Here is a 576,716-nt window from a genome sequence, read left to right on the forward strand (position 1 = left end):
AGTGTGTCGCAGCACCGAAACACTACCATGATTCACTCCACTTCATTCAGTTAACCTGCTTAACCTTATAATTATTTGTTTCAACACTCATTGTTAAATTTATTTTAAAGGTAACTATCGTCAAACATGGGAAATAAAAATTACGAATATATTTTTGTGATTTCACAAAGCATAATATAACTTAATTATTTTCTTGAATTATTGAGGGGGCTCCGCCCCCCCAAACGAATCTTTGAGGGGGCTCGGGCCCCCTCAGGCCCCATGGAGTCGGCGCCACTGTTCATGGGTAGCTTTCTCGGAATATACAGACTGTCCCAAGGGTCGTGTGTCATTTTTGACCTGTAATTTTAGTAACTTTCCATAGAGCAGTGTTCATGAAAATTGGCACACTTATGGGGAAAGGTCCTACGTTTTGTTGAGTGTAAGTAAAATTCTACAATTTTGACCTTTTGACCTCACAATTTGGGTCCATACCAAAAATTTAAATTAGCCTTATGGGGTTTCAATGTTAAAAAAATCGAGATGGAAAAATGTCTGAATTTCATTGACCAAGATGTCAATTTTTATGGGTTCGGACCCGAGAAACCCGAAAATAACACTTTTATTTACGAAAATTTAACCGTTGACCCAGTAAGGTCACCGTCAAGGTCATAAGGGTGGCAAAAAGAATACCATACCGACAAAGGTGTCGATCTATGGGTTTTTTTGGGTGCCCAAGTCATTGGTATTGTCCAAATACCCGTATTATTCACTAATTGACCTCCGAGAGTCACAACGGGGGTCAAAGGTCATAGCGTTAAACGTCGGGCCATCATGACAGCCATAGTGTGGAACCATGGGTTTTAAAGGGTGCCCAAGTCAGTTTTGCAGTTCATAGTTCCGCATAACAGATTTTTTTTGATCTCTCAAATTCATAATGGGGGTAAAGGTCATAGAGAAAATATGCAATACGCTTACCCCGCCTTCCTTCCAGAATTTTTCCATTTCCGCGCAGTCTTTTCCGGCAGGCTTCCCATGCCCTCTTAGCTTCACGCCGCAGTTGATCAATTATTTCTCTAAATATCATTTTGATTTGCAGCTCAAAGTGAAAGACAAAACTCCGTTTATAAAGATATTGGCTTTGTCCGAAACCATTGTATAAATACAGCTTTTATTTTGATTGTATCATGAAATGTGATAAATATTTAACCACTAAAGAGAAATATCATTAAACGACAAAATTAATAGGATTATAAACTGAAATGTGTAAATGGAGTTTTAATTGTGCTATTAAACCATCCAATTGCAGAAATGATTTTGATTGCCATGCTCTCCTTCTCGAAGCTGCAACATTACACTTTCTAGATCTTCAAGTTTAGAATATTTAAATTTTTTTAAAAATCGCACACCTGGAATTATCCAGTAGGTACACACTGCGCGGACAATAGTGCTCAGCTGCAATAGCACCTTAATGGAGGTGCCGAGACGTAGCCACAACTGCATGTCTCTGTTTTGATAAGATTGCTGGGTGTTCAAAAATCTCATCAAAGCCGAGACATACCCAACCAATTTGCAATTTTGATTGTGAAGTGAGGTCCTGATAAATTTGAAGCCAGTAATGTTTGCAGGACGAGGGACAGGCATGGGGAATTGCGGTCTTTACAGTCAAACTGGGTCTTTTCTTAACAGCTTATTTAACATATTTTTAGGACTTTCATGGGAAAAACTCGCAACCCTTAACTTGAGCATTACCAATGGAGGTCTAATACTTAAATGAAAAGCGGCATAAATGGGTTTTTCTATTTACTTGTTAATCTTTAAAACCAGTGGGATTTCAGCATAATTATAAAAATGTCCTATGTGGCGTTAGACCTCCTTAGGACCTTCTTTGAAGAGAGATGTAGTGAAAGAATATAGACACAGAGTCGGGAAAAAGTATGTCTAGGGAAATAAATAATCAACAACGGCTCGAAACTAAGAGGGCAAGGGAGGCTTGTCGGAAAAGACAGTGGATATGTGTACTACACCACTCACTTGGTCACCCTTCAAAACCTTTAGTTGGGGAAATTATTTTTCCTTATATTTCCAAGCATACATCTATGACCTTTGACCCCCATTGTGACTCTCGGAGGTCAATTAGTGAATAATACGGGTATTTGGACAATACCAATGACTTGGGCACCCAAAAAAACCCATAGATCGACACCTTTGTCGGTATGGTATTCTTTTTGCCACCCTTATGACCTTGACGGTGACCTTACTGGGTCAACAGTTAAATTTTCGCAAATAAAAGTGTTATTTTCGGGTTTCTCGGGTCCGAACCCATAAAAATTGACATCTTGGTCAATAAAATTCAGACATTTTTCCATCTCGATTTTTTTAACATTGAAACCCCATAAGGCTAATTTAAATTTTTGGTATGGACCCAAATTGTGAGGTCAAAAGGTCAAAATTGTAGAATTTTACTTACACTCAACAAAACGTAGGACCTTTCCCCATAAGTGTGCCAATTTTCATGAACACTGCTCTATGGAAAGTTACTAAAATTACAGGTCAAAAATGACACACGACCCTTGGGACAGTCTGTACATTAAAAATTACGGGTAATGACGCACAGCGTTGTCTCACTCCTTTCCCAATTCTTGCTTCTTCATAGCTGAGTCCTGATTTTATAACTGCGAATAATTTTTGAATAAATTGTGAGTGATTTTCCTGTCATTGTATCGAACTCGCAATTTCTTTCAGGATTCAAACCCACATTGTCGAATGCCTTCTCTTAAGTCCACGAACAGAACGAACGTTGACTTGTTCTTTTCCATTTTTCTTCTCAATGAGTGGTCTTAGGGCAAATATTGCTTCTTATGTGTCTCTGATTTTTATTTATACGAATTGGTCCTCATCTAGATACTCTTTTGTTCTTTGTTCTTATCTTCTGAAGGCGATCCTTGTCATCTTCGACGCATGAGCTGTCAAAATAAAACCTAAATCAAAGGTCTTAAACCAGCCTTCTAGTTAAATATTGAGTAAGTCAAAGATCGTATTGATAAATAATGACGTTAGCACTGCCTTCGAGTATAGAGGATGGGACTATGCTCCAGAGCATACGTTTCCTTTGGGTTTCATATCACTCGTAAAAGGTTGCGGGAGAAAGTTTTTATCTCATGGGGCGACGTCATGGAATTTTTGTAGCGGTGTCGTATTTGAAATTCCGGCTGAATTGGTGGTAAAAAATGATAAAAGATAAGCGAAAAGTCCAAAGAGCACCGCTGTAAAAAAATTGCTAATGTTTTGATATACCGGCTGGCTTATACGAGCGATATTATCACATGATTTCGCATCGTAAAACTATATGAATGGAGGATAAAAAAAAGATTAAAGGGAAATTCTCCCGGATGATTGCCTCAAGATTGTGCGTCATTAGAGGACATGAAAAACCTGCCCTCAAAAATCGAAGAAAACTGCGAAGAAAGACTTATAACTTGAAGGCAAACCAGTTCCTCGTATCTAACGCCTTTCTCAAAATATCACGCCAGGGTATGGTCGCGGTTTTCTGGAAATGACCAATCCCGAATGTAGCATAATTACAGGAACTGGTCGCTATTTAAACAGCTTGGGTCTAGAAGACGGAGTTTTTTTTTGGCAGTTGAGGCCAAAGTAATCTAGCGCTAGCGCTGGAACGAAACAAAAGCCCAGATATGACATTCATAAGAGTTACAGAAAAACGCGTTTAAAACGGAGAAACGTACAAAAGAAATTTATTGACGCTACTAAAGAGTTCACAAGCAAATGAATCTTTAACATTGAAATATAAAAACTATCCGCAAGCTGTTTGAAAAAAAATAATACTTTTGTAACTCGCGTGATATCCTACGGTTAAAAACAACATCTTCATACGGAATATCCCATGTAGCCATGACATTTTGACCTTCTAAAATAGCCGTGCGAAAGTGATAATATCGCATCACAATCCACAGCATCTGCTCACGATTTCGTCTTATCTAACCCAGAGCCTTTTGTTTTATTTATACCATTATCAAATACACCGAAACCGGTAATAAAATAGAAATTGTTATAAACTTGTGGAAGAAACAAAGTGTCTTTCATCATTAATATGGAGCCTTTCCACCACGTACGTGCTTCAAGTTTCCATTCAATCTCTTTCTAAGTTTATTCTTACAAATCTATCGGAACAGTTTGCAATACCAACGAAGCTGTAAATTACCCAGCAGATTTTCGAACTCATTGGATTCGCTAGGCATGCCACCGCATCACTGAAGTTTGGATCTTAAGTTATTTTGATTCGTAATTTGAACTCACCACGGCTTTGCAATGGCACGCTATCAGTCATTAAAAATTGATGAAAAACGTTGTAAAAGCCAGCCAGCATTTTGAATGACAGGTTCCACGGAGAAGATATATTACTACCACGAATTCGTATTATTCCGACAGATGTGCCAATTGAATTCAAACGGGTTCAATTTCAAATTAGATTGGCATTCGTAATGGCAAAAAATAAGTCTCAGGGCCAAACGATGTCTGTTTGCGGCATATATTTGGGCACACCGTGTTTTTCACACGAACCGGGATTGCGTGGTATGTTCTCGCGATGGTAAACCATCCTGCAGTTTGTTTGTGTTGGATAAAGATGGACTCGCTAGAAATATCGAGATATATTGCAATAAGGGGCTGATAAGTTTTTTTTCTAATTATCATAATTTGTGCTAGAGATGTAACTTTCAGAAATTTATTGATTGAGATAATGAAAGTACAATAAATTGAAAAATGAATGTTTGGTGTTTTGTTATTGCTAAAGGTCGTCGTCGTCCAAAGCGCGACGTGATTCCTCTTTCAGTCATGTATCACATCCCCACACACCTACTATAAGTTTATTATTTTTCATTTTACTGCCAAAATATTCACTAGAAATAATTTATATGGCAAAACGACGTTTGTCGGGTCAGCTAGTACAGATAAAAAATTAATGAAAAAATATTTCTTATAATATAAATTATCTCCCCTTAGGGAAAATTAAATGCGGCTTACAATGAGGCGTGATAATGAAGAGAAAAGAAGCCTAGCTACAGCGTTCATTGAGAATAAAAAGAGTAAACTCTAGGTCAAAATAAGAATGAGTCTCGAAAGGTGAACATAAAAAGCAATAAATTGCTGTTTTCGCATAAAAGTCATTAAAAGAAGCCATTAACTGGTATCGGTAAACCTAATGTCCATTACGATAATTTATCTGTGGAGTTAGAATTTACCAGCCGTTTGTATGTAACATATTTCCGATGATGCAAGTATTTAATTGTATATGTAGTGGAAAAGTTTACGGATCAAAGAGCAATAACACAGCTTCACCGTCCAATACGTCCATGCACGTGAACCTCACCAATGGCAATCAAAGTCACACTTAAAGGAAACATCAAACTCTTGAAGCTGATATACATCACCGAATGAATGTTATCGCAACTGAACTCTCATTTTTCGCTGAACTATATAAAGATACGACTGCATGCGTTACTGCACTTACGTTATCATAGATGCACGCTTGGGCGTATGAATATCATCCTCTGAGAGTAATTTCAACGGGAAAAAAATAAAAGGACATTTTTAAAAGTTTGGGGGTATTAAGATTCAATCGTATTTACATCAAAAGGTTCATATGCTTAACAACGTTCAAGTTAAGTGTAATTTTTACATTTTTTTTCATGAGGAAGAAACTGGAACTTTTATTGAAACTGCCCCAATTTAAAAGGAAATTTTGGTAAGTCTTCTCGTTTTTAAATCTAATTTGGTGCAGCGAAATTTGACTGAAATTTCAGCGAATCTGTAGTAAGCATTACAAAGCTGAGAGGCAGATACAGACAATTTTTCCTGTTAGAAAAATATGATATCATTCCTCAGAGGCATTTTTATGCAGATAAGGTCTACAGAACTGTGAGAACCCTCCATTTTAATGGTAGTTTTAGTGTTAATTTTATGCAATAGTCACAATTTCATAGGGACCAGTAATAGAAAGGAAAATATTTCCTCGGTATGCATTTCGAGGGCCCCTAATGAGACAATCTTAAGCTCACCATAATGAGTGAATTTACACTATCAAGAAACGATTCAATGCCAATATCGACAAAATTGCGAACGCCGCCGTTCATTACGCCTAAGTATTTTACTTAACCTATAAAATCACCATGAGCACGCAAAACACACAGATTTCATTCGAAGAATTTCTATGGAAGCCAATGTGGCTAAAACATTGCCACAGAAAACTGCAAGACAGAGGGGAAACCCCGCAGTCGACCTTAGCCTAATTTTAGGGGAAACTTCGAGAGAACCTTGAGATCTCTTTGACAGCACGAGCATGATAAGGATAGGTTTTTCTTACATGCTCATTATTGAAGATTGTTTATTCTTCCCTTACAATTCGAATATTTTCATGAATTAACTCGAAAAGTCATTAATTATAAAATCATCTACCACTGTGATATTATGTTGTTGATTAAATGACCTTTTTAAAAAGAAGTTTTGACGTTGCTACTTTAAAGTCGTAGCACTAGCAGAGTCAAATCTTGATTGAAATTTTCTAAATAATGATACAGAATTAAGTGCGTTATTGATTAAATGTGTAATAAACTATGACACTTGATTTTAGAATTGGAGAGGTACATGTAGGCATGGTGGATAAATATCGGCTTACAATACTTCGAACTTCAAGCTACATAACAATAATATAGAACAATAATTCAACTACAAGCTAAGGGTTTGGAAGTTGTATTCTTTCCCTGATGCAATTACTGAGTCAAAAAGAACCGAACTGACAATACAAACAGTTCACTGAAATGAACCGGTTCGAAAATAATCTGTTCTCTAAAAATCCCTTTTCATTGTCCATGTCTGCACTGCAATTATTAAGTGCGACGTAGACATGAAAAATATATTTCAAAATTACACTAATTATATTTATTACAATATCCTCTATTTTTAGCGTATCGCAGTCGATAAATATTATTAAAATATGCTTAACAACAATTAGGTTTATGCGAATAAATATTTCCATTTCAGAGGTTCCTATTGGAGTAACTTTAAGTGTACCTAAAGTCCCTTCTGTATCTTCAAAATGATTTAATAACGAGCGATATGATTTTTCTCCCAAAAACCATTTAATAGTCATAGATAACTCTCTCAGTGACAAACTGTGTGGAGACTAGAATTTGGACCACAGGAAATAGACCGAATCTATTATGAATGACTCATTTCACGGTGATAAATAAAGCTAAACGGCTCGGCACGTTTTTCTATGAAAGGGTTACGCAATAACGTCACCCTTATGGCACGCGTTTATCGATCGATGCTCATGCTTGCCTTCCTCCTAAGAGCTAAGCTTATCAGTGCAATGTGAGTGGTCCATTAAACGTCCGTACGAGGGATGCTCGGGCAATAAGGAAAAAAAAGTATTAATATAAGCAAGGTGACTCCATAGAACGCAATAATGTCAATCTTATGGCACGCGTTTATAGATCGATGCTTATCCTTGCCCTCCTCCTGAGAACTAAGCTTATCAGTGCAATGTGAGATGTCAAGTAAAAGTCCATACGAGGGATGATCGGGCAATAAGGAAAAAAAGTATTAATATTAGCAAGGGGACTCCATAGAGGAGGCCCAATCCCATCCTAGAGTCCGTCCGTCCGTCCTCCTCAAAAATCGACCGGGTTATAAGTATACCCGGAATTGGTCCAGCTGCCGGTGAGTATATGTACCACCTCTTCAGCGGTGCTCACGCAGGGGAAAAATGACAGTTCAAGTGTAAAGTGGACCAGTGTAACCTTTCCAGTGCTAGCGAAATTCCATCCTAGAGAAGGCACTGCAGTCGCATTTTAATCGGATTTCAAAAATGTCCGCGGCGCGGTGATGAGTGCAACGCGATCCCTTATTTTCCAATATTTTGAAGTATGGTCTTTGAAAATGCGATTAATAGCATTGAAAATTTATGAGTTTGATAATTACATCATTATGAATGTAAATTTCGGTCGAAATCCCTAATTTTACCTTATTTCCCCGTTAAACTCGGATCAATTTGTCCTTCAGTGACGCGAGTGGCGACTTTTGAAAAGTCATTTAAAATCGCGGAGGTTAACAACATATTAAGAGGCCGATTCTCTTCTGTGATATTCTTGAATATAACTTTTTTCTTTGCTCACAAGTCACTCCTCGTCCCAAAACGACCGATTTGATACCGCCAAGTGGCAAGGGCGGAGGGCATGACTTCATGGTGTGAGTTGCGGTGGCACCAAAGCGTTAACAATTCGAGAGATAAACTCATCGAAAATAATACTGACCCCAAATGTGGGAATATCTGCGCCTGGAAACATAGGTCAAAAGTACACCCTTTGGTGGTCCGTCTGCCGGTTGATTTACGAAGGGCAAAGGGAGAGATTCACTATCGGCGAGGTCATCTATGCAAAAAAATTGAGTTCTCATCATACAGCGGATATCCCGGAACGTACCGTGACTTCAGGACTTTAGTATTTTCGATTATTTTGACAACCCGTCAAAATTAAGGAATTCAGAGAATATTCTTGTGTCAATTCATTATAGATGCCTCAAATATTCCTTTAAATTAAAATATATTCGCCTACTGGACACCAATTAGGATTAAAGAAGAAATGGATAATCTTTAAACAATATTAAAAGCCTTCATAACGTAAAAACACATACTCGATACTCGGACACTTAATGCTACGGAAAGAATTACGATGTATTCGCAACCGCTTAAAGAATAACTTGAGAGTTAAATAAGTTGTTTACCGTAATAAATCTTTTTGTATCGGTATAGCTTTACAGAATTGTTTTTGTTGTTTACATTGCTGATGCTCACACTCAGCAATCATACTCGTCACATTTTGGGCTAGTTTTGCCGAGACGGATATGGATTCAATTCTATACAGGTTTTTATCTCTGAAGTTATATATTTAGGTGAAATTAATTTAGTACCAGTTGCTACTGTTTTGCGCAACCATGGTTAAGGATAGTAAGTTCATCATCGTGATCATGAATGGTCGCGGAGTTATCGTATCAACCGGATATTCAGTGGCCTCTCAAACTATCTTCCACTAAGGAGGATTTATTTTTGCATATGTATGCTAAGAAATCCTATTGGCATTATGATTGGATCCAATTGAGTTGGAGTGTTATTATATATACAACAAATATACAGTTGAGCTCTGACTGTTTATGACAGGCACTTACAGTATGTATATACAGATAGTGATGGTGTGAATGCAAATAAATTAAAAACGCGGTCATGTAAATACGCTAATCTGTCTGGATCAATGCACTAAATTCCAATTAGAAGGCCTTATTTAGATATTCAACTGATTTCCAAATTCAAAAAACTTCCGTAATATTGTACAACAATTATGGCCATGCATGTAAATTTAATTTCAATACATTCATTTATATTTCTTGGCCATATGCTATGTTATTGATGCATTTTTCCTGCATTGTTTAGTATTAGGTGGAAGATTAAATGGACGGAGTGGCAAAAGAAGAAGATGCTAGACAGTGGAGTAGCCAGGGGGGAAACTGGGGGGGTCTGGACCCCCTTGAAATATAAAAACAAAATTATTTTCCTTCGCAAAAGAGAACAAAATATTGAAAAATAATGAATCTACAACGAAATTGCTGGCTACGCCACTGATGCTAGACATGGTGGGTGAGGAGAAGAAACTATTACAGGAAATATAAAGGAGACAGAAGGTTTAGTTGGGATGAGCGACTACTAAGCAGGGGTGGGATGATGAAAATTGTGTTAGAGGGAAAATGTGAGGTAAGAGAGAGAGAGAGGAGAGGAGAGAGGGGGGTGAGGGAAATAGGAGGAAAACGGGAGGTAAAAGGCTTTATTTTGAGCTAAAGACGTAAGTTAAATGTGGGTAAGGATATACCGTATTCACCCATAGAAGTCGCGTACCTTTCATCAGGAAATTCCGGTGAAAAAAGGGGGTGCACGGCTGACACGAATCCTCAAAATTTTAATGTAAGTCACGTATCATTTACCCTCAAATTCCATTCGTTTATTTATTCAGAGTTTAGCATTGGAGCTAGGAAACCTTCGCAGGAATTAAATTTCTAACCTTATTAATCACGGTAACGTTAATTTACTGATTCAGCAACGAATCACGTTTCACTATATTAGACCGCACCCAATAAGCGTTAGGAAGTTTTTTATTCCTCACGGGCCGGCCCAAAAATGGGGGTGCGCGGGTTGTACGAGGGCGCGGTTTACGCGAGTAAATACGGTATGTTTGGGTGACTCGTAAAATTTTTCTCATGAACCTACCTAAATTGTTGGAACATTTCAATAGGGTAGTTTCCTTCATCAAAGAAAACGAAAGGCATTGATTACGATTCATTACCCACCATTAGTGTATTCATAATATACAAATTTTTTGGTTTTAGAAATCCTAGTTTAGACGAATGGCAATGGTCAATTTTAACCTCATTTGAAAAAGGCCAGATTGGCGCCCATGCGATGACATTCCACGTGACGTCACAGGGACCTAGTTTCTATACGAGTAGATAGGAGTTTTATACCGTCTGAGATTACCAATGCATGCATGAGGCACAGAGCTCTGGGAAACGTCTCTTAATAATCACCTATTAAAACTGCCCATGGTCGGAAAGTTTCCTTCGTTTGATAAGGTATTAATAATGCTTATTTAAGCCATGCTCTACCAGCTAGCAGGGTACTTTGCTACCTGCTAGCATCCTGCGTCGTATCAGCGCTCAAAGCCTTGCCTCAAGGTCACCTCACAGGGCGGCAGCGGGAACCAGAACGACGTCACACGGACTTTTCCCATCATTCCTACTTAGCCGTCGCGTTTTCGCGCGCTTGAAAATTTTCACTTTTCATTTAATCGCGAAAAATAGATATCGTCATTAAAAAATCTTAAAGCGTGAAATACGTACTCCAGGAATCTTTCGATTCAGGCAAAAAATAATAGGAAACCATCCTATTTTATTTGTATGCAGTGGATCCAGGATAGGGACAAGGGGAGACTAGGCGCAGGCCAGTGGGGTAACCTCCTAGCAGTGGTGGAAGGTTACCTACCAGCAATACTATATTTTCTATTGTAAATTGGATACCCCATAGAAGCTATAAGCCCCTATAGTCTCTCTGGATCCACTACTGATTGTAATTATGAAGGCATGAGGCACTGCCAAAGCGACTAGACAGGTCTAGAATGCGGAAGTTGTGACGGCTCCTTTAGAGTCACGACGTATGAAAACGCTTCACTATGACCCCACTACATCTATCTTTGAGGTCATGTTTTTGGTAGTTTCCCTAGCTCGTTTGCCCTCGCCTATCGGGGATGAATTCATCACAAGCCTTTTTTTTCTTGACCGCGAGTAAATTTCAACTGCGTGGTACAAGTGAACGGAAGAGAAATGAAAAAGCAAATGACACGGAGCCCATTAAGTCAAGCGTTGGTCAAAGGTCGTACGTTTTTTAGGCTTGAGATGCAACTGCAATCGGAGATGAACGCGCATCCCTCAAGTGCATGTGAACGTGATGACGATGATCGTGGGGCAAAGCCTCACTACTATTTTAACTCACCACGTCCACTCAATCGGCCGTGTTGCTTTTTTCCGCCACATAAATTTACAGTTCAAACTTTAAGCTATATTTAATTTTAAAATGTATTTTGAGGTGATCTAAAGTGTTATTTTTTGTTTTATTTGTCCGACGCGTTTCGCCCCTTTGCTGCATCACCAGGGCAATTCATGAATCTTTTTGCTTACGTTAACACCAAGTAATTGTATGAAATCCTTTCAGGCTTCAACTGGCAGAAATGCGATACATCCATGATGAAATATAAACTAAAAATGGAAGTGTCCTCACTTTAATATAAAACACCGCTAACCATGATTTCGACATTCTCATTTCTGGCCTTGACAATGACATCGAATATCGAAAGTATGCTCGGTAGTGGATTTTTATATTTAAGTGTAAAAATTACCATTTTTAGTTTATATTTTATTATGGATCCGAGAAATTGTTATTGCGTGGGTGGTATTTTTAAAATGTTGAGTTGCTCTCTACCACATTTTTACAATTCGGGATTGGTTATGGAATGTTGCTCAATAAAAAATGTCACTCATTAATATTCGTTCAAAGTTTCAATCTTTGATCATACCACCATTTGATTATATTTATTAGCATTGATAATTTAGAGGCAGTGTCAGCAAAAATTACTTTTTCACCTGTTTATGCAGGATGTAATCGAGGTTAGAATTGTGCTGATTGGTGAATAATGGCAAAAATGTAGTTCAAAATTGTATTGATTCACAATGTGTAGACCAATATGATTTTATTCAAATTTGAAAATAGGGAGGTCATCGATGGCTCTTTTGGAAAATTACCGACGAAAATTATTCAGTATTTCAAAAAAAGTATTCTTAAATAACTAAGGATAAAAATTTCGTTCTTTTTTGCGTACATTTAGGATGAAAAAAATTAAAATCGTAAAAAGGGACACTGCGAAGTCCACCGAGTAAGTATTAGGCAAAGCTTTCAGCGTGCCGGGATACCTATTATCATACTTGTGAGTTTTCTCGTGCATTGCCGGATTTATTTAAGGAATATTATGATATTCATAACTATTACCCCTCAAACTATTACTATCATTTTATGTATTAATGATTTTTAGAAACACACTGTTAGAAAAATGAATGAAAAATTAATTATACCGTAAGCCAATAACCGACATAAGCTGAAAGAAAAATACCAATGACAACAGCTTCGAAAAATAAAACTATATGTTTACCTTTCTATTCTCTGAATATTTGGTAACATTTGGTAACAATAAAACATTGGTTTCATAACTCTTTGAAACACTGAAAATAAATCTTGCAATGTACGAGAAAATTCACAAATAAAAAAAAAGATATCCTGGCAAACTAAAGGCCTTCGCCCAATTCTAGACTTCGAGGACTTTGTAGCGTCCTTTTTCACGGTTTTATTTTTTTTCATTCTAGTTGTACGCAACTGGAATCCATTCAAGAAAGACTAGATAAAAAATGAATGCACCCGGTAGCAAGGGTCAGTCGAACTATCCAAAACTTTCTAAAAACAAAAAAGGAACTATATTGAGGCTGTATTTACGTATAGAACCAGTATAAACCGATTAATATTCCGCATTCTAGATCGGTACTAGGGAAGCGCGTCTCGAAATAACATTATCGCATTTATTTGCGCCGAAATCAAGGGATGTGATATAAATTTTATACCATAACTTTATGGGGTAGTATTTCCCTTGACTTCAAATGTAATGAAAACAAGTGAACAAATGAATAACTTTTCAATCGAATCAGCCGTTGCTTGATGGGAATGTATTTGCGATAATAACAATAAAAAAAGAAAAATGTTGATTATTTAATAGTATTGCCTACTGTTCAACCAGGGACGGAATATGTTTTGGTTAAACCTCGCAAAACAGAAGACTACGAAAAATACGGGTCATGAACAGCAACGGGTCTCCTTGAATGAGCTGTATTTCTATGTGGACTTAAGGAAAGTATATTAAATTCTCTCCAGGCAAAATAATATAAATTATTGTTTGATAAGCACAATTTCCAGAAATTTTAATATTATATTTCTTGACCATTATAAATGATAGAGGGAAGGCGTTATTTTATTCAGCCCTTGTTTCTGGATACAGGCTCAACATTTTATGTGGTAGACGTGGGGTATCAGTACTTAACCCCATATCCACCCCTATATATAGAACAAAATTAAAGAAAGAAGTACCAAATGCTTTCTGACGCGCTGTGGTATTTCGAAATCTAAATATGGCCGAATAAGGTTGATTCATTAGAACACGTTTGAGAGAAATATGGTCTAGCTCTTAATACGATGTGATATTAAAGATAATTATTTAAAGGCAACTATTTGTGCGGGAGAATAGATAGAATTTGGCATGCGAATATTTCATTCACTATCTCATAGGTATCTAGGCTTATGGAACTCAAGAACTTTAGGGAACTATAGACTCTTTCTCGGACCAATGTCAAGGATACTCAGCTATTGAAAATCATCGATACTCACTCAAATTTTAAGGGAATCATGGTGTCCGAGCTTCGATTCTAGGCCAATTCTATTTTTTCTAGCAAGTATTGCGCGTGATTTAGATCAACCCAACGTCGTAATTATTACGCGGAAGAAACTAGTTTTTAAAGCAAATATGGAAAAGAAGTTTTGTACATGTGGCCGAACCGAGTCTCGCTCTCCAGAGGAAGTACCCATGTATATATTCAACAGAGGGAAGGACACTACAGAGTGAGAATCTGATTAGCAAGTGATGTTCTTCTGATCTCTGAAGCCTTTAGCAAGGATAGACTAGAAAGGACGAAACTTTCCTCGCAATTTTATCTTAAGAACCAAGACCACGGCCAACGTTGCACTTAACCTTGACCGAATGAAAGCTGTGGAAGCGAAAAAAAAACGAAGGCGTCTACGCTGACGCCCACCACTTCAGTCGTATAATCTCCCATTGTGTAACGTCCAAGTTTCCCAAACCGATTCCACACGCTTGCTGCCTCATCTCTATTCATTCTCTTTTTAACATCTTGGCACGACGCACATGATCAACAACTCCGTTTCCACTAAATCCTAGCCCGGTGTCTCTCACGAGCCAAAGAGACGTGTACAACGTGTCGGTCTGTGATTGGTCGGTCCGTGGGAGGACCCACGACGCTCGCCGAGCCTTCTTCGTACTTCGCGGGAGAATCCGCCTCGGGAGCACCCGGCGACGATCATTCTTATCCCCCGCGGCGATCTCTTCCCCCCCGACGATGTGTGAGCGCGAGAGAAACAGAATAAAAAAGCCGAAAGGCATGGCCGGAGGACGCCAAATTCGTACACGAGCGACGTCTGGCGACCAGAGAGAGGAGGTTTAAAAGAAAACGGGTCACGTGACAGCTCGACTCGCGCGGGAATCAGGCGATTGCGAGGTTCCGGCGGGCCGGATGATTCTGCTGGCGGGAGATAAATATCGCCATTTAGGACGCGCGTGGGATGTCGTATCGCGACAGGGGAGCTCTCATTGACGTGGAGTGTATGTCGATATCTTTATAGTGGATAATTGTGTAAGATCACAAAAAAACATTAACGCTTTGTAGTACAATCTCGATTAGACGCGGCATGTACGCACAATCAATTGAGATTTTTTATTCAAGACACAGATAAGACGGTGTGAGACGGGCCCAATGTGATGGTAAAAAATCATCCTGCAATTCAGTAAGCAATTATTCCATCGTGGATCCACACCGGGCCGACGAGAAATTTTATTTGAAGCAGGTAATTACTATCGTACGGTAGTAAAATGCATCGCACTTGACCCATGCTGGGAAAATGGTGAGAATATTTTTTATGCACCTTAATAAAACATGCTGTTTCTACAAAACTGTAATAAAACGAGTAATTTATTTACTATTCTTCCCCTTAGCTGGAAATAATACGGGGCTTAGTACAAGAATCAGCTGAGTGAGAGGGTAAAGATTTTGTGATATAATAGGGAAGTAAATTAAAGGGATTGCTCTAATTATTCCGATTTCAGCAAGGTAAAAATGTTGAAAGAAAAGGTTGGGCTTGAGTCATACCCCATTCAAAATGGCAAATCCGTTTCATTGAATACAGACTTACTCTAGAATAGTAGAAGCCTGGGGTTTCCACACGGGAAATTAGCTCGCTACTGGCGAATTTTCTGTTACCGATTCCCCATCATCTTCAGAGCTGCAAACGATCCAAATCTATGGGTAGCCCTGATTATGATGGAAGACTAAGCCATCAAAAATTCGACAGCAACAGACAGATCGACGGGGCAGGAAACCCGAAGATGGAATGATTTTCACACGCAGTCAAGAGATTTTTATAAGGGCTCCATCGGACTACAGCATAGATTATATACGTTGAGGAATGAAAAAGAGACATAATAATATGTAAAATAATACTTTTTCCCTGGAGAATAGGCATATAAGTGATTTAGAGTTTCTTGAATAGCTAACATCTCTAAAACCATCATCGATAAGTTTTAAAATTTTATGTCGTGAATTATAGAAGACTTAAGTGTTGTTTTGTTTGACACTTTTAGAACTGCCAATCAACAAACACCTAAATAAATAACCTTACTTCCGGAAAACCTATTAAAGACACGCTTAAGAATCCCAAGCTATTAGTTTCCATCATTTTACTGCTCTTCTTACTACGTAGCGATACATTCTTAGAAAAACTCAAACCACTTGCACAGGCACGTGTAAATCAACGCAATGGTCGGCAAAAAATGAAAGCTCATGCTGCAGTGAGCGTTAGCCATGGCTTACCGCCGATCTATCACTCTTTAGGGGTCTTGCAGGATATGCCACCAAATTTCCAAGTTGAAATGAATGGTGGTAGCACTTTTTCACAATAATTTATTCCGTACGACGCGTTTCGACTTACAGAGCCATCCTCTGGAACAAGGCACTGCAGTACATAAAAAATAACATTGAAAAAGAGAATGGGGGAGGATTGACAAATCGAAGCGCGTCGAACGAAATAAATTATTTTGGAAAAGTGTTTCAACCTTTCATTTCAATACGTCGAAATTCCACTATATATCGCCTGAATCAGTTGAAATTTCCTGATATCTATTCTTGGTATCCGTGAAGTAATGTTATATGAATGAGTATGATGCACTGGCATTGCCGCTAGTTTTTCTCATAAGAAATCCCTTTGGGAATGGCTATCAACCTTTGTGATTGCTGAGAGAATAGTTGCCACCTAAATGAGAAATTACGCAACGATATATTTAAAAAATTCGATGGGTGATCTATCAGCTTGCTCGTCAAGAACTGCAGCAGCACAGTCAGAAGTTCAGTTTTACAGTCTTAAAGGGCATACAGAAACAATAAATACAAGGTAAGGTTTTTCTGCAGAAGATACGGTTTTTCTGCTTTTCTGGTAAGCTTTAACTTCCCATTATAGCAAAAAAGACTGAGTAAAACATAGGATGAGAATACAATCACCTACAAAATGCGTAAATAAGTTCGAGTAAATTGCGCGAATAATATATGAGCATAATAAATGCAAAATTTCACGAAGACAATGGTGCACGATAAACTAAAATATTAATCATTCTACAAATAGTTATCTTCCAAAGACGCTTTTAGCCGGTGAATAGCATCGATAAAGGTTAGATAATATGTAGTGGTAATGCCGAAATAACAATCATAAAACCATGAAATGTATTTACCTATAGAATACGAGAAACGGAGAACCATGTAAATTTCATTGTTAGGTATTAAATAAAAATTGCGTTTCATAATTCTGATGGAGACAATACCAATAACATGCGTAAAAATGTTGAGTTGCATGGTAAATATATATTACACTAACAAATGAGAATATAAGCGAGTTTGAAAGGCATGAAATCGTAAAAAAAAAGCTACTTCAACGTCCTCCGAATACTGATAATTTCCAACATGTGAATTAGAAACCTCGCACGTTTTATATAAAAACTCACATCGAAGATACCACAACGCTATGTTCTAAGGTTTGGCAAATGCCGGTAGCGTACTCACCAACAGCTAGAAGTCCATTTGGGAACGAAATGCCCTCTATCTTTAGTTCAGCGACGCGGAGGATAGGCGACCTTTGGCCTTCACTGTGGCGCCGTTCAGGGGTTAGAATCTGAAGATAATCCGTTAGGGGAGGAAAGATGAGGCGAATCTCAACCAGATACTAATGCGCCAAGTAATCACCATGACGGATAGTGACATGCGAATATTTGAACGACGAATTGAGATGACAAGCAGACTTATGCACGCTGGTACTTTCCATGTATTTCTCGACTCATGATAATCACATCCAAATTATAAAACTTATTTCGTTAATTTTCTGGTAAACAGACTTTAAGAGTGAAAATTGTCTTGTTATTTTAAAGAGAATTCGCTATAAACGACAGACCACCTCTGATTAGTTACAAGAGCACACTTTTTCATTGTTCGATTGTTTGTTTATATTTGAAGGTGTCCACAAAATTTAAATTACATTATAAATAGACTCCAGGCATACAGTAGGCATACGGGATGTGAAACTGACCGAATTACTTAGATTTGCATCTATCATACATGTTACAAGTGGAGAAGTTTTAATTTTATTTTGAATGGTCCTCCATCTCCATGCATAGAACGGAGGAAGCCATTAAATTGAATAGCTAGAAAAAAAAGCAAATATGTAGGAAAAAGGAAAATGTTATCGGAGTTAAATTGGTAGGGGTGGAGAAATAGCCTTCAATGAAAAAGGTGTAGTTTCTATTATAGTACCCAAACGGAGGCGTAAATAAAAACAGTCGTGACCATTTCCAAAATCCCGCAATATTAGATTGAAACTCTTTCTTCTGAAGTTTTTACAAATTTCCTCTTTTGTCTACAACTACAATAGCAATTATTTGCCTCCTATTTACACACAGCCTGTGAGACCTCACGCGAGAAGGGCCAGTGCGGCATAAAATTATTATAAATAAAATAGGTTGTTGTAGAAAAGCTGTGCTGGCCTTTCGAAGAAAAATTCGACGCAGCTAAAAGTGCGGTAGGTGATAAGAGTATGGAAATAAAAAAATCAGGGAACTTATTATCTTTTTTTATTTGGCTCAAAACTACACTAAAATGTGACTTACTGCAATCCATTTTTTAACTCCAATCCAAGGTTTAACTGAAGAGAATCCCATTCTATGTATACGAATGCGCCAGCAGAATAATAATATTTGGATTCATTAAGCTATGTTTTCCCCATGCATGTTGTCAAAAAGAAAGTATGTATGCCCAAGACTGATTCATTTTGGAAATATTGGTATCTCGAATAGATTAGCTATCTGGGAAACGGTTATCAACTAAGGAAACAACTCGGCCACCGTGATACAAATTATCTCAGAAAAATTTCCACCACGATAAAAATATGGCTCAACGAGAGTTGATATCACAGCATATAGCAGACGAAGATAGATTAGAGGATGCTTCAGACAACATAGAGATCACCAGCATTGAATTTATATGTTAAGAAAGAAAACTTAAGCAGCATAAATGATTCAACATAATCATAGTTTTGCCAATTAATTTAGATATTTTAAAATATTTTATTGTGGCATGGTATGAGAATAGTACTGCAGAATGATAAAACCATTCATTATTTATTTGGGCAAAGATGATGATCAGGAGATAAAAAACCCATCACAATGAGATTATGGCAATTCAACTCTTTATTAAATTCCAATTGTGATAGACTTCGTTCACTACGGGTCGATGAATTATTGAGCGATTCGCGGTGAAAAATCCACGGCCATAACCCTTTCGCAGATAAGTTGATGACGTCACGAATTCCTCCCGAATGGATGCCGCTGCTCACTACCCTTTGCTTTCTCGCACCGTCCTCGCGTGGTTTGTGGTTGTTTACTTTCTGATGAGCGGTTCCTTTCCTCTACGAGCGGTTCTCCCTTAACCTGTATGTGAACTGTGGATGACTTCACCAACTCATTAATATTAGGACGCAATATTCCCATTTTATTATTTCTATGTAATGTGATCATTGGGTGAGGAATACTTCTTTTCCACCTGTCGTCACTTATAACTGACGTTACCCTTGTTGTTACTTATGGCTATATCGTTACATATATTTCCCTTCCATCAGCAGAACTCATTTTAAGAATTGCGATTTCGGGTCTGAGTGAAAGAGCACATTATAGAAAACTATGCATACTGTTAAAGATCTCTCTTTTGACACAAAATTTAATTCATGGAACTCTACTTGTTGTTAATGTGTCCCCAATATGTCATTATTTGGCAATTGTTGTGATAAGTGATTATTAAAATAGCTTTTATAACTGTAGGCTTTACTGTGATCAACCTTTACATATTGGAAAAAATGAATAAAATTTGCAAGGCTCACTAATATATTAAATATATATTTAATATATATATATTTATTAAAATATATTAAATATAATAAATTATAATACATTAAATATATATATTTAAAAAAAGCACGATTCCGAGTTTCATAACATAGGTCGTTGAGTGAACATAATTACACCTGACATTGTTACTCTGTTATGAAACCCGGGCCATGTTTTTTTTAATATATTAATGAAACTTACAAAGTTTATTCTTTAATTTTCCATTTTGTAAATAATTTTCCCATACGACACAGTATTCCTTAAGAAATTCTGCTCCACGCCAGGGTACATATAAATGAAAGCGCGTTTACCACGAAGGAAAACACCTTAAGATTAATGAATGAAAAGACGCCTAAAAACATATTTTTCTGACAAGCGACATGGATGGACGTATACATGACAGTAAACAGCATGTCTAGACGCACAAAAGCTATCGTGGGAGCATGAGGGACAGCAGTGTTTGGGGAAGCCAAAAGAAATCACTAAAAATAAGACGGATTGAAGAAGAAAGACATATTTTGAGGCACAACAGTATTCCCACAAGAAGAATAACTGGCCGAGAAGCACTTCTAACTGCTTCTAACGGACATCGCCGCGCAGTGCGAAATCTTTCACGAAAGTTACCGGACAGGAATGTTTCGATCATTACTCAATGTAATATAGAGGACAGCGTGAAGCAGGAATATGTTGGGCAAAGAACCAGGAGAGATGAAAACGTATAAAAGTACCAAGACTTACTGATAGCAGTATTTTTACTCCTGGCTATCAACTGGAACTTATCCAAGAGTTTTCACAAATCGAGGATAATTCATAAGAAAATTAATAAGTTAAAAACTGTCTTCGCAGCCACGTTTTCTAGATCCATGGCTTCTAGCTATCATAAATTGCTGCTTCACAAGGACTCATCACTTGACGATTCTTTTTCGAGACGTGCAACTAGTTTAAAGCTTAAGCCTTCATCTTGAAGTTTTCAGGGTCATTATCCTGGACCCTTGCCAATCTGCCAACCTGCGTTTCATATGTGAAGCTACCTCGGAATAATGCCGAAAATAAATCGGTATGAGATACGCGAGCAAACTTTTGCCTTTATTTAAAAATTTAAAATTACACTTCAGTATTTTATAACAAACATTTATAATCGAGGTACCTACAAAGATAATTTAACCAAAAAATTTAGATGGTAGCAAAGGTTTTAAACGAGTAATACGGCAAAAAAAGGAAAAAAATTAAAGTATCCGAACACTAGTGATACGTCCTCTGAAGGTAATAATGGAGTGTAAGGAAAGTAAAAAGCTTTTACTTGGAATTGAGCTGTAGTAGGTCATGACCTACAAAGCGTGCTAACTATTTGTTCTCGACAAAATGAACTAATTTTGCTAAACGTAATAAACAACTTAGCTGTAATTATGCATTAGAAAACCTGCTTAAACTCAGCCACTAAAGATTTAGATGGCTTCGCCTCATTTAGAGTTCAGAATTTCTTCCACAAAAAATAAGCGGCAAGCAGAAAAAACCTCACCGTTTTGCTCGGAACGCCAAATACATGGAGCAGCAGCCTTTGTAAACGAATTATTGTTCAAACTGCCCACCGCTGTAACCAGTTTTTATGAAACAGACCCTCTCGAATCCAAATCGTCCTTTGCGCCTCATCCACAACTTTTGCCTGAGTGAGTGGATACGTGACAGAAGACATTAGCGGAGACTTGATAACAGCGTGGTGGCGCCAGTAAGGTACTTCGCTAATCGTAGCTTGTTTGCGTCAGGTAAAAGGAGAGAGAAGATATCAGAAACTAATGCCGAGAACTGCAGGGGAGGCGGAAAGGAATGGCAGGGTTTGGCAGAAGTGAGAAGTGAGTATATTGAGCTGAGAAACCTCGGTAGCATCACTAAAAAAATTCAAATTCGAGAAACGAACGAAAAAGATTATTGTATCTGCAACCGGCCTCTTTTTGAAGCCTTCATGTAATTTGGAAAACTTGATGAAATTATTGCGTACATGAATGTTAAAAAAGTTAAGAAAATTTTTATGCATTGCTAAACATAATCAGTACGATAAGCTCATACATTGAGAATCTGGATTAGAGATAAAATGTTATCCACTCGAAATACAATCAGTCATGCTAATACTGCGAAACTTATGAAGACACAATTTCATAAGTGATATCATGAACCAAAATTTGGCAACTTACAAAAAAGTAAAAATTGAGTATACATAGATAGCTATACCAGGTTACTTCAGTGAAAATACTTTCACAGAAATTGCCTAAACTTCGTTTTGCACAAAAATTATCATTTGAGTCTTGCACAGTTGATACAATATTCTTCGTAAGCGATTTTTGCTAAAACTCGAAACTTTTTGCGTGAATTTTGCGTTTAGAGCTACGGCGCTGCTGCATTTAAGTCTGCCTGGAGCGTATTTTTTGGCTGCTGAGATTGAGGCAAGACCTTTGAAATAATATATGCAATACAGCTTATTTGGACAGAAGCTGAAATAATTAATTACAATGAAAAATAATTATGATCGGTCTAATTTTACTCTCATCTATGATATATCTCCTTAAAGGAAAACTCCAGAACTCCAAACTTATTGGAAAACTCCAACTCCATTACGCCGAGTTGAAAACTACGAGGAGAGACCTGGAATACCATTTGCAAACGATTTAAGAGAACCGAGTAATAATAAAGGAGAAACTATTTCGGAGAATACTTGATAATAATTTTTTACCAAAGGATATGGCTTGACACGCGGAATTATGAATTCAACATGGATGGTCGCCAACCTTAGGTGAAGAAAAATAGGTAATTTCACCACGATCCCAATGTCTCCATTCTTCTAGTGCTACCGCGTCGGTTGTTGGCTTAATGCAACAGTTTCGCTGGAAAATGCTGCCAGCGTCTTCAGGTCAAAGATGCCGGTCCACGATCCTTATACCCAGGCTCTGTCCAGCCAGTTGTGGCCGCTGCTCTCTCATCAGCACGTTTAATCAGTCTATTCCAATTGGCATCCAAGTGGTAGCCATCGTCCCTATTGAAAGTGTCCGCCCGGGCTATCTCAATTGATCCTCGGATAAGTCTGGGATAATATCTGCCTTCTTTTACTATTATCCTGGCTTCTTCAAATTTAATGTCATATCCCGGGGTCCAGGCATGTTTTGATATGGCTGAATACTGGAATTGCTTATTCTTCGTGGCCCTTCTGTGCTCTTGTATTCGTACCATGAGTGAACGACAAGTCTCATCAATGGTCGTTTTCCCGCAAGAGCAAGGCACATTCATGACGGTCATGCTGGATTTTATCTTTGGCTGTGGGCAGCAAGTCATCAATTTTCTTCGTGCAGTTGAACGTCGTGGTGACGCCGTGCCTTTTCATGGCCATGGCAATCCTCTCTGTGGTTCCTGCGACGCAGGGGATGACGACCCAGGCTTTTCCGTCTTCAATTGAGACTCAGACCCATCGAGACTCAGATTTTGATCAAAATTTCTATAATGAGTCATATTTCCACTGAATTAAATTCTCCAAAACAGGTTGCAAAAAAAATTTAAAAATCTTGGCTCATTTTAACTTTTTTTATATTTTTACGAAAAACAAGTCCCTTGAATAATATTATTCATCACAAATTCCCTATCTATGTTGCAACGAATAAAATTATTCGTTGCAACATAGATAGGGAAACCTGGCTGTGAGCGATGACGGTCTATATGGATTCCGAGACCCCATTATAAATGTAATGCGTCATCTAAGCCATCCACTGGAGCATTAAAATTTATTTTTGGAAACTATCTAGGGCGCACAAAATTTATTTCTGGAATCTCCATAGTCAGTGGTGCACAGGAAAGCTACGCAGCATCCTTTCGGTCCACACTTGATGACTAACCTCGGCGGAAAACCTAAAGCCGATGTAAGTAACCATGGAAATTTTACATAACGCCTAATTAATAGGTTTGATGATTTGATGTACACCCTAGGCAAGAGGACTTATTGGAACTTAATCGTAGTTATTATTTCTCTTATTTTATTCCTAATTCATATCCATTGGGAATTTGCACGGTCGCACTCATCATATTGTTGTTATATGACTAAAAATCATTTGCCAAGCACGAAAAAATATGCGTGGTAAATGCAACGTGCTTCAAAATAAACGTTGTAGTTTTAATTAGGTGACATAGGGGAGGACAAGCAGTTGATTTTGACTGTAGTAGTGGAATTCCAATCCAGAGAAACAAATGAAACTCCTAGAATTTTAGTGATATTTTTAATAATAGCGAAGATTTTAGAAAATAACTTTCGACTTCTACAGCAAAGTTTAGGGGCCATCATGATTGTGACGAATACCAAAATGTCTGTGTCGATGTTTTTAGGATATTTACGGATTCTCCTAAATTGGATCCACTTTTTTTTTTAAACTGAGGCTTTGACTGCATTGCTTTATTTGCATATTTTGACATTTAGACAAATAAGCTCAAACTTTTCCTGTCCATTCCGATCAAAGAGTACAATAACAAATGACACTGACAAGCAATGAAATAATGTCGTTGCGGAATCATTAATCGAACTTGAGAGGTCAGTGTGTAGTGAATTACGGATATGATACACTACATTTTATAACGTAATTATAATTTATTCCGTGCCAAGCATCTGCTTATCATGATACTTGGGTTAGCGTTTCAAATTTCATTTGGTTATCGGACTGTAACAAAAGATATTGTGTAGACTAGTTCTTTTTTCTAGCTGAACGAAAGAGTAATTAGCATCCGTACGGTTTAAGGAATAACAATATCAGGAATACACATATATAATAATCAGCAATATAAGGATTCAGAAAAGTATTCACTTCAGAGAAGTAAATCTAAGTTATTTCGCTTCAAGATGCATAATTCACTTCCCGGATTTCAAGCAGCAATGCCATCCCAAGGTGAAAATGGCCAAGACCAGATGCTATCACTTGATGATGGCCCAAGTTGTCGTCTTGAAATAAATTCTTAAAAGTAAAATTCGCATAGTTTCCTAAATAAAATATAGATTAAGGAATGAATGTTTCGCAACCGATATGGTAATATAGGATCGAAGAAGGACGAAAAATAGGAAAATGAGTAAATATTTATACTTTAAAAATTGCACACCAATAAGTTCAAATCGATTGACCCATATCCCTCCGTAAATTACGTGTAAAGTATAGAAACCGTTAACTCGTTATACTCCACCACACGATGTATATTCTTCTGTCCAACGGATTCTTCACAAGGGGCATTTTTACACTTCTTGTTGACGTTTTTTTTCAAGTCTTTAATCTTCGAATGAACTCAAAACTGTCCCTCCCATCGGTCATTCACATCAACTTATCGTCAGGAAGATATATAACTGTGATTAAAATATATCAAGTTGGAAAGAGATCAAAATAATTTGAAGATATCGAGATTTTGTAATTTTTTCTTCAAAACTGAAGTAGATTGCATTTATTAAATGTTTTTTTTCCAAAACATTTTACAGAACATTCGCGCTCATCCATATAAAAGATTAAGCGTCCTTTCGTCCAATTAATAAAAAGTTTCTGCCAAAAAAAAGCGTTTTTTTGCGATGCGAAGGGAGTAATATCTCTCAAAATACTATACAACCAGCAAAAAAATTAGGAAAATGGTATTCAATTTATAGAAACTGTTAGTAAGTTAACGTTTTTTCCATGTTTTTCATTGTCATATAAAAGCCGATATCATTATTTACGAATTTCAGGCGGTTGAAGATGCGATTGCGAAAGGAGGATGAACATTAAGAAGCCTTCTATCCTGAATAGCCCACAGTGAGGGATTATGAATACTCAAACATACGTAGAAATTGTTCAAATCATAATAAAATATTATAGATAAGGAAAATTTGTCATTATTATATTATATTCAGTATCATGTATTATTATTATTGCTATTATTATCTTTCATGATTTGTCAGCTTTTCCAATGTACTGAATGCCAACAAATATTTTTAATACCAAATCAACAATTTAGTCAGTTATTTTTTATAGAGTGACAATTAAATCACTTTTCATCATAATTTAACATGTATATTTGCTGTTCAAACTCAAAGGTTTTCTAAATATTCAGGAAGACCTTATAGATCTACGATAAAAAACGTTTTATTTTTATTGTTACAAATCATAGACTTATGACGATCGGTTCTTTCCGCGGATGAACGCTGTTCCTCCCCAACGGAACACATTATTCCTTACATCCCCCGCAGGAAAAGAGCTTGGCAATGCCGCGTAGGACAATCGGGAAAAATCACTGGACAAACAAAACTCTCAAATTTGACTCACAAATGTACGACGGAGGAAAGCAGGTCGGAAGAGAATGTTTTCTTCGTAGAAATCAAACGCGCCCAGCAAGGAGGAAACATTTTATTCCAAAAGGAAAAGTGGCAAATGAAAAGCAAAAGCACTTTCAAGCCGGTCATATTGTGACATGAGGCACACTATGATGGCTTACATTTTATCAATCATAAAATACTATTCCAAATCCGCTATTGGTGTAGGCTTAAAATTACGAAACAAAATCGGTTATTTACAAAATGGGATGTGCAATAAAACATGAAGCTGAATTATGAATACTCTCCTTTTCTATGTTGTTTATCTCAGTAGCTATAAACTAACTACTTCTTTGCTGCTACATATCTTGTCACATATCTTGGTAAATATCCACAATGAAAGATAAAAAATGCAGAGATGGGCGCTTGTGGGAGATAATTCACGATATCCACTACGCTTCATGCAAATAAATATTTTATTATGTTAAGAAAATATTAATGTACACGATATAGGCGGATGAACGTTACATGCTCGCATTTACTACTTTGTTTATTGCAAACTTCCGAATCCACACAGATATCTTAAGTTCAAGCACATTTTGTGAAACTTTCATCCTTAGAACTAATGTGCCTGAATAGAAACGGAGTAATGATGGCGAGAATTAAAATAAGTTCATCCATTGAGGGAACTGAATCTTCAATAACAATGCAAGTGCATGCAATGTGCAATGCAATGCTTTTTGTATTATCAAATTAATAAATTTTGATTACGCCTAATCATGAAATAAAAGAGGACAAGGATGTCTTTTTGTAAAAATTGCAAAGCGCCATACCCAAATTGAGCTATATAAATCATGTTCAGGCCGTTTAAAGGCCTGTTTACACGGTACATTAAGAGGTACAAGTAAATGTCTGCTTACGTGAATGACTTTTAATGACTATGAATTTTAATGCAATCAGAGCATACTGGCATGTTAATTACTTGGATCAAATATCACCATGAGTAATAATTTTTACCTCACGGAATAGTTTTCCGCACTTATTGACATGCTGAAGAACAAATTCATGTAGAATTTAACATTTGCTCCACATCGACAATGATGTGGAGTTCAATTCATACGTAGATTCACTCCAACTAATCAACGTGCATGGTAGAGTGGCATCAATAAAGTAAATACAGTTAAACAAACTACAGAGTACGCATACATCTACTAGTTTAGTAGTCAGCGTGCGCGTTGAATACAGTTTTCTTTCATGAGCGAGTATTTTAAACGTTAAAAACAACTGAAATTAGTTGTACTCAAATATGTGCCGTGAATGGGCTTAGCCTATTTCAATCGCAACGATGGAGCATTCACTCACTGTATTTAATCACCTATTTCGTGGTATTGCATTTGGCTTTTGGAAATGGAAATTCTAGCATGAAATCAAAGCCGTTATTATTGGGCCTGTCACTACGATATGCATAACAAAGTGGTCATTATTCTGCGACCCTATTATTTTGCCTCAAATTTCATGGTGCGATACGAATAGGCGTATTCCTTTCCTCTGTAATTCGTTCAGGATATCATTGACATTTCTTCACCATCTGGGGAGTGAAACGACCATTTTTCCTCTTGCAATTATCGATTCCCAAGAATCCAAGAAGGAAAATAATACACGGAAAGCTCATGCTTGAACGATTGCGGCATCGCTTTTAAAATCGAAAATCTATCCAAAGGCTGAACAACAGAAACACATGGGCTGCCAAATTCTAGAATTATAGCACTCTATTCTAATTATGTAGGGATTCAATTTTCTTACTATGTACATTGATTTACTCTTTCTGAATGCGACATGGTTTTTTCTCCAATAATTTGATTCAATTTGAAACCTTAACCACAGTTTAATCGAGTATTTTTGAGTACTTGGTCACTTAGGATCATCTTTCACATCTCCAACTAAATACTATTACAGCTTTTATGCTGTTTTCAATCCATTCTTCCCACTAGATAGCTCATTATGAGAATTGAATATACTTCCCTGAATATTTTTGAATGAATGACTTAAAATTTGTTTTTCCATAGATATCTTTATTCAATCACGACTATGGTTTACATTATCTTCTGGTATTAGGCATACCAGAAGATAAAAACGTTTCGTTAACCGCCGAAAACATGGTAGTGATTAAAAAAAAATCAGTGGAAGGACAAAGCTATAGTTATTCGTTCAAAATGTTCAACAAATTCCACCGTGTAGTATCCCTGAAAACCACCAAACTTCCATGAAGATGCATTTTATGTAGTTTATTTATCGAACATATGCATCAATTTGACTTTCAAATCTTGTAAGGTCAAGCAATTGTATAGTTATTTCGGAAGTTTGACCCGTTCCTTGGTGATTTATTTTCGGTTGTGCCACGCGCACCTATTCGGTTTGACACCCGAATATTCGTGGCCGTTGCTGGTTCCTTTTTCTTCGGGTATTCCCCAAGATGAAGTGACCAGCAACGGCCACGAAACGAAGGTTGACGAACCGAATAATTACGCGGGACACGCCCGAATAAAACGTAACCAAAAGCTACAATGACCCGGGAGATTTTAAGCCAAGAAGTTTTACCTGTTGTTTCGATCTTTTAAGTCAAGCTACGATGGTGAAGTACAGTTGGTTTACACAGGGGCGCAGCCAAAAATTAAGGCTAGGGGGGGTTTTAGGCGTAAATAGTACTTTGGGGTGTTGGGGTATTGCATACCCGCCAGGGTAAGTGGGAGTTGCGGGGGCCCTCCTCCAAAATTTTTTTAAGATTAATGGTTCCAAGTTTTACGGCTTTCTGAGGGATTAATCCTAAGACTTTTATATAAGTAATACTAATCCATTAAGTAAAATGGATGACATTTAAAAATTTCTCTGAGCTCGGGGGATGGGGGGGGGGGGGGGGTTAACCCCCAAAACCCCCCCCTCGCTGCGCCACTGGGTTTACACAATGTAACGACTTATTAAAAAAAATGATTTGGCTGCAACAGATGATTACAAGTTAAGTGACCTAAAATGTAAGTCCCTAGTAACTCCGTTACTTTAACCAAGTTGCTCCGCATTTCTGGGTATAATTTTCTTTGTATTTCATCTTCTTCAGATCGTTATATCGAACCACAGGTCGATTTCTACTCACGGGCGACTGTCCTTCGCAATCGTTACCCACGGGCTCTGGCTGGTCGACGCCAGTGCTCTCGGCACTTGAGCATGTATGGAAAGCGACTGAGGTGAATGAGATGACGTAGTGAGCGTTCAGGGAATTGACATAAAAAAAAACTCTCGCGTTTTCCTGCTAGCAATTTAAAAGGAATCTGTGCCGTTCACGTATTTGCGATTATGTAATTATCTGAGGTCACCACACGCCTCAATTCACAAAGTATTGCACAATTATTGGAGAAAACGTCATTTAATTCGCAAAATTTTCTTAAAAACGGGAATACAACTCATAAATGAAAACTATCAATTTTTAGAAAAAAGAATTGCTCATTGGAATGCAAGTTAATTAATTATTAAATTCCAACAGTAACCTTGAGGTCCTATCTTTATTTTTTTTCGTGACTATGAAGGTATTTAGATAAAATTAACACAAGAAAGAAGATATTTGAATCCATAATAAATTAGGTTAAAAATTTATGCTGCTCCCATAAATTTGCGCTGAGGTGTAATTAAAAATTTAATAAGAAACAAAATTTAAAAATTGCGTAGACGTAAGAATTTAAAGTCTACAAAAGTTCGTCTAAACGCTAATGAGGGTCAAGCATTGCCCTTTTTTATTACCATTATAACCTGCAGTTAGAGCCATGGCTGTTTCGGTTTATTGATGGTACTGTAGCATAAAATTATTGGGATAAGGGCGAATTATTTGTCACCTAATTTGATCTTTATTTACGAAATGAGTTAAGATTTACTTGGAATTTTATGATTATTGGGTTTTCGTCACGCACTTCTCAAATGATGTAAAAGTTGGATATCGTAGTGAAACAATTTTTTTGCCCGCATTATAAACAAAAACCGATTCCAATATTTTTGATTTGTTATAAAGGTATGCTGTGCTACCTTAACTAGTACCGTAGAAAGTAATCAAAGCTTTCCTATCCTATCTCAGGAAGAAGATACTTTCTTTAAGAAGAATGAATGAAAGTCGTCGGGATGAGTATGGACATCGAGCAGAAAAATAGCTATACGCACACCTTTTGGTTACTCAATGGAGGAATTCGTGACTATCGCAAACAATGTGAGGAAAGATAATTGATCCACCAATTCATCTTGCCTTGGATCTTGAGTAAGACTCGTATTATTGCTAATGTGAGATATATTTCCTATGTTTTGCAAGTAAAAGCACTTTTACAAAGGAGTAACAAAATTATCGCTAAGATTCCACCTCCCAATTAACGCGCCTCTTGGAAGTCCTCACAGAGAAATTTTGCTATTTGTAGTGGTGTAAACAAGTCAAGAGAAAGTCGCGCATCATTAGCTATAAAGTAAGTGACTGCAGGGACGGTCTTGGGTGATTGGGGGCTGTCGGCTAAGACTAATGATGGGGCCCCCCTTACCGGGGGATTCGGGGGTCCCCCTTCCCCGGAAAATGCTAGGAAATTGCATGTCTAGACATGGATTTTGACGATATTCTGGCTCCTAATAACTAGATAAAAGTTAATAAAAATAGCAATTGCGTAAGAAAAATACTTTAATATGTGAAAATTATATAAAATTATGTTATGAAATTTATATAATTATGTTAATATATGAAAATTTATATATATAATTATGTTAATACATGAAAATTATATAAAATTGATTAATGTGTTATGGATCTATTACCCATTAATTAGTGAGTTTGCTCTTTGAAACTTCACTTAAATCTAAAAAAAAAGCTCTAAAATAACTTTTTATAATAGACCTTTCATAAATGCATTAGATTCTCTTTTATCTCGAGACACTTGAATTTTTTGATTAAGTAATCTTTGTGCACTGAGTATGCATGCAGTGAAAAGCAACTAAAGAAAAAGTATGATTTCATAATAGCAAAAAACTTTGGTTCAACTAATCTTTTAAGTCTTCATTAATACACTTTCCATATACGCTTCAAGACAGACGCGAGCGTTGTGGGGGTCCCATAAGCTCGAGGCCCTCGGCGATTGCCGACCAGCCGACCTGGTCAGACCGCCCCTGAGTGACTATGATGTCTACCAAATCGGAACATCATAAATTATTATAAGAGAAATGTGCGGCATAGGATTGAAAACTACTTTAATCAGCATTTTGGCAATACCAGCCTATGAAATTAGCGTTGATGCTCTCTTGGTATACCCCACTTTTTCCATTATAATATCCGAACCTTCTCAAAGTGACGCGATTTAAATGTTTGTCTCTTCGAGTACCTACCTCTCTCTAATACCAGCGCACTCAAGTTGGTTTTACTGCAACCAGAAGCTGTTGCCAATATTTGAAACCCCAAGCTTCAGCATTTTTATGGAAAATTGAAAAAGTGAACAAATGAATACTTTTAAATAGAATCATTAAAATTCCTGCTATTTCTCGTAATTTTGAAGCCTATAATTTTTGGAAATAAAATTTCCAATGAAAATAAATGACATAATAGCCAACAACATCGTCACCAGCTAGAATGAAGGACTTAAGGCTCTTGCAGTGAGTGATTTGGGGGAATTATCCACGGGTTTCCAACCGGATAGGACCTACATAATGGGTGCCGACGTTTCGATGGTAGAATTTCTCAATGAAAAGTCGGCCATTGATTTTGTGAAATTTGCTCGAGGTTAACTAAATAAATTGATTAATTAGTCAATTCCACTCGCTTTATTTGGTACAACCTTCAAAATTCCCGTGTCATTTTCAAGAGGATACTGGATGTCCTCTTGAAAATGACATAGGAGTGTTGAAACAGTTCGAGGTTGCACTTAATCGTGTGGCATAGATAAAGCCACCAATTTATTCATTTAACCTTAACCAAGAAGTCGCGGGTTCAATTTCCACCTTGGGGAGTTAAACCTGTGTGTGCTTGTCGAGTCACATTTGCCAAATTTAACAAAGGACTCTGTCGTCCTGATTTCGTAAGTTGAATAAAAACACAATTATAATTTAAATACTTGTCTCATGCACTAAAGAATATAGTATTCGTTCATTGAGGCTGGACTCAGCTTTAGGCTTCTATGCTGCCAAGTTGAAGCGTTTCGTTTATTCATACTCTTTGAATCCCTCGCCGGAGAGAACGTTCTGGGATCAAAGTGGGCCTCAAAGACCAAGGCAGAAGACGCTGTCATATTGCAGATGAATTTCGACGGCACCCATCCTATTTTTAGACCGAAGACGTCCCGGCGAAATGAATACGCTCCCGTTTGCTCGGGCGCACCTGTGCATACGTAATCGGCGAATCGACGAAAAAAAAAGAAGAGTGGAAATGGCCCTTCGTGGCCCACCACCACCGGCTTGTCCTCCCCGGTCGACCTTGCGAAACGGCAATAGGACGCGATAAAAATTTTTTTTGTAAAATGGCAAACTCGTTCCGTCCATGTGAACATGGAAAGAGGACGTACGTCGAGCCACGAGACTCCGAGCTCAGCGATTACCTTCCGTAGTCACTCACTTCAAGAAAAATCACGTTGGCTATAAAAATTTATTTATTTTTTACAGACAACATAGAAAGATATTGTATTAAAAATACATTGTTTGTGCATTGATTGCTTAATTAAATTAAAATACATTGTTTGTGTATTCGAAAATAAAGTTTTACGTAAGATATATGGTTCCTTGATGTGAACAATGAAGGTGGAGAAGAAAATTCAATAAGGGGATAAGAGAACTCTACGGGAGTAGCGATATTACTAGTGAAATTAGGGGCAGCAGACCAAGCGAGCTGACAACTCATGATCGGTACGCAGCACAACGGAATAAGCAGAACGGAGCATTTGTAAGCATCGTTTTAAATCAGGGGTGCCAACTAAAATGATGATGCGGACCACTTCGAAATGATCTTTGGAAATTAAATTTCACTGTGTAAGTAACACTGTAACAAAGTCACAAAGTAACACTGTGGGCCGCACATAAAATTATATATCTCCACATTACTGTTGATTTTTGTACAAATAAATGCACACTCACTCACTCACTCCGAGGGCCACATAAGTCCTAGTTGACATAAAGCCGCACCAACAGTTTCCCTCTGTCTCTTTCAGTCCGTTGCTTCCTGTTCTGAGGCTCAAACCTTTTCCAGATCAGATTTTAGTTGGTCCCACCATCTCTTTCTTGGTTATCTTCTCGGTCTTCGTCCATCTGGGTTTGCTACTAGAACTTCCTTGATCTTACTTCCGTCTTCTTTTCTCAGCACATGGCCAAACTGTTATTCCTCTGCCCCTAATTTCACCAATAATATCGCTACCTCTACGATCTCCTTAATGAATTTTCTTCTCCACCTCTCTTGTTCATAAGTGGGACCATTATTACGTGAAACTTTATTTTTGAACACTTTCGAACATGTGCATTAATTATTTTATTAGATAAAAATACCATGTATTTCAATGTAATAAAACAATTGATGCACAAGAAATGTATTTTAAATTTAACGGTTTTCTATATTGGATATTAAAAATAAATCTATTTTGAATAAGTGTGATGAAACTCACGGGCCGGTAAAATGTTCCTGAGCAGCCCGTGTGTAGACCAACCGTGTTTTAATTGCTTTTCTTATACTCCATTTTTGCCCTCAACAGGTAATATGAAAGAGGATGCCTTAACTCGCTCGTGAGACGGCTTACAACGTAATATTAAGATGAACACTCGATGCGAACGAACACTGACGTAAGGCTAATCTCAAGAGTAAATATAAACAAGAGTGATTTTCGACCTCTGCGCATAGGACAAAGTTTCGGCAAAAATCTGAGATAAAGTAACGGGTCCCATGGTCTGTTTCAACCGACATTTGTTTGATCACTAGTTGTGCACTTCGATTGTAAATGTTATTTTCATTTAATTAAGATTCTCGAAGAAGGAGAAGCAACAGGGTTTTAATAAAGTCCATCATAACTTGTTTCTTTTGCGATACTGCTTACTATAATACTGAATTTGTTGATTAGTTGGCTCCACAGCTTTTGGTTAATGTGTCGTCAGCTTGAGAGCTCTTGCAAATATTTTTACTCTGAAATTACTACCACGTTCTCGCACGCTGAGCAACGTGACCATATCACAAAGTAGTGGAAACGTCAGTCAACCCCAAATGCGGTTTTATTTGTGACCCTGATTGACAGAAGCGAATTAGTTGGAAATAGCGAGTTAGTTTGGATGACGCGGATTAAAATTCATGGGCACAATCCATCATGTTCTGACCACTGTACATAGATAATAGGAAATTAGCTTTAAAACGACAAAAGAGATTTAATTCCATGACGAATACAACCGTGGTTCCATCCTCCGCAGACAAACGCGTAATCGCCAGTCGATCGTTATATTAACTGCCCTTTCATACTTCTATTTTCTCTTTCGTTCATAATACCATTTTCAGTGAAATTATACGCAAGAGCATTCAAGATGGCAGCGGAGCACTTACAGTAAATGCCAACATTGAAACCCAAGCTTCAGAATTAATATGGGAAATGAAAAATGTTAATAAATCAAACAAATAGATAAAAACTTCCTTCAAAACCATACACTTCTCCTTCTTGAAGGAAATAGAATGTACTGGAAATATGATTTCCAATCGAAATTAACAGCTTGAAAACACAGGCATCTTCACCATTAATAATCACACCATTGTAAAATAATATTATAATAAATCGCCATCGCGTGATCTTGGATTTTGCCATTTCAATCTCGACCACATGCGTAGCAGCCGAAAACCGCTCAATCATATGTTCACTCCGAGGTTCCACCGTCCAAAATAACATACAATACAAGAAAGGGGTGAGGAGACGAAAAAAATTTATTGCCCCTATAAAAACGGGAAGCTCGCAGCCGGACGGCATATGTGCCATTCCATCTGCCCACGCCGGGACGCTAGAAAGCGAACATGTGAACTCAAAAGTGGGATTGGCAACCGGGTTGATATTTGCAAAAGAGCAGAGCTATGAAACGCCCAAAATTCTTGAGTGGCCCCTGGGTGAACCCGTGGGGAACCAAGGCCAAGACATTGGGGAAACTTCCATTTTTTCCGCTCTGTTGTTGGGAGCGCCACATAAATGGTTGTTTTTCAAGTAAGATTAATTTCATCTTAATCCTTGGGTAGGTATCGTTGTAACGAAAAATTTGAATTTAAATTATACGAGTTTTATTTTAGAATTGGTAGAGCTGCATCCGAATTGTATTGATAAAAAAGTAATTGAAGATGCAATTGCGATAGGAGGATGAAAATTAATTAAGTCTTCTGTACTGAATAGCGCACAGTGATTGAATATAAATGACTAATATACGCATTGATTGTTCAAATTTTATGGTAACCAATAAAAATGTGTTATTAATATATTTTGCTCAGTATCATGTATTATTGTTATCTTTCAGTTGAAAAATGTTTATCTTTCCTGCCTGACCTATCAGAATGAAAAAATGTACGTCTGATGAAAAAGCAGTCCTTTCTTTCGAATGTACTTTTCCATTCATTGAACATAGAGGTAAGTACTTAAGCTGGTATAAAAACACGAATGTCATCGCCTTGCACTAAGGCCCTCATAATTAATGGAAGAGCATTCATTAAGTTCAGTCTCTCCCCACTATAACCTAATTTATTTTAAATGCAATAAAATTGGATGCATCGAATCATCAAGATCGAAAGTAGAGAAAAAACTATTCAATCAATCAAATCTTCAAGGATTAAATTTCTTGAAGGACGTAGCATAAGTCTCTCATTACGGGAAAATACATTATAAATTTCCTACTCCTTGGATATTCTGATGGTATAGTATGGGGAGATTAAAGCCAGTTTAATTTCCCCTTAATCTTACACGCCAAATTATAAGTGATAGAAAATATTATATGGTTACATTAGTATATGTTAGTAGACTAAGAGACGACAAAAATTGACGCATTTTGGTTCGGATGAAAATTATGAATTTTCCAGAATCATCAAGGCGGCACCGCAAACTGATTCAAGGAGAGGGATGTTTATTCTGGGGAAGTTGCCTTCAAAACAACAGAATGAACTTCCTGAACAAGCGAGGCAAAAAAGTAAATCATCAAACGAAGGGACGTGCTCTTCGGAGGTCACCGCTGAGCTGTTATAAACCACGGCACATTTATGGTGCCGTTACAATGCCGTAATAACGGTGAACAAGGCGAGAAAGTAATAAACCTTTTATGGCGAATAGCGATGGCCAAGGTAGGACGTGTGCGTACTGGAATTAATGCTACTGTATTCTTATATAAATCGACTCGATTGAAAGCTAAAATTATTCAACGATTCATATGGGAATAAAACTTAGTCTCCTATGAAATTATCATGCAATTGTTTTAAACATCGAACGAAAAATTAAGCTCCAATCAATGAAAGAAAAAGTAGTTGTAAGGACGTTAATTGAACAATTATTCTGAAAATGACCGAATGAGATACATGGCTGTGCTCGATTAATTTCCACAACCTCGCAAATTATATTACTTCAGATGACTAACCGTAATTAACCCTAGCTGATACTCAATATTCCTCGACGAGAAATACTGCTTCTCAGATCCTTCATCGCGATATACCTTTGGACCCAGACTTGGTGCTTCGGTAAACTGCGAAAAATATCTAAGTGCGATGTTAAAATTCATTTCCTATATCATCTGCTGATAGACCTTAAATGGATAAGGAGAGTTGAACGAGGAATAGGGAGTATAAAATATGACAACGGATTTGTGAATATAGGAACTACGTCAACGTCATACCTTCCACGATTACAACTCTCAATAGGGTAGTTTCCTTCATCAAAGAAAACGAAAGGCTTTGATTGCGATTCGTTACCCACCATTAGTGTATTCATAATACACAAATTATTTGGTTTTTGAAATACCGGTTTAGACGAATGGCAAGGGTCAAATTTTATCCTCATTTGAAAAAGGCCAGATTGGCGCCCATGCGATTCCACTCCACATGACGTCACAGGGACCTAGTTTCTACACGAGAGGATAGGAGTTATACATCGTCTGAGGTTACCATTGCATGCATGAGGCACAGAGCTCAGGGAAACATGTCTTAATAATCACCTATTAAAACTGGCTAAGGTCGGAAAGTTTTCTTCGTTTGATAAGGTATTAATAAACCTTTTTTAAGCCAAGCGCTACCATCCAGCAAGGTACTCAGCTACCCCCTAGCAGCCCGCGACGTATCACCGTTAAGCCTCGCCTCAAGGTCACCTCACCGGGCGGGAGGGGGAACCAGAAATACGACGTACGGAGATATTTCCCGGCATTCATACTTAAGCGTCGCGTTTTCGCGCGCTTGAAATTTTTCACTTTTCATTTAATCGCGAAAATATAGATCTTGTCATTTAAAAATCTAAAAGTGTAAAATACGTACTCCAGGAGTAATAATCTTTCGATTAAGGCAATAAAAAAATAATAGGAAACCACCCTATTCAATCAAGTCTAGATCCTAATTCCTAGTTCAAGTATGATTGCACATGCAAAGAAAATTCATGACAAACTCATACATCAAAAACTACCCATTGATTAAAAAAATCACCTTCTATAAGAAGATGTTCATAGTGTTCTTTTGATATTAAATATTATAATTCAATAACGGTCGAGGTAAAATAAACTGCACATTTCTTTATCCCCCGCTACTGACTGCCGATCCTTCTGTCAGAATTAATTTTTTGCTGCTGGAGTTCCTTGGAATGAATAAACATCTAGTGAAAAACGCTTGGGAAGGCCTCTGACCCTCCAAGGTCACCCATACGAAATCCGCACACCTTGAAGTAACTTTCTAAGTCCCGTGGGCTTCGTTTCGCTGAAATTTCGAGATGTTTCCGTGTATTTTTCTGCGAAAGATTGTCACTGGCCTCGCGCAAAAAGTAGGTTGAGCAGCTTGCCTTACGTTGAAGCAAAGTAGTGTAATGATGAATGAGAAGTATTTCTAACACTAGCCTTCGCTTAGAGGTAATACGCAAAGTAAACTTTTGGGGATAAACTAAAATTCTATGCTATCTAATGCTAAAGGCAGCGAAATGGGCCCATAATTCACTCAATATCAGAGAAATTTCTTTAGCAAAACATAAATATTCTTGGATGAAAAGTTCTCGGGCTTTCCACCGGGTAATAAAATCCTTCTCCGCCGACGTTTCGATGTCCGGAGGATGATGCCCCTGATGGACGTCGAAACGTCGGCGGAGAAGGATTTTATTACCCGGTGGAAAGCCCGAGAACTTTTCATCCAACACCTACGCCGGGAAAACACCCGATTATATTTCATAACTATTCTTCATAGGTCAATAGGACTGCAAGTTGATTTTGTTGTTAATGCGATGTATCACTTCGCCTCTATCCATCTCTTTTATAAAACGTATGACTCGTTTGACATTTAAGCTACCATCTCGAAATTTACAGCGTAGCTATATAGAATAAATCCTTTTCAACAGTTATCCGGTATATCAAATCCGAAAAAGTATCCTCTATATTTTCTCGGATGGAAAATGTTCTTTATTGAGAAACAGACAATTGTTGAAAAAAGTGCTCCATATAAACACTGAATATTCCACGAAGACAGCTGAGCTTTAAACAAGCAATACGCCTAGAAAAAATGACACATGCAACCGCTTGAACAGTAGTGATGCGTCCTCTTAGCAGAATTATAGAGGAAAGCGATAACTTCTGTCACTGTTTATCCTTTCTAATTCCACATGGGGTCGAGTAAACTACCGAATGTGAGAGAAATATTTATTCCATCGGTCATATAACTAAGCACTCCTATTTTCAGCACTTTCTTTTCACGGCTCCAATACAAATTCAAACTATTTCAATGAACAGATTTATGCACTCATTCATCCTACAAGCCATGCTAATTCGATGGAAATGGGCCTTTATAATAGAGAATCACTTTATGACCTATCGTTCATAATGTAAAACAAAGCTCAGTATAACTTAAAAATGATTTACCACCTTTACATAACCTAATATGCTTAAGCTCTTAAGCTTATCTGTATTAAATAAGGTGTTTTTTCACCTGAATGAACAATTGCATCCCAACAATATTTATATTTCAAAAACCTTTAGTTACTCTATCTTAAAAATTCGAAATAAATCCTCGATGATAATAGGTGACGATGTGTATAGCTGAGATGCATCAGCATGACACACTGTTCAAAATTTCGTCAACAGCAAACAATATCATGCTATTGTTGACGCAGGTGCGAGTATGGAGTGATACGAATTACTCATGTCACATGAGGAAAGATGATTAGTGGTTTAGAGATGTCGGTTGTTTTCAAGGAGAGGGTTTTGAGGCCGTTCAAAATAAAAAAGCGGTTAAAGATCTAGTTCTTTCACGGCGAATCAGGTGGAAGGAATCTTCTCTAATGAGGAAACCCAGTGAGTAGGGTCCTTGGCTGCTGATCGCAGGGTCCAAGGTTCAAATTCAGATACCCCAAAATAAAAATCCTCGAAAAGCGAGGTGACCAAGGGAAAGGAACTGCCCCCATACCCTGAAAATAAGATATTCGCACGTCTGTGACTTAGTCTGGGCTGAGATTCACCCCCACATTTTAAAACCAACCTTCGGATCGAATCTCTGATCGATTTACTGACCTTAAATTGAAAATTTAACCTCACTCGCTTATAAATGCCGTTTACACGGGGCACGTACTTGCACAATCTGACGTATGTACCAAGGCGCAGTCAAAATCGCGTCGTGTAAAGCGGTGAATTGCTAGAACACATGCGAGAATGCGTGGACGTGAGATGGCAAAATAGCCCGTTCTAATTTCGTTCATGCATTCGCGCATTTCCTTGCCGTTTTAGAAATTAATGCAGCTCTAACCTGCGCGATTCCGTGCCCCGTTTAAAACGGCCTTAAGATCTTTCTCTATATTTATGATACAGGAAAACATTGATATCAGTCTGCTCTATCTCTTGAAATTTTAAAGATTAAAACATAAGTGTTAAACGAGTAATTCGTAGCGAGCGGAGACAAACAAGAGTGGCCGCAATGGATTGATGCGTCCAATCAGGAGTAAAATATTTCGGAGGCGAGATCTCTTTAGTATTGACCATGATCGAAAGTAGCTAAGCCGGAAAGATGAGGGCACGGGAATAGTATCTGGAGCTAAATGATCTAGAAGGCCATTACTTCCAGTTAAAACAGGTTTCTTCATCGTCACCAAACGTCATGTGCCTGGGAAAGGCCGACATAAAAGGACATGTTTACGCTACGGTAGTTTTGCGCACAACGTTCGATTTCCTCTTTTATTTATCACAGCAAAAAGCGGCAAGCGAAATATTTCACGGTAGACTTAATTTGAAAAGAGGGCTTGATAGACGCAGTACCCCACACATAACATATTCCGCTCTGTCCCTCAATGACTCACGTCACGTTGGTCGGAACATGGTTGGGCCAACAATTTAGTTTCTTTTTTTTTAACTTTCAAATGACATTACTCTGTATTCCCCAGAATTTGCTTTTATCTTTTCCTTTCATTCCGATCAATGCTTCCATTATGTGCTTCGTGAGCAATCCAAATTTTTTTGCTTGATACCATAATGAGATATAATAAAGAAAGCGCATGGTCGTCCAGGCTCTTAATCGTGAGAAAAAGACGTTCGCTTTGACTATGGGCCATTAAAAATTTCTAAATACGCATTAATTGTATGCTTAAATGTAGGTTAAGCTGTCCCGTAACGAAATTTGCAGAGTTTGACAAAAATATTGTTCGCGTGATGATTTTTTCAAGTGAACACATACTAATATCAACGTCCCATAGAGAAGGTGCTTGGTAAAAGATCCTAAGTTAAGCAGTGTAGGAATGTATTAGGAGCATTGAAATAGATTGATAAATGCATGACTGAAGTTTTGGTGTTGAGGAAATTCGAGGAAACTAATATAAGTACTTACACCAAGAGAATTGGTCACTGAGTAAAAAGTCTACTTTAGAATGAATAAGCAAAAATACTGATTACACTATAAAACACATAGTTTTGGCTTTAAATTGAATATAGCGCATGCTTTTGGGCTGATTATTGATTCATTCAATGAGATTAGACTAGTTCGCCTCTAATATCTTGATATTTAAGCAATAAATATCGCAAGACTAAATGATGTGGGTAAATGAAAAAAATCTGGCATCCCACCTTGAAGTATTCCACCGACGGGATTTCTCATTAGTCTCAGATAATCGATTTTCTTTGGTTTTGGTTATATGGGATTACTAACTCAAAACTTATGAAGTGATCTCGAAGATGAAAATTTTCATTCGACCAGTCGCCACAACATAAAACTGAGAATATACTTGGAATATCGCAATAAAACAGGCTTAACTAATTCAGGAGGCTAATAAGGAGATTCAAACATCAAATTTCGAAATTTGAAGGGATACTCACATTTAGTAAATCTCAGACAGTATAGTTGAATCGTTTTCTTCTCGTCACCGGCCGCTTCCTTAGCGCTGTGTCACCGATGATTTCACGCGAAGATATGGCTTCCAGCGGGTCGACCGCTTAAATTATAGTCCTAAGAGCGGAGTAAACAGGGGCATCGGTCTATTTTTTTTATCTCCTATCGGTCATAGAATTCACATTCCAGATAAAATAACCTCTTTGACACAGACCAAACAAAATGCCGAATGCAGCGGAGGAGGGGGGGTTACACAAATACGTTTTTTTACGGTGAGAGCAATGTACGGCAGCTATATGACAGACAAGTGGAGACAATTCATAAATAAAACGATTCAGTTTACTTTTTGGTTTCACCATGAGTAAGATTTATGAACATATCTTTATATCTCTCTCTTGAAAGTTGACGCAATCAGATTCCTAGGCTAAACTCATCGAGGCAGGTGCGTACTTAGGTTTGAAACTAGGTAGGAAATAGGGACAAGCCATAGTCGTTCACTTTGTGACATTTCAGCACGGAAAAGGGGAATGAGACAAAAATTTTAAGAAAAATATATTGTATTACAGCAGTGCTTTTTTGGTTGTTAAAATTATTTGCTTGAGAAAATTGTATTTTCAACTGTAATTAAATGCTTTTAATATCATTTTTCTTGGGTTTGAAGATAGCATGCTCAAAACATAACCATTTATTTTTTTTTGTTTCTGGGTGAGCTGGGGCAGGCTGGGTGAGTGCAGATGCTCCCTATGTCGCTTGCTGAGTAATCTCACGCATCCAGGAAAATGTGAACGGCGATTAAAAACACGCACCAGAGAGAAGAGCATTATAACTTGAAAATAATAAATCTAAAAAGCACACTGAATTCTTCTTCGAAAGTATAATGTTCATAAAATTTAACGCAGCCGAATCAGACCTTTAAATGGCCATACATCACTAAAAATAAGATGACGCGTAAATATCTCTCGATTGGGTCGTATTTTGACATATTTCGTTACGCATTACTCGTTCGAAACTTACCTTATTAAAATGAAATTTTCAGGGCATAAAGATTAGACCAATTTTCATGCAATTTATATGCAAAAATTAAGTATCAGAGAAAAGACTGCGGAAAATTTTTTCGATTTGAGATTTAAAAAATAATTGTTAACAGGGGTGCACTCTATATAGACTAAATTTTAAGATGGTATCATAAGTTTTAAACGTAAAACTTATAATATCACCTCGAAATATCAAGAACAAGTACTAGTATATTAAGACTATAATAATACTCAAATGATGTCTCCTTAATAAAATCTATACTTTGTGGAAATGGCTAGTGTAAATGTCAAGCATATTACTGGAAGTTTGTGCATTTCAAAAGTTTATTTTAAAAATGAGGAGTTGAGCTAGACGCGGCGATTACATACGCGTGCTGGAGCGCCCACTAATGAACTTAAGGGGGTGAATATAAAAATTTAACGTAATTATTTTGGATTGAATTCAAAAGTCAAAATGAGAAATTTTTATGGTTCTCTGATTGATCATCATCCTTTGGATTAATATTACAATAATTGATGGACAACATCTTCTCTTAAAAAGATTACTTAAACTTCCTCTTCATGGTGCAAAATTCCACGGAGGTAAAATGACCGGGATGAGATAGTAATTGTCTCTTAAAAAGAATTTAAAGCCATACGAGCACCAACGGGAATCTTCATTACGATACGCCGCCTGCTGTTCAGTGGTTATTTCCTTTCCTCACAGTACCATTGTATCAGTATCGCAAACGATGTTCTAAACAATAAGGTCATTCGTGTGGCCACTGACAGTCAAGCCATATAAAATATTATCATAACCGCACAAATAATGATCGTATTTCTCCCTTGAATTTTGAGATCGCCATATAAAGTTTAAAATTGATATAGATAAGTTTGAAGCTTGGTACGAATTCAGGGAATCAAGAACTCAATTTCCGATTGGGGGAATATTCATCAGTTGGCGAAAGATGGTGACAGTTAGCGAACCGCAAATATTAATCTTAAATTCGAAAAACCCATATACACGACCATACAGAATGAAAAAATACACAATGTAAAAAAAATGTGGATAAGCGGAAAATCGCAGATTTCACTAGCAGATGCTACCTTATGAAGTAAAAAATTATAGCTGATTGGTGTTAGACTACTCGAGCTAAATTAAGGTGATTGACACTACCGAAAAAATTCGTTTAGGGCTACACCCTGTTATACAAGCAAGCCACTTAAGCCCGCCCAATCCTCTCAAATTTGAAAAAAAATAGCGTGATGAAAAAATACAGGTTTGCTGAGTTCTACAAAAATTTTAAGAAAGTTACACGACCCCATATTTTGTGTAATTGAAGCGTGTCTGTCCATAGTTAAACATCTATACTCTATTGATATCTTAAGATGCAGCATATAACCATAGCCATGTATTTGAAAGAGGAATGGATGGACACAGTGGCGGATTATTTCTGGGGAGAGGAGGGGCTCAGGGGTCTGATAGGCACATGCTCTTCTCATACTTTAGATTAAACAAAAGGTACAGCAATTGCTGTATGAAATATTCTATTTGTTTTTATATAAATGTTATTAATATGAAATTAAATGATTGAGACTCCCTAATACTTAAAACAAAATGAAAGTAATGATAACCTTAATAAGTACATTGTTTGTTTTTTAGGCGTCTGGGGGGGTGGTTAAAGGGGGAGGGGGAAGGACGGGCCCCCGTTCCTAGACTTTAAACATTAGCCTTGAAAATCTCAAATCTATTCCCTTTAATCTTATTCGAAAAAATATATTTTATCGATCCAGCGTATGGCTACATCATCTGAATGAGTGCATCAGAAGAGAAAATGATAGCGGCATCACATAAAAGAAATTACGACTGATTCCTTATACGATCGCAAGTCCATGGGCAGTATCACTGTTTACTAAAGTGCACACAAGGGTGGGCCGGTACATGAAATGCTGATTATTTACTTTACGAGAACTTTAGTTGGAATCTCCTATGCAAAAATATCTTTGAAATTAAAAAGAATATATCAACGTTGAAGCCATATTCCTAAAGTTTAAGAGTAAAAATTCAGGCACAAATAGGACACCATTATGAATAATATTACCATTAATACAAACAGAGGATATATAGACAATGCAAGTTGTTCAGCAAGTTTGCACGCTTAATAATATTTGTAGTTGGAAATGCATCAACAATTTTGGAACCCTGAAATAATTTTTCTTAAGTCGCACAAGTTACGCCTCTAAATGAAACATAAAAAGCATTTTCATACATGACAGTCGCGATTAAGTTACTTCGCCCCAAGGGCGTACCCAGGATCAAAACTAGGGGGAGGGAGGTGCAAGCCATGGTTGTTCAAGATGTAGGTAAGATTTAAGCATGGAAAAGATGAAGGAAATCAACATTTAAAGGAAACTGTAACAGCTCTTTATTAACCGCATTTCAATTTTAACCGCATTTGAAAAAGGCCAGATTGGCGCCCATGCGATGCCACTCCACGTGACGTCAAAGGGACCTAGTTTCTATACGAGTAGATAGGAGTTTTACATCGTCTGAGATTACCAATGCATGCATGAGGCACAGAGCTCAGGGAAACATATCTTAATAATCACCTATTAAAACTGACTAAGGTCGGAAAGTTTCCTTCGTTTGATAGGGTATTAATAATCCTTATTTAAGCCAAGCCCTACCTGCTAGCAGGGTACTCTCCTACCTGCTAGCAGCCTGCATTGTATCAGCGCTCAAAGCCTCGCCCCAAGGTCACCTCACACGCCGACAGCGGGAACCAGAATGACGTCACACGGCGTTTTCCCAGCATTCATACTTAGCCGTCGCGTTTTCGCGCGCATGAAAATTTTCACTTTTCATTTGATCGTGAAAAATAGATATCGTCATTTAAAAATCTTCAAGCGTGAAATGCGTACTCCAGGAGTAATAATCTTTCGATTAAGGCAATAAAAAATAATAGGAAACCACCCTATTGACATAATCAAAGTACACTATGAAATTTATCCAGGAAAGTTGGAAGAGCGATTAAAAATTATTTGCGTGTTGTTAACGAGGAATGATGCTCAACTATCGTACCCAAAATAAGGCGATCACTCAGGAAACGAACTGACGTAAAGGGAAACGCAGAGGTATTCGTCCTCAGTGAACGCAATGTGACGTAATGAGGAAATAACCACGTCAAGTGCGCCGACGGAATACCCAGAACATCGTAATGAAATACGATTTAACCGCAGCTACCTCCGTAGCATAAGGAGAAAAATTCTTATGCTGGGAGCAATGCAAGTGACCTTCCACCAGCAAAGGGGATGCAGAAGGGGAATAGACATTGGATATCTCCTCGTCTTTCCAGCAGTACCCGACGCCACCGTAGCCGGCCCACTGATTGTGAGCAGCACGCTTATCAGGTTCGATTAATTCGATATGAAGCAAAATCGATTAGAAGGAGATGACTATCGAGATATCGAACGACCTTGCCTGCGAATGAATGTATAGCGGAAATGGCGATGTGGTCAAGGGCAGTGGCGGCTCGTGAGTCAAATGCTAGGGGGGGCGCACTCCACCGGGGGGTCATAAGTTTTTAATATTTCGTGTATTTTATTAAGTTTTACGGCAATCTAGGAATTAAATTTTGTGATGCCATATGTTCCGTTTTTTTCAACAAAAATACCTAGTTTTCCTAATAAAGCTTGATTAATAAATACCAAATGCCATAGACTCTCGGTCATACGGATCGGCTCATTCCGGACTCTCAATTATACTGATCAATGATCTTGAAGAATAAAAATATATTTGCTGCGATATTTTGAAATACAAACGAAAATACGCAACTTTAGGTTTTATCGCATACATTCTTCGTGCGGATATGCCCGCAATACACTTCTGTTGTTCGTTTTGCAATCATAATACGTTATTTGTCAAATCTATACAACATTTGCAATGATTTAGGTAGCAATGACACTTGTAACACCTGAGGAGGGAGGGGAGTGTCGCTGACTTCCACTAGGCAACAAACACTACTAGAATGCGCGCGCTTTCCTATTGCAGATGTAAATTTTGATGGCGGTGTTCGCGATGATTCTTGAATACAGTATGATTTAAAATCAATAATTAAACATTTCTCACACATTTTTAACAAAATCTGAAATACTCACAGGCCTTTAGTTGTATTGCAGAAGTCCATCCTTCTTTCCTTTTGTCCAGCAAAGTGATCAATTACACGTTCGTTGAAATGAGCGCCGGACAACAATTTCTTTTCGATTGAACACATGGCAAGGGCACTAGTCTATAAATAAACAAGGGACGACACAAAATAGGCCGACGAAAAATACCACCAAAAAGAACAAGGTGCCTGGACACAGAATTGGGACAATTTTTCCCTATATTTCCCTAAAAGAAAACGAGCACTGTTGATCAATTCAAAATTGTCTTCTTGAATGTACACACAGCACTAAGAAACTTCTTAATCGGCATTTACGCACAGTTAAATCCTCGAAAATGATGTCTGAACTCATTTCACTCCGTTCTTTTCGAGAGTCTTGCCGTTACTATAAGGACGACTCAAGGGAGATAGAAGTCGAGGTCCACTAATGCTGATTCAGCTGAGGGACGAATTTAAGGTCAGCAAAGGCATTCAAGCAAACAAAGGACGTCACGAACCATCTCCTTGAGTCTAAGATTCATAAGTGGTAAACACACGAGACGCCAACGGGTCGCATTTGGAATAACCATGACTTCGAAATCATTGCCATGATATAATAATATATAAATTCTAGATCGTAAAAGAAGACGACTGTGAGCCACAGATGGGAGCTGTAAGGATCTCCGCACTGATATGAACTCTTCGAAGCCACTTAAATCAGACCCAAGTGGACATTTTCCGTCAGACAGCTACCGCTCTGCCGCTGATGAATTAGGTGAACATGAACTAATACAACAAGGACGGCTAGAAAAATGATGAACCTACACACAAAAGGTGCATTGTACGCGGCACTTCTTGACATTCATTGGATGACTCTATTTAAAGTCACGTTTTACGGTTTGAATCATGTTTAATCATTCACCCTATCACGCTCGCACCTATTTCTTAAATTATAAATCAGTGGGGAATGTTAACTGATTTTTCCTAATACTGCAGGTCTTTTGATAAATTTATCTGAAAAATAGGTACCGCATTTCTAATCATCGGGAAGATATTAATGCATTGTTAAGGCCTAAATATTATAATATTAGTTTCCCCAAGGTTCTTGAAATTCGTAATGTGGCAAATAATCGAGAATAGTTTTTCTTCGTCAATACGGCCTTTAACTGGTTGGATTTTATGTGTTCCGGAATTCAAACACCAAAAAACGCAATCATAATGGGATAATTTATTTACTGTAGCAATACCTACCAGCAATTAAAAATTAAAATCGTATAACTACACCCAGTACAGTGACCGTTCTGATTCCGTAGGTCCCTTTTCAGTGGCAGCACCAAGAAGACGCCAGATTATACGCCCGCCGGCCTGCGCAGCGATGTCAACTCACTCGTCGCTCTGCGCAATCTCGGACGACGTCCCAAGGCTTCCGTAAGGCAGCATGTTAGACGCGTCATAGCACCAGCAGCCCCCACCACTACTACTCTCCATATAACTGCATGGGGATGGATTGGGACGTTCTGGCCAGCGCCCCACGGCTACAAATACAAACTTTTCGCGCTATTTCTTTTCGTGTTTTTCCAACACTTTCGATGCATGGGACTGAAAAACACTTTCATTAATCAATGTATAATTATAAATTAATGGATAATTATTATTTTTACTTTTTCAAATATTTGGGAGGGGCGGCGTCCGAGAGTCCTTATGGGCAAACCGCCACTGGTCAAGGGTATTAAATGGAATTCTTTAATACGCAAGAGACGTAGTTTTTATTGGGATGGAAGAAGGACACCACCATGTGATGCATTCATTTTGCTAATGAAAAAAATGCGATTTTTTCAAAATCAAAAAATTATAGTTCAAGAGATTGTTTCTTCCAACGAAATGACCCATAAAACCACCATTGTTTATCCGAAAGGATGACAACCTGGCCAGATTATAATCCGTGATATCAGAAAGGAAAATTTCTCGCTCTGTTAATAACTGCTAATTTAGTAATAGCAGCGAATCATAAGAACAAACCTATATATTTTCATGGAAAAAATATTTCGCCCATTACATTCAAACACATTCCATCAAAAGTTTTTTGGACGGTACCAACCAAGAACACACTTTTTTCTAATACGCAGCCATAGTAGACGGTTGATTCGGCATAAATAACGACAACAAAGGCCACTGAAGTCATTAATACTCGTAGCTATTTAGGAGATTAATATCGAGTTCAAGCAACAGAATAGATAAATAGTGGAGAACATCGTGTTAGCGAAATGGGTTTCTTATTTTTTTAGTACTGGTTTTCCGATTCTCTTATAGCGATGGGCGAATTGTTCTTAGAGCGCTTGAAAAAATATAGTTAATGGTCCAAAATCCAAAAATTTCCCACTCTCAGCTCCCAATAGGCATATATTTAAATTAATTCATAACATTAAAATATATATAAAACTGCACTGTAAAATTTTAATGTTGATTTAAATTCACAATGATAGCACCAAATTCTTTGAAACAATAGTTTTGCGATGAAATTTAAAATATCTCTGCACAATACATTGAGGCCCAAGCTTATTTATTCTACTTTCAGAAATAATAGCATGTCATTCCATTGGATTCGTTTGAATTCTCCCTTCGATTTTTTTCCTGGTCGAATTAACGTCTTTTAATATTTTTCGAGAAAATTAGAAGATCGGAGAGAGAAAAAACCTATTTTCCTTCAGCTAAACTCATTCATGTACATTAAATCAGACAAATACAGTTTACTTGGCCTTGAAGTTTTATAGAAAGTCAAAAAGTAGCAAAATCTGTTGAGATTGCGAATTGAAAGTTTAGATTGAATGAAATAAAATTGCTGATGCACCTAGACATTTCTTAATTGCGTAGGTAACACATTATATTGCTAATGATTGACAATAAATCTGACAACTTAAGAGCTTCCCCGAAAAATATAATCCAATAATTTCTTAACGGTTAGAACAGGACTTTTTCCAACGAAGTACTATCCATCTACGCGTTTTAAATTTGCCCAGTGTCCGACACCGTGTATGCGAGGCGGGAACCTGAGGCGCTTTATCTGTTCAGGATTTTGGCACGCTCAGCGAGAGACGGCAGAAAGATGACGAAAATCGATAAGTAAGCATTATTCACTATCGCACATATGTGCCAGGCCACCCACCGTTGCGTTATCAGAAACAGACCCTCTGCAAAGCTGGTCTCCTGCTTCTCTTACATAAAAGGCCACTGGAAAAAATTCTCTCCCTCGGATCGGAAGTATATAATATGCATGACACTAATAATGTATTATAATTTACACGTGGGTTTAAATTGAGTTATTTCTACTGAAATTGACTCCAAGAGAGTGACTTCCCTCGTATCTACAGTAAATAACTTGTACAAAATCCACCAGACCCGAACATTAATCGACGAGGTGACAAATATTTAAAGGAATCCCTGATTTGCAACGACAAAGAGTACTAGGGGGAAATTCAGAAGGTTATAACGGATTTTCATTTACATACAGAGTCTTAACTCTTGAAACACCTTGAGAATGGAAGACAAATCGTTTTTCGAAACGTCGCGACCAATACGACTGAATTAACCTGGTGTAGAGCCCGAGAAGAATACATACAGAGTCACTCACTTAAAATTGGATAAAGAATCACCGAGATCTCTTGCTTCAGGGTCTCGCAGACTTTTTAAAATTTCAAGCTCTTCAAAGACATTGAATGCACGAGTATTATCCTAAACACACAAAGAATTTTTATAATTTATTAAATAATGAATGGCAAATCAGATAGTTCCTCAAAATTTTTTCTCTTCTACATATTTCCGTTCTGAAACTCGCGAAGTATCCAATGTAAGGAGCTAATTTCTGGTGACTTATGATTGCTGCTATTTATGATTCTCATTGATTAATATTCTCACGAGTACATGCACGTAATCCAACGTTACATAAACGAGAAGATAACCTCGACTACGCTACATGGGAGGTTGTTATACCCTTTGATATTTGATGGCCAGCCAAAGGAATTTCCATCACTTATTTAATATTCATGATGACTTAGTGATATTAATTATATGTTGACAAGTTTAAGCTTTTGGTTACCCTCGTTGAAGCATAGGCAACGTCTATTCTCCGCTGTCTTCTTCTGCTTCATTTTAACATCGAGACGCAGTGAACCACAAAAGCATCAGAAAGTCATTTATGGACCGCGAAAGTTTTGGTCATTTATTGTTATTGCAGATGCATTGAACGAAACTTCTATGGAGCATTAAATTTATATAATTTTATTGGAGTTATTTTTTTTACCAAGAACAATGTTTCATGTCACAAAGCCAAAAACATTGCCTTTCCATGTTCCTGCGTTCGTTTCCAATAAATAAACTTGAAATCGGATTGACTGAAATATTAAAGCGTATCTATACAGTGCATAATCATGCGGGACTCTAGGGATAAAAATAACCTGAACTCATTCGACGGATGGTGATAGCATGAGAGGTTAAAACAAGCGGAGTCAGATGCTGGAGAGGTGCTGATGGCACATGAATACCGAGATACCTTCAACTGCTGGGACCGGCCCTTATCTACGCTGAGCGAGCGGTCAGCACATAAACATCGTTTAATACCCCCTCGTCTGAACTGTCGACTATGACGGAAAGTCGCTAAACTTCCGTCCTAGACACATGAGTCAAGACGTTAAAAATTCCGAGCGAAGGCATATTCTGCCACCAACAACAAATACCGAAATACCGCGAGGATAGATGTTTGGAATGGCCATAAGAAGATGACCTGGAATGTCTGTTAAAGAGAGAGTAATTCTTTTTTACTTTCAAGAAAATAGAAAGAGCCGATTCCTCAAAATTCAAAAGAAACGCGACAAACTCGAACAACGAGAAGCTAAAACGGAATTATTAAGAGCGAATTTTAGTATAAGGACCACCACTCCCCAAAATAAGGAATATACAGAAAATTTAAGGTACTCTAATCAGCATTATCCCGATGTTTAGAGATATGGTAGTAACTCAAAAGTCATGCATTTGAAACAACGTACTTCCTTGATTTTTTTAAAACTATGGTTAATTTTAAATAAAATAATGCTTACGGTTTCCTTATTTAAAATATCTACGACCTAACCTTACATAGTTCTCACCCCCCATAGGATTAATTTTTTTTGCCCTTCCCAACTAACGCCATTACATTTATCAATAGGACAAATAAAATTGAATTTTGAGGGCTTTATAAACGTACTTTTTTTGAATTTGGTGTTTCTTGTTTTTTTTACTTTGGTCTTCGTATATTATTGTGTAAAAATGAATATTGAGGGCAACGTAAATGTAGTCATGCATTGTTTTTTTGCTGATTTGGTGCTATGTAGTACATGGGGACATGTATTGTGTAAAAAATGGTATTTTGAGGGCTTTTAAAAATTTTTTGTACTTAGTATTTTGTTTTGTATTTTGGTTTATGCATATTTTTGTGCATGTAACCTATCAACCAAGCTGGTGCTTAGCATTTTATATTTTTGTCTTAACGTACTTCCTGACTTTATGTTACCACCCGACTTCATGGTCGACTTGTAACAATTTATGTAATAAAAAAATAAAAAATACATGTCCATCATTTTTAATTAAAGCTTATTAAATGTGAAGAACTGAAAACACGACTATCATAGTTAAGAATACTAAAGGTAATCGCTCTATCGATAAAAGCAGAGAGAATTAAACACATTTAGGGAGAAAAATTCTTGAAGACGTAGACTTTCTTTTTCCCAGCACAAATGGAAGATAAATAAGCATAAAATGAAAAACTATCGAATCAAATGAACGATTGAAATACTGAAGACCACTACGCTTCATAACCACAGAATCATGTCCGACGAGTTACCTCACAAAGTTCGCTCTTTTGCCAGTAAACAGGATCCTCAGACAATAAAGACAAATGGAGACGTTATTAAGCGCTTTGTGGCTCTCAAAAAAATTCATAAATGATATGCTTTAATCAATAGTTCTAACTATTTATTCGTGAAAATACGTCACGAAATGACATATGTTAGCATGCTAAATGAACAAGCAGCTCACAGGAGGGAAGAGGCTTCCAGTACAGTGTATAGAACCACTAAATTGGTTTTCGGGTGCCGTCCGCGTTGTAATCATGGGGATGGTGATGTTTCTCCCACTATGCTGTAGGTGTTCACTGGGCAGAAGATTTATTCCGGTTCTTCCATCACTAAGAGTTATCTACTGCTTAATTAGCCAGCTTAAGAAGATAATGCAATAATTCTAGCAAGAGTCGCTGACTTCCCCGCCAACCTCAGTAAGCGACTGCAACCAGAATAAACTCCCAGGCTGAAGCGGAGATGACGTAAAATTCGTCAGAATATTCACATGGAGTCACATCTACTTTACCCTGGCATAAGGACGCCAACATCATGGAAAGAGAAACGTGATGATGAAAACGCGCTTGTCACCCGCAAACCAATCCAATGGTTCACTACAACGCCGAGAAAACCTCGGTGAGAAACTTACTATAGGTAATTTAATTTCTAAACAGGTGAAATTATATCTTACAGAAAGCGCTGCATGGAAAATGAAGACAGCAAAAACAAAATAAAAATCTTAAAAATCTTAAAAATAAATAAAAATCTTTAAAGGAGGAGATAAGGGATTGGTTGAAAACTACAGACCGGTTAGTTTGACGTCAACAGTGTGCAAATTAATAGAAAAGATAATTGCTGATTATCTTTGGGAACTATGGGAGAGCACCGACTGGTTGTTCAATTTTCAACATGGGTATAGAAAGGGGCACTCCTGCGAAACGCAACTACTGGGTTTTTGCCAAGAAATTGCAGACTCTATGGATGAAGGGATAGAAGTGGATGCAATAATTGTCGACCTGTCAAAAGCATTCGACAAAGTAGAGCACAATCGGCTTTTAGAAAAAACGAGAAAATTACCACCTCAAACAGACAGTAGACTGTATTTTTGGGTCGAAAATTTCCTGAAGGGTCGAACGCAAAAGGTTAAAGTGGGTGAAATGTGCTCCGAAGAAGCACAAGTAACGTCGGGTGTCCCACAAGGTAGCGTCCTTGGACCGCTTTTATTCTTAATTTATATAAATGACCTCCCAAATAGCATTAACTCCCATATTAGGCTTTTCGCAGATGACTGCATCATTTACAGGAGAATAGAAAGGGAAAGCGATCGAGAAGTGCTTCAAAATGACATAAATAAAATGACAGTTTGGGTGTCAAAAAATGGAATGGACATAAACGTAAAAAAGTGTAAATTTATAACTTTTAGTAGGAAACTAAATGGACCTAGGAGAGAATATTTATATTCAGGGACGGTTATTCCAAAAAGTGACCGATGTAAATACTTAGGGGTGTATTTAATGAAAGATTTAGGGTGGGAGGCAAATGTCGAACAATTAACAAAAAAGGCGTTCAAAACGTTACATTGGGTGATGAGGAATCTTAAGGAAAGTGATCGAACTACAAAGGAGAAGGCGTATAAGACATTAATCCGGCCGATTTTAGAGTACGCGTCACTAGTGTGGGACCCGTATGAAAAGGGACAAACAGAATCCATCGAGAAGGTGCAAAGAAAGGCAGCAAGGTACGTCATGGGGAAACATAAAAAGACCGAAAGTGTCGGTAAAATGCTGAAAGAACTGGGATGGGACACACTAGAACGGAGAAGAAAAATAAATAGGCTTTGCGCACTCTTCCGCACACTGAAAGGGGAAAAGGCATGGGGGGAACTTCGGAGGAAGATTGAATACCCCAGCTATATTGGTAGGCATGATCACCAATTCAAGATGAAATGCCGGCCGCAAAGGAATAATGTAAAGAAATTCTCGTACCTTAACAGGACGATTACGGAATGGAATAGACTCCCTGCAGAACTGTTTAAGCCCTACCCTAACAACGTAAGGATTTTCAAAAAGAGGTGTAGAGGATTAATATTGGAAAATTAATATCACTGAATTTTAATACTTTCCAGTTTCATTTTGGTAATGTATTTCTCATTTGCTATATTTTTGTTTTTCTTTTTATTTTGTATAACCTGTTACCACCTGGCAAATAGCCAACTTGTAACTTGTACTATATAATAATAATAATAATAAAAAGAGTAAAAACTAATAAATGTTCTAGATATTAAATCATTCTGTGTTGGATACGCCACCAGATGCTGGCCGAAAGGAGTGAAGTGTAGCAGAAGATTCCTTCTGCTAAGGATAATAAGAACACGTTTTTTTTCTACTGGAGGGATATCTAGACCAGAACTGCGTTAATGAGAGGTAAGGAAGTAGAATAATGTTATTTCAGGTTGAGAAAGGCGGCTAAATGAGATTTCATGGCGCCTGAAGAGAACAAGAACGAGATACAGGGAATGGTACGTGATCATTCTCATGCACCAACGAGTTTCAACGGGTTCCCGGATGAGGAAATGGTAAGCGATGGATATGGTAGGCATTGGTAGGCACAGAGGTTACTGAACCATCAAATCACCATACAAACGACCCTTGCGGAGATCCAAATGCCGTTGTTTTTTTCCTTCAGAGACGAAGAAATGGAAATCGCAATGCACTGAGGGGAAAAACGAGAATTTAACGTGTAAGAAATGGAAAAATAGAAGAGAATCGCTTTATTGTGTTCCAAAAATACACACACCTGGCTGCCAAAAGTGCGTAAACGGTTTCCAACAAAACTGTAGGAAAACTGTGAAGTTCATTTCTGCATGCAAAGTGTGTATAAAAAAAATGACGCGACATTGATGGAAAAAGTCTTCATAGAGAAAAATTAACTCGACAGTTATCTACTTTTACCCGAAATTAATCGATAGCTCTTACTAGCGTCAACGTACATGCAGATGAGTACCTAATAATGCATGTACGTACGGCTAATAATGATGCCAACACTCCGAAATAGTCGTGTCGAATGACTGCAACTGTGCAATAACTTTACTGGAACAGTACTCCAATATACAACAACGTGAAATGCCGAATTAGGTACTTCCAATGTGCATTAAGGGGCGCTTAATCTAGAAAAAATATCGTTATTAAAAGAGACTTCAGTTTGTTTACCAGACCTTCATATCAACGTTTTTTTTCTGTCTGTGTGGATCCATTACTCATATGAAATACTCTCCAGCGAATTCACTGGTAATCTGGCAACACTTTTCAGCAAAAGGAAATGCCTATCTAGGATTTAAAATTCACCAATCGCGTGTTAATTAAACCACATACACCAGATATCACGAAATACTCGGAAGGCCGGCTTAAATTGCGGAAGCCAAATGTATTTTAGACAATAATACGCTGCTAGGGACAATAGAAGTTCAAATATTAAGACGAACCTAAGAAACGTTTTCCATAAATATTTATGACCAGAATAGAACACTAGATTGAAACAATGAGTTTTTTCTCCGGTGCAATCAATATATGGACGCGTGCGTACTTGAGTGTGTGATAAGGAAAGTCACTACCGCTCGATCGGTTATACTTTGTCTTAATTTCCGTTACCTCATTGCTTAGTAATAATGCTAGAAATTTTCAGGGAACCTACACGGAGTCATTCACTCAGTAATTCTACTCGAACGTTAATTTTGATAGATGAAGGTGGAAGCTCACACCTAACTTCGTCATGGTCGCGTGACTTTCACGCATTCAGAGTAAGAGAGGATTGATCCTTTCCCTGAGCCACCGGACACTTCTGAGTACTTTATTTAGGGGGTGTCCAAATTATTCAACAGGGACCCCTCAATCGGCCGCCGAACGCCCTACAAAGTAAGCTACAACGCTCTCTCATACATAGGATAAAAATAATCATAGATCAATGAATAATCGTCTATATCTTAGTAGCGATAATTATTAATATTAGACGATACAGGTACTGCAGTCAAATATGCATTATTGACATACACGTGATTGTTGGCATAGTTTAATATATATATTTACCAAGAGAATTGTAGTCTCACAGCTTTAGTGTAATGAAAGCTATGCGTCAGCACGGTCCCTATTCCGTTAGGGATTGAAAACAAAATGTCGGTCGAACGGAAGTGATGCGACCCCCAAAGTGCTGATCATGACAATTGAATGGGGCATGAATAACCCGCGATACCGTATAAAATGCGTTGTATATTACAAAGTATTTACGAACACGGCAGAAACTCAACTAATTTGCAACACAAGAGCTACCATTTCTTCGTCAACTCCCAAATCGAGTGGAATATCCTGATTTATACACTCTTTCTCTTCCTTTGTCCACGTCCGTATCACAAAATAAGAATGTCTGGTAGCATTTCAAAAACACCTTCGTCATCGTCGCTTTCGATCAAATTTCGCCTTCACCATGATGGTACGCGATACCATCACGTACCGACTCAATAAAACATAGCCAGGCATATCGTTTTGAAATGTGGTCATTCCTATTAGTCATCTGGACCAAAAAGAAGATAATACATGCTGCAAAGAAAATACACGCTGACATTTTGCCTCCGATCAATCAGGCATCAAAACAATTGAATAGGAAGTTGAACAATCAAAAGGGTCCACGTCGGCAAATATGACCGATAAGCGGGCTTGATCTAACGCTTAAGTCAACGCTTATTTCCCGCGCACAAATAACGATAATGGGATAAACATAGGAAAAGGCATTGAGGAAAACGCCTTCCAGAGATCTACTAACATATACAGACTATAGGAAGACGATAGGAGAAACCGCTTCGTTCCAAAACGAAAATCTTCGATGAAATTGCGAAGAGTTCTTTCAATCGGTGTTTCCTAACGAAATCGGTTTCATTTGATACATAGCGCTCACAATAAGTCATTATTAAGCTACATAGGAGTAACTTCAAAACAATTACGGTAGAACAGCCATTAAGATCCTCTTCCTAGCCGTTATTTTTATCCGTTGTCCAATTCAATGGTTTCACTTCCACGCAACGTGAGAGCATGATGGGACAAGTCACATGGACGTCAAAAAATGAGAGAAAGAAAGTTAGATTCAATCTTTAAGCAATGAATACTTGCTGGATGGTCAAAAATGGCTCCCATTAAAATAAAGCTGAAAATATATAACCCGATAAAAACAATGTCAAATGTAAAAATAAGGATCACTAAATGATCCCTACAAAAGATATTTTAAAAATAAATACCTTTGAGACAAAAACTTTTCAAAAATTAACAAAAAGAAAAACTCTTCAAAAATTATTTTACACCAAACCACAAGTTTTACGTTAAAAATAAAAATAAAAAAGTAATAAAAATTGACATCTACAAAAAAATCATTTTTTTACTATCAAGCAGCCACAAATGCAGATATATAGCAGAGAATAAATATTAATGAAGGAAAATGTTATCCCATTAGAAACCGTTGCTTCTAAGTAATACCTAAAAAGTAAATATTTTCAGCTCTATTCAGGAATGATTTAAACTACGTGCTCTTTAGTGCTGTAAAGTTTGATGGCAAAATATGTAGCTTCCAAAATAATTATCTTTGAGTATAAAGTTTTCATATATTTAAAATTAGAAGTACTGACATTTAATCTCTCCCAGAAGCAGCTCTGGGTTATGAAGGGTTAACATAAAAAAGTTATAAGGGATGCTTTGAATGTATATAGTAAAAAATACTGCTAGGGTGGTAGCAATATTTTTTTTACTAGGATGCTGATCAAGTGAACACCATTGGAACACAGATAACAGAATAACTTTGTGACATCTGAATAAAGTGGGGATCCTGACTTAAAGCTAGCAGTGTGGTAGAGGAGAGTGGGGGAAGTCACCATACCTTGTCGCATTTTTCTCCCCTCCTCCCCAAAAAAGAGCAATTAACATTTATTTTTACGTGCAAATATGATGTGTAGTATATAAAGCAATGTCATCCAAGCATTGGAAGAATAGAAGGCTTGCTTATCCACAATAATAATTCCAACAGAGTGCTGCAGTACTAAATCTAGCTGAACATGAGGTGTACGATAAGTAAAATGAAAAGCACACATGGAAAAATGATAAACTCAGTTTTTAGAGGAAAAAAGCTGAAACATGCAATTCATAATGTGGTCTGATTAGGGAGTCTGATTTTTACATATTAATGAAAATCTCTAACAGTGGTCGGACCATGAAAATTGGAGCACAGATTTGATGAAACTTTTTCAGCCACCTTACCCAGGAACAGGATATCTCGGTGTGGTCCACCTTGGCGCGGGACGTATTGGCACAAAAGTGGATGCGCAGTTGTCATGTTTTCTTTTCGGTGAAATACGATGGCAGTTCGTAGGTTTGGCAGATTACGCACCATAAAAATATGTTTTCAAATACTTTTGTTGGGTATAAAGTAATAATTAATGAGCATAAATCTCTAGCTTAATTTGTAAAAGAAATAGTAATGGGTGGAGGAATTTTTAAAGTATGCAGTCATACACAGAATAATGCATTCAAATTTGGGTGTCTTCATTTTTTTACTAAGTAATTAGGATAAATAAATATTGATTAAGCCTTCCTTCATATCTCTGAACCCTTTGCTGGTGCCATTAATGTCACCAAACAACCTTGAAATGTGTAATGTAGATATCGTACCGTTCATGCTTTACCCCAAAATATAAATATGTAGTGATATTTTTCATAATGAGCCATTAAGTGATGTAAGTCTTGACACTGATTCAAATAAACTAGCATCTCAAGAGGGCTTGTACTTGAAATAAACTCACATTGGAATGGAGTACAGATTGGATGGACTTCTCACCGCAGAATAAATTAGTAAACAAAAATGCTAGTTTACATAAATTATAACTAAATTTTATTCTTAAATAATCACTTTCTACACTGAGTTGCTTTCATTTAATTGCTTAAAAATCACATTTGTACCAAAAATATGTTGGCACTGATCTCTCATATTCATCAATTGCATTTAAACAAAGACACACATCCAAAATTTACCATGTTTGCTGACCCGAAAGTGAATTTTGATCTTGGTCATCTAAATTTTGAAACAACAGACAAGAAAGTTTTTATGGGTAAATACTGCTAACAATTAAAGATACTTTATCGACATGCACAAGTAAAGAAATGACATTGAGGAAAGAGGAGCTCACTTAGGAAAGATAATCTTCACCCAATTCAACATGCTCATTTGGTGTAAATTATTTAAGAGCCTGAGTCTACGAGTATTATGATTTCTTTCTACACATCAAGTTTGTGTAAAGTTATAGGTATGATAGAATTGCACAGGGGAATGCAAACAAGGTAATAAGTACCGTATTTTTGTCTGATAAGAAGTGTCCTAAATTATAAAATTTACCTTAATGAGTCAATATCAAAGAATGTTTTAAGACACTAGTCAGTTTACTTCATCCCAAAAAAAAAAAAAAATAACACTCAACAGGCATCCCGAAAAATACCATTTCTCTGCACATTAATTTGACTTTAGATTATTCACCTGCTTTGATATTGCTTCATGATGACAAGAGATAAAAATTAATGGGAAAAAATTCAAAAACAATGAGAGAACATGAAATGCTTGTTTTTTTCCGTTTCATTCAAAATTGAAAATAAAAAAAACATAGGATAGCTAAATACAGGATCTGCTAAATACTGATAAATTATTCCATATGATTTTCGTAGTTTAACATATATAATTTAATTTACCTTGATGTCTGATGTCCATCTGTCTTACGTGCGACTAAATACGGTACGTATGAATTTACTCGTGAGATCATTTTTTGCATAAAAACTATCATTAAAGCATTAAAAACAAAAAATTTAGTCTTTCAGCTGTTCTTTTAAAATAGAACATAATAATGATGCACGGACAATACCATAAGTCATGGAAAATTGTCTGTACCAATAAAATGAAAATTAAATAGTCAATTATTAATAACAATGGTTACATCAACGTTAAAAAAAACAACAAAAAATAGGAGATACATCTAAGCAATCTAAGTCATGAAAATGCATTATACAACCATAACTGTACAGATTAATAGTTGCAACATGGTAGCAACTTATCACACGCATTCAAGTTATCACACATAAAAATTTTAGCTGATAAATATTTGCATGAGGAATGTACATTGTACTGTTTGGACTGATATTTCTTAAGGCAGTCACTGAGTTTGGGACAATTTCATTGCTCAAAGCCATAGTACAACATCAGTGGCAAACAATCGGGGATTAAAAGACTCTGATTAAAAAATGCAATTTCAAAAATATCAAAATGTACACAACTCCCCATTTCATTATATTTTACTAGAGACTAATGGCTGAATTATGCAAATCTCTAACATCCTACTGGTTATGCAAGACTAAAAAGATCTGGTTTATATAAAATTAAAGTAGCTTCTTCTTAAATTAGACAAATTATATACAGCCCCAGCTCCATTCTCACCATATATGTACCAATACAGAGGTATTTATCTACATTCACCGATTCCAAAAATCTCAACTCGCTTCTTTTTAAATTTTACGTTGCTCCGAGACCGCAAATCAATTACCCTTACAAGAACACAGTGAGCAGTTGACCTGAGACTAAGATGTTTTGAGTCTCAAAACCTTAAAGGCAACTCTGCTCACCAACCAGCCTTCTCTCTAGTGATCTTCACTCACAGCTGTGTCACAGGAACAGAAGAAGAGGAAGGAGACCACCAATCTTGGCCGAGCCTCGACAAGGATATCTGATTTGCGTCGTGCCCCTAGCAACCAACAACCAACCTGTGGGAAAAAGACACCCCATAAAAATATTGCTAAATCTGTTCCAATTATCTTGAAGCTGTCAAAGGGGAGTGATAAAATTCCTCAGGTCTTGGAATCCAATCCGACTTTGCATAAATCTGTTGTTAATTTTCCTGTGGCTCAGTCAAGCGTGAGTTCCACGCTAATCTATCAAGTCCAACCTTTGTATTAAAACACTAAGTCAGTGAAGCCTGTCTTTGCAGGTAGGTAAACACTTTATTTTAATGACAAAGCTTCCAATTCAGTAGCACTGCTATAGTCCATCAGATGCTGTCAGTGAATCACCTCATGAATAGAGATATGTGAAAATTGCACTTTCATTTTAATTTTCATTTTATCACACTTTCACAGTTTATCACATTTCGTAGAGTCTATTTTTTTATTTTCATAATGAAGTAGACGACGATAAAATGTAGTGAAACACAGTTATATGACAAAATACAGAATATGTTAAATAATTATGCTGTAGAACAATAATAAATTAAGGAATAAGACATATAGTGGCGGAGGTGTAACTTGCCTGCGCCCACTTGTAGTCCCAGCCAACTAACAGCTGGCCAGTCGCTCACATGCTTTAAGCGGTGAGTGTCGGCGGAGCATTTTAACTGTGCTCGGAACAAAATGTACGAATTTTGCCGTCGAAAAGGCAAATTTGTGTAAAAATATCATAAATGTCCAGTCATCGCATCTATGTCGCATTTATTTGCGCACACCGCATCTATATCGCATTTATCGCATTTGCGATTTTCACGCATCTCTACTCATGAATGACATTATGAAATCAATATTTTAAAGAAAAAAGGCATTAAAAAATCATCTGCTCTAATGAATTCCCTCCGCAAAGTCCCACTCTCAATGCCATCAGCAGCTCTGTAGCTCCTCCTACATATTACTCTCAGGTAAAAAAACACATGTTCACGTCTCCCTAGTAAAAGATTCTTTTTCTTAATTTTTGAACTTTTTCTTTTATGGAATCCAGCTATGCCAAACTTACTGTTGTGTTTTCCTCAAAGCTTAATTTTTGAGAATGGAAATTTTTCTCTGTGCCCATATGGCATTAGACTATATTTTTTTACACAGAGGCAGCTTTTAATTATGTCACAACACTATCGTAACTTGAAAAATGTATGCATTATTTCTGCGCTCAGATTACTTTATTTGTAGCAGAATGATATTAACAACACATTTTTACCACTCAATCTGATTCACCAATCAGACAGTCACAGCAATTAAATAGCTTTTCCAGCTGGGTTTAAAGTGGAAATTTTTTTTAAAAATCAGGCAGTATATGTACAAAGGTATGCCCATGCACAAAAATAAGGATTTGAGATTTTAATTCCATATCATTCCTTCCCTAAAAAGTTGGATATTATTACTACTGAACTGTAGATAACCTTGACATAATGGCTTTTGGATGGGAATTCATTGGAGCTGCAAATATTTAATCAACTTTTTCGTAAATCTGCTGGTTTTCTAATACCGTGCATTGGGTGATTATTATGATCATATTGAAGAACATTCAAATTCACAAATCCATTATCCGAAATTTAACAAAACCTCTTGGGCTTTCCTGCAAATTTGCAAATTTCATTTTTTCTTGCAAATTCGACTATGAAAATACGATTTTCATAGTCTTTCATTTTACTGTTGATGCTATTGCCAAGAAAGTTGTTTAAGGCATATATAAGCCATGTTTTCCTATTAAATGTAAAAACCAAAGTAAAATCCTAAATTAAAACCTGTTATGTCCGCCATAAAACATGAATAATAACTGAACTCCCTGTAAAAAATCTGAAGATAAAAGACTTTTCACAACAAACCCAACAAAATATGTTTAGAAATGACAAAAATTCATATCATTAAAAAAATGGAGCCCATTAACTTCAAAAAAGAAATACTTTCCCCTGTTTAAAAAATATGATATCCACTTACGTGTTGGTGCCACTGCTATTGCAGAACAGAGTGCCAGATCGTGATGATACAAAATGGACGACAATAAATGACAGAATGAGGACAACCAATCCAAGACAGAGTGTAACAATTTCATGCTGACGAGATGGACGAAGGAATATCCGCACAGAAAACTCTTTCCAAACAGACTCCGTCCAAGTGGAAAAGTTTCCGCTAGCCCAGTCATAATCTGAAAGAATATTTTATATATAAGAAACTTAAATTTAAGTGACAAATATACTGCACAAACAAATTCACTCGGAATAGTAATCAATGCTACCATCATCTGTTTTTACACATGAAAGTCTAAAATACAAGGACTACATATACTCATTCTTTGCTTATGCAGTAAATGGAACAATATTTATCACATCCAGTCACATATCCATACCACATCAAAAATAAGAGTGCAAATTCCAGGAATGGATACATTAATAATTACCTTCAATCTCAAAGGCAGGGCTCACTGCAATGGAATAATTGTACGTTGAACGGTAGCACACACCATTCTCGCTGCTACCAGGATAACTAGCATTGATTCCCCTAATCCATGTATACTGGTACAGCTGCACCCGAGGAAAAGATGGAAACTAATTAGAACTTTATCAATAAATGAGAAGACAATCATGCACAATATATCAAACAAACTTTACACAAGAATAAAAAAACCAAGTCATAAATTTGAAGGTGAGTTCTACGTTGGCAAGCCAAAACTAGCTTTCTTAAAAAATGGCTATAGAATACTAATGCATCCCCTGTTGATAGTCTGCCATATTAGTCAGTTAATCTTTGAATGCCTATATGACCAAGGGAATGAAGGTAACTCGAAGATAAAACAAAATGTATTGGGACCAGTATTGAGATGAAGCTAAATAACAAGTGGATTGCCAGTTACTATTGTTAAAATTCCATCAAAATAAGCCTGAATCAATCCTCTACATGTGTACTTGGTTAAATTTCTGAATTAAAAAAGTTTCTGAAAAAATGAAAATCTGAGTTAAAACATTAGAACATATTTTTTCCACGTCATTAAGCCATTTATAGGATGACACAACCATTTGGGTTACCACGGGTTGGCCATCCTTGAGTTGACAACAATTTGAACAAGGAATCCTGAGGTAAAAACTCAAAAGAAACAAATTACAATAAATAAGACTAGATTACACCCATAAACCAAGGCAAAATTGATTCAATATAAGACTTATCAATAATGCAGGGTGATGGAGAAAAATGAGAAATTTTGAATTTAATATTGACAGCTCTGGGCATGTAAAATAAATGACCAGTGATTTGAAAGGATTATTCAAAAAGCATAAATTTTTGGAGACCATTGAATTCACAGAATCTCAACGAAGATTGTAGGAGGACAAATATGAAAATGAATAGGGAGATTAATGCACACCTATCATAGAGAATTTATCAAAAATAATGTCACCATAGAGTTGCTTGGGTGCTTACATATTTATCTTCAGCCGTTGGATGGCATTGGGCTTCTGACAGATCAGTCATTGGGGTACCAGTAAGATATGCTAGAGTTTGTGCTGTGTATGTAGTTCCAGCATTCGGCCAGTTATTCACCCCCACGTAGAGTGATGGAGGGGCAGTGGATGACCGCCGACCAGGTCCTGTAGCAGCTCGAAAAATTGGACAATCAGACGATTCCAGGTAACAGTGTAACAATTCGTCTACCTAATGAAATAAATAAGGTGTCAAAATTGACATTTTTCAAAAGAATAAAACAAAGAAAAATGCATGAACTTGCACACATACAGCCATAATAAAAAAAAACTCTCAAAGCACATTTAAAAAACACAGAAGAAGACGTTTCTCGAATATTTTTCAAAAATGAGAAAGAATAATTCACATTTTCCCAAACCCATTTAATTTCACACAATTACACATTATTACATGAAAAACACACAATAAGTATTCAAAAGTGCAAATCCACAGGGTAAGCAGATTTTTCTTGTCATTCGTAAAAAACCTCCAGTAACAATATTGAATGAATGTTAGTTCTTGGGAGACAAAGAGGATCTAAATTTTGAATCCCCCTTGAGCGAACCTTCCTTCTGGGGAACTAGTGGAAATGCAGAGGTCAGCTTTATGAAATGTAGCACCTTGCGAAATAAAAACATCATGAAACTCTTCTTTATTCATCTGTACCTTTTTTTATAGAGACTCCTATCCGAATGAAGGTTTTTCTTTTCATCATTTAAGTCAGGGGTGGCCAACGACCGTTGTCGGCCACTTTGGGAATGCATTACAACTCCCAGGGCCACACATAAAATATATTGTGTCCATATTGCATTTAAACGAGGGATGGGACGTTTGAATAGTTGAATCACTGAATACCTCAAATAATAAACTTTTACACTATTTGGTATTTGATGACACAAAGTTATCAATTATTCGAATTACAAATTCACAGCACAGCTCGTCCGTGGTTGTCTTTAGAAAACGGTTGCGTATTCTATGAAGGTTTAGCACATTTGGTTGGTTCAATTTTTTAAATTATATTTTTATGAAAACTTATCACTGAAAGTAGGCATTAAAATATGTAAAATGCTGATACCTCCACGAGAACAACATTAAGAAAGTGTACGTTCAAATGCACGCGTGATTGGCTTTTCCTTTTCCGACTCCTTGTTGCATGGTAAAATTCATGTTTTACATATTCCTATTACAGTAAAACTTCTTTAGTACTATTTTTTTAAGGGACCACAAAAAATGAACGTGCTATCCAGGAAAACGTCCTACCCAGGGAAGTAAAAAATAGAAATAGGGTTTATTGTCATCCGTGGAAAAATCGTCATAACTACGATTACTGTCTGAAGTTCTTGTAGGATCGCCTTCCTGAACTCTTTTCACATTTAAAATCAAGAAATTTAGCACTAAACTGCCAAAAATACCTAATGAACGAAAATCACAATGCACTGAATTGTTGAGGCCTTTACTTTGTAGAATTCCATATTTTATGGTTGAAAGGAAATTTCTTAGCTTTTCTACAAAAACATACACTTTATTGCCGACTAGTTTCGGTTACACTGTACCATTTTCAAGACTAGTGATACACATCAGAATTTGCCGGTATATATACTCTGTGGTCGGGTGGTTTGAAGGGAAGGGGAGAGGGGAGAGGTAAGTGATGGGAATGGTGAAGGAGGGAAGGGATAGGGGAAAAACCAGAGGTAGTTACAAAGACGAGCGTGGGTTGGCATCACAAGGATTTTTTGGGGTGTAATAGTGGAATGTCTAGGAGGGGGGAGTGGAAAGGGAAAAGGTGGTCATTAGCAATGGGTTCTTTCCTCTTTACAATTTTTAAAATTTCCAACTGTTCTCTGATGTCCAGCTGTGTTCCTTTTTTGACTCGGTGCAGCAATTCCGGGGTAAAAACTGCTTGGTGGCCTTCCTCCCGAAGATGGGTAGCAAATTGGGACATCCCAGTGTTGTTGTAGTAATCGCGCCAGTGTTCCTCCGCTCGTACGGTCAGACTTCTTCCTGTTTGTCCTATGTATTTGGTGTCACAATCACCACACCTTAATTGGTAGACCCCGCTCTTGAGGGCTGAGTCAATTGGGTCCTTGACTGAAGGTAGCATGCTCTTCAGGTTAGAATTATTGTAAAAGGCCGGTTTTATGTTGATTACTTTGAGTAATTTTTCCAATTTAATAGAAGGTTGGCCTAAATATTTTATGCGTCGCCATGACTGTTGATCCATGGGGGTGGTAGAGTAAATACCTCTGAGTAAGAATTTTCTCTTTTTGCTTTCAAACAAATCGTTGATCAAGTTTTCGGTGTAACCATTGGCTATCGCAATTTTTTTGATGGTGGTAATTTCTGAAAGGAGATCTGAGGGCTCTAAAGAGATCGACAAAGCTCTATGCAGCATGCAATGAAAGGCTGACAATTTTTGGGTTATGGCATGCTTGGAAGTTGCGTGGATGACTTGGTCTGTATAAGTTGACTTTCGGTAAATGGAGAACTTATGCTCGCCGTCTTTAATGGAAATATTTAGATCTAAATAATTTAGAGTGCTGCCCTCTTGTAACTCCATAGTGAACTTGATATTTGAATTTAAAGCATTGATAAGGTGTAAAAAATTTCTTAGTTGCCTCTTCGTTCCCGTCCATAAACAAAGTATGTCATCTACATAGCGGAACCAATAATGAACATTCTTTAGGAGGGGGTGGTCACTATTGAAAAGTTTCTTTTCTAAATTGTTCAAAAATATTTTGAAAAGCAGAGGTGACAATGGGGAGCCCATAGCTAAACCGTCCCTTTGTAGGTAGAAGTTTCCGTTAAACATGAAATAATTTTGATTTGTACACACTTTCAATAAAGATATTAGTTCATCGCAAATGAGTTGTGGCGTTTTAGCTTCGTGTAGCACTTCCTTGGCCAGGAGCACTGCTTCATCTCTTGGAACACTCGTGAATAAGTTCACCACGTCAAAGGAAACTAGCATAGAATTTTTAGGCGGTGTTATTTTTGATAAGAATGTTGTCAATTCTATGGAATTCTTAATACTGTGTTTTGCAAGGAAATTGGAATGTTCCATGAATTTGCACTTCACAACTTTGGATAGGGAATGCACTGGGGAGCCTATGCCTGAGACCACCGGGCGGATGGAAATGGAAGGTTTGTGCACTTTGGGCATGCCATAAAATCTGGGGGTAGTGGGATTCATCTCTGTTACATTCCACTTTTCACTTGGGGTGAGGACCATTTTTATTTTGGAAATAGCACTTTTACACTCTGCTCGGCATTTCTTGGTGGGATCTTTTTCTAACAGTTGCACATGATTTTTTGCAATAAATTCTAAACATTTGTCAATGTAAATCTGTTGGTCCATGATCACTGTTGCGTTCCCTTATGAAAATCACAATGTTTTCATAGATTTCCCAGAGACAATTACATAAAAAAGTCATCATTCTCCCATGATTTGTCGTATATGTTTTAATAGGATAAGTTTAGCTAGGTCATTTCTTCTTTCTCAGAGATTACTCGTAGAAAATGATGATAACCCTGAGTATATCAATTGATTGTTTTAAAAAATCATAAAAATGTGCTACATTTTCTCTACCATTTATCCCAGCAACAGCCGTACACATTCGTGCTCGGCAAGAACCCACGTGGATGAATACATTGAATGATATGACGATTAATAAGACATTTAAAGATTATTATAAGCAGATTTTTACATTCTAAAGTTGAAATTCTCTTAAAAAAAATTGTTCAATGGAGTCTGCTTTCTATTTCTTGTACCGAGACTGAGTATTTTTGTGTTAAGTTTCGTGTGGCGAGCCAAAGCATCGTCTGCTCCCGCAATACTTATCAAGTAATGACGTGAGTACTCTTCGCATTGAGAAATGCATTTGGATGCATCGCCGTCGTAGAAAGAGAGATGTGGGATGAATGTAAGAAGATTAATGGCTGATAATAATTAAGTAACTAATGAATTTGGAGGTTTACACTCTCGGAAAATACTAGTACATGTGGTTTATTGGCAAGAATTATTTTTTATGATAACGCCTCCAATAGCGTTTTATACTCTACAGTGATTAGGACATTCTAATTGAGTCTTCTTCAAGCATTGTTGATTGCTATTTTTCCTCGGGTAAGCAATGTTATTAAAAAAAGGTGGCATATCATCTCAATAATGGAGACTATTTTCTTGCCACAAAAACTTTCATACAAATTATTTGGTCATTAATTACTTATATTGTAGTTTAACTCCCTTTTTCTAGTTGATCCTGCCTGACATCAATTACACTTCCACATATTAGGTACTTAAATAAAATGAACTAATAAGCTTGCAAAAATCACATTTTATTAGAGATGGGTAGGTTCCGATACCTGGGTCTTGGTGCTGCCAGTTCTTGCCTGTGGAACCGGCATCAAGAACTGATTGCATTAAGTCGGTACTTCGGAACCAGCTTGGAACGGTGGCGAGGATTTGAATTTGGTGCACTAAGCCGAAATGGTCTGCAGCGTATTCAAGGCCCAAAAGTAAAAAAGAAAAAGATCAAAAAACATATACATTACTTTCTGATCGCATGGCGTCCATGTTTTTTTCTTTTGAGAGTTGCTCGCCAACATGGTCATACAAGCGTTTGTCAGTTTATCGCTCTCGCCAACAATGTAAAATTTCCATAGCATTCAAACGAGCTGACTAACCCTTGCTACCGTCCACAGCATGGCACCGCTCTTTCAACTTACCATAGGTCTCTATGTCAAACGAGTCGAATCGCATCATTGACAGCACGGTGCCCATTTCAATTTGGCCTGATGGTGCAAGGTCTACAGCATGAAATGCAGGCAGTGCTACATTGAGGCTGCTTTCAGATGAAAAGACTTTTCGCTGGCTGCCGTTCACTGTAAGACGAGGTGAAATTCACGCTGCTTTCAGACGAGATAACTCACTCGCCACGCCGTGTGCCGTGCCGTGAACAGCAGCCAGCCGAAAATTGTTTCGTCTGAAAGTGGTCTTAAGATTGAATCATGTACATATACAGTTACATATTTGTCGTCTTGTGAGCTAGATGCATTCTGAGATCTTATTCATAAGTTGATAAACCAATGCAAGGCATCAAAAAGAGTAGTTATCCAGCAGAATGCAACACTGCATTACAATTGTGCGTTAGCTCACGGCCACTCAGTTTATCCACAGTGTCGCTGTACTGGCGTGCTGAGCAGTTTATTTTTGAGGATATAAGAACTGTGAAAGTGAAGCATGGGAATAAGTTGTCAATTAAAGCAACAATTTAAGCTTCCTCGCAGAATACAGAATGAATATATTTTGAACTGACTCACAAGTTACACCAAATTAACGGATAATGTTGTCAGGAGTTGGAGGAGTTTCACTATTGATGTGTGTGCTGCACACCACTGTGCTCCAAGCATATTTCGTGCGATGCTGCAGACCATTTCGGCTTTGGGCACCAAATTCAAATCCTCGCCACTGTTCCGAGCCAGTTTCATAGTACCAACTTTATGCAATAGGTTCTCGATACCGGTTCCACAGGCAAGAACACCGGCATTACCGAGAACCGTGTACCGGAACCAACCCATCTCTAATACTAAGCCATTATTCCTGATTAAGTATAACGGCCTCGAATAGTAATATTAAATAACTAAACTATACTTACCAAAGGTGCCGTGTCTTCTCCTATTCCACTGTATTTCTCATTGGTTAAATACTGATAAAGACTTTTCGCAAGAGCTGAGGATACATTTGACAACAATACTTGCACTGAGTTTGGTTCAATGTCACTTCCATTGGCATACTTATACTTCATTAGGGAGGCGTTATCAAATATACTGTGATAATACCTGAAAAATCAAATTAATATAAGTTTCAGTAAAATTAATTATGGAGTGAAAGTTTTAGAGCTAGAAAATTATGTTACTATAATTAAGGAGAAAGATAAAACGAATATAATGTAACATTCTAAAATTTCTACCTCAAAGTTTGTATTTGAGCATTGCATTATTTAGTCATATTTAATACTTTCATGCTACAAAGAAGTAATTTGTTGATGGATAACACAAATAAGGTACCCAACATAATGAATACTGAATAAATGTATTATTTCAGAACTGAGACAATTTTTTCCTGAGACCTCTAATGAGTGAAATATGAATGGTTACAGGTCAATAATCAACAGATTAAATGTTTTTAAGACACATACTGGGACACAACAAGATTGAAAACATACAGTACACTAAAATTTTAACTTTATAGCAGTTCAAATTTTAAACCTAACTTTAACAGAGAAGAAAATTTAATCATTGAGTTGTGATTACAGTTAATTTAAAATTTCCCTCTCAAGCATACTATTTCTCTGGTTTCCCATCCCATTTAGGTTCTTTTGCACCCATTGCAACCATAGGACAAACAACACATTGATTAGCAAGGAGGGGCTACGAAAGTTGGCTCAGCGATTTAAATATATTTTGTTTCATGCAGAAGGCAAATAGAAATGATTATTTCGTAGTTATGCAGTCCAATACCTTGTTTCATTGAAATCAATTATTTAAAATTATAAAATCAGCCTATTGATTATCATACCCCTGAATACAAAAGTTGCTGGTTCGAGGACCAACTTAATTATTTTTTCCCTTCACTAGTTATGAATGTTTCAAAAGAATTTTCCACTACATAATATATGTATTTTATGAGTATTTGATTCAATAAAAATATTATACCCATACAGCTGAACTTATTCTTAGCAGTGGAGTTTTGGAGCATGAGGTTCAACATAATAGATCCTACTATTTAAATCCATCTATCCTGTTTTAGCCCGGCAATCTTACAAATAAATTCCAGTGGTATACATACATAAATATACACTGCACAAATGATTGTGGGAGGGCTTAGTGACAGTAGCTAGTCAATCCATTATCTACAAATAGAAATTTCCTTTTTGGGAACTTTCTCATAAAGGGACCTATCTTTTGAACTAAAATTCCTCTTTTCATGTTTTTAAATACATAATACCGTATAAGCTTGTGTAAGAGGCGCACACGTGTAAGAGGCGCACCCCTATTTTGAGCATCGGAGCTATAAAGAAAAAAAATTTACGGCATTTTTTTAATACTATCGCGCGGTGTTGCAGACGTACGCCGGGAATTTTGACAGTTATCGAACTTTCCTATCCTCTTTCAATATTAATTGAAAGAGGATAGGAAAGGAAAATTTCCTCTTTCAATTAATATTGAAAGAGGAAATTTTGATAACTGCGGCGGTAATAGCGGTATAAGAGGGAGTAGAAAGAGTTCCGATCCTCTCTTCGCATACGCCGTTGCTCTGCAATGCTTGTCCTACTCACGAACAATTTTGTTTAAATGCTCTCGCAGGAGTATTGCAATAGAATTGCAGCCGTGGAAAATTTTAAGGCAAAACACGACAGGCATTTAGCACAAACCTTCCCAAGAGCTTGGACAACAATCGGGCAATCTCAGCGCCGTAGGATAATAACCACGTCGTAGATTTAACGGAACCACCCTCGGTCCTCCATCAGCCAATGCCTCTGCCGTTTTTTTTCCCTTTCCGAGACCCCACAGGAAAACATCAAGTTACAGGGGAACAATGGAAACGTGTTTCATCCCTACCCCGTTTCACCAACTGACCTTGATCGATCTCCCAGTTTCTGGAGGCCAAATGCTAGGTGAGTCATCAACTGAGCCCGAAGATATCTCGATAGCTTTCAATAATTGTATGACACGCGCGAGGTTCAAAAAAAGAAAGAGATCTAACGAGATGCATATCTGACAGAATTTAAGTTTTTTAAGATCTAATTGTTTGACACAAAGATTTACAGTTACAACAAGGCTACTTATATTCAAAATAGTCCAAACAGGACAATTTCGGAAGAAACAAGCGTAGCATAAGCGCATTCAAACAAGACGAGACGGACTGGAAACTTTATGCAACGCAAACTGCGTATATCACATTGCTGCTCCTTCGCCCCTTAGCTTTGAAGGCAACGACGTCAAATGCAAGATCGGACGTGTTCTTCCCGTGCTCCTTCGCTCATAGCTTCGTAGCTTGAAATACGGAGGGGAGGGATCGCGCTCCTTCCCCTGGACCTCTCCTTCCGCGCTCTTCACTTACAAGCATTTCTGATTTCTTCCATCCACAATTTAGTCCAACAATGAACACTCTCGTTCGAATTTTTTAAAGCGCAGGTTTTGATACCAATATAATTTTCAGTTGCAATAATCGTCATATTTTCGTCTGAAGATGATTTTTGGAAAATCAGGCCCTCAGCGTAATGGAAATTACTCGGCAAGACAGATATTGACCATATATGTCATTCAAAAATACGCGTTTCTCTAAGTTTGATAAGCGATTACTATATGCAGTATAAATGGCGCGGGATGCCCACTCGCGGCGGTAAATTTAGCGCGCCCTCCGGAGCGAAAAACCCCCGCGCGATCTTTTCCATGTTCACCTCTGGAGTACCGACGTGACGGCGCGATGCTTACAAGAAAAGCAAACAGGAGCATTTTAAAAATATGTCACTAAGGGAGAAACTCCCCTGCCTGCCGCTTGTTTTTGACCTAGGATTACAGATAACTGACTCACACTGAAAACCAAGGCCACTCAGTTCCCCTTAGACTCGCAACCGGTGAAGGGGAGGGGGGAAGATAAGAAGTTTGTGTAAGAGGCGCACCCTCATTTTCGGCTGCAATTTTTGGGAAAAAAGGTGCGCCTCTTACACGAGCTTATACGGTACTTGTTTTTTGTATAAATATGTACAAATAATATATAGAGCACATCAGGGACCTTAAAATTCCATTAGCACAGTTCTTTATGGACTGGACCTCCACAGCAAGAATAAGAGTTTATTGGCCAGCCATACAAAAAATATTATAAATGAGTCAAATACCCATAAAAACATTAACGTTGAAAAAGATTTTAAAATATTCATAATTAGAGATGGGAAAAAATTTAATTGATTTAGCCTCAAACCAAAATATCTTGGATTCAGGTTATCCCATTTCTGTTTGCCTTTTGCGCCAAACAAAAAATTTGGCATTCAAATCACTGAGTTAACTTTCATAGCCTCACCTTATAAGTTCCTGAACATTGGCATGTAGCAGAAACTGTTGACATATTCAATAATATTTCACTGGAAAACCATCTTGCTTTTTGTTCTTTGGATTTTCAATACTCAATGATTTGATATTAGGTATTCACTAGAGTTTGTAATTCCCTAGTTTTTTACAATCATACAATTAACAAGGCACACAGAATTCTTTGATTTTTCTTATAGTGCATTTTTTTGCTTGATCTAATATTTAATTAGCTTATGGATAATGCAGGCCTGAGGATGATGCAGAGCCTTGAAACCATGGTAGTGATCTAATAAATATTTTATATGGAAAAAACATAAGTTTAATTTTCATTCAATATGAATAAATTCCATAAAGTAATGCCTCAAACCATCAACTTCAACCAGTTACTTAACCAGTTTTCTTTCTTACAATCGAAAAGAATTCTTACAAAATATTTGCTTGCCTTTTGCTCAAGCAAATAGAAAAATATCAGTTACAAATTAAATGCATGCACTAACGTTACAGAGAATGTTAACTATATTCTTAAACTCCTAAATGACCATTAAAAGGATCAAAGTATACTGTTTCCAAAATAAATATTGAAAATTTCTGCATTATAAATTCTAAAGGCAAGCATGAATAAATTCCCCATTAAAATACAATAATGAAGAACAAATTCTAAACCACCCTGCACAAGTGAAAAGCTTTTTATCAATCTTGTATACTCTTATAGCAATATTCTAACCTGTTTGTAAAATGGTCAGCAAAATCAGCTAAGACTAGTCCAGGCAAGCCTTTTGAAAAGTGCTTGAACATTTGGAGAGAAGCAGGTGGAAGCGATGTGGCATTGGCATTCATGAAATTCAGATTTATTGCTTTTCCTTGTTGAACAATGATTTTGGTGAAGTTATCCAACTAGAAAAATAACAGAGGTAACAATATGTTAGCTAGAATGCATGGAATATATGTATGTAATTCAAATAATAATGGAAAACTGACTACATACAACTCCTTAAAATTTTATGGCTTTAAATCAACAAATTGAATTCAAAAGTGGTATCATTTTAGTATATTTGCCAGTGAAATGGGTCAATAGGATCAGCTCTGAACACAGGCAAAAAGTCCATCACTAGGTAGGCCAAATTTTTACGAAAGTTGGAAGTGGAGGTGAATTTTTTTGTGCAGTTTCATAGGTATGTAAATAAATAACAATATAAAAGAGTTTGATTAGTTAACCATTGACCCGAATCAGGCTTGATAATTTCTCACTCCTTCCCTAATTCAAAGAAGCAATTCTCTTTTTTTCTGGAATTCTATGGAAGAATTTTAAGGCTATTAAAGGGAATAATTGCCCTCGATGATTAGTTATTTAATCCCTTGCATATCTTGATTATGAATGGGTTGAAAACAGTTAATATTAATATCAAACTCTTCTAAAACTAAACATTCCTATAGTTATGAAATACATATTTGCATACATATTTTGCATTATAAGCATTTTGCTTTATCAGCTGATAAGAATTGTGTTGAGTAGCTTTTTGAGCTTATTGAGAATACTTACATACAGTGAAGTTCATTTGTTATTTAATTATTTGCAACGCCCCGGAAAAATCTTACCTGTGCACCTCGAATGAACAATTTTACCAACCACTTTTTCATGAGTCAACAGTCTTTACAAGTATACACACTAACAATCAGTCAGCACAGCACTGCACATGACGAGAGAGTGCCATTCATTTTTCATCATTTTTCCCTCCCTCGTAGGCAAGAGCTCAGCTGATTAAAAATTATCATATTTTAGGGATGTTTCAGAGTTTCCATCACTAACTGTATCATTGAGCAAGTATTTTTTCTTTCACCAAACAGTACGTGGCAATCACAGCCATAATAAAAGATGATTGCAATACTACGCTTCTTCTAATAGAATGAGATCTGTAAACCAAGAGGGGAGAGCAAAAATGATGGAAAAGATTTGCTACAATGACTATGTAATCCAGAAAATGACAAGTTCAAAAGCTATCACAGCTACTCTGAAATGAAATTACACTAATCATTATTATTTTTGCTGCAAATGAAAAATATAGCATATTATCTCATAACTAGAAAAAAGGAAAACTTGTGACCCACTCAAACTCTACTGGAGTTGACAATTTGGTGTTTGCAAAGCTTTAAAATCATATGCATACATACAATCTCGGTTTAACTAGAAAATCTCCCACTACATGGAGCACTCATTACATCTGAAGGTGAAAGATGAAGCTCCTCAATACCCATATTCACTTCTTACCGCTATTATTTCCTATCTGCATTATTTTTTAGAGTAATAGTGACTATGCTAATCTTAATCGAGTACATATTTGTATATTATTTCACCAATTAAACATCATTAAATAAATATTGGCACTCTTTTCTAAAAGCAACACATCCAGGCATGCTTATCTCAAGATGTGTAGTGATTTGACTAAAAATCTGGGATAGGTAAGATGCATCAAATTGATTTGCGGTACCATAAACCAAATTCAAGACACTTGCTGAACAGTTGCATACAAATAACACAGTAGCACTACAGGAAATTGCAGCAGGACAAATCTGAGAGAGTGCGTATTCCACAAATGACAAAACATTATATGTACTTGTAAGCAATAAACAATAAACAGCTCTCATGAAGGCAAGTAATGAGCAAAATATCTGCCCAGCTCTGGCTCAGTGTCAATCAGTCAGATGCCTACCAGTCTGGTGCACGTCCTTGGTTAGCTCTCGGTGCTGCCTCTAATTGAACCAGGCTGACTTTCAAGTCACCCTGGTGCACAGGCTTAGTCTTATCTTCCCACCTACAAGGGGAATACACGACCTTCGCATCGCCGATCGAGCTCAAATTTTGCGATTCGGTAGTTTATGGGTACAAAATGGGAAACTTTTCTCCGTTGACATGTGGTGAAATGTCGATCATTTGACCGAAAGATTAAAAAATGTGTTTGTAACGTGCTCAAAATCGGGAAAACTGACGACAAATATTTATGAGACCTTTTTAGAAAATTTGATGAAACCACATGTCAACGGAGAAAAGTTTCTACTTTTAATAGATTCGTGGGGATTCGCATTCCTGATTTAAATATTAAAAAAAAACTCTTTTAAAAATATATTCCATAGTAGTGCAAAGATAAGAAAACGAACTTTAAAAATTTAAACGATAAAATTCTTAAAAATTAACACAAAAAAAGTTCCCTGAGCGAGCATCGATCTCGCTACCTTCACCTCCACAGTGGGACACCGTATCCACTGGGCTGTCGCCCAATTGTTTAACATTGGCGTTCAAAACAGTTTATATAGCGTACCTTCATTTTTTACGATTTTTAATTGCTTTTTTCTCGGAATTTTACGGGAAGTGCGTCGTCTCACTTCAGCATTTTACATTTGTACCCATAAACTACCGAATCGCAAAATTTGAGCTCGATCGGCGATGCGAAGGTCGTGTATTCCCCTTGTTAGCTACACTAGCCTTAATGTTGTGGATCTTTCTCTTGGACTATGTGCTTACAAACCGGGTATTGTATTGTATTGGTGATGCTTAGACATTTAGAAAGTGGTAAAATGAATATTGTGCACCTGTTTTTGGAGTCATTGCTTTCACCATCACAGGTAAAATCGGTGATACCCAATAATTTTCAAGTTGGTAAGTTAAGTACTGCTTTGAAGGGATATACGTACCTCATTATAACGAGTGCATACCATAGCAGGCATTTATAGGCTTCCCTATATCCATATTTTTTACATGCTTATCATTCGTCTTTTGAGGGTATAACATCATTACTCGTTTTAACACAATTCTTGCTTTATGCCATACTCACTAAAACGAGCTTCCATTGTAATAATATACTCACTCGGTCAACATCTCCATGAATGAAATAGTTCCTCTCAGGTGAAAACAACTGTCCCAACTCTATGAAGGCTGATATTTGCTCAAGCCTGATAGGAAATGCCCCTCTGTCCATGTCCCACGCCAGTCTGCTTGATCCAACGTAATCATATGATTCTCCATTTAGGAGCAGGAACAAAACATTTTTGTTCTCAACACTGAAAGAAGGGAATAGTCACATTAATCATGGATAATTTAAAACTGGCAACACATGGACACACTGAAAGGGAAAATTTATGCATAAATAATTATGAAATTCATTTGAAATCAAGTACATAATATTAGCTTTAAGTTACTGTTGCATTCATCTACATTTTTGCATAACTATGAATACTTTAATCATACACTTCTTTTCCACGATTTCTCCAAAATTAATGTCTAAAATTAAATGGATAGATTGAATAGATTCTAAATTTATGAATGAGGTGTGTGCGATTCCAAGTTTATTCTGTTAACTTCCCTTTGCTGCATTAATGACAGATGGGAAGTTAATTTGAAATTAATAGACTGATGAATGAGATGTTTACTTAAATGTGTAACAAAGCATTGTAACTAAATTAAAAATTTGCAAGTTTTCACACAACTCAAGAAAAAAATTAGATTTTTGCAATGCCCTATCTGTAAGATCAAATCAGAATTAATGCATCACATTTCCCTTATTAACACATTCCAAACATAGAAGCTAACATGTATTACCAAGCTATAAGATAGTAAACAGCTCAGCAAGATTACTTACTTGGGCATAGATTCATTCATCATGGCTGACAATAATGATGCTGATGTGAGAAGTGTGACTAGACCACTGACAGGGCTCCTGGCTCCCGGTGTAATGCCATCAAACAGTGATGTGGCATCCATTCGTGCAGCCAAAATGATATATGATGAATTTGTTTGAGGCTCGTGGGTCAAGGGAAACAGGGTTGACCAAACATTTCGATCTCCAAGAGGATCGCAGACACGGACTAAAATAAAAATAAGAATATCGGGTCAGTAACAGGAGCTGAAGCACGAATTTATGCATTTGAACCATATGATGAAATTATAAATTCCTACAACCCTTTCCAATTATTCTCCTTTTCCATGGACATGGCTGTAATTTATTTATACCACAAACAACAAATAATATTTTCTTGAGCAAAAGAAATTTTGCACACAGGTAATGTATTTTGTAAAAGAATAAATGCAAACCTAACTGCTAAAAAGACACCATGCTAGACAGGTTCCTACAGGTCAGACTGGTCCCTACAACAGAATACATGAGTAAAAGTATGCCAAATAAGAATGTCAAATGTGCGATGGTATGTGTTAAACCCTTTCAGGTAAATTATAGTGTAAAAATTATAAAGTTCAATTCAATAACTTTAGAATTGGGTTATAGGCATGACACTGAGGTTACAGTTGTTAATGGCGAAGGCAGGGGTGGTCCAACCATGATTAAATCTTAGACAGTGGTCTCATTCTACAGGTTGAGAGCAGCAGGCTACATTCACTACACTTAAGAATAGGTACAGGAAACTTCAACAGGTAAATTCTTTAACACCACTGGTTTAGCTTTTTACAATATCATCAGCAACGATGTCAAGTAAGAACAAGTTTATTCGGGGAGGTAAAAAGAGGTAAGAAGATGAGGGGCGGATAAGACGGGGTGGCAGATAAGGGGGAAAAGGAAAGGAGAGACTGTCATTAGTGCTTGAGTGCTGGAAAATATGGGTGAGGGATCTTGCGTGGGTGGACAGTCATTAGGGATTAGCAACGGCGAGCTTTCGACCATTAAATACATCAATCACATCAGCAAATAATGCCACAGAAAACTTTAATCCACCTTAACTTGGATCATAAAAGGACCGCAAAAAAAGTTATAATTCTCTGTCATTGTGGAACATGCCTGGAGAGGATGCGGCCACAACATTCCATTTAAAATATCAATAATATTGCTTAAGAAAGGTAATGCTATCAAAGACTAACTAAGAAAGCCATCAAAGTAGACAAGAAATCTAATGATTAATATGATCAGTCAGATAATATATAATCGTCAATCAGTCAGATAATAAGTAAAATATATTCTTCACAGCTTCATGAAGAGAGCTCAGTGGGAAAGAAGCAAATCAACCAATTATCTTCTGGCTAGAAAAAATTGTGCCCACAACATAACTCATCCTAAAGAACCCCACCAGCACTCAACCTAAAAACACTGGTTGGAATACCAGCAAGACTAGAACAAATTACCACATGACAAAACCCCTAAGCCTAGGACAAATTTAATATTTAGGCGAATATTGGTGAAAGGGGAGATAAAAATGGACAAATTAGAGAGGTGAACATTCTATATACAGTAAAACCTCTCTTAAACGAAACTCAAGGGACCGAAATTTTGCCGTTTCGTTGATCGGGAGTTCGTTCCCCGGAGGTGATGCGCACGTTGCATCATTCCAGGGGCTCGGAAATTGAAGCAAGTCTGCATGCGTTATCTTCATTCTACCTTCGCATACTTCAAAATAGTGCTTATTTCTTCAGCTGCAATGCAAATCGCGGGCAATAGACCACATTTAGGAAGCCTCAGTTCGTATTATTCAATCACTTCGCGTGCTTTTTCATCGGTTTTCAAAAATGTATGCAACGTAGCGGTGAGTGCGAGGCCATCCCTTTATTCTCAATATTTGAAATAGAGTACATGTATTCGCGAAGTTTACACTGAAAAATTAAGAATTCGATAGATTTGACCATTACTAATATAAAGTTAAAGTAACAGCGCCAATTATAGCTTCATCATGAAATTAAGATCGCTCTACCATAACGGCGCGAGTGCGACTTTCGTCGACCCATTAAAGCTCAGTGGGTGGCAGCATTTCTTTATAGTAGTCGAATCCAGAATACTCCATAGCAATATTTGCGGTCGCGGGCTTCGTAAATAATTCATTGTACTAGCATCATTTCCATCGCATTCCGGATAGACAACTGCCGATAAGAAAACATCTTGAAAGGCCCTATGCAGGAGTTCTCGAAGTAAAATACGTCACGATTTTGAAAAATGAGTTTTCGAGAAATTATATTCTGCAACCCTCAGTTCGCTGGCTTCGCGGATTACGAAATTTGAGTCTATTCTAGTGAACTCATCAAACGACCCTTCAATATTCATGACTTTTGAGAGACCCTGCCAGGATTCACGGCTTTCGTCATCACTCTTCATCGCGTGGTCGCAGTTGACTGCAAACCGGATTGACAACTCCCGATAAGAAAACAGCTTGGAAGGCCTCATGCAGGAGTTCTTGAAGTAAAATAAGTCACGATAATGATGCTGTTGACTGCAAACCCGGTTGTTGCAAAATAACTAAATATGGTGACAGGTGCGACACGCTTCCAAGCTTTGCAAAGCCCTTGCATTACCTGCAAAATGGTCCTCTTCAATTTCGCCGATCCCTTACATCCATTCGATAAACCAAAAACTCCACTAAAATCCGACGGTAATGCCGCTTTGCCGCAGAAATGACCCCTCGGTCGAGAGGTCGCAACTTAGCTATTGCAGTTGGGGGGAAGAAAATAACACGCACATTTTTTATTGTTAGTCCTATGTTCGGGCCCGTGCAGCGATCGAGGAAGAAATCTACTTTCCCCATGAGTGCATCAACTCCCGCCAACCACCGCTGAATTAATCCCGCTGTCATTCATGGATTTTTGCTGCTACCACAGGGGTGAGGCATCACCATTGGCCCAGTCTAAACATGGCATGTTTAGACTGTGTCGTCTTCTTCATGCAACAATTGACGGCCGTCGCAAACCTTTTTCTCAGGAGAAAATCAACACCGCTTCACATCACGTTAGGACATCGCTACAATCGCCGACAGACAGAGACTGACCTTTAGTATAAAGCACTCGATTCAAGTAACGTCTAGATCAATGGGAAATGTTGGCTTTCGTGTCTTAAGTGCGAATATTTTTTATTCAAGATTGCGGCAAATGCAGAAGTTTCTCCTATTTTTTAGATGATGTTGAAATAAACAATGTGAATGAAACAAGAGAAACTACTGAGTCATATATTAAAGATAATTAAGAGATGCAAATTTTGGCTTTCATCTTCTAGCGCGCACATTGTATCTTCCGTAATTTAGTTAAATTTTATCCGTAATTTAGTTAAGAAGTTATCCAAGATGGCGGCGAGTTAAAAAAAAAATGCTTCTCGGAATTTACGCGTTGTAATTCTGTAAAGTATCTTAAACAACCGTCAAAAGAATGCGATCGAAGTACATAGCTCAAGATATCATATCTTTGAGCGTGTAAATATTGGGACATTGAGTTATTTACGAAAGTCAGCATTAGCATTTTTCGCAATTCGCCGCGAGCCGCGAGTTGGGGCACGACCACCGAGAGACAAGGCCTGAGCGCTGAATTGTGACGTCACGAGTCGTAGGCGGACGGAGGGAGTAGCGAAGACTGCCATTGATAGCGCCGATTGGTGGGGAATGCGTAAGAAAACCAAACGATATGTGAACAGACATTTCTCCGGCTACAATTTTCCTTATATAATATCATATGTACTTACATTTAAATGATGTTAAGAGTAAATCCCTACCTCGGGAAACATAATTGTTTCGAATGGACCAACGCCTTCGCCGAAAAATCTTCTTTGAAGAGAAACAGCTTGCTTCCAAATGCATTCGAAACCTCGAGAATATCATTAAAAGTCTTATATTCACTAAAACATTTTTTACGCATCAGCGGTACTTATAACATAGAAGTCATAGGATTTTTACATCCTTCACGGGGCTTCTATTTTTTCAGCATCGCTGCATTAAACGATGATGAAATAAAAAAGTTATGTTGTTACACATGCGCAAGATTAGGATAAAACTAGATTGTGCTTCTGTTAAATTACATAGGGATTGTTTTGATTAGACATATCTGCAAACTATAATTTCATGGCAATTTATGCACTTAATGGGGTGAATTGTAACCTTTTAAGAAACGGTGACTAGGATTTGCTACTTTAAAGTACCTGGGGAAATTATTTTGAATGGAAAAATACCATGTCCTACCTGATAACACAGAAATGTAGCATATAATGCATTCAGTTGGGAAAATAATAGTTTTTCTATTGATCCAGTTGTTGCGAATACATTTAAACATATGGACAGAGTCAAGCCTTTAGAGTAATGGTCAAGTATGATGAGAATGATGTGGATAAACTATACTCAGCCTTGATGGATTGGTGAAGAGAGATACTGCCTTCCTGTTGATGGATTTGTTTTCACTTATAACGCAAACCACATCCAGACCAACTTTTTCGAGACCAATGATGACTTTCTTCAGAATATCTTTTAGAACGCAAGCTGACAGAGTACTCACAGGCAAATTATGGAAAACATCTTCAAATGAATATAGAAAGTTCTCTACCGCGAACACATGAGCACTAGAAGCTAAACTGCTGGAGTTATGCAGGTTCTACTATACATCAGCCCTTGTAGTCAAGAAGGGGTTTCAAATGAACTTCATCCTTCATACGGGTGATATAACGCTAGTGGCTCTGTAATGAGATACTCGGTGCTTTACTTAAGATAGAAACCCATGCTCATTAATTGGACCAACTTTAAAAGAAGAGCAGAGCCTTTTGATAGTAACTGGATGTGGGAAAACCAATTTAACCGAATTGAGAACAAATTTATGAGCCTCAGGAGATACTAACAAAATATTGCTGAAAATACAAATATGTCACAGATGCACCTTACTTACCTTCTTTTCTTGAACACTTACCTTTTTTATGGAACAAGGGACATTTGTGATTTGATAAAGTTATTCAAAGATTAATTTACAGAGTCTTTAATTTTGCAAACTTCCAATAAAGCTACAATATCGCCATAAATATTTACATTATTTGTGGAGTTTTTTAATTCTATCCAACACATCATAGGTACTTTTCATGCATGAAAGAGGCTTGAAAAAGTGGAGTGAATTTGCCTATTGCTTTTAATTCCCTTTTTCAGTGGTATACTTTGATATTATTAAGAATTTATACAATGAGTAAGTAATAAGAGGTGGTGAGCACTCTTCCAAATGCTTTAATATTATAGCACACGGCTTCACGACCACATCCCAAAATGCTGAATACTTATTCATCTTCACCAGAGAATTTACGCTTCACCGAAAGAGCTCTCTGAGTTTCTAGCTTTTTCTAAGCCTTATATGCTTCCTGAGTTTTCAAACTATCAGCTAAAGCAGCTTCCACAGTCGCACTTTCAAGACACTGTTCCCTCATTGATGGTGCATCCCTGGTCTGCTCTGAAGTGGTAAGGTACCCAGGGCAATCAGGGAAGATCCTTGGCATGGCACAATCCCTCAGTTTTGGGCTGTTCAATGGTACAGCCAGCAGTTTTCCTGACTTCTCATCGAAGTAGGAGCTTTAATGAAGCACATCTTCAAACAGAAAATGCCGGATACATGCCTTAAAAATGGAGATAATTTTATTGGTAGACGGAAAATCAACTGTATTTCAAGTGAGGAATACCTTCGTTTACCTTAAGGGTGTAGTAAACAAGACTTAAATAATTCGCTTTGCACACAATGGTAGTTAGATTAACAATATTTGATCTGAAATACCAACTTAGACATGGGCCATATTTATCTCGCATGTTGGTAGCCCATTTATTCATCCCGAGCGTTTCACATGTTTCCATAATTTATTAACTGCTGAAGAATCATTCATTTAACACTCTCGAAGACTTTAAGATTTCACTCTCTACACAATCGTTCTCAGATTAACACGATTAGTTAGTACATATTTCCTATGTAAGAACTACTTAATGCAAAAAACTCTTCTTTTCTAAAACAGTAATACTACCCTATGCATGCGTAAACATACAAATAATGTAAAATGCCATCGTAGGCATGGGTCATATTTATTACACAAGTAGGTATCCCATTTATTCACCCCGAGTGTTTCACATGTTTCCACAATTAACTAATAACAAAAACTATTCATTACACCCTCAAAAAATCAAGTTCTTCTTAATAACCGCACCTTAGAACACGAGGATAAGCGCCGTATTCTATTTAGCGTTGATATACGAGAATTTCAAAGACATTTAAGTACTGTGAAATAATTAAAACCATTAATTATTCAAGCTATAACGCAAATAATATTGAAATCAACCTGCAAATACACTCGAGAGTAGAATTGTTTCAAGAAGCCAATAACAATTCGTCTACCGGTCAATGCTTGTATCAAATATCTTTTTAATTCACTTTTAATGACGATCAACATTTACATATGTAACAATAATGCATTATACTAACATTTCCCTGAATAATCATGCCTTCCAAATAGAAAGAAAAAGATAAAAACTCACCTTGGAATATTTCGTCAGCTGGAAGTCTTTTCTTGGAATGGCAAGGTTCGTTTCCTCTTCGTCTCTTCGTCCATAGGAAATTTGAAAACGCACACTTTCGTTTCCTCCGTGTATTTTCCTTTGCACAGAGGCACACAAAACTAGTACACCATTTCTTGAACACTTATATTCAATACTGTTGCCCACAAAACCATCGCAAAAGCTTTCAAACTCCAAATAACTTAGCGTTAAACAACCCAATCACCATTTTCACCGCAATGGCTTATTAATATAAACAACTGCAAGCATTGTCGGAAGGCGTGGTTGATAACCTACGGCTCGTGACGTCAGACAATTAGAAGGCATCAGCGCTCAGGCCTTGTCTATCGGTGGTCGTGGTTGGGGTCGGCGGAAACACACGACGGAAGGCTATGGTTACGGTTAATAATGACGATTCTGATTGGCTTATTCAGTGGAAGTCTCTGATTTGCCCTCCAACGCTACGAATATTAAATTATTCATATGAAAATAAAAATTTAACCGGAAAAATTGGTTATTGGGAGGTGAATTTCACTCGATCGCGCCGAAATTTCATTTCGTTGATCGGGAGTTTTCGTAAAAGAGGAGTTCGTTCATCGGGGTTTTTCACTAATGTGTTTACATAGGCAATTGGCCGGACCAATAGCATTTGTTCGTTGAACGGAGTTCTTCGTTTAGCGGGAGTTCGTTAAGGTGAGGTTTTACTGTAATGAGTTTCCAAGGTTTGAACATTCAGTATTGTTTAGAAACATTGGTGATGTCCTCTGATAAACCACACTGAGCTTTGGGCAGTTAAAAAAATTTCTATTGTTCTTACCTCAGTACTATACTCATCCATCATGCTCATTAAGGAACTTATAACTGATAAGACAATAAAATTCTATGACCACTATCAACACTAGTTTCAAAATAATGAATTTGCTATTTTTAAAGGCAGAGCTTCAAGGATCATGATGCCGACACATTCCAGTCACCTGAAGTCCCACAATGGGATGCTCTCATAAAATTAAAATAGTAATTTTTTGCATACATAGATAATTAAATTTATTAACATATGCAAAATATGACTTCATAATTCTCAAAATTATTGCTGTTACAGAGCTTCAAAAGTTGCAAAAATTACTAAATTCTTTCGCCCTACAAGAATGCCCTGTGACGTCAGAATGCAAGTAAGCAGATTCGTTCCATAGCAATAACAATCAGCAACGTTGATAACAAACAGCTGCAAAAATACTAATTCATAACTTGAAGGATGTGTGAAAAACAGTCGTGAATAGTTATTAAAAGGTTTAAAAGAAATAAATATTTTACAGCACGCGTATTGCACAATGGCTGACTACTACTTCGTAAAGGCACATTCTGAGAACATTATGAAGGTAGGCTAATTCATGATCGCGTATTTCTTCTTCGGCAATGAAAATTTTTCGGCACAGAGTTGAGAAGCCACAAAATTGAAATGTAACGTATATTAAGTCAACTATCTCATTCACTAGTAATCCAGAGCTTGGAGAATAAATTGTTCTGAGAAAAAGGTACTAAAAGATATGTACATAGGTTTTTCTAAAACTGAGAGAAATAGTCTACTGGCACCAGATAAACGTATTGTTTACTGGAATCTGACGTTACGATCAGCAAAAATGGCGATGGGTCTTTTGGAGCATAATATGTATTACCATAAAATTTTCAAAGTGGAATTTTACAATTGATATGCGGGTTAGAGAAGAACTGCTTTTGCTAAAATTTTCAGTGTGGAGGATATTTTTTTATCGCATAATCATTCATTTTCAGTGGAATTCCCAATTAAGCCAATTTCTATTTATGCACATTAAATTCCTGAAAATGATATCAAAAACAAAATCAGACTTGTTAGGCGTTTGTCATGAAAAATGATGCAACACTAACATGACTGGCTTTCTCTTCTTCTAGAATTTATTGAAGAAGCTTGTGATAGGCTGGAGTACTTCCCTACTACTACAAAACAGCAATAACAAACTGGGTTGATACAAAACTCAGTTAATCCATTAGTAATCCCAACAAATAGCGACCATATGATAATTCCCAAGAACAAGTACATACATAGATGACACAGTTATCAGAAAATACGAATATTAAGTAAAACTGTTAAAAACTAAGAAACTGGTAAGAAATAGCTTCCAAAAAAAGTTAAAAGATCAGTTATAATTTCAACAGCGCTTCTAACATGTTCTTATTTTACTATTTTTTACCCTACATTTAATAGAATTGGCCATCGCAGATTTTTCTTCAAGATCATCCTTTTCTTCAAGGACAGAACATTCAAACTAACAGAAGAAAATACGAAAAATGAGGTATTTCATTAAAAGACTCACCAGGATTGAAGTTGGTCACCATTGAGCTTCTCCTAACACAGGTTTGTGAGTCAACAGCTGCATACATATATGCATTGGTTTCTATTGCACAAAGGGAACGTCCAAGATGGCCATCAAGGTTGGAGTTATGCTTTTCAAAACACTGTAAGATAATATAACCACAGTAATAAGTATTGCAACAAATAGAAGGTAAATTAAATGGCTCAAATTATATAGTTTCCAAAAAATTACGTATACCCATTTCATGTTGAACCAACAGGGAAAAAACTTTGAAAACCAGATGTTTTTCTACACCACCATTGTTTTCTCAAACATTATACATTATGATGTCAACAGTTTAACTACACTAAAAATTATAGATTCCACAAACTTAGACCACGTATAATACATACTATATGTACCCCATTCATATGATCCTAATGCTCTGCTATCTTCCCATCCAACTTTTTAGGATAAGTAGCTTCAATCATATTCTACATTAACCTAGCATGGCCACACAACCATGGAAAAACACTATTCCCAAGAATTAAGAAACAACATCCATAGATCTAAATGGTAGTGCAATAGAGAGGAAACCAATAAATATAAGGGATATTGGTTATTCACCATAAATGATGTATCTAATTTGATTAGATGATGTATGGAATGAGATAGATTAGTGCAATCTCAGTGTTCTAGTTTAATGCTTTCATATATTAAATTGTACGAAATTTCAAATTAGTTTGTTCAACACATGGATTTCTTTTGTAACTGCCAGCATTGAGACTCCTTTGTTCAAATATGTAGCAACACATCCCAAACATTCAAATGTAGGAGTCTGTAAACCCAAATCGGAATCTCAATTCCAATAGGGTATCTAGGTTCCAAATCTATACTAATAAAAATATACTAATAAAAATTGTATTTACGTGTAGAATAAACATTATTATGTATTATTATATTATCCTTTAATAGAGACAGATGAAGGTAGTTAATCCTGAAAGAAGGTAAGAAAAGAACATTGAGCTTTAGGTCCCCTTCACATGAAGCCACTCCATGGCCTTACAGAGAGGTAGTCCGTGTTTCCCCAACACAATCATGTGATTCATTGGTGACATGGCTGATTTTTACAACACTACACTGAATGTTGCCTTTCTACCACATAGGTGAATGCAGTAGCGATTCAAACATCCCTCTGAGAGGCTTCGTGTAAAGGGGCCAGAATAAATTGTATGCTGCAATTAAGAATCAGATGGTATAGCATTTTGTAGACTGAAGGGAAGCAGATTTGTAAGGCTTGGATTTGTTTCATTAATGCATGACTTTTTGAGGTTATTTATGAAATATGATTCTTCCACTCATACTACTACTGCACATATAATGAGAAATACCTCTAATACCACCACCTCAACTCCTCAGAAAATACTGAGGTAAACGTCAGAAATTATATCAAAGTAATACTTACTTTGAATATTTTCTCAATGCTGTCTGTATCTCTTACAAAAAATATTGGAAATCCCCAATCCACCAACATAAGACCAGTTCCATAAGGATTCCATGGTTTTTCATCATTACATATTTGACTTTCAAGAGATGACAACCCTGTCGTAGAGAAGGTAGTTTAAAAACAAAATAAAAAATTATATATAAATACTAAATAGGTAAATCTTACATAATTTGTGATTACATATTTCAACAAAGATAATTGTACGCACATTAATGCACCATAATAAAAAACTCGTAGGTGTGAAAACCAGAAAAAAATTATCCTTATTTATGAAAATGAACTAAGGAGGGAAAAATTATCCGTGACAAGTGAGTGCTGCTACTATGGATCAGTGAAAAAATAACTTTCCTTAAGCCTGAATCACACGATCATTTTTTCCATCCCTTTGGAGGGACAGCTAAAGGGACGATAGAAAAAATGACCATTTTTTGTGATAATTTTCTTCAATGGCTCAAGGGATGGAATTTCCATCACTCAGCACATCCCTTTTGGTGTAACCGAAACCATATCTTGCACCATTCTTCAGCCAATCAGAATGCACGGTCACTAACAGCGATTGTAGTGCCACATCTTGCTTTTAATTGAATGGCAGTTGTAGATACCGCTAGTGAGGGACTAAGTGAAGGAAAGGGGAGGGTGAGAATGAACGCGTGATTCAGAAAATGATGGGTAGAATGATCATTTCTTTGGCTTCTGAAAAGCTACCTCTCCGAAGGGCAGAAAAAATGATCGTGTGATTCAGGCTTTACTCATGGCACATTATTCTTGGGCTTCACTCACAATGATGGAAATTAAAACTTGCTGCATCGTCTTCCTTTTTTATATTACAATTCAGATTCGGAATATTAAAGGCTTGCATGCTTCAAGCATTATTTGCCCTTGTCATCACAATGGTGGCAAATAAGATGAGGCTAATGAATTGCCTTTAAAACATCGTACTTAACTCTATAGCCAGAATTCCCTACATTATATACATTCCTCTCTTTCCTCTTGAACGGTACATCTTCTCAAACACTAAGGCTATGATTTGCTCTGAGTCAACCTCAGACCCTGTAGCCCTAGAACGTTAAAATGCTTCTAAGGCATTAATGAGACATTTCAAGAGCCACCTGTAGTAAAATATCAGTTTCAGTAAAAACCTAATCAAGGTTTTATTCAGCAAGAATAACACAGTTCAAGTAAACAACTTAAGTGTTGCCACGACAAATACAATTATTAAAATTAAGATCAACAACATAGTATGTTTATACCACATTCACCCCCACTAAAAATCGATTAGTATCTGATGTAGTCATTTAGATAGGCTGGTAGCCTTCGCTGCCGTCCACGTGGAGAACCTTTCTGTGGAGATGGACTCTTGGGTTGTTCAGAGACACTCTTACTCGAATTAGGTATGCCCTTATCTTGCCCTGTCTCTTCATCGCATGAGGAGTTTTGTGATGTCAGTTCTCCGGAGTCAATAGATGGGCTCAAGGGAGGTCCGTCAAGCTTGACTGGGAAGTCCCCTCTTGGAGCCAAATGTCTAATGGAAACACTTGATTCTTGCCCATTGGGAAGCTTTACATATGCATAGTCTGGATTTGCCTCTATTAATTCGACTTCCTGAACAATCGGGTCATACTTGCTGTGCCGCAAATGGTTTTTCATTAAAACTTGACCTGGTTTAGTTAACCATGTAGGCAAGGAGCGACCATTGAAAGATCTTCTGGGATGAGTGAACATACGTTGATGTGGGGTAGCATTTGTTGAGGTGCACAACAGTGATCTAATAGAGTGAAGTGCTGACTGAAGCACTTCTTCCCATTGTTCTGTCTTTAACCCTTTTGACTTTAAGGTCAAAAGTACAGTCTTCCATATTATTCCATTGTATCTTTCGACCTGACCATTTCCTTGGGGGCTGTAGGCAGTAGTTCTACTTGTAGCAACGCCTAAGGAGGTGAGAAATGATTTCAGTTCATGTGACATGAACGAAGCTCCTCTGTCGGAATGTATATAAGCTGGTGTACCAAAGAGCGAAAACACCATAGTCAATACTCTCACAACAGTAGATGCCGAAATATCTGTACAAGGAAATGCAAAAGGGAACCTTGAATATTCATCAACAATAGTCAGTAGAAAACGGTTCTTGGATGAGCTAGGTAAGGGTCCTTTGAAGTCTAAGCTTAATCTCTCAAATGGAGAAGTTGCCTTTATAAGCTGCCCTTCATTTCTACAGAATCGAGGTTTTAATTCATTGCAGCAGGTGCAAGAATTAATCACTCCTTTAATTTCTTCTAGTGTGTAAGGCAGGTTTTTAGCTCTAACCCAGTGGTGCATTCTTGTTACACCCGGATGACATAAAGCATCATGTAGTTCTTTGAGGTTCATTCTTCCCTCTAAGTAGGTACTTGCTGTAATCCTCGACATTGTGTCTGCAGTTGTGTTTTGGTTGCCTGGTCGGTAAATGATATCGAATTTGTAATTAGCTAATTCAAGTCGCCATCTCATAATTTTCTCATTCTTTATTTTACTTGAGTGATACTGATCAAACATGAAGGCAACAGACCTCTGGTCAGTGATGACCTCAAAATGTCTTCCGATAAGGTAGTGTCTCCAGTTCCTCAGTGATTCCACAATAGCATAAGCTTCCTTCTCAACAGAGGAATGTCTTTGCTCAGCTGCATTAAGTGTCCTAGAGAAAAAGGCAATGGGACGTTCGGCTTGACTCAGGGTGGCCCCAATGGCAAACTCTGAAGCGTCAGTTTCTACTCGAAAAGGTGTATTTTCTTCTATTGCAGAGAGTGATGCCTCTGCTACATCTTTCTTGAGTGAATTGAATGTTGTCACAGCTTCTTCAGACAGCGGGAATGGTCCTTTTACCAGAAAAGGGCGAATCTTCTCTGAAAATTTGGGAATCCATCGGCAATAGTGAGCAAACATACCTAAGGTTCTCTGAAGGGCTGGCATGTCATTTGGGACAGGTAGGTTCATCAAAGGTGCAAGCCTATCCGGATCAGGCTTTATAACTCTATCTTCGATCAGATATCCTAATATTTTCACAGATTTAGTTGAATATTTACATTTATCTTGGTTTAATGTCAGATTATACTTTTCTACTGCACCTAAAAATCTTTCCAAATTTTGGTCATGTTCCTGTTGGTCATGGCCGCAAACTGTTACATCATCTAGATAAGGAAAAGTACCTTTGAGCTTTTCTTCCTTGATAATTCTGTCAATGTTTCTCTGGAAAGCTGGGACACCGTTAGTTACCCCGAAAGGAATTCTGCGGAACTGGTAAAGTTTTCCAGCAGCTTCAAAAGCAGTATATGGCTTATCTGATTCTAGAATAGGTACTTGGTGATAGGCACTCTTGAGGTCAATGGTGCTGAATATCTTGTATTGTGATACATTCCGTACCAACTCCTCTATTCTTGGGAGAGGGTAGGCATCAAGCATTGTAAATTTATTAATAGTTTGTGAGTAGTCAACTACCATCCTAGGTTTATGATTTTCTCCCTTAACTACAAAAACTTGAGCACGCCATGGTGAGTTACTAGGTTCTATTACACCTTCTTTGAGCAATTTTTCCACTTCAGCAGCGATGAATATTTTGTCGGATTCTGTGTGACGTCTTGACTTAGTTATGACGGGTTTGCAGTCTGGTGTGAGATTGGCAAATAGCGATGCTGCTGGAACTCGAGCAGTAGCTAGTGAGCAGATTTTAAGAGGTGTTTGTTCTCCATGGAATTCTATTTCTACAGATGAGTGACTCTTCAGAAGATCGTGCCCAATCAGGAAGTCAGCACACAGATTTTTCATGATTAACACCTTAATATTTGCATATGTATAGGTCTGAATCTTCAAGGTCAGCGTACCACATCCAGTAACATCAGAACTCAAAGAAGAATTAGCCATGGTTATCTTACCGGAGTAAGGCTTAACGACTATTCCGCATCTCTCCACAAAACGTTCATTCAAGAAACTAAGAGAACTTCCAGTATCGATAAGTGCATTTAGTTCCACTCCATTGATCAATACCTTAGTCATGGATTTTTGAAGGCATAGAGGTGCTGTTACTGCAGAAGCCAAAAACGACGTAGAAGCTGTTGAATTTGTAGATGAATGTTTAAATCTTGATTTACATACTTTTTGGTAATGTCCTTTTTTTCCGCAACCTCTACAGATAATATCCTTTGCTGGGCAAGAGTCCCTTGGGTGCCGTTTGTTACCACAAAAGAAACATTTTTCAGATCGTACCAAAGCAGCTGATGTTGTTGTAGTATCTTCAGGGCTATCTTCTCTATGGTCAGCAGCAGCAACAGGAGTTGAATCTGCTGTATTCAGATAAGACGCTGAATGTAGCTCAGCCAGCTCAAGTGACCTAGCCTGGTCATGGGCCTTCTCTAATGTGACGTTGGTGTTTTCCAGTAATCTTTCTCGAATACGAGAGCTCTTGAGGCCTCGTATGAAAGAATCCCTTATGTACTCATCTTTATATTTATCAGCTGTTACTGCTTGAAATTCACAATCTTTGCTCATTTGTTTTATTACCTGGAGATATTCATCGACTGATTCACCCGTCTGCTGAGTTCTAGATGCTAGGCAGTGTCTTGCAAATATTTCATTTCGTTTTGTGATATATAATGAATCTAGTATTTTGATGGCATCTGAGTAGTTTTCTGAGTCACTAATATACCGAAAGACGTTAGCAGATACATAATTGCAGAGTAATTGCAGTTTACCATCTTCTGAAACCTTGTTCACTTGGCCCAGGAAATTAGCAAATGTTCTTTTCCAGTGTTTCCACTTCGATTCAGCACCCACATGTGAAGGGTCAGTATAAAATCTTTCTGGCTTTAAAAGCTGTTCCATCTTACTAAAGAATTCTTGCTGAATAAATTGTAGTAAAATATCAGTTTCAGTAAAAACCTAATCAAGGTTTTATTCAGCAAGAATAACACAGTTTAAGTAAACAACTTAAGTGTTGCCACGACAAATACAATTATTAAAATTAAGATCAACAACATAGTATGTTTATACCACACCACCATTCTGGAGAGCGGTGCTTATTATGCTTGGCACAGGCGAACTGCTGATACACTGACTTGCATAGAAAAACAAATACAATGCAATATGCTTCAATTTCCTTCATCATAAATTAAGCATACAAATATTATTTCCCCCCATAGTACATTATCAAATGTATAAAATATTTCATCATAACAAAGCATACTATGACTTGGGTAGGTACGAACATATCTTGAGTTTGAATGGGTAACTTGTAAAACACTATAAGTAATCAGTGTTTCATTCGTTAACATAAACAGTACCAAATTTTACGGACGTAGAGTAAAAAAACTCACCTGAGTATCGATTGGGGCATGTATCTTCATGACTAAAGCTCCTAGGAAGAATGGTTTGATTATTTATTAAAATAACACCATTCACTTTGCTAGAATCTTTCAGCTTCAGCATCACATCCCTGCAAAGAGAATGAGTCATAACACAAGACTGTGAACTCTAATACACTTCAATTAGAAAAAAACCTTCACTTTCTTGGTATGAATATTCATTTTTTAGTTCAGTAGCTTCAACTTTACTCTAGCACACTGCCCCTTATAATAAAATAAACAGGAAAACATCAATCGGACAGTGAAAATGAATAAATATAGCATGCACCCTATTACAGGATAACCCGAAATTCCTATCGCTGGTTACGATTACCTCACCTAGTAAACATATCTGGCTGTACAACGGCAGTGTAAGGCTGGGCTGGGGCTTCATTGAGAAGCCAGTCCAAATCTTCCTTCCCATTGACAATGTGAATAACGCCCACGTTGCCTGAACGATGTGCTGTAAAAAAGACAATTATTTAGTCTCGCATACGAATGAGAGACAGACAACGTTAAAATGAATCATTTTCACAAGGGTGAAATTACTTACAACTGCAGCCAAATTGATGAGTCCCGTTCAATCTTCTAAAGCAGGCTACGGCACCAAGGATGGGTTCATACATTTTATCTTTAGTTCTTTCCGCTGAAACTAAAACTGAAATAAGAGGAATACATTAAAATTGGGTGAAACCAAACAATGCATTAGAATAAAATCAAATTATTAACACTTCAAGATATAACTGTCAACATTAGTTGCGGGCAACTTATCCACCTTAAAAGCGAAAAAAAATATGAAAAAGAACAGATAACTTCAAGTACCTCCAATAAACATTAGAAACACTAAATAAGTCCAAGAAAACATTTTCACTTTCAATAATACCATTTGTGTAAATCTACACAGCCAGGGAAGGCACTAATGAACTACGAAACACGCACTGCTATCTGCATTTGTTATGAAAACAAAACATTTGAGACACTGCAAGCGCGCCATTCAAGCGCGTTTTGAAATGGCAATCATGGCAGTGTCCGAGAGTGCGATATTTTTCTGTGTATTAGTGGGTTAAACTTACCCTAGAGAAACGTTTTCCCTCTCACATGGAACAAGGATGTTCAAATACAAAGATATGGTGGATAATATTCATAAACTTCGTAATGTTTTTCCAAGAATCAAGTACGTATGATAACATATTATTCAGCGCATGTTGGTCCCTATTTTTTAATTGACGTGATTTTATCGATATAGAAGTTTCTCCATAATGTTATTAATTTTTTATTTTATACGCTGGGCATCATCAAAATTGCTTAATAAAATTATTTTAATTTTATGACTTGGGGGAAGCCTGGTACAGAATGATTAATCGTAGTCTATGTCGAATTAAACCGAAAATTCGAAAAATCTTCCTTTACTACTAAAATATTATTCATTGTTACGAAGACTCACGTGATGGCCTGGTCTTGTTTAACTTCGACGCATGGATTGGGAGAGGCTTGCTATGGTCTACCTGCTCATGCATTCCATATTAAAGTGACCCTAAGGGTGAAAAATTATTAGTTTTACTTAATACCATACATTATGTACAATGTTTGAGAAATACATAAACCTTCATAAAAATGGATATTTTTAAAACATTTTGTTTTTTTTTTCTAAGTTTTTATTGCTTCTCTAAGCACTGAACAACACTGTCTTTGTTGAGCAATAATGATGGTCAGGTTAACAATACCTTTTCATTGTTTTAATATCAGTCAGTGATTGTTATTATGAGTGAATGGATTGCCAGTGAAGTCTTCTTTGCTTCCACATCATAATTTAAGGTAATTTCTTAACACCATTAGCTGTAATTGCAGTTTTTGTTTAGTGTATTTGTCTGTAACACCCGTTACTAAAAACATGGAAAAGTTTATCTCACAATTAAACTAAAACCCTAGGATTTTTAATTTTTTGGAAGAGTGAAGTTGTGTTATAGTGGAACATTTATACCTTTAACAAATGTAAGAATATTAAAATTTAGTTGGTGAAAATGTGGTAACGGGTGTTACAAAAAAAGTGGTAACGGGTGTTACAAACTTTGGTAAAACTTGAATTTTGTCTTTTATTTTACTAATAACTTATTTTTATACTAAGATTTGTATTTAAACCTGGAAATAGAAAACTAGGGTTTATTTTATATCCATTTTTTTCTACTATGAGCAACATCTGTTTACAGAAAATGCCACCAATTCAAAAAACAATTTTGATGAAAGCGTATCGTGAACGACTGAAAGCTGACAAAAATAAATACCAGCAGCATCTTTTAAATGAGAGGCAGCGTGACAAGGAGAGAAGAGAATGGAACACAATGAAAGAAAAAGATGACCAAAAATTATTGCTTGAAAGACGTAAACGTGTCCAAGAAAGAGTGAGGAAGCATCGCAACAAACATAAACTTAACCCATCAGGGTCAGCAAATACCACCATATTGCCAATTGGCAGCTACAAGTGCCACCGATCATTAGGAAAAGCTGTTAATAGATTGAAAAAAAACCTGCCAAGTAGTCCTAGCAAAAAATGTGCTGTTGTAAAAAAAACTTGCGCTTGATTTTGGACTAAATTTAAAAGAGGAAAAGAAAACTGATCATCTACCACATCGCATAGTGCCTGCGGAACATAAGGAGTTCATTGTGAACTTTTATTGTAGTGATACTATCAGCCGACTAGCACCTGGGAAACAAGACGTTAAGTCAGTGAAATGTAAAAAAACTGGCAAGAGAGTGCACATGCAAAAACGACACCTAATTATGACTGTTAAAGAGGCTTTTGAGGAGTTTAAACTTAAGCATCCTGATATTGCTGTGAAGAAATCTTTGTTTTTTTCCCTTCGCCCAAACCATGTCCTACCTATTTCTCAAATGCCACACAATGTGTGTGTCTGTAAATATCACAGCAACGTTAATTTTTTATTAGAAAGTATTTCCAAGATTGAGATAGCTTTCCTAAAGACCCATAAAGAACTACTAGAATACTTAAGTTGTAATGTATTGAATGAGACATGCATGTTGGGTGTGTGCACACAATGTTCAAGTAGAAAAGTGAGTGACCTATTAGTCAATGTGCACAAAGAAGAGATTTCCTGGAAAAAATGGGTTGATGAAGGAGTGATCCACTTGACTGTTGTGACTGGGAGTTTAGAGAAAGCTATTGAAGAGCTCGAAACAAAAATTACTCATTTCAAGAGTCACTGTTATGTAAAAAAAATACAGGAAGATTACTTTGAAGAATCTATTAAAGGCCTAAATAAAGAAAAATGCACAGAAACATATGGAGCAATACAAATAGACTTTGCTGAAAACTATTCAATGACTTATCAAGATGAAATTCAGTCTGCCCACTGGAGCCACCAACAAGTAGGCATTTTTACATGCTGTGCATGGCTACCTAATAAAAAAAGAAACTCGTATGTTGTAATTAGTAATGACACAACCCATAGTAAATTTTGTGTATGGACTTTTCTCCGAAAAATTGTTTTTGATATTAAGGACAGTTTTCCTTTCCTTGATAAATTAAAAATATTTAGTGACAATTGTGCAGGACAATTTAAGAACAAATATTCCATGTCAGCATTGTGTAAGATGGAAGAAGATTTTAATGTTACCACTGAGTGGAATTTCTTTGCATCAAGCCATGGGAAAGGTGCTGTTGATGGAATTGGTGGGGTGGTAAAGCGCCATGTTTGGACAGCAGTTAAAGGGAACCGAAATGTTCACATTGAATCAGCGAAAGACTTTCACAACCACATTGTGAATAAAGTAAATGGCATAAAAAGTTTTTATGTTGACAAGGGGGAAGTTCTGGAAAATGAATCAACCTTACGAGCTTATTGGGCCACTGTTGTTCCAATCCCAAATATTCGGTCAAACCATCATTTTCGGGTCTATGATTCTTGCCATCTCTTGGTTGCAAGAACTTCAACCTCTCTCATGACCAAAGTACCAGTTTTTAAAGAGACTAGGGAAGATATTCAAGAAAAAGTTTTAGCTCGCAAGAAAAGACTTCGATATGAAGACGTCTACTCAGATAGTGAAGAAGAGGTTCATTCTCCAGAAAAGATGTTGCCAGTGTCCACTGTCAAAACACCAGGAGATATTTCCTCTGGGATGTATGTACTTGTGGAAGTTCCATGTGAAAAATTGAAAAGAAAAAAATCAAAAAAAGGGAAAAAGTACCGCTATGCAGCCATATGCCAAGGGAGTGTGGACAATGAAAACTTCATATCTGTGATGTTTTTAAAGTCCCTTGATTCAAAGAAACTTTTCATAGCTGATGATGATGACATCAACCATGTTAGTTTTAAGAACATTTTGGGAAAATTACCAGACCCAACAGTGAAGCCAAAGGGCCTGTTCACAATTTTATATGAATTCAGTGGGGAGATTGACGTTCTGGAGAAATAATGATGACCACATCTACTATACCCATACAGGTCACATGCCAGTTCTTGAATGTAACTGTATCTAATACCAGTCACAGCAATTATAATTTAGGACTAATACTTAGTCACAATTTTAAAAATGTTACAAATTTCCACTTATAAATCGTTGCTGTAAAAGCCTTTTAAGGAATTTTTGACACATGAATTTGACATAAAAAATGTCATATTAGAGGGTATTAGTTTGGTCGTCAGTATTTACTTACATAAAAACAATATTGTACATGCATTATTAAGATTAAAGTCATTTATTTTCACCAAAAATGAAGGATGATCCCAACTCTGTAACACCCGTTACCCTTACCTGTAACACCCGTTACTTTTTGTTTGTCCCTTAAATATGTTAAATAAATTCTGAAAACAGAAAACTCACAGATGGCTTTGATGTTATTACCTTAAATAATGTATTTATTTCTTTTAGGATATTTTTAGAGACCATGTTTCACAGAGTTTTAACCAAAAATGGACAAACCGCATAGAGAAAGTCCAATGTGTGTAACACCCGTTACTGTTGTAATTCGGTTTTACAAGAGGAAATTAAATAATTCTTTAAAAGTTAAACTATGCATTGCATTATAATACTATATTTATACCCCATTATCACATAACTTATAGGTTTTACTCTTTATTTTGGGTTATTTGGATATTTTAAGTGTCAGAGCGTAACACCCGTTAATATGGAATGCATGTGCTCTGTCCGTTATAGGCTCTGGAATCTGTTCAGTATTTTCTGTCGAAGAGTAAGATTTGCGATGTAGCTGCCACAGTTGAGCATTAAAGCATGTGATTAAACTTAACTGTAGGCAAATGTTCTGTTTGCCTGATCTAGTTTTGTGTAAATTCGTTGTTTAAGATCAGTTATAGTATTATGTATACTGGGTGAGTGAATTTGTGCCGCTGGGTGGTGAGTGCTACATCGTATATCTGGAGGATATTCATTTTTTTAATGTAACTATTTAATGAAGGTGGCATTAGCAAAGGGTGGTCCAAAAAATAAGTAAAACAAAAGTCTTCTAAATTTTCATGCCTCCCTCAATTCGATGACAAATGACTGAAGTACTATTTTAGTAAAATATTAGCTTAATTTATTCTCTGGAAGCTGAGTCTCATGCAGTTAAGTATTATAAATTTCTTTTTCTTGACCTCAATTATTTAATGATGATTAACCTTAGGGAGAATAGGTGTGACAATAAAATGCAAAATTGTTTACCAACATTTCAGTATATTTCTTATATCTTCTCCTGGGCTTATTTGCACAAATTTGTTTTATCATTAACATGGATTTTTTGTCCCTAGTCCGGGGGCTCAAGAAGTGGGTTAGTGCTGAATGGTGTACTTTCAAAGATTCTTTGGTATGTTTACCTGCCTGAGAGAAATTTTTTTTCCAACTTGGATGCATACTTGGCTTTTTTTTATGACTCTGGCCATTAATTCTTGGCCTAATATTTAGTCTCATTATTCATCACAGATGTAATATAGGATAGCAGGAAACAAAATAATACTTGTTGTTAATGCACCAAGGAAAAAGTATCCACCTTAAATATTGTAGTACGTATTCATTTTTGGACAACCTTAAGACACAAATAATAATCAAAAGAACTTTAAGTTGTCTGGTAGGGCATTTTGACCCATCAAATATCACGTTGTTGATTAATTTATATCTACATTATACGTACCTTTGATCTCTTTTTGGATGTATTCGGTGGGGCTTTTGATTTTCTACAGTTTTCCTGGATATTGTCTTCAGGTTTTTGTGGTGTTGATTCATTTCGGCCCCCCTCATAATGAATAAATTCTACTAAAACCTGGAGAGAGCACAGTCATTCAATAACCGCGGAAACCTCCATGCCAATTTTTTGGTGAAGCAAAAATTTTCGTAATAAACTTTAGCATGCCCTGCCTGCTTATCCTCCATGCTGTCCGAAGAAAACGGGAGACATAAGGTACCCTTTTTACCAGTCAATTACTTTAGTCTTGGGAAATATGATTTTGTATTGCTACCAGTTCTATTGGGAGAGAAAGGAGCATCCTTGGATGACCCATTTTAACATTGATTTGCTTTTGATTGCATTTTTCTTAACACACTCATGAACTGAGTCTTTAAGAAAACTATCTGTTGGCATGTGACATATTGCTTGTCTGCAGGGGCAGCAATATGAAATTTGTCTTTCCCAAATATTCACCATCTGCTTTCATTAAGCACATTGATCAAAGCACTTGGTGCAGAATTGAGGAATCCCAGTTCTAGGTTTGACCAGGAGGACAAATTACTTCTGCTCAATAAGTGTTTTTGTGCTAAATAAGTTGGCTAAAACTTCAGATAACATTTATGAAAAATCAGAGCACAGAGGGAAGACCATTATCTACATTAACCTGTGCCTCAAATATGAAATTCTACCTCTGTATTTTTCAAATGCAAAACTTTTATGCTGGAGATATTGGTCAATTTTGACTATTGTCTACTCCAGATGCCCTAAAAACTTCTAATTGTTTGTTTCAAAGTGTTTGCGTTACTTTTAATTTATTATGTCATGAAAAAGGACAAAATATAACCTCAGTTGAGACGGAGAAATTTGAGAGAGATATTCCATCCCAAGGGAAATGATTTTTCTTTGTGGAGTTAGAGCTATCTTTCTCACAACACACAAAACATCGGGTATCCTAAGCTAGGATAGCACTCAATATAAAAAGTCTGCCAAACTTTCTCAAGGGCATTGGAATAGAGTTGAAGGAAATATGCAATGTGTGGAAACATTTGTATGCACAGTGGCACTCCACTCAGAAAAGCTAACCAGTAAATACTTGAAGCCTTTGAAACCTACTGCTGGCGGCTAATGACTGTAGATCAAATGGATGGACAGGGTGAGAAACGAGGTGGTGTACTGAGGAATAGGAGAAGGAGAACTGTTGAGCAGCGTACAGGGCCGACTCAAGGCAAAATACTTACCCGGACAAACTGCTGTTGTGTCGCCCCCTCTCCAGGGGATTTGGTGTAAAATACCCCCCATTTAAACAGGGATCCGGGGGTTTGGTCGCCCCCTTAGCTAACCTGGGTGACATAGCTAAGGGGGTGCCTGGCAACATATGCCACAGAAGGACGTGGTGGATAGGTCACGCCATTAGACAGAGCAATTATGCTTGGAAATAAGCCAAGAGAAAGATTGAAGGAAAAATATCCTGAGGAAGACCTTGAGATAAGTATGTACACTTGGGACAGATATGGAAGATAACAGGGAGGAAAAACATCAGGGAACTGAAGGAACAATTTAGGGAAAGGAAGAAATGTAGGGTAGCAGTATACCAATCTTAAGGTTGTAGTTTTATGAATACATATAATGGTGTGCAGCTGATTCAAGGTAGATTAAAATAAAAGGCATCATGGTTATGTATATTTTTTTTATTTAATTTGTCAGTTCTTAAATGGATTCCCAACAGAGACAGTTGGCACTCTGTTGGAAGGTGTGGGAGAGAGCATGCAGGTTTTTGAGAGTAATTTCACAATGACAGACTATTTTAACTTGAAGTCCAAATTTACTTTTTAATTTATTTTTCCTATGTAAAGGCTGCCAGATAGCTATGTCTATGTGTTTTCTACTCTCGCAATCACAGGAACAATATATATTCATGTATATATACAAATGCACACACACTAGCATCTTGTTTTATAAGGCTCAAAAGGTACTTTCATTTATGTATTTTTTTGCGTACATGTGTAGCATTAAATGATTTAAATCTGATCTATACAGTTGTGTCATGGTATTTCACTTCTCTAGTTAAAAACATAATTTCCATCACATTCACAATATTTTTATAAAGTATCCAAAAATGCTGATTGCTGATTAGCAGGGCTTGCTGTAAATGAAACTAGTAGGTATGTTCAATGGATCAAGTACACATTTTGTGGTTCATGCAGATGATTATTTACATGACACAAACCATAATTCAATGATTATATCAGTGGTTATCCATAAGGTAATCAGACAATAAGGTACATTTCATAAAAGCAAATCATATGGCAGCATGTAATTTATCTATAGGTTATAATTTCTTTCCAATGATAATGGAGAGATTTTACATGAGGAATGTTTTACAAAATGGTCATTTCTGAGTGAATGATGAATATGGTGTACCATTCAGTAAAAGTTGGCTGCCGTGATGCTCAATTATGCCAAGTTTTAGCCTTTTGATTGACAGATGTCAATGCATTTTAAGCCATATCATCAAGAGAGTCACATTTTTGTGGCATCATTTAAAAAAATGATCTCAGAATGGAATATTTCATTTGTTAAGTTGGGACTGAGGAATGATTTTAGTGTGACATGTACTAGCTAAAAGTATCAAACATCTGTCAAAGTAAGGCTAACATTTGGGTCACTACAATTCTGTGAATGATTTTTCATATTTATGCAAGTTTCTCTTTCTTAAATTCACAGCAATTTTTGCAATATTATAACTAACAACAATAGTAACAACAACTTCATCCTTCTTCATTTCACCTCCTATCCAAAACAAACAGGCTCCTCAATACAACTTCTAGTTTAGAATCAACACAAGTCACATCTGTTTAGTAATTTACCAACACTCCTCAAATTCCCATTCTCATAGAAAGGGAAATATGCCAAATATAGTGATTCCTCACAATCCTTATGAGTTAACATTCTATGTATTTTTCCATAGCCACATCATGGGTACAAAACCAAAAATACAACTATCTACAGTAACTGATAGTCCCCCTTATCATTTTTATAATGTAAGGGCTTTGAACAATTATAGCCCTGGTATATAACAAGATTCGATGATTGTTTTCGGCTTTCATTTTAATAGTTCCTCTAAATATTTGAGTAAATAATTAAAACTTAAAGGCAGTATAGATCCAATTTACCAATTAAAAATCTCACATACCCCAAGCCGCAGAAAAGTTGCCAGCAAAATCAAGAATTATGATCTTTTGGAAAAAAAATTTCCAAGCATTTTTACCACTAAACCTGCTGCTTTGTTGACCCTGTATTGATAGTAACCTTAAAAACAAACTCTTCAACGTCCATCAGCTATTATTTCACTTTTACAACAATATTTAATATCTTACTGTTTTATTACATTTAAATAATTTCATCACTGTACAAATATGAAATGCTTTTTACACCCAGATATTAAAGCATGCTCATATTGATTAACGAAAGTTGATGAAAAAAAGATTATGTCTCAAAAAATTGAAATTCCAATGCAAAAAACATTTCCTTACTAATCAATCTAATATTTTATGATTCATAATTTAGAAACATCATTTTTTTCTATCACAGGTCTTTGAGTTTTCATCTCTTTCAATGTAACCTGCTTAAAAATGCAACTCAAAATGAAGTCAATGAAGAAAAGAAATTAGGAAATTCTGAGAAATATTGTTGAGTAAAAAGTAAAATATTCAACAAGAGTGAACTATGCAAGTAAATAAAGATGAATGAATCAAATAGAGTAGACTTCCAAGGAAGAAGAAACAGCTATGAGTACACAGAGAACAACTATTTATGAATGCAAAAACTTATTTTTTTACATTAGAAATCTGACAAGGAAAACATTGAGTGACACCAGGAAACAAACATTGCCATTAATGTTATGCTCTTATCAAGGCAAAATAATTTTACTGATATACCAGTAGAAGGTTTAAGGTCACGTAGCAGGTTTCAGGAAACACATATGCCTACGTATGCAATGCCATCAAAGTTGCAAGAACCAAAAGTGCCAATCAAATAATACTGAAATCCAATGAAGGAAACAGAAATATTTATAGGAGTTTATATTAACATTTGTTGTGAAATAGGAATCCAGCGAAATGCAAGATTAAAACATGTGCATGCATGTAAATTCAGCTCTATTTCCTAATGCAAAAACCACATCTCCCAAACACACCCACCCAATTTCATATACCTACATGAGTATGATGTTGTATTAGTAGCCTAATTATCCATTTGCATGTGAGTTTATTTCTGCACAAACTAAACGAAAAAGTTTGTATTTGGTAATACAAAAAATAATGTTTGGGTACGTCTTTCCTTGTTAAAACTATTTCACAGTATGGAAAACTTTACGAAAATGGAATTGTTTAAATATCTGTGATTAGCTGCATAATTTAAAAACCATGTGATACATTTTTCTGCCTCTGAAGAAAATAGAATGCCATGGTCCCCAACAATAATGAGAATCACAAAATTCACAGACTTCCTATGTGGAGTATTCCTAGTAGGATTTTATCTTTCAAATAAAATAAAAAAATAAAATGTACATATGCTGCAGCATTACCGATAACTTTGACTAAGGAGCATCTCTATATTGAAAAATATTTACCGATGATGACCTATATATAATTTTTATCAGTTCATGCTTAATTGTCATGCATGATTAAGAGGAATAATACCTCTGATGATACTATTTGTTCAACCGATTGATAAAAGTAGTTTAATTTAACTTTTGGAAACTAAAATTTTGACCAATGCTTCAAAAAAGATAAAAAAATAATTTTATAAGTAATATTTTATGCGTATGATTCAAATTACTTTTATCGCCCCATATAAATAATAATAATGAAAACAATTTGTTACTTTACAGTGACTAAGAAAATTCAACCATAAACTTAGGCTTGGTCAATGACTTATGCTTGATGAAAAGCCAATTATTCTAACTATGCTTTGTGACACACAGATGATAGATGGAAAATAGTATGGGCAGGTAATAGAACTTGATTCTATGGCTAAAATTAATTAAGGTTTCTTTGCTTTCATTATATATCCCTAGCTCTTTCAAAAGATAACCTAAATGTATAACTAAATGTCAAACTATGTGTAATATGCATCGTAAACTAATTGACACCAAAGGTCTCTTATTTATAATTAAAATATTTGGAAATTTAAATAGCATCAAAATATCAGTAGATAAGATGGACCAAATGTATGATTTGCATTAAGATGTGAACAGAATTTCATTTAATTATTCCTATCATGAACTGCAATCACTGCTCTTTTCATCCATATGATTTTACTATAGGAGTGACTTATGCCATTTGCAAAATGTGATTGTTGATATGGTTGCATATGCCACTGATATTCAGTCAACCAGTATTCTCCTTCCTGGAAAAACTTTCCAAAGCTTACTAAAAATTTGGCCAATCATCTAAACAAAATCATTGCATTTTGTCAGCAGTTAAGTGTAAAAAAAAACAAAAATATGCAATCATTGGTACTGACAGCATCTTTCAAGCAACTCAGATATGCTCCTTACTCTATACACAAAATTTATATGCATACACACAAATATTACACATGCATCCTAGTTTTGACTTTATCTGAATATGAATGAAAGATGCAAAACTAATTTCTGCAATCATTAAAATTTTTGAAGGTATTATGCTAAACAAATCTATCAAATGACTAACATAATTGACATCATGAACTTTCACGAAAATTGGCTGCTTTAAGTCTATGGTCAATCTCAATTAAGGTATTAATATATTCCTGAATGTATGACACTTGCATCATGCTTATCAAGCAAAATGCAGACATTGAGTTTGATATGATGGGGAATGGGAGAAGTTACCAAGAAGGAGATTCCAACGTAGGCAATGCTTAAAAAAAAAAGTATTGGTCCATTAAATGTCCCCTAAATCAGGGTACATTGATGTTGCATTACAGAAGGAAATTCTTGCAAATTAAACCGTAATTTTGTACACCAACAAAATTTTCACATAATGAGATGTTGAGGGCAGACCGTAACGTTTGATAGTGAGTATAAGCTTTGGCTACACCCTTACTATAAGTCATAGTGAGGGCAATTTACACAAAGAGAGAACAATGTAGAAGATCACGCTATAAACTGCATAGAGAAAATTGCACACACAGTAGAGAGAGAAAGAGACAGAGGTCATGATAACACTTGAGAAAGTGCTTCAAAAGAGTTAATTTAATTCATAGGTTGGGCTATGACAACACGTCTACATTGCTTTCAAACAACAACCATGCACACACCCAGAGAAAATTAAAAAGAGTAATAAGCCTGAGAGTGGAAGGAAGGAATAGAGAATATTCATTTTAAGTTGAAAAAAAATATTTGATGGAATCACTCTTTAGAAATAAAACATATCATACTAATTAACATTGAAAACTCTGAATCCACACAAATGATTTAAGAAGCCAGCTCTGGCGCAAGTCCAACATTGTGATCATTGTACAAAATCTAACACATAGGTTTCCAAGTGTAAAAACAGCCAAGAAGGCATGAGTTAGGATGTTTCCTCACATATTATCTCCAACTACCAATTCCTTTCTTTTTTTATTAGTTTCTTCAAAATCTAGTATAAAACTCTCATGCAAAATAACTGAGGGTACAAAAACCTTAAATTTTCTTTGTTTTGGGAAAACACTCGCTCACACACACATTTTTTAAAATTTGCTATGTAACATATCTTAACATTATTATCGGCAGTCACACACATCCCATTCAAGCCTTATCATCGGTCCAGTTTAAACAAGTCCTGTGGTCTAAACAAACAAGTAGGTCATTACAGATTAAGATTCTGAACATTACCACTCATGCAGCATTTTACAAACTATACATAAGGTTAATCATTTTGAAGAAATGCCTCTTTTTCTCTCTCGCAGTCACCAACATAACTCAATTTGCCAACTCCTCGGTTAGTTCCAGCTATGTTTTGGGATATTATCAATGCAAACAACCCGACTCATTGATGTTTCTAATAATAATAACAATTTTCATTGAAAATTCTAAATCTCTTCTGTAATGGCCTTCGTTGGGATTGATGCCTACCTGTCACTTTCTTTATTAAAAGGTCTCCTGATTTTTCGTATGTATCATACCCACAATACTATCCTTTCAACAATAAAAATTTTTACGGAACGAATGGTAATTCAAACTTATGCGGTCGCAGTTTTCAGCACTTTTTTTCTCTTGTCTTAACTGGGGAGGCTATTATTTTCCAGCACTGGAGTGAGAACAAAACAAAACTTCCTCAGATCTTTGGTTTACCAGGATGGTGGTGTTGTAATACTAGCTGAAAAAATACAGCGAATAACAAAGCAATATTTTTTTAACAGTGCCACTGAATTCCCCCTCTAACTTTGAACCAACAAAGGAAGGGGCCAGGGAAATACATTTGTTTTTGGTGTTGGATAAGTGAGAGGTTGGGCTAGGAGGGGAGTACGGGTTAAGGGATATTTGTATTGCAATGTGGAATCCCTCCTCAGCAGCCATCTTCGAGGTAGGAGGCAGATGCTCTCACTGTAGGGAACATTTGCTTTCAATTTGGGACTTGATTTCATTCACTTGTGTCTCTATAGAGTTCTTCAGTTCTGAAAAAAAAGCAAAGTAAGATTTCAGTACGTAGAGATCATTTAACATTAGGATGGAGCTATACTAGCATGAGAATTTCATTTTATATTTTTTTGCGTCTGATTCGTCATGCTACTCATATAAAAAGAGTCAAGTGAATTCATGCTAAGCAACTGAATGAGTCTTCAGCATTGTAATGGCAGGTATAAGTGCAAAGGAGTGCTACTACTTGTGTATTGGAGGAATATCCTCTAGGTGATGATGCTGATGAGACATCTGTTTCAATCACATTCACAATACATGGCAAATAAAATGACTGCTCAAAATGATGAAATGATGGTTACAAAAAATTAGGAATGAGCAAGGCATGCTTACCTTGACTGCAAACTGACATTGCTACCAGAATCCTATTATATCAACTTATGGGATTTCTTTTGAACTCCATTCAACCAATATAAAAATCAGCTAAAAATATTTGTCCTCTATGAACTTGGTAAACCATTTATTTCCTCATTATTGTAGAAGGGAAACATACTTTTCTATATGGTTTTATGCTGGGTTTTAATCATAAGCTAATATAAGATCTGTGATTTGCGTAATTCATCATTATATTGACATTAATTAACTGAGAACTTGTTTTGACATTTTATTTGGGGCAAGGCTGTAGCTCAGTAGGAACTGAAATATTAGGGGATGATAGGTTATACATGAAGTACCCATGATAGATAATAACTTATCTTAACCATAGTCAGATGTCATCGTCATCTGTGGTTGTCTTGTAGAATTTTCAAGGTTTTCATAAATTTCCATTAAAATTACCTGCATTCATATTATGAAGATAAATCTAATTTAGGTAGTTCTTTAATATTTTCCAGCCATTTTTAGTGTCATGTAATTTTCAATAGAATAGTTAAATTTTATAATTGTTTAATGTTTGAATTTTTTGATAGAAATGGGATAAAATAGGTAGTTTCATACCTAGTTAATGTCCATATGGAGCATATATTTCTATGAAATAACAGCTCAGATAGTCCTTTTTTCCTCCAATCTCAATTCCTCCACACTCCTTTTCTATGAAATTTTGATAGGGAATATTTCTTGCAATGCTCTGTCATTGGGAAATGATGGAAATAATGGTAGCAAGCAATATATGTATATTTTCAAGATCATTGAGCAAAATCTGGATAGAGTGTTGACAGTACACTGTTCACAGTTTGAGCATTTTTTTAATCGTATTTGATACATATCATACAAGGTCTTACCTGGCAAAAGTACTACACAAGAGATAACAGCCACAGTTCAATCATTTCCCAATATTTTGTAGCACAGATATGTTAGTGGTAATAAGGGTACTTATCATTGTAAGAATATGATGTAACAATGTTAGTTTGCAGAAATAATAATAATAGCATACTTCTACACTATAGGTCAATAAAAGGGAGAAAACAATACCTAGCCATACGAGTTTTACCTGAAGACTAGGAAACAGATAATGAGAAATAATGTGGACAGGAAAATTAAATTGTTAGCCTAAATTCAAGCACTATTAATAAACTGTTAATTGTGAACGAAAGGGTGAAGTTACTGAATTTTTAATTGAGTCATCTCTGCGCACAATAATTTTTTAGGGAATGTATCATCATGATGTATAAGGAGCTCAGGATCATGCTGGATCATTAAAAGTACATGATATTTGTTTCAGTGACCCCTTCGCTCTCTTTGCATGTCTCCTACTGTAGTCATGTCAATATTTTTTTGTAACTTTTATGTAACTAAGGCTGTTGTGTAGATTTTTCATCTAATATTTGAATTCATGATGTCTTTGTTGTTGTATCTACATATGTATACATATATTGATTCTAGGTGTATGTTTGCAGTGCTCTTCTTTGCTCCATCAATTTGAGTTAATATCCAAAGATAACAGTTGGCTTGAAACAGAAGTGGTGCCTACCATTGTAAAAAATAAAAATGGGCATATGGAATATGTATACTTTTATTTTTGTCAAATGCTTTGAAAGAGTTGAAAAAAAGGCTGCAAAAGAGGGTGATTTCCCCTTAATTTAACATGGGGAAAAAGTTGCTATGCGAATTTTCTCCCATTTTTATGCTTAGTATATTTTTTATACGCAAGGAGTGACAACTATTATCTGCAGTGGACAAAGCTTCAGGAAGCTGAGTAAGTTTTATCAATAATTTTTCCAAGAATGAAAAGAGTGATTCCTGAAATATATTAACTCATCATTCATCTAATGCTTTGATAATTATAATGTTACATATTCTGAGTGGGCATATGATTTTATATTCCTAATGAAGGGTTTTTCAAGCTTAATATTGTGGACTTCTAGCATTTTAATAAATTAAATATTATTGGCAATTTTGTACAAATAATTTAACCTCACTACAGGTTAAGATAGATTTTTTATCTTAAAACCTAATGGGTCTTCAGACCTGGATATAATAAAATATGTATAGAAACCGGTTGTGAAATTAAATTTCTAGTGAAAAATAGCAAGTACTTTTTATGTTGAGAGTTTATTACTCATTATTTCGCACTCTAAAGCTCACATTTGCATTGAATATTCAACCAAGTGAACGAAAAGTTTCTGAAAGCTGAGTTAGTTTCGTCAGACAATACCCAAGTATGAAAATAGTGATTCGTAAGTACATTTAAAAACTTATTTAGTTAATTTTTTATTGATTAAGCATCATATTGCATGGTCTGTGTTCTTCAATTTTCTCTTTTCTTTCAAATCACGTAGAATTGATGCCTGAAATGCCATCGTTATTTATCTACCATAACATGTTAGTATGTATTATATTTGTGAACAATAGAAACTAATAACTAATAATTTATTCTATACCTGTAGTTTGCTGGTAAATATTGTAAATTATATAATTGTTTATCGACCAAAGAGCAGCCGTCTAACGGTGGTGAGTCGTGAGTAATTCACTCAAACTGAACTAGAGAGGAGCTCCTGTTTTTCATTCTGTTCTAAAAAATTTTAAAATAATGATATCATGTCGTAACTAGCATTAATACCTCATAAAAGTTTTTTAATCCAAACACATTAAAACAGTCATTTAATCAAATGTATTTTCTTACCTAAAAAGATGAAATTTGCACTGAAATGTCATATTTTTGAGCTTCTTGGTCAGCTCCAAGGTGTTAGAGCCATGATTTTGCACTGTTATTACTCCTAAAAGGCATCTTTTTCAACCTACTATGTTTCCGATTGTAACATTTTTTAGAATTTGATACCCATAATGAGCATTAGTGATTAAGTATTTGCTCTTTAAGTAATCATGTATAATAACACAATAAAGCAAATTATTGCCATGTAACTAAATAGGAGTAATTACCAAGGACGCAAAGGAAAGTAATAGTATGTTTAGCACAGGCTTTTTATCCTGGCATATCTGTGACCCTCATTGCGCCTAAATTTTTTTTCTCCAAAAGGCTAGTATTTCTGTAAAAAAATTATTAAGAGAATTTTTTGCTGTATTGGATTGAATCTGTAAGTGTTTAACGTTAGAATGTTTGGTGATTGAAATCATTTCTAAGGTCAAGGCATTAGAAAAAAATCTTAAAATAGGAATCAACAGCTTTGATATTTTTCAAATGGGGGTTTTTCATAAATTTGAAATTTCTAATTGGAACCAAATAGCTGTGTTTAATATAGCTTTGAGCATAGCTTTGGGAGCAACCCAAAAGCAGCCTTGGTTATGAATAGTGACATATTAAATGGAAAAAATAAAAACTAACTAGGTTAAAATTCATAAATTATCTGCATACATATATATTATAGCTCATTGAGTGCTAAGTATTTGTTCTCCATACATGTTTAGATCAGAATAAAATAATAGTGTTCACTTGGCTCCCTGTAATGTTGTTTTAAATTGCAATGTGTTACAGCTTAACCCTTTCAGTGCCAGCCGGCCGATCTATCGGCCCAAGGGGTATGTGCAAAGAATGACACGTGCCGATCTATCGGTCGGGTGTATTTAAATTAATTTAAAAACTAAATATTTTTCCCAAGTTGTACAGAAAAGATAACAACATAGGTAAACTTTTTAATCAATGACGTAAGTGTTAGAAGTTTAAATAAAAAAAATTAGCTTCAACACATTCATATTAGAATTTTTATAAAATTTTAAGCAAAATCGTGCAAATTCATCAAAAAAGCCCTGGCATTCTTCGTGTATACCAGGTAAAAAAGGCTGGCACCAAAAGGGTTAATAGATGTGGAAAGAATGGCTGACAGTAGTTTCAGTTGCCACATTCCATAGTCGCTGATTTCTTTTAGCTCCAAACTACTGAAGCATTTTCTGAGGCTATTTTGGCCCAATTGATAATAGGCACTTATATATAATGTAATAATACAAATGATTATAATATTCAGGTGACTGAGGTGTCATGAGAAACAATAGGGTAGTTTCCTTCATCAAAGAAAACGAAAAGCATTGATTGCGATTCGTTACCCACCATTAGTGTATTCAAAATATACAAATTATTTCGTTTTAGAAATAGCGGTCTAGACGAATGGCAATGGTCCATTTTTATCCTCATTTGAAAAGGGCCAGATTGGCGCCCATGTGATGCCACTCCACGTGACGTCACAGGGACCTAGTTTCTAAACGAGAAGATAGGAGTTATACATCGTCTGAGGTTACCAATGCATGCATGAGGCGCCGAGCTGAGGGAAACATGTCTTAATAATCACTTATTAAAACTGGCTAAGGTCGGAAAGATCCCTTCGTTTGATAAGGTATTAATAATCCTTATTCAAACCAAGCGCTACCTGCTAGCAGGGTACTCTGCTACCAGCTAGCATCCTGTGTCGCATCAGCGCTAAGCCTCGCCTCAAGGTCACCTCACAGGGGGGCAGCGGGAACCAGAAATAAGTCTCACGGAGAGATTTTCCGGCATTCATATTTACGCGTCGCGTTTTTGCGCGCTTGAAAATTTTCACTTTTCATTTAATCGCGAAAAATAGATATCGTCATTTAAAAATCTAAATGCGTGAAATACGCACTCCGGGTGTAATAATCTTTCGATTTAGGCAGTAAAAAAATAATAGGAAACCACCCTATGGTTCATGATAAAGAACTTAAATTGCTTTGAAAAAAGGAGCGAAGTTTCTAAGATTTGAGTTTCATTTGATTCCCAATCGTTGTAAAACACAATGAATAAAATTCCCAATTCCTAATTTTGAATGTGAAATCATGCAAATTAGTTTTTCTGAAGTTGAATATTATTAGTGCAGTTTGAATAGGAATATGGTTTTCAATGAATTGTATAAAAATAATTAAAAATACATATTTTCCGCTGGTACATGAAAGAAATGGGTGGATAATGATGTAGTGCATGATGTTTAAAACATTAAATCAACCATCTGTGAAAGATTTCTTCATCACCAACACCAGTTTTTGAATCTCCAATCATTATGACACTATTTCTATACTACATGTATCTACTAGTTATGTGCAATTGCCTGTCGTGCTTCTCTCAGCTTAAATAGCATGCATTTAAAAAAATTATCTTAATGGGGATTAATGAAAATGACAGTGATTTTTTACCTGTAAGAGTCATTTAAGAGCCTTATAATGAATGTAGAAATTTAACTTAGAATATTAGCTTATTATCTCTCCCACGACTTACTTATAGTGTAAATCTGGATTTATGTCTCTTTTTTACAAAATTTTGATTAGATCTTAACAATGACAACTTACTTTTTTCCTCATGCTTTAACTATTTTTTATGTAAGCAATGCCTTTCAACTGTTAATGCACATACATTTACTCTTCAAGAGAGGTATTTTAGATTATGAGCCATCATAGTATGACATATTTATACAATGATTTGGTCAACCATATGATTATTACCTTCTTAAAAGTAATATTTTACTTTACATTAAGTTAGGAGTAAATTATTATATTTTTGTTCAATACGTATTCTTTTAAGGTGGTTGGTGGTGGCAGTCAATGATTGAATAGGATACATGCAAATAAATTATCTGGAAAAAATTGGACGGCTTCTCCCATAGATGCTCTAATATGTGGATCCACGTATGTTACCTTGGAATTGTTGTTGTGAGGTAAATAGAGATGGATATAAAGTGTTGGCAAAGGTTAGTTGGAGTAATTCAGTGGGACTTAGTCTTCTAGCGTTATTATTTATTTTTAATTCTCAATGGCTAAAGAATTTGCCTATATGGATGATTTATATTTTGATTTTTCCATCCCAATATATTTCATAGCTTACTCAATATGCATCATCCACTAAGATTAATAATGTATTTTTAATAATACATGCATAAAAACTTTTTCATTGAATGCTCTATAGAAGAGTAAAACTATGCTCAATCTTTACAATATTCATTTCATTTATAACAATCAAAATTCAATTGTGATACCTTCTCACCAAAGCATTGTATGCTTTCAAATAATGAGCAAAGTGCTACATCTTCCCTTGAGTGTTGTTTTTTCGTTGGTCATCTGAGTAAAATACCTATTACTGAGTATAAACATTATATATCCAGCACTTTTTTGATCACAAGGCATTAGAATTCTTGCTAAATGTATAGGAATAAATATAATGCATTAAAAAAGGCCATTCTGTCAAAATCAGCCTGGAAGAACATACCAGTAGGCCATTCATTAGGGCCAGCCAATTAAGCCCAATATTGCATAACATGCGACCATTTGGCAATAGATTTGAGTTTTATGGACAAATTATGTAACTATGTAGCTGAATCCAGTACCAAGACTTAAAAGAGAGATGTTTTGAGGCATAAAAGTTAAGAATCGATAATCTTATTTGAGGGTCTAACATCTCAAGAAGTTTCTTACTCTAGTATGTACTTTAACCATCCATAATGTCACCAAAAGTAATGTCCATAATGAAATAATATCCATAGTCATCATTAAGCCTATATGTTAACCATAACTCTTCAAGTCCTACTCTTATGGCGTCATTTTAGATGTCTTATAAACCGAACTGTTGATTAGGCAATTTGAAAAAAAAGAAGCTGAAGTCCTATACCCAACATTACCATTGTAAGCTTATTAAGTTTAAGCATTAAGCATTTTAGTTCATGATGGACTTGCATATTTTAACAAATTACCATTTACAAAATATGATTGTAATTAGTAACAGCACCCATAGCTTCAGTAATCCATATTCGAAACTCTACTATTATACTTGAACTATGACATACAATTTTATTTATTGAGGTTGAACATCACAGGAGTACATTTATTTTGAGCAACTATCTTCTCCGTCAACAGGTATTTTACACATTTCCTCATATCCTTATCCAAGTTCTTCTGACTCAGGCATTATATTTTCCTGGTAAATTCCGCGGTCATAGCTTGCCATACACTTTTAATCTGATGCAAAAACTGCTTTTCGAACGTCAGGAAATTTTACGGCAAAAATGACTGTCTGAATCTTCCTTAATTCATTCCAATATCAGTGGTTAATGCCTCAGTCATGACATTGTTATTTTTTACCAACATTAAGGGGAAATATAAAGTATTCTTGTTTTCTTGAACATGCTGACAGTAGTTTTACCTGTGAACTCTAGTAGTCAATATTTTATGAAGGCTGAGCTGATAGTAGCTGTTGAGCATTTGTTGAGATTCTTTTCTTGGGAATTTATATATTTCATTTTGAATACTATCAAAGACCCTCATATGATAATTTTTTGCTGTTTTTTATGAAACCAATGATGTCATGCTGCAGAATTCATGGAATTTTGCTACCATAATTACAGTTGGTAACATTTCAGGTGAAAAATATGCATAAACTTCACTCCCTAGCATAATAAGCCAGTAATGGAGGACTTGACTAAAAAATAATATGTATCAGGTTTTGCTGATCTGGCACTATATCTTCTGAGGGTTGAAATACACACTGAAGAGGGAGAAATTATTAATTGGAAGATATGCATCAAAGATTTCTGTGCAGCTGGTTACATAAAAAATGAAGTTGGTTTCCAATTGCATAAGGGTTAATCTTTTTAAAAAGACATGAAAAACGCTCAAGCAATCAAATGCAATTCATCCTGCCCAGAGATATAATTTCTATACACCATTTAAACCTTACTAGATTTTCTTGGATGAGTACTGGTACTTATACTGACGGCTGAAGAACTTCAGACAACTCTTTCATATCACAATGGAAATGCTCCTTTGATTGCTTCAAGCAATATACAGCAGCATACCATCTTGACCTTCCGTGATCATGAAAACCAATCATGGGTATTATCAGTTCTCCATGCAGAGTCTTTAATTTGAGAAATATGTATCAAAGATAGTCATTTCTTGAAGTGAAATAATGGTCATTTCTGTGAGCCTCCATGAAATTTGGAATTGTTGACTGCATTGCAGGAAAATATCAATTATGATGGTTTTAAATTCAAATATTTATTTAGTTTTTGGCATTTCTTTCAAACTACTCCTGTCAGACACATACAACTTTTATCATCACTTCCAGATGAGGCATTGTAAAAACAAAATGAAATGACTTTCATTAATTGTCATTTATTGCTTAACGAACACTACACGTAAAGGTACATAGGAAATAGAAGTAGAATTTTACAAAAATTAGAAATATAGAAGAGGGTTTTATTACCCAATTTGTACTTAAAAGTTGTGACTTTTTTTATTGACAATCTCCTTGACCATTGATTGTTTGCTTCTTGGCAGTCCCTAGTATTAGAGTTAACAACACGGCAAAGAAACATTAAATTGACATTTGACAAAGGAGATATGACAGTCTTCAATGATATATTCTACAATTCTGAAGTGACGTATATAGAATGGAAGATCTGAAGTAGAGTACCTTAACAATGATTGTCTCCTATAAATTTTCTCACGCAATAATAAGTACACACAGAGGGTCAAAGAGGTAGGAGAGGGACAGCATCTCCATCTGTAGCAGCCACTCTAATGAGACGCGTCGTTATCTTTTCTATTAGTCCTCTGTATTCTGCTACCTGCCGATGCCAAATCAGGTCACGCTCAACACATCCGACAAGTGGGACAACCAGCCCCCAAGGTCATCCACCATGGACCTAGAGATATCCACCCACACCACGATTCATGATAAATTTTGTTTACGAATGCTTATCTAAATCAAAATCAGTTCAGTACTTAGTCAAATTAACTTTTGTCATATGATTCTTCTCACTCATTACATAAAAAATATGGAAAAATACCATCAAAGTAAATCAAAAGAGCCAACAAAGCTTTGTACAGAAGTGAAAAAAAATATATAATAAGTTTTTGTTATTCTTTCCAATCTCTCATTCATTTGAAAGAAAGAGTTAGAAAGTTCTTGCCAGGATTCGGCCAACATATGATTCCAAAATGAATCACTATTACTGTCTCATTATTCCTTTCTATTCAACTAAGCATTTAACTGGACAAACACTGGAAACTCATTTGAACTCCAAGAGAGTAAAAAAACTATGAAAGTTTTGTGTTAGCCAGGAAAATCTGCCACAAAGTGTAAAGCCCATCCAGCTAGCATTAGCAATTCTTTGGATTAACACTGCATGATTTATTCATCATGTTTTTTTCTATACCATTAAGGCTGAGTTAGTATATTATTGCCGTAAAGTACACTAGTTGCCACACAAAAATCATAGTTTCTCAGTAAATTAAAGCTAAGAAAGTGCAAATATCTATGATGAAAAAATCCTATAAGGACTGATTTAGCTGTCATCAGCATAAGGCTTCGTGCCGGCAATTTCATGCCTGGCATAGGTTGTAAAATAATATCTTTCATTTATCGGTAATAAATAAGAAATCTTGGTACATATGTAGAAACAGAGAGAAATGCACGCTGGATTGGGCTAACTTGTCTGCATAATATTATAAATAAGTTCCTCAAAATACATTTTTGAGTAAAGACAATATATTCCTCAAAACTTTGATTTTTGACTTAATACTTTAGCCCAAGCATTTTTAAAGATAACGATGTTTACCCGATAAATTTTATAGCCAAGTCACGCTAATTAGATTTCTATATATTATTTATACTTTGATTTATAAATGCCCATCAAAACATCAATCAGCTCCATGGAAAAGAACATCCACCCAGAGCATGCAGAAAGCATCAAGTTAGAAGCCAGGAAACAGAAATTCACGTAGAGATAGGCAGAGAGAGAGAGAAAGAAAAGACACGGCTCGGTATTTCTGCATGAAAATGTTCCTGATCTTGTCAGTTTTTTGTTGTGAGTGGCTTCATCAGGGGAGAATATGCATTTCCATGAATATCCAAGTCCAATACCCTCATAACCTTAGTTTTTTACATTAAAAATGTACTTGAGTAGTAATCCAAACCAACCTTCAGGCTGAATTACTGAGTGAGTGAGTAGTATTTTAGTGAGTTCAATGTAACAGTACTCCAAGTGCTTGTTCTTCCAGGTGATTATAAAATAATCAAATTAAAATATGTATACCCATGTTCTTTTTCTTCTGGTATGAGTGCATGTTTCTCATAGACACAAATTTCAATTTTTTGCTGGAATATAATCCTCATTATTAAGTTTCAATGCAACTTTGCCTTTACAGTCTTGAGCTGTATGTTTCATCACTTCAACAACGTGAGAGATGATGACTTCAACTAGTAAATGTCCTCAAATGATGTTGAGAAAGTTTGAGAGAGATACAAGTATAAGCCTCCATAAGATGGCATGACAGCCCAATTTTTGTTTCTAAGTTTTTGTATATTGTAATGTTTTCCATGTGACAGAAGAGGTAACAGATCATTCAGATGAGAATCAAAGTAATGACACAGTTAGAAAACATACATTTCAGTAGAACACAGTCATTTTCATTAGAAAGCTATGTTTCTAATTAAGGCATCATGCTAATAGTAAGGTGGATTCCAAGAAGAAACCAAAGAGAACCCATAGATTTATAGCAAATTCATGCTCAAGTGCTCTACAGTGAACAGAGTAACTATAGTTTAACAACATAACAACATGCATGGGGAAGTGCTAGTAATTTTAAAAAGCTGTGGCAAAAGCTATGGAAGCTGAAGAGAGTGATTCCAAAGGTGATAATTGAACAGAAGTGCATCAAGGCATAGTCAAATCTCCTGTGAACAGTAAGATGTGAGCAGGCCACAGGCCATACTCACTTGTAAACTCGTCTTCATCTTCAGCTTCAGCCTCTCTTGCCAATTCCTCTGGCGTCTTCTTTTTCCGCATCAACGGATTAGGTTCCTCTTGAGGCATCATTTCCTGTACCTCTTCTTTCTTCTTAATGTTGTACTGCATGGTCAAAGTGGAAGAAAGAAAGACAAAGAGAGGTTGAAAAGTGCTCACATTAAAACTGTAACATGCCCATTCTAGTAGTCTCTTCTCCAACCAAAAGCATTGTTTTGTCCATTAGTAAACTCTAGGAAAATAAATTTTTTGATGAAATTATGTATAGATAGGAAAAATAGTACATCAAATAATGGTACATAATTAATAACTAAGGAATGTATAAAACAATAAAATCTTTAGGAAGTAATGCCAATAGTTATGTTACATTTGATGAGTAAAGATGATAGGTTATGGGTTTTTTTATATGATAACTTACAGAACCTATAATTGATATCACATAAAGCATTCCCATAAATACAACAACAACAATGTAAAAATGGTCAGCAGTGAACATATAATCAAATCAATTCAAATTGCTCATTTATAAATAAGCAATCGACAATAATTTTGGACCAGGGAAAATCAGCAGAATATCAAGTTGATAAAATTATGGTAATGCTTTATGGATAAACTTCTCTAAATTAAAGCATTAAATGATTTGTGACTGAGATTGCAGAGGTGCATTAAAATACACATTATCTATACTGTCCATGTATGAAAGCCACTCTATCACCCAAAAGAGGAAGAGATAAGTATGTAATGTTCTCTCTATATTTCCTCTTGGAGATAGATGGTGTTTATTTCCTGTGGTTCATGTTTGCCAAATTTTTACCATAAGACACTTGTATCTAATGGACAATCCATTTCTTATCTGAAAATTATTTCAAATGAGCTCAAGGTTGAGGTGGGTCCTATAATTAGGAACAAATATTACCATATAAAATATATAACTTCAAATTCATACAAATATGTACTCCTAATTCCAACACAATTTCCATCAACATTCCTCACTTCCTTATTACATCAGGCCAAGTGTTCAGAAGAGAAAATGTACAAAGGGATTGGAAAAATGAGAATATGTTGCTGTCTGCATTATAAAATTGCCTGGTCCAGAAATTACAATAGTTCATATGACTCGACTTGACTCAAAACTCATCAGTAGTTACAACTCGACTCAAGATAAAAAAGTAGCACTGACTCTTCCCTATTCTTAAATGAAAAAGGTTTCCTTCCTACTCTTTTTTACTATACATACATAGTATTGGAGCTTTTCTTTGGAGTGCAAGACCGTAAAGTAATCATTATAGTCACAGAAAGAAAACTTATTTTACAATTAAATGGATGCTTCACACATTTCCTTCTCCTCCGATGACATAATTAAACAACAGAAAATATTAAAAATCACAGATGAACTAAGAAAAGCAGAAGTCAAAATAATAGTAGCAATGTCAGATGAACACATGTATGTTACAGATGAGGATACGACAATAATTTATGGCTAATTCAACAAACAATTTACCATTATCAAGTTTGAAGTGCTTTAAACCTGTAAAATCATGTTTAACAATTAAAAATCGAAAAATAAGTACATAAAACAGCCAAAATCCATGCCCCATCAATATTTCCTTATTGATAAAAATTATATCTTAAGCTATAGGATGTCAATGGTCTCATTCAGCAGGCTCAACAGTAGTGGATCCAGAGAGACTTTTTCTATTGAATGCCCTGTGGTAGCTCACTGGTGTTACTGATCAGACAGGATCAGATGCCATTTTTTCCACCGGAGAAAATCTCGGATTGCAATCCAGAACATGTTGAAAAGCAATATGGCTGCACCTATTGCGTCTTCTGCTATGGTTGTGAACACATGTGTTTATGGAGGAATGATGTATGAAATACAAGATTTTGAAGACATACATGTAAAACTGGCTACAAATTTGTCATCGGTCAAGGTCGCGATTTGTATTTGAAATGTTTTCAACTCTGAGAATCTTTCCCGCTGTTTCAGAGAAATTTCTTTTGACATTATGAATGAAAACAGGCGTGCATAGATGTGAGTTAACCTCTTGCTTATGATTGTGAGAGAAGTCTTCGTAACTATAGTAACTTCATATCATAATAATCAGATTAAAATCTTTATTTCTTTTTCAGATTTCTTTTTAAAAATCTCACCTCACATTGATTAAACCTAACATATTATTCATTATTTTATCATCTCATGCAATTAAAATCACCGTAGCTTAAACAGGCATTACATTATCACCCATTTTGAAGGTGTCTGCTATTTGGTCATGTGACTGATTACTGCTCAGCAACCGTTCAGCCGGTCGCTACAACCAGTCCCTCACTGGTGAGGGATATCTTGATCCTGGTGAGTATCTGCTGAATGCGACCATTGTAGTAAGAAACCAATATTTTCTCAAAGAAAGTGAGAGGAGAAATTTGAAAAAAAAAATTGACTGATTCTATTGAGAAAGGATTCATTTCAATTCTGTTAGAGACAAAGAGATAAAAATTCCACAAAATGCCTTCTCAATTGCTATTATCAGCCCATTAAGTTTTAATAGTATAAAAAGATGAATTAACTTACTTTCACTCCCACTTCCAAGCTCATAATTACAACCACTGAATGCCAATTTGACATAGGTGGCAAATATTCAATTTTCTTTACTCTCATTAAAATGACTTGTATATTTGCTTATCATATGCATGGGAATATGTTTTATCAGGTTTTATTTTCTATCTAGATACATGGATTTTAAAATGAGAAGTCAGGATGAAGTCAATCAGGAGGATTTTGAGTAGGAATGATGTAGATCTGATATTTAAGAAAATACTTGCATGCATTGTACAACTAGTTGCCTGTAATTAATGCATAGTTCATTAATGCTTCCAGTTACAGTTTTATGTTATATGTACTAATGTGAAGTACCTATGTAGTTTAATCAAATGTTAAAGGTGCACAGTCTAATACTTTAATCATTGAAGTACCTCATTATTAAAGTGGCTTTTTTTCAGATAAAACCCATCATATGTGACATTTGGAAACTGATTGAGTGACCAAATGTCACATTGAAGGATTTCCTATACATATGTCATGCATAGGACAATGCCTATTTACATCTAAAATGGTCCAACATATTTTTTGTGATGCCCAAGTATTGAGGGTGCACTATAGAAGATTTGAGAGTGAAAAAAAAGATGAAATGCTGACTAAAAAATTATCAATAACAATTCAACATTTTTCATGTTTATAGAGTTATACATATTCAGGGTAAAGGCCGTAGCTATCAAAAGATTTAGGAGTTATGTTTCCATAAACTAACATTCAAAGAGCTATCAGCCAAACCACCTATCTCTGTTGGAGGTGAAGAATACTTTTCCCTTCTTATATAGTAACAATCAGTTGAGGAAGTGCTTTCTTCTTTTAGCCCTCGATAGAATTTTCACGAGCCAATGATGAGTGCCCCAAAAGGAGTCAATCTGACTCCGTTAGGGAGTCGCGTCGTTCGATTCGCTGGACTCCCTACTAGAGTCAATTTGACCCCGATTGAGTATGAAGCAGCATCCAGCCAATTGGTAGTCACCAAGACCTTGAAATTCTTCAGTTATATCCAGTCAGCTTAAGGTGTCAATCATATTCTCCCTTCTACCTAATCTCTCTTGTGATATCAAACAAGGACAAACGGTGCAGTTTTGATTATCCAAAACAGAAAGAGAGTGGATTAACGCTATGGACTATGATTAAAAAATACCATATCATGTAAAACTAAAAAAATGTAGGATATTAATATGGGAGCATGGACTGAGGCAAAATTAGATATAACTACCCTTAACTGAATTTTTAGGGTTACACTAAGGATGAAATAGAGGAATATATTCTTGTGCATATGAAGATCAAATGCAATGTCTGGTTTTAATGTTGATTTTCATAATGCATCAATAAGCAAATGGGTGAATGATAATCCACTCAGTACAAATCATTTGATGCATTAAAGCTGAAGTAACGCTATCTATACTGCAAAAAAATTGGGAAGATGCAATAACAGTGTAAATTATATTCCTGCCTAACTAATGAAAGAGAGCAGTATGTTCATAAATGGAACAAAATCGTATGAAATGATAAAAAGAGCGTAAATATACTGACTAGATCAATTATAGGAGGCCAGCTATCGTACTGATGCATATGAATTTGATTAAAAAATGTACATTCTTCCTTAACATGGACGATTTGGAATGTAGAGAAGAGAAAAGTTGTAGAGATCATACATGGTGCCCTATATTCAATGATTCATGCAAGGTTGATTATTGTGGGTGCAAATTTGGAGCAAGAACATTATGTTAACAACGGCCATCGGAGCATTACTTTTATCATGAAGATAGCTTAAACCAACATAACTGTATGCCATAGAAGGTTTAACTCTAATTTTCCATGAAATATGGTACACATGCTCAATGGAAAAAAATATATGTTGCTTTATTCCTAGCAGGGTAGCATATTTCATAGCAGAGGAGGCCAATGAAAGCTTATTTTTAAAAATCTAGAAAAAAAGCAAAGATATTTTGTAAAAACCTAGAAAAAATAATATTATTTCATTATTTGGCAGCTGATTCTTTTCCTTATAAACCATCATTATATTGATTATATATGTATCTGAAAAAGAGATAGTCAAATTTGAATATTCATAATTTTGTAGAGGCTACCATTAGTAAAATAATATCAGTTAGACTGGCTTAAAAGTTGGCATAGAAAGAATTATTTAGGGAAGGGTAAAAAAGAAAAAGGAAATTTTGGATAGGGCATCAATATTTCAACCAAGTAAGATCAAAACAATATTCAATTCCATTGACAAAGTACATGATTTGATGGTCTGCACCCATTTCCTAGCAAGAAATGAGATACTCCCCCACAACCAGAAACTTTACCCAAGGCTACAAATTTAGAAGTCACTAACATCCTTACTTTTGACGAAAATCCCATCTTCCCTTGAAATTAATTTAATTTAGATTGAAAAATAGACGGAAATAGCAATCAGGAACTTGTTTCAGAATGGATTAAGCATATTGATAGGGCTTTGGTTGCAAAAAATTAAAGACCTCCCCATTAATTGCATGAGAAAGTTGGCAAGCATAACTGCAAATACACATCCCCTAAATTTCTGAAAGTCTTCAGTCCTTGTTGACATTTTTCTTTTAACCTCTCATCTCTGGTTGACCATCCTCTCACCTCTGAACAACAAGGTAGGGAAGGATGTGGAGAGACGGGAACGGAGACATTTTGGGGTGAGGATATAATTCTCAACATTCTTCTCAGGGTCGCCATCACTATACATTTATCTCGAGTTTAGCTGGAGTGAATTCAAGTCTCGGCCGAGCTCTAGATGGCGAATATTTCGATTTGGCAGCGTTTAAAATGATTAAATTACACATTATTCACAGAATAAAGCAATCACCCTTACTGAAAGTTGACCAACTTCACATTTCAAGTCAAATAAGCAGACCACTGTCTCTCTAGAAAAACGGTCAGTGGTTCCATTTTACTCTAAGGTAAAACGAGATTTGAGCAACCACGGATGACTTTTTCTCAAACCGGTTTACTTTGAACCCAAATCGTGTTAGCTCGGTTTTGGCCCAAGTAATCAAAGAATACCTCTCGGTGCGTGGTGTGTTGCCTAGTTGCGTAGGGGTAAAAAACCCGACTACTAAAAGTATGCTGTAAGTACATAGTACTAAAAGTGCAGAAAAGTAAGTTGATGAACGCTCTGCCCAACCTAACATCCTTAATTTTACCTGAAGGGATCAACAAAAATACTTTTACCATACGTGGTCATTTAAAGGAATCGCTCCTTAGGAACTGTCTAGTCGGTGGCAACCACGCGCCTCTTTTCTCCTCTGCCACGACGGAGCTGCTGGTATGCGCAACGAAATATCTAGATAAACAATAAGCGATATTGACCTTATGAGTGATATTTGATGTAAATGTTATTAATGTCACTACCATCATTGCATTCATCGTACCGCATACATCAGTATCAATCAATTTGCAATTGACCTATTTGTTTCGAATTAAGCAGAGGTTTCCGTTTTTTATAACAAATACATCAATTTTAGTGGTATAAACAATTTATTTTCGGCAAAATTTTAAGACTAGATCTGTCTTTCTTTTATCAAAATTGCAAGTTACTGGAACAAAAACCACGGGAACACTAAGCACTCAAATTTGGGCAACTTGATTTTACGCGCAAAAAACGGGTACTCTTTTGAGAAAAATTTAAGTACAAGAAATACTATCGGGCCGAATATTTTGTAAAGTAAATGATCCAACGTAGAAATAAATTTTCTTTCCTATGCTTTTTCTTGCATTGGAATTGGTTGCTTCGTTTAGACAATAGCTTCTCAAATTCGGGTGTCTTACCTTTTTCAGACAGTAGATCACCTTATAAATATTTATCTTCACATAAGAAACACACAACTTATTTAGTGATAGTGACTCGCTAATGTACTTTTATTATGTGCTACACGCATCATTTTTCAACATTATTGTGTATCTTCTATGTATTGTATATAAACGAGGATGTCTTTTTGTCTGTCCACTACGCGTTTCCCTACGGTTGCATGGATTGCGACCAAAGTTTGTGAATCGGTATACCTCAGGCTCCCAAACCCAGTGATGCTCATTTTGGTTGCGTCCGACGCGTCTTTTTCGTCGTTATCTCATTACTTTTTGTTAACTCACGTCATACATCTGCGGTTGGACATCCTGCTGGGCGAGCACACCTCTTGACACGCTCAAAGATGAAAAATGAAAATCCTATATAATCATGAAATCCAAGTTCCAAGTTTCCTACTTCTCTGGGTACTATCCTTCCGAGAAACGCCGGGTGGCCTGCTAGTTACAAATAAGCCATAAAGCAGGGATTTAGTCCGTGAAAAATCTCAGCCCCTGTCGAGATTTGAACCCACGGGCCCGAAGGATGGAAACCCAAAAATCTATCCACCGCACCAACTCTGACGCCATAAGGGAAAAATTTTCATGGGGGGGGGGAGGGTAGGAAGGCCTGAAGCCCCTAAAGCCTCCCCTCGTGGCTACAGGCATGCCTGTAGTGGGGGTCGGGTGCAGAAAGAAGCCGTTGGACTTGGCTCCCTCCCTTTGGTCGCAGACGCACCTTATCTCTGATCTCTTGCCTCATCTTCTCGCGCTCCTCCTCCATCTTCCTGTGTTTCTCCTTCCTCCGCTCCTCGGCCTCTCGGATGGCCTCTTGCCGCTCCCTCTCCGCCTCCTCCTCCTTCTCCTTGTCGTCCCCATCGTCGCCACCGTCTCCTCCCACGGCACCTGGTGGAGAAGAAACGAAAGGTCAGAAACAATGCCGGGGAACAAATTCTCACACAATAAATACAGTATGGGTGTTTCATACTATGATATTTTTCAATCATAATGACGGAAGAACCACCAAATTAAGTGAAATATAAGTGTATGCATGCATGAATTGCAATGAGAAAAATTCCCCTTTGACTGGGAATCGAGCAACAAAACTTTGACTTTCCAGGCCTCTGCGCAGACCACTACGCTACCCAGATTCCTAAATTCCAAAGGAAATTGTACCGAGGCTCATAGTACTAGATGTTAGGCTCTCGCGGTCCATCAAGTATGGCAACGCGATGGAGAAAGGACTTCCAAGAAGCCAAAACTAGTTGAGAGCCTCAAACCTGCGCTGAAGCCGCACATAGCGGTATGTATAACATCTTTCTAAATCTGCTGCACGAACGGTGGTGAAATATACATGAATTGCCATGAGAAAAAATCGAACCCCTGAACCGGGGATCGAACCACAGACCTTTAGCTTTCCAAGTATGTGTACGTCCTATTGCTCATTATAATGGGACTGAAAGTCTCCGAAACAGGCTTTTCGATTGGCTAGGCAACCACCATCTATGAGAATGGGGATGAGAATGTGTACTAACGTATTCGATAACATGGGTAAGAGTGTGGAGCGTGAACCACGTGTGGTGCTGATGTGATGACGTCACGACCGAAAGGGGTTCGATGAATTGCTGACTTTGGGGGTGTGGGGTTGCTGACGTCAGAGATTTGGCAGTGACTGACCGCGAGTGGAATCTCCTCTGATTTGGTGATATTCGACTCGTCCACCATTTTTGATCAATTTTAGTAATTTTCCACGCTGTCATCAAACATTTACCGACCTATGTTTCAACGAGTAACCGTCATTCTCAAAATATTCAGAATGTGTCATCGTATGCGTTAGCTCCGCCTTGAGAATGACGGTCACACGCTGAAACCTAGGTCGGTGCATGTTTGATTAAAGTGTGGAAAATCACTGAAGTAGGAATTTCTTCCATCATCATGATGCACACATGTTAACCTAATTCAATTCATTCCGGATGATAATTTTTTGAAGAATTGGATGCATAGCGTATTTAACCCTTCGTGTATATAACTTTACACCAGTGCGCGTGACTGTGTTCCTTGCCAGATGTGGACTGAAGACTTAAACACTTGTTCGGTGAACCCAATCTGAAATCCACTTCGAGGGTGTAACTTGTAGCATACCTGATCGGACCTTCACTCTTGTTGTAGATAATTGTTTTTGGCTTATGTAGTCTTCAAGTCTCCGATGAGCATGTCCACCAACTTTTCTTTAAGGAGCATTAAAGTATTACGTTAGCTTATTTTTGTCCATTTTTGATCCCTGCCCCATTTAGGCAAAAATGAGCACTAGCCCAACCCCAAAAATTAAGCAAACTCGTTATACCTCCTCCTCTAGGAGGACTTAAATATTAACTGAACGTCCCCTTACGGTCGATTGTGATAGAGCTTTAAAAATAAAGAAACCCGTGTTTTTCGATTCGTCGTAACTTTAAATTCAAAAGTGCATAGTCCACAAAAGGACAAGGGAAGTGGTGGTGGTAAAGTTCTAAATATTCAAAATATTCTGAGTACATTCTTATCATTGGCTATCATGCCACCTGAAGCAGATATAGGAATTTATTCCGTAAATATTTCCTCGCAAATCGAAGTTTATCCCGAAACAAAATTTGAAAAAAGAATCACATTGCTTCTTCGAATCCTATCATTGTGTTCCATAAAAGTCAATGATAAGAAAATGAAAAGCGTATTGGTGACCTCTTTTTTCAACCTTCTGACATAATTTCTGCTATACGTTGAAATAAGCATCTAGTACATAGAAGGTCAAAAAAATTTCCAGTAACAAGAAGCTCACGAAGGACATCAGCTCGGTGCAAGTGGGGAGATAACAAGGATGAGTCCTTTTGCAAGGGATCACATTGTTCCCTACCCGTTATCAGAGTATAAAATGCAACCATGTCTTCTAGAATGCACTCGATAGTCATCCTTAGCTGAAAACGGAGGATTTCATTTTTTCGCAAAATGTTCGAGAATAGGGAAGTTGCTTTCCTTTCAAGAGTCTGGAGACCATAATAAGTATTAAAGATGCAGGGAAATAAGCGAACTCAAGCAGAATCTTTTCCACCACTCTCTGAAGAGCTCAGCGACAATTCCCTTTCAAGGTAAGAGTATTGGTGCCAAATAAGTTTTTCTTTTAATGGCCAAAGAAGCGGTAAATCATGCATAAAATTATATTAAAATTTCAAAAATATATTTTCAAGTGTTGGGTGCACGAAATGGTTCATTTTATACGACTACTTTTTGAAAAAAAAGGTATGGTGAATGATCGGCAAGGAGTTCATGTTATCCAGGAGATTTGAAATATTATGACAAAAGAAACAAAAGCACCCGAAGAATGAAAGAGAAGACAAGTTAGGGCGAGTAAGAGTTAAAAATACCTTTAAAACTATAGTATAATGCAGTAAGTAAAATGCGCTTCGTCAAACAAAGCTTAAGTAAGTATAATTATATTTGCACAACCCTCTCGATGACTGCCATGGGTATTCTGTAAGCCCTCTGTAAAGCATCAATATTCACAAAGGGAATAACCTTCTAAAATGTTTTTCGATCGGCGACGAGTAAGCCATCCTCGGATTAGAGCAGCCCTACGACTCGTAATTCAATGATTCCCTTATTTTTGGGAAGAATTTTTCAGTTATTAGATTTTCTCAGTCTCCTCACTCAGTATTCACAAAAAAATAGGAAAAAACGATTTTTTACCATTTTGTGAATTTTAAGACTGAAGGAGTCATTAACCATGTTTACAGGATATAGGGTCAATGACTTTTTCCCTATCTCCACGTCACACTTAGCGATACAAATCTCTGCAAGCCCTACTCCTCCAGTTTAATTCCTACCTCAGATGTGAATATTGAACATTTATCTACATATAACTACCGTGATTAGTGAAGACGTTTTCAAAAAAACTTTCAGAGTTCGAGTAGCAGTATATCATTGTCCTATTACACGATAAAAAATACAAATGGTAGTTTAATTTCCACACTAAATAGTGTGGAAATTACGGTTTGTGTTTTTATTATGGATATAGCAACCTTCCACAAAATCAAGCCTAAAACGATTTTATACGTCCTATTCCACATTCCTAGCATGGATGAACCTAAATAAACAATTTATACAATAAAAAAAGCGGCCATTATCGCAGTATATCGGAATCCGAACATTTCCAGGCACGAGAACTACATGAATGCATCACCTCCGACGACTCTGTTGCCCTTACGAAGCAGAAATATATGAGGGTGCAGAGGCCATATGGAACCAATTACGTCCTTCAATAGACATACATTCACCAATTCAGACTATTTGCTGATGTTATCTCCGTTTAGGATCGTGTTGCTTTATCATTAGCTCCACATTCCTAACCTAAACCTTGCTCTGTTTTGCTATCCAAATGCCTCTCTCACTGCAGAAATGTATCTCAATTCAATCACGTCACGGTGCCTCGTTTCGTATAATTGAATGACGATAGAAATTTATGGCTACCATGATTTGTGGCGAGGCGACACTTTTAATAGAATACGTAGGACAGGTTACACTTAATTAAACTCTATTCTACACTCACAAAATAATCAAAAGCGGAATTCACAATATATTTACAATTTGAAATACATTCCTCAAATAATCAACAATGAAACCCAGGGTAGAATCCAAAACTACTTTGCTACCTCAAATTTGTTATCCATGAGTAATCCTTGCATCCACAATTTAATCAAACTTCCATCAGCAAGTTATTATCACAGTAATGTTATTGAATGTATTAATTATTAGTATACATTAAAATATGTCTCCGGTGAAGATGAAAGTATTAAGGTCTTATTTAAATTTAGGGCATAAGTTTGCCTTAGCGAACGCATAGAAATTATAATTTAAGGCCCGTCTTTTTAGTTTTAACACTGCAACTGTTGCTAAATGTTAACAGATTTTTGACTTCATTACCTCCAAAGAGCTACATATTCAAACAAACCTTCAAGACCTCTCAATGCCTCGAAGGGACAGGAATATTATGCTCCTCATAAATCAATTAGTTAGACATAATGGTGCTATTAAGAGATCGTGAGTTTTAGATACAATATAACACGGACAATATTTCTTTAGATTTAATCGCAGAGTGAGCAGAGAGCATTAGGAAAGACGGTTATCTCTGATTTTTTGTTATAATTATACTCGTAGAGCAAAATTATAGCGTCGCACAATCGACAACACATACTTAAGGAAAAAACTGGAGGAAAACAGCTGGTACAACTGGTATGAATTCCTACGATTTGAACCCAAGATATTTCAATAAAACTCTCAGGAGCTGGGACCGTGCAGCGTTTTAAACCCAGAGCTCCCCTAACCATAAGAACTAAACTGGAACGCACTAATCCACGAGAGAACAACGCGGGCACCAAGAGCAGGATAAGAAAGAGAAGGGGAGACATTTCCTCGACGATATAAATAAAAAAAAGGAATGAGAGAGGATGACGTTAGATTCGATTAGCAATCGCGCGGCGAGTTTGGAAGGAAAAAGACAAGGATAAGCGGAGGGATGAGGTCGCCGACAATGCTTATGGAGGCTGGCGCGGGAAGGAGACAGGCTTTTGTTTTTCGACGCTGGGAAATAAGGAGTGCGGGCTGAAAAAAAGGGAATGAGAGATAAGGGAACAGACGGAGAGGGACAATCGTGAGAGTCCACAAAGGTAGCAGCGACTGCAGGAGACATGGGAACTAATTGAGTTTTCTCAAGGAATGGGAACCGGGCACAAACGAAAAAGAAGTTCCATAAAGATGGCGTGGAAAAAAAATAAAACGGACGGACTCACGAGAATACAGGGGTGGGGAACAGAAGATAAAATAATTTCATGTGGGCTCAAAAGAAAACTTCTCAATGACGTTGACATTATTCGTTAGGCGCCCTTATCTTGGATTGAGGAGCAAGAAGTTTATATTAGTCACGATTCCATTTGGAACCACAAGATCAATAATAGAAAATCGTTCTCTTTCCACATTAGAGAGAGGATTTAAACATTAAATTTTGAAAGGCAAAGAAAATACTGAATGCCACCATTTAGCCGCATACCGTATCCAGGATGTAAATATGAATATGATAATTTTGAAGGAAGCACGAATTAATTAGAAAGATTCTCAAAACTGGGCACACATTTCTTTCGCCTCGCAAAATACGTGTGTATTCCCTAGCTAACGTATTCCGAGCCTATTCAGATCTATTTCAGCATATTTGGACTGGTTCGAAAAGTAAAGAAAGTATGGCAATTCAATTGTTCATAGCACTTATTATAAACGACTGTCTTGGGGGTAGAATACTGCTAAAACGTATACATGAGAAAATGTAGAAAGAGAAAATAGAAATCACTGCGATATTCCCAACGACTGATGAATAATGGGGATTCACAAGAGATAAAGAAGTATTTTGCCTCAAAAGTTATAAAAATTACTGATAAAGATTTCCAATTGTACTGTTGTATTGCCTGTTTATTATTTATATGGAATGTAAAACATGTAATATATTGAAAAAGCCATATATAACTACTCTGCTTATGGTGACAATAAATTGAATTGAATTGTACTTTGCATGATATTCAAAAGATAAGACAAACTATCACACCTCTTATAAAAATTTCCATTTCGGTTTTACGTGATATAGTATAAGATCTATTTTGCAGATTTATATGGAAATCTTAATATACTTACTAGAAACAATTTATATTCGAAGCGATATTTGCAGATAAGGAATAAAATGCCTGCAATGGCGAAGAAGCCCTCTGAATCGAGAAAAAATAAAAATCACCTTTCCATAATGAGAGTATGACTTTCTACTTTCATAACCCTTTCACAAAACTAAACCTACATACTGCTTACCAGAGATACTTCGACAGCATTGAATACGAATTTCTTACGCCCCACTAATTCGTCTCCATTCACAGGATTTCCGCATTACCTTTGCTCCTTCACCAGAGTTTCTCGATTCAATAGTTTCACTAATTATCCCGTTGATCCTCACACCCCTTTGTTCACTATTCAGTCAGGTACAACCTTTTGCATCACGCTGGATTTTAGGGGCGTAATCACAAGGTGGTCCATTGTATTTAGCTTTCATTCGTCATGCTTTAAGGCTGTAACTGTCACAGTATCGATCCTTATCCAAGGGCAAAGATAATGAATTACAAACATTTTTTTTCGTCATTCAAGCCAGTTTCCTCAATCTTGAATACGGTTCTCTTCGTCTCCGATTGGATTTTGTCTCTTTTCCACTGAGATGAAAGCATTTTCTTTGCAACATTTCACCTAGACTCGCTATTTCATATGAGTGAATTCACCCGATAGCAGGTCAAAAAAAGTCAAAATTTTGCTCGGGGTGGCGTATTCACGTTGAAAATGAGCTTTCATGAGCGCATTAACATCGGGAAAAACCAAGGTGAAATAATCATTTCTTCTAAGCTTTTAAGCTATGCAAAGAAATATGAATTGGATTGAAGGTCTCCAAAATAAAACGGATAAATATCGGAAAAAATGCGCTGCCGTTCTTAGCCGGTATAATTAACCATTGCAACTATGGATACTTGCTTTAAAAAATAATGGCTTTTCTCCATTTGGCTTTATAACAAGAGGCTAGAATTAATATCACTCGGTATCTTGGCTACAATTAATACTACTCGGTACCTTGGATAATATTTGGGACCTAAAACGCTAAATAAGTTTACATTATACAAGCTACCTCATTTCACCCGTTAAAATAGGGTTTTTATGGTTAATGGAAAGTATTACTAGAGGGTGTTTTCAAGTAATCTCTCAGGTTAATAGAATTTGAAGGAATCTAGAAGACTACAATCACTAAAATCGATCTAAAACATGCATATTATGTAGCCTAAGACAAGAGAGGCGATTACACGCTAAGCCCATGTAGAAAATGTTTACGTTTTTCCAACAATTTCAAAACAATCATTTACCGGTCTTTATTATTTCACTTGATGTTTGAACAGAAGATTGTAACTTGTTGTCAAATTCAAAAATTGTTCATTACAACACACTGTTTACACTCAATGTTTACTTAAAAACATTCCAAGGGCTCAGTTCAAAGAATCCAATTTAATTCTCGTATTTATAGCAGATCTGGATCATACCGTTCGAAAAGCGTTCCTGATATTTGTGTTTAAAAAACAAAATCAGTCTCATGACTTGGAAAGTTAAAATTAATTTGATTACATAAATTGTTTTGGGAATTGCTTTTTTTTTTCTTTTTCCTCATTCAAAGTTGTTTTTGCTTCCAAATATCGACGACTAATTTAATTTCGTTATTTACGGACAAATATGATTAAAGGTAAACAAATATTGTTAATAAATTTTAAGGTAATCATTCAATAAAAGTAACAGCTCGATTGGAGCCTACTATGCCTTTGACCTCATTGTAGAAGAATTGATTTTGCAATTTTACTTTCCTCCGTTCAGAGGGATTCGTGGCAATTTAAACGAGACCAATTCACAGGAAAAAGATAGCATTAAAATTGGTATTGATTACTTTCTACGTCTCCCTTGCGGGTTAAGGAAAAGGAAAACCGATATCGCTGGGAAGAAATCGGATATATCCGTAAGAGAAGCGAATATCGGCAAAAGAAGAACGACACCCACCCAAGAATAATGAGATACCCTTGATGAATGAAACCATCTGCCAATGTGAAAAAATCTAATTTTTCAAGTTTATTCCTCTCTTTCCAATTCAACTATCAAGCATATCTGCTCCTTTATTGAAACGATACCCTCCAAAATATCTCAGAGATGTATTTCTTCTCCATAGCGTGATTATTTCTTTCTATTTTGTATTGTTCCAATTGTTAATTTCGAATATGACGTAGTACCATTGCAACAACCAGTTCAGGAAAAATCCAAATGGGAAAAATTTTTACGGCACAAATTTCCACGACTAACTGGTGCAAAACTTGCGAATTCTTTAAAATACACGTGACTGTGCCTTAAGTGTTGCTCAGAAGTAAATCATAATTTTACGAGATATGAGTAATGTTGTATGATTAAGCTGTAATTTTGTTGTTGTTATAATAGCTGTGTGATAATGTTGTTATAAATACAATTGTTTTTCTATGCAGCAACCGTCATTTCTGACTAAAGTTCATTTCAACTATGATGGAATAAAAATTTTCATAGGTTTCATCCAAATATAATTGATCATTGTGTATGTTTGACGGCATGAAAAGTGTAAGCAATTCAAACTAAGGTTGGTCCCAACACGCGTTCGTATAAATCTGCAAGGAATTTAATAGGAGATATCCTCTTCTTGAATTGGGCGAAAGGACATACCGCATATTTCTTTATTTCTTTATCTTCATACTGGGGGGTGAATTCAAAAAGCAGAAAACTCTCAGCCCTTGATAGAATATATTTGAACGATAGAGATTAATTAAGGGATGATGAAAACGACCGGGAAAATCAATATATTATTTAATCCAGCGAGTACAGGAAATTCTATAATGGGGTTAAACACTTAAGAAAAGATACGGCAAACTGAGTTGCAAATAACAAAGACCTCCCTCTTTATTTGAATGAAATACTGATTACTGACAGCAACGCGCCTTGTTGATGTAGGTTTTTTTTTAGAATCACTATTATCGACTGAATTCCTTTCACCCTATCCTCGGCCACCTATGTAATTGACAACCATATCAAATACACAAGAATTAGCTGGAATTTAAAGTAACTTTGCTTTCAACGACAGTCGGAACAATAGGAGATAATGGTGTCGTGGCTATTTTTCAGAACTGTTGACACAGACAAAGTTGTGCTCTTCAGCTACTACACTTTTTCTTACCCAAAACAATGGGAAAACATTGTATCACAGCTATTCTTTGAGATTGCTAATTCAGATGAAATTGTGTTCCCCAAAAAAATATTCCAGGCCTCTCCTGGAGATACAACTACTTTCAAATTCCCTCGAGTGCTGTTGCCGATATCCGCGCGATGCACTGAGTGGGCACCTGCTACTTCTTATGGACCACGCTACGTCCCTCAAGAAGCATTTCTCCGCCATCCCAAATTCTCTAGAAGACCTGCTCTTTCCTCGACCCAATTCAGTTTCCTTCCGCCCAGAAGCTCTACCAAGAATTGCCCACTTCAATACCCTGGCCTTCTCGTCTCCTCCTTCGTGTTATCTCCGAGGCCGCATTCCTTTCTCCCGCACCCAGGAGACGAGGAACGACCCAGAAGTCCGGCAGCCAGTAGGTACACCGAATTACGTTTCAATGAACAATTCACTAATGAAGCAAGAATTTTAACTTAAATGATGAAAAAATTTATTCGGAACTTGGGGTAAGTGTTGAGTGAACGAGTACATTTTACGCTGATATTTATTCCCAACCGTTCGGTCGACAGTGAAATATTAATTGTCAAAACCACAGTAATTGTAGAAACAATGTTGAAACCACTATTGGTAAAGAAGAATTAGTGTGGAATGTACAGAGTGAAATTTCAATCCCTACATCGTGGTTTCAAAAAGTAAAGCCGCAAATGTTAAATACTATCGCGAATTTTCGAAAAAAAACTATCCCAAAACAACACCAGCCAAAATGATGAAATTTGTAAAATGAAGTTATTAATTTGATGCGTAGTTTTCCGAGGCGTTGTCTAGATGATGTCTCCATGTTCCTGGGTTTCACCGCGTGGATTTTCTTTGTGACGACAGTTTCGACCTGAAGACGCCGGTTGGAATACCGGCGAAACTGTCGTCACAAAGAAAATCCACGCGGTGAAACCCAGGAACATGGAGACATCATGAAGTTATTAATTACGAATAACCCAAACTTCCTATATATATTGAAAATAGTTTAAGCAATTGAATTATTCTTGAAATCCTTCTCTTTTACAGCCTTTTGATGGAAAAGGTGGGACGAAATAGTAAATTTTGGCGAAAATATTTAAACACTTATTTTTTGCTGCAACGATACAGTAAGACATACTTTTAACGGATTTCAAGGGACCGTCGTTCTATTTGGTTAAAAAAAGTGATTTCGTTATATCCATAATATGCTACGGATCTGTTATTTAAATAAAGGTGATTTACAGAATATTAGCCGGTAATCCTGTGAGTTATCTGGAAAAATCCCTTATTGCCATAAATATCCCCTGAAATTCGTTATAAGCAAGTATTACTGCATTATTGCAACAAAAAATAAATGTTTAAATACTTCCGCCAACATTTACTATTTCTTTCGTATTTTCATAGTTAAAAGTTATTATACTTACAAGTTTTTCTTTTTTCTTTTCTTCTTGAAATTCACTATTTATTTTGTATTTGTATTGTTGTAATTTATAATTTTTGAATTTTCTTTTCTTTATTCCACTTTTGTACAGCGCACATAATATATTTGAGTATTAAAATTGCCCATGCGCAATTAGATTTTTAAAAATCTTCATAAATCTGCGCCAACCTTTGCTTTTACATTTTATGGTATCCCCAGTTCAGGTTAACCTACAGGGTATCTATATTCCACTTTGCTGTTTTATTTATCGAAATACAACGACGGTCCCCTGAAATTCGTTATCAGCAAGTATTACTGCATTAATGCAGCAGAAAATAAATGTTTAAATATTTCCGAAAATATTTAAACTATATATACTTTATAATCTTTAAATAAGTGGAATAAATATATTATTATATTATTTACGACATGGTAATTCCCTTCCGTTCTGCGGCCTACCCACTTCAATGCCCATGCCTTCTCGCCTTCTCGACTGCGTTTCCTTAGAGACCACATCCCTCTCCTGCAGCCATGGGACGAGGACCACCGTCCCCTTGGTCCGGGAGCATGTGGAAAGATCCAATTAGGATGCGGTAAACAACTCACTCACTCCCGCTGTTCCCTGAGGACCGACCTCTACCCCGGCGACACTGAGGGCCGCTCCACCCCCCATTGCACACATCTTGCGAGAGAAAGACAAGGGAAAGCAAAAAGGGGGGGGGAGCTCCTTGACACACTGCCTCCGCCAACAAACCCTCAACGACTCCCTTCCGCAGCCCCCCCTGTTAACCCTTAAGAAGACTTCAAAGTGCAATGGAATTCACGTCATTATTAACACGCCCGTATAAAGTCTTTCTCGGTGTGGTATTATCTTTACGGTGGCACAAAATAAATCTGTCCGTCTACAAGATGTCTTTGAGGAGCTTTCTTGTTTTAGAATTATTTGAGTTGCATCAATACGAAGAAGAAAGAAGAAGAAACAAGAAAGCGTTACACAGAACTTAAGCAAATTAGGCAGGGAGCCGATAGATAATCGGAGGCTTCGCGCTGGGCTTCGATTACTTGAGCAATTGAGAATAGTAATCTTTAAGAGCGACATGGAGAACATCATATTAGAGGCTCACTATGTTTCCAGGTCCGACAGAAGCGATAAATTAATAGAGATATTTTGACGAACGGTTAGATATGGGAATTCATTTTCCCCCCGAATCATAAAGCTTATTAAATGCTGCGTACATAAACGTCGATGTAGAATACATATATTTCATGGCTTATTGGCATGGAATTTCATACTCCAGTTAGTTGAACTACTTATTCATAATATTCATAATACTTATGCAACGATTTTCTACATATTTTTAAGACAAGGAGTAAGTATCCGAAGGCGACATGCTGAGTCAGAAAGTTAGACCTTCCGAAAAAACAAGGAAAAGGGAAGGAGAAGTAAAACAAATTTCAAATGTTAAAATTCAACAATAGAAAATTGATTTTTGAAAATTTTAGTTGAAATCAATCAGTAGTTTGCCATCGAGTTTGCAGTGAAAGAGTACCACGTAAATGTTTTGAAGGTCATCGTCGCAAAGACCTCAAAGATCCAGCTAGGATCAGGGTTGAGTTTGTTTTTTGACGTCAGTTGCCCATCGCGGGTGAGTAGATTCCACTCCAGTTACGAACGTTGCCTTTTTTTTTACGCGACCTATGAACCAGTTCTAAATTTTGATTCCTTTACAAGTTATGGTAGAAATCGAAGGAACTGCAAAAGGTTTCTAGAAATGATAAAAATAATAACATATTCGCTAGCTTACCGAAATGTACGACTCTGCAATTCAGCCTTTGAATTAAGTTTGATATACAAGCAGTCATGGCGTGATATTATTTTTTTAAAACATGAATATGAAATTGGAATTTTCCATTTGCTTTGATTCGAACGGACGCGAGCGAGCGGCCTCAAATTCTTCGGGGTCCCTTCAATCTTCGAGTACTTTCCGCCCAACGCGCGTCCACTCCTCCTGAAACCAATTTCTTCATCTCGAGTGTTTTTCCCGTTCGCACAGGTCCATATTTTCCCCGGCAGCACCCGCCTTCATTCCCGTTGGACCGAACTCTGAGAGGGGTGGAGGAGGGAAAAGCTCTAGAGAATGCGAGGCACTCAGCTGCGCCACCGGAAAAGGCTGGTCCAAATCGAAGAATAAAAATTTCTATTGAGCAAGTATTACTAACATTCCTGCATTAATTTTTATGTGACTTCTTGGAAATGATTTAAATACGGGATTTGCAAAGTTTTCTCAGCTGATGATGGCCGTTATTGAACGAAACTGGCCATAAATTTGAGAAAAAATAATTGTGAAAGCAAAAAAGGGAAAAATTTCATTTAATAAATTAATCATGAATTTAAAAGAAAGTTAAGCCTGTAATTATTCAATTAATGTGGGCGTAATTTCAATTTGTAGGCCTTCTTGGACTGCAATTAAAAGTCTTTGCAAGGGATATTAAAAAAAATGAAATTATAGTGTTAAAATTAAAAGTCAATATTAACTGTCAGTTAACTATTATTTAGAATATGGTCAAGGCAACGGCAGTGGGCTTGCGGTTCATTTATCTGACCGAATAATTGCAACAACAACCTTTCCCCGCCGCAGGCCTTAGATTGGTCACATGGCATACGGACACCGGAGAGGAAGCACAATGTAATTTGGAAACATTTTCTGTCAATACTGAAAGTTCTGAATAGGACTTCTAGTACATAATGCTGACAAAAAAATTCTCAACGTGCAGAGAAGTTGGTCTAGTGACCAATAGTTTTATTAAGTTTAGCAACTACAAAAATAGCAATAAGAACTAACAGTAATTGGAATTGAGGACGAAAATTAATAAAATATATTCTGAATTAATTTCTCCGTGGTTTGCGCGCGGGCAAGAAAAAAATCAAGGCTGCCGACGTTTCGGGTTCCGTCTCTTTATCCATTCCCAAGAATGCTAATGCATAAAAATATTCAAAATTGACGTTTTACGAAAAAAGGTGCTTTTCGAAAACAGAAGATTCTCTAAAGCAGGTCCTCTCCCTCAACCCCACCTTTTTCCTGACCCGTGCAAGGTTACAACTCTCCAGCCATCGTTGACCCTTCCTCTAATGACCCCTTTCACCGATTCAACACTGCCACACCTTTACGATCCGGGTCCGCGCGCTGTGTTTTACGTCTTTCCACCCCAAAAATCGTTAGCCCGAGTGAATTCTCGAGGAAACGGATTCAAAGAGAGCGACTAATACCCTCTTCTTTCCCGACCCACTACGTGGATGAAAGGAAAAAAAAAATAAAAAGAATGCTATAAACGTTTGCTGCCACAAAGATGGAAGGCCACATTTAGGCACCAGCCATCTGAATGCTGAAAATTGAGAAAAGATAAATGCACAAATAAGGCTGAGAATGTTATGCTTAAAAATATTGACGCCTTTAGAAATCCTGAACTGAATTAGACGTGCGAATACTCTTTACGTAGCTTTTTTAGGGTCGAATTCGAGACAACATAAATGTCACCATTTCAAGCAAAAATCAGGTGTAGGGAATCGGTACACTTTTAATGGATGCAATAAATCTCTGAAGATACTTGTTCTTTGAGAAAGTAACAAAGAGAAATGAAATATATTCATGACTACAGCCACCTATCGATTACATAGGAAACGTTTTATAATAACCCCAATGAAGTATATTACAATCTATGCTGAAAATCTCTGCAGCTGATAACGTAAATGGTAAATTTATTATGATAAATTTCCTTAAATTTTGTAATATAATGCTATAATATTTTTCAAATATGGCACCGATAAAATGCGGCCACCTCTACTCCTCCCATCGAATAAGATAAGAGTAAATTAAAGTTTAAATTAAAAGTAAAGTTTAGTGTATTTTCACCTATAAAACTCACTAGTAACCATGCGGATTCAATTATTTATTAGGCCATATTCGTCTATAATGCGGCAAAATGGATGCCTTCTTCTTCTTCTCGATGAATAATCTACAGTGGAACGTTTGCGGAAGGCATTTAGGCACAGTAAGCGTTAAAGTTTCTTAAACTAACCTCTCAAGCCAGAACATAACATTCTCCAACGGAAGAAACTCAAACACGAATTGTAAAGATGGGCTACGAGCTCGAGACATCCTCAGCTACATTAGGTTTGCTTCACTAGGGAGAGCACATAATAACATCTAATGGCCACGCTCTACGTCCTGAAACGCCCTAATTTTCCGTAAATAGGCATGGTAGAACGTACTTGGTTCCATTGTACTCGATTCATAGGATATTTGAGTCCTTCCAACTTCACCCGCGCAAAGACACACGCAATCCACACATCGCTGGCAACATTCGGCGTTTTTACTGGTCGTTGCCCTGCCTGATTCCTTAAGGTTCTTTCTCCACATCTCTGTCGCTGGAACTTAAAACGACTGAGACCAAATACGTCGGAGTGCCAATTCCGAGCCACGCTAAACTCCTCGCTTTCTTATGCAAATCCTTTAACTCCACCGAAGCAACCTCCTACTACAATTAACTCGGTTGCGCTTTCGAATTCATTGTTACTGCCTCTGCCTAAAGAGACGATATTATCCTCGCCGTTGGTTTTAAGGTGTCATTCACAGACAAAGCGTTTTAAAGTAATCTTGTATGTGGACTGCAACGCATCAATTTTAAGGGGTTTTCTTGCAATCAGTTATATTTGCATTTTCTTCGGCTGCCACAGTACATTCGCTAAACAATGCATTACTTTTTCCTGCTTAAGAGGCATGAAATTGATAATTCACCAACAAAATTTAGAAAAAAATATCCAGGAGTCCAAATACTTATTCCAGGCATTTAAGTTAAAATTATCGGGGAACACTCATCATTTATTTCAATTTTATTTTACCCAATGCACGTGCCAACAGGTTTTTCAGTCACAAATATTTTTAGAAGGAGAGTCTCAAAGTTACGTGTCACAAAGTTTTCATGAAACTCGTACTAAGAAAAAGTATTAGAATACAATCAGTTCCTCTAAGGCACCAAACTAGCAATCCACGATTTTCACCTCGTAAAACGAGCAATCCTGTCCATGCACGTTCGGAAACTTTTGCGATTCCCTCGAAGCTCATTTTGGCGAATGGCATGCCGTATTTCTGAGACAGGAATTCCCTTTATTTTTGTGATCTTTTCCGTGACCTGGGTATAAAACCAAAATCAAGGAATTCAGCAACTTTAGATTTTTCAAAAAAAAGTTTTTATTCTAGCATCTACGGATACAGCCCGTTACATTTGAACAAAAACTTTCGTGTACGCACTTGGGTGAAGTTCATGCCGCTTAGGGAAGAGGAGCACTCGGACGCTTACGTGGACATTTATTCCACGAGAAAATAAGACACGAATCCAAAGCGTGAGGACCTCCAAAACGACCCTCTTTTTCTCAAAGATGAATGGCGAAAAAAATGTCCAAAATTTTCCTTTGTAAGTAACCGGGGTGATTAAAAAATATCACAAAAATTCAAAGAGCATCATCGTTCATCATCTACTTGTAACCGAGAACCTTAGCCCTATTCATGTTCGTTCGTAATTATGTATAAGATATATGGAAAAGGGTTAGGTAAAGCTGCGAGAAATTCGTGAACAACACACCACACAATGACGACCCTTATTTATAATACTTCTGGAGGTATTCCTACGAAAAATTTGGAAGAGTGATTTTCATTCTTGCATTTTCAACGATATGATATAAGTATTATTTGCAGTGAAATAGCCGATATGATTTGTTTCCAGTTTTAGAGCAAAGATATATGATTAATGCACAAAATAATGAAAATATAAGGGAAACCTGTGCTCATTATTTTGTTATTAAGAGTAATTTATCTACGAGATAACCAAAAGGAAAAATAAATATCGAGTACAGCTAGCGTCGGCACACTTTAGCTGAAGACAGTATTGCCAATAACGTCAGGGCAACGCCGCTATATGCAAATACTTCAACATAATGGAGCTCCTTCAAAATATCCATTTTGTAGCTGATTCGCAAACATTTGGAAACAAGACTTTTATAGAAAATGGGGATTAAAATCAAAGGTAAAAAGTTTTTTTTTCAGAGAAAAGGACAAATAAATTCGTTTATTCTAACCGTTGCTCCCGAAAAAAAATCGTCGGCGAACATAAATTAGCAATTAGCTGCAGAGGAGTTATTTCACCAAAAATAATTTTACCATCAATTTACCTAATGCATGAATGAAATGACCATATTAGGAGCATAAAACGACATTCATGTACTTGGTTATCGGTAAGGAGGATGAAATAATAGACTGCACTCTATACTTTAGTGAGACAGTTGCTTATATCGAATCGTGAGTCGAGAAGATATAATAGAGAAAGGAAAAGAAAAGGTGGGGGACGAGAGAAAGGTAGCCAGACGGTGAAGGTCCAGGGGCGGTATGCGAATTTATGTCCGTGACTTATCGCCCCGCGGGAATAAGGTGAGGTGAAGGGAGTGGGGACGGTGTGGAGGATGGAGGATGGAGGGGAGAAACTCCATGAAAACCCAGAGGAGTTTCGGTCGATGATAGGCTCGGTAATAAAGAATAAGTCCTTTACACATTTATTTTTAAGCAACGAAATTAAAAAAAAAAACAGATTCGAGGGAGGTAGACTGTTGATGTTTACGGCACAAGTAAGCTATGACAAGGTTAAAATGGTTTTACCGAAGCAGCAGGACGCAATTTAATTTTGTCTAAATAAATTAGAATCCCTCTAACCATATAGAATAAATCGTAAGGTTGCTCCAACAAACTGTTCTCTGTTCAACACCAATTTCTGATGAAAATGAGAATAAAAAGTCTGCATATCCCGAGAGACTATACAGAAATGCTATGAAAAGGTGGCGTATGTTCATGAATCAGTTTCCTGATTACCATGATTTAAAAATGCATATAAATCAAAATATAACAAAGCAGTTTAATTGATGGTCGTGTTCAGAAATCAAATCCTTGTTCATAATTTTATTCTTACAGTGAATCTAAAAAAGTTGCTTTCTCATAATTATAATACGAAGGTTAGCTTCATTTGTTAAGGCAGGGTTTCCACCATGAACTAAGCCTTCAGTGTTCAATTTTCTCTTAACTCGGGCAGCTGGGGCGAGTTTCCCACGAGAGATCGCCCACGACTTAGCATAAATAAAAGGCTTTATCGTGAGTACGTAAAGGGGGAATTTCCAAAAGGTTAACACAGAGTTGGTCCTAGAATCCTCTAGTAAGTGGCCTAATACTTCACTCGTGGTTACTGCGCTCCTATTCAAGGCTACAAATTTTATAAAATCAGGCAAAACCCAAAGAGGTTCTGCAGATTTTTAATGTTTTCATAAAATCATTACAATAGTACTAGGAAGAATGGTAACTCACAATCAGTAGGTAGGGCGCTGGCCAACTGATCGAAGAGCACCATGTACGAATCCCACATGAACTTCGGACAGACTTCGGACGCCTCTAATAGAAATCCTCGAAGAGCGAGGTTTCTCCGCAAAAGGAGCAGCTCTTCCTACCATGAATTTGCGGCATCACACGCCCATTACTTAATATAAGGTAGGCTGTACTCTAACCTAAACAAATCAACATTCGGCTCGAATCGTTGAGTGAGCGAAAACGCAATTGTTAAGCCCTGTTAAACTTATCATAGACAAATATTTCTTCTATATGAAGCATGGAATGAATTTGTGATAGTAATATATAATAATATCTAGTCGCCGTTTACCGCAACAAGATACAGTCATAACATAAAATAAGAGTATTTTAAACAAAGCTAAATAGTTCAGAATAACGTTTAGTGAAACAGGTGATCGCAAGTAGACTACATCGTTCCCTCTAATTTTCATCCCCTGAAAAATCTTCACTATACATAATAAAAGCCACCCTCAATGGCAAACCCTGTAAGGCCCTACAAGATGAAGGCAAATAGATTCGAGATCGTCCACCATTAGAGGTCGCACATGTCAGTGAAGAGAGGATGCAGAAAACATGGGAGAGGGGAACTTGGGGCATGATTCGGTGGAGATGAGTGGAAGAAAAAATCCCGAGCAAAAATATCTCGATTGAACGAGATAACTAGGTAGGATTTGCTGGGGGAATGAGAAATGTTCGATATAGCGATGGGTTTGCGTGAGTATCCACGGACGGACGCCGAGTTTAGTGGAAGGGGAATTTAGAGATATGAATTGGCTCGCGTAGGAGTCGGAAAATAAAAACGACGAGACAGGACCGGAAGTCACGAACGGTTTCGGCTTTTGAGGAGGTGGGGGAGTAATTTTCTTTTTTCGAATCGCGGAATGGAAGGAGGCGATGGCGTGCGATTGCTGGTCTTCTCTGGTAAAGTTATGGCCGGGAACAAAATGGGTAACGGAAGCGGAAAAAGCCAAACGTATACACCTTTCGTTAATACATATACATACCGTGTCCCGGAGGTAAATATATTCGCACGAACCTATGTGATTCCCTTGTGTGCGGGTGTGTATATGTGTATATATATCTTCGAGAGTCGTTGTCTAGTCACGTCGACCGCTCACTCGAACTGATTTTTATCTCTCCCTACCCCTCTCGAAAAACTTTAGCAGTATCGACCTCGATCGGATCTTCGGCACATACTCACCGACGAAGTTCGAGAGACGTGCAAATATCCTTGTCGGGACGTTCCTCCGAGAATCAGAATGGCAAAAGGGTATTGCGATTCATCACCCGTCGTAAAATTTTTCGAGAGATATTCCCGAAGACGAGTCAAAAAGTCTGTCTCACTTCGTTTCATAGGTAATCGTTTCTGAAAATGATCGTAAAAATAAATTATGGCAAAAAACGTTCAAATGCCTTCAATATATTGAGTGCTAGAATAAAAAAGGCGAAGATTCAGATCTTTCTGATAACTTTGTGAATTGTTTTATATATTTTTTCCCGCATATTCTTATATATCTTCCTACTACCTTTCGAGAGATTGTGCATGCCACCGGCCAACGTCATAATCCTTGAAAACTCCATACGCAGTAAGAGTGAAAAAGTCAATGTAAAGGTTTATTAAAATCAAACTGAGTGTGAGGATTTTTAATTATAAAATACCTGAAGCCTAAAGTTTCACTATCAAACCCGGTTGAACGTATTGTTTTTGGTATTTCTCTCAATTCTAATGAATAACGAGTTTGCAAATGAAAAATATCCACAAACAGGGTAATATTAACAGTTATTGGGTCAACGCAAAACGTTCTCTGCTTCAATTAAGCATCATCAGCAATAAGAAAAATCAAACTAAATTATTTAGCTCACGGGAACCATTTGATTCACCATTCACCAGTTAACTATACAACCCAATACCAAACAGTGGCAGTAAGTATTTTTTTCAAATTCAGTCAAACGCGTTAATATCGTTCATTTAAATAAGTCAAATGCATTACTAATGGTTAATATCTCGCATCTCACATTCCTTCGTTGAAAACCTTATGGAAGTTGATTTCTAAGTTAAGTACTGATTGAAAGTTATTTTTAAAAACCTATAACTATTTACACCAATGTTGAAGTAAAAAACAAAAACAATTATTTGGTTCAAGTGGGGTACAACACCGGATCTCCCAATTGGGAGGAAATGAACCAGATAACTCCCCTGGAAAGCAAAAGTTTTTATTGTGAAATTTTCACCGGATTTCCACCGAGTTAAATACTTATATAGCACGCACGTTTTTACGGAGAACTACTCCAATCAGGAGAACTGGAGGAAACTGATAGAGCAACTGTTTATCAACACCTCTCAATGCTTTTCAATGACTCACATTAATTCAATTCGCTCACACCAAAGATGATGGACGAGTCCTCCGAGGAAACGTTGGTGCTGCACAAATATTTCACTCGGTTGGAAATCCCAAAAAAATTAACCAGAATAATTCTCCGGGAATGAATTGAATAAAAAATTTCAAAAGATTTTTCTTCACATGCATTAGATGGTCAGTTATCTCTCGCCTAGAGCGTGAGCGTTATCAGATAAATATTGAAAATTAGAAGAAAATGCCCTAAAGCAAATTTAAACAGGAGTTTAAATCTCCGAATGCGGTTTTTCGGTTGGCTAGGCAAACGTCACCAGGGTCTAAACTTGTACGAGGACAGGTTAAGAGTTAAAACCAATTTCATCAACAAAACAGGGAAAAGAAAAATCAGTTTTGCAGTCACAGAGAGAGAGAGAGGAATGGCTGATCCCGAACGAGGTCACCGCTTGCCTTCACTTCCCTCGCATTACTCACGCCCGAAAGGAAAGCAAGCCGGCAAGGATGAAAGACGCCTTCAACTCCAAAGCCTTTGCTCAACACGCCAAATTAGCATCGCGCATCCGCACACATCCAGAGTGCTCTGAGCTGATATCCAATCTCCATCATCACACGGCAGCGCAGCTTTGCTTATGCGCGGAACCGAGAAGGGGCGTGACAGTGGGTCTAATGGTGAGGAGGATGGCAAGCGGAAGAAATCAGTGAATACGGAGTAGTTCAATGGCTATATAAGCTGAAGCGGACCCATTACTCCCTCTCGAACAGAGGTATTTAGCCTGTTTTTTTTTAGATACGTGACACCTTTTTAAAAGTTAATTTATCATCTTTACATTTTCAAGGTATGTAAAGTCGACCTCTAAAAAACTCATTCTGTGTCTAAAATAAAAAAATATATATCTGAAGAAATAATGGACATAAATTTTAAGTTTGAGAAAGAGGAATATAATTTATAGCGTCTAACCCATTTCTCCTGAAAAATACTAGACGATTGCGAAAGCTTTAGGTAAATAATACGCAGCCAAAAAGCTCCCGTCGAGTGGAAGTGATGTATTTCATGAATGAACTTACCTTTAACTATTCGATACACGGCCGGTTAGACTATATTTAGATAATTGGTATGTGGAAGTCATTACTCATATGGGTAAATCTGCTGATATGTATATTTTATATTTATTAGAATGGTGGAGCAGATCGGAATGCTCTATTATATTCTGCATTCATTAGATTAACGTCATTTCAGGATAACTATAGTATCTATCTCAAGTCTCAAGACTAAGCATTATTATTTCAGTGATTCAAGGAGACTTAAAATATCTTGATTCGGGATTTTTTGAACGATTTACGTTTTCTCTCCTTCCAAGCAAACTTGGGAGAAAATGAAAATAAAACATTTTGTGTAACAATGAATACCCAGGAGGAGTTTACATGATCACGATACTTATTTCATCCTAAACTACTGAGACTACTTAAAATTATAATTCAAACAAAAAGCATGGCCTTACATAGCAGCGAATTTGAAAAAAATAACTGGACTCGTCTCAATACTCCTTAGAGCCTCAAGAATATCGAAAACAAAGTGAAGCAACTGGGATGGTCTTATTAAAAAAACATAGCCGGAAGATGCTAGTTGTTTCCCCTAAATTATATTGCGTAAATTACATCGACCTAACTAGCACGTAGGTTATTTATACTTCAATATTAGGCAGCAACACAGGCAAACAGCAAGGGGAAAAAAGCGTGATTAGAAATCCAAAGGGCTAGCAAGGCGTTTCCAACGGGGCAGTCCCTGAAGAGTTAAGTGAGGACAAGGCTCGAAGCCAGTTTGCGCACACAATCGCGCTGTCCATCCGGGTTCCAAAACAAACCGGCCACCCGTACGTACTATGATCGTCGCTCCCCAGTGAATGTGCAGCACGGATTGCAACCACTGGGCGACGCGAAGGCCCGCGGCGATGCGAACTGGCGCGTCCAACGGAAGTGGAGACATGTCACTTCGCCCTAGTTAGTCTCCTCAAGTGGTGCAAGGGACGTATTACGTTGCACAACTGAGATCAAATCATCCAAATCTACAGATTCGTTCATCAAGAGAATTTTCAGACCAATCCTTACGTTTTGAAGACTATAGTTTCAATTGAGCAAATATAACGTTTTGTACCGTCCGCTCTGTTAAGTGGTGAAAAATAATACATAGTAGCCAGATTCACCACGTTTCGATAAGCAGCATTCCCATCAGGCTAATACTACGTTCCAGCGCAACTGAGTTGCCACGTATAGAGGGTGTTTCAGGAGGAATTTACATTACTTCAGGAGGTGGTACTGGAAACAATTTCAAGCAACTTTGTCCATAAACGCAAGCATCGTTTTGGATACACTATGCAGTTACCATGAAAACGGTTTTTCTTGGGTATTCAGCCCTTTCGACATTTTATTTAACACTCTGGAATTTTAAGGACGTTAATATTAATAAAAACTGGACGAAAATGTACGATTATCATTGTCAGAAACAATTAATCTCAAAATGGATGAGATTGCGCAACCGCATTGCTGATACTCGCTGGAAGCTCTCGTTTAATTAAGTTTAAAGATTGAAATAACTAGTTCAGCCAAGACCATTTCGTTCTTTGGAATAACACAGCAGATTTTGATCTTCCCACAGATCTCCGGACACACTGCACTAAATTTTATTAGGACAAGAGCATAATATGAAAAAAATGGAGAACAGAATACGAAGTAGCTTACTGACTGGTTTCAAGCGTCACTGATCTCAAAAGATTTTCAAATCAAGACCAAAGTTTCGTGCTAAAAGCGCCCTATTCAACGAATCAAAAGTTATTCCTGAAGGTACCCACTATTGTTTTACGGATCGAAGATTGATTATCGGTTTTTAATTTCACTATGACACTTTCTATAGCTCATATTTCATATTTTCGATTTGGCTGCTGGAATAGAAACATAATGTGATCGTATTTATTTAGGCAAATTTGGTAAATAAAACAGGTTGTCACGTAAATGTTATCTCCTCACGCTGCATTTACTCCCGCTACGAAATTCATCGTTAATTTCGTCCGTTTTGTCCCACAAATTTGACCAATCAGAGAGGAGTAATGTGTCAATAATGGCCCGCATGCATTGGATTACCGCTCGGTCTCCAGCATCCGATTCCGGTTGCCGGGAGCCAGTTTTTGACCCAGGCAAGCCCCATTTTTTCCATTTCGGAACCGAGTATCCTGATTGGTTGTCTCACGGATAGAGCACTTTGAGTGCATTGGTTACAGAGCCTATTCGCCGTCCAAAGGACGACAAACTCTGGCAACCCCCCCGTCCCCCATGGGCGAGGCTCTCATTAAAATTTAGGCTACTCCCGACGACTCCGCCTCGCCACTTACGGGCGTCCGATACTCTCGCTACGGGCAAACAAACAAGAGGGCCTATTTCACCGTGATTGACCGGACGATCACGGAGCTTCCGTCGCTACAGCGAGGCGGGTCCGCCAGCCGGCATTACCCACTGCAAGGGATGAGAAAGAGAGCCTGGGGCAAGAACACGGTAGTCAGGGCTGTGGTTTGTGAGCACGACACCAGGCCTCACTCCTCCGCAGATTAGCATTAGTTGGTTGTTGAAATGGAGCATTTTTATTCCTGATTTAGCTTATATAATTATTAGTTTTCCTATTTTTGGTCATTAAAATAATTAACTCCACTTACCAACAAAATAAAAAAGCATTATTTTTCATAAATAAAAGATTTTTGAACCTTTAGAAAAGTATATTCGAATAATTACTATAGAATATTGAAGAACCAGTTTGGAGAAAAGAATCTGATCATTTTGGCAAAAATATTCATTACATGAAGCACAGGTTTTCAAGGACTTTTAATAAACGCACTTACTCTAGTGAATGTATTCAATCAAATATGATATATTTTATGCAAACATTCATTTTCATAGAGTTAATTTCATTCAATGTAAAAGTAATGGGACTTACAATGTTTTAGCTAAATCGAGGGACATATGCTACCATTGGATCCAATTTCCACCTAATTAGAACACATCTCGATACGATTACGCCGCCAAAACGATTACAAAAAATCTTCATCTTATTCCATGACTAACAGATAATTACATCATGTAGGTACTTATCATTGCACGCTTCTTTCGCTGAATTGTCTTGGGTCTCACGTCGACCGTCAAAGAAGCATTTATGAATACGATGAGGAATGTATAAAATAGCTTTATAACTCCTTTCTCAATTAATTACACTACTATATTTTACTTCCGTAAGCCCATTGAATAAAGTGTTTTTTTTCCATTTTGAAGTATCTATCAGCACTTCTCATCTTTTCGCTTCGATTAAATATACAGAGGTTCTCTTTCGTTCAGTCCCATCTTACGAGGCTCCACCGACAGGCGAAGACAAGCCATTTACAATTTTTTTGCAATATTTTCTCCTGTAGTTATACACCATATACTGAACATTTGTTTGTATATAATGATTCTATAATATTAATGCCTCATTTTTTGGACATTGAATTTTAAATTAAAGATTTACAAATTATGTAATGTAATAAATAGGTTCTCATGTCGACGTATGGTCTAAGAAAAAGAAACAGTCTTACTGTGATAAAAAATGGTACGAAGTTGACCTCAATATAGGGATGAAGACGAAAATAAAACCTAAGTAAGCCAACGTACAAATTTTTGAGATGCTATCAAACGAATGGTGTAAAGGGAAGCAAAATCACATAGGACACATGAACACGGTGAAACGATCGGCTGTTAAGATTGCAAAATTAAGTGTAAAAATATTGAGCATGGAACTCCCAACAGTTGGTGTTTCCCTATTTAGTTTAAAAAAATATTAATGGACGTTATCTCCTTAAGCAAAACGTTTTTACAAAATATAAGAAAAGGATACATTTCGAGTATTTCAGTCACGATAAAATCCCCTAGCGCTTTCCCCTTTCATCTCATACCCTTCCTGCCTTGCCCTCTGTCCATCTTACCCCATTTGACCCGGCCCTCAGACCCTGACTCCCCTTTCTCTTACTCCCCTCTCTTACCCCTTTGTACACATCGATCCCTCCCTTCGACCGACAATTCCTCAACCGATCCGTGCCACGAATGCGAATCACCAACACGCCCACGAAACTAATTAGTTTCTGTTTGATGGACACCTGAATAAAGGGAATGGGGTAAACGGGCGCGCGTTCTCGGCGGGAGAGGGTTCGATTCGATGGGTCGATGGGTCGAACGGAGCCAGGGGATAGGTCAAATGGAGCCAGGGAATGGGTTGAATGGGGCCAGGGTATGGGCGCGGAAGGTTGTAGTAGGAAGAGGAGAGATGGGGGTTTAGGTCGGGATATGGTGGGTATGGAATGTGGGAAGGATGAGGGAGTTTAGGATAGCGAGTTAGGAGGAGGAGGAGGAAGATGGTGGATAGGTTGAGTGGTCGAGATACAGATTGACTCCGGTTCGATGGGGAAAGAGAAAAGGAGGAAGGTTTACGTTGCTTCCTTGAATGAGAGGGAGAGGAGAAAATGGGAAGGGGGATGAGGGTTTGCTTTTGGGAAAATGAACCCCTAGGGCGAACTCCGTGGGAGATTGTCGAAGGGGCGGAGGAGGCCGGAAACGAAGCAAAACATTGGTGCGGGAGGAGGCGAAGGGAGGGGAACGTGCCTCTTTTACCGGAATCGCTGCTGCGGACGATAAGGAAGGATCTGGTCGTTTCGGTGGGTGGAGTTTTGCTTTCAAGCCGGAGGGCGAGAAAGTGGAATTTTGGCTCGTGGCGGGCAAACATTCGCGGGGTGATGTGTGGCTCACTTTTTTTTGAGTGTAGTGGAGACTAAGGAGTAAATCTCGAGTTGGCAGCACATTAGCCAAACGATGGGTTCAGCACAGAACCCCCTAACTTTGTTACTATTACGCGAAGTGGAAAACAGAAATAAAAATACTTACATATAGATTTTATTACAATCCTGACACTTGCACCTCTTCGTAAGTCATTACCACCGGCCAACAATCCTAATATTGGTTTGACGCAGCTCTCCACTCAATTCTCCTATCAGCCATACTTTTCACACAAATGTGCGCATTATGTCTCTTTCACATCTTTCTTTAACAGCTCCACATTCATTTTCATTCGAGGACTTCGTTTTCCGTTCTCGCCATCTACTTGTCCCTCCACGATGCGATCCATTTGATCCTCATCATTCTTCTTCTTCGTGAGTATTAAATTTACTTGAAAAAAATGATCAAAATCAATCATTCGGTGATCGAACTCAAAGGTTGGCTTAGGTAGGTGAGGGTAGAGCTTACCCCGGACTTATCCAAGGTTATCAGAATATCACACATTCGCGGTGAGACGGTTAAATATTTTCCCCGAGTAACTTCACATTTCGAGGATTTTTTTGGCGTTGTCCGAAGGCTTTAATCAGAAATTTGAACCTGGACTCCTTTGATTAGCAGCCAATTGCTCGACCCACAAGGCTATCCCGCTCAAAAATCGAAAATAAAGAAGACGCTATAGTCGTAGTTAGCCAATCGGTTCCATCATCTGATCATGGATTTTGCAATTTCTTACTTACACGACTGCGCAGAAGCTGAAAAGCGAACATATTTATATTTACCCAGAGGGTAGCCGTACGTCCATGGTTTCCTCCTTGGGTCTACGTTTAAATTTAACCTGATAGCTGTGTCACGAACAATCATAGTAATCAACACATTCCATATTTTTAAAACAATTTCTGTGTTTCACATAAATTTCAAGGAAAGTAATACAAAACAGATTAAATAATATTTGGAGGAAATATATGAGTTAGGAATGGAATGGATTAAAACAGAATGCAAAATTAAGGATGAGGTGCTTTTTTTCCAAAAAGATTTGAATTTATGATTTGCATTAATGGCATACTCAAGTCCTTCCTTATTCACACTGTGTCTATGGCACAAAACCCAAACTGAACCTCTCACACGAATGTTCTCACAAGAGTACAAACTATTTCAGCATTCAGGGGCATCCTCTGGGATCTATTACGGTTAAAAAAAAGCGAGATTGAATGAAAAAGCAACAAAAATTCACACCCGCGGGAGAATCCGCGCGACATATGACAAGTTTGTTTCCGAACACTTCGTCGCGAGCTTCGTGCATGGCGATGGAGCGTAAATTCCTCGTCCCAGGCACACGACAGCCCAGGAGTCTCTTCGTCAGACGCACGGAGCAAATATTTTCGCGGACGCGACATCAGCTTCGACTGCTCCAAGGAACAAACCCCGTGGGGCGTGCTCGGCTGCCGGAAACGTGATCCACATCCGTTCCTTGACGCGACGAGATGCCAAACGGGGCACCGCCGAGTTTCACGCCGGGGGAAGCCAGGGGAGGATCGAAGCACAAGACGACTTTGGTGGGGATGCCAGGGAGGAGACAGACTCCGTCGCTATTTGCTAGCCATTCTCGGGCAACGCTTGCGGAATAGACAATTGATACGAGCCTCAAATCCGCCCACAGTTTAAAGTATTTAGAGAAACTCTTCTTTTTTACGTTCATTTAATTAGATGATATAGTTTTGATGATTGGACATGCATTTAATAACAAACTGAGCGGTTATCGTCGAATTTTCACCTTTAGTCATCAATAATAAATAAACACACAACAACAATACGCACGATATCAAATTTCAATGAGTATTCAGAAATACATAAAATTAGTGTATTTGAAAGAATTATTAGTGCATTAGAGAAATAAAAAAAGAAGAAATTGGTCACCTATCCACGAAGATACGTAAAAATGCAAATAGGAACAATCAAAGAAAGATTTTCCAGCGGTTTTTGAGGGAGCGAAAAGGCTACAGAGTATGCGTTAATACTGGCAAATTTAAAACGCCAATCTTTCTTTTAACAATCGTTTCCTACCTATGAAATACTAAAATAATACGATATCGGAATGTACACATCTACGTATTTTATCATGACAAATAATGAAATAGTTCTAATCACTAGTGCCGAGTTGGAATTCAGAAAATAAATTGAAAAAAAAAAAAAAAAAATTTGCACCAAAGATATTTATGTATTTAATCTTGAATAAGATGTTTGATGGAATAGAAAGCATATTAATGTTGAATTTTTCCAGTACTCGCGTGAAACACACTCCCCTATCATTATTTAGCCATTTTCTATTCTTCAGAACAAAGGGGATGATATAACTATGTAGGAAACACGCTGTTGAAGGCAGTATACACTCAATCTTACGGATGGGAAGCGATACGCGATTGATAGCCTTTATTAAATCACGGGATAAAAAGCTCTTCTTATGCCACGACACAATCGCAAAAAATATCAGGGAGAGCTAAGTGAGGAGAGCATTAGGGTGGTCAAAAAAGGAACGTGGATAAATCATCAAAGAGGGGGATTGGTTGGTGGCTGAGGAGGAACAGTTTTAGATTTGAGAAGTAAATATTTCTACACTAATGTCGTGCGAGGAAATAAGCTAATCGGCACAATCGGGAGTAAAGAGCAACTTTCATTGTAAAAACGAGTATAAAGTTGAATAAAATATAAAATATAGGGAAACATTAATATCTACAAACAATAATAATTTATTTATAATGTGAATAATAAAGAATAAGTTTTAGGTCTAAAGACTAGAAGCTGAGAAGCATTATGAAATTCTACACCAATACAATTAGACAAACGTACCATTTTCTGATAATTCTCCAACTCTCACAATTTCCGGGAATATGTTTTGGCTTCCTAGCACGTTTCACGCGTGAATATTTAGGGATGCCTTACAAGTTTCATAACTGGAAGGGTATGTGCGGAATATTTCTCAGAAACAGGGTAGCTCTATTGAGTGAAATTGATCATCGGTATTTATACGAAAACACGTTTTCTCATTACCATATCTCGAGAAACCTCTTCTGTAACAAAAGGAGATCCAAAGTTCTGCCGCTAAAAGCGTCATTGGCTTAGTATAATCGGTGATGCGGGCAAGAAGGGGCAAGATGAGAAATGCATTCGTAAGGCTACGCGAAAGACACCGCATGTGACCGTAATGAAAGAAACGGAATTTCAGCTACGCCCGCTTGAAGAATTGCTGAGAAAGTAAGCTTGCGGTCAGAGCTAGTGGAAACAATTTTCATGAGAATTTTTAATATGTTCTAAGGCCCTCCTTATTCAATAATTTCTAGCTACCACAGCAGTAAAATGACTGAGAAAATGCTGAGTGAAACTAAAGGAACGATTTGAACTGTCAAAACAGGTATGTAAAAATAGGTATCTATCCACGAAAAGTTAAGTATTTGTGAAACTAAGGTTAAGGAAACTAAGGTTCACCTAAGGTTAAATACTCAAAATGACGGCTATCTTGAAGGTACCTTGATTACATCTGTATTTTCGGAAGCATGTGTGTGTCTATTCTCAAAATTATCAAATTTTGGGAAACATATTTAACACTATAAAATGAGTTTCTCGATATTGACTTGTTTACTGGCGATCATTAGTGGCCACTAGCGTTTGATCGTTAGTGGCCACTAAAATAACATATTTAGCAATTATGTTACGGTAAGTATGTATGTATGATCCGCAAAGCATTTAATCGTCTTCAATTTATCCATCCATTTTCCTATCTGAGCCACAATAGAGGCTGAAGAAAGAATGTATGCCTGGAAGATAGCTCGTGCGCAAAATCAAACTGATAAAAAGAATAAGAAAGGAATAAGCACAAAAAAATCTTGATACTCTTTGACGTCCTTATTATAAGCGAGAATTCAAGTGAAAAAATCCACGAAAGTGAATGGGGGTGGTGGTGGGGGTAGAAAACCAAACGGGCTGATGATCTGAGAAATATACGACCCCTGGAACATGTTTTAGAACTTGGGAATAACTTTTTTTATGATGCGTCAGCACGAGAGCAGTCACTTCGACGCGCCCTCTACTTATTCTGATCGGCTGGCCTGTCCAAGCGGTGGAATTATTTCGGTCCATCTCCGCACTGGGGCGCTTTTTGGGGGCGACAAAAAATTATGAAAAAAATGAGAGAAATGATCCATCGAGTGGTGACGATGATGGCGGTGACATGTCGGCAATTTTCATTATTTTTTTTTCATTTCTTTTCCTCCTACAACGCGAAATAATTGCCACGCCATACCCGAGACGGAAAAAAATACATACATATATATATGTGTGAATCCGTCGAGAGGCCGGGAATAAAACAAAAGTGCCAAGTCAACATGTTCGCGAGCAAAGGACGAATTTGTACGCGATGTCGACAGAAATAAAAGAAACCCAGAGAGGGAATTAAAAGAGAATTTTTTGTTTTTATTTTCCGTGAATGAGAACAGTTGGACCCGAAGAGTACGGGGTTGAGAGAACGTTCTGTCCGCCAGATCATAAAACTCATTCCGATTTTTAAAAAAATGTGTCATCGTTTGATCTCTGATGCTGGGTAAAAGCTGAGGGGAGGCTAGAGGGCTCAAAGGATTACTAGCGTAAAGTCATTTAAATCCATCTAGCGGGGCCAAGATGTGACAATGGGAATTAAGGACGACTGACGTCGAGCACCAGGGGATTTAGTCATTTTTTCCTGAAAAGCGGCATAAACCAAAATATTGATTGATTTGCGTGCGTTCATTTACCATGACCCCAAGTCGCCTACTGTGAAGCATAGGCTTCCAATCCGTTTGAATAATCTATATAAATATACTACCTATGAATAATGATGATGACACTCGGGGATTAATGCGTGGCAGCTCAAAACACCAAGTCAAGCGTGAATATGAATAATTTTCACGTGATCAGGAGTGTCCGAAAACACCAAGGGCAAAGGGAAAATCATATTTAATTTTAGGACCATAATCACATTTATGAATTTTATCACAACTTTGTGGGATATTCGGAATTTTTTTCGGTGGATTTGACAAAGGATTGTACAATTCAACAATTTTCATCATTCGCATCGACTTTCACATATAATTATTTTTTAGACAGTTTTATTATTGACACTTTAAAAGCATGGTGATAGAGAATTGCTATGGTGGAATAAAAGATTTTAAATCTCAACGTAGATGTACACAATTTTTAGCAGATTTTAACCATAAAATTGTTAAAACTGAATTGTAACAAATTGCTACTGAACTGAATTTATTCTAAAAAAAGGATTCATGCTCAACGTTGGAAGCATGTATTGAAAAAAGATAAGTTTATGTACTGATGGTTAAAGTGGATTATGATTGTCAAAAAATAACTGCGGCATTAGCATGATTATAAAATTTTGATCAACAAAGAAGTTTTTCTTTCATAATGCACAGTGAAAAATATTATTACGTATCCTCATTCATTCTTTTTCATCGGTTAGTAAAGTGCTTAGTATTTTACGAGAAAGTGCCTACATTAAATTTCATAATCATTAATTTTATGAGTTACGAGCTGTCAACGGTTACGGTACAACATCCTAACGATCAAGAGTTATTCAACCAATTGTTAGATTATTTCTCCTATTTATGCGGGTGATAACAAAACAAAAATGAACATTTGTCACTAGGAAAGAGGACTTAATAATGCATTGCTTATGGCAATTTTATTTTTTCGGCTTCCCAAAAATTTATGGCCACAGAATCTCCTTCTCATTACTATATTTTATTTTAATTTAAAACCACCATTGTGATATCCTACAAATTGTGCCCATAATTTATTTAAAAAATTAGGTAAAACACAATAAAACGGCCGTAATTGAAAATTACCATGTGATCTCTGCTAAGAGGCAGTGGAATATTGGCCTGGATAACTGAATTTTATCAATCATACGATTATCCATTCCAGTTTATCAAATTTATGGGTAACCTTAGCGTCAGACTTCGAATAAATAAATAAATCATTATCTAGGCGGATAAAATACCAATTTCACAATGATAAAATTCCTAGCATCTATGCGAAAATTCAACTTCCCTTAAGCTTTTAATCTTACAGCACATCAAAGAGGCAATTTTAGAATTACCATTGGCTGGAGAGGTGAATCACCAAGGGATAAACCCCATGCTGACCCGTGTTGGAAACAACGAACGTTCATTAGACGCGAAGCAAAAAATAAAGCCTTTGTGCCCAAGCTCGACAAATTTTGTGACCTACCCGACGAATGATTAAGAAAAGGGATGAGCAGTAAAAAAAACAGTAATTACAAAAGGTCATCTGTTTGAAAATTCATGAGTTTCATTCTTTGAAAACCGCCTCGCATGCTGAGCGAGACCTTAATAACATATGTATGTCTTTCGTGAGGTCCACAAAGGGATTTTGAAAATGCAAAAGCAATAACCAGCCTAATATGTATAATATACACGTCCGAAGGGAAGGGGTCAGTGAGTAACGAAGCGACGAATTAGTTCACCACGATAGAAGGCAAACTTTGGTTCGTTTTGTGCACCAGCATTGTATCAATAGAGAAAGATCATCATAACTGGACTTACTAGATACATACCTCAATCGAGATTCCCCGTCAAACTCAAAAAAATATATATAATGAATAGATCACGTGCCTTAGACAAAAAGTCATTTTGAATAAAATGATACAGACCTGAAAACCAATTTTAAAGTATCACGGTATTAAAGGATTATATCAAATTCGGAAGGATAAAATAGGTGATACTTCTGATTATTTGAATCAACAAAATAATAATTTAGTTTTCGTCCTTCGGTTTCCACTCATTCCTTGTTTTAAACATAAGAAGTAATAACGAATAAAAAGTTAAATTACTCACAAAGAGTGAAAATTATATAGAAATTATTCTTTTTTAACGGAACCCTTACTTTTAAATTAATAAGGATCAATTGTAACCATAATCAATTACCTATTTAAGAGAGCAAAAAAAAGGTTTACCTTCCACTCTAGCTAAAAATCACTATTTTTTCGTTATATAGAACCTTAAAAAATTTACCCCAGCACGAGTACGAGCACAATAGCGCACATGAAATTCACCGATGAATTAACGTAAGAGATTATGCCAAAAAGTATGTTTCAGGCCTTAACATTTTGCAGCTTGCTATATGCCTGGGAAAGCCTACCTGCCTGAGGAAGACTACTTAACTTAAAAATGGTAGTCATGAACTGATTTTTAAATTGTAATACAAAAAAGGCTATAGAATATCATTAAAAGTTCACTTGGAAGTACATTGCGACGATTAGCATTGTTAAGTGGAGAAAAGGTGTGAAATCATTAGGGCGTAATTGAAAATTCCCTAGTAATCTCTGCCAAGAAGCAGTGAAATATTGGCCTAGATAACAGAATTTTATCAATCATACGATTATCCATTTAAGTCAAACTTATGGGAGGGTAAACCTTACCGCCAGACTTCGTATGGAAAATGTAAATCATTATCTAGGCGGATAAAATACCAATTTCACAATCATGAAATTCCTACGATCTATGCGAAAATTCAACTTCTCTTTATGTTTTAATCTTACAGCACATCAAACAGGCAATTTTAGAATTACCAAATAAAATATGAACTCCACTGCAGGGCTATTTTTTAACAGCAGCACTCATCGAGTAATTTTTTCCAACATTTGACTGTAATATTTTCAAATAGAAATATGATAGATAAAAAATCTGAATGTTGTCAAAAAATGATTCAGACCAGGTAAATTTTATTACGATACATTTATAATGATGGAGAATCACATCTGCGTAACTAAACTTGTTGATAATACGCGTACTTTGAAAAAGGCTTCAATTTCACAGCCATAAGAACGTACTCGATGAAGTGGAGCACTTTTTTGCCCATCTCCACTCGCTTCTGCGGCCGCAATTAATTGCGCTAAATTAATCAGCGTTAAAAAGAATAAGTCTAATATATCGCCTATTTGCTGGGGGAGGGGTGGGGAGGACATTAAACAGAGGTCGAAGCATTAGTTTCGGCAAATTACTTCCAACAGTTTCAATTCAAAACGATCAAGAGGGGGAACAAAAAAAAACATAACGAATTCCGCCGAATCCAGTTTTGAACGAACCCAATTATTCCCGGCTCATTTGATCGGTTCATCCAAAAAGTGCATCCACGGGGGTGGAAAATTCTATTGTGACGGCGGATAAGTGTAATTCAATTATTTATTCCATACGTCATCGTCCATCACCCCACCCCCCGTCGCGCAAACGAATTTGCCACTCGTAATTTCCGATCCGTCTCTCTTACGTTTCAGGAAATGTAATGAAAAAAATGAAACATATTTGTGCTGTTTCACCGCCTGAAAAATTTGCCAACTTCATTTGCGTGTTTGAAACTACAGTATAAGGAAAAATAGGACACGCCATTGGGCAAATTAATTTTACTATGGGATATATTTCAATAAAATATGAACTTCAATGCAGGGATCTTCTTTAACAGCAACACTCATCGAGTAATTTGTTCCAACATTTGACTGTAATGTTTTCATAGAGAAATATGATAAATAAAAATATAAATGTATTTTAAAAATGAATCAGACAGGTAAATTTTATTACGACAGTTTTAAAATGATTGAGGATCACATATGCCTAACTAAACTTGTTTTTAATATGCGCACTGTGGAAAAAAATGTAATTCTCCCCTTCTCTTTTCAAATGGCCATGAACTGCTACAAAATCTATTTAAAAAACAAGTAAATTTATTTAACTAGGAAAATATCAATATGAATCACATGGCTACACTTCAAAGCCACAGCTCAAAGCTGGAAAATTTAGGGCCCTAATCAAATTCATCCCCTCAAAAAAATAAATTTGTACAAATATATTTTCTTTTATATGTCATCATGTTTTGGCTTATTTACATGGATACGAATACAAATTTGGACGATTGATCCGATTTATTGATGCTCATTTAAGCTATATGTCCTATTATCCTTTAACATTCTAAAGGGGTTTAAGCAAACGGCAGACATAACAGAAACTAACACAAAAAATAAAAATAAAATGATTTATCTAACACTGGAGTTTTCCAAAAATTTAAAGCAGCCCGATTTTGCAAACCAAGTCACCTAACCTACATGTATGAATGCAGAAGAAACGAAACTAATGAATGAAAAACTACCTATAATTGAAATTGTATTTCAGAGAGTAAAATACTGGTAAATTATAGAAAGATGTCTTGGTATGGCGCCATGTCGCGGCAGGGTAAAGTCCTCGACTACCAAACCGGAGGTCGAGGGTGCGAGTCCTGCCTGGGTAGATAGCCCCTACCCAGGAAATGGGAATTTGTGCTCGTTCATGGTTAATTGCTGAATATTCGCCGGTGTAAAAAGCTATACTTGTACTGTTTTTGGGGCATCTAGATAATAAATAAATTAAGATAAGTTTTTTATGAAATTGGTGTAAACTGCCTCCAGGGCGAATTCCACCCTCGGTTATTTTCAAAAGCGTGATTGCCATTTGTGATTCCCTTTACTCTTGCTTCATGGCTCAATCAGCGCCAATCACCATCGCTCTGGTTGCAGGGGACAAGCTCCCTCCAGTCGCACGGCGGGGAGGATGTCCTCATTGACCGGTGCCTTCGTTGCGGGATCGGCAGGAATTCCTGTTGCCTTCCTGTTGGCGAGGCAATTTCCATTTATCCGCTCAGAAAACCGGAATACCATGTCAGCCTCACTCCCTGCCTCTATTTTTCCCCTCCCCGTTCAATTCGCAATGTTTTTTTTCCACCGCAACTCATCCGATATGATCACGGAAAACACTGGAGAGTGACCTTGTGGCCTTGATAATATTTCACAATATATTATCACCTTTTTATGATTGCTCACATGCAATCTCACTATCCATTCGTTGAAGTGCATTTAATATACACAGTAGGAATATCGGATTGGTTTTGATACCCTAGTATTTTTTTCGTAATACAAGGTCCAGCGCTCCCATTTCATGGAACGACAAGATACCACAGGGAAATATTTCGGTAAATTTTGAATGAAAAAATGAAATTTACTCCAAAATAAAATGAATAAACGGATAAGGCATCCCGACAGTATGTAAATGACAACTGGTTTTAATTTAAGGCTGGCTGGATAAATGACTCTCTTTTCTGTTTTCGTAATGACGGAAATTACATCTCTCACTAAAAAAAAACACTTTCCTGCTGAAAAACATCATAGTTACCGAAAACTCTTCCAAAAAAATTTAAAAACTGGTGCAAAAGGGTACATAAAAATAGAATAAACGCAAGCAATGCCTGTTAAATCAAAGAATGCTCTTGTTATCTTAATACTAGCATTATTTTTTATATAGTCTGGCACCGTATCCAATTCTAACCTCGTAATTATCGGTCAATAACATCGACCGGTCATCGCGATCCATTCAGCCTTACAGGAAAACGATCTTTTCCTTAAAATATTCATCAATATCGATTCCCACATCGCAACCCAAGCGCTCTTCCCTTCCATCCCTCCGTAGCCTACTAAACACCTTAAGACCTCTCCTCACTCCTTTGATCAACAGATCCCAAGGTCTCTCCGAATATTCTGACCTAGTCTCCCCGAAAGGTAGGGAGAAAAAAAGGAGCACTGCAGTCAAGCGATTATGGCGACTTGGCCACCCGCGCGGTCGCGACGGCACCCTGCAATTTCAGCTTAATCTCTCCGAATCCTTTTTCCCTTGGCACTACTACCTCTCTTTCCCAAACCTCCCTTAGTCTCCTACCCTTCCTCCATGTCTCTAATCTCCATCAAATCCTCCACTTAATCTCTTCTCACTCCTCCCGCCCTTCGATCCCTTTTAATCCATCGCATGCCCACTCGAAATGATATCCCCCATCCCCCTTCCAAGCGTCCTAATTTCTCCCTTTTGTCTCTCTCACTCAAAGGGTGTCCGCGCGATAAAAGGCTGAATTCGACAGCAGACCCGATTTTCAGCAGCCTCGTCGATACAATGGAAGCTAAATTCAGGGGAAAAAATGTTGCTTCCGAAAATAGGAAGAATTAAAATTTATTCCTCTACGCTACGTGGTATAAAATATTACTCAGTATTGTGTAAGGACTTACACAATAGGAATAAAATATAAAATGTGTTCCTATATGTAACGTGATACACAATATTACTCAGTATTGTGTGAGGAATTAGGTATCCCAAAGAATTTTCTATTTGAGGTGGCCATCCACTTAAGCAGACATTTTTTAAACGTCTATAAAAAAATGACACTTCCGAATACATCTCACAAAAGAAGAAATAATGGGTTCATGAGGTGACTTAAATATAAAAAAGCTTACAAAATCAATGAATGAACATTGGTGCAAAAGTTTACAGAAAAATTACAATAAACCTAAACTATGCCTGTCAAATCAAAGAGTACACTTATTACCTAAATAAATTTTCAATACCGGGCATAGAAAACAGCCATTACTTTACACTTACCTCTTAAAAGCGCTCTCAGTAGAATCATCAATCAATTCAAAGGGTAAGGACATGAGTAGATTTTGTGTAAGATATTTGTATGAATGTTTAATATTTTTTCAGTAGGCCGTATTTTCAGCCGCCACGTCAATACAACGGAAGCTAAATTCAGGGAGAAAAATGTTGACTCCGAAAAATGGGAAGGATTATAATGAAATATAAACTTTATTCCTCTATGTAACTAAAACAATTCACTCAGTATTACATGAGAAATTAGCTCCCGAAAGAATGTTTTGTTTTGGGGAGACCATCCGCAGACTTTTTCTGTTTCTGGGATCAGGCGTAGAATAGACATCTACTGTATCGCTTTGCTTGGTGATTGATACGTATTTCACCATTCTTTCACAACGCCCTCAACAACTGAAATGACACTAAAACCGCCAGTGCATTTGCGCTAAATATCTCTATTTATGGTTCCCATCCTTAATTACCATCTCCTCCTCCCTCCGAATGACACAATGCCCATCCCGATCGTAACGTTGCGCAACGACGATTCAGTGAGATCCGAGGAGGGGAGTATCTCCTTTACTTACGACTCTATAACCCATCCGCGCAAAAATACTCCTCCTAAACCCTCTTGATTGCCCTGGAACGAAATCCAAATTGTAAATGATCTGGTGGGGAGGCCATGAAACAAACCCCAATCAATTGGAACGCAAACCTAACTCTCCTACCAGCTACAACCTACCGGTTAACCTGTTTGGATTACTGGATTCAAATGCTTCGGGGAACTCCATAAAATCATTACGCCAGCCTAACTTAGAGCCACTGCCCTGGATTTTTTTAATAGCTTCCAGCCCATGGAACATTTACCAACGTGATCTCACCTAACACGCCATGTTTACTTATCTCACGCTTACGAGGATTCACCTGAGAAATAGATGTTGTTGCATTCGAACTATGCCCTTGATTGGTTTCCATGGATATAAACAACGGAGCATGAGAATGCATCTAGCTAATTTGCATGCAATTCAACTCAGTTGGTTCTTGCTGTTTGCATGCCTAACGGTGATTGAGTTAATAAACAAATCAAGGCGCTATCACATCTTGCTCTCGAATTTAGCTTATGATATAATTTTATTAGCGCTGCATTTATAATACAATTATATTATTCAACCTTCACACTCTTACAGCGTTATAAAAAAAGACAGGGGTTTTCAAATCCAATGCTTAAAAAGGATAAGAAAGCTAAAGTTTACCGCGCAATCAACAAATATTGATCAATTTTACAAAAATTTTATCGAGCAATATGGTGCAAAGGGCGAAAAGTCTCGAAAAACGGAACCCCATATATATGTTATTGATTATAGGATTTTATTTTCGGAGCAGAATAAGAAACACTGCTTTTTTTAGCTTATACGGGAAATTTTACACCAAAATTTCTGGCAGAAGATGCATAACTTTAAAATATCTCATGGACGCTTTGTTACATGGAACGTGATACAAATTCCACCGATGTATCTTGAGTGAAAGAAGGTTTGAATCCAATCTTCTCCCAGCCCAAAGAAAAAAATTAGAGGAAGAAATATATCAGAGAAAGAAACTCCCAACGATAGAATTTTGGATGTAAAACTCTATAAAGTCGGGCTCTGGACATACATTTCCGCATCAACATTCCCTCTCATTGAGGAATTCTTCCCGGGCTCTACACCAGGTTAATTCAGCCGTTTCAGAAAACGACTTGTCTTCCATTCTCAATCGCTCTCTTTTGTCTCCTCTTAATCGCTTTTCCGAAACATCGGCAAAGCGACTAAATTAACCAGGTGTAGAGTCCTTGAAAAATTCCTCAGTATTATTCGCTAGGAAAAATTAAATTCGTTTAATCCCTCTCATATATTTTCCAAACGTAAATGTAACGCAGATCGTTAAAATTGCAAACAAAATGGGACACCTTTTATGGAGGATAGAGAAATGGAAGTCGCGAATAACAGGTACATGCATCTTCCTTACCGGAGAGAGAAATTTATTGCGCTCGGTGGCACAATAATCACAGACGCTCCGTCAGCGATTTTTTTTTTCGATTTCGGCGATAATGGGATAATGGTCGGCACTTGAGCGACCAAAGGAGAGTTCGTGATTGCGTCAGGCAGGTGGATGTTTGTTTTTACTGTCGTCAGAGGAGGGGAGGGTCGCTGTTTATTGTGGCATACGTTCCGCCCGTTTACTCCCGAGCCTGAGAGCGAGCGAGAAAAAAGGAACCCTTCAAAGTCTGCTAATTGAGTGTCAAGAGGAGTTATTTTTTTTCGTCCGGGGCGTAATGGGGAACAATAATTGGATATCTAGATTGCACCTCGACGAGTGCTGGGAATCCATTGAGTCCACTTTTATTGTCATCAAATATAGTCGGGATTAATGAGTTTCACTCCGGCCAAATGTACACGACGATTAACGAAAAAAAAGGGAAAATATTTTTCTCATCCCAGAAGCTCCCGTTAGGCAAAAAAATGTATTCATAGCATCGATTGAAAATACAATGGGGAAACTATTTTTCTCTAGAATTTGCACGGCAGGAATTATTGCTAACTTTGCAATGCACTTTATTCTCCTAGATTTTTCATTTCCACTCAAAGGAATCGTGAACCTAGTATTTTTTCCTCGATTGAACGATCGATCGCTTTGAAAATTGCATTGACTGGAGGCCAACTCAGGTGTGTATTTCGTTTTGACACCCTGTTACCAAAATGGCCATTTATTACCAATTGAATAAATATTGTTGGTCAAATAAAACTCAAATTTACAAAGGTACCACATTTTTGTATTGAAAGACTGCTTACGGCCACGTATATGGTCCATGAAAAGTTGAAAATTAAATAAAAGAATCTTTAAAAGAGAAGATATGATCTTTAATTCAACAAGTAAGTAAGTATTTTAGGCTATGAGAGTTAATTTGAAATGGTGAAATCCAGAAAAACACTGCTTGATTATTTTTAATTTTCAGCTTATTTTTCCTTTGAAAAACCGACTTATTATGAATATTTGATTCCAATGCATCACAGTATATTTATTGAAGGTAAGGCTCTTAAAAAAATCCATAAATTTTACAGCTATTAAACATTATTGGTTGATTAGAGAGCAAACTTGGCCAGAAAAATATAATTAGCTGAAATTCACGACTTTGTAGAAATGTCTTACAATATTTTTATTCGTTTTAGATAAAATTTTCTGTCCACATCTATAATGAATGCAAACCTATTGTGATAAGGATTGGCATGATTAACGTCAGTTTGACTGATAATCATTCACAGCTAAGCTATTCATCTGCTTTATCTAGCTTTCTTAAGCTCACTTCACTAACTGTAATTTACCGTAGTCTCTTTGTCTCGTCAAATTGCTTTTAACTCAACAAAAATCCATTAATTGCTCCTCATTAAAGCACGCAAAATTTAGCTGAAACAAGTCTGGGTATCGATTAGTCTATAAATATAGACTCAATTGGATTATCTTAGCTTCAAATGAACGAATAGCAGCCATATATCCTGCTATATCTATCACAGGCACCTTAAATAAATCAATTCTCATATAATGAATCAAACCACTACAAATACTGCAACAGTACTGCTGGAATTTAAATAATACTGACATTTTATTGTCATGAACTATCTTTCATCAATTTTGCCAAGTCGGAATTTTTTGCTGGCGACAAAGTAACTTCGAAAATTTTGCACGTAACAGAACAGTTCATAATACAGAATAACAACAACAGTGACTGCGTAAATCATATATGTTACTGGCATAAGATCTTCTTCAGAATTAGAAAAATATCGAGGACAATGTGCAAGTCGTAAAACTTTCAGAAACACTGTGCGCGAACAAATTGACACCGGACCTCGTTCGCAAACTTCCCACTCTACGATTCGCGAGCCATTGCATGTCTTCATTATATCCAACCGAGAACCAAAAAAAAAAATATATAGCTTGCAGTTTAAATCAATCCCGGCGAATAAAAAAAAGAAAACGCTTACGATCGACGCGGACTCATCCGCAAAAGTTGCGGCAATCAAACGAAGTGGGACAGATGACAAGGAGTATGGGTATACTAGAATGAAGGGCCATAAACGAGTTAAAATTTTTTCCGTCATATCTCTCCGAACGGGCCGGGAAAATCGAAACGAGGAGCAAGGAGAGTGGGGGAGGGAGAGTATGGACCAGAGTGGTGCGTTGAGGAGAGTTTTGAAGAAATTTAATCCGGAAAGCGATGTGGGACACTGTTTGGGCGGAGCTGGGCACGGCAATCGATCAAGGGGGAGTCGGCCATTAATTCCGAAAATGCGGAGGTTTTCCATTTCATTACGCTCTTGGTCACCGAAGGCCACACCAGAAACCGTTCCCCAATGCACAACTCCACGCCTCGCCGCGCATGCAACGCCTCGTTTCCATTTTCGCCGCCGAGGATATCATAAAAAAGGAAGCCGCACTATACCCACCCCTTCACCTCACCCGTATACATATATACATACAAATTCATTCGGGAGCTCGCATGATACTCTCCGCGATACGGGGGACACATCGCGGGGCCGTCCTCGCGCATAACCCGGACGATTGCCGGCAACGGTGTCGCTCCACTTCCCGCGAAAAAAAGGGCCATTTCCTCTCCACATAGTGGAGGGTAGGGGAATGCAAAATCGTAAACAGCGGAGTAACCCCTGAACCCTAGAGAAATCGATGCATCGCGACGCACCAACGATTCATCGTAGTACCGATTTCATCCAATGAATTTCACACAACGTCGAAGACTCATTTCTGCGATGACAAGAATTATTTATCTAGGAGAATAAAAAATTGAAACTTTTATTATCAGTAGTTAAGGTTCCAGTCTAGATTTCGATAAGTCGAATTTTCTCAGCGTATGTTGGCATCGTTATAAAGTTCGTGTTTTTCACTTTATGGCTTATAACTTGCAATTTTTTAAAGGGTATTTTTTCCAATAAAATAGTGTTTAAATATCCAAAAATACCCAATAGCTGAATTATGAATGGTATTTTTTTAAACATTTTCTTCTAAAAAAGATATTAAAAGATGTTGTTTTAATAGATGCAGTTCTATAAAGGGTTCATAGGGTGCATGTGAAATTAAATGTAAGAGTAACCTAATAGCCTCCAATTTTGTATGCTTTCTGGAAATAGCAGAAGCTTAGAATATGGTTTTCACTAAAAAAATAAATAAAATCAGAAATTGTTAAAAACCCACCGTGTAACATTTATTTATGTGAAAATATTGTAAATTTTTGTTATCTTTGTATTTTATATTGTTCTTATGCTTTTTGTTTCATAGCCCTGATGATAGTTTAAAAATAAACAGAAACGTTGGCTAAAATTGTTTTGCATAACATACGTCGACCTACACTCCAAGAACTTTTTAAAGTGAATTTAACGAGGTCAAGATAAGGAAAAAATAAAAAAATAAAATCAGAAATTGTTAAAAATCTACCGTGCTTCGTATAAACATAAAATCCATAAAATTTGATTCAGTAAAATAAAAATTAACGTTCAAAATGGTGCACGAAATTGGGCAGAGAAAGTAAAATACTATCCCCCTTGTGCATGTACCTTACTGCGGATATACAGGTAGTCACGGATGACGTGGTGCAGGATAGCCGAGGCGTGTTCCGACGGAGATGAGCTCGAAGGGGCGAATTGACACCGACCGCGCAATTCCAATTACGTCTAGGCACTTTGTGCCATGTTTTGGTTTTCATGACAAGCGCCAGAGGGGAGACTAAAACTCTCATTTTCCCTACTCCGATATAACAGATTGACATTCATCCATCTAGCTCACAGCATCGGGCGATTAAAAAACTCCGCTGGATTGGAAAGCCTTTGCACGGATCCTGCATGCCTTGGCCACACAAAAATTCATCCCCTCCCGAGGCTTGTTGGCATGGGAATGGACGTGTTCTCCTCGGGGGACAATTCCCGAGGGCTGAGGGTGTACATGATGAGACCGCGATACTGTTGCGTGAATAAAAAAGCAAACAAAATGTATTCTTTCGATATGACGGTGACGTAAAAAGTGTCTAATTCCTCATAATGGAAGGTAGAAATATAACAACAGTACCCAGTTTACAGATTTTTTTGGTGGTATGACTTGGAAAAATATTTCGAAGTACTCCTTTTAGAGCTTATTAATACTAATGAATTAATGAAAATCAATTGGGCAATGGTGAGAATATTTTTTTCTATAACTGGTTGAAAAATAAAATTCTAACTTATATGGGATTTATACCTTATAATACGTTTTTGATGAAAGATGACATGAATTTAGATTCCCCTCGCAATACACATTTCTGAGCTATTACAAATGAGAGTAACCATGGTCATTATCTACCGTACATCAATTTATACTAATTTACTGTGAATTTCAAAAATGTAAGGGTTGTTCTGACAAAAAGTTGAAGAAGTAGAATCATACAATAAAATAAAACACATCGCATGAAAATTTTCATCTCAAATGAGTCCTATTACTTCCAAATAAACTCTGAGAGCCGATTGGCAACTTTAAAAGAGAATCGGAGCAAGAATTCTATCATAGCACGGGTCAATTGAGTGAAGGGAGAGGTTACAATTTCAGGCATTCACTTTCCATCTCAGCAAGGTCATTAAGGGTCCTCAAAAGGGTTTCCAATTTGTCAGTCACGTAACCGCAACGGGGGAAAGGCATAGGGCAAATGCTCGGATTTCAACCGTGAAATCCAAAGTGAAAGTAGATGAAGTCGCAAAATCGGCCCGAAAATTCGCGATGCTTCTCTATATTGACAGTTGGTTTTCAAGCCAATTAGGAAACAAGAATAGAGGAAGATAATGCTACGCCGAACTGAGTTTGTGTAATGGGTGAATACATCTACGGATACCTGGCAACTTGATACCAGCGGAGGCATGCATGCTTAAAGTATTTCATCCTTAATCCTACATTGCTGCGATTTATATTCGCATATAAATAAGGCGTTAAACTATCTTCCCTCTACTTTATATTTTGCAATTAACCTATATAACACTTTTATTAATAGCGTCTTAATAATTCGCGAGTACTCAATGTCCATTTTTGGACAAAATACTTAGCTCGGTTACTTCTCCATCTAGTAAATCGGAATTTAAAGGTTAAAATCCCGTCACTGGAATAGATAATTTAGCTAACTTATTTATTTAGATGATTCAAATAATTTTTGGCAAAGGAAACACGAAAATTCATGACTAATTTGTCTCCGGTCTGAAAAAATAACCGCTCAAAATGTTAGCCCACCATACTAATAAGCTCAGTGATTTTATCTTAAGATTGCTTAGGATAGGTGAGGGTAAATTTCACCTCAAACAAAGCCGCAGGCGTGTTAATTTCTCACATCACGGTAGGGGGCCAGTTCCTTTCCCTGAGCCACCTCGCATTGCGAGGATTTTGTTTGCGGTGTCCGAAGGCTTAAGCCGGGATCTGAACCCCAGGCCTCTCGATTACAAGGGTATCATACTCCTCTAAAAATTTCGATGAAGGGTAAAAAGGCCACCAAAATCGGACAGAAATATCCCCGAATGATTCTTTCGCTTGATAGCTTATGGAGATGATCGGTATAACCACACCAATCCCATTAACTACCATTTAATATTTCAGACCAATCCACACACTATTACGAAGCCCTACAATAGAACAAGTACGCCTTCCGAACAACTTTGGTTTGAGCTGAAAACGCTAGCAATTTCCAGCTATTGTCTGATAAGAATGCAATTACCATTAAAACAGTTTCATAAAATGTTGCAATAAGGCGGGGAACTGAAAATGAGATCATTAAAACTACCCACCTATAGGAACCTTTTCTTCCTAAATAATCCCGATGGAAGGGAGACAATAGCCCACAGTCCAATATGGGATCCAAACTCCAGGACTGGGAGTATTAAATGGCCACGGATCCTGACGCAGTGATGTAGTAACACGTGCGAGTAGCAGAATGGATTAGAGAGAGAGAGAGGAAAGAAGACGGGAAGGGGAATGAGACAGAAGGACATAAGCAGAGACAGAAGGGTCGCATTTGAATTCGAAGGACACAATAGGAAGAGATGGGAAAGTATCACTGGGGGTGGGGAACTGCAATGAAGGGACTCCGAAGGGTCAGCTATATCCACAGGACGAGAAGGGAGGGTCAAGCAGGGCCATCGCGGGAGTAGGGGTTGCGAGGCGAAGGTCTGCCAAATGGTTTCGACCCAATTGGCGAACAAAAGGCTGGGGGAGTTTTGTAAGGGATGAAATTAAGGGCTGATTGCGGCCGGTGGGGGAGGAATTTCCTTTCACAGGAACTCAACTCGTCGCAACTTCTGTTATATCGACCCAGAATGATGAATGATATATTCTACCAATCACAGCTCTAACAGGGTATAAATTGTGAATTCATGTTTACCAAACCACTGCATAGAATAAGTGCCTTCCCCTATGAAAAAATTGTATAAACCCGCATAAAATTGGTATACATTCTTCTACAATTGTCATGACAATGTATAAGAATGTATACATATTTTATACAGGTTTATACATTTTTTTCATAGGGGTTTGTACGAAGTAGCACGCAGAGGTGCAAAGTTATATGCACCGAGGATGAAATTCGTCTTGTAAAAATTATTTGGCTTACCCAGGATTCGAACCCCGATCTCCCGTTGGACGATCAGATATACTACTAGTTAGACCACCAAGCGTTAATGGTGTAATTGATCACATACCTGACTTACAACAGTATACAAGTCCAGTTAAGGAGAATTTCGATAAAAATAACTGTGGTCAGGTGATTAAGTAGTCAAAAGTGAATACAACCTCATCAGCAATTTCAACTGTTAAAGTTGCTTGTATTCTTCCAGGGTTGCTAAGTTAAATAAGTTTGTTTCGAACTAAGTTTTACGCATCAGCTAAGATGATTTGGATAGTGAACGAGATCGTCGATGAAAATTGCTATCCCCCTTTCTATTGCCTAAATTCAAGATAAAGTTAGATTTTTCTCAATTACGGAAACCCTCAAAGTTAAGGTGCGCCACTAAAGTTGTAGCGAAGAAGCAAATATTATTCTCAAATTGCCAAATCCATAGTTTCGACAAGTCTTGTTAAGTTGCTGTGAAAAAGTTATATGCCTCGCTTAGAGCTACTTTATTGGGCGTAACTCAGAATTTGAAAACAGGAGAAGAGCTTCTGCTGGCTCTCCGCAACATAAAGAGGTCCAGCCTCACTCAGTTTGGCGATTAATTACGAAAATTTCACTTCAGATTGAATGTAGCCATTAGAAACGAAGATAATAATTTCAATTTACAGCCATAAAATATGTATCAAAAGTTATCTAACATTTTAACTCGATAAATGCGTGATCTGCGCTGTTATTGATGGACTATCTCACAAATTTTTTTATTTTTATTTCCATCGCCCCGAAAACAGCTCACAAGGCCTTTTACATCGGAGGGTATAACATGAAACAACAACTATCACACACAACCATGCCCTGGATAGGGGCAACCTACCCAGGCGGGACTCGAACCCGCGACCTTCGGTTTGGCAGGCGAGGACTTTACCCCGCCGCCACCGAGGCCGGCAATCTTGTAAGTTCTACCGTATTCTGCGAAATATGGTTTAACGACATGATTTATTGAATAAAAATGTAAATTTTAGCACTGTTCACTCCGGCTTTTACCCTTTCTACACTTTCTCTGGCAAGATTAAATTGAACCCGTTTCAAGGATATGATCTACGAAAAAGTATTTATAGGCAGCAGATGGGGATGGTTTAAAAAAAGGCTATTTTGAAAGCCATGGTTACTGAGTTAACTTCGCTTAATAACTAGCTAAATTTCGACATTACAAATAGTGGAGACTAGAAAAAGTTTTATTCACTTGAAATCATTACGTGAATGAGACATAATAAGTCAATTTACGCCAAGTAAAGTTATTTTGAACGGGGAACATACGAAGCGGATGCAGTGGAAAGTTGCGTGGTGGGAGACGGTAAGGAGTCGAAGAAGGAGTTAATGGGGATGTAACGATCCTGCCCCAGTGTCGAGCTCTACCACCACTCACCGCCCAACTTGGCATGGAGGAGAGAGAGAGAAAATAAAAAGAGAGACTGCGGTGAGGGGTTGATCGCAGAAATTGAGTGGGACAGTGTGGAGACAGGCACAATACGGCCACCGGGAGAGTAAATGAAACGACAGGCAAGGGAGTGAGCGAATGGATCCCTCGTTTTATTCCAGCATCTCTTTTTTTTAATTGGAATAATGATTGATTGGATTTCGTTAACTTGATCCCCACTTTTTGAGTCCCTAAAATCCATCCTGACTCGCAAAACTGTCCAGATCTCCTTTGAGGCGTAGGGGGTTGGAAGGGAAATAAGTGGACAGCTTTGGCGGAAAAGCTAAAAAGAGTCGTGTACAACGTATGGGATGGGGTAAACCGAAAGGGAGTCATGGTTTGAGTACGAAAAAAACGGCAATACCGAGAACTCACCGACGACGGAGTAGTAAACGTCATTTTCATGTTAATTTAAAAACATTGCCAGCATCTGTTGGATCGAAACGGACCAACGTTCCCTAAATTGGGCTAGCAACTCAACGCATACGAGAAATTGAGTTAAAAAATTCGAAAATTTCTACTGGCTCTCATGGTTAACCCTTACGCTGAAATATGTTGGCTACAAGATTAAAGTAATTTTCCCAGTAACTGATGTTTTTAATCATTTGAAGGAAGGACGAAAACAAGACAGAGGACTCCAAGGGAATGATTTCGAGATATTTAAAAATTAAAGCTTCACCAGAAATTTAAAAAACGTCGATCAAATCAAAATTGCAGTCGGATGAAAAAGGCGGAAAACGCATTTTCTGGAATGCTCTGCTTTGTATCAATAGCAATTCTACGTTCTGTAACCTTGATTCAAACATGAAATGATGACATCTACGAAATAAATAGTTTTAAACAAAAAATATGAACGTTTTGAAAACCGGCTCGTTTTAAAATACATTGTCACGGAAAAACTTCCTTGTGAAATATTAAAGAAACTTATAAGCTATTAAAAATAGTGACTTTTGAAATATCATGAAAAATGCGATCTAATGTGTAGGGAAAAAAGAAAGTCAATACTTCCAATGGTTTTCTGAAGCTACTTGTTTTATTATGAATGGACGGCCAATTGAATTCCTGAAATGAATTAAAGTTAGAGAATGAAGCTTAATTAAAAACTCTAGGGAACAGTGAAATGAACAAATCTTGTAAAAAGAAACAAAGCAGCGACAATCTAAATGTTTTAACCACCACAATCAATAAGAGTTTAGAATACTTACAGAATTGTTACTCTTTCTACTTTGGGTTTTTCCTTGAATATGTTATTAATTTAAGCAAGAATGGCGCTTTTTATCTGTAATAACCAATATTTTGAAAATAGTTCTAGGTGACGATAACTCTAGGAATCAATTAGAGACTGATTTGAAGAAAAATTTCACATTTTCGTAAATATGTTTCCTTGTAGTGCAGCAGGCACAATAAAGGTGAAACGTTGAATTCTCGCAGATAATTATAAGTTTGCTTCCAGAGCAATAATGAATTTAGGTTGACTCGTGTTAATAAATCTTCGGAATTCTTGGATGATTAAATTTTTCTTTGTACGGGCGGTGTAACGCCAGAATACAAGCTCTCATATATATTGTGTTTGATATATTTGTGGGGTTAACGTTGAAGACTTGTGTACGCAGTGTTGTCAAGGTTTTTGTTAAGATTGGAACAGGGAATAGTGGAAAGAGATGGAAAGCTGTAATCTCTAGGAAAATAATTATGTAGTACTAACTGAAAGCAATACATTTGGTTGAAAGACGTTTACACATGATTGACGCTACAACGGATACTAAATTTGATAAAATACCTACTCGAGGGGAAAAGACGACATGATGACTTTGGTAGCTTTGAATATGTTCAGAAATGTGAATTGTCTTAAAAATTCTACGCCATGTTCCATTATCTTTGGAAATTGTAATGATAATGTGTATGAATACGATATGAATTAATAAATTTTACTGTGAAAAAAATTTGATTGATGGCTCCTTTTCTGTTTTGCAAAGTATTCTTGCACTGAACACATTATTTTAGACAAATTTTTTGACCCTCATACTAAATTACTGCTATGGTAAATGTTTTCTGATATCAGTCAGTAAATTTCGTAAGCTGGAAACCCCGCCAAAGATATTCTTTATTTTCCTGGGGGGGTGCCTTTTTTGGCCGATTTTGATGTATGGATAGTAAGTAAAGGCTACTTTTCAAATTTGGAATAAAATAATGTTACTACCACTACGTTGCCGGACCTGTGCCGTTTTGGAATTCACGGCTTCAATGTGGACGCGAGAGAGGTGAGAGAGTTATGAATTGAACCGAGGCGCTGGGGCAAAGAGGTATGTAGGGGCAATGCGAAGATCTCTCTCGCGTCGGATGGTTTTATGGCCGGTAAGAGGGCGCGTACCACCCCACGGATGCAGCAACTGATGAAATTTCGGTGGTCGACCAATAGCCAAGGGGGAGTGAAAGGGAAGGGGGGCGGAAAGGTGGCGAGGAGAGACAACGCGACATGGCTGATGGGGCGACCGGGAATTCAACATCCCTGTTGTATTGGCGCGGTCGCTTCGAAAGTTATTTGCATCGCCGATTGGGAACGGAAGGATGAGTTTTCAAGACCGGAACGCTCAAACTCATCATGCAAAAAAATATTCTTCCGATGATTGAAACATATTATTCTCCTATCCAGTGGAATACTTATCCGCTCTCGCCAATAATGCGATTTCATAACGCAATTAAATTTTAATTGCAAACTTTAATACATAGGTGGCACTAATGAATAAAAATAAATACGAAATGAAAAGCTCAAAAAGGCCCGAAAGTTACTTTGTTCAACAAAAACCTATGAAAGACTATAATGAGAATGCATATATAAATCGGAAAACAGCACTACGGTAAAAGGTCGTCAAAGATAAAAGGTATAGTTATATTCCCAAAAGTTTTTTGAGCCTCAAAAATAACAAAAATAAATAAAGAATTATTCCTAATTTTATTTAAAAGCAATTACAGCTAAGAGTTTTACTTCAAAAGTTTACAAATGTCATCAAACTGGCTCTAAGTAAGTGCCTCTTAAAAGTCCTTTAAAAAAATACATTATTATTTAATAAACACTTGATAGATTGAAATAGTAAATAATTATAGGTTGCGTAATATGTATAGTATTAGGCATCTTAGATAACATGATCTTTCTATCAAAGAGAAATATAAAAAAACTGAAGAAAAATGAATAGAAATTGTTTTAAGCTTTAAATAACGTTGCCATTCTGAGCGGCTGCCGTCCTTTCACTCTAATTTGCCTCCCTAAAATAGACGGCAGTAAGCTGGACTACCAAACGCCTGGCACTCGGGATTAAAGCTTTCAGAACGGCGAGTGAGAAAAGCTAATCACCGAGAAAAGGTGTCAGAAAGAGCGTTGTCATCCGTTGGCCGATCGAAGTTTCCATTCCATTAATGATAGCAGAGGAGAGGATGTAAGAGAGAAAGGGTGCCAGGCAACAAAAACCAAAGCGAGAACTTTTTTACGCGTCAAAAGAAGAAATTTCCAACTTCTAGAACTTTTTCCCCTTTCTAAAAGAAAATTACCGGATCAAGTCAACACCTTTTTTTTTCTTATTTTCATTCAAGAAAATTATTCCAAAGGCAATATGTATCAAGGAAATAATGCAAACTGAAGGTCTGATGCAGAAATATTCCTCATAATTCAGAGAAAGTTATGTAACAAAGGATCGTAGAATGTGGGAAGGAAATGAAACGCACAAATGACTGACTTGAGTTGGTTCTGAAATCGCATTTATTTTTTTAATCGTACGTGTATTTTAATTTTATATAAATTAATACAAGCCCCAGGCATTTTACCCTTGCTGAAAATTGAAAATGCGCGCAACGGGTCAATATCATTGTAAAAGTAACTAATTAACCCTACGAAACGTAATGCCTCCATCACCAAACTCATTTAGCTCTGTAAGTGAACGATTGACAGAAAGAATTACGAAGAGAGTTTAAAAAAGGTTGAATAACTAATCTCGGAGTTGCATAAAAATTAAAGATAGATGATTATGATTCACAGTTCGAAATATTCAACAACGAAACATTATTAACCAACGGAAACTGGCGAGGATCTGAAAAAATGGCATGAGATTCCAATATACCGATTCTATACCCTAACCAAAATATTTATCTTAGGGCAATATAACGTATAAGATCGGCTATGGTAAGTTAGTATGGAAACGAGGACCTAAAGAAAGCTGTCTTCAACAGCCACGTAGATAAATTATCTTAAACTCTGATCTCTTAAGAATGGATTTTTTTTCAGCGGAAAATACTTGAAATTCTCACTAAAAACGTAGAAAAACTAAGAAGGCTTTCGTAGTTTACTCTTGGCCCGATGGAGTACGAAAACGCCAAAAAGTTTCTTGGATTCTCCGGATAGTAGCATGGGAAAATAAAGTGGATCAAGACAGGGAAATAATGGAGGCCAAAATGAAATGGAAAAATATGAGGGTGCCAAAAAGTGTCCGATGCACAAAGCCTCCGGCTTTTTCCTTCCTTATCCTAAAACGCCACTCCGTCAACCGACCTCGTCCCCTTTGAGCCTTTTTACTCCCACCGCCGACGTTCTATCCCTTTCCCTTGCTTTGACGACAACAATGAACCCTTTCCTTCCGGTAGGGGTTAGCCCGTTAGGGCTTTTTCCCCAGGGTTCAATACACGTACCGCTCTCAAGATACCTTTCCACGCATTCGATTTTGCCATGCGTTGTCTCAGTATTCGCTCCTATGTCAGGTCTTTACTCATTCCTCAGCAAGTGAGGATAAAATCTGTAATACTCGATCCAGAATGTGACCATGATTGATTTAGCCAGAAGAGAATCTAAGCCTCGTCGTCAAAGAATGATATTTTGAGGATCTGATCAAGGAATTAAAGTATTAATAACCCGGATAAATATTTTCCTGAACCGGGTATGGAACCAAAGGCTTTTGCCTTGCTGGAAATTAAAGAGCCAGCAATCAAGCATTGGCCCGGAGGGACGAAGTGGTTCGATTGCAAGTCCATTGGATTTTGTCACCAATTGTGTTTAGAGTGCATTGTACCGTAATTTATGGGACCAGTTTGAAATATTTCACAAAGACTTAACAGTTCTTGAAATAGCATAAAAAACTCTTCAAGAGCATAGAAATAGATGTAAATAAATTTTCCCTAGTTTAGGATAATGTGGTTGGATAACATTTGATGTGTTTAATGCGCTTGAGGTCTAACAAAGAGCTAACTACTCGGGGTATCTTTAATATCATAACCTAGGCTCTAAACTTGTAATATATTAATACGAGAAGTTGAAATGATGAGAGCCGCACTAGAAAGTTTTATACTACAGCGCCTTCCGGCATGAACTGACTTTTCGGCATGAAAATAAAGCGCACCGGATATGATCGGCATGAGTTTATGTTATTTAGTATATCACTGTTCTTGGAATAGGTAACCTATCTTCAAATTACCGAGAGAAAATCAACATTTTTAAGGCAACGTTTACACTGACAATACCGTTACGATTGCGCTCAATTCAATTTCGATATTAGAACTTCGATTTGAAGATGAAATGCAAGCGAATGTTAAGTTTTCACGAATGTGACATGTAGGATTTACGCATGCAAGCAAAAGCCAAAGGATATTGAAAGATTACCTACGTCAATGTCACCGAATTTCAGACGGGGACAAATAAATATCAGGCTGCGCACGGACGCCTTAAGCCCTCTGCATGATGCATCCAAAGTTGAAGGATATGGATAACGCTAGGATTCAGCATGCCATTGTTGAAGTTTTTAATCCATTTCAGGAATATTTTAACGCCTACTATAAACGATGTTAAAATGTAAGGTGATCTTCTGTTAGGTGATGTTCTGTAGTTTAGAATTCACTAAATAATGCGCAGCCTTCCACAAACCAATCACCCATCCTCTCCTTCAAATTACAACACGTACCTATAACAATTGCTCAATGGTCTCCAATAGCCCACACTATCTTTCATTCAGGTAGAACCTCTAAAACCAACCCACTATGGATGCCTTTTGAGTAATTATATGAATTGTATAGTTATATCCACAAAGAAAGTCGTATGAGCGAAAGCAATTCCAAGTTTTCGTGTAAAGAAATAAATGAGGATACTAAAAAGAAATTCGTAAAATGTTGGAGTTCATGATCGAACCCATCTCCGATTTTTCCTCAGTCTAACCGGTGAAATATAGCCACTAAGAGGTCCGTAAAATTGGGAGTGATTATGACCGCAAAGCATAAAAAATATTCGCATTTTCACGCAGGAATATTTTTTCCCAATATAAAACTGTATTAAGCTTATTATTAACCAGGATACACAGATAGACTCAGTGATTCATTTTCTTAAAAAGTTCATTTGACATAAAGGCTTAAGAAAGCAATTCAAAGTCTTTGCATAATGAAATAAATATGGATACTAAAAAGAAATTCGTAAAAGATTGGAGTTCATGATCGTACTCAAAGTATATAGTAGCAGGAGATAAAACGAAATAAGGATTTCTGACATGAGTAAAGAGCTACGTTGAACCAATACTAGGATCCTGTAGACCGATAATGATGACGATGAAAGAGGTGAAGCAATTTATTTTCACGTAGATTTTATCAATCAATCCTCCTCCATTGAAGGATGCCGATGGAGCACAACTTATCGGGATTTAATGCAGAAAGTGTTGAGCTAAAAATAAAAAAACAACGCATTTACAACGGAGGCAAACTTACAAGATTGTGTACATAAGAAGCACTGCATGGTCACAAAATAAGAAGTGAGGGATCCGAATATGAGAGAAAGGTCATTGCGAATTATACTTACTCCAAACAGTCGATTCTAAAACTGCATCTGCGAGTGATTACAAAAAATTTAACAAACTGAGGTTCCATGGTCATTTCTAAAATCAACTAGCAGCTGAGATTTGACCTTATTTAGTTTTCTTGTATGTTACAATACGCACAGTGAGAGCCAAATCATCACGGAGATATATTAGGGATGAATAACTAAAGTAGGGTAAAATCACAGTGATCAAACTACTATCGCATCTAATTAACCAAATGTTATTTAAAATGACACGCGCATCTGGATTCGGTGAAATAACAATCCAGTCATGATTAATCACAGATACCACGAGGACAACGCCGAATATTTAGTCCCCATGGGATTTGTTTTGTCACGCCGTCGTCTGCGAAAACAATGACAATGCACGAGAATATTTGACGGATCCCTAACGAGAATAAAGCATTATGTACGTACTAACGTAGTTGTGTTGAACGAGGAACAGTTACTCGATTTGAATCGCAAATTACCTTAAACAATGCTCCCAACTACCAATTTTCCTGGGTTAAAATGAAAGGTGCAAAAATGTGCTCAGCGATAAGAAACCGACGCACGAAAGTTGGGCAAATACGGAACGACAGCAAAGTCAACTGAGAGGTATTTTTGGCATCATAGGCACATGAGATTCCTGAGGCATGGGATGATGCTATGGCGCCCAGAGTGTACACTGCCTAGGGGCTAATTAAACCAAGACAAACGTTTCAACATGAATAACTATTTGCAAAACAACAATGATCACTGTACTGATGATACGAAGAACGTAGACCCAAGATAAACATGGGAAAACACAGCAGGCACACGTAAATACACATTCAAAGTCATTCACAGATCCCACTACCATCCGGATGGGGAATATAGGATAAGGGATGAAATAATGCTTTCTCATTTAAAATACTGCATTAGCATATATAAATGACAAACATTTCGAAACAGTGCTCCGTTGGTCCGAAATTGGAGCGGAGACAGAGGCCGCAGGGGGGAAATTTAAACAATAATATATTTCAAGAATCATTACGAAATATAAATACAGTTTCGATCAAGGCACATCAATGGAGGTAAAAATCAGATATTGTATGGTATATTTAACCAATAACTCTAAATTCGAGTATAAATTATGTCATTTGAACTCACATAAAACCCCACGCCTCAGTATATTGATATGGTTCTGGCAGTTTAATTTAATAAAAAGACGAACAAGACTAAAAACAGGAAGATTCGTGTTCTTGGCTCAATTACATTTTCAGCAAAAAAAATTCTCAGGAATTGAGAAAAGGGAAAATTTCAAAAGACGACGACCTAAAAAAAAAAAGGATTGCATACTTATTTCAGGAGGCTGACACAGCACTTTGAGTATTTTACTGCTAGGCATGAATTTGGTGATGAGATATCTATCACACATATAGTTACCATGCCAGTTATAGATATATAGGTCTATATAGCTACCATTCTTAGCCAAAACGGGTGGTCGATCAGAAATAAAAATTAGGAAAGGAAGGCTTAAACCAGTGATTTCAAAAATGCATAGATTGACCAATATTCTGTGAAACCTCAATACGCCATTTGCTTGCAGTTGAATATTGGGTCATAACAGAAAAAAATGCACCAAGAAAGCAATTCAAAATTTATAACATGCTAGATCATTAGTGATGAGTCTACTTTCAGAAAAATATTCGAAAGTAGCAGTAGCTATAATCCTAAGAAGCGATCTTCACATTTTTTTCCGCGACCTAAATAAACCAGCACTATAAAGTCGAGAGATAGCAACCGGTGTAAAATTACGACAGGGGTAGCAAAGGACTCAGCGTACTAACATCGAGATGAAAAACTGCTCTGATTGATATTTGTTTTCCTTCGTCTACACCACCGTCGCCATCAACATTTTTCGCTTACGTCGGAGTAAATCCACGATCGGAACGCATTTCACCCTCGTCGACGCTGAAAGTAGGACACGTACGAGAATAACATGTCCCATCAACGTCCCAATGATGCCATGCTCAGGTATCCTCATCATCCCGTGAGCCTACACAACTACTGCAGGCTAACTAACTAACTGCAGACTAATATCCATGCATATTATTTATACTTACCAACAAATATATTTTATAACTGCATAATCTCATCCATAGAGAACGAAGTCAAATAGCATCGTTTTTACTTCAATATTTTTTTTTTAATTGCATGCATCTGAATCCTTTCATTACTGCTAAGTTTATATCAGGTAGCAAAGATTATATTTATAATGATATTTGAGAAGTTTTGATGGTTTTGAGACCAACGTTAATTTTTTCGTCCTGAATATCGCAGTGTGAGTACACGATGAAAGTCGTAAAATTGAAGAGATGAAGTTAAATTGTATTTATATTTCATCTATATACATTTTTGCATCAATCAACATGAAACATGTTTTGGAATTACAAGTAAAAAATTAATTGAGATTAAACTAATTATTTTGAAAATTTAAAACCACTGCAAAAACTGTTGCAGGAGGTATAGAAACACATGGTAGCTTAAGACTTTAGGTATAGGTCGGAAACAAGTATAATTAAGTAACCTTGCTTTTACAACCGAGATATCGATTGAAAATAACCAGATTTTACTCTTCTTCTTAAAGCTACCTAGCTGTTAATTAAAATAGGATAGCACCACTAATATTACCTCTGCTAACAAAAATTACATTTTGATTCGAATATCGTATATATCTACGTCCATGCGTTTGACACATTTCTGCCTTGGATTTGGAGAAAATCAGGCATAGCTAGATAAAAATAGAGGAGGTGGAAGGATAAACTCCCTTATCCTAGATAAAAAATGCACTTTCTTGCACTTCGCGTGAGAAAAATGGCATAAACTGCGTTCATTCTTTAGAATAATCTCCTTAAATGGCCACCCGGAAGACGGGAAAACGTACTGCCTACAGAAACACGACGAAAGCTCAACATTCAAATTCAACTTCTTGCTTTCATTTCCATGTATTCGTGAATATATATATTGTATCCTCCTTATTTCCCCTCGCATTTTCGACCCTCATCATTCTTGCATACCCCCTACTTCCCCCACTATTATGCGCCTCTACGCTCGAGGGCGTCGCGTGGTGACGTCATTCCGTGGCTCAAGTGAGAGTAACGAAGCTCCATTTCTTTTAGTCCGCACAATTTTTTTTTAATTCGACGAAAAAACTGAACAAGTGAACTTCGACTGCGCGTCGTCGCAGCGATTATTTTCACTCGTCATGGCGCGGCGAGCGGGTGAAGAGAGATGTGCGCACTCGAACGAGGGACATGACGCGGCGCAGGGGTAATTACACGGAATACATCCTCGCACCGAAAAATGTCCTATCCACGGCCTCATTGCCCGAGGATTAATTAGCAGGAGTGAACAGGGAATACGATCCGAACGTTAACTTTTGCACCTTTTTAAGTTTCTTTTTATTTTTAATCTGCTCGGTTGGCTTCTTTTGCGTAAAGTTCTGTCTTTCATCGGAGGCGAAAAAGGCCGAGCACGAATACGTAATAAGCAGAAATATCACGACTGCAACAGTAGATTAAAAAAATAAATGAATTTACAACTATGGTAAGTCTATGAAAATGGAAGGTGTATTAAATTGTGTTTTTATATACATTGAGGACATCATTGAAGAAATGTTCCGAAGATAATGGGAATCAGAATATGCATTATAATCCATCTTATTCAGAAATGAATAAAAATTTTTAATCATAGCATATTGGAAAATCCGCCCTTTAAAAAAAGTTGTTTGCCTTCATGGAAATGTTCTTCATTCTTGTGGAATGCAAGGTGAAAACCGAACATTCTCTCAAATTATGAATAAAAGAGTTTGTCTAACAAACTAAAGTGAAGAAAAAGGCACTCTCATCGATACCGCGTACTTAACATAACTAATTAAATATGTCGCTTTAAGTAGCAATTGCAGAACTGAGGATCGAAAATCAACAATAATTATGTGCAATTCGCAAAGTACTCATTTTCGTCACTTCAGCGTTTTATTTAACTTCACTACCCCGAAAACAACATATTTAAAGGCTTTGAATCATATTAAAGTAACAAAATACAACATAGGCCGATCACAAAATCCTATGTGCTGGAAGAAGGAAACTTTCTCAGGCGGGACTCGAACCCACGGCCACGACCTTCGGTTTGGCAGTCAACAACTATACCCCGTTGCCACCGAAGCCAAGTGGTATCAATGATGAGGAAAGAAATGACCATATAAATGGATATTATAATCGTAAAAGTTATTTTTAGTGTATTCTTAATGATTCCGCATTTACAGAAGACGCAATTTGCCATGCACTCATAAGGAGTATCCCCTAATATTTTGGGACTGTATGCCTCCCTTTCGAAAAGGGCTGCGTCACGCACCTGCGATGGACTTCGATGAAAGCCTTATGCAGGAATCCTTAGAAATAACCGACATAATACCAAATTTGAAGAGCCAACGGGTTTCTTGTGGACAGCAAGACGAAAGATTATTGGCCAAAGTTGAAGGACTCAACCGGCACGGTCTAATTCAGGAGTACCTGCTCGTTGGCGATGGATAGTGTAATGAATAATATTAGCATCAAAATGCAATGGATAAGCAACATGGATGTAACAAATTTTCACCGAGTTAAATCCGATACAATTATATTCGTCAGTCATAATTTCATAATCCAAGGGACAACTATTTTTATGGGCTGCCGATAAGAATTATGTTCCCTTGTTATTTTTCACTGGGTTTCCGTACAAGTCGTATTATTTCCCCGCCCGCCGATAATAACTTTTCACTTACTTTGCCAAGGAGTATCAATTTTTTTATCTGCAGCCAAAATCTAGGACGGAGGGAGCGATAAGCATAAAAAATGCAACCTTAAAAAAATAAAGCCTTAATGTGTCTCCACCTACCTATTCTTTTTTTACCATTACCTGTATTTTCACGCCGTAGACATTTTTAAGGCGAGGTAAATATCCGAAGTGCACAGGATATGAGGCACCAGCCTCTCCATAATTTCAAGACGAAAAGGAAAAAGAAAAAAAAAATAAGCTAGCACATGGAAGCTGTACAAAGTAGTGAGCCGGAAATATGGTCACAGTTCTAGGAGGAAGCCGATTGTGAACAGAGAATGGGCGCAGGTATTAGTGCCGAAAAGCCGCTCTACGCCTTTCATTTATTGAGATTTATTTCTACCGTAGGAGTTGTGATTAATATCTTACTTAAATGGTCATAACTTGCGTCTCTCGACCGCTCGAGAATCCAATCAAGCATTCTATCTAAAAAAAACACAGAGAGAACCCTACTGTGCATCGCGTGACTTCTATATTCAGAAACCCCCAACCATTTAGAAATGCCCGCGTAGCGATTACTTGTGGTTGGCCACGTCCGGTGCCGAATAATGATGAAGCTTTTCGAAGAATTCTTTCTGAAGGCATTTGCTAGTGAAAAAACTAGACTTCAGCGAAAACGAACAGGCTTTAAAGACCATTTAAGGTGGGAGTAAATATTAGGCGCGAAACTACATTTTTACGAGAATATTTGTGAAGATTTTCCATTTTCCACTTTTTATATAAGACTTTTTTCTTCTTATATGGAAATCTTTCTCATGCTTTGGATGCAGCAATGTAAGTCAGGTTTAAGTATGCTCACGCACCATTCATTTCAATTAGAGAATTTGGGTTAAGATAATATGGCCTTTTTCAAAGTGTCATCAAGACTACGAGGATAAATATAGACAGACGATGCTAGGAAAAAAATCGGTGACATTTGTAGCAGTAGGGTTACCTATAGTACATCATAAGTAATTATGAGCGACTCATGCATGGTATTGCAATCTTTAGTCTATTAAACCGCAATTCAGCGTTTGTAAAGCATACATCGGCGGTTTTATGTGTTATCAATATCATTTTAGGCATCTATTACCGTTTGCGTTTCATTAAAACCGGCGATAGAAGCTGAAAAATAAGTATCACGGAGCAAAAGAAACTGAACGACGACCAGGATGATTATAACTGTTGAAATATCAGAAGAAACATGGTATTATACTTATGACATCATCTATCAATGATGATTTCCAGCGATTTTCTCAATGACTCTCTGAATTATATTAGGTTAAAATATTTCTAAGGCAGCTTTCCTTAGAAGTATACAAAACCAGTCCCTGTAATAGAGGCGTATTCCCTTGGAAACCACCCAAATAAATATTTACCTTAACCACTTACCCTTCTGCTCACGTACTGCTCTGATTCCCCTCATTGTTCATTTCAATCTCACCAAAAACATATTTTTTGGTCCCATGGGAAGGGTTCGACAAAAAAAAAACAACCAGCCATGCGTGTGCCGTCAACGTTGCATAAATCTAAAATGGCGTAAATATCGTCACGCTCCGAGTCTGGGCAAACTTTATGGTCGACTCTTGTACTTGACAGCCCCAGCAATTCGTTAACATTTTCCAAGCAGACAAGGGGGAAATATATATGTTTTTTTGTCTTCAGCCTCACCACCGACGTTTTTTCTTTGACCGTAGTACGAGGACCGTAGTATCGGCAAGAAGAGAGCTACCCTTTCCGACCGGCAAGTGCTCGCAGCGTTGAATTATGAGACAAGGAGGAAGAAGAAGGTCGTGACCCGGAAGCTGACTGGTCGAGGATGAGGGGGAGGGGACATAAATAGAAAGCGAAATAAAGCAGGGCAGAATAATGAAAAACGGGGGAAAATGGTAAGGTTTAGAATGACCTGAAGAATTGGAATTGGAAAAGGGAGGCCAATATACGGAGATTTTTTTTCGGTCGGTGGAAAAAAAACAAAAACAGAGGGAACGTAGAGCCCAAAATATTAGGCCGGTATACTCTAAAACGGACCTCAACCATTCGAGGAATCTCTCTCAAACTCCTTCAACCGTATTTCATAATTTCGTTTTCGTATCAAAAGCGAATGAAAAGAAATATATCCGCAAATTCGGAGTTAGCGGAATGGAAATATTTTTATTTTATTTTAATAAAGAGATACACATACAGCAATACTGCCAATTTAAAGTGCACTTATAACAACAAATATTAAATAATTAAAGAATAATTATTTGTTACAAATTTAAATAGAATAAAAAAGAAAAACAAACATTTATCCGGCAATCCGCATTTATGCGATAAATATGTTAATGATGAGTGAAATTTTTAAATGTCAGACCAAACGGATCAATATCACCGGGTAGAGTAATTATTAAAAGGGAAAGCCTATGGAAAAGTGAGCGCTTAATTACAGATAGCCTGGGTGTAGGAATGTGGAGTAAAGAAGTAGAACGGGTGTTGCGGGAAGGTACTCTAATGTTGAGGAAGGAAACAATGTCAGGACTGTTGAAGTGGGAGTTAAGGGTATTATAAATGAATTTGATGTCTGATTGAAGTCGGAGAAGGGATAGACCAGGCTAGACTAGATTAACCAAAGTTCAAATAATTACCCGTTAAAAAAGGGAGATATTTTCGATTAGAGACCATTCCAAAATTGTGACTCTTTCCTGACCACAATACGCTACTGACTTCCTATATAGGTGCCGAATCGATCATATATTTGCGTTAATACGACCGAAAAAATTCCTTCGTCCTCTGGCATTTTTCAGTAACAAAATTTATAAGCGCCCCGCGATGGTGTTCAATACGGAAGTTCAATGTAATATTCTCAACTTATGAAGAGAGAATTCTTTGGTAAGAAATAGTGCATGCCAATGAAACGAATCTTATTGAAAGACATAACCAAATAAAGAGTTTAAGGTGGCCACTCATTTATTTAACCGTGATTCCCTAACCTTTTTTTAGAATTTCCTGACCACTGACCACAGCTTTCCAATGACGATAGTAATAAATTCACTCAAGTCAAGAAAAACTACGACAAAAAATGAAAATTTGCATTTACGAAGCACCATCTTAACGACATAATGGAATAATAATGCTCAAAAATGAAAGATACACATATGCGCAACAGGACTATGAAAAATCACTTTTTGACATCCACGGCAACACAGGATTTTTCCAGAAATATTTGGCCATTTTCCCTAAAATAACATAGATTTCCCGATGAGTTCCATCCCTTTTCCTGACGTTATATGTTTTCCAGAGGAATAATCACCCTGAGTATTGCACTTAACGAGAAAAAAATTAAAGTTTGAGGCACAAAAGTGAAATAAGTTCAATGGCTTTTTGAGGAAATGAGGATTTTGCTGGTGAAAAATTACTGAGGGAAGGAAAAAAATGCAGCGGTTGGAGAACTAGGTAAAAGTTTTTGGCTTGAGGAGATGTTAGAGGATGAAGGGAAGAAGGAAATGAGATTCAAGATGAAACAAGGTGGATGTCTCTGCTGGCTTGGAGGCTAACATGATGAAGCTCCCGGATATCCGTCGCCTCATGCCTGGGATTATGATTGGCGGGTGTTGAATGATTGAACGAGCTTAAGTAACACCAGGGACCCAAAAAATTTCCACCCCATGCCATGTCATATATATTATTTCCAGAAAATATAAGCTTAAGGAGATCGATATGGGTGAAAATATCTCCAGTGAACCTGAATATGAAGCTTTAGCAGGTTTTTAAATAGCTGGTAATCGGAGTGAAGTTTCTCATACATTATTATTTGTATGACATTATTTGTAAGCATTTCCCTATTTCCCTAAGCCCATACCTAGATAGGTAGCCTATTACCTTTCACAACTTCTATATAGTTAGTGACGTACAAATGACATTAAAAAGCATAAAAATCAAACTTAATAACACCCGTTCACCAAATGGTTCTGAAAAATGAGTAATGCCTCCCTGAAATTATGAATTAAGTCTATCAATAGAGAGTAAAGATATTCCGTTTTTTTAAAATACCATAAATAAAAATATATGCTTTTATTTTCATCTCAATGGCTGTGCATGATGGGTACCCAAATATTTGTCGCCTTGATTTTATTTGATATGCAAGTTCTCTCATATTACCATTCGCGTTCGCAAATTTATCTTGAAGGATAAGTAAAAATTAGAGAAAGTAAACCTTGAGTAGTGTACAGAGAATTAGACAAGAGTGAAATTCTTAAAGATTATATTAACCGAAAGCGTGAAAGAACGTAAGATAACTATCGCGCTTGTTAGGTAATTTCTGTCTAATTTCTAATACATGAAATCTATTATCTGATATGCATTACATGATTAGGAAAGACGAGGGTCGATGTGCAGATCAAAAAATAACCTGACATATTCATGTCACAGCCAATGCGGGGGAGTGGAATCCATTTACGACGTTATCTGGGTAGGAAAATATGAGACGAGTTTACACCTCCACGAATTTAATGCCAATCAACGAGAAGTAATCAATACGTGGAGCGTAGGAGGCGAAGCCAGTACAAAAAATAATTCTCGTGCACGGGGGAAAGATAAAAATCCTTCACTGTGGAGTGAAGAAAAATGGAAAAACGCTTCGCCATGCATTTCTTCCACCACGGGGATGACGCTTGAAAAACCGTCGCTTCCACCCACAGTTGAAGGCTGCTTCGATTTCCCCCTCCTCCTGCCCGCGCAAGGACGACCCAATGATTTATGGACTGGAGTTTGAGAAAGTTTTTATTATCGCTTACTTTTGTTTCCCACTCGTGGTGGGCATGGAAACGGTCGAAGAAACGCCTATGCATGACGGATGTCTCTCCAAAAAAATAAAAATAAATAATAAGCTTCGGTAGGACCATAGTGCTGGGTGTTCACGGGATCTGCATGGGGTATTTGCGCCTATTGCATGCGACGGAAAGCAGAAAATCGGACTTTTGAAGGGTTTTCTGAGACTTTTTCGATGGGAGAGAGTGGAAATGCCTCGTTACTGCCTCCTCAACTCTTCTAATGAGTTCCAGCATGAGCTACATGGATTCAATTCCATTACTGTGGAATCGAACGATGAGATCATTAGTATTCACTACTAGATTATGACACTGTCGAAAATCTGCACTTTACCATTCGCTGCGGGACTTAAAAAACACAAAAATTTCGGTTAATCTAGTGGTGTCGTTATATGAGTGCTAAAAACTGGTTTACATTGTTGAATACGGCTAAGGTCTTGAAAGTTTTGTGAATGAAGTAGACAGAGGCGATAGAAGAATTTTTTAGAATGTTGGGAATGTAAATGATATTAATAATGGAAAATAGAAGAACTGCAAGGCTGAGGAATGTAATCGATGGCAAGTTATCATTTAAGATACATTCTGGGCAGTACCACATTCAGCAATTAACTTGGGACGCCAATGTTTTCTCACGGGATAAACGTAAGAGGAAGGGAAGACACTGGCAGTTTACAATGAAAAGTAAATTATTAAATTATCAGAATAAAGATAACGCAAGAAAGAGCGAATATATATCAGAACAGATTCATCGTTTTAAAGTGTTGCAAACTTTTATTGACAATATTGCAACACTACGTCAAAATTACGGAAAGTGGAAATGAATTTAAATATTCACACAATATATAAGTTGATTTGGTATCTTATTTAGAAAATTATTTCATTAAAAAAAATCTATTGAAGTCAATCTAGAATATATACTTTTTCGGACCAAAACGATCAATATGGAATTTATCAAAAATAGGATAAAACTTCAATGTTCAACTTCACTTTCCGATACAAGATTCATGTAAATGTAACCAGTACATGTATCAAAGTGTAACAAAACTAAATGTGAAACATGCTGAGTCAAAATAGTAGATACTGCCGATAGAATACGAGGAATACGGTGAGGTTGTACGAGAGTTATAAGCATGTTGGAGAAGTCCCGTAGCTAAGTGGGGGTGTGACGCGCGGAAGCAACCCGTTGATACTCGGGGAGCCCTAAGTGAGTTAGCATCCTACTCCGAAGTTTCAACCTCTACCAAGTTTTCCCCGACTTCGTCCCCATCATCCTCGGCCTGTCCTCCCCCCATACATGTACACCCTTCCCCCCTTAAACAACTGCGACCTCTAGCGACATAAACCCTTTCTCACGCCAGCAAACAGGAGTGGGGAACTGGATGGTCCGATACCTTTCGCGGTAGAGGCAGGATTCATCCCCACAGGGACGAGCCCCGACCCAACTCTGCCCAAATACTCCTTTCTTAAACTGCATTACTCCCGAGTTATTGGAGTTGGCTAACAGTCCGTGATTAAGCAGAAGTCCGAGAAGAGAGCTGGTGAGACAAGGAGGTCTCTTTCGGAGAATCGGGTACGCAATCATGGCCCAGGGAAACCGGCTCGTTATTCACTCTCTCCAGGACACTTATTCCGAGGGCCTTCCCGACATTTAATATACCGCTCCACGAGATGAGGGTGTGCCTTACCCTTCTCGTGACAAAGAATTTGGAGACTCTATTCTGATGTTCTCAAGGTATATTTTTACACGAATCTCGAAAAAAAAGGAGAGGTGTGACTTAGACGCTAGGTCATGCACACAATGCAGGATTCACTTGAGAAATATTTTGAGAGATATTTATAAAGGGATACTTTTGAAAAAGTATTGATTTAACGGTAGCTTGCAGTTTATAAAACGACTGGGAGTACAAGTACACCGCCAATTTTCCCAAAAAAATATAGATTGTGGGCTGTGCTCTCCTCATCTCTTTTAAATTTTTATTCCTATAGCAATACTGCCCTTGTTTCTTTCATATGCTCACTCCATATATCGGAGATACAGGGTCATTCAAGAAATCAGTATCATCGGTAAGCTGCAAACAAATTCCAAAATGTTAATTCCAAATTGGTTTACTACGGGTAGTATTAATATTTATATAATTTTGTACTAATTATTTTTAACTTTTTCCAATTATATTTCTTTCTCCAGGGTATTCTTACTCTCTCTATCCAATTTATTGGAGTACCTAATTGGTTCGAAATAAAAAATGGTCGATTTCTCGTGCAAAAACCAATTAACAAAGTTTTAAATTTTTTATATAAGATTAACGACCGAAGTTTTCTCCGAAAAATACGAAATGAAGTTAAAATACTTAAGGAAAGCATAATTTATAACGAAGATAAGCTCCTTTCTTTGACATAAACGCGATTGAGGTGGTATTAATGGTCCCATAGCAAGAAAAGGACTACTTCAATGAGGAAGTTTAGAACTTGGATGACATTTTTAAAATGAAGGTAATTTATCCACTTAACTGGTATGAAGCAAAGATGTCAATTTCAAAAGAGATGGATATAAAAAACAGAGAAAAAATTACACGGAACTTGGAATTGAAAGTAAACTGTTTTGTATATATGTAATAGAAAGAAATTAATGATCTCATAATTAAAAGATAGTCATGGCGAAACAATGATAAAATACTAAATATGAAGGAAAAATGGACATAAAAATAAAAAAACCAATTACTTTGCCATTAGGATCCGAAAATATGTTACTGTTATGATCAAACTCCAAATATTGCGCCTACAAATCCGGTACCAAGTATAACATTCCCCATACGGGCAAGTTTACAATTATCTAAGAATATTAAAAGTAAAACTGCAGCCAAAAACTAAGGCTAATGGTTAGACATTAAAATTACGATGCATTAAAACAAATTGTAGGAAAAAATAATGAGGAGATCATTTATTCCTTCTTTCCTTATTCTTCCTTTAAATTCAATAAAACTTATAATAGCCACTATTAGCATTCCACGATAGAATGCGAAGCGCTCTCATTTAACGAAAGAATAATAAAATAAAGAAGGCATCTTCCCTTCCCCAGGCGGCTCGTACCTAATAATGACCATCGCTTCATGATCGAAGACAATTAGCCGTGAAAGGTTAAGGGTGGGCACAGGGGAAAGCAGGCGAACGGAGTTGGGAGGAAGAAGAAAAAATAAAACTCGGAGTATTCCGCTCAGCCAAGATCTATGAATCACTATTGACGCGGAGTTAACCATTCGCCCCAGCTTCGCCACAAAGGGACCTCTTAAAAACCTCGATAATTAGGAGGTGCTCCTAGCGGGAAGAGGCAGAAAAAAATACGACGTACAATTCTTCAAGAAAGCACCCTGACTTTTTTTCTTGAAAGACACGGATGCAAAAGCATTGGGTGCTCACATACATGTAAATCATAAAAAAATTAACTGTGCATAAAGTTGTACCATAGAGTAAGAATATACTTACTATATGTTTGTACCTAACCATGTTTATTGTATATGTAATATAGCGTGATGTGAGGTAAAAAACCTCAAGTATTCTTTCTTTGCTCTCAAACTGCTATAACTAGAATGGTCCTTAATTGTGTTCATTTGTGTTCGAAAGTTTCGGTTATTGTACAATAACACCAGCAATGGCATGTATTTATTTACGGAAGGCGGTCTAAATACAGGTGACTGTACCTTTGAGACTGCCTAAAGATCCTAATTATTTGTATTTAATGTAAACAGTTATGGAGGTAATATACATCATTATTATTATGTGTAAAATGAAACATTGAGGGTCTTACAGCTTACGATTTTTATCTTGCTTCTATTCCCATTTCTTCTCGTCCCATCACACATCTTACCCCTCCAATTAGGTTTATAAGCTGTAATGTCTGAGAGTTTTGTACTAGCAAATGGCCTAACATCCCAAACCTATTGCTTTCAACGGCGTATCAGTTGCACAAAAGTTTCTCGGGGTTTTCCACCGGTTGATGTCTGATCATCCTCAGGGGATCTTCCGAATCCCCTGAGGATGATCAGCAAGTCGCGGATCAAAACGTCGGGAGACATGGACGACATCAACCGGTGGAAAACCCGAGAAACCTTTCTGCTAGGTATCGCTTTCAGTATTTAAATTAAACAGCAGAAGTCCCGAAGGATTTCAATATATATTTACACGGACATGTATAAGTTAAAAATATATGTATACGTAAGAATAACTTGAATAAACACGAAGAAACACAAGCAACGATTTTAGCGCACACAACGAAGACACTTTTTGCCTTCCCACCACTTCTAAACTCCCTCCTTTTCCCCTTCAACTTTTCTTTTATCGCTCAAAAAAAAACATCTGAGACAAGAAATTGGACGCATTTCAAAGTCGACGGAAGGAAAGAAAGTCGAAAGAAGGGGATACAAAGACGTAAGGCGGAAGGGGAGAGAAGGATAACGAGACATCTGTAGCGACTTACAGGAAGAGGAAGGATGGAGAGGGGAAGGGAGGCAAGGCTGGAGAACTTAAAAGAAAAATGGCATCACTCAGAAGACGAAGAGAATGAGAAAAGAAAAAAAATAGCATCGTTGCGCTCGAGTTCGGGTCGCAGAGATGTGCGTCAACTTTGGAGCAGGGAATGGAGGAGTCTTAATAAGAAATGGTAGTCTTCCCTCTGATGAAGTCTCCGCTGGGAATGTATTTAAATACCATTACTTTCATATCGCTCTATTAATTTAAAAACGAAATAATTAAGACTAGAGACTATCCATAATCTTACATGCCTACATTCCCACACTTTGTCACAAATGGAAGCTATTGTCAAACGGTGCTCAGGAAAAATAAGCATGAAAAATATTGTGCGAAATTAAAAAATATAAATATTTCTAGTACAATAATAATGCCATGTTTACTTTTAACAGAACATGGGTCGTATTTTTCAGGATATGATATGGATACAGGATTGATTTGCTACACTTATAAGAAATTACTCTATCACTTGGTAAATGCATAAGTAGAAGCCATATTGCGTCTTTTCAAAGAATAGCACTAAAATGTGGTCCTTGCTCCCAAAAAATTACTGAATAAACACACGATTTCAGAAAAAATCAATTCTCACTCATTCAATTAGTAATTTAAGAAACACACCCAAAGTGGCAATCCCCACTGTACTCTACAGATCAGAATGTTGGGTACCAAAAAAGTATGAATTAAGGCAGATAGAATCATCGGAAATGAAATTTTTAAGATTGAATAAATTAAGAAATACTTAAGAGATAAACTGAGTGTCCAGGCAGTCACTGACAAACTACAAGACTACAAACACAGATGGAAGGAACATATACTTCGGGTGCCAAATGAAAGAATTCCAAAACAAGCAATGGAAAATTAACCATTTAGCAAGAGAAGTACAGGAAGACCAAGAAAAAGATGGTAATGTGGAGCCGAAACAGGCTTAGTAGCCTAATCCTGGAGGGAAGGAGAAGGAGAAGAAGAAGAAGAAGAAAAACACCAAGAATTAAGCACTCAGATCCAGTATTAGTGAGCTGAGGAAGTCCTCCGTTTCACCTATCCAACCTACAGCTAGGGAATGAAGGGAATATGTAGGATACTATGACTCGCAAGGATATGAGAGATCTAATTTCAAAAGGGTTTCAAGGAACGGAGAAGAAGACTTTGTAACGACAGATGACCGTGTTCTCAGGTAGACAGGGAGGCTCTCCTTCACCATAGCGGAGGAAATTAAGCGACAGCATCTGAAGAGAAAGACTTTGATATTCGGGAGGAAAAATAAGAGGGTGGATGGTACCTTGAGGACCCCTGCCGGCTGACAGTTTTTCTTTTGCCCGCGGGTTAACACCGAGTCTGCTCCGCCAGCGGCTTGGACGCGAAAACAATCCTAACGTCACTTCCTGCTCCTTACACTAGACTGCTGGAGGTCTGACCTATCGGTCATGATGATGCTGCTTTGAGTCTCAGGTGAAGGTCACTCATGAGGATGATTTGACACTGATATGTAGCATTGACAACGCTGTTGGCTACAGCGAAAATATTTTGAATTCAAAATCTTGTTTTGTGCCGGTAGTAAGAGATATTCTCTCATTGTTTTTCCCACATCAGCGGTGCAATTCACTCAGAGTAAAACCCAATTCATGTTTATAACTGCGGAGCTTAACATCCATCTTTCTCAATAGGAAACATCAAAAGGTAGGAAAGTGATATCACATTGCTTTGAAGACGGTGTGTTATAAATGCCAGGTACATAATGGATGGTATAAAATTTGTTTCTATAGTATATTTGGTAGAAGTTTCTGATCTTTCACTTATAGCAAAATATACATTAAAAAAAATATCATTGCCACAGTTTCACCGATGCGTTTTATTATCAAGTATGTGATAATCTGTGCCTTCCTCCATTTCCTTCCTCTCCCTATATCTGTAAATATTTTCTATGGCACATATTCTTTACCTAATGCAAATCACTAAATCCACAGATTATTTTAATTATAAAGAGTAGAAAGAACTGTTTTGTTGTAGGTATAAATAGCTACTTCGTATTAATGAAGAACTTCTGCAAGCCTCTTATGCATTTGCAAGCTCAGTAAAGGCAAGAACATGATGATAATCATTAAAACAGTGATTCAACCAGTGGGTTGGTTTTGTTAGCTGAGGATAAATCTCACCAAGAAATAACGCTTACACTAAGAACCGAATTCCAGTTCCTTTCCCTGGACCACCTCGCACGCCGAGAAGTTTTGTTCGAGGTTTCTGACAGCTTCAACCGGGATTCGAATCTGGAACACTACAGTGAGTAGCCTGGAGCAGAACTTACTGAACCGCTACACTCCGCCCTAATACTAATATCACACACTCACTGATTGCACCTGAGGGTTGGTTTGGATAACCGAGGGTAGAGCTCACCCCAGACTCAGCCAAAGGTTTGTGAATTTCGCACATTCAGGAGTACCAGTTTTATCCCATGGCCATCTCGCACTTCTAGAATTTTCCTATGAGGGTATCAGAATACTTTACCCATGACTGGAACTTTAGATCCTTAGACCAGAAGCCTTTTTCTACTTTGCCATCACGATATATAATACTGATAAACCTCCCTAAATTTCACTTCTATTAATTGATGTCATTTTGGAAGGTTACTCGGGATTTCTACCGGGTTAGGTTCTCCACCATGGTTGATGCTTCGACGAATGTGTCGTCCATCGTCATCATACCATGGACGACTCGTTTATCAAAATATCGACCGTGATGAAAAACAAGACCTGGTGGGTATCCCGAATAACCTTACGCCGGGAAAGCCTGCGATCAATTCATGCCATTATATTTCTTCTATTCTCCGACTGCGATAAGGCTCACTAGAGAATACCCACGATATTCCTAGTTGACACAAGACCTTATTTTTAAACAAGGGTTCGAACGGCGTTCGGCATGTGGCCGGGGTCGAGGAGATGGCCGGAGATTACGTCGCTATGGGCCTGACACGCCGAGTCAGCTCCGCGATTAGATCCACGACATCGACAAGTTTCTCCTCCATGGGACTTTCATGAGCCTAAACGTTCAAAAAAAGGGAAGTTAATCATTTCTCCCCGTCTTCCCTTCCCTCGACCTCATACTTTCTCAGAAAGCTCACTTTTCTCGATCTTTCTCCTCGCTGACCTTTCTTTCGCATAAAACCTCCATTTGTCGCATTCACCTGGACAGAATTAGAGAGGATTGCGGTCATATAAAAAATGAAACCTTTCCGTTCATGAGCATTGGCCAAATTTTATGTTTTGAATAGGGGAGAGAAAATAAAAGGGGATATGGGATCGCTCTGAAATCATACTTCGCTTCGAGGTGAAGGTAAAAGGCATTTTTATGAAGGCAGGAGCGGAATATCCACGCTAAATAATTTAAAATGGTCTCTAGGTGTATCAAAACGTCCGTTCGACTGAGTCATGAAGTTCGACGAAATATTTATCGCTAAAACCTTTTCTTTGACAGTTGTGATTCATGATTGATGTCTGTTCCTGCGCATATGTTATCCTGTATTCGCACCATACTGAAGGCCAGTACCAAGTCAGGTCCCAGGTCCATGTATGCTTCCAATACAATGTCATGTAAAACTTCTAACGGGAACATCTTTTAAGAGAAGAATGGGGTCAACAGAGTGATGATAAGAGTTCAGATGATACGCTAAATTGAATAGCAGAAGCTAAGGTTACAGCTAATTGATGTATCCTAAATTACGAATAAATGAATTTCCATTTGTTCATTCATGATGATACATATAAAGACGGAAACAATAGCTCGTGTAAACACCTTAATCTCCAGCCGGCGCCACTTAAACATGATTTCTCCACTTTTATTGGGCTTAGGAAAATTGAGGAAAAATTCTCAAACCAGGTGAACGTCAGAAATTATGAAGAAATACCCTAATAACATAGAACCCCGTCCGTGAAATCACCTATATCTGTGACCATTGGTCCTAAACTGAGATGTAGCCAATACAATCAGTTAAGAATTAAATTTATGATAGATTTTTCACGAAGTATTTCATCGAAACTGATGTTTCAGAGAAGGAAAAATATTTACTGCGGTTAAAAAGAGTTTATCTGAATCTCCAGCAGTTGATTTTATTCTCTTCGCCAATGAGCGACCGTAGCGATTAAAAAATGGATAAATACCTTTTCAATAGAAGAGACCTAGGTTTTTTATTTAAAATGAAACGGTGGGAAAGCATTTTATCCTACGAAGAAACGTTAGGACAACCATGTAACTCAAAAATCAACGCGTAAACCAAGACGGGCAAAGGCGATTTAAGACCATTAAGTGGGCCTGACATCATTGTTAACGGGCTAATTATTACACAAAGATATATAAGATGTTAATTATACAAATATATTATGAATTTAATGGACAATGTCTTCACTATAATCAATTATTTGCTGCTAATCAAAGTAGTAGGTAAGCATTGTAAGTTATAGCATTAATAAATAAATCTTATTTGAAAAATAGAACTTGGAAACGTTTTAACCATGGTAAATCACAAAGTTTTAAGAGCCACACTTTGTGATATATCTTTGCGGATATAACGGCTAAGACGGTGACTTAAAAAACTTCATAAACGTGGGATTTTGAATTATCAGCGACGAAAAAACTCAAGGTGACTTCATTTGAATAATTCGCTCAAAACGCCTAACTATAAAAAAAACCGGGAGTTTCTTGAATGGCGGGTTACCAACCAGGTCCCAAGGTCGGCCTCTGGAACTAAAAGATTCAGAGGGGGCGGGGAGGGAAGGGAAACGGAGAGTAGAGGCAGAGATAAAAATGGCGAGGGATCTGGAGGAGAAAAGGAGAGATGAACGATTTATGGACGGGGATAGGACGAGACGGGAAAGAGGATTTAAGGACGATATGGAAGAAATCGTGGATGGAAGAAGGAACTGAATAAGAGAGCAGCGGAAAACGGGGGATGGATGCGATAGCGATTCCTTTTCGGAAGAGAAGGATTCGCCTAGAGGGGAAGAAAGAAATTGGAAGGCGAGACAAAAGATCTCACTCTGGAGCAAAGCCCGAACAGACCGGGGAGGAGGGAAGCGTTGGTGTGGGGTGTGCGTAAGCGAGGGCTGAGGACCCCGGGGGGGAATTATGTTGGCTGTAGGGAAGAAACGAAAAGGAAGTGATAGCGAGAGGGGTTGAAGGGAATTAGGCAGCTAAGACAATTCTGGGGAGAGACGTGCTAAAGAGGAGTTGGCCGCATCAAAGACTTTCTTTTTCCCAACCTAGCCATCGCTTTTTTTTTCCTCTCTCAACCGATCCCGCCTTAGACTTCAGCCTCCCACGCTCGGAAAAGTTCTTCTTCCGCCCAGTTACGCCTTCCTCACTTCGCTTCGCGCTTCCAGCACCATCGGAGGATCGGAGGGGTTGCGGTGGTGGGGGGGCAGGAGCACAACGAGACCAATTTCCGGCAGTGGCTGAGATTTTTCACCCAATTCCCCACTCTTCCTCGGGCGACACGGAAAAAGCACTCTGCGAAACGGTGGAGCGTTCTTTGGTTCTGAGGATCTTTCGGTGCATTTTGCTATTGCAGCACCGACTTGAAGACTACCTTCCTTCCATTCGCATCTTCCTTCTTCAAAAAAAAGATGATTCTCTATCCTATTTTCCCACTTACCAGCGTGAGTGAGGGAATTTTTCAGGGCAATTTAGGGCAATTTCCTTCAATATACTCCAAAGAAGTCGGATAAAATTATTTTTTTATCATCCATTTGGAATTAGGTTTATTTTATTTCCTTTCCATTCCATTTACTATTTTGGGAATTACAATGCGGAATTTGGGGGTTTCTCTGTATTTAATCTTCCTTCCCATTTACTGTTTAGGGGCGGGAGTAGTGGGATATTTTCTAAAATAGAAATAAATCTTTGAAACTCATAGTAAACAACCAATGCGGATAGAGCTATATTCAACGTTGCATAAAGCAAAAGATAAAATGGTAACCGTACGAAAAACGCGACTCTTTTAAAAGGCAACTTGAAAAAGATGAAAGAACTAGGACGAAAAATGATTTCACTCGAATTTTCCTCAATCAGCAAACAAATTATATTATAAACACATTCAAAGGAGGAAAAAATGACGCGAAAATTAGGAATTCGACTGAACAAATTCGTACGATATCGCACGAAAGGATTATATTCCAGATCACTAAGCCATGCATTTAGCTTCCAAAGCTCAAACTCTGTTTTCGGTCGTAGGAATTCTTGAAAAAAAAAATTATAAAACACGATTAACACCCTATACATTTTCTCACTCACATTTCCGCTTAATTTGAGATCCACCCCTCAGCACATGAAGAACCACACGGGCCCACAAGGAAAAAAACCACACCTTCCCAGTTTTCCGAACGAAGGCGCCGATACCTTCACAAAACTTTTCCCGAACATCCACGGCCCATCAAAGCGGACTGATTCTCTCCTTCCATTCCTTCTTCCGAACCACCCCACCCACACGGTCCCCCCCGTTCCATTCCTTCAAGTCCAATTACTCAATTACTTAATTAACTCCACGCCGAGCTAATTGGACGGATTAATCCGTTTCAACGGAGCCTTTTAAGCCTTGCCTCCCCGGTGAGCGCGAACTCCGCAAGACGCCATCTTGTTACACCTAGGTTTCTTTTTCCGCCACCGAGAGGACTCTTCCTTCGCCTTTTCCCAAAACCCCGAAAAAGGCACGGAAAAGATAAACCGCTATTCCCTCCGGGGCTCTACCGCGTACCTATTACTTCCCTCTTCCCGTTGTAATTCCGGCTTTGGATTCTTTTCCCTTCCCGATTATAAGCAAAGGCGCTTTTCCGCAGGGGATCTCGAGGACGGACTCCCCCGAAGGTATCGCGGTAATTATCGACTGTGCGGGGAATAGGGGAAGGGGAAAAGAGATGCAAGCAACCTCTCGCTGCTTAATTTATATTTCTTTTCGCCCAAAGTGTAAGTCTTTAATCTTTGCACAATCTTTTCTCCCGAGTAAGGATAAATTTAGGGGGGGGGGGGATAGGTAAAAAGTTTCCGGGAATCGCTAAAATGATAAAAAAAGGAGATGAGAGAGAGAGAGGAATGCTTTTCTGCGACGCTATTTGGCAGAAAATGCGATCGCACTGCGTTTCCCCCACATTATTAAGAATGGCTAAAAAATTCATATATTTTTCCATCGCTTCTCCCCAAAAACATCGGCTATTTCCAAAGAGATAAGTATTTCATTTTCAGCTTTTTACCAGCAAGCATAAATGCAATATTTACTATTATTATTATTATTATTTCGTCTTATTTTCTCAAGCGAATTTAGGACATTGTTGTCCTCTCTTCCAATTAACTTGATGGACAATCACAAACATTCATGCCCTGGATGGTGATCAATCCACCCAGGCGGGATTCGAACCCGCGACCACTAGGTTAGCAGCCGGGGACTTTACCCCGACGCCACCGAGGCCGGCGATTTACGGATAATTATCAAATACCTAAAGATGCAATTCTGTGTTATGAATGTATTTTTTAACAGGACTTCAAGTCCTCGAGTTGACCAAACATCCTTTAGGGGAATACCTAATTATACTATAGTTTTATAGGCACTATAGTTTTACCATTTGAATAAATTTACTACCAACGCTTTGGAATCCTATGAAGATACTTTTCAGGGAAAAATATAGGGAAATGAGATACCATTACATTTTCCTCAACAGCTGATTTTAATTTCATTTCTGTCCAAAGGGTTTACGTTTTTAATTTTGGGACATAATTTTCTCCAGATAAAGACTAGGATTGAGCCGAGAAAGTTTTAAATAAGTATCACTGAAATAAAAGAATATAAATGGAAAAACAGAATTACGCGGTATTATTTACTTGCAAATGCGAAAACAGTAGATGTTTCTACAGCAGGATTGTAGAAATGAAGAAAAACTCACAGAGGAATTCTATTTTGATGAACGTTAAAAATCTTCTTTTATAAAGCTTTATATTATCATGCAGTATTTCATTAGTGGCTATTAACATTAATACGTTCCACATTTATATCGTATAAAAATAGTTTTCGCCGTCCAAATCAGCGTTTGCATTGTATCACCCCTTGCCTGATAATTTTCCACGATAGCATTCTTTTTAAGCTTGATAAGATTTAAAAATTTGATAAGCAGTGCTCATTTGCATGAGGTGCTAATCTAGTATTTTCTCAAAACGCCGTGAGAAGCTGGACACGAAGTTAACTCAAGCACTTTAGATTTTTCGTAATCTCAAAACAGCGTTTTAGCGAAATCATATGACTCATAAAAGCAGTAAATGAGGGCGCGTAACTTGCATGAACTCATTACTTGTATAAAAAATTATTAAAAAATTCGAATACATAATGAGGAAAGGTTTTGCAATATTAGTGTAAACATATCTCACATAATGAGTGAAGGAGTCTATTCTTCAAGGGCCTGTCCTAATGAGACAGTGTATTTAGGTGTATAAGCAAAGGTATATTGGGCAAGTAATTGCACGTATAAAAAAGAACCATTTTAAGCAAACTAATGATGTATTGGAGCTACACATTGTAGACAATTCTAAATAATTAAATCTGTATTTAGGCAGAATTTTAAAATTTGTCCATAAAATAACTAGGGTAACTCCCAAAAATTTTCCTCTGGTATACATCGCTCTATGTTTTTATAACGTTTTTGGATTGAATTAGTAAATCGATGCAATAAATAAGGCCTTCAATGATTAATTGCTAAATTAATTATAGAGATTTTTTACTTGAAGTATTACAGTGTTTATTTCATATTAAAAAAAGAAAAGGGTGTACAAGTACAATGATAACAGAGGGTGGGAATGAGTTTCAATGCATTAATATCAATTCACATCATTTTTTTTTATTAAAGAAATATGGAATGTTCTCAAGCAGTGATAATGAATAAAGTTTTTTGAAAAGCGAATGGTAATGGATTCTACTGATCCACACCGCGAAGTGAAGATTTCTCGCGTAACGTGAAACATGGATTAATGAACATCAGCAAATGGAAGCAGAGGAAGAGGAAATTTCTTTCCAAGAATCTCAGTCTGCAAAGAAAAAGAAAAATTTCTTTCCCTATGAAGAGTGAAGCAGACGCTATCTTCATGGATTGTAATTACGGTTGGATTGCTAAATTATCTTCGACAGCAATTTAAAACTTGCGTTAATGATCGCTGCGAAGAAAAAATCATCAAATATGCAGCCGCACGATTTCCTTGGAAGCGATAATCATGGCTTACCTTGAGCAACATTTCTTAATTAAAACACCAAAATGTCGAGGAAAAAGTCAGAAGAAAAATCATCTGCGAGAAGGACGAAAGACTCAAGCCGGTCGCCTTTTTATCGATCGGAAATGAATTTTTTTCGGACGCGAAAATCCAATGAAACGAATCGAATCGTATTAAAAAAAATACATTGACGTCAAAATTCGTAGCCAGGACACTTTAATCGCCACAAAGCCAACGGAAAACACGAAACTTGAAACTGAGGCAGAAAAAATAACAGTAAAAACGTGGAATGGAGCTCGTCACGTAATAAACCGTTTCACACGTAAATCGTGTCAATTGTTGAGGAGAAAATGGAAGAGATACTACTCATAAAGTACGCCATTCTCGAGAAAACTGCCGATGCTAGGAAACGCAAGATAGGTGGTGGGACTAACTAACTTTCAACTGATAATTTGAGGTGCGAAGATGCTGGGGAAAACTTTCCCGTATGAATTACCTCTCTCGCGGCGCAGCTTAAATACTTCGATAACTTGCCTTTCGTCACCATATGGAGCGAAGATTGAACCATCTTGAGCATGAGTTTCTCTCGTTCGGCAGGAAATGTTTCTAAAGGTAAAACTGATGTAAAGTACTCGGCATTCATTCTAGTTGCGATTGATATTTTGACTAGCTTAAGTGATTAGCTCACTACATCTGGCGCGCCAAACTATCGCGAAAAACATATATTTATTTACACATTTATTTTCAGCAAGAACATGCTAATGACGAAAATTTGTCCTCCATATGATACATATGGAAACCATTATAACCAAGTTAATAGGTAGCCTCATTCCATTTAAATAAATACTCCTCTATTTCTTCGCTTTTTTGCAGCAATCATGAAAGCAGTTAAAATTTGCGATTAGCTTCATCAATTATAATATTTCCAATCATAACTTCTGCTCTACTTACCCTTATGTGTTCGGAAGCGTGAAATGTCGATAAATTGGTGCTCAATTCAGTGGTCAATTTTTGGCCAACGGTGTGATTATGGATTATGTACAATGAATGAATGCATGCACTTTAAATCCGGTCAGATTTGTACTGCATCGTGAATTCCCTTTTTCGCAACTGCTAGCAAAAACAGCTGATCGGAAAATCTGATGAAAATTGCGGACAAACTTAGATATCGATCACATTATATTAAATACACCAAATTACGTAAGTAAAATATTCAGTTGAAGCAAAAGGCACCACTTTCACGACCCTGGTTTGGTTTAAGGTTAAGGCGAATGCTAATTCCTATTTGGAATTTTCCACATTGAGTGCACTTGTGGGCGATTTCTCGAAATTTCATCTCTAAAAACTCCGCTATTGCTACGAAAAATATGCTCTTTGCTAAGTGTAAAAATGTAAAAAAATCTGATCAAACCTGGTCAGCGAAATTTAACTAATGATGTTAGGAGGACAAAAATATATACACAATCATTACGTCATGCATATTGTTGAGTATTTTGGAAAAATTTTGGAAAAATAAAATGATCAACTGAAAACGGGAAGCAGCTCATTGTCGCGCGTATAAGAATGCGAGATCTTAAGCCGTCGTGAAACACACTGATGACGCATTCGAAGTGAGAGGGAGAATTCTCTATTTTTTTCTCTTAGTTTGTGTCCGAGGAGAGTGGTTGAAGGTTGTACTCGTGGTGTGTCTGGGGCAGTTTTGGATTACGCATTACAAGGAGGCTAAGGGAGGAAGTGGGGGAAGCCAAAGTGGTCATCCTCTCATTGAGTTGCTTGCCAAGTGACAACGGGGTCAAATGGGAGCGGGCAAGTGGCCACTAATGAAAGGGATATGCGTGGCTTGTCTGACCCTTGGAAATGCATACGCATATAAGCACACGCATACACATATATATGCATAATAGGGTATGCGCATTTTTTAAAAATAAGGAATGAGAGTGGTAGCGAGGATTCGCATCACGCTTCATGCGTATACGAGTACATACATACGAATGCGGGAGTACGATTTTTTTTAAACAGCGAGAATGAGCGATTTTAATCGCGGAAAGCTTTTATTTATTTTAGTCCTCTTACTCGTTACGGCCGAAGCTGGATTCAGGAGCCCGAACATGATGCCTGCTAACCACGGACACCGTCTTCTTCCGGATAATAAGTTCTCTCCAGCCGATTCGGAACCTCTTCACCTTCACCAGAGTCAACGAAAACAGATTAAGAACACACTGAGCACATTTGCAAGGAGGCAGAAAACTGTAAGTCTTTCGGAGCGAGAAAACTTCGCCACAATTCAATGCGTTCTTCTCCCAACAACTCAAATCCCACTCTTGGCTCCGGAGCTTGTATCACACCGGAACAAGATCACGAAAGGCTAGTACGACGAAACGGTCCTGTAGGTACTGGCAGAGGGTTGGAGGAGGGTTCTTCTGGACTCCTTAAGGTAACGGGGTGGTGCTGGGGATCCGGTATACCGCCCGGAAGGAGGTGGTTGAGAGAGGAGGAACTTGGGTAGGCCGAGTCCGGAACCACGAACGGACGGTCTCGGGAGTTCCGCCGTCGACGGCGGGGAGAGAAAGACTCGTCGCCTCGGCGGACAACCTTCCCGTTCCTCCAGCTCTCCCACCCGCCTCGGACTCATCCAAACCACCGCATCGCCAAGCGGGGTCTACACTCTCAACCGGCCGGAGAGGCTCGGACGCCGGCGGAGAGTCGAGGGCGCCCCCTTGGTTGGTCGCTTCGCCCGCGATCTCGGCGTTGGCGTCCCGGCGGGGGCGGGGTCCTTGTCTCGGGCGCGAGGTGGTTGCGTAGTCGTTTCCCCGCTCACAGTGGCCGCCGCAGTCGGACTGAGCGTGCCGATGTGTCGGACTGCGGCGGAGGAGGGAAGGGTGGCGGCGCACGGGCGCGACGGCGTGGGCAAAGGGGAGGGGCTCCTCGAAAAGTTCCCCTCCCTCCCCTCTTTCCCCTTTAACCTAATACCCCCTCCCCTGCCTCACTCACCCCGCGACACGCTTTCGCCCCCTCCACACGCGAGCAGAGTCGCATCATTTGAGATTGTTGAATAGGGCATGTTAAGGTGGAAAGATTCGAAGTAGAGATGGTAAAATTATGCAAGTGAACTTGCAAATAGGTATTTGCTATTTACGCCAGTTCACCTCAGTGTGACCAAATTAAAATTAATCACAGTGGATTTTATGCAAACTATGGCTTCCACTGATTTCAGTCATAGTTAAGGTGGAGCATCAACTGATATCAGTAATTATCAAGGTTGATGTTTAACCTAGTTGATAACTGAAATCGGCTGAAACCATGGGCGGTGATTAATAAACAGCATGGAATTTTGCAGGCTATCGTCTACTCGCGTCATCATGGATTTCCACTAAGTGAAGCTTGAAATTTTATGTTCAATCAAAATTTATTTTTTATATCCCCTCGGAGGGAAACAGAGGATGAGTACGTAACTCAGGATTCTGATTTCTCCGCTCAATAGGCATTGTGGAACGAGAAGTTTAACATTTGAGAGTTTCCATTTAGGAAACCTCATAAGGATCAACATCGATCTTATCAGCGTTGGATACTAGCTTCAATGCTACGTCTAATGAAACACTACACGCAACTCTGGTTGGAAAGGTGTGAAAATATTTTTGATGTCCCGGAACGGTCCCCAAAAATGCATACTATCTAGGCATTACTTCAGTGGAATTTATTTTCACTCAAAATTAATATTTCATATTTTTTGAAAAGCTATTTCATGAAATGTTGATGAAATTTATCGAAATATTCCCGGTAAAAGTGAAATTATCACGGAAACAATATGAACTCAAACAGTTATCCCCCCGATCATCTGTACAAAGGTTCGATTTTTGGCCGCCTCATATAAAAAACTCTGCTTTTATTCGAGAATATGGAACACGGTTATTTTAGGCCAAAATATTATTAGGTGTGTTCCGCTCAAAGATTCTTCCTGCCAATTTTCCCATCACCCGACTTAAAATCGCATTCTTTCTTTCATACGCGAGAAAAGTATCATCATTTCAAACTGTTGAATGAAGAGGTCGTACGAAAGAGCATATGTAGAAATGTACGAGTTGGCTTGTTAACAGATATCTTTCATCACACAAAAGTAATCGAAATGTATTAATTCAGAGCTATGGTTATCGTTAATTCAAACGAATACCAATCAATGCTTCACCTATTGCTACGAAATATTCACCCTACTTCGGTGACAAGTATTCTCTGAGCAAATGTACCACCAAACAAGCTATTATCTCCAATGTAATGCCACTTAAGCCTTGAGGATCAGTACATTACTCTTGCCACGTTGTAAAAATCAGCGAAATATTGATGAATTAATGGCACAATCTCCACAAGAAAAGCCATGTTTCGCAGTGTCTGGCTGGCTTCAAGTGTGAATGCGGTCAAGTAGTCAGCAACGGCCATATGTTTATTCTCAAATTTTAAGAATTTCGATTCAACTACTGCTATAACTTGGACTAAAATTCTCTATACTATAATGTCTGACCTAGCAATTGAAGTAAATTTTTTGTACTGCAAACTCCTTGAATAGGAGTAAATTAGTTGCAACGAGTTTCAGCGCATGGCGCCATCATCAGGTTATATTATTCATAGGTAATTGTTACTAAGAATTTTAATTTGACCATATGATTCAGTTTTATACCTCGAAACGCATTACAACTAGCTAATTTTCGCCACTAAAGAGTGGAAAGACCAAAAAGTTTTATTTACTCAAAAATATCACGTTGTTCCACCATATTTAGTCTAATACGGCTGAATTCGTCAAACTCTGCGATTGGATGGTGAAAAATTACCGACTTAAGCATGGGTATCAATAAAAATAAAATCTTCCCCTCCAGTCTCCCCTCCCGTATCTCCTCCCTTCCCTCGACACGCTTTCTCCCCTGTGCACGCGAGGCCAGAGTCGCATGCGAGGCGACGACTCGACGCCGTGGGGTGCGGATCGAACACCGTCGGGATAAAAATGCACCCTCGTCCACGCTTATTTTTTCGGGGAAATTTTGTGCGTCGACTAATTAAGGTTTCCACAGAAGCGGTAGGGAAAAATTCAATACTGCATTTATTGCCCTTGGAAAAATTAAAATTGGCAAGCAAGGCTGAGCAAAAGTAGACAATTTCGAGTGCTACGGAACAACTAGTCGAGTTTAAACAAAAACCGTTCTATAAACTAGTTTTTTCAGTTTTTTTTTTAAATCTTGATAACCAGAGGAAAAGAAAAACTTGTAGCCGGGCATCGTAATTTTTCCAAAAATCAACTTCTTGCACTTGTATTGCAACCTTATTCTACATTCGGAAATATATATTGGAATAGCATACGATATTATTAAAAACTGATGGAATTACACATTCGGAAGTTTTATATTTTCAACGATGCATGGAAAATATCACTCAATGGCCAGTATGCCGATACCTATGAATTCAGATTTATTAAACAAAATATCAAACAATCAAATACTCTCCCTTAACAGGCAGTCTATTATCCTTAGAGTGACAGCTCAACTCATTTCCTGCCATTAGTTCACTATCATCACCGTAATGAACAAATTTGAGTGCAAATTTTTGCTCCCACTTCATTTTTTAACATTTTTTTCGCTTCAATTTTTTGAGAGAGCATTTTCTCCTTTTCTCCAAATGTTGATTTGGGAACTGAAAACGTAATTCGGAACGAAATTAAAATTTAACAAGGATTTATGAAAAAATATTTTGACCTTCAGCGCGACACAAAATAGGTTCGAATCAAACTCGCTTTTCAGAGGGTGAGACTCCCGCGCCTAAAAGAGCGCGATTAATAATTTCCAGCTACAATTGACAAATAAGTCCACTCGGAATTAATTTTACGAACATTTTCACACTGAATGATTTTTTAGCGAAAGAGCAATAAACTCATTTCGCAGCGTAGCATTTGATTAAAATTTCGAACGATTTACACGGGACAATGCGCTGCATTAAAACTTGAATCAGTCCGATACCACCCGAAAGGATAAAAATACCAAAAATCCAACTACCTTTGAACAATATGTCGGAAAGGGCAAAATGGTCGCATTAAAATTAACTCAACTTCCTCCTCAGGACATGCTTAGCAACGCTCATTTTCTACGCTAATCTAATTTTTTTATAATCTTGTTTTGTACAAAATCTTACAGCACTGGAAAGCTGATAATATTTCATGAAAAGCAGTGGGAAAATAAACTTAATAATATCCACGATAAAGCAGTTGAGCGGTTAAACCTTTTCCCAGTAATAGAACAGTTATCGTAAAGATCAATTAAAAGACAGGCACCATGAACGCCTTCCCCGAGGAAAACCCCTTCTGATCCCATAAGTATTTAAAATTACAAGCATTGCAATCATAATAACGATCTTTTAGACACTTTCCCAATTAGAGAGAGAAGTTGACTCGTAATACCAATGCAGCAGGGAGAGAGTTCATTAAACTTTCGCCTCGACAAGAATTAACTCGGAAAATTCCATCACGTTCCGCAGGATTGGGAAACAAGTGAGACTAAGTTCTACGTAAGCACACGCTTGATCTCACATCGGAATGAAACTAATTGGAAAAAATTACGGCCACTATTGGAATTTTATCAAGCTCTCAACGCAATGTTATCCGAGCTGAAGAAAACGACCGCAAAATTAAAGTAAATATTCGAAAAAAAAAACTGGGTGATTGTCGAAAAAAAGGTATTTTTGTACATTTATTTCGCCTCGGTTCCATTCGGGATAACGCCCCCGACTCACGGCAAGAATCGCTCTTCTCAATTCCACCTCCCCTCAACCCTTTCCCTACAGAAACGTTTCCCACCTTTTCTTTCCCAAACCCTGCCTTCTCAACCCCTTCTTCACCAAACACCATGATTTTTTTATCAGACCAAGGGTGAGAGAATGTCGCCTGTTCGATACTTTCCCCGTAGCCACCCTTCCTTCCTTTCATTCCTCTCCCGACCTCGAGGAATAAAAAAAATATACCCAGCCGGGTCGGTTTCAGAGGACTAAGAGTGAGACAGAGAGAAAGAGAGAGAGAGAGAAATAAGAGAGGGAAAATACGGAAATGAAAGAGAGGAAGGTAGGGGTGATGGGGGAGGTGAGGGAGAACCATAGGCCCTCATATACGAAGCTCCCCCTACCGAGAATTCTAGCATCCGTAAGCCGAGACACAGGATACGCGGCCGCCACAGGAACACGTGAAAACTCCTGGTTGCTACGCAAAGCAGCGAGGGTATGACCCCGTGAGGAAAAAGAGCGAGTGATCTCACCAAGAGCTCGGAAAATTTTCGAAATGATAACGAAAATGAAACACTGGGGGGGAAAAATCTTTTGAGCATACACACCCGAGAATATTGGATTATACGCAATATTTACATGTGAGCAAAATTTCTTTCATCAGATGAAAGGAAGAGAATGCATAAAAATGGAGACCGATTATGTATATATTGGATCATGTAGTACAATATTTTCATGCGTGCAAAAATATTTTCCTAAGTTACGGTTTTTAGATCCATTCTTTAGACTTTCACATCATCTGGAGGAGTAAAATTCCTTTTTTAAATTTTTCCTACAGAAATTATGAAGACAACATGTTTCGATACACAGTATGATTTGCGACTCTTTTGTAGTAAACCTGAATATGTATAGTGTATTAAAATCGATCACCTCGTTTAATTGTTACAAAACAATGCAGTTAATTCACCAGAAAATGCTTTGTTACTGCTTAAGTTCTAGGCTTCCAGTTTCAAGTATTATAACCTGCACAAGAGGATCGTTATAAAATACCGAAATTACTAATATGATGAGCGTAGGCTACCATGGTTTGAATCACTATGAGTTCGATTAGATTGTGAACTTCATTAGTAAAAGAGCTATGAATGAAGCTTATAGTGAAAGGAAATATTAGGTTTCACTTATATAAAAATCAATTCACTGTTAATTAATGCGAAATGTCTCGCATAGAGAGCTTTCAAAAATTTTAATTTTCAAACTTCCATAGAGGAGTCACGATTGGGACACTACATCATACCACGAGATAGTGGTGATATAATGTGAAAGCATGATATTTTTAGGAAATGTTTCTGCGGTGATTCTTTACCTGTGGATATTTTGACCTCTCAAAAGTTGAGCATCAGTTGATTCACCAAATTTACCGTCGATTAACTTTTGTATGAGTCTAATGGATGTCAAGAGTATTTCATACGTAATTAATGAGTTCATTTTTAATTTCTCCATCAGGTACGGGTCTTGCGGTTTCCGGGAAAAGTGCGAAGTGAAAGCGGTGATTATTTGGGTACTCGAAATCTTTTTTCCAAATGAGGCAAACGTATCGCATAGGGTGCAAAGATAGCGCTTCGAGCGTAAACAGTTGAGTGGCGATGGATTGGCCATAGAAAAAATATGCATAAAAAAACAGGAAATGGAAACAAATCAAACTTATCTTCCACGCATTCCACTTGAGCAAGCCAAGAAAAAATTAATTTTATTTGCTTAAAATAAATAAAATCATTCATTGCTAACATACTTCGAGAGCTTTTCTTTTGCTCTTAGCAAACAGCTCTCAATTTTGAAAATAACCTTTCTGATCGCACTTCACTAGAGTTAAGTTTCACGGCATTAATAGACATTTCGATTATTAATTTGAGGTGTTTAGATCTTAAACAAACCATTAGAAAAGTTTTATGTTATTTTTTTGTTCTTCCTTAACGCCAACGTTAATCGCCAAATTAAACGGGCTAGTTTGTTCGAAAAAATATCTTATTCGAGGTTTATACGATGGTATTTGAACCATTTAACTTCCGCAAAAGAAGGCGATACGTGGAATCATAGAGTAATCACAGAATTTTTTCACCCTCCCGCTCATTTATTGGTTTACAATACTGAGTTTTCAAGCCTAAATGAATGCTCAGTTTACTTTGGACAGTAATACTATCATTTAACTTCTGCTAATTTAAAAATTTCCCTAAGATACAACACTTTCTATCTTCGATAAATTTTTTTCTTGGAAATATTTAAATGAAGGTATAATATTTCTTATAACAATTACATGGAGTTGATAGAAAGAAAAAATTTCTTATTCCAGCATCTTCCATACAAAGGCGTTTTCATATCATATATTGCAATTATTGTAGAGTTTTCTTCGCAATAACAGTCATATTCCCTTGCAGAGGGAGCAAGAAACTAGGATGACTTGGGATTCATGACAACAAGCCTTCCGCTACTAAGCCATAATGCGAATTTTGTAGATGACAAGAAAACAAGGGAAGGGAGAAAGCCCGCATATAAAAAAAATAGGAGCAAATAAAAGCAAAAGATGGAGGGATAAGCACAATGATGAAGCCCCACTCCTTTCCTCCGACTCACCTTCCCTTCCATATATACCTGCCTGCACCGTCCTATTCTCTTCCTCTCTGCACCTCCTGCCACACACCTTCCGTCGCGCCGTCTCCTCGAAAAACCTGTCTCAGTTTCTTTGCCGTCCTGTCATCCCCACTGCTGCCTTCAACGAACGCACTCGCAACCGTGGCGCTCTTTTTTTTTAGACTCCCGCTTGCATCTGGTGTTTCACGTTGCGAGGCAGCCATTTCTACGACCCCCTACTTCATTTCTCCGCCTGCCTGCAATCCTTCTCTCCCTTTCGGCCTTCCTTCCACGCTTTTCCTCTCAGCCTCATCCGTTCCGTACCTCCCGGTACGTGATCCCTCTGCGACGCTGCGGGTGTGCAACCTTGGTTTGCGTGGGGGAGATCACCCCGCGTGAAGATTCACGCTTTTCCTCAAAGGCTTGAAAAAGAGGTTCCTAGCAGTTGAAACTACTTCTATCGATCAGTTTAAAAAAAAAATAACAATCTTTTAGGAATTTTCAGTAGAGTCGTTTACAGCTTTTCAATTATATTGCAGACTTTCTTTCTTATAACTTTCTTATAATCTTTCCTATAACTAACCGGTTCCTTCATTTCCCTGATGTTGTTCTTCTTCATAAATGACCTTATTCATCTGCCCTTTATACGCCCGGTGACTGCTGGCATCAGAAATAAAAGAGAACAGGAAAGGAATACGATTACTTTCCGTTTCGTTTCCAAAGCAAATATTGGCCATGCTTATTCCTAACTTTCCAACAGGCGACTGAAATGAAAAGGAAAAAGGATGCGTGAATAGTGACTTAGGAGTGCTTATTCAGTATAGTTAAGTATTTCGCATTTCCTCTACTGCTCCTGAAATTTAAGCACCTTTCGATAAATAGAATCCGTCCCCTGCAGTGGTGTCATGGCAAAATTAGCAGTGCCGGAACGCAAATTTTTTTCAAGAGAAATATTCATCTGTTTTTTATTAGTTACGTTTGCACATTTTACAATTTATTTTCCTTTGTTTAATCAATGATAAATTTTTTGTTTTGGTTACGAATTAGAATGTTAGAAATTTTAAGGCACCAAAATTGATGAAAGCGTTCTTTGGCTATTATATCTTCTCCTAATCAGTTCCGGCACCACGACACCGCTGGATCCCTCCCAAAAAATCGTCGTCAATTATTTTTTAGGGTGCAATACGGTTGCTTAAAAATGAGTCCGGGAGAAATCCACCCCGTTTCGACGCCGCCATAACCCTTTTCCCTTACAATCTCCTTTCGTTTCGCGTCGCACTCATGCGCCCACGTTGCGAAGGACCGACCCCGCGAGAATAATACCCATTCCCTTCCCCTATCGCTCGCCTTCCGCCACTGCCACGTGAGCAATAGGAAGCCTCGTTCTTTCCCACCTATTTTCTCGCAGAAAATCATAATGCCAAACAAAAGTTGCTTGATAAGGCCAAAACTGGAGCTTGAATCTGAATAAAAGTAAAACATGCACGCCGGGATTCGTTATTCAGTCGATTCTCCATCACTGTGATTTGCATCGGCAAATTTTTTCTATCATTTCTATGGAACTGCCAAAGATAAAAAATAACCGCTCTTACACGGGTATTTATACCAGAAATAGAGAAAAAGATAACGAGCGATGCGAGTTCACTACATAATTCAACGACGACCGCTGTGGGAATGTTTTACGAAGTGGGGCCACTCTGATCACCGAAAAAATAATCGATGAAAATTACGTCGCTTGTTTTTGAAATTTATAAAAATAGAGACAAAAATGGTGTCAGAAGGTTTATTCGATTTGGAAAAAAATAGATTTGCAATATAAACGTGAGCAGATTTTTTAGACGATACCTTGTGAAAGAATGTACGAAAACGAGGCAAACTTTCTGTATCTGCGTAATGAGTTATTAAATTTTCCTCCTCTTTTATGTCTGCTATCGTTCTCCGTTACCCGTTCGCTACACGTTGCTTATTTTCCTCCATTCCCGCACATCCTCCGTTCTCTTTTTTAATTTGTCACCAACCCGGCGGGGAACTTATATAAATTTTCATCCACATTCTCATGGTGTCTTTCCAACCGGCATCTGAGGTAATTTCAGATTTTCTTTGTTTATGGCGAGGAAATCCAAGAGAAACAATGGCACAACCTACAATGGGAAAATGAAACATGGGCCATTTTCTATCCGGGAAATATTGTGAATCGCGGCCTTTTCCACTCTAGCTAAGGGTGCTGATTAGTAGAGCAAATTCTGCTTTGGACCCAAAATCTATGCAACTTATAGCAAAGGTAGAATCAGGAAAGATGTGGTGTAAAAATTTTCTTGAAATGAAATTATTGGAGAGTTTGCCCTTTGCTTAATTATTTAAGTTTCAGTGGAATCTATTTTTATTCCTACATTCATGGTGCTCTATATTATTTTACACGCTAAGTATTTCAAACCTGATACTGAAAAGCGCGGGAGATAGCAAAGTTCACCTCAGATATTCAGATCAGAGAATAAATATCAGTCATTCTTAATACTCATTTTATTTCACTAGATCCAATACTATAACTACCATATAAAATTGTGAATTTTAAAGGGAGGCAATGCGACGATTTTGGCTTTTGGTGTCAAAGGATACATGTAATTCCGATACTTCAATATTCGTTACATAGCGCCCTACCCACCAAGATATAACGCCCGTTTATGTAGTAACTCAAGTGTGCATAATGGGATAAATGAATGAAAGTAGGCGAATGACTTTCATGAAACACCTGAACCTTTTCTATGAGTGTTATCGCAAGATAATTCAAATGTGCAACCATCTTCCGTCAAACACTGACAAAGAGCCAATATATATTTATAACTGTTTGGTCTTATGTCCTAACCCTTCGATTTCCTCAGGGTTAACGCAAGTGAGAAAAAAAACAATTTTTCACCTTATACACTTGGCTTGTTACTGCTACGAGGCAATATTCCAATGCTTTCGGAACTAAATACCATACAAATGTTTGGATTCTAAAATAAATATTTAATACCAGGTTTTCATATTTTTCCCACACTAAAAAACGCAATTCTGAGCCCATTCTGAGAAAAAGTGTGAATTCAGGTGTATTAAAATTTTTTGCCAACGAAAGCAAATAAAATCCATCTTGAATTGGATGAATGAGGCAGATACTTTGTGGAGATCCATTATGAGATATGAAGTGAAACACTTTGTACTTTCCACATAAAAAATTTATTACACTACAGTCGACATGTTTCGCTGCACTGCAGCATTATCAAGACTCAAGTCTAAGCTAGTGTAATAAATTTTTTAATGTGGAAAGTGCAAAGTGTTTCACTTCATATCTCAAAATCCATCTTATTAGTACTTGCATGCATGGGTTATCAAAGACATACGAGTAAAATCATTCACACGTTGAATGAATAGAACGCGCATTTCCAATACTCCGGTTTCAAAGAGAGAAATTCGAACCAGCGAGGACCGACACAAGAGGAGTTACCTAGGAGGAGGGCGACAACGACGACGAGTAGTAATCCAAGGCTTGTAACGACACGTGGCGCGATCGAAGCACGGCGTTTCAAACAACCCTGCGGCGACGCACAGTCCAAAGCTCACCGTCATGTTTTACCAGGAATATCACGATTCATTCTTTAACACTTACAATTGCGGTAAGCCATGCAGGTTCTTTCCGCGGGCACGTACTCTTATTGATCAGCACGGGGAGCGCGACGGACATCTAGAGGAGAAACAAAACACGGTCGGAGAGAAATGTTTCGCGGAACGAACGCAAAAGTGGTTTCACTGGTTTTGCCACGGGTATTTCTATAATCTCTCTCTTTCTCTTTTTCCACGCCCACCAGTTCTTTGTCTCCGTCGACACATGCTGGCTTTTGTTTTCATTTATCTCACACCAGCGCAAGAACGATCGTGGTTCATTTCACTGCAAGATCCCTTGACAAGGACGCTTTTATTTGTGGAGACTTTACCTTTCAGTTTTTTCACGCGCTCCGCACACCTGCAGAAGTTGATTGGCGGGTGACCTTAGTGCTGTTGCTATGTCGTTGCTGGTGAGAATTTCTCAGATTGCAAGAATGTTTATCTCTCAAGGCTAGAGAAAGGTACATTAATATCTAGGAATGGGAAATTTTAACACATATAATATGAGCAAAATCTGAGCACATCTCAGATTATTTGCGTACATTGTAACCACCTTGTACAATCAATGCATTAAAAAACCTTAAGATCAAAAATTTATGGTATGTTATGTTAATTTCAATGGTGACAAATAGACAATTAAAAACTACTTTAGTTTTATAGGGGTCCTTAGGCTCAAAAGATATTGAAAATTTTCAGCCACGGTTTACATGGTATTCAAACCTAAACTAACCGCTAAAGAACCATTCTATATCACGTTGAAGAAACTCTTATTTGACATATACAAATACAAAAACAATTATAAATACAAGATCGGTATAAAGCATTTTACAAAAAGAGTTTTAATTTATATAAACAGAAAACGCCTACAGCAACATTTTTTTACAACAGCCTTGGATATACTTCCCTTTTATCAACTCGCAATCTAGAATGACATGTAAAAACTTTGCTACCATAATGGGAGCAGGGATGATATTGCTTTCTTCCACTGAATAATGCATCCCACACTTCGAAAATAGAATGTACAAGATTTCAGTCATTATTCTCGCCTTTCCGAGGCGACAACAATGACCACGGCTGAACAGCGAACGCCTCAATACTCGAAAAGGATACGCCAGGAGTATATCCACGTGAACTCTTCACCACGGTTTCGATACTTGTACAAACTCAAGGTCCTGACCGACTGCCCTCGGATCCCTTCCCATCCAGTCGTGTGGCCTCTACACACTAACGTCCTCGGACAATCGGATCCTCCGCAAGACTTTAGACTGTGCCTGAACTCCAGAATAACTCTTGACCCCGAGTATACATCAGAATGAATCTGGGCATTTTCTCCACATACACGAAAACGTGGACTGAATCATCTAAGACTCCTCAAGAATCACAAGGACAAAAAATTCCTATTAAGAATCACATATTCGACTTGGGGTGAGAGGAAAAATAAACAAGAATAATGACAAGGAAAAATCCACAGAGTAGCCCACGGTGTATCTTTAAGTAGCCATATAAAAATGCATACAAATGGCTATAATCCCTCCAGAAGGAAAATAATCCTGGTCAAGGTTAATTAATTTTCCTCTACGAAATCTGGAACTGGTGGAAAGACAGCAGTAGAAAAAATATATCTCCAAGTATTGCTTTCTCCCTTCATTCACGAGTTATTATGACACATTTATGGCGAGAAAAATAAAGTTAATCGGTATCCTAACAATGTTTTCACGCTCTTAAGTCATTAAAATGACTAATTTTACACTGTAAAAATCCATCACAGCCCGGACAATCGTCATTGGCACCTGGCTCTTGATACATACATTTGTAACCTCATTCATCACGGATTTCACTCGTAGAGCGGGAAGAATGATTACAATGTAATTCCATCTTTCCAAACTGAGAACTAAGAAGTGCATAGCAGTTGGTTCAAGGGAAGGTGGGAAGTCCCGCACATTATGTCAGCGCATCAACTCAACGGTTAGGATGGTTAAGCGAGGGTAGAGCTCACCCCAAACTAAGCTAAAATCGTGTGAATTTTACACATTCAAGGTCAGTGGGAACCAATTATCTCCTCTGAGTCGGGGATTTTGCTTTTGGGGAATCCGACGGCTTCACCTGGAATTTCGTTGACCCTTCAATCAACATCTAAGCCCACTGCCCACTGGGATATCACATGCCATTCCTTTATTTATCGTAAAAAAATTATTATCAAACGCTGAGAACTGGGTGAACCCCACCAATGAAGCCAATCCAAGAAAATCCGAGCATGTATGAATTACCACGATTTTCCTAGCATAAAACATTTTGTTTTTAGCTAAGGACTGATATTAATAATTAGGACTTTATAATTTTCACAAATGTAAATTGTGGGTAGGGCCCAAAAAACCATCAAAAATCGAAGAAAAAAGCATCAGAATCGCCGTGAATACTAAAGTTCTAGAAAAATGTACAAAAAATGACCCGCCACGAAAATTTTCATCGATGAAAATCAAGGAGCTCAACCGATAATGGATCTCAACGTAATGCTCATATACTGGTGATCTATATGTTTTATGACTCCACATTATAATTTTGAATGCCTCGCGTGCAAACAGCTAGTATACCGTCATATACACATATCCCTTCGTCTCCGCATCCTATTCTGCATCTCTAAGCGTTCCCAACGACGACTCTCTGAAAAAAATTCACTCGACCCCCCCCCCCCTCCTTTCGCCCTGAATTTCGAAAGAACCCCCAACCCTTCACAACCTTCAACCCTTCTACGATCCTCGCCCCAGTTGTTATGTCACAATTTCTCCTTCTCTTCGGTGAGCTGTGGTGGTGCGAGAAAAAAAGAAAGAAAGAGAGATGACCTGAATTCCACCGAACGACCTAGAGTACGAGTGTATAACTCCTCGCGCCGAGCATCAAGCGGAGAAGCATGGAAATAGAAGGAAAAGTACGAAAGAATAGTGCTTCTTTTTGTCACCCAACGATTTTCGGGTGCTTTTTATTACGCGCATATATATTTTTTTCGAGAGTTCTAGAGGAGTAGGGGAGTGGTAGGGAAGGATGACTTCCGTTGTCTCCTCCCCGAAAATCTTCCGAGGGCTCAGCCACACAGAAAGTAAGCGATTTACATCCGGAAGAATATGCGAGACGGAGAGAAAGGGAGGTATGGGAGTGACGCCCGAGGCCTGCTCCAAGGCTCGTGTTGTTACTCTCGTTCTCGCGGTGTTTGAGGTTGGGAGTTTCGGCTTTAGGGAATCTTTTTGTTCCGTCCGTGACCGGGGTGGTGTGAGGAGATAGTGTGTGGGTGTTGGTAGGAGGAGAAAAAAATGAGGGGAGAAATGGCTGCAAAACCAGCTAGCTCGTATAGCCTGAAACCTCACTACTACTTCCACACAAATGAGGTATTCATTTCTCAACGTGGCTCTCTGGAATAGGTTAAGTCGTCCGTGGGGCGAGCGGACAAAATGGAGCGTTCCATTGTTGTCGCTGCAAGAGTCACTTTGCCGCTACTGCATTCGTGCCTAGGGGAATAATTTTTTCCCCTCCCCCACTAAAACATTATAAATTGAAAAAATATTTTCCCTGCAGTAATGTTGTGAAATGCGTTTGTGGCTTCGAGGCATACCCTTAACTCTTCTCACATCCTCCTATAATAAACCTTTATGCAATTCGTCCAACCACGCAAAAATAATCCTGCAGAGCCAGTCTGCCCCAAGTTAATGAAATATTTAGGTTCCGAGGAAATGAAATAAATCGACTTTCTCCTCGTGCTAAGAGCATTCATACTGTTCACTCAGTAGGGAACACAAAAGGTAGATTTCATCCAGAAGAATACACGTTTCTCTTGGTTTATAATGTTTTCTACTCTCCAATGGAAATTCAGGACGATCTGATCGACTAAAATAGCTTTCCAAGTCCACAAATAATTTCAAAACCTTGAGACTTTTTCACTATTACCGAGGGTAACAATGTTTACAAATTCTATATTGCGATGGTAACTATTGAAAATTTCAACGGAAAATGTCGTTTTTGAAAGGTCACGGCAGAAAAAAGGTAATAAAATGTAATTAATTTTTACGGTCATAGCAAACTTCCTCACTTTCTCGGAACAATAAATACTGAGCATTTATGAATAAAAAGAGAGAACTGAAAAATATCAAGTTCAATACTCGGTAAACTATTGACATAAACGAAATATAATAGGTGTTAAATCACCAGAGGTAATAATAAATGACAAATGCAATAGAAAACCGTCTTCTTAAAATGCTAAGACGCTTTCAGTCAGCCTGAGTGATTTATTTTTACTCACACTCAAAAGCTATGATGTGAGTACCCATCATGCCATTTTTAAGACACATACAAAGCTTGAGGTAGCAGAAAAAGTTCTGGGGTATTGGAATAAAAAGATAAAGATAGAGTTTGAAAGCCAAATGCAATAATACAAAATCACTATTCAAAATCAAGTTCAAATACAATTTGAGCGTAACCGGAGAAAGTGAAGCACAAACCGGAATTCTGTTGTTAAAGCCTCCAGCGTTGGCATCAAATATTCATTTGAGAGTGAAGCAAGATTGTTTTGTAGCATCGTTTACATTGGGCATGGATACACTTCCCATTTGGAACTCGGTTCCGCGAAAAAAAAGGTTACACAAAATCAGAAATCGAAGAAACGGCCGAAGGCAGAGATGTTCTAAAACGAGAGAGAACTGTGGTGAGGGGGAGACGAAGTGGGCCAAGTGTAAAGCGAGCCAAGCTCCGAGGTGTGAATTTCACACAAAGACCCTCTAACTGGCTACACGAGATCGTTTCTGACGTATTTGGATCGGAAAGCAGGGGTTTTAAGGGTGATCGGGTCCCCTCATGGGGGATTTGGAGGGTGAGGATTCGTCTTTGTGGCTCGAACAAAGTGAAGAATCAGGGTTGCGGAGAATAGGAGAAGGCGAGGGTTGGCGAAAAAAGATGGGATCCCCTCTTTATCCCCCATCATCCCTCCTAAGATTTCAAAAGTCCTTCTGACCGAAAAAAAGTCTCTCCAAACCCATCCTCATATACTAAGGTACTGGTATTGATGGTAACCCTTTTAATTCACAGCTTTTTGACTTGGTCATTAATCTAACGTTCTTTTTTTTATTAAATCATTATGAGTGGTGTCATTTTTTGATAATTTTCTTGCATCAAAGTGAAGTTATTGAAGATGAACGACGAATTTCATTAATTTCAATCAAATAACATTAAATTTGCATCTAACAGAACACTTGACTTTATATTCAAACGCTACGTAACATTTTCGCACCACACACACATAGTCACACTAACGTAGTAACACTAAAATCTGTAAGATCTTATACTCGGCGCTTCACAATTTTAACGAATTTAAACAGGATATAAAATTCGATCGAAATAACACCGAAATTTAAACCGAAAGTACAATTTAAAAATGATAATAACAGTCTTAAATTTACCAACCCAAAATCAATTTCTGTATTTATCACAAATTTAAATGAAAGTGTTTAATTTTATAAATTCATGATCCATTAAGTTAATTACGTCAGATTCATTGTAAAACCAGGGAAATTATATTTAATGTCTTTCTTTTAACTTGCCTGATATTTTTTCAAACTTCTTGTTGACAGTCCTTCCTACTTCATATGTCAAAACTTTTGGGTATTGAACTCTTGAATCATAGGGGAAACTAATTTTATTTTCGTCTATAGTGTCGTGTAACAATAAGTAGAAAAGATGCTCATATGGTCACCCGTATTTAGGTTGAGTATTATCAGATATTATTCACCTAACCTCCCACTAAAAGCTGTTTATGCCATTACCCTACTGCCACCGCATAGCCGGGACGCTGCATTCATAGAGTCCTCTTTTCTTTCGGCCCAGGTACGAATTTTCCCAACTGCCAATATTTTACTCCCTTTTTTTCTCCTATTTCCCTTTTCCACGCGCTTGGACCCCACCTATCTCCCTCACTCTATGGACTTTTTATCGTGCCCGACTCCAGAACCCTTGCTCTCCGTCTTGTACATACACCCCCAAAACGAAAGGAAGGTACCCCTCTCCTCGCAAAAACCCCACTCGAGAAATTTTTTAAGCCAAAGGAACGGGAGTGGAGTCACGAAAATGGGGAAAAGGCAAGGGGTGGGGAGAAGGGTACTCAGGGTTCGGAGGGGAATGCAAGGGAATAGGGTACAGGAGAAGGGACAGGAAAGGAAGAGGCTGAAGGGAAAAAAAAATATATCCTTGCGAGAAGGACCTCCTTCAACCCTACTCCTACTAACTTTAACGCTTTTTTCTTATTCATCCAGTCTCCTTCTCTGTGTGCGCTCCTCCCGGTGGAGAAAGATACACCGCCTCTCCCAGGGTTTGCCCTTCACTCGCAACCGTGACCCCTTGCCACCTTCAACGCCGAGTGAGAGGGGAAAAAATCCTTCCCTAACCCTTCTGTAGTCTCGCATCGCCAGGGTTAGAACAAAGGAAGGCATGAGGGGAGAAAAAGGTAAAGAAGAACACGTATGGTGCGGGTGGGAGTGTTCAGATGCGGGAGAGAGGGAACTCGAGAAAGAGATAATCGAAAAAAACTAAAAAAACATGATAATAAGTGTAATAACATTTCGAGATCAAAATGAAGAAGTCGGCATAGATCGAAGCTAGATTACGGGCTCTCTATCTCCGCCTAATCCACTGCTAGGTGGTTTTATTCTAAAAAAATAGAAATTGAAGCAAAGATTTTTAGGTAAGAGATGAAACTGTAAATGGAAATTTGTTTTTTTTTTTGGCTGGGAAGAGGAAAATGCTTAACCCCTATTGTCACTTTATACATACAAAATGGAAGTAAAGAACGTTTAGCACCATTACTGTTAGCACTCGCATTTCTTATCAAACAGGACCTTATCAGAAAAAAGTTGGAATGCACCGAGAATCTGTTTGGCGGTTATGAGGCGCATTTCCTATTCTGAAGACCAGAGTTGAGTTTTAGGGGAAAATGGAGGAAAAATTACACCTCAATTTTTTCCCATGTTATACTTGAATTTAAGTGAGCTAGTTAGGATTATGTTAAATGTATTGAAATGGCTTTTTTGGTTCCTCGAACCTTGATGTATCGGGGTTTAAATTCCTCAATCACAGCGCATATTCGAATCTGATGTGTCTTCTCGAATTTATGATAACATGCATTTTGAATACAGTTATGATGACAAACGATATTGGCTACCCGCTTAGGTAAATACTTTAAAGATACACTAACCCAACACCAAATGATTACGTGTAAGGAGTCATAACATGGAAAGTATATCCAAAGCACCGCATTGAACAAGTATCCTTGCTCGCATGGGCACAAAGTTATGTACACCGTGTTTGTTTAACACAGTTTGAGATTCGCTTCACAATATGAGAGCTTGATGGTGTAACTTTTGGTATACCTGACCGGAAATCGGGAGATCCGGGTTCGTATCCTATATCAGCCAAATAATTTTTTCATGGCGAATTTTATCCTTGGTGCATGTATATTCAAAGTATGTAATGGGGAATATGATGGTCATAAAATGAATCGATAATATGGGAAAGCGGGAATATGAATCGGGTAGGAAAAAAATACCCATACCTAATATAATACAATAATAATTTTGATAATAAATAACGCGTAAGTCAACAATAAGTACACCCACCGATCAAAAAGCAATTATATGATGCTCCATACGATAGAGTTGGTGAAGGGAAGCTAAAAAATTAAATTTTGAAACCTTGGGGGAAAAACTTAAACAATGATATTTTAGACTTATTCTCTGGTCTCTATATTATTTCAAATCTGGCAGAAAATCTCACATTTTAGCTCCTATAGAGTCACAATACTCGTTTAATTTCAAGTAAATGGGATTAATAAGTAGGTTGCACTCATTTAATAAATACTGGGCTTAAATGAACATCTGAAAGAAACCCAGTTTGGTGAATTTTTATTATTATTACTCTCCGCGACGCTGTCGTGACCCTAACGATATGACCCAAAATTCGCAAACTCAAAAGAGGAGAAAAGACGAGAAAAAATATTTTAAAAATTCTCCGTCCCCACTCCCTCCCCCCAAAACATTCAAGGCTCATATCGCCAGCTCCGACCCGAGAACCACTCCCAACTCTTCCGCGAAAGATCATGGATACCCTTTGGCCCCGAAGCGCTACCACTACGGCAGGCCACTGCGCGCGGGCCCTGCTCCACATCCTTTTCTTCCTTTTATCGCCGTCGGAGGAGCGAGGAAGGAAGGAGAAAAAGAAATAGGCGGCCAGCTCTGGCGTCCATTGCCAAATATCTCTCGACCCAATGCTCTGGATGAAGCTCCTGGAAGAGGAGAGAGGGGTTCTCTCTCTCTCGCGGGTTTTTACGGACCAATGGGAAAGCTTACGTATCGATCCTTTTTCATGGTCGAAGGAGAGAGAGTCGTGTGGGGTCAGCGTGTGTAGTAAATGTCGAGGCAGAAAAGGAGACCGAAGTGCTAACATTTATTGGGTCCCGTGATTGGTCCTCCAGGATGCCGTAAAAAGAGTGATGAGTGCGGGGACTGAGATGGTCGCCGTAAATTACGGCAATTATTCCGAAGAATATAAAGGAGAGGAGGCTGCAGAGAATATAGTGAATCCGTATCCCATATTGATGGGTTTTAGGGGGCGTGGGCTCTTATTCTCTGCAGTCCCACCCTTCCCAGTATAAGAGAGAGCAATCGACGGTCAGTCTCCAATTAATAGAAATACCCCCGCCCTTCAACCCATCCAAACGGGAATTAGGTGAGTCTGCATCCCATAGGGGGTAGGTTTGAGGGGTGTGGGCGGGGGATAATGATTCTTTGGTATCCGAACCTTCTTGCATGTCATTAGGATAGCTCTCTCTACGGACAGTCTCCAATTAATAAAAATACCCCCGCCTACGCCCCACAACCCAACCCAATGGGATGTGGGCTCACCAATTTCCCTTTCGTTGGTGAGTGTCTTAAGACGAGGGCGCGGTGGACTGATAGGAGGTACACTTATGCGAAATTTGTAAGGTTACTTGGCCGATTTTGGTTGAAACGTTGGTCTCAGACGCGAAAATTTTGGTATCAGAAGAATAAAGCGCACGCTGGTAACTTATCATAATTGGAAATATAATAAAGGTACACTTTTGTATGTTCCACAGAAGTTTTAATAACCGACCCTGGTTTCAACAGTACATTATGTCATTATCAAGGTGAATATACACAAATTTGCTCCCTGGTATATATAAGCTCGCAAATTTGTGTTTATTCACCTTTATAATGACATAGTGTACTGTCGAAACCTGGGTCGGTTATTAAAACTTCTGTGGAACATACATAAATGTATCTTTATTATGTTTCCTGTCACCAAGTTCCACCAAGTATCGCCTTCCAGCCTTAAGTTGATTATCATTATTGATGTTATATTGATATTTCAAACAATTTGACACCATGCCGTGGCTCAATATTCTGTCCACTATATTTGGAGCGTATTTGTAATTTATAAGTATTGATTCAGTCAATAATACGTGTTGATAACAGGGGAAGAAGGAAGCTACGAAAAATCGAAAGCGAAATGATTCAACCAATACTCCTAGGACCCAACAACGAAATCGGTTGCACTACCACTGAAATGTAGACCATTCATCATACCATTAGTAGCCTCGTTGAAATTTGCGTCAGTGACTTCCGGGATCAAAAGTTAGAGCCGCGTTCTTAAACAACTTGTAGAAGAAATTGAAGACTGAATGAGGCGATGAAAGTAAACGTGTATACTGTTCCCATTGGTACTACATAAATAGGAAATATCAAGTCACATTATGAGTACGGTGAAGTATAAAAGTAAGAAGGGCTCTGAATCCCTTGCGATGGCATTTTGTGAGAAGCAGACCCTCACCGTTAGTTTAACATTTCATTCAGGCAAGGCACGCGTCCGTAAAACCCCGGACGGTGCCTGGTCGATCCCCAGCCCACATATCGATCGAAGAAATCAAAAGTGATAGCCAACGTCCGCCGACGACACGAGGCGCGAGAGGCGTCAGCGCGGCCACGAGAAGCCCCGCCCAAAATAAATGAAGGAAAAAAAATATGAAAAAAAAGAAACTCGCGATGCGAAATTTTCGTCGGCGACGGAGAGTCTCCGAGTCCTTTTTTCCCCCTCCTTTTACCCCTCATAAAGGGTAGGAGGCAACCCACCCCGATCCGCGACCCCGTCAACCCCTTGCGTTGCGAGAATATACCCACCCCTCCCCATCTTACAGACCACCTCCCCTACTCCTTAAAATAAACTCGGCTCCACTACCCCTCCCCCCTCCTCACCTTTGCCCCCGTACGAAAGTCTCCGCAAACCCCTCTATATATCTTTCTCTTTCTTTCTCCACAACCCTTTTCGTTTCTTGCCTCCGTCTGCTCTTGAGGATGGTAGGGGGAGGGGTGGTAGCGAGCATCTCTCCTCTTACAATTTCCCCAACTTCTGACTCGGGATGGAGGAAGTCCTCGAGGACCCTCTCAAACCCCTTTCGTGAGTTCCCTCCCCACCCCTCACACCGACCAGGGTCTTCCCCCGCCCTCTTTTCCCTCCTACCAACTCATTCCCATCATACCCTCCCTCTCAGCAATGACTCCGTCTCTGCCGTGATGACGCTACCAGGGGAAGTGCAAGCAGGGGCGGAAATGGAGTTCCCCGTGGGGCATATGACCGCGATAATTTTTTGCATGTCACTCACATGTGGGTGCATAGGCCCATTTTGTGCGGGGGCACGGGTGCGCGTCCCCCCCCCCCACCCCACAGACGCTCAAAATATTGACAAGATTTTTTAATACGGTTGTCATTACGTTCGTTTTCTTTGCTCATCACACAGCCTCAATCATTTAAGTCACGTTACATACATCTGCAGTAATTTTCCACTCTTTTAAATTTACTCAACCGGTTTCAATGTTTTCACAACGTTATCAAGTGCTGTCTCGAGTCAGGTCAGGTGTAAAGACAGCTCTTGATAATGATGTTGGAACATGAAAACCGGTGGAAAAAATTAAAAAGAGTGGAATTTTACTACAGATATTTGTGTCATTACGATCGATGAATTTTCACAAAATGAACCCGACGAAAATCAATCTGCTTAATCATGCAAGCCTTGTGCCCAAGTCAATAAGACAGATTTTCCGGTCATTGGTCATTCGCTAGTCAGCAATAAAAAAAAGCATCGCTCAAGTGGGTAAGGGGATCGATAACTATCGTTATTATTTATGTAAATTATTATAGTCGGTATACCGTAGGGTTGCCCTGAGTCGGTCCCATAGTTTTTATGGTCGGTCCTTTCCTCCCCCCGGCGCTCGCAGCTCGCGGACCGACTCAGGTAATATTAATAACTTTATAATTCAAATAAAGAGAATATTTCGAACAGTAATTGCTGCATGTTATTTTCAATCTCAAATATGAAAAGGCCGTTTGCCTGTCAGACCGTTGTGCCCCCTCAGAAAAAATCCTATGGGTGTGTTCACAGAGGGGTAAATACGAGACTTAACTATTGTATTCTTAAAATGGGTTCATGGCCGACCTTAGTGGCGGCAGTATCACGTCCTACCTTGTCAACCAAAGGGTTACTGGTTCGAATCCGACCGGGATGGTTTCCTCACCACCCAGGGAACAGGCGCGCGTCATTTTCTTACCTGTAAAATATAAGAGAAGAGAAATTAGTCATAATTCTAAGTTTCCAGGACCCAATTGTTATAATAATTATTATTTCGTAGTGGCCACTATGAAAATTATTTAAACATGTACCATATTTCTTCACGTGTAACCTTGATGACGTCGCGCACAAATGAGGAGTTGGCAGAATAAACGTTGTTGTGGCTTTTTCGTAAAATTTTATTCCAGTAAACTAATACAAAAGTTGCTAAAATTATTCTACGAACGCTTAAATTATAATACTAACGCGAGTAAAGATATCCAGAACTCTAAACGACTCGATGGTGAAGTTTTGCACACAAAAAATGTAAAAAAGCTGCTGTATCTATTAAAGTGTCAGTATAAAACCTCGCCTTAAGGTTTAAGGCCCTCTACTCATTATTTCATCGAAGTTGAAATAATTAGGGAGCATTCATATCCACTAATGAAGAGTTTTTTGTAATAAAAATTAAACCTCATAAAATGACTTATGAAATCATTCCATACAAATTTTAGTGCAGGACTTCTGACCCTCTGGCTTGAAATCCAGTTCAATCAAATGATATAACATGCCATACTTCCGACACAAACTGCAATTCTATAACAACTACGAAATACATTCACGAGAGCAAATTAAGGCTGACTTGTTGAAACCGTTACTGAAGGCAATGTAGGAAAATGTTACCACGTCTGTATGGAGGAATTTATTTGACGTTCTAGAATCCAATGCAAATTAAATGAGAAATTTAATTGGAGTTGAACAGCTCACATGATTATGCGCGCTTTAACCGTGTATGTCAAACGTAAATGTATCTAAATTATAAGCGTCTGACACGAATTCAAAATTTAAGGCGGCTTTGTAACAAGCGATTGGATCCACCCAACGGAAATAGAGGCAGAAATTAGCTACTATCATCATTGCAGATAATGTAACGAGTCAGAACAAGGCAGTACACATCTTCCATCAAATAATTATTATGTATTGATCTTTCACCATTCAACCATAGAACTACCACCAACAGGCAATAAAAAGACTTCGTTAATCAGTAAGTAATTAATACGAAGAGTAAACTGTAAACCGTAATAGTCTAAATTGAAACTGTAAAATCTAACGCAGCAACTCCTACAAATAAATTATTTCATGAAAATCGTTAAAAAATATTTCATTTAACTTCAATTTGATTTAAGCGTGATTATTGTAGATATTTTCCACTGTTTTCCAAAACGAAACTCGACGGACATTGATAACCGACCTATACCATCAGTCGATAGATTCAGAGGAGATAGCTGAAGCCGATAACATCATTGGTTGGGTAAATTTATACAACAGGAGAACTCATTCCCATTTATGTGCCACATGTGGTTTTCCAATTTCCATCAACACTGAAAATTTGGGGTTTAACTGGATTTTATCCGTATCGTAGCGTGGGATCTTGCGACCAAAGCAATCATCATCCCACTAGGCCTCCCAGCGCAGCAAGCGGGAAATTGACCGAAAATAATTTCGAATCATAATTGATTTACAAAAAAATACAGGGCAACACACTAAGCATAGCAGTATTAATTTAAAAAAAAAAAAAAAGATTACCCCACACAAAATGATCTTCACGTATAAAAATGCACACATCGCACGCAAAATTCATTCGCCTCACCGACGACCAAACTTCGCTCAATTTGATTACGCTTAATATTAGCGAGTCCCCTGTGACTATACTGTCGACGGCGTTCGGGAACTAACTTTTCCCTTTCCAATTTACTTTCTCCTCTTCCCGTACTACTCGTGATGTCCCGTTTTACCCGCCAAATTCACTCTGGCGGCTGGCAAAACAGTTCCCTGCGACCCTGGTGCCAATTACGACGTCATCCCCGGTTTGTTTTCCTTCGATTCCGCGTCCCGGCCACTTCAGCGGCCTTCAAAATGTCCACAATATGGTCTGTTTTTACTCCAATTATCTCGGCCCGAGCCTCTCTCAGATGCCCCGCACGGCTTATCGTGGTCCGGCGAGCACGTCTGAATGCCCGACCAACGCAGATCCCACACATATACACCTCCCTCACCCGATTCCATTCCAGGAGTGAGGGCTTTCCCGAATACATCAGGTTTTTCTTACTTTCAGCGATGAACCTAGGAGGAAAATCGTGTGCGAGAGAGCTATGAATAAGTCGTGGATCTAAGTGGTGGATTCCAAAAATGTATTCCATTATTTCTTTCACAAATCGAAGGCAGTGAATTTGCACGTAGGTGTAACAATGATTATTTAATATCCAAGGAATTTTGCATGCACGGAGAAAATTTTAAATCAAGCAAATGTATTGATTAAATTTGTTTAAAAATTAAAATACAAATACGAAAAGTAAATTTGACAAATTAGCAGTGAAGTAAGACGTAATTTTACGAAAAATGCGTATGAAAGTTGGTTTTATATTAATTTAGTCACGAACGCGGCATTGTAAATACCACATCTTATGATATACCAGTAAAAATGATCGACGACCGATTTGCATTTATGGCATTGGAAGAACCTTTCCATGAATAATTATGACGACGAAGAGTCCTTAGTATCTTTCGGCACATTGTCTCCTACATCAAAATCTTAAACATCCTCAGATTTATAGGGAATAGGCACAAATGAGGAAAAATACTCGTTCTCATATGAGGCGCAACGCGCAATTTCGAAAATTAGGCCCTATAACTTAGTACCCTTTCAGTTTAGTTCTATTTGTTCACTTACAAAGGACAATTTTTCACTCTGAACAATGCAGCATAAAACTACCAGTCCCTAAAAAATATAACTGTTTTGAGTGCCCCCAGCTTTGCTTCATGACATTACCATTAAAATATATCTTTCGTCAAATGCTTTTCACTTGTTTTTGCTTCACTGAAGATAAAAATTTAAGCAGTGAGCAAACGCGAAGACGTCTCGGGGCCCAATTAGAAGAGAAAAAGAATCAACGTTTCATTTACCAACACTGCGTGCTGCATGAACTACTTGACGAAATCTTTAACAAAGCAATTTTTTTGTAACCTCGTTTCTTTCGCGTGAAAAAAGGCATTGGAGTAAGCCATTATGCTAATCCGAAAAGGCTTCCTTCTTCCTCCTCCAATTTCATCATGTCTTTTATTTTTACTCCCATTTCTGGCCGGCTTTGTACACTCTCCTCCTCTCCATTTTCATCAACTTCTTGTTTACTTCCCTCAATTATTTCGAGGTTTCCTCCACTGCCTTTTATTCCTCAGCCGTTTTCATTCACATTTGGACAATTTTACTAAATACTTACGGTTCAAATTTAGCTGGAGACTCATTCCTGGAATTAGGTCGTGAAAAGATCGTAGTTAATATATAATGAGATAAGATACCTAATTAAGAAGTGGGTCTTTCCAAGAAATTTTGGATAAAGAAAAACACCAATTACTGCTGTGCCTTACCACCAGTACAAGGGAATTATGACACCTTTACGCGTTCATTAAAATATTTACAAAAGAAATGTGCGTTGCATTTTTAGTGGAGCCACTGTGGAGTGTTTAGTTATTACTGATAATACGATTAAAAATATTATTTATGAGAGAAAATGCTGAATAGGTCCATTACTTCACTCTCGACTGAGGAAAAAAACGAGCCTAAATTTCGCAATAACGAACTTGATTGTACAAATTTATCTTAATTTGATAATGTAATTCAGATTCTTTGAGATGAGAGACAATTTCATAAATGAATACAATGAGTGGAAAATATATAAAAGCAACTGATATTCCGAAATTGATAGTTTTAATCTCACATCGGGGAAATAGGATAAGTAAAGAGATGGCTTAATGCCTCGGCTATAATTAGTGATCAATGATAATTTAAATGAAAGTGAAAATGACAAAATTTTTTATACTTTTTCTGGAGGACTAATTGAATGAAAGCTCAAAATTGACGCATAGATAATATTATAAATCATTTTTCACAATGAATATATCGGACTGTTTTGCTGTGAAGTATGTTTACATCACACAAGGACCGCACAAGGGAAATAATGCAAGGACGGCTTTTTTTCTTTCACTGCGGACCCATTCACGCTCATTGCTACCCACATAAAGGATGCTTTTCAAATTCCTTTGCCCAAGAACACGCTGCTCCACATGGGCATCACATCACATTACCCTCTACGTCTCACTTCTTTTGTCTTCTTTGACTCCGTTGTCCATTGTTACCCGTCTCCTTGGGCATGCGTCTCCTTCCTACCCCCGCCCTCTGAAACTCCGCCCTTGCACCGCGTTTGACGTCAACGCTTACCTACTTAAAACAAACTGCCACGAAGATTGTCAAGGGCTAAAGCGGATGTGCAGGCAGTTTCTTGTGAATCGTGAGAAGATAATCATGCCTCATACACTTGTTAAGGATTCCCTGAGGTGATGCAGCCTTATATGGAGATTCGCGAGAGAACTCAAAATTTAGGAATACGATATCTGTCATTCCTAAATAACAGTCTATAGTATTCGACAACTTGCTGTGCAATGCATTTTATTATGTAAAAAATACAGTTTCCGGCGTAATTCGGCGAGAATCTTTGATATTTAACATAATGAAAGTACTTGTCTATTTTAACACTTTTTCAATTCTACCCTCCCAGGTTTCGGCACATAATGTTTCGCCAAATATGTCTGTAAAAGTGTTTGCTAATAAACAATATTATATAGTAAAATGGAATTACTCTCGCCATATTTTAACCAATTAGAATAAATACTTTGTATGAAGTGCCACATGGCATACACTGGTAAAATATGTCTTACTCACAGGTAAGCCTGGATCTGAAGTTATGATAGTAGTAAATGTTTTTTTCCAAGTGATGAGGTGAAAGTATGTCGTACGAAAAGTTAACTGAACCGGCAGAAAGTGGAACGAAGTTCATTAAAATACGAGAGAAATAGTAATTAGTCGATTATTTATGAGCTTGACATTATGTGAGGCATGAATTTTATTAAAAATTAGGTAAAGCTACGATAGTCCTTAGCATAAAAAACCTATGTCACAAAAAATATGATGATCACACTCACACAGTTACTCACGCATTAATTTAAACTGTTCTAGCTGGTATTAAATCAAATACCAAGAGAGACTTAATTACTCTATAATGACTCCCAAATATGAGGTATTTGTATTTAGTATCCGTTAGTTCAAAAGTGTGCAAAATTGTAAAATATTATAACCAATGAGATAAATGTATGGAATGAAGATAGAATTTGGATACAAAAATACTCTAACTAAGGATTACGCTGGTCGCATAAAATTTTTATCAGTTCACTCTATAAACCTCTGCCTAATTACCCAACCTTTCTTTCTGTATTTGCAACAATTTTTAATCACGATTTATAGCCAGAATTTTAAAAAATTCTCTTTCTCGTTATTTTCTACAAAAAATTCCCAAAGCTTCAACTCTTGCTGACAATATTTTTAGCTTACATGATCTTATCTCAAATAGCTTTGATAAGACTTCGGTAAAATTATTGGCGTTAGAGGGAAACGGCGTTCTTAGTTTCAGTTCTCAGCGAGCATCGTCAGAGGGTTAAAAATTCCCACTTTTTACGCCGTATGTTAAAATAAGCATCGTCCAAAGAGAGGGAAAATTGCATGGAATGCCCGTCCTTCGAAATCACTATCTCCGCGAGTGAAAAAAATACGAAAAAATTCTGACCCCACATAGACTCTGGAAATGTGACCCAGAAATATTTCAAGGGTACAATCAGCTTCAAAGCGGCCATAAGTGACCAAAAAGTACGACTTACGCGCAAAAAAGTGATACCATATTCTGATTAAACCAGCTTCCTATAAAAAATCAACGGATCCCTCCTTCTATTTTTAGCCAAGGCATGGTATATGAAGCCTTTGCACAGTTTGAAGATGTTAATCGTCTAATGAAAACTTATTTTTACAAAAATAAGTGAATATAATCCAAAAATTATGAAGGGCAATATATATTTCATGGAATAAATGAAGCTAGAAAAGTATTATAGGGTGAGCTAAATATATTTTCGGAAATTACATTACACTCTCCAAATCAAGGTAAATAATCTCTATATAGGTATGTTGCAGTCAATGTTCTACAAGGAGGAGGAGTATTAAAAATGAAAAAATGTGAGTAGAATATTTCATAATTACCAAAAAATCTCATGTCAACACAGTTTTCACATTAAGGGCTTAGGCGACAGTTCGACAGAAGAAAGGAGCAGTACTTCAATAGAGCGAGCTGTGTTAATCATAAAAATTATCGCAAAATTCCCCTCTTTTTCTGTTGGAAGATGTATGACGAACGACACAAAGTAAAATGTCGGTACCCCCTCAATTGTTTGGACCCACCCTTGCAAGAGAACCCTCTCTTTACGGAGGCCTCGCGATACTATTGTGATCTCAGCGCCGCCGCCGCTTGCTCCCTCTGGATAATGAAATTCGTTAAAACGAGGACGAATTTTCAAACGGGCCTCCTTTCTATTCCATCCCGCTATCCCTTACGAGCACTTCCTGCGGCCCCTCTTCCCATACCATCTTGCTTCTCTTTTTTCTGTTCAAAGTCCCCATCGCATCGTCCTCCCTCTGGGTCAGCTACGGTTTAAATTAAACAGGCGATTCCGCGCCACGGGACATGAATAATAATGTAAAGGCCATTGCAAGGGTGGAGGGTGGATCAAAACGAAAAACATTTTAAGGGAGCCGGATAAGTTCTGTGCGTTGGAAAATGCCAAGGAACATGGTATGGTATGAAGTGAAAGGGCAACGCTCTTATCGTATCCAAAGGGAATATGTTTTACATAAACGCAAAAAATTGACTTTCTTTTGCCACTATTCAGCTACCGAGGTATCAAGACTATTGCTTATTTTTCCGAGTTCCCAGTTCTTTATGTATAAAAAGCCAATTACAATATTATAAAGAATAGACTCCCTGCCAAGCAAGGTTGAAAAATAAATGTATTAACAAGTCTACATTAGGTCTTTCTTTCCTACACAAAAATCGCAGAAAGGTCAAAACATGTTTAGAGGTTTTTTCATGTACATATTCTCATTCTGGATCACAAAAAAGTCCTCGATTTTCTTACCCTTCAGGCAAAAAAAAACTTTTTCTACTAATTTAGATGGGAATGTTTTTAAATTAATTGCCACTCATCGCAATACAACTCAACATGTGGAAATGAGATTTAGAATGAGAGACAAGGTAGAAAAGCATTTCGTAATTTTAAACTCATTGTTTCATTTGAAACAAAAACAATTGACTTATGAGGAAAAGAGCCAATTACGTCATACACTCGTCTTACATTAATTACATGACCCAGAGTCTGAAGTTAACCAATCATTTCCACCTTGAAATACCATCAAAGCAAGCTTTATTTCGCTTAAAAAAGTATTTTAAACTCACGTAAAAGAATCGCTTGAAGGTTATATTTCATAAAAGAATACAATATGAAAAGATATCGGCCCAAAAAATACTGAGATAATAGAGTAAAAACCTAATATTTGGATTCATGAGGTAAATTGGTTAAAGGAGGAGACAAGCATTTGGAGCACCTAAGAAATAACTCCCTTTTGAGTCCTATGAGGGTTGACAGCTGGAATACCATACCTCGCCTAGCGCCGCGGAACGTTTCAAAAACTCCCAAAGGCTATTTATTTCAAGAGGTTGATTTGCCAGAGAGGAAACCGCTTCCCATCGGTCTCCTTCTTTCCTTCATTTGCATTATCGATCCGCGCTTGTCCCTTCAACATTTTTACTCGAGGAAAATAACATGCAAAAAAATAAAACCAGAAAAAAACCTCCCGCTCTTGTGGTTCATTGTGAATAAAAATGTTTGCGTGTCGAAAAGACCAGCCTGACGGATAAAAAGGATATGTTGAAACTTCGGTTCGGGTAGATTGAGATACGGACTCTTATATTTTTCAACTTTTTTTTTTAGCGTGCGGATTGTTGGGCCGGAGATAATTTATGCTAAACGCGTGGAGGGAGGCAAACGTCAAGGTGATAACGCCAAAGGTTCGCCATTATACATTCAACTGCGAAAGAAATCTTGGAGGTGATGTATGACAGTTGTTGAGGAGGGAGACCGAGGGGAAAGGGGGTGGGGGCAGTGAAAGGAAAGGTGGTGGCCAGGGAATTTGAGAGGTAAATGCAGATCATGGGGAATGAAACGGAAGGGGTCACTTTCGCCATTTGCATCACGTCTTGAAAGCAACTTCCGAATATCCACAGCCATTAAAAAAAAGAGCGATTTGTCACCAATGTCGAAGATAAAACGCTTAAAATTCAGCGGTAGGAAAAAAGTTAAATTTTGAAGACAAATCATGAATAAAATTCTCACGGGTTTTTGCGCGGGTCAGAAAAATTATGGCAGTAATAATTTTCAAAATGGCATGTTTTGCGATGGAAATAAGTGTAGTTTTGATGGATGAATTTATAAAAGACGTTATAAATACGAATTAGTGTAATAAAAATAAATAAATATTCTTAATTTATTCCATATAACCTCTCAATAACCTCTTTTGCACTGGAAATAATAATGAATCCATTCTCTCAGCAATTAAACCTTTATATAGGGTAAATTAAATCATGCATCATTTGAAGGCGACTGTTTTTGCGAAATTATTTTATTTTCAAATTTCCTGCGTGCGCCCAAAGCTGCTACAGTTATAACGGTTATTTTATACCCAGCGATTGCTACGGTATATGAGGCACTCGCTTAAAAATCAGCAGTGAAGAGCATTGGGCTCTGATGTCAATTTTGGGCGACAATTATTTCTTAAATGCCTTTAAAAATGAATGGGCACCATACGGTAAGCGGAACTGTTTAGTGAATTGAATGTAGTTTTTATATTATTATAGTGGAGAATGGTGGCGTAGTGGGCAGAGCGATGATTTAATGATTGAAGGATAAAATGTAGGATAAAAATTACAAACACCCCCTTAGAAAAATCCTCTAAGAGACAGGTAGCCCAGTGAAAGAAAACTGGCCTTCATCTCTTATGTGGTTAATACACACGAGTCTGTCTGAGATGAGCTCTACTCACACCTATTCAAACCAATCTAAGGTTTTAATCTTTGATAGAATGGTTGCACTATACTTTCCAATGCGAAACGGATTATTGAAAGGTTGTGTGAAATATATTTAGCGCATAAATACATATTTATTACGCATATTTGTATTTATTTCCCTTTAGAGGTGAAACTTCAGTTATTTATATTGAAAAATTCCGTGTTGAAAATGTAACAGTAAGGAATAAATTGGTTGCGAATACCTGGTTAGCAGTGACGTAAATAAGAAAAAAAGGGGCGATTTTCACTGTTGCCAGTGACAGTTCTTAAGGCTAACATTCAAATGACCCACCTCTTGTACACAGTGAACAAATGAAAAGAGTTCGTTTTACTGGAATCAGTGGTATCTGAAAAAAATAAGGGTCCGAGAATACAAAAGAAAAGGAAAAACAGCTTCCCCGGTCAATGAGTTAAGAGGGAGTATCACCCTCATTCGACGGATCTTTTTTAGTGATGCATTGCTTGTTAAAACTAGCCTATCAGCTTCAAATGTTTTGGGTATACATCGTAGACCTTTGTCAGGCCTTGAATATCTTTAAATTTATAATTGATTGTAATTCGATATGCTGTTCCACGATATCACTCCGCAAAAAGTTGACCCCAATTTATTAACTTTTATATCTGTTATAATTTTCTCACACGTAAAATTTATGTAGGCATAGACAGCAGTAGGTAAGTTTTCCATACACCATGAAACTTTAAATTTGTTAGCCTAAGACACAGTTTCTGGCCCAATTCTATTTAATTTTTCAATATTTAACAATCTGACATCACTTAGTCTTATTTTTATGCTCCTTAATTTCACCTGATCAAGGTTTCAGCACATAATACCATTTTTAAGTGACCTTAGGTCGAAATAAATGAGTGCGTAACCAAATGAAATATTTTTTTAAATTATTAGCATAATTTTTAAAGGAGATATAGGGTATGTTGTTAAAAAAGACAGTACAGGTGATCAAATGTACAATACAAACATTTTATCCACCAGGAAGTCATTATAGAGAGGTTTTAAGCTTATACATTAACTCCAATTGGTATTGGCAAACTGCTTACTGTATTTTACATGAGCACTTGCAGAATGAGCACATGAAAGCAGAGGTTTAAGGGGACATATACTTCTGCGTTATCGGTCAGACCTCAATCTGTCGTTGCGGTACGCGCACGATGCTATCATCGAACGAAGCGGCAATTTAGGTAAAAGCACGGAGTAAACCAGGGAATCAGCGGTTGAAATAACGTCCATCAATACGACCTGATGTAATTTGAGTGGTAATCATTGGGCCAAGCTTGCAGGGGATATTTCCCTCCGTGCAATACATTTCGGCAATTGTTATCGATGAGGTATGAGTGCTCTGAAAGTAGTTTTGTAATTACAAAAAAATCAGTTCAATAACGGAGAGTGGTCGCCCTGAGAAAAGCTTTAAGAGCCAATTGTAACGATGATATGGATTCATAAACCTATGGTGAGATGTTAATGGAAGAGCTGTGATCAATTCTTCGATAGCTGAGAATCAACAGGACAGCTTATGAATTTAATTCTCCATCATAGGGGTTTATCACATCACATCAAGTTGGGTTCGATAACCTGGAACTATCATGAGGCATAGAATATTCATTTTACTCTCATCTCAATCGCAGCTTAATAATAAGGCGGAAGTTATCACCCATCCATTAATTGGAGAGAAATGGGCTCAAGAGATATGTATGCTGGCTCGGCGTTGGTCCTCTTCGGAAAATTATGCACTCAAACTGATTGAGTCACCTCGATTGACCTCACTGTCATTTAGGGAACAGATTAAAGGATTTAAATACAGTAGGATGTACGCTTAAATATCGCTGATGTTACTTACGGCGTGACCTTTTGTCAAAAGCGATGACCAGACCGTCCGAAGATATCCCCGTGGTGATTTGAATGATTTTATCCTGTCATCAGGGTTTGCTGTAAACATACTGCGTCAGTGATGAGTGTGAAGTTGGATATGCCGTCTATAGCAAGAAGCTTACAAGCCTTCAGATAATGGCAAAGTCAAAGGATAATCTAGAACAAAATAAAGTTACATCTTCCTAATTAAATGCTACCAATAATTTTCCCATCTAATAAAAGGTGAAACGTTTGGCGTTCATCACGACATGAATAAACAAAAACCCTTTGCAGAAAAATTGAGAAAGAAATTAATAGGTTAATACTTTAGTATTATGATCCATCATGCACTTCAGAAATCATGGGATAATTCTGTTCACTTCTTCATCAATAACATAGCAAAAATATATCAGGTGGCGTGATATAACGTCACTTTTACCAACTCCAAAAAACTTAGAGAAAAACTTTGACGTGCCACAAAAATAAAACCCCACTAATCACAGACAATATACTAATGAATGTTGGGACCTCATCGTACATTCTGAAAATATTTAATCCTCGGGTAAAATGTTTTGCAAAGGAGAATATTAGTAAGGGTCTCGTATGACTAATACGATACCTTAAGCGTTCTAATCATCGGCAAAGGGTTTAACGTGTCCACGTGAACTACATAAGTAATTTGTCAATGCCGACGTCACTTTGTTAACGTTCGGAGGCATCAGCCCAGGGGAGGCAGAGAGAGGCCTTGGAACCAATTTGCGAGCTTGACGAACGACATGCACGACCCTCAGAGCCCCTTGGATGTCTCGAAAATTATCGATTGATTTATTATTGTCGGAGGGGTAGGAGATGGGGTCAACTGGGCGTGTGGAGATCGAGAGATAGGACCTTTGGCGTGTGTCACCAGGCGAGGAAGTGGCCGAGCTGAAAATGTGGTGACCGACGGGAAAAATTGCGCTCTCCAAACAAAATACTCTCCGCATGTAAACCGAAAAGCAATGCCCTCACCATTACGTTTTTCCGGCGAGTTGGCTAATTGGGCAATCATAGAGCATCATAGCCTTCCAGTTCACACTCAAATGCACCATCTTTCCCTTTTACCATGACAAAAAGAGCATCAGAGTCTATTTTCTATGCGGGTTGGCGTATTTTATGATGGCTGCATTATTAGGAGTAGCGACTGAGCAGTTTTTATAATTAAAACACGTTATATGTGGTATTACATTTATTTCATGATAAATATTTAAAAACTTGACATTTTATCCAAAAATTGACATTAAACCACATTATCTTTCATGATAACGAAAATTGTAATATCACAATTCATTAAAAATTCTTAAAATATATAAAAATAAAATTTTCCTCGTCAATATTTTATAACATTGCAGAAAATTAAAAATAAAAATTCGTAGAAAAACGTAGACTCTGATTACTCTTTTTCCCATCAATATGAACAATAGTTTCTTTCCTAAGAGTTTTATGATTTTAGGTCCAGCGGAAAGTATGTGCCTACTCGTGTATTTTATCTGAGTGAATCATAACTTATAAACACTAGATAAGTAAAAATACCGGCGTTAGTAGTGAGTCCTCAATCACAATCAAATGCGCAATCAATCCCTTTTACCATGACACAGTAGCCTCGGAGATCTATTTTATATCTGGTTTCACGTATTTTACGATGGCTGTATTAGGAGTAGAAACTGAGGAGCGTATTTAACAATATATTTTATTTTACCTTCTGCATAACATCAATTTTACGATTAATAATCACGAAATAATTGATTACTATGAAACTAGTTTAGTAAAATACCGGCGTTAGCAGCAAGTCTTCGTATTTCAACTAAACCAACACATCTTCCTCGTTATGATGGATGCATTATGACCCATATTCAAGATGCGTTTTTATTTATGGGAAACAGTGTAATCATAGTCTTCACTTATTTCACATTAGTATTTTCACACATTAGTCTTTTCATTTCTAATTATCTGCCATGTTATATAAAATGGACGATGACTATGATGATAACAATAAAAAAAATATTGCCGTGACTGACCTTCGATTTTGATGAATCACTGGCTTAACTTTTATTGATTTAGGTACTTGAATTTGTTTTTTTAGCAAACTCTGTTTCTATGATCGCGTGAATTTTCAATATTTAATCCATGCCGTAAATCTTGTTACAGCAGAAGCCAAATAAAGAGCGCAATAAATGGCACGGCAATGATAAATACGTTCATTTCTACAGAAAAAGGCATCATCCATGGACTTCATTATAATATGATGAGAGATAATTTGACGATTAATAAGAATATATCAGCTGTCACTGACACACAAAGGAAATTCCTTGCTGAAAACCATAAGCACATCACTTCCTGAACGTACGCGGCACAACATCCTGTGATTGACCCTTTCCACAATCATGCGTCAAAATAAGCTCCGCCGTGTATGACATCACCACGACAGCTATCTCACCTTATCCTCGTCCGATTACTAAGCCCACCACAGAGAGTCATTGATCCTTCCAGGACTAGGATAGCCAGGGGGGTGTCTGGGCACGTGCTCCGATCCTGGACACCCTCATTCTACATATGATAGAAACGACCCGACAAACGCATTGAAAATTCACGGACGTGAATACGGAATTACATGCACCAACGCGCCTGTGTCCGGATAAAGGCTATGGGAATGCACGGTATGGGTAGATAGGCCCAATCACAAAATGATTCGGTATATTCCTCCTGATTAGCCGACTTCTCCAACGACGGCGAATCAGGGTGTCGAGCAATCATATCAACCAAATTCTGTGTGTGAATATAAATATGAAATTAGGGCTAAACTCTTTACTTTCATGGATTAATTTATTAGCAGTGAATGTGGATGTACAATAGCTTTTCAGCAATTCTGTCAAACTGCGCTTTGGGATTCTAGTTCATTAACTGATACATCAATGCAAAATTCCGCCCAGCAAGCATTTACGCCGTTCTGGGTTTCAAAAATTATACCCTATGCATCCGATAATTCTTGTTTTTCATTATTAATGCCTTTTTGTATCTAAATTTCCACATTACCTTACACGATGACGAAAATTTAGCTATCAGGATTCAATACAAAATTCTTAAAATAAAAAATAAATTTTTCCTCGTCAATCTTCTAAACCATTGCAGAAAATTAAGAATGAAAATGCGTAGAAACACGGAGACTCTGATTAATCTTTTTCCCATCAATACGAACACCAGTTTCTTTGTGAACGCGTATTTTATCAGAGTGATTCATCACTAATTTCCGCCTCAAATATTCATTGCTGGCTTCCCACTTGGCACTTTTTCAGAGGAAATATTAATCAAATTCATTGCATCTTGTGAATTCACCACCAATAGATCTCGTGATTTCATTCTTCTTCTTAATACATTCTTCCTCTTAACATAAAAATTTATCGGAACTCCTTGATTTGCTACAGCTAACTTAAACAGAGATAATTGTAACATATTCATAGTCAAAGTGAATTTCTCCCGAAAGTCATTCGTCATATCGAATTGTTATAATGAGTCAAAACTCTGTTAATACCGTCGACGGAGGTCAATTAGGAAACACACGATGTCTATAATTCTTCGTCCCAGTAAATCTTTAAACTATGAGTGTTAATTTGATAATATCATCAAAATGTAACAAAATTACACCATAATAGAGCTCCATTGTTTTATTCACATTGGGATCTAATTTTCATCGGAGAAAATCAAGAATACTTAATGAGGACATAGCTGCATAAAAACGGATGAGATCTTACTCATCTCAAAAACAAAAATAAAGCCCAGAAAGACTATTGCCTTCGCGGTACTGTGTGAATTTCCAGGAGATGAATATATCTACGCGTGGAAAGCTCCTAGCTTCTCAAATTTTGGACCGTTTCCCTGAAGCATTCTTTTTTATTCAAAATTCTATGGAGGCTTTGAAGCGTGGTTATGAGCCAGTAATTCCTCGGCAGCTGATTTCAGTTTTTTCCAACAATTTGGGTCAGGATATGACGGCATCGGACGACAAAAGTGAGCCACTAATTCCAAAGTTCATCTCCCGGGCGTCCGCGCATTAAATTCGCCGTGCGGGACAAAGCGGACTCGGTGCGCTAGAGGATGGAAGGCATATCCGTATCATTTCCCGCCGATGCATTCTAGTCATTATCTCCCACTTTAGCTTCCGCGTTCATGCATGATGCCAATTTTCGCCGCACCGCAGCGCTGCTGCGGCCGAGGCTCCGTCGATCGCCTCGCAAAATGCAGTGTCCACGTCTGATGAGAAACGGCACTTTCCGAGTGGATGAATACCACAGCGCGCAGGCATGCTTAATTTTTTTTTAGAAACGTTTGCCCTTTTCCTGAGGATTATACCGGGTGTTTCAGGAGGTATCTGCAATATTTCACAAGGTGGTGAAGAAGACAATTTTTAGCATTTTTTGTCGATAAAAATGGCGTCGCAACTCCTTTGTTACTAAGCCATAGCACCGCAAAGTTTTTTAGATGCACTTTGCAGTTATTATGAAAAAGGTTTTATTTATGCCAGCGGTATCCAGCCTAGGCTATCCAATCTATATATCTATAATATATCAATCTAATTAAACGAAATCTACGAGCGATTATCAACAACACGACTGTGCAATAACACCCATTTTGAGATTAATTGTTACAGACAGATGATAGCACATTTACGTCAATGGGTCTAGCCGGTTAAGATGGTGAAAAGTGCCCGCAGATGTTTTGAAAAATAAAGAATATACACTTGAAATGCACAAAAAAATTATGTATTTACCCAAAGTTTCAGGCCCTAAAAATGGAATTTACCCCAAAAAATTGAAACACGATTTTTCGTTTTTTAACCACATCTCCAGTTTTTATCTGTGTAAAATCGTTCTCTCAATTTAAAAATGTATATATTATTACGTTCTACCATCCTGATTTTTTTCAAAATTTTTTTTTCAAAACTTTTGCATAAGTTTGAAAGTTTCAAAATTAAATTAAAAATTTTAGGAAACAATAAACAAGCCGAAAAAATATATATGTTTTACCCCTACATCAAAGTATAATCCTAATTTTTTTTCAGATTTTTAGAATTGGTGAAACAATGTCAAAAAGACGAATAACTGCTTTGCGGCATTTGCATCTATGTATTCCAGGAGGATATTTGATTGTTGATAGCAACAATTGTAGATCAGTTTGTAATATTATTGATTGAGAATAAGGATTAACATAAACAATGCCTATCACACTTAGATTAATCGTAATTATTGGTTATAACCATACTGTTAAGCTTTAAATTCGTCTTCAAGTTTCGAGAAATACAACGTCTGCCGAAAATGATTGTTTTCATATCTCCTGACTTTAATTGACCATGAATCCATCTTCAGCATTTGAGCCAATTCCCTAATTACTCCGCGAATGTGACAGAAGTGGTGATAATTAGTACATAGACTTTTCGAATATGCATAAAGGCCGTTTTACACGAGGCAAATCATTGCGCAGATTTTTCAAAACATCTGGGGGCACTTTTCACCATCTTAACCTGATAGACCCTTTTAATTTTTTAACGTCCTAAAAAATCCATAGTATTAAATAAAATTTTGAAAAGGATGCCCAAGAAAAATCTTTTTCATGGTAACTGCAAAGTTTACCCGAAAGAATGTTTGCGTTGCCATAGCTCAGTAACAAAGGAGTTGCGACAGTGTCGTTATCGACAAAAATGCTAAGAATTGTCTTCTTTACCACCTTCTGAAGTATTGCAGATACCTCCTAAAAAAACTCTCTGTTTCTGGGGCAACATTCTTTTGTAATAAAAACAGGACTGAATTATAACATTTAATATGATATTTTTAGATGTTATATTTTATTTCATCAACTACAAAGCCCAGAAAACAAACCTCTTCCAGCGATTTTAACTGTAGATTCGACTGAATCTTGATTATGGAAATATTCTCTGGTTTCCCGTCACTCCCTGAATTGAATAGAGACGAATGGTTGAAAGTTAACCCGTGAACAATGTCATAATTGCAGTAGTCGAAACAACCTCAGCGCAGTGGCCCGGGAGGCATCAAATGTCGTCCGAATCCACTAATGGCATTTGACGTCCACTTGTCAATGAAATTTTGCAAGCTCGATTCCCTTAGCCCTAAAATTCTTGGGTAAAAAATAGCAGCATTCTTTTGTTTCCTCTTCTGCATGAATGGTAATTTGGAAGGGTCAACTTTCATCCATTCACCGCTATTCAACTTCGGAAGTGAGGGAAACCAGAGAAATTTCCATCATCAAAATTCAGTCGAATCCGCAGTCAAAATCGCTTGAAGTGATTTATTTTGTGGACTCCATTGTTGTTAAAATAAAAAAAATAACGCCTAAGATTATTGTATCAAATGCTTTTATTCACTCTTGATCAGCTACCAAAGATAGATACCCCTGCAGAAATATAATGCTCAAGAGGAAAAAATGATTATAAAGGTTACACATGCCTCTACTATATGAAAATGACGAGCAGGTTTACGTAAATGAGGTATTTACATTTATCCAGATTGAATGATTTGGGTATATTTCTTGCATAATGAGTATTTTTGTCTGATACAACGTAAATTTTATCAAAGGAAATGGTTATAAAGAAAAATTCATCTCTCGTAATCCAGCAAATAAATTAGAATGATATTACTGAGTAAATAGAGATAATGTTTTGGCTTTTGACTCTGGCTGGGTGTAAAGATTTAGTTCAGAATTTCGTTAAAAAAGTCTAAACAAGAGAACATAATGACTAGTGGACTAGTTGTAGAGGTCATTTACACCATCAGCCATCTAAAAATACACAACGATAAAACTGATGCTTGGGAATTGTACAAGGCGATATCCACAAACTATCATCTAAAGCAGCAAATTTTTCTATGTTCCAAAATAGAAGGAAAATGTCCGCAGTGTGGTTTCTGCTAATTCAGCGACAATGCTTACATGAAATGAAAAAAAATATTACGGTCGTTCATACTTCGTACATTTGGAGTTTTGAGGAAAATACCTACATGCCATCACGCTTTTTAATATCATTAACTACAAAGGGAAAGTTAGGAGGATTCATGAAGACAAGTATAGTCTCCGTATTCGCAAAAGTGAGCAATTTTTTTCGTGAATGTAATCTCTGTTTTACCATTGGTTTCCTCCTTTAAGGCCCTATTTGAAACACCTAATAAACTCACCTCTAGGAGCATGAACCTCCGTTAATAGAATAGAAAACAAATAGAAAATAGAAATTTTCTTTTTAATATATCTATAATTTATTCTTAATTAATGGTTACTTAGATGAGAAAAGGCGCCTTGTTTCATTTCAAAATTAGAGGAATTTTTCTCTCAGTAGTAACGCAAAATGGAAAATATCTCGCTCGATAAAAATTGCGAGGTCAATCAAAAGAAAATTAATAGAAGCCAGTTTTTTTCCAAAAATATCTCAGGCACAATCTTTCTCTAAAAAATAAAAAAAATCCTAAATTAATATCTACTCCGCCAATTACCCTTTACGATTGCCCTAGTTCCTTTGTTTTTTAGATAGCACGAAAAACGTCCACTCATCAAATACTCTTTTCTATTCTTTTATAATCCGAATCACATTGCGCGCGGCTGAACATCGTTAGGGTAATATCTAGTCGCCGCTGGCCAGAATCACACGTATTACGCCCATCACAGCCACTAATGAGCATACGGAATTCAAAGGATGAAAGCGGCACTGATTTTATCTAAAAAAAACAACGCGCTGAAACGGGAGACTGATGGATTCATCAAAAATTTCAAAATTTCAGCCCATTCCTCCGAAATATCACGCGCGGATAATTTGAAACGAGGTTCAACGCCAAAGGAAAAACGTTGGCTTTCATTGCTTTGTGGTTTCCATCACACAGGACCCGGGGAACTCATTTTTATTCACGATGTAATGGCGTCGTTTGCATGGGCAACGCAAGGCACTCGGACGAAGAGTTTGCGAGCGGGCAAAAAGAAACAGCATAGAATTCCTCCCAAAATTTCCTCTCATTTAGATCTGGACGTAACCTTCGTCAGCAACCCATCACGTCCGTCCTATCGCAAACTCTCCCTTTTTGGACATCTGACAAAATCAACCCTCGAATCTTCTCTCTATAATTCTTTCATTGCTTATTTCTTTGATTACTCCTTTTTCTCTGGCCACAAAGCCTCTTCTTTCCTCAGTATGAAACGATATTAAATCGTCCAATACGCTTTTGATGGTATAGACGTATCCTTCTCTGTCATCCCATTGGCAATGATAACACTTCGTGACTTTCATAAGTGTTATCATTGCTAATATGGAGCCCTTCCACCACGTTCAAGCTTCTAGTTTCGATTTAACTCGGTTATCCTATTCCCTTCCTCACAAAAATATAAGATACTTTTGCGACATAACAGTTTAAAAAAATACGAATGCCGGGGCAAAACTAGTCTCATTTAAAGAGGAGAAAATGAGCGGAGCGCTTAAAGTATGTTTTGAGGTACAGTAAAAAAAAAATATATTGTGATATCGCAATCAGCTGACGGCAAAGAAAATAGAAAAACTAACGAGACCATAAAAAAATATTCCAATGAACGCCATTTGATAATGAACCTCTACAACACGCCAGAAATATCAGTAATGATATTACGTATTGGTATCATAAATGTATTTAGAAATCACGAGACAACTATAGTAGTGAAGATTAATCGGTTCTTGCATCGGGTAAAGTCCTCCATAATTCCTTCCAACGTTTGGACAAGCAATTCGCCCATTGGATTCCTGAATCTCTGGAGACGATGGGCGAGTCGCCTGTCGAAACGTTGCGAAGAGATATGGAGGACATTACCCGATGCCCGACCCGAGAAATCTTCGCCAATTGACAAAATATCACTACTTTTGTAAAAAGACATAAGATTTTAATATTTTCCTAATTTTTAAAACCCATGATTCTATTGCAAAGGACATTTTTCAAAACTTTAATCGGTGGCAAGTACCTCTCTCCATTTAAATTCGTGACCACGTAAATCAATAAAATAACAAAACAACCTTAATCAAGATAATGGTCCCAAGATTAACAACCCACCCAGCCTCAGCAATAAGTACTCTTTACAAACCTAAACCATAAGCCATATGTTACAGCTTATGTGATGAAACAGATATTAACACAACCGATTATAATGAATTCACATCTTAGAGTAACTTCATGAGGACAGAAATCAAATATAAACTAAAAACACCCTCTAATACCAGAAATAGGAGATAAATAGGCACAGTTTTACACTTAAGTAATTCTTTTCTTAAATGATTGACTCCATTCAATGAGAGGAATATTAAGTGAACACCAAATGGGCCTTAAATACAAATTTATTTGCGAATGCGCTCATGTCTCTCATTCAGCGACGCCTTATCTAGCGAGGCACTCCGATAGAAAGGACCACTCAATCTAATGCACACACGCTCCACGGGGATCCCTTCGTCCACGACAAAACAAACGCGATTCCCGCACACGTCCCTACAGTCCGCCACTTTCCACCCAATCCTCGGATTCCCCACCATCTGCGCGGCCTTGGCTCGACTCACTCGCAATTCACATTTCCAAACACAGGATGAAACACCCTGGGATTTGCCGGGGAAAGGTGTTGAACTTGAGGGGGTGTTTATCGAACCCTTCCTCTTCACTGATTTCCACGCACGACTATGAGCTGCCATTTCATTAGAGATGAGAGTGAGGAAGAGAGAGATCAAACCGGGAACGGTGGGTGAAAGACGGGCTCTCATCTTAATTTGATGCTACATCTATGGAGCTTTGCAAGAACTTGATTCTATCGGTACTCTAGTGGAAGTTAAATCTGACTATGTTTCTGCCTGAGGTTTTCGCAGTCCTGGATTGCATTTCTATCCATTGCTTTTCGGGTTAGCTAGGTCGAAGTTTTGATGACGTTTCGCCTGACTAATTTTCCCCACACTGGTTTTCTTTCATATTGAGGAATTGAATAGTTTCCTCTTACTTTGTGGCGTAAAGGTTTATTTACAAATTAAATACCAATCTTGCATTCAGTTTACGGCAATAAAATAGAAAAAATAACAAGACCATAAATAAAAAATCTTCCAGTGAATCGCATTTGATAACGATCCTCTATAATACGCTCGGTATATCAGTAATGATACTAGGTATAGGTATCATCAGTGTGGGTTAAACGTGGGAATCACCCATTGCAATAAACACGTCAAGGAGGGAAAACTAACAAAGTGGATCCTAATTAAGTGGGAATGGTAAACCTGTTAGAATTGGACTAACGGTAAGCTAAATTGCTGATCTGTAGATTCAGCGAAACGTTAAATGATGGGAAGAATGTAAGAAAACCGTCAAATCTGGAGTTGAAATAGTAACTTTATCCATATTTTCCGCTGTTTGATACTAGCAATGTATACGACAAATAATTTACCTACCTCTTGCATCGAAATTTGAGCGGGAACTTCCCTGGATCACTGTCAATTGGCTGAAGCTCGTAGAAAGTTAAGATGAACGTTTTAGGGAATTTTCAAAACTAAAGGGACTTTAAAAAGAGCCAGAGAGTGATTCAAATAAGCTTTGAGCAATAGGTAAGGAAAAGGTGAATGTACGAATATAGGATGAACCACGGAAAAAAGCATTTGAGACGATTGGAGGCTTCGGAAAAGGACGTTGAAAGAGATTTGAAAGGTATTTGCCTGAGAGAATGAGAGTGTGGAGGGAGGAATGCACGTGAAACGGCCAAGAGGACAAAAAGTGAAAGAAAGCACTTCCTGAAACAAGATGATACGGTAGAGAGATAGAATGAAAACAAAAGAGCCGCCATCAGCTACTTTCGTTGTGAATAGAAAATTTGACCCAACATAAAGTTTAATCTATTAGCACGATATCGTAAAACCAAGAAAAACATATTCATATACATAACAACAATTCAACACAGAAGTTGTCATACTTATGTTGAAATCAAAAATTGCAACTAATCATAAACATGGGGTAATGGAATGGGTTACATAGCTTCTGTGATACAAGAATGGAGATAATAACGGACGATAAATATACATAAAAACGAGCTATTAGACTCAGAGGTATTTTAGATTAGATATGTATTATAGATGCGATTCCTATTTTTCCATAAAATGAGGTTAAGAGAAAACTACAAATTTGGTACTGTGCATACGGCTTCGCGTTTATTTCATTGCATCAAATTGTCACAACAGCACAGAAATAATATTTTAAAATGGATGGGTACAATCCGTGAAAGCGGAAAGCGTAAAAATCTCCTTCGGGAGACCGTATACCTCTTACAATATCCGATTAGGATCAGATTTCGCCCGAGAGAATTGACACGTGATAGACAAGGACAGAAAGTCGTGAGAAAATATATTATAGGGAAAGATTGAAGAGATAGGGGCGTAATAATGTAGGAGGTTGAATCGATAGATAATTCGAGTGATATTTATTGCTTTGGGCCATAATAGTTTGAAATCGGCTGTTTCATTCTAACCACACAGATGGGTGGAGAAATTGAGATTGCTGGCTGGGCACGAAAGATAAAAAAATACAAGGTTACTGAGAAGTGATAAAGAGAATGAGTAGTTTTCCATTGGCATAATACGCTAAATCATGTGATTGTCGCTACACATCTCTTTGTTGAAAATAAAAATGTCCTATTTAGATTGCAAATTAAACGGAGGGAACGAATTCATACCAAATCAAGATAAAATGAAAGCTACGACTGACATTATAAGAGTATTAATGCGAATAAATTTAAGGGTAAGAGAGAATGAACACGCACAGTCAGAAAAGACACAAATATAAACTCATTTAAAACGTTTACTGCATTGAAACGTTAAGCCAAAAACCTTTGTTGCTCCGAGGAAACAAAAATAAAATCATGATAAGTAATCTAAAATATTATTAACTTCTGGATGGGTAATAATTATGATAATAAAAAAACTTTTTCTGAAATAAAAATCATTCATTCACCAAGAATAAATTTCATATTTTCCATTCATAAAACAAATTTACGTATAAAAATTGGATCACTTCGTCCACCTTCGTAAAATATTGACGCGCATGCTAGCCTTGTGGTTAGTATGTTGATATGATAAATCTTTCTTCAGTGCACTGAATACTAGAAATTTACTCGTTAACGCCATACTTTACAGTAACCCTCAACCACAACATCAAAAATTTAGTTGATGAAGGGTTGGAATATTCAATCATGAAAACAAAAGCTAAGGCAAATTTCTATTTAAATCACAGTAGGACATTATGTCAAGTCAAAAGTTTCAATACAAAATCCATAAAAGTTTTAGGAACAATTGCCGTCATCGCAATGTAATCTAAATTACACTATATTGTGCGAAGACGGATATCATTATTTCACCTTTATTTCCTTCGCAATTGAGTTCTATTGGGCGGAAAGGATTTCATTCCTTGAAACATCAAATCAAGTCCGTAACTTTCAGGATACGGGGTAGTACGAAGACAAGTAAAAAGGGCTTTGTGGTAAATCAGATGCCGTTATCAGAATAATGAGGAGACTCGAAGCTCGCGCACAATCCAAACAGAATAATCTCTTACCTGAGAACACCCGCGAGCGACATTATGTCAGACTTCCTCGCTGTTCATTTCATGGTTATCACTTTTTAACTTCTGATACCACTTTAAATTACCGTCCTTACAAAAAAATATGAAAAGGAAACGATAATAAAGGCGTTTGATATCTGCTACGCATGATTTCGATCGTACAAATAAGGACTCATGAAATGGAAGGGATGAAGAGTGCTTGTTATGATTGCATGTCAAACAAAAAAATCACTACGCCCCCATTCTTCGATTGGGAAAAATATAAATAAAATATAGTATAATAAATATAGCATGTACATATATTTATTACTTTAATATAATATAATAATATAAAATAGAGTAACAAAAACATCGTGGCACCAGAAATTTTAATTAATGATCTATTTCTCATTTTTAGTAATGGAATAAAATGGGAGGATAAATTAAATAGGAACGACGTTATTCAAAATTTACTGACTATTTCTGCTTAATGAAGACAGACGTAACTATTCCTTTTATTTCATAAAGCATCGAAGCAAAATTATATCCCAGAAAATTTTCACAACGTAACGTGTGCTGAAGGCATAGAAACGAGGGTAAATATATATTTTTTTCATGAAAATTGAAATAAACAACCATCGATATAAAAATTCAATTAAAACTATATATGAATTACGTAATATTGACACGGATACGGTGGAGTAAAACAAAAACATGAAGTACTCATCCATCAGAACCACATAAGCTTGTTTCCTCAAAGTAGTAATTGCAACGTTCATTGATTGGAGAGAAATCAGAGAAATTTTAAGAAACAGATTTATAGGCGAACAGAAAGCCTTTCATTAGATGAAATTCAAGCAAAAATTAATACAAGAAATGTAAAAGAGCTTTTCTATAAAACCGATACTATCAGCAATTCTACAGAATCTCTAGGAAGTGAAAGACAACTTTTATTTTTCAAAGTTAACCCTATCATACTCGTTGAAGAAGCATGACGCACTCAAAGAGAACCTTCACAATGATTAAGACACGTGCTCAAGAGTTGGAATTATTTTTTTTAACGGTAGAACACAGAGGATAAGAGGTTCGTGAAATTCTAAAAAAAGAAACGGACTCGGTGGGACTCGACCCGAAGGATGGATCAATATTCCCTGGCCCGAGATTCTACGGCGTGGAAACGCTCTATGCACGAGAGGAGTGGGACGGTAAATGTAAATTCGGTATACCCTCGCCTCGCCCTTGAGTGGAACTTAATGGCGGAAGATCACGCCACGGTCGCGGGCAGACGGGATGAAAACGTCAGCGTCGACTCCTTTTCTGCTTCAACCCTATGACCCGAAAGACATAAGAGAGATGCGGGTGGGTAGAACTACTGGGGGCAACAATGTCTAATAAGGAATCCGCCAACCGCCTCTGCCGATGGAATACGACTCGCACCACAGCGCCGAGACGGTGAGGATTAAGTGGACACGTTGCATCCGAAGCGACGGAGCTACGTGGTCTCAGATTACACCGAAGGTGCGGTCGCCAAGCTAAGTGGAGAACTCTCAAGCGCCAGCTTAAACGTTAATTACACACGCACCGACGGAATACTATCCAGAGATTTTCTCAGGACTTTAGGAGTAAATTACCGTGTGAAAATGCAAATGAAAATCAATTGTTGTTGTTGATGTTGTCGGGCGTTAAATCAATATTTATCAAAACTTATCAAAAGTTATCAAAACTTAAAATTTTCTTTTATCCTCGAGTGATTGGTCGATGTCATCATCCCAATCGGTAAGTAATTAGAATTTAAAGAGCCCTCGTGGAAAATATCACCTTCGTGACTAAGTGGTGCTATCATTACTTCACAAATGCGTCTAAAACTTAATTTCAAACGGTAGCTTCCTCGAAAGAGCGTGTTAGCAAGATTAATAGAAGTAATTCTTCCAGCTATATTTGATCGAGTTGAAGACGGAAAAAGATTATCTAAACCAAATAGGCAACTTGGAAATTTGTTGGAAAAGATCAAAGTAATGATGATATAAACCCTTTAAACATTTTAAATATTTTTTTGAATTTTAAAATCGTGTGAATGCACGAAGATATTCGACAAAGAAATCATGATTACTCTTGTTGAAAACAAACAGTTAAATGTCACTATTTTAGTAGTAAAGTGCCTTTTCTAATGAACAACGGTTGAGCAGATATTTATCCTGTCAATGTCACTGAAAATATTTTAATCACATTTCATGGTCAGACGTTTTCATCACAGAAAATTTATAGCCCACACGTTAACATTGGTAACTGAATCATGAAGTTTAATAAAATACTATTGGGGATGAAATATGAATTAGACTTGGTTTAAGAGAAAAATATGACAGGAGAATGAAACAGCGATAGATAGGTAATTAACGAAAATGTAAATGAAATTCTATTATGTTCTCAGTCGGGAGTTAAAAAAATATTATCCGTGTTCTAGAGTAAATGCCGCTCCGATGAGGAATATAAGATAGATTAGTGAAATCGCAGAAATAAATTGAATCTATATTGATTATTGCTATCATATGATAATAAATTTAATGAAAGTAAATCCGTAACAAGATTAATTACAGCTTGAGCAATAGCTTATAAAAAATGCACACCAATTAAAGAGCAAAATAATAAAAAATATTTATAAAACCGGGTTTGCATCTATTAAAATATTATTCAAATTTCTTTAAACATACAATATAATTAAAAAGTTTTGACGTATTTACTACCTGTTGATGGCGTCTTAGAAGCGAAGCCTTTCGTGAAAAATGCAAACTTCAACGAAACGAAATTTCAATTAAAATTTATCCAGCAAGGATATAAATGAAACAGAAAACGAATCATTGCATAAAATCTTAATACCTATGGTTAAGACATTTAAGAAATTTCTGAATGACATAGTATAAGGAGCGACTCACTCACTCCGATTAAAAAACAAGGCATTTGTTAAGGCATGACATGGCATTGGCACATATCACTCCAGCCAGGGTATAAGAAAGTTAAGCCTCTTGACTCGTAACTTAGAGGTTATTATATTTTCCCCCCAAGGTTCCACTTTCTTTCCACACTTGTTACATGCAGAAAAAAAACGCCACGTTCAACCAGTAACGCTGGAGATAAGGTTAAGAAAATGGGGGAAAAAATATGAAACTCTCGCCGCTAAAATTACGCGACATGATGAAGGGATAAAAAATATAACTGAGACCTTGGGGAAACTTTTCCAATCCCGAGGAACCTTTAAGGGGATGATAAACTGTTTTCGATATCTCAGGCAATCGCGTCATCCTGAGGGTATTCCACTCGTGGCCTTCTTGGAAAGAAGGACATGGCACCTCTAACGCGCCACGCGGAGGAAGATGTCCCTCATTACATATATTTGCCTTACACGCATATTCCCCGAGACCCCGAGGGGCTGACGCACTGCGGCTCCGAAGAACCCTTCGACAAGACTCCAGACCGGTAGGGTAGGATCGGGGGACAAAGGGTACTCCTCTTAATGATCTGAGTTGGAGAAAAGAGAAAACATAAGGGACTCGGGATGAATATTAATGTACGACCAGGGGTATAAGAATTAGGAGAAAGGGAAAATCGTTGCTGTTGCCGTTATCGTAGCCCCGGAATCCCCATCCGTTATCCAAGCACAAAGCAGCGAGAGGAATCAGCTATTCTTCACCGTAAATTTGGTTGAAATTGGCAAATTTATATGAGAAAATCATGGGAATGAAAGAGCCCATAACGATAGACTCGAATCAATCGATAATTAAAAGATGAAAATTGAACCACTCAACATAAAATAAGAATTCATTCATGCACTCAACCATAGATAGATAGAGAACCACTCAACATAAGAATTCCATCCATAAAATAGAAGTTCGTAAGTTACTAAGAAATGGAAAATTCTTCGGAGGTGGTATTTGTATGCCGCATTGGATAGAACATCAATACCAGGAATAATAATAAAGAATTTTGTAGCTCTTGACCACAATTCTTTCATTCTTATTTTAATAATTCTTAGGTCAACCTGTCCACGGATAGTAAGGAATGCTTCTCTGTTTCATGCTTAGTGTGACATCAAAAGCGTCACAAAATCCTGCAATATGTCGTACATAATAAAGCCGTACGTAAATCATCACGGAGGAAATATAACTTTTAGAACTATTAAAATGATACATTTCAACGACAAGTTGTACCTCATGAATGCACATGCATTTTTCTAATCCAATCTCTCTTCATACTTCAACTTGGATTTTCCATGATGCTGAAATGCTGAAAAGACGCATACGAGAACGCACTTTTCAAGAGATTCGCTTTTGTTTCAGGAAAAGTAAACTGAGACTTTAATATGCTCACCGATTGTGGACTTAAATCAAAGACAAGTATAGTACATCGGAGTAACAAAAGTCAACAATGAGAGCATAGGAATACTGATCAATGAATTTTTATAAGGAGAGGCAAGTAATACGACACGAAAAGGAATGAAAGAGGAAGGTAAGCGCAGGGCAAAGAGTAAATACATACAGATACGCCAAAATAACCCGCTAGCTAAATATTTATGCAAAGAGGGTTAGTTTTAAGCGTAATAGGGAATTGCTAAAGCAATGAAAATTTATTTGTTCATGCGGACGTCGTTTTTGGTGAGAGTCTGCGGTAAAAAGTGAGAGGAACTCTATTTGGAACTCGCTCAAAAAGGACAAATGCTGTTTGGTCCTCAAATTATTTAATGGAAACGATAGGAAATAATTAAATAATTACTGTATAATACCTGTTTTTAGAAGATATTATAGCAATGTTTAGATTACATTTTTTCACCACCGTCATAGAAACTTTTTTGAAAACTCTTAAATTATCAAATGGTAATTCCATAAGTATTACTTTTTATTCCCAACGGCAGTGCTCAATACTGTCAACCTTCAGCTACACTGGGCCAATATATTTAGGTATCATGCATCATGTGATACATTTATTTTTGTGGCCGAAGTTACAAACAATGCGTTTAAAATTTGCGAAAAACTTTAGTTTTAAGTCTAAACTTCCTGATTGTCAGCAGCAAAATGAAAAATAACTTCTAAGGGTAGCACAAATTTATTGTTATTTTAGAGTATATTGAAAATCTTAATGCACCGAGGCCATGATTCCGTTATGAGATGGGAATCAGTGTGCATTCATTTCGTAGACGTGTGGAGTCCCCTTAAATGACGGCGCAGTGAGTTTCCCAGTTGGGAATGGCGTTGGTTATACGGGAGAGATTGAGAGCAGGAATACCAGCCTCTGGCGAATGAGAAAATCAACGTATCCGTGTCATCAATGATGAACATCCGGCGGTCGCTCTTTGGGAACAGAGGTACTTGACGGTAGAAAAAATCGATGCCCTCAGCAATTTACGTTACTCTAGCCCCAGGCGCGGCGAGGAATTAGAATATACGATTGGGTTTCGCACACATTTAAACCAAGGCACCTCTCTTTCCTTTTGGTATAATCTAATGCCGATCTATATCATTAAGCCGGACACCAATCATATGGTGCATCATTCCAGCATGTAAAATAATTGTAGAATATGCCTCGAGATGGTAACATTGTAAATTGGTGTTTATTTTGAAGTCTCTCTTAGTTAATATCACAACAAAAATACTATAGGCGTTTATAAAGATAGGTTTAGAGGAAAAAAATAGCATTCATTAAGCATTTGTAGCGCTTCGTTCCAAATGTATCAGTAGTTAAACCTAAGGATTCATGGAAATATTCATCATCAGGCCATTTTATCACACTAAAACTAATTTACGGAAAAGTACTTCGTAAAAAAATACTGCATATTCCTGATGTATGAATATTTCTGTCGTATCAGTAAAATTTCTTTTCTATGAATGCACTTCCGTAATGCATGGAAATAATATCGTACAAATTTCTGGTGTAAAGGGTCAATTTGTTACAAATACTTCCACTTAAAATGCAATTACTGCAAGAGAAAAATCAGAAAAGCTCTGAAAGAGAACCAATGGAAATTACCATAAGCCAAGAGAAATGAGATGCAAAATATGAAATTCGTGAAATGGAAGCATATAATGAACCAACAAAAGGATTGAGTGGCTAAGTAATATAAATATAATTCCATTGACAAAAAAACCAGTGAATATTTGGGCCAGTTTGATCCTTCATCCAAGCTCAGCCCTTATTTTTTCGCTCGGCTTCGGATATAATGCATGGTTGACTGTACTCCCGTCAGCATATGGAAAACAAAACCTTTTACGCCCTTTGTATCATGAAATCGCTTCAGTATACGGTGTGCAAAGTGCGTACTTTTTGGATGACTTTCCGATCCGAATCATTGCCGATGGCACTATTTTTTTACGCTCCTTTGCCGCGTTTTTGCCAAGTTGCGGACACGAGCATTTCCTGAAAGCACTCCAGGCCGCACGAGCGACGCCAATATTGTTCGCATCCTGCGTCTCATACGCTATGCTGTCACGATATCGCGTGCGACTATCAGAGCTCGCGGTGGATTTATAGCTTCTTTTTTTACACTAGATCCGAATCATCGCGTATCTGTTTTACCTCTCTCTACATAATTTTATTCCCGGCTGTCAAACGCGTGCATTCTGAAAAATACCAAAGGCTTATCCAAAAATAGGAGCACCGTCCATATTTTTCACCAATCATCAACGAAGCGTAGCGAAGGGAGAGGCAACGTTATTTCTCTACCCTGGGGAGTCTAATCTTAGGATGCGATTTAGTATTGACAATAATAGCGGAATAGGTGCGATTATCGAATTTCAATTTTCAACAGTTGTTCCTCACAGTTTTTTAACATCAAATAATGTGCAACATTGATTGTTGTTATAAAATAATCGTCCGATCTCGTCAATTATAAATGTTTATGAACATCGAAAAAATTGATCTAGTCTCCGGAGACTCTGATATCCAGACTACAGGATTCGCTCCGAAAGTGATGCACCCAGTATTAAAAAAAAAGTAATTTACTGACAAGATTTCCAAAAACGCTTAACTTTATTCTCAGTTCTGTCCTTGGGCCAAAATATATTTTTTCCGTCACTTTGCCATGGACTATACGCACCCTGGAAGGCGATGGCCGGTTGTTAAGTTTTGTATTAAAAGCACGGAAATTACCATTTGTGTTATTGTTATCATGGATTTTTCGGGGACCTATCGCAAGGTGTTCGTCAAAAGATCTCTTCCATGGGCAAAAAAATGGGTTTTTCTATGGGACATTTTAGGGCTATCTTAATCCGAGGGAACAGAAAAAAGTCTGCTGGGGCGACTTCAGGACCATGGAGAAGGTGGGTCAGCTTATGAACCCAGAGTTTGGCTAAGAACTCGCGGACTCACAGCACGTTTTGGCAAGGCATCTTGTCGAGATGGAGTAGCAAGGCTGCGGAGATGTCTTTCCTCACCCTGATGGCCCTTTTTCGATGTATTTCCAGCTCATTCATGTAAAAGGCGGCGTCAATTGTCTATACTTGAGGAACAAATTCTTATGGACCACTCCTTTGCTGTCGAAGAAAGCATTGAACATTGATTTCACTTTTGATTTGCTCATTCTTGCCTTTTGGTCATGGACCTATGCTCGGCGGCCCTACATAAACGTCTTTAACCACCTCAAAACTAGTAGAAAGCACAGGACAGAGTCCCTGTAAGCCACAAGAATCATTTTGTCAGTCTCTGAAAGAGACTTTTTCAGTTTAGTACAAAACTTAAACTTTGCTCGATCGTCCATTCGACTATTCGACATTCCAACTAACGTCCTGCCGCTTCTATAGCTTGAAAAACACTGAATCTGGTTTTTTAACGAATCTTAGAGTCCCTTTCAAAATTTTCAAGTTGTTTCATTCCATTTTAACTAATAGGAGCGCCGCGGGAAATTCAACTGCATTACTTTTGGAACGTACCCTGTATTTCATCACTAGATCAAATTGTAACCTGGAATTCAGCATCTAAAAAATTATCACAAGAGTAACTGGACAAATGATCTCTTACCAAAAATTTATATCGTGGCGGATCAAGGCAAAAAAAAGAAAAAAATGTTTGATCGGAGAGCTCTTGATAGGATTTGTAAACAAATTTCAAGAAAAAAGGAAGCAGCATGTGGTCCGCACCGTAACAGGTTTAGCAGGGAATACTCTCCATGAAATACGCATACTTCTCGCTGAATAATTTGAATGGGCTTATTAATTTTATACGCATCAATTTTTTCATCCAGACCTTGGCTCCTTGTATTTTTTACATTGATAAACACGGGGTCATTGGAAATATTTTACCAACCAATTTTTTCAACTTTTTTAGTATGTACCTAATTAATGACGCAGCCTTTTGAAATTGGAAGGATTCATAGATTTAAAAACATCCGCGTAAAATCTCACTGTACACATTCCTTGAAATGGTGGATTGCCAATTGACAAGCGTAGTTGTTTCAATGAGGGTAACATGGGGCTACACGCTTCACCGCGACGAAATCATTGCTCATTCAAACTGCTGGAATAAAATCCAAACCACCGTCCTAAGATTCCCAGAGTTGCACGAACAAATTCTATAATCATTCCGAGTTACACGACCAGCTTAATTTCATGCTCCTCAGCGCGAGGCCATAATTTTCAAGACGTTGCTGAATAAATTAAACGTCTACCTCATTTTATCATGACTAGAAATTCAAAGACCCCGAACATTTTCCCCAACTGGAAATTCCCTTGAAGGACGAATATAATTTAAAGACTTATCTTCGAGATAAAAGGGCACAAAATCAGGGGAATTAATGCTTATGGCCAAAATCGGTCTGAGGAACCTTCCGTGTAATCCAGCGCCATCCTTTCAAATTGCATCCTCTCGTGGGAAATTCGTGGGACAGACTGCCGCCACCGCCACTTGCTTTACGCTAGATAATGAGAGTAGTTGTAGTCAATTTCCTGAGGACGGTAGGGAATAAATTCACATGCCACAAATATCCTTAACCTTTGTGCAGTCTAGCGCTCGACGGAGACATGCAATGCAAGGCGAGTCACAAGCCACGCAAGAACAGAAATAGATCCCAGAATACACTAGCCCTCCAGACTAGATGCTATTGGCTTTAAAGCAGGAATACTGTGGACGCGATTTACTTCGGCAATTCCATTATTTAGAGAGAAGAATTCTACGGAGAGAAAGAAAGCAACGCTAAGATTTTTACAAATCATTCCTGGCATCTTAGCGAATATTTACCCGCAAACATTTTTCTCTTTCAAGACCAGCTATAGAATAAGAAGTTATGCGTGAATTATTCATCTTTATATTTAATGCAATATACATTTATAATATCACATTAGATGCCACTGGAGAAAAACAAAAGACACAATGTTATTAAAAATATATGAGATGAATATTAGGTCAAATACGGCGTACAAGTTAGCAGACAAAATTCTGAGCTCACATACACAAAGATTTTTAAATCTCTTAGATCGAATATATATTTTCATTGATTTACAGGTTATATAATACAGAATAAACAGACTCAAATAATAAAGAATTCTACTGACATAAATGAAGTGCACTTAAGTAAAAATTCCACAGAAAACTTCCATATTCAAGAACGGTTTCGTTGATGTGTTGATATTATCAGTTTAAAAAGATTTTTTGAATAAAAAATGATTTATTTTGATCAACATGTATTTAGGAAGATGTTTTACGAATTTGTGTAGTAAATTTATGCCGTCATACATTAAAATAATATGGATTCTTGAGAAATAACATCAATTTTTAAATTCAAAGTCATAGACAGTCAAGTTGGAGGAGGAAAATTTGATTGAGGACTAGAGATAATGAATAAACAGAAGTCTATGAAACTACCCACTCACGGATTTCACTAAAGATGTACTTTATGCCACAAAATGAGGAGTACTCCATACTCACTTTTTCACATTTCTCTCTGTAGTCAGGGAGTCAAATTGGAAAAGGGTAATTTTAGTGAGGACCTAGAGATGATATGTAAAGATGATAATTACAATTCGCAGATAAAATTGTAGGGATTCGTATGGAGAATATGCAAGGTACATCACTGAAAGCGTTATGTTGAATTAGGCAACTCATTTGTTTTTATTCGTCTATTTAGGAATAAAATCTCCCTCTGATAACTAAAGCATTCTGTTGAATCACTGAAATGAAATTCGTTATGATTCCTGACACAGCGAGATATGAGAGAAACGCATGTACTTTTTACCTCGAGTGGGCACTGATAAAGTAACTACGGATGTCTGAAAACCATCACTGACTAATGTAACAGAGAAAATGAACATCCCAGAAGGACCTTTGCTCTCCGATTCCCTGAATGTACATGGTTCCCAAGATCCATGGTGGTAATTTATAAATCTTCATAACGTTACTAGACAGATTCGCTAGCCATTTGAAGATATGGCAGATTTTGAAAGAAAATTAGAGGAACGTGTGAATCTATTCAAACTATACTTCTGGTTGAAAGGAAATGCACAAAGGAAAATAATTACTCGCTCTTCATACCTGGCCCTCGCTGAGGAGAGAAAACGTTTTTATGGAATTAATTTATCCTTTTAATGAGAAAGTAGTTTTTCAACCATTAGTTTCAAATTTAATTATAAAAATGTTAAGAGAGATACAATTTTCAAAAGTAATGAACGCAAGATTCGAGCAAGAAAATGCAAATAGTATGAACAAATTTTATCTCTTGCCGAGGACTTTAATAATATTCCACGAAGGAAACAAGTTAGAGATATTAATGATAAATTTAGATGATGAAAACGCTATGGTAAGAAGTATGTTTCCTTTCAAGTGACAAGGATATCCTTTAAACATGATCAGGACTAAAGTAGTCATGCTTTAATAGCATCACATCGCAATGACTTGGTGCTGCAGGAGATATCGTGAATACGAACACGGACTATGATGGGGAAGTCGTCGACAACGAGAGATAAATGTGAGAATGGAGCACGCCATCTATCCATCATGAACCTTACCTCTGGGGCCACATCTCATCGTGAAGAGCTCTCAGTGACAATCCATAAAATCCATGAGAAGGAAAAACATGACGATCTTTTACCGACTTCCTCTTATGACCCACGTACATAACCGCTAGGCACAACTTGGAACCAGCAACGAGGCTCGTAGGATAAGTCCACCAACCTGGCTTTATGGAGGCACACGACTCGTGATGATCTACAAGGAAGGGATGTCTAGAGAGGTAGGGAACGTGATGGAATACTCAGGCGATGAACTCCCGAGGAGTTATTTCTAAAAGGGGCGATCCACATTAAAAAATAGCCCAGCGTAAAAATTGTGAGAGCTACGAGGTAATAAAAGAGAAGTTGGTATATATGTTTTCAGTGCGTAGTTTTGGTGCTAGTTAAGTGGCAAATATGAAAATACACCCGAAATTGCGTGCATAATCAAGAGCCGCATTAGATTACTTCTACCGCATAGAGCGATCACGAGGACCAATTGTTTTCACGAGAATGCAGGAGAAAATACACGTTCAAAACTCAGTTTATCTAATTATCTAAAAAATATATTACCAATTAATACTAAGTTAAATTTGAATAAAATATGTTATATACGGCAAAAGACATACGGAATTTGGTACTAAAATAGAAAAAAATATAAATGGAGGAAGCTCTCTTTATTATATCTGTCGTCTCCGGCTCAACTTTGCGTAAGTTCATTTTATCGTTATTGAAATGAAAAAGTTTGTTGTATTTCACCAATTTATTTTTAGGTACGGCTAGTGTCGATGCTGCATAAAAATAAATTGGTGGAGTAAAAATAAGCTTTTCATTTTATTAACGAGAAGCCTTCATAGTTAAATTTGTCTAGATATTTTCAACAATGGTGAAATCTTAACGTGAAAACAATGTGGAATACGTCAAGGCTGCTTGAAAAAGTCCAATGACTTGGAAAAAATGGAATAATTTTGAGATATCGGCATTCTTCAGTCACCACGAACAATAAAAGTTCTTATTCTAAAATGTAAGAGTAATATTATTATGAATAACGAATACGTCAGTAGCAATGTAGATACTAAAAAATAATGCCCACACAAATTTTTACCACAGAAACGCAGAAAATCTCTGAAAAGACATAATAAAGAACTTAGTATATCCTTCAACTAATCCAATTAAGAGAAACATACGTGTCACGCTATTCATACATACGCATTAACCACGTATCCGAATCTTGACCTCCTACAGTCCACCATATTCATGTACGCAAGATAATATATTGATCGGATATGCGATGAGGATAGATGACCATGTCCGAAAACAGCCATGACAAACATAATTTACCACCAACGAAATGTCGCATCAAATCAAAATAATCGGGAAGAATGAACCTCGGGCTCAGCCTGCGCACCTTGTACGCGATTAAAGCAAACGCTACAACCCTCGACGATTCGCTCGCCTCCCATTGGATCGAATCGCACGGTCCTTCTTTCTCTCGTTAAAAGATTCGAGGAGGAAATAATGGAGGTGGAGTATGGGAGGCCAAGATGGCGGGGGAGACAATGAAGACGGGAGAGGGGAGGGAGGCAGCAGCGAAAAGACGATAATTAAGGAGTGTGATCCTACTCGGAGGAGGAAGAGGCGAGAGTGTATATAGCAAGTGTAGCTGGGAGGAAGGGAGGTGGAGCCGGAGGGAGATTGGAAGCGGTGATGTATTAGTGAGGGCAGGGTTGGAATTACGTAGAAGACGGCTGAGGGGGAGAGGGGTGATAGGTGCAGGAAGAGAAGGGGAGGTGTTAGGCACGAGAGAAGCATATTGAGAGAAGAGAGGGGATGGGAGGCAGCCTTAAGAGGATGAATCACTCCTGCTGCTCGACCGGTCCTTGTTTTCCCAACGTATCTTACCTTTAAATATTATGATATAAATTTTCACAGAATTCATTGAACGAAACTCGTCACACCGCCAAATAAATTCAGTGAAAAGTTACAAAATGTGTCTATATTAATTCAACATGAACTTTCACAAAGTTGAAGCCGAATCTATAGATTTCACTATGATGAAATCTTAAAATATTCAGGGTGTTTAGGGTGGATGCTTTTAACCCAGAGCTGCTTCTGGGAGAAATTAAATTTCAAGACTTCTCATTTTAAAAATGTGAAAATTTTCTACACAGTCAAAATTATTGTGGCAGGTATACATTTTGCAATTAAACTATACAGCACAAAAGAACACGTAGTTTAAATCTTTCCCGAATAGAGCTGAACTTGTATAAATTTTTCATGTTGCTTATAGACAACATTGGTTTGTAATGGGTCAAACATTTTCTTGTATCCCAAGAGAGTGTAGAGCAAATATTATTGTAAGTAATTGCTGTAAATGTGTTATATATAAACTTTTAGGAAAAAGCTATAAGTTTTGCACTTAAAGAGCTAAGAGATAGTCATTGCATTACTACACGAGCTTATCACACCATGTGTCTTTTAGTAAAAGCATAATGCATTATTATTTGATGGTAACTTTAAACAGGTTCTCTTTCAAGGCTACCTAAAATTACTATATACCAATTCCTAATTGACATTTAATTTGTTGTGTGAAGTAATAAAACATTATTATTATAAGCATGAAGGTTTAATCTCAGTACATTCTCGAAGCTAAGATTTTTATGTTAGATATACAAGCAAATGTTGACAAAACTTCACATTGCATACCTTGAAAACCTCAAAGTGATGGATTAAGTTTAAATAGAAAACGCCTCAAGAATCAAAGGGAAATAGGGAGTGAAGCGTCCTTATGGCTCGAAATGGTATAGAAAAAGGGTAATTTAATATCGCCAACTACCTTGAACCGTACGAATTGCATCGAGCTTAATGAACTCAAGAGATTTAGCAGCTAAATTTTACGAGAGCCATTGTTACATCGTCTGTTGGTAATACATCGCGAATCGATAAATTCTTTAAATGGTATGAAATGCATCGATACTTAGATAAAATTGCTAACGCTTTTTCGGAACGGAGGGTTCGATGGTTGGTTTCTCCAGGATCTCCACTTGATAATGACGGTAATGTTACAAGTTTACTAAAACCTTAATAACTTCCAAAAACTAAACCCGTCAGCAATAAATATTGCCTCGCACATGTATGGCATCGTATTCTGGTTCTATATTGCGATCTGATACACACTTCGAATGAGATTTATTGGATATCTCGGAAACATCGCTCACTTTTTCTCAGGACGAATGGCTCGTAGGTTGGTTTCTCCCGGATCTCCTCGTGATAATGACAATAACGTTACAACTTTACTAAAACCCGAAAAACCTCCACAAAGTGAGCCCGTTAACGACTAACATTGCCTCGCACAAGTAGGTACTGCATTATATTTTAGTTGTGTATCGCGATCTGATACAACCTTCGAAACGGAACATATTCGATATTTCGGAAGCATCGTTCAAGCCTTTCGGGAACGGAGGGTTTGGTGAAGGGGGTATCTATCCTTTTGGGAAAGGGGAAGGGATTGAAAGGCCACGAGGACGCATGAGAAGAGCCGAAGGGCTGGCTTTCCCTTGCCGCGCGTGACGCGCAACTTCTTATGCACCATCCCATCCCACCACCTGCAGATGCTCCTACTATCTCCCCTCCACCCCCTTCGCCGACTTGGGGGGCTGAATTTTTCATACGAATCGAAAACTGAAGGGGGCAGGTGGGAGCTGTTTGGCATGGGAAGAAAGAAGAGGGGGGTGGGGTGGAAGAAGTGGGAGGGTGGGGGGGATGGAATTGGTGGGAGGGGAAGTGGAAGGGGGAGAAAAGAGGACGAGAGGAAGGAAGATGTTCGAGGGGACAAAGAAAAGGGAACTGATCTGTCTCATCTTTATCAAAAATTTACATTCGTTCCCAAGATTCGTCACCGGGGAGGAAGGAAAAAATGCTGCGCGATGCAAAAGGTGAGGAGGCCAAAGAATAAGGAAGTTGGGAACTAAAAGTTAAGACGGAGAGAGGGAAAGAATATCGGGATAGGTCATATTGCATTCAGCAAACAGCCTTATTAAGTCAGCAATTCATACCTCTCTCCTTACTCGATAATATTACTGTTCTCGATATAATTTTTGTTTTTTTTTTCCCGGCGAACAATTGCAGTAAAGTTTTCTCGGGTTTCGCACCGGGTCAGGTCCTCCATACCTCCTTCCAACGTTTTGAAGAACAACTCGCCCATCGTCATCAGGGATTAAGGAATCCAATAATTTTATTTGCTCATCGAAACGTTGGAAGGAGACATGGAGATCCTGACCCGGTGTGAAACCCGAGAAAACTTTACTGCAATTACTAACCTATATTAGGCCTTTTTCTTCCACTAGGTACCATCATAGTGTTTATACCTTACGGATAATAAAGAATCAACACCGACATTATCAGAATACGTCTCATTCTTAAAACTCGTAGAAACCTTACAATGCAAGTATCCACGGTAGCAAATGAGGAAATACGTCTAGAAGACATCACTTGGCTTATCATAATATTCAAAATTTGATATCCTCCCGATAGCCGGTCAGATATGCCACCAGTTGCACCATCTCAGTGGTGCATATGGCAGTATACCTGACCGGCAATCGGAAGACATCGGTTCGAATCCCGGCTAAGCCAAATGATGTCTTCAAGGCGTATTTCCTCGCTTATGTAATACATACTCGCTTTTAAGGTTTCTACGAGTTTGAAGAATGAGACGAATTCTTACATTCTCGGTGTCGATTTCTTATTATCCATAGGTAAATATAATATGAATCATCCTGATGATGATTTATTATAAGCAAGTACCACGAGTAACAAGTTTCACTTTAGTAATAACTAGCTATTGTAGGCAATTCTCTGGTGTACGAGAAAAAAAGGTTGAGAGCCACTGCCTTATAGCAAAGCATTGATTACTAAAAAAGTAACGTTGGAATGAGAGAGGTGAGAAACGTAAGTATAGGAAAGAGGGAGAGAAAGGTAGGTAAGTGAAAGTTTTAAGAGATAGGAAGAGAACGTCAGAGAGAAAGGGGTTAGTGGTGGTGGGTGGGGAGGTAGGATGGGAGGGGACCACACACCAGGGAAGTGAGTGATTGGGGAGCACCGTAAGAGAGAGATAGAGAGAGAGGGAGAGAGAGAGAGAGGCGTTCCTGCCGACCTTCCTCCCTTGAATATTCCGATGTTGGCGGGGTCGCAGTGGAAATATCAAGGGGGAGAAAATAGAAGCCGAGGTGTGAGTGAGAAATGAAAGGGATGCGTATAAATCAAAAGGCTCAGGGGGAGTGGTCACGACGTTGAACCATTCAGGAAAGGTTAAGGAAGTTATTACCACCATAGAGTGCTCAGGGGGGGGAAAAGAAATAAAAAATACGGCCATTTTAACTCCGTTTTATCCGGTCGAAGTGGCCGATAAATCTATCGTAACAGTCAATCAAAGGAAGGTGTAGGTAACTTCATAACAACGTAGTCATGTTCATTAAAATAAGTCATCGATGAATTAGTGTATTTCACACTCTTTCATTTCCGTCGCCAAAGATAGATTTCGACAATTTGTGCCGATACTGATATGAATAATAATGATGGATGAATGAATAATGAATGCAATGAAAATGGAAAAGGCGCATAACATAATATTTTACATGTGTATGAAATAGCTCATTTTAATATTCATGATAAAATTACCAAAGCATTGACCACAAACAAAGTAACGTAAAGATGCTCATTGGAATGGGAGATGTAAAAACATAAGAAAAAGAAAGAGGGAGAAAGGAATTACGAGAGTAAAATCCTCCTAGTGCATCAGGATATAATTGGAGGATTTACTTTTCAACATAAACGAAAATGAAAAGTTAAATAGGTTGGTATATTAAGTGAATGTCAACTATTTCCCATCTCTGCATATTTAAAATAATTACCTTAGTGTCCTTTAGTAAGCTGGTGAAATGTTAACGTAAACTGATTATCCAAACGGAAAATCAAAGAAACAACCAAGATTTTTGGATTGTTTCTTTCTGTTCGAGTAATATTGAGTGAACTTTATCTTGAATTGTTTTTGGGTAAAGATTACCAGTTTAAGAAAGTATCCTAAAGATTCATAATATGGAAAGGTATCGGATTAAAAAGAAAAAAGTGCTAGGTGATTTTTGGGTGAGAGAAATACTATTTTGTTAATCCAAGAACTGTACATGTGATCAATAAGAAAATTCGTTACGATTCGGTATAGGCATTGAAATCATAAAAATATCTCAATAGTACGAGGCGTATACTAAGGGCCGTTTGATTATATTAAAAAATATCGGCGCTTAAGAACGCAGTTTTACTTCTACAGCGCCATCTACTGATTTATTTTGAAGCTACAGCAGCACAATTTTTTTGTTTCAGAAGTCGTTTGCTTGCCCGTACATGCAAACAACAATGTCCACGACAATCGTTGATCCCGCCAACTTTGAAGTGCGTTCTGTCAAACGATTCTTGTATGCAAAAGGATTGTCGTTGGAAACTCTTTAACAACCCACCATACAGTGCTGACCTTGCACCTAGCGACTACTTCCTCTTCTTCCGCTCGAAACAGTGTTGTTAGTAGAAGTTTTGAAAACTCGAAAACCGAAAAGGAACTCAAGAACAGCATTGTCAATTGGTTCAACTCTCAGGCGGCGAGCTTCTATGCAAAGGGGTTAAAGAAGCTGATGCAGCGGTACGAAAAATGCTTCGAAGTCAACGGCGATTATGTAGAGAACTGAAGTAGGTTTGTAGCTAACTAAAAGTGCCAATAAAATGTGTTTTATAAGTGTATAAATCTTTCCTGCGACCAAATAGCCCTTACTTAATGAATATGTCTTGTAAATCCTTACCCAATTAAAATAATCGAGTATAACACGTTATGTATACTTTAAACTATTTATTTATACTTGCGTTTGGATGATAGCAATATAAACCATAGTTAGAGACAGATATTTACATGTAGGTTGCAACCTTTGTCTATAACTTTGGGTACCCCTTTGATGAAAAGCAAAAGCCTTCGAATTGATGAAGGGACAGGGATCCAGCCAATGTATTGCAATTGATTTGATGGGCGGTGATCAAATATACAGAGAGTTTAATTTCGACCCAAGAAAGTAAGAAATACTCTTCCTCGGAGAGAAAAATGACTGATTCGAGTTATTTTTCCTCTATATGGCAAACTCTTGAGTCGGGTTACTGCATGCATAAGTACGACTATGGATACCGTTTTGCGAGAGTAAATCACCTAGAAGGAAATGACCAAAAGATAGCAGCGGTACTTGAGAACACGCATGCTATTACGGCATTGAGAAACGACGGCTAATCCATTTTAATACGCTTGATTCATTCTTTCACTGGCGCAGTCATTACGATTTCCTCTCGACAATAGGTTAGGATTAATATCAGAATGTGAGAGACCCACTCATTGAGAAGACCGAGTATAAAGAGCGCATTTATCGAATGATGTTTATTCATGCACATAAAACCTGCTCACCAAAGAAATGACATCATTGTTCACCGTGCTTGAACATGGTTTTGGAGTTATTAATATCTTTGATAACGCCGAACGAACCCGTAATCTTGAGCCCTGTACCCTTAATATTCATGACTTACCAGAACGGTTTGGTTGGCAATCACCTCTTCGGACTTCCTGTAAATGACACCAATAGTCTATGGACTGCACATATGTATATTTCGCTGAAGTATCGACCATAGAATATGCAGCACATAGCAATATATTTTGAATATTTTACTAAAGTTTTAGCTTTTTACTTTTACTAGAAGTAGAGATATAACAAGGATAATTTTTCACAAGTATTGATAAATGATATAGATATATATGATATATTCTGTGTTTCAGCCCTTTTTGACTTACGAATGCATTAAAAATTTGCTCAGGCCTCTCACGTTCCTCCAAAACAATAAACATTCATGAGCGGCAAAGACATAAATCCCGAGGAAACAAGCTTAATTTAAAGTCATGGATAGCATCTGCAAATTAATTGGATAAATTACATCTCAAATATATACGTCAGAGGAAGTAAATCGTGATTACTTGGATCTTGAAAGCGCATTAACAATACAAAAAATATTCATAAGTTTTGGAACTTTAATGAGAAATAATAAAAATATATCACAGTCATTAAGTAATGGATCCAATTGCGAAACTCATTGATGATGAATAATACAGCATCAATTTGATGATAAATCAACCAAAAGAGCCTCTTCATGCATTAAGGACATAACCGAAAATAAATTAAAATATAAATTACGCCCCCAAGAGTGAGTAATAACCAGTGCTTATGGCTTTTGATCGAAAAGCCTTTTTCTCGGAACCGACGGTCTGTGAATATGCCATCATTTATCAATTAGAAGTAAAGCATGAATTTTGTTTGGAGAATTACAACAGTTGAGCACGGAAAACAAGATTTATGTCCATAAAAATAGTCGCAGATGTACTTCATGCAATAAAAAATAAATACTTGAAGACCCTTACTTAAAAAATATTATGAGGAATAAGACGTGAAATCGTTACATATTTTACTTTGATAATAAATAAAAATCCTATGCACTTGTACGCGTAATCAGCTGCCCTAACTAAACGACGGAGATTCCAATTTCACTCAATATTACGTTCTGTAGTCTGGGGGACAAGTAGTTTTACCGCGAAAGTTTTTGGGTAGTTTTGATTTCTTCCTCCCTCCAAGGTCATCGGGTGCTGAATACGGATCCGATAATTCGTAGCGTATCAGATTCTAAGAAATAACTTCACAGTTAAAAAAAGAGCTTCATTTGCTAAAAAATAACGCGGCTTCTTGGACTGCTTATTAAAATTGATGCTGTTTATGCATCGATACCCTTCTTCAGTGAACGCGATATGATATCTCATTTTTCCGAGTTACTGGAGGATTTTTCCGAGGCTGGAAAATTGTTGATCTTCTTCTAAGTTAAAAAAGTAGTTAAATAAAGCTGCATTGATAGTGTGGATTTCATTTAAATCTTGAAGCAGTAATGAATGTGTTTATACGTTGTTAATGCGAAACACTGAACTATTTACTTCTTTAAATATTCTGTTCAATTTTCCTAAATATTCCTTTAGTTGATAAGTTTTTGTTATTTCGAGGATGACTTGGTCAAATAACACCTAATATACAAACTTTAAACCGGTACTCTGATTTCATAGACCAGTATTGATGGGGCGATAGCTATTGTTTTCACAGTTCAATTTCAAATTCAATATTTTAAATGAAATTTAGTTTTAATTTTAAGTTACGAGTACAAGATCTCACATGGCGTAAGTGGTGACTGGATAACAAAAGGGAACAGTCAGCAGAAGCGAAGATAGTAAAAAAATACGTGCGAGTGCGTCCCCCATGATGAGGGATGAGACTGATACTACAACATAAAAAAGAAGGACCGCATCGGACTTCGGACCGGAATTCACTTACAAATCCTTGCACGTTTCAATAAGCTGAGTGTCAAAAAAGTCGGCGTCACACACTAGGGGCAGGAGAAAACGTTGACGCGACGCCTCCGTGACATTCTATTTATCACACGAACCGCCCATCACTTGTCATCTCGCTTCAAAAGGACGAAACGATTCTCCCAAAAGAGATAATACATTTTCCTCCGCCTCGGGGTAAATGACCCGTTGCCTTGGGGATGAAGTCACGGGGATATCCAATGCGGAGAGGAAAAAAAATTGTATCTACAAGGGGAGAGTGCGATTGTTAACAAAAGAGGACAACCATTGTTGAAGGGAAGAATAAAAATGCGAATAGTTTTATAATTCTGATTTTCCCTAAAAATCATGTTTAATAAATACACCGGCAAATGTCCAGTGCTAAGAGGAAGGTACGATAGTTTGGGAAAAGGAAGCTACGATACAGACTCTCCAAAAAATGGCCAAGTATATTTAGCACAAAACATTATGCGTGCAATAAGTTCATTGAACCATAGGCGTTCTCTGCCCGCACCAAGTTCAGTTTAAAAAATATGTTTTTTTTTCATTTGAGTTATTGAAAATAGTTACTGCAAAAACTTAGTGTTGCAATGAATAATTAGGGTACTTGAAAACTGTTTTGGCTGCTGTTTGGGAGTTTATTTCATGACAGATACAAAATGGTGCTATGAATTCTTTATGCTAAACTTTACGCGTGGTATGCTTCTTTCAGCACATAAATTGCCACATTGCCACCCAGTTTATCCTCAGCCTGCAAAAAACTAAAATAAACGTAGCAAGCATTAATACGCATTAAAAACAGCGCTTGAAAAGTATTTATGAAGAAATATCTATGGTATATACGGAAGTTGTTCTCATGAAATCCCATTACGGTGAATAATAGGCGTGTGATGCTTTATTGTGGAGATTTCCTCAGTCACCAGGTAACTAGGGAGAAATTTGCAGGTCCCTCCATGTGATAAATCCAAGTCGCAAATTTGACTTAAATTGGAAGACTGACAAAACGGATAAAAAATAACAGTGATACTGTATCTTGATGCTTTTTTCACTCTTAAATAAATTCCTCCAATTACAGCAATGAACAAACATTAGCATGCTACGCAAAAAGTTCCTAATTGAACCCCACCATGTACACATGACGTCTACGGCAATACTAAAAATCTAACTTATAGTAAATTTTTCTTCAAAAAGCGCTTAATTTTAAGTGGATACGTTCTATGCTTTTATTGAGAACCATTGAAAAAAAAATCAGGAACCGGCCATAAACCTGATCTCTCCCTCTAAGTTTTATACTAGTGCTGAAATTTATAAAGCTAGTTCAGCAGTGAGCGCAGAATTTAAGCCTAATTCTTGCATGTCCACATTTCATTTATCTCCCTTACTGACATTTTCCACACGCCTCGTCTCACGCTGCGCTGCAAACAGAGAGGTTCGGAGGGGACAATTTTTATCATCATCAACTCCCACGGACGTCTTTATCGGAGCCGGTTAAAAATAAAGCCGCGGTAATTTTTTTTTTAACGTGAGTGGATACAAAACCGTAGTTTCCACTGAAAAATTCTATCCTGATAACGGGACGAAAAAAATATAATAAACAAGGTTTGAAGAGATAAAGTGGATGGAGAGGAGGAGTTTTATTCTTTATATATATTTTTTTTTAGGTTCGAGGCTTTCGTAGAAAGGGTCTGAGGTGCCGCGTCGAAAAATTCTCCGAGGGATAAGTGGAGACGTGGTGGTTTTTGAGACGCTTTCTGGAGCGAAGCAGGCAGGCACATTGATGGATGGGGAGTCTTGATTGGCGTAGACCATGACCGAGTGCGGGGCACGCTCCACTCAGGCCTTGAAGGACGGACACCCTGGGGAGGGCTGAGCGAAGGCTTGAGAAAGTCAGGGCGAAGGGAAGGTGAGTGGAAGGATGTCTTGAATGGCACAGGAATATAAGGATACAAGGAACGAGTCAAGACTCCTCGTGGGAACCTCAACGCATCTTTGTGTTTGGCATTTATTCCTCCGTGGAAAAAGGACACAATCCTCAACGATTCGATGGACCATGTGGCAATGAAATGATAGATTGAAGGATTGGGAATCCAAATCGCTATTCGACATGTTTTATCGAAAAACCTCGAAATAAAGACAAAAAAGAATCGGGACACAATGGAGGCCACGATCGCCAAATTTTCCGAGGATAAAATTAGACCTTATCTATTCCCAGGTAAAAATAGGCGATAAAATCTGCCTTTATATATATTTCACGATCTCTAAGCGAAAAGAGACGAGAATCACTATAAAAAGAATCGCAAATCCTTTTTACTTCAACTGTGATTTTTCTCTAGGTACTAAACACAGGAAAAACATTTAATAGCTCGGGTATTCCAAAACACACTACTCTCACTCGAAGGAGAGGAGATATGATTTCATATTTTTTAAATTCCATTTATTCGTTGGATATAAACCTAAAAAAATCAATGTTACGCTTAATATCATTGCCTAGACTCCATTTATTTTCATCATAATGACATAAATTATTTGAAAATTAACAGAACTTCACTTTCCGTTTTACGTTCCGTCCGCATCGGACTTAAAGACTGCCTCGCACGAACTACATGTGATGAAACATACTCATTTCGAGTTTTGCCTCAAATTTGTGATTATTTTCAATAAGATCACACTCCACCTTCTTTCAGAAATATCTTGTATTATAATTGCTTTCGATACTCCTCAAAACCACCGCTCAATACGCACATTTATTTAACACAGAACCATCAAGCAGGTTATAAATTCCTCTGTTGCCGCACTCTATATTTTTCATTTGCATGTTCCCCAAAGACTTTTATTGGAAAAAATATTTTATGACGAAATTCGTTAAGAGTCAAGTTCAGTAATATTTAATAACCTTTCGAGATGAAACGCAGAAACTAATTCATCACTCAATGCCTCGGTTCCCAAGAGAAGAAGGAAAATTTTGACTTCAGAAATGTCGAGTCAATTTAAACCGTGGCGCAGTCAAGGGATACAATTAGCTCGGGCTACCCCGAATTTTGAAAGAAAAAAGGATTGCTTGAGGCAAATCTATTTTTGCATTCATAATTTTGTCTCATACAGATTCGTATTTTGAAATAAAATACGAAGTTATCAAGAGTTTTTTTTTAAATACCTAACGAAGAACTTTCTCGCATTCATTAGCTTTCACAATTGAAATTTCTCAACAGGTAAGCAAATAAGCCCGCAACGAGTAGGTATTAATTGCATAGTCACGCTACTGGAAAAAATATGATTAAACGTTACGTCACCGTTGAATTTAATAAGTATACTCGGAAAACATATTTTTCATACAAGTACAATAAATTTTGAGTGAATTAATATGGGTTTACAGTTTACCTTCGACCTCATCCTCTAAAATTATATTAATTATATTTTATAATTAAATTTGATTTATTAGAAAATGGAAAAAAGATTAGCTAGTATAATCGGGAAAACGCTATTCAAACAAAAATTCTTATAATATGACCAGCGAGCCCAATAAAATTTGCTTATTGGTAATTAACATGAATTTATAGTCCGTAAATATCCTCAAACGAAATTGAAATACCTATCTGAATTAATTAGAAAGCAAAACACAATTATTTTGGTACTCATTATGAAATATACAATTAAAATAATTCTTTTGAATACGTAATCTATAAATAATTAATATTTATAAAAAGGAAAATCCACCGAATAATACTTTTTTATCGTTTTTTCTACGGAAAATAAATAAAACGATTTTGCCATACATTTTGGCCATTAAATACCAGTCATGTAATTTTCTTCTATCCCTAAACATAATTCCTCGAGGGAGAGCTTTCTCTGGAAAATATTGTCAAACTCTGCTCCAATTCAAGTATACCGGAACTAGCCATAGGGTGATAACTTTACGGAGTCACCCCTAATGCACAAATTGTGCGAACAATCCACAATGAAAAAAATCATTCACCTTGACCAGAATTCGAGCCCGGATCCCCCGATCCCACGCCCTCCATTTATCCATTTCGAGTGTAACGTTAATTTCACCCTAATTCATCGATAAGTGCAAATATTCCTCATAAGAAGAAAAAGCATTTTCCTTGACCGGGCTTCTAAGATCTTCCGAATTAACACCAGCTATTAGGCGTGTAAATCCAATACAATCAGACCAGGGGGCCTTTTCCTGAGCCACCTCGCACTTCGAGGATTTTATTTGTGCGTATCCGAAGACTTCAACCGTAATTCGAACACGATACCCTTCGAACATCATTTGAGTGCTATACCCACTAGAAAACCCGAGACAACTGTGACTCCATTCGCCTGGATAAGGGAGAAGAAATGCAAGACATGGAGAGATGCAGGTCTTAAAATTATAAGCAAGAGCCCGAAGGTACTCCATACTAGATCGAGATGCACTGCCTAGCAAGAGGCTTCACTTAGCTGCCGGCTAAAAGCCTTCCTTCCGCCCACTGTGTCGCACATTTCACAATGCGGCCGCGACTCCGAGCGAGGGCTGAGTGCCTCCACTCACAGAAAGGCATGGAATTGAGCCGTCGTCATGGAGGAAAGGAAAGAGTAATGGAGTCGAAGAATTCAGAGGGTTAAGTGACAATGGAAGGAACTAATGGGGAGATGAAAGGACATGCAATGGAGACTGCGCTTCGTGATGATGACGCCTGTTGCAACAGCACTCCTGTATGAATCAGGGTCATCACCTGCAGAATGGCAGGAAAGAGATTACTTCCGATATAAATAATTCCGGTTTATTTCAAAATATCTTATGAATGAACCGCGTAAATAGAACAAATGAAGACATTATTCCACGTCTCAGAGTGACGCTTTGGACGAAATACTATGACGAGTGATTTTATAAGAATAAGGATGCGTAAATATCGGGCGCATTTAGAGAAATAAGTTCTAAAGGGGTATTAATATAAAGATACAAGGATGAATGGAGAATGATTTTCCAATATAATCTCCCAGATATGCCTCATAAATACCTACTGGAGGATGTATAAAAATTAATTGATGAATGTAGTTGGGGAAATGAAAGAATCTGGAATAAGCATTATTGGATTCCTATATCAAATTATGACATTTGCCTTGCTTTTTAAAATCAATATAATTTAAAACCTAGAGTAAAACAAGTTATCTTTATCGAAAATCAAATTGATTCTATTTAAATCACAATTTTTTCATCTATTCCAACAAAGTGAAGACTCCTCGTAACAGCCAACGAGGCACTGACGAGAAAAATTGTTTTCATCGCCATGCTTCTCCCGGGAACTTCTTTCCGGAAATTTGGGAATGGGTGAGTAACACAAGTTTCTCTTCTAAAACATACAATTTACGTCGACGTACCACACTGATACGGTAGAGAAACATCTTCCACTGCCATCAGTGGATGGGAGAGGAAATCCTGCCGTGAGAAATCCAATAAACATCATTTCTCTCTCGCGGAGCGACATTAAGCCACCAGAAAAAGGAAGAAAGAGCATGGCTGGCGGAGTGAAAATCACGCCACGTGTAATTTGTTCCAAGTGCAGGGGAAACGACTCACTCGTCATCATTTTCTCTACGGGATTCTATAAATTTCTCATCGCTTGAAGAACCTTGCTCCACTTTTTTGGGAGAAGAAGCTACGCTTTTAAGGATTTAAAATAGTTTTTTTCCACCATTAAAAGTAGTTTTATCCCTTGAATAATAAAAATTTTTGGCCCTCGGCCAACGGAAACTTTATAAAAAAACTTTTCAAGTATGCAAATTCCTAAGAGGAATCATCACTTAATCTAGAACGGTTGAAATTTGTATTCTTTCTCAGCTGATTATTTGTCTTAAACTTAGATAGTAATCATGAAATTATAATGGTATTTTGAATATAACTTACCATGATTTTCTTGTATTTTAAATATAAAACTTTTACATTTAAGAAAATATTGAGGTAAAATTTTAAATTTATAAACGGCCAAATTTTAAAAATCATCCGCTATTTATACCCTTATAATTTAAAGATAGCATAAGTCTTAAAGGAGTAAAATGCCATGGAAGAGATAGGTAGAAATGTAGGGATACATCCGTGTTAAGGTGAAGCTATCCTTGAACCCTCTTTTGAGACAGGCGACCTGATTTCCGTGGTCTCACTCTAGTGGACAGGAAAAAACTAGTAATTATGCATTTGCGACAACGACATCCTCACAATCCCGTAATCTTCTCTCTTAATCCGCCCGTGCAGACATGCTGACCGAGGCAGCAAATTGCAAAAAAATTAAGCAGGAACAATAACGCCGTTTTGAATACTAAAAGGCTCCTAGAGACTCGATTGCAAGAACAGAAAAGGCTTTGCTCGCATGAATATGTAACGTCTTGTGCCGAGCCGCCCAGGAAGATGCTAATGAATATTCTCGAGAGGGCATTTCTGAGATCTGGAAATGAATTGCCAAGACTTCCTTATTCTGGCGTCTTTTACATGCACACTCTCAAGTTTCTGCTACGGTCAATCAACACTTTGGATCTCATGACTCTAGGATTCCACATAAATAACAAAAAATGTGATGAAAAGAATGAACGTGATATTCCATGAATTATACATTGTAATCAATGTTCAACAAGATCAATTAAAATAAACATTTTGTAATATTTAAGGATGTTCGATGCATTTAAAATTATATTTATATAATTTTGATTGATTTTCAATTGATACATAAAGAGAATAACAAAAGAACATTTGAAAATTAGCAGTAATAAGACGTCAAGTCATATGTACGGTCCAAAAATTTAAATAAATTATTTAATTCAACAAAAGAAACTATGGTTAATGTATTTTCACACTTCTTTGTAGCCGAAAGGCTAATAATATCAATATTTTCTTCCAGGTGAAAACGAGTATTAAAAGCCTTCTTAAGTTAAAATCAGTAAAATAACTAAATGAAATTAAAATTGTCCAGAAGAAATAAATGTGACAACGAGAAGAGAGACGTATGACAAAGAAAGTCAAATTGTATGTAAGAACAAGGGTTTAATTTAAGAAAAAAACGTTACATTTTAGTGAAATTCACAAATTCCAAATAATTATCACTTCTCAAAAAATATCCGCTGATTCTAGCCGAAAATTACCATAATCACAATCTACGGTTCTCGTACCTATACTTTTCCTTACTTTGCCGATTTCCTCTTCAAATTACGCAGATTAATGGAAAGCTAATCGCTCTCTGCATCGGTGTACACCAATGTCATGATTTAGCAGAATAACGATAGCATACCTACAGCGGCTAAGTAGAAAGCATAACCAGACCACGTCGTCTTTCGTGTGTTAACATAATGGAGAGAGAGGTCGCAAATGGCTATCCTTTTCATCACATACATGAAAATATTCTTTCCGAAACAAACGACGGTAACTTTTCTCCTCTTTCAAAACTTGTGCTCGTCCGCAATCATAAAATCTCATGGTCGCAGAATGGCGGGCCATCACACGTGCACTTGACAGCAAAAGCCACTATAAAATATGCTAAAGCGGTTCGGTAAAAAATTTTACGGTGTAAAGAATATAAAAGCGAGACCACTTTGCCAAGAGTATAATTAGGATCGACATTTCTTTCGCCATTAACGCGAGCTGCGCGAGTAAAGAAACTCAACTTGGTGAGTAATTAAGCTCGCCAGCAATGCCATAACTTGATTCGTATTACCTCCTGGGTTATAGGGATCAATAGGCAGAAAAAAATATAATTTTTTCATTTTTACAAGTGCCTAATGTGCAAGGTGTTTCAGGAGGAATCTGCATTACTTCAGAAGGAGGTAGGGGAGATAATTTTAAGCATTTTTGTACATGAATATGAGATCGCTACTCCTTTGTCACTGAGCTGTGGCAACGCAAACATTTCGATGAGTGCACTTTGCAGTTACCATGAAAACGGGTTTCTTTGGTATCCAGCCTTTTCATCATATTATATAACACTGTAGATTTTTAAGCAAATCAAATAAGTAAGGTTGAACAAAAGTGAGCGATTCTAATTGTCGACAAAAAATAGTTTTTGATCTTGATTAAACGTGAATTTCGTGCGAATATCAAAAATACGATTTCGCATTCTCGCCCATTTATATCTCTATATTTCAGACAGTTGCAACGGAAAATTTTCGTCCAACCTTATTTAATTAATGTCCTTAAAAATCCTGAGTATGAATTAAAGTTTCGAAAAGGTTGGTTAGCCGAGAAAAATCGTTTTCATGGTAACTACAAAGTGCATCGCAATCATAAAAAATGTTTGTTTGCGATGCCGTAGGTCAGTAAATTAGGAGCTGTCACCCCATATTTATGGACAAAAAGTGCTAAAAAAATTCTCTCCTACCAGCTACTGAAATATTGCGGTTTTCTCCTGAAAAACCTTGCAACTGAGGTGGGGCATATATTAACTCATTTTCAGTTGAAATAATTGTTTTCAAAATGAACGAAAAAAAATTATAAAACATGGAAAGTTTACTAAGGTCCCATGCACACATTTTATGGACAAAAATGCGTTAGATTTCCGCTATTCAATACTTAAATACCATCGGACTCCAATGCGCAGATAAACACATATTGTATGGATAATAGGGGAATAACAGAAGAAAACATAAGACCAGCATTTGAAAAAGTAGTAAGTATTTTGGTTTCAGTGGAGGTATAAGGGTTAAAATAGGTGATATAAAATATTGGAAGCTAGTCTTGGTGGCAGAAAAAAACGGCGAAAAGCGAAACGAAAAAACCAATAGAACCCTTGTTTTCAAATTCATGACTTTTCAAAGATACCCTTCGTGAGTAATGGCAGTTATCTAAATAAATAATGACAGTATAGTGGAATAATCTGAGAAGAATAAGTAAAAAATGGGAACATATTTGATCAGCGAACACAACCACACCGCAATATATGATTTTGGGAGTTCGTTTTAATAAAAAGCAAAACTTAAGTCTGTCAGAGTAATTTTTTTTACGTGCACCTGAAGGTGCAATCGAAGCAAACACTTGATAGAATTTGTTGATTATTAGTTATAATATCATAGCAAAACTTGTAGAAATGATAAGCTGCTCCAAAATTAGGTTTAAATTGTAATTTAATATTAAAAGACAACAAAAGAGGAAACGATAAAACACGTGAAAGAGGTTAGCAATGGCGTTAGAGAAACACTTGCATGAGTGAAATTTATCTCACAATCCCTTCAGAGAACATAAATTAAAAATTCATACTGTAAGAAATTGCGCAACGAAATCTGAAGAAAGATAATATGAAGGGAATGAATAAAATATAGCAAATTACTAAATGATTCAGAAAGGAAAACCATCAAATATGGATCTCCTGAAAAATGAACGGTGCAGCTATAAACCCGTTGCGCGGCTTAAAACCCATCCGTGTACGTCAATAAAACAGGAATCGTTCAGGGTAATCACCCTGCAAAACATGGTTTCCGCATGGGACGCGAAACCCCTTCAATGCTGTAAGGGAAGGAGTAGAATGAAAACGTGCGCAGAAATATGGGAGGGACGGATGAGCCGAAAGAAGAGGGGAAGAAAAGGTGCGGGTAGCAGCGGCTGCGAGTAACTTGCGATGCGTAGCGCGGTTCGTGGCTATGAAAGTTAAGGCGGCAAAGGGAATAATATTCCCCGTTGAGGGCGGGCCCGGCAGTTTTGCCCCTCGGCAACGAGCGAGTTTAGCCGAATAGGTACCCGGGATATGCCGCTGCACTTTGGCCGGGAGCGAACGACATTTGTGAACGGAGGGGAAGTTTACGTCAAATGACACGTGAGGAAGCCCTACCGAACGCCGTAATGGCGAAGATCGGAAACTAAGAAGAAGTTAGGCAGTGCTGAATAGCCACTAATAGGAGGATGTTATGAATAAGAAATAATGTTAGAAATGGATTCCATAGACAAGTAAATATACTTAAAACCACTAGCATGCATGGGAAAATTTATATGGTAAGACTAATCAGTATATTATTGCATTATAGTTAATTTTTAAATGGTAAAAAAAGATTATGAAAATGAAATATAGGATATTTTGAGATTGACGCAAAAATGAGTCTAATGGCAATGTGTGGATATTGCTTTTAAATCCAACCAGCTCTGTCGATAAGTAACGATAAGTCATATTTACGTAAATTTCTCCAATTATGGTCAAAAGAGTCAAAAAAGGTCGTATATCATTATCTCTTCCAATTTTTTTCCCGATATTTCTTTGCCAATTTTGCTTTATTGCTAAATAAATACTAACAAACATCATCAAATAATTTTAACGCTGTAAAACAAATTAGAAATGCTGTAGATTACACAAGCCTTCGTAATGTACGTAATTTCCACTTGGTATCGCTTTCACCCAATAATTTAATTGATAGCCTCGTTAGCTCCAAAGTTTCGAGATATTTCGCGAAACTGGAGAGCATAGTTTTGCCACGCGAAGTAGGAAGTATTTCCCCCGAAGAAGAGATGACCACGATGGCCAGCCACGAAATAGATCCCAGAAGAGCCGCAAGTTCCGTACTAACATTCTCCGAGAACCGCACACACACGTCCCGAGCTTCGTCGTTTTTACGGCCGCGCATAAAGCCCGCGTCTGCATATGGCGTTGGAGAGAGGGAGAGAGAAATAAGGGCGCGGCTACGAAAATCGAAACTTTGCGGAGCCTTTCACTGCAACGCAGCTCCACCATGCGCGCGTGTGTGTGTGTGTATATATCTCTTGCTCCCACTCCCCCATTCCACTGCACCCCGGGAAACCACTCATCCGGGTGAGGGAGGAGAAGGTAAGACACGGCGCAGGAAAGACAGGGAAAGTACATTAGAATAAGGAGAGGAGGGAAAAGAGCGCTTAAGATCGAGGACACTGTGCAGAGGGGGAGGAGAGAAAGGGCGGCACGAGAAAAGAAAGATGAAAAGGAGAGGAAGGAGAAAAAAATGCAAGAAAAGCACAAAGTAAGCGAGAATATGAATGGAAAAGCGAGAGGAGATTGGAGAGGGGATAAAAAGAGTTAAGATAAAATAAAAAATAAGGCTTTCATCCTTCGTATGGGCGTCTTAATTCACTGAAAAAAAACGCGATTTTTTTACCAAATAAACATATTTTTCACCTCGTTGTACCCTTATTTCTATTATTCCCGAATATCAGGTAACTGCATTTTTGTTTTTTTTAAGCCATTATCCCAGAGGTTTTGGTTCAAGTGGAGGCTTGTGTTTTCGCCGTCCATCCATTGACTACAGGTGACTAACGTTTCTTTTCTCGCACGTCGAAGGACTAGGTTCAAATCCCGGAGGGAGCGGATAATGATCAGAATACCAATATCTGCTAGGTTGAGGGCTGATTCAAATACAGCTGTCTAACATTCCAACTGCAAAAACTCAGGTTTTTAATGAATACTGAAAGTCACTTACTGTTAGACATCTGGCCATTAAACGAAGATGGAAATCAGAAGATGGCCAATTAAAAAGGATGTAGGAGATTTCTTAAGATTTGTGTCTGCAGCTGGTAATTAGTTGATAATCTTCAGTTGAATGGTCTGAGTCTTCAATTAAACATGAACATAAGTTTGATGATATCGCGAGACACTGATGTTACAGGTAGACTATGTTGTTTGTAGCTGATGAAAATGATTCAGCAAATGTTAATTGTCATTGGAAAAAATACTAAAAAATAAGTTTTCATGTGAGTATGATTGAAAAAATAATAATACAGTTTTGCATAAATAACTATAGACAGTTGATGTTCTAAGATGTGCGCAAACAACATATTGCCACACCCTCAAATACGAGGGAAGAGAACCCAGACTCGCAAGCAAACTGAGGAAAAATTTCCACGAGCCAGGGTTTTTAAGGATTTAATATGTTTTTCTATAGCTGAGTTTGATTCCCGGCGAGAGAGAGGTCGACACAGTAAGGAGGAGGAAATGGTGAGAGAGAAAAGAGAGATGGAAAAAATTCGAAAGGTTAAAAAGGGAGGGAGTTGCGAAAGGCGGAAGTCAAGAGTTTGTTTCCCTCAGGGAAGAGTTGAGACTCGCTGAAAGAAGAGATGCAAGAAAGGGGACACAAAGAAGTGTATGAAAGACGGCGAGCGTGAGGAAAAAAAGTGCGACTTAGAAGTCAAAATTCAAGTTTCTCGAACAGGGCAAGTGAAGAATAAATAAGGTGCAAACGCTACAACGAGGGAATGCGAGAGAAGAAGGCAAGCAAAGTAAACACGCGCGAAGTCACGAAAGGCATCGGGTTTTACCATCGTTATTCCAGACAATTATTGTAAAACTGCCGTCGGGAACATATTCAATAGGAAAGCAGTTATTTCATTTATTTGAAATGGCATTACCCGGTTAGAAGGCTTATTTCACCCATGATTCACTCCTCAAATGAATTATTCAGTCTATTTCAGAATCTATTTAAAAAAAAACTGAAATGAAAGCTTTTCTGCGTGCTTGTACAAAAACTTCCCTATTTGCTATTTTATTCTTAATTTTCCATATTGTTTACGGACACAGAAAATATGCTCGTGGAATTGATTGAAAAGTATTTTCAAACGCAATGAATAGTGATGATAGGAAGTTTCTTTTAAAAAAAGCTATCTAAGTTTCTTATAATTTCCATGTGCTGTAGATAATACCCCCTAATTTCCTAATAGAAAGTTGATTTCAAGGTAATTATATGCAAGTCAATATCCATAAAATGTAATAAACTTATAAGATTTTCGAGTCCCTTTTATAATAATTTCAGCCGACGATTTGGCTTAATTGATTTGCTACTTTCTCTATCATATTCCAGAGCGTGAAAAAGGATATTCACTATTTCATCACGTACTTATTCAGATGCAAAAAAAATTTAAAAAATTAAAAGGTAAGGTAGCGCAGTTTAAAAATATCTCCATAGCCTACAATTGAAGGCAATGAAACTTTAAATACTTTAAGATACAGAAGTGATACTAACTTTGCAGAATAGCACGATTCAAAAATATGGACTAAGAATAAATGGGGCTCGGATTGAAAAGGGGGCATCACTAGAAAATGCATCGCGGTATACGAAAGTTATTACGTAAAAATATAAAAAAATGTTCGTGGTTTACATTTAAACACTGGTAAAAAGACAGAAGACACAAAGGGTGATATCACTATTCATACGGTGAAGGAACTAACTGCAGAGAATAAATGTATCCACTTCACTATGGCGCAATGGATTCCTCACATGAAACTATACTTAACTCACCATTTACGAACTATCCGTTTTGTCAGCTACGAAGAGTAAAACTCAACGTAAATACCGGCAATTTGCAGGAAAGCGAAATCATTAGTCTCCCTGTCAAAGCTGCGGGTATGGAGGTAAGGAACTCTAGTTTATATAAATGGCCACCCAATACAACAAGAAAGAGGCATGGAAAACATAAATCTTCATTCCCACATTTTCCCACTTTCCTTCTCTAAATCTCGAGACGGTAAAACAAACTCATATTTTGTGGGTAGGTCGAGTTTAAGGGCAGTTAAGTCAACCGCGTGCATGTATTATTTAAGAGAGATCTATATTTTCCATGTTTCTCCGCAAGGTGACATTCTCGACTGGAAAAAATGACAAGGTGGGGAAAACGTCGCTTGAGGCTTTCCAACCCCGGAAATCGTGGTGGAAGAATAACGCCAAACATTTGGACGCGTGCATATTCATCATAGGTGAATGCGAATAAACTTACATACATTAGGAGGGTGTTTATGTATTCGAAGTTTCTTTTGACCTCCCGTACGGGTATGAGGCAAGACATATGGGACACAAGCTAAAGTGAGAGGTGGAAAACAGCAAGAATGAGAAAAAGAAAATAAGGCGATGAGACGTCCATAAATCACATGAGGTGATAAATGGGCGTAAGGTTTTGGTTGAAAATCAAAGGGCATCACGCAGCTGTTTTGGAGGAATCACAAAAAGTATTTCCGCACATATGATCCTAAAGCCATTTCGATTTTTCTGATTCAAATACTAATACTATATAAGGATATGGCATTATTACCAATTGAATTCCATCCTGATTACTTTTCCATTTCAAGTATCCTACATTAGCTGCTCTTCAAAGAGTGCCTGATACTCCAATCACATGGAATTCTCAATTCAAATAACAAAGCCTGGAGAAGAGGCACAAAACATCCAATACTGCATCACGTTATGATGAAAATATCAGAAAAATCTAATTTTCAAATTGTATGCAGGGTTATCAGAGCCTTATCTTAAAATATTGTACTGAAAAATACAAAAAAAAGATAGATTAGTCTGATGAAGTGTTTCTCTGGCTGACCTCAGGAGGATTCCATACTTTTTCTTTTTAAATTCCAGGTGACTTAAGACTTCACGTTGGGCATATTATTTCAGGAAAATAACCAATTTTCTAGCTATATTTACTCTTAAGAATTTGATAACTCCAACTCCTCCTTCTAATAAAAATTTTAATTCGGCATTATACGACTTGAACAACACCCTTACAAGAGCTGCGATAAAATATGAAATCAGAGTACCCAATACAGTTTCCAATCACCCCTATCCTCCTGCATTTGGATGGAACATTTATGCTTCACTATTAATACCACGAGCTCCGCAGGGAGGAGTGAAACACTCTAATAGCTATATTTTTACTTCGCAAGAATAGATTTCTCGCTCCGCTGCGGGGAGGATACCGGATTGAATCCTGAATCTTAAAACACGAGTCGTGGGGGCCGTAGAAAGCTTCCTCCACCTCTTCGTCTCCTTCCCTGGCCACTCACTCACGCTTCCCCTCTGCAAACACCATAAAGTAACCCTCGATAGTGAGGGAGGAGCGTTCACCACCACTCCAACGTCAGCCGCTAGTGCGTGTTTGCATACCTGTGAGTCTCGCTAATGCTGCTCGATCGAGATGCGCTCAACCGTGAATACTACGATGCCCTGCTCGCATGCCCTCGTGTTTTTTTTCTTCTATTTCTCCTCCATTTTGTTCAGATCGAAGATTTTATTGAGATCCACTAAAATCCACCAACAACCCCTCCCTCCAAACATCGGCATCCATGCAGGGATGGCAATCGAAACTAAACGAAAGTACAAACCAGTAAAATTTCAATAGTTTAGTTCCCGGCAGCAAAATGTAGAAACGAAACGAAATGGATTTAAACCCGGCAGTGGCGCCGACTCCATGGGGCCTGAGGGGTCCCGAGCCCCCTCAAAAATTCGTTATGGGTGTGAGGGAAAAATGTTCTAGGCTTGTGGATTTTCCCCGGAGTGTACAGATATCGAGATTCGAGTTATCAGGGTTCTAATGTTGATCAGATGGCTCTTTTAAAATGCTTAAAAAACTTAAAACTCACTGCTTATAAAATTTCCCGGGGCCAGATGCCCGGTTTGGGCCCCCCCAATATTTTTTGTAAGTCGGCGTCCCTGAAACCCGGGGAGCTAAACTCAGGGTCGAAACGAAATCGGAGTCAAAACTACTTCTGGTCGAAACTAAACTAAAAATCTGGGACGAAACGAAACGCAGATAATGTTTCGCACCGGAGGGACCACGTGACTCAACATCGAACGGTTTAGCTTCGACCCACACACCGAGTACGAAGTATGGTAGAATGAAGTAGAGGTTCGGCCTACCGCCATTAGATGCATGGGGTACTCATATTTTTACCTCTAATTGAAGAGCGGTGATCGCCAACTGGCCATTTTATTTTTAAGCTCAATGCTTTAACCACTCTCTACAGGTGTGTCAAATGTGAGGGATCGAAACAATTCCCTATTTTCCCCCTCCACTCAACTTCTGGGATCGAAACTTAACTATGAGCATCAGAGTTTTGATTAATTTAGTTTAATTCCTGGGAGTAAAGTTTCGTCTCGCGTCGAAACTAAACTCCTTGGTGATTTCAATTTCGTGCAGGAACGAAGATAAACCTAGGCCTCGTATTTTCGTATCCATTCGAGTTGAAACGAAAAATTTTCCCTGCCATCCCTGCATCCATGACGGCATCACGGAATGAGTAAAAAGATACAACATTGAGCTTTGAATGGTATAGAAATGTTGTTAATAAACTTGCGCTCACCTATTTCACCCGCTTGTTTGGTAGAATAGGTGAGGGTTGAGCTCACCCCAGACTAAGCCGCAGTAGTTTGAATTTTTTTACATTCAGAGTAGAGAGTGGTATTATTTCCCCTTGTCCACCTTGTACTTCGAGAATTTTTTGCATGTTATTGCAAGTTCGAAGGCCTCAGCCGGAATTTGTAAGAGATTTCATTATTATACACATTTTAGAGAAAAACAATCCCACTTGCAGCAATGTCACTAGGCGATTGGATGATAGATTCCATAACATGATAATTTTAAATTATCTTGAACAGTAAGATGAAAAATGATAAACGGAATGTAATGAAAATGGCGACAAAAAGTACAATTTTGGCCGCTAAGAATTTCACATACTTACTGCAGCGTGTAGTTGACAAAGGTATTTCATAGATCTTTATGCGCTTTTTATCACACTGGTCTGACAAAATATTTTGCGTTTACTGCAGTTAGTTTATAAATGATCATGTATGCCATTGCTGATGTTTGGACCATTCGGAATGTCTCAAAAATGAAGAACAAGGGGAAAAGATTTGGAGCACTACTTATCAGAAATACTCCTTAAATTTACCGTCAAAAGTGGTGAAATTTCAAGCGAAGCGATGATAATCAAAAGAAATAAATGAGCCGTATTATGAGCATGATTGGTTGCACGTTAATCTCTCCACTTAGCACATGAATTCTCTCTTGTGCGTCAAAATTTTCTCATTTATAACGAAATAACTACGATGCGTGCTCTCAGCATCCATAATTAGCATCCTGATCAGATACTTAAGGACGAGAATCTCAATTTAGGCTTAGATGCAAGTTCTTTCAACCTACAGACAGCCTTCGAAGAGCATTCCTCAAAATTTATTCCGTCCCCGGGATGGATCAGCTGACATGATCTAGTTCATACGTCGCATGAAATTGCTCACGGGACGGTTTTTCAAAAACGTTCATTTTCTTTACTTTTTTCGTTCGGGCACTCATCCTAAAAGCTTCGCTTTGTGAGTTTGTTTCGCCGAGGAAGAGCCGGAGAAGCCGCGGAGTGTCTCCCACTGATAACTCACTTAAGCTCGGGAAAGGTTCTCGTTTCTGGTTTTAAAAGTAAGAGGAAAAATAAGACAGAAATATGGGGAAGGCTGCTCCGAGAGGAACTACATTTAAGAAAAGTGGGTGACGCTAACGTTATGAGAGACTGTCGGCATAAATACATTCCCCCGGGATTAAAAAATATTCAGTACGCTCTGCTTTCAGAGTCAGACGCTCGGAATGCAGCACAATTGCGTTGGCGAAGAGACGACTAAGCTAAATAGAGTACTTAAGAGTAGTTTTCTTGACTAAGATGCACTTATGCCCATACATAAAATAGTACTTGATATGGAACTTCAAATAAAATTAATCAAAAATAAAAAACTGCTATACACGGGTCATGGTATACATATAATTTTTTAGCACAACCTATATAAGCAACTTGGAGATGCACACTCAGGAGTAATGGCGAGAAAAAACCATCAGATATTGAAAAACATGGGTGCAATTGTGAATATCATCCACTTCTCAAAACCTGTTCAATTACTTTAATAACCATTTAAAAGGAAATGCTATTACCCCCTAAATATTTCAATTTAAACGAAAAACACACGAGCACACATATATCCGACAAAGTTCCGCTATACAAACGCTACGGTTCAATGTACACACCAGCAATTTTAAAACTGTAAAATTAAGAGATATGACTTGTGATATCAATTATTTCATTTAGCAATCTTAAAAAATATTTTACTTTTTATTTAAACTCATACACAGGTGCCGTTATAGTCCGAAAATTAAGGATTTTCCTTGGTTTATTCTCTGGAAAAGAATAACCATTTATTTTCCTTACAGATTAAGTTAAAATATTTACTCTTCGTCTATAATCCACATTATATTATATTTGCTATCATCTTCACCTAGACTTCCATCTATGTTTAAACTTCCGCACGAGTCAATCTTCACTCACCTATATTTGTCATCCACTTAACCAGGCTTTTTATCTCTTTAGGCCCATTACGCTCTTAATACACTGCTGAAATGCCTCGAATTGCTTCCAACTCTTCTTAAATTAAGAATCTAGGTATATCCCATGAACATTAAAATTAAAATTTAAGAGCACTTAAAATAATATCGTGAGAGCGTAAGATAAAAATACAACCGAACGCTATTCAAATGGACATTTCAGCAATATTTTTAATTGAAAAAGTATTCATGTTAATGACATTGATACCTAACCTATTGATATAATGATAAAATATCCTTCGCTAAAAGTTTGGACCAATCCCTCCGATGACACCAAAAAGCATGCCCATTGATGAAAACAAATCTATACTTAATGGAGAGAAATCAGAAATACCCTCGCATGTTAATAATATAAATGAAAGCTTCCCTGATGGATTCTTACCTAAAAATTTAGAACAATCGCGCCTAGCAAACGCAATTCTCATCGAAAAATAAGGCTTACAGGTAATCGAAAATAATGCTTGCAGGTTACAAAAAACAAATCTATAATTAACGGAAAAAAATCAGAACTATCGTCACGTATTGGAAAATGCAAATTAAAGCTGCGCTGATGGTCGCAAGAATTCCATTCTATAACCACGCTTCGTATCGAAATTAAAGCATTCCGAGAGTTCAACAACAACCGCAAAACCTACGTTACGAGCCTGTTCAATTCAACCAGCGGGATCATCTGCCCAAACCCATACATATTTACGGCATGAACACCTGAGATACATGCATGAATATGCGTCCACCTCATATGCCGAACACCTTTCCCTAGAATATACCCTCTCACTCTTCCTCAGTCGAAACCTTTACGGTTGCCTCCTGCATTATTCTCCATCGACACATTCAATCATGCTGAAGGTGCGCATATCTCATCCCTCTTAAAAGATTCATAAAACAAACACCCTTTCACCCTTGCACTCTTACGACCCCACTCCAATGCCCCTTCCCTCCCTCTTATCCTACTTTCCCACGCAATGCCAAAGTAGGGGTAAAAGACCCCCTTTCAACATTTCCAGTGGGAGGAAAAAGTGGACATTTTGAATGATCTACATTTCCCGACTTTTATAATGAAATCTAAAACCAGAGCAACTCGTGAAATAGTGATTGAAAAAGTAATCCATGCACTTGCATATAGATAGTTCACAAAGTAAAAGAAATATCAATTACATCCAATTTAATGTTCCTTCGGAATATTGAAAAAACAGATGGCAATTGAATAAATGTTTTAGATTCTTGGTGCAGCACGTGGTGAAGTAAGTACTCGCACGGTACCTTGAATAACACCGTGACGTAAGTGTGCGCTTGAAAATTGAAAAATGGGCTATAAAATTTAGAGTCACTATTTACAATGAAAGGGTAACATGCTTATTAGAATTCAGGGAATGACATGAGAGTGACTGATATTCTTGGTTTCAATTCCCGAGCTTCCCGAATATGGGGAATTCGGGAAATAGCCATTTCAGTTTCGTAATAAGTAACGACAAAAAATGTCATTAATTCTTCTTAGTCAGATTGATCATATTTCTAGTGCATATAGATAGTGATTATTTTGAATATTGACGCTCTATCCATCGTATGTCAGTTTAATGCCCATTTGTCACCGTTTTAGGGCGTTCAGTACGATGCCAAACTAGTTTTCAGTGTGCTCTCAACAGACAGTTTCTCTTTTTTTTTCTCATATCCTCAAATTTCGAAACTTTTACGCAGAAATTCTCGCGTGAAAAAAAATAAATTTGGAATATAACTAAACGGGTAGATAACAAATTCCCGCCAAAACGGTTCGCTCCGTAGAAAAAAAAGTGGCAAAACGGAGCAGCATAGTTGTCATTACAGTGAATAAAAACGAATTTTGAGGGAGTTTGAGGATAAATATGTTAAAAATTTCCGTTCCGAATTCCCAAACTTTCTCAGCATCGTATGTTAGTTTTATGCCCATTATTTACGGTTTAGGACGGATAGGGTACCAAAACTAACTTTTCAGCGTGCAACCCACAGCATATTTTCTCCTTTTTTTTCTCTTTTCCTGAAATTTCGAAACTTAAATGTAAAAATTTATAAAATAGCATAAGTATATTATTAAATTTGAAATAAAATATAACGTTAGATATCAAATTACCGGGTATAACGATTCCGGATATAACATACAACGAGGAAAACGTGGATAAACGAAGCATCATTGTTGTCATCAGAGAGAATAGAAAACAAATTAATTTTTTGGAAATTTAGGGATAAATATGGTAAAAATTTCCGATCTGCATTCCCGAACTTCCACAGCGTCATAAAACCTGGCACCCGAATATCTCTCCCCATCCAACCTTAGCCTCATTTCCTCTCTTGTCCTTCGTCGTGTTCACAGAAAAATCGAACGCTCTTACACGTGAGCAGTGGAGTGGCGAGGGCAGGTTTCCATCAAGAGGCGACCACCGTTCCGTGGAATAGGAGAGCAGAGCAGGGCGGAGAGAGGGAGGATGTGAAGGCATGCCATTGGATCGATCGGGAGAGAAGTGACACAAGCTTAGAGCGCGACAGCGCTGATGAAGATTGAAGCCAATTACGAATGAGCGATAGGACACGATGCGTCCAACGGTCGCGTAATTACTGCGCCAATATACTGCAAAGAGAAGGCTCAGCACCTAGAATAAACGGTGCAATTGAAGCTGTCATTCCGAATGTATATTTATGACTGGTCCGATTTAGAGGTAAATTTGAAAAAAATACACGTTTGACTTAAAATAACGAAGTATTTGTAATCCGGCGGGTTTTCCCATATGTTACTCTTGTCTAATATTTTTAAAATAACAAGCTTTATTAAATCAAAACTTACACGATACTTGGCCAACATTATTTTACGAGCCTACGGAAATCTTTAACTTAGAATCACGGTAACACTGAATGGTTTGACACTACTTTTGTTTTAAAGAATATGCTGGACTGGTTAATATGCTTCCCAGACACAACTGCATAATTTTACAGTAACTGAACCTCGAGGACTGTGTCCAAATCGATTTTTAGGTTTTTTCCCCCACTAGATAGGTTTTGATGTGCTGAATAGATGAGGTTCAACAGCACAGGAATTATGCAATCAATGTTGCTAAAACAGATAGATATTTTTTCCTGATCCATATTGAATATTAAGCCAAAAAAGATCATGATTGTCTTTGAGTTTTATAATATGCAAGGAATAGCTCATTTTATGTCTTTTATGCTTTGCAGTGATTATTTTATCACCCGCTAACTCATAACAATACTTGCAGAATGCCAGGCCAGAATTAATATACTATCCTTTAACTATCTTAACGTCAGGTCCATAGTGTTTTTATGCAAAGAGTGTTTTGATGCCATTAATATATTCATTTAAATAATCTTAGCAAGCATTAAACAAAGACAAATACTTTCAGAAACAAGATGGAATAGAGACAGAAACATCTAAAGAGAAAAATGTCTAAGCTTGCTTTGGTGCTATCATTTTACATTCTTTACAGGTATATATAGCTTTGATCACCAATAATCTCTCTTGCTGGCCGCAAAAGAATTAAATAAAAATGTTCTAGCAGCAAAAGCTATGGTGGAGACACCAATCCACGAAATACCATTACGAGAATGGGACTCAAATGAAAATCCTTACTTTTCAGCAAGTACTTTATAAAAATGTTCACCTATAAGTAAGTGGCAAACAAAATCGCACATAGAAAAAGTTGAAGTACATTAGTTTTCTAAAATTATTGTATGGCTGATTTCATAGCTGAACCATTCATCTAAGTTTTTTTTTCATGCATACACGTCGAAAAGACCAAATAAAGAAATGGAAACGTTACTTATTTTTACATTGATTAACTATAGAGTTTTAGGGAATCAATGGAACGCTTCTCCATTTGATTTCTACACGAACAAAATGGAAGACAAAATGCAAAGAATAATTTAAAGAAATGCAATTAGTCCTCGGATACAAAGCTTTGATGTTTCGCCTAAAATTTAACTTTTTAGTACAGACGGTGCAAAGGGCAACTCCACGTGGAAGCTCGGATCATTGGACAGTTCGATTCCACTTTCACGGATAAATATTGACTTTACCGCGGCTCCTCGGTGACATCGCTTATTGACCTCCACCGAAGGGAATTACCGTGACCTCGACTGCCCGTTTGCTGAAAAACGGGCGGCACTCGTTGACACTGGGGACCAATCCCAGGGGAGTCCCTATGATCGTCCCTTAGTGCCCGTCTGCCGTCTCTGTTGATCTCTTTCAAGGGAATCGAATAAATGTTTTTGGAACATATTCCTCACATGCATGCATGATCTGGGAAAATAATGTTCGGCCAGGAAATATGCACCAAGAGCATTTCCTTACCTCGCGAACCGTCACTGTTATAGAAACTTCTTTTAACCTTTCACGATGCCCTCCTCATCATCTTCAAATACTATTCGATTCTATTGACACAGACGAGGAAATTTTAATTTCGCTTTGTCTAGAAATATCTTTAGGCATTAAAATTGATTGCATATAGTTCCCTAATTCCAGCTGTAAATTTAAAAGTACTTGCAACCAATCATTATTCTTCCCTAAAGCAGTTTTCCGCTTCTGTAAATTTGCTTGATTTCTTTTACAATGTAATTTTTTAAGTATACATTTTATTCACTTGTCTTCCAAAGGCTCAATTTTCTCTCTCCGAGTGTCTCTATTTTCTGAATCTGTTACTCTATATTTCTGCCACTGAGAGGTTATTTCATTAACCGGGCACCTATTTAATAACTCTTTTCTCAACTTAATCGCCATATTTAACATATTGTATTAGGTCGAGGACCATTCAGCTTATTTTTCCACACTTATCTTCGCCAAAAACCAAAATGTTTATAAAAAACGACTCATCATTTGTCATAATTTAAAATTTATGTATGATAAAGAACATAGGAATTAATGGTGCATTTTAAAGTTTTACAATCTGCATATTTTTAGTCTCTACTGATACACGCAAAAGTACTCGTTTCTCATCACTCTAGTAGTTGCTCTCTCGTTTTTAGAATGCACTTAAATGCCTTTACCATCTGAATCTGCGATTGTAATTAATCTTGAGATAGGAAACCTGGAATGCTTTTTGCACTCATTTTTGGCTCCTTTGTCTTCCCATCACGTTTTTGAGGAAATTCAAAGAAAAAAGACAAGATGCACATATTGGTACAATCTAAAAGTAAATAGATGGGTTAATACGTTTAGGGGCACAAAAAATTAAGAATGATGACAAATAAATATAACTACCATAGCTGAGTGCTGGCAGAAAATTGTTTCAACATTACAGGCACAAAGGATAATGACGAAAATATGGCATGAAGTTATGAAAACTGTATATCAGAGGGGAGAAAAATTCAGTACAAGGAAGGGATGCAGAGGGTAAAGTCAGGGCCGGAGAGTCAAGAGACAGTGATGGATGAACGAGAGTGAAGAGAAGGATCGAAGGATTGGGGGCGGAAAGGCCGAGGGATGAGATAAGAATTGATTGATTGATTAATTAAGGCTCTAACGCTCAAGAAAAATTATCAAAGAACGTAGATAAATGGAAGATATGGTAAAATCGAAGCCCTGATGATGGCAGGAAAGGGTCCATTCATTGTTGAAAGTTTCTGTCAGCGCTGTAAAACGCGCCATTCATATTCTGACTCGTTCAGGCATCCGTAACACGGGGCGATCATTAAGTAATTGCTGCGTCAACCCCAAAGATTATTTATTGAGGGAAACAGGCAACGACAAGGAGTACAAGATTGACTTGTCTCTACAGCACAGTACACTTTAAAATTTTTAGTTAATCATAAAAAGAACATAATAAAACTTTTATTTTAGGTTTTGAATATTCCAAATTTTTTAATGCAATATTTTATAATCAGCCTCTAAAAATATATTTACACAATATAAATTATACCGTCAAAAGGACTGCTTATATTAATCGCCAAGGAGAGGAAAATATGCTAACTGAAGCGCATGCTACATGGCCATTTCGGAGAACCGGCAAGGGATGACAGCCAGAGTTGATATCCAACTTAAGAGTAGATGGCGTTACTTGGTGGAACTGTGTAACATGGAACATAGCCACTGATTCGCTAATATTGTATGTACCACAAATTTGTATTAATGTATTTTACTTAAAGGTAATTCTGCAGACTGAACATTCTCACTGGCCCGGCAAAACTAAGGGAAAGTGAAATAATGCCGGAAGTCATTCATGTTGGTGAACACTTCCTAAATCATCAATTGCTATAGACGATACTAATGTTTTATGCTCCACAAATTGGTATGGTATTGTATTTGGAGGAGGCGACCGACAGCTAAGGTCATTTGCGCCATGAGGGAAGGGGTAAGTAAGGAAGGGTGGAGAGAAACCCGGCGTCGTCATTAGCCTGCTCTTAACGAAAGGCGAATATTTTATGCTCCACAAATTTGTGGAACACATAATAATATTAGTGTCTCTGATATTTTGTTTCAATAGATGACATTGTCTACACTACACGGATACCCTCCCTAGAAAGTTGGCTCCTTCTTAGACTGAGAAACTCAGAGCAGGGCGGCGGGAAGGGTCGAGAGGGTTAATGGGAGTGAAAAGAAAGCGGAGGAAGATCAAAGGTCCTCGGGGATGCTGAGGGAAGACGAATTCCCTACAATCGAGGGCTCCCACGCCTCCGGTTGGCGAAGGACTAGCAGTTCACTGCTCCCCGATGGAGCGAACGGAATTATAGCGGGGAAGAGTTTGATGCAGTGAAGGTTATGGGACAATGGTGGGGCGAGAAAGGGACCAGATGGGAGGCAATGAACGAGGTACGTGGATGAAAGGGCAACGCCACCACAGGACGAGAAAGTTCGTGGAATGGAGTAGAGGGCGCACCAACAGCAGTTCCCTCCCTCCACAACGATGTGGTCGGCGTATTTGTACATTAGAGTTGGAGCCAAAATGGAATTCGAGAAGAAGAGGAGGGTGACTTTGGTGGAGTGGTGTTCATGGTACTCAAAGTAGACGCGTGATGAGGCCATTGGATGGGTCATTCCTGGACCTCAGCACTCGGAAACGATAGGGACCGATGGATACCACCTTTTTAATGATGCGAGAGATGCAAACTTTGCCGGTTACTTCATGAGATACTACGCTATGAACATTATATGAAAGCAGAGTACATTAATCCTGATCATCAGAAAGTTTCTATGGTTCCAAACAATGACCCTTTGCCAATTCATTTCGAATACGTTTCAGGCAGAAGTTGAGCTTAGGAAATTCTTCGATAAATTATTTTATCATTTTCGACATTCTCTGATAAATACTCAGTATATTAAAAGGGAATATTCGTATTTTAATAAACATATAAACTTTTAATACCAGAGCCGCATTAAAATGACTTTAATTTGCCAATTTCACTGTTGATCATCACGATTTGTATGAGAGTATCCTGGAAATACAGAGAAATAGATACCTACGACATTGCTAAAACGCATTCGTTCCGGAAAAGGACTAATACAAAACCCTGAAACAATTTTATTTTCATTTAAATATCACTTCCCAATGAACCAATATTCAGTTCATTGATTGAAAAACATAAGTAATCTTCTTTATCACATGAAGCATAAGTATCTTTGTACGGAAATCTATTTCGATGGCGCGGGACAGCAATTCCTTAAGCTAATTTAATAAGAGTTCTTAAAATAATTACTTAAAAACCCTAGGACTCAACAGTAGTAATGCCTACAGCCTCTCTGAAGTTCTCCAAATGGCCTTTTTTTTAGATCAGCTTCAAACATGACGATGCCGCACTGCTACAAACACGCTTGCCTCGGAGCTATGAAGAATTCAAAGTCAACGAATCCCATCTCCGATTTTTATTTGGCAATAAAACCTCGTCTTTCAGCCATCAAAACGGCTAGTCACGTACAGGATCGATGAAATTGTGGGCACGTTTTCAAGCCTACGGCAGAATATGGCCGCAAACGGTGAAATGAGGAATCAACAAACACCGTAAAAAATTACTACTGTGCAGAAAAATTGGATGACCTTTACTGTACTGGTGAAAGGTATTAATACATTCAATTTCCTATCTATGAACCATAACAGACTGCAATAATTTCAATGAATTGAATTAGATTCTATTCCACCATTTCGTGAAAATATATGACTTCTCACTTGAGTCAAAATATTGAATGGAGCAGCTCATACGAAATATCGATTCGTTTTTATCAACCTCACGTAAATGTGCATAAGGGACACATCCATTTATCATCAGCCAACCTAGCCTCAAAACTCTATCGCAAACATAAGGTTTTTAAAACATTTTTACAAGAAAAACCTCCCAAAAACCGCTTTCATACGGCTTAAAAGTAGGAAAGAGTACCCGTGGCGATCGATATAACGTACAAAATCCATGACTCAACCATGAAATCTAATCACAAATGGAAAATTCGGTGGCAAAAAAAGAAACATTAAAATAGGTATTTTTTCTTTCTTTCCTCCTGCTATTTTGGAAAAAACTCCTCATGCGAGAGACCTTAATTGATACGACTCATAAGATTTCAATTCCTAGGCTTCACGAGCACATATCTTCAGGCTACCATTTTCAACATTCAGGGAATAAAAACGCTCTTACTTCTTCGGGCGACTTGTCTCTTTACTTATCCTCCCTTAGTTCGAATGCTGTCGTCCTAATTCATCCGCGATCCGACTCCATCTCTCCCAAAAAAAAAACAAAAACTCCCATGCGACACGAACTTCACCGACTAAAGGTTTGCCCAACCCGAACACTATTCTACCCCATACCGCTCGCAGGAGACACACTACGCTTACTACCTACCCGCATTTCCCACCGGGTCATGGGTGTGGAGGGAAGTTAATCCGAGGTATTTCGAATTTATTTAGACGCCTGGGGAAAGAGTGGTGTTCTTGTTAGCGGGTCCCACGGCAATGGATCAAAGGATCGCTGTGGAGTGAAGTTGCGCGGCGTCCCCATGTTTTGAAAAACTTTCGCGTGGATCCCTCGCAATTTTATTTCTGGAGGCAAACAAAAGAGACTCGACCTTTTCAACGAAATTTTTCATTGAAATACTTTATTTTTTTGCGTTATTACACGTCACGTTTGTTATTCCTCTCGTTGCTTCTCATTAAATGAACTCACTTGGCTTATTAGAACTATGAGGAAATTTTTACGTACCAGTGATTTTGCCAGCACCACAATATCGTCATATTTTTTTTTCTCCCAAGAGGCGTAGAATATAAAGTGTATGATAGAAGAGAGGAACTAGGGTGCGATAAAATGAAAAATAAAGACGGCATGGGGCTTCCGAAGAGACTTAAAATAATGGCGCTATTTTCAACCCATTTTTATGATGAATAAAAAATAGAAATATGGCAATTCGCACAATTTTAAAAATTTCGGCAAGGATTAATCCAATTACAAAGTAAGGGTCCTTGGAAACTGGATGAAAAATCACAATTTTGAGAATAACTACCTGGAATGCTGCATCAAATAGTGGGGGAAGAGTTAAAACACCGGACTTAAATTACAAGCACCGTATTCACTCGTACTTTTGAAATGGAATATCGGATATACACATTTTTTCGAGGCAAGAAATGAAAACCTCGATGATTAAAGGCAACTTGAGCATCCTTCACTTCGGTACTTGGAAACGAAAAAATGGAAAAGTAACTCAACGGCTACATCGGAATTATATCCGCTGGGATGAAGTTTTTCACCTTCATAATTGGAACGGTAAATTGTCTTGTTGAAAATTCTAGTGTTAGCAATGTATAAGAAAAAATGAAGTGTCGTGTGCGGGAAACTCAATTTTGTTTTGTCCTCCCGTCTGCTCCAGAACTCGACATAGCGTGGTCTTGTCGCCTCCTCGCGTTCCGTTTGAATTTTAACCGACCCTTCCCATCAAAAACATACTCATCCCTGACTTTCGTCGCCAACATGTGAATAGAAGAGGAAAGTGGGACTGCCACTCCATCCCGCGCGCTATGCATCCCAAAACAAGACTCATCCACGAGACTCAAGAATAAACGCGCATACAGATTTATTGATGTTTGCAATGAAATAAAATGGTTAAAGTAATGTATACCGCCAAATCATTAGTGATCGGATCAACGGTAGAAAGAATTCACTGCGAAGGAGGATTTAAAAGTCTTTTCAAATATACATCATTAGTGACAGCATACAAATTAGAATTTTTCAGAGCTTTCTGAAAGTATTAACTAATAGTATTAAGTATTCCTTTCAGGAAAGTACTTTCTGAAAGTATTAACTAATAGTAGAAAGTATTCCTTTCAGGAAAGAAAAGATACGAAAATGCTCAAGTATCCAGCAGGAGTATGAAAACCACCAAATTTTGTCTTCGAAGGCCTTTTAAACTAATTTTTAAAAGGTAATTTGTAGGTCAATTGCAATAAGTCATCGCTCTTGTGTTATAGCCTTCGATTCTCATTGAAAGACTGTAAATTGTGAGACAACAGCAATATTAACTTTGCTCTTGAATTATATTCTTCGATTATAATTGGAAGAGTGTATTCTAAATTATCGATAGAAAACTGTTTGGATAAATCCGGCAGCGCTCGCAAATCGCAGTGACTATGCGGGCAGGCCTATGGTAACGGCGATCTGAGGCGTGAGAGAGGCGCGTAGCAAGCTGGGGCTAGGTGTCGGCTTCGGCGCGCTTGGCTAAAGCGGGAATTAGATAAGACCACGAGAGTATGAGGGGATCGTAGAAGAGAACGTGTTGCAAGGGACGCCGAAGCGTATATACTGGTCCGGGCGGAAGGAACAGCCCCACTGTTGTAATTGGACGAATTCCCTCGAGCTAATAATGCTGCGATCGCCTCTCCACAATTCAATGCAACACTGTTGTACGGAAGATTATCGCTAATGGATTGACACACTAAAATCAATCGATATGAGAACCGCCATGATTTTCACTAATCTTTATAGACGATCCGAGAGGCAAAGATGATCGCTAAGATGTGGCACCATTGAAGTCTAAACAATTGAATGCTGATATCACCTCCCTATGTTTAGCGATTAAATTGCGCATCTGACCATCTTGAGAAAGGCGTCTAGAATTGTGCTCCAGTAGATGTAATGTCTGTTTATTTCCCCTAGAAGATTTTTTGAAGTTTTCTTTCGTCTCTTACACTGGGTTATGTTCTCCATATCTTAAATATTCTATTATTTTTATACAAATATTTGAAAAAGAATATTCCCAACATTTAATGAAAACATTTTCGTGTTGTCCGTAGATTAAATGTGTTAAAAGCTTTTCATATAAGACTTTCTAACCTCACAGTACCCTGGATGATACACTAAACCACATTGATATAATAATGCATTCCTTGAAGAAATAGCAAAAGGAAAACATGACCATTTTGATTTTCGGCCTGTAATATATCCTAAATGAAGGAATAAAATAACGTCTTTTAATATACTTTATGCAATCTAATCATCAATATGATTTTGTAAACGATTCACAGTATTACTAATCTACTATTTTTGCGCATTTTGATATCAGTATATAATAAACGATGATATAGGTACGTTTAGTTAAATCGTGCCGATAAATTGACGCCAAAATTCGTATCAGCTAATTGTCTATATTAAATGTCGTGAATCAGTTACAACAAAACTGTGACCCAAGTATAACGCAAATCAATTATTAATGAACAGTGAACTAACATTTACCCAAGAGCGTAAAAACACTCACCATGTCATTAGTTTTAGGAAACAGCACCACCAGCCACAAGGGCTTACCTGTGAATGAGGAAAAAAGTATTTAGAACACGACCAATCAAAATCATATCTTAGGCAGACATCAAATTTTAGAAGTTTTGATAGATATATATTTGATAGATGTATTTATAACAAAGGATGGACCAAAGTCCTTGACCATGAGACGATCATGAGAGGAAATCTTAGGATCTAAAATATCACATGTATTATAATTCACGACGTAAGCATTCAGTGTATATCTTAAAATTAATATAAAAATCGTCAACACAATATACAATTATTCAGGTAGCAAAAACAATATAGTGTATTCCCTCTATCACGGTGACACATTTGATACCCCTCTTATCCAGTAAAGACATGAATAAAATAAAGGTAAAATTAAATAGTTGTCACAAAAAGGATGCCAATATTCGAGCGCCAAAAAAATAACTCATTTGCTGTAGCCAAGGCTCAAAAACTGTCCAACAGTGACGATGGATCAACTTCAATTTTCCTTCTTCACGTTATATATAATAGAAATCAGCCACGGAAGCTTCAAACACTAAAAGTAGCACTTGGTGGCTTAACGATCACGCAGCATGCTCAAATTATAGTTTAATACCTGCATCTAGCTAAAAATCAAAACGTTGATCATTGAATATGGCATTTTGCGAAATATCGTCACAAAAGGTTGTCCGGCAGTGACATGAAAATGAACATACCTATTATCGAAAGAGCTCACTCAAAACCTAACGAATGAAACATAGCGAATGACCAATCATAATTACGTTCCCCAATACATTCCTTCATGGAAATACAATTGTTGCAGTTTCCACGAGTTTTTTTTTGTCAATAAACGAGACTTGTACCCTCGAGATAGTATTACGAGCTTTGCGATGGCAACGACCGAAGTCCTGTATGGGCTATTTGGCGCCAGGAGACATGTTCTCCGGAGCGCTTGGGATAGATATCCTCCTCCCTTTTCATACACTCAGCAGCTCTCTCCTGCCTGTATTCCCGATTCAACTCACCCTCCATGGTCGTCATATCACATTCCCCTGAAAGGCCGGGTGTCTCCCATTCTCTTTATACGGAAGCTTGCTCTTCGAAATGTACCCCACATTTACCGTAAAGCCTTTTCTAACGTGGCGTGATCCACTTCAATAGTTTGGGCACTCAAAAGACCGTGTCTTTATCAAACAAAGGAAGAAGAATTTACTCTTGAAATTTCCACGGTGTTTCTTGACACACGATTACGGAGTACTCCCAAATCTAGTACCACTTTGAAATAGGAAACATTATCCTTAGAGCGTTGAAGTTTCATCTGCAAACAGAGTAGAATAACAAAGGGATCTCAAAATAGGATCATATATATGAAGCAGAACTTCCAGTTGGAAATCTTTGGAGGTTTCAAATGCACAGAGATTACTTGGAGGCGGACAGCCATCATATTACCTACAAATTAATGGTCTAGATGACAAAACCCCAGAAAAAAAGCCAAACGTCTATTTTATAAATTCCTAGGGGCTCTTAAGTCTGGCAACCTTTCGAGCAATGGTACAGACCGGACAAAATGGTTTCGAGAAATAGTCCGAACGCCTATCCCATACGAAAAGCATACGGATCCACGCAAAGAATTCTTTCTGTGCTCATTTTAGATTACTTACAATGGAGATACCGGTCTTTTCTAAATTTAATTATAATAAAAGTTAATTTAATTTATCCATGTTTCGCACTAAAAACTTTCGCCGCATGTGCGTCTAGAAGTTGCTAGCTATATTGTTTCTAGCTACTATTAATTTGAAAATGTATTGCTGGCTATTGATGGTGAGCATTTGACACTCTTCATAGTTACAACTGCTCCAGTATTTGGAAAGCTCATTATTGTATTTCGAGGGAAAATGTTTGAGTGTGATGAGGGTCAACGTAATTGAAGCTGTATTTTTAACGTTTTGGGTCACTCCTCTGCCCTACGATAATGAGATTTACATATTTGGATAGGAAATAAGCTGAAATTCATGACGAAACGCCATGAAAACTATTTTCAATGAAAGAATATTTAATCGATTAAAGGGCATTCCCATTCAGTACGTTGAGGATAAAAATGTAAAGCCAGATTTTCTCTGTTTCAATGATGCAATAATTATATCATTAGATGAATAATAGATAGATAAATAATAATTAAATAAATAGAATGATCAAGACAAAAATATTCAGTGAAACTATCAATTACTTCAAATTTATAGTGGTATAACATACGAGGCACAAGTCGAATAATATTGTCAGACAATACGCTTAAACACATGAGTAAATGTGCAAATGTATAAACGCTAAAATGAACCCAAATCAACTAATTTGCAGGAATGATCGAAAAGAAATCAAAAACATTTTCTGATTTTGTTAATGCATTCGATGTGCTTTGTTTTGGTCCACCAAAATCTTATACCTATGCTCCTGACTCGTTTGTGTGAATGTATTGTGTGAGCAGGCCTCAAGGCCTTTCAGCACATCATAATTTCTCCATATAGAGCAGAGCACGACACACTTTCTTCGATATTTATGGATCTTGTGGCAAGGTTCCAGCTCCGCTCGAAGCCCGTCGGCCTCGATATTTCCGTCGCCTTCCAACGAGCCGGGATCAATCTCCTCCCCCTCCTCCTACCACCACCCCCGAACCACGTCAACGTACTCTCTCCCCTTCCAACTTTTTCCTCGCCTACGTTCGCTTTCGTAACCCGTTCGATGAGTATCGACCGCGGACACATGTTCCGAAAGGTGGAGGTCTGCGCACACCGCGACTTTCCCATGGAAGAAGTGTTAGGGTCCGAGGGATAAGGGGAGGGAAGGAATAGGGGAAAAGGGGTGGGGGTAAATGGGGGAGAGGGGACAGGGTTGGGCGTGAGGATCTGACGGACTCTAGAAAGGTATAGACAAGGGACTGGAAGAAGAGTTTGACGAGACGAGGGGAATGTCGGGAGATATTACAGCCGTGGACTCAAAAACAGCATAGCATTCGGCTAAGTTTGAGAAAAGTAACTTTTTCTTCCAGATTCATAGCTGTCAAAGCAATCACAGATAGACCACAGGGAATTAGTAAGACTGTATCACAGGCTCTGAGGATGTGGGCGGAGGCCTCTCTATTCGTTGTGGCCCAACTGTCGAGGGCTCTCCTATATTGTTAAGCTCTTGAAGTGAGGATCCCAAAGATTAAGTACCCAGTCCACTTCTTAAAAACCAACCCGCACTAGAATGCGGGCTCACCCAAATAATTTCTGCGATAGACTGCTACAATATACCACATGCTTCGATCCTTTCGTTCTGGAATTACCTTCGGCGTGGAGGAATTAAGGGCTGCCCTTCAACAGCGCCTAATGGAAAAAAAGAACTCAGGAGGGTAAGAGAAAAAATAATAAAAAGAATAGCTAATCTGATACAATATGGCTAATGTGATCTAGTTAATTTTATTTCCCTTTTTCTTCCCTTCGACAGAATCTTCTAAAGCCACTGATATCCTTCTTTCAGTAATTATAAGACCCAAATATTTAAAATTTCTTCTTTTCATGTAATTAATGATCATTCTTCGTACGAATTACGAAGTAGTTACTCATCTTGTCAATCCGTCTTACTAGTTTCAATGGTCTCCACGCCCACATTCCAACTTCTTCCTCCCTTCAGATTCTTTACTCCGGCATAATGGTAACTCGTCTCATTCCGAAGGCAAAAGAAAACCTACGTTGCACTTAGATAGCTTCTATCTCAGCTCAATCCCAATATTTTACCATATGGTAACATTTTATTACTTCTTAGGTACTCTTTTATAAATTCGTAAAAAATGATTAATCATAAACAAAAACTTAAAAGATGTATACACTATTTATAGAGTAAAATTGACTTGTACAAAAATCAATATTCCTTTTCGTCTTGTAACTATCGCGCAATGCTTTTATAAAACCCTTCAAGATGAGACAACACCTGCACTATTTAATTTATTTTTTTATAATGAAATAGAGGTGAAATCATGTACTCATCCGCTACTAGTACTACTAAATTATTATTTTTTTAAAACGTTATCTACTTACTAGTAAGTCACGTAATAAGGAATTTTCACTCCGATACTTCCTCACTCACAAAATATAGGAACCCAAAATAACAAAGCTGATTGTCGTACAATTACTTAATCCAATTACGAACAAAGTCGGCAATTTACGCGGGGAAACGGTTAGAGAAAAATAAGCGATTAAAAAAGATTCTAAAAATACGGAAGACTTTCGAGTCAAATCTTGACTTAAAAATTGCCCTTTCCTTCCGAGTCCCGTCACCAAATTTTTTATTCACGTGGCGTGGGAGTTCAACGGGACTGGAGCGCCACGGGCGGCCGTTGACCGAATCACTTCCACGCTAGGGCGATCGCCGCATCCAATCTCTCAATTTGCGACCGGGATACCGTCCGGGCCGGCGACGGGGACGACACCATAATTTCCTCCACATTCCCTCAAAAATATACCAGATAATCTCTGTATCCCACCCTCAAACTGCTGGAAGGACTGCGACTCATCCCGACCTCGGGAAGAGATAGTACCTACGTCGATGGGCCCTTGTGGCATTTCCCTTTCCTCCCAAAGTTCCTCTTAGTTGTCCATCTCAGCATCCCTTCTACGTTATTCCCTCGCACAAATCACCAACCTTGCTTCAGGGGCCATGGATAAGATGAATGCGTCACTACAGCCTCGAACGTCATGGAGATGAATGCTTCCAAGGCGGAAACAGTTTACTCATTTGCCATTTTGTCCATAGTCCTTTCTTATTGCTATAATTCGTCGTTGCATTATCAGCTTAGCACCAATTTATTACTCCGTAAAAAGTCAAAGTTAGTTAGTTAGCTATCAACAAAAATTTTATCGATAATTTGCTAGTTTTTAATGTCAGAAGCACTGCTGCCATAATAATAATATGTCAGTGTCATTCACGTTTGTAGTGAAGGTATATAATGAGGAATAAATGCCAGCTATGACTTCTCACTCATAAACCTATGTTGTAGATGGAAAAACACACTAACAAGTAAGTTAGCCCGAAAAATATCATGCCGCCGACTTACTCTCTCCATTGACAGATAGAAGAATGAGCATCGGCCTACAGACACACACGTGGAAATCATATTTATAAAAAAAACTAAATCATTAATTATGAAATAAACGCGACATTGCTATCTGAAAAATAAAAATGATTGCTATCTGGAAAAAATTGCTGTCTAGGCAATAAAATGCTCTTAAAGAATAGCTGGATGTAAAATTAATTCCCAAGAATAACGTGGCGCCAAGATAACTTTGCAACAATAATACCTCAAATAAATAAAAATAAAACGAGCTCAAGCAACATTTAACACGAGTGGTATCAAATTTACATACTAATAGCAAATAAAACAGAAAAAAATGGTCTATGAAGTAAGGTACCCAAGAAGTACAAGCCATAGCCGCCATTGCGAAAATTAAACCATGGTCTAATACTCTTCATCTCCAATTAATAACTTTCATTGAGCGAAAAATGACAATCCTGGAATAGCTAAGTGTTTCAGTTAACACTGCAGTTCCTCTGCTTATTCATCGAAGCCTCTGGTAACAAATGAAAGAACTAGAGAAATTAATGAACGTCAACTTTGATGCGGACACTGAGTGATCAATGTGAAAAGTTGAGAATAAGGAAGCGAAGCAAAATTTTGAGATTGGGACGAGCTAATGCAAACAGATCCCAATGAGGAACTTCTATAAGGAAAAAATATTTTCGGCGCATAAAACCTAAAAGTGGGTGCTTTTGAGTGCTTTCAAACTGCAAGTAACTTTGAACATGGAAAATCTTGAAAACTTGAGGAAGTCGACCGCTGGAAAGAGTTTGACATTTGTTTAATAAGTTGGAGGGAAAATTATTGAAGAACACGACGAAGTGAATATGTGGGGCAATTCGTGAAACGGTAGTGTCACCTAAAAAATCGGTTATAAACAGGAAGACGATGAAATAAGGCTTCAAGTGGAATGGAAATTCTGCGGCTAATGGAATACCTCTCCGATAATCTCAGCGGTTTTGGTTGAGCAAAATTAACTACAAATTCGTGCCTGGAGACTGGAGACACATAATCACTAAATCCACAAGTTTAAAACGCAGAATCAAAGACTCAATTGTGAGTATGCCGAAAGCACTACCCGAATGCTAAAATTATTGGACTGATTTCTGTGGGCCAGGAGCGGAGCTGAATATTTCAAATGAATCAATTAATCGACCACTAGCGCTGAAATTTATAAAAAATTTATGTAAGCTCATGAATAAAATGGAAGTTAAATGAAAATTTATGAATTTTAACCTACAAAAATTTTACTTGAATCTAACAAGGTTTGAAATCACTACATTTTCAGGATATCAAACATACTTTGAAGAAAAAAAATGTGGATAATTTATGAAAGAGTACGCGGCCCCAAAACCCTGAGCCCGTCCATGTCAAAGTTTTCAGTTACGGGCAAGGATAACAATATCATACCATAGATATTGATTGACTGAATTGCTTATAAAATTCATAAAACATATCAGCATTCTAATTTCTTCCTTGATGACACTTGGTAGACAATGATAAGGAAAAATTATGAAATAAATATGACTTTTGACAAGTTTTTATGAGAACCATGATAGAATATATGCAAAATCGAACTGCGATATAGTGAATGTGACAGTTACCTCAAGAAAAGTAACTTAAAAATTCTGTTTTTGCAAACCAGAAATAATTTAAGATAATTTGGCAAGGGATGGGGAAACGATCGCAATAGTTCCCTCCCGTAAATACGCACTTGATTGAAAGCAATGCAGCAGGACGAAGACAGCGGAGACAGGAGGAGGGGGAAAATGGAGACTGAAATAGGAGAGAGAGAGGAGAGAGAGAAAGAGAGAGAGAGAGAGGGAATTAGATGAAGGCGGCGGTGGTTTCCGAATCCGCCGCAGGTAATTGTCCCAATACCGCCGACCAAATCGAATCGCCGGGAACGACGCCTCAAATCCGCCCGCCCTCTCAACGCCACTCCCCAGATCTCTCCAGGAAGCTTCCCCCTTAACTCCATCAACTCTACAGACTTTCCCGACAACACCCCCTTCTCTTAAGGCAGCCACACACTGTATGCGATGCCAAGTTAGAGACAAGTCCGCGCAGCCGGCGTTCAATAACGCCAAATCAAAGCAGGAGCTACGCGACGCGTAACTAAAAAGATGAGAAAATTCTTTGCTCAAGCATTTCTCAGGTAAGTCACTAGTAGTTCGTCAACCAATGATAATATAGGATTTTAAGTTCAGCAATTTAAATTAGAATAATGGCACTTTAAAGTAAAAAAATAAAGCTTTTCTTTCAAAAACTTAAAACCAAATAATTTTCATTGCAACTCAGAGGTACAGTATATTTTAGTACAATAATTGACTATCTCAAAAACATTTTTAATTATTAATACAACGAATTCCTCAAGTCCCTACCTCTTAGTTTTCGCCTAGAAAAGGATATGGGCAGTTTAGGACAGTTTAAGAGAACCTAAAATTTTACTTCAACTAATTAGAAGGAAAAGAGCCTAATCGGAGACTCAAACATTGGCTGCTATGCACACTCTTTAATTTTATTTAAATTTCTCCTCTAGAGTTTCAACGTGGTGATCGTATATCTAAATTCGGCTTCTGAGTCTTGCGAATGATATGATTTGACTTTGTGGCTTTTATTTTGATCATAACAGGATACGCTGTGGGCGTAGTTCTCTCGCCAAGCATCGCAATGAGGATGTGGCGGCCTCTATCCGTTCATCGCCCCACCGCAAGCGGAACCACTTCAACCCGTGGTCAGCAGGGACAAGTAAGATGGGTACAGAAAAGGTACATGCGACGGGAGATATCGGAAAAGACTCAACGGGAAGTGGGATGAGAAGGATGTTACGGCGTTGCCGTCTTCTCTGGACGGAGTACTTCGAGGTAACCCTTTCACGGCGCTTATACCCTTACGGCTAGCGGTGCGATGTCTAACCCTTCTAGGCAGGACTTTTCCCTTAAGCGACTCCAAATAGGCAAGATAGAGAAGAGAACAGAGAGGGGGAACTGCGAGGACAAGGAGGATAATGAGGACATGAGCAAACTTCGAGGGCATCAGAGTGTGCACGAGTGTTTAGAGCGACATGAGCTCTCTTTGCTATACTTCTACAGTAAAGGTGACCGATAAAATGACTGTCGAAACATATATACCATACATACTATAATATCAGGTAATTTTTCCTTCCAAAACCTTTTTATTTATTTAAAAGTGCAATTTCTTTCCTTATCTCCTTCTTTCAACATCTTTCCTTAATAGCTTCTTTCTCAACAACCTCCCTCTCATCCCACAACAAGCGCTTGGCAACCTTCCTTCCCTCTTCATTACACATAAAAATCAACTTCAACATAAAACACACATCAATAACAGTATAACTTGAACACAAACATAAGCATCCAACGCTACGCTACTAATGTGCTCTGCTTAGTTAATAAATAATTTGAATGTAAAATTTAGCATTTCGTGGACAATTTTAACGATTGACTTTCATTTCATTCTGTTAATCTAACTCTCATCTAACGCATAATAGTAGGTACAAACGTATCGTTTAAGTAAAAAACTCTCCAGCGATACAAAATGAGAGTCATTCAGTTTATAGCCAATTCTGGACGAAATCGAAACCTGATTTCAATAACCCTTGCAAAATTTTCTTGTTTTACCCATCTTTCATAGAAATTATCTTCGCATTAATTTAAATTTAATGGATATAAAAATAGTTTTAGGACTTTTGATCACAAAAATTTAAAAAAATGACCTATTACGCTTCTAAAATTATTCAAATGCACAAAAAATGCAATTAATAATTGACAAATATACTCGTTTTATATATTTTTATTCCAAATAGAATCCTATGCCTCAAACAGAAATAAATATTAGAAAACTAACAGAAAAATAAAAATTACTTTATTGTAGCACTATCACTTTTCCGAATCAATAATGGTATAATTTTCTCGACTCACGCAGAGTCAGATGCAGTTCCTAATTATGGATTTTAAATTATCTCTAACAAAGGAGAGCGTTAATTCAATTTATTAAATCTAATTAATTATTATATTTCCAGCTGTCAATGGATTATAATTAGCACAATTTCATCAGTGTTTTCATTAAATAAATTGCCTTATTGTAATCAAAGTATGTAATATTACCATTTCTCAGTAATAAGAGACTTCCAAAGAGGATTTGTTTTAACACGAAAAATTATTATACAGCACTTAAATAACATTTGGGTAGAATTTTGGTGATCAGCAATTAAAATTTATTAAAATATTTCTGCTAATATTGATGCATATATCTTATATAAATAATATATATACACATATAAAATTTCTTGTATGTAATATCCAGAATATATGTCCATGTAAAGCACAAATTCTGGGACTCAATTTTCTAATCAGCATATCTGGCAATTGGTATAAAAATAAGTTGAGTACTAATGAACCAACCTCAAACTTACTACGGGATTATCACTATATTTGCCAATTAAAATTTTATAATTAATTTTGTGCATTTGTATACTTATAGAAGTATATAAGGCCAATTTTAAGGTTTGAGTGATCGAAATTCATGAACAAATTACTACTATATGGCATTTTTAATGTGCGATAAAAGGATACTAAGATTTTTCTAAAGTTAAATGAAGGATAGCTTTTGACACTGAGACGTGCTGGAAGCTCTAAATTTTTTACATTCAATGCTTAAAAAAACATTTCAATAGTGAAAAGTAACCGTTCTACGATGTTACTAATCGCGTAATTTTCCATTGATTGTATAAAAAATTTAAAATAAGAGGAATTAAATTATCGCCACAAGTTTTCACATTGGCAATCCGTAACTTCATTATAGACAAATAATCAAGTACAATGTCTTTAAAAATGCACGTAATGAATTCTTAAAATAAAAAATGGTGAGTATCTAAAATTATATCTAATATATGTTGCATTAACGAAATATGCACCAATTATTACACAAATGTGTATTACCTCTGGAGCATATCAAGCATCAGCTCCATTCGAAAATTGAAATGAGGTTATCCTGCGGACTCCAGCAACCAGCATGTCAGAAACGCAAGTGATACACATATACTGCAGGATGTAAATGAATAATTAAAAACTCTGGAATGAAAAGATAAGTTTTAGCGCCGAAAATGGGCTGACTACGATCTCTTTAATGAGAGTAAAAAGGAATCATACCAATACAACACACATAGAATCTTTATTATAGGCTTAATTTAAACTTTGGCGAACCTTTTTTGGCGTGCTATAGGCATTTTTTTTGGTACATAAGTAGGTACATAATACTGATAATGGGCTACTAACAATGTAAATAATTTAATCTGCAAAGGAAAAAATCAATTATACTGAAACATAAGAATATAATTCAATATTGTAAATGCTGGAGGAGCGTAGAGATTGATAAAATATTTTATCTTGAAAGCTAGGCTTTCGCAAAAACATTATTTCGACGGAAACTTTACAAAAACTAATATACTCCAATAGTTGGGAAACACAGAAGCCTATTTGCCGAGAAGGAGAGAAAAGAATTGTATCCTCAAAAGCATGAAGGCTGGAAGCCTACCGCTATCTCCATTGTTACAGTCTCCGACGCATATCACGTAAAGGTATAAGGTGAGGCAAGGTGGTGAGGGCTTAGAAAAAAAGTGTAAGGGATGAGTACGTAAAAGGATAAAGAGACCACCTATCATCAGTTAGAGGGCGATGGAGAGGAAGCGCGGATTTCCTCAGCAGGTTATCGGCTTAAGGAGACTGGATGCAGAGAGAATAGAGAGAGGAATGGTCACACAGGCCGTTGGAGAAGAAGATGATGAGAATGGCCCCAAGTTTTAAAGGGTCGCTGCACCAATGGGTGAGGACCCTATTTCATGGGGTCAGGAGGAATGCCGGAACCATTTAGCAGGGTTGTTAACCGGGAAAAGATCCTCTGCGACCCTGGCTGGATCGGCTCAAGAGATAATCCTAAAATGACCAAAGCGGTTCTCTCGGTTACGCTGACGCTAGTGGAAAATATGAAGGAAAAGTAGCGGTTGTTTCCCTTGAAAGGAACTTCTCAAAATCTTAACCATCCTATTTTTCTCCCTATCCATAAAACTGGCTACGAAGCAAACACAATAGACACATTCTTTTGTTCAAATTATATGATTCAAGTACTTAGCACGAAAAGCAAACGAAACACTGTAATCGATCAGTACTCAATCACATAAGGCGGCAAATTTGCCTAATTTGAGAGCCACCATCGAAAAAGAAAATTAGCAGGAGGTGAAGCACATAAAAATGTTCATTTATCCTGACAGTCGAATGGGCTCACAAAAGACCACAGTAATATTAAACGACGATGAAAACTTAATTAAGATAAAACGTTATTTCTATGCGTAACTTGAGATGAGGAAAACATAACAAAAGTTAAAGTAAGAAAAAATGTTCCCGTCAATATCAATATGCATATTCCTCTGATCTCATAAAATTTAAAGTTCATTGATCAAATGACAACAAACTTCAATTGCTAATTTCAAATATACCACGAAAAATGAACCGAAAATCTTAAAATTGGCATAAGGTGTAATATCTATTATGCAATGTGAATTGTAGGTGAACAATATATATTGAATGCCACAACTCCATAGGTAGATCTAGGGGGGGACACGGGGCACGTGCCCCGCAGAACTTTATAAATAACCAAGACTTTTAATACGGTCCATTTACCACTGCATTCGTTTTGTATTGCGAGGTATCATTGTGCCCCCTCCGAACAAAATTCTGGATACGGCCTTGCTTGTGCCCCTCCCAGAAAGAAATCCTGGATCCACCCCTGCAACACTCCACACAGTTAAGTCGTCTGACATTGATTAACCAATGATGGAGAAAACGAACAATGAAGGTCAAACGGCGGACGTAAACGTAAGCTGGTGAATGATTGGAAAAATTTATCTGTAAAGTGGACCAAGACTAAAAAATCACTTCGTCGAAAGAAAGCGAAACTTTGGCCATTCTGAGTTGCGTGTGCAGAATGCGGCTGAAGAAAGCGAGTGGCTGCACTGCCTTGGTTTCCCTTCCTACCTACACACACACACTCGCGTGGAACGCAGAAAGCGGACACGTAGAGTGTAACCATCGATCGAGGCGAGGCAAGGAGGGAGGAATGATGACGGACGAGGGAGGGAGAGGGAAGGGGTTCGCTCGCTGGCGCGGCTTCTTCAACCGACAAGGCCACGTTGCAAACACGTGACCTCCGGACATAAAGTAGAACCGTGCAGGTGAAAAGCCCTTCTCCAGCCGAGGAATGCGCGCTCTGAGAATACGAAAGACGTTGAGTGAGAGAGGGACCTACAATTGAAAGAATGAATGCATGAAACATTATGGGAGTATTCTGTGCTTACCATGACGACAACGAGGATGGATACTTTTAGAACAATTGAAACTACGCATTTATTCGTGGAATTTATATTCACTCATGGATGTCCCTATGAATAAGGGACCAAACACTTAGTAGCTATTTAGTAAATACATTTTTGGTCGGGCTCTCGAGAATATCACGCCAAACTCATATTTTTGGCAAATGTGCCTACCTTCTGTTCACTCACAACACAATGCTCACGATAACCTTAGGTAGGTTTTTTATAACCTAGGTTATTAGATTTTCTTCCATGGAAAATAATGTTATTCTAAACGGATGTATCATTTTCATCATTAAATGAACTGGTGAGATTCACAAATCATCATGTCTCAGATAAATATGGCAGGTGAAAATTTTAAGAGTGGGCCCTGAAATTTACTCAAACGAATAACTTCGTTACCTTATGTAATGATAAATAATCAATCGAAGTGTGATTCTTAATTAAATTTCCTTTATGTCGATGATAGCTGGGTACGAAAATAAATATCAAGCATTCGTTCAAAGATAAACAACAGATTGTTTGTTATCTTGTGGTACGACAATGAAATATTCTTTTATATCATTCATATTCATCCGTCCTCAATAGGTATATTCCAATAATTAGCAATGAATGAATTTTGCGGGGAATGTATGTATTTTCAGGTGAAAAAAATAGGGAATGCACATACACCTTAAAAAAAGGCAATGGAAATGGGGATTAATAAACATTAATCACCGTGTGAATAAGAGACCTTATACTCCACACACGCACACTTTTATGTAACAAACAACGTTTGAACAATTTATTTCATTTGAACCCAATTCCTGCAAATTCACTGCTCACAATTATTATTTAACACGAAAAATGAATGCCTAATTTTAGCTTTGCTATTTTTCCATTAAAAACTATTTTTTTCACCTAAGTTTCTTTATCCATGGAAAAAGACTTAAAATCAATATTAACCCAGAATTTTTCCTTTTTGAATGGTAAAAATAGCTCATGATGAGAAAGCAGGCGTAGGCGTGTCTTAGAAATTAACCACTGAATTTCAATTCTTTGAATAATAGTGGAGGAAAAATCCAAAAATACGAAAAAAACTTAACGAGAAAAAGGAGGAACTAATAATTTCAGACTCATCCTCATGAGAATTAACTTTAAATTTTGCCTTTCAGGATAAACGGTGAGTTCAACTAATACTGGGTAACTTATCTCAACCAATTCCCCATCACAATCCTTGGGGAAACGAAATTCGAAGAACAGATGATACGCTTGGGTTTAACGCGAATGAGGACGACGAAAAGTAAAAATAAGCAGCCGTGGAAAGAGAAGGAGAAGTGCTGAGTTGGGCGAGAAAATAAGGGTGGGAAGAGGAGACCGAGGAAAGCCATGCGAAGGAAGGATTAAGACAGGACGGAGATTATACCGCTTGGCGGGTGATGCGAAGCCCGTAATGAAAGGGTACGATGAAATGACGAAATGAGAACGAAGAGAAGAGAGTTCATTGATTAAGGCATTCTGAACAAAAGGGATCTGAGGTACAGAATTAACAGAAGGAAAAAAATATGCTAAGTCTGAAAGGGGTGAGGGTTGAATAATAAATTTGGGAGGAAACAGCGTAAGTGGAGGAGAGTAAGTGAGAACGGAAGGAGTGGCTACAACTTATTAAAGAAGTTCAATGATAAAGAAGTGAACATTTACTTTAGAAGTGAGAAGGTTCCTCCAAAAACATCATCATCTAACAAACCTTGAATGAAACCTCGAGCGAATTTTATAAACACCTAATTACAAGAGAAACTCCAAAATTTACTGCTAGAAAAGGAAATGAAGCCTTACAGCAAAAAAGATATTTGTTCATTTTGTTCATTTACGGCAAAAGTTGAAATCAGTGATGTAGGCAGAAAGAACTTCATATTAGAGTATCCCTAAGCACACGAGGGGTCAAGTAATCTGTGGAAATAAACTATTTAAGGAATTATTCTAAGAAAAGGATACTTAATTCTCAGAAAAAAATATCAAGTAGTCCAGAGTAGTGCAAATATACAAGTATTGAACCGCCGCCACCCCCAAACCAAAACAAGATATAATATGTTAGCATGAAATTCCTTAAAAAACTCAGGGATGAATACTTGGCAGCGTGAGAAAACATTATATTTAAGAAAACGTTTTACACATTAAGAGTGCGCGCGATGGAAAACACTTCAAGTAATCGTAAATACATCCACAAGCGTTGATTGATAGCAAAGATAGCAGTGGAATAAAAATAGCTGTAGAGCCAAAATTTTTTCCCAACTAGAGCACGTGTAGGAAATGATATATTGGGAGAAGCATGGAGCGAGTTTGGTAGACCGATGGACGTTGGACGAGAGAGGAAGTGGATAATGAGATAGAAGCGGTGGGGACCTGCGACACTAACGACATTTACGAAATTAGCACCAGGAAACTGTGAGAGGTAGGGCAGAGGGTGAGAGGAAGAGGATGGCGAGCTGCAGCGGTTAAAGGAAGAAGTAGGAGGTCTATTTGTGTGAGGAACGGCCAAGGAGACAAATTTACAGCCCGCCTCGGGGAAGCTGGGGAGGAGAGGTGAAGCGGAACTCCAAGGAAGGGACTTTGAAGGGGGGATTCTCCATTTGCTGACTGAGATGAGCGTTTCCAGGACATCCAGGTCCACCCCTGGTAACCCATTTGCTTTCAAAAGTATGGAAAATTGGATCCAGCCTGGGGAGGTAAGATCTGCGCACGTGGCAGGAGGTGTAGAAATGGCGGAGTGGAGTTAGACAACAATAGAGAAGACCTGTGAAGCTAAACGTAGTGACGTTTTCTTAGTCCAAAGAGTGATCAAAAGAGTTAAAGTAAAACTATCTTTGCCATAGAATTTTTATCTGATAGTGAAAATTACTTTATAATGTCAGGTTAAAAATTTCAGACAACATCGATTGATGTCATTTTTTCTGACAATACTCAATCAAAACGAAACATTCATAGATCTATATGAAATTATTACTGGAATATCTCTAAAATCTTAGAGTGAAACTTAAGATTTTAGGACTTACAAAAAAAATGTGGCACTTTTATGTAACAATTATTTATGTATTATTTATGTAAATATGTAACAATTTTTATTGAAAATAGTAAAATAAATATTACTGAGAAAGTAAGGGAGCCTTTTAGTTTTAAATATAATTTGATTTTTTATAAACAAATTTTGTTTAATAATAATTACCTATTATCGAATTCTGATTGCATTTTGTAATGGCTTTTTGTTCATATATTTTCTATAAATTTTATTCATTGCATAAGGACACTTGTTTTTATGATGAATCACAGATGAGCTCCTATTGTTTTGAACTATGTTGTAAAATGTACTGCCGAGTACTGTCATTGAATGGCAACCCCTGAAAAAGATTGAATCCTCTGGAGTGCCTAATTTAACTGTTTATCTATGTAACCAGGTGTAATGTTGTCAGTGAAATAATTATTTTTATTACTATTTTTTTCCGCGGTAGAGAATGGAGTCTGCATTATTCAATGAAACAACCTTTGAAATTTGGTAGATGAGAAAATTACAAACTATGATATTGGTAGACGGAAACCGGAGCGAGAAGAGGTGACACAGCTGCTTGCGATGGAAAAGGTAAAACTAAAACGCGACCGATGACGAATTGAACGAGATGAGAGGGGTGGACGAAACTGACTGCGGTGACCGAGGGACGGGGTGGAAAGCGAGTCCAGAGGAGTTAGGGAAACCCCCTAAGGGGAAGAGACAGAGAGTGAGATGGCAGAAGGGGAGGAAATGAAATAAAAGTTTGACTGGAAATGTGCGTGGGGGAAGAGATGGACGAAGATACTCCGAGGAGAGAAGGAAGAAGACAAGTTGACGTAAAAGCTGGGAAGTGACGAATAAAGAAAAAGGAAGATGGAAAATGGACAGATGGCATCATAGGGTAGAATCTAGATCGTTCATGCAGAAGGTATAGAGAAAGCGGAGCGAGAGGATTTGGTCCAAAGCTTATGTTGTTTCCGGAATCAGGAGACATCAGGACGATTGCAAATTTTTTAATATCAAAATTTTCAATATAGAAAGTAATAGCATCTTTTCCATTATCCTCTATTCCAGTATGGTTATTTTCACTCAGCGTAGTGATATGCTTTTATATAATTTTGCGACGATAAGATATCACTACCAGCTATATCATTATCATAAAAAAGGTTCGGATCTCTCGGTTTTAAGTATAGGTATTATCAAGGTTTGATACGCAGGGATACGCAGACACTATTTAACGACAATTTGTAGTGATATCAAATTCCAGCATCCAAAGTGAATCTGAACGATTTATCTTTTATGTCCCCTGAGGGATAGAGACGTGAAGGCGATGCTATTGATATAAAATTGATAACTTTTAGATTTTAAAATCGCATGTGATACGCTCGGATTTGTTGCGCAATATCACTTCAATTTGTTTCTCTCTCAATGGAACCAGTAAAAAAATATGAATGGAAAAAAACAGGAATGCAATAGAGGAAGCTAAGCGGACGAAAAAGTAGGGAATTGAGAAAACTGACGGAGAAAGAGGAAGAAAAGAAGGAAGAAACAGGAGACTGAGGGTAACATGGATTGAGGATCTATGCTGGATGGGGAGAAGGAACTGGGTAAAGTGGGGGAAGGGTGAGCTTAAACGCAAAGGAGATCTAATTTACACGGGCATCCATAGCGACCAGATTCCCCGCTGATCCAGTTAAAGTCGCAAAGAGTTTTTGAGCGCGCAGAACCCGTGAGCCGTTTGAACGCGGAGGGAATCTGGACAGGGGATTGGGGGAGGTGGAGCGGAAAGAACCCTGTGGGCCAAAATAGACGGCAAAGAAGGTAATGGGGGGGGGGGCGACCGTAGATTGGAAGTACGAAGGAGAAGAGGAAATAGGAAAGAGAAGATGGTAGGAAGAGAGGAGCAGGCAGGGAAGCGTTTGGATACACAGGAGAAGCTTTCCCAGTCTTAAGCTCTTAAAACCAGAAAAGACGTGGCTCGGCACACGAGAAGGAGAAATTTCACGCACAGCGTGGCTATAAAGGTCCCACGCGTGAGCCCATGGCATTACTCAAGAGGTGGGCGTGCGCCGATAGAGTTTTATTAGTCTCAGGCAAAGCAGGGAGAATCAGACCGCTGAGAGGTTTCTCATAACCCTTGAGAGTTTTGATATGAGAGGGGTCTATAATAAAATTTTCTCCAAGATTAAGACGCAGTATTTGGTTTATGGGTACGATGATACGAGCTGTCACGAGCACACGATTTTTTTGAGTTCTACAAAGCGGAAAAAAACTGGCCATAAGAACCATGTCGTAAGGAATAGACGTGAGCTGTATTGTATCCGAGGACTGGTTAGAAGTAACTAGTAAATGGAACATAATATCTGTGAGCGTAGACCATCATTACCTAAATAAATTTAAATTTTGTTGTCAAGTAAGCAGTTCACATTAAATAGTTACCAATTTGATGGTTACCAAGCAAATACCCCAGGTAATAACAATAAAAAATGTATTGCCCGATGATTACATCCTCTGGAATGTATGATCTAGGAAATATGTGGAATTTCTGACACAGACAAAACACTTTCCTAAGATATGGAGTGAATTGGAAGGCATAAAAATAATGAGAAATTTCCTCATTCATAATCGAATCCATGGTTCACATCACAAAATACAGTAGTCAAGTGTCGGTAGAGGAAAGAAGTACGAATATTTAGCCGCATTCCCATTTATGGAAATTTAAACTGATTACTGCATTCAAATTATGCACTCTGACGGTTAATAAATGTGTCAAGTCGCGAAATCCTTGACATCTTTCATATAGAGCAAGATAATGCCGAAGACTGGGTTTTATCAGTCTTCATAAACGATCCTTTGATAGTCCGCTCTCAGCCGGAATCGTGATGGACATACTGGAAAAAACATAAGCGACGATCACACAGGAATGATAATCAGTCTAAAATGATGAGGAAATTATATGCTCCTAAAATATAGGCCTATTGACACCATTTAGCAGTTTTATACCTTCAGATCTAACAAAACGGCAATAGAACGTTCAAGGCACGCTGATACTTACAAAATGCCGTTGATGCCAGGCTTTTGAGCTCACGGCTTAACCCGACCGAAGGCACCAGGGTGACGAAGAACAAAACGCGACAGAGGTATGTGTGGATCGAGGATGGGTTTCCTTCTCATACGGAAAGTTAAAGACACAGAGGAAGAAGGGAGTAGATGATGATATGGTGAGAATGAAAATGAGGAAAAAATAAGGAAACCCTTGGATGTAGGGTAATTCACCAGGGGGAGATAGGAGGTTTTTGGGACGGTTCCGAGGAAAATAGTGGAAAAATTCAGACAGAGGAGGGCTGCTTCCAGAAATATTATGGCGGAATATTCTGCAGTCAGCCACTGAATGTGCTGTCATCCACCTCACGTTTTATTGGGTTAACTTGCTTCATTGACGGCAGAGAGTAAATAAATTATAATTGGGGTTTGTTGCTACAATTCTTATTGGCAATGATGAGAACTATCAAAATTCATAAAATTTCAATGTTAGGAAAAGAAGCGATAAAACCTTGGCAATTTCCGCATGGTAATTTATTGCGACCGACTATGGTTACATTATAGAGTAACATTGTCAAGGTGCCAATCATTTACCATGTGGAAATAGTCAAGGTTTTATTTCTTCCATTCCCACGATAAAGGATTTAAAAAAGTTACGTCCGCTACTGTTGATTATTTTTTAATGCTATTCCTCGGGAGTGCAAAAAAATAATTGCAAATACTGGAAATAAATTCATCACTCTGCACCTATTGCTTCGCTGCGGAAATGTGGAAACATAAATCAAGCATTAGGGAGATGGAATGAGACTTCTTCTATGTGGTCGTTTTGGCTACGTCTGTAGCGGTTGAAGGTTAGTGCAACTCGAATTACGCGGCATAGATATCCTCGGGGGAGACGAGGGAGAGGGGAGAAGCGCCCCAGAAAGAATGCTCATTGCTCACTCCCCATGGTTGTGGAAAGAGGTGAGGGAACACTGACGAAAATTCGAGCCAATGTTAAGAAGATAACGAGGATAAAACATGTTACTCATCAAGCGATTCAACGCGAAGATTGGTTCGACTAGGTGAGGTTAGAGATCACCCAATACTAAGCCTTAGGCGTTTGAATGCCAATTCATGATAAGAGTGTAGTTCCTTTCCCAGGGCCAACTCGCAATTTGAGGACTTGTTTAGGGTTGTTCAAAGACTTCACGGAAGATTAAAATCCGGTTAGCAATCAAGCGTTCTACCTACTAGACTACCACGATCCCTTCCGAGGACGCAGAGGGCATATTTTTTTCTTAGGATAAAAAAAGAGTTTTTCAATGTTGTAATGATAAAATTTTCTTAAAAAAAATAATAAAAAAATTCAACGAATACTGAAAGAATTCAAAGTGAACTTAATATTTTATCATTACATATTTGTGCAACTCCTATGAGTTCAAGCCTCAAGACTGTATTTCTAACCTACCACCAAAATCATTTCTAAGAAAGTTATTTGAATAGAAAACTTTTAATAAATTTCTTCAATCGACAATGTCTAAGAAATAGTGTTTCTCTCATTGAAAATGCACTGCAAAATCCAGTAGGCGCTTCCATGTTTCTTAATTCATGAAAAAAAGTGAGATACTCATAGAGTAGTTGAGTAGAATAGATTTAGTTTCTCCAACGATCAATACGGTTAATATTGCCCGAATGGCTAACAATATCCAAGGCTTGCTCTCTGGTGCATCGTGGGCAGATACTACCGCAAGATATAAAAATAGGCCCTCCTACAAGAAAGACTCAAGGAAGACTCAAGTTGAAAACCAAAAGTGGAAGGAAAGGCTTTAACGTCGTCACTATCAAGTCAAACATTTAAAAGATACCTTATCTTCCACCGCTGGAAAAAATAATATGTGGAAGTGCAATTCACAATTAATGAATGATCTGAAGATAGTAAAAAAAAAATATTGGTTGGTGCAGTCGTTTTCCTATCTAATTAACACATAGCGTAGCGGAACTGCTCATTGCTAATGCAACTATCGCAATGTAGGAATTCGGTGCGTGCCTCACTCAGCAGTATTTGGATAACATTAACGGATTTATTTCTGCATCCAACGCATAAAATATAAATAATGCACTATTTAGACGTTCCATGCAAGTTTTTAGCTTAGAATATGGAATACGCAAAGGCACGCATTAATATGAGGATTCCTTAAATATATTTTAACTAATATTTTCCAAAACAAAATTTCAAATATAAATGCTAAAAAATAATATTTTTATGGAAAGTATAATTAATGTGAATATAAACACCTGCATACCATAACAATACTCAAATGGTAAAACCATTTTCAAATGGTTTAAACTAGGCAACTAAATTTGAAAAAGAAAAACCAAGATTTGCGGTGAAACTATTAGGAAGAAAGTGCGATAAGATGGTGCGTGGGTTGAACTCGGGTTAGAGTATACGGATGGATAAGGGTTTGAACTTGAGAGAGGAAAGGGAGAAAGGAGATGGCAAGTCAGTCCATTAATGGTAGGTAGATGGCCGTAAAGAGAACGGGAGGGCACAATTAGGATAATTACTCTCAGAAATGAAAGGAGGGAGACGGATGAAGGAGGAAAGTTAGGAAGGGCAAGAGCTTAAGAATCGAGAGTACGACTTGGGAGTGAAGGTCGAAAGGTGAGAGGTTGGAGAAGTGCGCGAAAAATAATTACTACGAGAGCACAGCGATAGGTTGGGAAAAGGAAATTGTCTTTTCTCGCATTTATGGGTTATTGGGTGAGACGATCGTGAAAGTAGATGATATGTGTAATAGACAGGGTGGTATTTAAAGAAAATATTGGAAAGTGAACCGAATAAGAGAGGGATAATGTAAAATGTAATTTAACACCATAGCAAAAGCCGGCCTTGAGGCCACATATGGCCCAGGTGAGACAGTCGACAAATGCGACATCTTACAACATTCCGTTCCAGAAAAACCATCATAACTCTTACTGGCATCTCGGTCCTTAAGGGAACAAAAAGTGAAATTAAAATTTTATGAAGGATAAAAATAAATTCAAAACTTACAGAGAAATTATTTTTCTCCTATTCTATTAAGGTAGGGATCCACAACGTAATGCTTCATCAAGATTTACAGTCAACTTAATTCTTTTAGGCCTACCATTTCTTCACGGTTCTCCACCATTATGAAGCGCAGTAATACCGAGAAAAATTGAGGAAAAATTACAAAATATATCATTAAATAAAGAAGTTTTAGAAAAGGTCGATCTATGAATATTATTACTAGGGAGACGGCTAGAAATATAAAAAAAATTGGATGTAAGATGGACAGATATAGGAAATCTATTTTGGAAGGGCGATACCTTTCCATCCGCCATCTATCGCGCCTGGCACGGAAGGAAAAGGAAATTTTGGCCTTCAGAAAAAAATCAATCAAAAAAAGAGTATGAAAGGCCATAAACAAGCAAGCAGCAAGGAAGCCTGGGACACAGCATATACAGGAAAGCGACTCACACCGACCTATATCTCAACAATCAGAGTCATCACCACCCATCACAGAAGCAAGCTGTGTTGTCTACTCTATTGCACAGAGCGAAGAAGATTCCCGATAACGAGAGCATCCAGAATGAGATAAAGCACCTGAAGATTACGTTTCGGAAAAATGGCTATAGCAAACATCAGATTTCTGAGGCCCTAAAAAGGACCTTTAACAAGCCCATTGGCGGCATAAGAGAGCCACAAGAAGAGCCGACCGCGAAAGCCTTTCTTCCCTATGTCTCCACAATATCCGGAAAGATACAACGCATTCTAGGCAGATACAATATTAAGACAATTCATTTACCACCTCCAAAGCTCAGGGATCAACTGGTGAGAGTAAAGGATCCCCTCGGACTGAAGACACCAGGAGTCTACGAAATTCCATGCGAGTGCGGAAAGAAATACATTGGAGAGACCAGTCGGACTATTGAAACCAGAACGAAGGAACATCAGAGGTACTTACGGCTGGCCCAACCGGAAAAGTCTGCAGTGGCGGAGCATAGCATCAATGAAGATCATGCCATACAATGGAAGGAGACGAAACTGCTATGCCGAGCACATGGCTACTGGGACCGCCTTGTCAAGGAAGCCATTCAGATCCGCGTCAACCGCAACAACTTCAACAGGGACACTGGTTTCCAAATCAGCAATGCTTGGAGACCAATAATGAAGTCTATTATATACGACAAAAATGGCGGGAAAACCTCAACAAGCGTGAACCAATCAGGTTACACCTGAACTCGGATGGAGTGTATATATACTGAAAATTTTTGAAGAACGGCATTCGGAAGATCCCCTGAGGATGATCAGCAAGTCGCAGATCGAAACGTCGGGAGACATGGACGACATCAACCGGTGGAAAACCCGAGAAACCTTTCTGCAAGCAAGCAGTCTTTCCTCTCTCTTTTCTATTCTTATCTCCATCAACTCGCCCTGGGATTAAGACGGTCGGTATGCCGGCAATTTTTAAAATCTCCCGTGATTACATTTCGCGGCACTATTTTTACTCAACTCACGCCATAAAAAGGTGAAATACGGCAGGACCAAGTTAAATTGAACAAGCGATCATCTTTTTCAATTTAAAGTGAGTGGTGCTCTGTTATGTTGGTTGGCATTTTTATAACAAAATCTGAGAAAGTGATTTCGATGATACCACGAGACGTCGACGGATTCACTATTTCCTAAGCGATGAAAAACCTATCTTGCGATAAAATGAAAGGTTAAGGTTTAAACTAGATTTTCAAATTTGTATCCAAAGTTTATAAAGAAAATAACTTCAGTTACTGCGTTTTTGAGGCTCATTATGAAAGATATTCATGCTTATTATACTGTGGATATTGCGCAAACTCGGTGTAAATTTCCACCGCAACAGGCGAGAATTGTTCTTAACATAACTATATCTGCGGACTCATTTAAATGAACATATGATACAATCGTATATTAAAATAATAAATTACATCTGGTTAAAGAAGAATCACCGAAATTAACAGTGATCCCCGGTCCCATCAATACTAATGCAACATGCCTTACCTTGCCTAAATTTTTCGATCAAATTCTAAACAGTAATTAAGCCAAAGAAATGATATTTATTTGATTAGCGTTCAAGTAATAAAATGGCCTACAGCTATAAAATATTTGACTATTTTTTCTGCCTCCTTATCAATAACATGAAAAATTCATGAAATATTTAATAGACAAGGACGACCGATGATGAAATCAGCAATTGTGCATCAAATAAGAAGACTATAAAAACAATTTAAAACTAGAATAAATATAAAAATACGCAACTCCTGATTTTTTACATAAAAAAATATTTCAACTTGAATACATTGCTTACGATTGCTCTACAAAATTACGCATTTACTACTGCTTTTCTTTGACTTTATTTTTATTTTCAGACATTCAGACTACAGATGAATCGTGATTAGCATTGATATGCTACTATTTCATAGGTCAAGATACGCTAGAGTTGAGTCCACGATTTTTCTCAACTCACTTACTCCGAGCAGATAAGATCAGCACCAAAATATACAAACTTCGAGGCGTTTTCAGCACTCCAAATGGATAAGGCAAGTTAAGACTGGATTCTCTACCTGCTACGCTCTCCCTCTCTTTCTCTGATGACTGACATACGCGGAGGGTCGATAAAGGACGATAAGGAGACTTGAAGAGGTTGCGTGATGCCTCGATAGGAAGGTTGGGCGCAAATAGAGCAAAGAGATTCAGGCTGATGAAGAGCCGATTCGCAGATAATGAAACCAACTCGCACGTAAGGAAAAGCTGCATTCAAAGAGCAAAATGGAAGAGAGATAAATATCGAATAGACGACGAGAACATCCTCCGGAGAAGTTAAGCCATGAGATGAAGAGAAAGGATCTTGAATGATTTAAATTAATCAGACTAAACAGATGCGGGCTTGAGCTGATATCTGCCTTATTTTCGGAGATGTTTAACACTAAAAATACATAAATGCAGCGTGCACATTGCAGGTCTGCAGCTGCATTCTACGCACGAATTAAATAAATTACAAATCTGGCAGATAGAACGTGAAGCAGGAAAAGCAGTTGCCGAATGAAGTAAATCATGTCAAATTTTACTTAGGACTAATTCGATTAATTACGAGAAGTTATTTCCCTTAGAGGAATTCTTAGTGCAAAAATTATATGAAGATTTGATATATTTAATAAATATTCCCAATTATTTTGCAGAATTTTAAAGAGATATTTTGGCCCTAATGGTTGAAAATGAACATGGAATTATATAGTAAATACTTACCGTAGAATTTTAGGGTGTTTCAAGCGACCAAGTAATTCCGATAATTAAGATTTCTACAATTCGTTTCTTCATGGGGATAATGAGCATAATTACATTTTATAAGATTATAAGATAGCAGAATGACATGTTATATGATTTAAAAAATATTATGAGGAATTTAGAATGCATAAGGGGAAGCTAGGGTCGGAAAAAATAAAAGAGGAAGAAATTAATAGATTAGAGGGAGATTAAAACAAAGAATTAGGAGGTGTTTTGAGTAGAAAATCGGGAAAAGATTACTGCCTGAATGGCAAGGGAGTTAGCGTGTATTCGGGACATGGAGATTTTTTTCAGAATGGTCCCACTTAAATCTTTTTCTCCTCTATCTCTTTTTCAGAGGAATCTAAGTGGACTTTCGGTTAAGTAGGTGTCGCGTTGGAGTTTAAGATTCCATAAACCATAGTTTTCTATCGTTTTTTACTGAAAAGAAAGTCTCAAGCACCGATATTTTACCCATCAGGTAAACGCATGGCGATTTTTGACCAAATCAAATATATCCTTACATTTTATTGCATCTGAAACATCGACTGAGATTGAATTTATCAGTTATTTATATAAAAGATAGTCGTAGCATGTGTAGAATGCATGCAATGTAGGTTTGATTGATTGCCAAAACGATTCTTGAGGAAATTTGATTTCTGAAATCTTGTTATGTAAATTGAAGAGAAGTAAGAAGACTACAACCTTATATGATTCATATTTGCCCTCTAATTAATTATTGACGCCATTGCTATTCCAGGCAACTAGCATGTTAGTGCGCCGATGTAACGAACTGTATTCTACATTTAGGTTTATTCCCAGGAGCGAATTTTCTTTGTTGTGCTTTCTGCATGGTAAAAATTAGAAAGTAAAGAATTTCAGACAAAATTATAATTATAATACAATCCGCATTATTATGACACCGCAAATATCGGAGGAAGAGCCTAAACATTGAAAATGTCATATTTTAACCCATTAGTTCATTAGAATTTTTTTTCATACGCCAACATCGTCTTCCGTATATGCTACAATATTTTTAGAAATACTCATGCCTCAAAAAGGAGGAATTTTAAACTAGATTCGATCTCCAAGCTTTCTTTGCCAACGTGCATACATAAAGGCCCATGAATGCGGACGGAACGGCTGCAGAGATAGAAATTAAATATTCTTACGAATCTTCCTCGAGATTGTGAAGTTGGGGCAGCAGGGACTTAGAGAAAGGCTTTGGTAAAGGAAACTAAAGAGCAATGTATGCATGAAACTTTTCTCTTACAGCTTCCTCAAGCTCAAAGGATCTCACCGCTGAGGTCTAGTCTTCATTTGTGCGCGAGTTTAATTCAATTTGAGGGCACGAGGGGAATGTTTTCCCCTTTTCAGAGAAGTGATTCTTGCTGGTTAAAGGGCTTCACAAAGACTGAGCATTGCATATGATATTTCCCTTCATGGTTCCAAAATATTAATATGAATGGTAAAAAATGGTGACATATCCAGACATAAAATACGATTACTCACCTTCAACTCTAATCAAACACTTCTTAACATGAAAGTAAGAGAGAATTGCTTCTGTGGTAGAGATGAGAGGTAAAATATTTCCACTGATTTTGGTCTAAGATAGAAAAAATGGTAAGCTTTATATTACCAATAACCCTTGAATATAAAAAATATTATTTATTATCCCCGCATTATCTTTATCATCGCAGAAGTTTTTGTTCCACTCATTCCTCCGACCTCTCACCACTATCTTAGTTATATTTAGCACGGGCTTTAACTCAATCTATGGTTTCTCAAATAATATTGTTATTTGGAAAATTTGTCTAAACTAGTCCTCAAAAAAATGGTAATGGATATAAGTATATAATTTAAAGTAGACAATAAATGATTATAGCCTCGATGAACTGTGATGAATTTGAAAATTGAAGAATTCCTATTAAATTTGAAATTAAACTTGATTATTTTTTTACATACATTTGATGCCAAAGTCCTTTCAAGCATTGGAATTGTTGAAATTGCCTGAGGTTAGCGTAAATGATTTGCAATGGTAAATAGGGAGAAAAATTCAAAACTCTCAAACCACAATTATTCCACTGTAAAAGAAATCAAACTCTTTGACATGCCGGTGCATACACGCGATCGGGCCAAGAAGGCGTGCCACGACTTGACGGTGAGGCCTTTAAATAACGACGAAGGCAACTCTAAGGGGTTTCAGCCAGGCGTCTCCGTTTCCATTCCCCGATGCGAGAAGTAAGACTCTAGCTCAACCGCACTAGAGATGAGAAAGACTCGAAAGAAAGGTAGACGGAAAAGCGTAGTTGGTTAAATGCTTTCCCGGTGCTCCAAGTGCATTTTTTGGGGGGGAGCAAGACGCAAGGGAAAAAACCCGCCCGTCTTCATACACTGCACTCGGCGAGGGAAGACGAAAAAGGGAGACCGTCGCTTCGCCCACAGTCATTACGCGAAGGAACACCATGTCCCTGATAACTGCTGAACCTGCGTAGTCTCCCTGCAAGCCCGCCGAGAGAAAAAGAGAGAGGGGGAGAGAGATAGAAGAATGCGCTCGGAGGTAAAAAAAATATATAAACGAGGAGAAAAAATTATGTACGTCAAGATACAACTCGACGAGTTTCTCTGCAATACTCATTGTCTCCCGTGCGCAGGGAGAGAAACTTGCTCCGCGCAAAATGAAATGGGAGATGCAGCATGTGTGTCTCCGTAAGCATGTATATATGTGGGGAGGAAAGGGTTCTGCGTGGAACGCTGTGGAGGTGGGAAAGGGACGGGAGAAGATATATACACACATATATTTTTTTCACGATGAGTATTGTTGTGTGTTCCACGGGGGGGAGGATGGGATGGGTGACTCAGAGGCGAGATAGCCCGGGGAGGAGTGGTGAGAAAAAGTCGAGCTTTGTGCCGTGACCGAATCCACCGTACAATTTTCATACGTAGTTCTTTCTTCCTCCCCTCACGAATGTATTTACCTGTGGGCTTCATTCTTGCTCTGAATAGGGAAAAATAAAATAATACCGAAACTTCCACACGTCGCACCATTTCGCGGCGTGCTCTCTTTCCCTCCTTTAAAGCTTAGGCGGGTACCCAAGTTAAAATATTTCGATATGAGAAGTTTGAATCGCATTAGCTATTCCAGATAACTTAATGTGGTAAATTTTTTTGGTGTAATGAGCATAAGTTATTGATAATATTTGCAGAATTTTATTTCATTACGTAAACACTCTTTATTTAGTTTATAAGATCTATCTTTATGCTCTCAGGTATGTATTTTACTAAAAAATTGTTTTTATTCCCGTACAATTTCATTTCTATCATTCAAAAGCTTCAAAACCAACAGAAGATAATCTTTATAAAGGTTACCTCTTAGATCCAAAGTACACATAGTACGGAAATTACTAGTTTTTACAACATTTATCGACATATGTGTGACCAAATAATAATGAATGCGATACACTAAATCAAAGTGAAAAAGAAATATAAAAATATATCTTCACAAAATGGCATGGCATTATAAAGAATGTGAATATACCTTTTTCCTGCCCATAGTAAAAAATCGTCTATTCGGAGCTCAACTGCTATCACAAGTAATGATTTTCAGGTGTAAAATCATGTAAATTCGGTTGAGAGCATATTTTTGCAGGAGCCAGCCATTACTCAAGAAGCACTTTTACAAGGTATAATCTGGACCTATATATCGCTTTAATTCATCTCTCTCGGCATCAAAATGCTTCCCAGGCACACTTCATGGATTCCATTTTCGATAAAACTCCGCATCTCTTTTAATCCTGTACTTCTGTGCATCATACTTTCGAAAGATTCGTCCTCCTCTCTCGCTCTCCTGTTCCCATTTCATAATACCTATCTCACTCGCAATTACAGTGATCTCGAGTTTTAGCGCGTGTAGAACATAACGACAGACAACGCAAGAGATAAACGGAAGAGAAATGCGAGCAGTAGAAACTTGGGGAAAAGCGTCTATTCGCTCGAACAAAAAATGCAACGGTCTATATACTTGCGGAGTAATATTTTCCGAGGATTGCATGCAAAAAAAATAAAGTTCACTTATAGCGACCATAGTTTCAACACTTATTACATCATAGTTATGACTTTAACGTGTCTACTCTATGGTCGATAATACATTGCGAGAGTAAAACGCACAATATTTATTTTATTTTCCTGTGCAAAAAGTGAAGTTGGAAAAATTAAACGTAACATACCGGTTTCATGTCATGAAAAGGGTGCTAGTATTATATAAGTAAACTCTACCTTTGAATATCCAATGATAAATTTCCAACAGGCTATCTATACTTTTTCTCTTATTTGACACTAATAAAGCTGTTGCATCGTTCTATGGTTGTTACCTACACTGTTATCACATTAGATAGAGCCTTATACCTCCTGGAAACAAACGAAATTTTAAATAGGTTTACAGTCAACTAGCAAACTCCTCTGTGATCACAAAAATTGTATTTTTATTAGGCGTTAGCCTTACGAATAAATTGAGAGCAAATCATCAACCAATGGGGGGTGAACATATTCAATGATGTTGCGATTCGTTGTCATGTATCTTGGTGCAATACCCTTAACTTGAGATTATACTCCATCCATCGAAGTAAATTGAGTGCCAATCATCAACCGATGGGTGGTGAACATATTCAATGATGTTGCGATTCGTTGTCGTGTATCTTGGTGCAATACCCTTATCTTGAGATTATACTCTATCCATCGAAATAAATGAAGCCACGTCGTTCCAGGAAGGCGGTTATCATATCTAACATATAATGATTTTGGAGCCGTTTGGAATTCGGGGAGGACAACATTTATTTCCTTCAATTGTTTTCTCATTAGGAGTTCCTAAGAATGTAAGATTAATGGAAAATATCAAATTTAGATGGATATATTTTTCGTGGTTGCAAAAAGCAAGTGAGATCAAATCAGGAGATGGAGTGGGTAAAAAACAAAAAACTTGACTGTTATCCAGGGACTCAAGTCAATGTTGTTCGTCATACAAGCAGAAAACAGCGAAATACTCTGTAGAAATATGCCGGAGATTGAACATAGTAGAGAACGATATTCTCACAGTTTCCACAGTGAAAAACTTAATTATTGTAATATAAATGGAATCAATGATTATGAAAGATTCTTTCACGTATTTAAATAATTTGCAATTCGTATGCAGTTTCTCCTACAGTCCTCCAGCGCTTACTAGGCAAAATACGCCTGTAAAAAGGGCTAGGAAACCATTGTAAAGAATGAGTTAGAATTTACGAAAGCGTCTATTCGATAGGTTGTCACGGAAGATGTTTTAGGGTATTCAGCACGGTTAAATATGGCTTAAGGTCTTTGGGAAAACATTTTTTCAAAAAAGTAAATGAACAACGCTACTTAATGAATGATCAAGAATGATTTATCTTGTTAGTAATACAATTTAAAGCACTCGCCACGGTCGTGATTTGTACGTCAATAGCATACTTCATTTTAACGAAATGGGAAAATCTGATAATATCAGTATCTGAAGTAGATACCTCTGACTACATGCATGACCTATTCTATCAAGGAAAAACGCCGCGGGAACTTCCTATCATACATTAGTTCAGTCCTGACTGTTGAGTTCAGCGATGGGTAAAAAAATATTAAATGTTTTCATACTTTCATTTCCTCTTTTCTTTTGCACGGCTTAACCACAAGAAGTTTAACGAATGGTACATTAACTATGAGGTTTAATCCCATTTCTTCGTGTAATTATAGCATTCCAGAATCCATACACGAAAACTAAATTACTCAAACGACCCTAGCAGCCCGTCGCCTCACCTAATTATGTCCACTAAAACTTTGAGGTCGATCCCATTATCCCCGAACACAAAGACGCACGGGAACAATCAGCTCGTCCCGGACGGCGAGCCACTAACTTGACTGTGCATTCAACTTGGAACCAGCGCCAGATGGGTAGGAGCACCTAATGAGACGACAAAGTACGCGTCAAGGTAGACGCCTTGGACGCCGAGTTAGCTGGCTTTCCAAGAAGTAAGTAAGTAAGTAAAAAAAGCACAGCAGACTCATTACAAAGGTGTATTAATCTCGGTGCGGATATGAGGTACTTAATTCTCAGGCTCATTGGTGAGTCGCCACTTCAAGTCATCAGCGTTAATGGAAGAAAAATAAGGGAAGACAATGGGCGGTCTGAAACAATGGGGAATTTGTGCGGGGATTCAGGCTGGCTGCCTGGCAGCGAGCTCGGCGCTAATGTGACTTGCAATTTTACTTTCGCGGTTTTCCGCGGCATACTTTCCCCGAAGCTTGATGAAGAATTCTTCTGCTGCTGCGAAAGAGACGGGAGGAGGAAGATTCCGGGGAGGAACAATGAAATTCGCGAATCCTCTCCCGAAAAAAATGGGTCTTGCCAGCACCTTTTTGTCGTGCCTGCTCACTAAAGAGCCAAGGACCTTTTGAGAATGCTATTTTCAGATCAACCACATAAAGCACATCGGCATAAACCACTCCCAGTCGTGGGGATTTGGTTATCGTGACTTTTAAGATGACGAAATTACTAGTGGAAATGTTGAATAAGCCATAGTTTTCTCCAGTTGATGCGTCATTACTTAACAATTAGTAGTCATCTAAAACAGAATAATTGACCAAAAAAAGTTCATGCATTCATTTTGTACGCTAATAGTGATAAAGCTTGACGAATAAGTAATATATTTAAAATTCCCTGAATAAGCAAAAAACGGAATTATTAAAATTGTAATGACGGAGTATGATAAATAACCTACTCATTGTGTTGAATCCAGGAAAGTAGGAATTGGAATGCAACGTAAAATATTCTCAATTTAAAATTTAATGATTTTAAAGTGAGCATGCTATAACATTTCCAATATTTTGCAATATTACTCCACCTACGGAAGCATTTTATTAAAGCCATCGGTTAATGAGAATATTAGTGTAAAAGTCGTAATCACTCAACAAAATGTTAGATATGGCAAGTTGATAGCCATAATAGAATCCTGGATTATGACTTATTCCCCTGGTAATGGATGAGCACTGAAGCCTATCCCTTATAAAGACCCTTGAATCGAAAAAAGGTAGGGTTAAATTACCACCAAATTCATTATAATGAACATTGAAACATAAAAAAGGATTGTATAAATATTTTCGTAAATCATATTGTTCAAGTAATGAGTTATATTACTTACATTTTCAGTTTTTTAAATTCAATTTTGATTAAATAGGACTTAAATGAGAGCACAAGGACTCTATATTCATTTCAAAGAATTATCTATACCTCTATTTCCCAAACGTTAATTTCCTGGTAAATCCATTCACCGTTTATTCAACAACCACTGCATACCGAGAACCGATATCTTTGTTGAATAACGTAAATTTCATGCCGTAAACACTCCTTCCGTCCTTCGCAAAGACAAAAAAAAACCTGTGTGGAGGTTAGGGTACACATTATACCCTTTAATCCATATCTCTTTTCAAGCCGTCGACACTGGCACTTTAAGGCGTGAAAATAAGAGGCCATTTTTCAAGTCCACCAAAGTTGCACCCCGTAGAATTCCATGGCATAGGACGAGGAATAGGATTTTGTGGTTTAAAAAGGCAGGCCTTGACACACTTGGCCTACACTACAACTCTCTTTTTGAAGTATTCTAGCACTGAAAAGCTTTGAACGTAGGTTTTCACAGCGAGAGGCATCGTTGCAAACGGCTTCCGGGTGCAGCTGCGTGTTGCGCTTTGTCGTGCAAGCTTTCGCGACCGTTACAGGGCGCATCATCAGGCGATGGGCTTACATCGCCTGATGATAACCCCTGTAATGGTCGCGAAAGCTTGCACGACAAAGCACAATCTAGCACTGAAAGTTGGAATTTCTATATGGTCTTCCACTTTAACAATTTTCCGCATGAAAACGCAACCTACAAGGCTCAGTAGCTCATTCGGAAGAGTCAAAGGTTTTTGCTGGTAACACAATATGTCTTAATAGCAACATGACAATTCGTCAATAATTTGTTCCATAATATTTGTAAAATATTTACATGACTGTTTGACTGATAGATTTTCAAAATTTATGAGGTGAAATAAATGGGCATAAAACAGTTTCCTAGCTAAAACTGTTCTACAGTGGGTAAATTCTTTTCTAAACGCACACGTGCCGTGAGTTTCACTCATTCGAGAAACAAAATGGGTTCAAAAAGGTCATACTCAGAAAGACTGGTTGGGGAATTATTAATGACCCTGATGAGTGAATATTTTTTTATGCGCGCTGCAAAATGAGATTCGATGAGAAATTTAGTTTAGGGCCATATTAATTATCTGGATTTTTAACGAGCTGCTTTTTTGTCCAGATGAAATTTTTGTGACTGACAATCAGCAACAGCATGAAGTTTACGGCATTATCACAATAATCAATTCTGCAGATGTTATGGAAAACGGCGCATACGAGGAATATAAAAAGCAAAATTCACATTTGTATTCGAGCATTCGACACGAGTAAATTCGTATGAGTACGATTTGAAAAGCAAAGCTACGAGACAAAAAGTAGGGTATTTCCCAAACCTAGTCACGGCCATCTATTTAGACCAGCCCCGGTGAAAAAGAGGGGAAATAGAAATGCTGAAATTTTCTGCACCACCGGGCAAATGCTTAAAACTTTTCCTGCTATAAATGCAGAAAATATTGGCTATATGATGATCAGGACCATTTATATCAAAGAAAATAATAGAAACCACAACGTATTTTTGCAACGAATGAAAGAGCATGGTATTAGTTATTCGTGACCTATCAGTAAGACAATTTTCAATGCGGTTTTTAACGTAGTTTCACTTCCTAAACAGGCTGTTCTCTGCATAGAATTAATAAGAACATGTCCTGGTAATATTGGAAAAAAATCAACTTGAAATAATTAATTTATGGTCCATCACGGCATCCGTATGAATAGGAAGTAATACAAACAACACTAGTAGGTATTAGCGACTTACTAGCACATAGAAGTTTCCATTTACCACTCATGAAATAATCGAAGGGATAATTAAAAATAGTTACCAGATATTTATGCCTAGAATTAGAAAAAAGACGTTTTTGGATAGCGAACTCAACTACGTTTGTAAATGAATAAATGAATGAATATTTTACACTCCTCAAAAAGAAACAATGTTAAATAAAATGTATCCACTAAATCAACATTTATTATTATTCCACGAATTAATGACTAAATTATTGAGCAATTACGAGAAACTCGCATAGCATGAGTTGCATTCAATTTTGTCCGAACATACATTAATAAACAAAGATAAAAGTTAAATTTTTTAGTATAGAATACTTTTTACGTTTGTTGAGAGCTAATGCATAGTCCCAAAGCAAGTCATCATTAACTTTATAATAAAATTAATTTTTAATTCTTCTTTATTAATGTGCCGGCATTAACTCAACTTCTCTCACTTCGGAAAGAAAATAATCGAAATCGATAGGATATGCTGCTCATATGCCCCTTCATCCGTCTCATGTGCAAACATAATTACCGCTGGAATTCATTCATAACCTTTTCAGTGTTTCCTATACTTTAGGGTACTTAAATTTATTTTTGATGTTATTTCGAGCATACAAAAATAAATTTCAAACTTATAATTTAGAATTATGACAATGCTGTAAAAACGACTTGTACTTTTTTCTCTTGAAAACTAATCGATTTTATGCCAACAGGTTTGCCATGTTTTATAATACACCAAGCATAGGTATTCTACACTATAGCATTTATATGAGCGCCACCGTCGCATTTTCAAAATAATCTTCTGGAAAATCTATACGACTAAAACAAAAAATACATAGGCGTTTAAAAAATATCTTTAAGTTTTAACTTAGGCATAATTACATTAAAGCATTTTTGGCAGAGGGGCAAAGAGTAATAATATAAAAGTATTAATATAAGTCGCCTAAAGGATAGTTTATTTTTTAGATTTTGTTTTCCTCAGAGTCACCTCTTAGGCAAGTCAATGTTATACTCACTACAGAGAAGTAATCATGATAATGGAAGAGTTCACCAAAAATGCATCTGAATCGAAATAAATAGAATAATGGATCACATTCGACCATCGATCAAATAAGATATCCACTGCCTAGAGTTCGATATAGAATTTTCTGCAAATCAAACAGACTCAAAATGAAAGCCAGAGCCACAAAAAAGTTTTCATCCTCCAAAATTTCAACATTTTGCTTGGTTTTTACAAAAAAAATACTGAGATTGTCAAATCCACGCTGTCACGCCATTATTTGGAAAGCCAAAATCATTAAAGGCGTACCAAACAGAGACAGAGAACATAAAGATGAAACCAGAATACGGCAAAAAATATACAGAAGCATGGATGTTGACTCTACATCAATCGGAGATAATGCCGATATTTCATCAAATCCACCAAAAACTCTTCAATAGATCAGAAGACGGGAGTCGCAGCCAAAGTTTTCCACCAAGGAAAAATAATCGCGTCGACTGCAGGATGGAAAAAGAAGACTCGAGAGGCATCGGCGGTGATGGAGGAGTTCGGAAAACAAGATAAGGAGTGGGAGAGATGCAAATTCCTATTCGTCCGTCGAAAAAGCGGAAATCCACTGCACTCACACCACTCAGGGGGTTCACAAGGCCTTCCCGCGAATGTTTTTAAGAGGATTCCAGCCTGCAGCCTTCCCTCCGCTCCCCTGCGTGAGGGAAGAATAATGGTGCCTTGCGTCTGGCAGCGGGGGATCCCTCTAACGAGGGCTGGTTTGCAGGGGATTTTGGGCACCGTTGCCGACGGAGAGGAAAAGTCGGAAGACGCCCGCCCCTTCGAGGAGGCAGCAGATTCCAGGCGAAGGGGGAAATCCTGCAACCAGTCACCCACTGCACGATTTTGTTCGAGATTTTCTCCGTTACTCCGGGGTTTTCTAAGCGTGACACACCGCCACACATGACCTGCACAATAGCTCACGCGAAGGTGTCACACAAATGGCTCTCGTGAAGGAAATTTTATCGCAGAAAAGCGATCATCAGAACGCACATGAAGCAAACATTCTTAAGTAAAGAATAGGGGAATCATAACATCATAAGCTTGAGATTATATCATTGTTTTCATGTAATTGAATTCTAGCTAAAATAAAGTGAATTACATTATGCAGGATCATATTATTGTTTTCATACAATTAAAGTCCTATCTTAAATAAAATAAAGCAAATTACTTGAGGCAGCTCCAATTTAGCCTACACAAGAAAGTTTTATCTGTTTAAGGGCAAAATGTAATTTTTTGAGAGCCAGTCATTAACTTTAGAGTAGAGTATTCTAACAAAATACTGAATAAAACGACAAATGATTGCCCTAGATGGTATTATGATGAGTTACCATTCAAAAAAATAATTTATATATGTTTGCGCCAACTTAAGAGCATTGTACCACACGTTAGAAGTAAGTGAATAATGTATAAAAAAATGTTCACCAGGCCTCTCACATTTTTTTCTATATCCATAGGTACTTTAGGTAATTAACGCCAAAAACGTGGCACCATCACCAGTCTATAAGCTACTAACTCAATTACGCGATAATTATCTTTTTTTCAGCTAAAGAGAAATGGCAGATGTATTCAATTTATTTCTAGAATTCGCATCTTATCCCTCATTTCTTACAAAAGTGAGACATTGAGAAATAAAAACAGAAAAAGAGTCTCGGTGAATATCTATCAAAATAAGAAAACTATATTGAGATATGAACTGTAGGAAAAATACTTGTGTTTCAAGCGTAAAAGGTTTGTGAGAAAAAAACCTCAGCCATAGTACTCCAAATCAACACACATCATAGTACACACATCAATTTTCTCCCATTGACAGGTTATTTGGTCATGTTTGACAATGAATGACTTTTATTTACCATAGGAGATTAAATGTGAAACAATGCATCTTTATTGACAGAAAATCCACACGAAAATGCGATGCGGGAATTGAACTCGACGCTTCCTCTGACGCATGGGTTGCTGAAAGTGGTGGAGGTCGCTTGACTGGAAAGGTTAAAAAAATGCATCCCTTTTCTCCGCGGGGGAATGACTGATGATGCATTTTTGATGTCTGTATTCTATGGAGTGGATTAGAGGTTCGGAAATCCGATATCGCCTATCATGCTGCACAGAGCGTATGGCTTCAACTGAAGTGTGTTGTGTTCCCTCGGGTCGGCGATAACGTTTGCTCCTTCGAGTACCTACGGGGACTAAAAAAGGAAAGAGTAGGAAAAGGTAAATGCCACGGCGTCAATTCTTCAAGAGCGAACATGACGCTACCTTGGTGCCACGGCTTTTGGAAGTTTTACCTTCTTTTCAACGCCAGGTTTCGTGTCAAATAACGCCCTTTGATGGTAATAAATAAAAGAGCAATACTTCACAGAGGAGGTAAGATGCACCACTAACGATTTATAAAAACATGTATTTCTTTTTTAAATGATATAAATGGTGAGTCTCTACGACTTTAAACCATGCTAATGATCAAAAAAGTCTCTCGGATACTTACTTAATGAGTTATATCCATATAATATATTTTGTGGCCAAAAAATATAATAAAATAAATTCCTAAAATTATGATATTTAATGAGAATCCAAAGAACAAGATAATGATCATATGCGCTAGTTACTTTAGACAGAACTGAGTGGCTCATACTACTCTAGATTTTTCCAAGTATTTAAAATCGTATCTGGAATCGAGCAATAGAAATAGCGTTTGCAAAAATAATACGTAATAATCAATATCATGAAGAAATAGCATTAACGTAATGAGTAATCGCAACGAAGATGAAACTATTCATTAGAACGACTTTCCTATCGATACGGAAGAATCACGGAAATTCAGGAAGTACGTACAAGAAATAAGGATAGTCAAAACTACTTAAGAGGTTAAGAAATAGTTTCACGGAAAAATTTAAAATATTTTAGCGGACTTGCACTTAAATTATTTTGCAATTGTTGTGTCTATCAGACCGTCAAGTGCACTCTATCTGTTTGCCATATCGCTCCCAAAAGATGATGAAAAACAGCGCTCGATTTCTCCCGGATCAAACGAATGATGACATTTCATGATGAAAACCTTTCTCGTCGTTACAAAAATTATTGCTATTACCAATGTAAAATGCTCCATATACTACGTCACGTCTCCCGGGAATTACTCTGTAATTAGTTTGAATTCATTCTGGGAAGATTACAAAGAAATTTGAAGAGGTTATCACCTATGAATAACCAGTATGTCTTTGATTAAAAATACTTGTGATGCCGGCAATAAGATCATATCTATTCCCATTAAAATATTAAAATTTTATAAATATCAAATGAAGAACGTGGGTACCGCAAGACTAGAGAGTATACGATGCCAACCGTTCATAATTATCTGTTCAAGTTGGAAAACACCTCTAATTAAGGAAAAAAGCGTAAGTTAAGTCATCGTAAGGTCGTTCTGAACTCAATGGTCTATTTACATTTCTGATGTTTTGCGGTATCAAATATTTTTTTTGACAACATGACATTACAAACGTCATGGGAATGGCAAACAATAGGGTTTTTAAAACAAAAATTCCACATGAGTAGCGTTTTTATTGCATCCAGAATCTCAATGACGTACTGAAAGAGGAGTATTCGGCTGCTTTACAACTTCATTCCAGACACCTCTGAATTATATCACACAGTTTTTCTACACGAATCGGAAAATAACCCAGATGAAGTGATCTGCAGCGGTTGCCACGGAATGAAACTGATCCTTTCCCTCGTATGGAACTGGATGGTAGTGAGATAAACTGGAACTCGGGATGGAAGATAACGCCAGGAAGAATGGGAATAGAATTGGAAGAAATCAGCGGTGGAAATAATGCGGCAATCCGTGCGGAGAAAATAGTCTGGGGACAAAACTGTGGGACTGATGACAGAGGTTGGGAGATGTGGAAGAATGCCAATGAGGCGGGGAGACAAAAGGAACGGTATAATGGTGAGTGGCAAGGGGTGCTTGCGTGGATTGGCAGCGCTTTTGGATTGTAAAGAGGATAAGCCCGAAAGAGGATAGGGCATTCGACGGGGAAATCGAGTTATGTGCCAAGGGAGGAAAGAAAAGAAAATAAGAGAAGTAAGGGTGCGCTGGACATGCCCGTAGAACCTTGGGATGGGAGGGAGAATGGCCAAAATAGGACAAGGTGGAGGGGTGAAAAAAAAGATAGATGAAGTTTTTTTGCAGCACTGCCAACGCTTTTCTGGCGAGGTTTCCTACCCATTTGGTTGGGAAGTGGTTTTGAATATGGAGTAGACACGTTTAATTTGGTATCTTAAATACCATTAGGAAATAAGGACATTTTAGTAATAGGCAGTTGCATTGATGCTGAGATTATATAGTTTGCGGGAAATAAATTAAGCAGTCCGGGACTGGAACCAGAGCAGGAAGTGATTGAGGAAGCAGTGAGATATGCCGATATTAAGATATTCCAACGCTTTTCTACCACAAGTTACTACCCATTTGGTAGCAAGACGATTTTTTATATGAGAGAGACATGAAAAATTTGGTACCTTTTATACCAACTGGAATAAAGTGTATTTTAGCATTGGGAAGTTTCATTGATGCCGATATTATTTTGTTTGCTGGAAACAAATTAAGCTGTGAGTGCTTGGGGACTGGTTTGACAATCAGATTCCCACCCATTTGGGAGCAAGACGATTTTGTATAGAAGTGAGATATGAAAAATTTGGTACATTTAATACCGACTTGAATAAAGTATATTTTAGTTCTGGACAGTTGCGTTCATACTGAGATGATATTGCTTGCTGGGAACAAATTATAGTGTGAGGCGTCCGGGACTAAAACCGGAACAAGGAATGACTTAGGGTTGAAAAGGGTGAGATGTACCGATATTCAGGGCTGCCAACGTTTTTCTGGTGAGTTTTACCAATGATATGTGCCCCATTTGGCAGCGAGGTGATGTTGAAAATAGATAAAAAACAAAAGTTTTTACTTTAAAAAAAATCATCTGGAATACGCATATTTTTGTCATGTTCGGTTCCACTCTCGCTGTGATTATTTTGATAGCTGGTATCAAATTTAGCAGTGTTTTCTCCTAGAATGAATCAAGTAATTCAGAGGGATATTTGAAATCGATTCTACTGCTGTGGATCGCTTACAGTTAAAGCTGGTTGATTTTCGTACTTGGGTCACCAATACATTTTTTAAACAAATAAGAATGCTATACATATGCAGAGACAATTTTAGAGAGAGTAAAGGAAAAGAAGGATTAAAGAAGTAATTTCGACAAATCCATAAAAACGAAAGATTGAATCATCATTCACCCCTCCAATTTTACTTGCACTAATAATTAACTTATTTATAATTATACTCTGTACATTGACATAAAGCTTTCACGATATTGGTATCATTAATAGATGGAACATGTGGATATGGATATCCACATGGATATCCATGGATATATCAGTGACAAAATATCCATCTATGGATATTTTGTCACTGATAACTAAAAGAATATTATTATCACAAATATTTTATTTAAATAAAATACACGGAGAAACATTTTCAAGAGGTGTACACTGTACAGGTGTATGTGTGCATTATACAACCTTAACAATATTTATTCCGACCGATATTGGCTGTATAAGAGAATGAATAGGAAAGATCCAGGAAGAAGTTATGGCGTAGGTTTTGTGAGGTAGGCATGCATTCATTCAAAGACTGCAGTGCGATTCAGATTATCAGAAAGCCAACCAACCAATAGCTATGATTAAAAATTGACAAAGTATTCGGAAACTTAAAGAATTGAGCCAAATAATTCACCTCATCATAGACCATATATTTAATTTACGACGAAATAAGAGGGAGCAATGTGCTTACAATAAGGAAAAATTGGGTTACTATTTTCTGAAGCTCCTTAGATAAGGATTGCGTTTCTAGGCGTTGAGCGGTTTTTGCAATGGAAAACTTGCCAGAACATTCCTTTGCTGCAAGTTGCAACGCATCCGACAGCGATGACGACGATCCTCCGGTGGAAACAATTATCTAAAAAAGGTATTTGTTCGAAAAATCTTACCAATACTGAGTCTGAAATATCCAATTATCTTCAGATACCACTTAAAAATCATTAAAACACTGCATCAATCGTTATTTTATGAATTATGATAATGATTTGTTTGTCTATAGCCATCGTTAGGGGTGGCGTCGAATTAACTACTGAAGTTTCACAGATTCGCCGACAGGGTGACCGAAAATGAAATATAAAGAAAAAATACGTCACATAAATAATTTCATTTCACAGAAATGTCGTTGGAATTTCGTTAAACTTGTCTGCTGATTTTTTGTTAGCAGTAAAATTGCATTAACATTCCACAGTTACATTTAAGTTTTCAGTCATTTTCAAGATAATTATTTAGCCTACAGGTATCGTTAGGCCCTTAAAAGACAAGATTTTAATAAAAAAATAAAACTCATGCTAGTTTTTATGACAGCACAAGTGCTTTGCCCCATATTTGGCTAAATTCTTGACTGGATGAGGAACAAAATTTTTGCAAAAATTGCTTACTTTTGAAAATCTGAATATTGAGAAATATTCGATTCACAGAGCTCATGCAACTTTCATGTAGAGTAAAATTAATAAATATTTTAAAAATATTTATAAAATACATAAATCTTAAACGTTGCAATAACTAATTACCCTTATTAACACATTATTTTGGAGAGAAAAGCAAAATATCCTTAAGAGATGCGACATTTTTGCAATTTTTTCGGAGTTGAAAACCTGGATTTTGAATGAATTCACTGGTCTTAGCAAAATAAAAAAAATTATGCGTACATAAATTTTTGGATTGCATCCCTCTTTTTCGCTATTGCTTCAACTTGCCTACGCAGCACCTACGATATCCCTTGGAACCGAGAAAACTTTTGCAAGAGAGTAAGGGAATATGACGCGGGCTGTTCGTGGCGCCTGTCGACTAGGACGCTCGGATGCATTAAGCGGCGATGAGAGACAAGAGAGTGGAAGTGGTGCAGGGTCGTCCGAGGGGAATAGCATGGTGGGAAGAGGAAAGGGGACGGGTGTATCCCTGTCGGTGGAATGGGGATTATGGATGACACGAGGGAAAGGGACGAAGATGGGGGGAATAAAAAGGGGAAGGGGGAGAGGCAGGTTGATGGCAGGGGGGGGGGGAGGAAAATGAGGAAAAATTGGAGAGGAGGAGGTGGAGGGTGAGGGAATAAATGAGCTGGAAACATTGTATCGATCAGAAGGGAAAGGAGGCCGAGTATTTGTGCGAGCAGCATTCTTAAGAGGATCCATCACTCCTCATCGACCATATTTTTTTCTCTCTCTACCTATTCCTCGCTTAAAACGAAAGTCATCTCATAGAAATTTTTAGAGAATGTAAGCGGACCCTTGTATACATTTTTCTGTACATAAAATTGGAAAATTAAAAAAAAGTATTTTCTCGGTATTTTTTTCTCTTAGAGATACAAGTAAACATAAAATTAATGAATAGAATTTTCTCATGTATTTTTTTTCTGTCAGTAACACGCAAATTTTATAAGGTCTAATCCATGTATCATAAAAAATTCTAAAGACAACGCATATTTGAATCGAGTAATTTTCACGAAAAACACATAGAACGACCAGTCGAGAGGGAAATATGCGTCCTATTAGGAAAAAGCTCCTCCATATTAATATTTTTATACCCTTCCCTCCAGTTTCTATGATTACTACTACCTCACTTTGTCAACCATCTTCTTTCTTATCGTATCACTTGTTTAAAATTCACGGCATCATCTTGAAATTTCCACAGTATGTAAAGGTCATCTAACATGACCCTTGCAATTTTCTGTTTCAAATTGTAGAATTTTACATCAGAATTTTTCAGATGAAGAATGTATACATAAGATACAGTCTCAAGTATCCCCTATACCATTATCTTCTCTCCTCATCCCTAGGAATAGGCATGGCATTTTTTCTCACTTCCGCATGTATTGGAGAGCAGAGAAAACTATCGAAAAATACATTGAAGACCTTGAGTCACGCGTAACCATAACTTTCCTATGTAGCTTTTCTCGCTTGTCCTTAAATAGGTTCTGCTTGTATCACACAATTCCAAATAAACACCTTCCATATTCGCAGCCAAGAAAAGTTAAGCTGTGATAAAAGAAAACATTTTAATAAACTTGATTGTTTCTGGCTTTACTTTGTGAAAATCCATTCTTAATAATAAAACGTTATTGTACTTTTCCACACGATATAATTAATACGACCGGTTTCGTCGCAGAGGCGATATCATCAGGTACAGAATCCGTTATAATAACAGTTATTTTGTTCTTGTTTATCTGGTTGCTATTACGTTGGTAGGGGAGGGTTGCGTTGGGGTTGGAGCGTCACTCAGCTTCAGGGGAATCTCCAAGAGCGGGGAATAGTTTACAAAAATATTTTCATTTGCTAATATTCCATTTTTTATATGCTTCCTTATCTACAACTCCTCCAAGCAGTCCATCCTTCTTCCCTTTCCCTCAAGGTGGAGAATTTCCGGAACAAAATTGCTCCTGTGGTCACTCTCCCATAGATGTTTCGCAAAATGCGATTTTTCTAACTCCCCGTTTCTCAAATGCCTTCCGTGTTCCTCTGCTCTTACTCGGAACGAATGTCCAGTCTGGCCTATGTAATAGGTCTCACAGTCACTGCACTTGAGTCTGTAAATGCCACTTCTATCATTTAAGTCAATTTTATCTTTTGTATTGCATAATAACGCCCTGAAATTAGATGTGTTATAATATGCTATTTTAAAGTCTTCTCTGGGAAAAAGGTTTGCGGTTGCCTGTGAAATATTTCCATAATAACTCAGTTTGCACCAGCGTTTCTTATGCTCATTATGAATGGATGAATGGTATATCATTTTCTGTGCCCGGAGGGAGTATTTCTTCCTTAACAATTTATCTATGACACTTTCTTCGTATCTGTTTTTAACTGCAATGTTTTTGATGGTTTTGATTTCCATGGCGAGGTTCTCGGCAGAGAGGGGGATGTTGAGTGCTCTGTTTAACATGGCATGAAAGGCGGCTAGCTTATGAGAGGGGTGGTGGCGGGAGTCGGCGGGGATGACATGGTCGGTGGTAGTCTCTTTCCTGTAGATTTTGAAGTCGTAGCCTTTTTCCGAGGTTGAAATAGTGATATCGAGAAAGTTGATACTATGGGTGGATCCTTTTTCACATGAGAACTTTATGTTTTTGGCTTGTGTATTCAGTTTATTCAAAAATATGTCCAGTTGCCTCATAGTACCAGTCCATATGGCAAACACATCGTCAACGTACCTGTACCAGCAATGGATAAAATTGGTGTTCAGTGAATCTTCACTGAAAATTTTTTCTTCAAACTTGTCCATATATATTTCCGCTAAAAGCGGCGATAGCGGAGACGCCATTGCCAAACCTTCTTTCTGTCTGTAGAATTTGTTATTAAATTTAAAATAATTCTCTTCCACACACACTGTCAGCAATTTCACAAAATCGTCGAGGAAGGGTGGATCGGCTTCGGCTTTCCTAAGTGTTTCTTCTGCTATTTTAACAGCCTCGGAAATTGGAATGTTAGTGAATAAATCTTTCACGTCGAAGGATACTAACGTATGTTTGGATGGCGGGGGCTCTCTTTGGGTGAGAAGACGGCACAGTGCAGTTGAGTTCTTCACCCCGTATCCTGGCTTGAATCCGGTGAATTCTCTGAAGATTGAATTGAGGTGGGAGGCTAGTTTTCTTGATGGTGCAGCAACACTTGAGACTACGGGTCTGATTGGAATGTTTGTTTTGTGTAACTTTGGAAGACCAAAAAATCTTGGTGCCTGCGGGTTCATCACTGTTACTTTGTACATCTCATTTGTTTTAATGATACTTGGGGCAGAATTTAGGGCTTTTTTCAGCAACTTCTGAAATTTGTATGTTGGGTCATTAGGTAGTTCCACTACAGGGTTGTTCTCAATGAAATCGTTGCACTTTTTCGCGTACTCAACTTTGCCCATCACAACAACTGCGTTGCCTTTGCCCGCTTTCTCAATAATTAAATTTTCTTCCCTTAACAGTTTTTGGACGGATTTCAAGGGTTTCAAGTCACTGGAAAATTGTTTTGCTGTGGGGTTAATTCTCTTAATTGCATTGGAAATTTTATGAGAGAACACTGATTTATGTCCCCTGCTGCTATTAAATAGGGCTGCGTCGCAGTCTATGATTAAGTTAAAACATTTTAAGCTAAAAATGAAAGCTATAGTTTACTGAATGCAGACAATTAAAATTGATTTAATCAAAACATTTAAAACACTCGGTGCCACTGTGGCGCCATTTTTATAAAACTAACTTTTGCTGGCTTAAAGGATAACTCAGGATTCTGATTCATTAAATAACTAATAACTCGGATAGAACATGGCGAGACGCATTACTTACACATAATTATAATGTTTTCACATACTTTTCATCAGTATTTGGCAAAAAATAATTACCATTCTATTGGAATCCAAATTGTATTAGAAATGCATAGGATTTAAAGCGGTTTCATTAATGATTTTTTTCTGTAATGCCATAAAAATAGCTAACAGAATCTAATTTTAAATATCCTTCAGGAAACCAATACACGTCGTGCAAATTTTTATTTGAGGTTGTTCTCTATGGATTCCTCCACCAATTTTTTCATTCCCTTACTGCAGGTGCCTTCTAAATTTGAACTACTCTTTTAATGTTTCCTGAACATAATCTTTGAGCTCCTATTATCATATCAAAACGATCGAAAACTAATTAAATTGGTACGCTTTGCATTTAAAACTACTTACCGACGAAAAAATCAGAAATATTTGCATGGAAGGGAAGTATCGCCATATATTTCGTTCAATGTTCATTGTTCGACTCACCTGCAAAGAGAGAAAACAGGTTAATAATTATAATATGCTATTTTAAATACATAATTGCACAACTGCTCAAGTTATAAATGCTGATTAAGTAAATTAATTAATATTCTAGTTAAAATTGCATTCAAAATTATAAAAAAAATATTTAGACTCAAATTTAAATAAAACATTGAAACATTACTTCTTAGTTTCAACGCAAGAGCTAAGCTACGATCGATGACAGAGTTAACAAACCTATAGATCACTACCGATCATAGAATTTTTAACTGGCTATGATAATTAAATATTAATAAATTCTACCACCATATAGATACACAGTTTCTCTCTTAATGACCAACACTAGTCATTGATACGTACACTTTCTCTCAGAAGTATTAATTTTCTCTTAAATATTTTATGCGTGACCTGCATCCAACAACGGTATACGAATAAAATGCTATCACCGTCTAAATTATTTGAACGTAAATACACAGGAACGCACATAGGCATAAATTAGAGCTAATAAGTAAGGATCAACAGAAAAATGTTCAAATAAAAGTGCTTCGTAATTTCTAACTCGTAATAAGGTACCCACGAAATTATTCATGATTCAAGGGTTATTATAAGGTAAATAATTAGGTAAGCTGTTAAAAATAAAAAATGGCAAATTCACGCATTTATAAAGCTTTTCTAATTACTAATTAATCCAAATTATAATCGCAGCAAGGGTTTCCAAGAAGAATACGAAGAAAGGAACACCAGCACGGCAATAATTCAAGCGCGAAATAATTAACGTATCAATGAACCGTATGATGTGTAGTACCTCATTAAGAAGTACTCGCAACTCCGCAGTATCATATATTTGGGAAAGAAATCAAAGCTTGCGGAATTCGAGCGGATATTTCGTTTTAATATCAAATATTTAATCAGAAGCGTTTCCATGGACACAGAAGTCTGTTTTCAACTCTGGTGCGATGTATATGTGGCTCCATAACTGCAACCGTATAGAGAAGTTGAAATAAAATCTACACAACCACCTTATATTGAGAACGAGCAACGGAATCTCGCTTCAATAAGCATTAGAGAAAAATCAACGAGTTGGATGTTGGGCGTCAAAAGCCAATATAATTCCACGTCGAGTTTTAGCCTTTAAAAAGGGAAAGATACCTAGGTTCTGCCGGGTCACAAAAAAGTTTATCTGTAATAAAAATATAAAAGCGATAAAATATATTTTTTGATCGACGAGTTATGAAGAGAGCGAACGTTTTGCTCACGTTCCGAAAGGTCTATATTACGTGATATAGAGCCAACGCTGCTTAATACCGGGCTGGGTTGATGGGAAGGCAATTTGTCACCGATAGGTCGTCGTGGGCGAAAAAAATCACAAAAGGAGGCAGTATGATGATGAAGGGTGTAGAAAAATCAACCGACAACCACCACCCATTCTCTATAACAGGAATTCGAAGAAGAGAAATATTACGCTCATGACGTAAGCGCCTACGAGGATGAAGAATATGTACCTACACCATTCATACCCAGAAAAATGTTCCGCGAACCTTAAAATATTCCCGTAAAAAAAGTCAAGGAAGTGACATTTGAGGTCACGAGGAGACAATGAATTATTTCCCTAACCTTCCGCATGCCTCGTGCGAAATATAAGAAAAAAAAGACACCTTCCAAAAACATGAGCTCCTGTGACTTTCAAGGGGCCGATAGTATCCGTTCCCAATAGTGATGCTGGATATCCATCATCCGAGCCCGCTTGTAAAAAATGGGTCCGCAGAGAAGGCATGGCTCCAGTTTGACACAGCCAACCTCTCAGTCACCTCCCCTGTTTTTTCCTTCCTCACTCCTTCCCTGACGGCTTAAGATACACCACCACGGCGATGAATGTGTTCAATAAAGGACCATGTGCGCCTCAGGAGATGCTTGCCTTTGTGAAAATTCACGCGGGCGAAGCATTATTGCCCTCATCCACTTTAGTTGCTTTCAACCGCCACCACAGCGCCGTTCTCTCGAGCCGGCAATAAACCACTCCGACCAGCACCCATCCCAGTGTGCAAGCCTTTCTCCGAATCCTCTCCAGGAGAATGATAATAACAAATAAAAAAATGTAATCGAGGGTAGGTGTGAGATGAAATGGTAATCCGCTGGAGATAGCCGAGGAAAGTCTATGTTGCAAAAACTAGCTGGGGGAGCTTAGGACGAAGTCTTTACGGGTGAGGAGAGAATTTTCTCTCGCCTAGCTTATCTAGGTATTTCACCTAGGCTTAAACTACCATCATGCACAGTTTCTTCCGTCGAGTTTGTCCAAACGTTTTTCACTTCCTGCTATGCAGATAACTCATCCCTCAAGGAGAACACATGAGAAGAGAATTTACCACCTTGTATCTCACCTAAGCAGCTCCACTTGCCTGTAACCGCATCACATAGTGATTCAAACCTAAGGTTGGTTTTGATTAGGCGATGGTAGAGATCATCACAGGCACTAAATCCTGTCATGCAGAATGTCTTCGGCCAAGTTCGTCTAAACGTTTGATCTGCATTTACATAAATGCGAATCCACTCTTTACCGCGAAAAAAATGAAAAAACGTTGCCCTGCTTTCCAACGGAGCAAAAAACTTTTTTATCAAATAACCTTAAAAATCCAGGATATTATCAGGACTTCCATTATATTTTGGCTGTCATATAACCTACAGGCTGGTATGAGTTATATTTTTTTTGCACAATTTAATTATAAATCACGAACATTAATACTCACGGATACCTTCAAGCTAAGATATCCATCATGGGGATATTAAGAAGGTAAATGCAGACACGACCAGCAGTAAGCAGTTCGATTTTTAGAATAAAAATGACGCAGAAGGTATACTAGCAATAACGATCATTTTATAATAGAGAAAAATGAATGAATCACTAAAACGCTTTCGACATAAAAGCAGAGGGAACAAATGAAATATTTCAGCCAATGCATTTGAAAATGGAATTTTAAGTTAGGACCTAGTTGGACTTTTTAAAGAAATTCTAAGTTGCTTTATTACAATGATATATACATATTTGATATCTTAAGGGAATATGCATCAAAGCCTTAACTTGAAAATCGACGAACGCCAATTTTCTCGCCACAAACAGCATGAATAGCGAATTTAGAAATGCAAATGGGCTTAGGTAACCTCAATTAACGGCTAAAAATGTTTTATGCATAACTATAGGTAATGGAGTAAGTAAAACCCATTCGAATAAATGAAGCTGATGATAAATAATGCCATCACATAGTGAAAAAATTAATCTGCACCTAACACGAGGTAGGATTACCGTAACAGAATTTGATGTGCTTCCAATATTTCATCAATCATCCTCCATCGCAGACTGAATTTAATTCCATATTCACTTCAATATTACAACGTGAGCTGAACCAATTAGGTTCCCAAAAAAGTTTGAGATCAATGATTATTGTGCCACACCAACGGTTTAGCTTGTTGCAAACATGTGAAAAAGGCAATAAATATGAGCATTAAAAACATATTTTGGCGTTATTATCTCAAGTGCACACGCTGTTTACGCCGCATTAAACTTTATTGCGAAATGATCGCTATACGAGACTTTAAAACAAGTGATCAAAAGGGATGAATCGGATAATAAAACAATACCATATTATGCCACGCTGAGTAAACAAGTTACCTTTCATATCAATTTTGCAGTAGTGGTAATCTCATCAATTGTTAATCATGATTCGTCGACAATAACTGGATGAGACCGTCGATTATGGAACCATTAATTATTAAAGTAAGCTGGCAAAGTTGAAATGAATGAGGTCAACACTCGTGGCGATTGGCCAAAAAATGCTTCGGATGGAGTTACATGAAGCATTCATGGGTCATATTTTAAAATGAATATTAACGCTGAGGGGACTAAAAATGGCTTAAACCGGGAACGTACTCATTAGCAGTCTAATGACGATATACTGAGCTCATGGAATGGCGAGTGAAAATAATTTCAGCACCACGGAAAGCAATTTTACGGGGAAAAATATAAATTAAAAATATTCGCACACAATGCACGAAATCCTTCTCGAAAAATAAAAATGATGGTCTTTCGAGATTTTTTTGACCAGTGTAATGGATAATCAGCATGGCGGCTTCGGAAAATAATGTTCGGTGAAATTATATCTCCGGGTATTAAAAACTCCTGCTGCAATAGTTTTTAGCATTAATCCTTAGTCTAGCTGATTTTAGAGTTGATATATTTCTGTGAATTTCTTTTATTCTATTGGTATTCATCATGTTGAGTGGCGCAGTATTATAAGCAGTTTTAATCCACCAAATTAGGCGTGTCCGCGGATGGGCAAAATTGTTTAAATTTGGGTGATGGAACAATATCACCTCCAATAAAGTAACATAAAATTCTTATGAACTTATGAACTTACATTTATGACCCGATTCCCAGGGCAAGCGGTAATTTTAATTTACCCAAGGCATAGAGAAGAATATCAGCTCAGTTACTGATTGAGTGAGACATTGAGTGAATTCACCCACAGAAAAGGTTATAGACAATTTATCTCTTAAACGTGAGGGATCATTGACTCGGGTGAAATTATCTTTTTTTTGCGTATGAAAAGGGTAAAATAGCATAAAATGAGATGAAGGCCATTTTACCTTGAATAAAATTACCTACGATCAAATTCTGCGGATGGACAATCAACTAAATACCTCAGAATTGAGCCAATAATGATTGTAATTTAAATTACGCATAGAAGGGAGGGTAAGACAGTCACTGATGCAATGAAATATGAAATTAATTCACCCATAAAAAGTGGATGAGATACAATGATTCCCCTAAACGTGATATTTAAGCCGGCAGCAGCCAGAATCCCCCGGCAATAATTTAAGTTCAAACAAGGCATAAACCTTTTACCAGGGTACCTAGGAATGAGAAAGAGATAAGGAGCAGAATGACGTGAGGGGCATACGGTAGGGGATTCGAAGACTTTATACAGCGACCCCAGATGAATGGACCAGGTGGAAAAGGATAAGAAAAGGCTCTTTCGTCGCATAACGCACTTCCCATCCGATCCCACCATTCTTTCCCACCGATTTCCGAAGGGCTTAAGAGCTACCGCACCCGAGGTGCTGAGGAGTGCGGCAACAGATCCCTTTATTGCCACACCGCCCCGCACCCTGGGGGATACCCCTTCGCGCCCACACCCTCGGGAAAACACCCTGGCATTAAGGGTAGCAAGATAATTCTGCCCACCGACACCTCTGGCGTAAATTGTTCCGCTTACATTCGCGATGTTTTCAGGTCTCTCTCGTTGCCTCACACCCGGCCGCATGAGGAAGGCACGTTTAATACTGAGCGTTCAAGGGTTACATTTATTGCGTATGTATACCATTATATATATAACATAAAAATACCCCAGGTTGGGCAGAATCACAGGACACAAAAAAGATAAAAAACACTCACAGTACTAAATTTTCGGTGGCACATTGTCACCTTCCTCAGAGTTAGGAAGGAGAGTACTACCTTAACCTCTCAGTCTCCTACATAACTCTGAAGATGGTGGTAATGTGCCACCGAAAATTTAGTACTGCGAGTGTTTTTTTATCTTTTTTGTGTCCCGTGATTCTGCCCAACCTGGGGTATTTTTATGTTATTTACCTCGTCAGGAACTTTTCGAAGTATCTATTATATATATATAACAATATTCATTGAGCTCGAAAAGAAAAATTAATGTGAAGAGAAAGTAGACGGTTCTAACTTTGCACCTAAAAGACCACTTCTATTTATGTCTTTAATAACTTTCAACTTCGTGTTTTCCACCAAAAATTAGAGGATATTTCAGACTTGTTTTATATAAATCATGTAGATAACAACATGTTCCTCCAAATGTCATGGTTATTTTTCAAAGAGTGTAAATCAAATAAGGCGTGAAAGAGATTAATTTACAACTTCTATGTATAAAACAAATTAAGAAACGCGGTAGAGAATATCATTTTAGAATGTGTACACACATAGGATTTTTTAAATTTAATTAAATTAAAAAATCCAATACATAATTAACATTTTCAATCGTAATAATTTTGACCTTTAACGACAAGGATTTCGCTAATAAGATGTTTGATGGTTTCACCCGAGACTGGAACCAGGGACTGTTAGATCATCCTAGATCACCAGCTAAGCCCCTCTGGGCTTCCAGGCTCCGCATCTCAATAATGAAAATTTGAAATGAAGCATTTTGTTGATGGTAAAATTTTTACGCGTTACCCTGAAAATTTCACGATGGCGAATTAAGCTTTCATTAGTAACACGATATGAGAAAGACTACATACGACCGGTGGAGCTGGAGTGATGCATGCGTCTTCTTAGCGGTAGCAAGGTAATTTACCCCCTCCTCGACGCCTCACGCGTAAATTGCTGCGTTTACATGCACGATTAAGTCTTCACCCTCCTGCCGGAGAGGCATTAGAGTGGAGTGCGGAAGGTTTAGAGGAGAAAGTTTCAGCACGTGCTTGTTTCAATTATAAAATGGCGCTCTTGGAGATGATGATGATGGTGGTGATGAGGCTTAGGCTGAGGCCGGCCGGACGTTGTGGTTGTGTCCCCACGGGGCAGGAGAGTGGCCGAGGATCAATTCGGACCTTCATCTCCTCGGGTGCAGCGTGCATTTTGGCGGCTCTCGGGTGGTTTATTATAAGGGCCCTCCAGCGAAAAGGATCTCCGTTTAGTCTGCCCTCATCGAAGGGAGTGATTTTACTCGTAATTGAGTTTTCTCCTAAGTGGTGATCGGAATGAGTACTGAAGATGTGGATACCGAGGTTACTAAAGTAATTTCACTACCTTGAAAAATTCCGAAAAAAAACATATTTTAGAAGACTAGAGTCCATTTTTTTTTTAAATTAGGTGGTGGAAGTGTAATAGAAAGGAAAATTATTGATTGTAAAATAATTTATCTCGACATTACAGAAAGTTTTTATCTATTAATGGAAAGAAAGATGAAATATCATCAGAATCTCTGATGAGATAGCTGCTCTCACCAACGAGTGTTTTTTATCCTAACAGATTAAAAATGTATAAAGGACACTGAAGAGTGGCTATCTGGGATGACAAAGGAGAATTGATAGTCTGAAAATATTCTAAAATTTTTTTCCAAAAAAAGTATAACTTGGGAAAAAATATGACATCTCTGCCAAATCACTAACGAGAGATCTTCCCTCATCGACCATTGTGATTTTACTGCTGATAGAGTGTACCTCCAAGTATTGGTCATAATGATACTAACAATAAGATCGCAAAAAGGGTAGTTACTGAAGTGATTGGTTGAAAATACTCGAATATACTCGAAAAAACTGGAATATAGAATTACGACAGGAATTTAATAGTACATAACTGCCACGTAGACTGAAGGAATGGCTACCATGAAGATGGAATACTAAAGCAAAATGATTGAATACTATAACATATACACTTTCATAAAATTTAATTTTTCCTTCCAAGGTAAAAGGAAAACCCCATATTTGTGAGAAGAGAGTAAAAGCTTCCCAGTATCCACAATATTACGACTGAGTCTGAAACAAAATGTGTCAATGAGAAATTGTCCAAATGAAATTCGGAAAAATATCAATAAAAAAACACCACAGCTCTTGCAACAGTTCGACCCAATTTAAAAGCAACAGATCGTAGTCTACTCCAAAATAAAGGCTAAATCTTAAAATCAAAAATACAAGTCAAAGCCCTTATGTGAAGATGAAATACTTTTTATTCATAACAAATAAGTGTCTGATTTAAAATCTTTTGAAATAATTTACCCCTTAAATACTGCCTCGACTGCCCCATAAATGAACTTTACTGACATTAATGCAACTAGACAATAAATATAATTACTTTTCACAACAAATAAAACTTGAAAAGTGAATTAACAACGTTCATGGGATGTTTTCAAACATTTAGAGAAAATGAACCAAAACTTTATTCTTATCGTGGTTATAAATGTAATAAAAGGGAATGTCAAATCCTTATAAATGACCTGTTTTTCTGTGGACTACAAGGTCGATGCTTTTCTATGATAAAATTCTAGACCCAGGATCTCTCGCGTACTGGAGAAAAGTACTTTGCAGAGGGAGTGATGCACATACCGCAAGTGATAATAGCAGGAAAAGTACAAGTCAGCAGGATCTACATTCCATTCCACCGCCGAAAAATAGAAAAACGAGGCATTTTAATACTCACATGATTACCCTCATGAAAATCGCATCATTCGCGAACCGTTTTTCGTTCCTACTTTGTTTTTTTTGTTCTCAGTCTCTCTCTCACTCACGACAGGCAATGCGATCCGCCTCCACGACTAAGGATGGCGACGACGAATAAATTGTTCGCGGAGTCGTCGGCTCGGCGGAGCACCCCACCATGAGGGTGAGATGGATTGACTGTCGCTGGAAGAGAGAGCACATTCGCACAGGTTCACGCTCCACCGCAGCCATCAACCCCACACGAAGACGCGGCGGCGGGGTAACAAGGTGGCTTAGGCAAACATTGACGGAGAGCAGGAATGTTCCGATAAGATTCTTTGCCCCGTCAAGTTCCCCTACCTACCATCCCACACATAGGTACCCATTGGAATGCCTAGACTTGTGTGTGAGCAGCAAAGTGACTCTACAGTCAAACGGAGTGCTTACAACCCTCTCCCCCTCTCCGTGCACTCAAAGGAGAGGGTACGTTAGGCGCTCTACACTCTCGAACGGGGCTTTAGACGGCTAAATGCGGAGTACAAAGGGATGGATGGGGAACGAGGGAGAATAATACATTTATTCAACGGAAGAGGTTGATTTTTTTAACCAATTTTCTATTTTAAAAGTGTATGTTAACCCCACATCGATTCCGAGGGATGAAGAATGGATTTCGGAAATAAAAATAAAAATAGATCAGTTATGCATTAAAAATGAGCGAAAAAGTGGTGTATTACCTGTTAAGAAAGACATTTAAAACACGCAATATAAAAATATTCATGGGACCTCACAATTAGGTCAGAATTTGGAGAATCGTGATCTAAAAGTTCAAAAAATTGGCACGATACAGCTTTAATGGGTGAATTAGATGATAATACGGAAATAAAACACGCAGGCTAAGCTAACCTGCAAATCACGCGAGTTAAATCTTTTACTTCAATGTTATGCTCCTGGGAAACATTCTTATCCAATACAAGGGCGCTAAAAAGTAGAAATTTTATCTGCATCATGGTCATATCTCCTAGAATATTTAGTTAAACCAAGGAATCCATAATAAGTGAAATATATATTACGTTTCAAGTTGATATGGGGCAATAAAGTTCTCAGCAAGCATTACTCACATTTTAGAAGGTCTTAAAATGGCCAACTTTCATTGTTAGGGCTACGTTAAAAAAAATAATGACGCAGTGGCACTATGCTCTATGTTTAGATGTATGACCCAAAAAAACTCCTAAGAAGAATTTGCCCTACCTCGTTGGCCTCGATATGCGTGTTCATCTAATAAGTACCAATAGGTAGGCAATTAAAGTAGTTAAAGTTACACCAGAAGCATGCAATTTTTTTATTGTAAGCTAAAAATTTCATCAAATATTTATCTTTCAAAAAGGCGCATTGGTATGCCGCGTACGCTTTCACAATTAGGCTAACTAAGAAATTTACTGTCATCCCTGTGATGCCTCATATTTTAAATTTAATTACTGCCATCACTCACCAAATACTTCAAACCATAAGTCATTTGCCATTTTAAATCAAAATTGCACGATAATATTCTTTTATGTTCTCATTTTGGAGTACGAGAAAATATATATTCTCTTAGATAAACGATGAACCTATGCACTCAATAAAACTTTATCTGCGCACATTAGTGCATGGCACTTCATGAGCGAGTTCATTTGAATATTTATAGGCCATTTTTCACCAGCATAGGTAAAAATTTCGAGCTTTAAATGCTTTCAAACAAGTTTAGGGGAAAAGTTTAACGTGAGTGAGCAAGAAAATGGCATAGAACATTCTCCACAAATCGACTCATTGAATTAAGAAAAACCTTGGTAGTCATACTACCTGCAATGGCTTAATAGACATGATACTTAGAAAATCACCCATACGCTTGCTGATAATTGCAAAATGATATGAAAGACTCAAAATCTTGTGGGGCAACCCAACGACTTCGGTGTAATCCTTAGCTAAAGTGATTGACACTCAAGAGAACTGCCCACCACTAAAGAACGGGGTAGAATGGGCAAGCTAAAACTTACGAATATGGAATCTTAAGGGGTACACCACAGCAGAAGGGAGGCAGAGGGAGAGGGAAGATCACAAAGGGAATAGGGAGTACGGGGGACGGGGTATAAGGCCTCTGCCCCTAATTCTCACCCCCAACCCCTGAGGGTTTCAGTTCCACCCCTCATTCAACGCTACCTGCCCCTTTTCTCCAACCCCTTACCCCCAGTACAATCGACCTGGAAGTTCCACGACTTTGGGGTAAGGCCTCTGGGGACAAACGGGAGGGTTAGAGAATTCCAATGGCGGATAGTTGTGTTGAGTTGTGCGGCTAAAGGAACTGCAAGTATGGATGGCAAAGGGGGCTGCATGGAGAGAGTTGGCGTGCTTAGGAAGATGTTTGATGAAAGAGGGTAAGAAAATATCTGAAAACATACTTTAAAAAAGTGAAAAATTAAATTCCGAAAAATCATGATATTATCGATTCCGATAATGGTCAAATTTTTATGACAATAATAAAAGCACTTGTGCACTTTAGTATGAGTTAATGGGTTTGGCCCTGGAACAGCTTTTATATCTTACTTGGAAACCAATGCTTCATATTTGGCGCTGCTTGTGTCTCCCTTGTGGATGTAATTTTATCTACATTTCATTAAACTGCTTACAGATACAGATATTAATCACTATAAATCCAGTGCCAAGAAATTTAACTTCATTATTCCATTGAGCCCCATTTCTTAATGAATAGGCCTTATTTAAGAGGAAACATAGCCACGTATTTTGGAGAAATTGCAGTTAAGCGCTCATTCTTCGATTGGAATACATTACTCAATTTCATTAACACTTTTGAAACTCAGGGCAAACGATTTTGGTGGAACGGTGCAATAATTTCCTCATTGCGGGCCCTCATTGAATTCATCCTAACCAGCCACATTACAATAGCAATTATGAATGATATGGCGCGCACAACTTCATCCCAATTCTTATAGAAACTTAAGATCGCTACGGTGAATATTTAAGTTAAACCCCTATAAAACGTGATTTAGGGTTGTATTGAAAATATAATAGTCTAAATAAAATAAAATCAACAGACCATCAGGATGTCAATCTTATAAACAAGTTCAACCGATTAAAGTGTTTTACAAGGGAAGTTTGACGAATTGAAATGAAAATAAGTTGCTCTTTTCTACAATAATAACTCTAACGACGCGGTTAGGGTCACAGACATTGGCTCTGTGAAACGAAACGCGTCGTAACTGTTAATTTATTCAGAAAAAGTGCAACTATCTTCAATTCAATAAATATTATGAATACTTTAATACCTACTTATAGGAAAGCGAAAATTTTTGGAGGACTTTTTGCTTGCATTCAAGTTTTCCAGAAAGAGAGTTCAGATATTTTGAAAATTCTGGAAGGCACGTTAGGCACGCGAAATGAGCCACGGAACGAATTCCGACTGCCGGGGTTGTAAGGGCTGCGTTTGAAATATAGGACCGCCGCTGAAAGGAAGGGCTAATGGCTCCGAGCGAGGAGCCAGCGCGGCGAGGACGTTTTTCGAAAACGATTTAAGGTCCACGTCAACCAGGAGGAAGAAACGCTTTAGTTTCACCAAGGGCAAAAAAAATCGACCATCCCCTTACCCACTTAGCGTTTACGCAGTTTGCAGGAAGATTTCGACTTCGGCCTCCCAGAAGACCAATGCTTGAACTTTCCGCCCATTTCCTCACCTTTTGAGTCCAACTCCTGACTCAAACTGAGCGAAAAGCGCGCGCTTAATTGCCTTCTGGTGACTTGCTACTCAAAAATCACCGCGCATAGTGACAGTCGAGCGAAGAACCGTAAACAAAAGGGTAGGGGAATTAGAAGGGTAGCCGTTTGAATTCAAGGCGTACAGTCAAGAGTGGACTGCCTCAGTTGCACTGAAAGTCGTAAGTGTTTAGCGTTTAATGGCCTACGATTAATCGTGATTTAGTGCGACTGTGGAGAAGAAAAAGGGAGCCCTTGAGACTGCGCGTGGTGCATGGGCTAATTTTCTTCAACGGAGAGATGGCAAGTTTTACTGTTGTTACGAGTGCATGCATTGCGAGCAAATAAATGTGGTGCTAATGTAGCCACAGAAAATGAAAAAAAAAACTGTACTATGGAAGTCGTGCAATGACCTGAAATAAAGTGAGAACAATCGTGTTCAGTTTTTCATATACGAGGATGTTAATATACAATATTAACGTGATATTTGAGGTGGTGTAATATAATGATAATACCCACAAATTGAGCTTATGAGCAGCGATTCACGGTGTAGAAAAATAATATGAAGAAGAGTAAATGTTAGTAGTGGAATTCACTCCAAAAGATAACGAATGTTTTGGGAGGACGATCACTGATAATCTTGCAGATGCAAACGCTTTTAAGGTACACGACTTGTAATATTAAACAAATCGATATTTGGCCCGTGACCAAATAATTGAAATGCACAAACGGCTGCAAACTAGCTACTCCTACTAGAAATTCAACAATTACTCAAGCTAAATATTATGTCTTTAGTAACGAATAAATATGATTTCTCCCACCAGTAAAATGCACTATAGAATTATCAGAAAGAGAAACCTATATAAAGTAGGAAAATCTAAGTAATCATTTCAAATGTTTCTTCATTTCTGCATTAATATTTTAGCATTAGCCAATCATAAAATTTTCCCTTAACTGTGATAAGAATACCAATAAGCATAAAATTAGGATATTTCTCTGGATAAATATAGGCTATTTAGGATACGTTCAATAATAACGCATAAGTAAAATTCATAATTGGGAGTAGAAAAAAGTAGTCGTAGTAAATGATTGAATGGACAGCAAGATTAAAAAAAGCTGACCAAAAAAATATAAATGCATCAAATAAAAGTAAGAGCGAACAATAATCTTTCGCACCACTCCATGCCATACGTGAAATTTGCCACCTAAATCTTCTGTTCTTTGACGCTGACACAGAGACAAAATTGGAAGTAACAGTTAAGGAGACTAGCACTCCGACGGCGAAGGCAAAGAGATATCCTTCCAAGTCTCTCAGCAGGCGGGCGGGAGAGCGCCGAGACGGGAATGTAAACTTACTCTGGCTTCCGCGGCGATGAAGACGTTGAGTGCAAGATGAGTACGAGAAGCCTTACCGAGGCCAAAAACTGGGTGGGATGCACGCCTCGACTAGGAGGGGAACGCCGTGACGTGGGTTATCTACGCGGTCTACGCTCGCGATCCTATTGAGCAAGGGCCGTAAAACGGGAACAGCCAGTCTGGAGAGACCCCTTAAGGGCTCAAGTGGGCAACATCTAAAGGTGTCATTATGCCCTCCTCAGGGTGAGGCTAAAGCGAGGCCCCTTCCGAGAAAGGGGAGAGATTGAGTCTACGGACCGCGGTTAACAGAGGAGGAGGTAAGAATCGCGTCTCTGCCACGATTTAATGGTCGAGGGAGTTAATGAATGGTGGTTTGAGCATGGGAGAGGGAGAGGTCGGGTCCTATATAGCCCGAGAATGCTTCCGGCACGGAGTCTAGCCTCGCATTCCGACAAAGGGAACACGCGAAGGGATTCTAGGGTTGAGCGGCCGGGCCAGAGGAGTGAATAACAGGGAGACTGGAGGGTCTCGTGATTCACACACCATTAAATCTTGTTTGAATCAAAAGATACGCGTGGTGCCGGGGTGGAGTGCGGACCATTACGAGGCGAAACATGGCGTGGATGAATGAGGAATGGCCTTAGAACCGACTTAAGCGACTGTAATGCCATTGGTTCCTCATGTGTGGGTACCGAAGTCGATACAACCGAATGACCATCACCATATTCTGCACATGATCCAACTGAAGCCGGGTTGGTCATATACGTAAAGGGTGTACGGTAGGGTGACCATATTATTTAGAGAAACAAGGGTGAAACGTATTGGGAAGTATGAATGTAAAAATGACAAAACAGGGCATACTGTATGTACATAATTACGTGCTTCATATATTAACGCGTTGTTTCAAGAACTCTTTTTTGGCAAGCTTAAAATTAACTGACATGATTAATGCAAATAAAAAACTTGCTGAAAATGAACTTGTAACACCGAAATCAGGAGTAATAGATGTATCAGTGATATCTCTCAAAAACTTTGATTTGGTAACTCACACGTGGGGAAAATGAAACGGAACAAATGAAATTACATCTGTTGTTGATAATTGTGTTGGTTGTGAAACGGTTTGAGAGTTCATCATTGAAAACTCTTTTCTGATGATTCTGGTCAAGCAAATAATTCAGTATTCGTTAGCACTGACACACGATTGAGTTTAATAAACGGCAAATCGAATCCCTAAGTTATAGATTCTGTCCACTATGACCTAGTTTACCTGAAAAAGAGCATACTTTGGCAATACTTTGACCATGGATATCTATGAAGGGTAAGCTTGTCATGTTCAATCTGGTAATATACGAGCATATCCACAGATGGGGTTACGAAAAAATTGAATGAGTAAAACTCGAAATTCATACTGATAATGGACTTCTAGCTGGTTATGTGGAGATCTTAAAATTTAAAAAGGTACTAATTTGATTTCCATTAAGGTTTTTACCCAAAAAGTGGGGCATGCAAATGAAAGATGGAATTCGAAGCCCTCTATGCTAAGGGCTCAATTCATTCGTGGACTTTTTGAAGAGATAAAGGCACTTGAGAGTTTCTTTACATCGAATCCTCCCTCCGGATTGAAAGGACGAGAAATAAATTGCTGGCACGAAAGATGATGCTCAATTATGGAGGCACTCACTGAGTTCAACTTTATTCCATCTTTAACGAGATAAGTAAAACAAAATTTCCATGCTACGACCCATTCCCGTAAGGACATACACAATTAAAAATACTTCAGAACAAGCATATCGTCAAAAATGGGGCATCAATTAATATCAAAGTTAAAGAAGTCTTACTCCCTCGGTTGACATCCAATTTTTACTTCCAATTAAGTTCTAACTTTTTAGCTAAGTATAACTCCAATTTAATTTGTGGGCTCAGAATAGAAAAGAACTTAAAGTATCCTTTCAATTATATGATGAAAAAAGACCGCTTAAATGTTTAATAGTGAGAAAAAGCGCACCTCCCTACTCATTGAAAGTTAGGCGTGAGTTAATAAAATAATATTTAATATAACGAACTCTTTACACACAATGGTCGACAGATACCTCGATCAAGTGATGAACTCATCGGTCCCGCAATATCATACAAAGAAATATGCTCTTAAAGCAAGACATCATCTTAATTAATAATCAACTTTGGCAATATTTGCCTTCCTGGGTATGTTGATAACAAGTAAGTCCACTGTGTTTGCCAAGAAAATGTTAAATATAAATAACATATTTTAATTTAATATTTTTTTTTGTTTTTAGCGTTTATCATTTTAAATCTTATTATTTTAAAGCTTATCATTCAAAATAAAACATTTGGTTGCCCCACTTCTTAAAATTAATCAAATTTATTAAAAGAAAGACCACCAATACTCAAGATGAATCAATGATTTATTGCCGTAATTCATATGCAGCGTGTGTGATATAACGACGACGTAGCACGTAGACGGCGATAACAAAAACGACGTAGAGGTATTCAAAGCAGATAAACCTTTTATAAATTATAAAAGCTACAAAATCCTTCGAGCGATGCGAGAAATAGAATTTGGATTCACGAGCACTTCCTTTGAGTCCGTTTCCTCCCAATGTGGTGCCAAGCTACCCTTTTAGAAAATTCACACCATCCCTGCTTAACCAGTACATTTCGACTCCCCTGAATCTCCAATCTTCCTCTCCCTCTCTCTCCCTGAGAAGCGCTAACCCTCTCCCATAATTAGCATGTAACAGCACCGTTAGGCGGGAAGATAGAGGTGGGGTCGACTCAGGTCGACGACGATATGGTTTGGCGGAGACCCGCGGGGAGGGGGCTGCGTCTTGTGGCTCTGGCCAGGAGGGAGCAGAAAGTACGGATTGACCGGAAGTACTCCTGCAATCAAGTACCAATTTGCATGCAAGTAGCGAGATAGGCGAACGAGTACCGCGATAAGTACTGGAACGCCTATGCAGCCTATGTTTCCATCACCTGTTCAGTGACACAACCCTCAGGTTAGTCTGGATAGGTGAGGGTAGACCTCACTTCGAATTAAGCAACAAGCGTGTAAATGTCACACAGCAACGTCAATATCTCCATGAATACTCGATCAACTCGAAGAATATAGCTTGGTTTAAAGTTGGTGGCACTTTGGTGGATTTTGATTGCAGGGACGGCGAACGATTTGGAACGATTAGATGAAGACCTTTTTACATATTCTTATTCCAGGGCGATAAAAATAACATTCAGTCTTGTCTATTCCGCTAATAAATTTTGCAAACGAATTTTCCGCGCCAAAAATTTGGTTGCAGTCAAGAGTCAGCAATTTTCACGATGACTAGATGAATATAGCTTACCCATTTATGTATGATCACAAGTGCACCCAGGTATTCTATCACCTAGTAGGGTACTCTCTCTCTTATCTGGGTACTCGAGTACCGTCCTCAAGTATTTTGGCACGCTCCTGGTCGAAGGAGGTAGCCTGGTGGAGATACTCCTTCAGGGGTGGAAAGGGGAGTCGTTGTGAGGGTGCAAATAATGGACGAAGGCCAAAGTTACCCAAGGAGTTGAAGGACCCCGACCGAGTCATTTCTCTTTTCGAGATGAAACTTTTCGCAAAATTGGCTCCAACTTCCCCGGAGGAATTTCAAGTATTTAACAAAGGATTTTGTGAGAGTTTTGTATTGAAAAGAAAACTACTGGTAAGTACTCATTTATGTGTTCTTTGAAGACGCAGATGATGAAAACAGAAGAAATATTTATCTATGTTACAGAGACGTATTTTTAACAATATCTAGTACAATAGCTAGTTATACGAAGGATTGAAAAAATTCCTAACAAAAGAGTGTACCTTGCTAGACTTGATACATCTTCTGAGAATAACTGATGTGCAAAATATAAAATAACAAACAATTCCAATAAGAGAAGGTAAATATATTCCCAAGAAGAGAGATTTTTTTATAACTAATTTCAGAGTTCGGTAATTGACAATCTGAAACTCATAAACGTATCGAGGACCTTATCAGAGTAACCATATTTCAAGTTTTAAAATATTTATTATTTAAGATTTATAAAAAGATATACCAATGCTTTTTTCTATAGAACATCCAAATTAAGCCATCTCATATCCGAAGAAGTAGGTGGATCAAACTATCTGAAAAAAAAAACTCATGAACATGTTAATTTAAGTTCCTGATTTTTTGCATGGGTAAAACTACAATATAACTTTTTATTTGGGATACTCATGCACATAATATGCTTGTGTGCCCGTTTGAATACATCATTATTTGGTAAACACGACAACTTCATGTCGAGCAGTTGTTTACAATCCCCCAAGTAAAAAGATATTCTGAGATGGCACTTGGAGAATGAAAAGCCCCATTATCGATCAACATAGTCGTAAAATATGGGAATTTGAACATTCTTCCTCATAGTAATCCATGACAACGATAATCGAGAAGTTTAAGATTCCTCAAAAGTGACTCGTACAGTAACTACACTCCTTTTATTTGATAGAGCTACGAACTGGCAAGCAGCCGAGATAAAACGAAAAATAAAACTAACTTTGAAATTCAGCCAACTTCCCTAAGTTGGAAAGCCAAAAAAGTATCCATAATTCAGCATGAACTAGGAAAAGAAATATCCTCGAATTATTCCAAGTTCATCTCAAAACCTTCCCAAAAAATATCCCAACTCGAAACCTTGGGAGGCGAGAGGCACAAAACATTTGGCAATTTCTCCCACGGTTGGCAATCCTAATGACGGGCTACGGAGGAAATGGAACGAGGAGTGGGGGAATAGGAAGAGATGTGAGCCTTGGCAGCGGTGGGACCAAGAAAGGAAGGTTTTGAATGCGTGGGTGGAGAAAGACAGAAGAGATTGAATCAGTTTGCGCCGGGGGAGACAAGTTTCGAGGCGAGAGGTGAAATGGAATGAGATTCGTGTGGATACCTGGGAAGGAATGCCAAGGAGGGATTTGGAGGGAGGAGGAATGTTTTGGTTGGTTGCTCCCGACCCCTCCTTCCCCCCAGCCCATTCTAAAAAACCCACACACACACCATACCCCCCTGGAAATCCCTCCCACGTACCCCCCTGCGTATTCCGTGCCAAAGACTGCGCGGATCTCTCTCTCTCTCTCTCTCTCTCTTATCTCATCGTGGCCCCTAATCAAGAGAAACCCGCACTTGTCCCTATTGACAGCGTGGTGCTACCTACCCCTTCACCCATCGGCGCACACTGTGGCGAAGGAGGGTGGGCGGAGGAAGAGTCGAGGTTGGAACAACACCGAGGTGTGAGCTGGGTGAACCGCGGTTTTGAATCAGTTTGAAAATGAATTTCTGGAGAGAGAGCTACAAAAATTAGCCGAAGTAAACATCTAAATCTAAGTGTAACGGAAACTCGAAAGGGAATATTCTAAATTCTATGTACGAATATAAAAATAATAGACGGTGTTATGATCAACAAGAATTATTTCCAAGTATAGATATGCATTAAATAGGAGAAGGAGTTTGGAGGCGTCTAGACTAAGGGCTAACTATCTAATGTTCTCTGCCGGAGATTTTTAAGAGACATTGGAATTTGAGATTCTCTTTTCAATAAGGGAAAACCAATAGATTAATTCCCGCCGTTTTAAAATCTAAACAAATAACAGCAGAGCTATTTGGCAAGGAACACCCCCTTATTTTTCAACGTTTTTGGATAAGTATTTGTTTTTCAAAACATTACAGAGTTGAGAACAAAACAAGGCCATAATTTGACTTGAAAGAGGCTTGGCTTGCGATTTGAATGGTTTGGACATTTAATTCTTAAGAGGCATGACATGGCCATCCTAACCATGCCAAAGTACATATTTCATTATTATAAATACGAGTATACAATAAGGATATTCGGAGCCTTAAATTAATAAAAAGTCTATTACAAATAAAAAATGTTGAAAGAAAAGAGAATCTGCTTTTATCGTAGTCCTCGACTGCATGAAACTCACAAATAACATATTTTTGTCCACGAAGATGGTAGCATAGCCATTCGATTTTTGAAGGATAGCCTTACGTTTCTTATCGTTTTTGATGCCTTATGGTGCAATTGGTGCATCCATTGAGGTGATTGTTGCTATTTTTCACTGACTCACATTGAATCCGTCTAATTGAATCAATTCTTAAATTATACAATAAAAAAATGACAACAATAGGGCGTAAAATTTCGGTATTGCACTTTTTTACAGTACGCATAAAACAAGAGGAAAGTAACAAAATGGTAAATTACATTTATGCATTCATAACTCACTTAAATACCAGCGAATTAAACTGCTGTACTTAAAACCTCAGCGACTGCCTAAAGAAATGTCACCGCAACATGCAACATTCGATGAATCGATCACGATATTGCCAAGAAATCTTTCTTTTTCAAAAAGTAACTATATGTGTACTACTTTTATGAACATATTGTAACAACCTGTCCATAACTAAGTATACTACTAGTACCTTCAAGATATAAAATATTCTCATTTAATTTTACAGAAATTAGCACTGATTGCATCTCCAGACAAAAAGTGAAGATTCAATTACTCTACATTCTTAGCTATGCGTTGAGCCTAGAGAGGTCACATAAGTAGAGTTAAAAATATGAACTAAATGCTATTTATTATTAAATGTTTGCATTACATAGAATGATGCAATTGCTCCAAAAATATCATTCTCAGCTATCAAAATTCTTTTTATCTCTGAGAGCCATGCAATCTAAATTGGTATTTAATTTCACCAATAATTACTAAAATATATATATGAATTCTAATTTAAATCAATTCACATACCATAAAATGACTAACGATATGGAAGAAATGCATTCCAGGACAGGATCAAAATTAATTCACCAGAATGATTTGATAATATCCATATGATGTCTATGACCTTTCACTCGTCGATCAAATTTATCCGGTATTATTATTTTTCCATATTCTGAGTCAACGAAAGGTTGTACAACGAGAATTTTTCCTTGATGGATAATAAACATACCTATAGGTCTGAATATATAGCTTTGGATTCGATGAAAACGGAAAATTTGTTTTTTACCGTAAATATTCCAATTCCTTCAAATTCATAAACTCTAACCTCAAGGCAACATGTCGACGTTAATTCGTGAAGCAAAATGAAAGTTAAAAAAAACGTACGACACGAGATAACGATTCCTTTTTATATTTCCCACCCTTCACTTCGCCATAAAACATATTCAGTGGCGACGGCTTATTGCCCTGCAGTTATTTAATGAACAAAACAAGGAAAATTTAGCCTCAGATTTCAAGCCCTGTTGTTCTACCCGTTTATTTGATGTTCCCATTAACTTTGCATGAGCCATTCCGAGGAGAAATAAAAGAATATAAAAAAGTCGAAACGAAAAATCTGGAGCGAATGAGAATTCCGACGAAAGTAATACAATTTGTTAGACTAAAAAAAGTACGCGCATGAACCGAGGAATGAAAGGAGTAATGTAAAATAAACGAATCGGTGCCAATTAGCTGAGTTTGTATGGATAATGGAGTGGGGAGTGTACGGGATTGAAATAATTATCCTCAGGGCATGATGTGAAGGACGAAGTTGAAAGTGCCTAGGAGCGTGTTACAGGAAGGAAGGTCACGAGATGGAGAGACATTGGTTTGACATGAGAAAAAGGTTACAGGGGAGGGTCATTTGGATGCCGAGGCATTGAGAAGAACTTTGCTCAGATGTGGTTAAGGAGAATTTGTTTAATACAATCAAGATGGTTGTATTAGCATTCAAGGAGATTTCGAATCTACTCTATGGGCCTGGTTACACGGTTTCATTAACATGTACGAGTTAATGTTGTTTGCGAGAATGAGTTTTGTGGACCGGTACGGAACATGTGTGAATGCAAGAACCAAATTAGAACAGGTTCAACTATCCGTTCATGCGTTCTCACCATTTGGGTGGTTACACGGTTCATTTTCGTGTTCATTCACGAGTTCATGCATTTAGACATGTTTTTGATAATGTATCGTGTAACGAGGCCATATCAACCAAAACTGCGTTCAGTCAATTTTTTTATATTTAGAAAAGACTCCGTTTCCAATTACACAAAGCTTGATTATGGAAAGAACAAATCAGGATTCATAATATGTAGAACTTTGAAGCTGATTATCTCTCTGCGGAAATTTGAACAAGAAATAATGCAAACTTTGTGAGTTCTACCAAATAAAACATTCTAAAGACAGAAAACACAATGAAACCGAAATATTGGGTATATACGAGAAAATTAATAATTGTGAAGGAATAATTTCTTTGGCCTTCCAAAAAACGTCAGGTGCACGACTTGGGAAAAAGTTGGGGAGCGCCGAACGCCTAGATAAATTGGTGAAAAAGGGTACACGAGGGTTGTAAAAGCACCGTCGTGAAAATGCTGGAGTTACACAGGAAAAAGGGTTATCCCCAAGACGCGGATACATCCTCCGACTAAACCTTCCTCCTTTTAAAGCCTCGTGGAGCCGTGTCTTCCCTCTTGGCCCTCGTATACTAAGTTCTAAACTTTCCATTCGGTGCCTTCCTTCTGTCGCTCCGCCCATGGGCCTTGTAAGGCAGTTAACTTGTGACCACACCGCAGCTGAGGACCACAACCTGTTTTTTTTTTCAAAACTTGTCAGATCGTTCTCTCGATTTTCCAAAAACTTTCCGCGTTCCCTTATGTGGGATCTTCAGCTCGGGAGGCCCTATAACGAATTTAACGACGAATAAAAAAGAGTTCATATGGTGTTCGGGGAATGGAAAAAATACCTACTTGCACTTCACTTTGAAATTGTAAGATGAAGTGCTCTAACAGCCGAAATGTATTCTACTTGTCCGTTTTACACCGACCCGGGTATTACTGTATTGGTTAGCGGGGATGGACTGAAGACCGCAGGGAACAAAAACAGCCTCTCAACCGGCAAGCCTCGACAATCACTCACTCACACAAGTACACACAGCTAAAAATGCCAGGAGAATAATGTAAAGAAGAGCGGGTGAAGATGTATAATGAGACAAGACCGGTGCGAATAGCGTTATTTCGGCTCCTTTCAACACAAAATAGTATATTCACAACAACACAAGATTAAAGTGATGACTTCATCTCACAATTCCTATTCAAGACCGAGGAGCTCTAACCCTTATAATTACTTCACTATGGTTTTAGCTTGTGACGACACTATCAATAATATGCATCACGACTGTCACTTATCGTTAATTCAGAAAATTCATCATAACCAGGAATTTAGGAATTTTTCAGGGTTTCATATCTATTACATGGAGAGTAAAAGCACTCAGAATAATACTCTGCATCACCTGTTTCAAATTAATAGAGTTTTGAATTAATAGCTTTTTGTTAACATCGATAAATAATGCCAGTTGAATATCACAACATAGTCATACTGCTAAATATCCCCGCCACATTGCGTTTTGGTAGTATTACTCATAAAAAATCATCGTTTATCTGGAATTGACTTAAAAAATTACAATTCATCTCTCAATTTCACAAATAACTGACTGTTACGCTATGATATATTACGCATCGCGTTGAACCTCAGGTCATATATTGTGAAATCGTTTATCCAGTATGGCTTATCAATTTTAATGGGAACAAAAAATGGAAAGTATTGGATGACAGTCGTACAAAATCTGCGGTCACTACCCATAGAAAATTTAAATTGGCGATTCAGAAAATTGGGTAGCAAGTGAATACAGTGCAAAAATAAAAAATAAAAAATAACGGAGGCCTTACACTTAAAGAAAATAATAAAGTGAGGTATCTGAGCGCGATAAAAATAAGATGTTGTAATAAATACTTTAAGAAGTGATGGATGAAAATTTTCTCTTGATTGGAAAATGTTCATCTGATATCTGTTGATCATATCTGATATCTCTAAGCTCCTCAAAACTTGTGGGGAGTATAAGAACATCAGAGATCATCAGAACGCCATCATTCCTATAAAAAATAAGACATTTTCAACAAAGTGAGTAGTATCTACTTGGATCTCTTCAATCATGAGAATACGAGTCCTCATGAAATGGCCGCTAGTTTTGAAGACAGTCTGTTTAGTTGCTAATCTGAATGCCGAAGAGAATATTCCGTCATTCATAACCATCATTTATTGCCATTCAAAATTAAGTTTTCCCCACGAGAGCTAGCAAACAATAAGGTGTTTTTTTATTCATACAAAAAACAATTTCAGAGATTACATTTCTTTTTTGTGCTACATGATATTCTCACATTTTATGATATGCCATTTTCAGTAAATTTTGCCTAAAGGTTACGGATAAATGAATTAATTCCAGTGGGATTGTAAGAAAGCGGTGCTATCTTAACTATTTGGAGATTGATTATCTTTTTTGCCACCCTCAAATATAAGAAACGTTATACACTTTGTTTTGCGATTTAACTTTCGTAATTGTGGGGTCCTTTAATTTTCCATCTAAAAATTCCCTGTGAGTCCATATAGTGATATCTTTCAGTGAACATCTCCCACGGCCATTGTGCAATATCGTACCGCCAGAATTTGAGAAGGCATCCAGCCTCCAGCTACTCCGGCGACATTCTTTTTTCACGTCGTGTGGTGCATCAATTAGGTATAGGTAGATACTTCGCGTGAAAAAGAAAACTCATTGCAGGAACTAAAAAAATATATCCGCCGAGTTCTGATAAAACTGACGAATATTTATTTTTTCGGCAACAAAAGGAACTGGTGATGACGGCCCGTAACGGCTGAAACGAATAAGGGGGCGAAATTTTTCCTTTCACCAATTATGAATACGAGAAGCGTGGATAGAGAGCGGACAGGTTGATTATTTTTTACATAGAAAGGGACCTTCTATGAGAGCTGAAAAGTATATGTCATGGAAAAAGTTGACTGGCACTTGGTTGAGACAAGCGGGAGATGGCTAAAAATGCATGTCTATGTAAAGCTTTGGAATTTGGTATCGTAAAAAAATGCGAGAGATAGAATGAAGTAATTTTCGAGGATTGATTTGCATTTGGATTATGGTAGACGTTCGTCTTTTAAAATATTGATGCGTACATTGAAGCAGAAGTATTACTTGTGGACTATTTCATATCATGCTGATTAAAAATCTAATAGCGTATTCTCATATGGTAAAAGTTTTACTCGTTTTATGTATACTTGACGTTTTTTCTTGAGCCTACGTGATTCAAAGCAAGACATTTTAAACATTATAATGAGGCATTATTGTAACCATATCTATATTCTTATATACAGATGTATGCAATGAGGAAAATTCATAAAGGAAGAATATTACACGGGGATTATTCCTAATCGCACATTCAATAATTATTCACCTTTTATTTAACCTATTGGAATATAATTATATGCCACCTATCAGACTGAAATTACTATATGCGATCACATCGCATAGATTTATCATTATCTGCAAAATCTACAAAAAAGACTATCATGGAGTTGTAAAGAGAGATGATTTCTTCACAATCTCTGACTGTGCAATAGGTGATATAAGAATGAAGCAAACGCCACGCAGTTAAAAGGAAGAATAAAATTGCGCATGTACCATTCCTGGTACTTATTACTAACATAATTAAAAAATAATTCTATAGTATATAGCCTTCTTTATGGCAAAATGCGATTTTAGAAAAGGCCGCGATTAACATCATTATGACCATAAGGACGAGGGCGAAACGAAATTGGTTCCATCATATCTCTCCATTTTCATGTTTTTAGGGCTGTCATGATGCCACCTTGTCTTCTTTCACCTTCAAAACTTATTTCCTCGGGCGTTAATGCGTGGAAAGTCTTTGCGTTGGGATATTTAAATTTGTCCCCGAATGAATCTTGACTCGACGGCCACAACTGAATTTCGTCAAGAAATGCACTACGGATATGTGAACTAGCCACAATATTACATTATCAAGAAATAGTAACCATAATATCTCCTTTAAACCATTAAATTCATTTTTTATGGTGCATGAAGTTTCTCATTAGCCTCAGAACAAAAATAAAATTAGTTAGTTCATTGATGATACACACTCTTTTTAATTTTCTACCTTGAGTCTTAGAAAAAAAAAATTGTTTGCATAAGTCACTTGAAATATTATTAATTAATTATCTATTCCTCTCTTTCCATTACCGAGGGACAAAATTGTCCTGGATTACACAGGCCAACAAAAAAAAACTTTTTTTTTGGTGCCGGGAGTTTTTGAGCTGATATTAACAATATTAGAGGTGCTGAATCCAAATATGATGTCCGTTTTTATGTAACAGCTCTACTTTTTTAGATACGGCGCATTTTATGGTTATATTCTTTCAAATTTTTTATATATTTCAGAAAATATTTTTCAAATTTAAACCAATCTATAAATAAACTAATTCATAATCACTCTGCAGTATTTACTTTGAAAATCACCTTTATACCTTTGAGAAAGGGGTTGGGGAGGATTTGGCGTGTTTGAAGAAGGGGGAAACAGGCGTACAGAGCGGAGGCAGTGGGAAAAGATACAACTAAGGGATGTGGGAAACCCACGGTGGAAAAGGACCCTAGTCATAATTGTAGAATAACGACACGTGGGAAGAATCACAGATAAGTGGAGAAGAGTAAAAAAGGGGGTAAAGGGTAAAGAGAGAGTGTGTCTTTGAAAATGGAGAGGCGGGAGTAAGTAAGCAGTAAGGGGATTTCCGAAAACAAATGGTCAAATTCTCAAAGTTTTTGTAAAGCAGCCTCTAAAAATGAGCTAAATTCGAAGAAGCTGTGTCAATCATTGTGATGTGTTTTGTTACATTTGTGGGGAATATACTTTAAAAGAAAATAGGAAAAACATTACAGACTTTGTGAAACGTGCATACCTAGGATATTTTGGTGTTCAGCTTGGTAACCAAGGTAAAAAGTAGGCACCGCATGTTGTGTGTAAAACATGCACAGAACATCAGCGGTATTGAACTACAGGAAAAAGGAAAAGTTTAAAGTTTGGTGTGGCAATGGTTTGGAGAGAACCTACAAACCATATTGACGACTGTTATTTTTGCATGGTAAATGCTTCGGGAATTAATCGAAACAATCGCCACAAATGGAAATATACAGATTTGCCTTCAGCTAGACACCCAGTACCCCATTCAGAAGAAATCCCGATCCTAATATTTCAGACATTACGATTGTATGTGAGGATAAATATGAGCCATGTGAACACATTCCTGATTCTATTGACGATAGTGACAGTGACTACGAGGCAGTATCAACAAATCCTCAACTATTTAATCAAGATGAACTAAGCGACCTTGTTAGAGAATTGAACTTACCGAAGGAAGCATCTGAACTACTAGCTTCAAGGATGCATGAAAAGAATTTAATGGAACAGGGTACAAAAATTAATTTTTATCCCACAATTGAAAAGGATCTGCTACCCCTCTTTACTCAAGAAGACAATCTTACATTTTGTTTAGACGTTAGAGGTCTTCTGAAAGGAATGGGACTACCGCAATATGAAGCTAGTGATTTGCGTTTGTTCATTGATAGCTCCAAGCGTATTTTAAAATGTGTTCTTCACAATGTTAACAAGTTTGGCTCAATACCAATCGCTCATTCAACTGAAATGAAAGAAGAATATGATACAATGGTATTGGCCTTACAGAAGATAAAATACTAGGGACATCGCTAGGTGATTTGTGTAGATTTAAAATTGGTGAACTTTCTTCTTGGGCAGCAATTTAGCAACACAAAATATCCTTGTTTCTGGTGCCTCTGTGCTAGCAGGGACAGACAAACCACTGGATTAAGAAGGAGTGGTCAAAGAGAGAAAACTTAATTATTGGGTAAAAACATTATTGCTGAGTCTTTGGTGAACGGGAGAAAATCACCTTACCGCCCCTTCACGTTAAACTAGGCTTAATGAAGCAATTTGTAAAGGTTCTTGACAAGGATGGACCATGCTTCGGCTACTTTAGAATAAAAATGCCGCAGATAAGTATAGAAAAACTTAAAGCTGGTAGTTTTGATGGGCCACAAATCAGACAACTTACAAAGGATCCTGCTTTTGTCAAGCCATTGAATGAGATTGAAAACAACAGTTGGCTTTCATTTGTTTAGGTAATAAAATTTTTTCTGGGAAATCACAAGCGAGATAAATTATATTGAGCTGGTAAACAATATGCTCTCCAACTTTAAACCACTTGGATGTAATATTAGCATAAAAGTTCACTATACACAGTCACTTAGACTGTTTTCCTGAAAATTTAGGCGACACAAGTGAAAAACAAGGCGAATGATTTCACCAGGAAATCAAAACAATGTAAGATCGCTACCAAGGAAGATGGAATAAACATATGATTGCAGATTACTGCTGGTGCTTAAAACGAGACTGTTTTAACAAAGTGCACGCAAGAAAATCGCGCAAAAGGAGCTTCCGTAGTCTTGAGTGACGTTTTTACGTCTTTTTTTTCTTTAAATTGTTTTATTTCAGTAAAAATGTTACTATTTGAATTCAATTGCATTGTAAAACTATTGTAATTGTAGGTAATTTAACATTCCTATAAATAAATCAAGTCTTTATATTTTGTGGGTTTTATCATTTATGTAATATCATCATATTGAACATTTTTTACGTAAATAACAACATATCTGTATATGGAAAACTAGAGCTGATAGGAAAAAACTAATATCATATTTGGATTCAGCACCCCAATTATACTTAGAATCAGCTTGAAAACCTCCGGCACCAAAACCACTGTTGACCTGTGTTATTAACCTTTGTATTCATTCGTTTTTCCCATTGGTCAAGAGTCGAACATTAATGTAGAATTTTTTTGTAAAGTTCATGCTGAGAATAATTACTTTCTAGTCAGGTTAAATTACGACTTAGACGAGCAAAAATGCCTACTTGATTAATTCAGCCTTGAAATAATAGCCGAATAGAAATAAAAAAATATGGCTCTATTGGCATTTATTTATGTTCGCCATAAATATAGTAAACTGTGTGAAACGAAAGCCTAAGGACAAATTATAAATTTATGTTATTATGCTCGGCAGAATTTTCCGTCCGAAAAGGCATTGCCTTACTCAAATATTGGATCATGCAAATAAAGCATTTGTGTTGTTAGTACTCAGTATGAAGCAAAAAAAAATCTTCATTCAAATTTACAGTCGGTAAACACAACTGTTTGTTCAGCGTATTAATTCACTAAGGCTCATATATGCATGAACATAAAAAAATCCTGAGAAACCTTCAAATAAAGGGCTTTTAACTGCTAAGCTTTCGCGAAAGCCAAAACTATATTGCATACATATTCTGATAGCGGCATGAAAGCGAGTAGCTTCAAATTCAACCGTAAGGCTATATAAATGTATTTGTTAAATAGACACCATTACCTTTCACCAAACCATAGACACATCCCAGTGACAATATTTTCAATTATATTCTGGGAATGGAAAAATCACACAGCGAAATCTTTGAAAAATCTCAAATGATGCACTCTCCATTAAGCAGCCGGAAAAATAGCGTGTACTTACACAAAAAATACTCCTTTGATCAAATCCATCCATCGAATGTAATTCCGGTAAATTAAATCCATCGAATTCCATTTCCTACTATTAAGAGTTCGATTTTATACAAATCCTATGAGGGCTTCAAGACATAAAATCGTAAATTTTTAGGGCAAAGAAACTCATTGTGAACAGTTTCAAACCATTTTTCCTTCTTTATAATAGATATAAGTAAAAGAAACATTCTATAAAGTTAGTAGTACACTCATTGAAACCTCTTGCTTCAGTAGTACACCTTAGCGTGGTTTACCATTTAATAATGTTTTATACAAGGCTACTTTTATTAATATTCGGAATTTGCTAATTATTTTTTCCTTGATAAAAATACTCATGTAGTTAAAACTATTTACTACAGAGCTACTTAAGCCACTCGCATGGAGCAACCTCTTGATATCTTTACTTAAAACTTTGTTTGGAATGTCAATTAATCGAAATCCGGATATTTTGTAGAGATATTTTCCTGTTTATCCTGTCAACAGAAACATACCTAAAAAATAAAAAAGTAAAATATCTTTGAACAAAGAGATTAGACAATTAAAATATAGGTGAGTGTCCAGGTGATTATTTTAACATGACATACAAATCATTTTTCCACTCGCCATACTCTCTCATGTGTCCAGCACTCCTGTCTCTTTCAAATCTTCATCTATTCTTCTTCAATATAAAGCCGACATTAGTACCTTCAGGCACCTATAAGGATAATATTACTTTCCTTTCATCCATGGCGAGACAAAAAGTTATGCTTTGTAAGGACCGAAGTGATTATACATACCTGGTACCAAATCATTCGATTATACGGAATCATAATATATCTAGCTAAACTAAAATCTTATGGGAAAATTCTCTTCGTTAATGTTTAGGTAGCCCCGCAATTTCCCTACCAATGATGGTTTATTTTACGAGGGAATCTGATTATCGGAGAATTTTCCCTAAAGTAAGAATCATGGACACCCGCGAAAGTTCGGACGAACATTTATTATTATTGTTGTCACCGGAAAATATCATAAGAGAGATAACCATTCACTTAAAATGTGAACTAAACCAAGACTTAAAAATTTGCACCAAGGGCCTTACGGAATTTTGAGGCTTAACTATACATTCACAGTGGGAACGAAGTAAATCCCCATTTGAAATTTTGGCTACACCGCTTGGAAAAACTGGTGAAATTTAAGTACGACTCCATTAAATTATGAATAATTTTACTTCCTTGGTACACTAGTGCATGCACACACTTGCGATATAATCTATGTAAAACCATAAAACCATCGGTAACCAGCCCGCGGTATTTTCCGTAAATTACCACTATAACTACCATGATTATTTACCAACATCACCTCTTAATCCTAGTTGGCGTCTGAAACTAACTCCTCTCAATATATGAACGTTCATATCTTCCCTGCTTCCTCTTTCACTCCTTCCCAAACGCGGCCCTCCTCCTTACCATCTCTTTTTCTCTCCTTCACCGTAGCCCGCGCATGTCCCGCGATGAAAAAAAATCCACGGTTGAATTCATTCCCGACCCTTGAACCTCACGCTACCTTCCGGATGTTTCACGAACTACCCGCCACAACCGAGGTGGCTGGGAGGGCAAGATGAATGCGAGGAGTGGGGCGGGAGGGGAATGAGTTTGGGGGGGGTTGGAGGAGCCAAAGAGAGGGGTGAAGAGTGGGGGCACGGACGAAGTGGTCACGAGATGGCGTTGTTATCAACGGGTGATGGAGGGAATTTTAAAATTGCCCAAGTGAAAACACGAAAGAAAATTGCCTGGCTACGCCGCTTTACAGCTCACAGAACACAAAGGTACCTATTTGTAAGGGCAGAATTATTTCTCTTTCCACGAAATAAATCAATGAACCTCGATTTCGCCCATTAACTACATAGCGCAGAAATAAGCGCGTTTATACCGAAAGGAAAAGTGATTGAATACTGATTCACATTCATACCACTGCTGAATCAACATAAAATAGGAATAAAAAGGAATAGATTGACCTCTTAAACCATCGCATTGGCGTATTGAGGCGAATGCTTGGATGCACCATGTATCTATAGAGAGCCCCAAGGACTAAAAGATGGATAAACCAGGTGAAATAGCCACTAAACATCTCTAAACTCCCTCACCCGTTTAAATTCCTACTTGCTTCGTGCCCATACTCGATACGTGGAATCGGTTACCTCATTTCAGGACCCAAAATTAAATCAAAAGCTCAAGAGTTAAGCCACCGCATTGTGTCAACAGTATCACAAGCATCGACGTTTGGCCAAACAATACTGTCTAGAAGAGAAGTAAAGACAGAGATGAAAAGTAGGACGAAAGATCCTGGCGTTGGAAGGTAAACGGAAGAATTGTGGGAAGAGATGATGAGGTGCGCCGAGGAATAGCAGAGTAAAAAAAAGAAAGGAAAATAAGACTACGGAGAGGGTTTCTTGGCTGGTTTCCCGAGTGAAAGGGTTGGTTTCTATGTGCGCGCGTATGAATGTGTGCGAGGGAAAAGGAGGAGATGCAAATGAAAAGGGAACTGGGGTGGAAATGGGGAGGTTCTCGGGAGAGAGTAAGGGTGGGGTGTTTGGAACGAGAAAAGGGGCTGCGGAAGACGCGGTGAGGGTAAAGGTTGGCAAGAGAGAGAGAGAGGAAAGAGGGAAGATAAAGAGAGAGAGAGAGAAGAGATAGGCGGAAGGTAGACGTCTTGAAAAGGGTTTTGGTCGGCCGGGTTGGTTGGCCTCGGCATAAATGGAGTCGTTCGCGGGAAGGGAAAATGCTGGTGCGGTTCAATACCGCTGCAACGCTGATGAAAAGCAAACCACCACCTAAAAACAGAGAAGGGATAGCAAACATTACTGTAATTTTGGAGTACTACCTAAAATGTAGTTGCGAAGGAGCCAGGAGTATTTTCTCGATGGAGTGGATATTTATCTTTTTTATTTATCTCAATTACCCCATAAAACAACACAATGAGGCCTTTACATCGGGAGGTAAAACAATCAACAACTGACGATCTCACACGCACCCATGTCCTGTAAGGGGCAGCCTATCGAGGCGGAGCACGAACCCGCGACCTTCGGTATGGTAGGGGAGGACTTATTCCCGCCGCCAGCGAAGCCGACGAAATGGAATGGAGTGAAACACTGATATTTCTAAATGAGATAGCTTTGAACTTATATTCGTATATTTTTCAGCGTAAATACTTAATATTCTCCATTAATAAACATCGAGTGGAAACCATATCAGGCTGTGTGGTAAAAAAATTCTATTAATGACCGAAAATAAATAAGTAGTTATTAAATGATCGACTCTTTTTAAATTGCGCTGGCATAAATGTAGTCGTTCGCGGGAAGGGATACGGAAAGGTTCCACACTCCTGCTGTAATGCTGATAAAAAGCAAACCACCTCATACAAACGGTCGCGTAATAGCAAACATTACTGGAATGCTAGAGTGAAATCTAGGATGTAGTTGCGAAGGTGCCACGAGAAAAATTAGTGTAATTCGGTTGTTCCTAGATTCGAACATTCCGAACATAGATTCACATATTTTTCCTGTAAATGTTCTTCATTATGAAGAATCGAGTGAAATACATATCATGCTGTGTAGTCATGAACTTGTTTAAATGATCAAAAATTAATAAATAATCATAAAAGTATCGAATTTTGTTTATGAATTGCGAAGACCTGGAAGTGAGGCTATACAATACGAAGCTGTTATTTTTTAAAACTTGGATTTTAAATTTAAGTTTGGAGATGAAAATGACAAAACAGGCACTATCTGCGATGTAAAAACGTTGGTATATTCCTTAATCCTTTTACTGCCGGCCCATTTCAGGTGGGATCTGCGAAGACTGCCAAGGCTTTTTTCCGGAATTTGCAACATTTTAGATTTTAAAATTTTTCAGCTACTTTATTTTATTTAATACGTCTAAATTTTACCCCAATTTTTAAGATATGTTTATATATTATAACCTTAGATAGATAATGGGGGTTTACTTAAATTACAGCCGTTGAAAAGGCCACAATCACGAAAAAAGTGAAATAATTTCCTCTTGCAGTTTTCGCTCAACCAACGAGGGCCGATATATCTGGTGGCAGTGAAAGGGTTAAAATCAAATTCAATTCTGAATTCGCAAAAAAAAAGTACACGAAAACTGCAACAGCAGAGAATATCTACACAGTAATAAGCTAAAGGCGTAGTAAAGGCAGTGGACAGCGTTAACGTCTGAAAATTCCTTCAAGCCAAAAATATGCATGAGAAGAGCAACGTACATGAGTAACTTTAAACGTGAAGAACTATCCCATCAGCTCATTCATCCACTTTCAATATATGTTATCTTCATAGGACAAGATAAAAGTTGAAACATTATTTACAAATCCATAGTTTTTGGGAGAATCAAGCTTATACTTTACAAAAACAGCACGGGCCTGACATTATTTTTAATAATTAAAAAATAAAATTTTGAACATCCCAGCCGGAGGAATAGATAACATAAAATCAAATGAAGTTTGAAGTTTATACCACATTGTGTGAAAACTACACGTATAATTTGTGGGTACTGCTAGAAACGACCAAATGATAATACCATGGTGGGTTTCCACTCAGAATATAGTAAAGTGAACTGAAGGATAGGTAATAAAGAGAGAGACGGAGTAATTTGTTCGGAATGGGAAGCGAGAGGAAGAGAGAAATGATGTTGAGAAAGAGAAAAGGATGAGGCAGGGATTACTCTGCGGAAATGATGGGGGAAGATTTGGTGGAGTGAGAAAGCGGGTGTGGTGAGGGCTAAGAGAGAGAGAGAGAGAGACGTAGAAAACGAGAGATAATTAGAGAACACAGCCATGCATCACGGAGAAGGCGACGCCAATTAAGGAGGCCAAAATGTTGGCCCTCGAATGGGAACGCTCTGGAAAAACCTGGCAACGCCTTCAACGAACGATATCGCGCGCACATTTGAAAATGCATAGAGGAATGACAGCCGGGGAATGGTGCTGATTCAGATTAAATGTTTAGTATAGTCAACTACTTTTGCGCATAAACAAATGCCACGAAAAATTTTATCAATGTAAACCACAAGTATAGCTAACTTAGCGGTACGTAATTTTTCACAATTGCTTAAGCTCAAATCACGATAAACGTGTCATAAAACAGGGCCAATTAATGTCTACACATTATTTGCGTAACCGTTTTAGACTGAGTTCACATGTAGGATATTTATAAGGCATTAAATGAAGGCAGATAAGTAGATGCATACATAAAAGATAATTTCACGAGAGGAAATTATTGGGATCATAGCATCAGCATCAAGTATGAAACACCTTGTTTTACAAAAACCTCCTACGTAAAAAATTTTACAAAACTTTTAAAAGTCAATTTATTCTACCTTAAGCCATGGGTAAAGAATCAATACAATGCACATGTGAAATGATATTATTATACTCATTGGGATAGTTAAAGAGAGGCGTTTGGTGTAGCACACAAGCATGGAGATTCCCAATGGTTCAGATAAGATATTGGGTGTATTCAATCATGTATAGAGAAGAGACCACTAATATTTTAATATCATTTCACCATTAGCAAGTCATACATGTAAATTAATAGTTAAAACTGACCAGTGTATTGCTCTCTAGTATCCAATGGCCGTAAAACAGACATTTTGAAATAATTAGGCAATGCAATGAAAATATTTCAATGAGACAAATATTTCAAAACATAACTAAGTAATACACATAAAAGTACCCTGACAAATCAAAGCACTGTAGCTGAAACCAGAAGTGTACTTTAGCTTAAGTGTCGAAAAGTAGTACGGAAATAATTATTTATTGATATAACAGATAACTTCAGGCTTGAGCATGGGAAAAATTTCCACAGTAATTTAGATTCTTTAATTTATGGGTATTTAATCTCACTCGACGCGATAAAAGAGGACATTTTTCTTCGCCAGTTTAAAAAATACCCGAATCACAATACATCCATCTCGGCACGTCATTTACGTAGTTCAGGGATAGAAATGGTCTCTACCTCTATCGATCGAAAAGTTTTCGACTCCGGAGAAAAAAAATCATTCCGAAGCCCAATGATCTACAATACATCCGTCAAAAAGAGATAACGGCCCCGCTAGTAGGCAAGGCTGTCACCCTTGTTTTTAGTCCACGAGATAAACCTACACGGACCTACATTTTTTTTCCTTTCCCCCCGCTCAGGGTTCGAATAGCACCGGAGGGTTGGGCCGAGAGTTGCGCGGACTAACCGTTAGTTTTGCGGTCGTCGAGATAAGCCAACCGGTGAGGGCAGCGGAGCTTGGGGAAGAGATAGAGAGACTTTCGCTTCCGTGTGCGGGAATGAATTTTATATTCGCCGCACACAGACCATGTCAAGTTTAGGGCTTCTTGAGGGATGGCCAGGATCGCAAGCAGAGATTAGGAGAGGGACTGGGATGCGAGAGATATTTGAGGGGCAAGGTGGGCGAAATGAAAAGGGAAAGGGGCCGACCGCGTTATCTGAGGAAAATGGGTGGTCCATGAGATGAAGGACACGTCGCCGGGCAGCAAGGAAAATCAAACTATACAACGGATCCTCAGTGCAGCAATGGGTACACTATCTTGTGGGTCATATGAGTGACTTCACGCACAGCTCTCTTGCTAATTCCTGCAATTCTAAGAAACATGATCAGCAAGAGAGTATGAAAACAAATGCCGAGAATTTCAGAAGCCATCCATTAAACGTTATTTATTCTCGGTAAATCTATTCATAAAATGGAAATAATAAAATTTAAAAAGAAAAAAAATAATTCGCAAATAAAAATTGGATAAGGCATTCTCTAATAGGTAAATATCTACTTAAAATAATTTCACTGCATATTTAATTTCGAAAAATCTCGCTACAACGTTCGCACGAATTAAAAAAGCTATGGATAAAATGTTGCATAATGTAAAATTATGCAAGTATATGCATGTTTAAAAATATTATCGTTTACTCTGATTGTAGGAGACATGTCGTTATTTCCTCTGCGTATTAATCATATATAACTAGCGAGGGAAATGGGTGGTCCATGAGATTCACGGTGAAGGATATGTCGCCGGGCAGCAAGGAAAATCAAACTAAGCAACGGACCCTCGGCGCATTAGTGACTGTATTTATGCAGAGCTCAGTTCCTAATGCCTGCAATTCTCAGTACTGTGTTCAGTAAGGGAGTATGATAATTATGTGGGTATTTTAGAAGCCATACGTAAGCTATATTTTCTCCGTGAAATTATTCATTAACTGGTAATAACTAAAGTAAAGAGTGAAAAAGTTTGAGTAAATGCGGAGGGGATAAATGCATTCTATGTAGTACGTAAAAATAGTTAGATAAACTGTTTCTTCAGCATTTTAATTTTTTTAAACTCGAAACAACTCGCTGCATTATGTAAAATTATGTACGGTCAGGACTAGATAACTACTGGCTATGAATGCAATTGTTGCAGACATATTTATATAGAACCATAGCGATTCTATACGTTTCCACAATGTTACGACTTTATACGTTTCCACAATTTTACTGTAATGGTGGAAGAAAAGCTATCAATTTATAGGCGCTTTAATCATGTATAACTAGTGTAAAAACATTACCATGCTCTCTGTAAAGTTTAATCTAAACTTTGGAGCCTCAGAGCGCTCGTTTAAGGCAGATAAAGTATTTCTGCATTTGTAAATATTAATATTATACTCTCAATTAATGAAGTACACGAGTACAATATATTCTACTGCAGTCTCTTTCTAATTTATTTATCGCTTACATTATCGTAAAACACCACGTTCATAAAGTAGGTCTCCTCCCATGTTGGCCCCAAGGAAGAATTTTTGGCTCACCACTACTTAGCCGCAGAGGAAACAATTGGGACTAATAGGGGAGAATAGATGAAAAATATAACAAAAAAACCTCAGGGATTAATCCGAGAGGAAGAGGTAGATAATTACTTGCGGGTGACGAAGGTTGGTGGAAGGGCGATAAGGCTGTGGTGAGATGCGGAACCGGATACGACGTCACCCTTAAAAGCTTTCTTTCGGAAGGAGACGTGTGTCCACGTCCACAAACATTTTTCCTCTCCGACTCCCTGTTCTTTTATTTCTGCCCCTATTGTCTCATGCCATCCCTTCCCGCCCTTCGGAAACTACACCGCCTTCAGCCGGGAAACAAAAGACAGACTGCCCCGGGGACTCATAGGAAACAAAACCCAACGCTCCGAGGAAGACGCGATAGGGGAGATGCGAGATGTTAGTGTTGCGAGCGATGGTAAACAGACTGGAGAAGTCGACTGGGAATTCATGGGGTTGACCAGCCAAATCGACCTGCTGCGAAGATAAACGAAAAGATTTCTTTTTTTTTAGAATCAACGAAGGAGTGGGATTGTTCGAAAATATGGAATTCATTTTGATTTTGCTTGGTAATACAATCACTGCTGCGCCAATGAGCAGTGATTCTTCCATAAACACCATTAGTTCAACTGTTATCATCCATTCCACGCTTAGATTTCATTTATATTTAATTCAGGTTTTTTAGAATCAAGGAAGGGGTGTGATTGTTCGAAATGGTGGAATTCATGTTGACCGTGGTGAGAATCACTACTGTTTCAACTTTCATCACCCACACCGCTCTTGGATTTCAGTGACTATGAAGTTTGACAGCTTAAAAGAGATGAAGTCTTCACGGGAAATCAGCCGGAATAAGGACGGACATCGCTGCCAAGGCAGCAAGGGAAAAAGTATTTGAGATATAAGGTAAGAGAAGATATCAAAATCATGGTTTCCTTTCGCGTAAAAGAATCAATAGATTTTCGTGTTACATGTTTATCTACAACGTCGGGCATAATACAAAGTCGAAAAAAACATTTCTAGTTACTATCATAAGGAGAAAAACATTTCAGGAATGAAAAGCAATTTATGCAGTTCATTTCCCAGGTTCATCATCATTCAATCATTCAATTCTCAACCATAATCACGGAACAAAAGGGATTTAATTTCCTAGGCAGTCCCAAACTCATCTTTAATCGTCATCTCTTTGTCACTCATATTTCCCCTCAGCGCAACTCCGGTATTTATATGATATATATATAAAAGGCTCCGCATATAACAAGATCCGCTCCAACGCTCTTTCATATATGAAATTACAAAAGTTAATTTAAGAAGGCTATTCCCAAGTTAACCTCTTGATTTCAGTCTTCTGTATTTTTTCATTTCCACAATGAAGATATTTACATCGACCAGAAAATACTTGTGAAGCATTGGGCTGGTGTTGGTTAAGTATACAAAAATCCTATTCTAAAAACATATAAAATGGAACCGTATCGCTTAAAATGTTTGCGTCCCACACACCTTGCCTTAATCACTAACTTTTCGTGACATGAAGGGATTAAGCATAAAAATTTTCAGAGAGTCATAATATTACTCCATCCTCCTACTGCATAGCGGAATTCAATTTGCTCAGCTAAGCGAGAGCCGTTACGTCTTACAGCGTAGGACTAATAAGAGAAAAATTAAACGCACTATCACGACCGTAATGGCACGTATATACCTCCATAACCTCCCTCTAGCTAAAGCACTCAAGGGCTTCACCAATCTCGAACGGCTAATGAAAATTCTCTCAGTACACCATATTCCTCTGATCACTTCCACCTCAGTAACGACATCCATCCGCAGCCAATGGGCCTGTGCTGCAGCAGCTGCAAAGGCAGTGTAATCTTTCGGTCTCTTTTGTCATAAAACTATGATATTACTCCCCCGTTACCGAATATCATGACCATTTCGCTCTATCGGAACCACTCGAGTCAACTCGAATTTCGGAGGAAAATTGGCTATGCCGTATTCATCTGATCACTTTCGGCGTTAGAGTGGCGAACAAGAGCAGCTTCTATTCACAGTCAATACACTGCCGCTGAAGCAGTATCCCCTGGCCGTGGGATATTCCAATAACTTCGCTAGGAATACGGTAATGCACGGCCGTTCGTGACTACATTTACCAATTCAAGGGCACGTGCTACCTCTAAAATGCCAGTATGAACTGAACTCGCCTCTTTCCCGCGGTATCTTCAACGACCGCACCGTGTTTACACTAATTACCACCCAAATATGACTCTGTCAACCTTTCTCTTGCATTCCCACGAATGCGAAAATTTTCCAAACGCACTTCTGTCGGACCAGTCACCTCCTCACCTTTCGGATATAAACTCCTTTAACTCGTCCCTGAAACCCCTGAGAAACATGAGAAATCACTATCCCTCAGAATGTCAAGGACTATATTTACAGTGAAGTGTCGTCCATTAACTGCGTTGCCGTGGCGAGGAGTTCCGGGGTTAAAAACTAGGCAATCCCTAGGCAGCACCTATGTTTTGATGACGTTTTCTATCGATCTCGGCCCAGCCCATCAAGAAAATGATGGCAATCTACGTCAGCAAAACGCTGCTATATAATTCCGTGAATATATCAAGTGATGAAGGAAGACCACAAAATCAGGCAGAGGTTGAAGGCAGAAAACAAAGACAAAATCGGGAATGTAGGTTAAATCGCACTATAGGTGAAGATAGTCACGTATCAGACGTCACCAAAGCTTTGATGCATAAATATCCAAGTGTATCCATCTTAATCTTTGAGCGTTTTTTCGCAGAAAAAAATCATTTACACATTTTATGCACTGAATGAAAAACGAGGAAAATTATCGGTTAAGAATGAACATATGCCTCTGAAAATGTAGGGATCACCTACCAACCAGTGCCGCTCATGAAATTGCTTTGTCCGACCACGACCGCGAATAGTTCGCCCAAAGAGTACACGCAGGTGCCGCGACGAATTCAGTGACCCCGTGACAGGACAGTGAACCCCAAACGGCGATGGCTCGAACTGAAGGGGAGGCATTTGGAAGCATAGATTACCAGATCGCTCGTTGCACAATGTTTATGCAGAGGAAGTGACTTTGATTTTTTTCTTACGTGATTAGTAAAATCTCAGTTAATAACGGAGTTATGCACATTAAGGAAGATGAATCAATCAAAAGGGGGAAAATACATCCGAAAGCTATGGGTAGCTTTATTCCTCTTCTGAAGCTCCTAATGCACTTTAGATTCCATCCACAAGTCCCAAAAAAGGGTCACTTGTCAGTCACTACTACTGAAAATAAAATGATACCTGCTTGACTTAAGGTAATCAATATATATGGATGAACTTCTAGAGCATTGACGAAAATTTTCATTATTAGGTTAAAAGATCATGAAAACTCTGCAACACTGTACCAATTCACACTGGAATCATGTTCAAGTTAATACATATGGATTCTGATTTAAAATAAGTCATTTGAACTACACGAAACGTTTTTATTGGACAAATGCAATTAAACCTGAAAGTTACAACACATTCTAAAATATCCTTACATACAGTACATGTACGTATGTACATACTCACTACAGTAAAATTAATAAATTAATGATTACAAAACATTTTACAAGCTAAATTAAATAAGTTTGGCATTTAAATTGGATAAAAAAATAATTCCACTGGCAAAATCCGATTGAATGAACTTCTATCTCTTTGAAATAAATGTAAAAAAAGAACTAATAAATGCCACGTTAAGGATAGCATAAAAATGAATCCGATAATCGAGCAGAATTTGAATTGGTGATACAGCCTAAACCCTAGATATTTTGATCACACCTTTTCCATCGCCACCCGGACGTATCAGCCGTAACACCAACATAAATTTTCAAATGAATATATTGATATAGAGCCACTTTAATGAGTTGAATTACTATTTCACAAGAAATTTATTTCATAATTTGGTATCCAAGGTGCTCTCCAAAAACGCCTCGCAATAAACTTCTGATACTGAGTTAGCTAGTTACAATTCGGGGTTCCTCACTTGAAATTTAAATGCAATTTCTGCCTATTATAAATTTTGATCATCTCTGGTCATGAAATGGATGCTAATCGGAAAGTTTCCTGGAGCGCCAAGATATTCATAGCAAAAGACGGCGATAGCGAAACAAGATAAGCTGAAGTTCTTGTGTACATGCAAATCGCATGCATGAAATAAATTTTCCTACGACTAACTCAAGCCACGAAATCAGTCAAACGGCGTGCTCTTGACGGGTTTGTGAGGCTCTCCGAATTTCATTTGAATATTTAACCTCTACAGGAGAGCAAGCGTAGACGTGAATTTAGATACCGTACGTACCGAGGAAATAAGACTGCCATTAAAGTAATTCTTAGGCAAGACGTTACCTTAGGTAACACATTAATTTGTTAATAAGGTTCCTAAGATGATGTAATAGGTTGGCATTTCTGTGACCATTATATATACGGATTTAATAATAAATGCTGGAACAAGGGAATAACAATCAGTCAATAATTAGTTTCGCGTCGAATATAATCGAAATACAAAATAAAAATAACGATGTCACGTTGAACATAAAACACTATAAAGTTTTACAAAGGGTCTTTAATGAAGCGTATATAATACAATATATATAGACATTCATGAATAATGTATATAGACAGTCAGTAAGAGTGCAACATAACCTGAAATTCGGTTTTTTGCTCATTAGACTCAAGAATTCATGCGAACGATAGTTAAAAATAGCGTATTGAATGGAAGAATAATTAATAAATGCATTAAGAAAATCAGCATGTCAGAAATATGTTTGAAATGAACCGTCGAATCATCTACTTGAGTTTACAATCAAATTATACCATTACATTAATTTCGAATATATTGCCGTAAATTAAAAATGAAGAATTAAGAAGAAATGTCTGACAAACAACATGAAAATGAAAGAATTTAAATAAAATTATTGTGGAGTAAAGAGGATGGGCTATTGAAACGATAAAACGAATGACAAACACAGACAAGACACCTCCGTTACATCAATGAAAAAATTGAATAAAACGAGCCGTCGACGGATAGTATAATGCCCTAAACGAGAAAAGTTAAATCATGCATTAATTGCTTTCATAAATTCATTTGAATAAACTGTAATGATTGAGTGGATAAATATTTATCAAACTACTATTTCACTGCAATTTAAAAATCTCTCGTATATTTTTCCACCATTACTAATTTTGCACGAATAAAAACTCGCGAAGTCTGGTTCCACTCACTTTCCAAATAGATTAATTAGTATATCAAAAAAATTAAAAGCTAAATTATTAAATGAACGGAATTTTTAGATCGGAACTAATTCTTTATTGGGCAAAATCCGGTATAATATTTTGAAATATAATTTGCGTCATTTAACATGACATTTCATACTCATGTCTACAAATGCGGAATACACAACGGAAATATATTATTAAGGCTGGATTTTAAAATGGCAATCTATAATATTATGCTCGCAAATGATCAATTTTCAAAATTAGTGTAAAAATAGATAATTCCTGGTAAATGTTATACGTTTTCAAAATATCGCAAACATTGCGCTAAGTTTGGGGCGAGAATAATCTTTTTCAATAGCAATAGCGTCTCTGAAGAACAATGTCTCATGATTGATATAATTTCAAATGATGCATTCTTAAATGAAATTGCATAACAATCTTTTAAAGACCCATTTTAGAATATTTTATATCTGTAATACATTACTTACAAAAACTTCAAAGCGTCGCAGGGTAAGTAGCATATGCTGCCCTCCTGGTTCATTAACTCACCTGAAAAGATAAAAGAATAGATAATTTATTTAGAAAGAAAATCACGTATTTAATAAAATTAAAAACATTTTTATACAGAAATAGCCTAATCATTAATGTTGTCAATAAATAATTAAAATATTAGTGAAATCTTTAATTAAGTGAACCGTAATCTATTCTAAATGTAATTTCCATACATCCAAGAGTCTCATTCCTACTTCGAAGATGTTAAATCACTAATTTAGCCACTTCAGTGAATTCATATCCTAATTTTTGGATTATAATGTCCTCTGACGAGGATCAAACACATTTACTGGCACTTATGGTCGAAGAGACTCTATGGAATTATTCTCTTGATTATATTGATATTATAAGTGAAAGAACTATCTTTTACTTTTGAAACTCGATGCATTAATTAATCTAGGAAAGGGCGCGAGAACAAGCCCTTCAAATGCGGGGGGATTGGTATCATCGCGAGCAGAAATGAATGCCTAAATAGATGGCAATATCAACCGTTATAAAATCTTGAGACAAAGAAGGCGATTAACTTGGATTTTCTCTATTCAATGTCCATCATTACATATATTATACATCATTCTATGTATTCTATACATATTACCATACATCAATCTCTTGGATGCTAAAATTTTCATTTGTACATAGGTTTAAAGTGTAAAACCTCAATAACAAATGGAAAAACGTGAGCGTGGGATAAATTCATTCTTGGGATGAGACTGGGAATAATAAGATCAAAAAAGATTACAGCTACGGAAAAACGAAATAGCTCGGAGCGTTATCTAATGCTCTCGAAGGAACTCATCCAGATAAGAGTGAGCATGGGATACAGTTGGGATAAAAAAATAGAGTTTCGAGCCGGGTTCTACAAATACGGAGGAAAAAATGCTGCGTTTCTGGATAGCTAGGCTGGCTTTAAATGCTCTTTCCACTGGCGCATGGTCTGACATTCCCATTGCAGAGCCTCCATCGGAGAAGTATAAATGCAAACGAGGCAACGTCAATGATTCGTGCGGATTGCATACCGAATCCCCTTCCCAGTCAATGCCAACTCATCCCCATGCATTTCCAAAAGCAAGACTACACCATGAAAACAACCTAACGCTGTTGAAAAAAAATAGACATTAGTCCTAGGATGCGATATGATCCCTCATGTCTGTACGAGAAAGAAATGAATCGCTTCTGTACGCTTGGAGAACGGCATCCAGGGAAAACGACAGCACAAATGTTAGATTTGCAAGCTACAAGCGGGAATTATATTGTTCATCATTTCATCGATTTAAATGTGCAGCTGATCGGCAGAAATTTAAAATATTTCATGAAAATCAGGTCAAAAATTCAAGTCAGGGGACAAATATTTTTAATGCTAAGGAATTTGGTATTATTCTACGCATTATCTACTGAAGTGAAATATTTATAAAAATTTAGCCCAACTGTACTTTTCTAACAAGTTGTTTACAAATTTTACAAAGAGACCAAAAATCAAAGTTTGTTAAATCGCATTAATGTTAATCGCAGTTGGATCAACGGTGAGGGTAGTGAGAAAGTCCTAAATATGGTGATGAAAAAAGAGGTCTCTTGAAAACCTAGAAATGACTTAAAAATTCCAGTTACAACTCTTCGACTACATGATGAGAAAATATGATGTAACGAGGAAAATCCTTCATGATGAACTGGATGCGGCGCACGGTAAAGCTATGCTCAGTTATCAATGATGCTACAGAGAATATGTTCACGGGAAGCTAAGCTGAAAGGAGAGCCGCGTTTAACCAATTTCGCGATTGTTCACCGGTAATGAAGACACAAATGTGAAATTTAAAAACGTGATAAATATGCAGTACCAGATCCATGCTCAAAAAGTGAGTAAAATACATTCACAATTGTTGTAGACAAAAATATCAAGCTTGCAATTGAATACTTGAGTAAATAATCACAACCATCGTGTGTAATCTCCGAATTAGCGACGCCATTTATAGCACGATCGTTTCAAGAACCCTCCCCACCAATGTCTTGAGATTACTTATGCATATACGTCCTGATTTTATGGAAGCAGAATGATGCATAGACTTGCTACATCAACTTTAATGTAAGAGGTAGGAATACAGCTCGTATAATTAAGTAAAATTAAGTCAAGAAATGGAGGATGGATAAAAGGTATGGTAAACAGAATTACGTGCATTTCAATAATTCGGTGTCCATCGAAAGGGACTCGACCAATCAGACCCAAAGTCGCAATTCCGTAAAAAATGTTGGAAGAAGGAATGGAATGATAATTTAAAATGAAAAATAATCTTTTCCCAATAAGCTATAAGTCAATGTTGAATAAGAACACGCGAAAGTTTACGCTCACTATTCATGAGTGGTGACGTCTTTAGAATTTTGGAAGATTTACTCAATCAGTTGGACCTTTCACTTAGGGAAGGGAATATATCTATCGGAATAGTCTAAATTAAAACAAACCACGCGAGGCCTGAGCAAAATACTCAGGAATAGCAGAAAAGCGGTGCCACGCACAGCTTGTGGCTTCATTACCTTAATTGCTTTAGGGCTAAGATCATCAATTTTTTGCCACAAATGGCTCGGAAAGTAGGCGACATCTAAAAACAAAAAAAATCGGATCCCTTTATGCACAAATAATCAAAAATTCAAACGCATATGTGAATGAGCGCATCGGCAAAAATATTTGGATAGATGACCCATCTACTTACATAAAAAACTCTATGGATCGAAAAATTCAAACCTTAGTATAAAGCCAACGTAGTTCGACACTTGAAGAAAAAGAACAAACAAAATCGAAGGGTGAAGCACTTTCTGAAGAGTCACCACTGCGGAATCAAGGAGGATTTTCCGGACTTCGGCGAGAACTACCAAGTACGGAATCGGTCGCTAGGCGGAAAGCGGCCTGAGCATCACCCCCGAATATATCCGGGAGTAAGTGGGTAAGTATTGAAAAGACCATCCTTGCTAAACCGTCCCACTGTGTGAGACGCCCCCCCTCACTTATCCGGCCGAGAAAAAAAAAGACGGGAGAGAAGCTGCCGGGTCGTCAATCTGCGAAAGGCAATCAGCACCAGACCGCCGCAAGTGGTCCCACTTCACTCCAAGCCCCTCTTTGCCGCGAACTTCAGGGGGTGGGAGACCAACTGGAGAGACGATTGGGAGACGCGACGAACTGAAACGATGGCTCTCCGTTTGGTAGAGGAGGTGGAGGGATTGGAGGTGTCGCTGCTGCTGCTGCGGTGTATTGGGAGATGGATCCAATAGATTTCCGTGAGATGAGGGGGAGAAAGTAGGTGTGATGGAACCTCTCTCTCTCGGGAAAGAGGGGGGATGGTGTGCAATTGATAGCCAATAAGGCGGAGAGAAGGAAGGGATTCGGGTTTGAAAATTTACTTCCTACTGAGAAGGAAACTCTCCTTGAATTCATGAATAAGGAAATAAAATTTACTTACTTTCGTAGATTCCACTCATAATTTCTATCGATCGCGGTTTTCGATACAATGCACCTTTATAAAAAAATTGCTTTTTTTGCGTCGGCGAATATTCGCAATTTTATTGTTTTTGAAGTCATTTCACAGGGGGGTAAGTTATAAGCATTTATGTAAATTGGGTAAAAGAGAGTAAGTTTCCAAGCCCCTTCATGATGTGTACAAAGTCTAAGAAAGAAAACAAAACACGCAGAATAAATAACACGAAACATAAGTGGCCGTAAAATTATTTATACCGAAAATTAAGGAGCCATAACCATTAACAAGGTCACATTGTCAGGAAAGAGGGGAGATAGTGTTCAATTGATAGTAAATAATGTGCAATAATAAGGGGAGGAAGGTATTCTGATTTGAAATGTTTCCTCCTGTTCCGGAGGAAACTGCTTGAATCCTCGAAATAGGTAAAAGAAAACTTTGCTTCGTAGATTCTACACTTTGATTTATCGACCATGCATTCGATACAATGAGTCAATGCGATGAAGACTTCTGTGTTAAGAGCTGTATATTGATATTGATGTGAACATGTTGAAACCGGTTGATCAAATTAAAAAGTATGGGAAATCACAACTGCTGTTTTTATCATTACTATAGATGGATTTCTACGGAGTGAACTTGTAGACTATCAATCTAATGCGAACTTGATTTTTTGAAATGGCTAATATTCGCTATTTCATTATTTTTTGAAGTTATTATACGACGGAGTAAGTTATAAACATTCGTGTGGATTGAGAAAAATCGTAAAAATATCCACAGAATGGCAAAATAATAATAATACAAAACATGTGTTGCCGCGGAAATCATTAATGTCGAAAATCAAGGAAAATTCATAATCCGATTCTCATTGCGTCGAAACTTGGTCTTAAAAGATAAATGTGGAGAACGCTTAGCAGAGTTTCTTTGACAAATTAGCGATTCCACAAAGTGAAATAAAAATATGTTGGATAGGGAAAGTAGCGAGACTAATTGGAATAAATCTGCCACATACAAAAAGGTGCTAATCAAGTGATGTGTCCTCGCAGTGAACGTAATATTGGCGGGCTTATGTGATAAAAATACAAAGTAAATCTACTCAGGTGAGGTCATATCTCTAAACAAAACCATGGTAAATGCTATTTATTATTAGTAAATTTAGACGCTGGGAAATCAATAATTTTATTTTCAAGCTACACTTGCGAACCCTATATATTTTAAATAAATCGCACGCATAGGTTAGACTTACCAAGGATTGTAAAGGAGATCAAGTTTAACATGCGACCTCTTTAGATTTTAGCTACGAGAAAACAGTAGAAGTGAGGGCTGGCATACAAATTTAAAACTTTTTCAAAGAAGGACCGAAAATCCTCTACCATGAATTAAAGGCAAAATTAGATTGAAAAACGTAGACACGTGATAGATCTGAGAATTACAGTCGAATTAAAAAGATATGCAGGATATATTTTGGTCTGATTATCTGTCTTGTTAGTAATAAGTTTTTCTACTACAATTTAGGTGAGTAATTCGCACTGAGAAACAAACGAAAATAAAAAGCGGTAAGGAATTTATGTTTTCAGTGATGTGAAGTGACGCAGTACTCGGAAGATCTAATTGGAGTGGGAATTATCTCACTAGAGTGAAGTATAAGATGTTAGTTAGGGAGTTTCAGAAAACGTGGCGCAAATATTCATCTCGCTTAGCATCAAATTCGGAGAGTGGCCGCCATAAATAAGAGTGCAGGGATACGTCCGTTCCATTCCCGAAACCATTATCCACCGATCTTATTTTCTTTTACCTCTCTTTTCCCGACTAGTGGGAAAAATAAATTGCCCACCCTATAGATATTGAATCTCGAGATTGAAATGATTTATCCGACTCCGATTACTACTTCTCTGAGAGGCAGTCGGTCGATTTTCCATCCATTCTTCTCAGATTGCGGAGAGGCACACATAAAGTAAGTATAATTGAAGTCTTTATCTCATTTCACGATCCATTTTGTGATAAATTTCATTCCCAGGGAAAATAAAAATTCTTTCAACGTGGAAGATAACAAATCACCAGCTATTTCCAGCGTAGGAAATAAATGAATTTCTTCTGGAAAAGGCAAAACAAACTATGAGCGGCTGAAATAAAGTCGACTCGCATAATTATTCGTCTCACCTTCAATATTATATGAATTAGGAATATGAAATATATAATAGGATAAACGTACAATCATGTAAATTCGAGCGAAGAAATTGCAATAATTTAATTGCTATAAAAATTGCTATAATTAAATAATTAATAAAGGTAAGCTTTGCCTTTAAAACGACCTTCATCCGTTTTTTAATAATAAATTCATCGCTAAAAAATCACTGAAAATCAGGAAATTAAGTCTCTTAAGCGAGCACTCTTTCTCTCTCTCCCTCTCTCTCTCTGCTTTTAGAAATATTGATTCAATCTCCCTTCAAATTTTGTACTATTGCCCCTGGTTCAAGCAAGCACAAGAGCTGTTGATAAGGTTCGAGATAATTGGAGTTAGAATGGAATAATTGTATAGAAAACATGACAGATAATCAAAATAATTGTTCATTTCCTCTTTGAATTGTATAAAATTTAAATGAACTCCGAAATCAAGTGGTCGGCATCATTCCTACACAATGTAGCACTGTCATCAAAATTAACTTCCGATTTTCAAAGAATGGGTAATTTTTATAATTTATTACCAGTAGTAGTTTTCCGAAAAAAAGGTTGGAATAAAAATAAACTAACGAGTAAATGGCGATTAGTAAAGAACCGTGTGAAATAGTAAATAATGAGGCACGTTTTTGTAAAAGGCAAATAAAGACAAGCCATTATGAAGATATATAATTTTCACAGTGAGATTCAAAAACGTGGGTTGAATGACAAAATCGTTGTTAAGGAACGTAAAAGAATGTGTATCAATGTCTATGTCAAAAATAATCGTACAATGAGATCTATAATATTTTAATATTTCTCATTGTCAATAGATGATTATCACTGAAAAATCCGTATGTCTTCCCAAGTGCCACATTAGGGGAAACGAGAGCATGCGTTAGAACAGATCTACAATCTAGTCTGGGGGCAGCTGGGAGCGAAGGATCGGTTCACCACAGGATACGGGGACACTGGAAACGTGCCGTCTACCCACGCAATGTGAACCAAAACCATTCATACCCGTCAAGCACAACTCTCGACTGCTCACTGCTTCAGGGCCGAGGAGGAAGGGGTGGCTTAATTTCTCGGCGAACTACTGAGGACGGTTTGTAGGGCGGCGGTATGGGTATATATCATGCGGATGAGGAATGGTGGAATGCTTGGGCGGGAACGAATACTTTGGTGCCTCGCAAAAATAAAAAGAAGGGACTACGGAAGAGTGAAGGTTGCGGGAGGTCACCAGACAAAAGGAAGGGTATGCTGGAAAAAAATAACGAAAGTGTAAATGGCACAGATGCATTTACACAACATCCTTTTGGGTAACAACGACAATTAAAAATGTATATATTAGTTCACAATAAATTTGAATGTTGCTGCACAAAGACTATTATAGACAGGTTCACAAATCACTTACTGTCGCACCTATGATTTATCTTTTGCTCAGCAGTTGTTGCTATACAGAAATATAAGGCAGTTTGAAGACACTTCAGGTTAAATAAATTTCCATACACGGTGATTGATCTTTGTTATCAATTTTTACTGTGATCCCGTGAATCGAACAGTTTTTCTGCTGTTAGCGTAAACATCGAGAGTGTAGTTAAATCGTTAATGCTTAAGTGTAAAATTTTACAATACACAGCATAAAATTAATTAGCCGTAGCGACTTTGATCTCGCTTGGTTATTTGAAATCAATTTTTTTTATTTATAAAAAAGGCGCAAGTTTAATGGGCGCAAGTTTTTTTATCATGAGTGACGAGGCTCTGTTGAAAATCATATAATAAAAATCCAGAAACTTGCGAATTAAACAGAGATTTGCAGCTTCCACAGAAAAAAAATGAAAAATAATTTTATCAATACAACAACGAGAAACAAAATTTTCAATAGGTACCCAGTAATCCTTGGGTTTTATCAAATTTAAATGCAGGGCAATACTAGCTTTTGTTAATGCTTTGTATATTAAACGAGTCGTATAAAATTTTCCTAACTGATGAAAATCTTCCATCTGTCACATGCCTTCTATAGCACTTCGAAGCAGTAACGCCAAACCTCTACCTAAATTTTAGTTTTCACTCTTCTAGGAATGCCTTTTTTTAAAGACTCCCGAAACTGTAAAACACATTTTTTTGCACTCATCTTTCACTTACTCTCTCCTCCAGCTATCACTTGTTTACCTACTGTCACAAAAACTTTTCCCTCCATAATATCACTATCATAAACTCCATAGTTAACCGTTTTCAGACAACCATTCCATTTTCGTTATAAAAGATCATAGGATTTCCCGGCGAATGATATTAATAAAATCTTCTCGGGTTTGTGAGAGCCAGTCCAAAATACTTCGGCAAGTCTTAGCACTGATGTCGATCAGGGAGTTTCTCATCGTAACGTTGGCCTTGAATTGCGATAAGGCCTGGTTACACGATACATTAACACGTACAAGTTAATGCCTAAATGTATGAACGCGTGAATGAACACGAAAATGCACCGTATAACCACCCGACTTGCTCGAATGCAAGAACGGGAAATGGGACCTGTTCTAATTTGGTTCATGCATTAGTACATTTTCCGTTCCGGTCCACCAAATACATTCACGCAAACAGACATTAACTCGTACATGTTAGTGGAACGTGTAACCCGGCCTCTATCAAGTGCCAAACCCGAGAAGATTTTATCATCGACGTTATATTTTCTTGTGTCTACGATATGTTCAATTTTGGCTGCTTTTGGATAATAAAGTTTATTTTGTAGTAAATCATTAATATAAATGTTATATTAAATGACCTTGCATCACAGGAAGAGGATTAATGACAAAGATAGTGTTGGAGCGAATAGTTCGGCGCCCTGGGATAGTAGAAAGGAGGAACAATGGAAGAACGGGGATGCGGGGAGTGAGCAATCCGAACGAGAATAGAAGTGGAAGATGCTAGGAATTTGGAGAGGGAGCATACACACATCTATATGGAAGGATGGAATTGATATGAGGAGGAATCTGGGAATGGTGGTGGGGGGGATCTAAGTTCCGCGGAATGAGCGCTTGGGCGGTGTGGGTCGCAGAGGAATGGGAACGGAGCCTTCGGAATGTAGATGCATCGTAAATGCGAGAGATGAGGGAGTGAATGTGGGCGGGGTGGGACATTACCAGAATGAGAGGGGGGGGAAGTTCATTGTGGAATGCCCCGGGCTGGAGGAGAGAGCGAGTCGCAAAAGGGCTGATGGGATGCGGACGGGATCCCGAGGAGAGAACGATGGGATATATTACGAGCAAAAGATGGGGAGGGAGGAAGAGAGATGGAGAGAAATGGAATGGGGAGTGAAGATAGGAGTGGTTTAAAGTGGAATGATGGAGAGCCAACCTCTACACGTACCACACACCTGCGAGTTATTCGTTGAGTGTTTGCTTTTTTGTGTCTGTTCTTAGGCACAACCCAAGTCATTAAAAACAGCTTAACGACAAGAAAATCGAGAGTTGTTTTGCTGTCAACTAATGTTTTAGTTTTCAATTCACAGATGTTGTCATAACCTCTCTTTTTTACAGAAATTCTAACTATATCGTCAAAATAAAATGCATAGGCACATTCTAGGCTAGTCTTTGAAAATATAATGTTGAAAGATAGTAAGGAGGATACAGAGGAGACATCGATGACATATACCACGAGTAAAAGATGGAGAGGGAAAGAGGGAGATAGAAAGAGAAATGGGATGGGAAATGAATATGGAGGTGGTTGAAAGTGGAATGATGTAGAGGAACCTCTACCCGTACCACAGACCTGCGAGTTATTTGTTGAGTGTTTGCCTTTTTGTGTTCTTAGGCACACTACAAGTCGTTAACTACAGTCACATGACAAGAAAATCGAATTACGATTGTCTTTCAATTTAATGTCTCGTTTTCGATTCACAACTATGCTCATAACATCTCTTCTTTTAAGAAATTATCATCTTACCGTCAAATTTAAACGCATACACTTATTCTCTTTTTTGAGAAAAATAATATTGAAAGATAGTAATGAAGGTACAGTGGAGTGATCAAAACCGCAACATTCCTATATGATAACCCTGTATTTCTCCAGCTAAATGAGGATATTTTTCAGCCAAATATACACCCATCAGAGCCTACAAGGAAGCAATAAAGGTGCTTGCGGCCGGTGTTACCTTGGCGTCACTAATACTTAGTTATTGGTATTTTTCTCATTTATACTCCACGTGATAAGTCATAAATTTCTCAAATTTTTAGCTTATAGTTCACCCATTGCCGATGATAATCTTTTATGTATAACAAGTTGAAAGATGGAAGAGTGGATAGAGCACTGGGATTATGATTACGGGGTCCGTCGTTCAAAATAGGGATTAAGTCATAGATTGCCACTATAGCGAGCGTGGAGCGTGGAGTGTATATAGAGCGAGGTGGCCCAGGATCTGCCCCATGTACTGAATGTGTGTAATTATACGTCTGTAGCTTGGACCGCGGTGAGCTCTACCGTCAACTAACAAAAACCAACCTTCTACTTGAAACACTGAGCGAGTAAAAATTAAGTGGCGAAAAGAGGGATAATTGGGGAAATATCCAATTTATACATTTTCTCATGGTGTAATCTGAAAGACGGAAAGTAGGTGAATCCAAGAAGGGAGAGTTATGACGAGAGAATATGCCTACTTCTCCATCATCACAATCCTCGCAGGTTATTTGCCGGGTTCACACCTCAGAAGTACTGAAGTGCTCAAACTCTTAGCCATCGAAGTTGGCATTTTGTCAAGAGTTTGATTAAACGAGTGGACTTCTAAGTGGAAGAGTTGGTTTAATTGTGCCCCTTGCAGTAACGGCAATAATGCTTTCTCCTTGAAATTTCTGCTGTAATTATCATGACGCGCCGGAGGTCATACGGAGACTTGGAGAACTTCCTCCTGTTCCATAAAAAAACAATTAGTGATAAATTGAAAACTTCTAATTAATTCTATTTAACTTGATCAACGCAGAAAAACATACGATTAAATATCAAAATACATCTAATAAGACAACTAGGACAACATAAGCGAAAATGACGTCCTATTTACTTGAATTCGTTTGATGGCGTTCTTGAGCCCATAATTGTCTAAAATTAAATAATGTTCACCTTCTTTGAAGTATAAACCCAAAAATACCCGTTTTCTTTGGACAGTGATGAAAATGGACGGACCGTGTAATCTAAAAATAACAAATTAAACTTAATTTTCCCCATATAATGAAAAATATTAAATGATATCATATTCTTGTACTTCAAAACAACCGTGCTTTTAGAGGGGACCTTGTCTAACTGACGAAGCGATTTGTCAAGATAATTCAAGGGGTCAGGGAGACGGAATTGATGTAAGAGTAAAAAATCCAAGGTCCAACGGTGAAAAGAGATGAAAGGTTTATTAATTATCCACACGTGCATACGCTTCACTTGGGATCTCTCTTTTGACGGAAGACCGTTGGCGTGGGACGAAAAAATAAGGCAGAGATAAAACATCCGAGGGGATTAAAGATTAACAAGCATCCGACTGCACAAGCACGAGCAGCCAAACGAGGGCAGCCGAGGGATTGCAGTAAAGGAAGTGATGCGGACTGCATTCCGAACTTAATCTGCGGTCGCTAAAAACCGCGTCAGGTGAGAAATCAAGTCTCCGAGAGCCGCGTTTGCTGAGTTTCCTTCTGTCTGCCATAATTTTTTTTGCAAGGTTTGCAAATAAATTTTGCACCTCGCACATCATTTAGAGTATATTTTTTCCAGGTGGCGTTGTTGCCATTCGGAGTGGATTGCAGGATGAGGAAATTTGGGAGGAGTGCTGAGGTTAGGTAAGGGAGGGAGTAGCCACGAATCAGCTCAGCGCGGTTCGGCCGGTTAAGCGAGGTACAAATTACGAAACGCTTAATTACCTCTCGTGGAAGCCACTGGAATGCTTATTTCCCGCAAATTCATCACCACTGCAGTGAAATTGGCGAAAATAAATGCAAAACACTAGTCTAAACTATCCTTTTTGAATTACGGTTGCCAACTAGATGACTTGACTACAATGAAGCAAAAGAAAATATTTGAAAAATAGATTTCACGAAGAATTATGGAGCTCAGAATGTAAAAAGTGTTAGTATTATGACAATCATTCACGTTCAGCTTTACATTTATCATAGTCTGTAAAAAAACAGAATACAAATTTCTACCATATTACTACCACAGAAATTAGTCCTTACTACTCCATAATTAGTCATACAAATTAGTTCAACCATTTTTTAATACGTGAAAATTTTAGTTCATGATAAGCTCCCATCACAAAAACAAATGATAACAAGAATAAAATGTACTGTGTGCAAAGGGAAATGAATACCAGAAATCCCTACAATCATTAATTCATTACCTTGTTATTAGATAAAAGGTTTTTTTCTTTAGAAGATATCTAAACAGGAGTGTGAAAGCTACAAATATTTTTACACTCATAATAGTCACTCTGAGGGAATAAAGGCACGTTATGTACCACTGCTTAACAAATAATCATGTCTCTACAAAGTATCGTATGTGTCACCGTTTGTCACAAAAAATAGTCTCCTTCGAATTTCAATAAAAATATTAATAAATGGTTTTTAAACTTCATTTGTATTGATACGAAATAATGTGAAGTGCGTGCATAGCCGGAAACATCTTAAATGAAAACGCCCCGATATTCAAAATTTGAATTACTATGCAAGTAGGTACTCTAATTGAAATAATTCAAGTGTCAAAGTTCATCGCATCACCAGATTTGACCTAGCAACAGCTGTCAGCGTCGACCGATCAATACTGGGTAACATGAGTAGGGGAAGGTAGGGTAAGATGACGAACTTAAGCTTCAGATTTTTTCCCTTAATTTATTAAGAGGTTTAAAATCCTAAAATTCGAAAGGACAATTCTTTCAACCTTTATGTTTAATAAAAAAAATTGGTACCACGTATTCCTCTCTGGAATTATGAAAAATATTTCACCAAAGTAAAAGTGTAATTTTCGTCATCTTACCCCACGCGTGGGGTAAGATGACGAATGGGGGTGGGTAAGATGACGAACAGATAAAAGTAGTACGTTAAGATGGAAAAGTTTTATTTTAAGGATTCAGAAAAACATTTAGCTTGCTAACCCTTAATATGAATTTTAAAAAGTCAAAGTTTAAGCACAAAAATATCAAGAACCGGTCGATTCTAATGAAACAAAACATTGAAAATTTGGCAATACAAAAATTTAGAAGAACATAGTAACCAGGAAATACAATTTACACACAAAAATCACATTTCCAGGGCGTGTCTTTCGCTTCGCTATTACTCCAGCCAGAACATGCAGCATGTGCCCAAGATTTGCACCTGAAGCACTGGTACCACAATTCTTCCTTTCCATACTCTCTACAAATAATGCACTTTTCATCAAATATTGATTCGTTCTCTATGTCGTCCTCCATGTAAGGAACCTCTTCCGGTGACTCGTCTGATGACTCGTCATCCAGTTGATGCTTTTTAATTTTCTTTACTTTTTTTGTCCTCTTTACGGTTTTATTTTTCTTTACTTCCTCAGATTTAGAACCCTTGGCTTTCTTTGACGCCAATGCTTCAGCTTTTCTTTTCAATCTTTCCTGCCTTTTTATTTCCAGCAATTCTTTTTCTTTCTGCTTTTCTTCAAGAGCTTGTTTCACAGGACTTCCAGAAATGTGGTAAGAAGGCAGTTTATTCCTGGGTCGCCTGATTGTTTTCTTGATGGCCATTGGAAGTGGAGGTAGGGCTGAGCAAGTGGGGAGCTGTGGAGGCAATGTCGAAGAGGTAGATGGCTGTTGAGGAACAGTTGAGGAATTAGGATGCTGTGGAGGTAGGGTTGCCGACATGGCGGGGTCTGTAGTACGGGCTGAAGAAATGGGCTGGATACCTATGGTAGGAGCATCTTTTTGGTTATTTTCAACGATATCAGTGGTGTGTGAAGCTTGAAAATCTTCATCAGTAAAAATGTTGCTGTCTAGGGGCTCAATGCCAGTAGCTCTGAACCCCTTCACAGCAGTCTGGATAGTACTCACTCTAAGGTAAGCTTTACCGAATATTCTGCCTACCTCTCGTATTGTTATGACGGCTCCTGGGTTAGAAACCAAATAATCTTCGCAGCCTTGACTATAGGCAGTCTTCAGCGGGCCATAGAAAGCCACATCAAGCGGCTGCAACCTGTGACTTGTATGAGCTGGAAATCCGAGAAGGCATATTCCATTATTCCTACAAAAGTTAATGGATTCCAGGGTGACATGTGAGGCGTGATTGTCCATGATAATTAGGACTGGATTTTGTTTACTTGGGTGAGCATGACTAGTAAAGTGTTCTAAGAACTCTAGAAAGTTTTGAGCAGTCATCCATCCTGATTCATGAGCCACTCCTTTGGTACCTGGGGGTGTTCCATTTAAAAAATCAGAATTCATCCTTACCCTGGGAAAGACTAGAAAAGGTGGAATGTAAGTACCAGTGGCACTCATACCGCATAAGGCCGTGACTGTTACTCCTCTTTCAGCAGAGGAAACTTTAATCACACGGGGGGATCCAATGGGTGAGATCACTTTAGGAGTTTTCGTTGGCACTGTGGAAAATCCCGTCTCATCGATGTTGTAGATATTCTGGGCTTTGAACAGATAGTTCAATCTGAGTTCTTTAAGTGTTTCAAAAAACTTTCCTACATTTACTCGATTGAAAGCCATGAGTCGAGCTACCGATGTTGCCTCTGGCTTTCGCAGCGATAGCTTGCAAATTTTTAGATAATTCGCAATGAATTCTTTTCCAGCGGCTTTCTTTTCTGTATTGAACCGATGGCTCAATCCTAAATTTTCTGCATACGAAAAACACAATTTCCCAAACTGGTTTTTCGTTATCCCAAAAGCTCTTTTGTCCAAATCAATTATATATCGTCTAAGCTCTTCTATTTGTTGATCTGTGAATGTTTGCTTAAATCTGCCTAAGTTATGAGGATATTCCTAAAACAAATAAAAGAGTTATCCATAAATTTTTAAAATAATAATTCTCAGGCAATTATATTTTTTTACTAACAAACTTACAACTTTCCCACTGGGGCCACATCTCTGCTTAACATATCTTCGTAGAGTTGCTTCCGGCACGTTATATTTCTTTGCTGCAGCATTTACACTAGTGGTTTTTTCTTTTACTTCTGCAACAGCTGCATCCATTGCCTCCTTATCCCACTTTCCTCTGTCACTTTTCCTCGTGTAATTTCGTGGCATGATGTTTGTCAAGCCTAAAACATTCGTAGATATATACTATGTATGCATTAATATAATGTAATAAAAATAATTCTATATGATAACAACTGAAACATTCGCCAGACGTGCTGACCGCATATTTGGATCCGCCTTTAGATTGATGGTTTAGCAGTAGTTATTTTGATTTCCAAAGGAATTTAAAAGTAACTAAAACTAAACCACCAATCAAACTTAAAACAAACTATTGAAATAGACAAACCTACCAGCTAAAATTCAGTCCGAAACCAATTTTTTAAATACGTCAAAAGCTATTCATAAAAGGTACTCAAAAAGATGTCGGGTAAGATGACGAACCAGCAAACTTCTCGTCATCTTACCCCACGTCGCCATTTTGGTTTATAAGTTATCTATCATTACCCTAGCTCATCTTAAAAATCTACTGAAGACATGGTTCTTTGCATGACAGGTTATATTCTGAGAAAAATATAGGTAAGGGTAAAAACAACTAACCGTATTCGAGTAATTCCTTGCGCCAAAAACTTCAAAACTTACAATCACGAGGTATGAAAACACATCTCACTCGCTACTGCTCGCAAAAACATTTGGCCCGCCTTTCTTTGCGGTGAATTTCGTAACTAATTGCCTGAGTCTCAGGAAGAGCTAGGACTCATGCTGCTATCTATGAATGCACAAGAGAAAAATCGAGTTCGTCATCTTACCCGCTTCGTCATCTTACCCGACTTTCCCCTACTTACTACAGAATAGGAGGAAATTCAATTCAGATCAATCCGTCTAGAAAATTTAAAGTCAGGGCAAAAATAGAGATTTTGTACAGTTCGTATGAATATAACATTGAATCAATCAGTGAATGTATCACTTAAGATAATAAGAAATAAACTAGTATTTAAAAAGGGTAACATAGACTAGATGAAATAAAACTAAATAATGTAGTTCTATGCCAAGCATCAACTTATTTTTAATGCAATCCGATGATTTTCCAACGACTGAGGATAAAAAAAATTAGGATTCCGTTTAAACTCACATGGGAATACTGTTCGGGATAAACATAAACATACTGACACGCCACGGACAATCGTGGTTGCGCAATAATTTATCATAATTGAAATGAAAACCTGAGCGCAAACGGATATACCTATCTCTGAGGTAATTGCGGCCTAATTTTCCCTGCAGTGATGATTTTAATATTAAACCGAAAAATGTCTAAAATATGTTCGAAATACAAATTGAATTAATCAAATTTTCATTACGAAACCCACAGATGAATACATTAAGGATTAAACGAATCGCATTTATTCTGCACTGTAAACCGTAAATGCATTAACTATTAACTAAAAAAATGATTGCACGGATGTGGAGAATATTAACCTTAAAAATAAGATAAAGCACATTTTTGTGGGATCTTCAAATGGAAATATACGCATTAAAATTTCGTAACTAAGAATGTACATTTTGTGTATTAAATATATGTGTTTATGTTAGAATAGCAGGTAATTATGGAATCATAACAAATAGAATTTTTAAGAATCTGTTTTAGCTCATACCTGTGCCATATTACTGCTTCCTTCAGGCCAAATAAACTCGAGTACTAAATTTGAGATGTAACACTTGGAAAATTCATCGATCTCTCACTCAGCGTAAGATGCATAAAAAGAAATGATATAGAATAATCATTTTGAAGTAATTTCAAACTTCGCACACCAGGATAGCAAGTAAGCTTTCGATTTGTGTCTATTTCTTTCGTTATCAGACATTGCGTATCATAATAACCAAAAAGTTGGAAAGAAATGGCAAAAAGAAAGGCAAGAAGCACTCAATGAGACCTTCTTTTTTCCTATCGCTTCCAGTCATAGGTGCATGGTAAATTCCCCAATGTTCCATGCATAGTCATAGCCATTGTCTTTCTAATGTTATAACCTTTTTTCAGGCAGGGATCATCGCATTGACATCTTTACTAGCTCTTTCACAGGGAATATTCGGTTTTGGCGGTCAGACTTGTATGAATAAAATAATGATGACTTTTGTAAACGTAATTAATTTTTGTCTACGCCAGTAATGCTTTTGATAACAGGAGTTTTAGCAAACCGGTGAAATATTCTCCTATCATTTCAATAGTGACGTAGATTCTTGTTTCTTATGGAATTGCAAATTTTTACGGCGCCGTTAGCTGAGATGGATTCATGTTAGGCCTGCCATGATTCACAGTTTAAACGTTACACATCTTGAAAAGTCATAAGACCCAAAATTACACATAAAAAATGGGTAACGAATTTGTTGCAAAGGTAGGTCGATTTTATAATGATATTCGGCAATGAAAGCATGAGCGACCATGTAGTATCTGGCAGATTACGATAAAATGAAAGATAATGGCAACGCATTTCAGCACAGATTTCCTTCGTATTCTGGATGTCAAATGAAAAACACCTTTTTTCAGAAAAACGGCAGATTTTGATATTTACTTAACATTTGACTAAAAGCTGGCTTTCCAAACCAATCACTCGAAAATGTTCATTCACGAAGCACCATAGAAATAATCTCCCATCATTTTCAAAGGCGGTTAGTGAGCGATTTCTCCGAGGCCTGACAGCCCCTGTTAACGGAGTGGAAATTGAGCCGTAAAATGTATCACAGCCAATTGAGTATGATCGAAGAGAGTGATGAAGATTGCGTGCTGCCATTACACGAAAGCAGGATTGACAAAGAGTGATTAACCTTTCAGAAAAAAACTAAAGCAATAAAAGTGACCTTCGACGACGCTTTAATTTAAATGACCAGTGACTGCTGTCAGATAGTGTCGCATATTGAGGGAGATCGAGTTACACATGAAATTTTCGAAATGTTACGATGCAGATTTGCAATTTTAGCACTCCTAGTCTCCATATTGTGCTATCAGGCAAAATTGCAGGGAACGTTTAGAAAAAAAACACCTTTGATCTAAAAAACGATAATGGGTAGAAGAAAAATTTCGTAAAATTATGAATAAAAAGAGGTCATATCCAGTGGTTAGAAGATGGTTAGCAAAAGAAATAATAGTCAAATAACATTTTTATCAATTTTGTTGCCTCAAAACTTCTAATAAATGCATTCCTAACCAAGAAAAAAATTGTAATAAAATGTAAATAATGACTTTAAACAGTAAAAATACACAGAGCAATATTTCCCTTCTAAAAAAAGTTAAGGAAAGTGCGTTTCGACTTTGCTAATTTTTTCCATGACTTCACTGGTCACGTGCGAAAGACGGCGGAGGCAGGCATGAGATATCAATAATCCAAGTTCCCGCAATAATAAATACGGAATATATGACCTGTAAAACCAATGATTTTATGAAAATTAATAAGATACCGTATTAAAAATATATATATGTCATTAATTTCCGCTAGGTATTTATCGAAATGTACTCCCAAGCATTATTTGCCTAATTTTTTTCAATATCTGAAGACGTAAAGAGAGTTTTTTTTTAACTCATAAGATAAAGAATCATATAACATATTGTTATACAGCTACTTTCATATATAACATTCTGATGCTAATTTTTATTTGAAAAGGAATAGAAAGCTAGCCTCTAGAATTGAAAAATAATATTATAGCCTTCATAATAGATTTCATATCACACGGACACTGAGACAAAGTGGAATATTTTTACTGATTATATCCCCAACGCGTCCTTTGTTCCTCATGAACGAGCAGATAATATCAAGTACATTCATAGATGATTAAATTTTGAGAACACTTGCAGTACTTTCAGGAAAATGTCTACATGCAGTTTTTGCTTGTCTTTATATAGTACTCAGGTATGTCTGAGCTGATATCTTGCACCACTGAAGCACAATATTCGCTATGTATCGTGGAACTCCCATGACATGTTACAATAGAAAAATATGCAGAAATGATGCATTGCAGCATGATGTGTCGTAGAAAGGTTTGCCATAAATGCGGTTGCACATAAAATGCGGGAAAAAGTTCACCGGGATTAATTTACAGTGCACGGAAATGAATTCTTCAGTAAAAATTTAACATAGGTTATTAAAAAGCGCGTGAGTTATATACGGAGATATTCAAAAGTAAAGATGCAATGCACGCAAGGTAAAATTACAAGCGAAGAAATAAAATACATTTCACGGATTTTTTCAATGCAATTATTTATCATCATCATTAATACTTGGACCCCGGAAGTTAAAGTAATTTATCTCTTAAACTATTTTTCACAGCAGATGCTCACTTGGCTGGTGACAATATCAGTTGACATTTGAGGATAGTATACAATTAAAAAACAAATAATTGATGGGTAGAAGACTCCTAACCTAAGCTTTAAACTTTGACAATGACATACCGAGAAAGACCCAGACACCTACCCTTTTGACATTGTAGTGGGTAGTTATAATAGAGTAAAAAAATCAACCCCACCTCATAATTGAATTAATGGATTCTTATGATTAAATACTGATATCTAGACAACCAATAAGGTTACTGAAATTCATTTCATTAGAGAAATCTAGACCATACGTTAGGTTAATAAATGGCAAATAGGAAAATTACAAAGCTCGTTGAAATCTTAATTCCATACACAAAGTTGACATAAATAACTCCATATTAGTGGCTGTAACAACAATAAGAGAATTACTTCTAAAAGTGGGAATGGATCTTTAGTGATCTTGGTCAATCGTACATTAGTATTATTATTAATAATTCCTCTCTCCTTTGAGGGTTATTGTATGGTGAGAACCAGGCATCAGAAAACCCCGCGTGAGGTTTGGTCGAGCGAGGATGAATTCTGGATGAGGGACGAGCGTGTCGTCCGAGCCCTATCCCAGACCCCGCAAACCGATCCATCCCTCCAACAAATTATTCTCCTTCACTGCACCGCCACTTCAGGCCCCCTCCACCCGCAGTGACGATATCCCCGAACTGCACCGCCCAAGTTTCAATCGAAGCCAAAGAGGCCGACCTTCCGGGAGACGGGTAAAGCTTGATGCGGCAACTTCACGAAGGATTAATGGCCCGCGGAAGTAGCCTGGCCCGTTTTGCTTGCGATCAACACCGGTTGTGTTTCTTGGGGAGTGGGCAAAGATTTTGGGAATGCTGCGAGCGGCTCATAGGCGGGAAATTTCGGGGGAGAAAGATTGTCGGCCACGGATCACTAGCGAACAAATTTCACACCAACACAGCTTCTGTGTGAAGCTTACGCTAAAATCACAGCTGACCAAAAGCGTCATGAAGGAGTTCAACCGGATAATATGCGTTAAAACTACGGCTTTCATCCCTTACTCGTTACATGACTATAAAACTTTGATACCAAGCTATCAGTTATTTGCAGACCTATTGATAGTAAATCAGGTAGTTCCTAACCGTTGGTGAAGAGCGTATATAACGTCGATTAGCCACTAGGAACAAAATGATATGGAAACAAATTTCCAATTTATTCAACGCGAAAATAACAGTAACCATATTTATTACCCTCATCTTCGTATATATTTTTCTCACACAATTGTAGGGCTATATCTCAGCTGTCATTTTATTAGAAAAAGGAAATCAAAGCCCTGTATTTGCCTCAAATAAGAATGCTTTACTAGTGAATTACGTGTTTGACTGCATGCAGACAATGATAAAGGAAATTGATGATGAAATACAGATATGATTCACTATCATGTTTATAAAGCCGTACATAGAGATGTAAGTCCACAACAATTGGGAACCGATACAATGTCTGAATAAAGGAGAAGACGTCTTTAGCCTTGAAGTAAATGCGTGAAAAATATCCATCGGAATTATTTATTTATTTATTTCAAAATCATAATAGAGTAATCATATCAAATGGACTCATAGACGGGTGAAATTTTTATTTATACAATATTTACTCATTAATGGTTTAAACGATTAGAGGGAATTGAGACAAAATTGATTTGCCAATACATTCATATGGAGAAAACAAAGACATTCTCAATAAGACATGGTCTAAGTCCACCCTTTTATTTGAACTAAGAAAATGACCTCATACTCCGGTCGCTTCCCGTGATTAGGAAGGGTAATAGTTTTAGGCAAAGTTGAAGTTATGTGTTAGCCTCCGTAGTCAGCTTTTTTTGCTCCAGCTACAGAAAGACCCTGAGTGTTTCTTGAGTCCCGTCTCGGCACACACGAGAGGAGAGGATAAGGTACCGTCGATGACGTGCCAGAAGGATTTGAGGATATGGAAGTTTCGTGTAAGAAAGGACGCACCCCACGTTTATACGGGGTAATCCGAACGGCAAACAAGGGTGCTCGGCCACCCTCAGCGTACGCCTCTTCCCTCGCCATTCAACGGCTAATGTCCCTTCCTCTTCGCCTGGAGGGACGTGAGAACGCCTCTTTCAAGAAAGTTACCCACTAAATGCTCAAAATGCCCGAGTTTTGGTTTTTAATACTTGACAAAAAGATCCCCACTTACATTTGTAAAAGTACAAACTCATTAAATGACGAAGAAAGTGTAAAATAAATTAAGTATAAGAGAGAATAAAATAAAGTTATCTACATTTTTTAAACGTCTCCATCAAATGGAAGAGGAAATAATATTAACCATTCTTCTCAGAATAGTGAACAACATTAAGAATGATTTAAAAAAATACTGGGCCATAATCCAAGACCCCTAGAGGGGAAAGGGCTATAACTTAGTCTTAGAGTCTTCTCTACTAGCCGGTATGAAATGAAGAGAACTTAAAAAAAAACACATTCTTTGTACTCCCTACATTCTTCAAAATGAACAAAAAGTTCCTGAGCACTGTGGTAGGGGTTGAGGCCGAGGATACATCCGTACAAGTGGAAGTTCATGTCGAGATGCCAAGGGAGACGGATCCCAACGGATATCCACTTGCAAAGGAGATCCTCCTCTCTTTAGATGAAAACACGGGATCTCACCCACATCGTCACGTCGGGGAAGTTTTCATCATCAAGACGATCCGACTGGAGACGTTAATTTACGCGGTGATGGAATTGATTGATAGCCCATTTAAGCAGCGCAAGGAAGCCGAGCATGAAGGTAATGCGTCTTGAGAAAGGTGAGGGGAAGATGGAGGAGGGGGATGTTTCGGGTTTGAGAAGAGAAAATCTTACGAAGAACATCTTAAGGGGGTAAATTACCTACTTGTTACTAAGCGTAACGCATGCCAAAGAAAGAGCAGCGATACGTTCTTTATTTGGGACGATAGCAACACTGAAATTATACCATGAGCGTACAAAACAGAGTATACTAATGCCTTTTCCGATATCGCCGTGTGAAAATCAGCAGAAAATGTTCAAATATCCACAAGAATTTTAAGCAATGTGGGGCTTCGCGTGTATGTTATAAATGTAATAGAAAACCCTCATTAACTCCACTTATAAAGTTGTCATGGAAAATTACCAATAATGGGTAGTTGTTTATGTTTGGGGACGAAAGAGATGGAACACGGAAGTTTATATAATTATTTGTACTTAAAAAGATAATAAGGAAGAATAAAGGAAGTAAACAAAACTGTAAGTATAGATAAGATAATTAATTCTATCGCTACAATACGATAGGCTCTTTGTCCAAAAACGAATAATGACATACAACCGACGCAATAGTTTGAATCGCAACCCAAAATTATATATTAAGATTAAAATGAGGTACTTAATTAATATGAAAGAATTTTGAAGGACTCACGGTGAATTTACATCATTTTAGGTAGACCGAGGAAAAAGTTTAGGACAATACAATATTTTCTACATATATCAAATTTTTACAAATAAAATTAGCATTATCTCAGGTAAAAATGTATTAGATTGAGTTGTAGATGTTGAAAAAGTTCTTTTCTATATGCATTAAAAGCTTTGTGCGTGATTCTTGGTGTTAAGAGACAAAATGCGGCCATTCACGAGGAATGATGTGTTCTCTCAAACCTAATGTTCCTCTTCTCCAATGCTATCATGAACAATCTCCTGAGATAACAGCACAAATTCATCCTTGCCTACTAACATACTGACAAAATAACCTACAACATGGCCAAGGTTAAGCAGAAAGAAAATTAGGAAATTGTGATAGTTTGCAGCGACGCTTGCCAACGAGGTAGTGATCACCCTAGAAGAAAACTTCATGCAGATTCCCTCGACTCATAGGCGAGTGTGTTCACTTGGTAAGGCAGGGAGGATGAGACAGAGTCAATCCTTAACGACGTCTCGGTAGTATAGCGCCAAGGGCAGGCCTCATCAAGCGCGAATTAATGATGTGAGGATTGGTGGGCAGGGCCTAATATCGCCTCCCCCAACCTACGCTCATTTTATTCCCTATAAACTCTCAAAATGGCGCAGCATCCGAGGAGAGCAATCAGCCACGGCGTGCGTCGGAAAACTAATTACGCCTCGTCCATCGACGATAGACTCAGTGTCGCTGGATATTACGGGCAAGCGCCGGAGCTGACGAAGCTTCAATTAGCGCGGGGCATGGATCAATTACATTCGGTATGAATTTCGGAAGTATGGCGGATGTCTCCGAATGATTTCACTCGATAACTCAATATCTGACTGAAAATTTCAAGTTTTCCTCATACGGAAAAGCTGATTGGTAAATAATTGAATACCATTTCGAAATTTGGCTACACTTTTATTAAAAAGTGGCTTTTCATGTCGACCTCTGCATGCTTTCGCATGCTCCAATGTAAACTTATTTTCATTGTAAAATTAACTGAAATTGTAATTGGGATTGGGGAAATTAGGGCCAAGAACGTCTTGAGTGGATTAACGCGTAGTGGATTAATACATTTATGGGCATTACTAAAAGGTGATATTTATTCATTTCAAGCTATTGTTTGAAAGTAAAAATATAGATAATGAGAGCTTGCAGCAGAGTTTAGCGAGGGATATAATAAAAAAACAAAACTGAACCCATTAAGTCATGATACGTATGCATCTGCAACATATTAATGAGAGAGAAATATTCACAGAACCCTATTATGAACATGAATGAAATTTAAAAAAAGAAATAAAGTATGGGTAAACTTAATCAGATCGTTTGCACAAATCTCGAGTAATGGCTGTGAGGATCTTTAAAAAGTGATTCTGCAATTGTATACCACTGAATAGACTCATGAATGAATACAACTTTGGGCTCGGATCACTCTACTTTCAGCAAAATAATATCATAGAGCTTCAACTAGACACAGTCACAGAGTGTGATGGAATTGATGATTTTTGGGCATTACAATAAGTAATCCGGTAAGGTTCCTTGAATTTTCATCCTATGCCAAAGGAATTTCTTGAAGTCATGAATGAAAACGAGGTGGGAGCTCTATTGAAAAATTTGCAATACTTAATAAACGATTTGAGTGATCTAGGGAAATTAGATAGGTATTTCGGTATCTAATGCGATTACGCAGATTTCCGCGGTGTCGAGGTTCCAATGTCTCCATTCTTCCGGTGCCACCGTGTCGGTTGTTTGTTAAGACAACTGTTTCAATGGCACTGCTGCCAGCGTCTTCAGGTCGAAACTGTTGCCTTAACCAACACCCGACACGGTAGCACTGGATGAATGAAGACATTGGAATTTTGATACCTAGTTTGGAACCGAAATATATGCGCATTGCTGTGATCCAAACCAGTTTCCCTCGAACAGAAACCTTACTTAATCTGGACTTAATTTTCTATGCCATTTTTAGGCAAGAAAAGATATTACATATCCAAAGAGGGACTGATTTGTAATACATATCCTGATTTCAATCGTTTGTCCTTCCTGTATCCCTTAACATGAATGAAATAAAAAAAAAAGAAATAAAATATGGATAAACTTAATCAGATCGTTTCCACAAATCTCGAGTAATGACTGTGAGGATCTTTAAAAAGTGATTCTACAGTTTTATACCCCTGAATAGATCGATGAATGAATAAAACTTTGGGCTTATACTGGGGACTTGGGCTAAAATCTTATAAAAAATAAACTTAACCCTTAGGGGTTAGGTGGAAGAGGGGACTTTCCAGTCTCAACCTCGCCCGAATAAAGGCATTTTATTATTATTATTATTATCCACTAGGCGTCCTAAATCCATATTCTCATCCCTTCCACCGGCCAATGAGACATGGGAACTGTTCACGATCCCTATCGGGTCACATTAGCGGAGGCTAAGGGGGGAAGCATAATGTTTGGAGACGGAGGTGACGCCTACGGTTTCCGCGAGAACTGAGGCGGAATTAGGACGAATGTGGAACGGTCCTTGGGAAGAGAGAGATCAGGGGCATAAATGAAGACGCCACACAAAAGTTAAAACCACACATAATTCAGGGGATTCCCTCCAAGCGGACCCTTTCTTCCGCGACCCCTGATTCAAACCCTCTGAGAAGCGAATAAACATGTCGCTCCCGTCCTTGAACACGCGGCATAGTGATGTAACACACTGTTTTAGCGCCTTTCAAATCTGCATAAATCTAGAATATTATCTCTCCACCCTCACGTAAGTAATGCGGTTGCTCTAAAAAATCCGATATTTTTATTAATTTAAATATTTGGGTAAATGGACGGGAAACATTAGTGGGAGCCACAAGAAAAGCATTTTTCCTCACTCAGCCTCTCTAAATTTATAAATATAAAAACAGGAAAAGTTCAACTGATTCAGGCTTCAATTGGTGGAAGTTAGACATATTTAAGTAAATAAAAGATCGTAGCACTTTTCCACAAAAGTTTTTAATGCGTACAACGCGTTCAAGACCAAGTTCTTGTACCAGATGATGACTCAGTGAGCCGAAACGCGTTGTACGCATTAAAAACTCTTGTGGAAAAGTGCTACAATCTTTTATTTACTTAAATAAAAACAGGAAAGCCTACCCCTACTTTTAATGAGTTGATTTAGGTTTCAGGTCACTTCTTAATTCTTTGTTATATTCTCTCACAGAAATAACTTTGGCCACACTCATTTTGCAGCGACCTGCAGGGTAGCATGCTGATGGACTCTTACAGGTAGAATCGTTCACGAAGGAAAGAAATAGCATACAAGCGGGTAAATAACTACGAGCCATGGGTGGCGGGGGAGTTGATGAGAAACGGTGACCCACTCGACAAAAACTATTGACGCCTTCAACCTATCAGCAAAAGGGCTTGTCGGCGGGAGTTGTTCAAGAAGTTGGCGATGAATCGAAAAAACTTAAAATATTATCACTCTACTTTTCAAACTCAATCACAATCAACAGCAAAAACATTGGAAAACGAGCCCATTTTAACATTAGGCCAGTATCTTTAAGAAAAAAATATCGACCTTATCACCTCTTGAGGGTTCCAACTGATATTTCGGCTGACGAGAGACTACATAACTAACCTCTGGTGAAGAGCTGAATCAAAATGACTTTCAAATATGAAAACGGGTTACTCTACTTACGGCATACCGTATTCTGTATATTCGAAAAAATATTCTTGGGGTCGAATAAATACTATTTTGGTCCTAGTCTATTGATTAGCATAAAATACGCTTCGATACGATGAATTTGCTAGCCTCTACTACATTAGAGCGGAGCAATATATGATTTCTAAAATACTTTTTTCCCATATTACACTGAAATCTATTCTAATCTTATTAGTCTTAATCTAATCTTAATATAATGAAATTCTATTCTAATATCTAATCTGAAGACAATTCACATGGCATTCATAGAGTCGCTCAGAAAAACGTGAATTAAATGGAAAAATTGAGAGGAATGAGAGAGACCAAGGGTGAATAGCTATTAAAAAAAACTTAATGCGGGCGGATTCCTTTATAGAACTAAGCTATTTGCGAGAACTAACAAATTATTAAAAGCTGGTACAGAAATCGTTTTGAGCCACATGCACATCACACAAGATCTTCAGAGGGTGAAGTTATAAGAGGGTGAACAGATAAAGGATGGTAAAATGAATCAGAGGGCATGAGATAATGATCCGTGAGAACACCTGCGCCCTTTATGGTGAGAATCTTATTACTTGTCATCTTTTAAAAGGATGCAATCGCTGGTAAGCATTTCTAGAGGGTAGGATAATTGGATTCGCTTTGCCTCAGAGCGAGGAATGGAATTGAAAAGAAATATTAAAAAAAGAGTATGTGCTAGAAGAGAATTGTGAACATATGCCCTGTAAGGCACTGATACAATTTCACGTGCGTATTCAGATACTCATTCATGTTAAATATTACTATTTTCGTTTGCTCTACAAGAGCTTGCACTTTCAAACACAGCAAGACAAGTAGAATGCTCTCTGTTGTATCTAAATTATTACGATCTACACATACATATAACCGGAAAATATGAATGCGAAAAAAAATTGATTCGCAAAAATTTTCAAGTAAGAAAAGCTTCATATATTTGCTGAATCATTTTACTGACATTGAGAGGTTTTTATTGTGAAACATTACATGCCAGCTAATAACATGCCTCCTAAGCAAAATTTTGAATGACATCAAGTTAAAATGATTTCATTCCCATTTCTTCGTTTATAACACACTTTTGAATGTAAAACTGCAAATAACAGAAAATTATCGTTGCTTTCCCACTTGTGAGTTAGCATCTAAATTAGGGAGAGCTAATAACACCACTTTCCACCAAACTTACTGCTCACTATATTACGTGAGTGGCTCATGATATCAAAAAACTATTTTGAGAAGACATCCAATAGTCACCAAACACAGCACAGTATTGTGGAACCATGGGGTAATTCTGCACGCTTCGTAGTATTACTACAAATGAACTAATATCAGCTGAATCCATTATATAGATGCAATACCCAAAAAAGGTTCCACTTCACTTTGAGTGTTGCAAACAATTTTGATTCCGTGCTCATAATTAAGTTAAAATGAAAGAGAAAGTGTCCTAAAAAGGCCGTGTACGGCCGTTTATCAAATTTAATAAACTGCAATCCACCGTAAGTCATGACCTCAGACCTCAGGAGAATTTTCATTTTAGACTCCGAAATCAACCTCAAGAATGTCAGATAAACAAAAAGTCATCCGAGGGAACAGTAGTATTAAAATATGCACATAAATAAAAAATCCGTGGAATATTCCACGCAATGATATCTTTTCACAACTTCCTGCTGGCAAAATAAGACAAGGAAGAGGACGATAATTCACGACATTACTCGGCATGATCTAACAAGGGGAATGGGAAGGAGAAGACTTTTGAGCCTTATTTATTTTAATTATCCATCGCAAATGTCGCAGCAGCCTTCAAGGAGGACACGTAATTGTCCGCGAGACATCCTCGCATAGTGAGACACGCGGCCAGGGAAAAGACGGGGGAGGGAAATAAGAAGGTTAAGAAAGAGGACGAGGGGTGCGCGGGGAAGCTGTGCAAATGAAGGGGAGCTAATGAACGCGTGAAGGTGGGAGCCAAGGACCCCTTCAAACAAACCATCGCCCCACTTGGGAAAAGAGACGACCGAGCCCAAAGAATAAAATACTCCTACAGAAAAGAGAAGAAAGGCGAAATGAAAGAAACGTCGTTTTGTGAACAGGACAGGGGTAAGGATATCCATCTCATCCTCCTACCCCCAACTACCCGCTTTCATCTTAATGCCTCAGAAGCATCTTCTTTTCATTCTTTGAGGCTGCGTCGAGACAGACTTCATTTTGCCCTCTCTCTCTCCTTGAAATATTTATTCAGCACCAGCGAAAACAGACCGACCGATGACGATTTAGAAAAAATTAAGAAATGCAAAGGGACATTTAGGTCTCGCAGGGGTGGGGAGGATAGAAAATGATATGAAGAGTCTTAATTCGGGAATGGGAAGACCCAAGAGGTCCGACTCAAATAATGAACTAAAGAAAGGAAAGGAGAGACAGTAGTGGAGGGAAATACGTAAGATGTGAAAGCCATAGAAAGAAAAGGAAAAATATTAGAGGCAGCCGGTTAAACATTATAGACAGACAGAGGGAAAGAGCACGAGAAGCAATTAAAAACATGAAAATTCATTGAAATAAAAAGATGAAATGGTGATAAGTAAAAGTAAATATACCATAGTTACCCTAATTGTAAGTAAAAAATTTACTAAATGGCTTAGCAAATGTTGCCGTGTTCAGGGGTTTGATAGTTCACGCAATCTCTCCCGGGAATCTTGTTAGCCTTCATCCATATCTCCCTATTACCCTGCAATCAACCTTGGTAGGGGGTGAACCATCACCAATATAAAGCATTTCATCAGCCTTTCACCATCCAAAACAAGCTTTTCATCAAGCGAAACGTTAATTTCAAATGAGCAAATTATTCATCGATCATGTATGACCTACCGTGGGTCATTCATACCTGCAGGCGAGACTTCTCCGAGTGAGAGTCCTCACTTGGCAGGAGAATTTCCCGGATCACAATCGCAGCAGGGGTTTATGGGTGATGAGATGCGGTCAGTGACGCTCAAGCAAGGAGGCACGTGTACATAAAATATTGCAAATGTGAATAAAGATATTCATCACCAAGTTCTCCTGGAAATTTCCAGAAATGGGAAGATTTATTTAAACATTTGCCAACTTCGCCTCGCGGCTGTCATTGCAGTTAGTGTTTAGCCGCTACAGTGCCGGTGTCCGTCGGAGTCCTCGTCACTCGACCGGTATCGCCCAACGCCATTGGACTCCTTCGTATCATCATCCTCGATGACTGTGTAAGTTAAGTGACCTGTTAACTGACTTTGAAAACTGTGAAATATCACTGTTCACGTCTGCAGCCTACCTTTGAGGCCATCCGGAATTCATGGCTTTACCACAAATGCTGCTATTGCATGACTGCCATTAAGACTCTGATTGTGAGTGTATTCCTCAAGTGAACTAGCTCGATCCTCAATCTGAGTCATACGAACCCCACTTGGAACTATTGTGGTACACGACAATGTTACATAATGTTTCGCTTGGTTGAAATTTAAACTTGGTTTTAATTTATAAATATCATGACTAATGGGAGCTTGCATAGTTTATCATTATTATTATAATTCTTAGGTGCTTTCAAATTACCCCTATATTATATCTAAGAATTCTTTGCCAATTTTAACATGTTTCACTATGAAATCATTTAGGTAACTCGAACGTGAGAAAAGATAATCCAGGAATCTACAATGACTAATTAATACTACATATTTTTATAAATTGATGTCTACCTGCACAAAAAAACGTTAAAAAGACGAGCCTGCAACAAAATAGTGAAAAAATAAACCAATGCTTATGTTTCTTTCAACTCTTAAAAGGCCGTATATCGTTCATTTACCTATATATGGGCTCCAAGAAAAGAAAATTTAGGTATTTCAATTTAGGTGGTTCATAATAAAGTGTAACAGAAGGTAAGGCAAATTGGTTGCATATAATTCAGGGTGCGCATTTGAATTAAGGGTGCATATTTGGTTGCCTTTCCCGGCACAAAAGTCTCTAAGAATACCAATGAACGAACAAGGTAATAAATCAAGGATAAAATCCTGACTCAGTCGAAAGAGACTAAGATGGGAAGTAGAAAATATTTTCCAGCGATAGCCACACTGAATCCGGCTTGGTGGAATAAAACTGGAGCTAGATGTTTTGGATCTCAATGGAAAGGTGCAGGATAGAGTGTCACCATCCGAAGAGATGGCCGGGTGGCAAGTCATCTTCAGTGTATTCCCACCGAGCTTTTATCGCAAGTGATGAGCATGAGACAGTAAAAGCACAGGACGAAGGGGGACGTTGGGATGTCGCCTCGAGGTCGAGACAAAAAGGAACGGAAGAAGAAGAGGAAGAGAAGAGATCGATATCTCGGGAAGGAGGAAGCCTAGAGGAGCGCCGAGAAAGATGTCACGGTCGAGGCCCTTGGAAAAAGGGGGAAAAAAATACCATCGGTGCCAAGGAGATGTTTTGGATGGATTCGCCTACGATCCAATAGACTCTGCAGGATGTAGGGATGAAATAAGAATGGCTTTGGATATATCCATCATTTACGTCCCTGAAACCCGAGTAGCTGCAGCCAAAAGAGTAATCCCGACAAGCTGAGACGTTATCAGAGATCTGATCCCGAAAAAAATAGTGATTCCTCTTTTTACATGGAGCGAATAAAAGTTCAACGGATGTCTCTTAGATCAAAAAATGACTTGAAACACTTTTTTATTTTGTATGAAAATTAAAAATTTCCTCCTCTTTATCAAAATATTTTTGAATAGAAAAAAAGTTAAAAACCGGGGTAACATGATATTAATGCGTTCCCTTCGTAAACATTAACAAACCAATAAGCTCCATAAATCGTACACATTAATAATCAAGATTCAATGAAATTAACTTGATATATGCCATGAAACATATTCAAGAAGTTTCTTCCGTGCATATGGCTTCTTAATTTCTCCATTTAAATACGGCATTTTCAAGTCGTTGGTATCTAAATAAAAAGCTTCAACGCATTGCCGCTTTATCTCGTTTGAAATTTACCCGTAACTGGTATAGAAAATTAATTAATTATAATAAAAAAATTAATATTAATTATAATAAAAAAATTATAATTAATTATCAAGATTAAATTCGCCTACATCTTAGGTCCCATCTAATGACTAAATTAAATTATCTATCTTTACTCATAGCAACGACATTGACTTAAAAATTTAAATAAGCTATCTTTACTTATGACAATGCCGTAGACTGTAAAATTTTGGATTGAAAATTTCATGAAAGGAATCAAACTTTCACCATATAAAGAGTCGCTCCTTGTTGCCATTCGATCAAATCATCTGTTTGAGGTAGCTAAGTATGAGAGACAAAGATAAAATGAAGTGAACGAGAATAAATTTGATGCAAGCTAAACAAGATCGAAACGCAATAGGAGAAGTATTTCTGAGAATGAGGACTCAGGAAAAAGCAGCAGGAAAGTTGGGACAGAGACAGGAGGGTTTAGGGAAGAATGTGGACGGTGAATAAACTGTGGAACTGCGATGGAGAATTGCCGGAGGCGAGAAGGTTCAGAACACAAAGGAAGACAAGAGAAGTGTGTCGAGAAAGGGGACTTTACTTTCTTTTCATTAAAACAACCTCCCACCAAACATTCAGCTTAGAGGTAAACCCTTCCTTAATGCCACAGTTCCAACTCTAATCATGGAAGACTACTTATCAAGGTTTTTTTTGTTTTCAAGTTAAAAGTCTGATTCTAAGTGCGCCTCAAAACTTGGGATCATTGCTGGTGATGTACGTTCGTGTTTTACAATTAATCTTGAGCTTTCATATTTATTTTCCCCGCTTGTGTCAAATTAAAAAAATACTGCTACCCCTTAATCACAACAAATAAAGTTATTTCTAAAATTAAAACCCAGAAGAATGCAATAAATTTACAAAATAGTCATTATTAGCAATAAGTTACACTTTAGTTACGTGAATTTACAACTTCAAGTTTTTCAACCGATAAATGCGGATTTTCTAATTCCTATCCTATGGTTTAACACATTACTCAATATTTAAGGGTAAAAATGAAAATTACACCATTCCGCTGCATTGATGATCTCCAAGGAAAACACGGTCAAATAGTGCAGCCAAATGTTAGGTAAAATAAAAAATTTGGTATGTAAACTTCCTTCTTTTAAGTTTTTCAAATTTTCTTCCCTATTTTTGGTGCACATCTTCAAAGGGCAATAATTTTAATAAATGACTGCCAAACTGCCTGAATAACTTCCAGAATGACAATAAGGAGGCAACGCTGTAAATAAGGAGTCTATCTGAAGGCGATGCCAACCGATCGAAAGCGTATGCATCTAGCCTCAAGGAAGAATCGTCGACGAAAAAAATAGCCTCAGTTCTTAACAAAGGAGCAATACAACTATCTTCTGAAGGGGGAGTTCTAAGAAAACGTAGGGAATGTATCAGCAAACTGAAATTAGAATAAATATATTTTACTTTCTTAGCAGAATCCACACAGTTCCATTGATGGCTCTTACTCAGATATATGGTGAGGTTTAGGCTTAGATGTGCGTGCACCAATTACAAAATTTTTATCAAAACATTAAGAGTAAAAAAAACCTGGAGCCAGAGTTTGCAACTCTTGCAATAGTAAGAAATTCTTGATCCAGGATTGACGGCAGTCTTCAGTCTTCCCAGAATAAAACAGCTGTACAAAATTTTAGAGTTTGCCTTTGCAACTCACATTCATGATCTTATTTTTATGTATGAGCACTCGGAAACGAGATTACTTGGAGATTTTCGTGAGTAGTTGAGAGTTTTTATATTAAAGCGGAACGCAAAAAGACAAACGCGAATGCAAAAACAACAAATCCAGGGAGATTAAGTTGGTTTAATGAGGATGCAAGTCAAAATGTTATACCAAAGCTGGATAAAAATCGCCTCGTATTACTTCAATTTCAGGGGAAAACGCGTGCTTTCTTGCAACATTTTATTTCTCGAGCTATCCACGGGACCAGATAACTACCTACAACTAAACTGCTGCCGAGGGAACTCGCAAATATGGCGACAGGCCGCTCATCTAAAAAATAAAGCACTTAACGTGCTAGGTTTTTACTAGTATGCACACTATTTCCCGCATGCAGTAGATTTTTCCAGCCGGTGGTTGAACTTCCAGCGGGTCATATTTGTCTTAGAAACTTATGTAGATCACACCACTATGTGACTAAAAGGCTAAAATCACATTGATCCCTTTTCTTGCTGAGCTCAGTCAAGAAGCATAAAGAGAAGTAAATTTTATCCGATATAACTAATGATATTTATTAAGAAACTTAGTTTGCAGCATACTTTCTAAAAATAAGTAGATATATCCCATATACATGTGCGGGACAACGAACCTGTAACTCGGTTACGACAGAACAGAAAACAACTGGTGTAGGAAGGAAAAAAAATATCACGAGGGCCCATTCTGACTTGATTGAAGTGAGCCCTAAAAAAAAAGAGGTGTACGAAGTAAAAACTTTCATGGTACACTTCCGCAATTTTAGGAAAAATGCATATACTTCCTCGCGCGAATCTCATCCCAACACTCCAGGAATACTACAAAAAGTAAGGGACATTCAGTACCTAAACGGCTGAAGTGACGGAGACGACGCGCGCATGAAAAACACAACAGCGGACCGCGCTATATTCTTCCAGGATTCCCTCTACTTCTGGAAACTAGCTCCCTTCCTTCAGAAGGTCTGAGAAGTGCCACCAGGAGCTACCTTTTGCACTTGCAACGCACTCCGTCCGCCTCTCTTGATTAAACGCACCTACCTCCTCCTCAGCCCATTCAACGCCTCACCTGAGCAACTCATCACCCGGCAGACCTGTGACACTTCACCTGCGATCCCACTCCTCCGAAGACGACCGACCGAGGAGCATTCCTCATATCGCTCGCACTCCCCCACTCCCTTGCCCTGCAGTATTACGTCCGCCCTTCCAACCGTGCGGAGTTCGCGACACCTGTCCATCACCTCCGTTCTCTCCGGTCTATAGTGTGAACTCGTCGACTGTCGCACAATACAGCGAAGTCAGCGGAGACGAGCCGAGCTTGTTATGAGGCCGAGGAAGTGTGACCTGGGTCGAATCGCCCGCGAGTCAGCGGATAGGCTGAAACCCAGCACGAGTCATTTACAGGGCAGATAATGTGAGATGTCCATTCGAATATTTTATGAGAGTAGGGTTGATTGAAATAAACGAGTAAATAAAGTGGCCGGTGTTATTTGAGCTTACTCTGGACTGCACTAAGTTTCAAGCTTTCTTACTGCATTTTCATTATTGTCAATGTTCAATGCCTGACCAAACGGGGTGAGCGGAGTTTACAATGAGAACCAAGCGCAGTAATTTTGTGAGAGGATATATCTCCAAAAACTGTAAGTAATCTTATTAACAAAAACGCAGACATTTTTCCAATATTGTCTCCAGATAAGCGCATAGGTGATCGATAGATAGGTAGATTAAATTAGCCAACTCTAATAAAATACACAGTACTTTTAACGTTTATGAGAAAATGCCAATTAATTTTAGCCTAATATATTGAAAGGGATTTTATTGGCATTAAATTATTATAAATTAATAATGAAATATAATAAAGTAAAAGTCCTTATAGAAATGAAAAATATTTTAATAAAATTTAATGAAAAAATCAAAAGGACAGTAACAAAATTAAACGCTTAAGTTTCAATTTTTTTTATAACGTTCTATTATTTTTCTACTATTGCTACAATTTTCGAGTGATTTTCGGTACTGTGAATTCCATTAAATTTGAAAAATTGTTAAGATTATACAATAAAACAAACTAAAATTTCAAGCTTGATTCTAATTAACAGTGGTTGGATACATGTCTTGATCGAAGACCCCAGGCTATTGCGACGATGGATCAATAGCCGACTTCTTTTAAATTTCATTAGCGTACCTCGCTAATTGGTCAATAATCCACAAATCTGTACTCCCAAAACAGATACATATTTTGCAATCCTTAGGTGAGATCTAAATCCACCTTAAATTAGCAAATGGTAGATGATAATAAGTCTTCTTGACAAGAGATTCTGAATCAATGCGATCAGGGAATTATGGAATGTAACACATTTTACATAATAACGAAAAATATAAAGTAAATGGGTCGAGGACACAATGGTGGAAACATGACAAAACAGCCGGCCTCATCTTGGGACACGTTGCTGAGTAGCATACTATAGATAAAACTAAAACGAAAATTTAATCCTGACACGAGGTTTGATGAAGAAGTTTATTGGTTATGAATGGTTAAAAAAGACGTTTAACGAAGAAAATTCAAATCGTAGCTACAATAACAAAACTCACTCAACTAGAACAGTATTCGAGAATTTCGTGAGAAATTTTATGATGCTTAAGCAACTGAATCTCAGAAAATTGAATTGCCAAAGAATTATTCATGCTCACTAGAGGAATTATTCGCTCGCTAGAGGATATTCATTACGCTAGCCGAACACGAAAATAAGCCGAAATATATTACCCTACCCGTAGATTGTGATTTTATCCATCCCACCATAACATCGGAAGCATTACTTAGCGGTAAATATTCTTAAAATACCTTTGCTTGCGGAAATTAAATTTATGCTAAAAATAAATCATCTTCGTATATTTATGCAAATAAATTAGACATTAATTGTTTTGAACAAATCACTTGTGATAAAACGCAGTCAAAGGAGATAAAAATGTTTACTCGCTTGAATTTTTTTATGGTTTTATTAAAATATTATCCACGTAATATTGTTAGGCTACAGTAATTTTATGCATATTTATCGAATATTGATAGAAGGCCATAACAAAAGTAACAAGAATAAAACGAGCAATAAAACTAGTCAAATTATCTTTATAAATCTATAAAAAATTAGACAAATTATTACGACTATGTTACTTGTGTTAAACTACAGTCAAAGGAGAGAGAGGTAATTTTACTTCCTTGATTTTTTTCATATCTATCTAGCATTTGATTTACATGATATTGGGAGCGTAAATTAGTTTACCGCATCTTTATCGAGTGTTGATAGAACACTACAACTAAAGTAACTTGAAAGTCAAGGAAACATTCAGCAAGGTATTCAAAACCCCGATTAAGTTCTACAAATATTTCGACCATCAGTTAAAAGGAAGCCACGTAACGCTCTGATTTTTACGTTATTATTTCGAGGTCCTTTCATCTGGGGCACCGTTCGAGATTGCGATATTTTTCACCCTTATCCTTTGATATAACCTCATCTATTCTCCTCCTCTACCGTTCATTCCACCTCACTCAACGGCCATTTTATCGCCCCCTTACGCACCCCCCACCATCTCCCCTCAATTCCATCTCCGCATCAGCGGAAAGGGAAGGAGGGATGAGTTGGGAGCGAAGTTGTTTGGGTGTGGGTGCGGTTAACACTCCCCCACACCACTCCGTTGACTTTCGCATTTTATCTCACTCGAGGTTACCGATGATTCTCATCTCCCCGCTTTATCCCAACACCTCCTGCATATTCTTTTTTTTCCCCTCTACGCCTCCCCAGCCTATTCCGACTTCGCCGCCTTCCACCTTCCCGTATCTCAACCACTTCATCTCATCTCATTATCCTTACCTCCTGGGAGGAGCTTTATCAGAAATGCGTATCGAACTCCCAATTCCACGGCCCGTTAACACCGTCTCCATCTCCATAAACAACATTTAAATATTTTTCTGGTTTCCCAGCTCAACTGAAATAAAATTACACTGCCGAAATGAAAGTAAAAAATCGCAATAAATTCTCAGAATCGTGTGCTACATGACTAGCTTCATGGAAGAGTCTACACCGCTAAGCCTGATGGTGTTGTCCACAAAACTGGTGGGGCGCAATCAGCGAAAAAAATCTTACAAAAATGTTTTATTTTCATTGTCATCAAATATTTATAAATCACTCTAAATCATCATCTTATGGTTCATAGAGACATAAAAAGCATAAGGCACTGCAAGCGATAATATTCTCGATGCGCATTTTCCACACTATAATGTTTTAACGTTAGAGCAAATTGCTTCATCAAAGCGGCATCCTCGTGGCAGAAATAAATAAGTTCTGGATAGACACAATAGATTACTACTGTATTAATTGGCTTCGGTAAACTTGCTCATGATCTAATTACAAATAAATATACCAGTAAATAACTTTTTCCTCGGAATAGAATCAAAATGATCAATAACGATACAGCAATTTTATTCACGGAATAACAGAAATCATTCCATATAACCAAAATGCATTAGAAGTGAACCACATAAATATGAGTTCAAAGAGATTTTTAATTTATGCTCCTTACTCATGCGACGAAATCCAACGACAGCAGTGACGATTTAATTCAATGGATTACAAACAGCCAATTTCTCATCATCTCAACAAACATCTATGACTGAGTATGAAGAGAATGTGCGCTTTTAATGGATTAAAATTTACCCTGACGAACAAACAATCGTATTAAGGATACAGGAGGAGAATGTTGTTCCAATTGATTACACAAAAGCTTTAATTTTTAGAAAAAAGAACACTAAAAAGTCTTTTCACTAATTACTTCGACGACTGATTTGCTGATTAAAATTCATGAAAATACAGACCAGAACTCCCAAAACATGAATAGCAGGGTGCAGCTTCGTGTCCAACAACACTGATAAAATAACATGCCCGCGAAAGAGATTCAAGAATTTGAAATGAAACAAGGCAGCTTAATGTATGCTCGTATCCCAATTTCGGGGCCGTGCATGATTTGATATAATTACTTCCTTCAAAGAGTTACAATGAAGTCAACGGAAATGTTTCACCAGGAAAGGTTTTTAAGAGCAAAAAAGGGAAAACATGCTGCTACCGTCACAATTTTAAAAGCCACTCTATAAAAAGCGTGATTACTCCTAAAGCTAAAAGCAAAAAAACAAACATATTAAGAATTACGTTTGAAATGCAGAGTCAGGACTGCTATACATTCATTTTTAAGCGATTTTTAGGATTTTAGTTTTAAAGAACACTTAATAAAAGCGCTTTATTGCACGGATGTGACAATTTCATTAGCTGTAATAACTTAAAGTTTAGCCGCAAGTAAAGCCGCAAATCTCTCCGATCCCTTATCCTTTTCATAGCTACGTATTTCTTCTCTTTTACATCATTTATAACCTGTCGTTTGTAACTGATTCGGGGCCGTCCCTTGCCCTTCTTCCCTTGAAAACAACTTAAAATAATGTATCAAAATATGCTCTCATGCATTTACCCTTGATCATTTTTCGATACCTTTCAGTTTAGATCGAAATCATGAAAATTGATCAAAATTTAAAAGCATTATTGAAACTACACGGAATAGTATTTCAAATGTGTGCATTAATACTCTTAGTCTGGGTTTCATTAGGAATTTCTAATTTTTATGCACATAATATGTGTCTGTTTGTATGTCCACTATGCGTTTACATACAGCTGCACGTGTTGCGACCAAAGTAAGTATATAGATGCATCTCATGCTTTCAACATCCCCGCATGCCCGTCTTGCTAGTTTAGTTTACTTCCGATACGACCTTGGCGTGGGTTTCTCAATCACGTCATACTTTAGGGATTGGACATGCTGCCGACTGAGCTCACTTCTTGAAATGCTCAAATAGAAAATATAAAAATCCTGCTACATGACCATGAATTTCAAGTTCAAAGTTTCCCGATTCCCTTAGTACTTTCATTCCCAAGCTACGTCGCGTCGGTTGGTCTGCTAGTTCCTATTAATTGAGAGTATATCAACAGTATTATTTACGATTTCCTCATTGAAATTGAAAACCATACTCCATAAAATGATTTATCATTTTCCATGCCTTAACTTTAACAAACGATGGTACCAAAGAGAATTCAAGAGCAGTCACTGGGGGAAAATGGACGCATTTACGCCTAAACGTGGCTGCGGAACAATGTTGCATGGTGAGCTGGATCATCACCACTTATGAAGCCTCATTCAGCACAACCTCTCCAACCACAGAGACGACATCTACCGCGAGAGGCGCCTGCAATACCCTTTGGCTCATCAGCACCAACGAAAAAGGCGGACTGTCCCCATGGGTCATCTCACTCTTTCCTATGAACGCTCACATAAACGCGTGCCAACTCAGGAAATGCCCTTCTTAACGATTAACCCTGCCATTACGGCGGCTGTTCATAATCCAAGCACGCATTCCGAAGTGAGAATGGTATAAGAATTTCAATTTGCACGCTTGCCTTCATGCTGCTCAATGTTAAAGTGGTGTCTCTGTTGTTACTACGTGTGCATATACAAGTACGGGAAATTAAACTCAACATATCACCGAGACTATACACCCATTGACTCTAGTGAGAGCTTAAAACTTAAGCAAGGTCTCATGAGACAGACCATTGCAGGGAATCCTCATTTGTTAGCCACTTACTAAAAAGTTCCAAGGGTCCACTCATGAAGATCATGAAGAGTATAATGAGAACCGGAATTTTGTAAAGGAGAAAAGCCGAAATATGTCCCTGACTCCTTGGAACAATGAAAAGAATAATAAAAAATATAATTATGCGCATCTTGACTTCCATAACATGACTTTTTAACGCGATTACATTAAACGTTGATTAAAAGCCAATCCACAGTCACAATATTCTACTTCGGATAAAATGAATAAATCATTAATGTTTATTTAGCCAGGAAATAAAGTTCAAATACGATTCAAACGATGCACACATTACATGAAATTTTTAATTTACATTGAAATAAGCCACATCATTATTAAGTGAAATAAATAAAGAGCGTATGATAATCCAATGAAATATTGTGACCACGAATAAACGTATATATTAATATCACGAATTAAGTGACAGCTATCAATAAAATATATATATTTTTGGAAAAGTCATCTTTAAAAAAGCACTGATTTAGATTGGATGAAATAGGAACGAATAAAACAAACATGAAAGTCATGCGATAAATACCTAAAGGTACCACGAAAAAGTGAATAAATCGCGTTTGATTAAACTTTTACCCATTTAAGTAGAATTTTGTGCCCTAGACACGAAAGTGCAGACCAATGTCATAACCTAAAAAGAACGTATGAATGGGGCGTTTCTTTACATACCACGGGCGTTACCTCGGAAAATACTCCGAGAAATCCCTCCGAGAGCAAGGTCGAGAGAAATGCCTAGCACCGAGACAGGACGTGAGGCAGGGAGCGTGTGAGGTTATGGCAGTAAAGTGGAGGGCTAATGGAGCGAGGGGGATTGAGGAGATGGCCACAGAAAAGCCTCAAGCCCCGAGAAAGTCCGAGCTAAAAGCAGCGATTTCTTCCGCAAAGAGAAGGCACATTTTTCGTCGAGGGGGTTGACGCAAGGAGTGTGGCGAAGCGTGGTTACGCATGAAAATGAGTGTCTAGGGAATGGTAACTAAGGCGAGGTTTACGTGGCGAAAACTGCAACTATCTTACATAATCTAAAAGAACCGTATTCAGAGAATGAAATCCTTCAATAAGAGCTTTTTTTTTGCATTCCTGCATATTCATATGTCTATCAGTATATAAACCTTCTGAAATGCATGGAAAAAATTTCTGGTCTCATCCTGACAATATGCGATATGCGGGATATTTTCAGAAACCTAAATTCAATGCATGTGTGCCAAGTCGTTATTTATCTCAGAAAATTCAGTGATATTCGTAGTATGCCAGCTATTAGAATTTTCTTAGTGGTATATTTCTATAGAATTGTAATTAAAATACTCAATTAGGTACCTATGAAAACAAATATTCCATGATGAATCAAAATAAAAATTCGATAAATTTCTTTGCAGAAGTACAAATTAATGCGCGCCCACCAACTCAGAGGCATGTTTACGCACATAAATTTGACAGTTCACATTCACTATTGTTTAAAAGTAATCGTATTCAATAGTTGGCCTCGTTGCCGGAGGGGTAATGTCCTTGACAGGTAATCCAGGGGTTCGAATCCCGCCTGGGTAGATTTTCTCCCATTCAGTTCTTCGATGCATTTGCGTCACCATCAACTGAATTGTATGAAAGGACTGTGCAGTTCTTCATTCAGTTGATGAATAAAGACTAATATTTTTATTATATTTCTTATTATCGTCTTTTTCATTTAATGTGCTTCAGTTTTCTCTGATTTTTTGATAGGAGTACGTGTTTTCATTAAGGTATGTAACTCTTTACTGTTCTATTGCGTTGACGAATTTCGTGATATGGCAAATTGATATTATAACGGCCTTCTGCAGTTTGATTAATGTAGTTGGATGAATATTGAGCATTTAAAAACTATTTGGCACTTATGTTGGGATGATACCGGTAGCAGAGACAATTAGAGCTATAAAAATCTGTTACACATTTCATATTTTTTATTTCTATTGCCAATTCTTGGTACTTGTTTATTTTTTCAGCTATTATCTTTTCTGTGCCATGCGAGAGTGATACAGCAATATCAGCTACGTAACAAGTTCTACTCTTCTTGTAAATCGACATTATATCGGCTCTATTACTTACAATAGTTCAATCTGTTTGAATCTGCAAACCGTATTTAAGTTCAAATTATTTATATTATTTTATAGTACAAACTAACCACGCTCTACATGTCCACTGAAATCAAAGGAGAATCCCGTCGAAAACGAGAGAAAGGAACGATTTCGAAGGCTCAGCAATCCTGGATACGTTACCACGGTGGCCGTAGAAGGAGAAGAGGCAGAAATAGGCGAGAGGGAGAAATGTTTGCATGATACGAATGTATGGGAATTGGGTCGAATGGAAACAGTCTCAGAGGAGTTATGAGTGCTGAGTGGAGAGTGATTCACTGCCAAGCACAAAAGAGGTATGACAGAGGGTAAGCATGGCAACAGGAAGAAAAAAAATAGAATCTATCTGAGGGCGTGAGGAAAATGGAAAGAAAAGCGAGGATATGGCGGCAAAGACAAGTGCATCGAATTATCTCAAATAATCATGCTCAGAGAATGAACCCTATCGATATGAGTAGTTTTTCATCTAACATACGCATAATTTTACTACCGGAATAAATACACAACACTTACTTAACGAAGTGATCTTAAGAATGTCTAAAAGATATGATTATATGAGTAACAGTGGGTACCACTATACAGTTAGTAAATACTACAACTACGTATTGTGAATCGATTGATGCATATATCACTGCAGCACGGTATCAGCATCAGATAAAAATGTTCTAATGGTAATTTCTGATGGTAGCATAACCGAAACAGCCATCAAAATATGCACTAGTATAAATTTTACCATACTTAGCAAATTTTAAGTGAAAAAGTTGTGAATATAAACAAATTTCACTGTATTTCACCGTTTATAATACTCACTTTTGGGTGGAGACGTTATTTTTTCATATTGCATCCTCATTTAACTAAAGCAAATCCTACAGAATTAAGCAAGTAAAAATCCCATCTGACACAGAAAATCAATATCAGAGGGGAAGAAAATCTAACGCTTTTATTAGTATTTATGCTAGTTTTTTTTCATTTACCCTCCTGTTTACGGTTATGAGATGGGGGAAAAGAATACGCTCCCAGGATATTCGAGAATGGACGAAAGGAGCACCTCAGTCCCCTATTGCTTTAGCAGTTGCGTCCGACTCTTAAAATAAGTGAGCGTTGTGATCGAGGAAACGGGTAAATGTCCGAGGGATGGGGTGGAGAAGAAATAAAGGAGTTTCTAAGCTTTGTTTAAAAGGGTCGTCATGACGACCGAAAGACTTCCCACTCTGGCCGTCCTGATTTATGCGATGTAATTCATCGGTTTGGGTCGAAGGAAAGGGAAATCGAAAGGGAGGAGCAGTCAAGTGCGTAAAAAAGGACGAGTTTGAAATGAAAAGGGAAAGAAAACGGGGACAGACAGATTGGAGGAGGGACGAATACGAGAAATGAAAAAGGGATGTTGGAGTAGTGTGAGGGTAAGATATATAATGCCCAGAAGGAGTAAGAGAAGTAAGGTGAAGCTTACGGAATGGGTGATTGTACAGAATGTATGGAGGAGAGGGATCAAAGCGATTTTATAAATTACGTTAATATTACTTCGTGCATTACTTATCCCCGATTATTTAAATGTTTGTATCCAAAGGAAATAGCCTTCAATGCGTAATAACATTTTATCGGGAAAGAAAACAGGACCTTATAGACTCACAATAAAATTATCATTCATATAAAACCTTTATAGTGCAGCAAATGAATTTTTGAAGACTTGGAAACATTAATATTACTTAAGACTAATTCATTTTAACAACTGTTAAATTAATACCTGGATTAATTACATGTGTTGCGCATATAGCGTGCCCTCGAATAAGTGGCATTATTGGTAGTCTGCGAACCTATGAAATTCTAGAGTGAGAAAATCCTTGAGTAAAGCTATTGAGAAATGCATTTTAATAACACAACATGAGTTATTGCTGTAAATGCATAAAATACTCGTAAGAAACAAGTATTGGATTATTCACTACGAATTAAGATTTTTCTATAGGTAGCATTCAAATTTACCAAGAAAAAATCTAGGATCTAATTTCCATATAATTATTGAATAGTACTGATTCCTCTTGAGTAAGGCTGGGTTGTGACAGATAAACATCGATATATTCCATTGCACACATGCCAAACCGATCCCTTTATAAATAACGTAATATCTTCAGCAAAAGAACAACTGTTCAGCCGGAGCCATCTTCAGAGATTTGATATGCATTCACAAATACAACGCATTTCACTTCCCTTCTCCCCAACAAGGCGCCTATTACCGATTTTGCTATTACTCAGTGGCAGCCTCGGACAAGTGCGTGGGTGGACGAGGGAATTGGGGCAAAAGAGAGGGGAGGGATGGGAAGTAATCGGGGTTGGGAAAGATGGAAAGAATGGCCCAGAGGAAGGAGAAATAATGGGAATGGATGGAGATTCAATAGGCGGTCAAGAGCTGAGGAGGGGTCGAAGCAAGCGGAGACTGCGGCAGGAAGAATATAAGACGGGGGGGAAAGACTCTTGGCGCCAGAAAGCGAAAGAAAACCCTGGGAACGGAGGTTTAACAGAAGGGGGGCTCTTTAACTTTCCCAAGGGACATTCGTCGTCTGCACTTTCCTCCTTCTCATACCCTGGCCAGCTGCCGGGGGTAGGGATGGACCTTCTTCTTCTCCGTGCTTGGGGGATTTACTCTCGGATTCAACTGCTACGTATGAGTCGTGTTTGATCAGAACTTCGAGGAACAACATGAAACTTGCACTCATCATTGAGTACTTTGCGTCAAAAATACCAACCTTTTTTATTGGGTAAAAATTGTGGAGAATTATAAGCATTTTGAACACTCGATAAGGCAATAAGAATAAGCCCAAATTTAGAAATCAGGGCTACATCTACATGCTACCCCGCAAGCCGCCTAAAAAGCGTTTGGCAGGTGGTGTTAGGACGCCAGCCTTTTGCATATAAAAATGAAATGCGAAATTACGATTAGGAGGCATTAGAGTCCTTTATGCTTCGGGGGAAAAACGAATTTCCATATCCGTTCGGCTAAACACCTCTCATAATTTATCGCTTCTGATTATAGTGGGGCTCTAAGATTATGTTCTCCGTTTCGCTCTATGTTCTCAAGATATATATTCTCAATTGCTCAAGTAATCTAAGCCTAATGCGCAGCCTCCGAGTCTCCAGTGCCTCTCAGCCCAATTTGCTTAACATCTGGGTAACGCTGTCTGTACGCCCGTAGCAGTTTTCGACGAACCGCGCAGCCTTCCTTTGTATTTTATTCAGTTCACGGATGAAGTCCATCTGCACCGAATCCCATATGCTCGGTGCATATTCAAGGTGAGGTCGGGCGAGTGCGAAATAGCACATTTATTTTACTTTCTCATCCGAAAATCTGCCCACAATACGCTGGACGAATCCTAATTTCTTCAGGGTTATGCTGCAAATATTCCTTATATATATTCCCCACAAGAGGTTTGAGGTTATCGTAACTTCCAGGTACTTCACTTCGTCTGTTGCCTTTATGTTAATACCATCCACAGCATAAATATGGTTATAGTTGGACGAACTCTGCAAAAAAGTGAACCGCCGCGCTTTGGCTAAGATTAAATTCGAGTACCCACTCTTGACTCCACACATGAACGTTGTTTAAATCCGATGATAAAATTTCATATTCATTATGAATAGTAATTACAAGATAGATGACTGAGTCTGCATAAAATAAACGTATTTTACTGCTTATTCGGGAGCAGAGGTAATTAATTTACATAATGAATAAAAGGGGGTCGATTACGCTTCCTTGAGGAAAACTTGATGTCACTTAAATACATCAGAGCTGATTCTGTCAAGAACTACAACTACGGAAGAGTTATTTGGTTAAAGAATGTTTTGTTTTAAATAATTAAGCATTGCATTTCCGTTAATTTTCTGAATATACTTAAAGGTGAAGCAGCATCATTGACGAGTATTTTAAGAAAACTCTTTCGAAGGAATTCCTATAAATTGATCAGTTTATATTTTATAGCCAAAGAACTAAAGTTATTTACAGATTATTTTATCATTGATTCCAAAGTTTAAAGATAATTCTTATACATTTCGCAAATATAGGGAAAATTATGCACTGAAAAGAGATATTCACTTACGACTACATATTACTACTACACCTAAGACTACCCCTCTAGTCGCCTCAATACGCGTGTGGTGGCATGTTTGGACAACAGACGTTAACCAATAAACCATTACTACACAAATGAAATATTAATCTCGACACAAATGAAATGTTAATCATAATGTATGACTTCCACATGTATGCAAGAATGCATCTCCAGTATTGGCACAGCACAAACACAAACACAATAATAAGGAGCGGCAATAATCACAAAAACCTTAGATACGCAGAAGTAGAGATCGTCCGATTAGGCTAACATTCGCCTGCTTTGAGCTTTCTGCTTCAGGTCGTAGTGATGTATTCTGGTAAGATACATCTTGGAAATTACCCAAGAGAGAGAATAAAATGTGAATTACAGTGATAGATTATTTTATAAACAAGATTAAATGCAACTCAGAAGATCGAATTATTAATTAACGTCAAGGGTAATATAGCAATATAATTATCAATAAATTCTTATCTGATTTACAAATGTTGATTTCATAAAGTTCCAATTCACCTACATCACCCTTGTGACTTTTCTTTGCCTAGATTGCTATGGGATGTGGGAAATTAGACACGCATTAGAACAGCTGAATGTAAAGTAAAATACATTCTTACCTCCTAAATTTGCTCATACATGAAAACAAATGCAATATTTGAAGCAATATTGTTAAACCAAACTCTTTACTGTAACTACAGCACAATTAGAGCTTTCATGCTTGAACCAACGTATTGAAGATATTGAGATTAGTATTTTCTAATAACATTGACTGTGTGAAAAAACACAACATTATATTAATTTTACTCGGAATGATCAACTTCCGAATAAATTACCAGCATTGAAATGACTATTTGGAAATTTCATGTAGGCGGTAAAACTTGATTTGAATACTACTGGTTTCATTCTCTTAATAATTGGGGGCATTCATCCTTTTACACAGAAACAATTCAGTTTTGGTAGAGGCAAAATATTTCGTAAACACTACAGAAATAATAATTTCTGACCTAGTACTAAGTACCTAATGGGAAACTATTAATTGTAAATTATGGAGCCTTTCAACAGGATAAAAACACAACAGAAATCCATCATGGCATGATGACTCGAGAAGAACAAAGGGTTCGTACAAGCGGAACTTACTTCCGATGAAACAACGAAGCCCCTTTAATCTTTTTCCCTTGGATGAGGTTTTAAGCCAAAAAATTTTTTAAATGGAGTCTATATATGCATCCAGAAAGGAACAGTCTTTCCCTTTTCATATCTTCCGTTGGAGAGAATCTTTTCCAAGTATCCGCTCACATTCCAGGTTTTTCTTTTGGTGGGATAAATATCGGTCAAACACGTTACGTATCGGAAAAGTTTGAATTTATGCGAATTCAAACAAAGGGTCACACGGATGGACGATCGTGGATGGGCTGAAAATATAGGGCGAGCTGTTTAATATTTTATCCCCTGCACCAGCAGCCAAAGATGGATACATCCTTCGGAGAATAAAAAAGAAAATGACGAAAACAAAAGACAAGAGGATGCTATAAGCTGTAATAGGAAAGATGTGACGTGAGGAAAGCCGCAAGGATAATCAGGCCGTCGCTTGAGACCGGAGACTAAGCCGTAGTTCGGTGAAGCCTAAAGAAAAGGGAATCAGAAAAGGAATCTTAAAAAAGGCACTCCACTCGCTATGATGACAAGCAAGGAAATATCAATAAAGGGAACCTAAAGTAATTGATGATGACATGAAGGAAAAACATCACGTCTCATGTTTACGCCTTGAGAAGTATTAAAGATGAGTGATTTATGTTTAGCATCTTGTAACTATGATTATATAAGTCTTTGACTATATACTTGAATTAAGTCATCCCATAATATACAGTCAAGCTCGTAAATATTCCCATAACGTCAAGAAGAGATATTTACATTAAATTAATGGAAAATATATTAAATAATTCACTGACATATAAAGGGCTAACTCAAGAAAATGGACCACATTTTTTAGAAAAAAACAACTGCTCGAAGCATGTTATATCATTATAATCGAAGGTATTTCCTGCAAAATAAAGACGAAATCAAAATGTTAGGTGGGTCAGAATAATTAAAAAAATAAAAGTAGTTGCGATTCTCTTCATTAAATAAATAATCAGATGAGAGGGAGGAAAAATTAATTACGAAAACGAACTGACAGGGATTGATTGAATAACCAAACCTCCATGTTTTTAAACTTTTAACTCAGCCAGGTAGAACTCTTTTCTATTCGTTGTACAAATAGAACATCTATTTCACCAAAGACGGCATCAAGTTTCAAGAATCTCGCTCTCATTACCGCAGAAAAGTCTTTCATAGAGGTTTCCTTTCATTTTCAGATTAAAGCACCATACATTGGCTTGACTTATGAATATGGACATGAAATCACAATTCAAACACACATCAATGGCCGAAAAGCGAGAATTTTCTTGGTCATACCACAGACATTTGATGAATCCAAATACTATTACGTCAAACAGACTTAATTTCACACGAATTTTAACACGAAGAAACGAATAGCAAACGACTGTAAAAATAATTCAGTACACACTAAATAAATTTCCCGGCGTTCAACGTCTAAAATAAACGAAATGAATTGCAAACTACAGTAAACGTTATTCAGTACACAAAGCATACTTTCCTTGCAGTCATTGATGGATAAATAAAGGTAAAACTAACAACATTATTCAATTGAAGTTGAGAATACCACCACAGACGCCGACGCGAACTACATAGGCAGTAAGCGACACATTTTCTCTCCGATAGCCAAGATATTACACTCCGAATATTCAGAGCATCGACAGAAATATGGAAGGCACAAAGCAAAGGGACGAGGATCATTGCCAAAAACAGAGAACTCTGTATCAGAGAGCGACCTTCCGATCGCGGTACGTGGAATTTGAAAGAACACTCGACAGTGGCGAGGCTTTTGAGCTGATTTACCGCCCTGTACAGAACATGACGGCAGCACGGCAAGCGATGAATCAGCAAGGCAACCACGCACTGCGCTCGGTCGAGTCTGAAAAGGATGTTTTTGACCGCCCGGAAAATCGCCCGGAACTAACTCGATTCCGACCTGGGGCAGGCAGGCGTTAGGTGCTCGGACGAACTCGGCTGAATCGCGCTGAACGCATCGTGAAGGAGAGAAACTAGTGCACGGACTAGGGACCGCAGAGAGAGCTCTGTGCTCAGCAGTTGAATACACTACCACAGCACATTCGATAATGTTCCTCACACCAGAACAAACGTTCGCCGAAAAATTTCTGTTACATATTACACCAACTAATGTACCCTATCTGATTTCAAAGAGGTAGTGAACACTAAAATATGGATTTACAATAATTGAAGCAGTAAATTACCGCTTACAGATGTTTATGCCAAAAGCACTTTGTAAAATTTCTATACTTGTAATGAATGCATGTTACGCCTGGCTACTATGGTTATATTCTATCGTTGAAATTAAAAAAAGGAAAATTTGGATCGAAAAATACATTAATCAAAATATTGAATTTTTATGTATTGAAAAATTTAGTGAAATGAATAATAAATTATAATTTTTCACGCGTTGATACAAAATTTTCACCATTATATTGCGGCAGGTAATTTGAATATGCATTATGAAAAATATCTCCAAGTAATTCAATTTTTTCCTTACATGAGACAAAACAGTCACTTAATCCAATTGTGCTGAAAATTCTCTTAGTGCTCCTTACGTACAAAAAATCTATCCTTCAAATTTCATTGATATATCTTCACTAGTTTGGAGTGTGCGATAATGAAAGCATTAATCAGTCAGTCAAGTCACCTTGCTTTTACGCCACAAATACTTACGAAAAAAGTTTCGATTGGTGCAGAATTCAATTCATCTTGGAATCATAAACAATAATTTAGAAAATTTATGTAATTCTCCAATTTATAAGGCCATTCTTACTGCCTTAAATAACCTGGAACTTGAAGAAGACTACGGAACAATGGAAGACTACATATATGAGGAAGGCTATATATAAGAAAGGTAATATGAATTGTATGTACGATTTTCTAGGTTTTCTTGTGACTAATATTTTTTGTAGCTTTGGATAGTTTTTTCTGCCCGGATCACTGATGTAGTACTTCAAAATTTACTCAGCCATTTAATCCAGATTAAAATAACGAAACTCTAAGTTTATTTCGTTCGCATAAATGTATATTAAAGTAAAATAAACCGATAATCAAAAAAACATGCATAAAAAAGTTTTCATATCCCCATATCTATATATTTGCATTATTTGTTTGTACATGGCATTATATTTGGCAATGTGCTCTAGTTATGATGAGTATATATACATTTGGAATACATATTTCATAAAATAGGGTAACGTAGACCAAGAACGGGCTATACCATTTTTTAATACGGACTTCCTCCAAAAAATGGAATAAGCCATCTTAATGTTCACATGTGAAAGATTAGCGACGTCAAGAGCCAACACTTTTTGCGAAAAATTCAGCGTCTGTTTCAGTGCATACATACGAATGGACTCGGAGAAAATATCTCCATTCACCCTCGCTTTTATTGTAGATACATGTTTGCAGAAATTGAGGGAAAAATTCCCATGTGGCGACCAAGGCATAAATAATAATGGCAGATTAATACGGGCACGAGGAAGAACTATGGCTTTGAATAGGGAGAGATGTAGGACTGCAGAATACCAATCCCAATATTGCAACGCTTTGAATGAACAAGGGCGACAACTCGTGTTTTGAGGAGAGAGAACTACGACTGGATGATCACTCAATTTCTGTCCCTTTCGGGAGCTGTACCACTCTCCTCCCTACGCACAGTACGATTTTCACTCGACGCTTTGGGGAGACCGCGAGCATGGACGTACAAAGTAGGCAACTCCGCTCTTTACCGCCCGTCTCTTCTCACCTCAACGGCGCCAACGAATGACGCCTCGAACAAGGTAAACCAGCAATCAGTCCGCTTGTGCACTCATCCCCTTGCAGCGAGCGATGCAAATGCTCTTAAGGGCCGAGATTTGGCTTCTGCGGCATCACCACAACCACCGCTCACACACGACGGATTTGAAATGCAAAAGTTTACGCCTCGTCTGTGGTGGATCCAGTATAGGGACAGATGGCAAGCTATTTGGGGGGTAACCTTCCAGGAGTAGTGGGGGTCCTAACAAAATTACCATTCTATATATTGTAAATTGGATACCCAAAGGGGGGTATGCCCCTCTATGGATCTTTCACTGGATTGTAACATACCAAAAACGTGTATGATAGGCCCTATAAGTATAGAGCTAATTCGTATTTCAATTCAAAACTCCGAGTAGGTAAATATATCGGAAAATATACCTAAATAATTTGTACAAAGTGGCAACCTCCAAAAATTTCGATTTTATCTAGTGATTCTTTTGATCAAATAGCCCCCTTAGCACCTACCGCCACCATAGATCCGCCACTGCGCCTCGTTTGTGTGTATCGCCGGAGTCAAAAATCATACGCAAACCGTGGAAGTCGTAAATTTTCCTCCTTCGTGCGAGAAGAATAATAACAACCCTGATTGATGATAATGGTGTAGAGAACGAGAACGAAGGGAAAGGGAAGAGAACATTTTTTTTATTTTTCCAAACCCTCGGCCGGGCGCTAAATAGTTTATTTTCCCACAGAAACGCCTCATCAAAATCCCTTCCCCATCGCATCCAACCGACTCCCCCTTCCCCTCCATCTGCATAATTCTCCGATGTATATTAAAACGATGCAAGAATCGCGGAACGCTCGCCACTCGAACGATAAAAATATGAAAATGCGGGCCTGTATTTGCACATGAATTAATCTCTTGTCCTCATTTGCTCCAGTTTGCTAGGGACAAAAATAAACGGAGAGATATTTGGACTAAGGAATATAAAGTACTTGGTACGCCACTTTACTCATCTACTTTAAGATTTAGGGGGTTACCTATTGTTTCCGTCATCCTTCACTGCTACATGAAAACGCTTTTTTCACCAGCAGAGAGCCATTTAAAAGTCTCAAAATCCATCTCTTGAGACAGAAAACAGCTAAAAAGCAACCATCCTGAGTTAAGTGTCATAAAATTCACCATGAAATAAGAAAATGTTTTGCATCCACGTAAAATCAGCGGGAAGCTCACACACGTGTAAAAGTGAACTTACACTAGTAGATAAAGTCTGAGGGCTAAATTAATGCAACAAAATAGGAATAAATGATAAAAAAAAAACTATTAACAGAAAGGTTATTGATTAAAACTGCCACTCTGAGTGTAGCAAGACCCTTACTGAACAAGATTAGATTTGACTTGTGTGCCAGAACTTAATCTTGAAATCTATTGCAATCTTTATTCAATCATCTATTATCATCATATCATCGGTTGTAATTTCTATTCCATCACAGACGATCACATTTCCATGCATCTCCACTGGATATTAAAAGAACCTTCTGATCCTCAAATTCGTATTACTGACGATACGCTTTCCATATGACGAAGGCCGAGTATTCAACACTCCCATTACCTCACGATATCTCCCAATTATTATCGAATTGGGCCAACGCCTCCCGCTCCACGATCAACTGAAATGGGAACGAATAAGGAACTACGGCATGGGCCTCCCCTCCCTCCACGCTATTTATTCCAGTCGGATGCAATGGCCTCCTCCCTCCACTCCTTTTTTATTTCTATGAGATCGATCTGGACCGTAAAGGGGCATCTCGGCTGGGACGAAGATTGTCCGGAATCTAATAAACGCTGGCTGGAGGGTGTGAGGGGGGCTTACATGGTATGGGCGCAGGCCAATGTGGAGGGGTGCGCTGGCCTAGAATAGAATTGATTGCGCTGATAAAGCGGCATGGGAGGGTGTGCAGGCGATGGCCGAGGGGAGGACCGGGTGGTCGTGCTCATCCCTAAACGGGAGGCTGCGGGCTAGGTGAAGAAACGGTCCGGGTTTGATCCAGGGTTTAAGGAAGAGGAGAAAAGAGATCCAACTGAATAAGAATGCAATCCGGCGACCTGATAGCGTATCGTTGGGAGAACTTGGTCACCAGTCATAAAGAAAGAGGTTTAGAGAAAAAACTGGATAATTCTTTCACCTAGGTTTTCATTCCTGGGCGTTTATTTCAGAACTCCCATCGATGAGGGTTAGTGTAGGTAATGTAAGCTACAGATAAGAGGATAGACTAACAATAGTTGCGAAATAACTTTATTTGCAATTTTGGGTTAGCATACGCTAAGGAGGACGAGTTTTAACGTCCATGGATTTTATCGTCAAGGGTTAGCCATAGATAGGAGTTACGATCACTACCAACCGAACGCTTGGAACGTAGACTAACTATGGCAGTAATAGTAAATAAATAACTAACTATTCGCTAACTATCGTTTGCGAACACATATAAGACCAGAAATCAACGCTTTGCATAAAGCAAAATGGAATAAAATTGATAACTCAAGATTTTAGCGTCACATTTTCTGCATTAAGATTGTTTGTACTATGGGAACTGCAATATACGAGAGCACTGAAGGACCTTTAGGATTAGATTATCGCCTGAATGAACATTGTGGATAATTTCTGACGAGTGTTTTCCCATTATATTTCAAGCACGTATTACACTTTGGATATTTTAATTTTTTTACATTGATTACCACCGTAATACAAAAGATAACTAAATATTTTTCGCAATAAAAATAAAAGAAGGGGCATGAAAATCACAGGAAAGGAGTTGGAGAAGTCAACTTGAAATTAAGTCAACTTATCTCCTTCAGGGAAAAAATGTGATTGAATTGAAAGAAAATAACTCTCTCTAATCAAAAATGTAACTACTGTCTTTTATATCCCATTCACACTCAGGCTGCACGGTAAAAATCAAATTTTCCGCGATAAACTAGCTTGAGAGACGTTTTCAACGACCTCACCTTGAGACGGTTTTGTCTTGGAGCAGACGGGGACAAAGAGAGACAGGGTTAACGAGGGGTATGCGTTAACCCCTTCGTTGGGAGTAACCCTGAGGGCACGAAAAGAAAGGGAAGGGCCGCTGGGGGCTGAAACAGCCAGGAGAGAAAAAAAAGAAACCTAAAGAAGGAAGGGGGGAGAGTGGGAGAAATGTTTAGAAACAAGGCAACAATGGGGAATTCGAGAAGGCAGCAGAATTAAGGGTCAGCGGTAATTAATTAATGAAGACTTCTCGATGCGGAATATAAATTCCGAGTGGGGAAGGCGAAGCATGGGGATTAGGCATTGGGAGGCTAAGGGTTACTGAGCAGAAAAAGCGGAGAGTTTGGTCACGGATGGGTGTGGCCAGGAGGCGGGGGGGGGGGGGGGGAGAAGAAAATGGGTGGAAGGCCATGCGACTAGATTCTCCTTGCGGAAGGAGTTGGGAACAAAAAAGTTTCGGCGAAAGCAGGAAACCGAGAAGAAAGGCACGGGAGAGGGTATAAAGAAAGAGAGAGGGAGAGGACATCGCTTAATTTATTTGTCCTCGAAGTTTCAAACGCGAAGCGTGGAAAGACATAATTACTGCAATATTAAAACCTTTGGCAGAGTAGCCGACTTATTTCTCATCCAGATTATTTTTAACATTTGCAACGTATAGAAAATGTCACTAATTCATTTACCGAGTTATACTGATATCACTACGTTTTTTATTAGACTGTACATTTATATACTCTATGCTCTTACGATTTCAAATCAATAGAGCATACTTATCGATGAAAGGTTTCACTCAAATGCTATTGTAACAGCATGGTATAGATTTACACCATGGATTAAAAGTGTGTTCACCCAGATAATATTTATTATTTTTTGGTCTTATAAATATATCAAAATAAAGAGAAAATTACTCTTACAATATTTATTAGGTTTATGATGACAAATTAAATTTCTGATTAGTGGTAAAATATATAGAATATTCTTCAAAATATCTTTTCATCTTAGATCTTCTATCCTATTCTCTTAGCCTACATATTATATCCCCCTTATTTTCAATGAATTATTTTTATATTTTCAGTCGAATACGTACAAGTTAAAGGTAATTGTCATGAAAAATTGAGCCATTACAACAGATTAGAAGCATTAAGATAAACATGAAGGACTGATTAAGATTACTGGCATTATCTTTACTTCCTTTCCGAAATTTCATGCGAGAAAGGTCTCAGATGGCCCATTTTTCACGAATGGGATAAAATATCACACTCTGGGCGGGATATTTATGCAGGAGCGGGACTGGGCATGCGAGGCGACGGATATGCATATGCAAGGGTGGCACCATGGGAGGTGGAGCCACACGGCCGGGGGGAGAAGCAGGCGACGAAACAGGTAGCGCTCCATTAATTAATTTCCGTGGACGTAAAAAAAAAGTAAAGGATCATGCGAAACGAAAGTGTTGAATTGGAAAAAGAAATCACGATGCGAAGGAAAGGACCTCAACTACGAAAGTGATGCAATCACGACTAAAATCATGGCAAACGATGAATAAAAAGGCGCGCAATACTAAATGTTGATGTTTATTGAACCCATCAATTTTAACAACGCATCCTTCCATGCTGTAAAATTCAGAAATATTAATATTAAAATGTGATTTACTACAGAGAAAAAAATTTAAAAAAATATCTTTTCAGTCATACTAAGGACTATGATACACTAACGTTCCCATCAGGTAAACCTGATAGATGATAGTCAATTGCTTAAAACTTCTTACCCGATCACCAAAATTATACGTTATGAGAGTTAAGACCTTTAAAACAATTTTTATTTCAAATTTGAAGTACCACGACATGAATATTCGCAAAAGAATTTGTAAAAAATTTAAAGGGAGAAAATGCCTGCAAAACGGTAATAAATACGAGCAAATGCAGTAACAATGAAGCTCAACTACGTCAGCGTGTCAGTAGGGTAAGATATGCTCCAGTTCTCGCTCACTCAGCGATGCGCATGACCCCGATATAGTCAAATTTATATCTTTCCGTCAAAATCTAATTTAGCATCATCTCTATGTAGACCTATAAAAGAAATCAATTTTTAATTTTTTTTTAAATTTACCAGGCAAAATTGTGAACCTACCGCTCGCTAATGTAAAATCAGCAGGAAAAATTACTGTTGGCTAAGACGTTTAATGATCAAAATTGCTCAAAACTAATGCGATCAAGAAGTTTTCTCGGAAAAGATTACTATTTTTTTAAATTGATGCTTTGAAAGAATAATGCAATAGATAATTTATGCGGTATGAAATTCACAAAAAATGAACAAGAAATTTTCTATGAATAAAAATAGGCCTAAGAAAAACTCATCTTCTTTTACTGAAGACAAGTGTCAGACTATTACCTTCGAGGATAGTCATACGATTCAGTGCGGTATTTTTCATCACGACACCGACGTTGTCGCGTCCGTTCGGCCTAGTCTATGTATTCGTAATGCACTTTGAGACGGGATCGTGAAAACCTATGAAAAAGTCTTTACAGCGCGAAAATGAGAAGTTTAAGGGGCTTACATTATATACGGTTTTACTTGCGGAATATGTAACCATTTCCTTATTGATTTCCAGTAATAAATATGGAAAAAAGAAAGCATATTCATTCTTTTTATTTATACATTGCATTTTATAAAATGAGTCGTTTTCTCGCGAGCTGCTGCATATCTGATCTATATCTTCGTCAATCTAATTTCTAATTCTTGGATATTTTAAGTTTTAATACAACCAACTCTTTGCTCTCGGTCACAAAAATATCATTTTTACTCCGCCTCTACGCACTCGTAAATTAATCTGCTACCTTTTAATTACCCACGTTCTACGGGACAAATACAGACATATTTTGTCAGAAATAAAGTATAGGCGGTACTATTTTTACTACCGTAAAACTACACTCCAATGATCATATCTAAATATATAAACTCAATGCCACATTGCCCTCATTGTCTCACATTTCTTCAAATATATCCTACCTTTTGCACATTTAAAGTTGGATACAACCTTGCAACTCCATCAGAATGCTAATATACCATTTAAAATTATAATCAACTACGAGTCTGAAATTTTCCATTCGATCAGACGTTCATTTTACTCCAGATAAAGTTAAATAAAAACATTTTCCCACGAGTATACTCGGTGTATAAAATTACAATTAAACAATAAGTGAAGAAAAGATCACCCAAAAGTTCGTAAAATTACAGGTTCACGACCTGGCAGAGCCTCTTTTGAAAGCGACAATGACACGAGTGGAAAAATCGAGGCCGAAAACTATTCGGACAAGGGAATAATGGTTTAATAACTCGAGCCCGGAGAAAGCAGAACGGAACGTTCAAGAAATCTCAATTAAGTTACCCCAAGGTACCAGACCCATAGACCTGGCAACGAAAACTTGCGAACTTTATGCGCGAAAAGTAGATAGAGCGGGAAGGAGAGGATATAGAATAAAAAAGAAAGAAGAAAAACTAAAAGAGAAATAAAACTTCCTGACGACGGGAGATGGCGTCATCGGGGGTATTTTGGCTCCGCGCGTACTGCGGGAGTTGCTGCGCCAAACGTGAGGCGGAGAGTGGGCAAAGGAATCGGAGTGGGAGGGGTTGCAATGAAACGGGCATTGGTCGAAGTAGGGGAAGTGGAAGGGGAGCTGAGAGAAGACAGATCGCGAGGGTGAGGGGACAAGGACGAAAGATAAGCGAATTTAGGGTGGGGGAGGAAAAAAATCTGGGCAACTCACACAAAAAGGGAAGGGAAACACATCCTTGCGGACAGTTTAACGAACGCAAGGGTCTGAAAGAGAATGCGTGGGGAACGCAGCGTGGAGCACCTCTGCAGTTTCGAATTGAGATTTGGAACAGAACGGAAGTTTCACGATTGGATAACATTGTGTATAAACTATGGGTAACGAGACCGACGTTAGTCTTCGTAACGAGATGTAAATTCTTGCGGTATTCAGCGGTAGAGATCTCTATTCAAGAGTGTGTAAAAAAAGATGAAGTTACACGGATAAATAATTTGCTAGTTAACTAAAAATGTTGAACACTAGGCAAGAATAAATGACAAGATGGATATATTTCCCGTGAGGTGGCAGAGAAAATTTGAGATCTTTTTACGACTCCAGAATTTATTCCAAAAACTTGCGAAGAATTCATCTATGCCGGAAAATGTCAATTAACTGTGACCCTATTCCCCTCAGTAGACCCTCGTGACGATGGGTATATTATCGCTGGATATTCTCACAGTAAATATTTAGCAAAAAGGGAGTTCGACGAATTTCAGCAATTTTTGAAGAATCCATTTAATTTTGCGAAACGAAAAAAATTAAACCATTATCTTTCGTGAGGATGCGGAAATTGTCCGGGAATTCACTACGGTGACTCCAATGCGGTCAATGGACTAAGAGGTCTGGAATGAGACTAAGGAGAACTAAAATTCAAGGCCCTGAAAGTACTCAATGCCTACTACCATTGGACTCAATATCTTCCGCACTAAAAAAGTCACACTAAAAATTACCCTCCTACCTATACTAGAACACAGGGTTGGTGCCCAATTTTTTCTAAGAACACGAGAGTTGACCGTAGCGATATTACTAAATGGGTTAAAACATTGTTTAATATTACAGATTATTAATTTGAAGTTCATTAAAGGTTAAATATACCTAAATATTACCGCAATAATGCTATTACGGATTTTTTACAGTGCAAAGATCATCGTAAAACAACTTATCTACAGTTGAACTAAGTTTTACAGCCCTTTTTCGCAGAAAGCGTAGCTTACGTAGCGAGGAGAGTCTACCCTCCCTCTTCACCTAGACTAACGCTGCCGGCAAAATGCGCCAGTACGAGAGGTAGGGACTCGAGTTAACAAGGAGCGGACTCAACTCCGAGAGGGGATCATGCAAAGGAATGCGACTAACACTGAAAGCGCAGACACACAGAAAACACACAACACAATGCAGCCTTAGAGTGAGAAAAAACTCGGAGAAGGAAGAGGAATGAAATCTAAATTTAGTAAAAGAAAATTTTATACCGGCAAGAAAACTATTCTGAACATTTCCTACCTAGTTTACCCATCGAGGCTCTCAATACAACGAAGTCTGGACGGTGAAAAACATATTAAAGGAGGAAAAGGCATGAAACAAATTATTTTACCTCCCCAACCAAGACCCACCAAGTATTTTACCTTCCCATTAAAGTTCACTACACAATGCAGCTAAGAGGATAAGAAACAAATTTATGGTGACTTTTAATATTCAAACCAAGATTGGAAGCCGGAACTAACTTTTTTAAAGGTAGAAAGCCACCCAAGATGGATAGACCTAATCACCATCCCAGAACGTCCGCCTTAGATCCCTAATAACGCTTTCTGGATGAGAAGGAATAAACCAAAGTTAGAGAAACTGCAGGGGAATAAAACCAAAGCAATTTTTTGACCAATCCTAACTGTAAATCTTAAAAAAAAGCATACAGGATGAGAAAACCTTCCTACCTATCAAATTTTTACCGAATCCCTACACGATTCCATCTGAGTAAGATAAGTGATAGAGGAAAATAACCAAACCACAATGTGGAGCAAAAAAACAACTTTTATATCACGATAAAAACACCCAGGTTTTAAAACTCTTCTCTCCTACCTAGAATGTCCATCTTGGCTCTCTACGCCTTCGTCCACCTCCTCTTCCCAGCCGACTACGAGCCTTGGCCCCTCCTCCTCCGCCTCCCTCTCCTCCTCCACCGCCCTCTCCTCCGCCTCCACCTCCTCGCCTTCTTGGGACTCCGTGTCCTCGGGCGATCCCTCCGAACGCCGACTCCACCAAAAACCCCCGGCTCCGGTGGGTGCCGTCAGGCAGGGGGATAAAAGCCTTCCCGACGACGTCTTCGCTCCCGCAGAGCCAGCGAGAACAGACTGCCGCCGCCGCCGCCGACTCGGAGCCTCGCCAGCGCACCGTGGCCCCTCCCCGGCACACAAAAACCTTCCCCTACCCGCCCCACTCCTCCTCATCTCATCCATTCTCTTCCCCTCACATTGCCTCCTCCACTCTATTCCTCTCCTGCAGTCTTCCCGCCCCTCCTATAGCCACATACAAAAGTCTCCCTCCCTCTACCCCACATAGGCCTTCTCTCTCCTAGCTACCCTTTCTCCTGCCTCCACATGCATGTCTTCTCCACACCCATTCCCTCTTCCTCAACACCCCTACCCCTTCCCTTATCCTCCCCTCCAACACCACACCATTTATCTTCCCTGCTTTCCTACTCTCTCTTCTTGCCTGCCTAGTCGGTCTCTTTCCATCCCTCTCTGCCTACTCTTCGTGTCTCATTAGTCTTCAGATGCATGCTTTAACAGTTCTGACCTTTTATTCATTTCCATTCTAACGATTTTTATCTTTTCCTCTTATTTACACATCTGTATATACATTTAAATAACTTAAATTGAAATTATATTGTAGTCATCCGCGACGTCTAGTGTCAGCGTCCATGATAATTTGCAGTGATACATTTGAGAGGAAGGCTAAAATATCAGGATTAATTTAAGTTCAGCGCCTATCTTTCGGGTATGCATCGCATCAGTTGACTTTTCGTGAGAGCAGTTTCGTCCCCTCTCCTGGAGACGTTCTAAGGTCAAATCGTCCACGAAAAGTCAACGGACGCGACGTATGCCCGGAAGATGGAAACTGAGCTCACATCAATTTTGATATGTTTGCCTGCCTCTCAAATGTATCACTGCAAATTCCTCAAGCCATAGACTTAATCATTCCACCTAATGGTAAAAATCTCCTTTTAATGGTGGTGACTCGTTTCTCCAATACACTCTTTCCTCGGCCATTTCGCTTCTCATTTCTATCCTCCCCATCCCCCGCACCCATTTTCCTTCCACCACACACATGTCTTTCCTACCCTTACCCCTTCCCCGACCCCCCTCCACCCTACTTTTCCCTCCCCTACCACGTCTCACTGTTTATCTTCTCTGCTTTCCGTCTCTCTTCCTCTCCACACGATCTCTTCCTGCCTACCTAGTCGGGTTTTCCTTTCATGAAATAGTTCAACAGCCATTCTGATATAGGCTAATCTTTCTTTAAATTTTCACCTCATATTCCACAAAGATATTCCTCAATTAAGTCGTCGACCGCAAAAATTCTTCATTATATCCTACTGTAAATGGCAAATCTCATATTTCCTTTACACTTTGACCTAAAAGACGCTCTCTTCTAGATTTTCCACGCCTGATACGCTTCTCCCAGCTGCTGCTGCCGTCGCAAGTATAGCACTTCACAGTTTATCATAGCCTTCTCTTTTCCTAACGATCTCTACCACTTATCCTCCAACCGTATCATTTCTTTTCCTTAGGGTTGCCTGTGTAATAGTTCTTTCCAGTGAACTCCAAAGTCTTTCATTTTCGTTCATAAATCTTTTTGGTCTACCGATTGCCCCTTCTGCTACGCTCTCAACGATTTTTACCATCTCTCTCTTCTGTCTACTTAATCCTACCGGGTTCGGAATTTCATCTCTCTTCTCGTCCATTTCCCATCCTTTCATTCATATAATCCACCCTTATTTATTTAATCATGAGTGAACAATCATCAAGGTTGCCATCATGAGAAAAAGTGCTAGGTGTACGTTTTGATAAGTATCTGTGGCATGCATTCATATGGTTAACCCATATTAGCTGAATTCCTTATCGTCTCGTAATCTCTTCGAGTCCCAGTTTCCTTATATAAGGTGATTACAAAATATTTCATCTGAATTATTCACTGAAATATACTTAATTCTATTCCACGATGCATTGTCCCCAATTCAGCCGTCCTATCAGCCCGTATAAATCTTTTGTACTTTTCTTTCAGCCCTATCTTTCCTAGTCGCCCTTCCGTATGCCTGAACATACGATACCTCTAAGCCTTCTTTCCCTTCTCCCGCTCCTTTTCTTCTGCCTTTCCCACTACATGCTCCTCCTGAGTCCTACGCACCCCTTCTCTCTTCTGAAGAACTTTTCCTTCCCATCCAACACCATTTTCTCCTCTGCTTTCCCTCCCTCTTCCTCTGTTCTTGCTCTCCCTTCCATTCTCCTTCTCTTCTTCCTCTTTCTCCGTGGCCTCGTCAAACCAGCCGGTCTTTCCATAGCCCTCCTCTCCACTCCTCTAATGTCATTAGCCTCCCTCTTGATTCCTCCAACTCTGACTGTTTGTCTCCTTCACTTTTAACGTTGTGTCTATCCCATCGGATCGATACTAGCAACTACTTCTCTGCCTTATTCCTCCATTCATATAAATCGCCCACAGTTATATTTTATTTCCACCCATTAATTTCCAGTCATTCGATCACGTCATGCATCTTCAAATATTCTTCTAATAAAAAGATTCGGTTTCCGGCGTAATTCGGTGGAAATCTTTGATGCTTAACATAATTAAAGCACTTGTGTATTTTCACAATTCTTTTTTTCTACCGATCCGGGTTTCGGTGCGTAATGCCATTAACAAAACATTGAAAATTGGATTGTATGCCTCAATGATTAGAAATTTATAAATTAAGAAGTGCTTTCATAATGTTAAATATTCTTCCAATCTTCCTTTCTCCCTAATCATTGGATTTACATCCACCTATCTCAACCTGGTCTTAAATATCTACTACATCGTTTCTCTAGATGCTTCTGATCTTCAATTTTTTCTATTCTGAGCATAATTTTATTGCGTCGGATCCACGTTAAAAATAAATACTGGCAAAGTTTAATTAAACATTATAAGAGAACCTGATGATTTGAACACGAATTTAAAGTTATCCGTCATTTCCTTTACCGTTCTATCCAAATTAGCAGTGCTTAACTTCGGCCGAAATGCACCAAAACGGCGTTCCAGCACCTCTCTGGGAAAATTGGGTTGAGCCAAAAGAGTAAAGATTCTTTAAAATTTGGTCAAACTTGACTCCTCATTGTTACATTTATTATAAGTTTTAAAAATCAAAAGTTTTAGGGGGTGTCGGCTTATATTGGAAAATCATGTGCGGATTAAATGCATGATTATGAGTATCGTAGTCACGCAGCCACAGGCGGGGTTTTCGGGTTACAATTCCCACTTGAGCCTTTATTACTTCATTTTACGCTTGCAATATATACTTTATTTTGGTTAAAACTCGTACAAAGTTACTGTATTTGAGTCCTAAAAATCGCGTTTTCAACATCAAAAATTATAAAATTTTCTCCAGACCCCCTTTGCCATACACCGCAGGCCCCAAAATCTCCGGTAAATCCCCCCCTCCATTTCTCTATCCAGGTTAAGCTACTTGTGTTCCGGTACCTAAAATTTTAGAAATTAAGCACTGCCTGTTAACAAAAATAATCGCTATTTTCTATTTTTTGGCTGTTCCATATCCTAGCTCTGAACAGTTCTCCACTTCATTCCCTATCTCCATAGTCCATTCTACCTCATTCCCAGCCTCCAACGTCTCCCTAAACTTCTTAACCTCCCTTCACGCTGCCCAATCCCTTTTCCCCACGTCTTCTTCCAGCAATCCTTTCATCTTTCCTCCCCTAAGATTCCCTTCGCCCCACCAACCAACCCCACTTTTTTCTACTCTTAGATCCTCCCACGAACCACTCCCTCCGCTCCGAGATTCTTCAGACCTCACACGCATCCTCACGACGCAGCTTCGCCGCCCCGACGAAGACGAGGTTCCTACCGCCTCTCCTCCTCCGAGACAGACCACGGGTGCCGAGGAAGAATGATCACGCAGCCTTAATTGTGCGCCACCGTAACCTATTTGCGACGAAGCGCACGGGAAGATGTGTATGATATAGGTAGAATATCGGCATGGGGGGAGCCCACGACTCTTTTGCAGGAAATATTGGTTATACTCGTAATATTTACTTCAGTGTTATAACGTTTAAAATGGTATCCAAATGTATCATTTCCAGATATCAAAAATAGTTTTGGCTGATTTAATATTTTCCTGAGTGTTAAAAAAAATTAGTTCTGGACGGGTTTTCGCCGCAGAACTGATAAAGAATGAAGAAATATTGAAAACATATACATGTGCATATGGGAATATAAACATGAAAATTTTAATTTCAAATATTTGAAAAATGAGGGATTATTTTTTGATATAAAGAACTAAAAAAAGGACCTACTATCACACGTCAATAGATAACTTCGTTAGAATAAAACAAATCTAAACATAATCTACAAATTTTAGCCAACATTTCAGTCACCAAGCATTGGCTCTAAAATACGGTGAGCACGAAATGTATCAACGCATGGTCGACGCCATATAGATTTATAATTACAAAAATTGTGCATATATGAGCACCAAAACGAATTTTATGAAATGTATATAAGAATGATGAGTAACACAAGATCATTGAGGGATAAGATATACAAGGCCAAATAGAATTGCAGTAGCAATGATGTACATGTAGGATTCCACATGTAAGATGACTTTTATGAAATACACCAATACAATGATGAGTAGCACACATATTTCGGACGACATAGGGGAATGAGCGTTTAATTGAAATCTGAGCAGTAATTCAGAGTAATAATGGAACCAAGTGCTATTACGCAATACAAATTCAGCTAGTACTCTTCGGTACAGGGAATAATTACCTACCTACCATAAACCACTTCGCTTTGAAGCCTACAGGTGCGTAAAATGTATCAAATAGAGCATATTGAAATTTTTTATACTAGCATTTTCAAATTATTCTGTGGATAAAGTTCTTAAACCGTTTTTCAGAGCCTGCGGTTCAGTATAATATATTAAATGGAGCATATTAAAATATTAAATGCTAAATTTTTTATTTTTTTCTGGAAATAGTTCTGAAACCGTTTATCAAAAGTAACTTATGCAGCAGTTTTGAATAGAAATCTCTCGGTTTATAGAAGATGCAGCATGCTACAGAGATTCACTCCAACCGAGAACCTACCGTGAAGTTGAGGATTGAAGAATTTGTTGGGAGAAACGAAAACAACACTATGAGGGAGGAAAAGATGGCACGAACAGTCAGGGAAAAGCGTATGGAAATATCACTGGAGTTGACGGGGATGTTTTTGTGTGGAGATGGAGATTGGGTACGCAAGCCGATCCCAAAGACGAAATGGAAATCCAAGTGGATAGAACATTTATTCCGGCCGCATCGATTTGGGACGCTCAACAGCTCCACTGAAAAAAACAGTGAAATTTATACAACAGGGCCAGTTTCTTCACCTTCACTTTCACCAAATAGTGGGAAGGAAACATGGTTACTGAGAGCTAGCAGGGATAGCATTCCATTCCATTCCAAAGACGTGAGATCTGATCATACCCGAACCTTATTGCCCAAGTAATTCTCATTTTCATTATACTTTCTCATTTTTACACTCTTTGTACAAGTAAACATAAACAGCTGTTCATCACAAAACTTTAGGTCCACCAAATTAAGAGTTTTGCAGCATATTATAAACTGTTTTGCGATGCAATGACTTCTGCTACATAAGAATAGAATCAGCAATCTGAAGGCCAGAATGGGTTAAAAAATATGTGATTTCTACGACAGGTACTTTTATATTCCTAGTTGTTTAGTTGCTAATTAAATACACGATATTAATAAAATTTTCTTAATTACAAACAGAAAAATCACGTCAACTGCGCGCTATATATCCCATGCCTTTAATACCGCGAAACACGGGCTATGGGGATGTCGCACGTAAAGTTAGTGTTCCTCGTCTAATTTAGAAGGTATTTTTATCTGTTACATGATATTTGACGGAGAAATATTACACTTATACGTAAAATAAAAATTACGAGTCATATCAATAAAAACATTAACGCGTATGCTTGGAATCGAATAAATGAAAATTTCTTAGTGTAAACAGACTACTTACATTTGAGAATAAAAATAACAAGGACTATTTTTTCGAGGCTTAGAATAGGCCATCAAGTACTTCGTTATCGGAGTTTTGATGAGGTGTTCTACTATATGCTGATATTGCACGCTGTCAACGCTTCACCTTATAAAACGCTGCACCTTATAATCTCGCTTCAAAGCTCAAAGTAAAAAAAACAAACTTTAAATCCAGTCTATAATGAAAAACTAAGAATTAAACTTTATTTGACCATTGAACTTAGTGAAAATAAAGGAGATTCATCAAGTCACCACGCCACAGTGGCCAATTGGTCCAAAATTGTCGACATTTTATTAATGGTGGATTTATTTATATTTGAAAAGTAAGAAGAATTAAGAAAAACGAATATCGTAATAGGGTAAATACACACAGCAGTTCTAGCATTATGTACCCTAGACATAAATGTAATCTGACCAGTTTTTTAAGTAATTTCAAAATGTATGTATGAGTGTGAAAAATTACCCCTTAAAAACCCCACCGGGACCACAGCTATAATTTGAGATTTTAAGTACGAAATGACATAAATCATACGTATATAGCTACCATTAACACTACCACATTCATCCTGATATAAATATGACGGTTGGCCATAAAATTGTCCATTCAGGTACACTCACGCTCATACATAATGAAGAAGATGGGTAAAATATTCCGTTGATAAAACTTGAAACCGAGAATGTTAATAAGGTCAATAGAATCATCTCAAATTTCAAGAAGAGGTTACGTCAAAATTGAGAAAACAGCTAGTCAACGCTCTCAGCGGCGGCTTAATGAAAACGTCTTGAAAATATTACAATTAGGGTAAATTTCCCGGTCCCATCCGATTACGACGGCAACGCATGGAGAGGACGGTGATGGGTGCGTAAATTCATTTAAGAACCCTTAAGAAGCAGGAAGAAAAAAAACTGCGAGGCCACCAGTTTTATATTATTTTTTTACATCGATTCCATAATCCATAAGCGCGCTTCGTTATCCATCGCGTCACTCGGGCACACATTTTTTCCCGTCAAAAAATTCCATTGGCGTCGGCGAAGAGAGGCTAGGGGAACTATGAGAACCACAAAGAGGAAGAAAAAGAGCCACTGAGGGGCGAGGAGGCAGGCGGTGAGCGCGGAGTCTCGGCATGGGGCGTGGAGAAGCGATAAAAATTGGACCGGGCGCGGGAAAATGTACTCATCAAAGCTCGGCACCGATGATCGACTGCGTTATAAATGCACCGGCGAAAAGAATTTTTTTGATCCGACGGCATTTGAAGTTTTCCAGAAGTTAAGCCTCGCTCATGCCTCCATTAAAACTTAACCGGGCAGTATGGGGGGGATTAAAAAAAATGACTTGCATACCTTGTTCTTTTGACCTATATCACCGGAGTTTTCAAAGTATCTGTCGCTGCACAGGTCTTCAATAGAATTACTTGGTGGTAGACACAGCGCACTTTGGCCTGCCGAAAACATTGTTTTGACTGGCTTAAATATCTTCACGGTATTGAAGGGCTAAATTTTCAATGCAAAAATATGAGCAGAATATCGTAAAAATTACGAGAAAAGTTTCAAGTACCCAGATCATATACCAGAATAAAATAAAAGAAGGTCATGATCAATGATAAAAATATTTGAAAAAAGAAGAGATTGCTGAGATAAAAAATATAATCTTGTGTAGGTAAGTAATTCTTGAAGGAAATTTTGAGAGCGATAAAAAATAAAAATATTATTTAACATTTTTAATAAAATGATATTTATTATAAATATAACATTTTTAATAATATAATACAATTTTACATGCAGAGACAAATCACGATTAAAATATCTACTTTATGGATACTTGGAAAAGTTTATTATCCACGGAGATAGTAAAATTTAATTTTATATGATACGTAGGAAAAGTATTTCTTCGTGAAATTACGCTAAAAATTAACGCCATGAAACCTATTGATTGTTACTTTTAATATTGCTAATTATTGACAGGTATTTGTCATAGTAACAGTTTTCCTCATCAGAATGACTCGTTGGTGTTGAAACCGGTCGAATTTCAAAAATTAAGCTGTTTGAAGATAAGAAGCTTTAAAATACTTATACTTATTTACCCATGGTCTAGCCTGTAATATAATGATTAAACGATGAACCCTAAAACAAACTATAATAACATGAGGCGATAATTGAAAGGAGAGGCTTGTGACGGCAAGTTCTAGCACAAACACTTTTCGCGTGCTTTTTCTTAAAAAAAGGGTTACCACCACAGACGAAATACAGATAAGAAAATAAAATTAGGGTTAACAGAATGCGGATTACACGAAAAAACTAATGCATTTTATAGCCATCTAAGCCGATATCGAGCCATTCTCACTTAACATAACTGATGTTGCATCAAATACAGCACTCTTTTACTAATAATTCATAACAGTATGGTATCGCATCTTAAAATTAGCGTTTTCGTGATACATACGGTATATAAAACATAATTTCACTTTTTTGCAATATAGTATGAACATTTAACAACATCCCTGTGCTTTGTAGAGAACTACCATAAGAACCTAAGTAAAGTTTATGATTTTCACATGCATTTTCTTCATCCATCATAGAACTGAAATATGCAGTTGAAAGTTACAGAAAAGTACAGTTAGAAGATCATATTTTTGAACTGTAATGACAGTGAAATGTACACTGTGTCGCCCGCCAACCTTCTTAAAAATACCTAATGATCTAAAGACACCGAAACGTCGGAAAAAGAATGACGCTACCGAGTAGCTATGACTTTCAAAATAATTCCAACAAAACAAAATAGGATGAGGGAGCAAGGCGATTCGCTACCCGATAAATCTACTCTGGCATAAAATTGGAGGCGAAAAGGGAGCAGAGAGAAGTCGAAGATTCGAAGAAGAGCAATCGGCTGTAAGGCATCGGTAGTAAAGGAGTGAAATGGAAAGAATTCATTCCAATAAATGATAAAACGAAATGTAATTAGTCTGCGAACATTTCCACTGATGACCATAAAATATAAAATTATATGCACCACAGAGTGAGTCTAATAATAATTACTTAAGTTTTTCATCCTAATTACATGTTAGTTTGCGTCTTCATATCCGGAAAAAATACCTTACTAAGCTATACGAGATGACTAAAGCGCTGAAAAAGTTTCTTCATTGATAAGGAATTCATTTCCAATTTGACGTGCGAAATTGGATCACGACGAAGGATTTCAAAACGGCAGGTAATTTAGAAGTGCAGAAGTAACAAATGCTAATTACCATTGTCTGGCAGTATGACAAATGATCTAAAGATGATTGAGGTCTTCCTTTCACATCTTTGATGCGATTCTAGTAAATAAAAATAAGTTCTATTTACTTCAAAAAGCGGAAGTATAATGCCCTAGTTTCAATGTGCTTCTTGCGGTTCCTTAATAATTGGATTAGTAAGATTCTGGAAACATGATTGAGAGATTATCTGCCAAAGGCAAACTCAGCTGCTTCTTGTAGAGTTAAAATAAGATTCCTTGAGATAAAAAAACGAAAGCATTTAAACAATCTCTGCCAGATTCGAAAATTAACTATCTACCACCACATCATTTACAGTCCTTGACCATGAGAGAATATGTTCTAGCAAAATAAACTCTCGGATATACCACTAGTTTTTCAATTTGCTTATCATATTGTTTCTTAGATTTTTCAAGTAAAATGCTTGGAATGTAGCAAAGTAATTTATTGGGAGAGGAAAATACGATACAAGCTGAAACATATAACACTTCAAAGCAATAAAACTACATTTACAAAAATAGGTTGTAGAATACTTTAGAAATAGAAATTTATTTCTAAAAAAATTCAGCAATTTTGTAACTTTATAAAAAAGTAAATCCTAATTTTAAGATTAGGAAAAATGTGGGAGTTTGGAAATCATAATCGTTGGGCGTTAAATGGAGTTAAATAGTAATTCTGCAACATTTATGTCCATACAACTAAGATATAGTGTAAACCTTTAGTAAAATAGAGTCATACACGACCATCAACGTAGTGACTATCATTTTATATTTCTATATAAATAAAACGAAAGATGACAGAATAGTAAAAAATTAAAATTAAACTCAACATTATATTTTTAGTGATTTTAGCAGTAAACGAATTAAACCATTAGTACCAGCCTCTCTGTTATACATTCATACAAAAAATATAGAAAATAAGTCAAAAAATTTGAGAAACCCTGAAACACGATTGTATATATTTTTCCATTATTCCTCTAACAATTTTTGATATTTAGAATTTTAAATTGAACAAATTAAGGCATTTAATTCATGAAACTACGTACAAGGAATAAATCAAAGAAATGACATAGTCTACTACTGTCCCACCTCATGTGCATAAATCAATTAATGAACTCGAGGATAATTATAATTCAAGTTTATAATAATACCTATTGGATGAGTGATGGGGATATACAATAATCGATAAAAAATACCGAGATAAATCTTCGGATAACGTTGTGACGAACAATGGGAAAAACGAATCTCGAAAACAACGAAGAGAAATATAAACCCCGACGAATATTTTTTATTCACTAAACACTCTCCCAAATGAATCACTCCCAGCTCTGCGAATCATCGAAAAAAAATTAATCGGAAGCGTGAAAAATGACAAAATGGGGAAAGGCGAGTGAAGTTCAGCAAAAGCTCGGCCCTAACAATGAACCAACTCGGCCCAACTGGGATGGCTGGCTGGCCTCTGACCAGATTATTGGGGAAGAGCTACCGAAAGAAAAGAGCTAGAACGTTTTACTTGTGCCATTATGATTGAAAAGTTTGTTCTTTGCCTACGGAGGGGTATCGAAAGAATGGAGACAGCAAGGCTGGGTTGCGTTTATTCCCACAAACGTTGCTTTATATAAAATGGAATTAAGCGTTATGGGCAAACAAAATGCAACTCCCCTGGTAGTGACAGTGTTACCATCAAAAACTTTAATATCTCGAGGAAAACTTTCAAACATTTTTCATATATTATAATGTTAGCTGCCCAATATATGACCTGTATAAAAATAACGCAAGGATGTTTTGAAAATATTATAAAGCTTAGATACATTCAATTCCATTCAACATTCATGCAATTCATAAAAAATAATGATAGGTTGGATAATGTTTATAATTTGATAACAATTGTACGGCAAAAATTGTAAACCTTAAATTTCGGCATCTTTCGAGAAAGCATAAACGAGCCAAATAAAATCCTTTGCACTGCACTGAGATGACATAGTCGAGGGGCATACATATGTGATGCAATAGTTTTAGAAAAATTTAAAGATCTATTACCATCAAGTCAACATGTAAGCCTAGACAAATGTTGTATTATTAATTAAATGATAAATAGATGCGGAAGAACTACGGAATGTTGTGTTTATGGTCTACATAGTTCAATGTTTGAAAGCACTGTTGCTTCGTGGCATCTTATCCATCGAATAAATGAGTAAATGTATTAAAATACGTAAAAATATGCACCTTTCAATAAAAAATGGGCGAAATTAAAGACTAATGTACGTATATAAGGAAAAGGAGGCAACTATGTAAGTATTTTTTCATTCACATTACACCGCGCAAATCACCTCAATAGATGTGTGGCGGCAGGTATTGGCTCCGGATGTAGATCTGTGCGAGAATGCCAAGCATATTAAGTTGCGTTTGAGAAAATTTTATTCCTTCCTATGATTTTGTATTTGTATACCTATAACATCGGCCCACAATTTACAAAGTACTTTATTATTTTGGTGAAAATCCGTTCCTCTTCTATCCTATCGAAAACTTATTTCCTATTAACTCATTTTTGATTGATATGAAAAGATAAACTGATCATAGGAAAATGTCCAAGGTTATGCTGAGGAAGAACATATTGATGCATCAAATTACATCACGCAAAATCGGTCCTCCTTTTAGAGGATGTGAGGCGTGAGATATATCCGAGCAATTTCACACGACCAGTGACAATGCACACATACAAATGAAAGCCCGCAGAGGGAGTTCGAGGAGACAGCCGAGCGAAGAGCTTTGCGAATTAAAATGAAAAGAGAGGGCAGTGGAACGATTTGGATGGGGGGGGTCGTAGTGAGATGCGAAGGCACGCGTGAGGTAGGGGCGGCCCTGGGGGTCGGGGGCAGTATAACGGGGGCAGTGGCCGGCGGACTGGGGATTTTGGTATCCTCCGCTATGGTATGGGGAGACGATATAGCGCGGGAATACTCGCGGCGTGACATCAAAATGGAAGTCGGCCAACAATTGATTTATCTGCCATCGGCATCCACCGCCTCCTCGCGATTTTCACGGAGAGATCCAACGTCCAAAACACTCGCTCTACCATTCCAAATAAAGAATAAAAGCCTGCGTTTCCGCCCGAAATTTTCCGCCCCTCGCCACCACGGTCAAAGAGGAAAGGAAAATAATATGAACCGAGTGTTGAATACAATGCCATAACTGCTTTCTCAATGCGTGATGATTATTTTTAATTTTCAACGTTCGGAGCTCTTCGTCATTAGTAGTGAAGGCAGAATTTTACGAATCAATGAGGTAATTTTTATTCGAAAACTATATGGAAATAAAAGCGGAATGAAGGACCCTAAGGATAATATGTATTCTATACTTCGATTAATAGCAAGGGTATACAGAAACATCTAATTCAGCTAATAAACTAATTCAGGATACTAAAACTACCTAGTAAGTGCAATAATACTTGAAAATGATTTTAGCCAACTTTCATATTTGATAATGCCCTTAAGCAAATGCATGGATTTTAAAGTAGAAATATAAAATGTCTCTATTACCGCTATTTCCCTTAGGAAACCAATTATAGCTACAGATAACATAAATAATTGTACTTCATATTAATCAAAATAGTATTTCTACTTTGAGAAATACATAAAATGTTAAATTTTATGAATCACGACTTCATTGAGCGCGAAGCAGGATATACAGAAATTAATCACGAATAGTTGATGAATGATCGATAGATCCTAGATTATTCTTAATTTCTGAAGGAGTACACTCAGAACATGATGTTACGAAATGTGAATTAATTTACCAAAACATTAACTACATACATAAAAGAAACATTGGTAAAAACAGTAAATTAAGAATCGTCTATCGATAAAAATAAATATATTACTGCACTATGCTCATAAAATTAATAAATATACAATTATGAAGGAGCGCCATATTTTGAACTGTCAATATTCGCCAAAGATATGAGACAAAAGAGTTCACAATAACACGAGAAAAATAATTACTTCTATGTGCGATCACACTAAAAGCTGACTTCTCAATTAAACGCAATGGTATTACTACAGATGAAATTGCAGAGATGAAATGATTCTTTACCAAGAGAAGTAACGTCTGATTGTTACAATTATCTTTACGCAGGGTACTATTATTCTTCTATAATAAAAGACTAGTACTTTATACCTACGTAACCACAATAAAATGGACATAGCTGTTAAAAAGGAATATGCCGTTGTTTATCTTTTCCTTCGATCTGCGCGAACTAGAAGCACCATTTGCCACAGACATATATACTTTATGAGAGCATTACATTCTTAGTACCAAATCAAACCGAAGTTGGTACGTAAGCGCTATTAAGATAATTGGGCGGACTTCTTTTAAGAAGAGTTTTTTTAAGTATTCCGACAGTGGCATTGTTCTCCCGACATCAGCGACTCAGTACCCATAAAAATTAATCCAAATGGCAGCTGAAATGACGGCCACTAAAAACCTAACTCTGAAATTAGGTACTTCTACAGCTATTCTCTACTGCATAACTCCTTGGTCAGTGGAGGACAAAAGGAACACAGATAAATATGGGGTGATTTTCGAGGACAGATCGGAGTTTTCCAAAATAATAAAGGATACGAGCAGCCCGGTTTTGATTCTAATTTATGGAATGCAGCTACGCAGAACGTTGTGAACGACCTATTGAGTGCCTCTTTGTGTCAGTGCAATAAAGAGCTGCAGCTATCTCATTTCTAAGCCATTTAATCCATTCGACACTTTAACGGTGAAACGACAAGGAAGCACTTTTAAAAATAAAATCCGGTGAAAGAGGGCAAAATTTACTCCCAAAAACTTCACTTCTAAATGAGAATGGGACTTAGTTGAAGCATTCTATTGTAAAAAACTCCATTCCACAATTTTTTTCAGAAAACGAACTATCCGTAAGTTGAAAAATAAATCTTTTACCCCCAAAATAACGAAAATCAAATATATTTTTCATTTAACAATGACTGGCACTCACTTAATGAAGGGGCACATCGAATATCCGTTCAAAAATTAAGAAGGAAAGGAATGCGAAAAGAAAGAGCATAAGGATATTATTATCGACGAAAAATTTGATAACAAATGAAAAAAATCGTGCAAATTCTCTCTGAAGTATACAAAGCATCAAAAAAACTTCCTTTTTCCAAACTCTGAAAAATCGATTTTAATGAGGCAATGCTAATTAGAATGCGGTACATGAAAACTATACATTGAAAGACAAGAGCATTGAAATATGAGCACGGGAACCAATTCATCAAAACAAAATCAATACCACACATAGCATAAAGCAATATTTTATTTAATTCATTCCTGACACAATTAACAGATGAAATATGTTAAATTTACAAATAATGTGAACAAAAAGTTCGATATAGTACCTGAATAAATCAATTCCAATCGTGTAATTTAAAACTTACATTCTAGAAAGCCATATATCCTCTTTCCATGACACTCAATTATCGTTGGAAGCCAAGTGATACAATTCCCGATGCTTGTCATAGCATAAATCTGCCTCTTTATTTGTTATGACTTTTATTGCAACTGATATAAAACGGAACACACAAAAATTACGTCGAATTGCGAAAAATTCCTTGAAATTTACAGAGAATTGAAAATTAAATATTACTGGCAGACATGACATCGAGAGTGATGAAAGTTTAATTTTATCGTGAACCTGGTTTTGGCGTAAAAATTAGGCTTCACTAAATTTCCGCAGCTTGAAATATAACGAAGCAACAAACAGCAAAAAATGTCAACGCAAACAGCATTTTTAAAGTAATGAATATATCACAAAAGGAAATTATTTGGAAATAATAGCTTAGTTTGCGATTTATGAGTGATGCAATAAACTTGCGGTTAAGGCAGTTTGCAACGGATGAAATGGTTATAAGATATCTAGCATATCTATCATTGGGGATTGCGAAGTAAGTCTCAGCGCGAGGATCAAATATGGACTCAAAATTATAAGATAAATAAAAAATGTCATTTTTATTCCTACCATTACGGCCTTTTCAACAAAAATTAATGAGAATCATAAAAAAATTCCCAAGAAGTCATACAACTAACTTTTACATGAAAAAGAGTGACAATAGCATAAAAAATACAACCTTCATATTTACCATACGAAATCACCCAGGGTCATTTATAAAATGCCTAAGAGGGATATTTCCGTAAAATACGGCTGCTATAAGCGATAAGTAAGTCTCAAGACCTACTGAAAATTTTTTTGATTTCAATTATCACTCCGGCAATACATACTGAAAATTTACACGAGCTACAGCATTCAGATAATCGAATTTATCAATATCAATACAAAAAAGTAATATCGCATAAATATTGCTTAAAGCATTGCGAAATAGAGAAATAAGACCTTAGCGGGCTCCTTAATTGCTTGCGAAATAAAAGAGTTAAAATTACTAATCGGAAGATATGAGATATAACTAGAATAGATTAGAATTAAATTCGTTTTATTTAACGAAATGGCAAAAAAAGTTATCAGGAAGCGATTATCTGATATTATGAAACACCTTTGACGAACGTTAATGAGGAATTTAACATCAACTTTGAAAAATCAGTATCCAAGAGAAGCTGAATCCAATGCCAATGAAAATATTGTTTATCTTTCCCTCTTTGTAATGATAACATTTAAAGCATGAAACTTAGAGCCTTTGGCAGAATATTATAATGCTGACTAAAAGAAGGGCGACAGCATGAAAATCGTGCCTGTCCATGCATTCGGCTCACTCCAAATATTTTGCGTAATTCTCAATACTCTATGAAATATTACCCAATGATTCAAGCAAAAGAAGTTACCCTCCCCATTTACCTTAATAAACAAGTTTTCACTCATGTACTTAACAAATTTGGCCAACTTTGCTGAGCAATTTTACCTTAAGTACTTATATTTTTTTATAAAAATACTTTCTCACGCTTCAAAGTCATATTTGATAAAAAAAAGTAATATTACTCGGTGTGGAAAAAATAAGCTTCCTTCATTTATACATTTGTAAGCATAAAATGGAGATTATTTTTGTTGTAACGGGCACTTTCCATGGCTGTATGAAAATGATAAATTTTGGCATAATTTGATGATTTATAATAAGTAGTGAACGACATATTACGCTTCCCGTTCCAATTACGTTTTAATAAGTATTCAAAACGATAATACAATTGAAAATCACTCTAAAAATGATTTTTCAACACTAAAGTCTCATTATTGCCGAAATTTCCGAAATTTCCACGAAAACTGTTTTCGTCGTGCCCTATGTGGCTATTTTTGTGTTTTCTAAATGGATGTGTAATTTTATGGACAATTTGTAAGTATTACATATAGGTCTATAATATAAAGAGAAACATTCTAAATGTCAACCCCGCACTTCCTGAATTCATTTCAATGGAATGGCTTTATACCAAAATTTATAATAATATAAATGTTTCTCCATTGAAACAACGCTTAATACATTTCTTTAACAATGTTTTTCAACTTTCATCGCCTTTGAAATACGAAAGAGCATCCGCGTAGGATGTAAGCGGCAAATTTGGACGGTTTTGCAACTGAAAATGGCGGGAATACATGTGCGACATGACACACAGCAGTAGAACTACTATGAACGCGACGGACGAGCGGACGAACAGGGCAGCGAGAAGTTGCAGATGCGCTCACCGTGTTACGCAACGGTTTTCCCACGCGAGGACACGCCCGCCGGCATGGGCGTTCGACGCCTCGTTTTCTCTGGATATGTATCAGAGAGAAGAGGGAAAAAGAGACAGCCATCGGAAATGCCGCGAGTGCGGACACGACTCCCGTTCATTGGGACGGGTTGGGAGAGTAAGCATTCACCGGGAGAATAGGGCGACGCCAACCGGGAAATGGGAGCGGGCTCGCCCGGCCACCGCCACCTCCGGTGGCCTAGTGGATACCATTGAGGGCTCGGAAAAAATAGAAGCACCGAGAACAAAGAAGATTGGTAGATGCTTCGTGCCCGGGTGGAATCTCTATAGAATTCAGAGACGACCTATTTCAACTGGTATCATTTTCCTACTCTGTGATACACTTTTCAAATAGAGCAATTTCTTTGGTGGATATTTAATTATAGAAGCCTACTGAATACTCTTTGTTTTTATTTTGACAATATGGAAATTAAAAAAAAAACTTTTAAATAAAGCAAAGCATTCGGCATTACTGACACTTATTTCACATTAAGCATGCTATGCTTAGCGTGAAATATTTCTATGCTTTTCATACCTCTCCATTGATGAAAATAACATTCGGTACTTTGACAAGAAAGGGCGGAAATAAATTGGTCATAAAATGAAGGAAAAACTATCAATAAAATTATAAAGTCAAATGCAAGGTTTAGAATCCTGGCCTTTGAGTACACTACCTAAGAGAAATAAATTTATCGGTAATACATTCGACTAATTAGAAATCATAAGGCGTAGATTTGGCTTGGAGTTCAGATACAAATCTTTAATTTAGAATAATGTCAAAAATAGGTGAACGTCTACAGTGAACAACAAAATAAATGTAAAACATCTCTTAAAAACCTAGCGTTTACCATAATTCCGAGCCAATAGTCATATAAACTAATCCTTGAGTCAAAATTGTTGAAAATTGGGTCCATAGGGAAGATCACGGACATTAATAGACTCGTCTGCAATTTTAAAATTATTTTAATCCTCTCAAATACAGATAATTCCGATAAAAAATCGAAAATAACCTTGCAATAATCCTACTAATACCATCGTAATGTTTAAAATAGGGACACTGTGTCATCGTCGATGCTCAGAGAGAAAAACCTCAAAGGGGGAAAAATCTAGCAAGGAAAAATTTACGAGAGACGTGGAATGGCTGGGAGGCTGAGGACAGGAGAAGCTGACAAGGGCCTTCCAGAAACGAAACATCTCCCACTGCTTCCCTCACAGATGAACTGATGGACAAAAACGCTTACGAGGCGAGAGCACACTACTGACATAGAGCATTATTTTATGTCGCGGATGTTTCCAAAAAAATAAGAAACAGAAAAGGTCCAAGAGAGTGAAAAATAATGCGAAAAAAACCTCACAGAATAAGGTGCAGAAAAAAGAGCTGAAGAAACGCAAACGAGGGACGAGGGACAGTCAGAAAAGGCTAGGATCCATTTATTTCATCTCTACCGCTGCTGAACCTTCTTATCGAGAATTCAACCCCCGTCTTCCATTACTGCCAACGCCTCCCGAACGGTGACGTGGGCAATGAGCAATGAAGCCGGGTGACCGTTATCCCCTGGAGGTTCGAAGGTTCCCTAAGTGGCTCTAAAGCCATGATTGTACGAGTCATGCGTAGTATTGTGCGCAATTCTGTTGAGAATTTGAATCGGCTTTCAGAGTTTTCCTAGTATGGACCTTTTTCCACTCTCAGAGAAAATACTAAATATACAAATTTTAAAAGTTCAAGTGAGAAAGACACCTGAAATGGAAAAACGCAGGGTTATGAATACCATGACGGTACTTGACTTATCCGAGTAACGTGGTACCTTTCATATGAAAGGGTAATTTTAGGGTAACTTCAGCTCAAATAGTAGCAATTACTACGGTTTCTACCTGGAAAAAAAGAAAAAAACTTAAAATAAAAATAATTGAATACGTACTTAAATGAATTTTACCCGATATAGAAAGAAGAACTCAACTGATTGCCACTGAAATTCGATACTAGTAACACCGTGGACAGGATGAGATTAATATGGAACATGCTTTTCTCACTGGCGAACCGAAAATAGCTCACGAAAGCATAAATCATACTTCCCAAAATCAATTCAGCCTTAGCTTGGATAAAAATCTGGCATGAGGGATGAGAAAAGTAAATATGGTTAGAAGACTACACATTTAAATTTTCAATTGTAAGTTGTGTCTGTGTAAATATTTCCGCAGATAGAAATTTATGATTACATGTAGGGACACGAAACGGCATTCCTTTAACTATAATGTCGATAGTAAGTATACTACAAGTCATATTCAGAGATAAATTATCCAAAATTCTAGGCCAAAATGGTATTCAGAATTGGAGAACAGTTGGTGACTTTCACGCTGAGAATCTCTTTTTTGAAAACAAAAACAGCAATGCTGAGGTCACAACTAAATCAAAAATTTTTTGACACCCCACTCATGTGGTGACTTTTTGACCGTCCCATATATCGCATATTTATTTATACATACGCCTTTATGGCTGACTGCAAGAAAATTTTATATGATATTATATTTGTGACCACACGCACAACTATACCCTCCCTCCCGCAATGCTGTCACACAGCGCATGTCATTCCTCTCCATCCCTGTACAGGAATAAAAAAGAAATGAAATAAACCACCGACCCCTGACACACCACTTTACCGCTCGCCCTCTGACCTACCCGAGGGAGAGGGAGGGGAACACACACATCGAGCTAATAACTCACGTAGGAAGAAAATATATATGACGAGAGAAGCCTACAATGCCGTCCAAATGCGGAAGTTCAAGCGATGGCTGACAGGTCGCATACGGAAGGCTCGTTGGCAGGCGAGATTGGACCGTTGGACGGTCAGGGGTTGAGGCATCGGGGAAGAGGGACGATACAGCTGAGGAAATGTAAAACTGTGCTAAAAGAACGAAAAAGAGGAAATACACAAGGCATGGGATATACTTATCGACAAAAGGGGAGGTTATGGACATTTTTTATCACACAAAAAAGTGTCTGGAAGTTTACGACAAAATATGGAGGATAGATTTGTTGAACATTTCTAAAACACACATTTTCTATGTTTACTTTGAAAGAATCATTTCATAAATTCGTTTATATAGCTAGAAATATTTTAATTTTTAAATAGGCCTATGCGATGATTCTGCATCAACTTCAAACGCTAACATCCTTAAATGTTTTACGAAAAAACAAAAACTTGCGAATTACTATACACTTTATAATGTTTTACTGTCTCATATTCACATAAATATGAGCATATTTCATGAATGATGAAAATACTAGGCTTATCGTGCTAACTGCGTAGATAAAAGCAATCGTCATCAAAATTTGATGTAAATTCCACACCAGTAGCCATTAACTAAATGCTCCGACCGATAGGTTGATGAGGGTAGATCAGGGATGAAGAGATGAACTGTCACACGTTCTGGGCAAAGTGACAACTTTCTTTCCAGGGCCATCTCGAACCGCGAACATTATTTTGAGGATTCTCCTTAGTTAAACCCAGGATTTGGACCCGGAATAGTAACAAACTGTATTTCTTTAAAATATTAAGTATTTTTACAGCATAAAAAACCTAGCGAATTAAATGTTTAAACTTTTAGCAGAATCAACTTCACATAAAATAAGACCACACTTCATGACTTACTCGTCCCATCGGGACGGCTGTGTAGAGAAATTGACATGTAATGCAGTTCAAAATAAAATACGCAGTCGTTGTCACTCAGTCGACATTCAACATGTAGGCTGATTAGGGTAAATAAGAGTAAAGCCCGCCCTATACTTAGCTTCAGGCGTGTGACTATCACACGTTCTGGGGAGAGGGGAAACTTTCTTTACAAGACCATCTCGAACCACAAGTTTAATTTTGAAGGTTTCCTAAGGATTCATCTGCGATTCATACCCGGAATATGTACATTCAGTAGCCAAAGGCTTTGCCAAGCAAATGACCTGCCTCCTTCCCTGATAACTATATCAGGAAAGTTTTCGACAATCTATACAAATACAGCAAACTGATACTCGGAAACATACATCACGAGAGAGTGAGAGAGAGCAACGCGCTCGACCGGAATGAATTGAAATTCGTTCCTCTTGTCCTCTCCGCAGCAACACGGTTGCATGGGAGATGTGTGCTGTGAAATTTACCGACGGAAAAAGGGGACGTGAAATTTCACCGCCGGATGAATTATTTATAAGCCTCGGAAAAAGAATAAAACATGTTCAACCCTGAATCGAGAACGAATACCCCGTTATTTTGTTTCCTAAATAGGAATATTTTTACGCGACCCACCCAAGTCGTAGTAGAATTTGCTGACCAAATATTTACTGCAGAGACGGTGCCAAACATGGAGATAAGCAGTACAAACAACTGCGTTTAGGTTAAATGCATTCGCTCTCAAAGTATCCCTGAGAGAGTATTACGCTGTAGCGATATCACACGAAATATTGCATCCAAGACCAATATGAGTTATAAATATTTGCGTATGCTTCATCGTAGAGTATTTTGCAATGAGGTAGTCAGCCGGTGTAATTAAGTTGAAACGGTGAATAAAGAAATAATTTATTTTCCTTCGCATATATCGTCGTAATTGGAGAGCTATAAATGAAAATACCAATTCATGAATAAATTAATGCTGATAATCGCGATTTGAAATATTTTGAGTGCCTGAACGTTGCATAAGTGCTAGTTCAATATCGTTAATATACGTTTAGAAAAAGGTATCACGAAAAAAATAATTCACGGAGGCAAACTGTAATAACATCGATTTACACTGTAATGAGCCGAAAAAAATCGCTTTAATTCACATTACCATGAGCTTCGATCATATTGTGCCCTAGCGCATGAAACTCAACGCAAATAGTACATACGCATCAATAAACAAGGCAAAAAATATATGGAAAGATAGCTAGTACATCGAGCATAATATGACCATCAAGAGTTAAAAGTTATGTAAACAATCAGGTCATACGGAGGTAAAAATAACCTCTCTCGAGGAAAGTTCTGTGTTTAGACCTCCCCTTTTTTAACCCTTTAAAAACTTTTTGCAGACAAAAGCAGTACTGAAAAAAAGGTGTCACAGTGACACTCAATCTGTCACAAGTAAATAAATGCGTGCTTGCTTGCCTCACGCATGTAAATTGAAATACATATATATTTTGATTCCCACAGGGAAAAGGGGCAGGCCGAGTTTTTCCCTTCTCCCCACACCGAGTGATAACTGATTTTCGCCCCCTAAAAGAACGTTCACTCGTACCATCCCCTTGGGGAAGAAGGCAGGTTGGTAGGCACAACGACACGATTACAGTTTCGATATGATGCTGAAAACGGGAAAGAGCGAGAAAAAGCGGAAAATACAGGCAGGAAGGACGGAAGGAAGGATTGAGTGAAAGGGAGATATCCAGTGCGGAAAGCACGTATCTCCGTCCTCGCATAAGGACATCCATCCGCGGTCTTGGAAGAGAGGAGGGCGGGATGAACGGGGGGTCGTGAATTTATGGCGTATCAAGAGAAGCGGCGTGATCACCTACATGCTCTCCCTCGGAAGAGTGGCGACTTCAAGCGCACCGACTCAATTCCGCTATTCATTCTCTTGGGTCGACACATTCTGGGATTAACCCCGGACAGCTCTTTGAGGATTCTTTTAAAATCCCTAGCACCCCTCTCCATTAACTCAGATGTGAGTGTTCAATATATCTCTCCGTTTCCCAACGTCGTATTATCTCATGAATGAGTCCATAAATACATATTTTATAATAGGTAGGTCAAAAAAGTACTCAAAACCTGAGGTACTAAAAGGCACTGAATATGCTAAGACTAAAATATAAAAAATATATGGTTCAACAGGAGTTTTTACTATTAATTGACACAAAATTAAACAAAATCTGAGACCTAGTGCCGATTATATTTTCACCAAAAATGAAGCTTTATTATATGTACTTCATTGCCAATTTCAAACAACATGGTGCGTGGCTGTTACTATCTATCGTCATGAAGCACTAGTGATAAGCATTGCGCGCAGAGGCCTGTTGTTAGTCGTACACATGAATGTAAAAAGTATGAGGAGAAGATGGAAGTTATTTTGGAGATGGCTGCGAGGAGCAATACTTAGGCTCAAAAAATTACGAATCAGAATCTCATAAAATTATAGAATTTAAGCATTTAATGGTAATAAGCGAAGTAATATATAAAATAACTAATGATGAAACATAGCTGCTTAAATGATAGTCACGTTTTATATGAGATATGGAATATACCTGTATATGAAGTAAAACCTTTACCTTGACCGTAACTTGGGGAAAATAAGTGCAAAAGAACTGGACGTGAGAAAACGGGCCACCGAAAAAGAGACAGTGGAGAAAAAATAGACTAGGAGGGAGGGACGAAGAGGAGAAAGCTTTGGTATTATTGGCGACCAAGGGATGTATCGATTCTCACGACCTACTGGTAGAAGAGAAGAAAGACACAGCAAGGAAAGAGACGCGTAGTGTGTGAGAAGGTAGGAAAAAAAGAGAAAGGTTGGCCTAACTTTCGCACGAACAAATCACCATGACTGCGTGGATGGTGCAGAAAAAAATAAAATCCAGGAGCGTTAACGGCCACGAAGATTGGAGCCCTCTAACAGTGTGAAGGAGGGCAGGGAGGCCGTTATCTCGGTAGATACGTGTCATATTGAATTGCTAGGCTGAGGAGAATGATGGTGACTGCTCCCATTATTTGTGGGATCTTGTTTTGGCGGGGGCATAAGAGAAATTTTTAACACCTTGAAGACATGACCCTCTGCGCCAGAGGGTAAAACGTAAATGGGTTCGTTATGCGCACGGAGAAGGCCGTTAAAGGGTCAGCGTGACCCTCGATTTTTACCATACTGGAGAACGTTTCCCCAAGCTAAGGTATCCGTTTCAAATTTGCAAGTCTTCAAAAAAATATTCTCATAGGTTATACGTGACTTTTTCCTATCCCAAAATTTCCAGCCACTCAAAAGATTGCGGCTTTGAAATAAAGTTTTCGAAGAAAAAACTGTGACTACATTTTCGTTGAAAATATTAAAGTAGTCGTAAAATTTACCTCAACTCACATAATACACAAATAAAGTATCAATACATAAACGCAAATCAATCACAATTTCAATCAAATTTAATTTAACAATTAAAAATCAGTTCAAACAAGTTCCATACTCCATAAATACGACATCTCAGACACTTTTCAAAAAGTATTGTAATGGAGGAGAATTATTTTACCTGGATAATAAAACACCCTCTGCGTTACTACAAAACTACAAAAGAACTGATGACCATCGTCAATCGTATTTGCGAAGTTGTGAGACCAAATATTTATATAATATGTAATTTATTTAAACACTACAGCAAGAATACAAAGTAAAAAATAATTATATATGTGCGGATAACAAGTTTAGAAAAATTGCACTGTTGAAATACTTTTTTACAATCTCATTTGTTAGGAATAAACTAAACTCTGTTTTTCAACTTAAATTTGTGTCCTACTTTTTAGGTACAAGCAATTATCAGAGCTACAGAAATACATTAGCAAAAGTGCATTAAAGTCCGTCAAATATCTGTGGGAGATATCCACTTCAACTTTGTCTAAATTATCCAATAAGTACATCCACTGAGGTAAATCACACCCTCATACGATGAGGAAACTAGATTTTGATTGCTACTTGATGAGATGGAAAAGATCGTGGACGCATGTAGATGACTAGGATTTAAAGGATATTATTTTCGTACTAAATTGGGATGGACTGCTTGGCGGGCTTACCGTTCGTCCACTGCATGTTTGCGTTCAATTCTTATCAGCGCAACTACATTAGCCCCTCACCGCTAGCCGAGGGTGAACACCAAATTCTACCGCGAGAGATAACATTTCGCAAGGTGCATGGTATGAAGCTTTCTTGTTTACTCTACGCACACGAAAAGGGGAATGGGGATACGCACGTTAAGGTAGACGGCGATTGGCTCGAGCTCTGGAACAATGACAGGAATACTCAAAGACGTAATTACTATTCTGATAGGACTCTACTAGTTGGCAGGATACCCCAGATGCGGTTTGAACTAGATTCAGTGAGCTCGCGCCGTTAACACGTGCTCCCTTCGCTTATCCGCGGGCTGCATGTTTGCCACTCCAAACTTCCATCTCGGTCAAGTGGTAGCTGGTGGCGATTATCCGGCATAAATAGCTAAGCCGCACTCACTGTATGCAGTGCGCAAGCAAAGGGCACCGTAAAATCTGAGTGGGCGATTAAAATATATTCGGGTCAAATTCAAGGGGGTAAATTTATGTAAGCTATAAAAGACAAAAAAATTCTCTGAGAGTAACTACGATGAATGTTGGGTAGCACTAACTCGATATGTAGGTATTTAGAGGCAATATCACACTTTATCACTTGTGAATAAAACCATATAATAATTATTTACAATATTATATCGAGTAGCAGTAGCTAAGCTATTGACAACAAAAAGTATAATTAGAATAAGCACGATTTCTTATCCACCACTTTCAAATATGCGTCCGTGAGAAATTAAAAATATATTGTTCCAATAGCGATCGTTATGAATATTTCAATCAGCAGATAAAGATCATAATTAAGTTTTAATTTTCTCAGGAGCTTCACTTATGTTATGATTTAGACGAGGACTCAGGTTATAACAAAGACGTATCAGTCTATATAATATCAGTGGTAAGATGTCTCTGAGAAATCCTAAATGAGACTCGCATAACCATCATATACCACCAATATCATATCAGTCAAATTAACTAGGGATTTTAAAGGAATATGTGTTACAGAAAGTTTTGAAAGTAATGAAGAAACCAATGGAATAGAAAATCAAATAAACCGGAGGTCGGAGCCCGGTGTAATCATACTCCATAGTTATGGAATGGCGAAAAAATCCAAGATTATTAAACTGGATATTTCGATAGTCTAGCTCTAAATATCCTATACAGTAGGGCAATTTAATATGCACACACGTATACCGTGTTGCATAAACGATACGTACCACCTATCTCAACCAATACACCCGTATATATACACAACACCATACGCAGAAACGCAATGCACGTTGCATACATCCTTTAAGAAAGGGATGAAAAAATTCACAAGTAAGCGCACATATAAAGTCGTTCCCGGTCGTTCTCATTTAGATTGTTATACACATAAGTCATTTACCTTGACCATCTCTCAATTTTCATTTAAGGATAACCAAGATAACGCTGTAATATAAAAAAATGGGGGGGAAAGGATTGCTCGAGTTAAAAGTTTTCAAAATGCCCTTAACTTGGTAGTGATATGCGTAGATACCAAAAACATGGTTAAGATTCCCGGGTTACCGTTACAGACTTCCTAATAAATGTAATATGAGAACTACAAAGCAGGCGTTTTAATGCGCAAATAAAATTTTTTAGCTTTTAACATTTTCTGCATTTATTTGTGAAATTGTGAAAAATATCCTGGGAACCTAAGATTCACAACACACTCGAAATCAAAACATGAAAACGTCACGCAACAGTGAATATTATTTCATTTTATCAGGTCTTACATAAAATCATGTTGAGGAATACGAGAATTCAAATTCGGATTAAATTAGCAATTGATGTGTACCCAATAAATATTTAAAAATTAGTCTTCTTTCTAAGAAAACCAGTATACTACAGCAACCACAAATACGTCCGGTCAAAATGCATACGTTAATCTATGTAACTCCATATTTGTAAAGGGCCATTTGATGAAATGGAAAATTTAACAGCCTAACCTTAGGTAGGTTTAGCAAAGTTCTGAATTGGAATGATAGAATAGAGGTGGCTCACTCGGAAATTAAGTGGAAATGATTTGAGTGCGTGCTTCGTTTTGCTTTCTAATTCAATCGCATCCATTCTCCGAAGCTGGGGCGCTGCGGCTGCGGAAGACTGTCAGGATAAAAATCGACGACAGACCCCGATGGAGGAAAAGAGAGGGATAAAAAGAACGGAGAAAGTCACCTAGTTCAGAGAGAGCCTGAGATTGGCATAGAGAGGTACTGGCGAAAGAGGAGCAGCTGAAGTGAAATAGGGACCGCAAATAGGAAAACGGGAGAAAGAGGGAACTCACTTGGGGACGCATTCCGTCTCATTCTCACTAATTTGCAATCCAATCCCGAATGGTATGCCCGCGTCTGCACTCGATCGTATGACTCACCCACTCTTCTTTTATTATTTATCTTCTTAAAATTGAACCGTTGTATGCGACCATTTCTGCTCTTTAGGGAGTAATTTCTCCATTCTGAACAAAATCCAATGGAATCATAGCATACAAAATGAGTAACATTCGATGAAAGGTGGCAAACGGCTTTAATTTAAAGGAGTAAATACAGGGAAATACAAATATGAGCAAAATTCAATCGCGCAAAACAATCAAAACAAGAACTGGATTTTACCAAGAACGAAATTTAAAAAAGAAGGTACATCGATACTGTGATCACAAAACAGCAGCAAAGATCCAGATTTATTAAAACATTCACTTTTTCTATTTTAGGAAATTGTTAGGGGAGAAACAGTACTTCTAATATTTTAACATGTCCTGAGCAAAGCATACATACTTCATCCTATTCTCAACATTTTAAGGGGCTAATTATACAATATTTCAAAGTTGCTACGCAATTTCCGCTTAGAGTCAAAGAAGACTATCACACATTTTTAGAATTTAAAAGGTCAATGCTAAGAAAGAGTATATTATAATATTATAACATTATCTGCATTAATTAAAATATGATTAGTGTAACTGCGTCTTATTAAACGCTCCATAAGCCTGAATTACCATTCACCTTGAAGCACAATCTGATTTAAAGATGTATTTGGGTAGAGAAGATTAAAGAATTGGAATTATAATTAGCGAATCTGAGATAGCGACAGTAATTACAAATATTTATACATATCTGCAAATTTAATCTTATATTAATCGAAACCCCTATGCCGTCTATTGGACTCAGTTCATGTAGGAAGAGGGAGGCAAGTTGCTAACGATAAAAAGTAGCAACGCATGGGGTGAGTGAGACCCTGGATGGGGGTTTAGGCAGCCGCTGACGAGATCGCACCTGAAAATGGACGAACGACGGAGAGGAACGGAAGTGAAGGATCAGGAAATAGAATTAGATCGTGATCGATGGCGCCATGTTCGAAGCAGAGGGCTGAATTAATGAAACTAAGGACGGGGCCGTGGAATAAAAAGTCAGGTGGCCTCGAGTAAGTAAAAGCAGAGGGAAGAACAAACGAGTGATACCGACGAAGGTTGAAGGAAAGAGGACATCGAAGGGACCTAGAATAAAAAAGAAGAGACTATCTGCAAGAGAATAGGGTGAATTAAACACGTTTGTAGTCATTCCGGTATTCTGGCCTTAACCAGGCTCCCTGGACGCTGTTTAGGAAGGCTCCGCTACGCTCCTGCGAAAGAAAAGTTCGGGTAATCAACGCGCGCAGCACGGCCTAAAAAGTTTCTCTTCACGCCTTGATATATGGTGCAACATTAAAAATAGCTCTTGAAGCGAATCGGAGAGAGAAAAAGCGGAGAAAACAGCGAAAAGACGATCCCCCTTGGGCCAGACTTTATTTGAATAATTTAAAAATTAAACTGCACTCCAAGTCTATTCAGGGAGCGCATATTTCACGATTACCAAGGATCATGATTTAGGCGTATAAGGGAGTCCCCTACTGGTAAAAGTAGTAAAACAACCGTGTGTTTTTCGTACAGCGACGTAAATATTTCACGACTCAACAACTTAAGTGCTTTATATATGAAGTACACCTATCTGAGTCTCGAGTGTACGAAGAATGACGCAAGTTTATGGAGTAATGCATACGTTTTTATAGCAAATTATAACACCAATCTCATCTAGAACCTGCTCCAAATATAAAAAAATAGTATCAAGGAGAAGAGTACTCCACGTAAGTTATTTGAGTATAATAGTACTGAAAACACATCCATGGCAAAACAAGATGAAAGGTTTAACTAATTTCCAGCTTGCATCAAGCCTTAATTTACGCAAAGATTTATATTGTGTGCCAAGCTTTTCAATTCATTAAAAACATGGTTTGATTATCAAATTCATAGACAGAATAAAACAAAAAAGAATCTACAAAAAACTACAGTTAATATGAATAATTAATTATTTCAATGCTGGTGAAAATTGATTAGGGTTTTACACTCATTATATGAAGTAAAAAAGCAGAATTTAAGAAGGAAAAAAAACCAAAATAATCGCAATGGAGGTGGAAGCCAGTAATAAAAGCATGTGATGAAGGAGGTATGAAAGCAAAGAGCCAAATTCTAGACAGGATACTAGTCTCATCATTGGGTTCTGATCATCCGGCCTCAGTTAATCTCTATTCTCCTTCGGATACTTTCTCATCGGTGTGATGAACAAAGTTAACAGTTATTTTCGTCGGAAGGCAACGGATGAGAAAAGACTGCATAGGCATGCTTATGGACCGATTTCGATCGATCAGCAGTGAAATTGCCTGATGAGATACGAGACTATGTGTCATCATTTTAATGGATGAAGTTGACTGTCACATAGAAACAACATAGTCAAGTTTTGAGCAAATTTATTTTCGTGCACTAAAAAGAATTTGAGAGACAATATTGAAAAAAGCTGAGTATTTCGATAACATGCGTACTATCAACACATAGTAATAATGGTAATAAAAAACATGCAGCTTTTCTAAAGATGGAAAGTTGAACTCAACAGAAAGTACTCTTTGTGAGACATTTCGTGATTACTCCAGGCGATTGATGAAAAATATAATTCATGAAATAAGAGCTACTACTGCTATGATTGAAATTCAACTTTCACAGATATTATTTTGTCAAATTTGACTTTAATTCCAGACACACACGCCTTTTGGTTAAAACTTTCTACTAAACAAAATCTAAAGCCCAAAAAAGGTTTTTGAGTGCAAAAAGTACACCTAATAGTACAAATTGTTCAAAATTAAAGTTTTCTTCTATCATAATTTATGTCAGGTTAATTTGAGATTACCGCATAATAATTATGTTTTAGATGAATACGTAAACATAGGCTGTTGTTCAAAATTAAATGCACAGAGCTTCTTGCTTTTGGTAGGTTACGTATAGAAAAATAAAATTTATACTTATAAAACGTATCTGCCTTCATGCACGCGAACTCACTTGACTTGGTAAAGACTAATGCAGGCAGAACGTTTGATAAATATATAAACGAGGCAATTTTTCCTTATGTTTCACCATCATTCTTAATCCCACAGAGGAAAAAAATAATATACAGCGAGTACTTTTAAACAAGAGTTAACAACGGATAATGTGCGTTGCTCTAGCAAAGAGTGAAAAAAAATAATGCTTTTCTGCGAGAGTGAATTCGAAATAAGGATACCTTTGGGCTCGGGGGCAGAGGTAAGCAGGGGAGTTTACGCCAACAAACTGCACGTATTTTATCAAAGAAAAACTAATGACGTGCACTGGTGAAATTTATTACTCTTTGCGCTGGCACTCTCGGGATTATGCTCTCCTCCTCCCAGGTCTCAACGAGTTGAAGCGTTCTTCTCTCAAATTATCCCGTCTACGTGACTCTTCCACGCTAGTTTTGCGCACGGGGAGGAACTTCCCCACGTCTCTTAAACTACTAAGCTCCTATTCCTCCGAAGAATCTCACGCCCGTCTCCTTAGGGCCAATGAGCGTAAGCCTCAGCTCTAAGGTCCTACGAGGTGCCTAGATGCATTGCTTCCGGAACTTCTAACTCGGGCTCCGCTGACGGTTAGTATGGCAAAAGCTGGGACGACGGGCGAAGTAAGGTGGAGGGATGGGAATTACTGAATTTACAGTCGGAGCAGCAAGATATGAAAAAGAAAATTCCTTGGCAAGAATAGGAAGTTCCTTCATAGATGTTGAACCTCCAATGCTGACCCAGAGCCTCGGGTCATGTACAAAGCTAATCCTAAAATATAAGATGACGTTGTCTCGTAGTAAAGATGCTGTCACGAACTAAAGTGGGAACTACTGGTGGTACAGTCGGTGCAGGAAGAGATGAAAGAGAAGTGTCTGTGGCATGAACTGAAAGTTTCTTGATAGATGTGGGACCTCGAATGCATACCCAGAATCTTGGATTATATCCAAAAGAGATCCTAACAAATAAGATGGAGTTGTCTCGAAATCCAGAGTTTTGAAACCAGTTTTTGAGTTTTGTATACAGGGTGGAGAAAAATGTTGTCACGAAATTTTAACTCTGGCTAGAGATGTTGCCAGTAGAAACCAAAATTCATTACGATTATTAGGTCAAAAACGCACAATTTTTAAACTTAAAAAATATTTAGTCAATCGCACCGATTGGCCGCGAGCTTGCCCTGCTGCCGGATGCCTTGGATACATCCCGATATCCGGCAGGCAAAGTAATCGAAGGCATAAGTTGTCCAGAGTACCTATCCGGCAACAGGGAAACTCGCAGCCAATGAAACCCCTTGGCTTTAAGTTTCTATAGTTTAAAAATGGTGAGCTTTCGACCGAAAAATTAATGGTAATTGGTTCTAACTGGCATCAGCTATCCCGGGCTAACATTTCGTGACAAAATTTATTCCCCATCCAGTATATAGTAAAGAATTTTCAAGCAATTGAACAATCTTTTCCTGTCATATTTCTTAACGCAAAAGAGAATAATAATTATGCCGTATTTATCATAAAGCAAATTTTAGAAACTATAAAGTGCCCTCATGAAACGGTAACGCAAACCTGGGGCAGGTGCGCGGGAATTGGTTCTTGAACCAAGGCGCATAAGTCCGGAGCTTTCTTTCCCGGACCTCAGGAAGACGAATGGAAGGACAAAGGATGGAGACATCGCCCTGATAAGGAGCCCGACGACGCCTTCGAGGGTATGGATAAGAGCGGAAAGGTAAGGATGTAGAATGCCATCGCCGTCATTTGGACGACGCGGGCTCCGTCTGGCAAAACCAAATTTAGTATTTGTTCCTAAAGATCGAACGTTCCTCAGGAAATGGGAAACAATACCTTGAGAAGAATAAGCCCAAGACTTTTCCTGATATCTCTTAAAATTCTTAGCTTTTCCACATACTTATATTTCCGCGACCCTGAGTTGGAGGACGAGAACGTTAACCATGTTGCCAGTAAGGTCGGTAATTTGGAGTGAAAAAGTCACTCATTAAATTTCATCCTTCTCCATTTATAAACCTTACAAGTTAAGAGTTCAAGAACTTCATAACATTAACAGAAAATAATATTAGGTTTGGGTTCATGTTCAGATGAAATCGCACTCGAAACAGGGAGCAAATTCCACTCCCTGTATTTAGATCCATTATTTAACTCTTTTACAGCCCTTACGGCAACAAAATGTGCCAATCTTCTCAACAAAAGTGAGATTTAATGCCTTAATTACTCCTAGATACTGAGGTACTTCTCTGTAAACGCTTATGACGGCTAGTCCCGGTATACTTAAATAAGCTCCATCTAAAATAACCACCACTAGAATCACTGACCTTTTATCATAAATTGTTGGTTAGTCAAAGGAAAGTATTATTTTTATTATTATTGTATTTTGATTACCGCTAATATTGGTAAATAGCACACCAATGACTTATTACAGGGTATATCGTATTGAATTACATTATATAAATTGAACTTGCATTGGCTTTACTACGCTTTTAGCAGTAATAATGCGAAACATTTCAATTTGTGTTGTAGCTCGATCTCACCAGCATGAATCTCAAGCTTATCTACGAAAATTACTTGTTTTTTTTTCTACATAAAGGGTACATACAGGTTTAGATTTACTTCTTTTCATTTTCATTTTACACTCATATTACGGGGCTTTGATATTGGCTCGTGCAAATTGGTATAAGGACCTCTTGTTGCCACATTTACCACTACTCCATTGATTTGTAGGAGAAGATGGCCCCAGTTAAATGAATGAAAGGGATGGACGCGGCAGCATTGGTTGGCAAATCGCTCGCTGCACATCGATCTAACTTCTCCGTATTAGACAACGCAGTACACATCTCTCTTTCTCCATTCCTTTGGGCAATACTGCATTCCAGGTCGTTTAAATCATTTTCTGCTTCCGTACCAATCACAGTATTGCCATTACCTTTCCCGCAGGCGTGCAATCTCACGTCCATAGCTAGCTGAAATTTGCACAAACATTCCTGAAGCCTGTAGGGGGAAGAGAAACGTATAAAGGGACAGATTAATCATAAGAGAAATGGCGTACCAGGCTCTAGGTTGCCGTGGTGGGAGGAAAAAATGTACAAAGAACACTTCATTTAACTCGACATACTGACCGCCATGTCCATCAGTTAGATCTTTTTTTTTATCATTTTTGCAAAGCGTTCTCCGAGTTTATTTTTTATCACCCTTTAGCAATGACTACTGAGGCATTTTCCGATATAAACCATGAGCTAGTTGGAATTACCGAACAGATAACCGCGTTCAGACATGGAAAACAAGGATAAAATACGATAACGAATAGGATGAATCCAAACCACGCTAATTACCTGCGCTTGAGGGATTGGGGGGGTAGGGAATTTCACGTTGCTATGCAATACATATTATCTTGAACTGGTCAGAAGGGGGGAATTATTAATTGGCCGCCGAGATAAAAAGGTCAAATCTACGATAGCTTCGATTAGGGAGGGAACTTTAGCTTCTGCATGAAAACTAAAAATGTAGCCTACTAAAAACTCTTATCAACCATCGCATGGGTACTCGAAAGTATTAGTTCCGGTAAATAACATTCATTCCCATTAGCATTCAGTGAATGGCTTGGAAATGTATTTCAAATCCATGAAATGGTGGTTCTGAATACTAACTACCCATAATTCCACCACAGCTTGTACCTCTGTGAGCGTACAATTAGGCCGCTTCTCTCCATATATTTATCACCACATGCCGACAGCAAATCCTGCATTCAGAAGAGTTACCATAGTTTGTCAATTTAAAGAGTAGTAAAACCACAACGAGCAGATTTAATGCATATCAACCGCAGATAATTTCTTTTATTATTCAATTAACCTCACAATGGAAATGTTAACACAGTTCCGTCTGTATATCCGCTGGGAAACCTAAGCGCATTTGCCCACATAAATGTTTCAATGGATTTCTCGTGCAATGCATCATGGATCTATGGAATTATTGAGGCAGTTGAAGTATATGATAGATAGCGGAATGGAAAATAACTGGTGTGACAGAGAACGCATTAGTTGGATACACTTGCTTAGGAAACATCATGTTTCTAAAATTCATATTATTATAAACAGAGTGAACAGGTTGGTTTAAACTTAATACTTTCCTGCCTATGTGTGTCATCGAGATTTACTGCATGCATAGGTTACCGATTTCGTCAGATTGCTGCAAAATCGATCAGATTGCAGATGCAGATCGCTTCCACATTAGGTACTTATTACCCTCTAATAATAACGTAAGTTACAATATCAGAAAGAAATAAGCGTTCTACCTTTATCCATACGCACAAAAACCTTATCAAAATCATACCATTCTACCATCATCGGCTACGCTTTTAGACTTAAACATAGCCTTCATAAAATCTAATAAATAAAAAAGAGGAAAAAGTTGATTCAAATTATCCATAGAACTCAAGATAGTAGTAATGACATAATCATCTTCTTGTTTGAGCATAGCATCATCATTTGAATTTCATCGATCAGTTATTGGGCAAGGTCGATTTTGTGGAAAGTATCTCTCAGAATCGGGCTACGTAATGGAAAACCACTTTCCGGAAAAAAATAACTGGCATACCTGGGGGGAGGTGAAGGTGATGCAGCGTTCTCAAGTTCTCTGTGGAAGGAAGAGGCGATGGGGATGTGGCGCTGAGGAGCCGCGCCTCCCTAGCCCCCATTTAGCCCATAGCAATTTCCACACATATGATCCCCTCTATTGCTCCGCCCGCCACCACCGTGCCCATACATGCTACACACTAACCCAATTTGACCGCATCCACCGGATACGATCCCATTCCACAGCCTAGAAGCCAGGGGGGCGTTTCCCTCCCAGCGCGATCATATATATTTTCATATCCTTGCGGGAATGATGGCAGTTACGCCGCATTGCATCCGACGACCGTGCCGCATGCCCTCAGGGTTATTTATTTTCTTATATCGATATGGGAATGATCTCGTTCAATAGTATTTATACCTCCACAAGAAAAACACGAGTTTTTACATCGCAGCCGGAAACCGATAAAAATGGGAACAGCGAATAATTTTTGAGTACCAGTGGTTTAGTTATGAAAGAAAATGTATCGATTTTATAGGTCATGCTTGACTTAGTCATTTCGGTGTTACCAAGACTTGACATTATGGTCCATGAATATGTCTTTGGAGCATAAGATATACTTAAATAAAAGATCACAATATTACGCTTGTGCTGAACATACAGCAAATCTAAAACATTAATGATAAAATAAGTGAAGGAACTTTCAATCTTGAGTCACAGATAAAAGAAAAACAACTCAGGATCCAATAATTAGGCCTAAGAAACATAAGCAACAAAAACATTTACGAAGGAACATGTGATGGCCATTCAACGTGAAGCATTTATGTCTTTCTATTGAGAAACGCCTTTAAATCAGTTATTTTTCAACTCAAACTAATAGCTATAAAAACCTCATAAGAAAATAGAATCACAATTCTCATGAATCTTGTTACAGTACTTCTTAATCCTTATAGTGAAGCAGGATGTTGAATCTGTTATGTAGGGATTTCCCTTTTCATGTGAAATCCAGGCAAAATGCCAACGCTGCGAAGGCTTTGCCAAAATGAAACGTACGGACCAGAAGAACGTAAACAAGTTCCCTTTCGCCTTGGAGGCGCCAGTCTAAAGATAGATTACTATACAGGAAAGTGAAGGAAGAAGGATAATTATCGGGTTATAGGCAGAGTACTTTGTTTAGATTATAGCGTGTAACTGGACACAATTGATAGACTAATTACGAATTTTTATAAAACGATGTTGAAGTATGCAATAAAAAAGTTTTATTTCTACTAAAATGATCCACGATTGCATTATTTATTGCAACCAGTGAGCGAAAATGTGCAAAAAAAATTATACTTTTTCCGTCACATAATTTTGGAACCACGCCAAATAATGATAACCGAACGCTTACTTCACTAAAAATTTCAGATTTCTTCGGCGTCGTGTGTTTGCAGACAGCAAAGTTCATTGAAAGGATAAAACGAATTTTGTCTCCGAATGGCGTAGAAAGTTATTAATTTACGCTAAATGAGAAAAAATTGTAGGCACACAGCTTATTTTAATACGAGCGCTTGTAATAAAAAATAGTTTGTATTTGTTATTTACGATAGCATTATTGTTTACCCATTATTTTTTTCTAGTTTCAAAATTATACTCACGTAAAAATTGATATCCAATCAATTTAGCAATTCCTTTCCCATTACAAATCAAACACCCACTAACATGTAGATTAAATAGGCGCAGATAAAATAATAGAATAATGAACTTCTAAAATACAGCTGGAAATCTTTAATATATAAAACAATTATGAAAAACACATACCGACCCAATTAATTTTCACTCACGAGAGACGATCGATGCATTAGTGCAACACGTACCTGGAAAAAAATGAAAGAGATCAATTAGAAAAGCAAATTGGCGGAAAATGGTATGGCAAAGTAAACGGTATAAAAAACTATTAAAAGATAATTCTAAGAGTAGATGTACATCACATTAAAATAATTGGCATAACAGTTTACAGGGAGAGATTATAATATTTTATGACATAATTATGAAAGTTCAGTTAATTGTTTTTAATAACATAAAATATATTATTTTTAGACATAATTAAATTCAAATAGCACATACTGAAAATGAAATTTAAAAAAATTTTACTTGAATAATTTTGAACGAAACTGGTCGTCCAAAATTACACACGGAACTTTTAAAAAGTTTTCTATTTACAAAGTATTCCCTCAAGAGACCCCTCAAACAATATGTTTGACATCCAGCACACCTGACAAGAATATGCCCTAGCTGTCACTTTATCAAGGTATTATATTTGAAAATAATCAAAATAATATCCCAGTGTCAATATCCAATGACAGTGAAAAAGATAGCCAAAGACAAAGCAAAGAGGATAAATAGGGTCTGACACATTTATAAAATTTAATGAAAGTAAATTATAGGAGATGGATAGATATTGCTTGGATCCAGGATTCTGCTAAAAATACTTGGTTCACATAGGACTGCGTCAAATATTAGCAAGACATCAACGAAGAAAAATTTGCTTCTAAAAAATGGAACAAATGCGAGAGAGAGACAGGGAGAGAGAGAGGGGGAGGAGTGACAGTGAAATGGGGGGAAAGGAAATGAGATCAAAGAAGAAGTAGGTAGCGAGAGGACAAAGACGAAAGAGCGATAATAGGGACGTGAGAAATGCAGTTAAGTCTCAATCCACCCTCACAGCAACGCAAAAAGGCGATCTCTCTTCCTCCATGACTTTTTATCGAGCATATTTTCCTCATACACACCACCTCTAAGCAATTTGGCCCACGGTCCAACCCCACCCACAACCACAAAGTGATTTCTTTCACAAAAGGATCGCAGTCTCATTTAAGAGACATTCTCTTATTCAATCTCTCACTCCCCGTACTCCCCGAGTTGCGGCCGCCGAGATTTTTTAAAAATATTCCAGGGGAGAAATCACGCCACGAAATGAAAGTGAGGAGAAAAGGCTACACGTCGGATTTGAAGCGTAGCGGGTCTCATTAGGACTTCAATTTTCTCAGCGCGTCCCTCGACCACTTCTTCAGCCCTTTCTTTCCAGACCTGCTATAAAGAATTATGGGTCATTGATGGGTAGCTTTACTTTCTTAAAAAACGCGTGGATTGCCTTTTGTTTTGATTACAGAAGTCCATTAAAATTCCATTCTATGACTCACTCTCAAGGTTTTTGGTAAAAAGTCACTCGTAGACTAATTTAAGTTAACATGGAGCATACGATCATGACCTGAACGTTGGGCCCTAAGATTAAAGGGATAATTTGTATACGAATGAACTATATGGTAAATTACGACAAAAATCGGCTTATAAAATATACAATAGAAGAGTCCAGTGGAGGGACAAGGTAGAAGTTAAATTGATGAGCATCTCAAAATGTAACCTACTAGTGATATTGAGACTAAAAACCTCTGTGCCATCAATAAAAAAATTTCAATTTAATGAGCCTTGTGAAAATTTAGGTAAATGCGTACTCTAATTCTTGGAAATTCGAGCAAAAAATTCAATGTAAATGTTGCATTGGAGTTATATTTTTATATTATGTCTCTCAGAGTACCATTAAGAGCCGACACTGATTAAAATGCATAAATAATGAAAGCATACAATCGAGTAAAAGCTGTTGTTCCTACAAGTTCAATTTATCCCCAAAATGTAAATCCTTGACGACCAAATCAAAGAAATATTCTTCATAATATTACTAATTTCAAACAAAAGAGGGGAGAATTTATCTTTTAAACAATTGAGGCCGTTAATCTATGAGTACTCAATATGAAATATTGTCTCGTAGCAGAGATAATACCTGGCACAAAATATAAAATTATTACTTCGCATCTGTGTACAAGTACAAAAATAAACAATTTAAAAGATAAATAAAATCATTCTTTGCAATGAAAACATTTACGCCACAATTGTAAATCGTGTGGTCCACCTTTTCCGAACACCCTTCAATAATTGGATGACAAAACATTCTGTCTCCTTGTTCTGATTATCACGGTTAAGTTTGGAGGCACGTAAAAATCTCATCCTTAAAAAAAATCTTCTGATGTGGAACCAGTAGAGTGGCATTATTGCCCAGAAGAAAAAAGAACAATAAGGCCTCCTTCCATATATTGAGTTTAGACCCTTGATTCCGCGACACCGAAGCCTTGGTTAAAGATGAAATTTCCTCACGAGAAAAACGAAAAATAAATTAATAAAATACAAGCCCAAAGAATTCATTTTCGAGAGTAATGTTCTAAATAACCTGATTCCGAGTCAAAACAGGCCCCATGCATGGAAGAGTGAATTGAGGAAGGGATTAAGATTGCGGAATGATAAGAGGTTGATTTCTTCCTCGATAAAACAGCGCTGCTTATGCCCTTCAAATTCTCATACCCTTTAAGCGACTGCTCCACAAGACACGTGGCACACGAAAAAACTGTTAAATCTTAAAAGTAAGGTCCCTAACCACAAATTGTAAAATTGAATAAAATATTGGTAATATTTGAGAGAAAAGTTTACCTTAAGCCAACACTGAAAACCAAGAAACATAAATTCAAGCTGGAAAGTTTTGATTTAACCGTCTTTCCTATACTCCACTTAACAGAGTCATGTCATAGTAAAAGGTGTTGACAGCGGAAGGCCTTAGAGCGCTTTCTGGCTTAAAATGTTCATAGAGGTTTATTTTAATTTACATTAGTTTTAGTTCAAGAAACTTGGTGGGCATATTTAAAGACGGTTACAGCCTCTGGCACCATACATAAGAAGTTTTAATGCAAGCTTCTCTCATGTGAATTGATGAAAAAAGAAGAGCTACTTGATTTTAAATTAGAATTTTCAACAGAGTTTCCTATTTTCTCTTCGAAAATAGTGCACGTATAGACAATAAGACTCCACTGCTAACCAGAAAAAAAGTATTTAGCAAGGAAGATATAATCTTTTGCTGGATGCAACTTTGAACAACAACTTCCAGATTATAATTGCTCTGTCTTCTTTTAGTTAATGCTCTAATATCATCATCAAAATTATGACTGTTTTATATAATATGATAATCGTTGGATGAAAAATATACCAAATAGAAATTTCCTTGGAACCCTTTGAACCTCTGTTCCCTGATTTCTATCACTACTGTCTGCTCGCCAACCGGCACGTTTTCCTATTCTTTTCCCAGGTTTCTAGTTCTCCTTTCCGCGCCAACCTAGCGCATTTTATCACGTGAGCACCACGTGCCTTGTTCCCTTGCCTATTCATCAAAGATTCCACTAGAGCGTGCTTGCTTAATGCACCTTGTGTGCGTGAGTGTGACCCGGGGAGTTCTCTTGCGTTTGGCAGAACGTGATCCAAATAGCTGAGGAGGACGGTTTGTGTTTCAGCGACATATACGAGAGCTATACGAGGGTCGGGCGCTACTGCGCCACTGATCTGGGCAGCGGTACGATATAGTGGTGAAAAAGAATACGTCAATGCGACGCAGACGCCTCATAGTGGTCCCAAATAGAAAAAAAACAGACCATAAGTAATTTTTTCGACTTTTTAAAGGAGGTATTGAATGGTGTATTCGGGTTCTACAGTATATAGGTTGACCTGTGGAACCCGTAAAATACGGAAATGTCGAGGACAAAACGTCGCGACGAGAGAAAATAGTCGATTTAAAGGAAATCCAAGTAACAATGTGACTGTTTCAATTTCATGAGATTCATCTATGAGTTTTTAAATGGTACGTTTGCAAATATTTGTACAGTATCTCGGCAAATTTGGTCCGAGTCAATTTTAATTACTACATTATATAATTACTTATAATTTTAAACCATTTTTTGGTTATATTTGTAAAATGTGTCGATATGGTTTAGTGCTCCTCAAAGATTCCTCTGCAAAATCCTTTTGAGGAGTGCATATATACAGCAAGATGGAGAGAGGAAAAACTTAGCCGATATTTGCCTATCTGACGTCTAGAAGGTTTGAGGTAGAGAGGTGCACCGTGACACTGAGGGCGGTTTGCCGTCGGAAGACCGAATGGTACTACAGCTCGAATATTCCTATATCCCTTGTTGAACCCACGTAAGTCAAATAATGCGTGATCTAAAACGACTTATGTCACTATGTGAGCAATTTACGGTATTCACTGGATGTTTTCCTCGGCAAAACTGTCCTCCTGTTTCTACAGAGAGAAGATTCTTTGCATGCGAGTCAGGGTTTTAATTACGTTATTTGAAAAAAAGGTATTTTTTCTTGGGGTACTTAATATTCCCTAATACTATTGCCGCCGAGGACTGTTCTGAGAATCCTTAGACGTAAGTAGGATGAGATGAAGTGTAACGAATTTGTCTAAGACTACCAAGGGTACGAGTTTCTTGCACGTGTATTATTTTTCTTGGAAATTAATTGAACGACGAGTGTGAACTTTATTTTACGATTTGCTCACGACGAAGATTTGGGAACGATAGAAAACCTCTCTATTCTCCATTAATATTTACCAAATGTAAGTCTCATCTTGCAAGTACTACACGATGTCTTACGTTTTACCTAAGAAAATAGCAAAAGAAAATTTACTTAAATAAAGCATTACCGATGCGTGAGATCGTATTTCTTTTGGAAGGAACAATGCCTGGCGGGAGGGTGAGCTTTGCGAGAGGCGTTCATTATTATCTAGAGAGAAAAATGGCAGAGTGGAAAAGCGGGACCGAAAAAAGATGGGAATATAAAATAGAGAGGACGTTGATGAGAGAAACCTCTCAAATAATTGAAGATGAATGAAGGAACGAAAAAGCGTTATTTTTTCCAGTGACATTAGTATTCTATTGAAAACCCACCTTTCGCTACGAAGACTTTTGTTTCTTCTTATTAATATTCATACGTATTCTCAGTTTATCAGAATAAAAATGACTCTTTCCGCGGTCCCTAAGTGGATTTGATAATTCATAATGGGAAACACGTCTTTCAGCAAGTTCTTGCAAAATGTTATAAAATTTGCATAAGTATAGAAACTTGGATGCATGATACATAAAAATTTCATATCCTTTTCATCTATGGAAAAACATAAAATGAGTACGAGGAAGTCTATTCAAGAAGGGGATCCATGATTATACCTTGGAATCGTAAAACCTTAATTTAAAAAAATTAAGGTTAAAAATTTGCTATCACATGAATGGATCATTAGCCAACGGAAAACACTTTGCGGAAATTCGGTAGTTGAACATTAATAAGACTAAAAAATTGACAGAAAAGAAACACAATTTCTACTTAAAATAAAATTTTCCCACAATTTCCATTTACTACACAAAAATAAATGTCCAAGAATTAAAACACTGATTGGAGTTAAGTTCTCGCTTATTTGACTAGTACAAAGATGCTTTTTTTTATATAACCGGTTTGAAAGGCGTTTATATTAAACAATGGTATAGAAAAACAAACAAAATCGTAATACAAAACTCTTAGTTATTTTTAATGGAAAAAAACATCTTCCACAACTCGTAATATTTATTTTCTAATGTTTTTAATTATGACCCCAACGCCTCGCAGTAGATTGCTAACCGATCATCGAATTCGTAAATACTGGCTACGCATATAAAAGTTCAGGCTAAAACTTTTCGACATCTAATGACGGGGTTGCTTTTCAGCTCACCATAATGGCATGATTGGTTTGAATTGAAATAATATAATATCAACAATATAATAATTAAATACTTTCGTTGGAAATTACTCGGAAATCGAAAGTTTTCTAACCAAAAGATGAATAAAGCTAATCATTGATTGGTACTACAATGCACGAGTTTTATCATGCAATATAATAATTAGAATGCGTACTAAATGAACGCTATTATTACTTCGCTCAACAATAAAAGAAACGTAGTGAAGTCCTAGATATTCTTCTCGGGAAAAAAGCCATTTGAGAGCCTTAGTTCTTCCTAAACGTGTTCCATTTCTGAAGCGGTCTTAAAAACTCAAAACGGACGATCGAATTCGTAAAATGAGCCCGAGAAGAAAGAGGGTGAGGAGATGGAGAAAGATAGGTTTAATTAAAAGATAAGGGATAAAGTGAAGTGGTGAAACCCCGAGGAAAATGCGAATGGAATAAAGTCGCGAGTAGTGGGCGGAAGGTAAAACTGAGGAGATATCGCCCGAGGGTGAGAGCGATCAATAGAGGAACAAGGTAGAGTAAGTTAGAGACAATGATATCGAGATTCAGTGGTTGATTTAAGGCTGCGTGCGCAATGACGCGTTAAAATTAGCAGGCAGAAAAATCGTCGCCCTAAAAATTCAAAAATGAGCAGACAACTCGGCCTTTGTGTGAATTGTTACCTTTTTTTAAACACCGCAAGCAATTATTATCATATTGTATATATTATAAGCGTAGACTTTCTTTATAATAATAATATTGAATTTATTCATGTAAATAAAATTTTAAATGTAGCATAAATGTTATCGTTACAATATGCCACTATGTAATATAAATGGAACCTTCACACTGGCCTCATGTCTTAGAACAATTGGTATACGTTAAATAACTAAATTATTAATTAATGTTATTTATGTTATGACATTGGACCTCTGCACAATCACCTTTAAAACCTCAATATAATGTAAACTCCTCTATCAAGAAGTATTCATACTTGCCAAGGAAAAATGCTCAATAATTATAAAGATCAAATAATGATACACATCGAATATAAAAGATTAGAACAAATGTCATATCCAATAAAACTTATTTGCAAAGATATTGCAGCGTATAAATATTGCATATATATTATTTAATTATTTATTATTATTATATAATTACAAATAAACAATAAAATTATTGGAGCTCTTTCTGAAAAGAGCTAATAATACCCAAGTTTTCAAGTAATGATATTTTGTACTGAAAGAACAAAGAAATATTTTCAACGTCGTAAACGTAAATTAACTTAAAATTCGATTTTTGGAACATAATTAAAAAACCAAGTGTACTTGAAGATGACATCGACAAAAAAATTTAACGCCGCTTTAAAACGAGATTATAGGTTATGGAGATTGTCAACTAAGTTTACAAATTCTGCTATAAAAGACAGAATCGCGTGGGATCAAATGCTACAGTGTGGCATGACTTCCAGTTAAATCCCCTCAGACAGAAACACCTCCCTTATGGCTTAAAAAAGAGTAAAAAATATTGTGGACCTCGGAGCAACGTAAATAAATAATTTGTAAGACTTTAGACGATAGCACCGTAGAATAAAGGCTAACTGCACCCCACGGACACCTGAGATACGAGTAATTAAAAAAAACTATGGATTACGCTGGAAACATCAAAGGGGGGCGCACAAAATACAGATGAAATTCATTCCACAAAAATAAAGCGTGTTTTTAAAGTATATCACCCACTATACACCTAGATCAAAATATCTAGTTACGGACGCAAAGAGATTACAGTGGAATGTCAACATGTGAATGAAATTCAACGGAAAATTCTGAAATGAATTTAAAAAATTCTTCATAGCGAAGGATAACATGGAGACTAGTTCGTTGAGAGGGGTTAAGATATTAAAGGGAGTGTGAATGCATCAAAAAGGTCTAAGGGGATGAGCAAACATTCAAAGAAGAGGTATTTTAGGATCTGCGCTGAGGATTTCCCATTACTTTTTATGTCAGAACAACTTTGGGCTAAGACAGAAGTTGAAGTTTAAATATTTTGCGGCATTATGACGGATCTAGCAAACATGTATTTTTTATGAAAGGACACATGCAAAGGTGGACAATACATCGCTGGATGCACACATCACATAAACGTCACACGAAAAGAATATAACATCAGAGAATTTTAAATTTACGCCTGTTCATTATACTTTTCCATTTTTTCCTTAAAACTGGAAATTTTAATTTACAAAATGTAGTAAATGTATAGACTTTCAGAGTTTAAGAACATAAAATTCTTTTGGGAATTTCAATTGTAAAAAAATATAACAGCTTAATCATAGCGTGAGAAAAAAATATCAACACCATTCTGCATATGCGGCAGAGCAGAGTTATACTTGAAAACAAGTATTTTATCATATTATATTATAGTTATTATTATATATATTATATATATTATAGTATTTATTATTATAGTAAACAAGTATCACGAAGGGATAAAACGCACATCGGAGTTTTATCAGTTTAGTGTGGAAAAACAGAGAAAAAAATAATGACACAGTATTTCATCATGTTTCAGTATTTCATCTTGTTGAAATATTCATTAATAGATTAATAGAAATTAAACAGAAAGCTTAGATTGCGCAATGAATTCATGAACTAGACAGTAGTTCAATTGATGCGTTAAGCTTATAAATACATACAGCCAGGATCGTATCTTACGGACTAAAAGACTCAATTATGGTTTTTTTAATAGCTGTGGAATATTAAAATAATAAAATGGCAAATATTTGTGCGCACTGATAACCAGAATAACGTTCAAATATTTTCCATCATAAAAACACAAAATATGAAACACAAGCTAAAGATAATCTTCTTAAAAACAATGCAAAACCACGAATAACAAAAGATAAAATATATATCTTACGTGGGTGAGGCCTTGATACAAAATAATACATTGAATCCAATATTGTCAGGCGTAACTTCTTGAAATATCGTTATTAAATAATTTAGTAAGCAATCATGTTTAAAGTAACAAATGTTTTTATTAGGCACCCTTTGTATCGTCACCACTGCATCATCATCTGGTACAAAAAAGAAAAAATAAAATACAGGCGTAGAAAAAGTAAAGTTGAATTCAATATTTTAAGGTGTAGATTTGTGGAAGATCATTATGAAATAATTTTTATACAACTTTGTTTAAATTCACAAATTATGTTATTCGATACTACTTGCAATGACTGCATTGCGTCATCATCGGAGACAAAAACGAAAACAAAATTACAAAAAAAAAGGTGAATAAAAAACTGAATTCAATATTTTGAGGTGTAACTTTCTGGAAAATCATTATGAAATGTTGATGAAGAAACTATGTTAAAATCCAATGATTTTATTATTCATTACAGCTAGTTTCTCAAATATACCTTTACATGTCGGTAATTGTTGAATGAGCTTTTATTCGATATTTTAGTGGCTATCTTAAAATTCTGATTACAATTTCATTTTTATTTTTTCGTCTAATAAATCTCAAAAACTTTAATGTCGATTTTATTAAACTTCAGTTAGAGATTATTTTCATGCCATATATATTGAAGGACGCAGTAAATTGTTAGTTATAATTTTTCAAATAATACAGTGTAAAGCTACGATGTGATATTCTCAGGTCACCTAGAAGTGCTTTCATTTAAATAAGAGTCCTTTTTCGTTTCAATCCGACGACAATCCTTCAAGAGTAATGAATATAGACATGCTCTAATTTTGTTTGCTCAGCCATTGATGTCATTTTGTTTTTCCTATTTTCCTTAGCCTTCATATAGCAATACGTCTTCACACACTACTCTTATAAAAGGTGAGCTGCGTGGAATGAGGACTCTCAGTCTATGCGTTTTTGTAGTCGAGATAACTCCCGGGAAAGGGGGTTAAATATTAAAATGAAAGAAGACCATAAAACTCGCACTTTATCCCGTTAATGTTTTTCCCCCTCGCTTGCAACCCTTTCTCATATTCGCCGCCGTATCGCTGCGAAAAATATGCCGGTCAGCAAAACCCGAGTCTTATCTGGGTAACGCAAGTTTTGATCTAAGGGGTTGACCTGACAGGCACGCGAAGTGACGAATTACGGGTCTAACCTTGCATATGCCGCCTCTTTAACCTTTTCGAGCTCTTTAGCCGGCACTCTTCTTTGTTCTCTTGAACCGTTTGCACCAATACCTTCTTTCGTTATTTTACAGTTGCTGAATAGTGTCTACCTACCAGACGCCATCTAATACATAGTTGAAGAGAACATTCGCGGCTAGGAGCTTGCTAAAAACGTAGCTGCTTACCTTTTTACACTTTATGAAGTGTTCCTTTATTGAACAGTCACTTGAAATAAGAAGTAGACTCAGCGGTTTAGATGCTCGTGTCAGAGAATATTTTACACCGATTGAGCTGAGATATGGTGAAGGTTAAAGTTGTAAAAATAAAATACAATTTCACTTTTACACATTTATTCAAATGCGTATGAGGCGTTTCGGATCGCAGAGCTCCAGAGCCGAAACCAAAAAAAGTTGAGAAGGTCCATTCATATGAAAATAATGGTAAAAAAGTGCTATTTTTTTGCTGTAACACCTGAGAATATTAATGCTTCAACTTATTTTTATTACCTTTTTAAATTGAATACTTTCAGCTAGTGAGACTTCATGAATTATTTAAGAATAAAATTTGAACAAATATTTGCTAAAATAATCTTAAGTAGATAGGCGATCCGTTTCCTCAAATAGTGGTCGTACTCTGGTCGTCTACTTAAATAGTTTACCCCTTTGTTTAATAACGATGAAAGACATTATGTTAAAATTCACAAAATATTTTATTCGGCACTAGTAGCACGGAGGATGCTTACAATGAAAATAATGACAGGCTTATGAAAAATACCATTAACACTCTTGTCATGAAAAATAGATAATTCGTCACTATAAATAATACATATAAATCATAGCATTGCAATAAACATAATAATTAAGACCTGAATGATGTAAATTTGAAACCACACATGTAGTTGTTCTCATCCGGGAAATATTTTTTTTTCTGACGATTCAAAGTAAGGTTTCTGAAGGTTGAAAGGATAGCTAAGAACGATAGTAATCGAAAAAGGATTGCTTTTCATACTTTCCAGAAGTCTTATGGAATTTATAAAGAAATATTGCAATAATGCACTTACATACTGATGTTTTCTCATTTAATAGGGCCATTCTGATAAATCCTGGCAAGATAAAGTAGAAATATGGACTCACCTGAAATAAAAGAGAAATTTATATTACAATCACCGATGACAATTAGTAATTTCATAGCTAATGTTACTGAATGTAATTGTCTAAATCGATATTTATTTATGTTCTATATGTAAGAAATCAATGGAATTCGTCAGCTACCAAGTCAAATTTTACATTAGGAACTAGAATAACTGCACAGGTGAGTCAGAAAATGCCTTGAATTTCATAATTTGCGCAATAGCACAGACTGTAATCAACCTCACTTACTCTCAATCCATTAATAACAACAACCAAATTCGAAAGAAAGAATGAGCGGAGTTTATTAAGATGTCTGAATGCAGGAACATTTTATGCATTTCTCACTGCCCTGGATGGAAATTCGAATCGAATTTTAAGAAGCAAAAGTTTTATTTTAAAATATTTTATCATCCATTTTTGCTTAAGGGTTTGAATGGTAACGTGTAAATAGTAACGTTAAAATTGCAAAAAAATTGTTATCTCATTAAGTTCTGTACAAAAGTTAGAGTACCAGCTATACCAACTAGGTATTGACAAATCACAGTTAGAGGAGAAACAAGGAAAAGATATATTTTCCTATTTGAACGGTGCTTTATTTTAAAAAGGATTGAAAAGGCCCTTATATCAAATTAAAAAAAAAAACAAAGAAATTGGAACTGGCAAACCAGGCCCAGCTGACGGAAATGTTTCTTAGCGTAACTTGACTTCTTATCAACCACACTATTGAATGAAATGTTCTATAAATTAGAGCGCAAAACCAATATTTACCATGAAATTCATATTGATTCATGATTTAGTTCTAAACGAGGTCTTAATCATGAATTAAACGGCAGCATACAGATCAAATTTACTAATGAAATTCATGATGTCCTCCCTTAAGACCGTGTTTACATAAATTAAAATAAGACTATTGTACACGATACTTGTTAGGTTATGAACGGTGAACAATTTCAAATCCTGAATGTCTCCATCTCTACCTTACCAAAGCACTAAAGCAAATCAGTATCGCAACAACACAATTAAGGCAATAAATTGAAAATTACGATCCCTATGATAGGAACAATAGGACTAGTAATCAGTGATTTTAGTTCATTTTACCTTGCGGGCACATCATGTAAGAAAACCTATGCAATAAAATTTTCCGATTAATTCTGCACGAGTTATGCAAATTAGTTGGAAACCAATTGCCATTGGAAAGAAAATTTCAGGAATCTCATCATTTAGTTCGCACTCTGGAACTAATTCGAAGCTTTTAGGGCATAAAGAGAAGAGATTCCTTTTGGAGGCAATTGACTCCCAATGTCAGTAAAGTTAAATTGGGGATATCTAAGATGAATAAAAAGCGATTTCTAGAGGTTCAGAGAGAGGCTGGAGTAGAGGACAATTTTGTGCTCATTCGGTTGTTAGGGAAAAGAAAGAATGAGGAAATCAGCCATTGGATGAAGGTGAAATTAAAAAAAATGATGTAACTCATCAATTCTAAGAATTATATGTCACTCGCACAGAAAAAATTGAATTTCCCAAATAGAAATAAGCTAAAAATGAAGGTATAAAGAAGGCATAAATAGTAACCTAACTAACTAGCGCAGGTGCATTCCCCAAAAGATTCAACTCAGTTTTGTTTCACAGTGACTACATGCGTTTTCAATTCATGTCCGTTAACATGGTTCCCTTTTTCCTCAACTCTTGAAGAATACTAAGCATTAAATATTTTATAGCACCCCATATTGCAAATCATCGTAATTATCGGCATTTTTGTATGAAAAACAAAATATTATACCAGTAAATAATACATATATTTAATCAAACTTATGAAGATAGTAATTATCACTCCAATGCCATTGGTATTGGTATTTGGTATTTGGCCGACCAAGCGAAAATACTGCAATGAATACTGCAGTAAAGATAGGAAAGTACAGAAGAACACTAATTATATAAATCCATTGTTACTTCTTAATAATGCTTGTTTGTTATGATTACCATTTTGGACCACTATTTAACTGAATATGCTATTTTAATGAAAGCGGACGCCAAAAAGACATTTTCCAAATCCAGGCCAAAATTGTAACTTTTGAAGCTTAATACATTGCATTAAAATTTTGTAAATATTTCCCTTTTAATCACCGAGAATTATGAAAACTTGACATATTTTCGGTTTCCGAACTTTTTGGTTTTCTGGTGTATAATTTCGACATTGTAGTGGCATACCCATGAGAATTGATAAGGTGTTGCATTTCCCACACGGATAGGGAATAAATGACGTTATAGAGAATGGTCACAGCTGCATGTCTCATTAAATAGCCCTTTCAAATCAAACAGGCAAAGAGAAGTCGGTCATAAAATTTTGTTCCTTAAAAGTATCACTTAATTAAAAGTCACGGGGCGTAATTTCCACTCCATCTGGTATTTCCGCCAGATCGCTCTTCCCTGGATAAGGAATGAATGAATGATATTTTATTTCCCCGATCATTATTCTCTCCGTTCCTGCATAAAAAACGCTGCGGAACAGCGGAGACACGTTAAAGTTCATTAGCCAGAAATTCATGGAGCGAAAAATAAGACCCTTTTGCTTCCCGATGCGATTTCCTCCACTTGGTCCGGTTCTTTTGCCTGTCCTTGGCGCCGCTACTGAATTGCTCCCTCCCGCGTCCTACTTTACATTCTCGTTTTACGCCTCAATGCTTATCTTTTTACGACGATCCAAATTTATTTTCCCAGTGTATCGGTTTCCATTCAAGCTTCTTTCCCGAGCGCCTACGCAGATATGTGCCACTTTTATCCGTGGCAAATTGCTAAACTCGGCATGTGTTTGACAACCCGTATTTGAACTACAGAAGTGACTGCATTTTCAATTCATTCGTAGGGACAGAACATGCATCGAAATTTTTCAATTTCAGAGGACATAAATACCATAACCTCTTCTTTCTGCCCGAGTCTTTCTTACTTCTTGGAATAAATCTGTCATGATATACACCAAAAATATATCTGTCATGATGGATTTTACGTTAAAAACATATTGCTTCATAGTACGCCGTTTATAAGCCAATTTTTCATCAAGCAGATGACTTACCGCGTTGTCCTCCTAGGTTCTTACTGAATATAAGAGCCAATTTGTGCACGAATATTCGTCTATTTCTCTATTTAAGCGGTGAATTACTCAAAAAGGGTGTTTTACCATCTACGTGGGTGAAAAATTATGGAGATAAGTCCAATAGACGGGAGATAAGTTGTCCTAAAATATGAAAAAAATCATAAAAAATAGGGCTGATGGCCACTCACTAATGGTGAACAAGAAATCTAATGTGCAAAAACTAAGGCTCTTTTGCAATCCATTGTGAAGATTTTCTCCACTTTGACTTTTTCTACGCCTGCAATTGGCACCGACCCAAAATCCCTACTTTTCTCTTCCTACTTTGCTCCCACTTAACTACAGTTTAGATTGCATCGCTGCCATTTTTCCTAACAACAGATGAGTAGGTACAGTTAAATAAATAAGGGAAACGATTCCAGTATTTTTCTGTATCACACAGACACCTACATCTGTAGAATCAAACATTTCAACACATTTATGCGGCATAATAACACCTTCCTTAATATAAGCAGGGAAAGAAATATTTTCAAATTCACTTTTATTTGTAACAAAGCACAGTAAAATCTTGACACAAAAAAACTCGCATAAGAAACGGGTTTAACCTGGGCTCCTGGAATTTTCAGCGACTTAAAGTTTCCCAGTGATTTTGAGGCACCATTCACCCTGGGTCAGAGTACCTAACGCTCGTTCACAAAGAACCCGGGCTCTCTGGGGCAATGACTCGGGCAACCGATACTGGGATAAAGGATTTCTTTCGTATTGTATCGGCGGATTTTATCGATGCGAGCACTTGCGTTGCACGGCAGCATGAGACACACTCGGCCCACTGCAGCACACAATGGAAGGCAGCAGGGGATATATATAAGGGGAGGATATGAGCAGGGCATCTACCAGGATCCAGGTCACTTTTGACGCCGCCCTGAAGCAGAGGGCGTGATAAGAGAGAGGGTGAAAGCTCCGATGGGAATGTAAACACGGCCGTGTGCATTGATAATCAATAGGCCTCTTTCTCCCTCATCAGTTTAACACCTCTGCCGCCGTCCTCGCCTTCTGCGCCCTCTATTGTCTGCCCCACTTCGGGCCGCGTCACACTCTGCCAGGCCCAAAAGCCTTTGCGGCAAAAGTAGAGGCTTTCCATCTTCCACGGTTCCAACCTTTGACCTCACTACTCCTTCGCAAAGAACCAAACGTAGAATATGAAAAATGACCACAGGCCATTAGAATATTTAAATAATCGAGACACCACCCTTCAAAAATTCAAAGATACATTAAACTTACGAATGGGTAGTAGCATTTTCTTGCTTGCTGATAAAACTGTTTTGAAAATTTTAACCTAAATGATGTGAAGAAACCCAACTCTGGCAGCGCTTCACTACTGAAACGTAAACGATAACTCCACGCTATTTATACGTAAATATATTTCTATACCATTTATATATTAACTCAATGTAGATGAATTTGTTCCGATTTGCATGAATATTTTACAAGGGAATGAAACTGCAATGAAATTCTTGCTGCATGAAAAGTGAATAACTAACCAATTGTTTTCCTGTTTCATGCTAACAAAATCCGATTCCCTCGGTGATTTTGCAGTCACTCTTCACTCATAGAGATAAATTAAACCCAACCCTTTAATGGCAATGCTTACGACAAACTCCACAATTATTAATTCTATTCTTTGAAGTTCTTTAATTCTACTCAGCAGTATTAACTTTAGATTTACAATGATTTCGGTGGGGGAGTGGTTTTAAAGACATTAGTGTGAAACGTGTCGTAAATTCTTACACGATAATAGCCAAACACAGACACATATACCCAAATGAAATTAAAATAGCTTTAAAAGATTTCTCCTGACAATACTTCTGATATTTATTTGGTTACTTGAAATTTGGCATCATTTAGTCAAACTATTTGTATTTAATTGGTCGAAATAATACCCACAGGAAACAGGAAAAATATTCTTAAGCATCTCGACACCTGCATTCTCAATGCAATTTCTAATAAGTTTAAATGATTATGAAAAGAAAGAATGATGAATCTTGCAAAAATATTTATAATCATGATATTTTCATGGATTAAAAATCAATTGCTCAAAATAGTGCTTCCTGTCACAACGATTTTATTGAAGACACTTTCACTTAAAGAGCCATATTCCCCTTACCTCATCCCCAACTAGCAGTAATCAGCTAAAAACCAACCCTCTACGGACTCAATTTTTCTGTCTCCTCCGTGCCTTCAAAGTTCCCAAAGGTATCAAATCCCGCTGCTACGATCCTTCCATCCGGTTCAACCCAGTTCCTTCCCGTCTAGAGAGGTATTCCTTCCTTTCATCCCCCTTAGACTGCGGATCCACCCCAACGATCCCCCTACGCCGTTTCCGTGAATTCCTAAACCTACCCCATTCCCTGCACACAGTTCCTTCCCTTCCTTTTCCACTACCCGCTTCGTCAAATCCCCATCACTTCATCGAGCAGTCATTTACCCAAGGAGAATTCCGCATCCACCGTCTTCCTTGATACGCTCAGCCCCTTCGTCTGCCATTTGTGTGACTCGTGCATGCTTCACGGATCTGGCTTGCAATACCATTTTGTCCCCTTTACAGAGATATATTTATTTACAACAATTAATTTTATCAATGAGTAGCAGTATCTTACAAAATTTGGCCCTTCAGTCACTTTCTACATTGTGCCACAGCGAGCCAAAAATAGTCACCGAGCTCTTGTTGTTTCCAGCGCAAAATATAATCAAAAAAGTGATCGTTTTTTGAGAATGTCTACTTTAAATTCACTATTAAAAATTCGAAAAAATTCACCATTATATCATTAAGCATAAGCTTTCATCTTCCCATGTGTTTACAACATACCTCCGTTTTTTTATCAACGTTAGCCACTACTTGCGATATGTGATATTTTATTAATAGCTGTAGACAATATCTGCTGCCGAAACACAGTAGTTTTTACTTCTAACGCAAGTACTATTAATATCCAGCTATATATTAACTAAATAAACGGTAACGTGAGTTATCAGGTGTCAAAAATTATTCCGAGAATTAATAACTTAACATTTCTGAAAATTTACAATTTGTACCATATATAAAATGCAGATATACAGTAAAATTGTCCCACAAAGGTGATTGTAAACCATCTACACTAAAATAACACCTTAATCAAGCGCACAATGGAAGCTATGGCAATATCGTAAAAAATGGTCATTTGCGGTCAAGGGGAACCAATTCACTTCTGAAGTCGACATACGCCATTATGGGAGACTCATTCCTAGCAATTGAGTAGTGAATTAGCTTTCTTTCTCCATAAAACTCCTAACACATACTGATCAAATTTTTATATCCATCAAATTTTCACCTTTAAAAACTGACTGTCTACAAACATTAAAAGAGCTATTCAAATATTCATCAGCATCATCCATTCAATCAATAGGATTCAGGCCGCGTAGTCATCACATTTACTATCTCAAAATTCCCCTTGATACAGACCCATGAAAGAAACTTCCATGTGCATGGCAGGAAAAAGAATAAAAATGAATAATCATGCTACCTCATCCATACTTAAGGCGTTAGCGATCCCTTGAACGCGAAAAATTGATAAGTGACTGAATCAAACGACCCCAATACTCGTCGTAGACGGCAAACGTTAATATAGTTCTGTGTACTCAAACGTGAATATCATAGCGGTCATTTTCAATCTAAAATACACGTGTACGATCTATTGGCGCTGGTAAAGTGTAGAAGGAAAAAATAATAAGATCCAAAATTCCGTAAAAGGCCGTATAGACTTAGGCATTCTCCGTCATTACGGCGATGACTGAAGTTTTTTCTTCCATTTTTAACGCAAAATGAAGACCAAGCTTATTTTTTTTATCCCACTAATTTCATTGAAAAGATCAAAAAAAGAATTCATCAATCTAACAATTATAAATAGACCATACCGCTCAATTAAGGATGTCAATACTCATTTGATCTACCTTCAAGGATATTAATAGGCTATTCAGAATGGCTATGTAAGTACAAATAGATGATTTTTTTAAAACATTTTTTCCACTAAATATCATTTTTCTCTCAACATTATTTTAAATTCAGTTGAACTATAGCTTTTTGCGAAATATTATAATAAAGCTACTGGCCAATTTATTCAAAATCATGCACACATATTTAAAATACTCGGGCAAAATTCTTTATTTTTATTTTTTAGAGATGATACGTTGTAGGAGCTATCCATTCTTCCTTCCTTTGAGCTCATGGCAATACATTACATTATTTTGGAAGGAGACTGTATTCCAGGTTTTTTCCTCAAGAAACGAGCCACCCACTCTTAGAAGTTTCCACATATATCATAACTTATAGACAATGAAAGAAACATATTCATTGCCGTGCGCATTACTAAGTACTCCTGGAATCCTTATGTAGCAAATAAATTATTAATTAGAGCATTTACGGCATTATTAAGGCAATATTAGCCCGTAGGAGATCGAATTCATCAGGTAGGTTAACAGTTTCTAGCCCAATGAAGCAATACATGGAACATTGTTTCATAGTCCAATAAAATGTTCAGCTTCAAAAAAATAATCACAGTGCAGGTTTACTTTTTGTCACCAAAATTAAGCAAAGTATCAGACTCTTACGATCCTACAACGTAGGATTCCAAAAAACACTCATTCAGCTATCAAATTAAAAATAAAGAATCCTTTATAACGTTTGACTCGAAGCCAATCGACCTGAAGTAATGGTAAGGCAGAAAATATATTCTGTAGTAATTCTAATTCTCGGCGAATGGGAAATTATCTTTCCAGTTCACAGGATACAAATGATTTATCCTTCTATCGCCTGGCATTTGTCCCTGTCCATCTCCCCGCTTTCCCCTCCATTTCCTCCCATCATTTAGCTCATCCTACTTCGCTAGCCTCAATTCTTTCTCCAATTTCCTTTCATCCTTTTTCCTCCAAAAGTCCCTAAATTCTAACTGCCTCTCATGGCTCCCACCCATTTTAATGTCAATCCCTCTGGCCCAACTCCGTAAATTCCCTTCGCCATCTTACACAAATCTATCACCCCTTTTCTAAAGAGGAATTTTCACATCCTTTCAGCTAAAGTGAAACTTTCTATCCCGAGGTTAAATTAAGATTACGATTTAAATACGGAGGCAGATTTGATTCTTAGGAATCCGGAAATTTTATTGGGTGCTGTGTTCAACCCTGTCAGGCAGGTATTTTTTCTCCCCCAAGGTAGAAATATTTTTTTTGCCATTTTTATTAATATGTGATACTATAAAAACTATGAAAAAACGTGAGGCTATCTTTCATGTGGTTAATTTTGTGGTATATGTTCATTATGGCGGGCAGATTTACTAATTAGGGAGTATTAATCCCTTAAAGGGCATGTCCATTTTAATGGACTTTATGACTGAAAGGCATTACACGCATTTCCCTTGCACCCTGGGTATTCCCCTCAGGCATTAGGAAAAAGCCGATTCCAGGTTATATTCAGCCGTCAAACTTCCTCAAATCAAATGAATTATTTTCTGAATCTTTTCATTTCAAATGATTTTACTCCTTAACACAACGCCATTCCATCTTAATATGTCAATCTTCATCAACAAGCGTGCTCTGTCGCTATCATATCCGAAGATGCCATGCGCATTGAACGCATAAATAATGCAAATGACTTTAGTTTGGTCTGCTCGTCATCAACAACAATTGCATAAATATTTATAAACAGCTTAAAATTCCATTCACACCTCCCACGTTGTAGGTAATTCCAGCAAAAACATATTGATGTGGCGAATGGCAGAACAGGATGAAGATGTAGACATAAACTAACATGTAAGGTCTAAAACTATTTGCATGACAGGCATTATTAAGACTCGGATTGTTAGGTAGCAGGTGATATCCAACAGAATCACGATCAATTTAACATAAAAATATCGTAAATTTCCACTGAATTTTGTTCGACAGATCTATTTTACGGCAAATCTATTAGAGTCAAAATGTCTTTCCACAATTTAGATTGATTATGTAAAAATCCTCTGGTTATTTAAGTACTATCATGAAAATCACTATCCATAGTCAAAAAATACCAATATCTCACTCAGTTGCCACATCCCACTGTCCCACCCCAAGCTGCTCTAACCGCCTCATTAGTTCAAAGGGAGCGATTCCACTCTCCTCCCACGTCTACTCGCCTTAACATCCGTTCTCTTACCGCCTTCGCCTCTCCTAAAACCCACCCTTCGAGAGGAGGAGATCCCATTGGTCTCGCAATCGCGCGGGGTTGCTACGCGGAGAGGAAGGGGAAGAGGGTGGGGCCTTCGTTTCATCATTCCGCCAGCACCAAAGGCACCAAAGGCAATTCCTGCTCCTCTTCCTCGTCACCTCAGAGAAAGAGAGAGGGAGAGAACCCGAAGACATCCTCCCCCTCTCGACTCAAACCTCCCTCTTCACCTCAGTCTTTTCCGCGCCATTTGACACGCCTTCTTCTTCTGCGGCCTTTTTTTTCTTCTTCCAAAAGATTCGCCTTCTCCAAGAACCCCCACCTCGACTCCTGTAATAGAACAGTGGCCCCTTTTTTCACCGGGCGGCTTCCAGAGACTTGATTTTGCAGCAAAGGTTGTACTACTTTTGATCGTCCCATCATGCCGACTTTCCATATTTAACGAGGAAAAAGGAAATAGGTCTATGTTCATAAAGTCATGTCCCCTAAAGAACGTCTGTCATTTTCGGCGGGTACGGCTGAAAAATATCGGAGTTCGTACATTAATTTTCAACATAACAGAACATTAGCTCTCGATTCAGTGACATATAGAAAATAAAATGACTCATATCTATATATAGATCTGGTTATGGAGAAAGAGGTATGAGAATGGAGAATTGAGCAAACAAGAGAGGAGCGTTCGTAAAAATAAAAGGACCACGTAAATAGCCGGTGAAAATAAATTTCATCAGCTATAATAACCAAAGGTTTCCCCGAAACTTTGAACTTTAAACTTAAAAAGTTGATATTGAGGTTGAAAATATCACCATCAAGAATTGTTGGGCTCCACAAAATTGTATGCTTATTTTAAATGAATTGCGAAGACAGCATAATGGATGAACCCAAAAAAATAACCTTACTACGAAATGAGATTCTAGTTTCCATTGGTTTAAGTATCTCGGCAGAGTTTAGAGTAGAAACATTTAAGAAGAACTCTTCTGATTTTATGACATCATAATAAAATTAAATTTACATATCAGAAGCACACGTGTTTAAGTACAATTAACAATAGAAAAGGCTTTTAGTATTTTAAACTATCCTGGTAAATTGTAAACTAGTTTAATTTGTGGTATATTCCCTCGTCATTACCACTTCAAGTTCAAGTGCCCTTGTAATTAGGCCAAAATGGAAACATTTACAAACAAACGACTACCCATGATGAATTTAAAGAGCAAGTTTTTAATGAAAAACGAATACTCTCACCTAATTTTGCAAATACACACCTTTTTAATAAAAATTCAGTCATTTCAGGCTGTTTCTGAAGACTAGAGTATTCATAGGACTCTTTCATAGCAAGATAGACTTATTTACGAACACGATAAGCTTTCAATGTTTCATTAATCTCATAAGTCAGCATAAAAATTTCATGCTGCTGAAATAGTACGGAATCAAGGGCACATTTTATCCGTAGGAATAATATAATCTGATTTACTAACGCTCCTTATTCCTTTACACATAAAAAATGATATGCCCATAAACTCTTTCAGTATCTCTGATTTTGGAGGAATATTAACACTTCAGTCGTCCAAAAAATGGGACATTTTATTCCCGATGTTCATACCTTTGAAGGTATTAAAAACGTTAGGATAGCATTTCCAAGAACAGCGAGAACTGTCTTCCTCCTTTCCAAGAGCACCCATTCTATCACGACGATAAAACCCGAATTATAGACTGGCTGTTGCGGGATGCCACGCAAGTCTCTGGCGTAGATGACTATTAAGACTTTTGAACTTTGTGGAATGACATGCTGATGACTAGTACGAGGATGAGTGCAGTGTAGTGAATGCGAACGCCTTGTCTCGTGCACGCAAACTAGTTAATGCTCATATCTGGTAAAGGCACGCTTACGACCGCGAGGAGTCATACATCTTTCTCGCAGCAACCAGCATGGCGGAGACAAGGATTATTGAATTCCGGGAGAATGTTGAGCAGTAGATTACGGACGTGCGCGTCGCATGCAAATGATGTCCCGAATAAGAACCGGGTCGCATTCGAGTATAGCATCAATGACTACTGCAGTGAACAGCCTATGAGATACAGTCGTCGTACCGTTCTGCAAGAGATGTGGCATTCGGTATAAATCTACGGCTCCGATGAATCGTAAATAATAAAAAAAAATATCGGAGGTACATAGTTAGAATGAAAAACGCTCTTAATATTATCATATTAGATAATTTTACTCGCTGGCTTAGTTAGTAATGTGTTTTGTAGTTATTTTTCCATTAGCGTGTGTAGAAAATAAAATTGCGGCTTAAATCCTTATTCTGCATTCACGACAAATTCAACAACTGTGAAACAAAAATTTGGACGTAAAATTTGGGAAATAATTAGTCCAACTGATAAGTATGGATTTCCATGCCATCCAGACACCAAGCGAGTGCAAGGACTGTCTGTGTAGGCCCACGCCAGGAATGGAAAAGTGGAGAGGCTTCTGAATTGAGAATAATTTTGAATTAAGCATAGTGAATGAAAATCACTACAGTAATTACCTGTATTGTAAGTCAACTCTGCCGCGTCAAAGACAGAGAAATTCACATCAATTGCTCTGAAAAAAAAATTCCCGCTAATCAGTCCAAGGAACTTTAACTTTCCGGGCTAGTACGCAGACGTATAAGCCATCAAAATTCCTTCATTCCCAAAGCAATTAATCAAAGGTCATGGTCGGCTAAATGTCCATGATTTGATTCCCAGTCCAGTGATTTTTCTCCATGAAATTTATGCTTGTAACCTCTTTTAGAGCTTTTATCGAGAATAAAACTTGGACGTCAGGGGTTACTAGGAGGCCCATATAACGACTTAGAATGTAATTACCTATGAAGAGTGGGAGTATGAAAAATCTAGCATCCTATTTTGCCTATCTGGATTATGGATAGCCCCTCACACTGCCTTATCATAAATTAACTCCAAACTCATTTTCACCTTAAAAAATTTCAAGCTAAAAAATTATGCATTTTACATTATTGACGACACAAAAGCCTCTTTAATTCAGCAAATAAAAAGAAAAGGAGTGCAGTCTATCAAAAAATCACGGACACGCTTTGAACTTATGTAGGGACCCTGCGGATAGAATATCACAACTACCCTGTGCACCACGGTAACCCAGTTCCCTGGGGGGAATGAATCGACCATAAACAGCCGGTTGAGATGGTATATGGCCTGGAGGGGAAGGAGAGAGGGGGGGGGAGAAGAAGAGGGGAATGGGGAAGCAAGAGTGCGGAAATGAAAATAACTCCGGGTGGCCATAAATCCTCTCCTCTGGAAGGCCCTTCCCAAAAGCGCCACTTTTTTCATGTTGTTTGTTAAATGTATCTTCCACTCCCACGTTTCGCCACCCAGTTCCGAGCGCTCAGCCCGTCCCCCTGCACCCAACGCATACAAACACACCGTCCAGTGAGTTCCAACCCTTTATCCTCCCAACTCCATCCATTAAGGCCACAATACGCCGAGTGCGATGCTAATCCGTAAGAACCGTTCTCGCAGCGGGTACTTCCCTAGCGCGCACTGGCCCACGCATCACAGAGCATCGAAGCATTTAACAAGATGGCCGCGTGTTTTTATTCTTTTTCAGACAGTAAGTAGGCTTTAAATATTCTTTCGTATCCATTAATAAACTTTACAGTACAAGGATCTAAATTCAAACTATGTAAACGTGTCAGAGATGTGGAAAAACTCACATCCAATTATATATATATATACTATCGCCTAGTATCAGAGTGAGACATGGAAATTAGGAATAAAAGAATCAAAGTGGATAGAATTTTAAATAGACCCTCGCTTTTCAATGGATTCGTATAGCTATCAGAGCTGATTTTTCGTGTGCTTTATGGATAAATCAAATTCCGCCGATTTCGATTTTACTCACTTTTGTGTGATCAACTATGTGATTTTATATCTTACTTGTTAACACAATTTTGACATAGCACCATTTACATGTACTGATTATCGTCTAACTATTTCCTCGTCCAGGAGCAATGAAGATGCAACGAAGGATGGAATTTGCTTTATGGCCAATTCTCCGAAAAGAATTAATATCGTAAAGGTCTATCATTTTTATGCATCTGTTGAGGAAAGTATTTTCTCACCTTCATGCTTCCCTAGAAATAATTTTAAATAAATTAAAGTTGGTGTGACTGAATCCCACGGAGGTGGGTAGAGAGGCGTTCTATTCTAAAGGGCCTTTCCTCGATGGCTCTTCTATTGTCGCGCTCCGAAGGGCCGGAGCACAAACAACAGGAAGGCCCCAGACCATGCTCCCCGACCCAACCCTCAGGTTCGTGGACTCCCCAAATTCCCTCTAACCATTCCCTGTAATTTTAAAAGCACACTGAGAATGGAAACAATTTTATATGCACTTATGCTATATACTCCGTGAGAAGTGACTTTCCTAGTTGGGTGAATAACTGTCACATAGCATCGCTTCGCTTGACTCTGACATATTGGTTTTCCCGCAATAAGCAGACAGTTCGATATCCTTAGCATACATTTCAGGTGATATTTTCGAGTATGGTACATTCGCTGAAGATTTGAACTGATGCTCACCTGGTGATGTAACTATCATACTAATTTATATTGATATTATTGCCAATTGGGACGAATTTGAAACAAAGGATTAATAATTAGCACATCCCACAATCAAGTTTAACACATTTCAAACGATGTGTAAGCGTGAGAGATAAGAAAATCATGTTAAGTGTCGCCCAGCAACTGAATACGTCATTGATAGTAGGAACAAAATCAAAGAGCACTGACTTTTAAAATGTGGTGTATTGTAAGCAGCTAAAGATAAGCTGTTAAAAAAGATTTAATAATTAAGTTTGTCGGTTAATGTAGTTGGAGAGAATAGAAAATTGACCAACAAGATAAAAAAGAGTACGTCCTTTTTGTAGGAACACACCGTTCCAAGATACATAGGCAAAGAGGATCGCAAAGGGACAAATTTGCTGAGAAGTTTTGATCAAAGGAACTTCAAAGAAGATTGGAAGCAATAGATGATGTAAAATAAGAGAAGTGTAACGATTGGAAAGCCTTGTTGTTGACCAGCCACACGGCTGCTAGCAAGAAAACAAAATTTATTGCGTGCACGGATTTCCAATGAATGAAGTATTCGAGTTTCATTGGTTTCAATTGATGTGTGTCGTGATGAATATTTAATGCTATAGTGTCGTTAATTATTGTTGAATGATGAATGAATCTCGTGAACAGTCTCTCGCTCGGCATGTAAATCCCTTTTATTTGGCTGAAAACTAGAAAAACATATTTTGCGTGCACGGATATCGAATGAATGAAGAATAATATGGAGTATAGTTTCTCGCTCGTTACATAAATCGCTTTAAGTTGACTGCTTATTATTAAAAAAATATTATTCATGCTAGTATATCGAATGAATGAAGAATAATATGGTGAATAGTTTCTCGCCCGGTATCTAATCGCCTAGATTTGGCCTGCGACGCTTCCATCCTCCTCACCGCTACAAATTCTGCCTTTAAAAGCCTCCACCTTGCTTGCTCACATACCCTGATGTACCTTCCTCCCAGCTCGCAAAATTTCCTTAGCAATGGGACCATACCCTCATCCCCAGGAGGTTTCCCCCCCCCCCCTCATTCCTGATCCTCCTTGCAGCCCTCCATCTCGTTTCACCTCCTCCATCAACTCTCATTTCCTCCGCCACTTATTTCATTCCTTCCCCGTACCCCTTGCTGTGCTCCGCCTTTCCCTGATTATTTAGGCTCCCATCAACTCACTCCTCCCTTTGCTTCTGATGTGTTTCTCCTCTACGTAAAAACGAATGAATGACTTTAGAGGATAGGTTTGTTGAGGAATGGCTTGATAAAGAACAAAGTACTCTGGGCTAAAATTTAAAGGTAAAATTCTGGTGCGGTTAAAGTAATCTTTCTCTGCATAAAGAAGCAAGGATTTCAATAGGACGATATTTTTATAGAAATCAAAGTTAATATTTCGGTAAAAAATAATGATATTTTTCTCCCACACATACCATTAAAATACTTAGATAACCAAAATGGACGCCATAAATAATTAAAATAGCAAGGAAAAATAACGTTGTTCTTCGGAACTTCATATTAAAATACCAATCCATAAATAGAAACCATAGATATCTAGAATATGTAAACCATGTACATCTAAAATAATGTACAATTCTTGACCCGCTAATTCCTGCAGTTTGTAAGTGAAATCATGAATTAGGATACGAAAAATCGAAGTTTTTTCAAAGGTTTTCGCTTAAATGCATTAATGCATGATATTTTTCCACTATGGTGATGCTAAACCAAAATATATAAATGGACGATGACTATGTTTTCAAAATTTGAAAGCGATATTTTTAGTGCATATTTAAAATCAATGCCGGCTCGAATGAGAGATCTCGTTATCTGAGAATATAGCAAATATTCAACAATAGGTTACATTTCATCTTCATTTTAATGAAGTTAACTATTTAGAATACGTTGAGAGCTTGATCTAGGAGTTTGAAGTTGAGCTAGACCAACTCCAGGCCACATGAATGATATTGAAACCTATAAAATAGCAACGAAAACTTCGTAAGCGTTAAGAACACCGGAATAGATGCATATTCATAGATTTTCAGGGGAAACAGAAATAGAATATATTATCTAAGGTAAACAAAATGATAGGCTTACGATACTCATAAAGATATTTGTACAATTTAACATTAATTTCAAATTAAATTTGCCTTAAAAGAGGGCATAGCCCTATATCGTTCGTTCTAAATAACCTGGTTCTGCAGGATATGAGATATTCCATAAACAGTAAAGAAGAGAGCCGTGTACCGCAATTCAGCTCCCCGATGGCAATATATAGCCACACTCTCTCCCGATCTCTTCCCTAAATCAGTTTACTTCAGCTCCTACTTTTCCAATTTTAGCTGATCTAAAACATTTTGATCCCTGGTGTTATGTACATCCATTGAGATAATCCTATTCCCCGCTCACGATTTCTTATTCTCACTTCGGGGGGGTTTCTGAGGTCGCATTCATTTCCCCGTTTCTTCGTACAAGATGTCATTTCCTCTCCGCCCTTTCATTTCCTTCGCTTGAGCCAATACACCCTCCGAAAGCTTTTACAAACTTTATCAACTCCTCAGACTCAATTTCATTCTCTCCTGCAATAGATCACCACTTTAATCTCCTGCGCAAATATTACGTGCATGTTCCGCGCGCCCAGTGGCAAATAAAGTCGACCTCTTCACGTAATATATGCATCCATCTCCCTCGGTACTAAACCTTGAAAAAGGTCCAGAATCATAATATGCTTTCAAAAATATGTTTTCTGATTTTTTTCATAGGTGTTTATAGGGTGAAAATACTGTTTTTGCAGTCGTGATACGTTAAAAAGTAAAAGCAGGACATAAAACACTCTTAAAAATGGGTATATTTTCAATTAACACAGTATGCAGCATTCACAGATTAATTCATCATCACATAATTAAAATAACGTGATCATAATTAATTACAAACTGTGGCTAATAATTCAAAATATGACGAGGAAAAATTTATTCATTTGTTAATATTCGTTTTAAAGGGAAGATTGTACCATTTAAATAAATATTATTGGAAATGCAAAATGATTAATCAGCAAATATGCTAGATATTCTTTCCAACTAAAATTTAATACATTTCATGGCAAACTAGAGGCGAAAATGATTAAAATCAATTAGTATCCTGGCCCAAATAGCATCAACCACTTGTCTTTTAGCGCATAGAATTTAAAAAAAAGGAATGTCAATTATTAAACGATGGACTTCCAATTAATGACTGCATGCTTTCCTCGCGTATTGTATCGCGGAAGATTACTAGGGATTTCCACCGGGTTAGGTTCTGCATCACGGCGTACACGGCCGGGGCATTATGCCCTGATTACGATGGACGACTCGTTCATCGAACATCGGTCGTAATAGAGAACATGACCCGATGGAAATCCCGAGCAACATTCCTTTGGACTTTCTATTAGTTCACAGCTTCCACACACACAAAAGAGGAAAATTGTAGCATCATACAATTCGTGATTACATACATATATTTGTTTTTATTTATGCAGAAAAAGTGGAGTATTTTTCAACTTTTATTACTGGTGCCTGTAAATTTTCCCATGTATTTTCTTTTGGGTATTTAGAGTGAAGATAAAATTTCACTTGTTAGCTTATGAATCATTATAAAGTGATTATGAAGAGGAGGTTTTCAAAAGTTTTTTTCCTCACTATAACACGAGAAAATAGCAGTTTCTATGGTGAAAACGCAGCCGAGGATTATGTTTCATGACAACCCATGAGTATCCGTGTCATAGTTTCACTGCCCCGGTGTGTTCGCAATGGATATATCCGATTACGGGATTTAATGCCACGCGAGAAGGAATAAAGGCACATTTTGCATAATCACATCGTCAGCGGCCATAAATATGCACACTTCCGTCAAAGAAAATAGAGGATATATCTACCCTGAACTCTCAACTTCTATTTTTATTTTCTATTGAACACCATTTTACTGGCCGAAGGATTATAAATATCGTTTCATGTCATTAATTATCCAATAGTAGCAGCTCCAATAATAGAGTCTCTTATCGCACACATTTAATTTTTTCGATTATGAGGCACATAGAGCTAACAAAAATATAATGGCTTGAGGCTATGATCAAAGGAGCATCGCTCTTTTACGCTACGGATGAGTACCATATGGATTATATCAGCTATTGCAACACTAGAGCGCCATAAATCATCAAGCAACGTTTAATTCCATAAATGAATGTAGCATCTACTCCATTAAGCATCGAATGAATACTATTTCCAATAATCCAAGTTCATGGATTATTGGAAATCTAGATACTAGATCTATTACCGATTAACATCGATGCAAAAGTTATTGGTGGAACTATGAGGAATATTTTACCCATCATTGCAAAAAAAACGAAACAATGTCAAATAGTCAATCAAATGGTTATAACTAAAAATGGTTTTCATATTATGTACACATTTTATCTTTAATTTTGCAACTACGTTTTTACGCTTTCTTTGGGGTTTTTACGTTAGTATTTCTATAATAAAATATATGGCCGTGAATTAGGAGATCCGGAAAACACTAGTGTCCGAAAATCATATTAAAATATCTCATACCGTATTTAGTACAAGAATCGGTAGAGGGAAGATGGTATCCATCACGGCTTCTTAAAAATTCCAAGATCAAATGATTGCGATCACATTTCACGTTTTCCATTTCTCATCGCTAACTTTAATGACGCCAATGGTTACAGAACTGCAGAGTCATAATGAAAAAATAACTATTAAAAAATACTAGTATGGAAATAAGACACACTTTTATGAAAGTATTAAATCACGACACGATTCTGAATTAAGTAAACTGAGACACTTGATAACCTTATAAGAAATTGTCCCCGTTAAATATTAAACTTCGTAGAAAGATATACTTTTCACGTTCAGTGCTTTGATGCACCTTCAAATAAGGTACAAAATACAAAAGAAATGTAAAAATTAGATAATAGAATACATGTAATAAATTAATTGGTATTCAGGAAAAAGGAGATAATTTAAATGACAAAACATAAAACACATTTAGCATTCTATCATTTTGGAGCAATAGGCAAGATAACATTAACTATCAGCCATATCTAAAGCTTTAAAACCGGTGAAGATAACTGAACTGTATTCCAAGCAGGGAGAAAACAATGAACAGAAACTCAGGAACTAAAGGTTTTTTTATTACTTCGCTTCTCTGAGCGGGGAAGAAAAGACATTGCCCTTCCTTTTTCCGCAGCAGTAGTCTTAAAACGTTCCATCAACCGGACGCAGATTGAGAGCGCAAAAAACTCCCATATTCCATCTCCTCCACGTGACTGAAAGGATACATTTATTATTTCGATAATGAGATCTTATCGGAAACGTCACTACTCCCACTTTATGCCCTTGGGGAAGAAATTTGAATCAATTCCGAGCGGAGCTCCACGAGGCGTTTGGACCACCATCACCTTGGAGGAAATGTCTTCCATATTCATTCTCCGGGACGCCGATTTTTAAGAGTCCGACGGCGTGCAGGGCTGGGAGAACAACCGACGTCGATGCTGACTCCGGAGACGTTAAGCCTTGTCCGGTGAATTTGCGACGAGGTTCTCGGATATTGGATTTTTCAATGATTCCTTCCTCACACACCCGGGGAGGAAATGGGAAAAAATGTTCGGGGATGAACATGGGAGGGTTAGAGGGGGTGTGCGGAGAGGGATGGGGAGAGGGGGGCATCTCTACGAGGAGTAGAAGGCGGACATGGCGGCTGCACACCCGTATATTAAGTATCCTCGTGGTACGGGAGAGGTGGAACGAGAGACAATATGTCAGAAGAATGGAAATGGTAAAACCTTCGAATGGAATTACAGATGTAGGTGCTACCCCTCCTTTGATAAAAGGGGATGATAATCCTGAAATGACGTGCGATTTATATTTTTGTACAAGCAGAATATGGGATGGGTACAGCACAGGATTCTTTATCTGGATTGACACATAATTTAAAATTCAACGGTATTATTTGTGTATTTATTTTCACCAGGAACTACTCATTTCAAAATTCAAATTGCCATTTTCAAATTCTCAGCGTATGAAGTGTTGCTTGGAGATTGAAGAGATGGATATGGATACAAAAAATGGGTGTCAAGGTTGACACATAATTTCCACTACCTGGTCGTATTCATTGTATTTTTAGGACGAATTACAGATTAGAAAATTCACATCAGCATCTAAAAATTCTCATCGCATGAAGTGTATGCCTTAGGCAAAAATGAATTCATCTCAAATAAAAGCATTAATGATCAGTGAAAATACTATGGAGGAATTTAAACATTTGAGACACTGCAATGGCTGAAAAAGGTATAATTTATATCCCATGAATAAGTTTTAAAGGAATATTACGAAACTATGGAAACTGACGGAGCAGGAGAAATACATCCTCTTAGTTCTAAAGGCACTCCAAATATTCTTTCCCATGAATATCTGTGAACCAAACTTATGTGACTGAGAATAAACTGTAACATTTCTAACTTACAATAAAGTTTCAATATCAAGCTGTTCTGGGCATTGTATTCGTCAACATAGTTAAATTCTGACCAGTTAAAATTGCATTTCTTATACATATTATCTTAAGGACGTCCGTAATCTTCTAAAACATTGCAGTAGTGGAAAATCACTAAAAGCTTCAATAAACATTTTATGGAGGAGCAATTTTTCAGGAAATACTCCCATTTATTTTACGGTATCAACTGTAAGATACCGAAAATATTAATTAAAAATTCAAGGATAACATGAAAAACAAATAAATAAAACCTGATAAATTGCGACATAATCATTAAAAGTCAATAAAAATCATCGGCCTTAATACCTCAGAGGCTATAGTCTTCCTTATGGGTAATAATAACTTCAGAGCTTAAAGAACATATTGAAGCTAATTCGATGCAGTTTTCTTTCCACCGAAAAAATAAATAAATTATTCCATTACACTTCAAACCTCAAGTAAAAAAAATGAAATTAAAGACACCCAATCCCTGCGGTTAGTTTATTGCAGCTTTATTTTTGCGCTGTCCCAGGCATCGGCAGGTACGTCATGAATATTTTCACAAATTCCCAAGCCCCGGAAAAACGATATTCGCTGTATATTCCGGAGATTTCGTGACTCAAAACGACTCTTGGCAGAACTACGCCGTTGAAATCAAAATAAAAAGATACAGGGACAAGCTTTGAGCGTTCTTGTCAATGATGTCTGAGCCAGAGTTCATGATGTACACCGACAATTTGTTCCCGACGATGGACATCAACAGGAACAATTTCGAATACCTAACAAGGTTTTGATCGCTGCAGCAGTAGCGTGCGCCAAACAACGGGATGGAGAAGGAACGGAAAGACCGCAGACACGGGAAGGAAGACAAGCCGTCAGTGAACCCTGATCCACGCCTGAACTGCCTCCGATCACGCAATAAGACTGGAGTGGTGATTTCATAGGGGAAAGTGATAAGATAGTAAGCAGAAAATGTAGAAGATAGTGAGCTAGTAAGCAGAGAGAGGAATGTAACCGACCGTACGATGGAAATAAGTGTACTGGATAGCTTGAGCAAACGTTTGCGGGAGCCACTACTTTTACAAGCCCTAATTCCATACTAATGTATTAATTTATTCATCATCATATTGAAATGAAAGGTCATCGCAATTTTCCACAATAATTTAATGCGTACGACGCGTTTCGGCTCACAGAGCCATCATCTTGTACAAAGCATTGTTGCACATAAAAACATCACGTTTTTACCTGTGAGAATGGAATGGAGGAGGATTTGAAAAGTTTGAGGAAGGGGTGGGAAACAGGCGTACAGTGGATACACTGTGAGAAAACATACAACTGAAGAGATACTTAAAAATACCCTGAGGTTGAAGAAGGACTACAGTAATAACTGCAAAAGAACGACACTTAGGAAAGAACCAAAGAAACAGGAAGGCCAAGGGGATAAATTAAAATATTGTGAAGAAGAGCAACTATCTTTCATTTCAATTTGTCGAAAATCCACTGTATCACGCCTGAATCAGTTGATATTGATCAATTCATCATAATCATCAACCAACAGTCCTAAGATTAGTGTGACGCAGTCCTCTCCCTTATTTCCAATGACCTTTTCATATCGGCGTATATCTTCTTCCTTCTTCTATCTTCATCCTTTATAGAATGTCCTACGTAAATCATTCGGCGACGTCCCTTGCACATTTTCCCTCCCATTCCCCCTTCTGCGATTGTTTTCATCAACCCATCATCCTTCATACTGTTACTAGCTAAGTTTTCCTGCCTTCTGCTTAAGGTTTTTAGAAGACTCTTTTCTATCACTATTCTTAGCACTTCTTCTTCGCATACTGCGTCGATCCATTTTATCTTCAGTTGGTAATGAATTGCATAAATAAAGATTAAGACAAATCTATGGAATGCTAAATCTTCCCATATTGTTTATGATTGGTCCTTATCACACTTAAATGAGAGCCAAGGATGTTAGGACGGAGGGAAGTAAGAAGATACGAACTAAAAATAATCCGTTTAGTGATTGATTTGGTTTAGTTTTAGTCCAAAAAAGATAAAAAAGAAGTTCTACAGCAGAGTTACGGATAAAATAAAACGATTTCATGGGGATCTGATTCTAAGGCAAGATTCTGACACTGATTTTATTAACCAGAATTTATAAAGGTGGAAAATTTTTCTAGTAAATCTCAAAATATGTTACAAAATAGTCGGAAATAAATTAACGGTACATAAAGTGGCTTACGTTTTTAATTAAATCATGAATGTTGAATATCTTGAGCAAAACTAGCAAAGCTTATCATTATTTCAGTATCATGGGAAAAGTTAATGAATATCTGAAGAAAGAATTTATGAATCTTAAATGCACATTGAGTACTTCGTGATTACTGGAGCAACTGAAAATTTTAATTATGTTACTGAATTATTTTATCTCTTATTCTTTGATAATACTCTTTACCACAAACTTAAGCTTTTTACTCTCTCATAATAGCGAAAAAATCATAACAGCTTACACACCTAAGAAAAAATAATATTTGGGTCATGTGAAAAGAAAATAATAACTTCTGGAATTAAATACCATGTAACATATATCCTAGTAGTAAATGTAGTGTCAGTGGATATACGTATATTGTATACTTTATGTTAAACATTATACTTTGTGATTTATTTACCGCTGATTAGTTATTAAAGTTAATGCATAGAAGACAAGGAATCATATTAACCAGCATATACGATTGGAATGTATGAGTAGTAGCAACGGAGAAAAGAAGGAAACACTTGATAAGCTAGAAATTACGCAAATCACCTCGCATGCCGAAGCAATCGCACGAAAGGGAACGGAGCTCGATTGGCGGAAAAAAGTGAGAAAGATGAGCCACACGGAATTCTCCCGCACTGGAAATCCGAGAGGAATCCCAGAAGCGGCGAAATATCCGAAGAAAGTGGATGGGAGACGAAAACCAAGGATTGTGGAACGGGGGGGGGGGGGGGGGAGGGGTAGGGGTATGATAATGAAAAGTGGTGATTCTATCGTGGTGCCTGGAATTGGATGGGGTGAGGTGAACAGTCGTAAGGGGGCCTACTCCCTTCAGTACCGCCGCAATTTCCACTTCCGGGGGAAACCCCTTTTCGTAGGGATGGGGCTTCGACGGAATCGCGATGGGAGATATGGATCGAGGAGCAGAAAAGAGAAACGGTGGAAGGAAAGGGAAGCCTAAAATAAAAGCCCGGAGGAAGTGCGAGGCTTTTGGGCCAAGAAGTTAAAGGTTCGGCCGCGTAATATTAAGCAGAAAAGGGCAAGCAAGCAGCCTTCTTATTCAATCCATTGCGGTTTCTTTCAAACGATGGGAAAGAGCTAAAGGAGAACAACTTTCCTCTGAGGTGGTTTGGGAATTACATGGAAGCTATTCCGAAAACTTTTTCGGGAATCCTCCTCTCGCTCGAAATGCTTTTTTTTCATAATAACTTGGAGAAGTCTCCCGCGAACTAATGTCAAATATTTTAGCATCCGGTGGCTTTCATTTTTTGAATTTGAATGCCAAGAAGGTAAAATGATGTCAAAATACTTAAACTTTTTCCGTGGCTCATAGAAATATACCAGAGAGAAAATAATTACGTACATAGAATACGCTAACATGAAAAGAGAGACTTCTAATTTCTCCTAAGAATTTTATAAATATGAATTCATATATTGAGTTTAATTTTTAAAACTCTAATATTTTAATACCCGAACATTATTTTAACAGTATTTGTCACTGTACGAGACTTTTTTTCAAAATTAATACAGAGTTTTTACCGTAGCACTTACTCATCTCTTTCAGGTACACAGACATTATAAGGTGATTCACAGTCTTCGTACCGGGTTTTAGCCGTTAAAAAAAAAACAGAATTACATTTCGTCATTAAAGAACTTTTAACAAAGAGGAAGACTATTCTCGAGAACTTTAATATTGCATTTATTATTCCCTCTATTGCTTCATTAGTCGAATTCTTCCAATAACTTTCACTTTCCCTTTGCTCCGAAAAAATCTTTTATTGTCATTTTCTTCCCTAAAAATGAGGAATTTCAAAAGATTACCATCAAAAGTCAAAAGCACCTAATTTGACATAAATGTCAGAATATAAAATGTAAGCATGATGGATAGTTTCAATTAATTACCTAACAAAAATTACCAATCGGTGTCGATATAAAACATTAATCATGAAAAAAAAAATATTAAACATATATGATTTTTTTCCTCGGGCTAAAAAAAAAGTTAAAGAAAAAACACATCTCTTTTAAAAATATGGTCGCTTTTACAATGATTTAAACTTTTCTTAGCCAGTTCCCTGGCCATTTAAGCTAGCTAACCGTGATTATATGGTGTATTGTAGCATGATAGCCTGAAAGGAAGTCTGTGAGTTAGGAAAGACACAAATGGCTATAGCTCATTCACTGATTAACCACTTTGCCAGTAACCTCACTTCTTCATGAGCTAGATATGACTTCATGGAAAAAGGAACCCGGGGAGTCAAGCAGGAAGTTGAAGGTACTATAGAGGTTAACGAGAATGGGGAAGGTAATTAGTGTTTTTATTTATAAGTTTATACGGCTAGCAATCGCGTACCTCGAAAATTACAGAGAGATGTGATCGACATGATTATAAAAATCACAGCGGAATACTTTTATCTTGTTGGATAAACTACTCTTGAGTCAAATTATCATTCTTTCCTTAATTACCAGAAGAGATGAGAGAAAAATATCTTTATTGTACTTTAAATAAATACCAATCCCGATTCATGAAATCAGCAGAGCACTTTTGTTTAAATATTCATTTGCATTTGAGAAAGAAAGACACACAATCTAATTTGAATTCCAAACAATAAATAAATAAACGGTGCAAAAAATTTGTTTCCTAAATATGGCTGGAAAAATAGTAACTGATTTCTAGACTGGATAATAAAACCATCGCCACTGACTATGGTTTTGTCAGAAGTATGCAGCCATAGCTTGAAATAACCTAGGCAATAAAGAATTTACTAGTTTATTATTTTAATTAGATAGCTGAATATGTAAAAATAGCTTTACCGATGTACGAGAGATTGTTGTTTGCCTTACCGATTTGAGAATTTTTCTACAGATATGAATTTACACCCTCTAACTTTTCCTTTAAAATAATTGAGGCATACACGCCATTTACAGCCACGGGAGTGAAATTTTCATCCAATATATCTGAAAAAGTAGCTAATTCGTTATGCACCACAGATATTACAGATGATGAGTTGACCCGTTCAAATTATTTCCGATGCCTGCTGGGTATTAACGAGAGCCAGGCTTTTGAAAAAAAAACTAGGCATAGTAATGTATCTCTGAATCCATTTATCCACAAATATTTGCCCACCACGTTTTCGGTGACTGATGTTAAAATTCAGGAGTCCCTCCAATAAGAAAAATGAAACTCTTAGAACTCTACTGATTTGATCTTACGTGTTTTCTCATCAATAGTAACATCTAAGTAGTCATGATGATCGTATTCTGAATATTGTGGACGCACATTGTCAATATTAAATCTCACAAAACTTTCAGTTCTGTTTGATATCTATCTGAATGCCTAACTCTCCGCGTCAGGAATAGAAGATGAAATATCTCCGTGAACTATCAAGAATATCAGTCTACTGATCCGGTCACTGGTTGAAAAATTATCTTGCCTCCGGTGATGGGCTGCACGGGGCGACTCAAACTTTCCCTTTTCCTCAAGGAAAAGGAGAAAGAGAAGAAGAGTGTATGGTAGAGACAGAGGTCCGAGGTCATAATCGCGGGATTATTGGGGATCCATCTCCGAACGACGGCGCCAGACGTCGGGCGAGCTGGGAAAGAACGGAGCTAGAAAAAACAATCCCTCCCTCAGCTGACCGATCGAAGCGGTCGATGAGGTCGTCTTATTAAAGGGCCCAAGATATTTTCTTATCTCGATTGTGAAGATTGACTCCGGGACTTAATGCTCCTCCCATTCACTCAAACTCTTAACCTGTCTCTCCTCCCCATTGGCGGATTTATTGCTTGACCCTCGTATCGGTTTTACTTGTCCGAGCCACTGAAACGGTGACGGTCTCCATCTACCATAGTTCAAGACTATAAGAAATAGAAGCCGGTATAGGGTGAATTATCATGCTTAATCTCTCAGAGTTCTGGAACTCTATGAATAAAAAATGACTAAAAATTATCCTCAAACAGTTCCATCTCAAAGCAAGTTCCATCACATTTTGTATTATATATAGTTGAAGATAAACAAGATGCAGTAAATGCAAAAGAAATATCCTTATTGCACTTGTAATTTGAACCGCTGAATATGAAGAAAAACCTGAAGATAATAAAATAGAATTTGGAACCTGTCGTGATAATAAACTGCTGAGGGAAAATTGCCAGTGATTTTTATTTAATTACTTGAAGCAGGTGCTTGACGCGGCCGTAAAAGTTGAAAATATGGAGTGCTTCGATAATAAAGATCAAATTTGATGGCAATAAATTTCTGTTAGTTTGGATGTACGTGACATACCAGACCCAAGCAAAATCATGCTATGAGAGATGATAAAGCAATGGACACGCTGTCACAAGTAAAAGTCCAAGAATCATTTCTAAATACTAAAAATGTCGAAAAATGAAAACAATTCGTCAGTATATATTTTAAATATACGTATTTCTTCTTCCTGGATAATCCTTGTATTTTAAAGAACTCAGAGAGAGCCAGGGACGGACTCTGAGAGCACTCAAAATCACGCACTCAATCTGGTGTTTCTGGGACTAAAACCATTTTAAGGCTGAAAACACACTACTCTTGAGCCTAGAAAGAATCAGGTTATACTTATTCTGTTGATTTTAAAAAACAAACATTAAATTGATACCTTTAAATTAAAAATGTTACCATTAAATTCAATGAAGTTGGCTCTTAAGAATTATTCTAATAAAAATGTGCTCACGACAAGAAAAATGTTTACTCCATATCATTTTGGAACAGAATTGTGACATTGGTCGCCCATAACCTACCAGATTTGGGATAAGTGAAACACAATACCCGTCCCTACTTTCACCCGCACCAACTTCTCGCCCACCTTATCTCACCCAGACCATGTGTTTAGGATGGTAGCAAAGGGGAAGGTTTCACTCCACCCCCTCGCATACAGGAGGAGGCCACACTGCCGTACATCAGGCCACTCCCCTCCTACGCCGAAGCACCTGAAGTGAGATGGCCCTTTTATCCGGACTCACTCACCGTCAAAACCAACCTCGCCCCCTCAGAGTCTCCTCCTTTATGACCGGCCTTCCTCCTCGTTACACTTCCACGCCGATCGCATTATTCCTCGTGAACGGCCGCGGACCCAACGCAACCACCCCTCCTATATACACAGGGCGGCCACTCTGAAAAATTTTCTCGGTTTTCCAGAATTCAGTTTAGTGTTTCCACAATGAAACGAGAAAAATCTGGCTTTCTTCTGCGGAGATCCATGGTGATACAAATTAAGAATGAACGCTACAAATTTCCACTTATTTAATTATGCACCGACAAAGGTTTCAACTGGTTTCATCCATTATCAAGCCGCGGTTCTGCGAGTTCATTCAATTCTTTTTCAGAAGGATAGGCAATGGGGAAAGGGACTGAGCTGAAGCAGGTCTGTGTGGTTCTCTCTTTCTCCTCTCCTCTCTCTTTCCTTTCTGTTCTGACGTCGTTCTAAAAGCGCCTGAAAGATTACCCACATTACTACGATAATGACTAAAATCAGTTGAAACGATTGTAGTAACGTTTCAAAAAAGTGAATATTTCCAAAGTTTGTCTTTAATTTGTGCCATTTTTCCCCTATTTATTTTGGCAATACTGAATTATTGTACTATTCTACCACATTTACGTCTATCTCGTAAAATACATCAACAGGCGTAAGGAAAAAGATGTTATGAAACCAGTCGTAATCTCTCGGTAGGACACCAAATAATGGATACGTCCGAGAGAGATTTGATTGCCTTGGTTCGATCTTGGATCCGTTGAAGTCCATCATTTTCGAGAGGAAAATGTATTCCTACACCGGGTTACTCGGTAAATAATCTCTCATGTTTGAGGCATTTGAAAATTGTCTTAGATTTGAGCCCTAATCTAACAATTGCACCGATCTACTACCTAAAATTGTTATCATGAATGTTTCGCTTCACCTTCTATCTTCTTTACGATAGAATAATATTCCATAGTTATAGAGCTTTAACCTATTACTCCGAATTTCTTGTTTTTTCAATTAATTTTAGTCATTCCTTTGTCTATTATGACATCATAAGAAGAGTGGGAGAAAAGAGAACTTAATGAACACCATTAGAAAACGACATGACGATTAGAACCAGCACATCATGTGGAACGATGATCTGATGAAGATAATTGTCGAAGGACAAGTGATAGGGAGAATAGCAAAGAATACCTGGAATGATTTTCGTTGATTATGACGGACTAAAATGAGATAGCAAAAGAATAAGAACTGACGGGGGAAGCGAGTTTTCGGCTGTGTGAAATCACTCGTGGAAATCCTAACCAACAAGCTTGAGATTCAATTTTAACAGTATCCCTCAATTTTATCGGTTTCTCGGAGTAGGTGGCAACCCTGCACATTTCTAAGCCAACCTCCTCGTTTTCTTACCAGTCATTTTTAACCTTCTCTCTCCCACGATTCCCCCTCCTCCGTCATCGCTATTTTCTCCATTATATCGGCCACGCACCCCCCCTGCCCAGCAAAGTCTCCTAATCGGTTCAGCCCATCCGCTGATCGCTTCTCGCTGAAAATCCCCTCGGAAAGTCCCACCCTGTCCACCCCAGCGTAAAAGAATCCTACAATTGGGATGTCGACCTTCAAGCCGATATAAAAAAAAAGCGGAAACGGGGAATATAAAGAAATGATCCAAAAGTAAAAAGTGGAAATGCAAAAAAAAACTTAAAATGTGAGGGGATGACCTGAGATCCTCCATGTACCACTTACAGCACTCAAAAGTACTATTCTATACATATTCAAACTTACCGCCTTAAGCTACCTGAATTATCTCCACATAGTTATCTAGAGGCAGTTTTGAAACAATTCCTTGCTGCTGTCACCATATTAACAAGCAAAGGGAAAATGACGGTAATAGTATTATTCTTTTCCTAGGCATCCCTAAATTTTAATACCTACATAGCTCGCTACTTATATTTGGGTCATTCTGGTGTCCTTGACTGGCGCTTCGGGATTATTAAGGTAAAGGACTGGTATACTAATCCGGTTAATTATGAAAATTTATTAAGAGAAAATGAACATAAAAATATTGAATGCGAAATTCATAAGTTATTGCTACGCACAATTAGGAAAAAAATCCTCGAGAGATATTAAGGGATTACAGAAAATTCGAAGAAAATACACTCACTACGGCAAATACGACAGGAATTCCTCCCATGATGAAAATGAAATAAAAACTGGTTATCTCTAAAATTTTACTAACCCTACAAGGAAAAAAATCCATACTTTTAGATACTTATTTCATTGTGACGGGAACTTTTTCTCACTGACCTCAATTTTTCCGCTAGGCTTCAATTTCCAGTTAAGTTGCATTGATTCTATTGCATTGTTTAGAGGCCACTGTTATGACGACGAGGAGATTTCACGGGACACGTAATCATTTACCCAACACGACACAATTGCATCTCCAAACATGCTCAAATGACCACAGCGAATACGAGAGGAAGCCAAAATTAAATACCAAAGATATTAAAACTCATTCTAAAATTCATAAAATTCTACGCGGAACACTTCCCTGACGCAATTTGGAGGAAGTTGTACCCGACACTCGGTGACTCCCTACTGCTTCTAACATTACCGCCTACTTCCACGCCATAAACGCGGAGTCATACTCTTTCCTCACCATTTTCCCCACATTCCCTTTAATCACGAAGAATTTTTCCGGCCTTCAACCGCCTCTGTAGTACTATTCTCCTTTCCACTAGCTTCTTCCACCTCTTGGCCTCACGAGCAACTTAACCGATCTCGTCCAAAGCCCCCTATCTCCTTCGTGCAGGCACGCGAGCTCTAAAACAAATTGCGACGCTCTCTAGTCATGGCCCACGGCGCAAATTTCCTCCAACGCCGAGACTTATTAGGATTTTTTCTCCAGCGACGCACTCGTCGAACAAAATATATTTGACGCTCGGATGGCTTTATGAGTGGCTATCAGGAATATATCAACGCCTGGAAGAGTCGAGAGAGGGGAATATCGTCATCTTACGGATGCATAACGAAGCGTGAACATGAAGTAAAAACCTATATGGAAATTATTACAGTTATTTTGTGACCTTGAATGATACTCGAAGACATTATTATGAGTATGCAATTGTCTACGGCTAAGGTTTAGGCTGAAATTATAAGTCAGGACAGTAATACCTCGATGCATAGAATCCATACGAGGGAATTCTATTGGCGGAAAGGAAATTAGGTAGGTATGGTCAACACAAACCCTAGTGAAGCCTCCCATCTCTCCCTCAGCCCTCGTTGCGGTCCTCCTTTCCGAAGGGCCACTATTTAAATCCTTGCGAAAGAATTTTACTCCGCTCAGGAGGCTAATGGACACAATGTCATAAATTGCGTTTCAAAAACCACTAAGCCAATAATTAAGACTAATGAGAAATAAAACAGTAAATAAATCATTCACCGTACATAGATCCGATAACTATTATCTAAGCTGAATTAAAAATTTCAAGAAAATATAAATACGCGGAAAACATAGTAAGATAGGCTTACCAATCTTAATATTCATCGTTCAATCATTTATGAATCCATTTAATCGATGTTTAAATAAAATTTCATGTTCTTTATACAAACTAATCAAGGTAAAAATATTATTTCCGCATAAAAAAAACATTTCGCCTCCAAAGAGGCACATCTTAGGATCCCGATTTATGTACTTATATTTTTTCCTCAAACTCAGCATAATAATTAACTTCAACACATCTTAATCCGCTGAAGATAACTGAAAACTTGGTGTACTGCATCCGTACTTTACCTATGACTGTTTTACATGTCGCAAAATCAAACTTTGGCGTAACGGAATATTGGGCGCTTGATGATTAAGATTGGGCGATGATTAGGAGTAAAATAGATAAATAGGCTTCGTGGTTAACGCAACATAGTTGCTCTACCGTGTCCTTTTATTGTGGGGCATTCACGGAATACGAATTAGTTGCGGCAAGTTTATCTCGCAACGGCAGCAAAAGATATTGAAATGGAAAAGAGGATTACGCTGAAAAAAATAATCCGGTAAGTTATTTTCCCCGCTCCATTGTCTCCAAGCGCTACAGCGCACTGCATCCGATTCACGGGAAAATAAAGATAAAATAGATGACCCATCTGTTACGAGTGAAAAGGCGTTCATTAAAAATGAAAAGGGAGCGAAGTTGATTTGATTCATTATTTATGGCACGTAATTCAAATTGACGAGTTTCAACTCTTTTTAGTTTTAGACAAGCTGAAACTGTGAATGATACCAGTCAATTCAATGTGAAATCCGATCACCGGCCAACTCGGGCCAATAACGCAACGAATTATAAGCAAAAAAATGGACATTCAATGAAATTGCCGGCACTGAGCTCTGCCTCTGCATTGGTAACAAAATGGATAAAAAGCTTGACGTTCATGAAATTCAAGCAATATCAATATATGCTCCTATTCGGTGGCTGAGCATTTTTTCAGCTACTAAAATAGATAAATCGTAACTTTTTTCAATTTTTTTTTCGGTAATTTACAGATAATAGTAATGGTGAATGGATAAATACAACTTAAAAACGAAGTTATTTAGTATATGATTCATAGTCGTCGTCAATGTGTTCAAAAGTTATCTTTCAGTAGCAAATAAACTATTCACAATTCATGCAATATTTTTCCTCTTTATTTACTTTTTGATTATGAATCATTGGGGAGAATGATTACTAATCAATGTTAATTTTCTATATGTGTAGATAAGAATACTAAATCATGATTTTTTTTAATATTATGAATTGAGGTTCCATTTTGTCTATGAGAGTGTACCTCATTTCAACGCCAAAAATATTCTTATATCATTTGTGGATACCTGTTTTTCTTACGCGAGGAATTGAATTTGTAGGTATTACATCCCAAATGGACTCTAAATTAATTTAAAATCACGTTTTTCTCGTCTAAATTTACGAGAAGGAATAAACAACAGCGTTGGTTGAGGTTAATTTTATTCATAGCATGAAAACATAGTTGGCTTATTGATCAGATGAATTATTATCACAGTATGGCCACTTTAAAAGACCACTCACTTCGTCTTAACAAAAAATTTTGGTAATTTAAAAAAATTGCATTTTAACCGAAATTTGCACGTGCAATGTTCAGAGAGCACAGGGCATCATTAAACATTTTTATTCGAAGGAAAATACTTCGTCCTCATTTGCTGCATGCACAAAAGTTAACGATAAGAATGATATAAACTTTTTGCTCTTAATATCTAAAATATAAATATTATAAGCATAAAGTTCTTTGCTGCCGGTTACCATTGTCTCTAGGGAGCATATTCAGAAAACATTTTACGCACTGGGAATCATTTAGCTTGCACTCCATGTTAAAAGGGAGGGCTTGATGACAATCCAGGGCAAACGCCTTTTCCGCATCGTTCCTCCGCTACACAACTTTATTTCAAAAACAACAAGCGGCATGTATTACCCCTGATTTACTACCCACCAGTGACACACACAAAGGCAAAAACAAGCCTTCAAGCGCATCACGACGAACACTATATTCTCTTCCGTTTCAAAGAAAATCTCTTCCCTCTCTAGGAGATGAAAGTTAAAAAAAATTAATCTTAACAGTCCTCGACACGGAAACACAAAAGGCAAAGTGAGGCATCTTACAAAGCTTTCCATAAATACGGCTAAGTGAATAGGCGCAGGAAAAAGGAGGAGAGGCAAACATACTAGAGAGTGAATAAGAGAGAAAGAAAGATGGCGCCAAGGTAGAAGAAAAAATGAGGCTGTCTCACCCACTAAAAATACGATTCCCGGAGACAAGCAAAACAAAAAATAATTGGATGAAAAACTGAAGTACTTTATGTTTCAAAGAGTACCAATTTTATCATGGAATTAGACTGGAAATAAATAAGAGGTTGATGCATGAAATGTCTCGCAGGGGTACACGATCGTTTTAAGGAAATAAATATTAACTCAACTCATTCATCAAATCACTATTATTGTTATTGTCAAACTTGTTTATTGTGGTTTGAAAAAAAATGAAAATACTCGAAACAAAAAAAAATATATAAAATTGTTCAAAACCATACAAAATGATAAAATTGATAAAATATGTGCAAAAAATAAATAAAATGAACAAAATGCATACTAATGTACCAAAAACTCTAAATAATTGTGAAAAATCATGATAAAAATTGTATTCTGATAATGTCATGTTTTAGGCCAATCAGAGCCGTTCCCGGCTTCCGACGCCGGCTAGGTATAGTGTCGTTAATTTTATAGTGCTTTTGCACGCGCTCACTAGAATCCTGTCTTTCTAATTCTTCTTCACTAACACTGGAAAGGTTACGCTGGTCCCTTTACACTTGAATCGTCATTTTTGTCCCGCTTACGCACTTTGCGTATATTCATCGCCGCTGAAGAGGTGGTATACATATTACATACTCACCGGCAGCCGGACCATCCGCGGGTATACTATAACCCGTCGAATTTGAGGTGAGAGAGAGAGTAATATGAGCCCCAAAAATACTTGCCGCTAAAATGACGCCTCGGTAGCATATCTTAGTTATCATCGTTGCTAGTTCCGGTATACTTGAAGCTAATTAATAGTGCCCTAAACTCATAAAATGGGATAATATCTAAATTTTCACAGTTCATAGTTAACTTGGCAGTGCACCAAAGGAATCACACATATACTCTCTAGTTCTGCGTAATACGTCTCGGTTTCCTCTGATTCACGAACTCGCATTCAACCTCACACCGAACGCGGTGGGCACATCGAAAGGAGCTTTAACTTTAAAAGAAAGGATGGTATGCGAGAAATTCTGCTTTTGCTTCCAAAACCTTCCTCTCGCCAAGAATTCTATCCGTTTCTGTCGGAGACAGGCGCGCGTACGAGCGCAAATTCGTGGACTCCTCCTTTTCATTCCCAACCTCTCGTCTTTTGTTGTCCTCTCCACGTTTCCCAACCCTCAACGCTACCGCATAACCAATCCCTCTTTCTCCCTGGCGACACACACTTCCCTTTTAACCTCAGCCCGCACCAAGAGACGCCACTATTCTAGATGGCTTAACCCATTTCCTTCAGTGCCATTCACCCACCTCTGAAACACATCCTTCCGCCCATAGAAGGGGAAAAACCCCCTCCCAGGTTGCAAAGAGGTAGCACGGAGAAATGGTGAAACGCTAGGAGTTAGATAAGACATGGGAGGAAACAAAAACCGTATTGGGGAGTGTGTCGCGAGGTAAGTTTCATGGTGTCACCGAATATTGCGTGCAGGAATGAGTCAATAGAATACTTCCTGGATTATTTTTTATATAAATGAAATATTTACCATAGTGAAATACTTCAACGCATCGAAATAAGAACGTATTTGTGAGGCAGCCTGATCTAGATAGGCTACTGCAGGATGGCTGGCGCAGACAGCGAGATTATTGCAAGACGGTTAGTTGGCAACTGCTGGCAGAGCACACGTAGCTGACCATCGGTGCGATGAGACTTAATGAACAGGTTTGGCAGCACTTGCGTGATGGGCCGCAGCAGTCGACGCACGTAAACGAAGATCACGCGACACAATCCAACAAACCAAAATAAATAGATATGGTAGTGCTATGGCAATAGGCAGGTAGTTATACTTACATTATGCCAAAAAATTGAAATTTGGAGAGAAATGTCACCGTAATAGGAATCTTCCGAATATTACCACGTATTTTTTATTTGCAAACACGAAGAGGAAGCAACTGCTCCGTTATTACAGGCAGGACACGATCAGAAAAGTGAGTATAATCGCTGGCTTTCAGAGATTGATTTCGCGCGCTTGGGTTTTTCACGTCATTCATTTCGTTAAAAATAAAAGCTTGAAATCTTTAAACGCCACGTTGAATAGAGGGCATCGCAAAATTTAGGCAACTATTTTGGAAATTTTAAATCAATAATCCCAGGAAAATGGATAATTTGGATCCGATATATGTTCATCTGACCACGATGGCAAAGTAAAAAATTTAATTATATACCAAAAATAATGCCGGAGCTACTACACTAAGTGATAACATTTAGGTTCTTAGGGTGATTTTGTTTTCATATCTCCATGCTTGGTAAAAATAATTTTCTCGATTCATTTGGTGGAAGTAAGTGATATTTGTGATTAAAAAGTAACTAAAAAAAATCTGAATAAAATTATTGATAACAAAACGACTTAGGGATGTTAAAGTATTACGTAAAACACCTAGGAGAGAGAGATATTTTATCTATAATTAAGGCTTCAAAAATGATTGTAATTGCTTGTTACTGGGTATTTTGGGGTAAGGAACGAGAAGATTAAAAGTTCCCGTACGCGATACTTTATTTCTCCCCAAGATGTTTTTATTGGGGCCAATATGAGGATGCTAGAAAGAGGTAAGGGTATATAAAAACGACCTGCTTTGGCAAAAACTTGACAGAACAAAAAATTAGAAGGTTAAGACGCAAAGTGAAAGAATAAAAATCAAAGAGGAATAAGAATGTGAGCATTTTGGATTTTAATTTCCCCTTTTCCTCTCCTTGGATGGAATTCTTGAATAAGAATTTTGATTCCTATTACCTCTTTCTCTCTCCTAGGATGGCTTCGGACCCGTTTCATCGCTCACCAACCACACTCAATCTCCTAATCTCTCCACTAGGATCACTTGCATAACAAAACCGCCCGCGCCCAAGAGAACGTCTCCGCAGTAACGAGGGGCAATGAGGCGATGACAGTCAGCAAAATGTTTGCCAGAAGAGCGATGTGTGCCTACTTCCTGGTGAAGAATGGGAGCCACTCACGTAGCGGAAACCTTTAGGGGTTTGAAAACACGCGAAATATGGATTCTTAAGTGCACCCGAGTCCTGATATACGTACTACGTCCGTTGTAAGTTATTCGCGTACTTAAATTTGGCGGCTTTGCCCAGCTCTCTGCAGTTTCCTCAAAAGAAATATATTCTTCTTCCTCAAAATCCAAATCACCTTCCAAAAACTTATGCAAAATTACGAATACCTTAAGTTTGATGGATTTGTATTGCATAAATGCAAGCCAACTTTTCACGTACTAACGTAATGGTATTACTATAGGTCTCTTCAGCCCAGTAGCATTAATATAACAGCATTACGTTGGAAAAGGATGCTCAGCTATGATTAGCACGACACAGATAATTTAGGAAGGAGTAAAATACTACATTTTTCTGTTGATATGTTTTAGCAAGACTCCCTGGGAAGAAAATTAATATTACTTAGCTGAGTATTTGCAAAAACAGAACCAAATATTAACATGGTGACAATATCTACTTTTTTCCAATTCGAATATAAGGAATAGTTAATGAGCTGACATTGAATTGAAAGCTGCGAAATAAAAATAGTGCGGTGATAATAAAGCATTGTGGTGTGTATTTTGCATAAGGACACCGTTGCAAATATATTACAAAAAGGCCGTAATAAACTGTAACCGCGCATCAAAGTTTTAAGATTGAATCAAAAGCAGCGTCGCAATTTTTTTCGATGAAACTAAAATAATGTACCTGATGGGCATGATGAAGCACTCATTAGGGCAAATCAATGTTAGATTATGACAAAAAATCTCTGGACACGGAAGAGAAAATTTTTCAGAACTTACACAAAAAGAAAAATAATGGAATGAATTTCTACCCGGGTATACAAGGGAATTTAGGATGAGTCGTGGCAAATTGACAGATGAACTCAGAAGAAATATTAACAGGGTTGATTATCGGCTTTTCGCGCGGGACAATGATTGAAATGGCGATATCCAAGATCAAGCGATGGATCTGATTGACTGACTTCAACGATCGCGCTGATTTTCCTAGAGTTTATTTCAATCTTTTATATCCTTAAAATTGCATGCTCACGATGAAGAAGGAATATTAATATTTTCATTGAATCCTTCACAAATATTAATAATTTAGTTATATGAATATTTTTTGCCAACTGCATCCGTTTCCTATAATAACGCGGAAGTTGTGGTTTTAATGTTCTCATAGGCTCTTGGTTACAGCGCGGTCAATATGCGTCCACTAGTATATATTTCCCCTAAGAAGCAGAATCATGCTGAAAAGGGAAAAAAAGAGATAAAAAATGTGTGTGGAGAGGATAAAGTCCATCTGCAGGGAACAACTTCGCCCCTAATATCGTCCTCAAGAAGACGGGGAAATAATCAATCTCGCCTAGGGCACAGTCCCCATTCACTGCTGCGGAGAGTATCCATCTCCAGAGCAACGGATATCCCCTTCCCTCTTCTCCGCCCGCTCATCAACCTTCCGACACATACATACGCACACTCTTTCCTTACTTGCCCATGTCCTCCGATCCCTGTCGCAAATTCCTGCTTCTCCATCACTCTCGCCCTCAACTCACTCACCCCCACCCAGCACTACTGCACCCTACTTAAAAACTCTACATGCTTTACCTAGGAGAGTATTTTTTCCCAAGGTTTCCGACTCATTCCGATTGCTTCACCCCCTTGGTAAATGATGCACGCGATCAGTATAACATTTGACCAAACTCTTTTATTCATTCTCGGGTGTGTATGTTTTATATTGTTACAAATAATGCCCTTAAAGATCCTCTGCCTAGGGAAAAAGCCCCGTCATATGTCAAATGCTGTTATAGTGGTTATAACTTCCAAGATTTCCAGCCCATTTCAACTGCTTTGCACGCGTAGTAGCGGTAAAAAAGTATTTTACCAGAATTGATTTAGCATTTTTGGATGTGAGAAACTCCTTTTAAAATCCCATATTTCTGGCCACAACCTTGTCGCATTAAAAAGGTTGCTCGTTAATTGAATTTACAGGTATTCAGAACAAAACTTATAATTAATTTTAATATTCCCCATAGAAATTAACAAATGAAATATTCTCTGTGGATTTTTCGCACAATATGAAATTCCCTTAACAGGGCGTTTGTGATTGCAACGATTCTTTATAGCAGTGCCGAATAAACCCTCGAGCAACCTCAGTAATTTTACCTTTACGACTCAAATAAAGTGATTCGTGACGATGTCCGTCCCAACATTTCTATGTAAATCTCCCACTTTGACCACCACTTCTATTTCATCCTTCTTTCGTTGTGTAACTGGTCCGTCCACTGAGAGTCGGCATTCCCTTACACACCACAGGGAACCCCAGACCTAAATAAGCGCGTTCATCAATCAAGCCATATTTCCCCTCTCCTCGGAGAGCTCAACCCCGCCTTTACGAGGGGCCCAAGCATTCGTACTGACGCCTGACAATCCCAAATCCTTCCTCTCCTCCGAGACATCAGTCTCTTTTAGTGCTTTTCCGGGATCCCAGCACCCTCTAACGCTCTAGATTTTTTCGTTGTATTTCCATCGTATTTACGTATTCCTAATAGCCTCCTGACGTCGATCTACCTCATTCTTACTTTCAAATATACACTTCTTCCGCAATAAAGTTTAGTTGATTGTCTTGATCTTTGTGCTTCATTACTGAACGAAGCGATGTCATCGCGGGTTTAAAATTTCAAAACACCGTTCAAAATTCCACGCAAGGGTTGGTGGCCATGGAAAAATAATAGGCATCTTCCCTAAATGTGTGAAATCCACAGGCTAATTCAATAGACGAACTCGATTCTCGCCTACTCAAGCAAACTTTAAGGTTACTGAGTGCGTGAGAGATTACTTCCAAGATGAAGTGTGTTATTCCATGTTCATTGGGGAGAATTGAGGTGAATGCGCATATTGCTGAATGGGGTTTATCTTTGAAAGATGTATGAAATTTATTTGGTTTTAAATCTATTCAGTTAGATCCACGAAGTTGAATCGCTGACCATTGAAGACATATAGTAAATATACTTGGTTTATTTACTTAAATTCCAATTTGAAAACTGAGAGGTCAATTTACGATATGAGAAGGTCTTCATTTTTCCGCCGCAATGAAGTGCTTTACTATCGCTTAAATGGCGTTGTCCAATTCTTAGCATAGATGGAATAGTGGTGAAAAACTCACACCTTCCTCTCATTGAGATATAAGGAAAAATGGGATTTAACATCTACGCAAACCTGCCAACATAGGCTATCGTGACTATTGGAAAAACGTAGCTTCTTAAACAAAATGTATTTTAACAATATTCCAGTGATATTAAAATCGTACTTCAATGAATTAACTTTCACGATGTATTTATTATTCCTTTTGTTTCACTGAGCTTTCTCTATTTTTATAGCAAGATATGGAAATTTTTTATTTTGTCCTCAAAGTGAATCTAGGGGTTATAAAACAAACCAAATGAGTCCCCAAGTGTGATAATTATCTACCACAGCCTTATTCACACGTATAATGTGACATTTATTTTGTCAAAAACATCTGTGTTGAGGCAATAATTTTTCCATGCTTCGTTTTCTTCACGATTCTTCTACCTGCTTCCTTTTCACAAGCCTTTCTTGATCCTTCAATCCCGTTCTTCAGCAGCTCAGCCGTTCCTTTGACTCTGCTTTTTTCCACATCTTAGCAGTCGTAAACATTTTCCGGGAAGAAATCTATTATTTCGTAATCTGTCTGCTCTTGTCCATAACGCCAAACCCAGGCCGGATAGTTTATTTTCGCCCGTTTACCCACTTTCCCTAGTTTGCGCTCCATTTACTACGAATAAAGAGATTAGTCTTGCTTACACATACATTCCTTCGCACAAGGTCACACCCATAAACAGCAGTTGATCAAGGCTCTGGTTATAAAACAAGCCATACATTCTAGAACGACACTCCTCACTCATTCAAAAATACATATGCTGATGAAGATACGTATCAAGTTCAGGCGGTTCAGGCAATAATTAATGAAAATCTCAAGTAAGAGAAAATGCATTTCTGGCGAAACGTTCTCAAGAATGAAAAACTTAAAATAGAACGTGTAATTAAAATAATGGTAGATCAAGTCTTAGGGGTATAAATGATTGTGAATGGAAAATTTACCGATATATCCTGCGCCAAGTGTTTTAGATAGAATTAATGCAGTAATCAATATTCTTTCCTACTAACTCTAATCCAAGATAAAACTAATCCAGTTTTTCGACTCTTCCCTCATCAGAAGGAGACCATAAAAACATGAGTATCAACGTAACGGGTAAAATTCAGTCATATGGAGAGCGCACTCCCATATGATCCCATAAAAATATAATAAAAATAAAGGGACTGGACTACGTAGGTGAAGGACGATATTAAGCCCATTTTATGACAGGAGGGATCTCAGAAGGAATCGGTCGGATTGATTGAAACATCCCCATCTAACGGTCGCTCACTCCCTCTCTTATGGAGCCTTCACAAGCTGGAATAAAAATCACAATTCACCCCTTAACCCATGCCATATACCCTGACGGTATCACCTCCGCACAGTTTTCCCCCATAGCTTTCCAAACCTTAAGGGCGCCGTTACTCCTACATTCTCTTTCACGGTTCGACATATCGCAGCCTCCCCTTTCGATTCCTCGATCGATCATCATCATTCTGCGTCGAATCTTTTCATCTCGATACAACCAACCCCTCTCTTACCATTCAATCCTCCGCTGTCCATTTATTTTATTCTCATCTGACACTACGCTTTACGTTTTTTTCCACTCCTCTTCGCTACATAGACTTCTTGGAGCCCCCCAGGGAGTTACTGCGAGAAAACATTTCTTACGCTTTACCCTTTGCCGGCTCATCCAGATTAAATGAAGTGCATGTTTTCTTAGGTATACGTAAACGTCCGTGAAAGACATGTTTACCGATTGCTTCTCTTTCTTCAAAGGAATATGAATCCGTCCCAGTATGAGTCTGAGAAACGGGCTGTTTGATCACTGACGCGGAACTAAGTGATTGCACAGTCATAGTTCCAAGAAAAAAATACCAGATGACAATATCAGAGTAAAATTCTTCTTTTCATAGAAAAACTGGTAACCGATCGCATAAGAAACACCTTGTGACGCCTATTTTATACATTAATAACGCTCGAATACATATTTTCTGGATCTGAAAATTAATGGAAAAAAATTACGGTTGCTGTTGAATTATAGGGGGTTGAAAGGTCAAATACGAAGAAAATTGTTGAAACTTTGGCTTAGTGGCCATTCTCTTTAAAATGAGCCAAAAAATCGAAATGAAGATATAATGGGAATAATCAGTTTTATAGAGGTTCAAACTTCAACGTAATGATAGAATTTTTGTTCTTATCCCGAGATGAGTTCAAGGAAAAATTCATTTCAAACTCATACATTGCCTGAGATCAGCTTTACATTTTCCGCCCTGTTTTAGTCAACTCGTGTGTAAGTTGATGAATTCATTTTTTACTAGTTTATGGTTATACTTCAAGGTTGTCAGGTAGAATTCTCGAAATTTTTAAACAGAAATTTTTCTCTTGCCGCAGTCAACAAGTTACAACGATATAGTGCAAATATGACTAATGTCAAGCAGTCCAAAACCGTCCTATAAAACCTATTTAAGGGAAAAATGTTAATGCCCGAGACATTTGGGAATAACTAATGTATCGAATTGTGGAATGTTACTTGGAATTTCCACCGGGTCAGGTTCTCCAACTCTATATCTGCCGACGTCTTGATGAACGAGTTTTCCATCGTCATCAGGGCATGTCGAATCTTGAAAATCGCCTTTTTTCTCGTTCCTCACGAATGCTCCTCAGCACCGGTTTACTTGAGGCGCTCAGTGTGTAGCCGGTGCCACGGTTCATGGTGGTGTTGAGACGAATTTCAATGGCCTCCCTTGCCAGTCTTTCCCCAAATTTGTCTAACCGACAAAGGACCACGAGCAAAAAGGTGGGAATTACTCGACCAACCACATAACTCCTGCCCCGATTGATACCGCCGTCATCCGTATATAAGGAGGACGATTTCCAAGATTCGACCTACCCTGATGGACACACGATGGACAACTCGTTCATCGAAACGTCGGCCGAGATGGATTTGGAGAACCTGAACCGGTGGAAATCCCGCGTAACCTTCCACAATTCAATACACCGGGAAAGCATGCGATTATTCTAATGTATCGAAGCTTAATATCTTGCAGATACAGAGGGATTGTTACGAAAAGAATTTCCTTGCAGTAATGACTTTGGTTTAGTTAGCTTACATTTTAAATGAATATGGTAAATTTTGAAAAACGTGCATCATTTGATTTTTGAAGAGGAATGGCTAAAAAAAATAAAATAAATAGAAATATGTATACTATTATTTACTTTTGTACCTATGAAGATAGTGGCTTTCTCGATGGAGGTATTAAAGAAATAGGAAGACTTTCCTTCACCATGGTAACACAGATGGTACCCAAAAACTGATCTTCCTGCTTATTTAAACAGCCCAATCCATCCGAAAGTAGTCTCATTCACTAGGAGATTGTACCGTTCTTCTTAATTTATATCGCGCAATATCTTTACAAGGAATCTCATTTTGGTTCCTTCCCCTCGGCAAATCGCTATAGCGACCCCATTCTTTCCCTTTATGCTGCGACAGGTCTCCTCTGACCCCCTTCAGGACCCGACAAGGGGAGAGCACGATTCTACCCAAGAAGATATCGGCTCCATCTGTTTCCTCTCCTCGACTATCTCATCCACTTCCGTCCCGAACAGATCCACTGCGACCGAGCGACTTATTCCACCCCGACTCCACCTATTTCTTTCTTCCAGAATCCTGGTTACCTTTCTTCAATTCCTCCACCAATTCACTCGCTACCTTTCCTGCAGTAATATGGTCTCCGTTACTCGTACATTCAAGTTGTAAGGAGCTAAGATTTCTTGAAATACGGAAGGACGCGAAAATAAATTACAGAACTATTTCAAGACTCTTTATGTTCCTTAAAAGAGCAAAAGAATTCCAAATAGAGCCCCTTTATTATGCTCAATAACACCCTTATACGGGTTCCCTTATTGGGGGAATTCGTCCCCTATGCTAGTTTAGCTAACTTACACAACTTCTTTTTATGGAAAGGAGATAAAAATACGTTTTCCAGCTGCATCGGTCGCAGTATGTTTGTCAATTTTAGTTCTCATTCTATATATTTAGTTATCGAACGCAGTTAAGTACACTCAAATAAGTTGCCACATCGGTTTTCATGAAAATCTTTAGTTTATACTGAAACTTTCATGTCAGGAAATGCGAGTAATTTTCTGTAGTTTTTGATGCATTTAAAATGAAATAAGCAATCAGCTGATGCTTCACGAGAGAATCACGCGTTAAACCAGGCTGAAGACCAGCCCTGTACGGAGAACGTATAATGGTATTTCAAAAAGTAATTACATAACGCTAATCACCAAAGATAGTAAAAATTTGCTCTTAAATGAAACCGATTAGAAAATACACCCATTTTATTATCTTTTGGAGCATAAATAAACAAAAAAACATGCTATTCAATCATATCATTAGATCCTTCCCACTTTTTCTTCCTTTGCGTTTGCTTCCGTTGAGGCATCTATATATTTATAAGGTCCTACGATGTTTTTATGCAAGAAGTGGCAACTGTAAAATATTTCAGTCCCTGCCTTCTCCCTTTACCCTGCGTAAAATAAGTGTGCCCTTACCACAACCAAATTTGACTTTGTTTAAAAGATTTTTTTTGTACGTAGGACCAAAGGTTTTTAATTTGTTACACCAGTCATGCTTTATTTCAAAGTCTTTGAAAAAGTTTTTGCAAAATGCACATTCTTGGCTTCACACAAAAGAAAGTGTAGAACAAATGTTGTCATAAAATATTGATGTAAATGAATTATGAATACTACTTTAGTTGTTTTTTCATGTACGCACTTAACCTTTGTTAGTATAGATTATCAAGGTAACACAAAATGAGCTACTCTATATGTAAAGCATAATGTATTATTATTTTGGATGGTAGCCACAAACAGGCTATCCTTCGCGGCTACCTAAAATTACTCAATTTTGCTATTGTCATGTAATTTGTGTACGGAGTAATAAAATTATTTATTATTATTATTATATCCTGTCATGTTTACACGATAAATAGTGATTCATTTGGCTTCCTCTAGAGACTTGAAAATATTGGGAGAATACTTTTTCTTGAAAATATTTAAACCAAGTATAAAAAATTAATGAGAATAATTTTGGGTAAAAATAAGGCATTGGAGCAGAATAAATCAGAAGCATACGCGCAAAACTATGCCACTTCCATTAACTCATCATAAGGGCTCCCATTATTTCGCGAATGCGAATTTCAGCTACAGTTTATTTCGAAAATTTCTTATTATAATCCAAACACCATCCAAAGCCGTCGAAAAATAACGCCACGAATACTACAAATCGTGTTAAAATAAATAAAAAATATAAGGCAACGAAAATTTTTATTCACGAAAATCAAAGGGCTTGGATATCGCTAAAATATAGCCGCATATTAACTGTCCCCATGGAGGCCAGGGCACATAATTGGGAGATTATTAAAACGAAACTACGCAAAACTCACCATCCATCGGCTGAGGAGTCAACGCTAGACCCGCTTAATTCACGCCGCGTCACCCGGTGCGGTGACGGTACGCTTAATGAGGACGCAGCGCATTGATCAGCTGATTGAGTTAAAGCAGCCGTTTTAGCTTTCGGGGTCGAAATGACAGGAGCGATCCAGCGCGAAAACACACCCCAAAGGAGGAGCGAAACGCGCCGGTTTGCGCTAAATCTGCATCACAGCTACGACGCGGACGAGAAGAGCGGAGCGACATGCACATGGAACGAGGCCTGCAAGTTGCCGAGTCCCTGGGGCCTTTTTTACGCTCCTAGGGGAAATATATTACCGGAGATATTGGCGACGCTTTATCTTCCGTATACAAGCAGGGGAAATAATGTATCAAATACGTCATAATATTATTTAATAAAATTAATTATATATAAAATACAATGGTAAATGATAATGGCATTGAGTGAGTTGGAGGAAAATTTTGTAGTGATCTTCTGAATTGTTTTAAATCCATCTGTGAAGGCCCAGTCCGGATCGTTTTTGGTCGCTGATATTCGTTCGCTTGATTTCTACTTCACAATTTTTTTGGAAGGAATATCGGCCCATGCTAATCTTTCCACAGCATGTCAGCGTAGCCAGTGTTACCGGAGAGTTTATATCTCTTCTACCATGGCGTCGGTATGGATGTACATTGGATCTTTGGGAGAGAACCAATGAGAAGGGCTGCACATCAATTTTATTCACATCATTTAGTAATTGTATTTTTGTAGAAAAAGCTGAACCATATGAGATATTCCATGTCCTAATGTCCTAGAGCCGAGTTATTGCAATTTGAAAATATATAGCAAGCAATATGGACATCACATTGTTACACACACATTTTTTAAACGTTTTTTTTTGGGGGGGGGACTTTATTTGAGGAGGTAAACATAACACCGTTATCTCCTAAACTCTGGGCGCTGCATAATATGCATTAATCTATTGAATTTATTAAATATGCAGGAAAATAAAACTCATCACTGAGTTAGCGTATTTTTAACTTCTGAACTTTTATTTTTACAAAACATTATTTTTTTTTGTTTGAGAGAAGTTGGTAGATAAAATTCTTTTCATTATCAATTGGTAGGTTACAACACCAATGAACTGCTGGGACATAAAGACATTTCTAGGTTAGAGTAGTAAGATAAGCTACCGAGGGCTGTATAAAGAAAAGCTTAAACTTTTTTCCTAGGATACAAAATCCAAAAACTTCTCGTCAATTTTACCTCAAAGGTTCTGCCTCTGAACAAAATTATTCAAGACCTAACACGCTTTGCACGAAAAGAGTCCACAATATTGTCCAAAGCTAGCGCTTTACTGAAAAATTGCAATTGGAGTACGAACAGCTAGATAGTTTATTAGATAAATCAAGTGAATAGATTGACCTTATCGTTTTAAATCTCACTAGATAATTTCAAAAAAGAGAAAATAAGACGTCAAACTAATTATTCCTGAAAACTAGAGGCGTTCAAATCCGAGCCTTGTAAAAGCGATGCGGAGACCTGCCGATTCCGTCTGGAAAAGCGCAGGCGATGCATGAGGGCTGCAAACTGCCGCGTACCCTTATGGTCCCTTTTTACGCCCTTAGGAGCGGGGGAGGGTTAGGATGGACTTGACTCTCTTCATGAGCCATCGGCCTCGTTATCGCCTTGCACCCTCAACACACCTCCAGTGCTCAACTCCCTCGAGTGGGGTGGGAGGGGAGACTGAGTACTCCCCCTCCCCTTTCCTTTATCTCTCGTCTCCCACCGCGCATCGGGTCGGTAAATTTGTTCACGGGGTCATGGAATTGACCGACACTCCGTGACCGCTCGCTGCCGTCGCAGGGGCGAGAGGTGGGGAAAAGGGGTTGAGGGTAGGGGGCAGAAGATAAAAGAGGTACAGGGTAAAATGCAAGCGTTGATCAAAAAGGCGAAACTTTCATTTTAAAACGGTATATAAAGGTAGATCGGCAGCATTGATAACGTTTTACATAGTTATTTAAGAAAACCGCAACGCCGCAGTGAATGGGTGACGCAATAATCTAAAACATTAATAAAAAGAGAAAAAAATAAGGGAAGAAAGATGATTATTATTTTTTTATGCTACATTATAATTAAATTTTTTATATACGGAATTACCTTAAAAATTTAGGTGGGATAGAATAGTGTTTCCATCAGTATAGCTTCAATAGGAAAGAATAGTACGTGTGTGCATTTGAGAAGGTTAAACGTGTGGAGTAACTGTTTATATCTATCCTATACACTCTAGGGACACGTAGATGTTATTTGAAAAAGACATCATACTGGGTCTGCTAGGAAGAATGAAGAACAAAGATGAGTGACGACGCGACACCGTGCTGCGGGTATTGATGAATAACTATATCTATAAAAATGGTACAATGAAAGACAAAGCCGTATTTTATTTTTTCAGGAGAACATTGGAGAGGCAAGCATAAATCCAATGGAAGAAAGTTATAAGAATTAATAAATCGTTAACACTGAGTAAAAAAACCTAAAACAGATAAGAATTAGGTATTATTTCAAAACTATACTCATAAGCTAAAGTTAAAAAAAACAAAGTCACCAATGCGGTGGAAATTTGAAATTAATTTAATAAAAGTAGTTTGAATTAAATTAAACAATTATATATTGGTTATAACGTCACAAATATTGGTTAAAATCAAGCAATAGTTATCAAGCAATATTCGTAGGTGTGTGGCATTTTTTAGTGTCCCCCCCCCCCAAAAATTTCTGGTACCCCCCCCCCCCCCAGAAATTCCTCGAACTTCCTCCGAACTTATCCGCAGAACTTCTCCCGCCAAGAACTTTTCGCGCTAAGGTTTTTTCGCGCAAAGGATTTTTCGCGCAAAAGGCCTGTAGCAAAATCCTGTCTCTGCAAAATCCTGTCTCTGGAAAATCCTGTCTCTGAAAACCCTGCCTCTGGAAACTCAGCCTCTGGAATCAGCCTCTGAAACAGCCCCGAAACAACCCCGAACCAACCCCGAACCAACCTACCTGCAATGCAAGACTTATATAGGACTACTGCGGAGAAATACTTCTCCTTGGCAAGCAAGGGGAAATCGGTGCTAAGGCCTTAGTATTGCACTTGGAGTGAGAAGTTTTACCATTGTCCTATCACAAACTCTCTCTCCCTCCAACACCTCACCCCAGTATCTCCTTCCCCTCCATGTGTTCCAATGAACGATTCCTCTGATGTCTCAACCCAGAAGTTGAGGGGAAAATTCTGGGTGCTGGCTGTTGTCTCAAAACCAGGGAATGGTGTTTTGTGGAGCGGCCGTTTCTGCAGGGGCAGTGACGCATCAGTGGGCGGTTGTTGAATTCGCCTGGCTACCCCTCCACTCCCTGGAAGAAGCCCTCCCCTCAAATGCTGTCTCGCCTTGCATAGGCAAGCCCTCTTTCTGGTCGAGACCTGCTGGGAGTCACATGTCTTGTGAGCCATGAGATTTTTAGAGCAATTTTCTGCTGGTAATGTTTCCTTTGGGATCATGAATTTACTATCATTGTTTTCTGTAATACTTCTGATTTTTTGAATACTCTACTTTGAATAGATATCGTACGGTAATAACTCGTAAATTGTTTTTGGCTACCTTTTTCTTGTGAGCTGTTTTTCTGTTTGTGGAGTCTTACCCTGATCCAGCATGTGACCGACGGTTGGAGTATTTCCCTTGTCTGGACTTACGTGAAAAATCAACCAGATTTTACGACGTAACGTAACATTTTGGTAGCAGAGCGTGGTTCGATTTCCTGTCCTTTCGTCGAGGTCTCCCGAGTGCTGGACAATGGTGACATTTCTCCACTATTTCTCCACTTTTTGCAGTTTCTGGTTGTTTCTTCTCTTAAAAGTGAGTTATTTTATGTTCCATTAAGTGCTTTTTGGTTCGTGTGGGATTACGTGACTAGTGTTGCCGACTTTTCCTCGTGGTCATATGCCATTTGACATTAATGTTCGTAATGCTCGTAATGTTCTTGATAATTTGGATAGCAGCTCGTTATTCTCGCACTATTTTTGGTGATTGGACTCTTCCAGCAGAGATAGATAGTTTTAAATCTCGCTCTTTCTCTCTCTTTTTCTCGTTGTCGTCACTTCACTTCTCAAAATGCCTGGAGGTAATACTGACAACCCGTACGAAAAAACTTATTTAACCACGGGCGAGGATCGTAAGGCCAGGGGTACGGCTAATGTGTCCGTAGGAAGTGAAGTTTCTAATAATGAACGGGAATCTTCTTTAGAAGTGGTTCCACCTCGCCCAACGCACGAGGAAAGCAGTGATTTTCACGTCTCTCACGAAATGTCTGCTTCTCAGACATTGCCAGTTTCTGAAGGGTTAGTGATTGTCAAACAATTACTCAGTGATTTTCCGCCATTTGAAGTGTCAAACAGTGAGAATTGGTTTAATTTCATGTTAAAAGTTAATGAAATCGTTTCTTTGTCCTTGGTTCCTCTGTCAACGTTATTGTACCTTGTAGTATCTAAACTACCTGCCAGCTCTCGTCATTTTTGGTTGTCTATGTTAAACTTGAATCTCGCATGGTCTCAAATCACAGAAAAAGTTTGGGCTAGAATTGTTAGTGACAGAGAGTTTGATCGTTTGATCACTACGAAAGTTAAAAGATTTCAGTTCCCTCGCGAAACGCCCCACGATTTCGTGTGTTCTGTGCGTAATGCCACTCAGGTGCTGGGTTTGCAGTATTCCGAGTCTTCTATTGTGCGACTCATTATTCAAGGGTTAAATCCTTTAACAAAATCTGCAATTATGTTCTCAAATCAGCCTAACACATTTGTAGAATTGGACTCTGTTATCACGCAGGCTTCTAAACATTTAATGGACTGTGCTGAATATTCCAACACTTTCCATCGTATCTCTAGGAATCCGTCTTCTGTTGCCTCTTCCAGTGCGCCTAGGGAAGTTTCTTTTCCTATTAATTGTTCTTACTGTCATAAACCTGGCCACAAAGTGAACGAGTGTCGCAAAAGACGACGCTTTACTCAGCCTGCCGTGAGTTTGATGAGCGTCCGTGACAAGTGTTCGACTCGATTGCCAATATTATCTATTAATCTTCATTCTATGCCATGCCAGGCTTTAATTGACACTGGGTGTTCAGTTTCACTGTGTGATGAAGATTTCTTTGCTTCTCTGAAATGTTGCCGGAGAAAGGTTATTCGTAAGAATGTTGACGTCGATTTAATCACTGTGTCGGGGCAGCCTTTTCATATTAATTCCTCTGTCTCACTCAAGGTTCAAATAGGCAAGTTTTCTTGGAACCACGTGTTTTATCTAGCTAAAATCCCGTTTCCCGTGTTACTGGGTGTGGATTTCATTTGTAATTCAAAGATGATTATTCGTCCGGCGAACGTCAGTTTTGAAATTGCCCCGAATTCTCTTTTTTCTTTTACGGACAATTGCGAAGCGTTTAAATCGGCGCCAGTTAGTAACTCATCCGAATCACATGTTCTGTCGTCCACTGAATTCACGCTGTGTGATAAGTTGAAGGGTTTATTGTCAAAGTATCCTGATGTGATTTCTCAAGAATTGGGGGTCACATCTGTTATGACCTACGAAATTGAACTGCTAGATTCTACTCCGATTCGATCCCATCCTTATTCATTGTCACCTCCAAAGGCAAATTTAATGAAGAAGCACATCCAATCTTTACTTGATAAGAAAGTGATTGAGGTTTCCAATTCAAACTGGTGTTCGCCAGCTTTTCTAGTGCCTAAAAAGGATGGATCTGAAAGATTAGTGGTTGATTACCGTAAGTTGAACAAAGTTGTTAAATCGGACGGTTATCCTACACCTTCTGTTGAACATGCATTCCAATATCTTGCTGATGCAAAATATTTTACTGTTCTTGATCTCAATTCTGCCTTTCATCAAATACCATTATCTGAGAATTCTAAGAAATTAACTGCTTTTGTGACGCCGTTCGGAGTGTACCAGTATAATAGATTGCCATTTGGTTTTGTAAATTCTCCTCAAATATTCACTCGTCTCATTAATGAAGTATTGGGCGATTTGAAATATTCATGTGTTTACCCATATATTGATGACTTGTGTATCTATTCCAAGTCTGCTGAAGACCATGTATCTCATGTTAATGCTGTCCTCAACAAACTACGCAGTGCCGGTTTGACGGTGTGCGAGGACAAGGTTAAGCTTGGTGTGGAATCACTCACTTTTCTGGGCCATCTCATCACAAATGGAACCTTGCAAGTTGATCCTGAGAGAGTGAGACCAATTGAACAATTCCCAGTTCCCAGAAATGTGAAGGAAGTGGCCAGATTCATTGGACTTTGTGGGTTTTACTGCAAGTTTATTCCAAGGTATTCTGAAATCTCTATGCCACTGAATCGCTTGAAACGTAAAAATGTTCCTTTTCAATGGACAGCCGTTGAAAATGAGGCTTTCTGCCAGTTGAAGAAAGCTCTCACCAATCCACCAGTGTTATCTTTCCCTCGATTTGACGAGGAATTTCATTTATTTGTCGATGCCAGTAATTTGGCGGTTGGTGCCGTTTTGAATCACAAAGTAAATGGTGATTTTGTCCCTGTGGCTTTCGCTAGTAAGGCACTCTTGGAACATGAACGTAAATTTTCTTCTTATGAATTGGAGTGTCACGCAATTCATTTTGGAATTCAAAAATTCAGTGTTTACTTACAAGTAAAACCATTTCACTTGTACACTGATAATGGTGCCTTGACATGGCTTTTCTCTCATCCTAAGCAGTTGGGCAAACTAGGCAGGATGGTTCTTAAATTATCCTCTTATAAATTCACTGTGCATCATGTTCGAGGAGCATCTAATTCTGTCGCAGATTGTCTTTCTCGCATTGAGCCATCCTCATCTACAAATAGTCATTTAGATGTGGAATCTAACACTCATAAGGAGTCAGCTGTTCCTTATTCTTGTGTGTTACATAAATTGCCTTTGTCATTTGTCGACATTCGAAAACACCAAGAAACTGATCTCGTTCTAAAGGATATTTTCAATCAGATTAATAATAATTCCTTGAACGACAAAAACTATTTTCTGAAGGGACAGCTATTATGTTATGGGAATTCTAAAATTAAGCGAGGAAGAGCTGTTTTGCCTACGGTCTTGAGGCCTATGATTTTTCAATATTTTCACTGCTCTAGTATGTCTGCTCACTTGGGCATGGCTAAAACTTATGATAAGATTAGCAGACACTTTTGGTGGAAGGATATGAAAAGAGAGGTTTATGACATGGTCAGAAAATGCCATCTGTGTCAAACTTGTAAACCCAGAAATGCTCCACCTCCTGGCATGCTATCGTCGCACAATCCTTCTGATGTTTGGGAAAGACTTTATATTGACTTTGTGGGTCCTTTACCTCTGACTAAAGGTGGACACCAATATGTACTTTCTCTTATTGATGGATTTTCTAAGTTTTGTTTTCTTGAGCCAGTTCGCAAGGCTACGGCCGGTCCGGTTGTTTCAATACTCACTCAAAGAGTGTTTCCAAAATTCGGTTTTCCAAAATTTTTGGTTTCTGATAATGCACAAGTTTTCAAATCTCATGCCATTAAGGAGATGTGTTTGCAACTGGGGGTTAAGCAAATTTTTGTTTCTCCATACTATCCCTGTTCTAATCAGGTAGAGAGATTGCATAGAAATCTAAAATCTGCACTTGCTATTTTGTGCAATAATGCTCACCATATGTGGGACTCTATGCTTGCTGACTTAAATTTTGCCTTGAACACTGCCTCTCATGAGAGCAGTGGTTATTCTCCTGCCAAAATAATTTTCGGCAGAGAACTAAAGCATCCTTTAATTAATCAGTGGGACATTCCAAAATCTTTATTCGAGAATGATCTCAGCGATAGTGACAGACAAGTTTTCCTGAATCATGTTATTGCTAATTTAAAAAAGGCCAGAAATAGGTATAAAGAATCCTATAATAAATCTCACTCCCAAATCACTTTCTGTGTGGGAGATCTTGTTCTCTGCAAAAACCATCCTATCAGTTCTAAAGGTGAACAGAAAATGGCAAAACTGGAACCTCTGTGGAATGGACCTTTCGTCCTTAAAAAGTATCTCTCTCCTGTAACAGTTATTCTGGAAGTTTCTCCTGGGAAAGAGAAAATTTGTCATGTTTCTCATTTAAAGGCATATCATGATGGCATTGGTAATTCCAGTAATTAAAAGGAGAGAAATATCATTGATTTTTTTTTTATTCTTTTTTTTTTCAATGAATGCTAATGTTTGCTTTCTCAAATACTATTTGATGCTTGATTTCGGTGTTGAATTTCTCTTGATTCCTAATAATATTGTTTTGATTAATGAATAATAAGTCTATTTCTATGCTTGTAATTGAAATTGTTCTGAAATATTGTATTGTACTTGCTTATTCTCATCTGCTTAATTCACTCATGTAATTTAGTGTTGGTCTACTGTGATTGTGAGATGGGGTAAGGTGGAGGAATTATGGGTGCTTGGAGGGAGAGGACGGGAGATTAACTTGGGGGGAAATCCCCGAGATGGCTCGTTTCCAGATAAGCTGTGGAGGTGGCCCCAGTTATTAAGATTCAATTGTGTTTTGTGTCACCTTTCCTCCACCAAGACTTTATGGACATTCTCACAATTCTGGACAGTGATAAGTGTCGTGATTTTGCAGTGTTCGATATTCTATCGATGGCTGAGTGATTGAATTGATCAGCTGATCTTAAGACTGCCTACTGTGTTTTAGTGTGGTTTTGGCGTTGAGTTGCGACCTTCATCGCCCGACAAGTATGAACTTTCATCTTGTCGCAACCAGCATGTAGCTCTCATTTCTATTGTTAATTGAAGAGTGAAATTTAGAGTGATTTCTTTTGTTGATGCAATATGCAGTTCTCATTTTGTTAGCATCGCCTATGATTCTTTTTTGACTTGTTTAATTAATACTGAGAGATATATATATACACATCTTGATTAAATTTAGTCAGTACTTGTTCAATAGCTGACATGAATACCATATGCCTTATAAATTGTTAATAATTATTGGAAAATCGAGGAATTTAGTGCAATCTATTGTCATTTACGTAATCTTGTTGAATTTTGGAGGATTCTTTATTGATAATTAATTATGGACTGATAATATTTACAAACATGGAGGGTTTAAATGGGAGAAATACTAATGCCAATGTATATTAATTAAGTGAGACACATATTATGCTGAATATTTTTGCTGGTATTTTGATAACTAATAATTATTTAGTGAATAACCGTATTTTTGAATAAACTTGTACTTAATGATTATATAATATGGGGTATATATTTTGTTGGTCGACCCTAACTTTCTCTTGGGTTGCAATATGAATTTTGGGTAGAAGTTAAAACCCATTTTTGTCAATCGTTGATTTTTGATAAGGTGGTTGAACCCAACTAATGGGACAACCCAGGGTTCTGATGAACCCAACTGCTTCACCAACCCAATCTTGCCCATTTACTAAGTGGTTGGTTATTGTATTGCTTTACTTGGTTTTAAAAAAAAACCACAAAATATCTCTGATGAGAAAAGGAACATTTGAGTTTGGTAAAGATATCCTGGTGTTTTACCAATAAAAATCTTCCCAGTTCCTTCTGGTCGCTGATGATAATTATTTGTAATTTTGATTCACTGTTCACCGAAACAAGCATCACATTATGACATATTGATTATTAATTTCATTTTCTTGCTATGTAATACTAATTAATCTACTCTATATCAATTCAGCATATTTCTTGTCTCACTCTTGTAATTATGTCATGTTACTCACTTAAGAATTCTGTTGAATTCCAAACATCACTTCTGAGGTTATTATTTACAGAGTGATAAAAATGTATGTTCTTGTCAAAACTATTTTTGAGTGATATTTCTTGAATACTGTTACCTCAATCAATAAACTTTTCAATATTCAGTTCAATTCTAACCACTGAATAATGGTTTTTTGTAAATTCCATGGGGGGTTAAACAGTGGGGGTTCATCCAGTGAAAACCAGTGGACCTGTGATGCCTCGATAAGTTTTCTAGGCATTAATCAGTTCTTGGTGGACGTGTCTTGGTCCCCAAGTTCAAGCAATTTTTGTGGTCATTTTCCCACAGAGGATGTGGCATTTTTTAGTGTCCCCCCCCCCCAAAAATTTCTGGTACCCCCCCCCCCCCAGAAATTCCTCGAACTTCCTCCGAACTTATCCGCAGAACTTCTCCCGCCAAGAACTTTTCGCGCTAAGGTTTTTTCGCGCAAAGGATTTTTCGCGCAAAAGGCCTGTAGCAAAATCCTGTCTCTGCAAAATCCTGTCTCTGGAAAATCCTGTCTCTGAAAACCCTGCCTCTGGAAACTCAGCCTCTGGAATCAGCCTCTGAAACAGCCCCGAAACAACCCCGAACCAACCCCGAACCAACCTACCTGCAATGCAAGACTTATATAGGACTACTGCGGAGAAATACTTCTCCTTGGCAAGCAAGGGGAAATCGGTGCTAAGGCCTTAGTATTGCACTTGGAGTGAGAAGTTTTACCATTGTCCTATCACAAACTCTCTCTCCCTCCAACACCTCACCCCAGTATCTCCTTCCCCTCCATGTGTTCCAATGAACGATTCCTCTGATGTCTCAACCCAGAAGTTGAGGGGAAAATTCTGGGTGCTGGCTGTTGTCTCAAAACCAGGGAATGGTGTTTTGTGGAGCGGCCGTTTCTGCAGGGGCAGTGACGCATCAGTGGGCGGTTGTTGAATTCGCCTGGCTACCCCTCCACTCCCTGGAAGAAGCCCTCCCCTCAAATGCTGTCTCGCCTTGCATAGGCAAGCCCTCTTTCTGGTCGAGACCTGCTGGGAGTCACATGTCTTGTGAGCCATGAGATTTTTAGAGCAATTTTCTGCTGGTAATGTTTCCTTTGGGATCATGAATTTACTATCATTGTTTTCTGTAATACTTCTGATTTTTTGAATACTCTACTTTGAATAGATATCGTACGGTAATAACTCGTAAATTGTTTTTGGCTACCTTTTTCTTGTGAGCTGTTTTTCTGTTTGTGGAGTCTTACCCTGATCCAGCATGTGACCGACGGTTGGAGTATTTCCCTTGTCTGGACTTACGTGAAAAATCAACCAGATTTTACGACGTAACGTAACAGGTGCATCAATTTTCCTAGTGACCTCAGATCTTCACATAACCTCTATGCTCTTGGCTACAAACAGTCTCGCAGTCTAGCATTGAGGGCTCCTATGCACGTTCTCTGAATAACCTTAAACAACCCACACCTAATTCCTACAAAAATACCCAAAGTCAACCTTTGACGAATTTCAGAATCTCTCCTGCAGTGTCGAGTCCGCGAATCACGGGAACACGAGCCGAGAGGTGGCCTCATTGCTTGTCCGCTCGGCGGTGCAGGCCTGTAAGCCATGCGCGATCCGCAGCGGACGCGACTTTAATAGCAATACCGGGAGAAGATTCTGTGTAAGAGTGGCGATGCGTGAGGGTATCGCGGCCAACCATCCGGCCGATCGTGAGGGAGAGGTTCTCCGCATAAATCATGAATCCGCAGGTCCGTCGTCGCGAGAGAGTTTGTCGCCCATTTGGGCATCGAGGACAGAGCTAAAACAGGACCGCAGGGAGGAGGTACTGTCCAATCAATAGAAGCTTAATTTTTGTCGCCAATTTGGGAGCATTTTAATAGATTTTAAAAATGATTGCAGCGTTACAATATGGCAAGATTCTCAATTTATCCTCAATGTTTTTACTCTCCATATTTACTGTTATTATACATTTTTATTTTCATTTATTCGCATAATGTCGAATAAAGCGCACATTTGCCATTTACACCAGTGTGTTAAACAAATTAAACAATTACTCGTGCACGAACAACCATGCCCATGTTAGGGTCATACCCAGGCGGGTCTCTGCCTCACGGGCGGCGCCTTGTTTGGTAGGGGAGGGCTTTACACCGCCGCCACCGAGGCCGACAAATTACGAGGAACAGCATTGAAAAGTCAGGAAAACGATACATCGAACCATCGTGAATGGTTTTGTATTTCGGATAGCACCTATAATCAATTTCTGATTATTTTTCCGTGAAATACGGATCGCTCCGCTCATCAGCGACCTGAACGATGACTTTTGTGAAGATATTAAATGGAAAGTAAGTAAGTGAAAACAAATGTAGATGACGACTGCATCGAAAATATTAGATTTTAATATTCGTGGCAGTGCTAGCCTTCATCCCAGAGTGACTACAAAACAAGAACCCTTTCCTACTTCTGTGTATGTGACCGGGGGCGTGGTAGCCTTTTTGGGTAAAGCACTTGTCTGCTAATCTGAGAAGGAGCCCCTGGTTCATATCTCGGGTTAAGCCTTTTGGCATCCCAAATAGAATCCCTTAAACGCGAGGAGGCCCAAGTAAAGGAGCTGGACCCCATAAACAAGGGATTTGTGATATAATCAATCCCGCAGCTGTCTGGGGTGAGCTCGACCCTCACATGCTATAGCTATTTTTTTATTTATTTCCATTACGCCATAAACAGCACATTTACGGCCTTTACAATGGGGAATCGACAATTAACAATGAAGCTTTATTTTGAATAATCGAGGGAGGGAGAGCAAACGTCCAAGATTTAGCTGGGAAAAGCCGAGATCACGTGATTCGGACAAAGGACGGGATTGGCGGAATATGACGATACCATTAGCTTTCTTGCTGTTCATTTGGATTGGAATTTTTTTAAGGAAAATTTTCCGGGACATTATGCCTATTGTCCCATAAAATTGAATTTTTATTCCTAATCAACGAAAGGACTCCACAGGAGCGGTCACTAAGGCGATAGATTAACATGAGGGGATTATACCACGCTATTGCTTTTATTAGCTCTGGATGATATTCGATGTTAACCTTAAAGAAATTCTGTCCCATACGAACGATGATTTAGTTGCGTTTTCCGAGTAAAATTTTCATTTTACACATAATTCATGTTGAAAAGGCAGTAATTAATGATAGCTATTGACTTAATTCCGTTAAATATGACGGATTCCGACTTAGACAGACGTAAATGTGGCACCGCAAGTCATTTGTCCTATCACTGTTTTGCTACGGCGCTGCTATCATTCATATAACTATTCTGAATTGCACTGGACTGAAGTCCCATTCCTTATCGAACAAATGATATAGGCCTTCACGTAAAAGTTGGTCTCGCTTATGATGGAAGTCTTTCTGAAAAATACCCCACTTTAGAATTCAAGGGCTGAGAACAGTCATTTTTCCACAAAGTTAGAATAACTATGGTTCTTTTTTTACCCTTTTAAGGGGAAAAACAAGATTGAGCATGATCCATAAATTCTGAGGCATGCATGATGGGCAAGGAATTTTAATGGATGTGCTAAAAGGTTAAAAAGAAGTAATTTGAGAAGAAAACGATTTTTCGTGCAAGTGGTAAGCATATCCATATATTTTCCAACTCATTCAAAAAATTACAAGTCACGATGTCAAGGCTAATTTATTTTAACCGGAAATGCTGAGAGAGACCGAAATAAAACTTATAAATGAACACTAAGTAAAGACAGAAAATGAGGCTGTTAACAAAACACAACAGTTAATGCTTAAAATTACCATTTTGAATCCCTTTTCATCACGTTATTGCAACAAGTAATAGTTCATGATACTTCACAGAAGTCAGTACGTATTCAATTGGAAAACAAAATAATTTGCATAATGTATAAGGTACAATTTATATTACATATTCAGTATTACAAAGACGGTTATATTTAATATAAGATTTCAAGAAAACCTATTTCTACTGAATTAAATATCCTTAAAGTCACCAGATATGTTTTTTTTCCAGTAAACGAAGACACCGACGAAAAGATAATGGTTAGAGATAAAAAATTAAGAAATATCCGATTAATATTTTAAATTTCTTCAGGATTGCGTTTACGTTTATGTAAATAACAATGAATGAACATGCCAGTTCTATCCAGACTGTCGAATTATATTCACCAGCTATATATGGGGATAGTAAGAAGATTAATAAATTAATGGTTTCAATTAGGGAACCAAAAGTTATCAAAGACATTTTATACCTTCATGAAATCTTGCCAAGGACAGGACAAGCATAATAGCAATTACGGAGGGATAAAGACTTTATTTGCGAAGGAAAAAAAGAAAAGGCGCAAAAAGACTGTCACAGAAAAAGGAAGTAGTTGGGAAGAAGAGGCTTCGTGATTTCCGTGGGAAGCTCTAGAAGAAACAGCCCCTCGTCCCAAGTCTCAAGCCGAGCACCCTCGCCGTCTCGTTATCCGAGTATCTAGACTCCCAGACACAATTCCTCTTCCACGTCACGATCTCCGCCAATCAAGCACGGCAGACGCCTCACGTCTAGGATACGCTCCGCTCCTCCGCCCCATAATAACCGCCCCCACAAAGAGCGGGCGGCCACGTAGCAAACCGGAGATACGTCTCCCAATTAATGCCGCGGTGTTCAACCGCACCAAAGTGCCCGCTCCCATTGCCTCGGCGAGTCAGGTGCAAACGATCGACCAACCGAGGGATTCCTTATCATCGGTCGCGACAGCGGGGACAGACACGTTTCCCCCCCAAAAAAAGTCCCTGCCATTCATACTAGACCTATCGAGTCTACTATAAAGGCCGTTTAACACCGGGCAAGTAATTGCGCAATCTGACTTGTGTACGAAAGCGTAGTCAAAATTTCGTCGTGTACAGAGGTGACTTGCTAGAATGAATGGAAGAATGCATGGGCGTGGGATGGAAAAATAACCCCTGTTCAGATTTTGCTGAAGCATTCGCGCGGTTTCACGCCATATTAAGAAATTAATGTATTTATAATTTGCGCAATCACGTGCCCTGTGTAAAACGACCTTTGGTCACTTTGGGCCTTCTTATTGAGTCTTTCCTCGATTTATCTCAATGTTAATTTTTGGGTCTTATATCTCCCTTTGGCTTTATTATCTTTATTCTTCGCAATTCTTTTACCGTGCATAGTGTTCCTTAGGGTGAGCTCACGTTGAATGCGTTAAAATTTGCTTTAGTTGTCACACATTTTTAGTCTCTGCACGGCTCTCTCATCCTTAACTCCGTACCTAGTTATAAAAGAGCAAGTTCCTGCTAAATAGGTTCTTTTACCGTATAAATTCTTCTGGGTACTACTAATATTCCGTGGAAACGTTTTGAGATTGCAAGTACTTTCAATTTTAATGAGTCAAAATTGTGATACTTAATGAAACCAATGGGTACTACAACCGAGACTTAAAACGATTTTGACTGTATTTATGGTCTGTTTAAACATAGCACACATTCTTTAGTACTGAAACTGTGACTTCCATTGTTCCTTTTGTTATCGATGGTGAATGAGTAGTAATGACATTCATTCATAAAATTTCAAATGCTGGTTGATTTTTAAAACATTGAATTCCAATCGAACGGACGATTTCTATTCATTTGGTTTGCGTTAAACCATAAGTTAAAAACCGTAATGAAATTTAATTTTAGCATCCAACAGACATGGAAATAAACATTATTTTGATGACATTCACTATTTATTCAGCCCATATTGCTCATTGTTTTAAAATTAATAACTGCAAGTATAAATATCGCCGTCAGTGAGAATATTTATCGGGGGAAAACAAAGGAAACTTTACATCATACGTGAATCAGCATAAACAAAGCCTCCCTCCTCCACCACGATGCATAAACATGTGAGGCTTGATTATGTTCCAGGTTTACCCAGAACAAACAAAGCGCTCTCTGCATAGTGCATGTAATCTACATCTCTTCAGAACAAAGTTACTGTCCTCTCGTGGCTAATTATTGGGAAAGGGGAACTTCGATTGGAAGACGATTCGCAGGCCTAATGCGCGTCTCGCCTCCAACGCGTACGTGGAAGATGTATGCAAACTGCTCTCTCTCCATGTCCTCAGCTGCTTCTAGAGAGAGCAACAGAAGTCCCTTTAGTATGCACCAGGCTCATACGTTGACATGGAGGCTGATGAAGTGGAAGACTCTAGAGTATTTTTTTTCAATGCGACTCTCTGCGCATAAAGCAAAGGGCTCCGTTGGGACATGAAGCCCCTGGTAAAAGATGGTCGTGGATAAAACCTGAGAAACAGAACACTATGACACACCACAGAGAAGAAAAGAGTTGCTACTCTTGATTTGGTTTTCAAGCTATTGAAATTTGAAATAAAAGTATGGTTAGGGAATAGGGAAAGGAAAAGGGAAAAACGACTTTAGCATCGGGAAATCCAACGCAGGCGGTAATGTAATGCGGACAAAAATGGAATGATTATGAATCTTTAGAGTACCATGTCAATTAAGTTATGTTTCTATGAGGGAGAGATATCGTTCCGAAGACTAACAAAACAATACACTGCAATGATACCAAAATTGAGAAAAAACTAATTTATAGGAATTAATAAAATAAGTGAGTATTTGGTTATATATCGACGGAATTGTTATATGATAATTAAAAAGGAAAGGAAAAATCCTTAAGGAAATGAAAGGATAACAAATCATTCACGCGCATACTATGATGAAAATAGATTAATGTATTTTTACTTAGCCATTACTTTTATTTGCTTAATTATACTTGCTGTGGGAAAAAGTAATTTTCTTTAAAGGATTTGATAACCAACTTTATCTTTACATCATTCATTTATTCACAATATCTATTTAATTATTTTAACTTAGATATTGATTTTTTCTTCGGCTTCATATCGATAATAATCCCATCCTTGCAATAATCGCTTGCCTTGCTTAATCGTCAATAAACTAGGAAATACCAGACGTTACGCGGTGGGAAAATGAACATATATAAAAATATGGTGTATTTTCAGCACGCCATGTTATTGAATTATCCTGCGTCGACTACTCCGCAGGTATTTTCATTTTTCTGAGATAATTATTTTTTTTTAAACTTACAGGTATATTTTCTAATCGGGCTTAAATTTTTATTCAAAGGAGGATTCGGATTCCTTTCCGTTATAATTATGTACACTTTGAATAATACTGCGCATTTTAAACGCGAGTTTGTTTGCCCGAAATACCCAGGCATGGGATTTCATGGAATATATCTCGTTCGCATTAACATAATTTGACATAAATCCATAATTAGGGTAGAGAGAGACTTGAATCAAAGAGAGACTTAAACCCTAAAACCAAAGATAAGCAGACAAAGACTCCAAACCACCGTTCAACCATCGAGCGAGGTCGACTTGAAGAAATGATATTTAGAACAATGCCCAAATACAATTCACAATCTCGCCGGCTAATGTGGCGATGGAGTAATTTCCTCACCTGCCAAACGAAGGTCGAAGGTCTTTGGTTCGATTCCTACCTGGAAAAGTTGACCCTATCCAGGGCATGGATATTTCTGTTAGTTTCATCGTTAAATGTTACGAAATGTTGAATATTTGTGCATATTTCAGCGGTGCGAAAAAAAAAGAAATCTTAGCCAACAATGTTTCAAATTTCCTTCAACCCTTTTATTTTAGCATAGTGATTTTTTTTACTTGACGTGCGTGCAATTGAGCGAGGTCCTTGGTTAAAAATGTTTCCATCAGTGGGATCCTTTGAGACCGGCTTCCTTTGGGGAGAGTGGAATATGCCAACGCCCAAAGTGGAGGGAAGGCCTTAAAAATTCCTGCTCAAACGCCACTTCTCCCTCCTTCTTGTTTTCCAACTCCTTTTTTTTTCAAGACCACCGAACTCGTCCCAAGAACACCACGCAAGCAGCAACGCTTCTCTCCTCCACCACTCGCGAAACTTGCCCTCGGGGAGGACGTCTCGGCATGCGAACACGCAATCAATCACCATTGGCTGCCGATTCCTTGCGCACGCACTGCGCCTCGCCCGCCGTACTTCACCCCGAGTCATCAGTCTCTCTGCCGCCGGAAAATGTTCCCAACCACCCCCGAGCAAGTGCGGCACTGTTTTCAAGGTGGCTTAAATCACGGCAATTGTTACTTACCCTGGGTCACGCCTATCCTTGCCAAGTAAGTGCTCGGAGATTTTGAAAATAACACGAGATGTTAAGCAAACATTCGAGTTGGGAGGATGATTTCGAATGATAGCAGCTTCGTATCAAAGGGAGAAGCTGAAGGGAGGCATTGAACTGTTAAAAATTGAAGTTAAAAATATCTATCCATGTTTAGCAAGGTAAGGTAGCTCACCAACCTGGCTCGGAAAAAAAACGTAAAACGAGCACTCGCCTTCCCGTCCCCTCAGCGGTCGTGACTAGTAATAAATTGAAAACATGAATATTTGATTTTACTCGCAATAATTGACTTAACATCTTTGAATGCATGAGGCAGATACTTTGTGGAGATCCATTTTGAGATATGAAGTGAAACTCTAGTTTGATACATTTATTATGGAAAGTTCAAAGTGATTCACTTCATATCTCTTAACATCTCTGGGTTTTTCTACCAGCATATGAATGTACCTACAAAGTTAAGATATTTCTGTAGAAAGGAATTTAAGATAGGCACTATTATTGAAGCTGAAATGTTTCACGAGAAAACAAAGCTATGTGTGTCTCCATGTTTTTTCTCAATGTATTTCTTATGCCTTGGGATAATAAGTTCGAAAATCATTACTTACTAATAACTATCATTATATGCATAATGATTTGATTATATTTTAATGACACTTTATATAAAACCATAAAAAAGCTCATAAATTCAGTTAGGATGCAGTAAGTTACTAAACGGAGAGTTTCACTGTGTAACGCAAGGCCTCCATGAAAGCGCAATAAACTCCAAATGGAATCATCGCGTAGTATACTTCTGCTTGCCTTTACTTTGCCAGGAATCACAAGGAGATTCGAGAAAAAAAAACGGTTTTTCATCCTGAAAGCAGTAAGTCATATTCCACGTTTATTTTTAACTTTACCCTCATTGCCTTCATGCTGAAAAATAGCACAAGTTATGAAGAACCTAACAATGAAAATCCATGGTTGGCCATGTATCTTTGGATAAAACAAGAAGTTCCCACACTAAATCCACGAAATAGGAATGATGACGCCAATTTACCAAATAGCGTCTTTCTGCAGACGTCAAATCTTTTTTATGGCGTCACTTCAGCACAAGAAGCATCATTTATCCTTCTTTTACCAGTTCAGTCTTTATCTTACTTCCTCACAATCTCTTCGTCCAACTTCCTCCTTCCACGTGCCAATGGGCATGGGTGTGATTTCTTTTCCTTAACCCCTAAAAAATGAGCAAAGTTTCCTCCGGGGCGTGCATCTCTTCCCTCATTCTTCCAAGCAACGTCTTTTCAACCCTACACCCTTGCTCGATGAAACGCTTTCTTACAACTGGTTTTATCACTCTCTCTTCAGCCGTGTGCGGCTCAAAACTAAAATCCTAACCTGAGAATATGTCCTATAACAAATCATAGGGAGACTTAGAGCGCATGACAAACTGGATTCAGAAAATGCTAAGAGGGTCTTACATCGGGAAAGTATCTCCATGGTGGTAACCATGTGTTAAACATGAGAGGAATATATCCAAAGATTTTTTTTTCATGTTTAAGCTCTCTTTTTAATAATTTTTAGCTTGTCCTATGAATTTGAGAGAGCCCTGAATCGCAATAATGACTACGTGAATATTTATGGCAAAAAATTATTTTACCATTATTTCCTGCCAGGAAAATGTGATTATAATGTTACAATGGGAGTTTTTCAAAGAAAACAATAGCAAAAGCTACAATTTATTTAATTAAAATGGAGTAAAATTTATGAGATAGTACTTACGAAAAGAAATACGGTGTATATCCGCAAAGGCACTGTTTTTGCTTACCTGCAAAAGAAACAGTAAAATTATCGTTAGTCACTGCATTTGAAAATATCAAAGTTATTCAGGATGATAAGTGCATATAAATATCACAGATTAGGCGACGGAATAAATAATCGTTTGATCATGCATGGTAAGAATACACATTACTGTAACGCGTATCGGCAAAATATTTATCTTTCTGACAAAATATAAATACACCTTTCTATAATAGAGCTCCCTATTGCCACTAAGAATAAAACATGACTCAATCCTCGTTTAAGGATGAAACCATGCCATTACTCAAAATTTGTGTAGCATAATTCAAACTTATCTTCTTCGAAATAAAGCATAGAACATTTAAACGCCAGAAAAATTGCTGTACACATCATAATTTTAGCTTGCAACGGAGAATCTTATTTCATTAAATTTTCTCTTCGAGGAGGCCTTTCGAAAAGCGATCCGCACCAATTAGCGTGACAGGTATTTGAAAGCTTTTGTTCGTGCCTTTCTCACGCCTATATCCTTATTAGTGAAGTGTATCCGTACTATCCTAAACAGCACTCCGAAAAAGCTTTTACGGGACCAAACCAACTTTTTCTCTCCGTAGAAAGTTTTTGAAAATTGGCTTTCTTTTTTTTACACTTAAATACCCACACTAAGTACACTCATAAATTTCATGCATTCGCGGGTAAAAATATAGTTTTTTCTCAGCGTCTTAAAAACTTGTAAATACCGAGAATAAAGTAGATATATCGCGCTTAAGCTCATGAAGTTCTTACGCCTCTATTTGAGGAAAACTCCATGCATATATGGAACAAGAAACTGAACTACTGCTCAGTCCCTTAAAGCATGTTTTGAACCACGCTGATGCAGAAGAAAATGCTTCATTTCCCAAGTTGGATATTGTATCGTCTATATTTTAGGTAATTTTCTGACATGATCTTTGAAGGCTGGATTGCATTGAAAAGTAGGAAAACAATAAAGTATTATTCATAGCCATATGTTTACCTATTTCCTTCTGGCAGATATTGCTACCATCTTAAATACTAGAGTAGATATCTTTTTTGAAATACCACCAACCATACCATGCATCACATTCTTTCATTGTTTAACCATGATTAACCCAAATCTTCAAGTCCGCATCCGGAAACGTTCTCCATGATAATCATCGCGTTGTACAAGTAAATGCTAACAGGAAAAAGCAAAGGAAAACGTATTTGTTTTTGCCGCATAAACTGTAAAAATATAAAGGTACTGAGAAAATAGTAAGATATCTAAATGATCATAAAATTGTTCGCAACTCTTATAAGTGCCTCGATGCATGCAAGCGGAAAGTTCAAAATTATGTTTTGTTTTACCGGTGGAAAATTTTATGCTCTTTCACAAGCAAATTATTTGCTTCGCAACCCTCACCGCCAGAACCCAATTCCGACGTAGCGCCCGGTATGAATTCAATTATTGCGACTCTCATCACCCTCACACGCACACTCGTTGCTCTCCTTTCTCTTCCGGCCTCTATTTATCCATCCTCCATGCTCCCCCTAATGCTCGGCTCATTCTCTCCATCCACTGGAAATCTCTTCCCTCCATTATTTTTTGCCTCCAACGCCCGGCATCCCACTGCAACCAACCACCCCACGAGCCCGCACCCTTCCCCGACTCTCGCTCTGCCACACCCTAGTGCCTCACCCTTCGCGATACTCTCTGCCTGGCCGCGGTTCAGGGCGGCGAAACCAGGTCAACTGCCTGGCACCGTGCCAAGCCAAGAGAGCGAAAAGTGGAGGGTGGGAGAGAGACCCTGTCCCCCTAAACCCCCCCTCCTCTAAGCTCCTCACACCCCAGCAAAAGGCACCGGCAGCGCCACTGCGGGGGTAATACCCATAACTGCACTTTTTGTTTGCAACTTCACCCTCACTTCTCCACTTTTTTTCTATTAGTTTATCCCAACGGAGTTTTCTCTCGATCCTCCGGAAAACCTTGAGCATCACATGGCTTTGGAAAACTACTTAATCCGCACCTATTACACAATTACTGGGGATATTTATTGCACTCATTAAGGGATAGTACAAGTACAAAATACTTGATCCTTCGTGGGAATTTTTTAATAAGTCAAAATCAATGTAATTTTCTAGAAATGGGGAGTAATTGTTTTACTGATGAGAGTGAATTCTTCCCTGGACAGGAGTTACAACAAATATGAGCATTTTTGTACAAAAAAGCTACAATCCTCATGCATGAATTCAGCACTAACAGGAGGAAGGGCAGAATGTGGAAGGTGGTATATTCCCACACAATCTTCCCACCCACCGACAACAGACAACAGCAGCGCCACTGTGCGGGTACGACCTATAATTGCACTTTGTGTTAGCAACTTCACCCTGGGTTCACTTTTTTTATCTATTTATCCGAACGGAGTTTTCTCCCGATCCTCGGAAAACCTTGAGCATCACATGGCTTTGGAAAATTACTTAATCCGTACCTATTACTACAAAATTACTGGGGATATTTATCTCAGTCATTAAGGGATAGTACAAGTACAAAATACTTAATCCTTTGTAGGCATTTCAGAATTAGTCAAAAGCAACAATTTTATATGAATGGGGACTAATTTTTCGTTGATGAGAATGTATTCTTCTTTGGGTTAGGGTTTGGGTTATACTGCCTAAAATAGCTCTCCCACCCAACTTTCCCACACCCTGACAACGGACAACAGCAGAGCTACTGCGGGGGTGCGAACCAAAATTGCACTTTGTGTTTGTAACATCATACTCGCTTCACCCGTTTTCTATTTATTTGTCGAAATGGAGTTTTCTGCAAACTCCGGGAAACCTAAAGAATAACATGGCTGTGGTAAACTCCTTAATCCGCAACGAGCACACGTTTGCTAAGGATATTTATTGCGGTCATTAAGAGCTAGAGCAAGTAAAAAATGTGTAATACTTTGTGGCCATTGTGAGATTTGTCAATGGAGGCAATCTTTTGGAAATGGGGATGAATTCTTTGCTCGGCTTGGATTACATGATATTAAAACTGTAGCACAACGTTCAAAATCTCCAATGCCACATCATTAATTCCACATCAGTAATCACCCGGGATGAGGGTGTGGTGTGCTGTTGAACCACCAAAGAGAAAGAGTAATGAAAGTATAGAGAAAAGTTCCATTTGACGCGTTAGCTTAAATAACGCCCTAAGTTACTCTGACTGCATTTAAAAAACTCTTTTTCCTAGCCTCATTCATGCATACTCTTATTCTTCAATTACATAAATTCACAGCTGCACTTAAGTTTCCGCGCCCCCAATAAAGCATTCTTCATTTTGGCTCTGTCACCATATTCAATGATGCATTACCAATCTTACCATACACTACTTTTAAAATAATTGTAAATGTATTAACGTACCTAACTCATTACTCCAACGAATTCAAACAATTTAGGGGTCCAGTTATCGCAGTCATAACATGAAAATTATCAACATGGATCACGAAACATAAGTAAAACGATTAAACGGGATTTTTGTGTCATGGCGCAAGATATAAGCAAATTTAATTCCAGTAAGAATGGATTTCTAATAAAAAATACGCACGCGCCATGGATACTAAGTGAACGGAACATTTTTGATCGAGTGATAGACAGTAAAGTATCGATTTGCTTTTTTAATATTAAGGAATGTAGTGAAATATCGAAGCTAGTTATGAAATTAAGTTAATGAATTCCGTTAAAATTTGCTTTCTTGAAACTGGGGAGTTCAAGTTTTTGCATACTTGAGAATTGTGTGCACTGCCGCCAACATACGTGCAGGGATAATATGAAGTGTTGTAATTTTTCCCTTACTCGAAAAATTTCATTTTTTGGACACCGTATTGTTCGCATGTATTTAATTTGTATCTTGTTTTTGCATTCCAGCAGTTAGGTGTTAGTTTAAAAAAAATGAACTCGGCACAGGCCAGTTTCAAATTTAGATACGTATGAGTGAGTAGTCAAACCATATGCGAGTCTATTCGAGCGTCTAATTCCTAATTTTAGTCGTAGTATACTTAATATATTCTTTGGATCATAAGAAATAAATTAATTTCATTTTAAATGGGGTTCTCTCACTCAGTAACAAGTTTAGCGAGTGGTTATTATGGCCCTGCGGTGTATAGGATTGCCTGTAATCATTCCAGCGAAGGAGAGTATCCACGCAGGCCTCGCAAAATGTCACCTTGCTTCTTTCTATTCCCTCCAGATAACGCGCCCGGTGCATTAAGCTAACACTACCGGATGCTTACATTGGCCGCTGCTGAGTACACACACTCTAGACCGAGTCACTTCTCGTTCAGCCTTTCTCCCTCTTGCCTTCCGCACGCCAAATGTTCCTCGCATGCAACTCACAAAAGCTTCCTCGCATGAAACCCTTCTCTATCCCAGCTTAGCTTCCAAGCCTCTTCATGTACATGATGATTCCAGCTTATGCCAATCCCGTTCACCACAAGGTAATTGTGGACACACGCCAAATTTGTTGTTAAGCGAGATACTTCTCTCACCATGCGTCAAGAAGTTCGCCAAACGGATATTCCGCTGCCAGCAGGATGGACCCTGCGATCCGATATAATCTCCTCATGCGATACTTCGCTGCCTATCACGTAATCGGCAATGTTTCCTTCGCTTAGCTTCCACAGTGCATGCGTAGTTTTGGTGGATATCCGATACCCAACACAATTTTCTCTAAAATTACTGCATAAAACATTATCATTCTCCCTTATTTTTTGTAGCAATCTCTCTCTTAATGGCCAACGTAAAAATAGAAATCAAATTCAAGAAATCATCTTCACAATGAAACACTACGAAGATTAATGTTCCACCACCTTTTTTAGTGGAATAGAGTACTTAGATATGCATTTTATGTGGTTAAGCTCAGTTATTAAAAATTATGCCCTTACATGACTGCCTTGTATGGCACACAATGACTACATTATTTGGTCGATGTTAGGTTGTCATTGATATTAAATGGAAAATTATATACTTGTACCTAATAATCTCACAAATTTCTACGCACTGATTTAAATCGATAATGTTTTGCCACAGGATGACCATCGTTGATCAACGACAATGGGTTATCACCGTTGAATACTGTTCAATATCCTTCAGGACATCGCAACCCATCGTTCATCTTTCCTGCTTATCATCCGCCTTTTAAGGACATCAATGATTTCACGCCATAGAATTTAAATAGTGAAAATATTTCATTCAATGAATTGAACACGAGGGTACGCGAGTGAACTGGTTCGCAGCGGGGAATAGATGCTTTGCTTAGAATCGTATTCGGTTAGCGGCGGCCTTAAGGAAATTAGGAGAGGACGGGACGATGGCATTAAGCCACAAGCGGAGGATCGCATGTGGATCGCGATCGCGTTTTAAAGGCCGGGCGACAATAAGGACAAAGCCGTGGGAACGCAGTTACCGCCACCCTCGACTGAGTCATACGGTTGACGGTGCGCGTGGTAGCGTATTATGCCAAGGGGTAAACCGGGACGATGATCGTTTAGAGCCGGGATCTTCCACCTCAAAGGGGGGAGAAAGTATAGTCACACTATCTTTTCTGCTTGAAGCGACTATTACCTGCTTGTTCCGCAAAACGCTTACGGCCTCAAGGCCTTTCCTTTCTCCCGACGATCCATCTCCACTCTTTCCCACCTATATAGAGCCTCGACTCTCGAAAATTTTGCTTCTTTACGGCCTGCATACAGTCCGGACTTTTACGAGTACTGTAACAGATTCTACACGACAAAACTGGGGGGTATCTGGCGCAAGCGGGGAAATTTATGGGGCAATGCATGACGCGCTTAAGCAGGCGTCTCTACATATGTGAGGCGGGCGGGCGGTCAGGAAGAGAAATAGAGAAGTGTTGAAGAGCGCCGTCTGGAGGTCTGGGTTACGGGCTTCAACGCTCTCATTGAATTAGCGTTTTATTCCCACGTTGAAATTTCGTTTTTTTTTATTTTCAGGGACATTAGACTCACCAGATGCCTCTCTCTCCGCGCTCGCGATGGGATTTTACTAGCGAGTCTAAGCTCATTTTGATTGGTGGCGTGCGATTCCGAGACATTACCCTTGCAAAACACACTCGGCGGAAATAACGTCGATACGCCTCATACCATTCGGGAGTGAAAGTAAACAAAACAACACGTCGCATGATTTTGAGCACACTCAAACCCTTACTATATCGCCTTAAAAATTATGGGCCGCGAAATGGAGTGTTGTTTTTACCGTGCATCCGCAATAAAGATGAGGGAAAAGGATTACGGTATTCATAAAGCTGGGTATTACATGCTGTTAAACATGAAGGTTGCTTCTGATTGTGGACACAGATAGGAATACTTAGAATCTTTATCTGCTTTTTCATGCCATATTTAATGATACAACGGGGTTTAATATAATATGCCTATGTACTGATATTATTTATTGTAAAGAGACTGGCCATGAGATTCAAGCAATAATATTTTCCTTTTCAGAAAGGTAATACAGATTAAGTTGCCAAAAATAATCATTTACATTATGTAAGAGGTTATTACCCCCATCTCCCGTTGACGAGTGGCATCTAAAATCAGTGTGCAAATATGATTTCACATTCAGAGATTTTGAAATATCTGCACTACTCGAGTTCTATAGCTGAAAGCGTTATGGTCAAAGTTTTATTAATTGGCTAACAGTAAGGTTATATCTTTCAAATAAGGGATAACTGAAACATTCTTTGTGATCTTTTTCATTCCGTCAGTTTCAGTTATTCCTTATTTGAAAGATATAACCTTACTGTTAGCCAATTAATTAAACTGTGAACACAACACTTTCAGCTATATACTCGGGTAGTAATGCATACAACGCATTTAGCCTATTTCTGAATTGACGAATTTAAGTTTCTTCTAACTTCAGTCTCAGATGTTAAACATAGCCTTAATTATCCAGGTATTTCAGTTTTCATGCTAAATTGTTATCAGTAAACAAATTGAAATAATTTTGAACACTCCTGACGCGAAACACCACTTATTAACCTACTATTAATGTTGTAAAATGAAAATATTCAAGCCTAACGAGGCAGTCGCAATGCTAGTTTTAAAGATATCTTTCGATTTAGAACATCCTTTTCGTGAAAAAAACCTATCGGCAGCTTAGAGAAAATTTTAAATGATAGCGGATTATTAAGCTAAGAATTTAAGGCGCTATCTGAGGTGACTGCTATAAATACTGAACTCGTCATTTTCCATTCTTTCTACCATAAATAAAACCAATTACTACACGCTCACGACATGACAAACTTCAGGTCATAGTATATTAAATTTTGAAAGATACAACGGCTCGGAGAACAATTTGTGAACGCTACATCTGTACAGCTGACCTACTATCACTTTCTCCAGGCTAGGGAAACTCCCAAGGGAAATAAATAATCCCGGAAACTCCGTCCTCCGAACTATAAAACTCCGAAGTTTTCGTCGCGTCAGCGGAGCGAGCCCAGTCTCGGACAGATGGGAGTCCGAGACCTAACACGGCGCTGTTGGGGACACCGCCCGATCCCCATATCCTTCTCCCTTGCCGACGTAATAAAACCCATCGGCTGCTGCTTTCTTCCAAGCCTCTTTCCGCCGCGCCCACGGGGTAACTTGGCCACTTTATAAGGTGACGTCGGCGTAACTACCTCCCGGAGCAGCAGTCAGTCCGTTAATAATCTTGGCCGGGGCAGCGACGTCCGCTTGCCTCTCCTGCCTTTTTGGTCCACACTATGGACCCTACATACACTCAAGATTTTCTAAACCTTTATACCCCCAAAGTCTCGCTCAATCCTCAACACAGATGTTACTTTCGGGCAAGACACAGACGTGACCCCGTAAAGGAAGGATCACTGCGAAGTTGGGTCCACTCAGCAGTCTCTATCATCTATTTTCAGTGCGGATTTTTAATAATAATGTTATGAGGATAAAAAAATGAGATGAATTGGGGCATTATTTCTCAATAGCCTAATAAACATATTTACGGTTACTTGCCGAAAAAGGATAACCTATTAATTTCATATCTCATAAAAATAGCGATATCAAAGTATATTTTTGATAGGAATGCCACTGCATCTCAACTAATTGATACTTTACTATATTTTCGAAAGGCTAATATTTTCGGGAAAATTTCAATGACGTTTCTGAGTTCTCCCTAATCAAAGGAAGCTAAAAGCTTAATAAGGGCATAATTAAGTTATCTCTCTAACATTGAGAGGAATATGATACCCTTCTTTCGCTGTCAGTCAGGCAACCGTAATGAAAAGAAGTAATAACATTATTTTAGAAAATTTCCCCCGCCTGATTTCACACAAAGTGGTAAAATTTGACTCATCTTCTTATACCAGGATCCCATAAATCCGCGCCAGAGGTTTTACCAATTATACTGTAAAGGCCCTGCTCGTATTTAGGTTCTAAATCTAACCAAAGCAAATTATTTTCCCACTCACATTTTCGCACTCTAACTAGTAATGAAGGAGCCATTTACAGATTTTCGTCCAATTTGCAGGATCATAATGGATTGAAATAAAAATATTTGAATAAATATTGGCAAGTATCATTTCACTTTACACTTCAATTATTTACTTAATAACTTTAATGACTACTTGTAAGCTTCTCTTTGCATAAAATCCCTTTCAAGTATAATAATAATGATAAAAAACGTCATCTGATGAATCTTCCGTCCATCTTCTATCAATCTATTGATGTCATTCTTACTTCCCTTTAGAGTTGTTGGACGCTTGCGTTTATGCAAAGCAGCTAGGTAACTAGATTAATTATAAATGCATATTTCGGTTTTAAATGTTAAGTTTTAGATGAACAAATTAAAAAGAATCGATTAAAAAATAAAAGCCGAATAAAGAGAGACCCTAAAATGGGTGCGGCATATATAGGTGCGGTGGGAATTGTGAAACATTCCCTGAGGGCCAGATACGATATGTTGGCTCCCTGCGCGGGATAGGGGGCCAGGGCACGTTTGCCACTAAATCCGGTCAGTGCGGCCCTGGTGAATGATATTCGTGAGCGCGGCCCATAGTGTTAGCAAGAGCCTTTAGGCCAGTCGGTTTGGTCGGACGACCGGAGTGTTGGCTCCCGGCCATTGGTCCACGTCCGTGCGACAAGCCCGTATATCGAAGCGAATGGAATGGGGAGACATGGCAACAGGGACTGAGGCAGTGGTGGGCTGGAGGAGGGTATGGGTGGACCCGCATCCAATATACGACAGTGAACAGGGAAGAAATGGCGATGGAAATTAGAGCAAAAGAATTTCATTCTCGCTTTGCCAAGTGAATAATGCCCATTTTGGAAAATTAGTGGAAAAATTTAAAAGCTCAACAACGAATTCAAATTAAAGAAATATAAAATAAATATTTCCTCCATGAAAATTTAACCATATTATGAGTACCGCATCGATTGCATTAAAATGTGTAAGCGAACGTTACAAAGTGCAATCTTCTTATTTTCCGAAATGAAATATGTAATAAAGGAATAAAATAGAAAAAAATGTTACAGATGATGAATAAAATTTTTATAATCCAAATTTACCATGACGAAATTCTCAATAGCTGCCATAAAAGAAGTCACAACGAACTCTTCCAGAAATGTTAAAATTTCAAAGACCCTGAGTCAAGACGATAGGTTCAATTCCCGCTCCAGGTATAGTTTTTTTTATATTTTTGGATTTTAAAGCACGTAAGCGAAAATAACTCGCAAGGGCACATGTTTAAGTACTTTCATATGAAACAGAAAGAAAGGTTAGGACTCAGAACTTCTACCCTAATTTTTTCGTGTTCTGAAACCAAAAAGACATCTGGCTAAGCGAAAATTGAAACTGTTTTACTGGTAATAAACGGGTGAAGTGATAAATTAAAACATCGAAGTGGGAAGCTATGAAACGGTTGCGGTTGTTAAGTGAGGACGGTGATTATAAAGTCCATACAGTTAGGTTGAACATAGCGCAGAATGTGTCTGCGAGCATGGCTCTCGAGGGAATTGAGCACAACCGAAAGCGAAACATGGAAGAATAGCCGTTTTGGGTATTTACTTAAGCGTAAAAGAAGAGGCAATAAGACTTTTCTATTCTCATCTTCATATTTAGTTTGCAGCCGTGAGCAATAATATCCGTAAATACTTTAATGCAATTGTTATTTACACTTCTGCGGGTAGTTTCTCATGAAGATACAGGTTTCCGGGCTTGCCTCCCCGTTGCGTTGGTTCATTTCTTCGGACTAAGTCTCGGTCCGATGAAATGGATCAAAGCACAGTGAATACCGGAAAACCTGTCTGTTCCCATCTTAATTTTGTTTCCTTTACGTGTTCAACTCAGCAAATATTAATATACTGACAAGTGATGACATGGAAAAATGGAAAAAATAAAAGCATTTTTTTATTAAACTCCTCATTTCAACTCTAAAGTTAACCCTAAGAATTTCAAGAAATATTAGGAATACCCTATGAATTTTGGATTCAGGGCTGCAGAAATAACAACAAGACCTCTGCCTTAATACGACAAAAACATTCGAGATCATAAAATGAAAGACAGAGGAAAAGGATCAGCCATAAAACGCAAAAAAAGGAAAAAAAATGTCTGATGCGTCAAGTCAATGGGCCAAAATTATAATTTAAAAGAGATGTGAATTTTATATAAAGGACTTTCCGGTGTAAGTCTACAACGCATAGGTGTCCATTAAACACGACTCGTGATGGCAGTGGCAAGAGCTGGGAGCAAAAGATAGTAGAGGCTTCACCGAAGTACGTTTAAAGGACTTAGAAATGGCGGAGGCTGAAGGACTCTTCCTTACCACGCTCGGGGACGTAAAGAAAGAGGACAGGGGATAATGGGGGAGGAGAGAGGGTCTTCCCGTAGGGAGAGACGGTGCATTCCAGGGGGTCGGGAGCGGGGACCCCGACGGGCAGGGAATCTGGAATGTTCCCGGCCTATGACTCAGGCCAGGACGTGAGGGGATGGGACGACCCTCTAAGCGCGGGGAAGAAGGGAGGAAATAATGGGAAAGGATTCCAGAAACCCTCAGCTTCGAAGGAAATAAAGTGCGGAGGAAAAAAGGTAATGAAAAAGAGGGATCGAATTCCTTTGGCGAGAATTCGGATGGAAATAAGGAAAAAATTGAGGAGGCATTGGAATAATTTACGGGCGGCATCAATAATGAGGAAAAATGATTAAAGAGCCTTAAATGAGAAGCAAATCATTCACGATAGCTGAAAATAAGGAAAAAAAAGAATATGCCGTACGAGAGAAGCTAGAGAACGCTTTCCCTAAGTCCATTATTAAAAGTTCCTATTCTGGCAATTCCAGGAAAGGCAATTACAGTGAATGTTAAAGTTTTATTTTACCCGATAAAACTGTATATAATATATTTTAGAGGCATAATGGTATCTATATATCATGAAGCCCCTTAACGACCACTCATTCATTCATTCATTCACGTATACAAATGTTTGGGGTGAACGAGACGAGATACGGCAAAAAGTCTAATGAAGACCCCCTCTAAAATTGTCTGAAACCCCAGGAAAAATTATGAAAACACTAAATTTACAATTATTTATCCGTCTATTCATATAAAATTGAGTGTATGAGGATTAGTTCAAAAAATGGCCACCAAATTCCAATGGCGGCGCGGCAGTCATACAAACGAACTATCATAGCAACATATTTGTTTATGCAAACAAGAGGAGCTAAATTGGGAAAGAAGATAAAGGAAATGAAACGAAAAACTGATAAATATAAGGTAGGAAATTAAGAAAGTAATAATTGAAGTGTCTATTTCTTTGCGTCTTCTTTCCGCAAGAACAAACATCTGTTTAAATCAAAGCGCATTCAAATCAAAAGCGGAGAAATGTAAGGTAAGTAATTAGCTGTTGTTTTTGGTATATTGCATCGAGAGTGTGGTGGTTATTAATTTCAAAGTTAACAAGTGCTCTAAATGCCATATTAGAAATATGATTCGTGCTGTTGACTATAGTTCGTATCTTGTTGGCGATACACGATTGTAGTAGAAAGACTTTTAAACAAGTCTTACATAATATAGGTTGGTAAAAATGATTTTATTATCGTGTTTTGTGATGGTGATAACTTTTTATTTTTGTTTACGTTCTTTTTTCCGTTAATTTCCTTTTTAATGTACAATGTTATCCGTGAGCTGCAGGAGTGAATAGGCAATGAATAATACAATATGGAAGATAAGTGCAAATAAAGGTATTTCTTATTCAATTATTTGTCTTGCGTTAATCACGTTTCCTTGAGTGACTAAGTTATTCAACTGTGAAAATTATCGAAATCTTGACATTCACAATGTCTTGTAAACCAAAGGCTGTGATCCGTTACTCACTCCGTTCTCACCAGAGTTATTGCGCATTGCGTTTTGGATATTAAAGCTGAGATATTTGTGTATCCCGATTCATTAAAACTTTAAATAGAGGCATTTCTGAAGTGAAATCATTCACGATCACGATAAATAATATTTCGATAAAATTCGTTATACTAGCCCCAATTCATGCTAAGGCGCATTTGTTTCTAGATATTGATATTCAGTCCCAACGTAATTCGCTTACGAAGGGGAACAGCTGTTACATCTTATTCGTATATCAAGAATTTGGTTGTTTTGTGGAAAATAATTAATAAACGTGTTTTTCATTGTAATTCGTAAAGTCGTTATGTTATGATATTACGTATGCATTGGGTGTTACAGTGGAACGTGGTCTCAACGTTTTTTGTATTTGAATTGAATAAGTTAGAGAAACTCGTAGAAATTTATTTTACTTTTTTAGCCCCTCAGAAAAACGTTTCTCTTTATAAATATTTACATTCACATTGTAGCCTACGTACCATGCGCTCGTTTTACGTGAAAGTGGAAATATTGCTTATACCTAAGTTAGCCAGCTTAAAAGTAAACGATCCTTAAGTAACAAGTAGCAAAAAAAAAGTGTAAGACCTCCCACAGTGAGCATAACAGGCCGAAGGCCTTTTTCGGGGGGGCCTAGGGGGGGCAGAGCCCCCCCAGCGAGCTAAGCGAGTATAATACATATAGAAGAATATCATATTTGTAATAACGACCTCCACTGCATAAACGCTCGCGATTGTTGCGCGTTTATGCAG

The 576,716-nt window shown here is 37.7% G+C and overlaps 2 protein-coding genes across 4 annotated transcripts; both read right to left on the bottom strand.

Annotated features, from left to right (window-relative positions):
* Positions 1-59,708: 59,708 nt before the first annotated feature.
* LOC124153792 (nicastrin) lies at positions 59,709-95,579 on the bottom strand. Its single transcript, XM_046527151.1, has 14 exons — positions 95,472-95,579; positions 95,203-95,307; positions 94,989-95,112; positions 94,623-94,741; positions 89,239-89,375; positions 87,795-87,936; positions 78,828-79,053; positions 78,057-78,249; positions 74,921-75,090; positions 70,761-70,944; positions 65,071-65,301; positions 64,055-64,178; positions 63,595-63,802; positions 59,709-61,641 (listed from the first exon to the last, which is right to left on the bottom strand). Exons 1-14 carry the CDS (start codon positions 95,533-95,535, stop codon positions 61,623-61,625), a joined length of 2,046 nt encoding a protein of 681 aa, XP_046383107.1. The 5' UTR covers positions 95,536-95,579; the 3' UTR covers positions 59,709-61,622.
* Positions 95,580-102,496: 6,917 nt separating this feature from the next.
* Positions 102,497-451,139, bottom strand: LOC124153793 (complexin). Of its 3 annotated transcripts, none has more exons than XM_046527154.1 (4): positions 450,863-451,139; positions 126,777-126,943; positions 119,601-119,733; positions 102,497-108,468 (listed from the first exon to the last, which is right to left on the bottom strand). In XM_046527154.1, the coding sequence occupies exons 1-4, from the start codon at positions 450,873-450,875 to the stop codon at positions 108,395-108,397; spliced, it is 387 nt and encodes a 128-aa protein (XP_046383110.1). In that variant the 5' UTR covers positions 450,876-451,139; the 3' UTR covers positions 102,497-108,394. The 3 variants fall into 3 exon arrangements, with proteins under 3 accessions (XP_046383110.1, XP_046383108.1, XP_046383109.1); XM_046527152.1 differs by lacking the exon at positions 450,863-451,139 and adding an exon at positions 206,847-207,609; XM_046527153.1 differs by lacking the exons at positions 102,497-108,468; positions 450,863-451,139 and adding exons at positions 116,973-117,525; positions 206,847-207,613.
* Between the last annotated feature and the right edge of the window lie 125,577 nt (positions 451,140-576,716).

This window comes from Ischnura elegans, chromosome 2 (assembly GCF_921293095.1).
Source record: "Ischnura elegans chromosome 2, ioIscEleg1.1, whole genome shotgun sequence".
Classification (NCBI taxonomy): Eukaryota; Metazoa; Arthropoda; class Insecta; order Odonata; family Coenagrionidae; genus Ischnura; species Ischnura elegans.

What these genes read in the sequence shown, in the direction of transcription:
- LOC124153793 (XM_046527152.1), bottom strand. Translation starts at nt 206,883, where the DNA reads ATGTTCGGGCTCCTGAATCCAGCTTCGGCCGTAACGA. An exon ending in TCCAGCTTCGGCCGTAACGA is followed by an intron (nt 126,944 to 206,846) that starts GTAAGAGGACTA and finishes CTTCTCCACCAG; the next exon opens with GTGCCGTGGGAGGAGACGGT. An exon ending in GGCAAGAGATCAGAGATAAG is followed by an intron (nt 119,734 to 126,776) that starts GTGCGTCTGCGA and finishes TTGACCATGCAG; the next exon opens with TACAACATTAAGAAGAAAGA.
- LOC124153792 (XM_046527151.1), bottom strand. Translation starts at nt 95,535, where the DNA reads ATGGTATTATTGAAAGTGAAAATGTTTTCTTGGACTTATTTAGTGTTT. An exon ending in ATGAATGAATCTATGCCCAA is followed by an intron (nt 78,250 to 78,827) that starts GTAAGTAATCTT and finishes CCCTTCTTTCAG; the next exon opens with TGTTGAGAACAAAAATGTTT. An exon ending in CCCTGCCTTTGAGATTGAAG is followed by an intron (nt 63,803 to 64,054) that starts GTAATTATTAAT and finishes ATATTCTTTCAG; the next exon opens with ATTATGACTGGGCTAGCGGA.